Raw genomic sequence first — 569,827 nt, forward strand, 5'->3', positions numbered from 1 at the left:
AAAAAATCCTATCCTTTTGTCAGGAGAAAGCCCTATAAGAAAATGTAATAATCCTAGTTTGAGGCAATTGAGGACCTGTGGCATTGCTTCTCAAAGCCTGAAAACCACATCAGAATTACTTGGGAAATACTTGGGAAAAAGAGGGAGGCACTGCCCAGACCAACTGAATTGGAATCCCTGGGAGGATTGGAACAGGAATCTGCATTTTCCCAAGCTCCTGTCCCTTGATGGTGTTGACACATGCTAAAGTTTAAATTCAACTGTTTAATAAAAATTCAGGGTAACAATGAATGTAAGACCGCTTGGTGTTACGGGACTTCTCAGACTGTTTCATCATCTTAATATGCAATTTATAAAGAAACAAATTCTAGGCAAGGATATATTTGCTTTTAAAAGATACTTAAAACCTACTTGTAAGGCCGCTATTAAATATATTCATATAAAAGTCATCATTAAGCTATAATAATTTCCCTTTTTCAAACGATGCTACACAATTGGGAAGGCCAGGAAGTAACGTGCAAGGTCCCTGATGCACTAATGCGAGATGCTCACAGCTACACAAGCCACGTTTGTCAGCTCATTGTCTATTCTGTAAGTACTGTCGTTTTCTGTATCTTATAGTCCCAGAATGTGTTTGTGACAGTATTCGGTGTTTTATTATATTAAAACACTTATTCTACTCAACATTCCACATGGATCTATCTGAATGATGACTGTTTTGTTTTGTTTTTAAAGCCAATCTCATGGTTCTGAACAAACGCAAAGTGGAACAACTCAGAATGAAGATGAATACTTTCAGCAGCTAGATCTTGAAAAACTGGAAGGTGAGCTATACAAGATGAAGTAATTAATGGTTTTTGGAGCAGCCCAATGCAAGGATACCCAAATGTTGCAAAACATGAAGTCTGGTTCGTCTTTCCTTTGCTACGACATCCTCTGGGCTCCAACAAAAACAACATAAATGAATAGAGTTGATGTTGCACCTGATAGAAGGTTCTGACTCAGCCCCATTGTTCCCAATATTAATTCAGGATCAAAAGAGAGAAGTACAGCAGTGATCACTAAGAAGCTATTCAGTACGTTGCATTTTTTTCTGTAAACTGAACGAGCCTTTGTTTTATTCTTCAGACAGTGCATTCTCAATAAAATAAAATTGGACTTTTATATGTTTTTTAATTGTCAGTTGGAATGCATATTAAAAGCATGTAAATTATTAATAACAATATAACTAAATAAAAAGTGAGCACATGATTTGAACAGACCTTTCACCAAAGAAAATCTGTAGGGCAAATACGCACATGAAAAGATGCTCAAAGTCAACAGCCATTACCCAAACCCAAACCAAACCTGCTGCTTTCTAGTCAATTCTGACTCCGAGTGACTGTATAGGACAGAGTAGGACTGCCTGTAGGGTCTCCAAGGCTGTCAGTATGTCATCATTTTTCATTGTTCTTTGATTTTAAAGTTTGGAAAATACATGCAAAAAGCGCTTAAAAATGTTAATTTCTTTCTTCCCTCCTTTTGTCTCTCCTCCTTAGACTGTGTCACCAGCCACTATGAGGAGGCTAAACAAGTGGAAGAATTCTATACCAAGACCATGTTCTTCTAATTGATATGGAAGTCCCGCTAAGTCTCTGGGATGTCTCAGGACTCCCCAGCCCTACAGGATTTCTCCCCAAGCCTATCGGGTCCATCTCTTCCTCGGTTTCTGGCCCTTGTCCCTTCCTCATCCAATCTACATAGCAACACCAGAATTACCTTCCTGAAAACCAAATCTGACAATGTCATTTTTAGACTTAAAATTACCATGTCCCTCCCCTAAAATAAATCCATACACTGTGCCAGTCACAACTTTTCATAATAAACTCTTAAGCCTATCTTGACACAGCGGCTGCAACAATAGGCTCAAACATAACAAGAATTGTGAGGATGGCGCAGGACCGGGTGGTGTTTCATTCTACTGTACCCAGGGTCGCTATGAGTTGGAACTGGCTCAATGGTACCTAACAACATCAAGCCTGTCTTCCAGCCTCATCATCTACCACCTTCCATAACATACACTCTATGCTTCTGGCTTCTGGGTAGCTTGGTATTTCCCACATACAGTGTGTCTTTTATCTCTATGTTTTTGCATATGTTCTTTCTCGTTTCCAATATGCCCTTCTGTTATTCACACGGTCATATGCTGATTGGTGTGGACCTTAGGCTAATGCCCACCTCTGAACCAATCACTGTGCCATGGACCCATGATTCTCAACTCTGATTGCACACTGGAATCACTCCTCGTTCCAATCTATACTTGATTGGATTGGTATGGGAGTTGCTGGGTATCAGTGAGGAGCCTCGGTGGCACAGTGGTGAAGTGATCACCTGCTAACTGAAAGGTGGGCAGTTCTTGCCCCATGGGAGAAAGATGTGGCAGCCAGCTTCCATAAAGATTTACAGCCTTGGAAACCCTAGGGGGCAGTTCTACTCTGTCCTATGGAGTCTTACGAGTCAGAATCGACTTGAGAGCAATGAGCTTGAGGGGTGGGCATCCATGATTTTTTAAAAGTTCCCCAAGTGACTCTAATGTGCGGCCAGGTTTGGCTTAGGCCAATCCAAGACAACTTCTGCAAGTGTCTGCCACTCATCGTGGGGAGGGGTGGATGTATGTTAGGAAACAAACAAAAAGACCAAACCCATTGCAGTCCAGTTGATTCTGACTCATAGCAACCCTATCGACAGAGGAGAACTGCCCCATAGGGCTTCCAAGGAGTGGCTGGTGGATTCAAACTGCCCACCTCTTGGTTAGCCGAGCTCTTAACCACTGTTGGGAAGGCAATCATAAAATCCAGTAGGAACACAATTACAGCTGAACTCCTGTGCTCAGTTCATAGGGGAAATGCCCCTTAAAGAGAGCTATATGGAATTCAGCAACATTTTAAAATGAAATCGCAACTTAGTCATCCCACTCCCTACATAAATTTGAAAATATATGAGCTCTCTAGACATTCCCTTTGGTTTCCTCTACAGGTAATGCTTGGCGAGCATGTTGCATCCAGGGGATGCTTCCCAACAGTTCTTCCTGGCCTTTCTCCACTGGATGGTTTCCCTAAATTCATACACCAGTTGCCAGCTTTCCTGCCATCTCCTTAGGAGATAAATGAAGGTGTCACACAACTGCAAGTAAGGGGAGGGCGGCAGACTTTGCAGTGCCCAGCGTCCAGTGATTGTGTGTGCGCGTGCACGCGCAAGCGCCGTGTACACTCACACTCACACACACACACACACACACAGTTGCTCTGAGTGCCTGCAGATAACAAGAGAGAAGGCAGCTCTGGAGCCCACCTACAGCGCGCAGGTGGGGAATGGCGGGCCAGGTGAGAACGGGGCATCTCCACACCCACTTTTGTGGTGAGGATTCTAACCCTTTAAACTATATCCAACCCTGACTTGCCTATTCCATGCGAATTTCATTCTTTGTTTTTCTGTGACCAGTGAACTGAGTGCATATGATTCCTTTTCAATATTTTAGAAGACACCTCCTGAGTGCGTACTCGGTTACTAGTCTGTACCAGGACGGCTACCACGCGGGTCATAACCGGGGTGTGTCTACACAGCCCCTTCTGGCCCTTTAGCCGTGGACTCCCTTTCCCAGGAGGGCGCGTGAGGACTTCCCTCCCCCGGCTTCTCCGTGCCACATTCCACCCGTGGATGACGCCCCCGTGGGAGAAGCCCTCCCTCAGCCCAGGACCTCCCGGTGGGAACGAGCCAGAGATAGCTCTCCCCAGTGGCCTTGCAGCGCCCCTCCCTGCCCAGGTGCCCCGGAGCCGGGGCCTGTGATCGCGTTCCAGGGAGCAGGCGGGCTCCGGGCCGGGCCGGGGTGGAGGGCGGGCGCCTGTGATCTGCGTCCAGGGAGCGCGCGCGCCCAGCGTCCCGGGGCGCCCGCGCCGCGCCCACCTGTGATCGCGGGCCAAGCGCAGCCTGGGGCCTGCGTGCTAGACTTCCCGCCCGGCAGCCGGCCCGGTGCTCCCGCGGAAAGGGGCCCGGGACAAAGGGATCAGGGAACTGTCCACCTGTACCCCGCCATTGACCAAGTTCAGAGAGGGTACCGCAAAACCTGCCCACGTGCCTAATGCCCACAGACTTGCTTCAGGAGAGATCAGTGGGGCCAGTCAGCCACACAAGTCACAGAACGCCGCCGTGGGGGCCGCTGGTCACGTGCTCGAGAAGAAGGCGAAGGCCGATTCGTGCCTCCCCGGGGGCCAGCAGTGCCTCTTCTGGCTGCACGTGTGTCTGGGTAGAGAGGAAGAACCCCCCTGGCATGATATTTCAGTTCCACACAAGGTGGTTATCAGAACAGGTGTGAATAGTTCAGCAAGAAAGAAACGTGTCTCCCTTAAACAGTTCCCTGTGCAGTCTGAAAGAAGACAAAGCCCCATATTAGCATAGGTTGTGCAAAGCCACCTGTTCAAATAACGCAGGCAAGTAGTGAAAAACAGACTTGAAAAGAACTCAAAACCAGCGCAAATACTTGAACACAAGTCGAAGGATTAAATTTAGTCACAGTAACAGGCCGGGTAGGGGAGAGTGTTTCCCGTTTGTAGTAAAAACTTGCAGGGGCTATTTTTAGCAGCCTGTTTGGTTTTTTGTATTTGATTCCATTAGATAGTGAGAGGGTAGTTTTCATAGCCTTGTCAAAATAAAAATATGGGGGAAAAACCCAGTCTGCCCTAATTCAGTTTAGATTTCTGTTTGGAAATCCTGACTTCAGGTCATAGGTGAGCATATGTGACTTCGTTCACCGACAGCAGCTAGGCACCAAAACAGCTGTGTCTATGGCTGTTGTTATTGCCTGCCAGGCGCTTGGGTCCCAAGAAAACAAAAACAAGATTTCATCAGCATTAATTTTCAATTTTTTTTGAAATGTTGTTTTACATTTGTTTCGTGGTGTAAGAGAAAAGCAGAGGGAGGAGTGGGAAGAGAGCGGAGGAAGGAGCCAAGAGAAACTTGGGAAGCGTGGGTGGGAGATCAAAGGGTGGCTGGCACAGCTGGGGAGGGTGGGCCAGTGCCCAGGAGTGTGGGAACAGAGAGCATTGATGCAATGGGCCATGGGCAATGGAGGGGCCAGAACCAGGGCAAGAGGTCTCTGCCCTGGGCCGGACACTTCACGGCACACCGTTCTAGCTCTCCTCTGACCTTGCGGTTCCCCACAGATGAAGCTTCTAAAGTCAAGAGGAGCACCTATCTAGAGCCATTCCTTCTAGGCACTTCCTACTCAACGTTTGATCCATGAACCAGCACCATCAGCATCCCTGGGAGCCTCAGTCTTACCCCAGACCTCAGCATTTTTGCAAAAGTCTACAGTTTAACAAGATCCCCAGGTGAATAATGTTGTTGTTGTTGTTAAGTGCCGTGGAGTCGGTTCCAACTCATAGCAATCTATGCAGAACAGAACGAAACACTGCCCAGTCCTGAGCCTTGCTTATAATCATTGTAATGCTTGAGCTCATTGTGGCAGCCACTGTGTCAGTCCACCTCGTTGAGGGTCTTCCTCTTTTCCGCTGACCCTGTACTCTGCCAAGCCTGATGTCCTTCTCCAGGGACTGATCCCTCCTGACAATATATCCAAAGTATGTAAGATGCAGTCTCGCCATCCTTGCTTCCAAGGAGCATTCTGGTTGTACTTCTTCCAAGACAGATTTGTTTGTTCTTTTGGCAGTCCATGGTATATTCAATATACCACAATTCACCACAATTCAAAGGCGTCAATTCTTCTCCAGTCTTCCTTATTCATTGTCCAGCTTTCACATGCATATGATGCAATTGAAAATACCATGGCTTGGGTCAGGCCCACCTTAGACTTCAAGGTGACATCTTTGCTCCTCAACACTTTAAAGAGGTCCTTTGCAGCAGATTGACCCAATGCAATGTGACTTTTGATTTCTTGACTGCTGCTTCCATGGCTGTTGATTGTGGATCCAAGTGAAATGAAATCCTTGACAACTTCAATCTTTTCTCCATTTATCATGATGTTGCTCATTGGTCCAGTTGTGAGGATTTTTGTTTTCTTTATGTTGAGGTACAATCCATACTGAAGGCTGTGGTCTTTGATCTTCATTAGTAAGTGCTTCACGTCCTCTTCACCTTCAGCAAGCAAGGTTGTGTCATCTGTATAACGCAGCTTGTTAATAAGTCTTCCTCCAATCCTGATGCCCCATTCTTCTTCATATAGCCCAGCTTCTTGTATTATTTGCTCAGCATACAGATTGAATAGGTACGGTGAAAGAATACAACCCTGACGCACACCTTTCTTGACTTTAAACCAATCAATATCCCCTTATTCCATCCAAACAACTGCCTCTTGATCTATGTAAAGGTTTCTCATGAGCACAATTAAGTGTTCTGGAAATCCCATTCTTCACAATGTCATCCATAGTTTGTTATGATCCACACAGTCGAATGCCTTTGCATAGTCAATAAAACACAGGTAAACATCCTTCTGGTATTCTGTGCTTTCAGCCAGGATCCATCTGACATCAGCAATGATATCCCTGGTTCCACGTTCTCTTCCGAAACAGGCCTGAATTTCTGGCAGTTCCCTGTTGCTATACTGCAGCAGCCATTTTTGAATGATCTTCAGTAAAATTTTTCTTGCATGTGATATTAATTATATTGTTTGATAATTTCCACATTCAGTTGGATCACCTTTCTTGGGAATAGGCATAAATATGGATCTCTTCCAGTCAGTTGGCCAGGAAGCTGTCTTCCATATTTCTTGGCATAGATAAGTGAGCACCTCCAGTGCTGCATCTGTTTGTTGAAACATCTCAGTTGATATTCCATCAATTCCTGCAGCCTTGTGCCTTCAGAGCAGCTTGGACTTCTTCCTTTAGTACCGTCGGTTCCTGATCATATGCTACCTCTTGAATGGTTGAACATTGACTAATTCTTTTTGGAATAATGATTCTGTGTATTCCTTACATCTTCTTTGATGCTTCCTGCGTCATTTATTATTTTCCCCATAGAATCCTTCACTATTGCAACTCGAGGCTTGAATTTTTTCTTCAGTTCTTTCAGCTTGAGAAATGCTGAGAGTGTTCTTCCCTTTTGGTTTTCCATCTCCAGCTCTTTGCACATGTCATTATAATACTTTGTCTTCTTAAGACGCCCTTTGAAATCTTCTGTTCAGTTCTCTTACTTCATTAATTCTTCCTATTTGCTTTAGCTGCTCGACGCTCAAGAGCAAGCTTCAGAGTCCCCTCTGACATCCATCTTGGTCTTTTCTTTCTTTCCTGTCTTTTCAGTGACTCTTGCTTTCTTCATGGATGATGTCCTTGATGTCATTCCACGACTCATCTGGTCTTTGGTCACTAGTGTTCAATGTGTTAAATATCTTCTTCAGATGGTCTCTAAATTCAGGTGGGATATACTCAAGGTCATATTTTGGCTCTCGTAGACTTGCTCTGATTTTCTTCAGTTTCAGCTTGAACTTGCATATGAGCAATTCATGTTATGGTCTGTTCTACAGTCAGCCCCTGGCCTTGTTCTGAGTGATGATATTGAGCGTTTCCATCGTCTCTTTCCACAGATGTAGTCAATTTGATTTCTGTGTGTTGCATCTGGCGAGGTCCATGTGTATAGTTGCTGTTTATGTTGGTGAAAGAAGGTATTTGCAATGAAGAAGTCATTGGTCTTGCAAAATTCTATCATTCAATCTCCGGCATTGTTTCTATCACCAAGGCCATATTTTCCAAGTACTGATCCTTCTTCTTTGTTTCCAACTTTTGCATTCCAGTCACCAATAATTATCAATGCATCTTGATAGCATGTTGGATCAATTTCAGACTGCAGCAGCTGATAAAAATCTTCTATTTCTTCATCTTTGGCCCTAGTGGTTGGTGCATAAATTTGAATAATGGTCATATTAACTGGTCTTCCTTGTAGGTGTATAGATATTATCCCATCACTGACAACATTGTACTTCAGGATAGATCTTGAAATGTTCTTTTTGACGATGAATGCAACAACATTCCTCTTTGAGCTGTCATTCCCAGCATAGTAGACTATCTGATCATCCAATTCAAAATGGCCAATACCAGTCGATTTCAGCTCACTAATGCCTAGGATATTGATGTTTATGTGTGTCTGTCAGTTTGTCATACTGTCGTACCGTGGGGGCTTGCGTGTTGCTGTGTTGCTGGAAGCTGTGCCACCGGTATTCAGATACCAGCAGGGTCACGCATGGAGGACAGGTTTCAGCTGAGCTTCCAGACTAATACAGACTAGGAAGAAGGACCTGGCAGTCTACTTCTGAAAAGCATTAGCCAGTGAAAACCTTATGAATAGCAGTGGAACATTGTCTGATATAGTGCTGGAAGATGAGCCCCCCCAGGTTGGAAGGCACTCAAAAGATGACTGGGGAAGAGCTGCCTCCCTAAAGTAGAGTCGACCTTAATGATGTGGTTGGAGTGAAGCTTTTGGGACCTTCATTTGCTGATGTGGCATGACTCAAAATGAGAAGAAATAGCTGTAAACATCCATTAATAATTGGAACCTGGAATGTACGAAGTATGAATCTAGGAAAATTGGAAACTGTCAAAAATGAAAAGGTGAATTATATACACATTAAAGATCCAGAATCACTGACCTAGGCCACACAGAGCACCCAGGATCCTGGAATTGTCTGCTCAAATGCACCCAGGCCCACTCTTGGTGGTCCTCTCCCCTGAGTCCTTCCCTAATCTGTATGCAGAGCAAATAATTGGAGAAGCTGGACTCTATGAAGAAGAACAGGGCATCAGGATTGGAGGAAGCCTCATTAACAACCTTTGATATGCAGGTGACACAACTTTGCTTGCTGAAAGTGAAGAGGACTTGATGAAGATCAAAGATCACAGCCTTCAGTATGGATTATACCTCAACATAAAGAAAACAAAAATCCTCATAACTGGACCAATAAGCAACATTGTGCTAAACAGAGAAAAGATTGACGTTGTCAAGGATTTCATTTTACTTGGATCCACAATCAACGTCCATGGTAACAGCAGTCAAGAAATCAAATGCTGTATTGCAAGGAGATGTCGCAGGACTGGGCAGTGTTTCATTCTGTTGTACATAGGGTGGCTATGAGTTGGAATCGACTTGACAGCACCTAACAACAACAATACTTGACACTATAAAATGAGTATTTACCCCATATCATTAAATTATCTCTAAAAACACCATTTTATTGGCTGATTAATACTTTGCTGTGTGACTATACCATATTTTGGAAACCCTGGTGGGGTGATGGTTAAGAGCTATGGCTGCTAACCGAAAGGTTGGCAGTTCAAATCCACCAGCTGCTCCTTGGAAAACCTATGGAGCAGTTCTAGTCTGTCCTATAGGGTTGCTATGGGTTGGAATTGACTTGATGGCAGTGGATTTTTGGGTTTTTTATACCATATTTTGACTATTTGGGAATTTAGCTGGTTTCCATTTTTGATATTATAATCACATTGCAACTAATATCTTTGAATGAGTATTTCTGTTGAAATGTATAGTTATATTCTCAGGGTAGATTACTAGAAGAGGAATTTTTGAGCCAAAATACAGTAATGTTGTAAGAATCTTGACATATATTACCAAGTGACATTTTGGAAAATTTATGAAATTCATGCTTCTGTCAGGAAGTTTGAAGATGCTCATTTCTCTGTATCTTTGCCAACAACAGTGAGCGTTGTCTTGTTAGCCCTTGCAGACTGGAGAAGAAACACGATTCTCCTTCATGAGTTTCACCATCTTAGCTATAGCACAACGAGGGAGGGATATCGGAAATAATCAGCAAAAGAAATCTGCAAATTTCAGTAGAAGTTTAGAGTGAGCAGAGATTTTAATCACTGTGTTGTCAAAGCAGACCTCTCTATTCTTCGGCATTATTTCAAACGGCCAAAGTGAATTTTCTTGGAAATGGCTTCCGATTTGGAGGAAAGGAACCCTAGAATAAATATCCTTTTCCAGTGTGCCTGTATCCCTGCTGGGTGACTGTATTTACAAGTTTGCAACAAAACAGTGATGATGGTTTCTTATAAAGCCCACTAGCAGTGGAGTCAGATAAGGTAAAGCAGGTCTTTAAGAAAACTAATGAAAAGGAGTTAGTTTGTTTTCGTACTAAGAAAGTGTGTATCAGAATAAACCTGACTGGCCCAAGTCCATGCAGAAATATCCGTGTATGGAGGCAATAAAGGAAGCCCTATGCATGAACTGAATTTATACTGGAACGCAGAGTTTGGAAAAGTCTACATTGCATCTGTCGAGCAGCAAATGAGCAGCCTTTTGGGTTTCAGCTTTCCATGGAGGCACTAGGCATCCTTCCCTAACCGTAGCTCTGTTATTGACAGAACAGTGACATCTAAGTGCCTACTGCTAACAAAATTATTTTTCATACAGGCAAGATAGAGCATTACGTGATTCTTTTTTTTCTTTTTTTTTTGATATACCAAAAACCCAGTGCCATCGAATGCCAAATCCAGAATCAGAGATGAGCCAAATTTCTGGGGCTGAATCATCCAGTCCATTGTTGTTGGAGGGAGTGGTCACACGTGGGATCTGCCTGCATTCTGAGTCAAGGTTCTGCACAGCACTTGACTCCACATGCACCCTTGAGAATGTATGCATATTTCTGTGCTTTCGCCTTAAGCTAGATTTGAATGTATGAGCTTGGAGGGAACCATGCGAACCATACTCGCAAAATTAAAACTCATCTGATGATTTTTATAGACTACGTATAGTGAGAAGTAAAGATAGCAGGACTTTGTCACATACTCTGGCCATGTTATCAGGAGGGGCCAGTCCCTGGAGAAGGACATCGCGCTTGCTAAGGTAGATGGTCCGCTAAAAAGAGGAAGAGCCCTCAACAAGATGGACTGACACGGTGGTTTCAAGAATGGGCTGAAACACAGCAACGATTATGAGGACTGTGCAGGACCAGGCAATGTTTTGTTGTGTTGTACATAGGGTCACTGTGAGTTGGAACGGTCTCTACGGCACCTGACCACAGCAACACATAGTTAACTCTTACTTATGTACATGTGAATTATTCCGTCTGTAGTTACGCTGTGGAAAGTTTTCTTTTTTCCTTTTTTTTTAATTTTGGAAAAAAATTCCAGTTTACAGAAACGTTGCAGTAATAGTACAATGAACTTATCTAGGTTCACCCAGTTAATGTTTTTTGCTACATTTGCTTTCTCCCTCTTTATATATGTATGTAGATGAATAGGTAAATAAGCAGATAGCTAGATGATAGACAGGTGGATAGATAGATAGATAATTATTATTTTCTGATCCAGGATTATATCTACATACATATACTTAGCATTTTTGCTGAGTCATTTGAGAGCAAGTTGCAGGCATCATAACTTTTCACTCTTAAATATATCATTACATAGTTTACATAACTGTGATATAATGAGTTAATTAAAAAAAATTAACAGTGATGAAATTGTTATGCCGTTCTTATTCAAATTTCACCAATTGTGTCAATAATGTTCTTGTTACATTTTTCATTTGTTTTTTGATCCAAAATCACACATAATTGCATTAACTTGTCAAGGCTTTTTCAGTTTCCATTTAATCTGAAACCATTTCTCAACCTTTACCTGTCACGGACATTTTTGAAGATTACAGGCCAGTTGTTTTGTAGAACGTCCTCAGTGTGGGTTTGTCTGATGGTTGATTTGGTTCAGCTTATGCATTTTTTGGCAGGAATACCACAGAAGTGATATACTGTCATTGCCTCACACATCAAAAGGCAAGGATGCTAGTTTGTCCCCTTATTGGTCATTTGATTAAGGTGGTGTCTGACAGATCTTTAGATTTCCCTGTAAAGATACATTTCTCACTTATTAACTAATAAGTAACTCATGGGAGGAGAACTTCAGTCTATGCAAATAAACTGTTCCCCCCTCAATACATTCACTCTGAATTTAGCAGCCATTGTTAAATCCGATCTGAATCATTTATGGCAATGGTGCTACAATGTATTACTTTTTCTGTCAATTTTCATTTATTAGTTGATATTCTACTACAAAAAGAGCTTTCTTTTCTCTTTTATCTGTTATGTATCTATTTGTCTATCAGAGATTGACCTATCTACCTCGCTACTTACTATCTACCTACCTTCCTATCTATCATCTATCTGCCTGCCTGCCTGCTTGCCAGCTTGTCTATCTATCCATCATCTAAACAGTTAGTGGACTCGGCTGTTAATTGAAAGGTTGGAGGTTTGAGTCCATCCAGAGGCCCCTTAGAAGGGCCTGATGATCTAGTTCTGAAAAATCAGCCACTGAAAACCCTACGGAGCACAGTTCTACTCTGACATACATGGGTTGCCATGAGTTGGAATCGACTTGCCGGCAACTGGTAACTGGTGTATCTTATTATAATCAGTATGGACTCATGGTTTTGCAAAAATTATTAAAAATGGAAAGTTTTAAAATCCTCAATCCTTGACTATTCCTGTCTACTTACAACACTCCAAATGTGATATAAACTCCATCTCATAGAGGTTCATTTTAATTTTTGTCTTGGTAGTCAGCAAAAGTAAATTTAAAAAATGTTTTTTCATGTAATGTCTTCCAAAATTAAATATGATTCACATTTGGGTCAAACATGGTTTTGGAATATCCAAGGCTTCCACCTATCGGTGTGCATAATTGGGAGTTGGCACATTTCATCAGCATGGCTACTGAAGGAAAGACTGAATTTAGCCAGAACTTTCCAAAGTAAGCTTTTTGGAAAACATTCTTAGGGTATCTAAGTCTTGATCTTGGTTCTTCCTGAAAAATTGTATAATCCCAATGTTGACGCCTGAGGCAAGTTAGATGGGTCTGGAGCATAGATGGAGGTCCTGGGCGTGTTATTCTTTATATTAATGTTAGTTTTTAGTTCTAAATTCAAATAAGCCTACATGTTTCCCTCAATTTTTCAACACACAATGCTGTTTTAGCTTTTGAAAAAATAAGGTTATATTCCTTAGAATGGAGCTCTGGTGGCACAGTGGTTAAGAGCCTGACTGCTAACCAAAAGTTGGCAGTTTGAATCTACCAGCTGCTCCTTGGAAACCCTATGGGGCAGTTCTACTCTATCCTATAGGGTCGCTATGAGTTGGAATCGACTTGAGAGCAATGGGTTTGGTTTATTCCTTAGAACATTAGATTAAAAAAAAAAAAGCTCAGTTAATTCATATTCTTTCTGTTTTTAAAGGAAAATCAACAGCTTATACATAAAACCCTATGTTCTCCACAGGGCCTGACATGCTCCTGGGTACCTTCTTCAACATTAAGGCCATGTTGTTGATTCAAGAATACAGCTGGTATGTATATGTATATGTATATGTATATGTATATGTATATGTATATGTATATGTATATGTATATGTATATGTATATGTATATGTATATGTATATGTATATGTATATGTATATGTATATGTATATGTATATGTATATGTATATGTATATGTATATGTATATGTATATGTATATGTATAGTTTTGTTTTTAAAATGTCTTTTTAGACTTAAGGGAAAAATCTGTAATTAAATAAACTTGAGCAGGAATTTTTTAACTTGTAATGCTAGTAAAGAATATTGTTCATGTATAGTACAGCATTTTGGAAGCCTATGTAGTCTAATTTTGAAGACAAGAAATGGTGGCATTTTTTTTTGCCTGTATGGCTCAGATGTTAACTGAAAGACTGGTGGTTCAAACCCACCCAGCAGCTCTGTGGAACAAAGACCTGGTGATCTCTTCCTGTAAAGATTGTTAGGTGCCATCATGTTGGTTCTGACTCTTAGCAACCCTAGCACAACAGAATGAAATACTGCTAGGTCCTGCACCATCCTCAGGATCGTTATTTTGCTTGAGCCCATTGTTGCAGCCACAGTGTCAATCCATCTTGTGTAGGGTCTTCCTCTTCTTCATTGACCGTCTACCAAGCATGATGTTCTTCTCCAGGGACTGATCCTTCCTGATGACATGTCCAAAATATGTAAGGCCTAGTCTTGCCATCCTTGCTTCTAAGGAGCATTCTGGTTGTACTTCTTCCAAGACAGATGTTTGTTCTTTTAGCAGTCCATGGTATATTTAATATTCTTCGGCAATACCACAATTCAAAAGGGTTGGTTCTTCTTCAACCTTCCTTATTCATTGTCCAGCTTTCGCAAATATATGAGGTGATTGAAAACACCATGGCTTGGTCAGATCCACCTTAGTTTTCAAGCAGCACTAGATAACTAAGACAGAATTTGGTACCAGGAGTGGGGTGCTGCTCTAGTGGATACGTAAAATATGGAAGCGGTTTGAAACTGTGAATGGACAGAGGCTGGAAGAGTTTTAAAGTGCCCAATAGTATTTTTTTAATAGTAAAAGGCTGAATTGCCTTGAAGAGACTGTTGGTGGAATTATCGACATCAAAGACAATTCTGGTGAGGACTCAGAAGGAAGCGGGAAGAGCTGTTACTCTGCAGATGGCAAAGATGGAGAGAAGCAGCAGCAGAATCAGGAGACCAGCATAAGACAGTGCTGAAGCCAACCCATGGAGCAAGACAGCTGAGGTTTCCTGGTGGAGTGGGGTGCTTCCAAGCACTTATTAGTGGAGCTAGGCTTGCCGACCCATGGAGCAAGAGAGCCGATTGCCTTTCAGGTGAAGTTTACTGCTGAAGTGGGGTGCCTCTGGGCACTTATCAGTGGAGCTACAGAGCTTTGGAATACTTGCCCCAGCAGAGCACATGCAGGCATGAGGCCCAAAGGGCCAAGAGACCTAGGAACCAGGAAAATCACATCAGGTGATGAAATGGTGAATCATGGCCTAGCCAAAATGATATACATGTTTTTGAGGGACACAATTCAATCCATGATATTCTATCCTTTGCCCTATAAAAATTCATGTCCTTGTCACATGTAAAACACATTCATCCCATCATATCATAGCAAAAGTCTTAATTCAGGTTCAAGTCCAAAGTCCAAAAATTCCTCTTCATCTGTGAAATCTAGAATACAAATTATCTGCTTCCAAAGTACAATGGTGGAACAGGCACAAACTAGACATTTCTATTACAAATGGGAGAAATTGGAGGGAAAGAAGGGATAACAGGTGCCAAGCAAGTCAGCAGAACACATACATTAGCCCTCAAGGATTGACAATAATCCTCTGTTCTCTGAGACCATTCACACAACAGCCCTGCCCTTCAGATTCTAGGTATTCTGGGTGGAGGCCTCTTGGCCCTGGGCTTCAGCTCCACCTTCCAGGTCCACTAGAACAGCAACTCTGCTCCCTTGGCTTTGGATGGCCCCATTCGCCTAGTCCATCAGAGTGGTGACTTTACCCTTGGAGATTCCAGAAGTTGTGGCCATATCTTTTGAGACTGAGGTAGCTATGCTTCCTGTTGCGCCATTGGCACTTGGTTGATATTTGTAATCTTTTTCATTTTAGATAGTTTAGTGGGTGTTTTGTGGTATCTCATTGTGGTTTAATCTGCATTCCCCTGGTAAGTAATGAGAGTGAGCACTTTCCCAGTTATTGGCCATTTGTATATTCTCCTTTATAACGTGCCTACTCAAGTCTCTTGTCCATTTCTCTAATTGAGCTTTCTGTGTTTTTCCTAACAAGATTTAAAACCAAAAATCTGTTGCTGTTGATTCCAACTCATAGTGACCCTATAGGACAGAGTAGAACAGTTTCCAAGGAGGGCCTGGAGGATTCGAACTGACGACTTTTTTGGGTAGCAGCCAATCTCTTAACCACTGTGCCACCAGGGCTCCATTTCAAGGAATATAACCTCTTTTTTTCAAAAGGGTACTGTTTCTCAGACTTGAGTGTGCATCACAATCACCCGGAGGGCTTGTTTATCTGGAAATGTCCTCATTGCACCATCATATTTGAGAGACAGTTTTGCTGAATATATAACTCTTGGCTGGCAATTTTTTCCCTTTGAGGCTTTATATATGTCATCCCATTGCCTTCTTGCCTTCATGGTTTCTGCTGAGTAGTCATAGCTTAGTCTTATTGACTGTCTTTTGTAGATGACTTTTTTTTTTTATCCCCAGCCACTCTTAAAATTCTCTATCTTCGGTTTTGGCAAGTTTGATTATAACATGTCTTGGTGACTTTCTTTTGGGATCTACCTTGTGTGGGGTTCAATTAAGCATCTTGGATATCTTCTCATCTTTCATGATATCAGGGAAGTTTTCTGCCAACAAATCTTCAACAATTCTATTTTATATTATCCCCCTGTTCTGGTACTCTGATGACTTGAAGGTTATTCCTCTTGATAGAGTCTCACCTAATCCTTAGGGTTTCTTCATTTTTTAAAATTCTTTTAAGTGATTTTTCCTCAAATATGCTGGTGTCAAGTGTTTTATCTTCAATCTAGTTCTGACTTCCATTGCCTCAATTCTGCTCCTATGACTTTCTATTGAGTTGTCTAATTCTGAAATTTTATAATCTTCTGGATTCCTGTTTGCTGTCTATGGATTCTTGCAGCCTGTTAAATTTGTCATTCTGTTCTCTAATCTTAAGTTCCTCTCTTGCTTTGTCTGTGCGCCCCTTGGCTTGTTCTGTGTTTTGCCTGATCTTCCCGATCTCTTGAAAGAGCTCTGTGTATTAATCTTTTGTATTCTACCTCCAATAATTCCAAGAAATTCTCTTCCTCTGGAAGATTTCTTGATTCTGTTTTGGCTGCTTGCTGAAGCCATCATGGCCTGCCTCTTTATGTGATTTCATATTGACTGTTGTCTCCGAGCCATCAATAAGCTACTGTATTTATGTTTGCTTACTGTGCCCTAGGTTCTTGTTTTGTTTTGATATGCCCAAATAGGCTGCCCATGTGAGCTACTTTGATTATTGGCACCTTTGAAGCTCTAATGTCCTTCCACCAGGTGGTTAGAGCTGCTACTAGGTATGTGATCCCAGAAATTCATTTAGTTTTCTTGTATGGATTCAGCTCAGGTATCCAGGTAGTCGGTCACCAAGTGTGCGGTGCAGGCTTTTATCTACAGTCCTACACAGGCAGGGGTGATTGATGTACACAGTTATCTGGCTGCAGTAGGGGGTCATGCTGCTGAGCAAGGCAGGGGGCTGACGACCGCCTGTCTGTGAGAAAAGTATGTACCTGTTCCCTACAGTGTGTGGGTGGGTGGGTTTTACAGCCGGACTATGGGCACCCAATGCTGTTGGCTGTAAGGACTAGGAGGCACCACTTATTCTTGGACCCCTGTCACAGGCTGCTAGGTATCAGGGGTGGAGCCACCAGTCCTCAGGCCCCTGATGTGGTTAGGTAAGGACCCTGCTTAATAGGGAGAGTGGTGTCAAATGTCATGGACCCGCCTCTCCACCATATAGCTGATACAGTTGAGGTTAAACTTCAGTATACACCCTGGTGTACTGTGCTAATGAGGGCCTATGCTATTGCAATGGGCCCACACAGGTCTATGCAGGGGTGAAAAGCATTCAAAGTCCATGGACCCCTTATGTCTTTGCCTAGGCAAAGGAGTTGTTTCTGCCCTGAGTTCCTGGCTTAGGGGAGTCAGCAGATTTTTTTCTTACTTATTAATATGTTCCCCCTCCAAGGCCAGGAGAATGACTCAGGGCACATGACAGGTCCTACTTCTGGCCCAGGGGACACGGCAATCTCTGAAGTTGGCTTGGACCCAGAGCAGAGCGAGAAGGGGGCAGGTAAATAAGAGAGAAGTTTTTCCCAAGGGGGTGTTTTTTGATCTGCGTGGTAGGACACATGTACTTAATCTTTGCCGATTGAGCATGCTGTTCACTAATTCTGGAGGCAAGAATGGACTCTCCACCACCCAGTCTCTCCCGGTGTGGAAAACACATGCTGAATGCCACTGCTTGCCTCACCTCACTTGTGCCAGTGGATCCAGCCTGCAGGGTACCAGTTCCCGCCAGGTCAGGTCTGGGAACTCCTCGCTGCCTCTGAATCGTCTCTCCCTCCCTCTGTCACTCAGTCTGATTCATCAACTTTGCCTTTGATGTTCAGGGCTCCAAGGTTGTCATACATAATCAATTCACTTGTTTTATTGGATTTCTGTTGTGAGAGCAACCACAGGAAACATCTGACTACTCTGCCATCTTGGCCCTGCCCCCAGTGCCACCTGGAGGGCTTGATAAAACACAGACTATTTCCCACCCTGCTATTTCCCATCACCAGAGTTTCCACTTCCATAGATCTGGGGTGAGGGACAAGAATTTGCACTTCTAACAAGTTCTCAGGTGATGCTGATGCTGCTCATCCAGGGACTGTACTTTGAGAACCAAGGTTCTAGGGTGTTTTAAATGTAGCAGCAATAGACATCTTCATGTTAATATAGTACACAGTCACCTTTAAAAACAAACACCCAGCTTGTTCAAGCCTGGGGCATAAGCTAATACTCCCCCTCTCTGGAGGGGATGCAACTGGCCTACTTCAATAGCAAATGTTTCAATCTGTCTGAAATCTACTCATCTTCTTAGAATACTTGGCACATCTAACTAGCCAAGAGAACCAGTTGTTAATGGGAGATATCCACAGCTGGTGTTTTTTGATCTCAGGAAAACTTGCTTTCACCAGCAAAGACATGAGTTTGTAATCTGTAGAAGAACAAAAACACAGAACTCTGAATGAAGATGAAAACCCATTTATTTCCACTGAATTCTGCTTCGTTAAAAAAAACTCTATGATGAAGTTAAAACAGAAATAACATAGAAATATGTTTATATAACTGCCTTTAACCTCCAAAGACCAAATAAACATATAAACATTTCAAATATTTCTTAGTCTTAACAAGCTTCTTATCACTGTTGTCATTTCAATCTCCAGAAACACAAACCACTATTAATGAACAACTGGCTGGTTTACTGTACTAAACAGTAACTGTACATTTCTAAACACAAAAAGAGTCAAACACCTACTACATTCAATGAATTTTGGTAGTGTGCTGTGTGTGTGTCTGTGTGTGCTTTTAAGGACTTGATTCTATAAAGCATCTCTTTCTTTCTGTTGAAAAGTCCCAAAACCTGCCATATGAAAGCATACACACACACCCCCATATCCACAAGTGTGTATGTATATATATATTAATATGCAATTTCAGGGCAATTACACCTTATTCTGAGAGGTCATGAGGGTCCACTTTAAACCACAACAATAAAACCTTTATGAACTTAAACTCAAGACACCATAGCTACCACCATCAAGAAAAACTAAGACTCATGGTTCAAACAGAGTAGGCCCTAGGAATTATTGTGGTTTGTCGAGTCACTAATAAGAAAGACCTAAAGAAACCGCGATTAGTGATCGGAAATAAACGAACATGGGGAGGCTCATGAAGGTGACTCCTTTGAGAATGTACTTTGGAATTACGCTCAGTGTTTACAATGAGTTCCAGTTTATCTCACCAAGTCAGGAGAGTCTTTGCGTGAAATCTGGAAAGGATTTCAATAACAGTTAAACCAAAAGGATGAGAGACAACAGAGGGTGAACCCTCAGTAAACCAGAAATCCAAATAAGAATACCATCACATTTTCCAGGAATTATAGTTAGAGGCTTTACTATATTGGGCCTTTTTTCAAAAACCTCTTCATGCTGAGTATAAAACTGCAACGTGGTCCTGTGTCAGAGTCACACAAATCTAAAAGCCCATTGGTGGTCATGCCTGTGTCTTTCATGATCAAATCATCATCTATAAGGGCTCCTATTTTGAGAAACTTATTTTCTCTTGCTTCTCTGTCAGAACATGACATAAAATAAATACTGTCCTTCCGTATTTTGACCATGCCTTTTTTTACGGGAGGGAGTAGACTCGCCGTACTACGATCTCACCTAAATTTAAGTATATTTTTTGTTCCATCAGTTTTGACTGTCCTATTTTAATAAGCAGTCCTTAGGGAAAGTAATGAATCCTAGTTATGTTAATGAAAGTGGTGAGACAAAATGGTGACTTCACACAGTCTTCAAGTAAACAGAATCCCTGATATTGCTGGAAAGTACTATGTTATTTTGAGGAAGTGAAAAGAAAAATCTGTGACCGCTTTTACTTATACCCTATAACATGAGCTTTGGCTCTGGAGTCTCTTAAGGCATAAAACCTGGTAGGCAGCTTCTTTTATTGGTGGCCTGCACCTCTGACTTGTATATAAGAAAAAAAGAAATAAAATACAACATTTAAATAAAAATATTAAATCACTTTGTGAGAACTTGAAACTATTGGTGAAGTTGGGAGAAAACCCAAATAAACTAACACCCACTAACACCTTGCATGTGTAAATATTTGTTGTAAGAGTTAAAAAAAAAATACAATATAGTTTATACAGTGCAAAAACTACTGGAAAATGCCATTGGAATAGACTTGACATCTTGGTAGAATCACAGTGCTGTCTCAAAAATAGTTAAGGCTGAGGGCTGTCCATTGGAAGTGTTCATTGCCACATGGCCATTGTGAGTAATATCTGGATAATTCCTTTTGAAGTACACCTGTTTAAAAAAAAAAAAGACAATTAAAAAAAACACATTTCAAAGGCCTCCTCCCTAAGGTGATAGATTTCTATGTCCACTTCTTCAGGTAAATCAAATCGTATCACTGGCTGAGACACAATTAAAAAAAACAAACAGGTATCCATTTATCCTATGTAGGAATGAGCCTCATGAAAACCCTCAGCAGGGTTGGGTGGAATGCCAAACAACCTGTAGATCCACCTTAGTTCTGATTATCCTGATTCATAGACCTATCACTTCATTAAATTGATAAGTGAGAATCATTTTACTGACTCAAAACCCAGAGATAAATTAAAAATGGTGACAAAAAGGCTGGGACATCTAGCGTCTAAGCAAGGGTTTCTCATTTTCACACATAAAATGCGTACAATGGATTTGGATGTTAATATCAGGTTGTAATCCCTATATTTTATAAACTATGACTGACAAGCATTGAAACCCTGGCGTATATGTATGAAACATCCCGGTATTTAATTTGTGCGGCAAAGCAGATATAGGGCCCATAGAAATGTGATCTGTGGATAGTGGACCACAAAAATGAAAGGAGAGGCAAAAGCTTTCACAATGACTCAACCAAGCCACTTCTCTAAAATGTAAGATGATACCAAATAATAGGACAATTCTGTGCAAAGCCTTTGAGTTCCTGAATTCTACCAATTTCTAGCTGAACTAGAAGAGATACAGGTTTTCTGATAAATGCATAATCAGGACATAAAGGAAATGAAATGCTGTCAAGCCTCTCTGTTCCACAATCATCAGTTTTTAGTAGCTGTATCGTATCTCAGCTCCTTGACAGATGTGCATAACAAAATGAAATAATGTCAAGACTTGTGAGCTCTTATCTCAAATGCGTTTGGGTGAAAAAGGACTTCAAATGTAATTTTTCCCCCTGAAAGAAGAATGTGAAAAGTTTTGTTTGAGTCTTTAGAACAGAAAATGCACCATCTATCTTGAGGCTGACATGTGTCACGAGCTGGGTCTCTTCGTCATTTCATTCTGGATCTACTTGATAAAACCTGGCTCCAAATATATTTGTGGGTGCAGTCAACAAAGTTATCATTGGAGATAGTGAACTTCATATACAAAAAAGAAAAAGTGTTGATATACCTACCTACCTACATATTAAGTGTGGCTTTCTTTCTCTCTGTTTGCTTGCATACTTGCTACTCCAAAAACCTCATTACGTATAAAATACTACACATTAAAATGTCACTTTGGGAGAAAAATAAGAAATTTTCCACTAATGCTTATATTGCACTGGTATTTGAGGAATCTGAGGCTATTTCCGATACAGTGCAAGTGTACAAAAATAAGACACTTTTCTGGTAATTTCATAGCATCTCTCCCCCCCACCCCCGTTAAAGCTAGCTACAGGGGTGTGGCCAAGATGGCGGAATGCTCAGATGCTTCCTGTAGTCCCTTTTACAACGATGACCCCAAAAAACAAGTGAATCGATTACATATGACAATCTAGGAGCTCTGAACATCAAAGACAACGTTGAGGTATTGGACTGAGCAGCAGGGAGAGAGAGAGGCAGTTCAGAAGCAGTGAAGAAGTGCCAGACCTGACCTAGCTGACACCCTGCAGGCTGGACCATTTGGCATACGTGGGCTGAGACAAGTAGTAGCACTCAGGATGCGTGTCTGAGCGGCAGAGAGTCTGCACAAGCCTCCAGAGTCAGGGGGAAGAGGGGTTGGTTCTATGAAAGTTAAGTACAAGCATCTAACCTACCTGAAGGGACCAAAATAATCCCTCCCCCTCTGGGAAGTACCTCTCTCCCCCTCACCTGCCCCCTCCCCACTCTGTTCCGGTGACTGTCTGGCACAGGCACAGTTCAGCAGTTGCCACACCCCCTGGGCTGAAAGTAGGATACCTCGCACTGAGCCAGTCTCAGACTTTGGGGAAGGAATAAATAAACAAATGAACAAACAAAAAGGGAAAACACCTGCTCCCCTAAGCTAGGCCCTCAGGGCTAACTGCACCCAAACCAGTCTCACTGCTTTAAAAAATCACCACACCCCCTAAGCTGGGAATTCAGGACAGCCACTGCCCTTCACCTAGGCACAGGCATAAGGGGTCCACAGATTTCTAATGCATTTCAGCCCTGTCTAGACCTGTGTGGGCCCATTCAACGGCGTAGGCCTTCATTAGCAGATAAAAAATATACCAGATTAAAAAAAAAAAAAAAATTTTTTTTTTATTTTTTTTATTTTCAACTGCAACAGCTAAGGGGACTGGTAGATTTGTGACATTTGACACTGTCCTGCCATTAAGCAGGGTCCTCACCCACCCACATCAGAGGCCTGAGGATTGGTGGCTTCACTCACTACAACTAGTTGCCTGTGACAGGGGTTCGAGAGTAAGTGATGCTCCCAGTCCTTAGAGCCAACAGCACTGGGTGCCCAAAGTCCAGCTGCAAAACCGACCTACCTACATGTTTCAGGGAGGGACATGCCTTCCATCCAGGCACTCAGGGGCAGCCATCAGCCCCTTACCTTGCTCAGCACATAACCCTCTACTGCAGCCAGATACCTGTGCCTTCTCCAATTACCCCTATGTAGTCTTGCCTGTCTAGGATGTTAGGTGAGTGACTACACCACACACGCGGTGACAGACAACCTGGATACTTAAGCTGAATCCACAAAAGAAAACAGACTTCCGGGCTTACACACCTAGTAGCAGCTCTAACCAACTGGTGACAGGATGTCAGAGCTTCCAAGGTGCCAATAATCAAAGTAGCTCACACGACCAGCCTATCTGGGCATATCGAAACAAAACAAAACAAGAAGCTAGGACACAGTAAGCAAACATACCATAAATAAACATAATACCTTACGGATGGCTTGGAGACAACAGTCAATATCAAATTACATAAAGAGGCAGACCAGGATGGCTCTAGCAAGTGACCATAACAAAGAACCAAGAAACCTCCCAGAAGAAGTGGAGATCTTGGAATTACCAGAGGTAGAATTAAAAAAATTAATACACAGAACTCTTCAAGAGAATAGGCAAAACTCAAGACTAAGCCAAGGAACACACAGAGAAAACAATAGAGAAATTTAGGAAAGCCATATAAGAGGAAAATGACAAATTTAACAGGCTGCTGCAATTCATACAGAGATAGTAAATAGAAATCCAAAAGATTAACAATAAAATTTCAGAATTAGACAACTCAATAGAAAGTCACAGGAGCAGAATTGAGGCAAGGGAAGTCAGGATTAGTGAGACTGAAGATAAAGCATGTGACACCAACTTATCTGAGGAAAAATCTGATAAAAGAATTTTGAAGAAACCCTAAGAATTATGTGGGACCCTATCATGAGTGACTGGAGTACCAGAACGGGACGGATAACAGAAAATACAGAGAGAATTTTTTAAGACTTGTTGGCACAAACCTTCCCTGATATCATAAAAGACGAGAAGATATCTATCCAAGAAGCTCATCAAACCCCACATAGTAGATCCCAAAAGAAAGTCACTGAGACATAATATAATCAAACTTGGCAAAACCAAAGATAAAGTGAGAATTTTAAGAGCGGCTAGAGATTTTTTTTTTTAGAGATAAACAAAAAGTCACCTACCCAGGACAGGCAATAAGACTAAGCACAGACTACTCACCAAAAACCATGCAGGCAAGAAAGCAATGGGATGACACATAAATCCTTGAAGGAAAAAAATTGCCAGCCAAGAATTATATATCCAGCAAAACCGTCTCTCAAATATGAAGGCAAAATTACAGCATTTCCAGATAAACAGAAGTTAAAAGAATTTGTAAAAACCAAACCAAAATTACAGGAAATATTAAAAGGAATCCTTCAACCAGAGAATCAATAAGATCAGATAACAATCTAAAACTAGAACACAGGACAGAACAATCAGATATCAACCCAGGCAGGGAAGTCACAAAAATAAGTCAAAGCAAAAACACTGAAAATAGGGAAACAGGGACATTAATATGTAAAAGATGACAATTAAAAAAAAAAAGAGGGACTACTAAATAGTGTAGTCATAGAACTTTCACATGGAGAAGAAGTTAAGGCAATACCAAGAAATAAAAGACTGCTTTAAACTTGGAAAAATAGAGGTAAGTTTTAAGGTAATTACAAAGGCAACTAACAAATTTACACATCGAAATAAAAAAGAAAAACTTAGAGACTCAGAAAATAGAAAATCAACAACAATGAAAAACATGAAGAGAATACATAAAGAAAAATGACTCGACACAGAAAATTAAATGGAACAAAGAAACTGTCAACACCATGGGAAAAAAGACATCAAAATGACAGCACTAAATTCATACATATCAATAATTACACTAAATGTAAATGGACTAAATGCACCAATAAAAAGACCAAGTGGCAGAATGGAAAAAAAACACCATCTGTCTATATGCTGCCTACAAGAGACAAATTTTAGACTTAAAGATACAAAAAACTAAAACTCAAAGGATGGAAAAAAATACATCAAGCAAACAATCAAAAAAGAGCAGGAGTGGCAATATTAATCTCTGCCAAATTAGACTTTAAACCAAAATCTACCACAAAGGATAAGGAAGGACACTATATAATGATTAAAGGGTCAATATACCAGGAGGACATAATCATAAGAAATAGTTATACACCCAACAAGGCTCCAAAATACACAAAACAAACTCTAACAGCACTGAAAAGAGAGACAGCTCCACAACAGCAGTAAGAGACTTCAACACATCACTTTCGGTGAAGGACAGAACATCCCGAAAGAGGCTCAATAAAGACATGGAAGATCTAAATGCCACAATCAATCGACTTGACTTCACAGACATATATAGAACACTCCACCCAACAGCAGCCAAGTATACTTTCTTTTCCTATGCACATGGAACATTCTCCAGAATAGACCACATATTAGGCTACAAAGGCAAGCCTTAACAGAATCCCAAACACTGAAATATTACAAAGCATCTTTTCTGACCATAAAGCCATAAAAGTAGAACTCAATAACAGAAAAAAAAAAAAAAAATCAAATACATAGAAACTGACAACACCTTGCTCAAAAACTACTGGGTTATAGAAGAAATCAAGGATGGAATTAAAAAATCCATAGAATCAAATAAGAATGAAATCATATCTTCCCAGAATGTTTGAGATACAGCAAAAGCAGTGCTTAGAGGTCAATTTATAGTAATAAATGCACACATCCAAAAAGAAGGCCCAAAATCAAAACGTTAACTCTACAACTCAAAAAAGCAGAAAAAGAGCAGCAAAAGAAGCCTATCAGCACCAGAAGAAAAGAAATAATAAAAATAAGAGAAATAAATGAAATAGAGAATAGAAAACCAATTGAAAAAGTTAACAAGATCAAAAGCTTGTTCTCTGAAAATATCAACAAAATTGATAAACCATTGGCCAAACCGACAAAAGAAAAACAGGAGAGGAAACAAATAACTCAAATAAGAAATAAGATGGGCAGTATCAAAACAGACTCAAATGAAATTAAGAGAATTGTAACAGAATATTATGAAAAACTATACTTCTTTTTTTTTTTTTTATACTTTGACAAATTTGAAAACCTAGAGGAAATGGTCAAATTTCTAGAAACGCACTACCTATAAATCAACATAAACCTAGGTAGTAAAACTAAATAAACCATTAACAAGAGATTGAAGAAGTAACTAAAAAAACTCCCAACAAAAAAAGCCCTGGCCCTGACAGCTTTATTGGAGAATTCTACAAAACTTTCAGAGAAGAGTTAACACCAGTACTACTGAAGGTATTTCAGAGCATAGAAAAGGATGGGATACTTCCGAACTCATTCTATGAAGCCAGCATAACCCTGATACCAAAACCAGGTAAGACACTACAAAAAAAGAAACTTATGGACCAATATCCCTCATGAACATAAATGGGAAAATCCTCAACAAAATTCTGGCCAATAAAATTCAATGGCATATCCAAAAAAAAAAAAAAAAAAATTCACCATGACCAAGTGGGATTCATACCAGGTATGCTGGTATGGTTCAACATTAGAAAAACAATCAATGTAATCCATCACATAGATAAAACAAAAGAACCACATGATCTTGTCAATTGCTGCAAAAAGGCATTTGACAAAGTCCAACACCCACTCATGATAAAAACTCTCAGCAAAATAGGAATAGAAGGGAAATTCCTCATCATCCCAAATGGAGACAGTCTGAAAGCATTCCCCTTGAATATGGGAACCAGACAAGGATGTCCTTTATCACAACTCCTATTCAACATTGTGCTAGAAATCCTAGACAGAGCAATAAGGCAAGAAAAAGAAATAAAGGGCATCCAGATTGATAAGGAAGAAGTAAAAAGTATCTCTATTTGCAGATGGTATGATCTTATAGGCAGAAAACCCCAAAGAATCCAAAAGAAAACTACTGAAACTAATAGAAGATTTCAGCAAAGTATCAGATACAAGACAAACATACAAAAATCACTTGGATTCCTCTACACCAAAAAAGAGCACTTCAAATAGGAAATCACCAAATCAATACCATTTACAAAAGCCCCCAAGAAGATAAAATACTCAGGAATAAATCTAACCAGAGACACAAAAGACCTATACAAAGAAAACTACAAGACACTATTTGCAAGAAACCAGAAGAGACCTACATAAGTGGGAAAACGTACCTATGCTCATGGACAGGAAGACTCAACATTGTGAAAATGTCTATTCTACCCAAAGCAATCTAAAACAATGCAATCCCAATCCAAATTCCAACAACATTTTTTAACGAGATTGAGAAACAAATCACAAACTTCATATGGAAAGGGAAGAGGCTCAGGAAAAGTAAAGTATTACTGAAGAAGAACTAGGAGGCCTCACACTACCTGATTTCAGAACCTATTATACCGACAAGGTAGGCTAATCAAGACAGCCTGCTACTGGTACAACACATACTTAAGCGAATGGAACAGAACTGAGAATCAGATGTAAATTCATCCACCTATGAGGAGCTGATATTTGACAAAGGCCCAAAGCGGGTTAAATGGGGAAAAGACAGTCTCTGTAACAAATGGTGCTGGCATAACTGGGTATTCATCTGTAAAAAAAAGAATGAAGACCCATACCTCACACCATGTACAAAAACTAACTCAAAAGGGATCAAAGACCTAAACATAAAATCCAAAGCAAGAAAGAAAAAATAGGGACAACACTAGGAGCCCTAATACATGGCATAAACAGAATACAAAACACAACTAACAATGCACAAACACCATAAGGGAAACTAGATAACTGGGAGCTTCTAAAAACCAAACACTTAAGTTCATCAAAAGACTTCAATAAAAGAGTAAAAAGACTACATATAGACTGGGAAAGAATTTTGGCTACAACATATCTGACAAGGGTCTAATCTCTAAAATCTATAAGATAGTGCAATACCTCAACAACAAAAAGACCAATAAACCAATTAAAAAATGGGCAAAGGATATGAACATGGTATATCAAAGAAGATATTCAGGTGGCTAACACATACATGAAGAAATGATCACGATCATTAGCCATTAAAAAAATTTGCCATTAGAGAAATGCAAATGAAAACTACAGTGAGATACCATCTCACCCCAACAAGGCTGGCATTGATCCAAAATAATAATAATAATCCAAAACAAAATAATAAATGTTGGAGAGGTTGTGGAGAGACTGGAACGCTTAGGCATTGCCAATGGGAACGTAAAATCATACAACCACTTTGAAAATCAATTTGGAGCTTCTTTACAAAGCTAGAAATAGAAGTACCATATGATCCAGCAATCCCACTTCTTGGAATATATCCTAGAGAAATAAGAACTGTCACCCGCACAGGTATATGCACACCCATGTTCATTGCAGCACTGTTCACAATAGCAAAAAGATGGAAACAACCTAGGTGCCCATCAACAGCAAATGGATAAACAAATTATGGTACATACACACAATGGAATACTATGCAACAATAAAGAACAATGACGAATCTGTGAAACATTTCACAACATGAATGAATCTGGAGGAAATCAGGCTAAGTGAAATTAGTCACAAAAAGACAAATATTGTATGAGACTACCATTATAAGAACTCAAGAAAAGGTTTAAACACAGAAGAAAACATTCTTTGATGGTTACGAGGGTGGGGAGGAAGGGAGAGGGGAATATATTAACTAGATAAAACCCACTGCCGTCGAGTCGATTCCAACTCATAGCGACTCTATAGAACAGAGTAGAACTGCACCATAGAGTTTCCAAGGAGCACCTGGCAGATTTGAACTGCAGACCTCTTGGTTAGCAGCTGTAGCACTTAACCACTATGCCACCAGGGTTTCCATTAACTAGATAGTAGACAAGAACCATCTTGGGTGAAGGGAAGAACAATGAACAATACAGGGGAAGTCAGCACAACTGGACTAAACCTGAAGCTAAGAAGTTCCCTGAACACAACCAAACAGAGTAGCTGGGGCGGCGGTCCAGTGACCACGGTTTCAGTGGACATCTAGGTCAAGTGGCATAACAAAGTTTATTAAGAAAATGTTCTGCATCCCACTTTGGTGAGTGGTGTCTGGAGTCTTAAAAGCTTGCCAGCAACCATCTAAGATACATCAGTCAGTCCCAATCCACCTGGAGCAAAGGGCAATGACGAACACCAAATACACAAGGAAAAGATTAGCCCAAAAGACAAAAGGGGCACATAAACCACAGGCTCCATCAGCCTGAGACCAGAAGAACTAGATGGTGCCTGGGTACCACCAATGACCACCCTGACAGGGAACACAAGAAAAAGTCCCTGACGAAACGGGAGAAAAGTGTGGGACAGAGCTCAAACTCACATAAAAAGACCAGATGTAACAGTCTGACTGAGACTGGAGGAATCCCTGAAGCCATGGCCCCTGGACTCTATGTTAACTCAGAACTAAAACCACTCCGAAAGACCACTCTTCAGACAAATATTAGACTGGACTACAAAACCAAAAATAACACTCGTGAAGAGTGTGCTCCTTAGTTCAAGAAGATACATGAGACCAAATGGGCAGCTCCTGCCCAGAGGTGAAATGAGAAGGCAGGAAGGGGCAGGAGCTGGTTGGATGGACATGGAACACCTGAGGTGGAAAGGGAGAGTGTGCTGTCATGTTGTAGGGATTCCAAGTAGTGTCACATGACAATATGTGTATAAAATTTTATGAGATTAACTTGAGCTGTAAACTTTCACCTAAAATACAATAAAATAAATAAAGTGGAACACAAATAAAATAAAGTTAGCCTAATTTTATATGGCTACCTATATGTACTCTAAAAAGGCAATTTCTTAATGAAGCTGAAAACAACTAAAAAAACAAACAGAAATACATTTCACTTCCTGCTACTTGTTACCAAAAAAACCAAACCAGTTGCCGCTGAGTTGATTTCAATGCATGGTGGCCCCATGTATATCAGAGTAGAATTGTGCTCCATAGGGTTTTCAGAAGTAGATCACCAGCCCTTTCTTCGGTGGCACTGCTGAGTGTGTTCAAACTGCCAACTTTTTGGTTGGTTAGTGGCCAAAAGTATAACCATTTGTGCCACCCAGAGATTCCACTATTGCCTGATAGCTGTCTCAAAACAAGTCAGTTCCTTGTCCCATAAAGCTAGTCACATTTTACACAGTTGCAATATAACTTTTTATCAAGAGAATACTGATGTTAGCAATTTTCAGCCGGAATGCTCTTAGCTTCATGACCTAAAATACTTTGTTGAAAATAAGCTTCCTGTGTAAAAAATCCTTAATTTGACCTTTCTTTTTCTTATCTGTTACCATGTTTTATAATACACTATGAAAAGAGCAGAAGAGAGATAAAGAATCTTTTTTACAGTGCAGGTTAGGAAGGTAGCCAAGACCACGGCACGCTCCTTAGCACAGTCTGCATGTTGTAGGCTAAGCCTGGAATGGGGAGATCCAGTTTCAGCTCTCCTGGGATTCACTGCTGATCTGGAAAAATTACCTAACCTCCTTCCATACTGCCTGTCTCGTCTGTGAAATGAGACAACGATGACTTAACTCACAAGAACTAATTAATGGCTACAAGCTGCAAGTTGAAAACATGCTAAGTGTTGGGTGTGATTCTGAAAACTGCTCAGAAAAGTGGCCCCTTAGTACAAGAGAAGTAGTAGCATCACCAGCTTGAATGGTGAACACAAAGCACCTGGGATTCCTTTTAGTGGATCTTCTGATTTTATCCTCATAGAACACCAGAGTCATAGTTACAGATACCTGTGATTCACTGAATACAGTAACCCTGGGGCAGAAAGGGTCAGCAAGCAGAGTACGGAAGTTGGGAGTCTGAAGGGTAAGACAGTATACAATACTGGGGAAGTCAGCACAACCTGACCAAGGCAAGGTCATGAAAGCTCCACAGACACAGCCAAACTCCTTGAAGGATGGAATTACTGGGCTGAAAGCTGGGGACCACGGTCTTGGGGAACATAACACAGTTTATAAAGAAAATGTTCTACATCCTACTTTGGTGAATAGCATCTAGGGTCTTAAAAGCTTGTGAGTGGCTATCTCCACTGGTCTCACCTTGTCTGGAGCAATGGAGAATGAAGAAAACCAAGGACACAATGGAAAGACTAGTCCAAAGGACTAATGGACCACAACTACCACAGCTTCCACCAGACTGAGTTCAGCTAACACCACTAACTGCTGTGACAGGGATCACAATACAGGGTCCCTGACAGAGCTAGAGAAAACTGTAGAACAAAATTCAAACTCACAAAACAAACAAACAAAAAAAAACAAAAAATAGACTTACTGGTCTGACAGAGACTAGAGAAACCCCAAGAGTGTGTCCCCGGACACCCTTTTAACTCAGTACTGAAGTCACTCCTGAGGTTCACCCTTCAGCCAAAGATTAGACACGCCCATAAAACAAAACAAGACTAAAGGGGCACACCAGGCCAGGGGCAAGGACTAAAAGACAGGAGGGGACAGGGAAGTTGATAATGGGGGACCCAAGGTCGAGAGGGGGAGAGTGTTGACATGTGTGGGGTTGGTAACCAATGTCATAAAACACTATGTGTATTAATTGTTTAATGAGAGACAAATTTGCTCTGCAAACCTTCATCTAAAGTACAAGTGAAAAAAAAAAAAAAGGAGTTGGAGTCAGGCATTAACATTTACTAACTGGTAACTTTCAGCTTCTTTATATGTCAAAAAGGGATAACAGTTCACAGCAGAGATACAAGAGGTTACCAAAACATGGCAAGACAACCAAAGAAGATGCAACATGAGCTGAAAAAGCTCAAAAGTAAAGTGGAAGAGACGAATGAAAATATCAAAAAATGACAGTTCTACAAGAGACTAGCCACCACTGAAACAGCAGTATGAGAGACATAGAAGATTAATAAATGGAAATTAATAAAGAATTAAAAAGGATTAAGGAAAAAAAATAGGAGCTTTATAATATAGACAAATGCCATACTATATATATATATATATATTTGTAAAGAGAATACAATCACATGAAAAAAAAAAACAACAAAAACTCAAAAATATAATTCAAGTAAATTTCCAGAAATAAAAGACGACTTGAATCTAAAGACCAGGAGAGTACACTATGTCCCAGGAAAACTTATGACCTTCAAAGTAAAGAAAGAATTCTTTGGGGATTCAGCTCCAGATCAAGTTACCCCTAACTTGGCTTTAGACTTCTCCATAGGACTAAGCAGGGCTAGAAGACAGCATAGTAAAGATTACAATATACTAAGGGAAGAAAGCGTGTCCCAAGAATGTCATTAACTTGCAAATTTATGGAAGCAGTAGAGAAATATTTCAGCTATGTGATAAGCTAGACTCTAGCTCCAATGAACCTTCCTGTAAGATGGTACTAATGTGCTGATTTTCAAACTTTTTTATTTTCATATAATAACAAACACATTTTCTTTTACAGTAAGACACAGTATATATTCATTATCTATATCTGAAAAGGGTTTCATGTAATAGTTACTTTTACCATGAAAGATGCACTGTTATTTTCTCTTCCATTCCACCCTATTTTATTTCTTATAACATGCTGGTCATGAGTGAACAAACTGATTTCACAGCCTTGCTAATGGATTGAAAAACACTGCACTAGAGGGTAAAATTTTGCCAACTAAGAGAGGAATGAACAAAGTATTTGACATGTGTAAGTCAAATAATAGAGTTATAAGTATTTTAAAAGGTATGAAGAAAAACTAAACTTGGTGATAGGAAGGAAACGGACAAGTAGTCTACTTACCTACTGTCATTGTTTATAATGAAGTCAATAGATACTAATTCTGTATTACATGAAGTCTGTTGTTACAGTTAGCTGCTGTCAAGTCACACCATTCCCCCTCCCAACTCAGTTCCCCCTCCCAACTCATGGTGACCTCATGCACAATGGAACGAAATGCTGACCAGACCTGCACCGTCCCCATGATTGGTTTCGAACCAGACTGCTGTGATCCATAGGGTTTGCACTGGCTGATTTTCGGAAGTAGATCCTAGACCCTTCTTCCTAGTCCATTTTAGTTTGGAAGCTCCACTGAAACCTGTTCAGTATCATAGCAACACACAAGCCTCCAGTGACAGACAGGTGGTGGTGTACCTACGGTACTGGCAGGAAATTGAACCCGGGTCTCCCACATAAAAGGCAAGAATTTTACCATTGCACCATCACTGCTCCCATTATATGAAGTTAGTTATAAAACAAAATTCCTTGAAGAAATGAAAGGAACACACACAGAATAATAAGCAAACAAACAAAAATCCTAGACTGCAGAGGAAAAAAAAACAAAAACTGAAAGCATAACATTATGACAAAACAATGATAAAATATCATCTACGATCTCAATAAATATAAATGGACTAAGCACACCTGTTAAAAACAAAAGACTAAAATCACAAAGCAAAACTTAACTACATGTCACATATAAGAGACACACCGTATGGTTTGAAATTTAAAAACTATCCAAAATATACCAGGCAAATGAAAATAAAGTGAAATCAAGGAACAAAATCTTAGTTCTGAACAAGCTAAAATCAGGGCCAAAAGTGTTATATGATTAAAAGAAGGACACTTTAAAATAGTAAAGAATATAATCCGTAATGAAAACCTAAGTCATGACTATCTATGCATTAAAAATTACAGCATCAAATTACCAAACAAAAATGACAGAAACTACAAAATGAAAACATGCTTTAGTATGAGATTAATTCACCTAAATCCAAGGCATGTCAAATGAATAAAAATAAATGAGAAGACCCACATAATGTAATAAAGTAGACCTAATTAAAATTTACTAAATTCTATGTCTTAAATGGAGCCCTGGTGGCGCAGCGGTTAAGAGCTCAGCTGCTAACCAAAAGGTCAGCAGTTCGAGTCCACCAGCTGCTCCTTAGAAACCCTATAGGGCAGCTCTACCCTGTTTGGATTGCTATGAATCCAAAGTGACTTGACGATAATCGGTTTGGGTTTTTTTGTTTTTGTTTTTTATACCTTAGACAGACAATACTTCATTTTTTTCAAATGCCCAAAGAACATTCACAAAAACTGCCCATATACTAGGGCACAAGAAAATATTAATAAATTCCAAATGGTCAGAAATAGTACACATGGATTACAAGGCAATGAACATAAACACTGATGATTTAAAGAGAAAACATTAAAAACAAAAACCCAATAACCAGAAGCTTAAAAAAACCTCCTTCTTAAATAATTCTTGGGCCGAAAAGAAAATCAAAATAAAAATTGCGGCACATAGAAAAAATAACTGTACAGAAAGTATTACATATCAGAATCTATAGGATATAGCTAAAGCAGTATTCAGAGGAAAATTCACAGTCTTTAATATTTATATTAATAAGAATGAAAATAAATGCATTCAAGTGTAGGAAACAACAGCAAAACAAACCAAAGAAAAGGGCAGAATTAATAAATATAAAAGTAGAAATAAATTGTAAAACATGAAACAAGAATGAATAAATCCTAGAGCTGGTTCTTCAGAAGGAAAATAAAGGGAATAGGGAGTGGAGCACAAATACTATATGGCCACTAAAAAGAATGAGGTAACTGTATGTATTGATATAATCTCTGAGATTCATTAAATGGAAAAAGGAACAGCTATCATTTGTGCTTAAAAAAAGAAAAGCCACATATTATACGCACATGTTCTTGTTTATGCACAGAATTTATCTGGAAAATGGTAGAAAATGGTGTCAGGGGCTCCATCCCTGGGAAGGATGGTAGGTAAGAGTGGGAAAGTAATGTTTTACTACAGTTTTTGGATTCGCAGCATTAGCATGCATCACCTGTTTAAAAAACCCTGGTTATTAAAAATACTTTTTAATGAATTTGAGTCCTTAAACCTACAAAGGGACTTTGAAAATTCCAATTGGGTCTGTTTTCTCAGGGAAGAGAATGACAGGTATTCATCCTTCAGCTTTATGAATCTAAAAAACATTTTCTTTACTATTTTCATGAATCATCTGGAAGAGTCTATCACAGCGAGTGATTCAGCTTGCCTGTACCAACATTTTCAGAAAAACAACTACGTGGTCAAGAAAACGTGACTTGGAAGTACCTTCTTCCAGATGTAGAGTTTTCATTTCAAAAGAATGAATTCTAATCTGCTGGAGTGAAAAGCTTGCTTTGATTTAGACTAATCCCCCTGGTGTTACAGTTCTGAATGATGCATTGATATTTGATGCTTGTACGTTTAAAAGGTTGACAGTCTGACAGCTTGTTCTCTTAAGAGGACCAAGTGTATGCAGAAATAATGTCAAGAAGATATTCAGCCTGGACGAGAATCAAGATATGTATTTCTTTATGTCTTTCCCCAGGGGTGACCTGAGCCAGTGAGTTAAGCAAGACTAAAATCCAAGACTGATATTCTGCCACTGTGTGAACTTGGGGGACCAGGCCCATCTTGGACATCACATGAAACAAGGAACAATAGCTTCAAACTCAACAGGGAACACAGAACCCCAGGGCAGGACATAAGCCTGAACGTGGCAATTCACCTTCTGCTCTCCGAAGATCAGCTGTGTGATCTTAGATGAACTCTTAACTCCTTATCCATAAATGGGATAAAAAAGAACTGCCATGAGGATTAAGTGAAATAAAACAAGTGAGAACTACGTAAAAGATGCAAAGTAAATCAAAGAATTATAAAGTAAGTTACCATTGTTGTTGTTAGGTGCCATCGAGTTAGTTCCGACTCATAGCGACCCTATGTACCACAGAACAAAACACTGCCCAGTCCTGTGCCATCCTTACAATCGTTGTTATGCTTGAGCTCATTGTTGCAGCCACTGTGTCAATCCATCTCATTGAGGGTCTTCCTTTCTTCCGCTGACCCTATACTTTACCAAGTATAATGTCCTTCTCCAGGGACTGATCCCTCCTGACAACATGTCCAAAGTACGTAAGATGCAGTCTCTCCATCCTTGCTTCTAAGGGGCATCCTTCTGGTTGTACTTCTTCCAAGACAGATTTGCTAGTTCTTTTGGCAGTCCACGGTATATTCAATATTCTTTGCCGACACCACAATTCAAAGGTGTCAATTCTTCTTCGGTCTTCCTTATTCACTGTCCAGCTTTCACGTGCATATGATACAAGTGAAAATACTATGGCTTTGGTCAGGTGCACCTTAGTTTTTAAGGTGACATCTTTGCTTTTCAACACCTCAAAGACGTCTTCTGCAGCAGATTTGCCCAATGCAACACGTTCTCTGATTTCTTGACTACTGCTTCCATGGGTGCTGACTGTGGATCCAAGTAATATGAAATCCTTAACAACTTCAATCTTTTCTCTGTTTATCATGATGTTGCTTATTGGTCCAGTTGTGAGGATTTTTGTTTTATGTTAAGGTGTAATCAATACTGAAGGTTGTGTGGTCTTTGATCTTCATCATTAAGTGCTTCAAGTCCTCTTCACTTTCAGCAAGCAAGGTTGTATCATCTGCATATCCAAGCTGTTAACGCAAAGTGGAGGCTATATATCTATATATACAGAGAGAGAGAGAGAGGAAACCCTGGTGGTGTAGTGGTTCAGTGTTACATCTGCTAACCGGTTGGCAGTTTGAATCCACCAGGCGCTCCTTGGAAACTCCATGGGGCAGTTCTACTCTGTCCTATAGGGTCGCTATGAGTTGGGACCGGCTCAGTGGCAATGAGTACGGTATGGTGTGTGTGTGTGTGTGTGTGTGTATATATATATATATATAGTGCTCCAAGTGCAGCTTCTGTCTTCATTTATACAATATATGTACTTACAAAAGTTCAGAGCACCCCAAATCTAGCTTTGAACGCTGACTCTGCCAATTATTCTACTCAACAGCAACTAGTTTTTTTTTTTTTGGCTTATGTGACCTTGAGGTGCCTGGGTGGTGTAAACAGTTTGTGCTCAACTAGTAACCTACTAAGACCCTCAACGGGATGGACTGACACAGTGGCTACAACAATTGGCTCCAACACAGCAACGATTGTGAGGATGGCACAGGACCAGGTAGTGTTTTGTTCTGTTGTACACAGGGTCACTATGAGTTGGAACCAACAAGATGGCATCTAATAACAACTAATGTACTTGGTTTGAACTTAGCCAGTGGCACCAGAGATGAAAGGCCTGGCCATCTACTTCCATAGAGATCACTGCCAAGAAAACTTGATGGAGCACAGTCCAACTCTGTAACACACGGGGCGGTCATGAGACAGAATCAACTAGACAGCAATGGATTTGGTATGTTACCTTGGGCAATTTCCCTCTCCTCTCTCATCCTTAGCCTCTTAAATGGGCAACAGTGCTTATCTCATGGCACAATGCATGGCACATAACAAATATCAAAGTCACTTATTATTAATAAAAATAGTTGCTCAATAAACCAAGTATCTCTGCTTATCTCAATACTCCAGTTTACTGTCAGTGACTAGGAGGCACATCTACTATGTTTGTCAGTATCTTTTTTTTTTTTTTTTAACCTAATACTATGCAGACACACATTTACTGAACAGTTTTGAGGATTCAAAGAAATATTCTATGAACAGTGGAAGGTACGGTTGGTCATTCTACTAAGGAGGAATGAGTTGAACAGTGACAGACAGGAACCAAGGTCATATTTTAGATAAACCTTTCATAGGGAAGGACTGGAACATGTTTCCTTACTCTGTTGTCTTTAATAGGTCATTTAAGATATTACACAAGTAATTTTATTCTACATACATTGTTGAAAGTCTGGGAAATGCAAAAAAGCATAAAGAATGAGAAACATAATTATAATGCCTAGAGATAAACAACGGAGCCCTGGTAGTACGAATGCTTAAGTGCTCGGCTGCTAATCCAATGGTTGGCAGTTCTAACCCACCCAGTGGCTCCATGGGAGAAAAGACCTGGTGATCTGCTTCCATAAAGATTACAGCCAAGAAAGCCCTATGGGGCAGTTCTCTCTGTCACATGGGGTTGCTGTAAGTCAGAACTGACTCGACGGCACCCAATGCCAACAGAGATAAACAGTTTTGATGGGGGGCCTCACCATGGGCTTGCTGTTGGAAGTCTCATTTTACCCTAAGCCATGCATCTCATTTGGCAGGAACACCAGACTTCCATCCTTACTTCCTTCCATTCTTTCATCAACCCAACTCCCATTTTGTTCCAAAAAGGCTGTGTGAACTTTGGCTAAGCCCCACAAACTGAATGTCAGTTATCACATCTGTAGAATGTGATAATTCTACATCACTGCTGTTGACAAGATTATCATTTCATCTGAATGTTATTCACTGAACACCATACCTTCATACCATCTACGGTGCTTAGTACTTTCATAAACAGTATCTCTGTAGAAATGCCTTGTAAACCTTTAAGCACTATTCTAACTACAGCATTAAGGTATTATTAATTCTTGATTTGTCCTGATGACAATTTAATCTCCTGGAATGTTGTCATGGACTGAATTATGTCTCTCCAAAAATGTGTATCAACTTGGTTAGGCCATGATTCCCAGTATTGTGTGGTTGTCCTCCATTTTGTGATTGTAATTTTATCTTAAGAGGATTAGGGCGGGGCTGTAACACCATCTTACTCAGGTCACCTCCCTGGTCCAAGGTAAAGGGAGTTTCCCTGGGGCGTGGACTGTACCACCTTTTATCTCTGAAGAGATAAAAGAGAAGCAAGCAGAGAGTTAGGGGCCTCATACCACCAAGAAAGCAGCACCAGAAGTAGAGCGTGTCCTTTAGACCTGGAGTCCCTGTGCCTGAGAAGCTCCTGGACCATAGGAAGATTGAGGACAAGGATCTTCATCCAGAGCTGACAAAGACAGAAAGCCTTCCCCTGGAGCTGACACCCTGAATTTGGACTTGTAAGCTACCAGGCTGTGAGAGAATAAATTTCTCTTCGTTAAAGCCACACACTTGTGGTATTTCTGTTATAGCAGCACTAGATGACGAAGACAAAGGTAGAAGAGGCATGAGGGGGAGTGTGGACCTAATTCTAAACAACAAATTACTGAGCAATCTGAGGAGGATGTGGCAGTATCACACAGGAGTTTTCTTTACAAATTATAACACAAAACAAAACAAACAAAAAAACCCAAAAGTCATCTACAGATTTCTGTTGCAGATTTTTGCAGAACAAATAAATAATATTCCGCATTTTTTCCCTCTCAAACTCTCCAATTTTCCTGGATCCTGACTGCATCTACATCTCAGATGTGCTGAGTGCCAATTATACCGAAATGTAATGGGTCTTCAGAATGTCAGTATTTTACACAATAACACCTTTTTAACAAATCGACAGTCTAAAGGAGTCATAAATGAGAATCTGAACCCAAAGCACCCAAACGTGTAAAACGTCCACTCTAACATCTCCCTCAGGCACACACGCTTGCACAGGGGTACATGCACACACAATACACCCACCCCCACCTGTTTCTGCTGACTCTCCGCAGACTTGACTTCAACCTGGGACGTGTTGTTAAAACTCAGTCAAGGAGCTTTGTCTCTGGAGGCTTATAATTGAAAAGGATACATGGTACTTGTTACCATGCCCGGGGTGCCAAATTGTGAGGGGTGAACTGTTGAGACAAATTTTAATTACCACTTCAGGTAACCAGCTCACCTGCTTTGCTGTTTCAGTGAGGGCAGCAGCTTCTGCCTTGCCCAGTTGTTGCACCATCTTGTAAAATAGGCTCTCTCTATTTTGCAGCAAAACATAGGGTTCATCATATTCTTTCAGTCTTCCTGAATCCAAAACCTGTTAATCAGCAGAAAGAAACCCATTAAAACACAATGTTTTGCAGTAACATATTATAACCCAGACAATTATTTCGGAAAGGGGCAGGAGAGGGAGAATAGAGAGAATCCATTTGGGTGGTAGGTCTGGATGGCATTTAAAAGACTTGATTACCCGGCTTCACTGAGCGAACAGAAGCCTCGCCTGGCCTTTTATTATTATAATGCTATAAGAAAGGAGGAAAATGAAAGTTCTGGACTATTACTGTGAGCACTCAGCAGGCTGTGGCATTCTATGCTGCATCAAGAGCGTCTTGGATTTTTACCATCAGTTAGTGCTTTTAACTCTCAGACTCTGAGCTTGGGGGGCTATTTATACACATATTCAGAGTTGGGAAATTTCTTGATTTAAGAAGATCAAACTCTGTTTATCTAAAAAGTAGGGTCACGTCATTCATACCAGCCAGATGGCAGCAACCTGACAGCAAACTAATTGCCACTCTGGTTTGACAGAGCCTGAGGAATATTTGGAAAAGAAGTAAATGCTTCTGGAATTTCTTTGTTGTTGTTGTTAGATGCCATTGAGTCAAGTGACCCCATGTGACAGAGCAGAACTGCCCACAGGGTTTTCTGGGTGGTAATCTTTAGGGGAGCAGATCACTAGGTCTTTCTCCCACAGAGCCGCTGGGTGGGTTCAAACCGCCAACCTTTGGGTCAGCAGCTGGAAAGCTTGCCCACTGAGCCACCAGGGGACCTAGAGTATGTCGGCTGGTGAGAGGAGGCACATATACGTAAGGCTGCTAAGAATCAGAGCCAGCCTGGCTGCAACTAACAGTAACAAGCAGGGACAAAGCCTTGTCAGTGAGGTAAAAGCACACTCTCAATTTGTCTCTGGTTGTAGTTTATTATTCTGATAGTGGAAGGCTGGCTAAAAGGGGTGCTGCCTAAGCAGCTTTGGCCTAACTGCTTTGCACAGAAGAAATCTCCAGAAATCCAATTTTCTATTTGGATAAAACTAAAGAAGCAATTAAGAAACTGAGCTCCAAATTGCAATGATCAGGGCCCACAGAGCACAGGGCAGCTCAATCTGAATTGCTGAGGGTCTAAGTACCTGTCTTCCCAGTTATCTTTCCTTGCTTCTTCTTTTTCTTTAGCTGCCTCCCTTTTAGCCATATTGTTGCTCACTAACACATGCACGGGAATTGAAAGGGAGAGAAGAAGGGACTTATACCTCCGCAGTCCTTATTAGTAGCTCTGGTTAACGGAAAAGTCTGAAACAATTGTCCCAAATGATGTACTTAGGAAAACATTTCTTATGTTAAGTGGTACTTAGATCTCCATTTAAGCCATATTCAGAGTCAACTTATCTTAAGAGAATATGCTGAAATTTCCTAAGTGTTGCAGTTAATTCTGTCCTATGGTATTTAATTGGAAACATTTACTAAGTCTCATAAAGGGCATTTTCCTGTTAATCTTTTGTTTACTACCATGAATCACTGTTAGAGGCAGCTTTCTCAAAAGAGTTCAAGAATAATTGAATCTGTCACATCCACATAATAATTAAAACGTCCTATAATTTGGCATTCCAATTTAGACGTCCAGAATGTGTAATTTTACTTAAGCACAGCATTACAGAGCATAACCACTCCTCCTGATCATGACGAAGAACAAAAAAAAAAAATGCATTTTTAAAACGCAGGTCTCTTCCATGCTGGAGGCTACGCAGTAAGTGTATCAGATGACTCTATAAAGCAATGAACCCCTTACTCTACAAACGCAACAAGTACACTTTCAAAACTCACGTGAGAGTTGGTGCAAAGGTCTCTGACCATACAGGCTTTACCCAATTTTTTTTTCAAAGTGTAGGTTTTATCTGTATCTTTAAAAAAAATTTTTTTTTACTGTGTAATACTTGAAAGTTTACAGAGCAAATCAGATCCCCATTCAACAGTTTGGAATACAGTGTTTTATGGCCTTGGTTTCATTCCCCACAATGTGTCAGCACTCTCCCCATGTCCGCCCTGGGCGCCCCCATTTCCTTTCATCCTGATTTTCTACCCCTTCCTGCCTTCTCATCTTTGCTTTTGGACAGATATTGCCCTTTTGATCTCATATAATTGGCTGTTCTAAGGAGTGTGCTCCTCTTGGGTATTAACAGAAAGAAAATATTACTAATATTTTGTCCTTGGCCAACTTTTCTACTTCATTTGTTCAAAATTTAAGTTAATAAGAAATCTTTTTCTCAAATATTGTCTGAAAACACACAAATTCCCCTGAAATCAGTAGTTGTCAGAAACAATCAGTATCAAAAAAGGCAGAACGAGGGAAAAAAAAAACAAAATGAAAATAATGGCTCTCAAAAAGCAATGGGATTAACACTATAAATGACAGAAAGATCATTTTGGTTAAAATATTTGGAGCCTCGTAAGTATTAGCAATTTAATGAGTGTCCCTTGTGTTTTCTAAGGGCAGATTTCCATTTCGGGGACAGAACTGCAATCGTTTCTTATAATGCTTGATAATTTATTACAACTTAAACTTTCATAACACTTCTCTGTTAAAAATGTAAAACAAAATGTATGTGTTTAATGCTTTTACTTTTCTTCTTCAATACTCTTTTGACGTGCATTAAAACAAAAATATAGTATCTTAAAATGAACTGGGTTATCACATTCCCAAATGGATGAATCTATAGAGTTTGAGAGGGAGGACGCTGTGGCATGTAAATACAATTTACTGCAGAATATGGCTGACCTAAGATCAATGAAATCACCCTATAACTAAAAGAGTAGCCTTTTGAATTTGAGAGGAAAATAAAAATAGGTATGCATTGAACATTCATCGTGACATGTGTGTAACAGTCATCGCTCAATTCTCAACGTGGAGTAGACGAGCAAGGTAGACAACTCCATCCACTCACTCAACCACCCACCATTTCTTCTTTTATCTATCCACAGTCCTGCCTTTCCTCCTTTATTCCTCCTTCCCTCCCTCCCTTCTTCTCTCCATCTATGTATCCACGTTTCCACACATCCAAAAAGTATTGAGTATCTGTTATCAAAGCACCATTATAGGAATGGTAGATTGAAAGATGAACTAGACACAGTCTGTCAAGAAGCTCACAGTCAGAGATGAAACTGAGGTTCCGTTAAGTAATTTGCCAAGGCTGCAAAATCAGAAGACAGAGAAGAGCTGAGATTTTAACCCAGGTCTGAGCCTAGAATTCTGAGTTTCCAAAAAAAAAAAGACACTGTCAATAGGAAGTCAGAGGAGCAGAATCCAGCAACTGGAATGCAGAGTGGGGGACCTGGAGGATAAGGGAATTGACACCTATAGCTGAAAAAAAATCAGATAAAAGAATTAAAAAAAAAAATGAAGAAACCCTAAGAATCATGTGGGACTCTATCAAGAAGAATAACTTGCATGTGATTGGAGTTCCAGAACAGGGAGGGATAACAGAAAATACGGAGAGAATAGGTAAAGATCTGCTGGCAGAAAACTTCCCTGACATCATGAAAGATGAAAGGATATCTATCCAAGATGCTCATCAAACCCCACATAAGACTGATCCAAAAAGAAAATCACCAAGACATATTATCATCAAACTGGCCAAAACCAAAGATAAAGAGAAAATTTTAAAAGCAGCCAGGGATGAAAGAAAGGTCTCCTACAGAGGAGAATCAATAAGAGTAAGTTCAGACTACTCAGCAGAAACCATGCAGTCAAGAAGGCAATGGGATGACATATATAGAGCACTGAAGGAGAAAAACTGTCAGCCAAGGATCATATATCCAGCAAAACTCTCTCTCAAATATGAAGGTAAAATTAAAACATTTACAGATAAACACAAGCTTAGAGAATTTGCAAAAACCAAACCAAAGCTACAAGAAATACTAAAGGAAATTGGTCAGAAAATCAATAATATAACAGCACAACACAAGGTCACAGAACAGAACATCCTGATATCAACCCAAATAAGGAAATCACAAAAACAAATTAAGAGTAATTTTTAAATAGAAAAAAATGCTCAAAACAGGGAATCACTGAAGTCAATATGTAAAAGATCACAATAATCAAAAAGAGGGTCTAAATACAGGAGGCATAGAACTGCCATATGGAGAGGAAAACAAGGCGATATAGGACAAAACGAGTTAGGTTTTTACTTAGAGAAATGGGGGTAAATATTAAGGTAACCACAAAGATGTCTAACAATTCCATAACTCAAAATAAAAACCAAGAAAAACATAATGACTCAGCAAACGTAAAGTCAACCACTATGAAAATCAGGAACACACAATTTACAAAGAAAAACATCTCAACACAAAAAACTAAGTGGAAAAATGAAATTGTCAACAACACACACAAAAAGGTATCAAAATGACAGCACTAAACATATAAAAAAAAATTTTTTTAACACATACTTATCTATAATTACGCTGAATGTAAATGGACTAAATGCACCAATAAAGAGACAGAGAGTCTCAGACTAGATAAAGAAACACGATCCGTCCATATGCTGCCTACAAGAGACACGCCTTAGACTTAGAGACACAAACTAAAACTCAAAAGATGGAAAAAAATATATCAAGCAAACAACAATCAAAAAAGAGCAGGAGTGGCAATATTAATTTCTGACAAAATAGACTTTAAAGTTAAATCCACCACAAAGGACAAAGAAGGACACTACATAATGATTAAAGGGACAATAGACCAGGAAGACATAACCATATTAAATATTTATGCACCCAATGACAGGGCTGCAAGATACATAAAACAAACTTTAACAGATCTGAAAAGTGCGACAGACACCTCCACAATTATAGTAGGAGACTTCAACACACCACTTTCGGAGAAGGACAGGACTTCCAGTAAGAAGCTCAATAGAGACACGAAAGACCTAATTGCTACAATCAACCAACTTGACCTCACAGACTTATACAACACTCCACCCAACAGCTGCAAAGTATACTTTTTTTTCTAGCGCACATGGAACATTCTCTAGACTAGACCACATATTAGGTCATAAAACAAACCTTTGCAGAATCCAAAAGATCGAAATATTACAAAGCATCTTCTCAGGCCACAAGGCCAAAAAAGCGGAAATCAATAACAAAAAAATCAGGGAAAAGAAATCAAATACTTGGAAACTGAACAATACCCTGCTCAAAAAAGACAGGGTTATAGAAGACATTAAGGAGGGAATAAAGAAATTCATAGAATGCAACGAGAATGAAAACACTTCCTATCAAAACCTCTGGGACACAGCAAAAGCAGTGCTCAGAGGCCAATTTATATCGATAAATGCACACATACAAAAAGAAGAAAGAGCCAAAATCAGAGAACTGTCCCTACAACTTGAACAAATAGAAAGCGAGCAAAAAAGAATCCATCAGGCACCAGAAGAATACAAATAATAAAAATTAGAGCTGAACTAAATGAATTAGAGAACAGAAAAATAATTGAAAAGAATTAACAAAGCCAAAAGCTGGTTCTTTGAAAAAATTAACAAAATTGATAAACCATTGGCCAGACTGACTAAAGAAATACAGGAAAGGAAACAAATAACCCGAATAAGAAACGAGATGGGCCATATCACAACAGACCCAACTGAAATTAAAAAAATCATATTAGATTATTATGAAAAATTGTACTCTAACAAATTTGCAAACCTAGAAGAAATGGATGAATTCCTAGAAAAACACTACCTGCCTAAACTAACACAATCACAAGTAGAACAACTAAATAGACCCATAACAAAAAAAGAGAATGAAAAGGTAATCAAAAAACTCCCAACAAAAAAAAAGCCCTGGCCCAGACGGCTTCACTGCAGAGTTCTACCAAACTTTCAGAGAAGAGTTAACACCACTACTACTAAAGGTATTTCAAAGCACAGAAAATGATGAAACACTAACTCATTCTATGAAACCACCATATCCCTGATACCAAAACCAGGTAAAGACACCACAAAAAAAGAAAATTATAGACCTATACCCCTCATGAACATAGATGCAAAAATCCTCAACAAAATTCTAGCCAACAGAATTCAATAACATATCAAAAAAATAATCCACCACGACCAAGTGGGATTTATACCAGATTTTTTTTTATGCAAGGCTGGTTTAATATTAGAAAAACCATTAATGTAATCCACCGTATAAATAAAACAAAAGAAAAAAACCACATGATCTTATCAATTGATGCAGAAAAGGCATTTGACAAAGTCCAACTCCCATTCATGATAAACACTCTCAGCAAAATAGGAATAGAAGGAAAATTCCTCAACATAATAAAGGGCATCTGTACAAAGCCAACAGCCAACATCACTCTAAATGGAGAGAGCCTGAAAGCATTTCCCTTGAGAACGGGAACCAGACAAGGATGCCCTTTATCACCGCTCTTATTCAACATTGTGCTAGAGGTCCTAGCCAGAGCAATTAGGCTAGACAAAGAAACAAAGGGCATCCGGATTGGCAAGGAAGAAGTAAAATTATCCCTATTTGCAGACGACATGATCCTATACACAGAAAACCCTAAGGAATCCTCCAGAAAACTACTGCAACTAATGGAAGAGTCTGGCAGAGTCTCAGGTTATAAGATAAACATACAAAAATCACTTGGATTCCTCTACATCAACAAAAAGAACATCGAAGAGGAAATCACCAAATCAATACCATTCACAGTAGCCCCCAAGAAGATAAAATACTTACGAATAAATCTTACCAAAGATGTAAAAGACCTATACAAAGAAAACTACAAAGTACTAGTGCAAGAAACATAAGTGGAAAAACATACCTTGCTCATGGATAGGAAGACCTAACATAGTAAAAATGTCTATTCTACCAAAAACCATCTATACATACAATGCACTTCCGATCCAAATTCCAATGACATTTTTTAATGTGATGGAGAAAGAAATCACCAACTTCATATGGAAGGGGAAGAAGCCCAGGATAAGTAAAGCATTACTGAAACAGAAGAAGAAAGTGGGAGGCCTCACTCTACCTGATTTTAGAACATATTATACAGCCACAGTAGTCAAAACATCCTGGTACTGGTACAACAACAGGCACATAGACCAATGGAACAGAATTGAGAACCCAGATAGAAATCCATCCACATATGAGCAGCTGATATTTGACAAAGGCCCAGTGTCAGTTAACTGGGGGAAAAGACAGTCTTTTTAACAAATGGTGCTGGCATAACTGGATATCCATTTGCAAAAAAATGAAACAGGACCCATACCTCACACCATACACAAAAACTAACTCCAAGTGGATCAAAGATCTAGACATAAAGACTATAACGATAAAGATCATGGAAGAAAAAATAGGGACAACCCTAGGAGCCCTAATACAGGGCATAAACAGAATACAAAACATTACCAAAAATGATGAAGAGAAACCAGATAACTGGGAGCTCCTAAAAGTCAAACACCTATGCTCATCTAAAGCCTTCACCAAAAGAGTAAAAAGACCACCTACAGACTGGGAAAAAAATTTCAGCTATGACATCTCCGACCAGTGCCTGATCTCTAAAATCTATATGATTCTGTTAAAACTCAACCACAAAAAGACAAACAACCCAATCAAAAAGTGAGCAAAGGATATGAACACACACTTCACTACAGAAGATATTCAGGCAGCTAACAGATACATGAGAAAATGCTCTCGATCATTAGCCATTAGAGAAATGCAAATTAAAACTACGATGAGATTCCATCTTACTCCAGCAAGGCTGGCATTAATCCAAAAAACACAAAATAACAGATGTTGGAGAGGCTGCGGAGAGATTGGAACTCTTATATACTGCTGGTGGGAATGTAAAATGGTACAACCACTTTGGAAATCTATCTGGCGTTTTCTTAAAAAGTTAGAAATAAAACTACCATACAACCCAGAAATCCCACTCCTTGGAATATACCCTAGAGAAACAAAAGCCTTTACATGAACAGATATATAAACACCCATGTTTATTGCAGCTCTGTTTACAAAAATAGCAAAAAGCTGGAAGCAACCAAGATGCCCATCAACGGATGAATGGTTAAATAAATTATGGTATATTCACACAATGGAATACTACGCATCGATAAAGAACAGTGACGAATCTGTGAAACACTTCTTAACATGGAGGAACCTGGAAGGCATTATGCTGAGTGAAATTAGTCAGAGGCAAAAGGACAAATATTGTATAAGACCACTATTATAAGATCTTGAGAAATAGTATAAACTGAGAAGAACACATTATTCTGTGGTTACGAGGGGGGAGGGAGCGAGGGTGGGAGAGGGTTATTTACTGATTAGTTAGTAGATAAGAACTACTTCAGGTGAAGGGAAGGACAATACTCAATACAGGGAAGGTCAGCTCAACTGGACTGGACCAAAAGCAAAGAAGTTTCTGGGATAAACTGAATGCTTCAAAGGTCAGCGGAGCAAGGGTGGGGGTTTGGGGACTATGGCTTAAGGGGACTTCTAAGTCAATTGGCAAAATAATTCTATTATGAAAACATTCTGCGCCCCACTGTGAAGTGTGGCGTCTGGGGTCTTAAATGCTAACAAGCGGCCATCTAAGATGCATTAATTGGTCTCAACCCACCTGGATCAAAGGAGAATGAGGATCGCCAAGGTCACACAATAACTATGAGCCCAAGACACAGAAAGGGCCACATGAACCAGAGACTTACATCATCCTGAGACCAGAAGAACTAGATGGTGCCTGGCCACAACTGAAGACTGCCCTGACAGGGAGCACAACAGAGAACCCCTGAGGGAGCAGGAGAACAGTGGGATGCAGACTCCATATTCTCATAAAAAGACCAGACTCAATGGTCTGACTAAGACTTGAAGAATCCCGGCGGTCATGGTCCCCAAACCTCCTGTTGGCCCAGGACAGGAACCATTCCCGAAGACAACTCATCAGACATGGAAGGGACTGGACAATGGGTTGGAGAGAGATGCTGATGAAGAGTGAGCTATTTGTATCAGGTGGACCTTTGAGACTGTGTTGGCATCTCCTGTCTGGAGGGGAGATGGGAGGGTAGAGAGGGTTAGAAACTGGCAAAATGGTCAAGAAAGGAGAGACTGGAAGGAGGGAGCGGGCTGACTCGTTAGGGGGAGAGTAAGTGGGAGTATGGAGTAAGGTGTATATAAGCTTATATGTGACAGACTGACTTGATTTGTAAACTTTCACTTAAAGCACAATAAAAATTATTTTTTAAAAAAGACTGTCAAATTATTATTACATAAGGGATATGAGAATTTTAAACATTTACTTTTCTAGTACAGCTTGCATTTGGATAATAACTTATATTAACTTAATACAGCTTAAGTACATTTGCCTGTGAACATAAACATGTCCCCTCTTTAGTTTTTACAGCAATTTTATTGTACCCAGGGCTCCGACTATCTTCTGTGTGCCTGGTATACACTCGCAGAAAAAGAAAAACCTCCAGAGTTAATAAAAAGCAAGTAACACTTCGCCAAAACAAACTGGAGGGGAATTTAAGTAAGCTTTCATTCGTTCCTGAATTTATTCAGCAAACATTTACTGTGGACTTACTGTATTCGTATCAGTATACTAGCTTCTCTGAAAGAGGCAAAGATATGTAAGTCCCAGCCCTTGGCTTTGGGAAACCTATACTCAAAGAAGAGAAAGAAGAAAATACTCAAGACTGTAACACAGGAGAAAAAAAAAAAGGAAAACCACGAGAGGTTTTGTGGCAGGTGAGATAATTTCTGCAGGAGGATCTGAGGAAGAGCCTCAGAAAGGAGAGCCCGCTGAAGTGGGCCTTGAAGAACGGAGAGGCCTGGACATGCAGAGATGGGTGGGGAGGGTAGTGGTCAAGCCAGATAACAGGGAGCGACAGGAGCCGAGAGGGCTGGGGGGCTTGTCGGCCCCTTAAGGACAGAGTCTTGTTGTTTACCTTCTTTACTGTGGTACATGACAAGTAACAGGTAACCAAAATATACTAATTCAAAGCTCAATACAAAGGAAACAAAATTCAGGGGATGATTGAGTGAGTGTCCAATGGTGCAGTTTGGCAAGACAACAGGGCATGTATAAAGAAAGAGTATGTGAGAGAGCAAGGGTGGAAAGCGTTCAGTGCCGTTGAGAAACAGATCAAGGCAATGGGGTACAGGGCTGTAGAGGTGGGAGACCATATGCCTCAAGTTCATGTCTATCGGCAAAAAACAGTATGTTAAAGGAAAATAACCAGTCATCAGTTGCTGTCAAGTTGATTCCAATTCATGGCGGCCCCACGTATATCAGAGTAGAACTGTGCTCCACAGGGTTTTCAACATCTGTTTTTTTCTGCAGATTGCCAAACCTTTCTTCCGAGGCCCTTCTGGGTGGACTTGAACTTCCAACCTTTCAGTTAGTAGCCTACCACTTAACCATGTGCACTCCCCCAGGGATACCTGAGGGAAAACAGGAAGAGCGAAAGAGTGGGGGAGAGAGAGCAGTATTGAAGATACAGGCGTGAGGCTCATTTATATTAAATATTGGAAAAGAGAAGAAACAACAAATACATATAAGGCAACTCCAAATTACCTTTTTGTACAGAAAAAGCAGGAGGAATTAATTTTGAATTTTTACATCTCCTGAAACTTTTTGCCGCGTTCCCACTCTCCGCAGCCAAGTTAAGTTGTAAGCTCGACCATACATTAAAGTCTGTGTAGCTGCTATCCCTGGGCCCCAGGATCTCTCCAGGAATGCAACCTGCTGCTGTCTGTGCTCTGCAGAACGTTAGAGACAATTACTTTGGCGTGGATGACTCGGTCAGTTATATCGGCGCAATGAAGACATGGTTACCAGCCCGACATGTCTGCAGATATTCCAGGCAGCTGTCCTAGATAGAGGGGCCCTGGTGGTGCGGTGGTTATGCAATCGGCTGCTAAAAGAAAGGTCGGTGGTTTGAACCCACCAGCTGCTCCACAGGGGAAAGATGTGGCAGTCTGCTTCTATAAAGATTTATAGCCTTGGAAACCCTATGGGCCAGCTCTACTCTGTCCTATAGGGTTGCTATGAGTCAGAATCGACTGGACGGCAATGGGGTTTTTTGGTCCGAGATTATAAAAATTTAAATGGGCCAATTATAAAATAATTTAATTGATTTTACTTGGCAGGATGCTATCAGCGATAGTGAGTTGGCTGCAGGGAGAGGTGAGGGGCAGGACAGGGTGTAGGAGAAGAAAGGCCCTGAACAGCTGTCAACATGGCAATAATTAGCAATAAAGGGAGAGCCCACTGAGCCACAAGTAGACATGGGAAGGGAGTCCTTGGGTGGTGTAAACAGTTCATGTGTTTGGCTGCTAATCGAAAGGCTGGAAGTTCGAGCCCACCCAGAGCTACTTTGAAAGGAAAACCTGGCCATCTACCCCCTAAAACTCAGTTACTGAAAACCCTATGGAGTGCTGGCTTATAAAATAAACAATATCACCCATGAGTAATGTGCTCCCTTCAACAATCCACTGTATGAGACCAAGCGGTCAACATTTACCCAAAAGCAGGGACGAGAAGGCAAAGAGGGGAAGGGAAGCTAGAGCAACGGAAACATAACAAACAGAATAGAAATAATGAGAATGCTGACACACTATAAATACTATAACCAATGTCACAGAACAATTTGTATAAAAATTGTTAAATGGGAACCTAATTCGCTGTGTAAACTTTCACATAAAACACAATAAAATATTAAATTAAAAAAAAAAAAAGAAAGAAAACCTCATGGAGCACAGTTCTACTCTGACATACATGGGGTCACCACGAGTCAGGGTTGACTTGATGGCCACTGGCTAGCGGTGGTAGCAGAAAGGATGTAAGTGTCAGAGTTGTGCTTCTGGCAGCCAGGTGAGAAGGGGCATATGCCATTTGTCCAACCTTGGAAACTGGCTTTTCACTAAGATGGGCACCTGTGATTATCTCACATTTCTGTAGTGACAAGATATTTCCTTTCCTGCACCCTGTCCTGTCCCTTGCCTCTCCCTGCAAGCATCACTCAGAGTCAGTGCCCAGGGCCTGAACATCAATTGAGTGTTCTCATCTTGGGAAGAAGAAATTAGGTCCCAGTGACCTACACCGCTGTTCCCCCAAAGCTCCTGCTTTGATGTATGCCTTGGAGGCATAACATATTGCTTCTCCCAGAGTTTGCACTTTTCACCTTATGGGAGCCCTGGTGTTACAGTGGTTAAGAGCTTGGCTGCTAACCAAAAGGTCAGCAGTTCGAATCCACCAGCCAATCCCTGGAAACCCTACGGAGCAGTTCTACTCTGTCCTATAGGGTCGCTATGAGTTGGAATCCACGGCAAAGGGTTTGGTTTGGTTTACCTTAATGTTAATTCCTCTTCCGTCTGAAAACCTGAATTAAATCTCTTAGGACATGTTTTCTTTCACCACAGTGAACATGTATGTAACAAAACGTTTGTTACTTTAACACTCTTCACACGTACAAATCATTACGTTTACCATGTGGTTCAGCCATCGCCATCATCCTATTTCCAAATGTTCCCACCACCTTTAATAGAAGCTCTTAGGACATGTTTTCTTTCACCACAGTGAACATGTATGTAACAAAACGTTTGTTACTTTAACACTCTTCACACGTACAAATCATTACGTTTACCATGTGGTTCAGCCATCGCCATCATCCTATTTCCAAATGTTCCCACCACCTTTAATAGAAGCTCAGTGTCCCCTAAGCAACAAGTCCCCCTTTTCTAAACTTCCTTCCCACCGCTGGTAACGAAGGGGCACCTTCTCTCCTGAAATGGTCTAGCTGCAGCTAGGTAGGCTTGCTATATGTCAGAACTGACTCAACGGCAACGGGTTTGGCTTTTTTTGGCGGGCGGGGGGAGGTGAGGGAGGTTCATTAAAGAAAAGTTCCATGGAGGTTAAAAACAGAGCTGAAAGAAAATGCGAGTGAGTGCTGAGTTCGTTCTGGTGCTTTCCCAGACGGGCATGTTACAATCATTTCTAGTTTTGTTTTCTCTGGGAAAATGCTATTAAAGAACAGGTCTGAGTTTAGAAAGAAAGGCGAAGATTTACAAAACAGCAAGATTGCCTACAAACAGAAGAGCTAGAATCTGAGTTTCTTAGCAGCCCTGGTTTTAGTTCTGCGTAATTCATTCCCAAGGAATTCCCTAACTGCAGATAGTAAACACCCTGAATGGAGCAGACAGCACTCTCAGAATAGCTGCAGATATTCTTATTCATGGTTGCCTCATGCTACCAGGGAGAATCCAGGGGTGTTTTAAGGACTGTGGTGTACAGGGATTGGAGGAAACAGCTGTGCTACTGGCTGAGAAGAAAGCGGGTCACAAGAAACCAGCTCATCCTAAAAACTACAACAGAGAAGCTGCCTTTAACGTAGAGATACTGGTAAGTGTTAGGAGAAAGAGGATTTCTAATTTGTCTGTCTTGCTCCGCTGTTTTGTGGCAACTGAGCAAACGAGGAAGATTAAAATTAGCTGTCATTATGACTACACCGTGTTTAATAGAGTTAAAATTGAGAGAACATCTTTATAAAACAGAATTCTAAGCCTGACACATTAGTGGTGCTTAATGAACCAGAACGGGGTAAATCCCTTTGGAGAGCCAATACATAAACAAAGCTATTAATTAGGTCGCACTTGTTTCCCAACAAGCCTTTTGTTTGATTTACTTACAGTAAACAGAACTATATCCATCCTTCTTTGTGGAGAAGTATTCACCAGTACAACCAAATATAATTATTACACCTTGGGCACTTGCAATTACACGACTTTATGATAAGCATACAGTTGGCTGTGCCCATCATTAGCACCCGTCACTTCCCCAGCCACTCCCCGAGCCTGGCCGCCAGCTCTCTGGACCATTAGGCTGTGCAATTGACTTGTTTTCATGTCCTTAAAGCTTTCAAAATCGCATAAACCAAACCCACCGCTGCTGAGTCGATTCACAGCGACATAATGGGACAGAGTAGAACTGCCCCCATAGGGTTTCCAAGGCTGTCCTCTTTAGGAAAGAAGAATATCACACCTTCCTCCTGTGGAGCAGCTGGTAGATTTGAACCACTGACTTTTCACAGCCGAGCACTTAGCCACTGTGCCACCAGGGCTCCTTTCAAAATCACACAGAAGAGAAAATCATTTGTCTTCTGGAAAGGAAATAGGTATTTTTTTTGGGGGGGGTGGTTAACTTATTATTGTTGTACTTTAAATGAAGCTTTACAGAACAAACTAGTTTCTCATTAAACAATCAGTACACATATTGTTTTGTGACATTGGTTACCAGCCCCACAACATGTCAACACTCTTCCCTTCTCGACCTTGGATTTCCTATTACCAGTTTTCCTGTCCCCTCCTGCCTTGGAAGTCCTTGTCCCTGGACTGGTATGCCCCTTTAGTCTCATTTTGTTTTATGGGCCTCTCTAATCTTTGGCTGAAGGGCAAACCTCAGGAGTGACTTCATTACTGGGCTAAAAGGGTGTCCAGGGTTTCTCCAGTCTCTGTCAGGCCAGTAAGTCTGGTCTTTTTTTGTGAGTTTTAATTTTGTTCTCCATTTTTCTCTAGCTCTCTCTGGGACCCTCTATTGTGATCCTCGTCAGAGCAGTCAGTGGTGATAGCTGGGCACCATCTAGGTGTACTGGACTCTCGTGGAGGCTGTGGTAGTTTTGGTCCATTAGTCCTTTGGATTAATCTTTTCCTTGAAATAGGTATTTCTCAAGGAAGCAAGAAAAAAAATTGCTTTAAAAATCAAAGGTATGAGAAAGAACATGATTTATAGTGCCTCTCTGTATAGGGTTGCTATGAGTCAGGACTGACTTGATGGCAGTGGGTTTGGTTTTTTTGGTTTTCTCTGTATTGGAAGCCTGATGATTACCAGAAGGTCTAGAGTAAAATATTAGGTTTAAAGCTGGGGCGGATAGAGCACAGAGGACAATTCCCATCTTTGAAGTCAGGGAATGCATGTCTCTTGAGTTCCCTGAGGTCTAATCTTGTCATTCCCTAATAAAGAAGTCAGTAACAGAAACCAGCTCAAGAGGCGCAGCTGGTTAAGCACTCAACTGCTAATCAAATAAGAAGCCCCGGTTCTGTACGCAGTTAAGCGCTTGGCTGTTAACCAAAAAGCCAGCAGTTTAGTCCATCCAGTAGCTCCATGGGGGAAACACCTGGTGATCTGCTCCTGTAAAGATTACTGCCAAGAAAATCCTGTGGGGCAGTTCTACTCGGTTGCGTGGGGTCACTATGAGGCAAAAATGACTCAACGGCACCCAATGAGAATAACACTAACTGAATGGTTGGTGGTTCGAACCCACCCAGGCCTTGGAAGAAAGGCTCAAGTGATCTGCTTCCAAAATATCACAGCCATTGAAAACCCTATGGAGACAGTCTACTCTGCACACATGGGATTGCTGTAAGGTGAAACCTACTCGGCGGCAACGGGGCTGGTTTTTCTGATTTTGTGGGACCTCCCAGTGACATCACTGATGACCTTGTGGCCTGTATGCCCTATATTGAAGACTTCTCAACACTTGAGTCAGGAGTGGGCGGGGTAGCTCCATGGTGGAACACAGGGTCCATCAGAGAGGCGAGGTCTAACAGTCATCTCAAAGGCAACCTACTCAGGAGAGAACTCTTGCATTTCCCCTCTCCAAATCCACTTCTCCCCCCGTCCCCCCCGGTCTTCCCCATCATCCAGACGATCAGGTCAAAAAGCCTGGAAGCCAGCCTTGACTCTATCCCTGAGATCCTACATTCACTACAACACAGAGTCCAGCTGACTCTACTTCGTTATTTACTCCAAATCCAACCAACACACCATCTCCACTGCTAGCACCTAAGTCTAAGCCACCTTCATCCAGTTGAGAGAGAAAGAGCATTTGATTGTAAATGAGAGTGAATCCTGCATTTGCCTTTAGCTATAAAGAAGAGAGAATCTGGGGGGGGGGGGGGGGGGCAAACAGTTAAACACTCGCTTACTAACGGAAAGGTTGGAGGTTCAATTCCACCCAGAGGCACCCTCGAAGGAAAGCCTGGCAATCTACTTCTGAAAGACCACAGTCACTGAAAACCTTATGGAGTGAGTTCTACTCTGACACACATGGCGTCTCCATGAGTCGGAACTGACTCCATGACAACTGGTTAGGCTTTCTGTTTAATAAAGGAAGAGGGAGAGCAGAGTGGGACAAGGCTAGGAAGTAAGGACTGTAAACTGCTTTGTAAGCAATGTTGAGGATCTGGACAAAGACATTGGTCGAGAGAGACAAATTTGTAATTCTGGAAATTTACCGAGCAATGCTGGAAAATAAAGCATTACACAAATTGGCATATTTTGATAATGGCAACAAAGCCAATTGATTAAGGTGATACTCCTGAACTAGACATTCATGTATGAAGATCAGATGCTGATTTTGATAAGGTTTAGGAATGACCAGTTGATGAGTCTGCCAAATTCTGTCCTTCCTTGTTACCCTCCACTGCCACGTTCTATTGTGACAACACCTCTAGGTGTTAGATAATAAAAGGAAGTTACAGTTATCAATGTTGTAACACCAAGAAAACAAAAATCTATGCTTACATTTAGGAGCAAAGATTTTATCTCGAATGGGCCCCTACTGAGCTAGAAGTCAAGCCCCCTTTCTGCTGACAAAATGCTTCCAACAGGTAAACTGCACCCTGATTTGGGATGCTGGGCTGGGTCTCTGCAAACCAAGTTCAGCCACGTGGCTCTCTGCTAGGTTCGGCCAATAGGGAGCACTAGTGGGGGACTGAAGCACAGGATGAGGGGCAAATGGTCTTCCTTCCTGCTTTCTGCTACTCCTGTTGGCACCACCCAGCAGTGGCACTTGGCTTCAGCCTCCACTTTCTTGCACACCTACATCATGCTCCCTTACAAATATGACCAGCAGCTGCACAGCGCCCCTCCTCAGTGGGCTGAGCACCAACTCGTTAGTGCCTGTGATGGTTAAGGCTGTGTGTCAACTTGGCTGGGCCATGATTCTCAGTGGTTTGGCAGTTATGTAATGATGTAATTTGGCAGTTATGCAATGATGTAATTTGAAAGTTATGTAATGATATAGTCTGTAGTCATCCTCCATGATATGAGCTGATGTGATCAGCCAATCAGTTGTAAAGGGGGTTTCCTTGGGGGTGTGGCCGGCATCTAATATATATGGATGTCTGTCAAAGCTCTCTTACTCTGGATCCTGCTTCCGGCTCATCATCATTTGACCTCTGCTTCTTGGGACATGTGTCAGCAGCTTCTCATCTGACCTGCCAACTTTGGGATTTGCTGGCTTCCACAGGCCTATGAGCCAGCAACCTGATGTCTGACCTGCTGATTCTGGATTCATCAGCCCCTGCAACGATGTGAGTCAGGAAAAGCATCCTGACCCATGAACTTTGGGACTTACCAGCTTCCACAACCATGTGAGCCATTTCTCTCTCTCTATATATATACATACATTTCACTAGTTTTGCTTCTCTAGAGAACCCAGCCTAAGACAGCACCTCTTCTCTGAGTTCCTAGGTTCTAGAGCTCAGTCCTAGGGGTGGGAGCTGCTTCCTAACATTGGTACCCCAGTGTTTCCTTTTGCTCTTTTGGCCCTCCAGCTCTGTGAAACAAATTTCCTATATTGAATTCCCTCCATTGAAACAGTTGGTTTTTCCAACTAGGCCCTTTCTGAAAATGATTTACAGCAGATCTCCTCACTCACTCCCTTGATAGCACATCTTGAGAACATCCCAGCAGAAATTCTGCAATCTTACCTCACAATCCCCTGACAACTTAAATGAGAGGCTAATTTTTTGATTAAGGAAATCTAAAATGCTAAAACAACTGTGACACAGCTAAAATGACTATCTTCTACCACTCTGAAGTATCAAGCTTATCATAAGCTATATTTTGGACATGGAATATTTTCATGGCTGGCCATCTTAAAAAAAAAAAGAAAGAAAATTCAGATAAACTTTTAACTGCATTTTAAAAGCAAAAAGATGTAACATACATTATTTAAGAGTGTTGGATACATAGTTAGGAACTTGAGTTATTGTCAGGAACGAAAGGAAAAGCCAACAGAAATTTAATTTACTGGGGATTTATATCGAGTTTTACAAGCAAGGATAACTCGTTTGTAGCTGAAGCAGCACTGTCATTATGTTAAAATACTGAATGACAGTAAAGCCTGCTATCAAAGATGTGAATTTCCTAGTTATATTTAGGAAATTCAAGGCCATTCTTTCTCACCAGCAGGAGGTAGTTGGTATTTTCAAATCAAGGGTGTTTAGTTCAAATGAACAAGTAATTGACAACAGACATACACCTATCAATGAATTTCAACAGTTCTTTGTACGTTGACATTTGTTGAAGTTCCACTTTTTAGTGTTAGCTTAAGGTAGAAAGAAGACAAAACTCAAGAGACCGAAAATGAAAACTTGAATAAGAATACAATGAAACGACTGGAATTCCACAGGCAGAAGTCTTACCATTATCCTGTCACTGTCGATAATGGTGTTCAACCTGTGAGCAATGGTGAGCACGGTGCACTGGGCAAATTTCTCACGGATCTTTTTTTGTATTAACTCATCAGTTCTGGAATCAAACCAGTAGAATTTAGGTCAGTATAGCAAAGATTCAAAAAGGAGACTTAAGATTTAAAAATATATATGATATTTTAATTTTTTCTTAAATCAATACTTTGAGATATTGTGTTTTTACAAAACTAAGCGTAAAAGGTCTATTTAGAAATTTTACCTATTTTTCATAAAACAATGGAAATTACTTTTTTCTCCAAACTGCATGAAACCATCAGGAGTCAAATTTAGGAATCTAGCTTTCTTAGGGTATCTAATAATATTATTAATACTGAACAACATGATCTGGTTTCTCCCTTTGTTTTCTAGAATTAATGTTTCAAAAGACACCTTTGGGGGCAAAACAGCACTCAGAAACATTTCTAAGCATCAGTAAATATTTCCCATTTACTATATTTAAAATTCTGAGTCAATGTCACAAAGACCTCAGCTCGTACCTTGGATCCACGTTTGCTGTAGCTTCATCAATAATCAATATCCGGTTTTTCCTGAGAATAGCCCTGGCAAGGCACACCAGCTGTCTCTGTCCAACGCTAAAATTCGACCCTGATTCTGCTAATTCAGTATTCATTTTATCAGGAAGATCCTCTATGGCTTCTTTAAGTTGTACCTATAGATGTAGAAAGAAGCATGACATTTCCCTGAACAAACGACTACTGAAGTAGAGACTCGTGCCTCTTAGACATCAGAGCCTTTGAGATCCTTTCCCTTGCAAGACGCATCTGACGTGTATAGTCCTGTGACTCTGAGTGTTACTCCCAGTTCGTGTTAACTGAGAAAGATGGTGGGGCCAACTCAGAACAGAGATATTCTGACTTAAAAGAACAGACTTAATGGGACCCAAGATGTTTCCTTGTCACCATCAGGAAGCACAAGCCTATTCATGCTGGATCATACGTCAACACTGTGACGATTTCATTATGGAACATACAATAATGATAAACACAATTATTCTCTAGGTAAAATGAAAAAAGCTAAAAATGTTCCTTTTAATTTTTAGTCAAGAGGTAACTGGGAATTTATAGAGAGAATAGGCAGAGTAGTGGTTGCCTCCAGCTAGAGGGTTAATTGTAAAAGGGCAGGAGGGAGCTTTTCGGGATGATGGAAACGTTCTAAAACTGGATTGTGGTGACGGCTGTACACAGGGAAGGACTATCCAATAAGCAAGGTAAGCACAGGCTTACCGGTGCTTATTTACCAATCTGCAGTGAAACCCATATGAAATCGTTAAGCATGAGTAAGCCCGTGTTTACCTTGCTTACTGGGTCATCTGCCCCTGTCAGGGATTGTAAATTTGAAAAGAGGCTTGGATTCTGTAGGAAGGTGCTGTGGGGTTGGGAGAGAGGCAGAAGCCAGCCATATCTAGAAGCAGAATCTTTGATGTGGTGAAAAAATGTAAATGATCTGGTAAGCAAGGTAAGAGGTATGCCTACCTTGCTTATTGGAGATCTGCCCCTGGTTGTATATTCTATAAATTTACTGAAACCACTGAATTTTATACTCAAAATGGATACATTTTCTAGTAAGTAAATTATACCTTGATAAAGTTGTTTTTAAAAAAACTCAGTGCTCCCCACCACTGGGGATGACACCCACCAAGTCCCCCTGCCCCACTCCCACGAAGTTAATAAAGTCTCTCAATTATGAAAAAATTTCTCCCAATCTCTGTAGAAAAGTTAAAAGGAGCTTTATGGTTGATTCAAGTTTCCCAAAGGACATTCCTCACAAGAACTAGTACACTAGAGAAAAAAACTTAAAAAATAAACAAATACATAAAAATAAAATTACTAGAGGAAGCATAGTTCTCTAAAGATATAATTTTGTGGGCATGCTGCCATTTTGGTAGTTTTTAATCGACTGGAAAAGTTAAATAAATACACATTTAAACAACAGCAAGCTGCATCTCATATATTAATAAGCTGGGAGCCTATTGGGGGAATGGCTCTTTTCAAAGCTCAATCCTGTACTGCTAGACCAGTCAAGTGCATTTACTTCAATCTCACAAATGTCTTGCAGTGTGTGAAAAATTATGAAAAACAGGGCACAGCATAACATCTTACTGCCCCCAGGCTATGGGGATAAATAGTGTTTATATTAATCCACCCTCATAAATCTGTAGTTCTAAGCAAAAAAAGGAAAACTCTTAACTGCCAAAGATAGCCTGAGACTGTGAAGGGTGCTGGTTCATGTCAATGGATATTTGTTTTGGAGAAATTTTACAGAGCAAGAGCCAAATTCAGGCTATACTTGAGAGTTACGGAAGAACAAAGAGTCCATAAACTTCAAATTAAGAAATCAACAGGCTGAGGAATAACGGCTAATAAGCAGGTATGCTGAACTGCAATGTCAACAACAAAAAACCAAGTGTAAACGGGCAACGCTATCATGATGTGGAAACCCTGGTGGCGTAGTGGTTAAATGCTGTGGCTGCTAACCAAAAGGTCGGCAGTTCAAATCCACCAGGCGCTCCTTGGAAGCTCTATGGGGGCAGTTCTCCTCTGTCCTATAGGGTCGCTATGAGTCGGAATCAAATCAATGGCAATGGGTACGGGTCACGATGTTGGCCTAGATGATGAAGCACTTGAATGAATGTGAGCTTTTGAGATGTGCTCACAATGAAAGTCTGACACTAAAAAATGGGAATTCTGAGTTAGGATTAAATAGGATATTGGTGTTTGGTATTAGTCTGAAAAGTGGGAAGTTATACAAAATCCAAAGTGTACAATTTGGACTGCCGTACAAGTTTCTGCACCAAAAACTGTAAAAAGATCGTCTTTGTTAAGTCCCTCCACGACAAGGAAGAGGGCCTCTTATGTATTCGGTTTATGAGACATATTCACAGATCTAAACCCCAGGAGATGGGGACTGACAGCTTCATCAGCTTTTCCTCCTGAGTAGACTTTGGTAATACTTGCACTCGTAGAGCATAAGGAGTCAGACTGGAAGTTATTATACTATTCCTTCAACTTTTCCATGATTTGAAATTTTCAAAATTTCCAAAGGTTGAGGCCTTAAAGCCAGATAGCCTGGGGCTGAGTTCTGCCAGGCTCTGCCAAACTGAAAGTTCCTGAACTTTCTCTACCTCAGCTTCCTAACCTGTAGATGAGAATATAATGATAAAAGTATCTACCTCCTAATGTTGGGGGTGTAAAAAAAGTCAGTATGCATAAGGAAAGGACCCCTGGTGGCACAGTGGTTAAGCACTCGGCTGCGAACTAAAAGTTGGTCGTGCAAACCCACCAGAGACTCGGCAGGAGAAAAGGCCTGGTAATCTGCTTCTGTAAAGATAATGGCCTTGGAATCGCTATGGGGTATTTCTACTCTGGCCTTTGGGGTCAGTAGGAGTTGGAATTAACTCTACAGCCATGGTTTTTTTTTTTTTTTTTTGGTTTAACTTAGAGTAATGTTTGCTACAAAGTGAGAGATGAACAGATACTGGCTACTATTAATAATAGCATTTTACAGTGGATAAATTTAAGCAAAAAAATGTCACCTTGAAGACTAAGGTGCACCTGATCAAGCCACGGTGTTTTCAATCACCTCATAGGCATGCGAAGGCTGGATAATGAATAAGGAAGACTGAAGAAGAACTGACACCTCTAAGTCATGGTCTTGGCGAAGAATATTGAATTACCATGGACTGCCAAAAGAACGAACAAATCTGTCTTGGAAGAAATACAGCCAGAATGCTCCTTAGAAGCAAGGACAGTGAGACTTTGTCTCACATACTTTGGACATCTCTGGAGAAGGACATCATGCTTGGTAAAGTAGAGGGTCAGCAAAAAAAAGAGGACGACCCTCAAAGAGATGGACTGACCCAGTGGCTGCAACAATGGGCTCAAGCATAACAACGGTCGTGAGGATGGTGCAGGACCAGGCCGTGTTTCGTTCTGTTGTGCACAGCGTCGCTATGAGTTGGAACCAACTCGATGGCACCTAACAACAACATAGCTAGCCTCTGTTCATGTTCTGCTTCATTTTTCTTCATTGGATTTATCACTACCTGATATTATGTTACACACTCATTTACTTATTTTCTATCTCCCTCACTAGAATGTAAGCTCCTTAAGGGTAGGGACTTTGTCTCTCGTGTAGACTACAATCAATACCGTTAGTACCTAGAATAATGGCTACGTAAAAAGCTCTCAATAAATGTCTATTGAAGGTATGGATGAAGCCACAAATACCTCTCATTTTATGAGATGCCTGTTTCTATAAGTGTGAAAATAAATCAATATATAATTTATATGAAAAATCATTTTTATATTAAATGTCATTTTCAAAGAAACATATCCCTTATTAAAAATTTTTTGGCCCTGTGATTTCATAATATTATACTTTAAAATGTGGGAAAAATGAAAAAAAATTTACAATTTAAGGAAAACTGATCAAATAAAACTATTCAAAACTATACATCTCAGTACAGAGTATTTCAGACTATTTGTAAGCTTGGAAAACATAATAAACTACAGCAAAACAGAAAATAGTAAACTGACCTTATGAGACGCACCATGTCTACCATTATAAACGTTTTCAAAGTAACCTACTACGGGGCCTGTCTCTGCTAGGCGCCAGAGCCCCTCACAGGAGAGTAGCCTGAGTGTCAGATTCTACTTCCACACTCTGTGGAGCTTCTCTATTTTTAGAAGAGAAAGGCTGACACGAGTTGGAAAAAATAAGGGACACTGAATGTAAGCAATCAACTGATGGGGAAGAGATTTTACTAGAACAAAGCTACCGGTATATGAAGTAAAGGGGAGGCCCATTTACCGAAATGCATGGCCCAAGGGACCTGGATACTCGTCGTATCGTGGAAGCAAGGACTGACTAACGTGTTTCCTGGTGCATACGTGGCTGATGTCCAGATTTCTGTATCTTGGTTTCCTGTATAATGAGACAGCATTTTCTTCTAATAGAGATGCTGTCAATGTTAAACATAATTGGAAGGCTTCAACCAGATCTGACATGACATACCATACTCTCAATTGTATATCCCAGTACTAATTTTTTTTTTTTTTTAACAGAACCAGCCTACCGCTGCTTAATTTTCATAATTTTATCTGCCGTGATCTTTAGACCTCTTTCCGATATGCTGCTTTGACTTTCGTCATTACCTGTCCTATTTATTCAGTGGCTTTTGCTTCTTAAGGGCCCCAAATGACACTAATTCCTAGTCAAGTTTCTTCAGTTTACAACTGACTCTTTTTCAGTATTTGAGGTAACTTTCAGCATATTTTAAAAAACAACCAAGATGAGATGGACAACATCTCCAGGCCCATCTCCTTTCTTAATGCAAAACCTACTTTCCCATCTCCAGTAGTACCCACCCATGGGAGATAGGGGAAGCGGAAATGAGAGGAATTTTAAAAAATAAACAGCATTTCTTTTTATTTGAAGTTGTTAAAGAGGGCTAGGTAAAACCATGGTGTCTTCTTAATGAATCTCAAGCCAACCCTATGAGTTGGACTCTCAGTTCTAATTTGGTGTTATCTGTGAATCAACCAGCTAGGCTTCCTAGTCTACCTTGAGGAACTACCAAGGACAGAAGGCCTGCTACCATTGAGTTATGCTGCTCTGGTTTTGGGATCCAATGGGAAGAATAAAGCCATGGAGACAGCAGATGGACCGATATAACTGAGAAGTCCAGAGGAACCTGAGTGGCACTGGAGTCAGCTGCTGAGTCCTTTGCTGATGTCTTCAAGATAAACACCTGCACACAACATCCTGCGTACAATTCCAAGGTGTTTACAAGGTGGGGTTCTGACTGCATAGTCAGAAGACCCTGAGATTCCAAAGACCCCACATTTGGAATCTCTGACCTACCAGAATCAGCCAGCCCTCCACGAACTTGTCATCACAAAACTCTATTACTGTGAAATGGTCACAGGTTTTCATCTGCTAGGACTACTCAGCCCTTTTCCCAAATCCAGATTACAAAAGCAAATAAGCGCACCAGAGGAAATTTAGAAAAGCCAAAAAGCGGGGAGGAAAAAAAAAAAAAATCACTCATTATTTTATTATCCCCAAATAAGCACTATTAGTATTTTGGTGTCTTTCTTACATACAAGTTTCAAAATAGGTGGGTGATTAAAAAAACCACTGGAATCATATTGTAAACACAATGTTGTATTCTAATTAAAAAAAAAAAACTACCAAATCTTTTATTGAAAAGCAAATGTCATAAAAAAATAATTCTTGGATGAATACAGTGACTGGATTATTTCCCACTCTAGGAGGTATCATTAAAGTAATGAAATCAATTTTATAAGTAATACATAGAAACCACTGATTTTATAGCCTGTCCTCATGGAGTATTCATATTTTGTTTTTATTTACAGAAAGCTCCAAATATAGTTAAATACAAACAGATTTTAGTATTACCTACCACTTCCACTAGCTCATCAGTTTCAGAATTCTGAAAGGCTACTAAATTTTCTTTTAATCTTACCCACTACAGATGAAATAAGGATAAGTTACAGACAAGTTCTAAGATCACTATTGGCAGGACTGTCTCCCAATTAACATGTTCTTACTTCTTCACTGACTAAAGAACAATACGTTTCTAGAGTAATTTCACTCTCTGATAGCTGACGAACAGACATCTCAAGCTCTGAGACAAATAGAAAAATAAATTACCAGTAATTCCTGTTCTTTCAAGGCGTGGCACAATCTTACTATTCAATCTATCCCGTGAGCTCAAGAGCAGTGGGTCACCTTGCCTTCCTTTACCTGCGATGGCACTGCTCTCCCCCAGAATTCCACTTGAGGAAGACTCACAAATGTCAGTGAAATCAGAGGTCAACCATGAACATCAGGGAAATCAGAGATCAATTATTTTTCGAGCAGAAGATGGTGAAGTAGTAGAGCTGATTTAGGAAAATAAAACTCCCCCAGTTGCTGGAAAGCAGGGCAGACGTGTGAAGACTAAGCACTGACACACCTGCAGAAAATAAGGGCTGCTGGCAGGACACTGCCTGGCCTCCGACTCTGGTTGCTGATAGTTGAAGCTCATCTACAAATTAAAAGACTTCAGTGCTATCCCTGGAAGGGCAGCATTAAATGACAAATACACAGATTCAAAACAATAATCATGGTGAGGAACTGATCGCGTGATCTGTGACTTTTTTTTTTAAGTAAGCCACACTTCTCTGAAATGAAGAGATCAATCAGATGTTCGATATACATGTTTATCAGGTGCTTACTAAAATCAAAACACTGAGCTAGGTCCTAGGAGGGATTAGAAGTCTAAGATGTGGTTTTCTGTCTTTAAGTGGCTTAGAATTAATTTGCAGAATCAGGATGGATACACAAAATAATTACTACTAAAACATATAAACCAACAGCACTTTAACATTCAAAATCCTTTTTCATGCAAGGGCGAGGAAATTCAGAGAAGTGGTCCAAAGGGACCGACCCACACAAATAAGAAAAAATCTTCTAGCAGCATACGTATCCGTACAGAAGCTGAGCAAAAATTCCAAGGTTCGGATACCTGCATTCACTTTACAGCATTAAAAATTACAGGTTTGCAAATAAAATAAGCATGATTATATTCTACCTATATAATTTATAAACACTTTCTTATAAAACTTCAAAGTGTTTTTTAAGTATGAGCTCACTGGTCTTCTGGGTAGAAATGAAGAACAATTATGGTCTTCACTTAATAGACGCTCCCCAAGAACAGAGCAGTAAAATGAATTTGGCAGGGTATCTTAGTCACTGGTAGAATCTGAACCCATAAACATAACTCCTAGTTTAGGGCTCTGTTGTTGACAAATACGACAGTGTATCTAGCTGCTCTGGATTCTAGGAAGAAAGGAAAAAGGAAAATCTGAGGCATTTTATTGCTGGTTTTCATCAGCATCAATCTGTACATTTTAAGTGCATTCATGTATTCCGTGTTCTCCTGGGTGCTGAACAAAGTGAGTTAAACCAATAAACTCCCCTTAATCGCCGGCAATGTTGTAAATATACATGTACATAGACTGATGCGAACAAATGAAAGATACTGATATTTTATAAATTACCTCTTTTAAGGCATTCCACAGTTCCTCATCCGTGTATTCATTAAAGGGATCCAGGTTTCTTCTCATTGTTCCAGTGAATAACACAGGATCCTAAATGTGCCAAAACAGTTACTGTTGTTATCATGGCTTCTTTTCATTTTTTTTCCCCAATGTTACCTTTCAGAATAGAACGAAAATACCAATAGAATGAAAATGCCAAAATTCACTCTCATCGTTAATTTTAAGGTTGTAAATGTTTGCTTATAAAACAATTTGTCGATAATATTCCATTGGACAAAGTCAGCTTCAAAATCTCTTCTAGATCATTGAACACTAACAAAAGAAACTGTTAGAGTGTGCCATTTAAAGAAGAAACTGAAGAAGAAAAAGAAGGTCTGATTTTTTAAAAAATGCCTTCCTGGTAGTTATCTGCTTAAACAGGAAAAACGAGGATATAATTATTTGAGGAGCTTTACTTCAAGAGAGTGATACCAACTGTCAATCCTGGTGGGATGCTGGAAAACACCAATAGCAGGATTAGTTGAAGCTGCATCTCAAAGACAAATTGTTAAATACGTTCACGTTTGCACACAGAATCCCTGGGTGAGACAAAGTTTGCTCTCAACTGCTAACCCAAAGGTTTGTGCTTTGAACCCACTCGGCAGCAATGTGAAAGAAAGGCCTGGCAATCTGCTTTCCTGAAGATTATGGTCAAGAAAACCCCATGGAGCAAGTCTACTCTCTAACACTGAAGAATAAATTAGGGTATTTTCTTTGTTGGTAAAACTGACTTCCGGGATTGGGAATCTCTCCACATGTGCAAAAGGGATGTCTTGTCATCTTAAGAAGAGGTGAACCAGTGGGGCCAATGGCACTTCTGTTCAGGAAGAGACTGTCTCTGATTTTTCATCAGCTAATACACACATTATCTTCTCTTCTTATCAGGGTTACAGACCTCACCGAACCTCATTATTAACCACAAGGGCAGGATAACCTGAAACCCATTGTGACGTGTCATAATAAGATTATTTTAATTTAAATGGCTCATCCTACTCATCTCCTTCAGGAGGAGCTGAAAATTAAATTACTCATGAAATATACACCTCCTACGGGTCTCTAAGGAATAATCTTGAACATGAGCTTATATACGCCCTATAAAAGTCTTCTTCTGGAAGGTTCTAGAAAGCCAGGGCACAAGGATCTAGGTAGTACAAAAGAGCCCAACTGTCTACTGTCAATAAAGGTGGCAATGCAGACATGGAAACAAGACACCTGACTCTTCCACAGGTACCTGAGAACCGCTCAAGGGACTTATCAGCCTCGAATCTTGCCTGGCCTTGGAGCTGGAAACCCTGGGAAGAAAGATTAAGAAGACAGGCTTCTTTCTTCTCTAGCCATGAAGAATAATGACGATCAGTTTTAAGATTGGTGAGGGAGAAATGGATGTAGAAAACAGATGGCGTTTCATCAAAAAATAGGCATCCCTAAGCAAAATATAAAAATTAAAGACACTAAAATGGGCCCTTTATTTGCACTAAGTTTGTTAAGTGCCCTGAAAGCGCTGAAAACCACTGGTCAAACAATGGTTCAAAATGATTTTTCAGAATGAAACTGAAAAATCCTGAGAGTCAAATTTAAGGTTAAAGACTGAACTACTGAATTTAAGACCAGAGAGACTAAAAGACCATGTAAGCAATGGCTGGGAATTCCTTCTCAAAAGAATAGCCACCATGTTACTTAGATTTTTCTTTTAAACATTTATCTCACCTCTCGTAATGAATTATCGGCTCTAAGATTCCAACAAGCTAGGTAATTTCCCCTCCTGTAGTTGTTATGGAGCCCTGGTGGCGCTGTGGTTAAATGTTCGGCTACTAACCTGAAGGTACGCAGTTCGAATCCACCAGGCGCTCCTTGGAAGCCCTATAGGGCAGTTCTACTCAGCCCTATAGGGTCACTATGAGTAGGAGTCAACGCAACGGCAACAGGTTAGTTCTTATACCAGGTTTACAGAAACAATGTGGCCAGAGGAGGAGTGGCTGGTACCCATCATTCCTCACTCCTTTGATGTTCCTCCCACCTCCATCAGAGGCACTAACCTATGGGCAGTACTCCATTCACAGGCCAAAAGTGAGAGGCTCTTGTTAGGATTGGTGTTTGAGGAAATAAAGGGGCTGAAAAAAGGCCGGTTAAGGAAATCAGCTTTTAGTCCATTGGGAGAAGTGAGAGGTGGTCTCTTTGCTTGTATTAATGGTAGACCATCTCCCCATCCATCATGGCTTATATTACCTGAACTTTTCCCTCTTCAGATTTCTCTTCTAGAGCCAAGTTTTATCTGAAAACAAGTCTTGGGTTTGATGAGGTATCCACCTGGGTTTTCAAAGTCCATGCTAGAGTGATGTTGCCTTAACTGACCTATGAAAAATTGTTTTTCTTTTTAAAGATACACTTTTCTTCCTTTGTTAAGTGATGAGAGGCTTCATAGCATTAGAATATTTGGGAATAGTGATTTTGATGGTTCAAAAGAAGACAAAGAAACACACATTTAAAGCCCAATCATGTATTTCGTAAGTCAGGGCCCCTTTCACCTTCTACTCTTTTAGAAACTCCTTGAAATGGAGGAATCTCCCCAAAGACTGGGGAGCTGCCGTGGCTCTCCTGGCAGATCACGGGCTGTTTCTGAGCCCCTGAAAAACGCCTGCAGTCGCTTTGTGCTGCGATTCAGTGACCCCAAGTCCTGTGCCTTAAAGGGGGTTTGGGTAATGATCACCAAATCACCGCTGATTATCATAAAAAGAAAAATTTACAGTATAAGCATTCTCCCTTGTAGTGAGGACCCCCAAAGGGTCAATTTTAAAGGAGTATTAGGCAATTACTCATGTTTGTATTTGGCAGTATTAGAGAGAAGAAAATAGTTTAATAAATAAGAATATTCTCCTTTGTTATGATCTGCCAAATATACATTTCATAATGAGTAAAATTTCAATCAAAATGTGTTGAATAAGGAGGATGATGTAATAAAGCATTAGCTGATTGAAGCTGTATTTTCCTTCAGAGCCGGTAGGCAATTTGTTAACAGCGCCTAATTTAATATGTCAGTGTGTTTACACATGGTTTCTACGCATTCTACTTCCAGCCACTTGCCAAACAAGAAACCATTATATTATCTTCAAAAGGTAATAGAAGTGTTCAGTGTAGACACGTACTGCTAAGAGCAGATAAGGGTCAAATTATCATTTCTGATACATATTATTATTTAAAGCCCCCACTTCCATACAAAGAAGTTAATAATCTTATAAATAAGTGTTGTAAAAATGTTTGCAGGCAGAATATTTCAGTGCAGAGATTTATGGTGGCATGTAAAATCTTCACGTAAACAGACGCAGCATTTATTAGCTGAAGTATATTTTTTTTCTGAAGGCACACATTTAAACCTCGTTTAATAAGAGTTTTGTTTTAAATGCCACAGTTACCTGGCGTGGTACAGTTTGGCCAACAAATGCTTTTTGTTCACTGTAATATTTGAAATGGCCCATTAGTATTGAGCCTATTTTTCCTCATGGTTTAAAGTTTATACTTAAAAAAAATTCTTGGTGCCACATTCAGTAGTCATTTTTTCCTTTGTTACTAACATAACACACATTCATATTAGGAGTGTGACCCAAAAATGGCCACTGTGAATCAAAACATTTAGTGTAGTAAATTGATAATCCCTCGACACAACTGCAAGGCTGAAAACTACCGTCTTACCAGACCTTTTGTATACACTCTTGGGAGACAAGCCTCTTATTATCTCAAAAAGAAACCCTACCCACTAACCTTCAGACATTAAATCGACCTGGGACCTAGACAAAAACCGTGCGAGTGGTTACCAGTTAGCAAGATAAAACAAAAACACTTTACTTTATCCGACTTTGGGGTAATCCCAAACCCGAAAACTTCCTTCTACTAAAATACATCCTCAAGAGTAGCTACGACAGCTATTTCCTGATGTGGTGGGAGCTATATTTTCATTTTCAAATCCTGGGGACCTTTACTAAGTGCAGCTCATCTCCCTGTTTCAAAAATGAGGGAGTCACCTGAAGTCACTTTAAATCTTGGTTTCCTTTTTTTTTTTTTAATCCTGTAGCCTCTGAATGAACTGATCATCATTCATTTTCAGAAGAAAAGAACATTGTTCGCCCACAAAGGAAAAAGAACTTAAGTCCAGTGTAAAGTCCTCTTTGGATACAAAAAGGTCACCAGCTCCAGGGAGCAGTTTCGTGGCTTTAATGAAGACTTCAGTTGTGCAGAAACAAAGGCCAAGCTGCATTAGGCTGGGATCCAATTGTATTTCTTTACTAGTAACAGCATACCCATCTTTTTCTCTTCGAGTTTTGTTCTCAAAAGAGAAAAAAAGGAAAGAAACTCAGGTAATAAAAAAGAAGTCTTAAAGAGACACTGCTCTGGTTAACTTTCATTTCACCCAAGACAGCTCACGAACAGAAATGCCAAAATAGAGGAATGAGTCGTTTTTAAAAATACCTGCAAACAACAGCCCATAAGATAAACAGAAACACCCCAGAGACGCGTACTCCTTAGAACAATTACATGAGATCCAAAGGGCAATACTGGCCCAAAAGCAAACATGAGAAGGCAGGAAGGGGCAGAAAATCAGGATGAAAGAAAACAGGGGAACCCACAGCAGAAACGGGGAGCGTGCTGCCATGTTGTGGGGAATGAAAGCAGAGCCATGAAACACTTGTATAAACTATCAAATGGGAATCTAATTTACTCTGTAAACTTTCACCTAAAGCACAATTAAAAAAGAAAAAAAAAAAAAAGCAAAAACCGAAAAAAGAAAAAGCTTAGCTTTTGCTTTAATTAAGAAAGATATTAAATATTAAAAAAAAATATGAATGTTGACTCATGTTAAAGATTACAGCTGTCGATCTGTGCCAACCCTTCGGGTGCTATCATAAATACTGAATTTGAATGGAATTACTCTTCGATTGAGAAACATTTTCTTTGAGCCAATAGGAAAGTTGTAAAGAATCCATCCAAAAAGTTCTGAAATCCATTTTTTCAGATCCTTTCAGATAAGCAAGCCATTCCCTGAAAATACTCTCACCCGGTGTTCAGTCCCTGAAATTATTATTTTAAGAAGTGTTTTCGGATTTTGCTTGTTCCTAAGACTGTGAACATGCATGGGGAAATGCATGCTTAGAAATACAGCATTTATTTTCTGAAGCTGCACTTCCTGACTGGCCCCCGCCTGCCCCTGTACCTACCCAATCCTCACTGCTATCCCTTCTCCCCTAATTCTGAATTGCTCATGGCAGGATCCAGAGTGATGGAGCACCCCAAACCACAAACGAAGGGGAGGAGCTCAGAAAAGAGAGAACAAGGTAGCTGGCCATCCAGCCCCAGGATCACAGCTAACGAGGAGCCAGGGCAGACACAGGCGTGGCACACCTAAACCAGAGAACTAGGAGACGACCCTTGGTTTTACTTTGGCCAAGTTGGCTCTAGACTTGCTAGTTTAATTAAATCACTGTATAAACCAAAACCAAACCCGTTACCATTGAGTCAATTCTGGCTCATAGTGACCCTATAGGACAGAGTAGAACTGCCCTATAGGATTTCCAAGGAGTGGCTGGTTGATTTGAACTGTGGACCTTTTGGCTAGCAGCCAAGTCCTTAGTCACTGAGCCACCAGTGCCAAATCAGTGTACAGGACACACATAAGAGCCCCGGTGGCGCCAACTGTTAAGTGCTCAGCTACTGAATGAAAAGTTGATGGCTCAAACCCACCCAGGGGCTCCACAGAAGAAAGACCTAGCAATCTGCTTCCACAAATATTATACCTTAGGAAACCCGATGGGGCAGCTCCATTTTGCCACATGGGGTCATTAGAATAGGAATCGACTCGAGGACACCTAACAACAATAGGAGACGCATGCAGTGCTGTTCTCCAGTCATTTTAGGGCAAAAGGGACGTAAGCTTTCTGCACTTTGGACAAATACTGTGGAGCTTCCAAGTCACCATGCCAGCAGACTCTCTCCCATCTCTCTGGCCAGGTTGGTGTTGTGAAGAGAAAGCATGCTTAGCTCTGGCAAGGTATAATTTTGAGTATCTTCTGCTACGTGTGGAGCCCTGGTGGCACAGTGGTTAAGAGCTCACCTGCTAACCAAAAGGTCAGCAGTTCAAACCTACCAGCCGCTCCTTGGAAACCCTATGGGGCAGTTCTACTCTCTCCTATAGGGTCGGTGTGATCAGAATCAACTCGGTGGTAACGGGGTTTTTTTGTTTGTTTGTTTCTATTACATGTACCTGCCCATGACACAAAAGTGCCTAAAGGCCTTTTCTGAATTGATTTTAAGTGTTGCATGTGACTTTTTTCGGCAAAAATCACAAACAATTCAGTCCTTCAAAACCATTTAAATGTACAAATGAGGGATGCAGCAATGAGGGAAATTTGTTTCAACTATATATTCATTTGCTTTTGTTACTTTTTTTGATAATCCTTTTTGAGTGGGGTGGATAGAAAAACAATGGGTAAAATATCTGATGGGACATCATTCAACAAACGTTTACTGAAAAAACTATAGACAGAGAGGGGACAAAGGAGAGAGAGAAAGAGTCAGCCACTTCTGAGTTCTGATTCTCCTACTCAGCTGCTTGACTCAGGTTAAGTTACTCATCTCTCCGAGCCTCAGTCTCCATACTGGAATATGGGGCTAATATTATGTACCCTGCCGGGCTCTGTGAAACTTGGTAACATAAATGAGGCTCCTTGCATGACTGCAAACCCCTAACAGGGGCCCAGCCAACTGAGGAGGACAGAGAAGCGCAATGTTTTTCAAACTGCAGGCGCAACCAACGGATCATGAAATCAATTTTGTGGGTCGTGACTGTCATTTTTTCTATTTCTACAAACGAGAATAGAACGAAATAGAAAATATCAGTGTGCAGAGCACAGAGTAAGAGCAGTATGGTTTTGTGAAGTTTCATCTGTGTGTGTGTGTGTGTGTGTGTACGCGTATCCGTGCACATGGAGTCACGGTGCACAACAGAGTTGTTACTGTGGGTCACAGCCATCGCAGTTGTAAGGTCCCTGGTAGGGTTGGTAGAAGCTCACGATCTAGAGTCGGGAATCTCCCAAAATTTAATTTGAGTCCCAACTCTGCTGCTCACTAGTTACATGGGTTCAGAGATCTGCGCCTTAGTTTTCAAATCTGTCAAACGAGAACAACAATAGAACCGCTGTGTGGTGTGGATTAAATAGAGACTGTAGGGGAAGTGGCTGAAACATGTTAAGGATTCCACAAATGTTAGGAATTATTATGAATACTCGTGTGACTCGTCAGGGGCTGCATCAAGCACTAGAGCGACGCAGACGAGACACAGCCCTCGTCCTCAAGGAGAGGAAGAAAATAGCAGGGAATGTGGTGAGGGATGAGAAAAAAAGTCAGTGGCCTTTGTGGGGGGTTGCTAAGTATTTGTGGGGTATGAAGCAGTGGTAGGGAAAGCTGGTAAGAGCTTGGGTAAGAAGGGAGCCAGAAAACAAAAGGAAAAGTGACAGTCTCACCTCTTGTTCCTTGTGGACCTTAGATTTCTCTGTTAGCAGTTCCCCAGAAGTCCTCTTTGTTCTTTTTTTTTTTTTCCTTCACTATTTAAATTTATATAAAAATTTGATTTGTGTCACTAGCAATAAATACAAAAACGTCACGGACCACAATGACATGAAGATAAATCAAAGAGCAAGGTCCTTCTAGAATGTGCTCTCATTTTTACTTAAGTAGCAATAATACCCGAAAGACCAGTACCCCAATCTTTAATAGTAATAATTGTTGCTGTTGTTAGTTGCCATCTAGTCAATTCCAATTCATGGCAACCCCACATGTGCAGAGCAGAACTGCTCTATAAGGTTTTCAAGGCTGTGACCTTTCAAAAGCAGACTGCCAGGCCTGTCTTCGGAGGTGCCTCTGGGTGAGTTTGAACCACCAACCTTTTGGCTAGTAGGTGAGTGCTTAACCATTTGCGCCACCCAGGCGGCCCTTTAATAATAATGCCTGTTGCTGTCTAGTCGATCCTGACTCACAGTGACCCTAAAGGACGGAGTAGAACTTCCTCATAGGGTTTCCAAGGTGGTAACCTTTACAGAAGCAGACTGCCACATCTTTCTCTTGAAGAGCAACCGGTAGGTTCAAATCACCAACCTTTTGGCTAGCAGCCAAGCACTTAACCACGTGCCACCAGGCTCCTTTTAATAATAATAATAAAAACACATTCAATGCCATTGAGTCAATTCCAACTCACAGCAACCCCTATAGGACAGAGTAGAACCTCCAAGGAGCAGCTGGTGGATTTGAACCTTTTGGTTACCAGCTGGGCTCTTAACGGACTGTGCTACCAGAGCTCCATAATAATAACAGGTACTATTTATTGAGCACTCCTCAGAACAAGGCATGTAAAAAAAAAAAAAAAATCCATCACTGTCAAGTTGATTTCAACTCACAGTGACCCTGTAGGACACAGCAGAACTGCCCTATAGGGTTCCCAAGAATTCGAACTGCTGACCTTCTGATTAGCAGCTAAGTTCTTAACCACTGCGCCACCAGGGCTCCGAGAACCAGGCATTGGCCACACATAGTTTCTCATCCAATTAAATCTTCATAACAAATCTGTGAGGTAGTTATTACTATTCCCGGTTTAAAGACAAGGAACCTGAAGCTGGTAAGCTAAGTTACTTCCTCAAAGTCTCACACTTGTACGTGCAGAGCCAGAATAAACATTTGGGATATGCTGACTCTCAGAGTCCACGCTTCTAAAGGTTCTATCCCGTGCTGCATGCAGAACCATTTCCTGGGACCCTTTATGTGCTGCAGTCTCTCCAGTCTGTTTTTTTTTTTAGTCACCCAACATTGCATGTTGGAGACAAAGGCCTTTAAAGTGAAAAAAAAAAAAATAAAGGTTCTGTGTTTACAATGGTTGGTGATCATTATCTACATGGATACAAAGCTTAGCGCTGTTTTGTAAGCACCTTCTCGGGAGGATATACATACAGCACGCTCACAAGTAGGGTGGAAACTTATGGAACAGAACCAAAACCTGGTGATGTCAAGGTATATTTAGTCTTTGCTCAGATGTGCTTCCAAAACATCACCAGCAGAGCCAAGAATCATCTAGTGTTATTTCTTTATTTAGAGTTCTTTTATGTAGACATGCAAACATTTCTTATTAAGAGGCATTAAAAGTAATGCAGGACACATTTCTAGATCCTTTTATCCAAGAATATGAAAGTGCTTTATGGACACACTCATTATCTCTGGTAAGTAAATCTCATTAGGCCCATTTCAGAGATGGGTACACCCAAAATATATACGACTTGGGAACTGAAACCCATACCTCTACTGTAACTGCTAAGTCCTATTTCCAATAGCCACAGGGGATCTTTAATACAGCAACTGCATGTGCTGAAAATTCTTCCCATTTTTCCTGAAAAGGGTATCTTGGTTTCAAAATTACTTAAGAATAATCTGAATTACTTCAGAGGTGAGTGGTAGGTGGCAATAGCTGTGCTTGGTCATAAAAGTCCACCTTCTCCTTCAGGCACGTAAGAGCTCTTCAAGTTCACGTTCCCAGAAGCACACTTGCTTGCCTGGCTCTCTTTGTCGTCTCTTTGCCGTGTTTCTCATCTCAAGCATGTGTGTGAGTATTCCGTGCATTATACGTGTATTCTGTGTATATACTCTGTGTATATGTGTATTCTGTGTGTATATGTGTATTATATGTGTATTCTGTGTATATGTGCATTATATGGACGTGTACTCTGTATATGTGTATATATTCTGTGTATATGTGTATTATATGTGTATTATGTGTGTATATGTGTATTATGGAAACCCTGGTGGCACAGTGGTTAAGTGCTACGGCTGCTAACCAAAACGTCGGCAGTTCGAATCCGCCAGGCGCTCCTCGGAAACTCTACAGGGCAGTTCTACTCTGTCCTATAGGGTCGCTATGAGTCGGAATCGACTCGACGGCAGTAGGTTTGGGTTTTTTTGGGTATATGCATCATACGGACGTGTACTGTTTATGTGTACTATGTGTGTATATTCTGTGTATGTGTATTATGCGTGTATATGTGCATTATATGTATATTCTGTGTATATGTGTATTCTATGTGTATTCTGTGAATGTGTATCGTGTGTGTATTCTGTGATTATGTACATTGTGTGTGTGTGCATGTACATGTCTCTCAGCTCTCCTTGATGGCCAGGTGAATGGTGAGCGTAAAATACCCCAAAATTAAAACACAGAAGAAGCAGTTGTGGAGCTGAAGGTGTATAAGTGTCAGAGCAGAGGGCAGGATGGAAGATGAGAGGCCGTGAGTTCCTGTCTGGTGGCAGCTGAGGCCCCATGTCTGCAAGCTGCAGCCCAGTGGTCCCTCTTGCCCATGGCTATCTATCTGGAGAACAGTAAATGCTCAATAAATATTTTCTAAATTTATGTTGAATGGATGGACTTCATGGAAGGACAGGTACTTCTACTGTGCATATAATCCAGTCTCTAGAATACTCCCTGTCTTTTAAGTTGTACTTCTATCAAGAGGTAGAATAAAAAAATAAATCTGAGCCCAGGATGATATTCCTGATTCAGCCCTTTCCCATCTTAAAAACAAACAAAAAAACCCACTGCTGCCCAGTCGATTCTGACTCATAGTGACCCTAGAGGACGGAGCGGAACTGCCCCGCAGGGTTTCCAAGGAGCGGTTGGTGGATTTGAGCTGCTGACCTTTTGGTTAGCCGCTGAGCTCTTAACCACCGTGCCACCAGGGCTCCTTCCTTGAAACCACTAATTGGGTCTTCATGCGGCACTCCGCACGCATGGCCATATTTAGCTCTCCCAACACCTCTAGGAGCTGGCACACTACCTGCCTTGTCAGGGTGAGAGAACGAAGGCGCCGAGAGGCAGGATTCCTGGGCGTCTGTTCTTACCCACTATTCTGTATGGCCTCCCTGGTTAAAGTCATTCACTAATGGCTAGATTCTAAGAGTCTCCCCAAAACATCAAGAAGCTCGGTAATCCTCACCACCCGACAATTTCACAAAAAGCCCTCCATGGAGATCATCACCTTTGAGAAGGTAGCTTTATTTCCTAAAGCAAAATTCCATCGTTAAGACACTTAAGGTCCATGCTTCCCTACAGGAACCTATCATGTGCTAAACGAACGGTCTGTTGCTCGGAATTTAGTGGTTATCAGCGGCTACAACTGTGGCGTCCGTGGATGTTTGAGTCCAGAAATCTATCCGGCAAAGTTATTCTCAAATCTCTCACACATACACAGCAAACACAAATGAACGCATAAAACCTGGTATCTGATAAAAAGACTTGCTGAAAACACCTGCTGTTAAAAAATATGCTCTTGTAGGGGAAGGGATCAACCCTTTCATCCAATAAAAAGAAAACAATAAAATCAAAAGCAATTAAACTTAGGTGCCCGTATAAAGGGGACGTGCGAGAACGCTCTGACTTACATACCTGAGGTATGATTGACATTTTCTTCCTTAAATCATGAAGTCCAATTTCAGTTGTCAAGATCTTATCAATCCAAATTCTACCTTCGGGTTCTGACAATCTAAAAAGGGCCGAAATGAGGGAACTTTTCCCAGCTCCCGTTCTTCCCACAATTCCAACCTACAAAGAGATCCAGCAAGAAGGATTAAAAAATAACATCAAGTGACAAACCTAAAAGGAAACTTGGGTTTTTGAAGATGATTAAGGGAGTTTTATACTGAGTATATTCTCTAAGAGTTTCCCAACCTCAGTACTGCTGACACTCTGCACTGGACAATTCTTTGCTGTGTGGGGCGGACCCGCACGTCGTAGGATGTTTAGTAGCATCCCTGGCTTCTACTTACTGGAACCCATTAGTACCCCCCGATTTTTTTTTTTTTTTTTAAGTATTTTATTGTGTTTTCGGTGAAAGTTTACACAGTAAAATACGTTCCCATTTAACAATTTCTATTTATACATTATTGTTCAGTGACATTAGTTACATTTTCCACATTGTGTCAACATTCTATTATATCCATTCTGATTGTTCCATTTCCATTAATCTAGCTTCCCTCCCCTTCTCATCTTTGCTTTAGGTTAAATGTTGACCATTTGGTCTCATACAGATTTTTTTTTTTTTTTCTTTTTTTTAGCTAAAAGAGCATAATATGTTATTTAGCTGAAAGGTGACCTCTGGGAGTGGTTTCAGTTCAAAGTTTAAAGAGTACCTCTGGGCCACAGTCTCAGAAGTTCCTCTTGTCTCTACTAGTCCAGTTATGTCTGGCCTTTTTTTTTTTTTTAAATAATTTTTATTATGCTTTAAGTGAAAGTTTACAAATCAAGACAGTCTCTCACAAATAAACTTATATACACCTTACTACATACTCCCACTTACTCTCCCCCTAATGAGTCAGCCCACTCCCTCCTTCCAGCCTCTCCTTTCGTGACTATTCTACCAGTTTCTAACCCCCTCTACCCTCTCATCTCCCCTCCAGACAGGAGATGCCAACATAGTCTCAAGGGTCCACCTGATGCAAGTAGCTCACTCCTCATCAGCATCTCTCTCTAACCCACTGTTCAGTGCAATTCATGTCTGATGAGTTGGCTTCGGGAATGGTTCCTCTCGTTGGCCAACAGAAGGTTTGGGGACCATGACTGCCGGGATTCTTCTAGTCTTAGTCAGACCATTAAGTCTGGTCTTTTCATGAGAAATTTGGGATCTGCATCCCTCTGATCTCCTGCTCCCTCAGGGGTTCTCTGTTGTGCTCCCTGTCAGGGCAGTCATTGGTTGTGGCCGGGCACCATCTAGTTCTTCTGGTCTCAGGATGATGTAGTCTCTAGTTCATGTAGCCCTTTCTGTCTCTTGGGCTCATAATTACTTTGTGATCTTGGTGTTCTTCACTCTCCTTTGATCCAGGTGCATCTTAGATGGCCGCCTGCTAGCATTTAAGACCCCAGGTGCCATACTTCAAAGTGAGTACCCCCAGTTTTAACCAAAAATGTCGGCGGACATTGCCACACGTTCCCTAAGAAGCAAAGTCACCCCTGGTTGGGAACTACTGGAGTTAAAAGAGTTAAAAAGAACAGAATCTGTCTGCTGGAGTGAAAGACCATCATCCGCCCAAGTCATCTATGGAAAGTCTGTCTTTAAATTCACCTTATTCTGAGGTTCGGGCATTGTGAACCTTCAGCGTTTCTTGGATCATTTCACAGAGGTATTAACAGTTCAAATTGGAAGTGCTATATATAAACAAGTATTCATTTTTCCAGGGTACTATCACCAAAGACAGATTATTCGGTGGTAGAAAAACGAAATTGGTTCCTGATATTAAATATCTGGTTATGCTGTGTCTTGAAAAGAAACATCTTAGATTTTTTAAATGCATGTCTCAGTGTCTTAAAAGCCAGTAACCAGCAGCCTAAATACACATCATGAGAGAAACAACAACAACATCTGCTATTTATATGGGACCTTTCATCTGAGCAGTTCAAAAGGCATTTTACAAACCAATTAATACTTACAATTGCCCCCTTGGGAAAGATACGTGTCAAGTATCATCCCTCTTATTAAAATGGAATCACAGAGAAACTAAGTGAACTGACAATAAGATCAAAGAATCAATATGATGCAGATGAAACGCTGGTCAGGAATGAAGTGGTATTATTAAACCAGCCTTCGGATATGTGTGTTTAAACCTGTATGCAGAAACCGGCCTTTTTACTCATGAGCTTGCCCCAATTGTGGATTCACCGGTGGCAGCTGCCTAACAGACTACATCATCTTTATTTAGGAATCTGGAATCAATGAAGAGTGTCAGACACATCTTCAGTCATCTGTAAAGTACGTTAAATCCAGTCAATTTAAACGAACTCACTGCTTTCCACAGAGGGGAACTAAACTTTACTGACTACTGATAATAGGTTAGGAACTTTACATATTATCTCATTTCAATATCTCCACATTTAAAAAATTTAAATCTGTAAAATCAACAATAAACCAGAAACCAAATGTGTTGTCTTTGAGTCGATTCTAGCTCATCATGACCCTATAGGACAGAGCAGAACTGCCCTACAGGGTTCCCGAGGAGCGGCTGGTGGATTCCAACTGCTGACCTTTTGGTTAGCAGCCAAACACTTAACCACTGCGCCACCAGGGCCCCAAAATCAGTAACAGCCCCTCAAAAAAAGAATTTAGCTTCATAATTAGGGACTAGGTTTAATGAAAGTGGCTTTAGCTAATTTTATTATCTTTCTAGCTGTTTTCTAACTTACGGCAAGAACTAATTTATATTTTACACCTGGGTCATCTTCTGCATATAAATAGGGCCTAAGAGCGTGCGCACACACGCACACATACACACTCACACACCTCATGTGTGTTTGTGGGTATCTCTGAGTATTCTCGTATGTAAATAAACACACATCTAGAAGTGTAGTTAGAGCTACAGCTGCTAACCAAGAGACTGGCAGTTCAAATCCACCAGGTACTTCCTGGGAACTGTATGGGGCAGTTCTACTCTGTCCTTTAGGGTCACTATGAGTTGGAATCAACTTGATGGCAAAGGGTTTTCTTGTGAGAACGGACAGCTGTTTACGTGCCGTTGGCTCTAGAGCAAACTGACCCATCAGTGCAAACCAGAACATCTGCAGATGACTGGTAAATGGCTGGGGTGGGCCCCTCAAAAGTGGGGGACACCAAGGGCGGCCTAAGACCACAAGACGGGGAGCTCTGACCTCCAGTGAGGAGAATAAGAGAAAGCCAACTCAAAACCTGGCTCTGGCTATTTCTGCTGTTGAAGGTCACCGACACTGCGGAGTCAAACTCTTTCAATGGCCATCTGGGTTTATTAACTGCCTGTGGCAAAAATCACCAAGTTGGTTGTTTTACATTCATTCATAACACCCTAAAGACACTCTCAGACAGTATTATTTTAGTGGCTTTGGAATTGTCCCTCTGTCTTTCCACACTGATGACGACACCAACACGTTTGACATTTGCACCTGGGTGCCTCTTTCATCCATCAAACTCAACAAGATCAATACCCAATGGCTCACTCAAAACAGCTGCTCCTTTTGACTTCTCCCCCATTTTCATCTCATAACTCACACGCTCAACTGTTCACCTTACTTCCAGCCTTCTCTAACTCCAGCCTGGCACCAAGCCCTGAAGACTCTACTTCTGCACTATTTCTTGACTCAATTCCTTCATTTTAATCCTCAGAGCCACGACCTGAGTACAAGGCTGTACTGTCTTTGCCAAAAACAACCGACCCATGAAAAATCTTAAGTTTCCCAATTATAAGGAGTACAAATGAATTTGAAAGTAGCCACAACCCCAACTTTCTGATAGAACCACACTCACCATGTTGCATTTTACTTCTGGATGTGTGTATGTGTGTACACAAATGTGGTCCTGAAGATACAAACTCATACTTAAACTAAATGGATTATGAATGCACTGCTGTAATCTGTTTTTGCTTACTATTTCATAAAAATATTTATTTTTAATGGCTATGTGGTCATGATATACAGTATATATGACGGTTATTTATCAAATTCCCTATATTAGGGTATTTAGGCTCTCTCTGATATTTTGCTGTTATAAACAACACTGTGTTAAATATCCTTTAAGCTAAATCTTTGCAAGCAAACTTAATTATTTCCTTAAGATAAATTCTTAGATGTGGAATTGCTGAGAAACAGGTATGAACATTTTTGAAGGAGGCTGTCAAGTACTGCCAAACTACCGTCCAGAAATATGATACCAATTTATACTCCCACCTGTTTCCCTGCACACTGGCAAATCTAGGTGTTATAGCTTTGTTTTGATTAGCATTAGCTTGATTCCAAAAAGCAGACTCACTTCCCCCATGACATCTTGCTAGGATCACACGATACCTACAGTTTCTTCTTCCACGTCTCCCTGCTATAATCTACTCGCACTCATCTCTCAAACTCCCAAAGGACAGCTTTGTAGCTATCACGCCCCACTGGGAAATCCCCACGAACTGTCCCAATTCACCTTTCATCTGTAATCTCAATGCGTCTGCTTCCTTGGGATTATGAGGTGGTTTGGAGGGTTCAATGTGTGTTATATACCTGATAGTTTATTTCTCAGCGTAGGGGCTGAATGATCCCACTGCACCCCTCCCTCCACACCAAAAAAAAGATATGTCCACATTCTAATTCCTGGGACCTGTGAATTTTACCTTTTTTTGGGAAAAGGGTCTTTTTTTCTTCATTAAGTTAAGGATCTTGAGATAAGCAGATCACACTGGATTAACTGGGTGGACCCTAAACCCCGTGTGGAGTCTTTATAAGGAACACAGAGGAGAAATGCAGAGAAAAGGGGCAGGTGATGTGAAGACAGGGCCAGAGAGTAGAGTGATGCAGCCACAAGCCAAGGAACACCTGGAGCCACCGAAAGCTGAAGAGGCAAGGACAGATTTCCCCATGCACCTTCAGAGAAGCATGGCTCTGCTGACACCTTGCTTTCAGACTTCCTGCCTCCAGAACTGTTGTTTTAAGCCATCAAGTTGGTGGAACTTTGTCATGCAGCCCTACCACACTCACTGATACACAGAATATCCTCTTGAGGTGTGTCTCTTACTCTCCGTTCACACAAGTCCTAGGTTCCTAAATATGCAATCCTACCTCACTCACTAGTGGGTTCCGGAATGCCTGTCCCATGCATTTCCACCTGCTGACATCCTAGCCACAGATCACAAAGTCTGTCTCGAATGCCGCATTCCTTGAAAAGTCTCCACCTGTCCCCTCATGTGGACTTCTCCCACCTCTAGAGGATGTAACATGACCTTTTCCTAAACATCTATAAACATTTTGTAGTCTCTTACCAACTTTATCCTGTCTTATATAACAGGCATTTGGAAACCTTGGTGGCGCACTGGTTAAGAGCTATGGCTGCTAAACAAAAGGTTCGCAGTTCAAATCTACCAGGCGGTCTTTGGAAACTGTATGGGGCAGTTTTTATGGCTGCCGTATTTTTTCTACTGAATTGAAGGTGTAACTGGATTCACCTGTGTATTGCTTATGATGTTGTGTAAAAAACAGGCATTCCAAAGAAAGCTGAGGAATTTAAGTCGGGCTGAGAAATTTATAGAAAATCTATTGCCATATTGTTCAGATGGTATTACCACATTGTTCAGCTTATCTTAATAATCTGGGCAGAGAAGACAGACATGACTGATGAATCCTACAGCCCTAAATACACTGCAAATGACCAGTCCCTAAGATTCATGGGGCAGGCAACAATTTATGCAGTGTCAAAAAACCAAACCAAACCTGTTACCGTTGAGTTGATTCCAACTCATAGCGACCCTGTAGGACAGAGCAGAACTGCCCCACAGGGTTTCTAAGGATCGGCTGGCTGGTGGATTCGAACTGCTGACCTTTTGGTTAGCAGCCGAGCTCTTAGCCACAGTGCCGCCAGGGCTTGTTAGGCAGTGTCCTAAGTGGTTAAATTCATTTTACATCCTATGATAACGACAGCTATATTTTATCAAGCATTTACTTTGTGCTGCTCTCTGTGCTAGGAGCTTCTTACACGTCTTGTTTAATTTATAAAACAACTCTAGAGGTTAGGTCCTAAAATTATTTCCATTTTACGAAACAGGAAACTTAGGCTTAGTGAGATGAACTAACTTGCCTGAGGTAATAGAGCCCGTAAGTGGCAGAATGGCACTCAACGTCAGGTCCGTCTGTCCCTTGCCCACTCTGCTGACTGCCTCCTCATGTGGTGACAAGTGACAACGGGCTGGCAAACCACTTTGATGGCCTGGCACCTCATTCCCTCTGTCTGACTAGAAGGGAGAAAAGTGGGGAAAGGTGGGGCTGAGGTGAAGGAACTGGCCTACCACAGGGCTCCCACTGCCAGGCATTTAAAGCATGATGTGGGATGCAGGTGAGTACAACGTGCTGGGTGAGCAAGAAAGAAAACAGGCATCTATGAGCAAAGAGGGCACCTGCAGCCAGGTGGGCTACAGCTGTGGGCAGCACACAGTTGGGGCAGGGAGAGACCCCTGAAGCTAAGTGGGTGACAGGGTAACTGGGGACAGGTCTAACAGACCAGCTACCCTGCTCAGGGTAGTGAGACCAATTTTTGATCCCATCAGATGGTGGTGAAAGGGCCTCAGATATATTGCTGTGTCTGCTGGACTCTGGACCCCGGGCCCAGGCTGGGCTGAGCCTGGGGTGAACACCTTCACCACCAGCAGGAGGCTAGAGCAGGGACAGAGGCTGATATGAGGAACGGAAACTGCTGTGACAGCAGACAGTCGCTACCGAAAAGGTGCAAATAAATGCAGAAACTCAGGATAAAGCAAGACATAAATTGTCACGCAAACTCACAATTTTCCGAGTATAAAAGTGAGAAAATCAGTAGGGCATGAGTGGTACAGGGCTTTCTAGAGTCTCATGTTTGGCCACAGAGGGGTTGGGGTAATTCATTTGTTCAACTGCATACTGTCAAAGGGGGTTTCGTGGAAACTACGGGTTTATCAGTCATCAAAACTCACTTATGGGAGACAGATGACTTAGAGAACTTAAATGTCTACACAAATCATCTGGGGATTCTGCTCAAATGTGATTCGGATCCAGGAGGGCTGGGTGGGCCCAAAACTCTGTGTTTCTAATCAGTTCCTGGCAATGTGGATGCTGCTGGTCCAGGAACCCCAGTCTGAGCAGTGAGGACTTAGAAAGCTGGCAGTGAAGTGGGACAACCTGGGCGTGAGGGGAGGGGTTTCTAAGAAAATATTATGTAAAAAAAAAAGAGAGAGAAAATGTAGGAAACTAATATTTTTGCACATTATAGCAAGGTCTAGTACACATCTGTAAAAATGTATTATCCAAGTAATAGCTCTGAGCAAGAAAAAAATAACAAACCAAAAATCAATCTACCTCGAGAGCTGGAAAATGCTTTAAAATGGCCCAGTACTCTCTAAAATGATCAAATCAACCACAAAATCATCTAAATGAAAAATGCAGCCAGTGTTTAGATTCTAACCAGGAAGCCCAGAGCAGTATTTACCTCATTTTTGGTTCTTTATTTTTGCTTGCTATTTCTACCGTGAGTTAGGAACCTGTTTGGTGCCTATTACATTCTCCTGTTTATTATAACTTCCGGGAATCTGGATAGCAGAGGAAACAATTTAAAGGAAATAAAGCACCATTTCTGCTGTGCTGGCACATTCCCGTGCCCTCGCTCAATCAAATCCCACACCAAAGGGGTGTTCTGAAGTAATGGGGGCCAGGGACAGGTATAGGGAAGATGAAAACTGGATATACATACGCAGAATGAAATAATTTCACGACAATGCTGCCTGAATACAATTTCTAAATACATAAACGGAGCTAAATGCGGTGTTGTGAGTGGGCCCAGAAACAAATCAAAAAGCAAGTTCTTGCAGTTATTCTAATTCGGTCTTCAAATTCAATTTACCCTCAAACATTTTAGAATCTCTGGTAAAATCCTATGATTTGGGGGTCTTAAGATAGAAGAACACAGACCTGAGGACAGATGCTATGTTTTCCAACAGCGTTTCTTAGATAATTCATACTTTATTGCTCCATGGGAAATTTTAGATACATGCAAATTAACAGGATTAAGTTCACAGCATAAGCACGTCGTTTGTGAGTAAGCAAAGATCCCTTTAGAGTGCTATCAGGGACCGAATTTGAAAGAGATCACTTTCATCAAGAGGTACAGTTTATGTTTTCCCTACACAGTGCCTCTCACCTTGGTCCCGACCTACAATGAAACCATGCACATAATTAAGGTCCAGCTTTTGCCAAGTGGCTTACTAAAGCTGCTCCCTGGGTATCATTTGGGCATTAAGTGGTGCGTTTATTCTTTCATGTCACAAGGGTTTCATTCATTAAATTACTGCTATCGTCCACTAAATGGATCTGTGGTGGAACGAGAATTGAAAAGGACAGCTCTTAAAATATTTAACACTCACATCTAGGTAATGGGTTGTTTACCAGAGTTAAGTCTTGCTGTGTGTGTGTGTTTTTGTTACTGGTTTCTTCCTACCTGCACATCACTCACTCTCACAGCCAACGGTGACTCGGCACGCACTGTATGCCACGTACCAGGCCATTTTCTGGGGAACACAGATGAACATGAGATACTCTCTGATCTTAAGAAGCCTCAGGTAGTATGAGCTATAGACCCATAATGACAAATGGCGCCACAGATGCTATCTTAAAAGAATACAAAGGATCATGTGGAAGAACAGAGGGCTTCACAGAAGTGGAGACATCTGAACTGACTGAAAATGAGTAAGCTTTCCACAGTCACACAAATGGAGGGCAGGGTACCTCAGGCAGAGGGGCAATGTGTGTCCTGCTGGGAGCTGGGGGGTGAGGGGTGCACGAGGCTTTGGGAAAACAGGGAGTCCCCTGAGAGGAGGGGGTGTGTGCACATGTGTGAGTTCAGGCTGGAAAGGAAGGCAGTGGAAGACTGTCCTACTGTCTGTTCTGGTTTGGCTCCTCCAAGAACGCGCCTCACCTCAGCCAAGGGCCCCAAGCCAAGTGTGAGGCAACACTGCTGGCCAACTTCAGACACTGGGAGAATTGACTTACAAACCTCTCGCCATCTCCCACCTGTACCGTTCTCTTGCCTTTGGTTTAACTGACTTCTAGGTCAGTTAAGGTTAGGTTCCTTTGCTGCCTCCAGTTTGGGTCTCTGGTTCCTGACCCCTGACTGCAACACGGGCTTGGGCTTTCCAGGAACTACCAGCTGGGCATGAGCTCCTACTGGAGTGAGCCTGTAGCCTCGTGATGGTCCCAGCAGGCAGCTCACAGAGGTCAGGAGCTAGCAAGGAGCCACACAAGAATCAGGTTTACATTTCAGGGAAAAAAACAAACCAACCAACCAGTCTAGGGGTGGGAGGCAGAGAACAGACAGCAATGTATGAGGGCAAGACTACGAAAAAGGCCAAGGAACAAAGGAGGAAGGCTTGAATGAAATTGTGGCAATGAGGAAGAAGAGGGAAGGATTTCAGAAATATAAAGTAAGAACTAATAGGAACTAGATATTGGCAGGTTAATGACAAGGAACAGGAAGAGTCAGGGTTGACTTCTAAGACTCAGGCTCAGCTGATGAGGCGTTAAATGTATTATTCCACATAAGGTTGAGCTCTAGCTCTGTGGCCTAGGGCCCACCAATCACCACATTATCAGCTGAGCTGTGTCTCTCAAAAAGATGTTGAAGTCTTAAATACCCATACCTGTGAATGTGACACTGTTTGGAAATAAGGATTCTTTTGTTATGTAATGAGGTCATACCAGAGTAGACAAAAAAACCAAACCTGTTGACCTATAGGACAGGGTAGAACTGCCCCATGAGGTTTCCAAGGAGCAACTGGTAGATCAGAACTGCCGATCTTTTGGTTAGCAGTTGTAGCTCGCCATTGTTCACTGCAGCTCTTAACCACTGCACTACAAGAGTAGGATGGCTCCTAAACCTAATCTCTTCTGAATGGTATCTTACAAAAAGGGAAAACAAACACTGAAAGATGTACACACTGGGAAAAGAGATCAGGTAAGGATCCATCTACAAGCCAAGGAATGCCAAGGAACTCCAAGGGCTACAGACAGGTATGGATCCTCCCCTAGAGCTGATGCTCTGATTTGAATTTCTAGCCTCCAAAGCTGTGAGATGATAAATCCCTATTTTTGGAGGCACCTATTCGTGCTGTTTTTGTCATGGTAGCCCTTGGAAACTAAGACACACCATAGGGCGGCCAACAAGAGTGAGGGAAGGCACATTGACACTCAGGTTCCAGGGTCGCTTTCCAAGAATTACCTTAGTATCGCTGATCTAATTTACGTCTGTAGGGTAATGCTGTTCAGTTCTATGCATCCCCTCCCTAATGGGATCAGCTTTGCTCGTCCCCAAAGCATGCTGGGGATGAATTTGGGACAGGCTCGGGCTAAGGTACAAGGCCAGGAGTAGCATGACTGGGCCAGTGGCTGAGGCCAAAGAATGCCTTAGCAACAAGAAGGAAAACATCTGGGCCTGGACGTGAAGTCCCTGGGAACACTGACTGCCCAAGGATGTGGGAGAAAACGATGAGCTTCGGTCCTAGCTGGAATGGTATATAAGCTTGTGTCCCTTGCTAGGTGGTTGCAGAAAATGCTCCAGCCGGCCGCCACTGGAGAGCAGCTGCTTGCCTATGTCAGTAAGTTTCCCTGAATAAACGTATGAATCTGGAAAGGGCTATGTGTCAGTTCTTCAGATTATCTTCCAGGATGCACAGGGAAGGGCTTTCCTTGCTGGGGCTGTCCCCCAACAATATCCGTATCAAACCAAACCAAACCTGTTGCCATCGAGTTGATTCCAACTCATAACAAACCCATAGAACAGAGTAGAGTTTCCAAGAAGTGGCTAGTGGATTCAAACTGCTGACCTTTTGGTCAGCAGCCGATCACTTAACCCAGTGCGCCACCAGGGCTCCATTGACATCCAGAGAGGAACAAAAAGTTCCCTCAACACGCTCCTGAGGAAGCCAATATGTAAATACAGTATTCAACCTTTAGTTGAAATTTTAAAGAGGCAAGATGGTTTAAACAAACCTTTTCTCTTGATTTTATGAGTGCTGTCAGGTGCTTCAACACGAGGGGCCCATCCAAACTGTATGTGAAGTTAACGTTATCAAAGACAATCACGCCTTCGTGGGGCCATGTCGGTGGCGGGCGTTTCTGGTATTCCCAAGGTGCTTCTTTTTCTAAGTTTGTATATTCGATCACCCTTTCTACTGAAATCATCTGAAAGAGACGTGATATCCACGTGTGTTAGAAACGGAGGGGCTCGTGGATGCATTTTAATAGACTGTAAATCAAACCTTTTCTACACAGCTGGTTAAAGATAACTCAGGTCTTACATCCTCAGAGGACAGAAGCAGGAGATTGGTGAGGCCTTTTATGATTTACATACTTGTTCATCACCTTATAACACTTTCACTCATAGTCACTTCCTTTGATATTATATTAAAATTAAAAGAATTAGAGAAATGAATGCTAGTATTTTATTTGCCCACTTTTCACATCTGAATAAAAAGCAAAAGGACTGTATAAAAGAAAAAATTCTGATAATTATAATAAACAATCTTTTGCTACAGAAGGTCTATCTATCACATGTGAGTACTTAACCCCACCGTGTCACTAGGGCTCCTTACACACTGACTAAGCCCTCCTAAATAACCATAACCTGGCACTTTGGCCTAGTATGCCCCAAGAGTGGTCTGTCCTAGCAGAAAAGGACAGCAGCAGTCGAAGCTGTCCTGCCCTCGGTATGACAGACACATAGGAGAATAAATCCCCAAATGCCAGCAGGGGGCTATTAATTAAACAAACAACCTCAAAATACTAAATTCTTCTTTTACTGGGAATGAGGAATCGCCCCTAAGAAACAAAAATAAACAGGCCTCTACAAAATTAGCTTATATCCTCTCTACTATTCAGAACCGCCCTCCTACAGAGACATTTATTACATTTGAAGACAGCTTGCGATGAATATAAAACCTGCTGACATAGCATACATAAGACTGAGGAAAAGATGTATATATTTTATTTTACATTAACTTTAAACAGATGGAGGAAGGATCTAACAAACTCTGTTAGCTATGATGCAAAAATAACAGTTTTAATATTTTACATAAGAATTGCTTTTATGCCATTTAATGGCAAGGAGACTTGAAAAGGCTCAGAATGTTAGGATAAACACTACCATATTCTCAACTTCGGCGCTTTGTCTAACACACCACTGGAACATCCCCATGAGCGTGAGAGCGTAGGACAATGACAGGCCAACCTGCCCAGCATCCAAACCTAAATGAGGGGGAAGAAGGGGAATAAAGTCAAACCCAGTCCTAACCCCAAGGCTGGCTCCTTCTGCCATGTTACCGAGAGAACCCCATTATAATGCTTAAACAATCTGTACATACATGAAAACAGTTGTGCTTTTAATATCTGTTGATTGAGATCATGATATAATGAAAAAAATGCATTAAAAAAAAAAATCAAACCCCTTGTTGTTGAGATGATTCTGACTCATTGTGACCCTACAGGACAGAGGAGAACTGCCCCATAGAGTTTCCAAGGAGTGGCTGGTAGATTCAAACCATTGACCTTTTGTTTAAGGGCCCTAGCTCTTAACCACTGCACAGCCACTATGAATTCAGAAAGACTATTAAATTTAGGGATTTATTAATTCCAACAGGATCGACATACATTTGAAAAACAGTATCATACATGCGGAGGCCCTGCGTGGGTAACAACTGAAAGGTTGGAGGTTCGAGTTTACCCAGAGGTGTCGCAAAAGGCCTGGTGATCTACTTGCAACAAATCCGTGGTTGAAAATCCTATGGAGCACAGTTCTACTCTGATACCCCTAGGGTGGTCATGAGTCAGTGTTCACGCGACCGCAACTGGTATTACGTATGTGAAGAATGATGCTATTATGCAGACATTTGTCATTGTGGTTCAAGGGCCATTACATAATTCCACTTTCTACGTGCAATGCAACCACAAGTCAGAAACCAATGAAAACAAGGAAATGGGTTCCAATAGCCAACACTCTTGAATTTAAACTACTACCCTCATTCTTCCATTGTTAAATAATGGACTTCAGTGTTGTTAATCTGAAATAATAAGGGATGGTCAATTCATGCCACGCACGCCACCACATGCTCGTCTGTTACCCGTGTGGCAGTGACGGAAACACTCTTTCCAGCTGAGAATCCTTCTCCACCTAGTGCTCCAGGCAGCTACACCATTAGATAAGAGGAGCCCAATGAGATGGATTGACACGGTGGCTATGACAATGGGCTTAAGCTTAACAACGATTGTCAGGATGGTAGAGGACTGGGTAGTGTGTCATTCTGTTGTACATACGGTCCCTATGAGTTGGAACTGAATCAACAGCACTTAACAACAACAAAATTAAAATCCTCCCTGGATACAGTGCTTAACACAGTAAGCCCAGCTCTCTCCCCACAACCACCAGACACCATCAGGAATGTTCAGAATGGCGGCTTGCAATGTGTGTGCAGGCCTCCACCTATTCAAAGACAGATAAAGGGAATCCATCAAGACCAAAATGACTTCTCTGAAAGGGTCACACTGCTGAATCACATTCAACCTGACACCCTGTAAGCACTTAAAAGCAATTCAATAGAACTATCATAAGAACCAAACACTATATAATATCAGACAACGTGGCAAGAGTTTAGTAACTGTAAACATAGGTCTAAATTGTAATCATACCATAAATAGTTACTGACATCTGCACTTACTTTTTGCCAGAATCAGGGACCCAAAGGCAACGATGATGACAAAGATGGCACAGATGGCATCCAGACGCACAGCGAACCATCGGGATGTCGTCAAAAACAAGAACCAAGCCTCTGGATTTACGAAACATTAAGGGCCATAATGAATGAGCAGAAAAACTGTATTAACTGTGTCGTACGTGGGAGAACACTTCACTCAGTTGAGCTGTGGAAGGTTTTTACACAGAGTAGGGCAGCAATTTAACAGCTGGTGTGGAGCTGCACTCCCGAGGAACCTTAAGATTCCAAAAAGCTAAGTGATACAAGACAATATATGATACACATTGTATGAAACAGAACGGTGGCTCTGTGGGAAACACGTACTGAAATATTCAACCCAGAGGTTATAAACAGAAACACAGATTATAATACAGAACGTGGAAATATGGCCTCCTAACGCATTTCTTGCAGTGCGGAGCCTCAGGGTGAAGCTCATCCTTTCATCCTCTCACAGGGTTGACTGGTCCCAGTTATCCAATAGCAGAGAGTGCAGCCTCCCATTTTTTTCTAGAACCTTCCATATTTACCACAGGTCCTACACATAGTGGCTATTCCTTAGGAACCTGTATCTAAAAGACCATCTTGCTAAATGAATCTACATGTAGTTTTCAAAGTGCTACTCTATTTTTCAAAATACAATAAAGACTAGGAAAACAGGCCAGGACGTTGTAGATTTAGAGAAAATTCTGAAATTTCTAAATGGGACAGACTCCATTGGCCAGAGAATTTTACACTATCAAGTGGGTGACAAGTCTAATCAGAAAACTGATTTCCTCAGTCACTTCTGCCATCCTGAATGGTCTGAAGTCGGCAACCTATGGCCCGTGGGTCAAGAAAAGCCCATTTCCTGTCTTTGCTAATAAAGTTTTATTGAAACACAACCGCACCTATCTGCTGATGTCTTATCTATTCCTGCTTTCACACTACAACAGCACTGTTGAACAGCTGCATCTGAGACAGTACTGGCTCGCACCGACAATGCCTCAAATATTTACTATCAGCCCCTTTATAAAAAAGTTTTCTGACCCCTGCCCTAAAGGGAGAAAAAGCCATAAGGCACAGTGATAGAAGGAATATATAAGCTAGTCAGAGAAAGGAAAGCAGTGGTCGGACTGGGAAAGAGGAAGTGCAGACAGAATTCCAAGAGAAGCCAAACCCACAGGGGAGAGGAAAATGTGCAAGGTGAAGGATGTGGGGTGAGCAGGTGGTGCAGGCCAACAAAGCCGCCTGAGGGGTGGCGTCATGCCTAAGGAGGCGACCTATCATTCAGCCCGTGAAACCATTTCCACAGACTTACAGACCTGAATGCAGATCCTGGTGAGCATCAAAGAGTTCCTGAAATCGCTCTTCAGCTCTGTATGCCCGGATGGTCCACAGTCCCTGAAGAGAAGATGATAGGTGGGAAAACACTGGACTTCGTGCTGGGGAAGCAAACACAGACAAAAAAACAGAACAGCTCGGTGAGGCCAGATGTAAGGAGGCCAGCTGTGTGGTCTCACATCCTACCAAATAATGGTTCCAGGGCTCTGAACTTTGTGGCCCTGGCAGCATTTCAAGAACAAACAACACCCCTTCTGTAGCAAACACTCCATGTCTACCCTCAAACTCCTGTTCAAACCACATTTCACTTTGTCATTGTGTTGTTAGGTGCCAAGTCGGTCGACTCATAGTGACCCCATGTACAACAGAATGAAACACTGCCCAGTCCTGTGCCAACCTCACAATCGTTGCTATGCTTGAGTCCATCATTGCAGCCACTGTGTCAACCCATCTCGTGGAGAGTCTTCCTCTATTTTTGCTGACCTTGTACTTTAATTTCACTTTAATGACCTTGAGATGACAGCCTCTATTTAAACCTATCTTTGATCAAATTCAAATCTAGCTATAATTCCTTCTTTGCTAACTCAAATTCAAGGTCCTATTCAAGCATGATCTCCTTACTATTATTCTGTGATATCGCTGCAGGCAGAAATAATTCTTCACTAATTTTTGAGTCAGTAGCTTCTTTTCTTTTTTAATTTTACTGTGCTTTAGGTGAAAGTTCATAGCATGAATTAGTTTTTCTTTCAAAAATTTATAAATTGTTTTGTGACATTGGCTGTATTCCCTGCAATGTGTCATCACTCTCCCCATTTCCCTTTACACCCCGGATTTCCTGTGTCCATTCGTCCAGGTTTCCTGTCTCTTCCTGCCTTCTTGTCTTTGCTTTTGGGCAAGTGCTGCCCATTTGGTCTCATACCTGATTGAACTAAGATGCATGTTCCTCATGTGTATTATTGTTTGTGCTATAAAACAAAAAAAACCAAACCTGTTGCTGGCAAATCGATTCTGACTCATAGCAACCCTACAGGACACAGCAGAACTGCCCCACAGGGTTTCCAAGGAGCGGAGTGGCTGGTGGATTCAAATTCCTGGCCTTTTTATTAGCAATCGAGCTGTTAACCATTGTGCCACCAGGGCTCCGCCTGTGTTATAAACAAGTCTAATCTTTGGCTGAAAGATGGACTTCAGAGTGGTTTCAGAGTTCTGAGTGAACAGGGTATCTGGGGGCCATAGTCTCGGGTGTCCCTACAGTCTCTGTCAGACCAGTAAGTGTGCTCTTAGCTTTTTTTTTTTTTTTTTTTAATATTTCTCTGTTGGAGTACTCACCACACTTAACTATAATTAGCTAGTTATGTGAATCCACCACTTGTCTCTCAGTTTGTCATGCTGTGGTGGCTTGTGTGTTGCTATGATGCTGAAAGCTATGCCACCAGTATTTCAAATACTAGCAGCATCATCCATAGTGGACAGGTTTTGGCGAAGCTTCCAGACTAAGACAGACTAGGAAGAGAGGCCTGGTGATGTACTTCTTAAAATTAGTCAACGAAAACCTTATGGATCACAACAGAATATTGTCTGATATAGTGCCTTAGGGTTGGAAGACACTCAAAATACATCAATGGACTCGAGCATACCAATGATTCTGAAGATGGCAGGGGACAGGGTAATGTTTTGCTCTGTTTTACATGGGTTCGCCATGAGCTGGAGCTGACTCGATGGCAACTGAGACCAACAACATCATTTGTGTATTCTCTCTCCATCATACGTGTATTCTCTCTCCATCAGACATTACTACTTTCTTGAGGGCAGGGATAAAATCACTGTATTCCAGTAACTCAAGTTGTGATCAATAATTAGGTTGAACTGACATTTTGTCATCTCCCTGTGATCCGAGGAATCTTTGTCTGTTTATTCACTTGAGGAAAGTTTCCTTATGGGGCTCCAGGTGCCCAGGTGGAGCTTTTTTGATGCAGTGGTTAAGAGTTCGGCTGCTAGCCGTAAGGTCAGCAGTTCAAATCCACCAGCCCCTCCTTGGAAACCCCATGGGGCAGTTCTACTCTGTCCTATATGGTTGCCACGAATCAGAGTCAACTCGACAGCAATGGGTAATGCGATGTGCCTAGGTATTGCATTGCCCCTGGGACCCGAACCTTTCTAGCCACGATGTCTTTGAATAGTCTTGACTTCCACACCAGGAGCCTGGTATGTGTCTTCGTACTGCCCTGCTGGAAACTTGCTGCATTGTTTGGAGGTCTCTGTGGCATGTTACATTGCTACTACCCTTTCAGAATCTGACCATGGCCTTACTGACTTCATCACCTTTGCAGAATTAAAATAGACTAATTCCCTTCTGTGTAACACATTTTGAGCTGGGGCCTGAAGACATTACAGACCATTTGCTTCTCTAACCTGGCAGTGGACTGTGCAATGTTGTGTTCTGTCGTACACGGGATCGATCTACATGGAAGTAGACTGCCAGGCCTTTCTTCCTAGTCCGTCAGTCTGGATGCTCTGCTGAAACCTGTTCAGCATCATGGCAACACACAAGCCTCCAACGACAGATGGGTGGTGGCTGCACACGAGGCGCAGTGGCCGGGAATCAAACTCTGGTCTCCTGCATGGAAGGTGAGAATTCTACCACTGAACCACCCCTGCTCTCTATCCTGAAGTAGGCTTATATAATACTGGTGACATCGGTCAGCAGTTACAGACAAATATAACCCAACATTTCCTAGAACACAAAACAGCGTTTTCACGATCCCAGGCCCCTTTGGGACATACCCCATAATGACAGCACATTGTCTCTGGGAAGGGTCGGACAGGGAACTACACACAAAGACCTTGATCTGACAGCCTTGCTGCAAATGTTAATGCCATGTGAGATCTTTTGTTATTACTATGTTTTTTATTCCCTCAGTTTCAGGTTCTAGCACCTCTGGAAGTGCTCAGGAAGCACTTTACAAATATCAACTTAAGAAATCCTCACAACAACCCCAGGGGACAAGTGTTTTTATATCCTTGACAGAGAGGGTAAACAGACTTGAGGCACTACAAGCACCGCTCAGGGTTAACTCAAGGAAGTAGGAGAGCTGGGCATCAGACCGAGCTCTGTCTTATTCCCAGGCCTGTGCTTTTAGCCATAGCCATGGTGTCTCAGAGGGAGAATAATCAGGGGTCAAAGATTCCTACGTATTGCTGACTGCATTTTTCTCCATACTTTCTAATCTATATTTAGAAAACACCAAAACCTCACTTAGCTAATGTCCAATAATTAGAAAAGGTCGGCAGTTCAAATCCACGAACTCTATGGAACAGTTCTACTCTGTCCTATAGGGTTGCTATGAATTGGAATTGACTTGACGGCAGTGGGTTTTTGGGTTATCCGTTACTGCACATCTTATTATGTACCTTAAGCTGAACAAAATCCCTGAGAATCTGGCACAAGAACTCTTTAAAAAGAGCAGGCTTTAAGCTCTATGGTCTGAAAACATGTGGCCCGTGTGTTAACACACCCCTATCCAATGCCCACGGCAAACATTACTAATAGATCACTGCTCACTTAGAGACAGAGTTTGGTTATGGCTTCATAATCCAGGCATTGCCAACTGAACAGAGTTGGCTGGTGAAATGCACCTAAATGCCATTCTAGTTTTATGCATTTCTCTACTACTGACCATTTGCTACACTTGCTTTCACGGAAATGAAAAACCACCACGGCCAACTGCAGATTTGTCGTGTGACTGCTTAAATGTCAGCCTAAGGTTTCAGAGGACGCCAGGCAGTATGATCTGAAAACAAACCCCAGGAATTTAGTAATCCTTCAAAGCAAAAGGATGTAATAGACTTATGTCTTCCTTAAATGGTAACGAGGCCCCTTCTTTTTGTGGGTAACTCCAGTAGTGGCCACAAGAAATCCATTTCTGTCAATTATTGCTTAGATAAAATGGTAGAGTTGTCATTGTTGGTACAGACCCACAACCCAGATGAGTAATAAACATTTCTAATCAATCTGCCAGTGCATTTGGTTATCTGCAGGCACTGGGAAGGGACTATCTGTATTTAATTCATTGTTGCAGCCAACCAGAGTTCAGGAAAACCCAAATATTCTACAAGAGCTATGCCAAAGTTCTCAGAATCTCTGAGTCAAAGTTTTCTCGTGCTTTATAGAATGTTCTGGGCTTCAAGGGAGTGCTATTTATGCACTGGGGAAATCCTTCATTGCTTCTTAAGAAAACCATAGCCAGTCCTCTTCTCTCCTCTTTCCTATGGATGGGAAGCAGTCCTTGCCCCAGACAAAAATCCAAGTCAAGGTGCCCCTTCTGGAACAAGCTTTTACAGAATATACCTGAAACCTCCTTTGGAACAAGACTGTTGAATAACTGCATTTCTGGAGTATCCTCAAATCACGAAATGCCTGAAGCCTTGTTATATACACAAAAGACTGGTTGGGATCAGTGATATACACAATGGGAAGTCCCTCAGTAATGCTAATCACTTACTCCTCTGCCTCCTTCCAGCTCTATGATTCTAAGGAGCCATACCCAAATGGGGATTCCACCCCAGTGAAATGCATTCACAGAACTAGACATCAACAGTGGTTTAGCTGGTTCTGCTGATGACTGAAAAAGTTTTCTACAGCCTTCATAAAGCTGTTGCCCGCTATCCCTTATGCAAACACGATAAAGGCCCCCTAAGAGTTCACTGTTAAGAGAGGCACATATATGCCACAAAAATAAACGCCTTTGTCCCAATGAACTCTATTTTTCCACTTAATAGATGCTTAGAGCCATGAAACTAGCTATGTTTCTCTTCTTGGCCTGGCTTCCAGAAAGCTAAGATGGTGTTCATTTGCAGTAAACTTTCCATCCTTGAGGTTTTCTGATGCCAATTTCTTCCTTTCCTTTTTTGCTATTACCCTTCTGCCTTTGTTTCACAATTCTACTCTCCTCACCATCTTTCTTTTTAATAAGAGTGAAACGTTAGCCCATGCATTTCTAATGAGGCGAGCTCTGAATTATTTCATCCTCTGTGATTATCTGCAGAACAGAGAGTTCAATCATAAAATGTTCTCCCCATTATTCCAAAACTAGGAAGCTGAATACAGTCATAGACTAAATGCATTATAAACTGACCCCTCTTCCTGTGTCCTGACATGGGCATTGTTTCCAGGGTCCTCTTACATGAACCCCGAAGAGCCCTGGTGGTGCAGCAGTTAAAGCACTTAGCTGCGAACGGAAAGGTCAGCAGTTTGAATCCACCAGCAGCTCCAAGGGAGAAAGATGTGGCAGTCTGCTTTCTTACAAATTTATAGCCTTAGAAACCCTATGGGGCAGATCTACTCTGTTCTATAGGATTGCTATGAGTCAGAATCAACTTGACGGCAGTGGGTTTTGGGTTTCTTAAACGTACAGCCGGAGGAAAAAAAACACCCCAAACAGGGTGGCATTACAACCAAATGCTGGTGATGATAAAGAGCAAGACTGAACACAACAATGCTTTATCTTTTCATAACACTTAACAACTGCAATTTATTAGCTGTGTTCCCTGAGTACGGGTCAGTAACATAGTTTTGAAACATACTACTTCTGACACAGGGCTGTTATTTTTTGACACCTCCTTTCTTTTTCCTAATCATTTCCATTCCTTGACATTTCCAACATTGAAAGGGACAGGAAAATTCCCTATGTTCTGTTTCTTCTATGTTAGCTCCCACATAAGCAAATATTTTATTTCCTGAAAAATACTAAGAGTACCTTCTTTGTGTAAAGAAGTGTGTTGTGGAAATAAGTGACCTGTCTTCACGGTGCTCATGTTCTACTGGGACATTATTCCATTTAGGACCTTCCCTGGTGCCTCATGCTAAACCGCAGCACTGCGCCTGCCAAGCCACAAGTTTCATTTGCCCTGAGGTCCACACTGACCCATGGTGGACATAATATTCAATGGCCAAATATTAACTTACTGAGAAATTCTGGAAGATGGAGTCTCCCGAATTCCACCGGTCTCCTTAACAATGGCATGAGTGGAAGCTAGCTTTGCTATGCCAACCTGAGATCGTTAATACTCACTTGTAGATTCTAGGCGTTTGACATCTCTCGATGTTTTTAAGAAGTATCGCCGAAGGACGAAGAAAATGATGGCAAGAGGAATCAAGGGTATTGCAACCCAAGGAATCACTGCTATGGCCACAGCTACCACACCAACCACTTGTAGGAACGTCTGAAATCACAAACACAGACACAGAGGTCTCCTTATCAAGGGTTCCTTGCAAAAACACACTTTCATATGTTGTTTTGTTAGGATAGATCTGTTGGAAGAGTAGGGAATGCTTTTCTATCCAAAAGTTAAAAAAAATGGTGGCTGCCCTAATGACGGTAATATTTGCTGTTTATTAGGTACCCAACACCACGATAACACCGTTCTAGGTTATTAGCTCTTTTGATACAGTCAGTAGCCCTAGGAGGTAGGTACTATGATTCTCTCTATTTTACAGATAGGAAAACTGAGGCTTAGAGCAGGCAGGACACTTGAATCCCAAACCATCATGACTTCGTAGATTTACTAGAGAAATTAGGGAGCAGATATCATAGATGAAGAATCCCGGAGCCTTAGTTAAATGTGGGATGAACAAGTGGTTAAATGCAAATTCTGTGCGCAGAAGACGAGGAACAAAAATTTGATCTTGACCTTTGAAAGTGAGGGTTCCTCTTTCTTGGTTTTCTACCCATAGGTAATATTACTGAGGGTTGATTGTGCATCTGGCCATATACTGAATTCCTCACATGTATTAACTAATTTAATCCACATCTTAGTAGCTAGTGTTTGACTACTAGCTATAAGGTTGGTGGTTCAAACCCCACCCAAAGGTGCCTTGGAAGACAGGCCTGATGATCCGTTTTTGAAAGGTCACAGCTTTGAAAACCCTCTGGGGCACGGTTCTACTCTGACACACATGGAGGTCAAGGTGAAAACTCTGGGGCACGGTTCTACTCTGACACACATGGAGGTCAAGGTGAAAACTCTGGGGCACGGTTCTACTCTGAAACACATGGAGGTCAAGGTGAAAACTCTGGGGCACGGTTCTACTCTGACACACATGGAGGTCAAGGTGAAAACTCTGGGGCACGGTTCTACTCTGAAACACATGGAGGTCAAGGTGAAAACCCTCTGGGGCACGGTTCTACTCTGACACACATGGAGGTCAAGGTGAAAACTCTGGGGCACGGTTCTACTCTGACACACATGGAGGTCAAGGTGAAAACTCTGGGGCACGGTTCTACTCTGACACACATGGAGGTCAAGGTGAAAACTCTGGGGCACGGTTCTACTCTGACACACATGGGGGTCAAGGTGAAAACTCTGGGGCACGGTTCTACTCTGACACACATGGAGGTCAAGGTGAAAACTCTCTAGGGCACGGTTCTACTCTGAAACACATGGAGGTCAAGGTGACAACCCTATGGGGCACAGTTCTACTCTGACACACGTGGAGGTCAAGGTGAAAACCCTATGGGGCACAGTTCTACTCTGACACACGTGGAGGTCAAGGTGATTCCCCGGCAACTAACAACAACAGCCCTAAGAAGTGGCAGAATTATTCTCCCATCTTACAGATGAGGAACATCAAGATAGGGGGAGAGGAAAACTAACTGTTCAAGGTTTCACAGCATAAGTCATGGAGCTGCTACGATACTTAAGCTTGTCCCTAATATACAGCCAACTTTGCATTAAGGAAAAATTTATAACTTATTTGAACCTCTTTATTTGACTTTAATTTTTCCCTCTAGACAACCAAGAGGTCAGCAGTTCGAATCCGCCAGTCGCTCCTTGGAAACTCTATAGGGCAGTTCTACTCTGTCCTATAGGGTCACTGTGAGTCAGAATTGACTCGATGGCACTGGGTTTGGGTCTGGGTTAGACATCCCTTAATTAAGGAATTTCATAGTTCATCCACATGCCCGAACAAAGGACAGAAAAGAGAAATGCAATACATTTTTTGATATTTCTTAGAAATGTGAGGAAGAGTTCTGATAACAAGAAAACAACTCACATTGCCTAAAAGTTTTTAATTTTATCACCTAGATGCATATTAGGATAAGTATGTAAAATGCTCTAATTAACAGGTTAATGATAATAACAATGGCAGATACCATTTATCAGGCATTTACTCCACGCAAGGCACCGTGCTAGCCGTTCGAGGAACACACACTTAATCCCCACCTCACTCTTGGAGGCAAGGATTACCCGAATTTTACACATGAAGAAATGCGGAATATCAGATAACTTCAATAACTTGTCCAAAGGCTCAGAGGCAAAGGGTGGTGAAACAACGATTTGAAGTCAAGTCGATCTGTTTCCAAGGCCTGTGCTCACAAATAGCATTACAACGTTAAAGACGCTTAACAGAAGTATTAGCTTTCACAATTGTGAACGCGCCCCAAACTGAAAACTAACATGGCGTAGTAAGACAGCACGGAGAAGAACAGTCCAAGTCACTGGATAATGCTGATTTAAGTATTCATCCTTATCAAGAAAAGTATGATATCAGGGTCTATGACTTCAGGTGATATGAATGCAATTCACCACTTAGTGTCTACCAGCTATGAAAACGCAGTGCTAGCTTTGTGGGTAGGAATGAACGGTGAGACACACAGGTTAATGTGGCACAGTCCAAGTAGTCTGACGTTTACCATCTAAGAGAGAAAAGCATAACTTCTAAGCACAAGGCAGAGAATGCTATGGAAATATAGGGAGGAATACATTAAACCTGTTTAAAGGGTTCTCAGAAGGGACTAGGAGCCCTCGTGGCACAGTGGTTAAAGCGCTCGCTGTTAACCAAAAGGTTGGCGATTCGAACTCACCAGCCACTCTGCGGGAGAACAATGAGGCAGTTTGCTTCCTCAAAGATTTGTGTTGTTGTTAGGTGCCAATGATTTGGTTTCGACTCATAGTGACCCTATAGGACAGAGGAGAACTGCCCCGTAGAGTTTTCAAGGAGTGGTTGGTGGATTTCAACTGCCATCCTTTTGGTTAGCTGCTGAGCTCTTTACCATTTACAGCCTTGAAAATCCTATGGAGCAGTTCTACTCTGTCCTATAGGGTCATATGAGTTGAAATCGACTTGACAGTATTGGGTTTATTTTCTTCTTAAAGAAGGAACTTAGGAATTAGTGGTTCAGTTCTCACCTTCCTTGTGGGAGGCAGGCGTTCAATTTTCAGGCAATGCACCTTAAGCGCAGCCACCACCTGTCTGTTAGTGGAGGCTTGTGTGTTGCCATGGTGCTGGACAGGTTTCAGTGGAGCTTCCAGGCTAAGATGAATTAGGAAGAAAGACCTGGTGATCTGAAAATCAGCCAGGGAAAACCCTAGAGAGTATAACGGTCCAATCTGCAGCCGCTCATGGGGACGGCAAAGACCAGGCAGCATTTCATTCTGTTGTGTATGGGGTCCCCTTGAGTCAGGACCGCCTGGATGGCAGCTAACAACAGGAAGGGACTTTTGCCTGAATTTCACAGTCTGGCATGAATAATAATTGCACACAGTAATCACAGTGGATAGCAATTTTGACCAAGGGGGAGCTGGGCAGCCAAGTTAACTTGCATTCCTGTGTTAACACCGATTGTGCTGGGAGCTCGTAGCACCAGCCTCGGAGTCTTTGGCTTGCAGCCCTGCAAGGGGCCGCCCACTGCAGCATTCCCAGGCAGGGCTCCGAGGGAAAGATTAGCCGAATAATACCTTACAGAGACATCCCTTATCATTTCAGAGCTCTTCCAAATGGGTTTTCTCAGAGGATCCTCACAGCCATGCTGTGAAGGGGGAAAGTAAGAACTGTCATTTCCATTTACAGATAAGGAAAGTGAGGCTCCAGAGAACAGTGGCTGTCCTAAGTTCTCCAGGAAGGTGCTGTGTGTTATGGAGAAAGTCAGGAGCAGTTCATACTCAGGGCACCCAAGTGTCACCGAGGCAGGCAGGCCAATACAGTGAGCCGCTAAATCCCGAGGAACATGGAGGAAAGTCTTCCTGACCTGTAACAGCATGGTCAGGAGCCCCTATGAATCAAGTTGTAGGATCCTGATACGTGCTTTTTTTATGATACATATTTTTTTAAAGCTGGAAGTTGTCCTGGTGTTAACATTTATGTGTGAGTAGTAAAATATGTTATGTGGATATGGAGTCGCTGGGTGGTACAAACGGTTAAGTGCTCTATCGCTGGCCGAAAGGTTGGCGGTTCAAAACCACCCAGAGGCACCTTGGAAGACAGGCCTGGTGATCTGCTTCTGAGAGGTCGCACACAAGTGGTTGCCATGGGTCAGAACTGACTCAAAGGCTCAACTAACAAAAACAAAATATCTACAACAAACCATTTACCATTTTAGCTATTTTTAAAGTGTACAGTTCAGTGACGTTAATTACCTCCATTATGTTGGACACCATCACCGCTCTCCATTTTCAAATGTTTTTCATCCCCCTAAACAGAAACTGGAGCCCTGGTGGTGCCCTTGTTAAGAGCTCAGTTGCTAACTAAAAGGTTGGCAGTTCAAATCCACCAGGTGGTCCTTGGAAACACTGTGGGGTGGTTCTACTCTGCCCTATAGGATCACCATGAGTGGGAAGCGACTCTATGGCAACGGGTGTGGTTTTATTTTTTGGGGTTTAAACAGAAACTAAAGAGCCCTGGTGGCTCCGTGTTCAGCATTCAGCTGCTAACCCAAAGGCTGGCAGTTTGAACCGCCAGCCGCTCCGTGGGAGAAAGATGTGGCAGTCAGCTTTCGTAAAGATTTACAGCCTTGGGAACTCTATGGGGTAGTTCTACTCTGTCCTGTAGGGTCACTATGACTTGGACTTGACTCGATGGCAACGAGTTTGGTTTTTTGGGTAAAGGTAACTCAGTACCCTTTAACAAGAACTCATTTCACAGCCCCTCTTAACCACTAATAAACTTTTTTCTCTATGTATTTGCCTACTTTAAGTATTTCAGATAAGTAGGGTCATAAAAACCAAAGCCACTACTGTTGAGTCAATTCTGACTCACAGTGACCCTACAGGACAAAGCAGACCAGCCCCATAGGGTTTCCAAGGAGCGGCTGGTCGATTTGAACCACTGACTTTTTGGTTAGCAGCTGGATGCTTAACCACTGAGCCATGAGGGCTCCGGGGTCATACAGTATTTGTCTTTTTTGTATCCAACTTATTTCACTCCATATAATGTTTTCAAGGTTCATCCATTTCATAGCATGTATCAAGACTTCATTTCTCTTTATGGCTGAACAGTATGACCCAAATGCATTTAACGTTTCTCCCAGTACCTACTACAGTGTCAACACAAAAACCAGAGTGAAGAGGAATGGAATTTTGAAGGAGCAAATTCCAATCCCAAATGGAGGAAAACAGGGCTGTCTAGCGCTCTCCTTTCATGCCTACAGCTGAACAACTTCTTACAGGTGCTGGCTAAACTGGATGCATCCCATCCCACTATTCAGGAGGTCAAGCTTCTTCCTTCACACTCATGACATGGTCCACCTAGCTCCTCCTACATCTGATCTTTATGACTAGTCCATATGGCAAATTTCTCCATAATACTGAATAAATTCCTGAATTCTCTACATCTCACTGACAATCAAAGAAAGGTACGATTGCTTCCATTCTCTCAAATGCCAGTAATAGATAATGTTCTATGAAGCCTGTCACATGGCCAACCTCTCAAGTATTTCACATGCCTTATTTAACTGTCACATCAAATCTAAGTAGGAGGTATCATCACTTCTATTTACAAAGGAGGAAACTGAGGCTCAGAGAGTTGAAGTAACTTGCCCAAATTCATGTAATTCAGAGTCAGTTTTGAACCCAAGACTATCTTTTAACCTCTGTATGATGCTACATTCCACATACACATTAGACTCATATTTGAGAAAGATTTAATCAGTAATACTTAAATATTCCCATATGATGGTTATTTTATGTGTAAATTTGGCTAGGCTATGGTGCCCAGTTGTTTGGTTAAACACTAGTCTAGCTGTTGCTGTAAAGGAATTTTGTAAATGTGGTTAAGACTTAGTCAGTAGACTTTAAGTAAAGGAGGTCACCCTTGATAATGTGGGTGGGCCTCATCCAATAGGTTGAAGGCCTTAAGAGTAAAAACTGAGATTTCCTGGAGAAGAAGGAATTGTGTCTCAAGACTTTAACACAAAAATCCTGGCTGTGTCTCCAGCCTGCCCTACCAATATCAGATTCAAAACTACAGTGTCAACTCCTACCAGAGTTTCCAGCTTCTGGTCTGCCCTATGGATTTTGGATTTGCCAGACTCCAGAATCATGGGAGCCAATTCCTTAAAATAATTCTCTCCTCTCTCTTATATCTTCCCCCCACCTCCCTCTCTAAATATTTATCCTATTGGTTCTGTTTTTCTGGAGAACCCTGACAGATACATCCCTATTTTACATATATTTACACCTTCTCTGCATTTTATAAATTTTGTTGGGTTTCCAATGGTTGTATCTGGCCTCTCCCATGATGTTACAAGTCTGAGACCTCCAGCTCACACAGCAGGGGTGAGCATAAGAAGACTATCATTAAATGCTTGCCAACAGAACACGCCGACGTGTTGACTTAAATCACTGTTGAAATCAGAAGAAAAAAAAATTGTGGCAAGAAATTTTTTTGTCGTTTGAGTCCTAAGCCCAGAATTAAAATGCACTGAACAACAAAAAAGGAAGAGCCACATTTAACTTTAATAAATACATATAACCTCTGGATACAAAATCAGGTTGAATATTTCACAGGTTCAACACCTGTATTTGAATAGTGGTAAAAATGTAAACGTTTTCCCCAGAAAGCTTCTTCCTCTAGAATTAAATATTGCATTCTAATGTTATAGATTTTAACACACTTTTTTCACAAGTATAGTTTTAAATATAAGCACCTGTTTGCTTGCTTGGCACTGAACTACCAAATGGCGTATATTCCTATAGCAATTCCTGGTATCTACCTACAATGTTCTTAAAGCTCAATTCCATGGGATTCTGCTCCTGCTAGTCTTCGTGACACTTGTGCCAAAGAGCATGTTTTCTATAAACAGACATGAAAGTGTATTCTTATTGTATGAAATAAATACGTCATCCATTAATTCCGGCTCATTCTATTGCTCATCTGCTCTCTAGATTTGTATTAGGCACAAAGTGAAATACGTATTTAATCATTAAGGCCACTCAATCAGAAGATGGTATCTTTACTATTTGTTTACAGTATTAAAAATAAAATCAGGATCCCTAATATTATTAACACCTCCAAGGAACTTGAAAGCTTTTAATTCTGCTGTCATTCAGAGGTTTCACAACCTGGTTCCAAGTTGTGATAAGTACAAATCTTCCAGATTGCCTTGAACTATTGATTTTGCAGAAGATATGACTTAAGGGCAATAAACAAGGCAAGATTCACTTCTTGGCAAGAAAACACAAAAAGATTTTCTTCTGAGTTAGAGAGAAAAAGTTGATGCCTAGGTGGGTTTTTTTTTTTTTTTCCCCATCAGTAAGCTGTTTACTGATGTGGGTGTAGGTAAAATTCTTCTGCTATTTGTTTTGGAAACATATGAGATAAAAAAAAAATTATCTCTAAATGAAATGACTATCATATAGACTGTGCTGCTGGCTAAAACGGGATTATCCTGGAAGCACAAAAATTCTGAACAGGTCATACAAAGCTCCAAATGTAAGTAAGGAATAAAATATTCCTATCAGAGCATACTCTACCCTTCAACTACAGGATGAAGAGAAGGGAAAATATGTACGGCTCTTAAAGGTAAGCTCCTAAATAATTTCTTTTCAGCATCAGTATTAAGTTAGCAGGTCTAAGTTACGTACTAATATGGCATCTTGCATGTCTCAGGGAGTTCAAAGGTCAACTCTGGTTGATAATAGAATTAAAAAGCATTGTGAAATGAAAACTAGTAATACTGAAAGTTGAAGGTTACAACTAAAGCTGTGCTTAGGGGTAAATTTACAACTTTAAACACACACACACACTTTAAAAAATAGCTAAAAATTAATGGCCTAAATATCCATCTTGAAAAGATAGTAAAATAATGGCTGATAAAACTAAAGTATATAGAAGAATGGAAATAAAAGTAGAAATTAATGAAATAAAAAACTAACTTCCAAGGTGTAAATCAATAAATCCAAAGCTTGGTTCTCTGAAAACACTAATAAAATTAATAAGCCCCTATCAACACTGATGCAGAGAAGTAGAGAGTGCAGCAAGGTGGTCTGCTGATTTCAAAGACGGTAAAAAGGTTGGAGAGTGGAGATATGTCGGACCTCCATATCATGAGAATCAGCTTTGAGCTGATCCTGGTCATTACATCCCTGAAGTCAGACAGGTTCTGATGCTGCTACTCCTACCATTTTATACAATAAATTCTTCAGTGAAGCTGATATACACAAATGTATTGAAGAACACAGTTTACAATAATTGACAGAGAAACCAAAAAAAAAAAAAAAATCAAACCCATTGCCATCAAGTCGATTCCAACTCATAGCGACCCTATAGGATAGAGTAGAACTGCCCTGCAGAGTTTCCAAGGAGTGCCTGGCAGATTTGAACTGCTGACCTCATGGTTAACGGCCGTAGCACTTAACCACTACACCACCAGGGTTTCCACTGACAGAGAAAGAAATACAAAATCCAGAATGCCCTTTATGTATAAAAGAAATTCAATGTGTAATCAAAAACTTTCCCATTAAAAAAAAATCTAGGCCTTTAGATAGTTTTATTGGTAAATTCTACTAAACATTTAAGGAAGAAATAATAACAATCTTACAAATTTTTTTCATTATCATTCAGAAAATAGAAGAGGAAATATTTCCCACATCTTTTTATGAGGTCAACATATCCCTGATACCAAAAGCTGACAAAACATTAGAAGAAAGCAAATTACAGACTAATATCCCTCAGGAAAAAAAAGTACAAAAAGTCTTGAGAAAATCTCAACAAACTGAATCCAGCAATACACTTAAAATAAAGGATACTCCATAATGATGAGTGGAGTTTACCCTAGAAACATAACGTCAATTTAACACGCACCGATCAACAAATGTAATTCACCGCATTAATAGCGTAAAGGAGAAAAAATCATATGATTATCTCTAGAGATGCAAAAAAAAAAAAAAAAAAAACCTGTCAAAATTCAACATTTATTCTTGATAAAAAGAGGAAAACTCTCAACAAATTAAGAATCAAAAGAAATTTCCTCACTCTGGTAACAGATCTCTATTGAAAAACACTGCAGTTAACACCATACTCAGTGGCAAAACACTGGAAGTTCTTCCCCTAACGGGGAAAGGATGGCTACTCTTGTCAGCTGTATTCAACATTGTACTGGGAAGCCCTACTCAGGAAAGTCAAGAAATGTAAAGAAATGAAATAAATGTTGCAAAGAAATAAAACTATTTCTTTATTCACAGCAGACACAATTGTGTATGTAGTCAATTCTATGGAATATACCAAAAATTCCATGAAAAGTGAATTTAGCAAGTTTGATGATACAGGGTCAATATATAAAAATCAACTGTATTTCTATTTACTAGCAATGAGCAATTGGAAAATGGCATTAAAAACCGATCATATATAAATAGAATTTAAAAAATCAAATACTTAGGAATAAATCTAACCAAAGGAACATAACTTCTCTACATTGAAAATTATAAAACATTTCTGAAAAAACTTAAATGAGTAGAGAGATATACCATATTTATAGTTGAAAGATTCAATATTGTTAGGATGAATAGCCCTCCCAAATAAATTAATAGCTGAAAGCCAATACTAATAAAATCTCAGCAGCTTTTTTTTTTTTTTTTTAAGTTCACAAACAGAAATCTAAAAGGTCTAGAATGACCAAATCAATCCTGACCAAGTACAAAGTTAGAAGACTTACTCTACTGGGTTCCAAGACTTAATAAAATGTAGATCTCAAAAGAAAGTCACCAAGACATAGTATAATCAAACTTGCCAAAACCAAAGAAAAAAGAGAATTTTAAGAGCGGCTCTAAGTGAAAAGTCACCTACAAAGAAGAGTCAATAAAAATATGCTTGGACTACTCCACAGAAACCATGTAGGCAAGAAGGCAATGGGATGACTTATATAAAGCATTGAGGAAAAAAAATTGCCAGCCAAGAATCATATATCCAGTAAAACTGTCTCTCAAGTATGAAGGCAAAATTAGGACATTTCCAGATAAACAGAAGTTTAGAGAATTCGTAAAAACCAAACCAAAACTACAAGAAATACTAAAAGGAGTTCTCTAATTAGAAAATCAATAATATCAGATATCAACCCAAGACTAGAGCACAGGACAGAGCACCCAGATGTCAACCCAGGTAGGAAAATCATAAAAATAAATCAAGACCAAAAAATACTCAAAACAGGGAAACAGTGATGTCATTAATGTAAAAGATGACAACATTAAAACAATAAAGAGGGACTAAAAAATATAGTCAGATCTTTCATATGGAGAGGAAGACAAGGCTATATAAAGAAATAAAACTTAGGTTTAAACTTAGAAAAATAGGGGTAAATATTAAGGTAACCACAAAGGAGACTAACAATCCTATTCATCAAAACAAAATACAAGAAAAAAATACTCAGAAAAAAAAATTAACAACGAATAAGAGGAAAAGACAATACATACAGATAAACCACTCAACATAAAAAATTACTTGGGGGAAAAAACACTGTCAACACCACACAAAAAAGACATCAAAATGACAGCACCAAACTCATACCTGTAATACTTAACGCTGAATGTAAATGGACTAAAAGCACCAATAAAGAGACAGAGAGTGGCAGAATGGATAAAAAAAAAAAAAAAAAAAAAAAACATGATCTACCTATATGCTGCCTGTAAGAGACAAATCTTAGACTTGAAGACACAAACAAAAAGTCAAGGGATGGGAAAAAAAATATATCAAGCAAACAGCAATCGAAAAAAGCAAGAGTGACAATAATTTCTGACAACACAGACTTTAAAGTAAAATCCACCACAAAAGTAAGGAAGGACACTATATGTCATAGATTGAATTATGTCCCCCCCAAAATATGTATATCAACTTGGTTAGGCCATGATTCCCAGTATTCTGTGGCTGTCCGGCATTTTGTGACTGTAATTTTATGTTGAGAGGTTAAGGGTGGGATTGTAACACCTCCGTGATCCAAGGTAAAGGGAGTTTCCCTGGGGTGTGGCCTGTATCACCTTTTATCTCTCAAGAGATAAACGGAAAGAGAAGCAAGCAGAGAGCTGGGGACCTTATACCACCAAGAGAGCAGCACCGGGAACAGAGAGCATCTGTTGGTCCCAAGGTCTCTGTGCCTGAGAAGCTTCTCGGCCAGGGAATGTTAGAGGACAAGGAATCTTCCTCCAGAGCTGACACAGACAGAAAGCCTTCCCCTGGAGCCGACACCCTGAATTTGGACTTATAACCTACTAGACTGTGAGAAAATAAATTTCTCTTTGTTAAAGCCATCCACTTCTGGTATTTCTGTTATGGCAGCACTGGATGACTAACACACTATATAATGCTTAAAGGGACAATATACCAGGAGGATAGAACCATATTAAATATTTATACACTCAATGACAGGGCTTCAAGGTACATAAAACAAACTCTAACAGCATTGAAAAGTGAGATAGATAGCTCCACAATAATAGCAGGAAGCCTCAACACACCACTTTTGGTGAAGGACAGAACATCCAGAAAGAAGCTCAATAAAGACACGGAAGATCTAAATGCCACAATCAAACAACCTGACCTCACAAACATATACAGAACACTCCACTCAACAGCAAGCAGCCGAGTATACTTTCTTTTCCAGTGCACATGGAACATTCTCTAGAATAGAACATGTATTAGGTCATAAAAGAAGCCTTAACAGGATCCAAAACATCGAAATATTACAAAACATCTTCTCTGACCATGAGGCCATAAAAGTAGAAATCAGTAACAGAAAAAGCAGGGAAAAGAAATGAAACACTTGGAAACTGAGAAATACCCTGCTCAAAAAAGACTAGGTTATAGAAGAGAGTAAGGATGGAATAAAGAAATACATAGGATCCAATGAGAAGGAAAACACTTCCTATCAGAACCTTTGGGACACAGCTAAAGCAGTACTCAGAGGTCACTTTACATCAATAAATGCACACATACAAAAAGATGAAAGGGCCAAAATCAAAGAATTATTCCTACAACTTGAACAAATAGAGAGCAACAAAGAAACCCTCAGGCACCAGAAGAAAGCAAATAATAAAAATTAGGGCAGAATTAAATGAAATACAGGACAGAAAAACAACTGAAAGAGTTAACAAGACCAAAAGCTGGTTCTTTCAAAAAATTAACAAATTTGATAAACCATTAACCAAACTGACAAAAGAAAAACAGGAAAGGAAGCAAGTAACATAAATGAGAAAAGAGATGGGCAATATCACAACAGATCCAACTGAAATTAAACGCATCAGATTGCTACCAAAAAAAAAAATTGTACTCTAACCAATTTGAAAACCTAGAAGAAATGGATGAATTTCTAGAAACACACTACCTACCTAAATTAACATAAACAGAGATAGAACAACTAAACTAACCCTTAACAAAAGAAGAGACTGAAAAGGTAGTTAAAAACTCCCAACAAAAAAAAAAGCCCTGGCACTGACAGCTTCACTGGAGAGTTCTATCAAACTTTCAAAGAGTTAACACCACTACTACTAAAGATATTTCAGAGCATAGAGAAGGATGGAATACTCCCAAACTCATTCTATGAAGCCAGCATATCCCTGATACCAAAACCAGGTAAAGACATCACAAAAAAAGAAAATTATAGACCTATCTCCATCATGAACTCAGATGCAAAAATCCTCAAAATTCTAGCCAACAGAATTCAACAACGTATCAAAAAAAATAATTCACCATGACCAAGAGGGATGCATAACAGGTATGCAGGGATGGTTCAATATTAGAAAACAATCAACGTAATCCATCATATAAATAAAACAAAAGAACCACATGATCTTACCAATTGATGCAGAAAAGGCATTTGATGAAAGTCCAACACCCACTCATGATAAAAACTCTCAGCAAAATAGGAAGGGGAGGAAAATTCCTCAGCATAATAAACGGTATTTATACAAAGCCAACAGCCAACATCATTCTAAATGGAGAGAGTCTGAAAGCATTCCCCTTGAGAACGGGAACCAGACAAGGATGCCCCTTATCACCACTCTTATTCAACATTGTGCTGGAGGTCCTAGCCAGAGCAATTAGGCTAGATAAAAAAATAAAGGACATCCAGATTGGTAAGGAAGAAGTAAAAGTGTCTCTATTTGCAGATGACATTTTCTTAAACACAGAAAACCCTAAAGATTTCTCAAGAAAACTACTGAAACTAATAGAAAAGAGTGTCAGGATACAAGGTAAACATACATAAATCAGTTGGATTCCTCTACACCAACAGAGAGAACACTGAAGAGGAAATACCGAATCAATACCATTTACAGTAGCCCCCAAGAAGATAAAATACTTTGGAATAAATCTTACCAGAGATGTAAAAGACCTATATAAAGAAAACTACAAGACACTACTGCAAGAAACCAAAAGAGACCTGCATAAGTGGAAAAACATACCATGCTCATGGATATGAAGACTCAGGATTGTAAAAATGTCTATTCTACCAAAACTGATCTATAGATACAATGCAATTCTGATCCAAATTCCAATGACATTTTAATGGAGAAACGAATCACCAATTTCATATGGAAGGGAAAGAGGCCCTAGATAAGTAAAGCATTACTGAAAAAGAACAAAGTGGGAGGCCTCGCAGTACCTGATTTTAGAACCTATTATACTGCCACAGTAGTCAAAATAGCCTGGAACTGGTACAACAACAGATACATAGACCAAGGGAACAGAATTGAGAATCCAGACATAAATCCATCCACGTATTTAAAAAAAAAAAAAACCCACTGCCTAAGAGTCAATTCTGACTCGTAGTGACCCTACAGGACAGAGTAGAACTGCCCCACAGGGTTTCCAAGGAGCGCCTGGTGGGTTCAAACTGCCGACCTTTTGGTTAGCAGCCCTAGCTCTTAATCACTATGCCACCAGGGTTTCCAAATATGAGCAGATGGTATTTGACAATGGCCCAAAGTCAATTCAACGGGGAAAAGACCGTCTCTTTAACAAATGGTGCTGGCGTAACTGGATATTCATCTGTAAAAAAATAAAACAAGACCAATATCTCACACCATGCACAAAAACTAACTCAAAATGGACCAAAGACCTAAATATAAAATCTAAAATGGTAAGGATCATGGAAGAAAAAATAGGGGCAATGCTAGGAGCCCTAATACATGGCTTAAACAGTATACAAAACATGACTAACAATGTACAAACACCAGAAGAGAAACTAGGTAACTGGGAGCTCCTAAAAATCAAACACCTATGCTCATCCAAAGTCTTTACCTAAAGAGTAAAAAGACCACCTAGAGACTGGGAACAAGTTTTTAGCTGTGACATTTCCGATCAGTGTCTGATCTCTAAAATCTATATGATACCGCAAAAACTCCACAACAAAAAGACAATTAATCCAATTAAAAAATAGGCAAAGGATATGAACAGGCAGTTCACTAAAGAAGACATTCAGGCAGCTAACAGATACATGAGGAAATGCTCACAATTATTAGCCATTAAAAAAAGGCAAATCAAAACTATAATGAAATTCCATCTCACTCCAACAAGGCTGGCATTAATCCAAAAAACACAAAATAATAAACGTCGAAGAGGTTGTAGAGAGACTGGAACACTTACACACTGCTGGTGGGAATGTAAAATGGTACAACCACTTTGGAAATTGATTTGGTGCTTCCTTAAAAAGCTAGAAATAGAACTAACATACGATTCAGCAATCCCACTCCTTGGAATATATCCTAGAGAAATATGAGCCTTTACACGAACAGATATATGCACACCCATGTTCATTGCAGCGCTGTTTACAACGGTAAAAAGATGGATGCAACCAAGGTGCTCACCAACAGATGAATGGATAAACTAATTATGGTATATTCACACAATGGAATACTACACTTCAATAAAGAACAACAATGAATCCACGAAACATTTCATAACATGGAGGAATCTGGAAGGAATTATGCTGAGTGAAATTTAGTTGCAAAAGGACAAATATTGTATGCGACCACTATTATAAGAACGCAAGAAATAGTTTAAACAGAGAAGAAAATATTCTTTATGTTACAAGAGTGGGGAGGGAGAGAGGGAGGGAGGGAGGGAGGGAGGGGTATTCACTAATTAGATAGTAGAGAGGAACTATTTTAGGTGAAGAGAAAGACAACACACAGTACAAGAGAGGTCAGCACAAATGTACTAAACCAAAAGCAAAGAAGTTTCCTGGATAAACTGAATGCTTTGAAGATCAGAGGAGCAGCGGCAGGGGGATTGGGGACCATGGTTTCAGAGGACATCTAGGTCAACTGGCATAATAAAATCTATTAAGAAAACATTCTGCACCCCACTTTGGTGAGTGGCACCTAGGGTTTTAAATGCTGGCACGCTGCCATCTAAAATGCACCAATTGGTTTCAACCTACCTGGAACAAAGGACAATGAAGAACACCAAAGACACAAGGTAATTATGAGCCCAAAGGACAAAAAGGACCACATAAATCATAGATTACATCAGCCTGAGACCAGAAGAACTAAGTGCTGCCCGGCTATAACCGATAACTGCCCTGAAAGGGTATACAACAGAGAATCCCTGATGGAGCAGGACAACATTGGGATGCAGACCTCAAATGCTCATAAAAAAGACCAGACTTAATGATCTGACTGAGACTAGAAGGACCCCGGAGGTCATGGTCCCCAGACCTTCTGTTAGCCCAAGACAGGAATCATTCCCAAAGCCAACTCTTCAGACATGGATTGGACTGGACTATAAGACAGAAAAGGATACCGGTGAGAAGTGAGCTTCTTGGCTCATGTAGACATGAGACTATGTGGGCAGCTTCCGTCTAGAGGGTAGATAAGAAGGCAGAGGGGGACAGAAGGTGGCTGAATGGACACAGGAATACAGGGTGGAGAGGAGTGTGCTGTCTCATTAGGGGATGAGCACATAGCAAGGTGTGCATAAGATTTTGTAAGAGAGGCTGCCTTGATTTGTAAACTTTCCCTTAAATCACAATAAAAATAAATTAAAAAATAAGAAAATAAAAACTTAATAAAATGTACAATAGCCAAGACAGTATGTTATTGTTATATGGACAGATTAATGAATCAAAATAAAGTGCATCAGTGCAGACTCACTCACATACAGTCAACTGATAGTTAACCAAGGTGACAAGTCAATTCAATGTACAAAGGCATTTTTAACAGACGTTGCTAGAAAAAACTGGGGGAAGGGGGAACTCAACCACTAATTCATGCTATAGACACAAAATTAATATAAAATGTATCAATTTTTAAAAAGGTATGACAAAAGGAAAAGAAAAACAACAGGAAAATATCTTCACGTTCCATGGCAAAGATTTCTTAGGACACACACACATACATAAAAACCCACAAACTACAAAAGAAAAAACAATTGATAAAAATTGGACTTCATAATTAAAACATGCTCTCCAAAAGACACCATTAAGAAAATGAAAAGGCAGGCTAAAGACTGAAAGAAAATAATCACAAAGGACTATTATTAAACATATATAAGGAATTAGAGTTAAAAACATAAAAATTACTATAAATCAACATTAAAAAGATAAGAAAATCAAATTTAAAAAATCAGCAAGAGATCTAAAGCGATACTTCAACAAAAGCAGATATCTAAAACAAGCAAGCACAGAAAGGAGCTCGACATCACTGGCCATCAGGAAAATGCAAATTAAAACCACAATGAAATACCATTCACACATCCACTAGAAAGGCTAAGGAGCCCTAGTGGCGCAGTTAAGAACTTAGCTGCTAACATAAGGGTCAGCAGTTCGAATCCATTAGCCACTCTTTGGAAACCCTGTGGGGCAGTTCTACTCTGTCCTGTACTGTCACTATGAGTCGGAATTGACTTGAAGGCAACGGGCTATAGGAAACCCAAATGCGGAGCACCTGAAACTCCTAAATATGCTGGTGGGCGTGTAAAATGGTACAACCATTTTGAAAAATATCGTGATTATCGTTGTTTTGTTTTGTTTTTCAGTAAACATACACCTATCCCATGATCCAGCAATTCCACTCTTAAGTATTTTACCCAAGAGAAATGAAAACATATGTCCACATAAACACATGTACAAGAATGTTCATTTCCAAAACCTGGCAACATCCCAAACGTCCATCAACCAGAATGAACAAACTGTAGTATCTTCATACCGTGGAATATCATTCAGCAAAAAAAAAAAAAAAAGGAATCACTGAAACATGTAATAACATGGAAAAGTCTCAAAAACATGTTGAGCAAAGGAAGCCAGACAGAAAAATATGTACTATATTGATTTCATTTATATGAAGTTCAAGAATAGGAAAACTAATCTATGTTTACAGAAATAGGGGAAGTATAGGGAATGGGGTGCGAATTGACTGGAAACGGGCCAGAGGGACTTTCTCAGGTAATGGAAATGCTCTATGTCTTGTATGGGGTGGTGGTTACAGCAGTGTACACAATTGTCAAAACTCGTCAAACTGAAAAAAAAAAAAAAAGTTCATTGTATGTAAAGCATACCTCAGTAAAAACACTGATGGGTTAAAAACTTATGACACCTGGGTTCCAGTCCTATTCCTCCGGTCATGCTCAGTCAGGTATAGTCAAGGCGTAAAATGCACATGTACAATGGGGACAACACGTGAGGCCTAACAGTAACCAGGCTGTGTGCCACAGGGGGGAAAATGGCTCCTGAATGATATCTGATATATCTCCCTAGGGTGCTGGCCCCCTGCTGTGATGTCAAAGCTCTACTATCTGCTTTCTGAGTCTATACAGAAGACAATCTGAGAACACTACATCAATGAACCCAGAGAAAAGGCTGCAAGAAACAAGTGAATCATAAAACTCACGAGCAGAAGACAACCGTAAGACAGCATAACCAAACCCGCTGTCGTCAAGTCGACTCTGACTCATACTGACCCTACAGAACAGAGGAGAACTGCCCCATGGGACTTCCAAGAAGCAGTCTGTCGATTTGAACTGCAGCCCTTTTGATTAGCAGCCAAAGATCTTAACCTCTCTGCCACCAGGGCTCCATAAGACAGCCTCTGGAACCCTCTGGAGCAGCTCTACCCTGTCCTACTGGTTCGCTAGAAGTCAGGATCGACTCACTGGTAATCTTCACGGAAGCAGATCCTGTGGAACACTGGTGGGTTCAAACCATAGACGTTTCGGTTAGCAGCCGAGCTCTTTAACCACAGTGCCACTAGGGCAGCACAGACTATAATCAATCACGGTCCACATCAGATTTAAGGGTATAGATATATTGCAACTATAAGATTTTACTAAAACTGCAGCACTTTCCTTGCCCTGTCGCATTCTTGTTCCTCTTATCAAGAAAACAACTGCCCATTTTGTCATCACTAAAGATGCTAGGAAAATGGCAAGGAAAGAAAGAACTGTGAATGGCTACTATTGTTTTGCCATGGACTTCATCCAATAACGCCATGATGTGACATTTTATGTTTGCAGAATACCACTGGACTTGATAAAAATGAGATCCTTCCCCCGCCTCCCTTAAGTCTTAATTAGCTTCTTGTGAAAGTACAAACATTATCATTGGAGCACACACACTGGGGAGGACAAATTGGAACACTGGTTGCCAGCCTGGGAGGCCAGGGAGGGTCCTGGGATTAACCGTCACCACACTGATGGTCAGCGATGGTGCTGCTTTAGAAATGTGCTGTCATGCTGGCAAAAACCCACCCTTCTCATCTTCCATTAAAAAAAGAGGAAGAGGAATCACAGGAGTGAGCCTGTAAGAATTCTATCACCCTGATCGCAGAAGCCAAGGGTCAAGTGTTTGTAAATAATTCCAGGAACCCATATCCTCAAGTCCCCTTTCTCTTAACAAGGAAATCCACTTTAACTTTGCAGTTTGCACAATTCAATATCTCTGGGGCTGGCATTTTCACAGAATATTCTATCCTTGCTAACTCCCTGACTAAAACGTTGCTGTGTCGGTTTTAAAAGCACTGAAAACATCATGACCCAGTTCAAATGGATGAGTTTACTCTGAAAGGATCCGTAAAACAGAGATCTTTCCAATGAGGGCAAGGCAACCTCACTAACAACCTCTTTTGTCCAATGAGGGCGGGAAGGTGGGAGCAGGGGAAGGGATCAACAAACCCCAGCAATCTCAAAATGACAAAGTCAGTGCGAAGTGAAAGGCACTGGAATGCCTTCTACACCCTTTCCCTGACGTCTCCACACAACGAAATGCAAGGGTCAGTGGTACCCACACAAGTAAAGACAGTACACTCTTTCGCTTCTATAAAAGCAAGTGACCCAAGTCCATTATACTCAAGTCTTAGGCTGGCTTTGTTCTCAATATCCAGATATCGCAGCTTTTTCTCCTCCCCCCACAACCCCGCCCCCCGAAAGAAATGACTGAGGACCCCTCCTTCGCATTTTCTCTTTCTGGGGCATTTTCGCTTCATAAAGCTGCAGTCAATGTGTTTTGTGTGTGGTGAGCAGGGAGTGACACATTGAGGGGTGGTCCCCACCACCGCCCGCACTGGTGGCTCAAGTAGCCTCAGGATTAGCCCTTTGTGTTCAATGAAAGGATATGAAAAGTCAGTTATTGAAGCTCAGTCAAGCTGCTGATTTTTGGGGGGGGCGGGGGATGGAATGAGGAGTATGGGGAAGAAAGGTTTTGCAATTCAGTTTTCCTCAATAAATTATGGTGCTTTGCTGAGGGCGGCTGTGGGCAAGTTCACACGCTGAGGAGTCCTCCCCCCACCCCCCCGAATAAAAATAAATACATAATGGATATGTCTGAATCCAACTTCTCAGTCTAATCTTCACTTTTCATTTGTTTTGCTATTAGGAAGACTTCTTGGAAGCAGCGATTTAAGTTACGAGAATTCTAGACAATTGGGACTTCTCATGCAATGTGACCTGTGACCTTGCAAGTTTCAGGTATATCATGAGAATTATATTCAAATGAGATACTTAGGATATTTAGGGCTTGATGGTCTATTTTTTAAAACAACTGATTTTCGAGATTGTACTTCTAAGTGGGAAAATATTAAAATCTGCAGGGATAACAAACCTATAGTATCTGTGATATACTCTTGTGGGGTGGTATTCATGGGCCTGGTAATTGTCTTTGATAATTACCTTAATGCAACAAAATTCCATTCACAGACTATCTCTCCCACTTAAAAACATATGTAATATTTTTAAAATAAACCCATTGCCGTCAAGCAGATTCTGACTCATAGTGACCCTATAGGGCAGTGTAGAGCTGCCCCATAGGGTTTCCAAGGCTGTAATCTTTAGGGAAGGAGACTGTTACATCTTTCTCCCACAGAGCTGCTTGATGGGTTCGAAACTCTGACCTTTCAGTTAGCACCATCAGGACTCCTCGTTTTTAAAATAACTACCCATTATTTAGTAGTTAGACACTGTGCTAAGAATTTTATAAAACTTATTTCATTTTATCCTCACAACATCTTTTACAAAGTAGGTTTTATTTTCTCCATTTTAGAGTCTGGCTTTGTGAGGACAGACACAGTGAAGTAGTAGAGCTGAGATTCAAACTTAGAAAGGGAGATTCCAAGGCTCCTACACGTCACCACTACACTATACTTAAAAAACAAAAAACAAAAAACCCACTGCCATCAAGTCAATTTGGCTCATAGCGACCCTACAGGACACAGCAGAACTGCCACATACTGTTTCCAAGGAGCGCCTGGTTCGAACTGTCAACCTTTTAGTTAGCAGCCATAGCTCTTAACCACTAGGCCACCAGGGTTTCTGCTTTAAAATTAAGTATACTATAAATGATACTGTTAATATATGATCACATTTATAATCACACACTCAATCTTTCAAAACATGAACCAGATTTTCCAAGAGAACCAAGAACACTGGCAAAAACAATTTTCAGGGTTCTTCGATAACGAGGTAGAACCATACTAAACAGGTTAAATAAACCCATTTGTCAAATTGCCTTCCTGCCTCCTTTGGAATTGAGGACAGCTCCACTTCCGCCAGCGATGGCAATCTGAGTACATGTCATACCTTACAGCTGTCAAACTCGGTCCAGCAAATATCTGTGATGGTTTGCAAACACATGATTGCCCTCTGGTGAGATATGGTCTTAGGATCGACAATGAGCCCAACCAGATAGGTTAACCCGCAGCATGAACCCATTATTCACAATCAAGGGTTATCATCAGCCACACCTGGCATCCTTGCCTGGCTGTCCCAAACTGGTGCTTCTTCCTATCTTTCCTATGTTGGCGCATCACCAACTTTTCTAGTGGACTCTTCTTCTTCTCTGTATCCTTCTATTTAACACTCCAAATCTAAACTCTTTCGCTTGAGACACAGGTCTCCTTGTGATCATCTCCTTGGACGCCTTATCTCCAATTTCACAACCCAGTTGTTCTACACTATGATGTCCCCCCGCAAACATCCTACGTTCTCCTGGGCTTCCGGCAATATATGCCTCCTCTCTGCACGTGTTTCTGGAATCACCCAGAAGCCTTCCCCAACATCCCCAGGCAAGGATACAGAAAACAGCTTCTGCTACCTGAACTGGCAGTTTTTGCCAGCACAGAAATAAATGATATAAAACCTTACACTTTTATTCTAACTTAAAAACATGTACAAGTCTGATGTTGGAGTTTCTTAGCGTCTTTCGTATATAAATCACATCCGTGATGCATCCTCTATGACTTCTAAGACACTTGTGAAGCTCTGAAAACAAAATCCTCCTATATTTTTATAATTCTCCCCACCCCGCACCCACTTATTGTCTCACTCACACCTAATCCACTAGCAAAAAAAAAAAAATTTTAAGTGATGCCTTTGGTAAGTCTTTCCAAAGCATTCAGCTTGTCACACCACCAACTCTTGCAATTGGCATTCTTATTTTATCAGTTGAGACAGTAAGCGTTGCCATTATGAAATTACAATGCCACAAACAAGTGGCAGGGACAGGTTTTGGAAGAGTCACAAATGACTCTGGGAAAGCATAACAAGGCCAAGGATTAGACTAGAAGGTGTGGGCATTCCAGAAGTGGCCCGCTCACTTATTTTACCAAGCGAATGGAGAACACCATGCAGTCCGGCCAACAGGAGAAAATGAACTAAACAACAAGAGCAGTTGCTCACTTCTTCATCCTATCCGAAGCATTTACTGGTGAGGGAATTAAAAACTAGGTAAAAGCTAGCATTTACCTCTAGAGGACCAGAGCCAAGTCTGGAGTCAGTGTATTTCAGCTTCATTCAAATGTGTACTAAAAATTTTTTAAAAGTTGCTGTCTAGTCAGCTCTGACTCACAGTGACTTCATGTGTGTCAGGATAGAACTGTGCTCCAGAGGGTTTTCAGTGTTGATTTTTTGGAAGTATGCTGCAGGCTTTTCTTCCAAGGCACCTCTGGGTGGACTTGAACCTCCAACTTTTTGGTTAACAACAGAGAGTTAACCACTTACACCACCTAGGGACTCAAAAGTGTGGTGGTGGTGTTAGTAGGTGCCGTTGAGTCAGTTTCAACTCACAGCCACCCCATGAGATAGAGTAAAACTGTCCCATGTGGTTTTCTAGGCTGTAATCTTTACAGGCGCAGACCGCCAGGTTTTTCTCCAGCAGAGGCACTGGACGGGTTAGAACTACCAACCTTTCAGTTAGCAACTGAGCACTTAACCGTTGTGCCATCAGGACTCCTTTCAAATATGTATAAAGCTATGATATCAGCAATGTTGCGGTTTCACTAACTTCATCTATAATTCTCCTGAAAACCCTAAAGTCTCACAGAACAGATCGGGTCATGAGGCACCGTCAGATTTCCAGGACTGCAGCCCCTACACTGGGCTGGTGGTGTGTGATGAATATACCTGGGTACCAGCACTGCTGTATAGGGAACTGCAGGGGGGTACTCCTAAGCCAAGTCAAAGCCCAGGGAGGCCCCCCTGCAGCACAGCATGGAGCAAGGTGGCCTGCTATCAAATCCTGAGATGCTGAGGCAGAAGCTGACGGGACCACCAAGGGAGGAGGTGAGCACAAACAGGGGACAGAGATCTGAAAACACTAAATTTCAAAATTTAAACCACTCCTTGGACATTCACATTAATTAAAGACAGAAGGTAATTTTTCATAAAATATTTATACATTCATCATAAGTCGTTGTTGTTGTTGTTGGGTGCCATCAAGTTGGTTCAGACTCATAGTGACCCTATGCACAACAGAACGAAACACTGCCCAGTCCTGAGCCATCCTTACAATCGTTGTTATGCTTGAGCTCACTGTTGCAGCCATTGCGTCAATCCACCTAGTTGAGGGTCTTCCTCTTTTCTGCTGACCATGTACTCTGCCAAGCATGATGTCCTTCTCCAGGGACTGATCCCTCCTGACAACATGTCCAAAGTATGTAAGACACAGTCTCGCCATCCTTGCTCCTAAGGAGCATTCTGGTTGTACTTCTTCCAAGACAGATTTGTTCATTCTTTTGGCAGTCCATGGTATATTCAATATTCTTCGCCAACACCACAATTCAAAGGTCTTCCTTATTCATTGTCCAGCTTTCACACGCATATGATGTGATTGAAAATACCATGGCTTGGGTCAGGCGCACCTTAGTCTTCAAGGTGACATCTTTGCTTTTCAACAGTTTAAAGAGGTCCTTTGCAGCAAATTTACCCAGTGCAATGCCTCTTTTGATTTCTTTACTGCTGCTTCCATGGCTGTTGATTGTGGATCCAAGTAAAATGAAATCCTGGACAACTTCAATCTTTTCTCCATTTATCGTGATGTTGCTCATTGGTCCAGTTGTGAGGATTTTTGTTTTCTTTATGTTGAGGTGCAATCCATACTGAAGGCTGTGGTCTTTGATCTTCATTAGTAAGTGCTTCAAGTCCTCTTCACTTTCAGCAAGCAAGGTTGTGTCATCTGCATAACATTGGTTGTTAATGAGTCTTCCTCCAATCCTAATGCCCCATTCTTCTTCATATAGTCCTGCTTCTCGTATTATTTGCTCAGCATACAGATTGAATAGGTATGGTGAAAAGAATACAACCCTGATGCACACCTTTCCTGACTTTAAACCAATCAGTATCCCCTTGTTCTGTCCAAACAACTGCCTCTTGATCGTAAGCCATAGTATTTAAAGATAAGAATTTAACTTTTAACTTTAGCATACTTATGTCATTTTCTGTAAGGGGCCTCAGTGACACAATGGTTAAGCTCTCAGCTGCTAACTGCAAGGTCAGCAGTTCAAACCCACCAGCAGCTCTGAGGAAGAAAAGACCTGGCGATCTGCACCCATAAAGATTTCAGCCTAGGAAACCCTATGAAGCAGTTCTACCCTGTCACATGGGGTGGCTATGAGTCCGAATTGACTCAACGGCACACAACAACATGTCATTTTCTATAAAGGATGGATTTCCAATTAATAGCATTAGCAAAACGTAGAACCATCTATTGGCCATAGTTATAATGCAAAATTAAGCTTCAATTTTTAAACCCAAACTTAAGAAATGTACATTTGCTTCTGTCATAGCCAATTCTACTTGCTTGTTTACACAGGATTACTTTACAGAGCTATGTGTGTCACGACACAAACACACCAGCATCAGAATAGACGTGAATACAGACAACACACTCTACATCCTGAGCTTCCTGAGGCTAATACTTAAAAAGAAGTCACAATTTCTCTATCATTTGGGCTTGAAAACAGGCTTATCAAAAAACCACGAAAAAAAAGTTCTTTAAAACAGTAGTACCCACACATGGGAATTTTACAAACTAACAGAAATTTCCAAAAGCATTTTGAGGGAAGGAAAGCAGATTAACCCTCCTTTAATTCTAGAGAAAAATAAAAGGCAATTATCTCAATTTCAAGAAGTATGTTTATATCTACGATATAGTGGGATCAGAAACCCTGGTGGCGTAGTGGTTAAGGGCTACAGCTGCTAACCAAAGGGTCGGCAGCTGAATCCGCCAGGCGCTCCTTGGAAACTCTATGGGGCAGCTCTACTCTGTCCTATAGGGTCACTATGAGTAGGAATCGACTCAATGGCACTGGTTTTGGTTTTTGTTTTTTTATAGTGGGATCACATTATATGCGTACTTACATGACTTGCTGGGGGGTGGTGAATACTAGATGACAAATAATTTGAATAGTATCAGAGATACCACCTGGGACCTCTCTCAGTGAGGATCAAAAACCAGGAAAAGGCAATTTGCTTCTCCCTCAAGGATGTGAGTATGACTAAAAAAAAAAAAATTCTTCAACTGATTACTTACTACTTATGTGATGCTGGACAAATTATAAAACTTCTCTAGGCCTTATTTCCCTCATCTGCGAAAGCAGCATGCATGTATCTCACAGGGTTGCACAGGGCTGCCAGGAGAATTAAATGAGACGTTATGCAAATCAAAGATTTAAAATAGGGCTTGGCGCATAGGTAAACCCAAAACCAGACCTGCTGACATCAAGTCAATTATAACGTAAGGTGACCCCATGTGCTACAGAGTAGAACTGCTCCATGGGGTTTTCTTGGCTGTAATCTTTATAGAAGCAGATCTCTAGGCAGGCTTTTCTTCCGAAGTGCCTCTGGGTGGGTTCGATTCACCAACCTTCCAGTTTGTTGTTGTTGTTGGGTGCCGCCAAGTTGATCTCGGCTCATATCAACCCCATGTGACAGAGCATAACTGCCCCATAGGGTTTCCTTGGCTGCAATCTTTACAGGGGCAGGTCAACAGACCTTTCTTCCGTAATGCTGCTGGGTGGGTTTGAATTGCCAACCTTTCAGCTAGTAGCTGACTGCAAAACCATCTGTACCACCCAGAGACCTTGGAAATGAACTATCCCACAGGCAGCTGTCACTGAATGTTGGCCACCATTACCAGTATTCCCAGGTCATTGTGACTAGAGATGACTTTCACCTTATGTGCTGGCTTCTGAAGCCCTAGGTAAGAGCAGCTTCAATGTATTTAGAAAATCAAGATAGCCAAATAGAAAACCTGAATAAATTCAGCTTTGTGAAAAATGGACATCAACCTTATTTTCTCCTATTACCTCAGCCAGGTAAAACCTAATGTTGGGAGCCGTTGGTCTAAAAGGATAGGCTGTAAGCAACCACATACCCTGACTCCAGAGAACCCTTTTCCCCTGTCTGACTGTGGACTGACTCAACACACAGTCTGCAGGATCCTAGGAGAAGCTAAGTGCTAAGTGGCTTCAGTTTACAAGGCTGTGCTATAGGCACCGAGATCCCTCAGATGACAACCCCAGACTCTTTCCTCTAAGAGACTACACACATTCAACTGGTGATTTAAAAAGAAAAAAAAACTCTACAAGAAGCACCAGACAAATGTTACATTTTTTCAATCTATGATGTGAGCACGATGTTGCTCCTCTGTTTAAAATGTTCCAATGGGAGGCAGGGCGAAGATGGCGGAACAGTCAGATGCTTCGAGTCATCCACATTACAACAAAGACCAGAAAAAAACCAAGTGAATCGGATATATGCGGCAATCTAGGAACTCTAAGCATCAAAGACAAAGCCGAAGAATTGGACTAAGCGACTCATGGAAGGAGAGACAACTCAAAAACAACGGAAATGGGGAACACAGCTCATGGGATCGCCAGTGTCCTGCTAGCTGAATCTGCACAGCACACATAGGTTGAGGCAAGCAGCAACAACTCAAGCCGAAACCCATCCCACCAGGTGCAGCCAAGCAGCAGCAAACGTGCACGCACTTCCGGAACCAAACAGGAACAACGCCAGACCTGGGAAAGTTAAGTACAAGCTCCCAGCCCACCTGGCACATGCACCATAACTGCTACCCTACTAGAACTCCATGGAGGAGCACTTCCTTCTCCTCATCTGTCCCCCTACCACTCCAAAACCGGTCCTGCAGCATTCAACAACCCTAAGCCGGGAACTCACAGCCTGGCCTGCAAGGTTTGAAAGCCCAGCCACTAGTGTAGCGGGCCCACAGGCTTGCAGCACCCTTCACCCCACTGATGACCTGCACCACTGTCTCGCCTGTCCATCCAGCACGGCACACCCTCGTTAGGACAAAATAGGCAGAGCTTCCACCTGGAGCCCATTTTCACCTGCAGATTTGTGACATTCGACACCACCCCACTCCCTAAGACGGGGCCCCACCCATCTATATCGGAGGCCTGAGGGCTGGCAGTACAACCCACTCCATCCAGCCACCAATAACAGGGCCTGAGAATTAGGGATGCCCCTAATCCCTCCAGCCAATGGCACTGGGTGTCCAAGGAATGGCCACACTACCCCCCCACTACATGCTCTAGCAGACAGGGGCACGTCCTCCATCTGGGCACCCAGGGACAGCTGACAGCCCCTGCCTTGCCCCCCACTACAACCAGAGACCTCTGCCTGCTCTGAACATTTCCATGCAGCCCTGCACACCCAGAACTGTAGGTGAGAGTCTCCAGACCACACACTTGGTGACCAACAACCTGGCACCTGCACCCCAACCAGTCGGTAAGCAGCAAGGCACACACACAACACCCTACCCAACAACCAGGGAGAACACCCCCTGCACCTACAGCCAGGTGACCAGCAGGACAGATTCATCACCTCACCAAAAACTCTGCCTACATCCTCAGCAGCCCCCGAAGAACAACGAACAGACTCCCAGGTTCACACTCCTAGTAGCTGATCTGCTTACCTGGTGCCAGGAGTTGAGAGTTTCAACAGGGCCAGATTAAGAACCAGAGTAGCACACACACCCAACCTACTTGGACATATCAAAACAAAACAAAAATTCAGTATACAGTAAAGAAAAATACAATAAATATAACTTACTGATGCCTCAGAGACAAGAGTCAGTATCAAATCACATCAAAAAGCAGGACAAGATGGCTCCAGCAAGTGACCAAATAAAGAACCAGAGAACCTTCTGGAAGATAAAGCAATGGAACTACCTGGTAAAGAATTCAGAAGACTAGTGTACAGAGCTCTGCAAGAGATCAAGAAGGAAATCAGGCAAAACACAGAACAAACTAAAGAACACACAACGCAATAGAAGAAATCAGGAAAACAGTACAAGAACAAACTGACAGAATAAACAGGCTGCTAGAAACTACACAAAAACAGCAACTAGAAATCCAGAAGATTAACAATAAAATTTCAGAACGGACAATTCAGTACAAGCTCACAGGCACAGAACTGAGATAATGGAAGTCAAAATTAGTGAGACTGAAGATAAATTCCTTGACACCAACTTGTTTGTGGAAAAATGAGAAAAAAGAATGAAGAAAGCCTAAGAATTATGTGGGGTACTATCAAGAGAAAAAACCTACAAGTGACTGGAATACCAGAACGGGGCGCGGCGGGGCGGGGGGGGGGGGCGCGGATAACAGAAAACACAGAGAGAACTGTCAACAACTTACAGGCAGAAAACTTCCCTAAAACCATGAAAGGCAAGACAATATCTATTTAAAAAGCTCAACAAATCCCATACAGGATGGGTCCCAAAAGAAAGTCACAAAGACATATCATAATCAAACTTGCCAATACCAAAGACAAAGAAAAGAAAGAATCCTCAGACTAGCTAGGGATAAACATAAAGTTACCTAACAAAGAACCAAAAGGACTAAGCTCTGATTATTCAGCAGAAACCATGCTGGCAAGAAGGCAATGGGATGACATACATAAAACCTTGAAGGAAAAAAAACTGCCAGTCAAGAATTATTTCACCAGCAAAACTGTCTCTCAAATATGATGGTGAAATTAGGAAATTTCCAGAAAAACAGAAATTGAGGGAATTTATAAACACCAGACCAAAATTACAAGAAATATTAAAGGTAGTCCCCTAGTTAGAGGACTAACAACATCAGACAAAAATCCAAGACTAGGACATCAACAAGATACCAATCCAGACAGGGAATTCACAAAAACAAAACAAAACTAAAAGACCAAAAATAGGAAACTAGAGACATCAATATGTAAACGACAGCAGTGTCAAAATAAAGAGGGAATAAATGGCGTACTTGTAGAACTTCCATAAGGAGAGGGACTCAAGGCAATATTAAGAAATAAAAGACTGGTTTAAACTTAGAAAAAGAATGGTAAATTTCAAGGTAATCACAAAAGAAGCTAACAAACCTACCCATCAAAATAAAGAAAATATAGATTCAGCAAACACAAAATCAACAATACTGAAAGAGATGAAAAGAAAATACATCAACAAAAAGAACTCAGCACAGAAAATTAAGTGGAACAAAGAAACCATCAACACCACACGCACACACACACACAACACAACGAAATGACAGCAGTAAAGTCATTCCTATCAATAATTACACTGAATGTAAATGGCCTAAATGTACCAGTGAAGAGACAGAGATGGCAGCATGGACTAAAACAACATGATCCATTTATATGCCGTTTGCAAGAGACACACTTTAGATACAAAGACATAAATTAAACTCTAAGGTTGGAAAAAATATATCAGGCAAATGATAAAAAAGGAGCAGGAATGACAATACTAATCTAGATAAAATAGATTTTAAAGCAAAATCGACCATAAAGGGTAAAGAAGGACACTATATGATGAATAAAGGGTTGGACATAACCATAATAAATATTTACACACCCAGTAACAGGGCTCCAAAATACATAAAACAAACGTAACAACACGGAAAACAGAATTAGACAACTCCACAATAATAGTAGGAGACTTCAACATGCCACTTTCGGTGAAGGACAGAACATCTAGAAAGAAACTCATTAAAGACACTGAAGATCTAAATGCCACAATCAACCAACTCAGCCTCAGACACATGTACAGAACACTCCACCTATCAGCAGCAAAGTATACATTCTTTTCTAGTGCACATGGAACGTTCTCCTGAATAGACCACATTTTAGGCCACAAAGCAAGCCTTAACAAAATCCAAAACATCAAAATAATACAAAGCATCTTCTCTGATCATAACACCATAAAAGCAGAAATCAATAACAGAAACAGCAAGGAAAAAAAAAAAAATCAAATACATGGGAACTGAACATCTTCCTTGTAAATTACTGCGGAAGAAAAGAAATCAGAGATGGAATAACAAAATTCATAAAATCAAATGAGAATGAAAATATATTATCAAAACCTTTGGGACACAGCAAAAGCAGTGCTTATAGGTCAATTTATAGCAATACATGCACACATTTAAAAAAAAAAAAAAAAAGGACCAAAATCAAAACATTAACCCTACAACTCAAACAAATAGAAAGCAGCAAAAGCCCTCAGGCATCAGAAGAAAGGAAATAATAAAGATTAGAGCAAAAATAAAAGAAGTAGAGAATAGAAAAACAACTGAAAGAATCAAAGAGACCAAAAGTTGGTTCTTTGAAAAGATCAACAAAATCGACAAACCACTGGGCCAGCTGACAAAAGAAAAACAGGAGAGGAAGCAAATAGCCTGAATAGGAATGAGATGGGTGATATCACAACAGACCAAACTGAAATAAAAAGGATCATAATAGAATACTGTGAAAAACTATACCCCAACAAATTTGAAAACCTAGAGGACAAATTTCTAGAAACACATTACCTACCTAAACTAACACAAACTGAGGTAGAAAAACTAAACAGACCCATAACAAAAAAATTGAAGAGGTAATTAAAAAAAAAAAAAAAAATTCCCAACAACAATAAAAAAATAAAACCCTGGCCAGATGGCTTCACTGGAGAATTCTACTGAACTTTCAGAGAAGAGCTAACACCAATAATACTCAAACTCTTTCAGTGCATAGAAAAGGGTGGAGTACTCTCTAACTCATTCTATGAAGTCAGCGTAATCCTGATACTAAAGCCAGGTAAAGACACCAGAAAAAAAGAAAACTACAAACCAACATCCCTCATGAATATAGATGTAATAATTCTCACCAAAATTCTAGCTAACAGAATTCAACAGCATATTTAAAAAAAAAAAAAAAAAAAAAATCATGACCAAGTGGGATTCATACCATGTATGGAGGGATGGTTCAACATTAGAAAGATCAATCAACATAATCCACCACATAAAACAAAAGAACCACTGATCTTATCAATTGGCTCAGAAAAGGCATCTGACAAAGTCCAACACCAGTTCCTGATAAAAAGTCTCAGCAAAATAGGTACAGAGGGCATTTACACAAACCCAACAGCCAACATCATTCTAAATGGAGAGAGACTGAAAGCATTCCCCTTGGGAACAGGAACCAGAGAAGGATGCCCTTTATCACCACTCTTATTCAACACTGTGCTAGAAGTCCTAGCTAGAGCAATAAGACAAGAAAAAGAAAGGGCATCAAATTAGTAAGGAAGAGGTAAAACTATCCCTATTTGCAGATGATATGATCTTATACACAGAAAACCCCAAAGAATCCACAAGAAAGCTACTGGAACTAAGAGAAGATTTCAGCAAAGCAGGAGGATACAAGATTAACATACAAAAGAAAAATTAGATTCCTCTACACCAACAAAGAGAACTTCAAAAAGGAAATCACCAAATCACCTTCACCAGACTGAGGCCAGTACAACAAGATGCGGCCTGGCTACCAACACTGACTGCTCTGACAGGGATCACAATAGAGGGTCCTGGACAGAGCTGGAGAAAAATGTAGAATAAAATTCTAACTCAGAAAGAAAGACCAGACTTGCTGACCTGACAGAGACTGGAGAAATCCTGAGAGTATGGACTCTGGACACCCTTTCCACTCAGTAATGAGGCCACTCCTGAGGTTCATCCTTCAACCAAAGATTGAATAGGCCCATGGAACAAAACAAGACTAAAGGGGCACCCCAGCCCTGGGGCACGGACTGGAAGGCAGGAGGGGACAAGGAAGCTGGTAATAGGGAACCCAGGGTTGAGAAGGGAGAGTGCTGACATGCCGTGGGGTTGTTAACCAATGTCATACAACAATGTGTGTACTAAACGTTTGATGAGAAACTAGTTTGTTCTGTAAACCTTCATCTAAAATTCAATTAAAAAAAAAAATCACCAGATCAATACCATTTACAATAGCCCTCAAGAAGATAAAAGTAATTAGGAATAAATCTAATCAGAAACATAAAAGACCTATACAAGGAAAACTACAAAACACTGCTGCAAGAAACCAAGAGCATTTATATAAGTGGAAAAACGTGTCAATGCTCACGGACAGGAAGGTTCAACATGATGAAAATGTCAATTCTACTCAAAGCGATCTACAAATACAAAGCAATCCTGATCCAAATACCAACAGCACTCTTTAACAAGATGGAAAAACTAATCATCAACTTTATATGGAAAAGGAAGAGGCCCCAGATAAGCATTAGTAAAGAACAACAAAGTGGGAGGCCTCACACCACCTGATTTTGCAACCTATTATACAGTTATGGTATTCAAGACAGCCTGGTACTGGCACAACAACAGACACATAGACCAATGGAACAGAATTGAGAACCCAGACATAAATCCATCCACCTCTGAGCAGCTGATTTTCCACAAAAGGCTGAAGTCCATTAAATGGGGAAATGAAAAGTCTCATTAACAAATGGTGCTAGCATAACTGGATGTCCATCTGTAAAAGAATTAAACAGGAACCATACCTCACACCATGTACAAAAACTAACTCAAAATGGACCAAAGACCTAAATATAAAATCTAAAATGATAAAGATCATGGAAGAAAAAATGCGGACAACGCTAGGGGCCCTAATACATGGCATAAATAGTATACAAACCATAACTAACAATGCACAAACACCAGAAGAGAAACTAGATAACTGAGAGCTCCTAAAAATCAAACACTTATGCTCAACAAAAGACTTCATCAAAAGGGTAAAAAGAGAACCTACAGATCGGGAAAAAATTTTTGGCTACAACGTATCCGACAAGGATTTAATCTCTAAAATCTACAAAACACTTCAACACCTCAATAACAAAAAGACAAATAATCCAATTAAAAAATGGGCAAAGGGTATGAACAGACACTTCACCAAAGAAGACATTCAGGCGTCCAAGAAACACATGAGGAAATGCTCACGATCATTAGCCATTACAGAAAAGCAAATCAAAACTACAATGCAGTACCATCTCGCCCCCAACAATACTGGCACTAATTCAAAAAACAGAAAATAACTAACGTTGGAGAGGCTGCAGGAAGACTGGAACTCTTATGCACTGCTGCTGAGAATGTAAAATGGTACAAGCGCTCTGGAAAACAATGGGGCACTTCCTTAAAAAGCCAGTAACAGAAAAACGATATGATCCAGAAATCCCACTCCTAGGAATAAACTCCAGAGAAATAAGAGCCATCACACAAATAAACATTTGTACACTCATGTTCACTGCAGCACTATTCGCAATAACAAATAGATGGAAACAATCTAAACACCAACCAACAGATGAATGGATAAACAAATTATGGTAAATGCACACAATGGAATACTATGCAACGATAAAGAACAATGATGAATCCATGAAACATTTCACAACATGGATTAATCTGGAAAGCATTATGCTGAATGAAATTAGTCGACCACAAAAGGACAAATATTGTATGAGGCCATTATTATAAGAACTCAAGAAAAAGTTTAAAGACAGAAGAAAACATTCTTTGATGGTTATGATGGTGGGGATGGGGAAAGAGGGGAAATCAAGAACTAGAGAATAGACTAGTGTCAACTTCGGTGAAAGGACAGACAATATACAGTATAGGGGAAGTCTGCTCAACTGTACCAAAACAAAAACACTGAAATTTCCTAGCTACATGCAAACACTTTGAGGGACCGAGCAGCTGGGGATGGGGGCTGGAGACCATCGTCTTGTTGAACATGTAGGCCAACTGGCATAACATAGTTCATAAAGAAAATGTTCTACATCCAAATTTGGTGAGTAGCATCTGGGGTCTTAAAAGCTTACAAGTAGCCATCTAAGATACATCTATTGCTCCTATCCCTTCCAGAGCAAAAGAAAATGAAGAAAACCAAAGACTGAAGAAAAATATTAGCCCAAAGACTAAATAAAGGACCATATGAACCGAGAGACTCCACCAGCCAGAGACCAGAAGAAGTAGATGGTGTCCAGCTGTCACCACCGACCACTCTGACAGAATTAGAGAAAAATGTAGAACAGAATTCAAATTCACAAAAAAAGACCAGACTTACTGGTTTGACAGAGACTGGAGGAACCCTGAGACTACGGCCCCCAGATACTCTGCTAACTCAGAACTGAAACCATTCCCAAAGCCCGCTTTTCAGATAAAATTAGACAGGCCTATAAAACAAAAACAACACACTTGAGGCACGTGCTTCTTAATTCAATCAAATACACGAGACCAAACGGACAACTCCCATCCAAAAGTAAGATGAGAAGGCAGGAAGGGACAGGAACTGGATGAACTGACATAGGAAAGCCAGGGTGGAAAGGGGGGGAATGCTGTCACATTGTGGGGATTGCGACCAATGTCACATAACAATATGTGTATAAATTTTTGTATGAGAAATTAACTTGACCTCTAAACTGTCACCAAAAGCACAAAATTAAAAAAAAAAATTTCCAGTGGTTTCCATCACATCTCGGATAGGATCGAATCCCATTACCTGGGCCTGTGACACCCTTAAGTCCAGCCCCAGCCCACGTCTAAACCTCTCTTCCTCCTTTCTCCCACTCACCTATCAGCCTTCTCTCTTCTGAGAACAGATCACTTTGTGGTCTTGATCCTTTGGACCTTGTTCTTCTACTTACAGTGCCTCTCCCAGATCTCTACAAGGCGATTTCCTTCTTTTCAAATACCACCTATTCCTGTCCACCCTGCTCAAGCAATACCCTCAGTCACTTGCAGGTGTTTTATCTTCCTTAAGGTACTAGCAGTATAACTGGGATTATCTGACTTATTTGTCTGGTTTACTTGTTTACCATCTGTCTCCCACACTAGAATGCCAACTCCTGGAATCTGATTTTCAGTTCACTGTTCTACACCCCAGGGCCTGGCACACAGGAAGTGCTCAGTAAGTACTGACTGACTGACTGACTGGCTAAAACTAGGGTTTTAACAAGCTAAGGCAAGTGAAATGTGCTTAGCACAGTATTTGCTTGGCCTATCACGAGATTCTTTCTTTTCTATGGGACACAGATTGCTGTACTATAGAATGCAGCTGTACAGAAAACCTTCACTAAAGAGGAAGAGAATAAGCCCTGATGGCACAACGATTATGCACTTGGCTGCTAAAGGATAGGCTCCGTGGGAGAAAGACCTGGCAATCTGTTCTCTTAAAGATTACAACCTAGAAAACCCTATCGAGCAGTTCTACTCTGTCACATGGGGTCACTATGAGTCGGAATCAACTCAACAGTACCCAGTGACAACAGATGGAAGGAGAGACTTCAACTCATTTGTAAAAGGTGAAGAATTAAGAGGGTACATTTGAGGAAGGACTAAAGGTGTGCAAATGTATACATTCACACACACGACACACATGGAAATCAAGAGAGGTCTAGGTAGCATCTTGGAGTCTCTTTCCGAAAGTTGGAGAGATTAAAGGACTAGGGAATTAGAATTTTACTCTGGAGGCCAAAGAAACAGAGCAAATCTATTTAGCTATATAATCTAAGACAATAACATACTGTGAGAAAATGGTCTGAGTCCCCGGCTCTAATATTATGGGCTGCCTCAAGGCCAGTCTTTTTTTTTGGGGGGCGGGGGGACGTCAAGGCCAGTCTCAGAGGGAGTCATAATCTTAGTGTACCTCAAAGAGTCTCACCCTTCTATGACATATAATGTCTATGGTTCAGGGAACAAAACATACCCATTGCCGTCGAGTCAATTCCAACTCACAGTGACCCTACACGGCCGAGGAGAACTGCCCCACAGGGTTTCCAAGTCTGTAATCTCTATGAAAGCAGACTGCCACATCTTTCTCCCACAGAGCGGCTGGTAGGTTCGAACTGCCAACCTTTCCGTTAGCAGCTGAGTGCTATAACCACTGTGCCACCAGGGTTCTAAAATATACTTAAGGACCAAAATAAACAAATCTACTGGCACTTGAAACAAAACAAACAAAAAAATCAAACGTATCTGCTGATCTAAGAGAATCATGGACAGGCTAATCTATACACCAGAATATGCATCAGGCAAAGAAAGAAAAAACAAAGAAATAATAAAAGGCAGCTCTTTTTTTGTAATTAGAAAATGTTAAATTATGAGAGATATTGTTTAAGCAAAAGAGGAGGAATTAGCTAAGCAAAGTATGCTGAGTGAATACTTTGAAGTAATGATAATAAAAATTTAAATGATCAGATTATCTATCAAGTTTCATCAAATATACCAAACTTGAGCAGAGTCCTCAAAAACTTAGTCAGAACAGGCCAGGCACCCTGGCACCTAAACCTTGTCCCCTTCTCTTAGCCGACGACAGAGAGAAGAGTAGCTCCCAAGCGTGAACTCAACTTCCAGCAACACTCCCTGGTCCACCGTGCAGTGGCCTTTTCCTCCCATCTCCACTCAAAGGTCACTTGCTCAGGAAAGCATTGACAACCTGGTGGACCAGCCTCCCTAACCACCTTTAGTCCCCACCCCCTTGTCACCTTCCAGTATTTGCTCTGTGGCACTCAGCAAATCAGCATTCTAAACTCCCAATGGGAACAATCTGTGGAAGTTGCCCTCCTTCAGAGGGCAGGGCCTCTATGTCTTACCACCTATTTCTCAGGACCCTACCTCTAATCTATGTTTATGAGAGGGGGACTCCTTCCCCTTAGCCTATATAACCACTCCAGTGACCCCTCATGGCACACAAAACACAAAAAACCCAAGCAACATAGCAACACCTCCTCAGACTCTACATTGCAAATGGGCCTCTCTTCTTTTCAGTCAAACCCCTCAGAAGAGTAGGCCAACCTCAGCTCAGCTTCCTCCTTTCCTCTCTGCTTTTTAGCCATCTGCAATCTCGCGTTTAACCATGTTCTATCTGCTCCTGCTGGTTACGAAGACCTCCAAATCACCCAAAAGAACTGACGCTGTCTTCTTATTTACCTCTCTCTCACATTTAACAAGGAGCCCTGGTGGCACAATGGTTAAAGCACTTGGCTGCTAACCAAAAGGTTGGCAGTTCAAACCCACCAGTCACACTGTGTGGGAGAAAGATGTGGCAGTCTGCTTCCATAAAGATTACAGCCTTGGAAACTCTGTGGGGCAGTTCTACTGTGTCCTACAGGGTCACCATGGCAATGGGTTCCTTTAGGGGTTCACATTCAACACACCTTCCCCCTTTGGTTTCCCCAGCACCAATCTTCCACTTTTCTTCCTTGTTGTTCATTCTGTGTCCCTTTGCCTTGGCTGCTCTTTCTCAGCTTGCTTTCTAAATACCGAGGCTTCCATAAGGTTCTTACCTTGGCCCCTAAAAATGCTTCACTCTTTCTGGGCAATTGTAGCCACCTTTATAGCATCAACTACTGAGAATACTCAATCTCTATATCTACCTAGGTCTCCCTCTCAAGCAGCAGACTCCTATCTCCAACTACCTACACCTGGAGGTGGCATAAACTTCCCCAAGATAACAGAACTAAAAGTGGCAGAGCTGGGATTAGAAGTCAGATTTGTGTTGTGCTAAACCCTTATCCATTCTCAGATACAGCATCCCTTCTATTATAACTCTTATCACACAGCACTGTAACTGCTGATTTCCCGTCTCTCCAGTAGAGTGTGCCTCATGGGAGATGGGAATTAAGTTTCATTCAACTCCAGCATGGTGCCCAGCACACAGGAGATAATAAATTCTTGTGGGCTGAATAAAGATAAGAAAGGCTCCACATTTTTCATTTCTATATCCTCAGCACATAGTAGGAGCTCAATAAAAGTTTGGTGTAAAAAAAAAAAAACAGTAAAAGGGAAGGCATGTCATAGGGAAAAGAAATAAGGAAAGAATTATAAATCCATACTTTATGGATTTATAATTGACATAATGTTTTCCTTTGGGGAGAAATTTCACGACTTGCCATAATATATCTTGTTTAGCAGTCAATATTTGCACAAAACAACATATCTGCCCACCAGATGTTATAAATATGAAATACGTGCCTATATATCTACATACACACATATATATATATATAGCATGCCTTTACTAATTAAAATCAATCATTTGAAGAAAATGAAAGACTAGATTTAGGCTGCTGGGATATGTGTTATGATATCAGGAAGTTAGTTAAACATCAAATGCTTGGCTGCCTCTACGGTTTTTTTTTTTAACTCAAATATATTAAGGCCACATTCCTATTCAAAAAATTCCCTCCTCATTGATTTTTTATGTCTGAGGTCTAGGTGAAAATCTTTATATTATTTTATACTTCAATTTCTATTTCCATAGAGATATTTAGCTTTAGCCTGTGTAAAGAACCATGTTTTAGCTTGATGGATGACTTGGGTTAAAATATTGCTAATACTCAAAGCTGCTATGAATTTTGAAAAAACAAACTGTTTGAACAACAGTTTGGTAAGTCATGTGTGCACTGCCAGCCCTTGGCCAGCTTACGTGATAAGCCCATGGCAAGCCTGAGGGTCTACCTAAAGCCAGGTAACCCGTATACTGCTGTTATTCTGTGTGGTATAAATTATTTCCTACAACATATACTTGAAAAATTTCCCTCAATTCTGGCCTACCGTTCCAAACTGCTTGGTCCGTCCAAAATTGATCTCTTCATTCACAACTGCTCCATAGCTTTGTCAACTCTACTTCCAAAGCCACAAACCATGACCCCCACTATCCCTCTGTGTTTCTCACTCTAATGGAGGACAGCAGAGAATTACACACATTTTCAAAATTAGCTGTGTCCCTGTTTCCCATTAGTATGGCTATGAATAGCTAACTTTAAAACAAACAGAAAACCAAAACCCACAACTGCTTACACAAACACAAATCTTTTGTTGAAGTCTGAAGGGTATAGGTAAAGAAGTTCTCTCTGGGCAATTAATTGGCTAACATTTTAAACAGAATTTCCTTATCTCGGTCATTTGATCAACGAAGCAGTAAAACCTCTACCTGGTTTCTTGCTGTTTTCTGGCTTGCTTAGACCGAGTACGCTGATTCTAGGCATGAAGACACAAATGGAGGGCACTATTCTAGGGTCTCCTCAATTCCTTAGCATCACACTCAACTGGAAACACAATTAAGCTCTAACCCAATGGTCCACATCTCTGAACTATGACTTAAAAACCAACAAGACTGTCATTATTGTATAGAAAAAGCAATCAAACATGTATGCTTTGGATTAAAAAGTTCACATGGATAAATGTAATTACAGTATTTATTTCTATAGCTATTAGATTTTAATTCTCCACAAAAGTCTGATCGCATGCATGTCTTCAATAAGAAACAATATTAATACCAATATTAACACCACAGTCTTAGAAGGAATATTCAGGTTAAGCGAAAAACTCAACTTTCTATTCAAAAAGGTGTCTAAGCTTTGGATTTAGATTTGCCCTGTTTGTTACTGTAACCAAAAACCCATTGCTGTTGAGTCAAATCCGACTCATAAGACCCTGAAGGACAGAGTAGAACTGCCCCGTGGGGTTTCCAAGGAGCTGCTGGTGAATTTGAACTACCGACTTTTTGGTTAGCAGCCAACCTCTCAACCAGTTACTATAAATCCCTCCAAATTCTTTCCGGCTCAAGAGTATCACATGATCTGCAGTTTTCCCTTAGGTCAGTAAAGAGCACCATCTCCTGCGAGATAACAAGATTTCCAATCCTTTTTAAGCTCAATTGTTTCAGTCGTGATCGGTTTGGAAGGGCTCGCTTGAGTTTCTCTGAGCATAGAAGAGGCTGCCAAAGTCATACTGATTTTTGCCCATGGAATCCGATGAACAATGTTAAAACAAATAACAGAACAAACAAAAAACCAGCTGACATCGAGTTGATGCTGACTCATGGTGACCCCACGTATGTCAGAGTAGAACTGCGCTCCCGAGGGTTTTCAATGGCTGATTTTTTTGAACACAGATCAGCATGTCTTTCTTCTGAGGCATTTCCATGTGGACTCAAACCTCCAACCTTTCAGTTAGCAGTCCATCACATTAACTTGTCTGCACTTCCCACAGACTCCTTTTAAAACAATGGGTCTCCCAGTGTCAGCAGGTTTTGCTCATGACATTAACAACAAAGGCAGACAGTCTACATGGGATCAAATTGACAACAGCAACTCAAAAGATGGGATAGGTAGTATGCTAATGAGGAGGAACAACTCAGAAGAGGGTGAGAATGGCTGCATGACTTAAAGACTGTCATCAACATCACTGAACTGTACATGTAGAAGCTGTTGAAATGGTGCCTGTTTTGCTGTGTATATTTTCAACAACAAAATAAATAAAATTTAGAGGGGAGAGAAAGGGCAGACAGGAAGTTGTCTACTATCTCAGTTCTAAAAGGGGCTGATAGAATCCTTTAGAAGAGTTGCAGAGATAGACAAAAGGCTTGAGAAACGTCATTTTCATTTCATATTCCTATGCAGTTGAGAAGATGCCATTGTTCCCACGTACTATATTCATCCTACCTCTATGGTTTACCTGACTGGCACCTAATTTTAAAAAATTTATTAGAGGAATGAGTCAAAGTAGATAAAACTTCCTCTACAAAAACCAAACACTCACTCCCCACCCCCCCCCCAAAAACAACTAGATCAACTACTTAAGCAAAGCCACAAAGTGAGCCAAGCTGTCATTTTGACCTTGCTGTGCTTTCATTCAGAAGCCTATTTAGGAATATAGCCAGCAACCCCCTTCATTCGGCTCAGCTAGCAGAGCTAACAGGTTTCTAATTAATTTCCAGAAGATTGCTGTTATGACTAACAGGTTTCAAACATTTGGTTGATTGGGGAAAATGAATTGAATACAGTGTATTTGATTTGGAAAATTAGTTTTCATTCTATGTGCTTGCCATCATAGTGTTTATTTTAAGTTTACATGATTCCATTACGAGTCCCGGAATGCCACTGAGTTGTTTTCATCCTTACCAGAGTCATATCCAACTTTTAAAAAAAGAAATTAATTTACATATAGATTTTTGTTGGCCTTTATTTGAGAGCGGGTAAAATTCATTTTTTGGATTTAATAAAAAATCTTTGCTCGCTAATACAGCAACAGGCCAAAATACTTCAAAATGATCCCAGCGATACCTCAGTCAAAAGCCCACTCATCAAATGCAAATCCCCTCAAGAAATGCTTCTGCACACAAAGTAGGATGAACCAGTCACTGCGTTGTTTATGAAGTTCCCTTGATTTCTCCTGACAACCATTTAAACAATGAATGTTGGGAACTGTCCCTCAAAGAATCAACAACAATGGCAGGGATCAGGGCTTTTATATTTAGCTAATACTATTTTTAAAAGGAGAAAATATTTCTTCCTGAAGGGTTTATGGGAAGCCTTATTAAAGACACCTGCAAACAAAACCAGTGACCAACGGATCTTTATCATAACTGATAACTGAGTTATCCTTTATATAAAGCTCCTTTCTTGAAGACAATAACACCAAGATTTACCTTTGCAACTGAATTCAAGAAATCAGTTAACTGGGGCTACTAGTATTCAACAATAAGTTAAACTAAGATTAAATGAGTGGATTAAAAAAAAAAAAAAAGACCATTCTCTGGTTAAATAGAAGTAAAGCAAGAGTGGAATTTTCTCTGCTCACGATGCTAATGCTTTAAACAGAGGCCAAGTAGCATCCATCCTTGTCCCCCACAGACGATGCAAAAATACATGAGGGGTTCTAATTATTACGCTCAGTATGTGTAACGTACACAGTGGGCCAACCGGCTTTGGAAACTCAACCTCTAACTTGCAGTTGCAACGTAACAGAATACATGGCACCATCTTCTCAAAGTAATTTACAATCACTGTCAAAACATGTACCTAAAGCCATCTGCATTCTTTGAAAAAATGAAACTGTTTTAGTGAAAGGCTGCTTCTAGGGTATAAATTACATACATAGCTAAACCCAGCAGAACACATTTACAAAGTAAGTTTGCAGGAGGGAGCAAAACAAAATGAACAAAAGAAAAACACCAGAGGTCCATGTCTGCAGTACATATACTCTGCCTGCGAGTGTTAGCTTACTTTATGCGTTGGTCCACAGTAGCACCTTCACCCGGGGGCTGCACTGTTTGCAGTCAGATACTCATTGCTGCATTTGTGTGACTAACAGGAATTCCTGTAATCATTTCAAGCCTATTACTGATTTTTCTGACACAGCTAATTTTCCCAATTAAGTAATTTTGGCTCCTTTTACAACAAAGGCTCTGGAGGAGATCCTAAGCTTTGATTCCAAGAACATCTGAGCCTCAGACACACAAAAAAGAAGCCATCAGGAGATCACGCCGTAATTACAGACCTATTCCTGCATTTCAACTTCCTGGCCTTCAAATCCGCTCGGGATGAGACTACTGTAAACCAGCACTCAGGCAAAGTGAAAAAGGTTCAGACTCACAAAGTGTGAGCAACAGCAGCTGGGATCTTACAATATGTGAAACTCGGATGGATGCATTTTGTTTCCAAAATAAACACTTGGAAATGACGAAGAAAAGTTCCCGAGCCTGAATCACTGGAAAGCAGACACAATGAAACAACAGAAAAAAAAAAAATACCACATGAGCAACAGTGCTGACTGAGGAGATGAGAGACGACATGAACCAACATTACGCCTTAGAACCTCAAGTTCACAGACAAAACAAATGCTTTATAGAAGACAATTCTGTGGGATTGTTTGTTTTCTACTTTTTCAGAAAGAGACAGCTTAAGACTTCGTGCAGTCAGTGTGTGAAAAGAAAAACTGCCTAGAAAAACAAAACAGACATTTTCTGAGGTGGCTTTGATCCTTTACTCAAATTATTGGCTTAAGCATACTTGCCTTTAAAGCTTTGTATTACCAATAACTGCTCTCTATTGTCCTTGTTAACAAAGTATTATTTTCACCTTATTATTACTAATCTTTTCTTTGTAAGTAACCACACCTGGCTTTATCCAAAAAAAGAAAAAAGAAAAAAAAAAGCGGTGCAGTAAATATTTGTCCTTTGTGGTAGTACAATGCATAATTTGGTTAATCTAGGCTATCTTTCCGTGAGAGGTGATTGTTTCTATATTATGAAATATGTTCACAGTAAAGTGAAATCCACGCCAGATACCTGGGAGGCAGCCCATGAGCCATTTACCAAGCATGTCCCTGCTGCAAACGAAAACCCTGACAGGGCTTTGTAGCCACTCCTACACAGTAGGGATTACTCAAGTAACTTAGCTCGGAATTGTAACCACACCTTTCTTTTACAAACATGGCCCTTTTATTAAGGTAAAAATTACACGGCAGTGGGCAGAAAGCCCCACCATCCCCCCAAACTCCCCAAGGAAAGACCTTGAAAAACCAGGAACTTTAGTTTTCCATTTGAGAATTTGACGTTACTGTTACGTTACCTGGATGAAATCTAGAAATGTCAGGGGCAGCAAGTCATCCATATGTCCAATGTCTTTGGAGAAACGGTTTAAAATTCTCCCTGCAAGAACAGGATATGAGGAATTACTCATTTCCCCAGACAGGCTCTTTAAGAGAAAACAACTCACAAACAAATCAAGACAATATTTTTAATGCATATGTATTTAATATATTATGCATTCAAATGAAATAAACCAATGCCAGTGGTAAAGAAAAAGAAAATAGGATGGTACCTCAAGAGAAACAAAAAGAAACACCAAATGGCAGTGGGTGGGGAGGTGAAATTTGGCCTTGATTTTAAAAAGATGCGGGTGGGGGAGAGAGGGGACACTATTGTGACAGGGTTTAGGGAAGAGTTGGTGGATTTTAAAATGTTCCCTTCTCAGATCCTATCTAGGGCTTCCATCCGAGGGCTAAACAGACAAATGAACAATTGCAAACATACAAAAAGTAATCCAAATTGTTTTAACAATTTTGCTTCAGTTAACAGAATCAATTTTGCCTAGTAGATTTTTAAGTAAATATAACTGTACTGTCTTTTTTTTTTCTTCCCCTCTCCAGTGTGGGTTACAGAACCTCATATTTTGGAAAACTTGAAAATCTGTCTTTTCCAAGTTGTAAGTTTACTACTGGTATAAGTCATTAACTTCAGAGTTGTTCAAGCTGTGACAAACGAGAGACTTATTCTTAAACATCCAAGGCACGATGAATGGAGGCAGAAAAGGAAACACAGGTGCAAAGGTACAGTCCCTAATGACCAAAGGGCACTTATCGTTGCTTTTATCTCCATCCAAGAAAATGGGAGAGCATAAGAGCTTCAGAAATGGAAGGCCAGAACTGGTTTCTGACAGCCCTTCTCTCAAGTGACTTTTTAAAAATGAAGTTACATTTAGAAAAAAAAAAGTTCAGCCTATTTTGATCTTGGCCACACCTGGGAAACGTTGTTTGTCTAGTCCTCTGGGCTTCTTTTCTAATTGATGCTGCAGGATGCCATACTGCAGATGAGATGGAGGGACCTCAGCTTACTCTTTCCAAGGATTGGTAGAAGGGACTTCCTACAGCACCCCTTCATGCCAAGCCACAACTGGACCGTGAATGGTCAGAGGCTGGGGCCAGAGTTCCCACAGCCAGGGAGGTGCTGTCTCTGCAATCCCGCCTCCAGGCACCCAGACTCCACCGGGGAACACAGGGCGTACCCAAGCAATACGTCAGAGGTACGCCAGAGGGACGGGAGGCTTTAGCTCTGGGCTAGGCTACGCCAACACGAGCTGGGCCTCATTTTCCTGACTCAGGCTTAGGAAATAGACTTCAGAAACTGTCTTCTAGTGACACCTTTGGCATGCCTGGTGACAACTTTTCTGAGCCTCTAATAATACCTACTTTACAGGGTTATTTGGAGGATTAAATGTGCTCATGCATGCGAAAGAACTCAATCACAATGCCAGGCACGTAACACGTGCTCAAAAAAAAAAAAGATTATTATTACTAACCACAGGCTCTACATGCCATCATCTGGGATATCCCACCACCCACTGCAGAAAGTCCAACTTGTTAAAAGGCAGGTTCTGATTCAGTTGCTCTGGGGTGGAGCTTGAGATTCTGCATTTGTTAACAAGCCCCCAGATGACTCCATTTCTGCTGGTCCCCAAACCATACTTCAAAGGGCAAGCCACTAATTATTTAATCAGTTGTGCTTTACCAAAAACCTGCTGCCGTAGAGTCGATCCCAACTCATAGCGAGCGTATAGGATAGAGGAGAACTGCCCCACAGGGTGTCCAAGGCTGTAATCTTTACGGAAGCAGACTGCCACATCTTCCTCCCACAGAGCGGCTGGTGGGTTCGAACCGCCAACCTTTTGGTTAATAGACAAGAGCTTTAACCACTGCGACACCAGGGCTCCTGGTTGTGCTTTAAAACCATTAAAATCAGATAGGCAATTTTTCAGATATTCTTACACATTTTGTGACCTATTAGATCTTTTTTTTTTTTTTAAACTTCTCAAAGTATCAATAACAAAAATCCATGTTAAAAAGTCTTAAAGGCAAAAAAAAAAAAAAAAAAAAAGCAGCCATCTAAGATGCATCAGTTGGTCTCAACCCACCTGGATCAAAAGAGAATGAAGAACACCAAGGACGCAAGGCGATTACAAGCCCAAAAGACAGAAAGGGCCACATGAACCAGAGACTACATTATCCTGAGACCAGAAGAACTAGATGGTGTCTGGCTACAACCGATGACTGCCCTGACAGGGAACACAACAGAGAACCCCTGAGGGAGCAGGAGAGCACTGGGATGCAGACCCCAAATTCTCTTAAGATCAGACTTAATGGTCTGACTGAGACTGGAAGGACCCCAGTGGTCATGGCCCCTAGACCTTCTGTTGGACCAGGACAGGAACCATTCCCAAAGCCAACTCTTCAGACAGGGATTGGACTGGACAATGGGTTGGAGAGGGATGCTGGTGAGGAGTGAGCTTCTTGGATCTTGAGACTATGTTGGATACTTGAGACTATGTTGGCACCTCCTGTCTGGAGGGGAGACGAGAGGGTGGAGGGGATTAGAAGCTGGTGAAATGGACACGAAAAGACAGAGTGGAGGGAGAGAGCAGCTGTCTCATTAGGGGGAGAGCAATTGGGAGTGTGTAGCAAGGTTTATAAGGGTTTTTGTGTGAGAGACTGACTTGATTTGTAAACTTTCACTTAAAGCACAATAAAAATTATTTTAAAAAGTTGTTAAAGGCATAATTAAAACACTTGCTATTTCTTCAATGAAAAATACGTATGACATTCTAGCATATGCAGGATTCGAAAATATTTCAAATAACAGCTCAGCTTTAAAAAATGTTGAAAGTAATATTTGAATAGAAAAAAAAAATGGATGAAAAAGCTACACAAAGATAAAGACCAAAAAAAAAAAAAAACCAAACCCAGTGCCATCGAGTCGATTCCAACTCATAGCGACCCTACAGGACACAGTAGAACTGCCTCACAGAGTTTCAAAGGAGCGCCTGGCAGATTCGAACTGCTGAACCTTTGATTAGCAGCCGTAGCACTTACCACTAGGCCACCAGCTTTCCACAAAGATAAATGGGGTGTGAAAACCATCTCTTTACCATATAACAAATGCCAGAGTCTTAAGGTCTAAGAGTCCTATGACTGACAAACTGCATAAAATATAAAGAAAACACACACACCAAAAAAAACTGGGAAAAAAATCTTCCCATAAAATTATTACAATAACTGACCGACAACATCAAAGATCATCAAAAGCCTACACTCCTATTCACCCATGAGCTGAGCATAGAAAATGGGAGATTAGCAGGTTCGATAGTTACTTCCTTGTTCTAAGAAACATTTAAGAGAATGAACGGTGTTTGTGGAATGGTTTCTTCTGGCTTTGCGGTAGACTGTTATATTTAGAGCTGTGATTTCACGTTCAAGGCCTCATCATCAGAAATTTTTCTCAAAAGTCTCCAAATAAAATCCTGATGAGGAATCCGTCCATACACATGCCATGCCCCTTCATCCAAGTGACATGTGGCTCCTGCCTGAGTATCTCCAGGGATGTGGAAGGAAGGGGGATTCACTTTTTCCAGGGGAAACCCCATCCATTTTCAGACTCTTCTGTTAGAAAGGCCTTTCTTACATTAAACCGGATCCTGGAACATCCAACGCTTGCTGCTTGTTCTGCCCTCATAACCACACGGACTGAATCTAATTTCTCTTGACATGACAGCCCTTCAAATACTTGAAGAGGGTTAATCATACCCTTTCCAGACTTCTCACAAGTAACTATTCCTTCATTGCCTCAATTACCCCTCATAAGACATGGTGTCACCTTGGCCACTGCCCTCTGTGCGTCCTCAGAAGGTCAAAGTCTCAGTCGACACCTGGTGCCCAGGACTCAATACCTCCGATGTGGTCTGACTACTTCAGGGTAAAGTGGTAAGCCCACCTCCCCATTCTGCACAGTGTGTATCCAATCACAAAGCCCACGATCACGGTAACTTCTCTGGCAGCCGATCACATTCTGAACCCACGTTCAATGAAAATCCACATCACTCTCATCCTGTATCATGCAGGTGGATTATGGGAAGCAATTGGGTCATATGTATAAACAATGCCTCATTCTTTTTTCTTTTTTGGTAAAAATAGAGATATATTTACATATCATAAAATACTGAGTTTTTTTTTTTTATTATTGAGGTACATTTTATATACCATAAAATTCACCCACTTTAGGTACAGAGTTCAGTGATTTCTAGTAATTTTAATGAGTGATGCAATCATCACAATTCATCAAGATCCCTCAAGCCCATTTACAGGAACTCTGCGTTCCACTTCCAGCCTCTGGCAACCACTAATCTTCTTTCTGTCTCTGTAAGCTTGTCTTCTCTGGGTATTTCATATAAATGTGGTCTCTAGTGTATGGCCTCTCTCACTCAGCATCACATTTTGGAGGTTCATCCGTGATGCTGCATGTGTCAGTAATTCACTCCTTTTGAACTCAATTCTTTACCACAAAAATGGTCTTAGGCACCATCAAAAAAAAGGCCCTATCAGACCACGCCACGCATGACCTTGAGGGTCAAAGTGGATTGTTTAGTGAACTCTTCATGAGTCATTGATATTATTTATCTCTCTATATGTGCACGTTTAGCTTTTCTGAAGGTTCTAGAACCTAATTGTTTTGAAAAGAACTGGCCTTTGGCTTGATATTCCCACAGAGATTTGGAAAACCGAAGTGCTAGGTTTGGTCCAGGCCCACCATCAGGCATGAGGGTGGACTCTCACTTGCCCTTGGATGATGAAGGTGGAGTGTAGAGGGGTGTGGCGGGGGACAAGTAAAAGAACAACTGTCTTGGTGGGAAGTGCCATTCAAATCCATCCAGTCTATCCAAAAGAGCCCACAGGGAAATTCCAGGCCCAATGCAACATGATGAGGCAAAGATCGGTTCAAAGTAGAGGGCGTGAGGTGCAGCCTGGAGACAGTTGCTGGCTGAAAGGGATCACTGCGTATGTGACACCTCAGGACTGGGAGGTGAGAGAGCCATTCAAGGAGCTGACCCCACCCAGACATCGAACATCATTCCATACAAATTAATCTTAGACAAATATAAGTTAAACAGGAAAGAGCCATAAAAGTCTGGTAGTTAGACACATTTTCTTCATCCTCCTGTCAGAAAGGCAAGGCTTTTTGTCTCACGTACTTTGGATATATTATCAGGAGGGACCAGTTCCTGAAGCAAATCATACATGGTAAAGGAGAGAGTCAGCAAAAAAGAGAGAAAGACCCTCAACAAGATAGACTGACACACTGGCTGGACCAATGGGCTCAAACATAGCGATGATGGTGCGGATGGTACAGGATCGGGCAGTGTTTTGTTCTATTGTACACAGGGTCGCTATGAGTTGGAACCAACGCTGTGAGTTGATGGCACCTAACAACAACAACAACCTGCCAGTGTAAGTCACCAATATGGTGCTGCTCAAAGGATGGCATGAAACATAAAGAACAGCATGAACTAAGGCACTACTAGGGGAAAACCACCAGGTTCCTGTCCTCCTCTGTTCATCAGTAGGGCCTGAGGCAATTCATCCAACCTCTACTGAGACTCAAACTCCTGATCTGTGAAATGGTGACAGTATTTGCCTTGACTACCTCACTCGATGGTCAGGAGAGTTAAGAGGGAGCCTGGTTATGAAGGCACCTTCTAAATTGTAAATAGCATTATGTGTGAAGTGTTACCATTATATAATTCTATAGCTCTAAGCGGCATTAAAGATCACCAGGGATAGTAATTTTCAAACATCTTGCGAAGACTGAGATTCTACAGAGGTGCCTTGAAGAAAGATGCAGATAGGAAGTGGAGGACAAACACACCCAACTCCAGGCACCCCACTCTTCTCCTTACCTTCCCATCCCCCTCATCCCCCTTCTCTCACACAGTGTTTTACACCCATTTGAATGTTCAGATAGAGATCATACTTGAAGAAAGGGTTCTGAAGTGAACAAAAATGTTCAAATTACTCTGTAGGCTAAAATCCTAACATTAGAGATAAGGAGGCAAGGTACAACCTTGCTTAAACTCTTAAAAAACCAGACCCATTACCTCTGAGTCAATTTCAACTCATAGTGACCCTACAAGACAGAGAAGTACTACCTTATAGGGTTTTCAAGGAGCAGCTGGTGGATTCGAACTGCTGACCTTTTGCATAGCAGCCGAGTTCCTAACCACTGCACCACCAGGGCTTCGATCTTTCTCAAGGTGACCTGATATTTCAAAACGGGGTAGGTGCTACACACCAAGGCATCCCAGGACTTCCATATAATAGAGAAGAGAGGCATGGGAAAGACCCTTTTTAGGGAAATTTCTTCTGCTGGCTCTTATTCTTCCTTACTTAGACACTTGGCTAGCCTACAAAATACTTCAAGCTCAACGCACCTAAACTTAACAGATTCCTTTGAAATTTACCCATAACTACTCACCTTCAGCTTCTCATGCTTTGCCTTAAGACATATTCCTAAACATCCAACATGAAAACTTTTAAAATAACTTTTAACTTAATTATCTTTATCTCAAATAATTAACTACAGTCAGCCCTCCATATCCATGGGTTCTGCATCCTTGGATTCAACCGACCACAGGTAGTAGACATGGGGGGAGGGGGGGAAGGACTTTTTTTATTATTATTATTCCCTAAACAATACAGTTTAACAACTATTTCCATAGCGTTTACATTTTATTAGGTATTATAAATAATCTAGAGATGACTGAAGGTATATGGGAGGATGTGCATAGGTTATATGCAAATACTACACCATTTTACATAAGACTCTTGATCATCCTCGAATTTGGGTCCCCTCAAAGGGTCCTGGAACAAATCCCCCATGAATACCAAGCGATGACTATACCAGCATTTCTTAAATTTTCATTTAAAATGATTCATTTACGTCCTTACTTCTTTATATATAAAATCAAATCTACCGAGTTTTTAGGAATAATGATACAAGAAGAGGTAGAAGAGAGGAACTTCCTAACTATGCTGGCCTTCTCAGTAACTCCCCATAGCCCAGGCCACAGCCAAATGGATCAAAGGTGACCAGGGAGAGCTAATCTCCACTGACTAGCCATCTAATCCCTCTCTCAAGATTATTAGTCCATGAGAGAAGCAGAAAAGTACAGCAGCAGTATGGGGGCATGCTGGAACCCTTTAACAATGGTTTTCAGTTCCCATGAGGCCCAGGAGTTCCCACCTCTAGTTCCCAGGAAGATCAGCATTGCTTCAGCTCCATCAGATGTCCCTTTCAATGAACTTCTCATCAGAACTAAGTTGAGTAGATCCTAACTCTGGAACGCAAAAAGCCTTGACCAGACCAACACTACATGTCCAGTGGTGGCACAGTGGTTAAGTACGTGGCTGCTAACCAAAAGGTTGGCAGTTTGAATCCATCGGCCACTCCTTGGAAACCCAATGGGGCAGTTCTACTCTGTCCTATCGGGTCACTGAGTCAGAATCGACTGGATGGCAATGGGTAGCAGGAGATTAGCTTACTAAAGACACTTTGGGGAATGACAAATTTTGAAAAGTTAAGATTTACAAATTACTAATTACTCCTTTAAGTGAGGTAACTTTCTAAAAAATCATTGTGGCAGAACCTTCTTCACGTGGATTACAGATCTCTGACTTCTTAAAAGACTGCTGTTGATGTTGCTGCTCTCAGTTGCAGCTGTGTCAGCTCCGACTCACGGCGACCTTACTTAAAACAATATCATGTTGCCTGGTCCTGTGCCATCTTTGTGACCAATGGTATCATGGATTGAACTGTGTCCCCTGCAAAATATCTGTCAACTTAGCTGGGCCATGATTGCCAGTATTGTGTGATTGTCCCCCATTTTATGTGATTTCCCTATGTGTTGTAAATCCTATCACTATGATGAAACAAGGTGGATTATTGGCAGTTATGTTGATGAGATATAAAAGATTAGATAGTGTCTTAAGGCAATCTCTCTGAGATATAAAAGAGAAGAGCAAGCAGAGAGACAGAAGGACCTCATACCTCCAAGAAAGCCATGCTGGGAGCAGAGTGCATCCTTCGAACCTGAGGTTCCTGCGCTGAGAAGCTCCCAGACCAAGGGAAGACTGATGACAAGGGCCCTCCTCCAGAACAGAGAGAGAGAAAGCCTTTCCCTGGAGCTGTCGCCCTGAATTCAGACTTTTAGCCTACTAGACGGTCAGAGAATAAACTTCTCTCTGTTCAAGCCATCCACTTGTGGTATTTCTGTTATAGCAGCACTAGATGACTAAGACAAATGTTATGCTGGAGTTCATAAACAAAAGACAGAGTTTAAATACATCTTGCCTTGACAAATCAGAGCTAACATTCTGAGCATCAATGGTTTAACTTTCAAATATGGAAATGTCCACAGAGTTGTTGGCTAGGTTACTTAAGATAAATCCCCACATTCCCAGCCACCATTTTTTGTTTCGTTTTTTATTACTGCACCTCCAGCCAACACTGCTGTTGCCCTGTACCCGATTCCTACCTCTGTTTTTACTTTTAATGATGAAGACTGAGGAAACTCTATAACTGAAGAGATTAAAATTGTGCCAACAGTAAGACTCAATATACTCTTAACAAAGAGTTAAGCAATTTTCATGTTTTAAGGCATAGTTTTTCTGGTACTTTGTTTGATGAGTGACTATTTTAGCTTGTTTCTTCAGTCTGGGTATTTTCTTAGACTATATCATCCAGGGTATATTCTCAGGCTATACCATGGCACACAACAATAGTATATATAAACCAATAGCACATTTATGGGTTTAACCACTTTTCAAGTGTATTGGTCTTGAATTCACATCCAGATTACAAACTGTTTATAAATACGTACCTCATTTCACCCTATAAGACAGAGCAGAACTGCCCCATAGGGTTTCCAAGGACAGGCTGGTGGATTTCAACTGTCGACCTTTCGGTTACCAGCCTAGCTTTTGACCACTGCACCATTAGAGCTCCACAGCAAAATGCAAAGTGCTCAAAACAGATTTGCTAATATCATAAACCCAGTGGTTTTCTAAATTCTTTTGAAAGATGTGAAACCTCTCATGCAGATGGAATCATACATAAAAACATAAACCAATAAAATAAATACAAAAAAAGTGGCTCTTACTGAAGACAGGTTGTGAGACCTAGGACCCGCCACCCAACAAACATCTTCCTATACATACCTTACGGGAAAAGAACTGGAAAGAATCATTTCGATTACAAAGGATTCAACCAACACTCCCCAGTTTTCCACAGTCTGTAAACACAACAGTGAACTAGCCAGGACACTAAGGGCTCCTGAGGATCAAAATGGCTTTAAATCAGAAGTAGTCAAATACCCACAAGAACAACGCTTCTCTAACTTTAATGGATACACACCCACCTGGAGATCTCATTAAAATGTAGCTTCTCAGGGGGTGAGGTTTGGGTGGGGGGAGTCTGTGTTTCTAGCAAGCTCCCAGGTGATGCCGATGTTGCTGGTCCATGGGCCATACTTTACGTTACAAGGAAAAATCTGGAAATTTCTGATGATGTTCTTTCTGTCTGAAGAACTGCCTTGGTCACCTCATGCTGCTATACTAGGAATACCACAAGTGAGTGTGTTTAACAAACAGAAATTTATTCTCTTGCAGTCTAGGAGGCTAGATGTCCAAAATCAGAGTGCCGGCTCCAGGGGAAGGCTTTCTCTCTCTCTCTCTCTCTATCGGTTCAAGGGGAAGGTCCTTGTCATCAGTCTTCTCAGTGCAGGGTCCCCAGGTCCAAAAGACACAGGCTCCTGGCTCTTCTTGCTTGGTGGTAAGGAGGTCCCCCCATCTCTCTGCTCACTCCTATCTTTTATATTTCAAAAGAGATTGACTCAAAATACAACCTAATTCCTTTGATTATATCCTGCCTTATTAACATAACTGCCTCTAATCCTACCTAATTAATATCATAGAGGTAAGATTTACAACACATAGGAAAATTACGTAAGATCACGAAATGGAAGACAACCACACAATACTGGAAACCATGGCCTAGCCAAGTTGACACACATTTTTAGGGGATACAATTCACAACAAGAACCTGTAAGATAATCTTGTCTTACTTACACATAAATTTCCTTCTGTGTTTCCAAGGGCTAAATAAAGACCAGTTCACTCTTTTTTATTCACGAACATTAAATTAGAATACAGGCGGGGGTTCTGTCTGTTTCAGTCACTGCGGTGTCCCCAGTGCCTAGAACACCTAGTATAAAGAAGGCACTCAAGCATCCACTGAGGAATGTATAAAATAGCCCTTCTGCTACAGATAATGGTTTGTTTACAAATTTCAGTCTCTATTTCCAAAGCTTGATATTTTACACGGTCTTTTTTTTTTTTTTTTGGTATTCAGATTTGAGGACATTCATGTTGCAACATGAAGTGTCTGGTTTGTCATACCTGCCACTTTCCTGTGTTACTATTGACCCAATTTATTTGTCTGTGTGCCTTAAAGGGACAATTTAAATATCTGTGCTGTCTGGGGACAGCAACTTCCAGAAGCTGACATGACAACAGGAAAGCATTCTAGAGAGTAAAGCAGCTTTGAGTCCATCGTTGGGGCCAGTATATTTTGAGTGTCTTCCAACCTAGGAGGCTCATCTTCCAGCACTATATAAGACAATATTCTGTCATGATCCATAGGGTTTTCATTGGCTAATTTTTGGAAGATCTCCAGACATTTCTTCCTAAGGACTGGAAGTTCTGCTGGAATCTGTCCACCACGGGTGACCTTGCTGGTATCTGAAATACTGGTGGCATAGCTTCCAAGCATCACAGCAACAGGAAAGCCACCACAGTATGACAACAGATGGGTAGTGAATCCCCTGTAGAGAGCCCCTCAAAGATTCCTTTTTCCTTGTCACAGTAAAGATAGGATAAGTACACCAACAGTTGCTTGTCTTTTCTCTTCCTACCACTTCCTAAGAGGCCCTGGTGGTGCAATGGTTAAGTGCACATAAATAAAGGAATGAATGAGAAGATATACGGTCTAACAGGAGGCATAATTGATCAGAAAAGTCCAAGAGCTTGAGTTCCACCCCAACCCAGGCCTTAACATGTTATGTGACCCAAGGCAAGTCATGTCCTTTTTGTCAGGAGGCAGCGTGGGAGATTAACCTTGAAGGAGTGGATATACCTCATGAATCGCCCCAGGAAACCACTTTGCCACTGCAGTCATAAATGCTTTGCTAAGGCTATAGACTAATCATCATTTTACCTTTCCTCAACATTCAAAAGCAAAAAGTTGGGAAGATGGACCAGGTCACTGTACCCATGGGTCTCGGCAATATACCACCCAGGAGTATCTCCTACACGGTCCATCTCCTGCACGGTCAGCAAAGTGCAGGCCACGGAACCACAACAGAAGAAGAGTCTCGAAGATGCTGGCTCTCAAGCACTGCTGTGTCTGATGAAAGCTGTGGTGCCTTTCCACTGCAAAATGCCCCTGCACAGATTCTGCATATGATTTCAGGGGATTCCTAAACCATAAAGCCATAGAAGTGAGGTGGCCATGGAGCCCTGGTTAAGAACCTCTGACTCTAAGACCACAAGGGAACTCGCAATCACTAGGACCTCACTCATCAAAGGGATGCACCACCTTTGTACGGTTGTTGTTGTCGTCAGCTGCTGTCGAGGCGGCTTCAACTCAAGGGCTTTTTCTCTGCCCAGTAAACCTCAACTATTTACATGAACAAAAGGTGGCTAAATGTACAGTCTCTATTTGATATCTCCAGAAGAATGAGTATTTGAGAGTAAAAACAAAGGTCTGGAAATATCCAACATTCTCACCTCAAGAATATGTCTCCACAGAGATGGTGACAACAATGCCTACGCATAAAGCATTCGCCTAAGAAATAAAATCTGCAGTTCCACAAAGGCATGCATCAGACTCAATAACTGAGATTACCTTGATAGGAAACTGGCCTTCAGCACTCAAGATCAACTCATCTCCAAAAGGTACACACCTATATAAAATGCTCAAAAATAGGACAGAAAACATTTGGCGTGAGAACGTGACTGAGCTTGAAGACAATGGGCCTTCCCTCGACCCACCCTATGCAAAGTAACCTAAGGTGTGCTGGAAAGAGATCAACCAACACCCAGGTCTGTTTGTTAGTTCTATCTTCATCACATCATTTCAATATCTGGTAACCGCCAACAGGTGTTACACAAAGCTGGCTGCGCTGAGAAAAACGTCAAAGCAGGGACCTTTATGGGGGAGGGGGGACGACACCATGGAAGAGCCAGGAAGAAAAGCATTTTTGGCTACTGTATCACTTCTTTTAAAGAAGTTTTGTAAGAACTGGAAATACTGCTCTAAGTGTTATAATTCTACTTGCCCCTGTAAGTTATAAGAAGCTGAGAACACACATTACTTCTTAGTCAAACCACTGTCTTTTTCTTACATGGAATCATAACCTATTCAAATACTCAGCAATCCTTTATAGTCTGGTTTCTGCTCCTCCTCACAACGTGATATTCATCAGTCATCCAGTTTCTAAAACCAGCAAGCCAGCTTTTCCCCAATCCTCATTCTTTTGGCTTTCTCTGTAGCATTAAGCACTTCTAATTACCCTCTTTCTAGAATATTTGTAAACGAAGGTTTCTGGGATAGACTTTTTTTTTTTTTTCTTTTAATACTTGTCTCTCTTCATTCCTGCTCTCCTTCCCATTCCCTAAGTACAAGTACGTTCCTCCTCGAGGCTCTCCCCTCTTGGAATTCTATCCCCTCATGATGATCTTGAAGCCCTGGTGGCGGAGTGGTTAAGAGCTCAGCTGCTAACCAAGAGGTTGGCAATATGAATCCACCAACTGCTCCTTGGAAACCCTGTGGGGCAGCTCCAGTCTGTCCTATAAGGTCACTATGAGTCAGAATCAACCCAACAGCAATGGGGTTTTTTATGATGATCTCATCCTCCCCCTTCCGGTGTCAGCTATTCTGCAAGGACAACTGATTCCCCAGACAGAACCAGCAGCTGCTGGCTTTTCTTGCCCTTGTTCTTATTCTCGAGGCATCTAGTTGGTGGATCTCTTCACCTAGATGTCTCAGGCGAGCATAAGTGTGTAACATCTTTCGATCGTGAATTGGAGAAAACCTTAAACCTTAATACACCTGCCTAAAAATTTTAACATAGTCTAATAAATTGCTGAAAATGAATTTCAACATAAAAAAATAAGCATCACAGACCTATGCCTAAAGTCTGAGTGCCATATAATTTTTATATACTGAAAAAAAGAAAGTGGAAATCCAGATACTGTATGGGTTTTGATACCCAAGGACCTTCGAGCAACCACAGCTGTTGGCCTTGTTAGGAACGAGGAGTAACAAGGACTGAGCTTGCTCAGCAGCACCAAACATGTTATTACATCAAATAACTTAATCAGAACACACACTGTTCTTAGATTTCTTCGGAGGTAATTAAATAACAATTGAATACCAATTAATCACAGTCAAATAAGAGTCTGTCAGTGAAGAATTACACACACACTGGAGACTATTTAATGGTCAAATACTTGGCTGTATCTTGGTTAAACAATGATTCATTAAACCCCCTCTGCCACACAATGGCTAAGCTGTGCTTGAAGTGAAAGAATCGAAACTCTTTTGTTCTCCCATAAAAAGACGTCAAACCTCCGTGTGATATTCTTTTCTTCCTCACTTCACAGCCTGCTCAACTGCACGATTCAGAACGTGTTCAGCTGCTGGCTCCACACTGGCATTTGCAGGTCCTTGACAGCTCTGTGACCACTGGAGCTACACAGCTCTTTTCTTCCCACTTGAAAAAGGAAAGAGCTGGACAGCTGACCACACCTACTCAAATCGTTTAGTCACTCTGAGCAGGGAAGAGTGAGAGACTCGGAACCTACATTCTGCCCCACAGGCAAGTCTCAAGTGGTAGCCATTTCTCTATAAAAACCCGTCATCTGTACAACTTGTCTGTCCAGCAAAAACCCATTCCAGTTTTTTTATTTTTTGGTTTCCTGCACCTACCTTATCAACCTGGTTCCTTTAAATTAAATGCTCCTTTATAACAAAACTCCCCCAGGCAAACCCAGAGACCCATTTGAAGTTTGGCTGATAATTCCCAAAGACTTTTCATCACGTTTCTCAGGAGAGCTCTGTTTCCTTTCTGCAAGTTCATTTCTCCCTTTGGAGAAAGAATCAAGAAAAACAACATAGCTCTCCTATGTGCTTTGTTTTTTTTTTCCCCTAGCCTACCCTACCACCATAAGCACTTTCATAGAGTTACTAATGCGTCTGTTCTTAAAATGCATGCCTTTTGTACTTCATTGTTGATTCAAATCTGAATTAGAGACTGTGGACTTGGCTGAAGATGGGCTCTATGGTGTTATACTGCAGATACTGCTGATGATTCTACCTGCCTCTCTTTAGAAACGGAGTCCCTAATCTCGTTGTTAAATGCTGTGTTGTCACTAGTGTTAAGTATTTAAGAATGAATAAAATTAATTTCAGTTTCCTTTATTTAAGAAGACAATATGTACTAGTAAAGAGTTTTAAAAGGGGAAGAAATCTTTCCTAAAAAATGCTTTTAATGAGCTACATATAAGCTCCAAAAAAATTTGAATTTATTGTAATGGCAATCAAAGTGAAATACATGACATCGTTTTTCATGGGAAAGCTTACTGGCAAAATCTACTTTTACTCTACTCATACATTGGGCAACAGGAAATAAAGACTAATTTTTATTGAGTCTGGTTGGGTATAAAATATTAAATTCACATGCAGACTATAACATAGTGAAGATAGGATATTATTTTTAAAAAATACATGAATTGAAAACTGCAAAGACTTAAGGTACAGATAAAAACAGTTGAAGAACTGACTTTAATTGTGAATATTAAAACTATTTTTCTGATCCCTCTGATATAAAGCCCACATTTTGTTGCATTTTGCTGTTATAGTACACACTGATGGTACTCCTGCATTCATCTATTTCTCAGTTAAACTATGACATCTCATGATTTGGAGAGGGAAAAAAAAGTCACACTGACTGTATATAAACACTCTGTGGCAAAACAAATTTTCCTGCAAACATAAGCAGTTTTACAGTCTATCAAAGTGGTGCCAAAAAGTAGATTTATTCGCATTAAGTGCTGACAGGGATGGAACATTTCAGCTGTAAATACAGTACATTGTAACCCAATCGTCAAATCAATAACGTCATTAAAAAATACTGTATTCTTCAAGGAAATGGTGAGTTAAAGAGGAAAAAGAATCTCTCCTTACGACAGACAACGTATCTCCACCACAGCTGACAATTACTGGTCTGGCCTGTCTCCTTCCTTGTTCCTACAAAGAAACGTCTTTGGGTCTCTTATCTTTCCTCACGTGTTTTTAGCCATGTAAACTGCCATATGGCATTTCCAGCTTCCCCAAAGGCATCCTACAAATACGAACAAGAAAATGTGCCCTGTTTTTTTTTTTTTTTTTTTTTTTCTTCTCCGCCTAGGCCCCAAACTGACAGAATATTATCACTTTTTTAGACTTCTGAATATCGGTACAGTAGTGTTGGGCAGAAATGCGCTGAGATTTTAATACCCATTTATCTAAACTGCCAGCATGTAACAAAATTCAGGTGGGGTGCTTGCTACCTAAATTAATTTATTACTTGAAAAAGACTTCTTATGCCAAGCCTGGCAAAAGGAAAACAGGAATTAAGAAATTGTAAATGAATCTTAACACAGTCTGCGTTTGATCTAATTTTCAAGTGTTGGATTATAAAAAGGGACGCACGCCAAGGAAAGGCGAGGAGAGGAGGCTAGCAACAAAGAAGCCCGTGCTCTGTGTGCAGGGCCTGCTGGGGCTGCCAGTTTTCAGGACCGGGTTGCCCAACTGCTCCCGGGGCCCTAGCACTCCCTGCTACTTAATGACTACAGCTTGAAGCAACTTCATATGATTTACTGACTTCAGAAAATAAAGGATTCAAACTATACAGCTCTCCTTCACTCAGAATCCACTCTATCCGTCACACTTATGTTCCCCTGGCCTCATTATTAGAGTGTTTAATTCCAACCATGAATTTAGCTCCAAATGTGCTAGAGCTAAGGATGAAACACCCACTGTGGCAGCCCCTTCTGTCCCCATCTGGCAAGGGGGATGAGAGAGTAAGTACACTTTTGAGGCCACGTAGCTCCAGAGTCCTATCCAGCACCCCAATAGAGGAGAGCTTTCTCCTTGTAGGTGGGATGGTTACTCTTACGTGCCAATTTGACTAGGGCGATTATTTACTTGAGCACTAACGTAGGTGTTGCTGTGAAGGTTATTTTGTAGATGTGATTAACATCTACCATCGGTTGACCTTTAAGTAAAGATCACCCTCCATAATGTGGGTGGGCCTCAATCAGTTGAAGGCCTGAAGAGTAAAAACCAAGGTTTCTCAGAAAAAAAGAATTCTACCTCAAGACTTTAACACAGAAATCTTGCCTAAGTTTCCAGGCTGGTGGCCTGCCCTACAAACTTCAGATTCAAAATAGCAACACCAACTCTTAACTCTGTTTCCAATGTGTTGGCCTGGTCTACAGACTTGGACTTGCCAGCCACCACAATCGTGTGACCCAGTTCCATAAAATAAGTGTGTGTGTGTGTCTGTCCTATTGGTCTGTTTCTCTGGAGAATCCTGACTGATACAGTAATTAAAGGACAAGACGAAGAAGAATGTCTAGGGAGGGGATAAATGAGGGAAAAGCCAGCCTGCCAATGCTGAAGGAACACAAATATTACCTACTGCAGCCACGCATACACACACAGAGTAAAGAAAAGGTGAGAAAACACTGGTTTACCTTTAGAGAACGCTCTAGCAATTTATTTTTCTTAAAAAAATATTTAAACACAATCAATTTTCTTGACTCCCCTTGCCCACTCCCTAACACCTTCAAAAAAAGGCTTTCAAGCTAAAATGTAAAGGATCAATATAAATGGTATTTGACCCCAGTGGATGGCGTGGCAAAATCAACCCAACGATCCATTCATCAAAGCCTCTTATTCGCTACAATTTCAAGTCAGGGAAGAGTCTCATCGGAACCTAATAAAAAGCACCTAAACTGGTCATCGACTTGACGACAACAGGTTTGGTTTTGGTTTTTGGTAAGGCGGTCATCAACACCCAAAAGAAAGGTTCAGAGTCTTTCAAAGACACTAATCATCCTTGTCCTCTGTGAGCTCATACAACGTAAGATACAGAAAGCTAAACAAAGCAGCAATGCCAAAAAAAAAAAAAAAAGAAAGAAAGAAATAGACCTAAATGGAAGAAGACAAAGTATGAGCATTATCTGTACTTCCAAAATACTTGTTTGTTGGAATGAAAAGCAAAGATAACTGTATAACTGGATCAAGGAAGGTGGCAAAGGGCTAATCTTCAGGACAACATCACATGGATAATTCTAGGAAAGAGTATTTGGGAACATATACTGGGGAACGTGACCCTGGGAGTCATTTAAATGACAGAAAAGGAGCTTGATTCTTGTTGGGTAGGAAGAGAAGAAAAGGATGCTTCGAGTAAAAGAGATAGAATGAGAAAGAGAGTGTGAGACAGTGTGAGTGTGTGAGCTTGAGTGTGTGTGTGTGTGTGTGTGTGTGTGTGTTCCAAGGGGAGTCTTAAGGAATAGGCAGTACCAAATGTCAAAGGGGACACCAAGCAGGGATTACTCCCAGGAGCTTGAGACCTCATTTTTAGAATATCTGTAACCAATCTGGTTATGCCTGAACTTGGGGGAAAAAAACAAGCCCTAAAAGGGCTAGTCTAGAATACAGAGGCTCCTGTCACAAGAGACAGCAAATGGCATCTGTTTTAATTTGTATTTTTAAAAGTCAGTATGTAAAATAAGTAAATATTTTCTCCCTGTGTCAGAAGATCTTTGAAAGCCTCCGAGTAAGCTTTGGTGACCGAGATCAAATTGAGTACTCCCGATAATTTCACTCCTTCATTTACCACTTGGCCACCCACCACGAGATACCACCTCTTGATTCTGACCATTCTAACATTTAAAATTATTTTTAGTTTTACTCACATCGTATTTAACTTAGACCCTTAAGCTAAGGACCCAAAGTAAAAGAGCATAATGATGTCAAAACCAAAAAGAGTTAACAAGCCTAAAAACTATGATTTCACACATGCGACTCAAGTTTCTTTCCCTGAAGACTACCTTTCAGGATTCAGTGTTGTTGTGAGGTGTCGTCAAGTCATGTTCAACTCATAGTGACCCTACGTACAATAGAATGAAACACTGCCCAGGCCTGCACCATCCTCACAATCATTGCTGTGTTTGAGTCCACTGTTGCAGCCCCTGTATCAATCAATCTTGTTGAGGGTCTTCTTCCTTTCGCTGACCCTCTACTAAACATGATAAAAAATAGACCAGGTAAAGTCCTAGTAATACACGTTAATTCTCATATAGAAAATAAAGATGTTGCTAGCATTCTAAAAACCAATGTTAGAAAGGAGAAAACATGGTAACACATATTCAATTTGGCTTTTTATTTAGTAGAGAAAAAAACTACCCATACCTACCATATGGAGCCCTGCTGGCATAAAGGTTAAGAGCTTGGCTGCTAAGCAAAAAGGTCAAATCCACCAGCCGCTCCTTGGAAACCCTGTGGGGCAGTTCTACTCTGTCCTACAGGGTCGCTATGAGTTGGAACTGACTCGATGGCACCTAACAACAACAACAACATATGCAGTATGCATAACTGCAGAGATATGGTTGTAAACAGCAATTGGACACCATTTTTTTTTTTTTTAATGCCCAGCTAGTTTCCAGGACTGAAAAATTTCCAAACATCAAGTCATAAAAGCAGCTTTCTATGTGTAGTTAAATTTCAGTCTATGCTTTAATATAGGTTTAGCAAAAACAAAACACAATCCATCTTTAAAATATCAGTAAATCATGATTTTTCAGACATAATTTAATGTAAAACTCATTAAATGGAAAAAAATGGTGAGATAATTCCATAAATATTTAAGGGATGTCAAAGTTTTTATTGAATGTATTATGGATTGACAGAAAAATGAACAAATCAGTGTTAGAAGAAATAAAACCAGAATGCTCCCTAGAAACGAAAATAGTGAGACTTTGGCTCGCCTACTTTGGACATGTCACCAGGAAAGGACAGTTGCTAGAAAAGGACATCATAGTTGGTAGAGGGTCAGTGAAAACAAGGAAAATCTTCAATGAAATGGACTGACACAATGGCCACGGCAATGGACTCAAACATACCAACAATCATGAAGCCCAGGCAACATTTTGTTCTATTATACATAAGGTTACCATGAGTTGGTACCAATTCAAGAGCAACTAGCAACAACAACAAAGGGTTTTATTATTGAGAAAAGAGAGTACAAGCTGAAGAAAAAAAAAAGCTAAGTAATTCTCATTTGGGCAGATGGTAGCATTTCTGAGGGCAGTCCCAGTACAAACTGTCAGCTGAGGGTGCCTACCGCAACCCAAAACCCACTGCCGTCAAGTCGATTCTGACTTATACTGACCCTACAGGAGATAAGAGAACTGCCCCATATGGTTTCCAAAGCTGGAAATCTTTATGGAAGCAGACTGCTACATCTTTGTTCCACAGAGCAGCTGATGAGATGGAGCCACCGACCTTTGGGTTAGCAGCCAAATGCTTTAACTACTGCACCACCAGAGTTCCTAAAGGCGCCTAAGTCAAGTTGTATTCTTAAAGTTACTAACTACAAGGCTGGATTACTTAGAGGAGATCCAGAGTCAAATCTGAAGCCAAAGGTTCCTCTACAAACATGCCAATATGCCAACTTGGAGAAAACAAAACCCTGGCAGCGTAGTGGTTAAGGGTCCAGCTGCTAACCGAAAAGTTGGCAGTTGGAATCTACCAGGTGCTTCTTGGAAACCCTATGGGGCAGTTCTACTCTGTCCTATTAGGTCGATAAAGGGTTGCTATGAGTCGGAATTGACAATGGCAACGGGTTTGGTTGTTTGGTTTTAAGCTATATTCACCTAGCTTGAGTGCAACTCCTTTCTAGTCTCTCACCTAAGGGCAGGGGGAGAGAAAGAGGTGGAAAGTCAAGCACCTTCAGATGTAGTGAGTCATGGGGTGTGCCCCAGGAGCATGGCTGCCAAATACCCAACGTGCAAACACATGTACGTCACTAAAATTGTGTATTGCTATTGCAAAAAGATTCCCATTTTAATGCAGAAAGTACCATGCTTCTTGAAAGGCGAAACCCAGAGTTGGAGCAAGAGTGAAGGAAAGCAAGCTCAACATTATACTTTACGTGATTAGCTCTGCGGAGAATATCGCACGTATCACTCACACAGACGTGAAGGTAAGTGCGGACAGTTTCTTTTCGACGCTCTCAATTCACACACCTACCTTCCCCGTTCCCCTCACTCCTCCCACCCCAACTCCCAGCAAGAAGCACAAATCTACAGTTAGGAGCTGTAGCAATAGAATACATAGTAACTGTTTTATAACACATTATCAATGATCTGATAAACCACAGCAATTGTTCTTAAAACATCCAGGTAAGACTTTCATCAAACAGGCTGTCTGTATCTGTGGCTTTCCCACTCAGTACAGTCGTCCTGCCTCTGCTAACACCCCCTGTCAGGCCTGACTACTGAAGGCTCTTTCTCTTTCGGAGATACCAGCCTCTGTGGTATTACTTTGTGACTACAAAGCGTCCTGCTGCTTCCCATTCAGATAGATATTACATATTTTCGACATAAAATAAAATGAAATCCATACTTTCAATGAGGCAGTCTTTAAAATTCTATGTGGTAGAATTCATATTCAAGGAAGGTGGAGAAATGGTTAATTCCCGTATCTTAGAGGAAGAAATAACAGCACACTGACAATGATACAATGTGGTAATAAAAGAGGCCTGACATGTCACAGTGAGCTAGCAAAGCCTGGTCCTGTGAGTCCACCTCAGTCAGCAAAGGGGAAGAACCTCTGAAGTGGACGGCTCCTTTTGACAACGTCCTGACAGGTTCCTCAGCCTCCATCTGGAACATTCCTCAAAATACGGCCTGGACAGTAAGAGTCCTTGTTCTGTTCTTTTAATCTAAATCATTTTAGGGCCTGGCCTAACGTGCTACAAAGAGTTCACAAGACACAGGTCTTTGATCTTTGTGGCTTTGCCATGTACGTTTTCAAAATTTCTGGAATGCGCCCAGGGAGGCAAACTGCTTGACAGAGAACACTATAAATATCCAAATAAATAAATGCATACAAACATCTGGAACCCTGATTAAGCACCAAACTTTCATTTCTTTCTGGGGGAAGAAGGGGGAGGGAGGAGATGAAAAAAAAAAAAATCCCACCAAACGGCATTTTTATTTGTATGGAAAAATGTCCTATTCTTTCCTTACAATAAATCCCCTCTGATACTAATAGCGATTTTAGAAAGCTCAAGTCTGTAAGTCACATGGCAAGTGGGGCAGCTATAATGCTCTGTAGCTACCTCCCCACAAAGACGCAACCAGAATGCCATTCCAGAACTGAAACTTTACTGCAATTCATTCTGCAAATAACCCAGCAGCAGATGAATATCTACGGAATCTTAGTCATTACTTACAACAACAAAAATTAATCCAGGAAACGCATTAATTTGTCCTAAAGTTTCAAATTAAGTATGTACAAGCATAGATTTCAACTCATTATGCAATAATTTCCAGGTGGAAGGCATAATATGTTTGTTATTCCTCTTTGTAATCTGCTTTCAACAGTAATAAACACTGAGAAGACAGAATTTGCCAAGGTTATACCTGATGCAGTTAAATTAAAACTGAAGAACAAACATGGCAACAAACCATAGAGTGAAGTGTGAACCAGAGGTCAGATGGGTAACAGAACTTCTGGCATGTTAAAAATATCCTGAAGTTAAAAAAAAAAAAAAGTCCCAAATGAGTCCCTGTGTGAACCACAACAAGGCTCCACAGGGAAATGAAGCCGGGGCAGGCACAGAAAGGCTGGCTATGCTGTTGGGCATCTTACCAAACAGAAAGACTTCCTACTGCTCTAGGGAGGAGGTTTAAAATCCTTCACAGGCCCTGCGAGGTTGGACACTGGCTGGTTCTGCTGGCCTCTCCCACCACTCTCAGCCAAGCTTTCTCCTCCTAGACAATCAGCCCTCCTTCTTCTGTTCCCAGGCCCATCTTTTACCCCAACCATCTACCCCTACTTTGTAGATAACTCTGACTCATTCTCTGGTCAGCTCTACCAGAGAACCCTCCACCGCACGCACCTTTCCTGAAATCTGCTTTGCTGTTGTTGGCTGCCGCCGAGCTGCCCCACGATCTGTCGCAGATTGGACCATCATGATCCACTGGGTTTTCGCTGGCCGATTTGGGAAGTACACTCCCCAGTCTGCAGTGGAGGCCCGGCTGAAACCTGTTCAGCACCATAGCAACACACAAGCCTCCACCAACGGACGGGTGGTGGCTGCTCATGAGGGGCACTGGCTGGGAATCAGACTGGAGTCTCCTGCACGGAAAGCCGGAATTCTACCACTGTACCACCGTCTTAGGTCACCTTTAACACTTTCACAGTGTCCTGGGCCTTTCCTTCCGTAGTGCTGAACACAACTGCAATTCTGAAGTTACCAACCTGATGTCTGCCCTACTAGGCAGCTTCAAAAGAGCAGAAACCTCATAGGTTTTGGTACCTGGAGCCTAGCTGTAAACACAGTGCCCGACTCATGATAATACTTGATAAGTATATCTTAATGGTTGGGTGGCAATTAGGTGAACATGGATAGTATTTTCAGTATTTCCCGTATTTAGAAAAGAAACGCTATGGGACTTTATTAGAGAAAGTGAGAACATTGTTCAGCTAACTGGCACTGAGCATTCAAAGGAATCATAAGAAGGGTTACCAGAGGTTGGTGTCTCATGAAAGGTGGGGAAACAAATCATCGTTGGTCAAATTCCAAGAAGAGCAATGTTTCAGCTTATTTCTGTGCAGCTGTAACCCAGAAACTTGGCCCTGTTACAAAAGCATGAAGCCCAGCTGTGCGGGCTGGTGGGCGAAAATGCCCCCAACCTCAGGAGCCCCTCCTGCCTCAGTGCCTCTGTAGCCCAGCTTCAGGCCCAAGCTGAACGGGGCAGTGAACACCTGGATAAAGCTCAGTGGGGCCGTCGGCACTCAGAAACAAGCTCAGTGGTTAAGAGCTCAGCTGCTAACCAAAAGGTCAGTAGTGCGAATCCACCAGCCGCTCCTTGGAAACCCTGTGAAGAAGTTCTACTCAGACCTACAGGGTCCCTGTGAGTTGGAATCGACTCGCCGGCAAACGGCTCTGTTTTTTTGTTTTGTTTAGTTTGCCTCTAGGTCAAGAAAGGCAGGATCTACGGAACTTGTTTACACTCTACAAAAAAAGGAGGCTTCACCTTGTTCTTCCTTCTGTGTTTCTTCTTTGCAGCTTTAAGATATTTAACCGTTCCACTATCATATTCAATTGTTCTTTGCCACTCAGTTTATACCTGTACAACTCCCCCTGTGCCTTGAAAACTGTTCTATAAAGAAAAGTATTCATCATTGAACATTTGGGTGTTGAACTGCATCTATACCAATACCTGCTTCCATAATTGACATCCCACCCCACTTGGAAAAAAGACAGCAACGACATAGATGGAAAACTTTTCATCGACTCTGTGCTGACCTGCTGACCTCTAGCTCTCATGGTGACCTCTTCCACAATTCACTGCCAATATCAGATTCCACGTGTTACCTTAACACTCCGTGCGTTCCTCAGAACAGCTATACTTCCTCAGCCTTGCCTTAGGTTCTGATGTTTCCACAAGTCTCTCCTCACTGATGATGCTGACCCTTGAGAAGCGGACCTCTCAGCACCGTGACCGGTGTATCAATACCAGGGCTGTCTTCAAGTCACCTCCGGGTGGGTTCAAACCGCTAACCTTTTGGCTAGTACCGGAACACTTAATCGTTTGTGCAACCCACGGCTGCCATTCAATAGACCTACTAGGCTCAGAAGTCCCTTAACTGTGAAGAGTAGTTGTCTCCATTCTCTGTCTCCCTCAGAAAGCAGGCACTACGTGGATCTTCCATAGCCTCCAAAGAAGAGGCAATGAGGACAGTCCAACAGCAGCTATGTATTCCCCAAGGAACTTACAAACACATTAAAACCCAACATGGAATCAAGTTTTCTCTTTGCTTAAAAAAAAAAAAAAAAAAGCAATCCATCTCATTAAGTCAGACTAACCAAGAAGGCACCAGGATAGTGGCCTAAACCATCAATGCACGTTTCTTTTTGGATAGACAAAAAGACACCTGTATAATAAATACATTTTGTGTGCATTCAACACAAAAATTAAGAAACTAAGGAGAGAGTAGAAATTTCCACGTAAGGGGAAAAAAGTCTGAAGAGGGTTTAAAAATCTATCAGAATATCATTTCATCTTAATTCTAAAAAAATCAGAATTTTCCTCTTTGCAGGATCTGCAAAAGTGTCTGTCGGTCATTTGTGGTAAAACCTAGCTGACGCATTTACAGGAATAGCCTTGGCTGCGTATTTATGGATTTCCATGGCTAATTTTTTTTCATAGTAGTTCTTCTCCTTTTTCCAACAAATCCATATTCCTCCCAACGTTTCCCATCACTCACAGGTTACGGCTGCTATCGTAACCCACACGAACAAATATTCATCTCCTAAGCTATACTGCACAAGCTTTTCATGCATATTAGGGGAAAATCAGTCTTCTGCAGGACATCAAAGTCCTTTCAGACCATGACCTTCACTGTGTTCTCTACCACCATTCAAAACTCAGCTGCATTAAATAATACTGGTGTAGGCTCATATGGAAATAAAATCACGACAGGATCCAAATCTCCTGGGCAGTCATGGTCCCCACATCCCTCAGATGAAAAGTCACATCGCCCACCACCGAAAGGTTTCCTTAGAGCTGGATAGATCCACTGGCCACAAATCTGAAATTGCTAATTTTTTTGTCAGAAAGGAGCAAAAGAGCTTTAATTCACTGGGACGTTACAACTTGGAGGCAAAGGCGGCAAGCGAGGCTCAAGCTGAATGAGTCAAGGTATCAAATGCTGAGAGATGTGATCAAAAGTTTAACGGAGGAAATAGTCCAACACAGCGTTGGTTTTTTTTTTTTTTTTCCTGAGATCTGAACATATTATTCCTTATTCTTGAATTTTTTTATGTTAACTCGCTTTTCACCTAGGTGTCACTTTGTTTCTCTTTTTGTCCACGTTTTGTGTGTTATTCAGTTGCTTTTGCCTACCATGCACCCTCAAAGTCAGCAAAGAAAACACAAAGGTTCAAAAGTCAAAGAATTCACAAATCATCCAAGCTGCACTATAAAGACAGAAAGTGGGATGCAGGATGAATATAAAGCTCCGTGTACAATCTCTTTGACTAAATTGGGTATTATACAGAGTGGGGGTATTAATGACATTTTTGATAAACAAATCTTAGTATGTTTCAGCCAATATTTGAAAAGAACCTTAAAAGTGAGGCTGAGAGGGAGTGGTAAAAATACCACATACTTATGTTACCTTAAAAGTCCTTGGGTGGTGCAAATGGTTAACACACTTAGCCACTAATCGAAAGGTTGAAGGTTCAAGTCCACCCAGAGACACCTCAGAAGAAAGAAAGACCTGGTGATCTACTTTCGAAAAACCAGCCATTGAAAAGCCTATGGAGCACAGGTCTACTCTGACATACGTGGGGTCGCCATGACTAGGAGTCAATTCAAAGACAACTGGGTTGACTTGTCCAGGGAGGCAGCCATCCCCCCAACAGCAAATGGCAAGCTTTATTCAGTAAGACTGTTTCTGCATTTCCAACTTTTTTAAAAGGAATATCAAAACATTAAGAGAACTGGGAGCAGATTTTCCCAAGAGCAAAGGAAATAATGATGCATCTAAAGTACGTATCTAAGTTAAACAACAAAGTACAAAAAGATGGTTAAATTATGATTAGATTCTATCTTTACACTATCCTTTTGTGATAAGAATATGAGCAAAAATAAATGTCTCATTATAAAATATTGAGGTTCTCCAAGACTAAACAATGAGATTTCCCAGATACCATTTTCCTGCAGATACCCCAATATTGTGTGACTTCTATACAGCAGAGTCGAAACAAGTAAGAAGCAAACCTGTAAAGTTACTGCAAAAAATTAAGACACACATATAAATAATGAAACAAATAAGGGTCACAGAAACTGATACTTCTTAGACATAACCAATCACCTCAAAGGGCCAGTTCTCTTGGTTTGAAGACTTAGGGTCATAGTCTTGTGGAACAAGTTGGTCAATTGACCCAACATAGTTCATAAAGTTTATGTTCTACATCCTAGTCTGGTGAGTAGTGTCTGGGTCTTAAAAGCTTGCAAGCAGTCATCTAAGATACAACTATTAGTCTCTACTCATCTAGAGTAGAGAAAAAAGAAGGAAACCCAAGGCTCAGAGAAGAGACCAGTCTATAGGACTAATTGTTCACATGAACCATGTCCTCCTATACCCTGAGACCAGAAGAACTAGATGGTGCCCAGCTACAAATACTGAATGTTCTGATCAGGACCATAATAGATGGATCCTGATAGAAAGGGATAAAAATGTGGAAAAGAACCTCAAATTTTCAAAGTTTCCAGACACACTGGACCCACTAAGACTGGAGGAATCCCTGAGACTACTACTCTGAGATATTCTTTAAGACTTGAACTAAAACTATCCCCTCAAGTCAGCTTTTAGCTTAATGAGTTATTAGCCCAAAAAGAAATGAACACCACCCATGAGCATTTGCTCTTTTAAAAAACCATCTATATGACACCACGTGGTCAACAAATACTCTAAAGCACAAATGAGAGGGTTGGGAAACTCTGAGACTAGGTTAGTGGGAAGAGAGCAACTAGAATGGAAATAATGAGAATGTTGATACAATGTGATGAATGAAACCAATGCCACTGAACAACACATGTAGAAATTGTTTAATGGGAATCTGTTTTGCTATATCCACTTACAACAAAAATACAATTAAAAAAATTTTTTTTAAAAGAAGAAATTAGGAAAAATAATAAAATTAAAAAAAAAATTTAGACACAGGCAGTAAAACAGAAGATGGAAGAATACTTTTCTTTTTCTTTCCTAACACCATAATCCGTAGTGCAGGAGGGCAAGCTGCAGAAAAAGAAACCATGTTATCAAAGCCTAAACAAACAAACGAGGCAGAGAAAGGGTGTTTTGAAGTGGGATTTCATTTGGATCCACGCACCGGTGACTCCAGGTATCATTATCATAAGCTCTAGGCCCATGCCAAGTTTGGCACTGCATTACCAGAACATTAGTAACATGGTTTACCTTGACTGCGCCAAAAGGAGAATGAACCCAACCCTCTATAAGCCCCAACATTTCATTAGATGTACAGAACAGCTAGATCCAATTCCTACAACGTTAGAAGTCACTTAGCTGTGACTCTTCCAACAGAAACCTTTCCAGGTCTTCCTCCTGTCCGCCCCAATTACAAAAAACTCTGACTACCACATTTTTCCATTCAAAGTCTAACAATGATGAACGCTATTAAACATTAAATGGGAACCCTGGTGGTGCAACGGTTAAACGCTTGGTTGCCGACCGAAAGGTTAGCGGTTTGAACCTACCCAGCACCTCCACAGGAGAAAAGACTTGGCGATCTGCTCCTGTAAAGATGACTGCCTAGGAAACAGTATGGGGCACTTCTACTCCACCACATGGGGTCACTATGAGTCGATATCAACTCAAGAGAACCTAACAACAACAAAGAACATTAAACTGTGTTTCCAAAATCACCTCCTGGAATGGTTAATAGTACTTCTAATTAGATAAGATTTGAGAATGAACTCCCTCTCTTGTCTCTTTTTTCTTTCCTGCTCTGTACTTAAGATATAAAATAGGTCAACCAGTACCAAGTTAATTCCACTCCCAGGAAGAACTCTAATGCCAAAGAAGAGCTGGCTCTGATACCACTATACCATATTACCTCTCGTGATACCAAATGCTGTAAATTTCAGAGCTAATGTTTTCCTTACAATTGAAAACGCTTTATTTAAAAGTCATGAAAACGTTCTGGTGAAAGGCTCTAAAAAAAGTTACGGCCTTGAGAAGTTGCTGAAATGACTGCCTAATTTTCAGAAATGGTAACCTTTCCAACAGCTGAAAGATGACTTTTTGTCTCTTTCTGGGACTAATTCATTTTCAAATGAAAACTGACACACACAAGAAAGCTCATAGAAAACCCCGATAAACAGAATGAGGAAGGTGAAGACAAAAGAAGCTGAATACTTATTTACTTTCATATTTGTAAGTCAAATTAGGATTCATGTATCAACACACACGCGCTCACATACACATATCTATACATTACACAGATAACACAGCTCCTGCTGTACGTCACAGATTGCCTAGGTCACACGAATTTTTGAAAATTCCGTAAAGCCTGTGTAAGCCAGAACTTCTGTAAGGCAGAAACCTGTCAGAGAAGGAAAACTCAAATATTTTCCACTACAAGGAGAGAGAGAAAAGTGTCAAGACAGCACCCTATCAAAGACACTCCTATCGAGTTCCAGCTCTCGTAGGTTTCACTGTATTTCTGATTAATATGGTGTCCACATTCATTTCATAGGAAATAAAACAGTGAACATAATTTAACCTTTACCGAGGAGTCACAATGATTATGTAAAATATCACACTACAGAAGACTAGGTGACGTAGCTTTAGAAAATGCCCACGGGGACTTCAGAATACAGTATCTGGTTACCTTATAAAACTCTCGGGACACCAGCATATGGAGACACTTCATAAATGTTGAGTTATAATCTGCACTAGGATTAACGAGTTTGACCAATCTGCTTCTTTGGTTTTTAACTGTAGAAATCCTATCTCTATGCTTCACAGGCAAAAAACTACGGGGCAATGACAACAGGAAGGAACAAGAAGGCACAAAAGGGCATGAGTCTACTGTGTGGAAGTTCTAAAGGCACGAGAAATGGCCGCAGGTTTCTTGTTGCTTTGTTGCTGATGAAGATTAAATAGAACAATGGAATTGGTGGTATTTTGATAAGCTTAAGTTGTCAAATAAACTTATGATGTTGCTATAAAATGACAAGCTATAGGGAAACATTCCAAATGTATCATACTTCTGGCTGATGCTCAATTTGATAGAGAACTAGATCCTAACTGCCAACAGACAAAACCTCTGCCATGCATGCAACAGATCTCTAAAACGTTAGCTGGGTAGGAAAAACTAACATCATAAAAATGCTCTTCAGTCTTGATGAACAGCTTGTTTTTTGGTTCTCTTATGCTTTTATCGAGTAATTTCTAAACGAGTTCCACAGAATCGTAGAGTCCCTAAATTTCAGAACTGAGCTGAAGTTGAATCTCTGAGACTCAGGACTAGGTAGAAGCTAAGACACCACTACTCCCCAGCAGGCATTTCCGGATCCACATCAATGTTATGACACACAGTCAGGAATTTATGGCATTTTCATTGTTAATTTATTAATGCCAATGGTACAGTTATTTATATATACAATAATTATACCTGTTCTGTTTGGTTGATTGTTCCTTTCAACGCTTTAAAAACATAACCGATACTTTATAAGAATAAGCCAAAAATCTCATTTTCTTCCCAGGCTGCTTTAACCATCTTTTGTCCTAGCAGAACTTCTGAAGTATCAGAATGTCCATCTGATAGAAATGCAGAAAGATTGCCCGGAATTGACTGGAGGGAACAAACCACAAAGTGTCTCTAAAAACATCCCATGAACAAAATTTTGAAGGCGCGACAACCTAAAACTGCCTCAGGTCAAACTTGAATTTTCACTTGTGAAATCTGTTATTTTTCACGCTTTTTGAAAAAGGTGAATACACAGAAGTTTTACATTTTGACCAGTTATAGCATTTTTAAAAAATAATAAGTTCCTACTACTCCTAAGAAGTCCATCTACTTCCCTGGGGTAATGCCAACATTCTATTTAAATACAACTTACTTTATAAAATTTCCAACTGTCTTTTCTTAATTACAAAACAGACTTCTGTACTAAACCTCTGCCGTATCATTTTCAAACAAAAGGTAAACCAGATGCTTGGTACTTAACATGCAAAACTGAGCTCTCATTGTAAAACCAAATTAAATTTAGAAGGAACTCCAGAATAAGGCTAAACTACATTTAAAACACAAACAAAAAAAAAGCAAACAAAAAACATGCTGTTGGTTTTGTTTTGCGGCTTGTCAGTCTTGGTCATTTTTCTTTTTCCTTTCATCTAAGAAAATATTTACACATTTCCCACCCACCCTGGCTGATTTATCAAAATTAGCATATTCATTTGGAATTTATAAAAACAAAATAATAAAATTTGATCATGTTATTTAAACAGTAAAAGATCAATAAATGTCAGCTACGTGCCAGTCAGGCACTTTTTAAATACTTTGCATATATTAACCCTCTTAATTTTCACAAAAAAGGTTACGGGCACGCTTATTCCTCACCGACTACCTCGTTATCTGACATTTTACATTTATGATAATAGTAAAACATCGACTGGCCATTCTGCACATTAGTGATGTACATCTGCCAGCAATGAACGCCAAGGTGCAAGGCGAGAGTAACGCTGGCTGTGATGGTTATGTATCGACTTGGCTGGGCCATGATTCTCAGTGGTTTGGCAGTTATATAATGATCTAATTTGGCAGTTTATGTGATGATGTGGTCATCCTCCATTTTTGTATAATGTCGATTTTCACATAATGACCTGATGTTTGGAACCTAACCATGTCAATAAGTGAGGAGGGGGTGTAGTCCTACCTATTATTATCATTCTCAGTATGAGATAAACATCAAGTAGGAGTAGGGTAAACAATGGCAAAGGGCAGTCTATCAGTGGTGGAGCTAGGATTCACATTCAGACATGCTGACTCTAAAGTCTATACTCTTTACCACAGGGTATCATGAATTGTAATTAGTGGTACGAAGCTACTTTTAGGAAATAAAGGAAAACCATTCAATTTGCTGATGGGTAAAGCAAATAGATCACTTTCAATTTCAGTCAAAATTTAAGTTTCACAACTCTTTAATGGAATTCAATATTATAAATTTATTCCGGTGTGATAATCAAACTAAAAAGAAGTCACACAGACACAAAGCACATCAGTGTTTCTAATACAACTGTGCTTCAGTCAAGAAGATTTAAAAGGAGAACAACCAAAGTTCTTTCTCACCTGACATCAAGTCAGAAGCAGACATGAGAATTCAGAGAAAAGATGAGCTATATTAGAAAAAAAAAAACCCAAAGCTTATCCAAAAATTATGAAGGGCTTATTTTGTCACATAAAATTTCAAATCCTGAATCTCATCTAGAAAATTTAGCCACTTTGATATGGCAAGAACTAACAGAAAGAAAACATACCCAAAGGCCAAGTCAACTAAGCATTAAACTCCCAGAGCTGATCTTTTGCGAAATGAGTGATGAGAAAATTTGACATCAAGGGGAATTAAAGCGTCTTCCATTCAATTTTTTAAGTTCCCTCTTGTATGAGTTAAATCTATTCACCTGCTCTAGAGACATGACAATTTCTTAATAAACAGCATCTTATCTGATTGTACGATAAACTGCTGATTGTAAGGCTTACACAGGTGTTCCATTTTATTACTCTAGCTGTTTATGTCAACAACTATTTATTTAATCGTGAAGTCAAGTCAAGGAAGAAAAAGTTTCTAGTAACAATGATTACTCATCATCTTAAAATATATGTTTATTTTCCTTTCATTTACAGGACTATGTCAAGACTAACATTTAAAAGTTGGCACCAGTAAGAAATACTTTTGTCTACAATATAGTTCATTGGTGGAACTCATTAAACTGAATTTGATTTCCTTTTCATTTTCACGCTAAGTAAAAGGGAGAATACAGAAAAGATTTATATTAGCATGAATTAGAACTTTAAGATGTTACTACCATTTTATTCTCCAAAAAGGGAAGACTACTAAATTTATAGCTCCCTCAAGGAAATAAATTTCATAAAGCCAGGCCATTCTGAAACCAATGGAAGAAAAAAAGAAATATCTAAAAATGACAACTACTTTTAAGAAAGCAACCATTTCCTTCTTACTCTATTTTTAAATACTTAAAGGTAATAAAAAATATCAATCCATCATGCTGAGTACATCTCAAAAGGCTGCTGCTCATCCAGGTTTATGAAATTCTACACATGAGAAAATATATTTAAGAAAAAATCTATTTGTACTTTATAGTATCCGTTCACGTACCTTTGCACAGAACAAAAAGAACTGGGCGCGTTGTTTTTCTAACCACACCTTGCAAATCTCCATACTTTTTGATTACACGCTTCAATCAGAGGGATGAGACCAGCGACTAAATCAAAAAAATACTTCTACAAACTTCTACCTGAAGTTCAGAGACAAACCATTAACTAACTACTGACTTAAACTTCCCAAAATCAGTGAATTAGGTTGAAAATCAGCCAGGGCAGATTTTCTACTAGTTTCTGCTGATGTATCAACAACATGTTGCTCTGTAACATGGCTTTATACCAGCAGCACACCAGGAGGCAGGATTTTTCTATCCTGATGAGCGTGACTGCATTTGAAATAATGTCTGGTGAAAGATTTTTAATCACCGTAAAAAGTCTAAAATAGACTTTCCAGGTGTTCAAGAAGCTGAAACATTTGCCCGTGTGATACAATCTATTAAAATGCAAATGCAAAAAAAAAAAAAGAAATGAAAGGAAAATATTTCCAGAACAGAGAACCTGATTTTATGATAGCTTTTTCCATATAACCGCAGTATATTCATAAACTTCCACTTAGAATGTACTTTGAAGCTTGTAGTCTTTCTTCTAGATATTAAAGAAGTTTCTACCTAAATAAGGGAGAAATTTCTCCGAGATTAAATCTGGTTATCAACAATGAAAACACTCCACGGATTCCAGTCCATTTCATGATAACATTATACACGGGGAAAATGTCACTGCTTATGTCCTATCTACTGTCCAGGAAAATGAGCCTTTGGTCTCTGGCATGGGTAACAGCCTTCTGACCACCCAAGGAGAAGTGTGGGTATGTGCTTATAGAGAGGACTTTGGAAGTCTTCATCTCTCTCCCCCCTTCCCAGATCCATCTGCAGTAGATGAGCTCTAGAACCCAGATGTTCCCTGATGTGCCAGGAAAAGATTAGGATCTAGTTGAGTCTGCTTGGAAACCAGGCTGAGTCTGCCATAAACTTAGAGATTACAATCTGAGATAAAGAATCACCTACTTGTATTTCCTAAACTCCTTTCATACTCCCATTGGTGTGATTTCACTTTGAAAACAATTTGTCTTGAAGTTCCAGGAAAAGTTTTTGGAAATTTTATGAAATCAAGACCAACCGCTTATGCAACTAATCAGAAGGAGAGCTATGCTAGAGGGATATGTTTGTGAATGTGTTTGTGTACAGATATGTGTCTACATCTCCATTCTGCAACTGTATTACATTTTTAATCTGTATCTTTTATATATGGAATCACAGAATACAGACTCTGGACAGTTTTTTTTAGAAATAATCCATTGACTACAATTATTCAAGTTTATCAATGCCTTGAAGACAGGAACTTTTTTCCACAATGGTCGGGACCATACTGACGTTGAGGAGATGCCTATAATGCTTGGTGAATATTACCTGCCTGAGGCCAAGAAATGACTGGCTTACTTATCACAAAGTTATATTCCTAGCAGAATTGGGACATTTTAACATCTCCACCTACATCCCAACTCCCTGTCCAACAGTAGCTTTAAAATTATCTATTAATGTTTCAAAATGGATCATTTCCTCCTCTTGATTTCTAAAAGGCATGCTGTTTTACAAGGCAAAAACTGTAAGATTTCAGATATTTAAGCCACAGAAGTACCAAAAGTAGACATCAATGCACAGCTCAACTCCAAGGAAATTTACTGGGTTTTTGACAGTCTCGTTTCCTTGACTGGTAAGCAACAGGAAAACTTGGAAGTGCACGTAACGTAGTTTCACGAATCATAGGTTCCAGAGAACCACGGTCTGGTTTTCCCTTTATGCTATCACGGATAAGAAGCAAAGTCCAAGAATAATCTGCTACATATTATACTTCGGAAAAGAAAATTATTTTAATAGGGAAGAGTTTATTTTAATGTAAACATCAATTGTAAGACATAAAAGGCTCTAATTTAATTTCGGCACTGTAAAATTCCATTATTCTTTCTGGGCGTTGCCTGGAGAACTCAAGGTACAAAAGTGCTGCCAAAACTATCCCTTGTTCCCTCCAGCCAGCAGCTATTTAATCATCAGCTACCAGGTGTCTGATCCTGGGTTCAGGAGCTTTAGCAATAAAATAATTGATAAACTGCAGAAGGGCAAGCAACACAAACCTAGCAGAAAAGACAGGCAGTAAACACAGAATTAAGTTATAATTTAACTACAATTTTGAGAAGCACTATAAAGATTTAATGAAAACACACATACAAGAATTTTTTTTAAAACTTGATGTGAAATGAAATGCCAAAGACTCAATGTTGTCAATATCCAGATTTTTTCCCCCCATTTTCCTCAGGGCAAAATAAACACCAATAATGCTTAAAATTAAGGGTCGGGGGGAGAATAATAGAATGTGAAAACTCCACTTATAGAATGAAAATCAAAATTCTCTCCATGACACCACATCAAAGCTTTGAAATCAAACTTTTGAGAAAAAATAATTGACCTTAAAGAGAAGCCATACAGAATTTCAATCCAGCAAACCCTTCATCAACTCCCAGGTAGTATCAGAAGACTATGCCACATATATATATATATATATACATACACACACACACATATATATACACGTACTCACACACATACATACATATATATATATGGCGGCGGTCTGAACCCACTTAGCGGCTCCATGGAAGAAAAAACCTGGCAATCTGCTCCCATAAAGATGTCAGTTCTACTCTGTCCCACAAGGTCACTATGAGTTGGAATCGACTCCATGACGCACAATAACAACAATATACTTATTAATATTTATTCATGTTGAAATCGGCCCAAAATGCTATGCCTTTTTTTTCCTTGAAATGGTTATGCAGAAGCAACGAACTTTTATCGTAAATATATTTTGATGCATTTTGTGATGGTCACAAAGAGCTACACTGTTGAAGTAAAATCAGGAAGAAAAAAAATTGTAATGAAAACATTTGGTTTACATTAAATCACACATCCCTGAAGGTAATGCCAATATTGAGCATACTGAGGTCAGATGTTGGGATGCCTCAGCAAAGTCCTGAGCACCAAACATGTGCTTGCTCAAAGTCAGCTGAAGGCTAAGCCAACACAGATCGAACCGATAATAACCCAGGAATTTAGGGGCAATAACATCATAGCTGAAGTCCCTGAATGGTACAACTGGTTAACTCACTTGACTGCTAACCGCAAGATTGGAAGTTCAGGTCTACCCAGAGGTACCTCAGAAGAAAGGCCTGGAGATCTACTTCCGGAAAATCAGTCACTGAACTATGACAGAGCAGAGCATGGTTCTGTTCTGACACATATGGGGTCACCATGAGTGGGGTTTGACTTGATGGCAACTGGTTAATATTATAGCCATGACGGGAGGCATTGGTAGTTCAGTGGTAGAATTCTCGCCTTTCATGCAGGAGACCCAGGTTTAATTCTCAGGCAATGCACCTCATGAGCAGCCACTGTCCATCGGTGGAGGTTTGTGTGTTGCTATGACACTGAACAGATTTCAACGGAGCTTCCAAGCTACAGACTAGGAAGAAAGGCCTGGCAATCTACTTCTGAAAATCAGCCAATAAAAACTTTATGGATCACAGTGGTGCAATCTGCAACCAACCGTGTGGATGGTGCAGAACGAGGCAGTATTCCATTCCATTGTGCACAGGTCACCACGAGTCAGGGCCAACTAGACTGCCGCTAACATCATAGCCACAGATATTACACTGAAATAAATTGTGTGTGTATGTGTGTGCAGGCACTCATACGCACATGCAAATATACACATATACATGTATACACCAAAAAAAAACAAACCAAACCCACTGCAGCCACGTCAATTTCAACTCATTGCAACCCTGTAGGACACAGCAGAACTGCCCCCACAGGGTTTCCAAGAAGCAGCTGGTGGATTTGAACTGCTGACCCATGCAAATATACATATATACACGTATACACCAAAAAAAAAAACAAACCAAACCCACTGCAGCCAAGTCAATTTCAACTCATTGCAACCCTGTAGGACATAGCAGAACTGCCCCCGCAGGGTTTCCAAGAAGCAGCTGGTGGATTTGAACAGCAGCCACAGCTCTTAGTTACTGTGCCATCAGGGCTCCTATAAATATATACACATGCATACATATATATCACTGAATTTATGCACGTTTATGGGGAAAAAACACAATTATCATCCGTATTATTTCCCAAGATACTACACAATTACAACTTTGAATAAGGCACAAACTTTCCAAATCTTATCTTTTTGAGATTTTACTGGACATCTACAAACACAGTGGCTTTTTTGATTACTACCCAAAACCGAACCTGTTACCCAGAGTCAAGAATCGCCCCATAGGGTTTCCAAGGCTGTAAATCTTTGCGGAAGCGGGCTGCCACATCTTTCTCCCGGGGAGCTGCTGGTGGTTAGCTTTTGGTTAGCAGACAAGTGCTTTAACCACTGTGCCACCAGGGCTCCTTTTTTCTATTACTAAGTTGTCAGTATTTCCATGTATGATTGTTAACAGTGAAAAAAACATGAATAGAGAGTAATAAGAACATTCTAACAGATTAAAAATATACACCAAAATGGTGCAATATTTACCAACTGTAGACAAGTGCTATAATTATCACCTTTATAGAGATTACTGACAAAATGACAATAGTAATCAAATATATGTAACTATGTAACTAAACTGGTAACAAGGGCTTTTATGATACTATTAGCAGTAAGGGAGCAACTCCCATAAAATATGACTTAATATCACCCCTGATAAGGGTTTAAGTACATATAACCATTGTTATGTGAAAAAACATTATTTTTATTATGTGACAACCCGACAGGATTTAATTACCACACCTACTTCAACCATTAGCCGTTTCATTCAAACCCGAAAAAATAATATTTATGTGGCTGCTGAGAATCATTATGATTGATGCAATCTTTTGTGTTATTCTCTTTTTATAGTCACTTGCATTTGTCATATTAACAAGGGGAAATGTGGGTTTTTTGTTTTGCAACAAAGCTTTCCTGATGATGACTAACTTCTCCCTTTGAACACCAAAGCCTCTCAAACTAACTAATGTACATATAAATATGCCCTTTACAAAGTGCCCTAAGTAAGGGGGTGGGGGCAAGCCTGGAGGACTTAAACCAGAATGAAAAGCAGCTCAGGCAAGATGAGGACATGAAAGCTGTCAAGATAGCTGTTATTCTTATTCTCAATTTCGTACAGCTCATCTGCGCTCAAGGAAGAAAAATCATAGTTTCTTTTAAGCATATCCACAACAGATCTCACTTGAAAGGAAACACAGCGAGTGATTTGGCATGAATGGGCGTATTACCAATTTTCCGGCATCACTACTGAATATTTATGTCAGTGACGAATGATGACATTGGGGAAGTATTTTAACACGAAGCCTGGCCTTGTAAATCGTCTGAATGATGCTGTGTCAAAACAACACCTACCATAAATCAGAGGTTTTAAGACCAGTATTTCTTGTTTAAACACGCTACCTGCTCAGCAGAATCACTTGTGTGAACAGGCATAGATTAATGTGTGCTAAACAGAGCCATTTTACCTCCTAACTGATAGAGCTATCATTTAACAGGCCTATTATTGTCGTGGTAATTTTGACAGTGCAGAAATGTTATAGTTGTGTAAAATATGCATTTAGCAGTAACTCCAGTGGTCATTTGAACTGAATAAACACACAGATAGGTAACTCCACAATTATGTCTCTTCTCTACGGATGACTTCTTTCTGCCAGGGCAAAGGGATGCTGACAATTGATTTTAGAAAAAGTACATAGCAAAACGGTCTTTCCGACATACAAAAAGCTCATTGTGCGGCTTTCATTTCACTTTTCACTTCTCCACAAGTTAGTCGGCAACTTGTGGTGGACTTTCAGGAGTCCTTTTCCTGATTTAAGAAGGAGAACAAACTCCCTCCTCCTCTCCCCACCCCTCCACCCCTCCCCAGCCCTCCACCCCCCCACACTGCACATGCGAACTCACAGTATTTTATGTTTGTGGCCTCATCTACAAAACACAATTTCCTGGTCAGCTGCATCATAAACCTTCATTATTAGGGCTCCTCTAGATTTCTGATTGGGTAGGATACAAGACTCTTAGTGACCCTATAGGACAGAGTAGAACCACCCCATAGGGCTTCCAAGGAGCGGCTGGTGGATTGGAACTGCTGACCTTCTGATCAGCAGCTCAGCTCTTAACGACCACATCACCAGGGCTCCGATACAACAGGTTTCTCTTCAAATCTAGCGCTATTTACATTCCATATTTCAGTGACCACAAGTACCTTCCACCGCAAGCATAAAAATGACAGCAAAGGTCACTAAATAGCTTTTTCTTTTTCTAAGAGTCTTAGCCCTAATTTCATCTGATTCATAACCATATATAATATACATATATATATATTTGTATCTTTTTTTTGCACTAAGGGATGATAACTAAATGACCATCCACACACACAGCACCGCAGAAGAAGCGGTTGTGTGAAATGAACACTGGCTATGGCCCAATATTAATTCTGCGCTTGCCTGAGAGAATAAACAAACACAACACCTACTGACGGAAGGGGCTTCGTCTCTGAGCCAAATGGACAAACTGAAAGCCAAGGAACAGGTATCTATCTGGAGTCCATTACAGTCGATGCACTAAGCCAAGTGCTATGTCACCAAAATTAGGCATGAGAACTATCCATGCATCTTGTCACCAAAACGAAGCGTTAAATTGTAGACACTTGATGAGAATAAAACGTCTCTGCTGACTCTAAAGGCACGAAAAGAAAAGTGTGTGCTCATCTTTCTCCTTAAACTCACATTTCAGAGGAAAACATCAACAGATCATACGAAGAACCATAATAAACCCTTTAGGAATTAAAATACATCCAATCGAGATTTCAGCGTCTGCCTATTCCAGGTACTAGTCAAGAAGCTATCGATTAGGAAACCCAAACACCCTTGTCTGAAACGCTGGATCATCCAGGCCAGCCTTCTGAATAGTTCTTTCACAGAGAGTTTAACGTTTCAAATATAGTAAACCATGAAAATACTTTAAAAATTCCATATCAACGCTACAGGATACGAAGAGCCAAGCAACAAAAACTGAATTTCCAAGAAAGCTTTGTAATACAAACAAGCAGGTTTTACAATACGGTGCTTTTATACTATATCCCTGAAATAATGTAGATCTTACTGCCCTCTTGTGCCAGACGTGAAAAATAAAATGGACTCTGCCTGTGCAAGGAAGACACGATTTACGTTTAAAATAGAAAGCATCTCTTTATTTCTGAATGACTTACTGATGACCTGGGATGTGTATCTGCCATTTATTAAGATCTGATAGAGCTGAAATACAGGAAGAAGTACAGTCAGAATGCTTCTTGGAAGCGAGGATGGCGAGACTTTGCCTCACATACTTTGGACATGTCATCAGGCAGGACCAGTCCCTGGAGAAGGACATCATGATTGGTAAAGTAGAGGGTCAGTGAAAGAGAGGAAGACCCTCAACGAGATGGACTGACACAGGGGCTGCAACAATGGGTTCAAGCATAACAACGATTATAAGGATGGCACAGGACTGGGCAGTGTTTCCTTCTGCTGTACACACGGTCTCAATGAGTCGGAACCAACTTAATGGCACTCAGCAACAACAGAACTGAAACGGGGCTCAGTTAGAAGACAAACTTTGACTAGGAAGAGACAGGTGGAGCAAATAACACATAGACATGGAACACATCTGCAAAAAAAATGCACTATTCAACTCAAAGCACAATCAAAATGCATATAACATTGTGAGGCTATCTAACAGGTAACACCATTACCAAAATATGCATCCAAAAAGGGAAGAATACAAAACAGAGATGAGTGAGAAAAGGATGGTAAAAAGAGATGAGAAAAAAAAAAAGAAAACCATCCTTTGCCATTCTGAAGCCACATAATGGTTTGGTTAGAATTTTACCCAGATAGCTTAAGACTTATCAGGTTATAGAAGGTCAGTAGGCAGAAAGTTACCTTATTACATAAACAAATAAACTATAAAACAAAAAACTATGCAGTCATAAATCTTAAAAAAAAAAAAAAAAGCTGTTGCTGTTGAGTTAGTTCCAACTCATAGCAACCCTACAGGAATAAAAACTGCCCCATAGGGTTTCCACGGAGTGGCTGGTAGATTCGAACTGCCACCTTTTGGTTAGCAGCCCAGCTCTTAACCACTTCACCACCAGGGCTCCTCATACAATCATACATGTGTTCAAAACAGACAATAATTTATCAAGTCATGTGACATGGAGAAGTGTGATCTCAGATGACACCCGCAGTGGTTCAAGTGCAGGCACAGATGCTTCACCACGAGAAGAAACACGGACCTCCCAGGTTACCCTGCCTTCTTAAATCCCTACAAGTGAACTTGGGGCTATGGGGTAGCAGCCAGCATTTCAGGGTGCTCCACTGAAGGTTTGGTTCTCTGAATAAGCAGAAAGGGGCTCCCATGGATAACTGTGTAAGGAGCCGGAGAAAGGGTGAGATGAGAGACAGCACCTCCAGGGGAAGCACTCATGAATAAAGGTGAAACACATTTATAACCAGGATGGTCACACCGACAGCCCACCCCTGGTGTGCTCTAGATCGGGGTCGCTGAGAATATTCCCGCACAAGTAGGGACTGCAGATGAGTATCTAAGGGAACCATACCAAGATGATCTCAAGTCCGACCTAGGTTTGTGTCCCCCAGGCAGGGCCTGCAGGGGACAGACCAGGTGGGGCTGCTGCACCTGGCGTTTCTGCATCAGTCACCAGCCCAAGGTCTAGCTTCCTGGAAGCGGTTTTCAGCTGCCGTCAAGTCAGCCCCCAACTCATACCGACCCCATGTATAAGGGAATGAACACTGCCTGGTCCTGTGCCATTCCCATTAACCGTTGCAGACTGGACCACTGTGATCCATATGGTTTTAAGTGGTTGATCTTTGGAAGTAGATTGTCAGGCCTTTCTTCCTAGTCTGGAAGCTCTATGGAAACCTGTTCAGCGTTATAGCAACACACAAGCCTCCACTGACAGAGGGGTGGTAGCTAGGCATGAGGTGCACTGGCTGGGAATCAAACCTTGGTCTCCCCCATGGGAGGCAAGAATTCTACCACTGAAACACCACTGTCCCCTTCCAAAAGCTGCACATCGGCAAAAGCCCTTTCCGTTCCCTCAGTTTTATAAAATCTGTGGGTTTTAAGGATCCTGAGCTCATAGGAATCTCTTGCTGACCCTTGGTCTCCTCTAAGAGATCACTCTTGGTGACAAATCCTAAAAAAAGAAAGATCTGCTTCCCGTCTTTCTACGCTGCTTCCAGAACACACTCTGTAATTCAGGGGAGTGTGACATTACGCAGGCCAGTTATACCAGTTTGAACCGGTTCAGTCAGGGCCCATGAAGTAAAACTGGAACAGGCCTGAATTTTTACAATTTGGGTGATCTGGAATAGTAGCCAGTATGGAAAAAAATTATGAGTCAAAGCTCTGGAATAGGAGACTCAGAAGAGACATACTGAGTCCCTTCAGGAGGCTGATGTGTGAGACTGGATTATTGCCAAGAGTGAAGAGAACAGCACACCTCCAAAGCAGGCACCGTCAGCAGCCATCTTTGAGTGGGGGAGTGGTTTCCAACTCTATGCAAAATCCAACCAGCAAGAGACTTGGTTGCCACGCAACGCATACACTGCCCTTGTTTTCTAAGAGGGAGATTAAGTTTCTAACAGGACTTCGATCCTTAATCCTTCCCGTTCCGGTTACCGTTTCAGTTCATCCAACTTTTAAAAATTCGAATCTTTCGGTATTGCTTCCTTGGCCATGACAGTACCAGGAAGAACAGGTTCGAAGTCCTGAGTTACATACTTTAAACACGACTTAAAAATCAAGCATGTGTACCTCTCCACCCTAGAGGGCAAATTAATAAAAAAAGAAAAAAAAAAACCATGTAACCATTTAAGTACATATACTCAGTGACATAAACTATGAAGTGTAATTCATAGCTTTTCAGTTCTTCAACATTGTAAAAACTGTAAAAATTTCCTCCAGACAGGAATTAAAAATCTACCACCAAAAGAGTAAATAATTCATGGCCCCTATGTTTTTGGGTGAACTAGGCCTATCTTTGGAGTACTTCTTTGCACTTCTATTTTGTTAAAGGGATAAAATCCCGTTAATAGATACAAAAGGGATAGGTAAGATAAATGCTAGCGTGTTCCTACATGATTAGAGACCTTGAAGATTTAGACTTGGTCACAAATCCCTGAATAAGAAATAAGCCAGCATGAGGAGAAGCCTACAGGTCATGAACATAAGAATCTGGTTAGTTGTAGTCCTGAGCATTAGAGGCCGTGATATCAGAAATTCAGTCTAACTTAATGCTCCACACTTAACGACTATAGTTTTCAAATTAACTGGCAAGGTGGAGTGACTTCACAGCTGTGATGGTATACAAGTTTTACTTATAAGTACACTTTTTAACTACAACTATAATAATACTATATATTCGTGTGGATCTTTGTGATTTACAAATTCCTTGTGCTTTGCCCTGTGCCTGGACTTAAAAAAAAAAAAAGTTGAATAAATCTACACAAGATGTTTTCCAGAACAATCTCACTTAACCTTGACAACAATCTTGTGACACAAGAAGAGCAGGACTTTTTATTTCCATTTCACAAGTGAAGAAACTGAAGTCCAGAGAGAAATCATCATCATCATCATCGCCAAGATTTATTAGGTTCTGACCAAGCTCTGTGAATGTATCAACCTGCTTAATTCTCACAGTATTTTCATAAGGCGAGTGTCTTAGTCATCTAGTGCTGCTGTAACAGGAATACCACAAGTGGATGGCTTTAACAAAAACAAGTTTATTCTCTCACAGTCTAGTAGGCTAGAAGTCTAAATTCAGGGCACCAGCTCCACGGGAAGGCTCTGTCAGCTCTGAATGAAAGTCCTTGTCATCACTCTTCCTCAGGTCAAGGAACTTCTCAGTGCAGGAGCCTCAGGTCCAAAGGACCCACTCTGCTCTTGGTGTTGCTTTCTTGGTGGTATGAGGCTCTCCCCTCTGTGCTTACTTCCCCTTCCTTTTATTTCTTGTAAGATAAAAGGCAGCGTAGGCCACACCCCAGGGAAACTCCCTTTACATTGGATCAGAGATGTGGCCTTAGCAAGGGTGTTACAATCCCACCCTAAGCCTCTTTAACATAAAATTACAATCACAAAATGGAGGACAACCACACAATACCAGGAATCATAACCTAACCAAGATGACACATATTTTTAGAGGACACAATTCAATCCGTGATAGAGGGTATGCATATTATCCTCATTTTAGAGATAAGAAAATGGAGGCACAGAGAAGTAACTAGCACAGAAATATTAACATTAGTAAATTGTTGTGGTTAGTTGCTGTCGAGCCGTTTCCGATTCATGATGACCCCATGAGTGCAGAGGAGAACCGCTCCATAGAGTTATCAAGGCTGTGACCTTTCCGAAGGAGATCACAAGGCGCATCTGGGTGGATTAGAACTGCCAACCTTTCAGCTAGCTTAACCGTCTGTGCTACCCCGGGATGCCTATTATTAGTAACTAACACCAGTTATTAATGTTAATAACTACCACCACCTATTACTATTAGGAACTAGCACCACGGTTGACCCCGGCAGCTGGCTCCAGGGCCCACACCTTTAACCACATCATCATCCTACTTTGAGATTTACCTATCCAACAGGACCTATATGACTTGGCCTAGGTTGCACAGCTAGTCAATGCCAAGGCCAAAGGTACTCCCATGCTCCCTCCAGTCCCCCCTCCTGTCTCTGCATGTCCTGCCCATTATTACCTGTACAAATGAAGCCACTCTGGGCCTCACCACAAGCTCAACTGACCAAGGTGGGGATATATGTTGATGACTGTCATGAATTGAATTGTGTCCCCCAAAAATATCAACTTGGCTAGTATTGTGTGATTGTCCATCATTTTGTCCCCTCATGTGACTTTCCTGTAAGTTGTAAATCCTACCTCTATGATGTTAATGAGGAGGGATTAGCAGCAGATATGTAACTGAGGCAGGACTCAATCTATAAGATTAAGCTTTGTCTGAAGTCAATTTCTTTTAAGATATAAAAGAGAGAAGTGAGCAGAGACATGGGGACGTCAGACCACCAAGAAAGAAGAGCCAGGAGAAAAGCATGTCCTTTGGACCGGGGGTCCCCGCACTGAGAAGCTCCTAGATCAGGGCAAGATTGATGACAAGGACCTTCCTCCAGCTGGCAGAGAAAGCCTTCCCCTGGAGCTGACACCCTGAATTCAGATGTCTAGCCTACTGGACTGAGAGAGAGTAAACTTCTCTTTGTTAATGCCACCCACTTGTGGTATTTCTACTATAGTAGCAATAGATAACTAAGACAATGACTAACTCTTCAAAGGCACCCTGATCAGGGAGGCTACCTTCAGAAGCACAACATCAGGGTAGAGGCATAAACCACTTGGAAACCACCAGGTACACTCATAACAAGGAACTACTACAGCAGGCAGATAGCACAAAGTCTCAAATATGTAATCAAAAGTCCGCTTTACACCCACAGAGTCAAAGCTTGCATTAAAAGAGAAGTTCAGACTTTACCAGTATTGAATTTTAATTAATGTTCCATCACCATATTAAGTAAACCAAGGTCAGGGTATGCTCAGGGTCTCCGTGGCTCCAGAAATGGATGGGCCTCGCAGTGAAAGAAACAAACACACAGCCTGTCTTGTGTCATCCAATCAGGTGCCTGCTAAAGAGAGCTTCCCTCCCAAACACCCTTTTAGCTCAGGAATGAAGTCACTCCTAAGGCTCATCCTTCAGTCAAAGGTTGGGAAGGCCCATAAAACAAAATGAAACTAAAGGGGCACCCCAGCCCAGGGGCAAGGACTAGAAGGTAGGAAAGGACAGGAGATCTGGTAATAGGGAACCCAAAGTCAAGAAGGGAGAGTACTGACGTATTGGGGGTTGCTAACCAATGTCATAAAACAATATATGTACTAACTGTTCAATGAATGAGAAGCTGGGTCGTTCTGTAAACCTTCATTTGAAGTACAATAAAAAATAAATTAAATGAAGTACCATTAAAAATAAACAAACAAAGAGCCTCCCGAATCCACAGAGGTCCTTCCTAAAGCACGCCAGAGACTAACCAGCTGCCAATGAGTCGATTCCAACTCATGGTGAACCCACGTGTTTCAGAGTAGAACTGCACACAGGGTTTTCATCGGCTGTGGCTGTTCAGAAGTAGATCTCTAGGTGAGGTGCAACTCTGGATGGATTTCAATCGCCAACCTTTTGGTTAGTAGCCAAGCGCTCCACCAATTGTGCCACTCAGGACTCCTAAACCCCCAAAAAGCCATTGCTATAGAGTCAATTCCGACTCACAGCAACCCTATAGGACAGAGCAGAACTGCTCCATAGTGTTTCCAAGGCTGTATCTTTACAGAAGCAGACGGCCACATCTTTCTCCTGTGGAGCGGCTGGTGGGTTCAAACCACCGACCTTTCAGTTAGCAGCTGAATGCTTAACCACTGTGCCAACCAGGGCTCCCTACAGCCATGTAAATATAGCCAATGTTTTCACATCCAACTATTTTTCAGTATGTTTACATTTAACACAAACATAGGGTATTTCATATGCCATACAACAAATGGGTTCCTCAATTTTGCCGCAAAGGGAACATTCATTTATTTATACATACACGCACACAATGGAATAAAACACTGCATACAACCTGCATTGAGATTTTCTCTGGGAGAAGAAAAATATCAGGGAAACTTTCTGTGGAAAATGAATCAACACACTATAGTGTTTTTCTTCCAAGGAAATCCCCCAATTTCAAACAGTAAAATGTAATCAGATACTAAATGTGCTAACAAGACACCTTTGTTGATAAACCTGTCATCCGACTTACCTACTGGATTTCTATCAAAGAACAACACTGGAGCTTTCAAAATTGACTCAAACATTTTGTTGTGCAGAGTCTGAGAGGAATTAACAAGGACGTAGAATGCCAACAGAGATTGTGCTATGCCAAAGAGGACGGTAGCTGCAGTCAAACCTGCAACACAAAAACAGCCATCAGCCAGCACAGGGCCTCTGCGTGTCCTTACGAAAAGCTAAAGCAGGTCAGGCAGTTTATAAAGACATCACTTATTCCACTCTATAAAGTATCTGTGGGTTCTACAACAGTCAAATGTATTCACAAGATAAATCTATAAAGAAGAATTACAATCATTTATTTTGCCTCGTTGAATGGAAGTGGGGGGGGGAGGGTGTTGGGTGGGAATCAGGTGCAAACTACAATTGGATCCTTGGTTTCCTAAATCAATTATAACCAAATCTACTGCCTTCGAGTTGATTCCAACTCCCAGTGACCCTATAAGACAGGATGGAAGTGCCCCATAGGGTTCCCAAGGAGTGGCTGGTGGATTTAAACTGCCAGCCTTTTGGTTAGTAGCCAAGCTCTTATCCACTGTGCACTAGAGCTCCAAAGCAATGATAAGTTTTATTGAAAAGTAAGAAATATGAAAAACAATTATAAAAAATAGTCAATCTTTTGAAATGGTATATGTTTTGCTCTGTATATTCTCAACAACAACGAAAATAAACAACAAAAACATGAGTTGATCTTCCCTTCTCCATACTCCAAATCTCACTATTTACAGCATGTCCCATAATCTAAAACTGTGCTGCTCTGATGCCCGCACATGACATTAACGGAATAGGAGAAACGCCTTACCTTGTCCTCACAGAAAATGCCCAAGTCACTTTAAAGAATTTGAAAATACCATATTAAATTGCAAGTGACAAACCTCTTAAGTAGCTGGCTTCCAAAAAAATAGCAAATATACTAACTTAAATTTTAACATAAGACAACTAATCTAAGTAACTAATCTTCCATTAAGTGTTTTCATATAAACAGCATTTTTAAATGAACATAGTTTAAATGTTTTTGTATCTTAGAAATTTTTTAAACTTTTTATTTTGAGATAATTTCTGACTTAAAGAATTTCAAGAGCATTGCAGAGTTACTGCATATCATTGACTTTGTTAAATCTCTGTATAAACGATACAGTTTATTAGTGAGACATGAATGAGTACCTACTATGCACATAAAAATTAAAATCACTTTTCTAATATGTCTCGAACTCACAATGCTGAATACAGTGGGAACAGCTCCTGCAATAAATATTCCATTGGGTAATTTTTTTTTCCCTTTAGATGATACATCATTATTATTTAAACTGTGAAAGCAGCTCAAATGCCTAAACTCCATCAACAGGCATTTTCCTTAGCCCGAAATCCTACGTGAATATATAATAGAATGTTTTTCTTCTTCAGGTCTCACATGGTCCACCAACTCAGAAGGTAAACAGCTAATCGATTTAGATTTCTTAGCAACTGATCAAGGAAAAAAATACCAAATTCAAATGAGTGGGTTCTTAACAGAGATAACTCACTCTATCTTTCAGCAGAGCTTGTATGAGCATTTGCTGTGGCAACACTTAAAAATTTAGATGAGGATTTTCTTTTAAAAGTACATAACGCTACACAGACTCTGAGCGCTCTTTTAAGAACAGAGTGCTGTGGTAATATTAGTCTGGAAACTCAAATGTTAAATTCATCACACAGTTGGGAACGTGATAGCATTGTGATCTCGAGCTAAGAAGGGGAAGGAACCCTTACTCCCAGACCCAGGATTTGTCCCCGCTTAGCTTCTCTCTTAAGCAATTAGTGAAGCCCAAGAGATGAGCAGTGTGCTGATGGGAGCTTTGTGTACCGGGGAGGGAACGATGCTTTTATTTTGGGTGCTTTGCTTCCTGAGGATTGCATCCAAGTTAAATAAAAGACAGGGTTTATTCAGACAGAATTGGAACAATCCGAACCACAGGGTGGGGATCCGTTTCTAATCCCCTTGCCCATCCATATAATGATAGAAGATTTAGCTAAAGCCATCCATTAGAATAGACAATAGCCACATATTTCCAGTGGCTGGCTCTCTGAATGCTCCATCCTGGTTTAACTTTCAAAATCCAGTACAGAGCAAATTAAGAGTCTTCATTCAGCCTCTTTCTTCCAGTCAATTTTTAAAATAATTATTCTAATTAATTCACACAGTAAATGCGACTCAGGCTCTTAATCTGTTAAGACACGACTGAATTATTCCTGGAAGCCCTAGTTACCCAGGGCTCCTTGTAAATGCCTCAGACTCTCACATAACAGACGGAATGATTAAACTTTACCTGAGTAAATTCCTAAGAACCAGTTAAGATCCAGCTTCTCCGTTATGTTTCCTTTTCCATTTACTGTGATATTCAGTGCACTCTGTTCATTTGCCCTATGGAACAGGGGGAAAAATGCATTAAGCCACAGACAGAGTATAGATAAATTACCAAAAAAAAAATTTTTTTAACCTCAGCTTGGGAGAAATACTTTATGCTGGAGAACAATTCCCAGCTCCCACAGTCCTGTGTACATCCATCCACCTTATAAAAATCCAATTTGAATCATGACTTTCTGTTCTCAAAATTGTCTGTGAACACGTGGCTGAGGATCAGACATGGGTACCAACCATTACATGTCGCACTCCACCAGCACAAACTTTAATTTCTTCTCAGGTAAACTAAGTGAGGATTAGATGATAAGGCTGAACAAACTCCATCTCTCCCATAACTCTGTGGAAAAGTGAGGCTTCATAGGGATGTTATAACACTTCCAATCAGACGAGAAATAACTCACCAATATGAAAGCCACCAATCCTGAAGAACATAGGAAACCTGGAGTAGGAAAAACAATCAATCATTGGCATTACTAACCAACTCCAAACTCTTCATCGTTAAAACAGATCATCGAGGGGTTCCAGAGGACAGAAATAGTCCTTTCAGTTTGGGTCTGTGCCAAGCACAACACCCAAGTAACGACAGGCCAAGTAATTGCATATTCCATTTTAAAATCTTTCATTGATATTCTTTCTTTCTAGACACTCTTTGTAATGTGTGCACAACACCAGTAAGCATCGCTTATTTTGTTCCCCCCAATAGAGCTTTTCAAACCAATTTCGAGTGAACTGCAAAATGCATAAATGGGGATATTTGTAATTATTGGTTTAAGGACACACAGAGTTCATGATTTACCAGAGCTGCAGCATTTAGTAGAATAAGGAAAATGATAACGAGCCAGTGAGCACCAGCTGCGAAGTAATTCTTATAGGCCTTAAGACCAACTTTTCCTTCAGAACGGCTCTCCTCGGGTAGCGGAGCCTGTACGTCCTCAGTCTGTGGAGGTAAAAAGGCCAGTAAGAAAATTTAAATAGTACACAAAAAGTTTTAAAAGGTTAACGATGCATTCTGTTGGCAAAGCTGTGAGAAAACCAGCCTATCTCATATACCACCAACAGGAGTGCGAACTATGGAGGAGAACGTGGCAATGTCTATCCAAACCATGTCCGCATCTATCCTTGGACCCAGCTAGACCACCTCTGAGAATCTATTAGAAATAAATAAGTATCATTTGCATACGGTTATTCATTGTGGCATGGCTTTGCCTAATGTCCAACCTCATGACTTCCAACACATGCCAACACACCTGATTCATGTATAAATGCAGGTGATTGTTCCAAAATGATCTGTAACTAATGTGCTACTCCAGATGGTCTGTACCATAAAACATAGAAGGAGCTCAACACATCAACCAAATACATTAAAAAAAATACATTAACTGAGCTCAAATAGCAAGCTTGGTCATGAGAGTTTGGACGGCGAAGGATAGCATACTTGCTTGGTTCCTGAGTTTCAGAGAGTGATTCCTGAGAGTTTGGGATGGGAGGGGTTAATGTGAATACTTGTTAGAGTCATCCAGGCTCCTGGTATTGGACAGTGTGGGTTTGGATGTGAGGAACACCTTATATATTTTTAAAGGTGCTCTACGGCACTTCTGAAGGAGCCCTGGCAGTGCAAATGGTTAAGCACTTGGCTGCTACCCAAAAGGCTGGCGGTTCAAAGCCACCCAGCAGCTCCCCAGCGGCTCCGCAGGAGAAAAACCTGGCAATGTGCTTTCGTAAAGATGACAACCAAGAAAACCCCAAGGGGCAGTTCTACTGTCACATGAGGTCACTGTGAGTTTGAGTTGAAAATGACTCGATGGCACCTAACAGCCAACCAATAGTGAGTACGTTTGTGCCTGGAGGACTTAGAATGTTTCGTAGATTCACGTGAGCTGAGGATGTGCGTGGCCCTGTGATGGCTGCTGGGGATTCAAACACGGGAAGACATGGTTCCTGGTTTTGAAAGGTAAGAAAGGAAGGTGGGAACTAACTCTAAAGCGTCTCCTGTGTACCACGAATTCTCGGGACACTACACACGTTACTTCCGGTCCATGACACGTTAGACAAGTGGGCAAAAGACAATCTTCAACCACCTACAGTGCCAGAACATTCCAACGTACAGGAAAAGCAGCTGACTAAATGTGGGCCACAGCAGGACTCAATCTATAAAAAACAGTTGCCATCCAACCTTTCAGTTAGCAGCCAAGCACTTAACGGTTTGCAACACCCAGGGGCTCCAGATGACTGTAAATAGTTATATTTGTGATGAGGTATTAAATAAACACTCTACATGCAATATGAGTGTTTAGAGTCCCTCTAGAATTAGGTTGGATGAAATGTAGTCTGTGGGCTATGTTGTTAAGGATATGAAATAATTAATTATGAACCTGATATTATATTGGTGCTCAAACATTTATAAGATTTGAAGATGGTGGAAAAAAATATTTTCACCCCAGGATATCTCACTAGCAGACCTGTCAAAGTGCTCAACATCCTTGTGCTCACCACTACTTTGCAAAAAAAAAAAAAAAAATTTGCTGTCAAGTCAACCCTAATGGGCAGAGTAGAATTGCCCCATAGGGTTTTCAAGGCTATAATCTTTACAGAAACAGACTGCCACATGCTTCTCCCACAGAGCAGCTGGTGGGTTTGAACTGCTGACCTTTTGGTTAATAGTGAAGCACTTAACCACTGTGCCACCAGGACTCCTTCAATCAGTCTATTAAAAAAACCAAACTCGTTGTCGTCAATTCTGACTCACAGCAACCCTACAGGACAGAGGTGAACTGCCATGGCATTTCCAAGGAGCAGCTGGTGGATTCGAACTGCCGACCTTTTGGTTAGCAGCCTTAATGCTTACCCACTGTGCCACCAGGGCTCTGGATCAGTCTATAAGGGTCTTCGAATTAAACCTCTGGATACAAAAGGGAAGCCTGGGGCCACCAGAAGAAGTAAACTAAAGACTCCCTAATATCAGTGTGAGCCCCAAAAGCCTTGAGAACTTCCAGTGGCACACCCACCACTGATCCCCATGGGAGTCCCCATTCTGTACCCAAAGGGTAACCCAGACCAGGCTTGCTCCTTTTCATTCTGTTTTAATTCTATCAATTCCAGTGAATAAGGCCTCAGAACCATACAATCCACTTTGGGACAAACGGAAATTTCATGAGCAGAGTTGACTGAAGACCCATGAGGCCAATACAGGCCAACAAAACCAGCACTTGCATATGGTAAGATGGAACTCACAGTTTGGCCCTCTTGAGCACCATCTTTCAAGGAGGGTCTAGAAGACTGCTGAGACCAAACCGAAGACTCAGAGAAGGTTCGATTCCTCAGCGTGGGAGTTCCTGGAACTGGAGACTGCTCCGTTTCGTCATTTTCCTTCTTTAAGAGGGAACCAAAATCCAACCCAGATTTCAGAAACTCAGTATAAGTCCCCTTTTGCACCATTTTGCCCTAAAATAAAAAGAATTTGAAAGTAGTACATTTGCATTTGATAACACTAAGCCAACACAAACACAAATCAAGAAAAGTTAACTAGTCTTAAACTACGATTTTAAGTAAGTTATCCCTAGGTCTGGAATTTCCGTTTATTAATCTAGTTAAATTTAACTCCACACATAATAGCTGAACATTCTGTTCCCTGACAAACTCTGTGTTAGGTGCTGAGGGATATAAAAGAAACGTGTAATCACATGTTAAAAATGGAGATGGTTGACATAAAAACCATGGGCATTTAAGGAAACAAAAAGCACACATCCTGGTGGGAGTATTAGTACAGTCTTCATACACAACATGGAAATTGAGATAAGCCTCATGGAAAATGCAGAACTTAAAGAGTAAAATGGGGAAGATATTCCAGGACAGAAAGGTAAGACTGACAAGGAGGTAGGCACCAGCACGTCCACATAGGTAAGAGTGACTTAGCACACCTCTGCTGCTCAGGTACCGCGTGTCCCCACTAAGCCAGGACATGTGGGAACTAGCCCTGAACACGGAATCCACATGATGCATCATCATGGTCTCTTCTTGGAAACAGTCCTACAAACCCATAAAGTTCCTAGCTGGATTTTCAACATTCTACGGGTCGCTTCGTTGCAGTTTCCCCTCCTTAGAAAATTATATCAAATAATGTACGAATATTTTCAGTATTTTTTCAACCCATGAAGCAAGATTCAGCTGACTTACCCTGGCAAACACTGGCAAACAAGACATCAGGCAAAAATCGCAGGATACAGAACAAAGAAAGGAGAGCAGCCCTGGTTAAGGAGGTCAGGTGGGAAAAGGTGGCCCAGGGCTTACCTGGCACCCCCCTCCCTTATCCCCCAAGGTAGTCCACTCAGAAAAATCCAATGACAACACTGGGGCTCTAAGGAACAGTTTTCTAATTCCTACAGAATTAGTAAATTATTCATGATACAGTATGTCATGTTCCACTTAGGAGGCAAATTCAAATGCCTTATTTAATAAAATCACCATTTCCTACTTAGTATCTGTATGACATACTAGGGAGCTACTATTGGTATTAAAAAAAAAAAAACCCCCACTGCCATCGAATCAATTCTGACTCATAGTGATCCTATAGGACAGAGTAGAACTGTCCCATAGGGTTTCCAAGGAGCGGCTGATGGATCCAAACTACCAACCTTTTGGTTAGCAGCTGAACCTTTAACCACTATGCCACCATTGGTATAAACCCAAAAAGCCGTTGCTCTCAAATCAATTCGGACTCATAGCAGCCCTACAGGACACGGCAGAACTGCCCCATAGGACTTCCAAGGAGCAGCTGGTGAATTCGAACTGACGACCTTTTGGTTTGCAGCTGTAGCTCTCAACCACTACACCACCAGGGCTCCAGTACTGGTATAATAGAGAGCAATTTTACTCAGAATCCAAGGCAGCCACCCCCTCCCCACCGTAGAGAGGGATCAGACAAACAGTAAGGACAGCCCCAAACTCATCAAGAGGTGCCCACGACTGGGCAAACAGCTGTTTTGATAGTCCTAAAATTGGGGATGATAACATCAAAATAAGCAATAAGGGGGACGCCACGGAGATAAACTGGTTGCTTTGCTGCCTGTTTATTCTCAATTCTTAATTCTGACCAACATTCAGGCTTTAGCACACTAGTGTCAGCCCTCTGCTCACGAATTCTTTCAAGTTTGAGGGATCTGAGCTCCCTCCTCCTGGAAGTGGGGAAAAGCAGACGCAAGGGACTGCTTCCAAAGGGGCAGGGGTGGTGGCCGTTTTATAATCCTTCTCGGGGTGGAAATTCATTTAATGCAGTGTCAATGGACAGGTTCCTTACTCTTCTTTAACAGTTACATTAAACAGCAAGGAGGCGCTAAAAGAAAAAAAGGCTTTTTTCAAGAACCTTGCTAACATTATATATCCCCTCTGTCACAGTAATATGGAATTTATCTCTCTTTGAAAATGGTACATGCAAATCTTTTGAACTGTAGATGACATTCATAATTTGTTAATTCTATCATTGTACCTAGAGACTGGAGGAGGAGAAATAGTAAACATTTGAGGAGGGCTGAAGAGGTTTTAGATCTACATTGAGATCCAACCAAGGGTCTGCTAGAACAGTCAAGGGTTAAAGACTGGGCTGCCGAGGTGCCAAGACCAGGAGTGATGCACAGAACAACCACTGAGCCTGGAGAGTTCGCACCTTGCCCCATTCCCCAGCCATGCTAGCCTAAGCCCTCACTTGGTGTGTTCTGGACCACTAAGACTTCTAACTGGTCTTCTTGCTTCCACTGTTGTCCCTCCATTATATATATAGAGAGAGAGAGATCACTGAGATCAAAGGGGGGAAAAACGTGGCACAGAACTTCAAATTCTCACGAAATGCAGACTTTCTGGAGTCATGGAAGATGGATGAACCCCTGAAACTATTCCCTGAGATAATCTTTAAACTTTATACCAAAAATACTCCCTAAAGGCTTCTTTAAACCAAACAATCATTTAGCTTAATTAGTAAAGAATGTCTGCCTTGAGCATTGTGCTCTTTTAAGATCTATCTATATGGGATCAAATTGACAATAGCAACTTGAAAAGTTACAGAGGAAACCTGGGGGGTAGTTAGTTTATATTAATAGGGAAGGAACAATTTGGAAAAGGAGGGTGAGAATGGCTGCACAACTTAAAGACTGTCATCAACATCACTGAACTGTACATGAAGAAATTGTTGAACTGGTATACATTTTGCTGTGTATATTTTCAATAACAACAAAAAAATAACTGCAAAAAAACACCTTTGAAAATTTGCCAAACTTACTTAACTTGCCCATGGTAAAACAATACTTTATGAGTTACTAGTGGTATGTGAACCATAATTTAATAAACATCTGTATAGCTCAGTATCCCCCCAACCCCTATTCCCCCCCCCCCAAAAAAAAGAGTTATCTTGTAAAAACACAGATCAGACCATGTCACTCCCTGCTCTGGACCACACAGAAGCTTCTATCACGCATCCAAGTCCATTGCCTTCCACTGAGCCCATCTCCCATCACATGCCCCCCGGCTCCCTCTGCCTCAGCTACGCTGGCCTTCCTGCCCTTCTCAACACGCCCAGCTCGTTTCCTCCTCAGGACACCCCCCCACCCCTGTCCTCCACCAGTCTGTCTCCAATGCTTCTTCCCCAAGTGACTGCATGGCCTGTGCCTTCGTGTCACTCAGGTCAACGTGAGCTATCACCTGCTCAGAGAGGCCTTCCTGATATCAACCTCACCCCTCTGTCTACTTCACTGCATCTATTCCCACTAAGAATCTAGGTCCCATGACAGGAAAGACTCTGTCTTATTTACCGCCATACCTAATACCTAACACAGGCTCTCACACATATCAGGAATCCAGAAAATACCTATGCCATGAGACTAAGCAACTGGCTTTACCAGGATCACAGGTGCCTCTACCAGGGGCTGCTCAGTTATCCAACCATGTTTCTGTTATTAATGAAAGATGCCTTTAGGTAAACTGCATGTGATAATCAAATAAACAAAAATATGCATTAATAACTGTAAATTCTAAATATACTTTGACTTAAGTCACAGAAGAAACAAGTTCTAAATAACATAAATTCATGACCTTTACCAGTTTCTCCAGAAGTCTCGTAATTTTATAACTTTGAAATAGCAACTGTGTATACTCTGGGGTTCTGTGCTTTAGGAGGTAATGGTGACATTTCTATAAGCCCTTCCAATTTATCCTCAAAGGCAAGAATACCGGCTCTGAAGGTGAGGTAGAGCTAAGAAGAGGTTTACCACAAAGCCCAAGAGAGGGACCTGCTGAAAGACCTCCCCTTCAACACACCTGAACACTACCAAGTTCTGTGTACTTCTAGAAATTACTTACATCTTTCAGTATCAGAATCTGACTTGCAGCTTTTAGGTATTGCAACTGATGAGTCACTAAGATAGTGATCTTCTCATGCAAGGTTTGACAAATACACCTGTGAACGTAAAAGGTACAGTATACAACAACACATTAATGCAGGCGCTTTGACTAAAAAACACACATTCTGAAACCACAGTGAGACCACGCCAACGCAGCCGTCAAAAATCTGTGATCTAAATCTAAATTAAATACAAATAGTAAAATAAATAAAACACGATCATAAATCAATGAAGCCTGTGCAGTCAGTGCTATGGCTGCTAACCAAAAGGTCGGCAGTTCAAATGCACCAGGCGCTCCCTGGGAACTCTACGGGTCAGTTCTACTCTGTCCTGTAGGGCCACCATGAGAGGAATCAACTCCACGGCAACACGTTTTTTTAATGCAGCCCTCAAATTCACTAGCAGTAAACGGGAGCCCGGCTCTACTAAGGAAACTGCAAAAAGCAGTAAAACAGAGAAGTGACTACGAGTTTTCTTTTTCTAAACCTCAGTTTTACAATTATTTGCACATTTCATGTTAAAAAAAAATTATGAATACTCAGATTCCAAAATATGACAGCTAATATACTAATTACTTTATCCCTGGGGCAGGGATGGGGAACAGGGAGATACAGAAATGTAAAATGCATAAAAATGTATACTTTTTTCTGTTTCCTAGGTAATTCATGATATACATATTTTAACAACAACAAAAAAAAGATTACAGATTCTCAGTGACATCTGCCAACATGTATTTTCTAGACCCTTCTTCCCAGATAATATTAGATATAAGAGTAATATTTAAAAAAACAAAAACATTGCCATCAAGTTGATTCCGAGTTACAGCGACCCCATGTGTTACAAAGTACAACTGCTCCACAGAGTTTTTTTTTACTGTAACCTTTACAGAAGTGGATCACGAGGCCTTTTTACCTTGGTACCACCATACGGATTCAAACCACCAGCCTTTAGGGTGGTAAAAACCCAAAACCAAACCCACTGGTGTCAAGTCAATTCTGACTCATGGCGACCCTACAGACAGAGTAGAACTGCTTCACAGGGTTTCCAAGGAGTGCCTGGTGGATTTGAACTGCTGACCTTTTGGTTTGCAGCTGAGCTCTTAACCACTACGCCATGTAGTCAAGCACAAATCATTTGTGACACCAAGGACCTTAAACTAATATTCCAAACCAAAACAACCCAAACCCGTTGCCATCGTTATGAGTTGATTCTAACACATAACAACTCTGCAGGACACAACAGAACTGCCCCGTGGGGTTTCCAAGGCTGTAATCTTTAGGCAAGCAGAATGTCACATCTTTCTCCAGCAGAGTGGCTGGTAGGCTTAAACCACTGACCTTTCACTTAGCAGCCAAGCACTTAATCGCTGCACCATCAAGGCTCCTTAAACTAATATTGTTGTTGTTGTGTACCATCAAGTCGATTCCAACTCATAGCTACCCTATAAGACAAAGCAGAACTGGCCCATAGGATTTCCAAGGAGCAGCTGGTGGATTCAAACTGCTGACCTTTCCGTTAGCAGCGTGAGCTCTTGACCACTTCACCACTAGGGCTCCAAAGCCAATATTAAAAAAAAAACCCACTGCTGTTGAGTCGATTCTGACTCATAGCGACCCTATCGGACGGAGTAGAACTGCCCCATAAAGTTTCCATGGAGCGTCTGGCAAATCTGAACTGCCGACCTCTTGGTTAGCAGCCGTAGCACTTAACCACTATGCCACCAGAGTTTCCAAGTATTAGTGAGGCCTAAATCAGTCCTCACAATACTCCCAGCCTGTTACGGGTTGAATTGCATCCTCCAAAATATGTGTTGTAAATCCTAACCTCTTTGCCTGTGGTTATAATCCCATTTGGGAATGGGCTGCCTTTGTTATGTTACTGAAGCAGGGTTAGTATAGGGTGTGCCTTGAGCCAATCTCTTTTGAGCAAAAGAAGCAGACATGGGGGAAGAGAGATGCCAAGCCACATGAAGATTGCCCAGGAGCAGAAGCTCAGGAGAGACAAGAACCTTCCTCTAGAGCCGACAGAAGGAGAAAGCCTTCTCCTACAGCCAGCGCCCTGAGTTCAGCCTTCCAGCCTCCTAAACTGTGAGAAAATAAGTTTGTTTGTTAAAGCCACCCGCTTACGGTATTTCTGTTATAGCAGCACTAGATACCTAAGACTCAGCCCCAGACTGGAAGCAAGTCTTCTTTCATTAGGACTATAAAACTTCCAATTTTGAAAATATAAAACAAAACCCAAATGTTTGAAATCATAGCAGAAATCACCCAAAGGCTCAAAGGACATGCCAAGGCTTTTAGCCGTGACTTACTTCAGTATTTAACCTTATGAGTTTTTTTACAGTAAACTCTCAAAGTGTTCCCAGGAACTCAGTACAAGGCTCCCACCCCACAACCTCTCCAGGCAAGTAAGTACCTCAGAAAACCCCCATCACTGGACTCCTGCCTCATCTGTTCTCCAGCTCTGTCCTAATTCAGTCTCCAACATGTGCCTACCCAGCTTACCCCTTCTGCTTCAGTCCTTCAAGCTCCCTTTCACCTTCAGGACGCAGTTCTGAGTCCTCAGAATGGCAAACAAGGTTCTTTGTACTTGGTCCCATCCCCTAGGCAGGACTCCAGGCATAAACGCGGGGTCCCCAGTCCTATGAGTCACATTCAGGAACGTGGACCACTGGCTACAGTGGGTCAGATCAAGAGTTACAGAGACAGAATTCAAAGCCCTACTCTTCCTCTTACTAGCCAGACAATGTTGGGTGAATCAACCTCCCTGAACCTCAGCTTTGTCACCTGAAAAGAAGGCTAGTATCTATTCATAGGCATGTTATGAGAACTGAAAGCACTAAGCAATGAAAAGGCCCTGGTACATAGGTAATGTTCAGTAAATGTTGGCTGTTCCTCCAATTTTCCTAACCCACACCAGGCTACATGCGCTGGGTTCTGGGCCTTGACACCGTGCCTTGATCAGAACAAAGAACCTGGGATATAGGTCCAAATGAAGGAGCCCTGGTGGTGCAGTGATTAAGGACTGGGCTACTAATCCAAAGATCAACAGTTCAAACCCACCAGCTGCTCCACGGAAGAAAGATGTGGCAATCTGCCTCTGTAAAGATTACAGCCTAGGAAACCCTATGGGGCAGCTCTACTCTGTCCTATAGGGTTGCTGTAAGTTGGAATCGACTCAGTGGCAATGGGTTAAGATGGGTTAGGTCCTTATACTATTGCTTTAATCTTAAACTCCAAAAGAACTAATTTTTCCCTTCTGACATGTCTTACTTTGGCTTACTTCATCTAAATTTGCTTAATCAAGTGAATCCTCCTTCAGGGTTAGTACTAAAGCCTTCAGCAGAACTGTTCCTCCTTCGTTCAAAACTAACTCCCACTAATCCCTTCCCATAAATCTCTGAAGGCAAATGTTAGTAAATCAAATCTGGTGGGTCGCTACGTCCAACACGGGCTTCAAAATGTTTTCTTCGTAATGTCTTCCATAGTACAAGAGGTAAAGTAAATAGTTAAAATAATATCAGTCAGTGGCTTTAAAATTTTTCTAAATTATGCTTTTTTTTTAATCAAACCCTTCAGGAGAATAATCTGTTTTATAATTCTTTTAAGAATAAAAATTTTCAAGGAGTGCCACTGAAACAAATAACTGATCCAGCAACTAGTTATTTAGCCCTTCTTCTACATGACTGTGGTAAAGGTAACACAAGTAAGAAAAAGTCAATTAATGTTTGTTGAGTAGCTGCAAAGTGCCAGGCACTGTTCCAAGGATGCATCAGTCAATAAAACAGACAACAGTCCTCCTATCACTTAGAGGAGACTGTCTCAGTTACCTAGTGCTGCTGTAACAGAAATACCACAAGTGGATGGCTTTAACAAAGAGAAATTTATTTCTTCACAGTAAAGTAGGCTAAAAGTCCAAATTCAGGGCTTCGGCTCCAGGCGAATGCTTTCTCTCTATTGGCCTTCTCATCAATCTTCCCCTGGACTAGGAGCTTCTCTGCACAGGGACCCAAGGTCCAAAGGACGCGCTCTGCTCCAGGTACTGCTTTCTTGGCGATATGAAGTCACCCTCTCTCTCTGCTCACTTCTCTATTTTATATCTCAAAGGATTGCCCCAAGACACAACCCAATCTTATACATTAAGTCCTGGCTCACTAACACAACTACTGCCCATCCTGCCTCATTAATATCATAGAGCCAGGATTTACAACATATAGAAAAATCACACAATACCAGGAATCAGGGCCCAGCCAAATTGATACATTTTTGGACGTAATTCAATCCATGACAGAGACATACTAAACAAACAGAACATGCAGCGTCAAGTGGCGATGTGTGCTGTGGAGAAAAGGTGACGTGAGGGCTGCCATTTTAGATGAAGTGGTCAGGAAAGGTCTCTCCGAGAAGATGACCGCTGAGTCAGGAGACAGTCGGGGGCAAATGCTCCCGGAAGAAGGTGCCGCGGCTGCAATGGCTCTGGTGCAGGAACACACCGTGGAGACGCGCCTTCATGAAGGTCACAGTTTAGTGTGTGTGTGAGGAGGTGGTGGGCAGATAGGGCCCGAGAATAATCAAATAGAACACACTGAGGGCTCTGGGAAGACAACCAAACCAAACCAGTTGCCATCCAGTCGATTCCTACTCATGGCGGCCCCATGTATATCACAGTAGAACTGTGCTCCGTAGGGTTTTCAGTGGCTGATTTTTCAGAAGTAGATCACTAGGCCTTTCTTCCGAGGTGCCTCTGGGTGGACTTGAACTTCCAACCTCTTGGTTAGTAGCTGTGTGCATTAACAGTTTGTGCCACCCAGGGGCTCCTGTGGGAAGACTGAAGGACACAATTGCCACTTGGAGGAGGAGGAAGGAAGGCCAGAAGGGCAGGGTCTGCATATTTAGTTTTTCTTCTTTGTCCTGGGACAACAACCACTGTCTCTCTCACAGGGGAGCTACCTGTACAGGCAGATAGATGTGACAAAGGGTACACCTCCTGTGCCGCACTCCACGTCAGTCAGGATGGCTGGAACACCGGGTTTATGTGGGGAAGTGGCGGGCAGGGGGTGGGCAGAGCAGAACCCTGTTTGCCGTTCTGAGGACTCAGAACTGCATCCTAAAGGTACAGCAGGGTCTGAAGGACTAAAGCAGAGGGGTGAGCTGGGCAGGCACGTGTCAGAGACTGATGAAGACAGACCTGGAGAACAGATGAGGTGGGAGTCTGGCGACGTGGGATGACACGACAGTTCAGTGGTCAGCTACTAACCGAAAGGTTGGCAGTTCAAACCTACCCAGCGGCTCTGTGGGAGAAAGACCTGACAAACAGCTTCCAAAAGGATCACAGCCTAGGAAACCCTATGGGGTAGTTCTACTCTGACACATGGGGTCGCTATGAGTTGGAATCGACTTGACTGCACCCAACAATGACAAAATGCAACAAGATCTCTAGCCAGCAACAGATCAGACTGACATTGGTTCATTTAAGGGCCTTAACCTTCTGCGAATGACAGAACCCACTTAATGTACACAACATACAGCTGTAGAACGTGCAACCCTTAATAGCCTCGGATATATATTCACGTTAGAAGTAAACCGTTAATGGCAAATAGAAGTGTAATTCATTCACTTTTAGTACAAAACACTTCACATTGCTAAGCTTCAACGCAACCGCCATCTTTCACAGCATATTGTTCAATCCAGTTTTCTAAGTCGCTGAAAGCATTCTCCAGTTACTGCTGAGTGATTTCCTAAATTGCATTCGTGCTCCCTGCCCTAAGTTTCCCCAAAGAATGTGATTCTGATTAGCAAATGACAATTTTAACAAGCTTGCTTCTATCACGGGTATATCCAAAGTCATTAAACCTTAAAGGTGGCAAGAGGAGTTTATAAATATCTCCCACGTTCAAAGGAAAACTGAGGAGAGCTTTTGTGACGTATACTCGGTAATTAGAACACCATCCTCTCTCCTCCATGATGACACTAACGTAAGGGCCCACCATGAATTGGTCTCTGAGTGATAGTGGATCTGTACTAACTCACACAGAACAGGTAGCAGTGTTCAGGGTAGGAACTGGGGCAGCGGGAAGAGGGAAGCTGAGCCCCTCGGGATGCCACCAAGGGGATGGGGAATCTCCATTGCAGCCCTAGTGCCCTATTACTGAACTCAGTACAAGCCACAAAGGCACTTCTCTGTGGAGAGAAAAATTCATCAAGTCAGGCATCGGGAGAAGGAAGAAATGGAGATCAGAGAGCCAGAAGCAATGCCAAGGGTCAGCGGTCTTGTTCCCTGCATTCAAGAAGACTCCACGCTACCGTATTTTACAGACTACACTTTGCACAGATAATCTGGTCAGGCAGCGTTAAGGAATTCTAAAGACTCAGCTATAGTGACTCATGTTTAATGCAGGCTCACAGAGACCTATCATCCCAGCACTAGAGTCTACAGCCCAGAGCCCAGCTGCCTGCACACTAAGGACTCTGCCTGAATCTCCCTAATTTGCTCTTTAGGACCTTACAGGAAGCACATCCAAATTCCTTTCTGTCTATTATACAACCACCTACATCCTCTACTTGAGGAAGACTTGTCGTTGTTAGCTGTCCTTGCGTCAGCCCCCAACTCCTGACGACCCCATGTTCAGTGGGATTGGATGGTTGTGATCCATAGGGTATTCACTGGCAGATTTTCAGAAATGGATTGCCAGGCCTTTCTCCCTAGTCTCTCTTAGTCTGGAAGCTCCACTGAAACCTGTTCAGCATGAAAACAACACATAAGCCCCCACTGACAGACGGGTGGTAGCTGGGTGGTGGCTATGCGTGAGATGCATTGGCCTGGAATCGAATCTGGGTCTCCTGCACAGAAGGCGAGAATTCTACCACTGAACCACCAAAGCCCCAGAAAAACTCACTTGCCTGCTTTCTGTTCTTGTCACGCACGTTGCTTGTCCTTATTGCCACAGCTTTACTTCTCCTATTCCCTTTACCAAAAGGAACTCAATCCTGTCCTCAACCTCTGCAAATCCTTCCCAGTCCACAGTGAGCTTGCCAATCTAAGCTGAATGTCCGCAGTCACCCAGGTCTACTTCCACTTATGATCCTATACTGAAAACTCCCCCAAAAACTTTGGGTATGTTAAGCTGTTCCCATGCATTTGTCTTGACAAACTCTATGAAGAGATAAATTCCTTAAAGGCAAGAACAAAGTCCAAAATTCCTTGTCTCCCATACTCTGCTCAGCACAGAGCCTTAGCCTCTCTGTGGCTTTGTAAAGTCCTTCATAAACAAAGGTGACTCCTACGGTAACATCTGTGAGAGCGTCAACCTCAGTGCGTACAGTTAGGCCTCAGTCTTAACAAGGGGAACAACAAGAAGATAACTGAGTAAATCAGGATGCTGTTCCAGCAAGAGCAAGCTTGTGATGCTTTTGAAAAGAGCAGTCTTGACTGTATGGGAAATGTCCCTCAGCATATATTAGGCTACAGTATGTATAAAAAAGATTCTAGAATTGTTCTGCCTCAGTGCCTAAGCAAGGGCCCCCATCAAAAAGAAAGAAAGAAAGCTGATTCTAGAAACACAGAGTGAGTGTCAGGAGTTAAGCCAGAGTCTAGACACTTTGTTTCAAGTTTGCTTCTGAGGCGCCATGAACAAAAGATGAAGGAAGAAACCCAAAGACCAGGTAAGTGAGTCTCACCCTTCAATTCAAAACTGTAAACCTTTCTTTTCCTGGGGTCTGGGGATTCATCACAAGTTTCTTGGTTATCAGCTGCAAATAGCAGGGAAAAACACCTGTAGGGTGTACCATCTACTTCTTAACACTCGAAAGCACGTACTCCACCCACCTGAACACAGTGCAAGTATTATCTGTATTCTCCTATCCTGACCTCATATTTGTGCAAAATTTCTTTAGAATGGATGACCACAACTACCACAGTCTCCACCAGACTGAGTCCAGCACAACTAGATGGTGCCGAGCTACCACCACTGACTGCTCTGACAGGGCTAACAACAGAGGGTTCCAGACAGAGCTGGAGAAAAACACAGACCAAAATTCTTAACTCGCAAAAAAAGACCAGACTTACTGGACTGACACAGTATGGCCCCTGGACACCCTTTTAACTCAATACTGAAGTTACTCCAGAGGTTGACCCTTCGGCCAAAGATTAGACAGGCCTATAAAATAAAACGAGACTAAAGGGGCACACCAGGGGCAAAGACAGGAAAGCTGGAAAAGGGGAAGCCAATGTTGAGATGGGAGAGTGTTGACGAGTCATATGGTCACAAAACAATGTCACAATGTAACAAAACAATATGTATATAGTTAAATGAGAAACTAATTTGCTCTGTGAACCTTCATCTAAAGCACAATTTCAAAATTCTTTAGAACAGGATCTTCTGTGTGGGGAAGAGAAGGAAGGGAGAGGGACACCAGAGCAAACAGGCTGAATTTTTTTGAAGCACAAAGGCTTTTCCTACGTCTACTGTAAAGGACGTTTGTCCAGCAGAAACGACACAAAACACAAGTAAACTTACAGTTCGAACAAGTGCCTGCTGACTTCTGCATCGACCGCACTGAGAGGGTCATCCAGGAGGTAGATGTCTGCGTCTTGATACACTGCTCTAAAAAAACGGAGAGATATCAGACAGGAGAAGGCTTCGCACTTCCCAACTCTCGCCTAACAAATAACAACAGTGTTGAACAGTTTGGATGTTCATTCCAAAAAAGCAAACAGAATGACCAAGACAAGGGCTTCACACAGCACCCAACACACAGTAAGCAGGTTCTACGCATTCGCCACGATTCCAAGTAGGATGAGAGACATGCAGAAAGCAGCAATTTTAACACACCTGCTTCTATCCAGTGTACACCCAAAGTCATTAACCCTTAAGGGTGCAAGAGAGCTTTATGAATATCTTTAATATCTACTTTAAAAAATGAGTTCAAAGGACAACTTGGAAGAGCGTTTGTGAAGTGTACTTAGCAATTGGGACACCTTCCTCTCACCTCCATAATGACCCTAACGTAAGGGCCTCCCATGAACTAGCCTGTGGGTGATGGCAGATTTGTGCGGGCTCAAACAGACATGGTGGCAGACATTTTTGAGTTCAGCATAGGGAGCTGGGGCCGCAAGAACGGGGAGGCTGAGCTACTCATGATGCCCGTCACTGAGCCGTGATTTACCTTGCCAGGTTGATCCGTGCTTTCTGCCCTCCGCTCAGCGTGGCTCCCCGATCTCCTATCACGGTTAGATCACCGTCCTCCAAAAGCTGTAAATCCTACATGCAGAAAGGGAAAAAAGAAAACTTAAAATGTCGTCTTCCTGCTGTCATCCTAAATGTCCAGCCTTCGTTCTTCGGGAATACATGTGTATTTGATCAAGAGCAATGAAGGTTAATTCATAGTAGCTAAATTATAACCTTGAACCCTTCAGAAAACTCTTAGTGCTTTTTGGTTCGTTTCTGTATTATTTATTTTTTTTACAGACTTACGCATCTAACCAATTTAACAGGTATTTACTGAGCACCAATTATCCATCAGGCCTTGGGTGGGGACAGCGAACAGCAGTGAACAAAACCAAGTTCCTGGAGTATCCATGGCAGGAGAATGACAAAGATTATGAGTGAAATGGTGAAAATGGTGATAAGCACGAAAAGAAAAACTGAAGCAGGCTTAGAGGGAGAGAGACGGATGGAAGAAATGTCCATTTTATATAGAGGGTCAGGAAGGTCTTCAATCAGAGGGGACTTGAGCATAGGCCTATCAATGGTGGAATAAGCTGAGGCTATGGGGCAGATGCGTGGCCAGGTGCTCGAGCAACAGCAAGGAGGCCAGTGCAGCCGCAGCGCAGTGAGTCAGCAGTGGGGAGATGAGAGCAGAGAAGTAGGAAGACGTGCCACAGCTGGCGTCGCTGAATTGCATCTGAGAAAAAGGTTAACTGGCAAATGTTGTGTTATCTATAGTTTTACAATTAGAAAAAAAGGCTTATGCAGAAGGTAGGATGGGAAAAAAAAACAAACAAAAGATGTGCCACGGTTTCATTCCCAGTGGAATGGGAAGGGGGCTGGGGGAGCAATGACACAATCTGCTGCTTCCTGGAAAACGGACTGTAAGGGGGCAAGGCTGGAAGCGAGACACAAGTTAGGGGACTACCACGATAATCTCTGCCATAAACAACACAGGCTAGGACCAGAGTGGTGGCAGTGGAAAAGGAGGGAAGGGGTGACATTCCGGACAAACTTCCAAGGTAGAGTTCCTGGGGTTGCTGATGGGATGGACGTGGGCTGCGAGACAAGAAGAGAAGAGCTACAACGTTTGTGGCCTGAGGAAGTGGAAGAAGAGGGCCGTCGTTACTGAGACAGGGAAGATGGCAGGCGTAGGTTCAGGGGATGAAACCCAAGTTTCTGTCACGGACAAGCTGAGACGCCTACTGGGCATCCAACTGGTGATACCAAGTTGCCTAGCTGCACAGGTAAGTCTCAAGATCTGTGCTACCGACATAAATGGGGGCATGAGCCTAACAAGTAGTTTTTAAAGCCATGAGACTTAGCGTATCGCAGAATAAGTGTGCTTTAACAAGCCATTTTGCTGATCTGTCTCAGGTTCCCACTTTCATATAGGGGATATACGTCGGACCCACATTGTCACAGTGATGTTTAAGGCACAGAGCTTGACTGACAGACAAAAATCTGCACAGTGGAAAGAGCACTCTGGGCAGAGAAAACTAGAGGAAAGGGAACTGTGTGTTCAAGGGACACCTTGACCATATCAGCCGGACTCAGTCCATGCCTGTTCCATGCAGGCCACAAAAAACTAAAGGCCAAGAAGGATACGAAATTTTGGTTTGAGGATCTGTGAATCTGTCAGAAGTTATATTTTAACATTAAGAAATAAATTCACAAAGCATAGTATCTTAAAAAAGAAAAAGAAAGATGACAAAAACATCCCCAAAATGACAAGATAACAATCAGGTTTAAGTTACATAAAATAAAAATCTTTACTTAGATTTGTGTCAGTTATCACTAGGTAGGTCCTGGCATAGGCAAGCTGAGTCTTTTGGTTATCTGCTAAATCTCACAAGCATCAATCTAGCACTAGAACCAAAACCAAAAAACCAAACCCACTGCCGTCGAGTCGATTCCAACTGATAGCGACCCTACAGGACAGAGTAGAACTGCTCCATAGAGTTTCCAAGGAGTGCCTGGTAGATTTCAACTGCCGGCCTTTTGGTTAGCAGCCACAGCACTTAACCACTAGGCCACCAGGGTTTCCAGCCCTAGATTAGCAACCAATCATCCTTCATACTGCTAAAGCCCTCCTTTCTCCATCCCTACTTTGGCAAACTAGAGGAGAAGGCAAGAGGCGCCTTGGAGTTTCTATGATAATCAAGTCCTTTAATCCAACTCTCGTTTTCCTCACCTACAAAAATGAGCTGGAGAAGCAAGGTTACTAAATTCAAAGAATGCTATGAAGAGCAAAAGAAATAGGTATATGAACCCTCTCTATAAATAGAAATAGGATACGAATTAATTGTAACTTGCTACTGGTGACTGATAAATGCATGTTTTTAATCAAACCAACAAACAGCGAGACCCCATTTGCAGTGTGAGTCACAAGGAACAAAGTGAGCCACCAAAAAGGAAAAAAGAAAGAGATTATCTCCATCATAACCCACCCCAACAGCCCACAAGGACACACAGGAACACAGGGTTCTCGACATACTCAAAGTCTAACTGGACTGTATCAGAGTAAAAGGCAGCAATGATTTCATGTTACTCATCATCATTTCCTATCATTTCTTTGTTGATCTCAAAGTGAATAACATCTCCTGCTTTTCATTTTCATTAATATAATGAGCCATGTTAAGACAGGTTCCCAGCCTTCAACCCAACCACACAAACACACACACACGCTGTCCAGCTGGCCTCCATGTCTTGGGTAACAGTGCTTCCAATGTGCTCTTCTTAGTTTTTATTCACTGATTTTATGTTGTTTTGTTTGCTTTCTCGAAATTGTATCAAGTTATAGCACAGCAACCTGAGCCATTTTCTAGAGAAGGCACTTAAAACCCACTCTTTCATTCGGCACAGGTGGGAAATGAGAAACGGGCCGTCTCTGAGCCTGGCAGTAGGACCCTGAGTGTGCCACTGACTCTGCCAACTAGGGCCAAGCCTCAGACACGAAAAGCACTGAAAACGACTCAAAATAAAATCAGAGTCAGGCTATTTTCCTAACCACCACTTTCTGCTTTGGTTAAAGTGGAAGCCTGAGCTGAACATCTCTGACGGTTCCTCCCAACCCATGAGAGGAAGGCACTCTTACTTGCGTTAGTTAGCTGTCAGTTAAGTCTGGCCAGTTATTTCCTCTCCAGCTGTTTTCGCCAAAGCACACACACAGGCTAGAGGAAAATCAGAAGCTGGTTGAGCAGGTTTGATGTCACTGGACCAGAAACACATCAAGTGCACCTGAGTGACGGCGGAACACTAGTGAGGAGACGGAGGAAGGGTTCAGAGAGGCATCCAGAGCCGACCTGAGGCTCTGGCAAAGGACTAGATTCCAGAGACAAATAGGAGGTGTCTCATACCTCTGTTCACAGCTCTTCTCCCTCTGAAATTGCCTTTCCTAGCATGGCCTGTCAATACTCTAACCATCTCTCAGGCCCAGGGCAAACCTTCTCTCCCAGGAAACCATCCCTGAGTCTCCCCAGTCAGAAGTCGCATCCCCTTCTACTGGATTCCCAAATCTTTGGTTGTATTTTTCATGAAGGATCCCCCTGACTCAGCCTCACAACTGTATGTGTGTACATGGCTTATCTCCCCATTAGCCTTTAGTTACATCCTTGATGACAAGGATTATGCATCAAGCACTGTTTAGATTATATATACACACAGAGAAAGAGTCAATCAGTCCCTGCGTGGCACAAGTAGTTAAGAGCTCAGCTACTAAACAAAAGGTTGGTGGTTCAAATCCACCCAGAGGCATCTCGGAAGAAAGACCTGGTAATCTACTTCCAGAAGATCACAGCTGCTAAAAAGCCTACAGAGCACGGCTCTACTCGGACACACTTTGGGTCACCATGAGTCAGAACAACTCGACAGCAACTTTTTTTTTTTTAATATAATATTTTTTTTTCACATACGAGACAGTTAAGACTAAAAGAGGTTATGCATTTGGTTCAAGGACTCCCAGTTGTTAAACAGAATAGATGAATTTAAACTAAGTACATCCCATTTCACAGCCCTTAGGCTTTCTTTCATATCATGCTGTCCCACGTGGTTACTGAAAAATGTATCTAAATCAAGGCAACACTGTAACAATCCAAGGCTTGAAGCCCTCTATATCCAGGCTCAGGAGTATCAATAAACTTAATCTCCATATTTAGATGAGCCTCATTTGTCCCTTCTGTACTTTTCGTTTTGGACTTCCTATTTTGTCACAGGGAAGTATACACTCATCTCAATTCAGAGATGAAAAATAGAGATATAACAATAACTATTAGATTAGACCAGGGTGGAAAGGGGAGTGTGCTGTCACATTATAGGGACTCCAACTAGTGTCACACAACAGTATATGTATAAAGACTTGTATAAGAAATTAACTTGAGCTGTAAACTTTCATCTAAAGCACAGTTAATAAAAAAAAAAAAAAAAAGCTTCAGACTACAAAAAAAAGAATTTCAAGATGATGAGAGCAGAGCATTAAGCCAAGCAGGGGCCCTTCCGAACATGGCACTCTGTGCAGCGGCGCAGGTTGGGTGCCCGTGACACTGGCCCTCAACTGCCCATTGTGCTTTTGAGAGGAAAGTCACTGGGAGAGACAGGGTGGAAGCAAAGGACTGTGGACAAGTCCACTCGTTCCTGCCTAGAGCTGCCCTGGTTTCTGTCCTTTCCCTTCTGAGGCCTGGTTGTCCCATTCACCAACTTTGCCTTTGAATTGGTGAGCCCCTACACACCTGCCCATAAACTCCTTTTTGGTTTTGCTTTCTATTTTGTGTCTGTGGCTTGCTCGAAGACAGCCTAATAGACACAGGCTATTGACAAGTAATTCCCACTTATTGGGCATATTTTTATGTCAGTCTCATCTCAGGCACAGGGATAAAGCAGTAAGGAACAATCGGTAAGTTCCTTGCTCTCACAGAGCTCCCTGAAAAATACAAACAAGACAACAATGGATAAATAAATAACTTCAGAGAGTTTAAATAAAAAGAAAAAGCTAGAAATAGAAGTACCATATGATCCAGCAATCCCATTGTCTGGAATATATCCTAGAGAAATATGAGCCATCACATGAACAGATACACGCACACCCATGTTCACTGCAGCACTCTTCACAACAGCAAAAAGAGGGCAACAACCTAGGTGCCCACCAACAGCCAAATGGATAAACCAATTATGGTATACTCACACAACGGAACACTACGCAACAACAAATAACAACAATGAATGCATGAAACGTCTCATAACGTGGATGAATGTGGAAGGCATTATGCTGAGTGAAATTAGACACAAAAGGACAAATACTGTATCAGACCACTATTATAAGAACTCAAGAAAAGGTTTAAACACAGAAGAAAACATTCTTTGGTGGTTTTGAGGGTGGGAAGCGAGTGGGAGGGGAATTCACTAACTAGGATAGTAAACAAGGATCACCTTTGGTGAAGGCAAGGACAACACACAACACAGGTGAAGTGAGCACAACTGGACCAAAGCAAAAGCTAGTAAGTTTCCTGAACACATGCAAACACTTGGAGGGGCGGAGTAGCTGGGGGCTGGGGCCTGGGGACCATAGTTTCGGGGACATCTAGGTCAACTGCCGTAACAAAGTTTATTAAGAAAACGTTCTGCATCTCGCTTTGGTGAGTGGCGTCTGGGGTCTTAAAAGCTTTTAAGTGGCCACCTAAGATGCATCAATTGGTCCCGACCCACTTGGAGCCAAGGAGAATGAAGAACACCAAAGATAAAAGGAAAATATTAGCCCAAGAGACATAAACCACAGACCCCATCAACCTGAGACCAAAAGAACCAAATGGTGCCCAGCTACCACCAATGACCACCCTGCCATGGAACACAACAGAGAGTCGTGGACGGATCAGGAAAAAGTGTGGAGCAGAACTCAAATTCATGTAAAAAGACCAGACTTGATGGTCTGACAGAGGCTGGAGGAATCCCCAAAACTATGGCCCCCCGACGCTCCATTAACCAAGAACTAAAACCATTCCCGAAGCCCACTCTTCAGACAAAGATTAGACTGGACTATAAAACAAAAAATGATACTCGTGAGGAGTGAGCTTCTTAGTTCAACCAGATAGATGAGTCCAAAAGCAGGATGAGAAGGTAGGAAGGGACAGGAGCTGGCTGAACGGACAAGGGAAACCTGAGGTGGAAAGGGGGAGTGTGCTGTCACTTTGTGGGGACTGCAACTAATGTCATAAAACAGTATGTATATAAATATTTATGTGAGAAATTACCTTGAGCTGTAAACCTTCACCTGAAGCACAATTAAAAACAAATAAAAGATGTAACAATAACTATTTTATAATTGTCATGGCAATCAAAAAAAAAAAAAATGTCCAAGTTAGCAGAATGTGGTAAACATGGGAAGAAACTTTAAGCCTGTAGACATCCCAGCAATCAAAAAATACCCACTGCTGTCGAGTTGATCCTGACTCATAGCAACCCCATAGGATTTCCAAGGCTATAAATCTTTACTGAAGTAGACTGCCACATCTTTCTCCTGCGGAGCCCATGGTGGTTCAAACCACCGACCTTTCAGTTGGCAGTGGATCACTTTAATCACTGCATCAGCAGGGCTCCATCATGGATATCCCAGAGGCTTTATAAATTCAAATGATCTATGTGTGAAAATATTAAGCTTTAGGAATTTATTTAGGAGCTCTGGTGGCACAGCAGTTAACCATTTGTCTGCTAACCAAAAGGTCAGCAGTTCGAACCCACCAGCCACCCCTTGGAAACCCTATGGGGCTGTTCTACTCTGTCCTCCAGGGTCACTATGAGTTGAAATCAACTCAAAGGCAACAGGTTTGGTTTGGTTGTTTTTTATGTGTAGAATACCTATAGAAATAAGTTATTTACTCACATACATTCTTTACAGTTTATGGATATGATTTTATCCCAAATTGGCTGCTCCTGTAATCACAATCTAACATTTACAGAGTGCTTGTCATGTGCCTAGTGAGCAGGCACTTTAAATTCATTATCCGTTTCATCCTCAAAACAACCTTATGAGGCTGAGAGTATCATTATCTCCACTTAACCGATGAAGAAACTGACACTTTGTATGGTTAAGATAATCAGCCAATGCTACACACCTAGTAAACAGAACCTTGGTGGAGCAGTGGTTAAGCGCTCAAATCTACCAGCCACTCCTTGGAAACCCTATGGGGCAGTTCTACTCCGTCCTATAGCGTTGCTATGACTTGGAATTGACTAGATGGCAACAGGTTTGGTTTTGGTTAGTAAACAGACACTGAGACTCGATCCAGGTCTGTCTCAGCCCAGGGCGTCAGATTTTAACCACTACCCTAAAGGATCTTACATTATTAGGCTTTTCCCGAGGTATGTTCTATAACTTATTATTGTGTTAGTTTGAATATGTAATTGGTTTAAATGGATATTGCTGAATGTGAATTACTACTTACCACCTTATTTTATTTCAGAAATATTTTTAACTCAATGAACTTATATACATTTACTTGAATTGTTACTGTTAGCTACCATTGAGTCAACTCCAACTCGTGGGAACTCGTACAACAGAATGAAACACTGCCCAGTCCTGCCCCATCGTCACGATCGATGGTCAGCTGGGTCCACTGCTGGGACCGCTGTGTGCTCTGGGTGCCTTGCAAGCTAGGGGGCTTATCTTCCAGCACTCTATCAGACAACATTCTGTTGTGATCCATAAGATTTTCACTGGCTAACTTTGGAAACAGATTGCCAGGCCTTTCTTCCTAGGCTGTCTTAGTCTGGAAGCTCCATTGCAACCTATCCATCATGGGTGGCCTTCCTGATATCTGAAATACTGGTGGCATAGCTTCCAAGCATCACAACATGCAAGACACAAAATACGACAAACTGACAAATGGGTGGTGGTTATTACTTTATTGAAATCTCATACATCCGTTGTTGTTATTGTTGTTGGGTGCCATTGTGCTAATTCTGACTCATAATGACCCCAAATGACAGAGTAGAACCGCCTTGTAGAGTTTTCTAGGCTGCAATCTTTACAGGAGCAGATTGTCAGGTCTTTCTCCTGTGGAGTTGCTGGGTGGGTTGAACCACCAACCTTTTGGTTAGCAGTCAAGTGCTTAACCTTTGTGTCACCGGAGCTCCATATAATACACCTAATTGTTAGTAATATATCCAAAAAGAGGAATATTGCTTATTTCTGCTTTTTTTTTTTCTCCACGATTTTATTTTGGGGGAGGGACTGTAAGGAGAAATCTTTACTTCATTCATTCAGTCATACATACATGTAGAAAAAAGGGCTATAACAGTAACGATTGCTACCATTTACCAAATCCCTGGCATGTTTTCATTTTACACGCATTTCCTATACTCTTTACAATAATCCCGTAACTCCCCATTTAATAAAAAACGAAACTCAGGCAAACTCCTGGATTTATTCAGGTCTATTTCCCTCCAGGAACCCTGGTGGCACAGTGGTTAAGACCTTGGCTGCTAACCAAAAGGCTGGCAGTTCAAATCCACCAACCACTCCTTGGAAACCCTATGGGAGAGTTCTACTCTATCCTATAGGGTCGCTATGAGTCGGAATCGACTCAATAGCAACAGGTTTGGGGTTTTGTTTTGTTGTTTTTTTTTTTTTGGTAGTGTCTCTCCAAAGGCCAAGCTGTTTCTGTACCAAAGGTCCAAAATCATTCCAGGAAGCACTTATTCTCTTGTGGGCGTCTTATGCCCATCTGTGACACATGCTGATTCCCCTGCTAAACAAAGTCATAAGTGGTATTTCAGACTGTGGTAAACCTCTTGGAAACCATCTGATCCAACAACGCCATTTTGCGGCACAGATGTCAGAGGCTCAGGCAAGTAACATGGCGCTTCCCAAATGATGGCACCTGGACCAGGACTCCAGTTCTCTTCCCCTCCTTCACCCTGGGCTTCACTTCCTGCCGAGGGAGGAAATGAGGACAGGAGATCCTCACTCCACTTCACTGTGTCATTCAACACATAGGACAACAGTCCACGTTTCTAACCATGAAAAAGGAACAGAAAAATCTCCATCATCAAGGCCGCTGGATGGCCCAGTCTGTGGAGATCCCAGTCATACGGGGGTCTGTGTGCACTGAGAGTGGTGAAGCCCAGGAATATTGTGCACGTTACCATCCAATCCTCCCATCTAGCCCTGGTAAAGATACTGGTCCCTGGAGAAAACCCTGGATGGCAGCCACTGTCACAACAGCTGCCTTTCTCCAGAGGTGTCCAAACAGGGGAGAGCAGAAAGGCAGGGAGAAGCTATGTCCAGGAATACCAGGCAGGGTACAGAAAAATCCAAAGGCTGGACTGGATGGAGCTGAACCTGATTCGGGTAAACAGAAAATGCCTCAAATCTGTGTTTTCCACATTCCACCTTCATCAGTCACCCAACGTTTAAAATAGTTCTTCCTTATAAACTTCTTCAGTTGAGAGGGCACAGTGGAAAAGTCTGGAATCTAAGGCCACACACAAACATATTTGAACATAAGTGGCAAGTATTTGAGTCTTGGAGTCTCTCTAAGCCTCAGTTTTACTGACTATGAGGATAGGAACATCCAAGAGGATGGAAACTTGTGGTAAAAGGTTTCAAAATCATATACTTTTGTGCGTGTGTGTGTGTGTGTGCGTGCATGAGAGACAGAGAAAAAAAGCGATTAACATGCGATGGACTTTGAATCAATGGGCACTGTTACTATTACTGGTTTACATTTGCTTTCCCCTGCTTTTCTCACACAGCATATACTTTATTTAATAGAAATCAAGCTCATTACTGCTAGCTTGATGTCATTTCTGAAAACACATCATCGCTCGTTAACAATAACCCCAGAGAAAGAAAGAAGTCCATTAAACAAGCAATTATTTTTGGTCCACATCATCAGAAAATGCTACTCACCTGATACAATCTATGATATTCAAGCCATTGTTCACAAAGCTGGTTTAGAGCCATCAACACCATACCTTTTCAAGGCTGACCTAGCATTTGGCACAGGGCATAAAAGAACAGTTGGATGTCTAGACTGCACTGAACAGACCCTGTGGTGAGCCCTTTAAGGCTTATTATTCAATGATTTTTACAACCCAAAGAAAGTAAGGTAGACAACAGCCTGCTAGCCCCTGAAGCGAAACAACTATCAGTATTTACTACCTTCTTCTTTTCTTTTTTGCTAAATCATACCTCCTATCAGGTATGTTCCATCTTCATCACACGCCTGTTTTATTTAGCTGTGTACCACCACATACGGTTACATGCTTCATCTTGCCATTTTCTGCCAAACACGATGTCATTTCTGAAAACAACAATCTCTCCCCCTAGTGAAATTACGCAGTATTAACAAGGAATTTTTAAAACGTTCCATTTTCTTCAAAAACTAAATTGCCAGAAAAACGAGGTAGAGGAGACCTACAGAGTGAAAAAGATCTACGAGACATATTGAGACGATCTAAGTGCCATGTGCAAACCACATCTGAATTCTGATCAAACAGACTGTTGAAGTGCACCTCGATACAAGAGGGAACGACACGTAAACACCGGCTGGAAAGACAAGGATATTAAGGGATCTGGGTCATTTTTTGGTGTTATCACGCAGTATGATTTTTACAAAGGAGTTTCCATCTTCAGAGATACATAAGATATTTACGGATGAAATCGCATGAAGTCTAGGATTTGCTTCAGAATAACTTGGCGGGAGGGTGATAAACAGGGTAAAAACCAAAAAAGAAAAACTCAAAACCAAACCTGTTGCCGTCGAGTTGATTCCAGTTCATAATGACCCTGTAGGATAGAGTAGAACTCCCCTGTAGGGCTTCCAAGGAGCAGCTGGTGGATTCCTGGTGGCACAGTGTTTAGGCATGGTTAACCCCATGCGGCAGTTCTACTCTGTCCTACAGGGTCACTGAGAGTCAGAATCAACTTGACGACAATGGGTTTGGTTCTGGTTTTCTTTTAAGCAGAGGAAACAGAATCAGCCACAAGCTGATAAAGGCTGAAGATGAGGGACGGGTACATGAAGGTTCATTACACTGTTCTTGCTTTCATAAATTTTTCTGTCCATTTAAAAACAGTTTAGTGTCTGGCTACCACAACTTAACATTCTCATCAAAGGATCTATAGAAAAATCCTGACCAAAGGGGGAAAATGAAGAACAGAATTTCAAATTCTCCTAGAATCCAGAACTTCTGGGGTCATGGAGGCTAGCGGAATCCCCGAAACTACTGCCCTGAGATCATCTTTAAACCTTTAACCAAATATAGCCCCTGATTTCTTCAAACCAAACAGTGGTTTAATTGGTAAAGAATGTCTACCTTGAGCACTGTGCTCTTTTGAGAACTGTCTATATGGGACAAATTGACAACAGTAACTGGACAGATTAGATAGGAAGCTTAGGGGGCAGTGAGCTTATGTTAAAGGGGGAGGAACAACTTGGAAAAGGAGGATGAGAATGGCTGCACAGCTTAAAGAATGCAATCTATGTCACTGAATTGTACATGCAGAAATTGTCAAACTGCTGTATGTTTTGCTGTGTATATTTTCAACAACGATAAAGTATTTAAAAAAAAAACTTAAAAGTGAGCAAACTTCATAACACGAAAACAAAAAAGCTTTCTGTGAACGTTACCATCCCATCAGGATTAAAACAGCAGCATGCGCCTGTGAACTTGAAGTACTAAATAACATCGATGGCTCTTTTAAAATAAAACAACGAAGTTTTAACAAACCTTGTAATTTAACACTAGCTGATTTGAGTACATAAAATTCAAAAAGTCATTCACTTACCTTTTTCAAGGCACACGCCTTTATAACTTTTTCGTAGCGTTCCTTTTCATATTTCTTCCCAAATAGAATATTACTCCTCACAGTGCCTGAAAACACCCAGGGTTGCTGGGAAACATAGGCAATTCTTCCTTGCACATTGACCAGCCCCTGACTTGGGGGCAGTTCCCCCAGCACAGCACTTAAGAGCGATGACTGAAACAGATGGGAGACAAACGTGTACCATGAACACTCAGGACAGGACAAGCCACCGCAATACAGCCATCCCCCAGCCCTGCGTGCTTGATACACATTATAGCCCTTTCGTGTGAAACAGGAAAAATTACACCACTGAAGTCACAATAAGAAACAGAAAATAGTACTACTGGTCGATGTAAACTAACGCTTTATATAAAGAATGATAACCAAAAGAGCATAACAGTCTCTTCTGCCCCAAAGATTTTCCCCGAAATGAAACGCTGTCTTGAACAAAGACTAATTAAGAATGTTTGCAGCAACAGAGGAGCCCATATTTCATACATCGATATGCAACGCAGTTGGTGCTGTATCCAAATATCCTGTTTCTGAAACCAAAAAAAAAAAAAAATCTGTTGCCGTTGAGTCAATTCTGACTCATAGTGACCCTACAGGATAGAGTAGAATCACCCCATCGGGTCTCCAAGGAGCGGCTGGTGGATTCGAACTGCCAACGTTTTGGTTAGCAGCCAAACGCTTAACCGCTGTGCCACCAGGGCTCCAAGCCACATGTAAATAACACATCGCAAGCACGAGGAACGACTGTTATTTAAATGAGCTCTGAAGTAACTCATGATTCCGAAGAGCAAAAAACCACTCGAAGAGAAATAACCCTCCCAAATACACATTCTACATTTAGATTTCTGTATTTTGCTGGTTTAGAATGAACGAGACTGTGTGTGTACATTCCCATCGAATCTTTGACAACATACATATGTGACGTGTCTGTGCAAACCACCCTCAGTGCTTACCACACTCAACTGAAATAACCCGTGTTTCTGTCTTCCCCACATCTGGGAGCTTCTAGTGGGCAAAGGCATCTCGCTTACATCTGTGTCCTTTGCTCCCTAAGTGTGCATTGACTTGAGTTGGAGAAGTCACAGGGAGAAACACGGAAGGCTTCTCAGAAGGACCTTCACAACCTCCAGACGCCCTGTAGCATCTAGGGCAGATCTGACAAAAAGAAGTCCCCACTTTCTCGGTCATCCCATCCCTGGGTACTGGTCACAAAGTGAGTTCCTTCACTGAGATACCTAACTAGTAGACAAGGGTTTCCCAATAGCGCAGCCGGGAAAATGTAACACCCATTACCCAGACTTATTTGCCTACGTAATTTTGTTGCAAAACTAATGTTTCATGGAACCCACTTTGGGCAATGCCATTTCAGATATACCCAATTCAAAATCATGCTAAACATAGCTTTGGGCTCAAACCCAAGACCCAAGAATTTAACATGGGATGTGATGTGGCATCACGCTGCGACGTGGCATCATGCTGCGACAAGGCACTGAACTTACCTTTCCTGCTCCTACGGGTCCAACCACGGCCAGCAATTCACGGGGTCTGACAGTGAAGGAAAGGCCTTGCAAGGTTGGGGTTTCGGATGCCTACAAGTCAAAGTTTGCAAAAATGGGCCCATTTCAAAAAAAGTAACACAAGTCACTTCAAAGAGAGAGAAAAATAACACAGCAGTCATGAGTACATAACCACAACTCATGTCTTATTCCATCCCACTTTAAGAAATTGTCTTCTGGAGCCCCTTTTAGTCCAATCCAGTTTCTCTGTCGGGTTTGAAGTACTGTTCAAAGGAAATTCCATTCTTCTAACCAGATTCCCATATGAACCAAAAAAAAAAAAAAAAGAAATAAACCACACCCAAGGCCTTCGAGTCGATCCAACTCATAGTGACCCTACATGAACCTTATATGACCCCATATGAACACCACTCTAGATATCCACAGAATTCACGTAGCAAAAATGACAAGGCAACCTTCTTGAAATGGGAGCTTCTTGGTGCACAGTAAATTACTGAAATAACATTCTTAAGAAGGATATTAAGTTCGGTGGGTTTCGAATCATTAGTAAGTTTTCATTACGAGCCTTGGCTTTTAACTATTTCATAACCTCCACAAGGTGGCGCCATAAGTACATGGCTTGCCTGGCCCATTACTGATAAACTATTTGAAATCACTAATCTCTCCCTTTTCACTTGATAAAGAATCAATCTCAGCAGAAGAATACACTTCACATTATAAAGTCACTGAGCAAATAAACAACTACAACAGTGGGTCATAATGTAACCAGAGTCTTAACAATCTACACGTTTTAAGAAAAAGAGATTTAAAGGTTCACCCGGCATTTTCGGGTTTTCTCAACTGAGTGATCAGAAACTGATGAAAAAGCTAATGTTTTTCACATAAATCAAAAATTCCCACTAACTGCTAATGTTAAAAAAAAAACACTAAGTGTTACAGTTTCTCCATTGTTTACTCTTTAAGAGTTCACACCAAATAATTAACTTCTTCTACACAGAACTTTCAAATATTAGAAAATCAATTGGAAGGATTACAGTGTGCGTGGGCTGGGGGGTGGGGGGTTAGCAGAGCAAGGGGACCAAAGCGAGAAGGTTTTCCTTTTCCCGTTCAATCACCACCAAATACTCTGAATCACCTATTTTTTAAGCCAACGTCAGATGGCATAAATAAATAAAAAGGATGGTTTTAAACTGAGTACACAATCTCAAGAGTTCCATCTGCCAACCAGAATAACTTTTGTCTAAACCCAGATATCAGAACCATTAAAAGATAGTTAAATGTGGAAATTGAGGGGAAAAAAGCTGCTATCTGGGGATAATTCTGAATGGGCTTTATTATATTTAGTGGTTAAGAGCTCGGCTGCTAACCAAAAAGTCAGCAGTTCAAATCCACCATCCCCTCCTTGGAAACCCTATGGGGCAGTCCTACTCTGTCCTACAGGGTAACTGGGAGTTAGAATGAACTCAGTGGCAACGAGTTTGCATTGTTTTTTTTTTTAGTTTGTATTTCCCATAGGGTGGTAACAGGTGTTAGCCAAACTGGTTGCAAAACAGGTCCCCTTACCCCAGAACTTCCGTGAGTCTTGGCCAGGCAAGCCCTGTGGTTGAGAAATCTACCAAGTCTGAGCCCCAAGTCCTTTCTTCTTTAAAAAAAAAAAAAAAGGTTCTCTTAAGAACCTCTTAAGGGGCTAGTGTTCTGCAAAACAGTCTTTGGGAAATGCTGGGTTTTTTGTTTTTTGTTTTTTTTTTTTTGGCGGGGGGGGCGGTTATCACAGAAAAATCAAGAAATAAACAAGGGCACAGCCCTGCCAGCTTCTGCCTTCTAGACAAGAATTCTGCAGTGCCTTAAGGCAGAGAAACGTCCTCATACGCTGCTCAGCAGGACACCCCTGCAAGACAACTGCCTGGGAAGGCAGAGGCAAGGGGCTGGGGGGAAGCTGACTTGGGCCAGCTGTGCTAACCCTGACTGCAAACACATGCTGATGTCAACCTCCTTGCAGTAAGCTCCACAGCCCCCCTCTACATCACCAGTGCGACATGTGATCCGTAAAATGTCTGAAAGACGGGGAGCCAAGGAGAAGAAATAAATGGCCTGGATGATCTTCAAAATAAAAAATTCCTCCAGAAATAACTAATTATAAAATGTCACTTACTATTACATTTAACTGCAATTAAACTAGCCCCAAAATTTAGAGGAATTATATAAACTATTTATCAAGGAGCCCTGCTAGTGCAGGGGTTAAGTGCTCGGCTGCTAACCAAAAGGTCGGTGGTTTGAACCCACCAGCTGCTCTTCAGGAGAAAGACGTGGCAGTTGGCTTTTCTGTAAACAGTACAGCCTAGAAACCCTATGGGGCAGTTCTACTCTGTAGAGGGCCCGTAAGGGTCACTATGAGTCCGAATTGACTCAACGGTACACAATAATAATGTAGAAACTATCAATAAGAAGCAGATTTTAATACGTGAAAAACATTTTTTCAAGTTTCTCCACTCCTTCCTCGATGCCTAACAACTATTACCCATTTTAATAATTTTTAATAAGCTATGATTAAAAAATAATGCTTCACCAACAAAAATCAATTTCCTGTCACCGCACCTCAGAGCTTCCTGTCAGGCCCAGTTGGTAGGTTCCTTCCCATCAGCAGACTCAGGATGGGAGCACTGCTCTAATGTCACCAGAAGAGGGCGGCATTTAACAGCTAGGGGCACGTGGTCCCCTCCCCTCTCAGTTATCCCTGCTCTGCAGACATGTGGAACAGACAGAGGGACAAATCCACTGACACAAGTGCTGATTAGAACTTACTCTGTGCCAGACGCTGTGCTAGGCCCCGGGGACCTAGAAGTAAACAAAGCAGGCAAAAATCTCTGCCCAAGCAGGGCTTAAAGTCTCCTACAAGACCATAGCTTTAAAACTGAGAGACGGAGACCAATTCTGCTCACTTTATAAATGGGACACCCCCTCCCCCATATTGCCATCAAGTGGATTCCAACTCCTAGCAACCTGTCGGACAGAGTAGACCTGTCCCCTAGGGTTTCCAAGGGACAGCTGGCAGATAGAACTGCCGACCTTTTGGTTAGCAGCTGAATGCTTAACCACAGTACCATCAGAGCTCCAAAAATAAGACACTTTTCCAAAATATCCACCTGACTGACTATCCAGCAGAGCTGGTGATGAATCTAGGTCTTCCTCCTAACTCTCAGCCCAGCGTGTTCTTCATTCTCCCTCAGCTTCTCTCCAAAACACCCAGATGTCTGCCCCTCACTCCCGCTCAAGGACGCTCTCAGCCATCCACTAGGCAGACCTCATCTAATTATACCCTAGGGTCATAATCATCCCATAGGCAAGGCCGAGAAAATAGAACGGGGTGCTCTGTACTACAATATAAACTTCAAAAAAAAGTGCAGTAACATGTTACTAAGTTCTTGGGGTAAAAATTAAACAGCTCCTCCTACAGTGTTGTGTGTCACTAATGGGTCATACAATGTGTGCGTTAGCTAGCTCAGGGCCTTCTCTAGCACACGCAGCATCCACACAGTCCCTGCTTCCATAACGGAACTTTAATGGTGCTTTCTACATATCCCTAAAGTTTATTATGATGGGAAATGCCAACCAGGAGGAAAATCTACTGTGTCAAAAGCTAGGGAGAAGTTTCTGTGTGAGTTTCAGTGTACAAAAGGTACAACGATGTAGTTGTATACATTTGAGGCCATGCTATGGTTTTGCTGGTTAACATAAAAAATTTATTTTTTGGCAGGCATTAAATCAGAATTAGGCAAACACAATGCAGGCAGCACAATACTTGGGCTCACGGGCATGAAAAGAAAGTCTATAGAGTTTCAAAGGAGCCCTCGTGGCACACTCAGCTGCTAACCCAAAGCATGGCGGTTCAAACCCACCAGTCACTGCAGCAGAGAAAAGACCTGGCGATCCGCTCCTGTAAAGGTCACAGCATAGGAAATGCTGTGGGAGCAGTTCTACTCTGTCATAAAGGGCTGCTGTCAGTTGGAATCCACCTGAGGGCACACGAGTTTCTACAGCTGCACCACCAAAACTCTGGCCACTAGGGGGAGCCAGAGTAGAGCGATGGGAAGGTACACTGGTCAAGGGCCAGTTGGCTCTCAGCAAGGCTCCCTGCCCTTCCCCTGCTATGTTCTATGGCAGACTCTCTGGGCGTCAGCTCCTGCAAACTTCATTTCCCAGGCTCCTTTGCAAACACAAGTTCAGACATGGACAGCACTGGTCTGAGACCGGGAAGTGGGCTGGTATCTAGCCCCCCAGCACCTCACACCCACTTCAAGCAGTCTCTGTCACAGTGGCTGGGTCCGCTCCACAGTCCTAATGCCCACAGCACAGCCCTGCCCTCTGTGGTCCCAACTCATGCCAGCAGCTCTGGCTCTTGGGTTCTGTTCCCACCAGGTGGCCCTCTGGTAGATACCACCTCCTTCATCCCTAGCGGTAGCAGCAGCTTCCTGCTGTTGGTAACCTCTGGTTGGCTCACCACCTACTCTCAGTGTACTCATCACCATTGTAACTGGTTCCCTGTGTGACCTGCCCTCTCCCAAACTACAACTGCGTGGTGTGGGTCCCATTTTCCTGACCAGACCCAGACTGACACAGGTGGGCTTGTGCACAGGACCACGGACTCAGGTGAGGAAAGACCGTGAGTTGTGGATAAAGGGGATGTGTTGAGTCTGCAGGTCGAGAACATCTCGAGAGTGGCCCTGTTGCTTTTTCCCGCCTGCCTAAATGTCATAAATAAACCAAGAATGAGAAAATCCTTGCTGTTCCCCCTATCCTCCTGCCAGCTTGCCACACACTGAAATCCTTGAGTTGGGAATCAGTGGAGCTTGCTCTGCCGGCTGCTCCCTCCTCACTGCCCCGACCATCACCAAAGAAGGCAGCACCACCCACAGGCTTACAACAGGGGAGTCCCCTCACCCCGCAGCAAAAATGTGAGTCAGGGGCTTTTCTCAACATGTAATAAGATGATCTGATAACATGAAGGTAACAACGTGCACTGTTTCCCCAAAGCCTCTCACCTGTAATGTTTTATCATTGTAGTCATCAGCTAACCCATTCAGTCAGTCCTTTAAACACTTTTCAGCTAGTCTGTCCAATCAGTCAGTCCTTTAAACACGTTTCAGCTACTCTGTCCAATCCTGTAAATGCTAGCATTACAAATGTCTAAACTTACGTACATTAACTTCAAAATAAGGTAACAATTCGCAAGTTTTTTTTTTTTTTTTTGAAGATGAGGGAACTCACAACTTGTCAAATACCGTATGCTGATTTTATACTTAATCGCTATTAACTGAAATCTTTATTTCCAATTTTGAAAGAATTTTTAGAGCATAAGAACTTTCACAGCATTAAATGAGCCAGTCACATTTCATATCATGTACTGGAATTCTGCAGTGAATCAATGCCATCAGTTGTCAGCGGTAATGACCTTGTGACGGAGGGTTTGTTACCTTATCCCAAAAAGCAGTAAAATCCTGGACATGCACTATCGTTTTACCATCTGACGGCAGCCGAGTGTTGCGCTGTGATAGCTCGTCAAGCAACAGAAAGTTCTAGAGGAAAAGGAAAAATAAAGATTGCTTAAACTGCAGAAATAAAATCACAAGCGGAAATAACTGCTTTCCCGGAATTCACAACATAAAATGTTATACAGGCTCATTATGATTTTACCGATGTATTTAAAGTGTTCATACATATCAGGACATGCTTAGTATGCATATAAAAACCCAAACCCACTGCCATTGAGTCAATTCTGACTCATAGCTACCCTACAGGACAGCGTAGAACTGACCCACAGGGTTTCCAAGGAGCTCCTAGTGGATTTGAACTGCAGACCTTTAGGTTAGCAGCTGTAGCTCTTAACTACTGTGCAACCAGGGATCCTAACACGCACATACACACACACACACACACATACAAGAGCACGAGTGAGTAAGTGAGTTAGTGGCCACAAGGAAACTGTCTGTCTCTCTCAATGAATGCACTGGTTTCTCCCTAAAGTACTGCTCCAAACTGGTACACATTTAGAATCCAGACATATTTATTGTTCTATTCTGGTGGTACAAACTATACACATTGGAGTTGCTAGGAAGTGATTGAATAAATACTGACTGAATCCTCGTCATGCACCAAGGCCTGCGTAGATGCGGGAACACAAAAATGAAACCATTCCCAGGCCTTCAGGACAAGTACTGAATGGAAGACTAATGCCAAGGACACCCAATGAAATCCCTCGCTCTGCTCATCTGTACTTTGTGCCCTTTGGCTAAATGCTTAGGTTCATTCTGCTTTTCTGCTGTGTGTCAAATCACCACCCATCTGTCGGTTTGTCCTACTGTGGTGACTTGCATGTTGTTGCGATGCTGGAAGCTCTGCCACCAGTTATTTCCAACACCACCCGGGTCACCCATGGTGGACAGGTTTCAGTGGAGCGTCCAGTCTAAGAGAGACAAGGAAGAAAGGCCTGGTGATCTACTTTCCAAAAATTAGACAATGAAAACCTTACGGATCAAAACAGAACACTGTTCTATTCGCTTGCTTTGGACGTGTCTTCAGGAAGGGTCAATCGCTACAGAAGGACATCATGTTTGGTGAAGCAGAGGCCAAGGAGGGCGAGGGGGACCCACAGGGAGATGGACTGCCACAACAGCTGCAGTGATGGCCTCAGACATGCCAAGGATCATGAGGACAACGAGAGACCAGGCAGCGTTTCCTTCTGTTGTACCTAAGGTCGCCACGAGTCAAGGTCAACTTGAAGCAGCAGTCGAGATAGCTATCTATCTCTCTCTCTTGGCTGGACACTGAGGTTCACCCTGCTCTTCTCCTGCGTGTCAAATCAATATATCAATAGTTGTCGTTAATGAAGAAGCCCTGGTGGCACAGTGGTTAAGCGCTCCACTGCTAACTGAAAGGTCCACAGTTTGAACCCACCAGACACTCCGCGGGAGAAGGACATGGCAGTCTCCTCTCATAAAGATTTACAGCCTTGGAAACCCTATGGTGCAGTTGTACTCTGTCCTACGGGGTTGCGACGAATTGGGATCGGTGCGACGGCTATGGGTTTGGTGTGGTTTTGGTTTGTCATTAATGATCACTTAAGTCATCATTTACCAAAAAAAAAAAAAAGTTCTTATTGAGTTTCTCTTAAAAAATATTTTATGAGCATCTTTTCACAATGACTTGTCTTTTCTCCTTAGTAATTCCACTCGCTATGAGTCGGAATCAACTCGATGGCCATGGGTTGTTGGGTTCAACAGCAAAAATGGCCACATCTCCCAATCCTTGCTATTTTCCACACTTTCCATCGAGTCAATTCCAACTCATAGAGATCCTACAGGACAGAGGAGAACTGCCCCATAGGGTTTCCAAGGCTGTACATCTTTATGGAAGCACACTGCCACATCGTTCTCCCACAGAGTGACTGGTGGGCTTGAACTGCAGACCTTTCGGTTAGCCATCGAGTGCTTAACCACTGTGCTACCAGGGCTCCTTTTTATTTTCCACACTAGTCGACAGCTATTCAACAAATACTATTTAACTGAATAAAATAAGGTTCTGCGCGCATTACAAAACTAACATAATGACTTACAGGAAAAGTCCCTCTTGCTAGAGACAACACAATGAGATAAGCTACAGTGGTATAAAAACTTAACGAGCAACCCGTTCCACCTCCAAATACTGGGTCAAAGACTTGTGGCTCTCCTCAAAATCTGCTCTCATTCTTCTGTGGTAACTAAAACCCCCATTTTTAGCTGGGCACATGGCAACCTGGAAGGTCTGCTCTTCCATCCCCCCATTTAGCTAGGTGTAGCCATGTCACTAAGTTCAGGCCAATGGAAAGTCAAACTTTCCCGAGACCTTCCTCCACACTGCTGCCTAGGCCTTGGCATCTTCATCAAGGCAACACACAATGGAGCAGTAAGAAAGAAAAATTCTAGATGCATAACACCATGGAGCATCATGACAGCCACGGACCCCAGCAGAAATTTTTGCATGAGAGAAAAATAAGCTACCATGTGTAAATGGCTAAACTTGTGCACCCTATAACCCAAAGGTAAAGCTGTCATGTGTTGCCATCGAGTTGGCCAAAACTCATGGCAACCCCATGTACAATAGAACAAAACGTTGCCCAGTCCTGCACCATCTTCACAATCATTAGCACACTCAAGTCCATTGCTGCAGCTGTTGTGTATCTTGAGTGCCTTCCAACCTAGGGGGCTCATCTTCCAGCACTATACTGGACAATATTCTGTTGGGATCTGTAAGGTTTTCATTGGCTAATTTTAAGATGGAGATAGCAAGTCCTTTCTTCCTATTCTATCTTAGCCTGGAAGCTCTGCTGAAACCTGTCCACCATGGGTGACCGTGCTGGTATTTGAAATACTGGTGGCATAGCTTCCAGGGTCATAGCAACATGCAAGCCACCACAGTACAACAAACTAATAAACAAAGCTAATCCTAACTAATATAGAAGGTAACTGAAACAAGCATGTGAAAATGTGTGAGAAAGAGAAAACCACACACAAAGAAGTCATCTACCACTCTGAAACCTGTAAACATCCTTAAGTCCTTCAAATTCTTGTCTATCACTTCACAAAGCTATAATTTGACTGTAATTTTCTATTTCAAAAGAACAGCTGTAAAACATGAATATGAAAACACTTCCAGGTAGGAAAAGTTGTGAACGGTACATCCACTCCTTCCTACGTGTTTCTCTCAAAGACCCCGCTGGCAGCTGTCCTCCCTCACTTATCCACCCACCCAGCCTTACTAAGAACCTGTATAGGATTGGGCATTGCTGTTTCTACCTGCTGCCAAGGCCGTGTCCAGGAAGGAGGTACAACACAGACACACTAGTCTGATGACGCTTCTGCAGACTTTAAACCCCCAGCTTGTCTGACTTCTCTCTCCACTCCACCTCCACCTCTCCCATAGTCCACTAGATACCAACTCTTGCCTATTTTACCACAATTCACCTCTCTCCCCAATTTTTCATTCCTCTTGATACAACCCAATTTCAAAATCTCACTTGCTACCTCGTGTCTGAAATACTGACGCAATTTTCCGTGGGTGTCTCTGTATTTCCTGGTTCCTTCCCAGCACTCCCCAGCACGACTGAACCTATCCCAAACACCACTCCCTAACGATCTTCTTAGATCACCTCTGATAAAGTCCACCATGTTCAAAGCCCTTCAGTGATCCCTCAGCATCTAAGTCCACACTCCCAAATGGCCTTTCCCTTCATCCTGCCCATCACTAGGAGCTCACCTCAAATGCTAATCCTACTGGGAACCAGTTCAGAAAGCACCCAGCTGGTACTGACCTCTCCACCTCTGAACTCCCATTGGGCTACTAGAGGATGCAGGCTGTGTCATTCACACACCTGTACTCACAACCACAGTCCCAACTCCAATAACACAACGCCTCACACTGAGGTGCACGTCACAGATACTTATCAAATGAGTGAACAACAGACTGCACAGCTGGGTTTAATCAAATCATTAACTACATTGCTACAGCTTCACATGGTGTGAGTCAGCACAAGGTCCAAGTTACATATGCTATAAATCTTGTCTGAACAGAATAAAATTCTGACTTTTAGCTTATTACCAAAAGACATAAAATTCAATATTCAGTGATACATATCAGAACACTAATTCTCCAACTTTCAAAAAAAAAAAATCCTATGAAGTGAGGATGTAAATCTCTTGCTTATTAACAATAGGTCAGGTGGAGAAAGAAGTTACAATCTTCCAGCAGTTAAATTAGACTCCGTTCAGCACACAAACAGCTTGTAACAGTGCCAGGAGTGCCGGCTGGGTTTTTCCCAAGTCGTCAGGCTGATGAAACAGCTGAAATGAAATTGCCATTACAGCAGAGAACTGCATTCCCAGAACCGGTCACGCGGCAAAGCACCAGCCATCAGTACTCGCGCCACAAAGATTGACTTCAGAGCGGCTGGTAGGCAGAAACTTCAGCGGCTTTTGTTAACAACATAACCTCAGAGACGCACTTTACTGGATGTAGGAGTCACAGAAGACTTTCAGTGCTTTGAAGTTAAGAGGAGATCTGCTATAATCCTATTGGACTTGTTCAATGCCATGACCATCCGTCTTCTTTCCTTACTAAGAGAAAAACAGAGGGAACTTCTTGGATCTATAGCTTCACAATAAATCCTTATTTTCTGTACACAGAGAAAAGGAAATGGAAAAGTACGTGTAAACTAGAAGCCGCTACATTACAAAGCCCAATGTAGGTTTACCCTGTGGGTGTGTGCCGCAGCACCACATCAAAGGTGGTGGAGAGCTCCAAAAATGGTGTTACTGGAGATCATCCAACATGGTCCAATCTACTGATTCCCAGGGAGCTGAGAACAGCGCTGCAGCAGGCTTAAAGAAGACAACTAAACTCTGTGTGCCTACCAAGCTTCTAATCTCCTCGCCTAGTTCTGATTATCTGGTCAGATACTTGGCAGACCTTTTCCTCCTCTCCAGCTACCATCTTCACCTTCGAAGTGCACATTAACCCATGAGGCAGGGAAAGGAAGACGAGTGGACAGCAGATGGGTCACTGTGTGGGCTGCCTAATACCTCTGCTAGCTGAGCAGGAAAGGAGGCTGGAGCCAGCATATGGCCCCTCGCATGTCTTAGAGCAACCCACTGGGTATTTCACAAGCAGCCCGAACTACAAAATCAAATTCATGATCTTCTCCTTCCCAAATCCGGTCCACTTCTAGTAATCCGTATTTCAATCAATTCAGGTGATTTTGCAGCCAGAAAACAAAAGCACCCCATCCAGGATCCCTCCTTCTACCAACACAACTCAAGACAGGCTCCTGAGCAGTTCTCAAATCTGTCCAAGTCTCTTCATTTCTCCCTAGTCCAAACACATCATCTTTCTCCAGGTGCATCAGCCTCTTGACATATCTCCCTTCCTCCCCTACTCTGGCCGCCTCCATCCCAATCCTGAAGCTGCAGCCAGGGTGAGCTCTGGGAAAGCTCAGATCCTTTATACTGTCTGCAGGGTCTGCGCAGTGCCCTGCCAGTGCCTCAGCACTCTGCTGGGCAACCAGACCCACCCACAGACGTTCTGGGTTCCTCCAATACATGGATCTCCTTCTTGGGCGCTAAGGGCTTTTGTCACATAATTACCTCCATGAAAATGCAAACCGTCAGCCTCTTGCCTCCTCGACCCTCCCATCCCCCAGCAACCCAGCTCCGACAGCCACTCTCCACAGAAAATCCTGTTACTTCTTCAGTCTTTCCAGGAAGCCCCCCACCCCCTCCCAAATTATATCAGAGCCTCTGTCAAAGCACCTTGGAATACCTCAGGCTTTTCTTCCAAGGACTTACGTACACATACATCGACAGTGAGTTTAATTATTTGATGATTTCTTTTCCCCACTTGATATACATAAATTCTGAATGGAAGGGGACTCTGTGGATTTTGCTTACTATTATAAGAAGCACCTATCATGGTGCAGGCTTAAAGGTAGGTAAAAAAAAAAAAAAAAAGGTGGTCGATTATTTTGTGGAATAAGTGACTGAATGAATAAATTCCAAGAATTGCCCCAGAAAGCCTCACACAGATCAAGAGAGGTCTGTGCATTTGTGTTCTTCCTCTTAATTTATTTTAAATCTTAAGTGGTTCCAACGTCTTCTCTGTTTGCTACACACATTTTGACTTTGTGTGGGGGGGGGTGTTATTTTTTTCTCAACTAGGGGAATATTTCCCAAACTTTGCATATTTTTAGGCATACTGGAACACTTACTAAAGACACAGATACTCTGGGCCCCAGCCCAGACCCAGTGACTCAGAATCTCCAAGATGTGATAATTTACTTGTAATAAGCACTCTCAAGGGATTCTGATGAAGAAGGGGCCACATCTTAAAATACGTTATAGAATCAATTCAGGTTGGAATACAAAGGCTAGGAGCTAAAATTTAAAAAAAAATTTCAACTTCTTCACCACCACAGTGAAGCAGCTGGCTGGGCTTACACTAACACTTTTTTTTTTTTAAACCATTCTTATTTTCTGCCACTCATACTACCTTTACTGAAGATAAAGCAGTATAATACTACTGAACACAGATCTAAAGCCGTAGGCCAGCCTTCCTGTCAGAAATAACACTCTGGGCAAGATCCAGGTCCCCTGTGTTGAGACTCACCAAGGTCCAGCACTGCAGAAATGCTGAACTTGAACTTGTTCCCTCACTCAGCATTTCTCTGGCTTCTAATACAGGCTGGGCCACATGAGTCCATCTCTGTTGTGTGCCAGCCTAACCCTGTCAAGATCTGACTATTTTCTGCTTTGCATTTTTTTTTTTTTGGATACCATGTGTTTTCAGTAATGGGAAACATGCTGAGTCATGGAGTATGTTTAAAGTCTTGGTTAATAATATGAATTTTGAGAACTACTATGAGGGAATAAATGGTTACCATAAAACTCAAGGGGTTCTTGGGTGTCGTGACTGGTGGGTGTCCGTCTTTCCCACAGGTCATGGGCACCTTCCATTAGGCTACATAGGGAACCTTTGGTTTTCCAAATATCACACACACACATATACACACAAAACCTATCATCAAGGCTCTCTAACCATCACACTGGAAACCATAAATATGCTTACAAAGCTTACCTAGCTGTGCAGAAGCCAAAAGAGACAAAAGTTTTATCCACTCACTCTTCCTGGATATACTACCTCACATTCAAGCCTGATACCCCAGCTACTTTGTTTCAACAAATGTTTGTTTCACCTTTCACCCTTACCTAAGTCCCTACCGGAGAGCAGCAAATACTGTCAGTGAGAAAAGTAGACTCCCAAGAAATCTGAGAGCTAGAAAAAGTGGGTGGACAACAGTATAGCCCAGCGACCCTAAAAAGGCTATTCCTGTGACTGTTGTTTCCATCGATCCGAAATTTGCTTGGTGCCATTACATACCCGATATGGGGCCAGACACTATGCAAAAGAAATACCAGACACGGTCACTACTGCAGAGGGGTTTAGACAACCCCTGGGGAGTCAGAATTAACACACCTGAAACGAAGCTGAGCTCTGCAGTACTGGCCTTGAACCCCACTGGAAGCTCACTGTTAGGGACTGAATTGTGTCCTTTCAAAACATGTGCTGGAACACTAACCTCCATACTTGTGGATATAATCCCATTTAGGAATGGGCTTTTCTGTGTTATGTTAAATGAGGCCATCAGTGTAGGGTGTGTCCTAAACACAATCACTTCTGACTTATAAAAAGACCAGGACAGACAAAGAAGCAAGCACAGTCAAGGGGGAGATAGATGTCAGGTAAAGACCACCAAGGAACCCACGAATACTGGGAGACAAGGACCTTCCCCAGAACTGACATAGTGAGAACCTTCCTCTAGTGCTAGTGCCCTGAATTTGGACTTCTAGCCTCATAACTGGGAGATAATAAATTTCTGTTCTTTAAAGCCACTCACTTGCGGTATTTCTGTTATAGCAATGCTAGGTAACCAAGACACGCACGAACAGAAAGATAAGCATGAATAGAAGAGCTATCAGAGGATCATGTGAGCAGGCCAGTGGTCAACAAAATCTTTGCTTAAATCAAGGACAGAAAAGGCGGCAACCCATGGGGCCAAACACAGACCCAAAAGTGGCGATGAATGTGGGACGACAAGAGAGACAAGCCATTCCACCAGAGTGGAGGGCCGTGTGCTAGGAAACACACACAGGAGGGGCTCTTAGAGCTTTGACTCAGTAGGAAGCAGGGGCCCTTTGAAGGATTTTAGAATAAGGCTACATAATTAAAACAACACTTAAGGAAAAATTCCACATGCCAGAAGGTTACCAAGAAGGCAATGTAGCAATGATTACGAAACCAGGGCTTTGGGTAGAATGACAGATGGAAGCTCTATCATTTACAAGCTATATGAGGATGGGCAAGCTATTTAACCTATGATAGCAATCTGTTTCTTTATCTGTACAGTGGGGATACCTCCACTTATCAAATTCATTGTTATGAGGATTAAATGAGAGATGTGTAAAGGCTTCCAAGAGTGCCTCATCCTTAGTAAGCACTGGCACAAGCAATAAAACCTAGTGGCAGCAACACTAACAAAAATTACAATGGAAGACAATGTATGGGAAAGGGAAGAGTACTTGAAGCACTTACTGATGAAGATCAAAGACCGCAGCGTTCAGTATGGATTACACAAAAAGAAAACAAAAATTCTCACAACTGGACCAATAAGCAGCATCGTGATAAACAGAGAAAATACTGACGTTGTCAAGGATTTCATTTTACCTGAGTCTACAATCAACACAAGAAATCAAGCCATGTACTACACTTGGCAAATCTGCTGCAAGAGATGTCTTTTAAGTGTTAGAAACCAAAGATGTCGCTTTGAGGACTAAGGTGCACCTGACTCAAGCCATGGTGTTGCAATCGCCTCACATGCATATGAAAGCTAGACAAAGAATAAAGAAGACCAAAGAACTGATGCCTTTGAATTATGGTGTTGGTGAAGAATGCCGAATGGACTGCCAGAAGAACGAAGAAATCTGTCTTGGAAGACGTACAACCAGAATGTTCCTTAGAAGCAAAGACGGTGAGACTTCATCACATATACTTTGGACATGTTGTCAAGAGGCATTAGTCCCTGAAGATGAACGTCATGCTTGGTAAAGTAGAGGGTCAGCAAAAGAGAGGAAACCAGTCAACGAGATGGACTGACACAGTGGCTGCAACAATGGGCTCAAGCATAGCAACGACAACGATTGTGATGATGGCGCAGGACCAGGCCATGTTTCACTCTGCTGTACATGGGGTCGCTATGAGTTGGAATCAACTCACCGGCACCTACCACCACCATCACCACCATCTGGAAAAGCTTTACGGTGCACTTAGAATGATGCTAAAGTCAAAGTATACACCTAAATTGTTTTTTTTTTTTTTTTTTTCAAGATATGGCGGTAAATAAAAGAAATTTTATTGAACTACATGAATCACCTCTTATCAATGTTGCATGCAGCCCTCATCAGAAAGAATGCTAGACTTGAGGGACCACCACTGACTCAGTATGACAGATCTGTTTTAAGAGTATATTTTTTTATAACATAGAAACTTGATAATAAATGTTTTAGTTTTTATGCCAATGCCAAAAAAACACAAAAGAAAACGACATCCACTGTCATCCAGCTTCACTACCACCAGCACCTCCAGAACCCGTTACCGTCAAGTTGGACTTGTGGAGACCCTGTGTGCATCAGGGTAAAACTGTGCTCCATAGGGCTTTCAGTGGCTGCTTTCTCGGAAGTAGATGCCCAGGTCTTTCTTCCGAGGTGCTTCTGGGTGCACTCGAACCTCCAACCTTTCAGTTGGCAGCCGAGTACATTAACCATTTGCACTATCCAGGGACTGTTCTATGTTCATTACAGATCTATGACTGGGTAGCCATCACTATTGAGAACCAGGGACAAAACAAACTAGATTTTTTTTTAAAGCCAAGATACTCAAGGTCACACCCAGGCCCCCTCATGGAACCACCATATCTTTAGACCAATTCACTCACACAAGACTCGGGCACCCACTGCATGTTAGGGCCTTACGCAAATTAGCTACCCCACAGTAATTAAAAAAAAAAAAAAATTTTTTTTTTTTTAGGGGAGAGCTAATTAGGAGCCCTGGTGGCACAATGTTTAAGCACGCAGCTGCTTACTGCTAATGAAAACGTCAGTGGTTCGAACCTGCCCAGCAGCTCCTCGAGAGAAAAACTTGGCAATCTGCTCCCGTAAAGATTACAGCCTAGAAAACCCTACGGGGCAGTTCCAGTCGTTCTAGTCTGTCACACAGGGTTGCTATGAGTCGGAATCGACTTGAGAGCACATTTAGGACAGGGAGACAGTACATATGGTGGGAATTGACAAATGAGAAAGGAAGAGACCTGCTAGAAATGGGTAAGGAAAATGAAACGTCAAGGAGGAAAAGACAGAGATCTAAAATGTGTAACAGGAATCAACAAGGAAAGCGTCTCTAGAGGAGAGAAACCATTTTTAAACAGAAGTAACCAGGTAAGGCTGAGTCCGTTCTTTCTGCTCACAGAGCGGGGACCATCCAGCAAGTGACCTTCCCTTCCCAGCCCAGAAAAGAATCCTGCTTAACTCAGAACCGTACACAGTCACTACCAACTCATTCAAATTAGAATGAGGTGAAATGTTTGCTTTCCCTGGGTTTAGACATTTTAGTCTCACCCGCAGCTTCTTGTACCTCAAGAGCCCTGTGGAGCTGCTATTTATACTGCTGGCTATAAATGATCAGCAAGTCTCACGTTACTTTTAGTACGCTCTACCTAAGAAGACGGGAAAGTACATAAAACATTCTGGAATGTTTGGAAGTTTTGGCGTGAAAGACTTAAATTTCACTTAGCTGGAACATGGCATAAACCTGAATTTTGTGGTGACGCTAACTAAAACAAGGCATTATTGTACTTAAAATCCACCTAAAACTTTAAAAAGGTGCTTGTTCACCAGACCTTGATCCTTCGGATGCTGACAATTGCCTCCGACACCCTCTCGATGGCCGCAGGGAAGAAGAGGGTGACAGTCAACCGCACCGCCCCGTAGAGCGTCATGGCAGCAAACACACGGCTGGCTGTGATCACGTTGCCAAGGAGCACATAGGTGGTGAAAGTCACAAACACGATGATTTTGCCCGCAACAAAAAACGATGCCAAATTCATTCCTCTAAGGTAGGAACTTCTAAGAACCTTGGAGATTTCCTTCCTGGAAAAGACAGTAGAATAAAGGTTTGTAAGGAAGCACTGGCATCAAAGCCATGAATTCAAGGGCCTTTACATGTGACCCCTTTCTAGACAATGATACAGATTAAAACAACTGTCCCTTACATCACAGCAATAATCCACAATATACTCAATGCTTCAACACAAGGACCGTGCAAACCCCTCAATCCCATTTCGTTTACTGAACTTAAAAAAAAAAAAAAAAGAGAGATGTTTAATGTCTAAGTTTCATAGTTTGGGTCAGTCAGATTTGGTGAGAACATTTATTCAGCAAAGATCCACAAACATACATTCTGTGCCAAGCACCTCACTAGTGACAGAGAGATAAGGAACAGCTGAACGCTCTAGGAGGTCATGAACTCACTGGAGAAGACAGGGAACAACCTAAAAATGTGAGACACCGAGACACGTGACAGAGGTAGCTACACAGGGTCCCGTGAGGGCAGAGATGAGGCCTGTGACTCAGCACGGTGGAGTCAAGGAGGTCACACGCAATCGGAACCGGGGAAGGGGAGCAGGACTAAGTCGGGCTTGGCGGAGGCTGGAGGAGAAGGAAGAGGGGAGCTTATGCGCACGCAAAGGTGAGATGTGGAAAGGTGTTAGAGAATTGTAAGATGAAACTATGCACTGGAGGGTAAAAATCAATCAAATATTTAAACCAAAACCTAAAAAAAAAAAAAAAAAAATAGTAAAAACACAAAGCAAAACAAAAACGAACAGTATTTCCACAGCTCTGTTTGGGATGAACAATACTTTGATTCAAATAGTTCAGCTCAAGACAGGAATACCCCATCTTTGATCTTCCTATCTGTGCCAAACGAACACGTTGTTGTTAGGTGCCTTCGAGTAAATTTTCGACTCATAGCAACTGCGCGTGACAGAGTAGAACTGCTCCATAGGGTTTTCTTAGCTGTTATCTTTATGGTAGCAGACTGCCAGGTCTTTCTCCTGCCGAGAGGCTGGCTGGGTCCAATCCACCACCCTTTTGGTTAGCAGCTGAATGCTTAACCATTTCCCACCAAGGATCCTTTAAATGAACATAAATTATAATTTTTATTTTAAATGACATCTCCTCAAATTCTAACATCTTGCAATTGTTGCTTATTTGGAATATGGGTTATTAAGAATCATTTTAAATTTCCTTTTTGTATTAGTAAAAAGTAAATATACTCGCTGTTTTAAGAACATGGTAAATGCTAGAAATGATATATCATGCTATTCTACTTAACCCTACTGCTATATACAGGTGGTGGGTGGGAGGGAGAGTATTTAAATTCACAATACGAAAACATCACAAAGCTTCTAATACTACGCCTACTCCTCACTTATCGACTATTTTATCCGACATTTCACATTTACGACAATAGTAAAAAATCTATTATCCGACTATTCTGTGCGTTAACGAAGTACTTCTGGCAGTAATGAACGCTGAGGTACAAAACGACAGTAACAGTGGCTGTGATGGTTAAGGTTATGTGTCTACTTGGCTGGCCCATGATTCTCAGTGATTTGGCAGCTATGTAATGATGTGATATGGCAGTTACGGATGATGTAATTTGGCAGTTATAAATGATGTAGTCATTCTCCATTTTTGTGAGCTGATGTGGTCATCCTCCATTTTTGTATAATACTGATTTTTGTATAATGACCTGGTCTTTGGAACCTAACCATGTTGATAAGTGAGGAGTGGGTGTAGTCAATAAAAATAGTTAAAAGTATGAAAATATGGCATGATATATACAAAATCTTACCTTCTCAAATTGGTAATGAGGTCTGCAAATGACTTTTCCCAAGCATACATTTTTATTATTCTTATGCCGGTTATAACTTCATTCATGGTCCTGATCCTGACATCCGTGAAAGTCGCAGTCTTGCTTCTAAAGGGGCATGAGACATGAGAGATGAGCCGTACGGACCCAGTCTGACTGCTCTTATCAGAGGAGGCACAGGCAGAGACCATGGATCAAATGATTCCCTAAAGCTCAGACAATGCAACCAGATCCTACTCAAAATACAAATGGAAAAAGACTTCAATTAGAAAGCCAACAATTTATCCCAATTCAACAAATATTTTGGAGAACTTGCAATATCTGCTAAGAAAGATAAGAAAATGAGTAAGACACAACCCGTCCCCTAAAGGAGCTCACAGTTGGGTGGAGAAGCAGAAGGGTACCCAAATCTAACAACAGCATAACTGTGATGTAATAAAACAGGAATGCTGTGCTGGGAGCAGAATGGGACAGGCTGTTAACTCTATTCAGAAAGGGGAAAGCATGAAAAGCTTCAGGGTACAAGTAGCATTTGAACTGGGCCTTGAAGCAACATTTTTCCAAACGGCAATGAGGAGAAAGGAAATTGCAACTAGAAAATGCCAAGAGCAAAGGTACAGAAGAATGAATTCAATGCATTCCAAACAACATAACATGGCTAGCCACCTGATGACCTTGACAATAACCTACTTCCAACCCTCTGGGACCTGCTTCCCTTCCCCATCATCATTAGGCTGCTCATCAACAGCCACTCTTCCAGCCCATGCTCGGCTAAGGGCTCCGGGTCTTTATAAAGACAATTAAGACTGACCTGGCCCTCACACAGTTTATAAAAACAACCCTCTACCCTCCGCTCCACACACATAAAAACGGCTATAACACAAACATAACAAACAATATAAATAGCTAGAGTTGGGCCTATAAACTATTTAAATTTACTGTTATTTAAGGGAGCCCTGGTGGTACAGAGGTTAAGACCTAGGCTGCTAACCTAAAGGTCAGCAGTTCAAATCCACCAGCCACTCTTTGGAAACCCTATGGAGCAGTTCTCCTCTGTCCTACAGGGTCACTATGAGTTGGAATCGACTCGACAGCAACAGGTTTGGGTTTTTTAATTATTTAATAGATACCGTATTTTTACATGAATAACAACTGCCTTCTAAGTTTGCCACCTCACCCTCCCCCCGCGAGGTGATACTTGCGAAAATAATAAATGTAGAAGGCAAGAGTTACTTGCATAAAAATATAGTAATGTTTTTATAACTTCTACATAACATAAATTCTGTTTAACCAACCAGTTGTCGTCCAGTCGATTCCGACTCACGGCAACCCCATGTGTGTCCGAGTAGAACCGTACTCCACAGGGTTTTCTACTGCTGATTTTTCATAAATAGATTGACAGGCATTTTTTCCATGGTGCCTTTGTGGACTTGAAACTCCAACCTTTTGGTTAGCAGCTGAGTGCATTAATGTTTGAAATACCCAGGGACTCCAAATTCTGCTTAAGGACACTACTTATGGGGGCTACAGGGCCTGAAAAGCTTGCTGGGAAGAGCCCATGAATGCCCCTTCACTTTTCCTGCTGAAAGATGAGCCTTCGTCTTGAGGCTGGAGGCCCACTGGCTAAGCTGGCAGAGGCTGCAACACAATCAAAGAAACACTACAAGGCAGGCATTTACTTTGTTTCTGAACTAAAGCATCGGCAGATGGTGGACGTTAGCAAATATGACGTTTTCCAAATCAGTATTTCTCTTACCGCAGTGACGAGAACAACTTCCCGATGCAGCTCTGCAAAGGCAGAAGGATAATCAGAACTGCCATTCCAGCGAGACATGATATTCCTATCTCCATCCAGAGAAGGACAGTCACCGCGATTGCTTGCAGTGGTCCTGCCCATAGAAAGTGTAAAAAGATCGTTACCTTAAAAGAAAAAGACAAAGAGCTTTTAGGACTATATAAAGACAACACCATTAAGAACCCAGCATACAAACAATCTGGTCTGTTAAGAACAAACAGAAATTATCACAGTGAGTTTTAAACCTGGTAAAGCAAAAAAGCTAGGTATCTACTGTAGGTGAAGCCATTCAGGTGCAACAAGGAGCAGGCTTCAGGTAACTGCAGGAAGCAACTTGGCCAGCAGTGTTGGGAGAAAGATTTTGGTTTCGTCTATTCCTAAAACTTTAACCTCTTGGACACAAAATTCAGCCCCTACCTTCCCTGGGGATGTCTAGCACCCCAGGAGAGTCTGTATTATGGCACCTACCACATTCTCCAGGGAAGAAACCAAGTCGGGACCTTAGCTCATGTTTGATGAATGAATACTTGAATAAGAAGTTGTATTCAATGCACTCCTAGTACAGTAAGGACGTCTGACCAGTAGCTGGAATAATGTGATTACTTCCACGAGGTAAGCATAAGAAAAGGGGGTGATGAGATAAAGGGGAGTAAGGTTATTCCTGGCCAGGACCCACCCATCCAGCATTATGTACCAATTGCTTCCTGATATATGAGGCACTGTTACTAGGCTCAGGGAAAGCAACCAACAGCTACTGAAAACACTATGTAGCGCGGTTCTACTCTGACACGCAGAGGGTGGCCATGAGTTAGAATCAACTCGATGGCAACTGGTTTAGGTAGGTTTATCACCTACCACGTGTTCAAATCTAGAGAAGGAGAAAGACAATTCAGCAGACAAAACCAATGCAACATGCTAAGAGCTAAGAAACGGCACTCAAGGAGAACTATTAGGTACATTTAACTAAGATGGGCAAAGACACTGCTGTCTGCCTATTACCTGCTTATTACTGAACTGGAGCCTTGGTGGTGCAGTGGTTAAGAGCTACAGTGAACTATAACTGCTAACCAAAAAGGTCGGCAGTTTGAATCTACCAGCTGCTCCTTGGAAACCCTATGGGCAGTTCTACTCTGTCCTAGAGGGTCACCATGAGTCAGAATAAACTCAACAGCAATGGTTTTTTTAATTATTATTACTGAACTACGTTGTAGGAAGTATTAGAACAAAACTCTAATCTATAGGACACAACACATATCATTACTTCCAAGTCGTACACAAAAAAGCTGAGATTTGGATTAAAAAAATGCCTTTGTCTCATGTCCTCAATAGAATCCTGGCCTAAGCCAAAATCTGGCACCTGACATTCCAGGTAGTTAAAATAGAAAAAGGACATAAAATGAAAAAGCATTGTCTACTGCAACTTACCTGATCAAACTTGTTCACATCATTGGACAGCAGATTGACTATCTGGCCTGTGGTGGTCTTCCCCATGGCCCTGTTACTGAGGTGGAGTGCCTGAAATAAAAATGAGAGACAAAATTCTATTCCCACAGTGATACTATGTCACCCTTAGAAAACAGCAAAACTGAGCACATTCTCGTGAGGTCTTGTGAAGCCCCTGGGGGATGCAGTCGATTACCACGCACTGCTGCTAACTGGAGGTTCGAATCCACCCAGAAGCACCTCAGAAGAATGGCCTGGCAATCTATTTCCAAAATATCAGCCATTGAAAACCCTATGGAGCACAGTTCTACTCTGACATACATGGGGTCACCATGAGTCAGAACTGACTCCGCAGCAGCTGGTTTGGGCCTGAGTCTTTTAGTTTTGTTTTGTGTGATTTAAAGACAACCAGAATGATTTCTGACAGTAGGGCTCTAGGAACCAGCATTTATCCTTGAGCCTTCAAACAGCAGCAGCTTTGATGTGTGAGCTCACCAAAGGGGGGAGTAGGAGGTAAGAGCAAAATCCCAATCTCATATCTACGCTGAATTTTGGCACAACCAAAGCACAAAACAATTGAAGTTTATCCTTAAAAGCCAACCAAAGTGGTTTTGAACTAAATTAGATGAGAGTGCAGAAGGTGCCTGAGGAAAACAACGAGAAGACATGGCTTGTACATCAGGACATCAGGGGTTAATTCTCTGTGTGACCTCATTCATGTCATGTGTATCCTTTGGGTCTTGGATTCCTCGTTCTGTGAACGGAAGTAACACTTCACCCTGCCGAGACAGTGGGTGCCTGTGAGAGTCCAATGACAATGAGTATTTGTAGAGGACACCAGGGGCTCCAGGAGATAGGACCGCTGACTGACACTTCCTGTTTTCCTGTCTTTAGAGACAAGGACAAGATACGTATACAAACACCTGTGGTTCACATATGCACTGGACAGTAAGCAGAGCAGCAAGGGGGAAAAAACACAGGGAAAGAAAATGAGGAGGCGGTTTACACAATACCCAAAACATGGTTAGAAAGATGGCCTGGGAGGCAGCTAAGGAGTTCAGAAGGCAACACGGACAGTGAATTTTTCCAAGTTAGAGTGATGGATAAGGAAAATAAATAATAAATAAACCGAAAATAACAAATGTTGGTGAGGATGTGGGGAAACTGGAACCCTTAATCCACTGCTAATGGGAATGCAAAATGGTACAGCCACTGTGGAAAACAGTGGTAGATCCTCAAAAAAATAAATAAATAAAAACAGCGCTACCATATACCTGCTGCCATCAAGCTGATTCAACTCAGAGAGACCCTGAAGGACAGAGTAGAACTGCCCCACAGGGTGTCCTAGTGTCCTAGACTACAAATCCTTACAAAAGCAGACTGCCACATCTTTTTCCCAGAAACAGCTCATGGGTTCGAATTGCCAATTTTTCAGTTAGCGGTCGAACGCTAACTACCAGGCATCCTTAAAAAAAAAAAAAGCAATTCCGCTGCTAGGTATATACCCAAAAGACTTGTAAGCAGAGAGTAAAACAGATACTTGTACAGCAATATTCACTGCAACACTATTCACAATAGCTGTGGAAACAACCTAAATGCCCATCAACAGATGAATGGATAAACAAAACATGGTACATACATTCAAATGAATACTACTCAGCCAGGAAGAGAAATGGAGTCTTAATAAAAACAAACAAAAAAACCCATTGCTGTCGAGTTGATTCTGACTCACATCGACCCTACAAGACTGAGCAGAACTGCCCCACAGAGTTTCCAAAGAGTGGCTGGTGTATTCAAACTGTCGACCCTTTGGTTAACAGCTGAGATCTTAACCAGTGAGCCACCAAGGCTCTGGAGCCTTGATATATGCTACAGTATGACTGGAGCTTGAGGACACTACTGGGTGAAATAAGTCAATCAGAAAGGACAAATATTGTAAGACCTCACTTATATAAAAAGATAAGACCAGGCAAAAGCACAGAGACCAAAGTATATTAGTGGTTACCAGGGCAGGGATGGGAAGCGGGGAGTTACTGCTTAGGGAATACTGACTTTAGGTTTATGCTGATGGAAAAATCACCCTGATTAAGGGTAAGGTTGCACAGTCGATTATTGTAATTGCTATCAATAAGGTGTACAGCTGTAAGAGGATGAATTGGTGAAAGTTACATGAAATACATATTTATAGTAATGACTCCAAAAAAAAAAAGAGTAGCTACTGAGGCTGCATATTACAACTAAAAACCTCCTGGGATTTGGTCCCTTGGTTTGAGGTTTATGGTCATGGTTCCATAGAACATCCCAGTTAAATGGCCTAATATCATCTTTAGTACTTCTGTTCTACCTTCTAGTTCAATGCCTAGTTCCTGGGGTCTTAAAAATGTGCAAGCAGCCATCCAAGGTACAACAATCAATCCCTATTTGCCTACAGCAACACAAGAAAAAGGAGAATCAGGAGTAGGGGGAGGAAATGCAACGTGTAGATAAGTGCCTCCTTCGCCATGAGATCAGAACTGGATGGTGCCTGGCTACCATTACTGAACATGTTGATCAAAGATTCCATAGAGAAATCCTGACCAAAAGAGGGGATATGCAGAACAGAATTTCAGATTCTCATGGAATCCAGGTTTCCTGGAGCCACAGAAGCCGGATGAACCCCTGAAACTACTGCCATAATCTTTAAACCTTAAACCAAAAATAACCTCTAAAGTTTTCTTAAAATCCAGTGACAGTTTAGCTTAACTAGTAAAGAATGCCTGCCTTGTGCTCTTTTAAGGTCTATCCGCATGAGATCAAATTCACAACAGCACCTTGAAAGATTAGTTGGGAAACTTAGGGGGCAATAAGTTTACATCAATGTGGGAGAAACAACTCAGAAAGCAGGGTGAGAATGGCTGCACAGCTAGAAAAGTGTTATCAGTGTCACTAAACTGGTTTATGTTCTGCTGTATATTCTCAAAAAGAACAAAAATAAAATATTTTTTAAAATGAGGGTAAAACTAAGGAGATAAATGTTGTTGTTGTTAGGTGCCGTCGAGTCAGTTCCAACTCACAGCGACCCTATGTACTGCAGGACAAACACTGCCCGTTCCTCCACCATCCTGGCAATCGTTGCTGTGCTTGAGCACAGGGTCAATCCATCTGATTGAGGCCCTTCCTCTTCTGTGCTGACCCTCTACTTTACTAAGCATGATGTGGCTAATACGCACACGAAAAGATGCTCGAGTTATTAGCTGCTAGAGATGCAAATCAAAACTACAGTGAGATACCATGTGATCTCAGCAAAAATGGCGCTGATCAAAAAAACAGGAAACAAATGCTGGCAAGGAAGTAGGGAGACTGGAACTCTTTACGCTGCTGGTGTGACTGTAAATTGGTAAAACAACTATGGAAACAGTATGGTACTGCCTCAAAAAATTTAGAAATAGAAATACCATATGATCCAGCAATTCCACTCCTGGGTATATACCCTAAAGAAATAAAAGCCTGGACACAAACAGACATATACATAGCCCATGTTCATTAATGCATTATTCATATAATAGCAAAATGATGGAAACAACCTAAGGGCCCATGGACAGATGAATGGATTAATAAACTGTGGTACATACACACAATGGAATACGATGCAAATTAAGAATAATAATGAATCTGCAAAACATCTCACAACATAGATGAACGAGGAGGATATTATGCTGAGTGAAATAATTCAATCACAAAAGGGCCAATGCAGATCATTACTGTAAAGTAACAACAAAAGGTCTACAAACAGGAAAAAAAAAATATTCTTCAATGGTTACCAGGGATGGGTGGTGGAGGGAGGGAAAATTACCAATTAGATAGAAGACACGTAACATTGGTGAAGCCAAAGACAATACTTAATACGGAGGAAGTAAGCACACCATGACCAGGGCAAGAGCGGACACTGGGAGGAACACAGAATAAAGGACAACTTCAGTAACTACTGTAGCTTAGACAATCCTGCAGCAATAGCATTAACAAACAATAATTTACAAATGGACAAATAGGTAGGTAGGTATCCCAAGAGATGTGGAAGGACATAAGGGAACACACCTACCAGCAGATACAGGTTTGGTCATGGATATTTCTACATACATGACTGTAAGTGTGGCTCATATGCAGCACACAAAGCGTATAATCAAAGAAGCCTTTCGGACACAACCAAACACCTTCCAGGATAAACACAAAGGACGACAGACTTGGGGGACATCTATGTCAACTGGCACAACATAGTACACAAAGATAATGGTCTGCATCCTACTTTGGTGAGCACAGTCTCAAATACTTGCAAGTCACCACCTAAGAGACAATGATTGATCTCTTCCTGTCCAGAGCAAAGGATAGTGAAGAAAACCAAAGACTCAAGGGAGCAGTTAGTCCAAAGGACCAATGGACCACACGAACCACAGGATACACAACCCCAAGACCAGAAGTACTAAATGGTGCCTGGCTACCACAAACAACTGCTCTGATTGGGATCACAGCTGAGGGTCCTGGATAGAGTGAGAGCAAACAGTAGAACAAAAAGTCAAATTCACAAAAAAGACCAGTCTTACTGGTCTGACGGAGACTGGAAGAACCTCCGAGACTATGCCGCCTAAGACACCCTTTCTGACCTGCAAGTGAAGGCAGACCCCCTCCCAGCTAAACAATGGACAAACACATAATAAATGATAACACCCAAGAGAAACGAACTCTTTAGGACAACCAGTTATATGAAATCAAAAGGGTATTACTTGCCCATAAATAAAGATGAGAAGAAGAGGATATGTCTTGGTTATCTAGTGCTGCTATAACAAAAATACCACAAGTGAATGGCTTTAACAAACAGAAATTTATTCTCTCACAGTTTGGGCGGATGGAAGTCCAAATTCAGGGTGCCAGCTCCAGGAGAAGGCTTTATCTGTCTGTCAGTTCTGGGGAAAGGTCCTTGTCACCAATCTTCCCTCTTGTCTAGGAGATTTGCAGTGCAGGGGCCCCAAGTCCAAAGGTTGCATTCCACTCCTCGCTCTTCTTTCTTAGTGGTATGGGGTCCCCATGTCTCTCTGCTCACTTCTCTCTCTTATATATCAAAAGAGACTGACTTAAAACATAGCCTAATCTTGTAGATTGAGTCCTGTCTCATTAATATAACTGCCTCTAATCCTGCCTCGTTAACATCATAGAGGTAGGATTTACAACACATAAGAAAATCACTTCAGATGACAAAATGATGGACAATCACAAAATACTGGGAATCGTGGTCTAGCCAAGTTGACACACATTGTGGGGGGACACAATTCAATCCATAACAGGGTAGCAAATCATGACAAAAGAAAACGGGGAGCCTGGGGCAGAAATGGGAAGAGTGCTGATACATTGTGAAGAATGAACCCAAGGTCATGAAACACTTTACGTACAAACTATTGAAAGGGAAATTAATTTGTTCTATGAACTTTCACATAATGCACAATTAGAAGGAAAAACAAAACACACACACACACCCAACAACTGCAGAACAGTTTTCTGAAGTACACGTGGGACAGTCACCAAGACAGGCTTTATGCTGAGTCATTAAATAAAAAAAGAAAAATCAATACATTTCTAAATATAGTAGTGCTTCAGAGAATATTCTCTGATGACAACAAAATTAGATGAGAACTCAGTAAGATTTTGCCAAAAACTTCAAATATTTGGAAATTAAGCAATGTAACTTCTGAATAATTCATGTGTCAAAGGGGACACCAAGAGAGGAATCAGAAATATTTTTAAATGAATAATAAAAACACACCACTATCAAAATTTGTGGGATACAGCTAAAGCAAGACTTAGAGGAAACCTGTAGCATTAAATGCTGTATATAACAAGAGAAGAGGCACGATATCAATGATTTAAGATTCCACCTACAACAAAAACACTGCTTACACCTCCAGAAGAGCTTTTAGGATAACTAACTACAATGATCCACCTGTAGACCTGTTACCCTCAATATCTACCAACCTCTTGGGTACACAGACTAGGCTGTGGTCACTTACGTCATCATGATCATAAAAGGAGCTGCCACTGGTGGGCACCTACTAAATGCCAAACTACCAAATAGGAAACGACTCTACAAAGTAAAATTATTCCTACTTTGCCGATGAGAAAACAGATTGCAATTATTCATCCTTAATGGATAAACTTGGTACATACATAAGGTGGAACACTATGCAACGATAAAGAACAATGAATGATGAAATCAGCAAAATATCTCAAAACACGGATGAACCTGGCGGACATTATGCTAAGTGAAATAAGTCAATCACAAAAGGACAAATATTATGTAAAACCACAAGTATAACAAGGCAAGAACAGGTTTACACACAGGTTTACACCAGGGATAGGAAAGGAGGGAGGGGAAAATACTAACTGCATAATAGACATGTATAGGGCAACTCGGCACCACATGACCAAGGCAAAAGAAGACACTGAGAAATACACAGAATAAAGGGCAACTACAATAAATACTATAATACAATTTTGCAAACACCGTAATAACAAACAATAACCTGTGAGTGAGTACGTAAGTAGATATGTAGGCTAAATAGCTGTGCCAGGACATACGGGTTTATATCCACATGCCTATACAGGCAAGGTTGGAGATTTTAACATACGTGTCTGCAAGGGCTACATGCAGTCATATCTATAATTGAGCACATAGGGGATACAGTCATGGAAATTTCTTGTTGTTGCTATTGTTGTGTCGTCAAGTCGATTCCAACTCATAGCGACCCTAGAGCACAGAGTAGAACTGCCCCATAGGGTTCCCAAGAAGCGCCTGGTGGATTTGAACTGCTGACCTTTTGGTCAGCAGCTTGAGCTCTTAACTACTGTGCCACCAGGGCTCCAGTTGAAAACTTCTCAGACTTAACCAAATACCTCTGGGGGCTGACCTACTGGGCTTGAAGGCTGAGGACCATAGTCTCGGGGGACATCGAGATCAACTGGCATAACATAGTTCATAAGGATAATGTTCTACATCCTAGTTTGGTGAATAGTGTCTGGGATCTTAAAAGCAAGCAGGCAAGCCATCTAAGATACAACTATTGGTCTCTTCCTATCTGGAGCAAAGGAAGATGAAGAAAACCAGACCCAAGGAAACAATTAGTCCACAAGACTAATGGCCCACACGAACCACAGCCTCCTCTAACTTGAGACCAGAAGAACTAGATGGTGCCCGGCTACCACTACTCACCGATCTGATCAGGATCACAATAGAAGGTTCCAGTTAGAACAGATAAAATATACAGAGCAAAATTTAAATTCATACAAAAGACCAGGCTTACTGGCTTGATAGAGACTAGAGGAACCCCCCAGACGACTGCCCTAGGACAACTCACTAACATGGAACTAAAGCCACTCCCAGAGGCCACCTTTCAGCCAAATAACAGGCTGGCCTATAAAATACCACCACCACCCTTAATGAACGTACTCCTTAGGACAACCAACTATAGGAGACCAAAAGGACAACATTTGCCCAAAAGCAAAGACGAGAAGGCACGGGAGAGGCAGGGAAAGGGGAAGGAATGGAAACACGCACCCAGGGTGGAAATGGGGAATGCTGGTGCTTCAAGGGAATTGCAATCAACATCATGAAACAATTTGTTTCATGAATTACTGAACGAAAAACTAATTTGCTGTGTAAACGTTCACCTAAAGCACAATAAAACATTAAAAAAAAAAAAAAAAAAAAGGTTATTTGGCCCTCAAGCAGCCTGAGGGTGGCCCCTAGGTGGTAGTTACAAGAACAGTCGTATCACCTCAAGGAAATGCTCCCAAACAACTTGGGTAAATATGGAAGTGGGATCTTTCCCGGTCAAGTCTCTCAGTGAGAACCCAGCCCAGTCAACACCTTGATTACAGCCTTGTGAGACCCAAAACAGAGGACCCTGCTAAGCCATGACGGGGGGGGGGGGGGGGGGGGGGAGTGGGTGTGTGTGGGTGTGTGTTTTAATTTGTGCTTTAGGTTAAAGTTTACAGCACATATCAGTTTCTCATTCAAAAATTTATACACAAATTGTTTCATGACATTGGCTGCAATCCCCACAATGTGTAAGCACTCTCCCCCTTTCTCTTTCCACCCCCGGCTCCCTATGTCCCTTTATCCAGGTTTCCTGTCCCTTCTTGCTTTTGGGCAGGTGTTGCCCATTTGGTCTCGTAGACTTGACTGATCTAAGAAGCACGTTCCTCACGTGCGTTATTGTTTCATCCCTGGACTTTCGATCCAGAAACTAGAAGATAATGTGTTATTTAAAAAAAAAAAAAACTCATGTCTAGTGAAGAGAAAAACAATCTGCAAATTAAGACACCACCATTCTGCTGATATTCTGGCTCTACACTTCCTGAAGCTGACATGTTATACAAGGAAGCCGGTTGCTGAAGTATGCTTTCCTTGTGAAAAGAAAATAGTTCCACCGTGAACAAAAGGAAAGAAAAACAAGCTGGAAACAATACTTGCAGTGTATGCCAGACCCGGGGCTAATATCTTTAATAAATCAAGAGCATCTGAATATCATTAAGAATTATAAAAGCCCCCCAATCTAGAATCTAAAAAGGTAAAAAACATGTGCAGGAAATTCACAAAGGAAAAACAATGGCCAATGAAACTATACAGATACTCAAATTCATTACTACTCAAAGACATGTAAATTGAAATAGTGAAGAAGTATTATTTTCCACCTGTGAAGTTAGTAAAATTGGCAAAGATTTAAGAAACAAAATATCCAGTCTTGGTGAGGCTGTAGGGCCATGTCATTTCACCGGGGGCAATGCGAAGAGTTTCAACTCTTTGGGGGGAAATCTGGCCTGTCAAAAGCCTGGAAATGTTTATACGCTGAGGAATTACGGGTGGAAGTTTACCTCTAATTGTGTCAGTCACACTGCTGTCTGTATTATGTAAAAACTGGAAAACAATCTATCTAATCATTGGCTATACTAGCATCTATGTGGCCCTTATAAAAAAAATATGGTGAGCTGTGAACGCTCACCATATTGTTTGAATGAAATGCAAATTCCAGGAAAGTAGAGATCCATTTTATGGGTGGTTACTACAGTGGGTAGACATGAAAATACATCTAGGATTACAAGAGACCTTTATCATCTAGACGAAAACATTAATTTTGTTCAACTTAAAAAAATAAAATAAACCAAGTAATATTTATCTTTCATTTGAAAAACAAACTGCTTCTCCTTTCTTAATTATTTTAATCAGTGGACGTGAAATACTAAACCCATGTGTGGACACACCAATATCATCATCAAACGAATTTGGGAGAAAAGAATGATCTTTTCACTGAAGTGAATTCCTTATGTTGGTGAAATGTATTATCCCTGTAAGATTCCACTCTTCATTTTAAGGAACCCCCACCCCCACCCCCACCCCAACCCTTCTCTAATAAACCAAAAAACCAAACCCGCTGCCATCAAGTTGATTCCGACTCATAGTGACCCCACAGGACAGAGAAGAACTGCCTCATAGGATTTCCACGGAGCGCCTGGTGGATTCGAACTGCCGACCTCTTGGTTAGCAGCTGTAGCTTTTAACCACTACGCCACCAGGGTTTCCAACTTCTCTAATAGTCCTTTTCAAACAGAAAATGGAAACTTCTGATAATCCTCTTCATGGTGCAGACTCACTGTGAGCAACCCGGCGCTTACCCAGGGACAAGGGCCCTTCGTGTGGGGACACTGTTCCTGATGGAGCAGCCCAAATGGCCATGCTTTTGGATTCTGCGTACTTTATAATGCCATCTTCTTCCTTGCTCTCAGGCCATCAGCTGTTCCTTCACCTTTTCAAACCATCTCACCATGGCCTCTGACTGTTTTTACAATAGGAGAGGACTTACTAACTAGTCAAGTCAGAGTAAATAAATAGGCTCTGAACAGGCACACAAACGAGCAGAAGAAAACAAGTGCTTTGTGCTCCTATTTTGAGTTTTTGACTTATTTCATGGTTCATGGTCCTATCTCTGAGTTGAGTTTATCAGATAATGTGGCTTCCTGGTTAATTGGGTATTACTGCAACAAGCAACTATGATGAGTACATTTAGCTCACTTGAAGCAGAAAATTGCCTGTATTTTTCCAATACCCTGGGCCAGGGTTGCTTAGCAATGCTGCCACACCTACTTTCCAGCCACTGATTACATAATCTAAAGCCATTAACCTCTGTTTGTGAGAGAAGGGCTCAAAGATGGCCTAATACCCTCCTTTCCCATTCAATGAGTACGCTATCAGGGGGCTACTCCACAGAGACCGTCAGACTCCCTCCTATGGTTCTGCAGAAGAAATGAGATCCAAGGAAACCAAAAAAAAAGTTCATAAAAAATCGACAACCCTGCCACTTTCTGTATGACAGCTCCGACACTTCGTGTTTTTTTTTTTTGGCCTGACTGTCTATTGCTGGCATACAAGATGCAAACCTATACAGAAAGCTCTGTAACTTTTGAACGGTTTGGTACTTACATACTGGAGGGATCATTAGCTTTCTTTTAACTCCACTGGCCACCTTTTGCCATTGCACCACTATGCCTACCTGGGTAAAGTAAAACATGTAGAGAGTCAACGGGCCAGGTCCTGCCCTGTGGACAACTGAGCCTCTGAGCATGAGAGCCACGATGCAAACCCCAAGAACGACCCCAAAGGTGGGGCCCTACGTCACCTGCTCTGGCATCAGGCTAGGATCAGGCACAGGCTAGTTCTGAGAATCCAGGTAACTAAATTCATCAGACTAAGTTTCTCCACATTCCCTTTACCCCATGACCTCAAAGGGCCTGAGACAGGATTCACTGGAGACAGCCAGAGTCCCTGAGGCTGCCTCTGCAACACCCTGGGAATGCAGCCCCTACAGAGTGAAGAACAACCCAGAAGATCGCCAGGACTCCAGAAACTCGGTTATTCTAGCAGCCGCTGTACAGAGTACCTGTCAGTCATCCAGTGCTGCTATAACAGAAGCACCACAAGTGGGTGGCTTTAACAAAGAGAAATTTATTCTCTCACAGTCTAGTAGGCAGCAAGTCCAAATTCAGGATATCAGCTCCAGGCAAAGCCTTTCTCCGTCAGCTCTGGAGGAAGGGCCTTGTCATCAATCTTCCCCTGGACCAGGAGCTTCTCCGCAGGAACACCAGGTCCAAAGGACCAGCTCTGCTCCTAGTGCTTCTTTCTTGGTGGTATGAGGTCCCTACTCTCTGCTTGCTTCCCTTCCCTTTAGTCTCTTGTAAGATAAAAGGAAAACCCCAGGGAAACTCTCTTTACATTGATCAGGGCTGTGACCTTAGTAAGGGTGTTATATTCCCACCCTAATCCTCTCAACACAAAACTACAGTCACAAAATGGAGGACAACCACACAATACTGGGAATCATGGCCTAACCAAGTTGACACAAATTTTGGGGGGACACAATTCAATCCATGACAGTACCCAACAGACAACTGGTGGGTGTTCACTGGTGACAATGCTCCATGAAAAATTCTACTCCCTACATACTGTATGATTCCAGCTTTTTGACATTCTGGGAAAAGCCAAGCTACAGAGACAGCAAAAAGATCAGTGATTTCCAGGGGCTCAGAAGAGGTAAGAAGTGAACAGGTGGAGCCCAGGGCATTTTCAGGGCAGTGAAACTATTCCACATGAGGCTGGAATGGTGGACACACGACATTACGCACTTGCCGAAACCCAGAAGGCTGCTTCCTTTCATGCCAATTTTAGAAACAATGGTGCTTTCCTCTGAATTACACAGCAATAAAATACGAACTAGAACATTAGATAATTCAGGTCATCAAAAATATATTCTAAACTCAAAGTACTTAATTTGATATGACATTACATATTTGGCAAAACCCATAGGACCGCACAGGACAAAGCGTGAACCCTAATGTAAAATACAGGTTTTGGTTAGTAATAATGAATCAATGTTGGTTCATCTGCTGTAACAACCGTACTACAGGAATGCAAAGTGTTAATAACTGGGAAAACCATGCGTGGGGACACAGGGGCTACGGAACTCTACTTGCTGCATAGTTTTTCTGTAAACCTAAAACTGCTGAAAAATGAAGTCTATTAAATTCCCAGAAGAATAAAAAATGCTATATCCAACTGTGGTGGCCTGGAGTGTCCCCAGGTTCTCGGCAACATTTTAGAAAATCTAATCAGGCAACTGAAAATAGGTGCTTCAATGAGGCGTCATTGACACACATTGTTCTGGGAAAATTACTACAATTTCATTAATAAAGGCTACTAATACCTAAGTAAAAGATATATAATGTGACTTGATCGTAGTATGTTCAAAGTGAGGTGACATGCCCAGGGGCCTGCTGGGGGGATGTGGTACAAATATACATGCTGGGGTTAGGTAAGAAAAGATAATCTTAATGACGGCATAAACAAAATATGCCTCACTTTAAAAAAAAAAAAGGACAGCTGCTGTTGAGTAGACTCTGACTCACAGTGGCTCCATGTGTGTCAGGGAACTGTGCTCCACTGGGTTTTCAATGGCTGGTTTTTCAGAAGTAAGTCGCCAGGCCTTTCTTCCAAGGCACCTCTGGGTAGACTCAAACCTTCAACCTTTTGGTTAGCAGTTGAGCAACATTAACTGCTGCTGTCAAGACAATTCCGACTCATGGCAACCCCATGTGCTACAGGGTAGAGCTGCTCCGCAGGGTCTTCCTGGCTGTAATCTTTACAGAAGCAGATTGCCAGGCCTTTCTTCTGTGGCACCACTAGATAGGTCTGAACCACCAACATTTAGGTTAGTAACTGAGTGCAAACTGTTTATGCCACCCAGAAACTTTGAGGCCACAAAGAAGGGAATAAAACAAACTTACGCCCTTTTTTCTGTTTCTAACTAAAAAACAAAATTTTAAAATGTGTTCAATTATAATCTTTCTTTCAAAAATCCATGTTTAATCAGAAAAGTTTACACATAAAGCCTATGAAAAGTCTCTTATAGCAAGTATACTTACAATTTTTTGCCTATAATGAAATTTCTAATTATTTTGTGGCTTTTTTCAGACCAACGAGTACTCCGGAGAAGGAATACACCCTCTACAGACTCACCTACTGTACAGGATTTTACGGAGACTACGTCAGAACCAGAGCATTTTTAAAATGTGGCTTTCCTTCTTCCTAACGTTTTAATACCACCAAAGAGCTGAACTCAAGGAGGATGGACATGGAGCAACCCTGAAGCTGCAGCTCAACTTTGGTAATATTGTGAAACTAGTTTCACTACTCTTTCCTTTTTAAACATCTTGTTGGAAGTTTTAAGAAAATGAAGAAGTCCGTGCAACGGAAAGAGAAAAACTGACTCGGGGAAGGAAAAACTGTCTAAACAACGATTCGTTCACAACACACATATTTAGAACTAAACATATCAAAAGCAGCGATGCTTCAATTTCTTTCATCGATAAAGGAATAAGGGAAAGGTGCACGCACAGCAAGAGGAAACGCTACCGCCCAGACAGCCACCCAGCACCCGCTTTACACATTTCATGTTTCCGAATCCCACACTCTCCTGCTCGCTTGAGTGGAGTGATACGCAGCCGTGTGAGGACAGCTGTAAACCCAAAGAGACACCCAAAAAAGAAAGTGACCCTGTTAGCTCTGCTAAGGGGCCCCAGAGGGAACAGGAAGAAGGAGATGAGGGCTTCAAAACATAACCAAGACATTCTTGCTCAGAGCAGGGAGCCAAAGAGGAATAAAAACTTTTCCCAAAGTCCTTCCTTTTCCTCTAAAAGGACCTGAAAGTTAATTACCATAGTTCAGGATCTGAGTGAATGTTAATTTTTTCACTGAACACTAGGTAAATGCATTACTTTTACCTGAAGAAAAAATAATCACTTGAAACATTTTTCAAAATAAAAACAATCTCCAACCATAATTTCAGCATAAATCTGGGAAAAAGGAATGCAGACATCAATGCTGCCCTTTCTCTTCCCAAGGAGGGCCACATCCAGCACCCCCATCACACCACCACCCCTCCCTCCTGGAGTGTTTCCCAAACTTTCCTGATGATAAGAACCACTGGGGCATGAACTAAATATACATATTCCTAGATCTTTTCCTCTGAAGTTCTGATTGAGTAGGTCTGGGACGGGGCCCAGGTTCTGGGTTTTTTATTAAGCATCACGGTGACTCATGACAAAATTTGGTGCGCCTTTGCCTAGCATATGCCCTCACCCTTATCTGTTCAATGAGGTACCATATTTTACTCAAATAACATGCGTTATACTCTTTTGCCAACTGCACAAACCCCTTGCACATTGTTTTCCTAGATGCACCGTGCATGTTCTATGTGTGGGTGTGTTGTTTACGTCGGTACTGTCATGGATTAAATTTATCCCCCCAAAATATGTATTAACTTGGCTAGGCCATGATTTCCAGTATTCTGTGACTGTCTACCATTTTGTCACAGATGTGATTTTCCTAGGTGTTGTAAATCCTACCTCTATGATGTTAATGAGATGGAATTAGTCGCAGTTTTTTCTTTATGTTAATGAGGCAGGACTCAATCTACAAGATTACGTTGTGTCTTAAATCAATCTCTTTTGAGAATAAAAGAGAAAAGCAAGCAGAGAGATGGGGGGGCGTGGGGAATCCTCATATCACCACGAGAGTAGAGCCAGGAGTGCGCAAACTTTGGACCCCAGGGTCCCTGTGCTGAAAAGCTCCTCGACCAGGGGAAGACTGATGACAAGGACCTTCCCCCAGAGCTGACAGAGACAGAAAGCCTTCCCCTGGAGCCGGTATGCTGAATTCAGACTTCTAGCTTCCTGGACTGCGAGGACATAAAGTTCTGTCTGCTAAACTCATCCACTTGTGGTATTTCTGTTATGGCAGCACTAGATGACTGAGATAGAAAGAAACTCAAAGTGAAAGCCATCGCTGCCCTGGCTCTCAGCCTGGAGACAATCTTCCAACTGTGGCAGCAAGCTGAAGTCCACACAGTGCACAGAAGTTCAGCTGAGCTGGGAGGCAGGGATCAGAGTCTGAGTCCGCTGAAGCAGCTGGAATCTGTGAGGCAAGGCACCTGATAGTAAAGAAGTGTACAGGAAGAGAGTGTCCCAGAAATCGGTGGAGGGAGGCAGGGAGTAGAAGCCTGCGAGACCTTGGCTCAAGGTTGGTTTGCACACACACAGGACAAGGCTACCTGAGGCCTGACAGAGGGTGGGTGCTATGGAGCAGTAAACAGAACAGAGTTACTAGAGGCCGAGCAGAGCCAAGCACACTGGAGTTCTCATCCAACCAGAATAAAGAAACCTCATTAAAACATCCGTAATAACCTGGTATACAGCTGGGACATCAGCAAGGCCAACCCTTAGAATGAAAGACCACTTCCTAGAGCAATGATTCTCAACTGGAGCAATTTTGCTCCCCAGGGGACACTGGGCGATGTCTGCAGACATCTCTGGTTATTGTAACTAGGGGATACTGCTGACATCTGGTAGACAGAGGCCAGGGACAGCGTTCAACACCCTATGATGCACAGGACAGCCCCCAACAACAGAGAATTATCCTGCCTAAAATGTCAATAGTGGTAAGGCTGAGAAACCCTCCCCTAAAGAAGGCTTACTCTAGATCTGCCCTAAAACCAAAACCAAACTCACTGCCATTGAATCGATTCCAACTCATAGTGGCCATACAGCAAAGAGTAAACTACTCCATAGGGTTTTCAAGGCTATAAATCTTTACAGAAGCAGACTACCACATCTTTCTCCCTCAAAGTGGCTGGTGGGTTCAAACTGCTGCCCTAACAAAGTCTAAAACCAAGCCCTAAAAAGACCCACAAAGGGCATTCAGCTTGAAGGTTGAGTCCTACCAAGTTACAGAGGCTTGAGAAATACCTTGAGATTTCCCAAAGATCTTCCCCAACAAGTATAAAACTAAGCCTACCCAAATTCAGGAAACCCTGGTGGTATAGTGGTTAAGAACTACGGCTGCTAAACAAAAGGCTGGCCGTTTGAATCTACCAGGCACTCCGCACTCCTTGGAAACCCTGCAGGGCATTTCTACTCTGTCCTATAGGGTCACTGTGAGTTGAAATCGACTCAACGGCAATGGATTTGGCTTGGTTTTTGGTTTACCCAAGTTCAGGATGATCGGCCAGTAAATAAGCTGTGTATTACTGCAACAGTCAACACTTTTCAGAACAAGATTATCAAAATCCACACCTACAATGTGGCACTCATAATGTCCTAGGTATAATTTTCAAATCCTAAATATGCAAGGAAATCAGGAAAACATGAGCCATAGCAAGAAAGCAGGCAATAAAAATCAACTCTTCAAAACATATAATAGTAATAAAAGTAAATGCAAATGAGTCCAGATGTTGGATTAAATATTTAAAGAAGGAATTCTAAATTATGTTCAAAAAGTTAAAGGAAATATGTTCACGGAATCAAAATTATGTATAAACAGATAGATATTCTCCAGAGAAAAATCTAAACTACAAAAAAGAGCCAAATGGACATTTTGGAACTGAAAAGTGCAATATTGAAATGGGGGGAGGGAACAGGACAAACACTACCTGGGATTAACAATAGTTCGGAGATAGCAGAAGAGTTAAGCTGATAATTGGAAACCAATTTGAGGAAGAGAGAAAACAGACTAAATACATAAAAAAAACACTGAGGAATCTGTAAGACAATTTGAATGTATAACATACAAGAAAGAGAGAGTGAGAATGGGGCTGAAAAGAAATTTGAAAGGCATAATGGCCAAATATCTCCCAAATTTTATGAAAAAGAATCAAATTAGAGATCCAAAGGCTCTAATCCAAGATAAATAAAAATAAAATCACACTTAGGAACATCACCATCAATCTTCTGAAAATCAGAATAAAAAGAAAATCTAAAAAAAAAAAAAAAAAAAAACCAGAGAAAAAGAAAACAGAACCATGACATAGGTGACAATGGAACATCTTCACAGTGCTGGGGGCGGGGGCCTACCAATCCAGAATTGAAAATCCAACAAATACATCCTCCAAAGATGAGAAATAAGAGGTTTTAAGATAAACAAAAGCTGAGCAAATTCATCACTAGCAGCCGTTCACTACAAGAAATGCCAAAGGATATTTTTCAGACAGAAGGGAGATGATATCAGATGGAAGTCTAGGGCTACAGAGAGGAATGAAGAGTACCAGAAATGGTAATTAGGTGAGTAAATAAAAACTGGGCTTCCCCCCGCCTTTCAAATTCTGAACAGACAAATGAATATTAAAGCAAAAATAACAATGTGTATGGTAGTAATGATGAGGGATGAGGTAAGGTTAGGTTTAGGGTTATTAAAGTTAGGTTAGGATTGTTAGGGTTAGGGTTGTTATAGGGCTCAAGTTGTTGGGATTATTCCCTCGGTGCAGCTTGGACTTCTTCCTTCAATAACATCGGTTCTTGATCATATGCTACCTCCTGAAATGGTTGAATGTTGACCAGTTCTTTTTGATACAGTGATTCCGTAAATTCCTTCCTTCTTTTGATACTTCCAGCATTGTTCAGCCTTTTGCCCATAAAATCCTTCAAGATTGCAGCTCGAGGCTTGAGTTTTTTCTTCAATTTTTTCAGCTTGAGAAATACCAGCATGTTCTTCCCTTCTGGTTTTCTAACTCCAGGTCTTTGCACGTTTCATTATAATACTTTGTCTCCTGGAGCCATCCTTTCAAATAGAAATTCAGCTCTTTTACTTCATCATATCTTCTGTTTGCTTTATCTATTCTACGTTCAAGAGCAAGTTTCAGGGTCTCTTCTGACATCCATTTTGGTCTTTTCTTTCTTCCTGTCTTTTTAATGATCTTTTGCTTTTGTTGTGTATGGTGTCCTTGATGTCATTCCACAACCCATCTGGTCCTCGGTCATTTGTGTTCAGTGTGTCAAATTTATTCTTGAGATGGTCTCTAAATTCAGGTGGGATATACTCAAGGTTGTATTTTGGCTCTTATGGACCTGTTCTAATTTTCTTCAGCTTCATCCTGAACTTGCCTATGAGCAACTGATAGTCTGTTCTGCAATCAGCCTCTGGCCTTGTTCTGACTGATGATACTAAGCTTCTCCTTCATCTCTTTCCACAGATGTAATTTACTTGATTCCTGTGTATTCCATCTGGCGAGGTCCACAGGTACACCATTTATGTTGTTGAAAAAAGGTATTTGCAACGAATAAGTCATTGGTCTTGTAAAATTTTTATTATTGTATCATAAAACCCATTGCTATCGAGTTGATTCCAGCTCATAGTGACCCTATAGGACACAGCAGAACTGCCCCATAGGATTTCCAAGGAGTGGCTGGTAGATTCAAACTGCTGACCTTTTGGTTAGCATCCTATATCTTAACCACTGTACCAGCAGGGCCCCTATTACAGTTGGGTGCTATTATCAAATTTAAGCTTACAGCAGTTTGTCTACAGCAAAAAGCTAAAGAGAGCTAGGATTCACACAAAAGCAGTCCAGCTACAGAACCTCAGCTGACTTCCTTAATCACAAGCCACTTCTACACCAAGTACTTTACAGAAGTAATCTGATCCCGTGCTCACAACAACCTCATAAAGCAGATACTCTTTATTCCCATTTTAAAGATAGGAAACTGAGGCTCAGAAACTCATAAGTTTGTTACAATGTTAGAGTTTAGGAAACCGCAAAAAAAAAAAAAAATCAGGATTTGAACTCAGGTGTGCCTGCCTTCATAGTCCACATTCATAATCTCTACCCCATACTGTAACCAACCACAGTGTCATCTACAAAGTACCAGGACATCTGGCTCAACACCTGGGCACTCTGTGCTTGTCAGATTCTCAATCCAGATTCTAAGACACTTGGGGTTGATGAACAGCCGCCATCCTTGAGGCTTACACCTGCCATTTCAAAACGGTTATTCACCACCCAGGAGGATTAAACTTGCCAATTGTATGCTTCCAGTATGTACTGGAAGGTCTTGGTTATAGGGTATACAATAAAATTAAGCTAAACGTTTGAGGCCCATTAGTATCACCTGTGAAGCTTTTAAAATCAGAACGTGTTGTGGGGGGTGGGGGTAGGAGCTAGGCGTCAGCATTTTTTTTAATGAGTCCCCATGTGATTTCAACGTGAGGAAAGTTTGAGAACCACTGTTAGAGAATTCCTTTCTAGTTTCATCTGTACTCCCGTAAAGCAGGTTATCAGGTGATAGGATGCAATTTACACTCGTAACTTTCTAGTAACAGAAATTTCTCCTTTGTAAAAGCTAAATGAAACATGCTCATCTTCTTTGCCTTGCCTTCTCAGCTTAAACTCTTAGCTATAAAAAAAAACTAAACTTGCATCTGATGGCTCCCCTTAGCTCCTCGCTGGCAAACCAGAACACTGACAAGTTGCCACTTGATGAGGTTAACTTGTCACAAAATGTGCAGGTCTAATTCAAGTTTACAGCCAAAGTAAAACAGAAAAATATTATTTTTAATTGACAAGGCTTTACAAACAGTGGAATGGAGTCCCTGGGTGGCGCAAATGGTTAACTGCTCAACTACTAGCCGAAAGGTTGGCAATTCAAACCCACCCAGAGGTGCGCTGGAAGACAGGCTTGGTGATCTGCTTCTGAAAGGTCACAGCCTTGAAAATCCTACAGTTTTACTGTCACATGGGGTCGTCGTGAGTCAGCATTGACTCAAGACAGGAAATTAGCCATTTGTCCCACTGTAGAGGTCAAAGCAACCCATACTGGAAATACGTACAGAGGTGACTTTCTAAACTTTGCAAGTATTACGTTCAAAACGCTGTTCTTGTTACTGCTGCTCTTAACATAAATGAGAACACAGATCACTAACCTACATTCTTAATCCCAAATGGACACATCCTGCTCATGAGTGTGCAACCCCCATGTTGAGCAATCCCTTTATCTGATAAAAAGTTATGAGAAACACCACCGAAGACATGACCCAGAGATTCAAAATGCCTCCACAGACCAATATAAGCAATTTTTGGTCCAAATAAAATAGTCATGATTCACTGAAGCGTCTCTTCATTAGATCTCAAGATAAACAGAAAAGTCAGTGAACAAAAGCCAAAAGTAGTTTTACCAAAGCTGTGCAAAGGTGTAGAAATGCCAAGTCGTTTTATTGCAGCTCATCCTACAATGTCATGGAATACTCCAAACTACTACTGTTCGCTTAGCTGCTACTCCGCTTATTAACAACCAACCTGATTTTCGCCCAGGAGTGGGGATTAGGAGGTGTGGTCTGGGCTTAAACCGCAAAGGCTCACAGAAGGCCCTTTCGGAGGTTCATGCAGGCCCAGCTTCTGCCCTAAGTAGTCAGCCATGTGTGAGGAAGAGGTGCTTTATTTCTTCACTTCAGCACGTCTCTGTGTAGGCAGTACATGAGGAAATGTGTCTTTCCCATGTTTCTGGAATTTCAGGTTAAGTCTATGATTTAACCCAAGCAATTCCTGACTTCTGAAAGGGACAATTCTTTCAGGTTAATCAGTCTGGAAACTTAATACCTTGGGAAGATGTTTTCATTCAGGTAAGCAAATGTGCCAGGTTATATCAGATATCCCAGGGGCTACTTTCCAAAGTGTTTGTGGAAAAAACACAGGTGAAGAGCAAGTCACCTGCACCGAGGGCTTTGTTTGATTGAACCTCCGCTTCAAATCGGATTTAAATGTTCAAGGCTTAACAAAGGAATTTCCTATTTATTTACTGAAACTAGGCATGATCTGGCAAGATAAAAATCTAGCTAATTCATAGAGAATTCTCAATACTCTTCATCTGAATACTAGGGGAAAAAAAAAACCAAATCCACTGCCAATGAGTTGATTTTGACTCACAGGGACCCTGCGGGACAGAGTACAATTGCCCCACAGGGTTTCTGTCTTAGTTATCTAGTGATGCTTTAACAGAAATACCCCAAGTCAGTGGCTTTAACAAACAGAAATTTATTCTCTCACAGTAAAGTAGGCTGAAAGTCCAAATTCAGGGCACCAGCTCCAGGGGAAGGCTTTCTCTGTCAGCTCTGGAGGAAGGTTCTTGTCAACAACTTTCCCCTGGACTAGGGGCTCCTCCACACAGGAGCCCAGGGTCCAAAGGACGTGCTCTCCTCCCAGCACTGCTTTCTTGGTAGTCTAATGTCCCCACTCTTTGTTTGCTTCCCTTTCATCTCTTGTAAGATAAAAAGTGGTGCAGGCCACACTCAAGGGAAACACCCTTTACACTGGATCAGGGATGTGACTCTAAGGTGTTACAATCCCATCCTAAACCTCTTCAGCATAAAATTACAATCACAAAACGGAGGAGAATCACACAATACTGGGAATTATGGCCTAACCAAGTTGACACATATTTTGGCCTCCCACAATTAAATCCATGACATTCCACCCTTTGGCCCCCCAAAATTCATGTCCTTGCTACATGTAAGACACATCCACCCCATCATATAATAAAAAAAGTATTAAATCAACTGCAAGTCCAAAATCCCAAAATTCCTCTTCCTCTGTGAAATCTAAAATACAAGTAATCTGCTTCCAAAGTACAATGGCAGAAAAGGCACAAGCTAGACATTTCCATTACAAATGGAAAAAACTGGAGGGAAAGAAGACATAACAGGCACTAAGCAACTCAGCAGAACACATTACATTAGCCTTCAAGGCTCTGCAAATAATCCTCTGTTCTCTGAGTCCATTTACCGAATGGTCCTGTCCTCCATACTGTAGGTACTGGCCATACTCTCTAGATTCTGGGTGGAGGCCCCTCAGCTCTGGGCTTCAGCTCCACCTTCCAGGCCCACTGGGATGGCAACTCTGCTCCCTCGGCTTTAGGCACACCATTCTCCTAGTCCATCTGAGTGGTGGATCCACCCTTAGAAACACCAGAAGCCATAGCTCCACCCCTTGAGAGGCCAGAGGTCAAGGCCATACCTTCTGACACCGAGGCAGCTTGGCTTCCTGTGTTCCTTGTCTCTCCAGCTTCTACTTCCTGGCTCCCTGACCTCTTGGCCCCTTGGGCCCCACACCCGCATCTGCCCTGCTGGGGCAAGTGTTCCAAAGCTCTGTAGCTCCACCGATTAGTGCCTGGAGGTACCCAACTCCACCAGGAAGCCTCCTCTGCACAGGCACTCAGCTCTCTCACTCTGTAGACTGGCTCCAGTGCTATTTGGCGCTGGTCTTCTGGTTCTGCTGCTACTGGTCCTCTGTTGCTGCTGGTCCTCTATCCATTCATAGTTTCAAAACTGCTTCCACATTTTAGGTATCTGTTAGAGCAGGACCCCACTCTCTCAGTACCAAATTCTGTCTTGGTCATCTAGTGCTGCTGTAACAGAAGTACCACAAGTTGATGGCTTTAACATAGAGAAATTTATTCTCTCACAGTAAAGTAGCCTAGAAGTCCAAATTCAGGGCATCAGCTCCAGGGGAAGGCTTTCTCTGTCAGCTCTGGAGGAAGGTCCTTGTCATCAATCTTCCCCTCGACTAGGAGCTTCTCCACACAGGAACCCCGGGTCCAAAGGACATGCTCTGCTCCCGGCACTGCTTTTTTGGTGGTATGAGGTCCCCTCTCTGCTTGCTTCCCTTTCATCTCTTGTAAGGTAAAAGGTGATGCAGGCCATACTCCAGGGAAACTCCCTTTACATTGGCTCAGGGATGTGACCTTAGTAACAGTATTACAATCTCACCCTAATCCTCTTTAAAATAAAATTATAATCACAAAATGGAGGTCAACCACACAATACTGGGAATCCTGGCCTTACCAAGTTGACACATATTTCTGTGGGACACAATTCAATCCATGACAGTTTCCAAGGCTGAAATCTTTACAGGATCAGACTGCCATACCTTTCTCCTGCAGAGCTAGCTGGCAGGTTTAAACCACCAACCTTTCAGTTGGCAGCCGAGTGCTTAACCACTATGCTACCAGGGTTCCTTCAAACAGCAGAAGGAAGTACAATAGCGTAAGAAAGATAATGGCAATAAAGAAAAGGAGGAAGAGTAGGGTTCATTTGATTAGCACATCATGATTTTACAAGTGCTTTAATTCCATCCACACAATAACCCCTGGAGTAGAGCATGCAGGCATTGTTACCACTTCAAGGGGGGCACTGGGCTCACAGGTTTTAGCTTACATACATGATAATAAGTTTCACAGAATTACAAGACTTTGCCCAAAGGAAGCCATGAAGACATCTTGTATTTTGCTGAGAGAAGTATTTGCAATAAACAGAAGCTCTAGATAAGTAGAAAACAGGTAAAAGACATAACATTTCGTTTGGTTTTATCTTTAAATAAGGATTTTTAAAAAAGCAAAGAGCCCAGGGCAGAGAAATATCCAGGACCAGGTTTATAAAGACTTCTTCAGCTCTTGACACTGGCATCTAAGTGGCAACTCCTTTGTAAAGATGTCCGAAATCCTTACTCTTTTAATAAACATTAAGACTAGGGTATTTTTTTTCTTTTTTTAATCCACTGCTGTCGAGTCGATTTCGACTAACAGCAACCCTGTAGGACAGAGTAACTCTGCCCCATACGGTTTCCAAGGTGGGTTCAAACTGCCCACATTTCGGTTCGCAGCTGAGCACTTTAACCACTGTGCCACCAGAGCTCCTTAGGGTATATACCAAAACCAAAAAAACTCACAGCCGTCAAATCAATTCCGACTCATAGTGACCCTACAGGGCAGAGCAGAGTTGCCCCATGGGGTTTCCAAGGAGTGGCTGGTGGATTTGAACTGCCAACCTTTTGGTTAGCATACTATGGGATAATTTTATGTCATGTCTCAATTCCAAAAGGACACTGAACAGATCAAGTCAGGAATTCTCATTAAAACTGCTTTAAATGCACAGCAAAGGGAAAGGAAATACATAAAAGGTAACTTCAATGCAAAGCAAAATAAATGAAACCAGAAGCTCTCTCCAAAATTATTAAATGACAAAAACAATCTAAAATTTAAAGTTTTATCCCAACTATCCAACTATTTTCTTAAAATACATTAAAAAAACAACCATAACTAACTTTAGAATTCAGTGACAGCCTGCATTTGTCACGGATTCTAATTTCTTGACTTACTCTAAATAAATACTCACTTTGGTTCCCCCCAAATAAGTAAATAAATAAATCCCCTTCTCGGGTGCACTCGTTTCTCCTAGATTTCATTCTGCAGATCCCATTCCACTGAAGTTTACTTTTAAATACAACGTTGATAGAAATGAGGCTTTCCATGAACAAGAAATTTCCATAAACGTGACTATGGCGATTTGGACATAAAAACACTGAAAATAAATTTAACGTTTGCTTTTTCATTACACTTCATTTGAAATTCAGTATGCTGTCTTGCCATCAAAGGCAGGCCTGGCCTCGAAGGAAAACATTCACTGCATCTTGGTACGTCACTCCTGATGCTCCCAGCGAGGCAGGCTCACGTTTGGACGCTGAGCGCACTTACCTTCCGATAAATCATATGGCACATAGCAACTCGCAACCTCATCCCAGCACACTGGACGTGGTAGAAGTACAAGTGGTGCAGGATGGCCAAAATGAGCATGCAGACAGTCAGCACCGTGGCATGGATGTAGGCCGTGTGCAAAGCTGCTAAATCCGTGGGATCATAATTTTCAAAATAATTAATAACTTTTCCCAAAAATATAGGCTGAATTACTTTAGTGCCTTCCTAAAAGAGGGGGGAAAGAAAAAAAGAACCTTAATTAAAATTACAAACCATGCCAAGTTTTCTTAATACAAGCTTTACTTTTATTAGCATGTTAAAAAGGCATTATGATACAGTACTACATTCATCGTCAGCCTAAAGGAAAAATAGAAAGGCTTTACTGTTTAAGGCAAACCTTAAGCCAAAATTACAAGTTCAAAGACAGAAAAACTTTAATACACTGTGCTTGGTACCTTATGGATGCTCAATAAACATTATAACCAGTGCCTTAAAATCCATCTGGCAAACAACCAAATAAGCCTTGGCCAAAGACGAATGAAGAAAAATGCAGTAAAACAGTTATAAGGAATTTGCTTGCATATGTACAGCCCATCTTGGGATCTGCCTGTTTCCTCTACACTGTCAATATCCCAGTTCAAAGCAGAGTTAAACCGGCTGCCGCTAAGACGACTCCAACTCACAGGGACCCCATCTGTATGAGAAAAGAACTGTGCTCACAGGGTTTTCAATGGCTGTTTTTTCAGAAGGAGATAAGCAGGCCTTTCTCCCAAGGCACCTCTGGGTAGACTATCTGCCAACCTTCTGGTTAGCAGCCAAGCACATTAACCTTCCGCACCACCCAGGGTCTTTGAAGGAAAATTAAGATGGCTTGTTCACAGGAAGCATGTTCTTGCCACCTCTTTCTGCCCTAAGAGCCTTTATAAACTGAGATATTGGCTCAAACACAAATCAGGAGAACCCTCCAACCTTTCCTGACCCAAATGCCACACAGTGGTAGATCCAAAACTAAAGTCCAAGTATTGAAAAGGAACTAGGCCTAGAATTCTTGGTGTCAAGGGAGGGGAGTGGTTTCAATATGCCTCCACCACCTAGAAGCTAGGATACACACAGCAGTATTACTTCGATGGCTCAGGTAGCCTGGAGTCAAAAATTAAACATGGCACAAGTAAAGCTAAAATACGGTATCATCAGGTGATCTTCATCAGTCATGCATTTCAGGTGCTGGTTTTGAACAAATATTTATAATCATCTATTCCCCAAAGCCATCACCCATCTGTCAGTTTGTCATACTGTGGTAGCTTGCATGTTATTGTCATGCTGCAAGCTATGCCGCCAGTATTTCAAATATCAGCAGGGTCATTCATGGTAGACAGATTTCAGCAGAGCTTCCAGACTTAGACAAACTAGGAAGAAAGGCCTGGCAATCTGCGTCTGAAAACTGGCCAGTGAAAACCCTATGGATCACAACAGAACACTGTCTGACACAGTGCTAGAAGATAAGTCCTCTAGATTGGAAGGCACTCAAACAGCAGCTACAGCAATGGACTTGAGCGTACCAATGACTGTGAAGACGGTACAGGACCGGGTGGCGTTTCATTCTGTTGGTACATGGGGTCACCATGAGCTGGAACTGACAAGACAGCAACTAACAACAATTCTCCAAGGCAAAAACTGAAATCCTATACCACTGAGTTAGGCAGCATTGTGGCTTACTTCCTGAATAAGACACACACACACACATACATACACACAAACACATATGCCTGTTGCTGTCGAGTCAATTCCGACTCATAGCGACCCTACAGGACATAGCAGAATTGCCCCCTAGGGTTTCCAAGTAGCAGCTGGTGCATTCCAACTGCCGACCTTTTGGTTAGCAGCCGAGCTCTTAACCACTGTGCCACCAGGGCTCCGAATAAGACATAGGGAAAACAATTTTCTTCACCAAGACCAAAGGAAAGAAACAGCAGAACAATGCTTTGAGCCACAGGACACAAGAGGCCAAGGTGCTTTCCTTCACTTGCTCATATGCCTCTCCCTGCCAAGTGGCCACTCCACTCTATGACCAACATGCTCCCTCTAGTAACCCCCCTGTACGATACTCTCCCCCGCTTCCCCATCAAAACAAAGCACTCGCTCACTGCAAATCCAAGTCACCAAAAGTAAACACACAGGCCCTCGACATCATTTCCTCCACAGACTTCTAAAAGGACTAAATGTCAAAAGTTTGGAAGTCTCTCAGGAACTCGACTCTGAAACAAGCTTCTCCTTTTAAGCAATCCCCCCGGATTAAACAACTGGTAGGTTTGCTTTTGATAACTTTTGTTTTGTTTGAAAAGAGAAATCCACACACAAAGAGGAAGGACAATCCAAAAAAATAAATAAATAAAACTTACGTTTTCTTCCCAATCAACTAGTGCCCAACCAGGATATCTACAGAAAGCTAGCCCCTTCCCTCAAATGGGTCACAGCATTCAGTGACGACATTCTTGTACTGTTACACATGCCCCACACACACACCTCACCAGGAGCTTCCTGCTAGTGATACCATGGTCATTTTCACCTACTGCACAGAGCTAGGAAACCCTGGTGGCGTAGTGGTTAAGAGCTATGGCTGCTAACCAAAAGGTCAGCAGTTCAAATCCACCAGGCACTCCTTGGAAGCCCTATGGGGCACTTCTGCTCTGTCCTACAGAGTCACTATGAGTCGGAATTGACTCGACGGCAATGGATTTGGTTTTTTATACAGAGGCAAGGGAAAACTATTTGGTTGAATTATAAATAAGATGACCATATCTCAAGACTGCAAAAGAGCACTGCGACTTTTCCAGCATTCCCAACGATTCATCCCAAGAAGCATTAAGAGATTATGGATTAACTCCCTAATACAGTGGATCATAAACTATTCAGAGTTGACTGAGATGAAAATATGGAGGTTAACACGCAGACATAAGAATGTCAGACTGCACACATGGGCAGCCCCAGCCCAGGTGTGGCCGAGAGCAGCCCAGAGCAGCAGACTGCAAACCTGGGGTTATCCACCAGAAGCCCAGCAGTAACCCCTGCAATCCCACACTTTCCTACACCTGACAACTGTCTCTGGGAGTCACTGTCACTTGCTACCAAGTTCTCCACCTGAACCTAACAGGGGCCTGGTTTGAGAGATGTCACCCATCAGAGGTCCAGAAAGAACACTGGTAATACAACAAACCCAGCCAAAAAGAGTGCAAGGTGAAGGCAGCTCACTACCACCTAATCATCTGAATTTTTCCACTGAGCATTTAACAATTCAGTCATGCAAACATGTTTGTTGAGTAATGCTGGTTCATGCCTTCCCACTGGCCTGTCCATCCCTAATCTTAACCCTCAATTAGTAAGGCATAAAACAACGGGGAAAACACTCATCAACCAACTTGGAGTTAACCAAATTAAAACTTTCTGGATCGCAGGAAGAAGCTCAGAAACTGTTCAAACCCTCCATCTTTTACATCAGTCTATCACCTGGGGAGATTCTTCCCACAAACCAGTTGAGAATATAGTCTTCTGTCTTTCACAAGAAGTCCTCTCAACTCTGAAATCACAAGGGATTTTCTAAGACTCCAATATGATACCACCGTCAGAAGTGTTTGAAGGCAAATATTTCTCAATACTTTGAGAGTATGTGGTATTCCTCCTCTCCTTAAAGCACCTGACATTAGGCTTTACCCCTAACTTCTTCCAGTAACCTGTTACACAGCTAGAGGCTAAAATTTTCCCACTAGGCATGCTGCATCCCCCAGGTTCTCCCAAGAACTTGAGAAGTCTCTTGCCCAGCTCCATCATCCCCATTTTATGAGAAGGAAAGAAAAGAAATGGAACAAGTTGTCAGAAAAAGTTTCAATGAAAAAATATGAGAAGAGTTGGCTTGTTGAAAAAATGAACAGGCAGTTAATTTTGAGAAATATCAAAATAGATGACAAAGGTAGATTTGAGAAAGAGCCAGAGATGAGGAAAAATATTAAATCTGGGAAACAATAACCATCAAGATTCTACACAGACTTTAAAAATAAAACCATGGGTTCAACTAAACCTGTTGAATGAGTTCTGACTCCTAGCCACGCTATGTGTGTCCAAGGAGAACTGTGCTCCACAGGGTCTCCAATGGCTGTGATCTCTGGAAGCAGATCGTTAGGCCTTTCTTCCGAGACACCTCTAGGTGGATTTAAACTGCCAAGCTTTTGGTTAGTAGCCCAGTGGTTAGCTGTGCCATCCAGGGACTCCTAGACTTACCTTAAATCAATAAAGAGCAAACCCATTGCCTTCGAGTGGACTCTGGCTCATAGTGACCCTACAGGACAGAACAGAACTGCCCCATAGGGCTTCCAAGGAGCTGCTGGCGGATTCGAACTGTCAACCTTTTGGTTAGCAGCCAAACTCTTAACTGCTGCACCACCAGGGCTCCAGATAAACCTTAGGTCCTCTTTAATCAGTGTTCTTCAGTCCTGGTTGCACTTTAGAATCACCCAGGGAGGTTTAAGAGAATACTGATGCCCCGGTCCCATCTGGCAGAGGCTGATTTAGACTTAATCCATTAGGGAAGGGCTTGAAGGTCCCCTTGCCTATATGACTCTGAAGTGCAAGTACTAACCGTATGAAGCCATTTGCTATTCTCCTCTCCTTCACTATCAATGCATCTGAGTCTGGAAGGGCTCTATACGTGCTTTGAAGTACTTGAAAGTATCATAAAGGGTTTTAATCCAGATCACGTGCCACGTATCACATTTCTAAGAAAAGCCCTTAGGAACCCAAAGTCCTGAGGTTTCAATGATGAAACTAACACCCTTCAATCTGCACAGTAAAAAAAATTCAGTGTTCAGAAAAGACTGTATTTACAAAATGAAAAGATGAATTGTTTTAAAGTTCCCTCTAAAAGGAAAGAGAGAATAAAATGAAAAGGGCTGGGTAATCAGACTTCTATGAAATAACTTCTTTTGTAGATTTGACTTTGGAACCATGAAAATATTACAAGTAACTGTAAAACATAATTAAATTCCTAAAATTTAAGAATAAAACGAAGCACCAACCAAAAACCCAGTGCCATTGAGTCAATTCCGAAGCACACGTACCTAAAAATATATCCATTCAGTTGCTGGCATAACCACTGTCATCAATTGAACTGTGTCCCCCAAAAACGTGTATCAACTTGGCTCAGTCATGATTCCCAGTATTGTGTGGTTGTCCACCATTTTGTGATCTGATGTGATTTCCCTGTTTGTAAATCCTCATCTCTGCCTGTGGTTACTGAGGCAAGGTTGGGTTATGTTAAAGAGGATTAGGGTGGGATGTAAAGCCCTTACTCAGATCACAGCCCTGCTCCAAGGTAACGGGAGTTTCCCTGGGGTATGACCTGCATCACCTTTTATCTTACAAGAGCTATAAGGAGAGAGAAGCAAATAGAGAGATGGGAACCTCATTACCACCAAGCAAGAAGAGTCAGGAGTGGAGCATGTCCTTTGGACCCGGGGTGCCTGCACTGAGAAGCTCCTAAACCAAAGAAACATTGATGACAAAGGACCTTCCTTCAGCACCGATAGAGAGAGAAAGCCTTCCTCTAGAGCTGGAGCCCTGAATTTGGTCTTCTAGCCTCGTAGACTGTGAGAGAATAAATCTGTTTGTTAAAGCCATCCACTTGTGGTACTTCCGTTATGGCAGCACTAAATAACTAAGACAACCAAACAGAAAAGAACTATTGAAGGTGCTTTTAAAATATAGTAAGTCAACAACAAAATTGTGGGATATACCTACCGTAAGGACAATATGAACCGCAAAAAATTTTTTAACTGTTTTCAGAAATCATATTATAGGTGACAGTGTTGACAGTGTAGGCTAAAACAAATGTACAATTATGTTGACTTCCCTAAGAACTAGGATTCGGCATGGGAGAGGAAAAGATAATGAGAGAAAAACGACACAGATGGAAAAAATAACAAGATTAAGTAAAAACATTTTCAGGCTGGATCTGATTTGGAAATACTTGTATAAACTCATGGTAAGTTGATCTTAAAAAATATATATTTTCTAGCTTTGTCCAATTTTTAAAAAGCATTAAAAAATAATATTCATAACCCAGCAGCAATGAATACCTCTTTTGTCCAGACTTTAGTCTCTAAATACCCTTTCCCACCAAAAGGAGTCAGAGCTATTTAGAGAAATGGCTAGTTCCAGGGTTAGGACAAAACCTGTATGAGATGAGCCTGAAACCTCTTTTCACACCAGAAAACAAGGCAACTTTCAAAGATTGCTAGAGTAAGCAAACAAAAACTCAGGAGCCAACTTGAATAAACTCCCAGTGGCCAAAGATGGCTCAAGTTTGGCACAGAATATTAATCGTAATGGACTAAAACTTCAGAAATGTTTATATCTATGAGCTTATAAAGATACTGATAAAAACAAAAACCTCATTAGCCCTAGAGAAGAAAGCTCAATATTTTGAAAGTTTAAAATAAAAAAAGTGTAAAAATTAAGAATTTATCCTGTCTTTCCCAGATGAACTGTACCTCAGGACAAATACTTGATGGTGAGAAGGTTTCTCTTTCTGGAAATATCTCAGCTAATAAATGAAGAAAGAATTAGAATCTTGCCATTCTGCAACCCCCTAAAGAATGGATCTAAGCAGTGACCATGAAGAACTCCTAAATCACACCAAAAAAGGCAATCAGACGTTATGTACCTCCTTATGAAGGTACAAACCTGTACCTACAAAGTAATCCTGTCAAAGGGAGTTGGGGAGGCTCATACCTGCATCAGATCAAGTCTCTAGATCTAATTACCAATTTAAGGTGCCAGAGGACCATGTTAAATGACACAAAGCCCAAACCAAACCAAGCCATCAAGAAGATTCCGATTCATAGAGACCCTATAGGACAGAATAGAACTGCCCCATAGGACTTCTAAGCTGTTATCTTTACAGAAGCAGACTGTCCCATCTTTCTCACAAGGAACAGCTGGTATGTTTGAACCACTGAACTTCTAGGTAGTAGCCTAGAGCTTAATTCCACAACCGCACCACGAGGGCTCCCTTTAAGTGGTACAACCCACTGCGGTCATGTTGATCCCAACTCACAGCAACCCTATAGGGCAGAGGAGAACTGCCCTATAGGGTTTCCAAGGCTGTAATCTTTATAGAAGCAGACTACCATATATTTTTCCTGCAAAGCAGCTGGTGGATTGGAACCGCTGACCTTTCGGTTAACATCCAAGAGCTTTAAGCACACGAGGAGGGTATAATTAGCCAAATCCTGACTATGAAAATCTTTATAGGACAAACTACTTGGTTTCTTCATTAAAAAAAAAAAAAAAATACAGCGAGAAATAGAAAAGGAACCCATATAACCTATATTGAGGAAACGCACTTTATTTTGGTACCGATTCACACTGTATAAAAAAAAATTTTTAACACAATGTCAACAGCAGCTGGGTATCAATGACATTCAAGCATTAGTATTAACACTTTTGCATAATAATGGCATTATGGTTATACAGGAGAGGATGCCGTACCTTTTAAAGATACATACTAAGATATTTACAGATAAAATAATAAATGTAGGAACTGCTTCAAAATAATCTTGGGGAGACATGATCAGGGGTTCAGATGAAACAAGACTTGCCATGAGCTGATAATTATTGAAGCTGGGCTTGGGATACACAGAGATTTATTACTCTATTCTATTTTTGCATTTTGACACATTTTTAAAAATCTAAGAAAGAAAACACTGTATAAAGCTTGGTCTTCATGGAGCCCTGATGGCATAGTGGTTAAGAGCTCGGCTGGTTACCAAAATGTCAGCAGTTTGAATCCACCAGCTGCTCCTTGGAAACCCTATGGGGCAGTTCTACTCTGACCTACAGGGTAGCTATGAGTCGGAATCAACTAGATGGCAACGGATTTGGTTTTGGTTTTCACGTCAAGCAGCTGATGGGAGATACACAGGGCTGGAGTTTTAAGACCTCCTCTTGGCTCTCATCTCTCTAGGTGGGGGTGTGGAAGGAGAGAAAGCATTACAACACAACGCAAAGAGCAGTGACCTAGGAATTATGGTGCTTGGCACCAGAAACCACGTCTGCAGCTTGTGAGCCACTTCACATCCCTTCCTGCAACTCCACCTCCTTATCTGCCTTGTCTACTTCCTAGCAGTCCTGTGACAGCTCAAATACCTGAAAAACCACAGCTCATTACAGATGTATGCATAAGCTATGCTTGTTTTTATTATACAAAAGTCCTGGGAAGAGCCCTATTCCACACTTAACGGCAAAGAGGCTGGTTTTCACAAAAAATATCGTTGTTACTCACAGACAATCCTAGTAGAACAAGAACACTTGAGAAAAGTCATTCATAAAAGCCAAGTTTTCTATGTATGTTACAAATTTCACTCCTAAGCAGTACCTTTTTTTGTTTCCTTTTAACCCATTATGAATGAAATCTTTTTAAAATAAATAATGTACTACCTGACTCCTTAAAATGGATTTAAAACAATGTGCCTTTCTTTGTGATGCAAGGTCATCACTGGAAATATTACTAAACTAAATGAAGACTGAAGTTGTCAAGGATTTCATTTTACTTAGATCTACAAATCAACACCCATGGAAGCAGCAGTCAGGAAATCAAAGAACACACTGCATTGGACAAATCTGCTGCAAAAGACCTCTTGAAAGTGTTAAAAAGCAAAGATGTCACTTTGAGGACTAAGCTGTACCTGACCCAAGCCATGGTGTTTTCAATCACCTCACATGCATGCGAAAGCTGGACAATGAATAAGGAAGACCAAAGAAAAACTGATGTCTTTGAATTACAGTGTTGGCAAAGAATTTTGAATATAACTTGGGCTGCCAAAAGAATGAACAAATATGTCGGAAGAAGTACAGCCAGAATGCTCCTTAGAAGCAAGGATGGTGAGACTTCATCTCACATACTTTGGACATGTTATCAGGAGGGAACAGTCCCTGGTGAGGGATATCATGCTTGGTAAAATAGAGGGTCATCAAAAAAGAGGACGACCCACAGTGAAATGGACTGACACAGTGGCTGTAACAATGGGCTCAAAACACAGCAAGGATGGCGCAGGACTGGGCAGTGTTTTGTACACAGGGTCGCTATGAGTCTGAACCAACAGGATGGCACCTAACAAAAACACTGTTGGGTGCCAAAGAACCATTATGAGGTATAAAGCCCTCTGTCTGGAGGTCTCTCGTCTGCTCTTCACAACGCCCCTCCACCCCAACCCTGCTGAGTAGTCCTCAGCAGTCCTCACATGCCATTACCACCAGCAGCCACATCGCATCCTCCTGCTCATCCGCTCGGTTGAGCGAAGTGACGTGGGTACTTGGGAAAAAAAAGAGTTGGGGAATACAAAGGCCCAGTACAGCCTTCCGGAAATCAGCCCTGAGTGGAGGCACAAACTTTACTGTGGAACTCAGGGGATCTTTTGTTTGCTTACTTCCTGCCTGTCATGGATTGAATTGTGTCCCCCAAAAAATGTGTGTATCAATTTGGCTGGGCCATGATTCCCAGTATTGTATGGCTGTCCTACATTCTGTGATTGTAATTTTATGTTAAAGAGGATTAGGGTGGGATTGTAACACCGTTTCTAAGGGTTACATCCCTGATGCAATATAAAGGGAGTTTCCCTGGGGTGTGGCCTGCACCACCTTTCATCTTATAACAGATGAAAGGGAAGCAAGCAGAGAGTTGGGGGCCTCATACCACCAAGAAACCAGTGCCAGAAGCAGAGCACGTCTTTGGACCAGGATCCCAACGCCAAGATGCTCCTGGATGGGGGGAAGATTGATGAGAAGGCTGACGGAAAAAGCCTTCCCCTGGAGCTGACGCCCTGAATTTGGACTTCTAACCTACTTTATTGTGAGGAAATAAACTCTTTGTGAAAGCCATCCACCTGTGCTATTTCTGTTGTAGCAGCACTAGATAACTAAGACACTGCCCATCAGCTGAGTTCCAAAGCGAGGATTTACTCAACCATTCCCCTCAGTAGGCTTCCTACAGCCTCCAACTGGAGGAGAGCAATTCAAGCACAAGTGGACTCAGACAAGGCCAACAGCTGATGGCTCAGCTGGAAAGGGTCACGGGAATAGGGGGAACTGGAGAACCCTCTCCTTGGTGAGCAACAGGCCACCAGCATCCCCCTAACAGGCTGACAGCCTCATCTCTCAAAAAAAGGGTCCCAGGAAGACGTGGGGACACACCTCTGATGTTGTCTGGCCCTTTCAGGGGCTTCAGGAGCTCCTGCTTTTCACCTTGAGCTCTGGGCTGGTGGAGGCATGCTGCAGTCCCCATCACAGTCCTCAGGCGCCCACAGGTGGGCTGGGAACGCGCTGGAGGCTCGGTTCTCATTAGTGTTTGCCTGCAGGAGCACCGTGCTCACCATGATCCTAGTACTTGTTTCTCAGGGCATTAGAATCATTCTTCAGTTCTCATGGGACAGAGATTTTCACCACTTAGAAATCCCAACCTCAAAAGCCTCCCCCCAGACTCGTGTCCCTGCCTATTTCTGCCTATGCTGCCGTCAGTGCCGCAGAAGGCTGCTAGCTTTTGGTGAGGCAACCGTGTACTGCTTGAGAACCAGGGATAATTTCCGCAGGTATTCTCTGCACTTAACAGTTACCGGTTGTCATGGAGTCAGGTCCAACTCATGATGATCACCCCACATGGATCAGAACAGCACTGTGCTCCACAGGGTTTCCGACAGCTAATTTTTCAGACGTAGGTCACCAGGCCTTTCTCTGGAGGCACCTCTCGGTGGATTTGAACCACCACCCACTCGGTGAGTAGCCTAGCCATTTGCACCACCCAGGATCTTTTTCTCTGTACTTCACCCACCGCCAGCAGGTTGATTCCAACTCACAGGGACCCAATAAGGTTTCCAAGGCTGTAAATCTCTACAGAAGCGAGTTGCTGGTCAATCATTCTAAACACTGCACCACCAGGGCTCCTGTCCTCTACACTAAAAACCAAACCCATTACTGTCGAGTTGATTCTGACTCATAGCAACCCCGTAGGTCAGAGCAGAACCGTCTCATACGGTTTCTAAGGAGCAGCTGGTAGATTCGAACTGCTGACATTTTGATTACCACTGCGCCACCAGGGCTCCTTTCTCTACACAGAGAAATTTAAAAAAGGGCTAGAGGTCATAGTGCTTTTAAGAAAACACACAACCCAAAGTTAAGTTTAGATCTTCCACTACCTACAACGCAGAGCCTGACAAACGGCACAGATGTGAAATCATAAAATGGGAAGCCACTTCATAAAATCGGTCATTATTAAACTAACGTTCATCTCATCACTAAACTATTGCTCATTATTAAACTAACTCAGTAACTAGCAGTAATGATTTAAAAAACAAAACAGCACCTGAAAATGGTTTTTGAAATGTAACAGATCCTTGCTAGCTTCGAATCATTCCTAACTTCTCCAAAACAACAAAATTCACTAGGTGAGTCTAGGAAAATAAAACTACTTGTTTGTGTTGGATTTCAAGCTTCTTTTCACTGCCAGAAAAATAACCAAAGGCCTACCTCTAGGTGAGCTCTGTCAGCCCTTAGCTCCCTGAACTTCACCGCATTAGAACTGAACGTCCTGCCAGTTATTACATTAAAGACACATCGTTAAAATGGACATCCTACACTAGTCACATTGCCCACCTACGGAATAATCGCCCAGTGCCTAATTTTATACTGTAAACCATCAAGATGGCGGCCCGAACACGGCGCTAATAAGTAAGTACTAACAAGTCGGCACTCTCCTGCAAAAATGCCCACCTTGTGCGTCACATTAGATTTATCTGCTGCCTGGACAGTACGGTTTCACCCAGGCTGTGCCCCTTATACCCAATGCTTTGCAGGTACTCAGCTTATGGGAAAGTGTGTTCAGACACCAGAGCACAAGTGCCCCCACATTCTGGTGATTGATGTGGGGTTCTCATTCTTGCCAAGCAAATGAACACGCTCTCTAAGACTAAGGTCAAAGGCATCTACAGCGTAGAGACACCATCCCTCAGCAGGGAACCAGAGGCTCTCAGCAAGTAAAAGAATAGAGATCTTGGCCTCTGCTCTGAGCACTGGTACCAAGGCTTTCACCATCTAAGACCACTCCCCTCCTTCTGGTCTGCCTCAAATCAATTTCAAAGAGTATGAATCTTCAAGAACTTAGGCCACTAGAGCACCCACAACCTCATCCATTTCCGGGAAGGTAATAAATGGAAGACGGCCTTTCAAAGGGTTGCTGGTGAACCTGCATGCATCATGATGCCACTGCCGGACTCAATGTCCCGGCCGCTCTCCCAGCAATTCATCAGACTCTCCCACCCTAAGAGATATGGTAACCTCGACATGCTTTCTTGGTCTAATGTACAGTTCCTGATCTGACTCCCACAGCCATGCTACACTGCTCCAGGGAGCTACTTGTCTCTTACCTTATTATCTCTAAACCAAATTCAAGACATACATGCCTGAGACCCCAAAGACAAACGGTCTCAGGATGTGCTTTCATGACAACGAACAAGCATAGAAGTGGTTAAGCTCTTAAATCAGAGGGCCTGAGACTGAGGCTCTCCTCTGTCACTTACTGGTCTGTGGGACCCTGGGCACGTTATAGGCCTACTTGTTGCTCAGCATCATCTTCTTTAAAATGGGGATAATAGGAATACCTATCTCACTGAGTTAGGCACAGGAATAAAAGTAATGTTACATGTAAAGTGCTCACAGCAGTTCCTGGTAGATAATATTTTTCAAGTTCGTACTATTACTACTACTGGTTCTCCTATTACTGAGTATGAGCCACGGTATTTGCCAGGTGATCTATTCACCTCTTTTCTGCCATAACTACCCAATAACTAACCCCCCTAAAAGAGAAGCCAAGAGAAACTGCAGGGGAAGCGCTCTCTAGACAGTGTTGTTGCTGGGTGCCAACGAGTTGATTCCAACTCACAGCCACCCTATGTACAATGGAATCAAACACTGCCCCGTCCAGCGCCATATAGTAGACATTTGTTATTTTTGGTGACGGGAAAGTTAATGCCAAATGTGAAGTGTGCACAGCTTGACCAAGGCAGTGATGTCATTAAGAAGTAGGCTGAGACCAGAAGAACTAGATGGTGCCTGGCTACCACTACCGACCACTCTCATCTATGCCACAATGGATGGATCCTGGAAAAATATGTAAAGGAACTCAAATTCTTAACAAGTTCAGACTTACTGGACCGATAGAGACTAGAGGACCCTCCCAAGACTACTGCCCTGAGAAATCCTTTAAACTTTCAACCAAAACTACTCCCAGAGGTCACATTTCAGCTAAATAACAGATTGGCTCATAAAATAAAGACTATCAGTCATGAACACTGTGTTCCTCAAAAAAAAAAATCATCTACATGAGACCAAACGGTCAACACTTACTCTAAAGCGAAGATGAGAAGGTAAGGGGTGGGCAGGGAAACTAGATTACTGGAAATGAAACAACCAGAATGGAAATAATAAGAATGTTGACACACTGTGAAAATTTTAACCAAATCACTGGACAACCTGTACAGAAACTGTTAAATGGGATTCTAATTTGGTGTATAACTTTCACCAAAAACACAATAAAATATTATTAAAAATTAAAAAGCCAAAGGTCTACTAGTTGCACCCTTATTTAGCTCCACCCCAATCCCGGCCTTCCAGAACCCCAAGCAACAGGTAGTACTGAGGCTGGACTATGCTGAAATCAATGCTGCCTGCTTCTCAAGAGGAACCACAGTTTCTGTGGTTTCCACCTCTCTATCTACTTTTCCCAAAAGCTTCAATAGCCAAGACCTGCATCGAGCTGGGGTCTAATCACCATCTGGGACTCAGAACCTCCACCTCAAATAGCTACCAGCTCTTGACAGTGAGGAAAGCCCAGCAGCTCAGTTCAATCTCAGCCAGACGGGCCACCTTTTGAGATCATCTGTTTTCAATTTCTTAGGCCCCACTCCCCACCCGCCCTGGCAACAAAGACAAACGAAAGAACCAGGGGCAACAGAGGGAGATGACCCAACACTAAACCCTGAAGCCACTCATTCCTGCCTACACCTAACCAGAGACCTGGCATGAGCTGCCGGCACACACCAAGGTGCCACGCAGAACCTGACAAGCTCTGCTCTTGGAGGCTGGAGAGCCACATTTGGCCACGAAATCCTGGGTACACTGGCCACAATGATATCACCTTGCCACAGTGTTCATTTCAAAATGTGACTCCCTGTGACCGTGTAGAAACACCCTGAGGGGCTCCTGCATCCTCTCCCAGCCCCAAGTCAGTCCCACTGGTTTGTATCTCCAACCTGCCTTTTAAAAAGGCCACAGCAGTATCCAGGTGGTGGTAGTTGCCCTCACAAAGGTGACACTCCAACACAAATGCCCGTCTCCACCATCTGGCACATTGGCCAACACACCTGTGTCATTAATGAGAACTTCAATCTCCCAGGACTGTCCAGTTACCTGCTACCTGACAGAGCCTCCTGGTTTTCTCCAGTTTTGCAAGACAAAGTGTACCTACCTAACTACCCACTGACCACACTGTCCATCAGTACAAACAGAGCATTTTGAACAGGCCTATACCTCCCACATATAAAACGAGTCTGCCCACCTGACCCCAGCAAAATGCACTTATGACAACTCACTGCCCTTTTGCATCTTGCAGCAATTGTACCTTCTACTCCTACTACTCTCAGGCACTCACAGGGTCACTGATGTGGCACTAAGATACCACAAAGCCACCCAGAAGGATTTTCAGCATTCCCTTCAGCAGACCAAAGACTAAAACTGGTATGCTAATTGGCACTGTGCCCCCAGGAAGAACACTGTCTAGCTGGAGGACCATGACTGAAGCCCTTCAAGGTAATGAGGGTCACTGGCCTCATGGCTTTCTGCCTCCGGTTTTCCACTGCACATCCACTTTTACACTCTCTGCAATGCCAGGCTACCAAGAGCCCACCTTCCCACCAACAACCAAAGACAAGACACCAGAATGGGTGGTGCATGAAGTCCAAGATGGACTGGAATTCATGGGGAAGCCAGGAGCTCCTCCACAGAGGGGGGGTGTAGCTCCCAGTGCCAACCACTACAGGGTTCAGCCTGAGGAAGTGTGTGTTCTTGAGAGCTCCAGCCTCTGCACTACCACCGCCAGTGCAGGCACCATGCCCCAGGTTCTGTATCCCCGGGAGGGGAGAAGTGACAGTACCTTCCTGGGAGAGCATTTATCAGATCTGGCATGGTCAACTTAATACCTACATGTTGAACACCTGTAAAATGTCCTAGATTATTCTAGGCTCTGGTCCAAATTTACTTCCTCCAAACCACAGAGCATGCATTCATTCCTTGATGTTACAGATATTTTGGTCAAGGGTCACTCTTAGTATTTATAATATTTACTGAGCGCCAGCAATGCACCCCTAACGTGGTGTCAAGTTCCTTTTATGTTCAGTGCTACCCTTTCACAACACTGTATTTTAATTGGTTAAAAAAATAATTCCCTCTGAGCTGTGGTCATTAGACTCTTGTAAATATTTACCCATTCCAAAGTTAAATACAACTGCTGAACTCAATCATGCTTCCTGGACACATTTTATCCTAGAACCTTAAAATACTTTCAATCCCTAGCTGGCATCCTCTCTCACCGAAAGCCCCCAGCTACTTTAATACCAATTCTAGCTGGCACCTTTACTACGCGTGTAACTAAAAAACGATTCACCGTATGTAAAAGCTATTACCTCAATTAACGTAAAAATTCCCAAAACCAAGTAAGATTTCCAGTAACACTTTATGATTGCTTTTGTTAAAGAAGGCTTCTGTGCGTCTTTCTCAGCTCTTAAAACTTCTTTCTCCCAGTACCTACAATGAGAAACAAAGCACAGTGAAGAATGGCAAGCCCTGCCATGCGGTACAACAGAGGAGGTGGCAGAGTGAGAGACACACATTTATTACAGGCCACAGGCACATTGCGACTGTTCCATAAATGCACACGCATTGCTCGCAGGGCGCCTGAAAGATGTACCACGTAGAATCTGTAGCACCAGAAAAACTGGCCTTGAGGGGAGGTCTCCAGGCCCGGAAACAAGTCACTGCAAAGATCTGCGAGATTTACGGCACCAGCAAACCAAACCAAGCTCACTGCTGTCGAGTCGATTCCAACTCAGAGCGACCATATAGGACAGGGCAGAACCGCCCCATATGGTTTCCAAGGAGTGTATGGTGGATTCGAACTGCTGACATTTTGGTTTGCAGCGGTAGCACTTAACCGCTATGCCACCAAGGTTTCCTACAGCACCAGAGTATCCCCCAAAAGCAGACTGCAGTACAGACAGGCCAGACAGCTGCCTCCAGTGACACCATCTTCCTGGGTCAAATTCTCAGCGTGTGGGGCCTTGGCTGCTGGCTCTATAAAATTCAGGCTTGCCCCGGTCACCAAGGTAGGCTAAGCCTAGGGAAGGCCCAAGGGGAAGTGAATGTGGAATTCTAAAATGACTCTCCAGAAGGGCCCAAAGAGAGGTAGGAGACCCAGGAAGGCAAAACCCAACCCATGCCATTAGCTACACGCATGGAAATTCTCTTTTCCTCGCCCTTCTCTTTGCTACCTCTCGCTTACCCTTGCAGCTCTTCTCCCAGGTGCTTTGAGCGGTCTTCAGGAAGCACTGAGTACATATCATCTTCTTCTAATCTCCGTTTTTGACCAATTTTAAACAAGGGGTTTAGCCACCTGTTAAAAATTAAGAGAGAAGTGACTAATATCCAAAATTGCATACATTTTTGTCTACTTAGAACTCTACCTTCATGGGTTAAGAAAAGAAAAAAAATCTGTATTTTAAATACACAGGTAGTCCCCGACTTACGACAGGGTTCTATTTTGACAACTCTGTCTTAAGTCGATTCTGACATAAGTCGAACATCTCATTTTTTTATTATTATTATTATTATTGCCTTTTATTATCAGTATCTTTATAAATCCGATCTTTGTCTTTGGAGGTTGAAAACATTACATATAAACTGACAGATATATTTTAATACATTACTAATGATAAGATACACAAAAAGATGGTCACAAATGCAGATCGTTGTAAGTAGAATACATCTTAAGTCAGGGACTACCTGTACAGAGGTACAGAAGAAAGTCAGATACGTGCTTTCACACACAGGCACACACGCACGCGAGTACATTCTTTAGCTTTGTCCACTGAGGGCCCAGAAGCAGTGACACATCGGTAGCAGACGGCACTCCAAATTTTGGTGTCTTCGTACCATTCTCCCCTAAAAGGAACCAGGCCCCCTTGAAGAAGTGGCTGGCTCCAAGGCTGCGGCAGAGAAAGTACAAGACGGGCCTGGAACATCACCTTGCGCCACGACGTAAGCAAGCACTCAAAGAATCACAAAGATATAAATACTAATTAAGTCTGTAACGATAAATAATAATAATAAAATCGAAACAATCCATGGGGTTTCCAAGGAGCAGCTAGTGTATTTGAACTCTTAACCACCGTCCCACCAGGGCTCCAGAAGTTTCCTAAAGGCATTAAGGAGCCCTGGTGACGCAATGGTGAAGCATTTGGCTGATAACCAAAAGGTCGGGGGCTCTAAACCACCCAAGCAGCTCCATGGGAGAAAAGACCTGGCAATCTGCTCTGGTTGTTGTTAGGTGCCGTGGAGTCGGCTCCAGCTCATAGCGACCCTATGCACAACAGAATGAAACATTGCCCAGTCCTGAGCCATCCTTACAATCATTGTTATGCTTGAGCCCATTGTTGCAGCCACTGTGTCAATCCACCTCGTTGAGGGTCTTCCTCTTTTCTGCTGACCCTGTGCTCTGCCAAGCATGATGTCCTTCTCCAGGGACTGATCCCTCCTGACAACATGTCCAAAGTATGTAAGATGCAGTCTCACCATCCTTGCTTCTAAGGAGCATTCTGGTTGTACTTCTTCTAAGACAGATTTGTTGGTTCTTTTGGCAGTCCCTGGTATATTCAATATTTTTGCCAACACCACAATTTAAAGGCATCAACTCTTCTTCAGTCTTCCTTATTCACTGTCCAGCTTTCACATGCATATGATACAATTGAAAATACCATGGCTTGGGTCAGGCGCACCTTAGACTTCAGGGTGACATCTTTGCTCTTCAACACTTTGAAGAGGTCATTTGCAGCAGATTTGCCCAATGCAATGCGCCTTTTGACTTCTTGACGGCTGCTTCACAACTTCAATCTTTTTTCCGTTTATCATGATGTTGCTCATTGGTCCAGTTGTGAGGATTTTTGTTTACTTTATGTTGAGGTGTAATCCATACTGAAGGCTGTGGTCTTTGATCTTCATTAGTAAGTGCTTCAAGTCCTCTTGCCTTTCAGCAAGCAAGGTTGTGTCACCTGCATAATGCAGATTGTTAATGAGTCTTCCTCCAATCTTGATGCCCCACTCTTCTTCATATAGCCCAGCTTCTCATATTATTTGCTCAGCATACAGATTGAATAGGTATGGTGAAAGAATACAACCCTGACGCACACCTTTCTTGACTTTAAACCAATCAGTATCCCCCTGTTCTATCTGAACAACTGCCTCTTGATCTATGTAAAGGTTCCTCACAAGCACAATTAAGTGTTCTGGAATTCCCATTCTTCGCAGTGTTATCCATAGTTTGTTATGATCCACACAGTAGAATGCCTTTGCATAATCAATAAAACACAGGTAAACATCCTTCTGGCATTCTCTGCTTTCAGCCAGGATCCATCTGACATCAGCAGTGATATCCCTGGTTCCACGTCCTCTTCTGTGGTAAAGATTACAGCCTAGAAAACTATGGGGCAGTTCTACTCTGTCCTACCGGGTCGCTATGAGTCAGAATCAACTCGATGGCACACAACAACAAAAACAGCAATAAATGTACTAGTTCTTGGCCTGGAATCTGCAGATGGGTTTCAGAAAGAGGATGAAATGACACAATTGTGTGCACGTGTGCATCTTCCAGTCTTTGAGAAACAGCGTTGAGTGGGAAAAGGTTGCCGTAGCTCGCCACTAACTTACAGCTCCTCCTCTGTCAACTTCAGCAATTCAGCTCTAACCCCGAACTAGCATACCCCACGGAGCCAAAATGAAAACAAGCAAAGCCCTTCAAGTTCACAGGAGCCACCTCCTTATGAAGTCTCAAATGGCCTGGCTTCAGGAAGTCTAACCAGTCTGACACCCTCAGCTTCTTCCCCATTCTCTGCAGCCCTACACAGCCACACTCCAGGCCCTTAGCATCAACTCTCATGCAAGCACAGACATCACTGGAATCGATCTGGTGCCAGACTGGAACACCCACGTTACAGGTGAACCATCTGAAAAATGGTCGCCACCCCATCTTACTGGACGTGACCTGTGGCCAAGTCGAATTAAACACGGGGAACAAATATCACTTACCCATTTCCCTACCATCTTTCTACAGAAACACCAGTAAACCAGCTGCCATAGAGTCCGACTCTGACTCATGGCAACCCCATGTGTGTCAGAGTATAGCTGCTCCACTGGATTTTCAATGGCTGCTTTTTTGGAAGTAAATCATCAGGTCTTTTTCAGCAGCATCCCCTAACCTACACCTCCCCACCCCCCTCTCCCTAGGTCATGACAATCAAGAATGTCTCCAGACACTGACAAACATCTCCTAGGGGTAAATCCCCCATGAGCACCACTGCCCCGTCTTTTTGTCTTTCTGGAAGGTGGACTCAAACCTCCAACCTATCTATTAGCAGCCAAGCATGTTAATCATTTGCACCACCCAAAAAGCCAGGGTGATTTCCTAAAAATATAAGATCATAAGGTAAAATCACACCTAAATTCCTGCATGGGTATATGCTTGTCATCAAGTCGCTCCTGGCTCACCAACCTCATCTCCTGCCCTATACCCCTTGTTCAGTGTTCCAGCCACACTAGCCTGATATGGGTCCTGCAAACCAGCCAAGCTCCTATTTGCTGGCTCCGTATGCTAGAAACAAACCCTCTTCCTCATCTTCTCCCATGACTGGACCTTCTCTCCTCCAGATCTCAATCTGTCACCTTCACAGAAAGGCCTGACCACCTTGTCTTAAAAAATACAAGCATACCTGCATTCTCTACCTCACTTCCCCTTCTAACGTTCTCTACCCACTTGCTACAATCTGTTTGTTGGAGTAAAAAAATAATCGATTTATTTATTCTGCCTCTGATCCTTCTAGAACAGAAGCTCCATGAGAGCAGGGTCCATGGTCTTTCTGTGGTATTTACTGTCACAGACCCCATCTAGCACAGGTCCTGGCACAAAGTGACACTGAAAACTCTGTGGAATAAATGAATCAGTAGCTCTGCCCAGGCTGACAAGCAACAGCAGCAGAGAATATTCATAGTGCTGGTGCTCAGCCAAATCCAGTTGCTGTCCAAAGTCACAGAAGTTTCACAGACACATCCATACACCCTGACGGACCGAGTTACTAGGGCTGGGGACCAGGGTCTTGGGGAACATCTAGCTCAACTGGTGTAACAGTCTATAAAGACTATGCTCTACACAGTGGAGAGTAGTGACTGAGGCCTTAAAAGCCTGCGAGCAGCTATCTAAGACACATCTCCTGGTCCCATCCCAGCTGGAGCAAAGGAGAATGAAGACCAAAGACACAAAGAAATGATTAGTTGAAAGGACTATTGGACCACAGCTACCACAACCTCTGCCATACTGAACCCAGAACATCTAGATGGTACTGGGCTACCGCCACCAACTACTCTGACGCGATCTCAATAGAGGGTCCCAGAAAGAACAGGAGAAAAATGTAGAACAAAATTCAAATTCACACACACACACAAAAAAAACCCAGGCTTGCCGGTCTGACAGAGACTGGACAAACCCCAGAGTATGGTCCCTGGATGCACTTTTAACTCAGTACTGAAGTCACACCTGAAGTTCACCCTACAGCCAAAGATTAGACAGGTCTATAGGGACAACAATAACGTATAGGAGGGACCTGCTTCATAGTTCAATCGTGTATTCGAGACTAAACGGGCATACCAGCCCAAAAGCAAAGATGAGAAGGCAGGAAGGGACAGGAAAACTGAATGAATGGAAACAGGGAACCCGGGGTGGAGAACGGGAAAGTGTTGACACATCGAGTGGCTGGCCACCAATGTCACAAAACAATTTGTGTATTAACTGTTTAATGAGAAACTAATTTGCTCAGCTAAATCACAGTTTAAAAAAAAAAACAAAAAACAGTTGCTGTCAACTCTGCCTCATGGCAACCTCACGTGTGTCAGAGTAGAACTGTGCTCCACAGGGTTTTCAATGGCTGATTTTTTGGAAGTAGGTCACCAGGCCTTTCTTCCAAGGTGCTAACCCTCTGCAGCACCCAGGGACTGCCTGGTACACAGCGAACCTCTTTAAACTTCTGTATAAGGGAACAAGCAGAGCTGAAGTCAGTAAATCATGCAACCAGTGCCCTGGTCCCACTTAAATAAGTCATGTATTGCTGAAGGAATAACATCTTAAAGGAATTTTAGCTGTGGCAAATTATTAATCTTTGGTTAGTTTTCCATCGACAGTCTGCAGCCACAACCACTGGGGGCTCCTGTGTCTCAGTATGGGGGTTTCATCAGGCAGGGCTAAGGGCGTAAGGGTGCCCGAGGTCAGGCAATCCCGGGGCAGGAACCATGGGGATGTACACAGACAGGTCACATGGTAAGGCCCACCCCACCTCATCAGGACCTCCTTCACCTAAGGCAGGGTTTCTCTCAGCACTACTGAGGGTTCGGACAGGATAATTCTTTGTTGCGGGGGCTGACTTATGCATCGTAGGGTGTTTAGCAGCACCCCTGATCTCCACCCACCAGAAGCCGGTAGCACTCCCAACCCTCAACCAGGTGTCATGACAGTCAAAAATGTCTCCAGACATTACCAAACATCGCCTAGGGACAACACCTCCCTAAGGCCATTTTGCCTTTCTGGAAAAGTTACAGAACCTTATTTCAAATGTGGGCTGCCAAGTATCTACAGACAATGGCAGCAGACCTTTAGCAAGCAAAACGTAAGGGTATAAACAAACCACTTACTATATTCACTGCTTCAACTTCCTTCCAGAGAGCCAAAAACCCTCCGCTGAGTGAGGGCTCCATGTAAATACAGAATTACAATACGATATGAAGTCAGAATCAACTTGACAGCAACGGGTTTGGTTTTTTGGTTTTGGTGGTAAACGTGGTCAAGAGCTATGCACGGGATCTGCTTCCAGGCTTTTCTCAAGTCTCCACAGGATGCCTTAAAACCCTGGAGTTCCTGGGTGATGTACCTCGGCTGATGTGCTCCACAGGTTGGAGATTCGAGTCCACCCAACGGTACCTCAGAAGAAAGGCCTGGCGATCTGCTTTGCAAAAATCAGCCACTGAAAACTCCATGTAGCACAATTCTACTCTAATACACATGGGGTCGCCGTAAGTCAGAAACGACTCGACGGCAACAGGTTTACTGGCAGGGTGCTTTAGGGCTAAGGGCCTAAGCCTCCCAGCCCCGCGATGACCCATTTTCTATACAGCAGTGGTTCTCAAAGTGAGGTTCCCCAGACCAGTGGCATACCATCCCTTGTTGTTAGTTTCTGTTGAATCAATTCCCACACATGGTGACCCTATGTGTACACAGTAGAACTGCCTCACAGGGTTTTCAAAGCCATGACTTTTTAGAAGCAGATTGCCAGGCCTGTCTTCCGAGACACCTCTGGGTGGGTTTGAACCACCAACCTTTCAGTTAGTAGTCCAGTGCTTAATCATTTGTGCTACCCAGGGACTCCTAACCTGTTAGAAATGCAAATTTCCAGGCCCTGCCCCAGACTAACATGATCGGAAACACTGAGGGTGGGGTCCAGCAATCTGTATCTTAACAAGGGCTCCAGATGACTCAGTTGTAGGCTCAAGTTGAGAACCACAGCTGTATACTGAGCTGTGACCACCAAATGGGAAGCTCCCATCTAGTATACACACCAAGAGTCCCAACCCTGGCTAATTACCTAAAGCTCAGCCTCAGCCTGGGAAGCTTTTAAAAAAAAAAATCCCACAGATACCCAAAGCACAATCCCAAATGACTCATGAGAGTAAGCCAAGATGGAGCCCAACTGACAGTCTTTTAAAAGTTCCCCAGCTGATTCTGGAGATTGGCCAGGTCTGGGAACCAACTAAACACCCAAGTGAGGACAGTGTGGCTGTCTGGGTCTCAAGGGAGGCCAGGGGGGTGCTTTTAGGGAGAACTGAAGCTTCAGTAAAGCCCAGGAGAATACTCTGGAGTTCACTGAGGAGACAGGGAAGGAAATGGGGAGAAGCCTTCCAGAAAAATGAACAATACGTGCAAGGACGTATTGTCTGGAGACAGAAAGGTCCAAAAATCGCTTGGGGTAACCTAAGGTCTTATATTCCAAACATGAATTTAGAGTTTATCCTGATGGTAATGGGGAGATAGTAAATGTTTTTAAACCCCTTTATAGAAGACTGACTAAAGAAGGCCGAAAAACCAGTTAAGAACTGGATTTGAAAGAAACAAACAGTAGGAAGGTGTGACCAGTACAACTGGCCACGGGCCATCATTTAGGTAAACATACCCATTTCATCCTCCCAGGGTAGCCTCCTCTAACAGCACAAATCTCGCCTCACTTTGCTTCGTCCTCTCCTAGGACTCGGCCACTCTACCATAAAGACAGGCCAAGCAAACGAGAAGTCAGGGTTTAAAATTCAAAATCTTATTACTAATTTACTTGAGTAACTCAAAACAAGAAGAAACACAACCCAAATCAACCTTCCAAAAACAAAAACTTAGTTTTAAATATCTTATGTAAGAGAAACTGAGAAAGCAACTCAAAATCAAATTTTTACTCTTAATTAAATTCTTTAAAATTCGCAGTCTGAAACCAAACCAAACCTGCTGCCGTTGGGTTGATTCCGACTCGTAGCAACCCAAGAGTAGCAATATTTAAAAAAAAAAAAAAAAAAAAGTATATCCATAAACAACTAACAAATTTAACAAGAGATCAAATTAAACAAGAAAAAAAACATTGCCGCAGAGTCATTTCCAGCTCATAGTGACCAGGAGAATATTTATGCTAAATTCGATCCCATATATGAAACAAGATCTTAGAGACAGACAGCTCATGAGCATAAAAGTTATAACAACAGCTTACATAAGAAGGGAAAAAAAGCAAATACAGAAAACTAATAAAATTTGTACGCAGATATTACAAAATTAGGATACGTAGCCCAAAATTACTAAAGGCAATAAACTAGTACATTAAAGTTATAAGATATACAATAAATAGACAAAAACCAAGTACATTACTATATTCTTAAGATACTAGCAAAGGAAAAAAAAGCATCTGTTGATAAATTACTTATGAAATTAACTTCAAAGAATAAGTGGTGAAAAAGTTTTAAAAAAAAAAAAAAAAAAGAAGTGTGCCAAGAGGCTGGGGCAACTCTCAGCCAGCAGGAGTCCGCATGCGGGGGCGGGGGTGGGGGGGGGGTGGGTGTGGTCTCCTATACCTGTTGAGGTGATCCTACTTGGAAGTAGAGTCTTGTTATGTTAACTAGGCCACACCCAAGTAGGGTGGGTCCTACCTAATACAGAAAGCAGAACAGACACAGACACACACAGATCCCTGCCAGGATCCAGGAACACCAAGGGTTACTAGCAGCTACTAGAAGCTGAAATAGACAAGGAAGGTCCTCCTTCTAGGGGCCAAGCCCTAATTCTGACTTCTAGCTTCCTGAGCTGTAAGGAAATAAATGTCTGCTCTTTAAAGCTATTCACCTGTGGTATTTTTGTTACAGCAGCACTAAGTAACTGAGACAATAGGTACATAAATAAAGATATAGAAATCAGTACGTATGTACGCGTGTGTGTGTATGCGTATAAACAGTGTGTACCTAGCGAAGGACTCCCAGAAGAATGAACAGATCCGTCTTGGAAGAAACAGCCAGAATGCTCTTTAGAAGCAAGGATGGCAAGACTTCATCTCACATGCCTTGGACTCGTTATCAGGCGGGACCAAGCCCTGGATAAGTACGTCATACTTGGTAAAGCAGAGGGTCAGCGAAAAAGAGGAAGACCCTCAACAAGATGGACTGACACAGTGGCTGCAACAATGGGCTCAAGCATAACAACAATTGTGAGCATGGTGCAGGAACGGGCAGTGTTGCGTCCTGTTGTATGTCGAGTCCCTATGAGTCAGAACACTCGAGGGCACCTAACGACAACAATGTATACGTATACTTATAGATCCTAGCTCTGTCTAAGAGTACCTAGAAGCAATGACGTCCCGTAGAAACGAGCACTCCCAGTACCCAGATCTGTATTTCTAAACATACATTCCATTTATTTAAAAATAGTTTTTGTTTCTTTTTAAAAGAACAGAGTTCCGTGGAGCCATAGGTGAATCCAGGGCTGAGGGAGAAAAAGTATAAGATGGGCCTGGACCATCTTGTGCCATAACGTAGGGAAGTGCTCAAAGAATCATGGGACCATGTTCAACAGACACAGGTGTGCCCACTCACCAAGTACAGGAAAGCCTGAGCATCAAAATAAACACTGAGGGTAATGGCTTAGAGCCCAGCGAACAAAATAAGAATCCTTAAGCCCTTATTGCCATAAATAAATGGAGGAGAGGGTCAAGTTCTTCCTTACTGCAGAACGCCAACTGAGAAGTACTGAATTAATGATGGAATCAGAAAATCAACACTCAACAACTATCATGACGATAACTGAAGGAAGGCGGAAGAACTACTGATGCATTCGAACTATGGTGTTGGCAAAGCATATTGCATGTATCGTGCAATGCCAGAAGAACGATCAGTCTTAGAAAATACAGCCAGAACGCTCCTTAGAAGTGGAGGTGGTGAGGCTTTGGTTCAGTTACTCTGGACACATCATCAGGAAAGATCAATTGCTAGAAAATGTCAGCAAAAATGAAGGAAACCCTCAACGAGATGGATTGACACAACAGTCACAACAACGGACTCAGGAATGAGCAACGTTTTGCTTTGTTCTATGTAAGGTCTGAGTCAGAGCTGACTTGACGGCAACTAGCAACAACTTAATGCTTTGTGGCCACAGTCCCCAACTCTAGCAGGGAGTTCTCAAACTTTAACCTGTAATGGAACCACCTAAGAAGCTTGTTAAAGTAAACCCAGGCCCTACCCGCAGGGGTTCTGATTCCACAGACCTGACCAAAAAAAAAAAAAAACCCACTACCGTTGAGTCAATTCCGACTCACAGTGACTCTACAGACAGGGTAGAGCTCCCCCATGGGGTTCTCAGGCTATAATCTTTACGGAAGCAGACTGACATCTTTTTCTCTTGGAGTAGCCAGTGGGTTTGAACCACTGACCTTTTGATCAGCAGCCAAGCACTTAACCGAAGCACCACCATTCCACAGACCTGAGGTGGAGACTAAAAATTTCTATCAGTTTTAAACGAGCATTTTATGAAAATTTGGCGTGGAGCCACAGGGACAAATGTTTCTGGGAAAAAACAGCCACATCAAGGTTGACAGTAAATGATTATTCAATTGTAGAAGGTTAGAGTTTGAAAAGGTCCAGTCCATGAGGCCCAGGGAGAAGCTCACGACCAGTTAAATGGTTCAACTAGGACCCAAAAGTCAGGCTTCAGGGTACATGGTCCAAGGAAGCTTAGAAGTAACAGGTCAGAGATCCTCCACACTCCCAGAATTTAGAAGGTGAATGCCTGAGGGAAGGCCAGGGATTCAGGATACTGTCTACCAGGCCAGCTGGTCACCGGGGTCTCCTCCGTTCCCCTGGTCCGTCATCCAGAGACGCAGAGAAGTGGAACGAAGAAGAGCCTCCAGGCTGCTGTGGCACTGACAGCAGCAACAGGGCGGATTCCAAGGCAGATGAAGCGTTCTCAGGAACACGATGGGAGGAGTGTGAGCTCTAGAACCACTCTGATATAAAACCCCAAAAACAAACCTGTTGCTGTTGAGGCAATTCTGATTCATAGCAACCTTAGAGGACAGGACAGAACTGCCCCATAGGGCTTCCAAGGAGCGGCTGGTGGATTCCAACTGCCAACCTTTGGTTAGCAGCCAAGCTCTTAACCTATTAGAAATCAGGTCAGGGAGACCTAGGAATAGAGAACACGGGTCTCATGGGTTGAGGGGTCCTTGGAGATAAACAGCTGACATGCTCAAGAAAACCAGGCAGAAACCATCAGCCTTGCGGGTAATCAGAGTTAGAGTCACTTGAAGGTGCCATGTTAGACTCACTATTTAAATATTTATTTTACATATTTTTCTTCATTCCACAGTTGGCCATGCTGCCAGTTAACACAGACACATTTATAAGGCCGGTCATATTTCAAACTGATTCAATTTTTCTTTTTAACAATATCAGAATATTTAATTAAACTTATAAAGCCTCAAATATTTAATTTTTAGGAATTTACTCCCCAGAACTAAGCTTTTAACTCTGTGGCAGAAAGCCACCACTTTCTCTGCGCAAAGCCTAGACCAGTACCTGAGGCACAGAAGGTGCTCAATATGTATTTTAGGAAGGAACGATTATATGGTCCAAAATTAAAAAATCAGTTCACAGAGTTTATGACTATACTCATAAAATGACTAAAAAAAAATGTAGATAAATCACGAATGCCCAAAAATGGAGAAATGGCAAGTATATTAACATGATGAAATATTTTACAGCTGTTTTAAAACAACAAACATAAGGTCTGTGTTACTGAAAGGCGGTTTATACTAGACCTGGCAATCTGTTTCCATAAAGATTACAGCCTAGAAAACCCGATGGGTAAATTCTGCTCAGTCTTATGGGGTTGCTGTCAGTCAGGACGGACTCAATGGCACCCAGCAACAACAAAGAAGCAGAACATGAACCCATCAGATCTTCCACAGACCAACTAGAATGATGGAATAAAAAACACACTATCAATACACCCATGAATATTTCAAAGAAATACAGGCTACGTGAAGCCTGAAGTTTAGTTTTAGTTATTTTTGAGGGAACGAATGGGGCTGTGATTGGGACAGGACAACCTGATGCGTTTGATGGCAGAATCTTACTTCTTCACCTGGTGGTCTTTACAAGGGTGTTAACCTTATCGTGATCCAGTAAACTGTATGTTTGTTTTATATAATATTCTGTATCTGTTGTTAGACTGTGGAGTTAATTAGAAAGATGTACAAAGTGATTGCAATGGATAATTTAACAGCAAACCAATAGTTATATACTGACCATTTCCTAGAAACACTTGTGAAAATTACATACCAAATGTATGGTGGCTCAATAACAAATCCGAGTTTTTACCTACCCTTGCTTTTAAAAAAAGCAATGAAATACTATTCTTCACTCATCAGATTTGCACCAAAAAAAGAAAAGAAAACTTACTATCCAGAGCAGGAAGTGAGTAGGGGTATAGCTGAAACAAGACTGGCCATGAGTTGATAACTGTTGACACAGATGGACTCTGGGGCTCATCATACTATTCCCTCTACTTTTATATATATTTGTCATTTTCTACTATAAAAGGGAAGGGAGGAAGACTCAGGGGACATCTATACTTGAGTAAATCCTAGATGTTGGGTATTTGATAGGCACAGAAGTCTTCTCTATGAGGAGAGGGAGTTATCAATGGTTAGAAACAAGATTATCATCTTTATCGCTAATCAACAATGAGCTCTTTTGTAATCTTTTCATTAATAAATTGATTTAAAAAAAAAAAAAAGGAAGGGAATGCAGAAAGGAAAGGCAGGCATACTGACCACTGAACAACATCCACGGTGCGGCTCACCTAATCCACGCCTTGTCCCCTTACCAGACTGGCCCATCCTTCTCCTCTTATTTCTGGCACGTGCTGTGACTGTACCTCCTAGTTTCCCGTGCATTTAGGTGAGGCCCTGATATGAAACCTCCAGCGTCACATGAGAGGAAGATGTGTGCTACTCACAGGAGGCCCGGGCTTGAAAGCCAAGAGCAAGCCTCCACGCCTTCCTCTTCCTCTTCCCCATCAGAACCTGGGTGACATAGCCACTCAGCTTCACCCAAGCAAACAATATCCAGGACCTGGCCTAAGCCTGTGCATATGAATCACCTGGAGATCTTGTCAGAATGCAGGTTTGAATGCAGTAAGTCTGGAGTGGGGCCTGGGATTCGGCATTTCGACCAAGCTTCAAGTAATGGCACCATGGACCGTGCTGGTGGTGGACAGTGGACAGCGGAAGGTAGGCTACACTGGTTTGTGGACCACACTTTGAGTAGCAAGGCTCTGTGCAGCGCCACTTGCTTAAGTCTCTGTTGTTTCTGATGCTTCAAAGACAGCCAAATAATGAGCAGCAGAAAACAAAAAAAAAGATACAACCAGAAATAGCCGGCTGGCCTTTCTCTCGTGACCCATAGCTCAGACCTACGACTGACTCAAGCTTTAAGGTGCAGCCAGCAAATGGTTCCTGAGACAGCTGCAGACAGATTAGATGAGTGTGTGCAATGTGATAGGCGCTGGCTGGGTTGATCAAAAACGGTATCTGCCACTCTGAGTCAGAGGCAGGGCTGTAAACAGCCAGATCTCCAAGAGCCCTCGCAGTGGCAGCACGGAACAGGGAACACTGGCCTGGGAAGCAGAGCACCAGGTGGTCACACATATGCCCCCATCAGCCAAGCCATTCTTACACAGAAGCCCACACACAGGCTGTTTATTCTCTGAGGCCACCGCTATGACTACCAGGGTATTAGTCTATAAAACCTTGGCAAACATTTGCATCACCTCAGCCCTCAATATCCTAGCATTCCGGTGTTTATAAAGCCTGCACACGAATGTCTCAACGTTTGTTCGAAATGTTCAGGAAGCAGCTGCAGATTTGTCAGCACCTATGAAGGATACTTGGAGACACTCTGATGTACAGTGGAATCTTCGTGGGTTGAGGTTTAAGTTCACTTAACTTTATACCCCTTTTCTATTTACATAACAGACATTGGGCCTAATAAAAAACGGTTGCTGCTCTGCATGAAACTACAAGGAAGGGAATAGGGTTTCCTCAGCCTGAAAAACAGGTTGAACACAATCCACTACACATCCAGGAAGTGTACACTGACCCCAAGAACTCAGGTTACAAGCCCCTGCCCACTTCCAATGAAGACACAACCAGTTGAAAGTGAACCTAGTCTCCTCCTCTCTTTCATTTCGACTGGTACCAAATCAGGAAATGATAAAAGGGTATCCACAAAAAGAAAAGATTACAGCAATTAAAAAAAAAAAAAAAAACACAAACTAGATGAGCAGCCCGTTCAAAAGGGTTAACTGTGTTTTATCTTGTCTTTGGTAACAGGTTACCAAACCTGATCACTCCGCACCCTGAAAAACAGAATCGGATGGGAGGAGGGTCTGGGAAAAGGTCTTTCAGGGCAACATAACCATAAGTTTGAGTCATCACGTACTAGAGAAGGAGGATCAGGAATATGAGGTCCATCTAGTCGAAGAAAACCCAAAAGAATACTGAATATATTATGGGCTGCCAGAAGAACGAACAAATCTGTCTTGGAGGAAGTACAGCCAAAATGCTCCTTAGAAGTGAGTATGGAGGGACTCTGTCTCACTTACTGTGGACATGTTATCAGGAGGGGCCAGTCCCTGCAGAAGGACATCATGCTTGGTAGAGTAGAGGGTCAGTGAAAAAGAGGAAGACCCTCGATGAAATGGACTGACACAGTGGCCGCAACAATGGGCTCAAACATAACAACTGTGAAGATGGCACAGGACTGGGCAACGTCTCATTATGCATGGGGTCGCTATGAGTCGGAACTAACTCAACGGCACCTAAAAGCAACAAGCAGTCAAAGAGGAAAGAACTGGTACGATGGGAAAGAATGGGGTCAGATTGTAAGAGGCCTTAAAACCAGCTTTAATAGTTGGGGTTAACCTCCTTAGCTGTGGGAAACTAATGAAAGCTTTTGACCAGAAGAGTGAAACATGAAATCTGTCTTTCAGAAAGCTTGGTTTACTTCTATTCTGCAAACCTGTATTTGAAATTCACTTCTTTCCAAAAAAGAGTTTAAAGCACATAAAATTTTCTGGTGAAGTTGTGGCAGCATAAAACATTAAGGACATTATATGCCATAGAAGAGTGCCCAGCCTTCAGTAACAGACCGCCTACAGGAGATTAAAAACTCATGAGGTTTTACATACAAAAATCAGTTGGATTCCTCTACACCAACAAAGAGAGCATTGAAGAGGAAATCACCAAATCAATACCATTTACAGTAGCCCCCAAGAAGACAAAACACTTAGGATAAATCTTACCAGAGGTGTAAAAGACCTATGTAGAAAACTACAAGACACTACTTCAAGAAACCAAAAGAGACAGACATAAGTCTAAAAATATACTCTGCTCATGGATAGGAAGACTTAACATTGTAAAAATGTTTATTCTACCAAAAGCCATACATAGATACAATTCCGATTCAAATTCAAATGACATTTTTTAATGAGATGAAAAAATAAATCGCCAACTTCCTATGGAAGGAAAAGAGGCCAGGATAAGTAAAGCATTACTGAAAAAGAAGAACAAAGTGGGAGGCCTCACTCTACCTGATTTTAGAACCTATTATACTGCCACAGTAGTCAAAACAACCTGGTTCTGGTACAACAACAAATACATAGATCAATGGAACAGAATTGAGAATCCACACATAAATCCATCCACATATGGGCAGCTGATATTTGAAAAAGGCCCGAGGTCAGTTAAACGGGGAAGACAGTCTCTTTAACAAATGGTGCTGGCATAACTGGATATCTGACTGCAAAAAAATGAGAAGAGACCCATACCTTACATCATGCAGAAAAATGAACTAAAAATGGACCAAAGACCTAAACATCAAATCTAAAGCGATAAAGATCATGGAAGAAAAAATAGGGACAACGTTAGGAGCCCTAATACATGGCACGAACAGTATACAAAACATTACTAACAATGCAGAAGAGAAACTAGATAACTAAAAAAAAAACTGGGAGCTCCTAAAGCTCAAACACTATGCTCATCCAAAGACTTCACCAAAAGAGTAAAATTATCTGCAAACTGGAAAAAGGTTTTTAGCTATGACATTTCCGATCAGCATCTGATCTCTAAAATCTACATGATACTGCAAAAACTCAAGTACAAAAAGACAAATAACCCAATTAAAAAATGGGCAAAAGATATGAACAGGCAGTTCACTAAAGACATTCAGGTAGCTAACAGATACATGAGGAAATGCTCATGATCATTAGCCATTGGAGAAATGAAAACCAAAACTACAATGTGATTCCATCTCACTTCAACAACGCTGGCATTAATCCAAAAAACACAAAATAATAAATGCTGGAGAGGTTGTGAACAGACTGGAACACTTACACACTGCTGGTGGAACTGTAAAATGGTAAAACCACTTTGGAAATCAATTTGGCGCATCCTTAAAAAGCTAGAAATAGAACTACATACAATCCAGCAATCCCACTCCTTGAATACATCCTAGAGAAATAAGAGCCTTTACACGAACAGATATATGCACACCCATGTTCGTTGCAGCATTGTTTATGATAGCAAAAAGATGGAAGCAACCAAGATGCCCATCAATGCATGAATGGATATATAAATTATGGTATATTCACACAATGGAATACTACACATCGATAAAGAACAATGACGAATTCGGGAAACATTTCATAACATGGAGGAATCTGGAAGGCATTATGCTGAGTGAAATTAGCTGCAAAAGGACAATACTGTATGAGACCGATATTATAAGAAGTCGAAAAATAGTTTCAACAGAAAAGAAAATATTCTTTGATGGTTAGAGACCAGTGAGGGAGGAAGAGGGGTTTTTGCTAATTACATAGTAGATAAGAACTATTTTTGATGAAGGGAAAGACAACACACAATACAGGGAAGTTCAGCACAACTGGACTAAACTAAAAGCAGTTTCCTGAATAAACTGAACACTTCGATGGCCAGCGTAGCAGGGGCTTGGGAACCATCATTTTAGGGGACGTCCAAGTCAATTAGCATAATAAAATCTATTAAGAAAATACTCTGCATCCCACTTTGGAGCGGGGTCTGGGGTCTTAAACGCTAGCAAGCAGCCATCTAAGATGCCAACAATGGTCTCAGCCCACCTGGAGCAAAGGAGAACAAAGAACACCAAAGAGACATGGTAATTATGAGCTCAAGAGGCAGAAAGGGCCACATAAAGCAAAGACTACACCAGCCTGAGACCAGAAGAACTAGATGCTGCCGGCTATAACTGATGACTGCCCTGAGAGGGAACACAACAGAGAACCCCTGAGGGAGCAGGAGAGCAGTGGGATGCAGACCCCAAATTCTTGTAAAAAGACCAGACTTAATGGTGTGACTAAGAATAGAAGGAACCCAGAGGTCACAGTCCCCAGACCTTCTGTTAGCCCAAGACAGGGACCATTCCCAAAGCCAACTCTTCAGACAGGGATTAGACTGGACTGTGGAATAGAAAATGATAGCGGTGATGAGTGAGCTTCTTCAAAAAAGTAGACACAGGACATTATGTGGGCAGCTCCTCTCTGGGGAGGAGATGAGAGGGCAAAGGGGGTCAGAAGCTGGCCGAATGGACACGAAGATAGAGAGTGGAGGGAAGGAGTATGCTGTCTTATTAGAGGGAAAGCAACTGGGAGTATATAGCAAGGTGTATGTAAGTTTTTGTATGAGAGACTGACTTGGTTTGTAAACTTTTACTTAAGGCAGAAAAAAATTTTTTTTTTTTCTTGAGGTTTCAGTACTAGAAAATGAGAACCGTGGGACCACCAAAACAGCCAAAGAGAAAAAGCACTGGAAATGGTTTGGACAAATGGGAGATGAATGTAGAATTTGCTTGGCGAATATGGAGATCAGTCGGATGATGGTCTAGTCAAGAAAAGGCATCCAACGAGCCCAGCAAGTAGAAAGGCTGGGAGTGGGTCTGAGATTACTGTTTGAGAACCTCTAACACAAACGTGGTACCAGAAGTCATGAGACCCCATGTAGGTCAGAGTAGAACTGTACTGCACAGGATTTTCAATGGCTGATTCGTAGTTGACACCTGTGGAGATACTTCCTCTACTACAACAAAACCTTGCTAATTCAGATGACTTTAAGAAAAAGGCAGCTTGAATTAATGAAAAATCTAAAGTTTTGGGTTTACCCACAAAAGTGTGGGCTGATTAACCTCAGCTAGCTGAGATAACTTCCGTGGGGAAAGGCTCTAAGGTACAGTTAAGAATGGTTTTCACTGAGCACATAAAGCGTTCGTGGTAGAATCTACTTACAACATTCTCCAGGCAATCTATACTGCCCGTTTGCCTTGGCAAAATTTTTTCATAGGCAGGGAAAAAAGTCCTTTCCAGACCTGTTCAAAGTCCCCAAAATTTCATATTCAAACATGAAATCTAAGTTAATCCTTTCTCTACATTCAGTGAATTGTAAACACCAAGAGATCACAGGCTGTGTTTACTTTCTCTCATTCCCCCCAAAAAATAAAATAGGAAATGGAAAGTATGTGTGTGGCATACCTAAATGCTTGCTGGTTAACACAAAAATAATATACATATGAAGAATGTGACCTTGCTTACTTTATATCCTCAAAAACAGACAAGGAGGAAAATCAAACAGATTTAGACTCACAAATTTGGGCAAGTGTATCTATTACAATTAATTTTCTGTTTCCTAATTCCAAAGTGGGCAATTTGTTCAGAACAAAGTCCCTATCCACTGAACGTAGAGAGGATTAATTTAGATTTCACGTCTGAATATGAAATTTGTGGCACTTTCAACACAGACTGAGTTGGAAAGCACTTGTTTCTCTGCCTGTGAAAAGTTATCCTAAGGCAAAAGCTTAGTTGGAATCTCCCAGAACTTTCAAACCTTTTCTCCAAAAGTCTCCATTAACAGAGGACTCATGTGTTACAATATTAATGCTGACATTCTCTTTTCCTGACATTTCTTGCAACTTTGATAATCTAGGGCCTCTTGCAATATAGGGGTGAATTTCAGAATGCAAGTGTGATGGTCCTGCCGAGGCCCACTGTGGCTGCCGGCCCGCTCTGGTGTGCAGCACTGAGCAACACCCTCTCTTGTTGCTTCTTTTTGTTCCTGGTTCCTTCCCTTGGGGTAAGGACTCTTCAGGTCCACCTATCAGGCTCAGGTTGTGCCTTTAATTCCCTGGAGGAGTGGGTCACCGAAAATACAGAAAAGCTAAAGGCAACATCACCACTGCCGCAGCATTTGGCGTATCCCCTTCTGGTAATTATCCATAAGCTAGTAACAGAGATTGCTTAAGCTCCATGAACAAAACACACAGACCCTCAAGGCCTCACAGGACAAATAATGTCTGTGTCGGCTTTGAACTTGAAAGCACCTTTCCACATCAGTCTTGCTTCTTTATGATGCTCCCTACAAAGTCTCTTCCAGCCAACTGTTCAGGGAGCTCTCGGCAGTGACCCCAGACCTGGAATACGAGAGTTCTTGGCAGCACTCAGATGAGCAAAAATAACTACACCTAAAAATATAGGATCAGGGTGCCACAGTGTATACCCAACACTGAGAACGGAATGACAAAGAACAGCTGTCCAAAATGATAACACCAATTAAGAATTTAATAACCTTTCTGCAGGTTATTCGAGTTAAAGGGGAAAAGCTAATTATAAATTACATGCTTTTCTGATTGAGCAATACTATGTCAATGGAAGAGATTTTAGGAAAATTCCAGCTGAACCAGTTCATTCTTTGAAGCATTAAATCAATTATGAACACACCAACCCTCAGCATGAATAGCTGAATATTCAGGAAAACAAAAACATCCTTTGAAAAGCCTCTGTGCTTGGTCTACTAAAGGACCTACTTGGTAGGAGATAAATTCAGAGAAGAAAAACTCCATAGCGAACTTAGGGCACTTCCTAAAACACTTGGAAAAATGTCTCATATGACCACAAAAGCTCAGAAGCGAAAAACAAAATCAACTCAAAACACCACCAACAGATTTTGTCAGACAACGAAGGGAATGATCTGTAGGACATACTCTACCAATGGCCTGTCCACCCACACTGTGTGCTGGCCGCTGTCTCTCCACTATCCTAAAACCAACCCTGGCTCTCTGACTGACCCTTCTGGACTAATAAATTCCCTCTCCTGAGTCCTCTTCATCCTAGGTTATCAGGGCCTCAGCAGGAGAGACAGAAAAGACAGATTACCTCACACATGCACATCCCCCAAGGCTCAAGAACAGTGAGAGAACAAAGCCCCCATACCCATCTATGTAACCCAAGTACACAGAATGTATGACCCCATCTTTCTCCCTCCAAAGACACCAGAGTCAAATGAGATCTTCTTCCCCATCCCCATGGAAGAAGCCTGAGCACTGTCAAAACCACAGCATTATGTGCCACGTCTTAATTACTAAAAAGTATTCAACCCACAACTCATTTATTACCAGGTAATAAGGTAATGAATCACCTTACAGAGAGCTATATGGCCTTTGCCTTTGGTTCCTGAAAGATAACCCTTGGAATTTCCCAAGCAACCAAAAAAAAAAACCCAAACTTGTTGCTGTCAAGTCAATTCTGACTCATAGCAACCCTACAGGACAGGGTAGAACTGCCCCACAGGGTTTCCAAGAAGTGGCTGGTGGATTCGAACTGCCGACCTTTTGGCTACCAGCCAATTTCTTAACCACTGTGCCACCAAGGCGCCAAGTAATCAAAGTGCCTTTATTATTTAAAATGTCCAAACAACACTAGAAGATCTGTGCAAATGAGTGGGGACTGGCCAGGCCCCAGAGATCATTTGGGCAGCTAACCTCAGGAAGCGAGTGGGCATGATTTAATCAATCACGCATATTCACTGAGTCCCTAATCTTGACTATGCAATAAGGCCAAATAAAGGCCCTGAGCCTGGAAGTTCCAAGGGCTTCCTGATTGGTGAAAGACATCCATACACGGAATGTCACATGTACGTGGAGCCATGGAAGCTCTGTGCTGGGACCCTTCCTGGACCTCACCCTATGAGTTCCTTCATTTCTATCTTTTCCAGTTAAATCAGTAGGTCTAAGCATGGTATAAAAAAAATCAACCTGTTGCCATCAAGTCTATTCTGACTCATAGCAACCCTGCAGAACAGAGCAGAACTGCTCCATAGGGTTTCCAAGGAGCAGCTGGTGGATTTGAATGGCTGATCTTTTGGTTACCAGCGAGCTCTTAACCACTGCACCACTATGGCTCCAAAAGTATGGTATACTCTGTGAATTCTGTGAGTCATTTCAGTGAATTACCAAACCCTAAGGGGACAGCATGAGCCAGCAGGTCAGAAGGCTGGGGTGCTGGATGGACTACCCAAGCTTGTGGCTCTTATTCAGAAAGGGTAGTGGGAAACCAGCCTTGAATCTGTGGCTGGCAGGGCAGAAGATTGGGGTATCAGGTGGACTCTCCAAGATTGTAGCATGCATCTGCCTATCTGGCAGTCTGAAGAACTGTAGCCCAGCTCTAGGTGATGCCTAGGGTCTGATAAGGGCCGTATAGGCAGCTAGTCTGAAGGACAGTGTCCTTTAAACCTGTGAGCTCTGACCCAACTCCAGGTGGCTAGAGTCAGAGAGAGAATGCTGCCTGGGTGGCTGGTAAGGAGGATGGAGAAGTGGGAAGGTAAGGACTGGATCCATGTCCAGGTGGGAATTGGATTCATGCTAATTCCTACCATGCTGTTAGCAATGAAGGTGGGATTTTCCCACTGTGCCCTTGCTTAGGTGACCAGGAATGTCAAAAATACGACTGTAAGGAAACAGAATATAACATTCATTAACTCAAATTATTTATTAAGAATCCACCATGTAACAGGCAGTTTTCCAGGTTCTAGAGATTTGATGGTGAACCAAGATAGGGTCTCTATTATGGAGCTTATGTTCTGTGAGGGGCAGGGGAGAGGGAAGACAAGATAGGTTCAGAATAATGATAGCAACCACACAGAAAATAAAATAATATGACAGAGGGTAGGGGTGGCTCTTTAGACGGGGTGATCAAGACAGGGCTCAATGAGGAGGCCAGCAGTGGACCAAGACCCAAATGACAAGAGCGAGGTCAGCGTGCTCAACCAGAGGGAACAGCAAGTGCAGAAGCCTGAAGGCCTAAAGCACCAAGAGAAAAATCCTTAAATACTAAGTAATTCTGCCCCTAATGCAGCAGAGATCATAAAAGAGAATCCTGCAGACAAGAGAGAATCAGGGAGCCTGGGAGAGAGTAGCTGGGCTGCAGGTCCTGAAGGAAAGCACCAAACGTAAGTACCATTTTCTGAGCACCCACTATGCGCCAGGCACCCCAATCTTCCGACCTGCTGGTTCCTACTGCCCCTCTTTGAGTTTGATAATTCACTGGAATGACTCAGAATTGACGCAGAGTTTTTTTTATATACCATACCTATGGGAGAAAAGACCTGGTGATCTCCTCTCTCATCCTCACAACTACCCCACAGAGTTAATACTAATATCCTCAATTGGTGAATACAGAAACTAGGCTCAGGTTGTTTCTGACGTCACCCAGCTGTCAAACAGAGCCAGGACTGTTAAACCACAAAGTGCAAACACACCCACTGAGCCTCTCGGCTCTCCAGAGACAAGCCTTCTTCCTACTAAATCAGGGCCAAGGAACTGAGTTCCTCCACCTCTGCTCACAGCAACAGGTTGCCCCAGGATGCAGGAGAGCCTCCCCAGCCCCCTCAGAGCCCTCTGCCCACTCTTTCTCTCAGCCCATCCCAAAAAGCAGGAATCAGGCTTATCATCTAAGTCAGTTAAGAACAGGAAGGCCAGTGTGATCTCAGATTCCTTCCAGCCTCTCCACCCTTACTTAGGACTTCCTTGGTTCCTGGAAACTCACTATGGCTCCCTCGATCTTTCTATTCAGCTCACTCTGTCTGCCTCACAGCTCCAGGCTAACTGCCTATCTACAACTGCCTTTAGCGGTTAAGTGCTAACAGCTGCTAATCAAAAGGTAGGCAGTTTGAATCCACCAGGCACTCCTTGGAAACTCTATGGGGCAGTTGTACACTGTCCTGCAAGGTCACTATGAGTCGGAATCAACTCAATGACAGTGGGTGGTTTGGTTTACTGCTTGTGGAAACCCTGGTGGTGTAGTAGTTAAATGCTACGGCTGCTAACCAAAAGATCGGCAGTTTGAATCCACCAGGCGCTCCTTGGAAACTCTGTGGGGCAGTTCTACTCTTTCCTATACGGTTACTATGAGTAGCAATCAACTCAACAACAACGGATTTGGTTTTCCGTTTTTTAACTGGTTGCATAGGATCACTATGAGTCCAATGGACTCGATAACAACAGGTTTTGGTTTACTGGTTTGAAGGAGCCCTGGTAGCTCAGTGGTTAAGCACTCAGCTGTTAACCAAAAGGTTGGCAGATCAAACCCTCCATCCGCTCCAGGGGAGAAAAGACCTGGCAATCTGCTTCCGTAAAGATTACAGTCTTGAAAATCCTATGAGGCAGTTCTACTCTGTCCTATAGGGTTGCTATGAGTCAGTATCGACTCAACAGTAACGGGTTTACTGGTTGAAATTATTAGTCCCTGGGTGGTGCAAGCAGTTTGCAACAAACCAGCCTAAAGTCTGGCTGTTGAAAGCTACCCAGCAGTACCTTGTAAGAAGGGCCTGGCAATCTGCTTCTGTAAAGATACACCCAGGAAAACCCTATGGATCAGTTCTACTCTATAAACACGGGGTTGCTGTCAGAATCGACTTGACAACAATAGGTTTGGTTTTAGTTTTTACAGGCTGGAAAGGTCCCTAGATGGCATAAACTACCTGACTACTAACCTAAAGATTGGCAGTTCAAACCCACCAAGTAGCACCACACAAGAAAGGCCTGGTGATCTGCTTCTGTAAAGATTACAGCCAAACAAGGACTCACAAGAACACGTCAACTGGCCCTGAGGACAATGATACGGTGCAGCCGTGCAGGATTTTCTGAAGCCATGAATCCAGTGGCCTCAAGGAGTGCTGGACTGCGGAGCAGAAGCCAGCAAAGAGGGGTCCTATCTTCTGGACCCCACAAGTTCACACTCCATGTCCCTTCAACACCAACAGGTTTTGTCATCTGCAGATAAGATTTTACATTCCTGCTTTGCTGAAAACGTTTGTCCAAAATATCTTCACCAAAAAAAGAGACTATAATGGACTTGTGAAAAGGACTGTGACTAGAGTGAATCAAGATTTCCAGAACTCTTACGTGGAAGTTAATGAGTTCACAGACTGTGGTGGATCCAGAATCACGTGGAATACAAATTAACTACGTAAGACTGAGTAAACTAAAGAATTACTATGAGTTTTATGTGGGAATATCGCTGATGTTTCACGGTTCTACTTTCTGGATATAAGAAACCATTTTCTTCCTTTCTCCTAAATTATCTAACGGGTTTAGATATTATAACTCCTGAATTAGAAGTTCTTGTTGGTAAACTTAGCAGAGTTGTAAATACCATAACCACAGAAGTGTCTGAAGTTCAAGTTATGATTTTACAAAATAAAATGGCATCAGATTTCCTGTTAGTCTCCCAAGAACAGTTTGTGCCTCAACAAATAAATGTTCTTGTGTTTATATTAATACACAATCTGAGATTTTGCAGAATGTAGCTGCTGCTGAGGCGCGTGAAAAGCAATTACTGATACTTATGTATAAAAAAACACCTTATGAGATTTCCTTTGTTCAAAGGCTTTAGGGTCATGGTTTCATTGGTTATTTCAGATAATTGGCCAAATACTATTGTTAATATTTCTGTTCTACCTCCTAGTTTGCTGTATGGTGTTTCAGATCTTAAAAATCAGGTGGTGCCCAGCTACCATTATTGAACATTTTTGGTCAAAGATTCCATAGCAGGATCATGATCAAGAGGAGTGAATGACAAAAAGTGTTATAATTCTCCTGGAATCCAGGTTTCTGGCTTTCATGGAGGTTGCGATAACCCACACCCGCCATTGCCCTTGGGTATCCTTTCAGATCTTGAGCTCTGAGAAAAAAACTGGTTCCTGAAGCCACTTTTTAGTCAAATAATGGTCCAGATAAATTAGTAAGGTCATCTTGCTTTGGGTGCTTTGTTTTTTGAAGAATTCAGTCTGTTTTGGGAAACTGATTCCAAAGATCAGACTGGGAGCTATGTTTTGGGTAAATCAGAAATTGTTTTAATTAGTTCAAGACAATGTTGTATGAAATGCCTGTCTAATATTTGTAATCAAGTTGTCCCCCTCTTGCTATATAGAAAATTATATATCTTGAAGAAAATCAGGTTCTCAGAGGAGATCAACCTCATGCCTTGAGTCAGCCTTTTTTTTTTGGAAACCAAGTAGTCCCTCCGATGTGGCTTGCCCTACACTTACCCTAATTTAAAATCACAGAAGTGGAGTGTCTGAGTGGATTGGAAGAAGGGGATGTGTGAGGGCACCCTAAAACTGAGGCCCTTGGCCTAACTAAAATGGCTGACACAAGGTCTGGCTCAGATTCCATTTTGTCTTAGGCTCCACTTCTGCTTCTGGGAAAGTGACCCATGACTATTAACAGGTAAACCAGGGTGAAGCAGCTTGCCCTGGGGAAGAACATTTAGTATGTTTTAAATACATTAACTGAGGACCTCCAACAAAAGGAGTCCATCCTGTGTTATCTTATATTCATGTATTCTCTAATCGAAACTTGGCTGTCACATTTTAATTTTTCTATACCTTGTTTCTTCTAGACAAGCTTTGAGTGCTCCTTATGGATTTATGTTTTTGAGTGGTGGATCCAACTACACTAATTTAGATGATACTTTTCCAAGTGGTAGTGAATTTATGTAGGCAATCTCCTCTTTAGGTTCCTGGAGAATGCGTGGGCATTGCATTTTGGGAACTCTAGGATTTTTAGGATTATCTTTAGATACTCGCAGTAATGATGCTAACAAATATTGGGGTGGGGGGAGCAAATCTGTTGCCATCCAGTCAATTCTGACTCACAGCGACCCTACAGGACAGAGAAGAACTGCCCCACAGGGTTTCCAAGGAGCAGCTGGTGGATCTGATTAGCACCCAAGCTCTTAACCACTGTGCCACCACGGCTCCAAATATTGGAAAGGTAATGTTAAATTGTTACACACTGTAAAACAAGAGTCAGAAGAAAATCCATTGGTCCAATATTCAGTATGTGATTGGTCATTTCTAAGAGCTTCAATACCTACTTGTGTAGTTGAATTATAAAAATATTTAAGAAATTTATCCATCACTATGAGACAAATGTTTGGCAGTCTGAATCCATCAGCCCTCCCTAGATATGCTGTGGGGTAGTTCAACTCTGTCCTATAGGGTCGCTATGAGTCAGAATCAACTAGATGACAACACGTTTGAGTTTTTCATGATGACAGGTTTGAGTTTTTGGTTTTATGGGACAAAGAGCAAACAAAGTTGCTAACAGGATTGAAACACAACAGCTATCTCTGACCTCATTAGCCAAGATGCCATTAGATAACAAAACAGCCTTGGGTTTTTGATTAGCCCAAGAAGGTGGAGTCTATGCTGCTGCAAATACTTCTTGTTGCATTTCAATAAATAACACAGGAGTAGAACAAGACATACTCAGAATCAGACAGCAAGCTACTTGGTTACACCCTATAACACAGCTACAAAGACCAGATTTATTTGGTTGTTACCATCAGGAATAAGTACATGGGCTAGATCACTTTTGCAAGGAATAGTAATATTCTTAGTCGGCATCCTGATAGTATTAGGCATAATAAAACTTATCTTCCATGGTCTTATACACTTGAAAGGCAAAAGAAAGGCTCAGGGTAAAATGTTGATGCACATTGACTCTGCTAATTTCTGCAATGCGATTGATGAACACGTCACTCTTAAGATTCTGACGAAGAACCAGATGGTATCCAGTGGAAAACCAGCACTGGGAGTTTAAAGAGCCTGCCATGGCCACCATCTAGGAACCTGACTAAATCCAGGTTTTGATCGTCAATATGTTATCTCCAATCTCCAATCAAAAGGAGAAGTGAGCCTTCAGCAGCCATCCAAGATATACCTACCGGTCCCATGCCAGCTGGAGCAAAGAAAAATGAAGAAGACCAAAGACACAAGAGAAAGGATTAGTCCAATGGACTAATGGACCACAACTACCACAGCCTCCACCAGACTTGAGCCCAGAACAACTAGATGGTACCTGGCTACCACCACCAACTGCTCTGACAGGGATCACATTAGACAGTCCCAGACAGAACCAGAGAAAAATATAGAACAAAATTCAAATTCACACACACACACACACAAAAAAAAAAAAAAAAGACCAGACATGCTGGTCTGGTACACTGGAGAAACCCTGAGAGTATGGTCCCCAGACACCCTTTTAACTCAGTACTGAAGTCACTCCTGAGGCTCATCCTTCAGCCAAAGATTAGACAGGTCTACAGGGCCAACAACACACGTGAGGAACGTGCTTTGCAATTCAATCATGTATATGAGATTAATGGGCACATCAGCCCAAAAGTAAAGACAAGAAGAGGCAGGATAACTGGACAAATGGAAATGGGGAACCAGGGGATGGAGAAGGGGAAAGTGTTGACACATCATGGGGTTGGCAACTAATGTCACAAAACAATTTGTGTATAAATTGTTGAATAAGCAACTACTTTCCTCTGTAAAATTCCACCTAAAGCGCAATAAAAAAAAAAAAAAGTCACTTAGGAATTAAAATTGGAGCCATTAGCTGGACTCAAACAACTGAGAACGACACATCAACTGGGCCCGGAGGTATAAAAGCAACAGCTAGGACAGTCTTGGAAAACATCTTTTAGGAAACCTTTCACATAAACAGAGCACAGAAGACCCACATATTTTCTACTCTTGCCTTTTTCTATTAAAAAAACCCACTGCCGTGGAGTCGATTCCGACTCATAGCGACCCTATAGGACAGAGGAGAACTGCCCCATAGAGTTTCCAAGAAGCGCCTGGCGGATTCAAACTGCCGGCCTCTTGGTTAGCAGCCATAGCACTACGCCACCAGGGTTTCCCTTTTTCTGTTAAAAAAAATATATATTAGCAGCTAATAAATAGCAAGATTTGTTAGACCAATGAAGACCGTGAAATCTGTACCAATAATTATTAAACAAGACAATTCAAAATGAACAATCACCGTGATTTAGCAGTTTTTAGCCAATCCGTGAAAAAGGTGAAACGTTTAATGATTTTACTCTTTTGTAATGTCAGTATACATTCGTGACTGAAATCTGTACCAATAATTATTAAAAAGACAATTCAAAATGTACAATCACAGTGATTTAGCAGTTTTCAGCCAAGCTGTGAAACAGTGAAACTTTTAATGATTTTACCCTTTGGTAATGTCAGTATACATTGATGATTTTACACTCCTTGGACTGGCAGCATGCTTGTCCATTTTCCACTTTTGCTTCTTGGAACATATGCCAAATAAAATCGTTCTTCTTGCTTTACAAAAAAAAGAGTAGAGCCAAGAAAACTGTATGAGGCAGTTCTACTCTATAAACATGGGGTTGCCGTGAGTCAGAATGGACTCAACAGCAACGGGTTTAGTTTTTAATTAGTTGGACTCACACACATCTTTCTTCAAAGACGCCTCTGGGTATTGTCCCAGCAGTCCCCGCGTATTGAAACAGTAAGAGACACTCCTGGTGACTGTCAACATTACCCTCCAGCTCCCACGGGACCGACCAGCCCAGACATTCACTGAGGAGGTCTGCTTAAGGAGACAGCAAATGGGATCACATGACGTTCCTGTAGCTTCCATAGCCATCATTCTTCCTACAAAGCATAGGTCAGAGAATATTTTCTGAGCACACTCCCTGGGGTGGAGATATTAATAGGTTTTCACTAGTCACGACTCCTGGTAAAGTTTAGCAAATATTTATATCACTCTGTCCACATGTTTATGCTTTAGTGGAAGAATGGAAAGATGGCATATTTTATGGAAAATGCACTTCAGCATGGTTTGGGTAACTGGTTGGGATGATCCTAGTATTTCTCCAAGAGTCTCTGGGTGGTGCAAACGGCTGCTCGCCAAAAGTTTGGGGGTCTGAATTCACCCAGAGGCACTCAGAAGAAAAGCCTGGTGATCTACTTCCCAAAAATCAGCCACTGAAAACCCTATGGAGCACAGCCTTACTCTGACACACATGGGGCCACCATGAGTTGGGACTGACACAATGGCAACTGGTGTACTGGTTTATTAGTTATCATCCAAACTGGGGTACATGTAGGCATGAACAGAGACGCTATTAATAACTTAATAACTGCAACATGATAAAGCATGTAAACCAGGATTCTCCTGGGCAAACCAAGAGTTAGGGTTACCCGGTCCAGGTGAAAGGGATGATTTGAAAAAAAAAAAACAAGAGAGAGAGAAACTGACAACAGGTCTATTACCTCAGGGAGTCAAAAATATGACTGTTAATCTGATTTCATATCAAATCAAAGTATTTTTCCCAGGGCGGGGGGAGGGTAGGAAGGAGACAGTTCAAACAAATCATTTCCTTCCCCCCAAAAATGAAACTACAACACACAGAAACACAGTCTGTCAGGAGACCAGGAAACAAACGATATGAACACTTCCCCATACGATCTAACCAAATGCTAAAATCCATCAGGGGACACTTGAGAAAATGTGGACCCGAACGTCAATACCAGATGGCCAACCAGAGGGAAAGAAGTCAATATCTGCAGTGCAGCATGCTTTCAGAGGTACAGTTCAGCCATTTACGGACAGGAAACAGAATTTCTGCACCAGTGAAAATGCAATGTTGTTTTAGAGCACCACTCGTTCCTGATAGCACAGTGGTTAAGAGGTACGGCTGCTAACCAAAAGGGTCGGCAGTTCAAATCCACCAGCCACTCCTTGGAAACCCTATGGGGCAGTTCTATACCGTCCTGTAGGGTCACTATGAGTCGGAATCAACTCGATGGCATCTGGTTTTTTGGTTTTGTTCCACGGAGCCTTTCCTGACTCAACAAACACATTCCTGAGGGTAAGTCACTCTCTCTTCCTTTCAGTGCACCTTGCATGTGACCATCAACATTTGAAATCTGTCATCAGACATTCCAGACACCACTTCCCCCTCACACACACACTACACACACACATTTATTTGTTGTGTTACTCCGGGCATGAAATTTAACTTCTCTGCACCTCAGTTTCCTCAGCTGTGAAATGGAGGCAAAGAATGTGACCACACTTGGAAAGCATTTACAAATAGTAATCACGGTTATAGCGGTAGCATGCTATCTCATATTATGTTGTTGTTGTTAGCTGCCATCTGGTCGATTCCAACTCATGGTGACCCTGTATGTGCAGACTAGAACTGCCCTGTGAGGCTTTCAAGGCTGTGATCATTCAGAAGCACATTGCCAGACCTGTCTTCCTGGGTGCCTCTGGGTGAGTTTCGAACCCCCACCCTCGAATGATAGTTATTTGAATAATAAGGTAGGAAACTGTTAATGGAAGTCTCAGTGGGTCCTGAAGGAGCAGAATAATCGTGCCTGAGATGAGGAGAAGCACTGCCTGTTACTTCAGAGAGGGAGGGGAGCTGAGAGGAAAATGGCGGAGAGCCAGGGCAAAGGCCTCCCTGAATACTTATCCCTGCAAATCTTCAAAAATCCCCAAGGTCTCATCATGCGTGGGTTTTTGTAGAAAACGGAAAAGATGAGCTGATTTTCTGAGCTCAAGGGATGTGGAGGAAAACAGACACAGCTAGGAGACAGGTGCAGAATGCAGAAAAACGCCTGGGTATGTGAACACAGAACTTGCAGAAAGTGTGGAATGAGACTTCTGCCAAGCTCACTAGCTTCCTGCAAGCCACAGGGGCTGGGCAGAGACTCGATGGCCTTCATTTATTGCCCAACTCCCCACTGACTAAAACCATGCAAACACACTCTGTCTAGACTTACTCATGTCTGCCTGCGTAAATGGTCATGTTCATCTCTTCCTACCTTAAAATTCTTGCCAGGGATTCAATTCAAAACTGTGGGAGAGAAAACAGGTTAATGGTTAAGAGCACAGCCTTTGAACCAAACAAAGCTGGCTTCAACCCCAGCTCCATCACCTTCTTGCTTTCCGCGTGACCTTGGGCGACTTATTCAACCCTGTATGGATCTCAGTGTTTCACCAGTCACCAACTTCTCAAAGCAAACCTGACCAAGAGAATTAGCCTGAGGTGACAGGAAATTAAAATGGAGCCAGCTGCTCTGAGGGAGACAGGAGCACAGTCCTCAGGTTCATTGAAAATTTGTCAGTTAGCATCAATCTAACCAACAAAACCTTCGCCCACCTTAAAACCAGCTGTCATCGAGTCCAGTTGATTCCAACTCATGTGTGTCAGAGTACAACAGTTTAGGGTTTTCAAAGGCTGATTTTTCATAAGTAGATCACCAGGCCTTTCTCTTCCAAGGCACCTCTGAGTGGACTCGAACCTCCAACCTTTCAAGTTAGCAGCCCAGCATGTTAACCCTTTACACCACCCAAGGACTCCTCACCCTACTTTTCATACACCCTTTCCACAGGAGAAGCCCTGGTGACGGAGTGGTTAAGAGTTCGCCTGCTAACCAAAAAGTTGGCAGTTCAAATCCACCAGCTGCTCCTTGGAAACCCTATAGGGCAGTTCTACTCTGTCCTACAGGGTCGCTACATGTCAGAATTGACTTGAAGGCAATGCGTTTGTTTTGTTTGTTTTTGTTTTTTCCACAGGCTAATACATTCTGTAGTAGCTGCTATTTAGTCACGTCATCTTGCCCTCTGTAAAAAACGTCGATTCCCAGAAATCAGAGGCAACTAATTCCCTTTTCTGTTTGTGAGCCGGCTGCTCTGTGGGATTCCTTCCTGCTGCACCTCATCCTTCCTGGAAGGGATCCTTAGAAAACGCGCCTCCTCCTTACAGGAAAGGAATCCCTCCCGAGGAACTGTGCAGATGAGGCAGCTTTGTGGAATTTTCCTTCAAAAGACTTCAATTTACTTTCTGTACGGCTCCTAGCAGAGATGTCCAATCCACTTAAAGAGTGAAAGAGAGAGAATCTTATTTTGGCGTACTCAAAGGGTCTAATTTTCTCTTTAAAATCGTTTTGAGGAAAAACAAGAACTACATTATAATCAAAAGGGAGGGGGGAAGAGGATTTTGAGCTTGCCCTGAGAGAACAATAGAGCCATCTCTTTTTTTTTCAGTTATTAATATTGGATAACATAAGGCTTTGCATGGGGTTTTCCCAAAAGCAATCTAGTGTGGAATATGAATGAAGCAATAAAAGGGAAAGTTCAGAGTATGAGTCTGAGTTAACTCCACAGCCTGACGGTTCAAAACAGCTAACAGTGGATAACCTCACACCAAAGACGGATCCCACCTAGGGCTGGAGACAGGACACCAACAAAGGGGTCACCTAGTTTCAAAAGCAATAATTATACTTGGAACACCCTGTGTGCTTGTTCGGGGACAGAAGCAGCTCTCCTCCGTATTAATCCATAAGCATTTCAGGGATTTCACCTGAATTCATTCCAAAAAGGAGGCGCCTGGGTAGTGCAAGCAGTTGCAATCGGCTGTTAATCTAAGGTTGACGATTTGAACATACCCAGCAGGTCTGTGGAAGAAAAGGCCTGGCGGTCTGCATCTGTAAAAATTACAGCCAAGAAAACCCTATGGAGCAGTTCTGCTCTGTCACACATGGGGTCACCCTGAGTCAGGGGCTGACTGGACTGCAGTTAAAAACAACCACCCAAAAAATGAGACACAGAAGGGAAGGAGGGATGGTGCACGCTGGGGCAAGTGAGTAAGCAGGTCAGGTACAGTCTAACACAGCACCAGCAACTACAACACAAAACCAAACCAAAACCAAAGCCGTGGCCATCCAGTTGATTCTGACTCATAGCAGCCCTGTAGGCCAGAGCAGAACTATCCCATAGGGTTTCCAAGCAGCAGCTAGTGGATTCAAACTGCCGACCTTTTGGTTAGCAGCCTGAGATCTTAACCACTGCGTCACCAGGGCTCCAACACAAAGCAGCTCTGATAAACGGCAACCAGTAGCACTAAAGACGTGGAGACATGTGGCACATGGACAATGGAGGAGACAGGTCCAGCATCCATGGGGAAAACAGGGACTCCCTGGGAGCCCACTCTCAGAAACTGAAACAGCTGTGTGTAGAGCAGTTGAGCAGCCAGGAAGAGGGAAAGCAGGAAAGTACTCCAGTGTGGGGAAAGTGGATTTGAAGGTGCAGCCTCACTACATGGCAGCCTCTTGGATCTGCTCAAAAGCAGGGGTTCTCAAACTCAGGGTTAAGACAGGAATCGAGTCAATTTAGTAGGAGCTCTGCTGGCGTAATGGTTAAGAGCTACAGCTGCTAACCAGAAGGTCAGCAGCTTGAATCCACCAGCTGCTCCTTGGAAACCAACCCTATGGGGCAGCTCTACCCTGTCCTATAGGGTCGCTATGAGTCGGAGTCAACCCGACAGCAATGGGTTTAGTTTTTGACCATGATCACTTTTTTTTTTTACGAATAGAAAATCAATGGGATGCACACATTACTGTTCCATGAAACAGAATACTGCTTCCAGAAACTTCATTTTTTGTTAAAATACGTGTGTGCACGCGCATGTATGTGTATAAAGAAATACATAAGGTAAAACCTGCGAAACCTGGAAATGCCTCAGAGAAGGGAAATCACATATTTTCCACTGATTGTGACAGAAAAGTGGTAAGCTGCACTCTGTCAAAGGCGGAAAACTCTTGAGACTGAGAAAAAACCGTCTCTTCGAGCTCCGGCTCTCACATCTTTCCGGTATACCTATGTGTGTGTGTACGATACATAAAAAATGTACCGTTACCAAGGGGGTGGAAAATAGTGGGAATTACAAAATGGGTTTATAAAAAGTATTTTGACTACTCTCCCTTAGCAACAGCTCTTTTCTCATTAGAAAGATGCACTCCTTTGTTAAAGAAATGCAACTTAAAGGATTCAGGGTCACAATTTCCAAACAGATGCTGGGATTTTTTTTTTTTTTTTTTTTTTTTTTGGCTTAAAATGGAGACCTCAAAGTAATGCAGTACTCTTACAATAAATATACTATTTAAGTAGTCCTCATGCACATATTGCCTTCATCAATTTTTATAGGCATGAAGGCAATTCTGGATATTCTAGACAATGGTCAGGCATGTTTTTTATATCACTTAAACTTCTGGTGCAGTAAACTGTCTCCCAGAACTGTCAAAATCCAAATGACATTGGCTTCAGTACAATGAGAAAATGATGGAAACAGAGTGTACTCTACAATCATGTTAACACAGGCTCATTAATCATTGCATTGCTAACAAATGTTCCTGATTTGAACATGTACTTTAAACCACAGCTCTACCAAACCAAATCCGTTGCCTTCGACTCAATTCCAACTCATTCCAACCCTATACAACAGAGTAGAACTGCGATACATACACATGAGAATATGCGTGCCTTGGGTCATTATGTAAAATTTGTGGGACGTGATCAAAAAGTTTAAAAACCGGCCCTACAACAAAACCAACAAAACCAAACCTATTGCTGTTGAGTCCATTTTGACCCATAGCAACCCTTTAGGACAGAGGAGAACTGCCCCACAGGGCTTCCGAGGAGCATTTGGTTTGGACTTGAACTGCCAGCCTTTTGGGTTAATAGCCAAACACTTAACCACCATACCACCAGGGCTACAACAATGGCTCTCAAACTTGAACATGCATTGGAATTACCTGGGGCCGAACGAGTCCCCAGGTGATGCTGATACTGCCGGTCCCAGAGCCACTTTGAGAAGCACTGCTCTGGGGCTGTGTTGTTCAATCCAGGGGCCGCTAGGCACATGTGACCAGGGTGTAGACTGGCTAAACTAAACAACCAGTTGCCATGGAACTCACAGCAACTCTATGGCTACGGAGGACTAATTCTGAAAATGATCCTATTTCCTTCCCCTCTCTTCCTTTGAAAACGGTCCCATCTTCTTGAAGACCATGAATTCTTAACAGTGTGAACCAGAATTGTGTCCGAACAAGCCCATACCACAGTCCCCTAAAAGGCTTCCTCCTCCCTGAGGGAACCAAGGGTTCTTTACAGGCTCCACCGACTGTCTCTGGCTGCCCTTCCCTTCTGCAGCCTCTCACTTGTACCTGGCACTGCTCTAATTCTTGCCCTCCACTCCTTCCCTCCTCTAACTTTCTCCACCAGAAGGATCTCTTTCTGATGGGCATACCTTACACTGAGATGCAGGAGGGTGCAGAGATTTAGAGGGGCAATTGCCTGCATTCAAATCCTGGCTTTGTGGCTTGTTAGCTCTGTGACACTGGGCAAGTTTCTTAACTTCTCTGTGCCTTCATTTCTTTATCTTAAGCTTGGCATAAGAAAGTTCCTGTGTACAAATCATCAAATGGGAAACTAATTTGCTATCTTTATGAAGCAGACTGCCACATCTTTTGCCCACATAGCTGCTAGTGGGCTCAAACTGCCCATCTTTCAGTTAAGAGCCCAGCACTTAATCACTGTACTACCAAGGCTCCTTCCCATAAAGATTACAGCCTAGAAACCTATGGGGTAGTTCCACTCTGTTCTATAGGGTAGCTATGAGTTGAATCTGACTTGGCGGCACATAACAAGAAAGCAACAAGCAGAGTGGAAGACGCAACCACAGTTAGTTGGATGGTATCAACGCTTTACTTGTTCATTCAAAAATACTGAGCTGCTGTGTGCCAGGGCTGTGTGCCAGGCACTGGGATGTAGAGTGATAAACACAGAGATACTACCCTCACAGTGCTGACAGTCTTACAGCTACACAGTTGACACGGCCTTTCTGGTGGAGACCCCCAATCTTGGTATTTAGCGGAGATTCAAGCTTCTATGGTCTCCCCGAATGGAACGTGAGCACCTTGAGGGAAGGCACTTGGCTTGCTCAGCGCTCTATCCTTCCCACCTAGAACCCAGAGGCAGCACTAGGTTGCAGCTTCGGGCAAGCACTCTGGGCCAGGCTACCCGGGTTTCAATCCAGGCTCCGCCATGCACAGGCTGTGTGACGTGGGGTAACAGCAGAACCTGTCCCTTAGGTGGGACCCCTGGTGGTACAGTGGTTAAGAGCTCGGTCCTATAGAGTCGCTATGAGTCGCAACTGACTCAACAGCAATGAGTTGGGTTTGGATTTTTTTTATCCCTTAGATTTGTTATCAGGATTAAGTAAGTAACATTTATAAGGTACTTAGAACAGTCCACCCCTCCCCCCGCCACACACACACAGTAAGCCCTATATAACTGTAAGTTTTTAAAAATCAGCACATGACATTCTTTGAATCAAGGACCACCGGTTCACATCCTTTGAATGAAGGACTAAAAGGAGGATTTCAGCTGCAGGGAGAGCACTCGACAGGGCTTCAGCACGAGCTAAGGGAACGTGACAGCAAACACGGGGTGTGGTCAGGGAAAAGGCCAGGGACTGCCTAACAACAGATACCCGGAGAGGCAGGAGAGTAAGCGGGGCCACGCAGAGGACGGCCTCATGCTCAAGGAGAAACCACCCAAGGTTTTTGCAGAAAGCAGCTCAAGCAGAGCTGTGTAGAACGTTGGCTGTGTTAGGAGTCACTGAGAACCTCCAGACAAGAGAGCCAACTGACCGACTTCCCAGTGTCACTGAGCAGACTCTTCCCCTACTCACAGACACTCTGAGGTTCAAGCCAACCATGTGCACACACACTATTAGTGCAAAGAGGGAAGTCAGTAAGAGAGGCTGACGGGGCGGTTTCAGCCAAGCTGCTCTGCTGAGGAGACTACTTCCTCGGAGACTTCCTGGGGACGTATTAGTACCACCTTCTAATTCTCAAGGTCCTTCCACAGACAGTGGCCCAATTCTGGGTATAAATTTATTTACCTTTTTTAACAGCTCTTCATTTCTGCGGGACAGTAGTTATCAACAGTTGCTAACAGACCCCTCCTTCACTCAGCAGAGATCTGTATTACATACCGCACTGCTTCCATCTCTGCTCCCTGCTGGTTCTCCTAGCTTGATTGGCGGCAGGGGCCAAAAAATAAGCTCCTAGAACTTTACAATTTTTTTAATATTTTAAAGATAACGCTTGGACCACACCATGAGTTGTCTTTTTATTTTCCCAAATGGCAGAACAGAACACTGAAGCCCCCAAGTGGCCCTGTGTCTTACCCAAGGTCACATCCTAACACGTACAAAATCACAGACCAAAAGCCAGGTCTTCCGGCTCCAGTCGGACGCTCTCTCCATAATCCCCAACTTCTTGCTTGCTCCTATGCGAGGTACTTTGCTAAATTCCAAATTAGAGAAATGCAGATAAAGACTCAGGCAATAATTTCGTCCTTCATTAAGCATATCAAGCACAAGACGTTCAGATGGGCGCTGAGAGATAAAGGTGTACAAGACAGTGGTTTCTGACCTCAAAGAACAATTCGGTTTTGAAAACAGACACAAATGAGTAAAGAGTTAAATAAGACTTGGCATTTAAGGCAGTACCAAAGGGCAAATAAAAGAGTGAATTTAGCAAATTATTTTTAAATATTTAAATACAGTTCTTGGAACACACTGTGAGTAGTTTTAATTTTCCTCATTTGTAGGAGAGAAAACCAAACCCCAGAGCAGTTAAGTGTCTTACCCAAAGTCACACAACTAATAACTGCACAATCGTAGCACTAGAACTCAGGTCTTCTGCTGTAGTCTGACACTCTCTCCATAATGCCCCACTTCTCACAAACTCTACTTCTCCAAGTTAGAGAAACTCAGACTAAGACTAAAGTAATAACTTAACAATCATTACTTAAACATATTAACACCATTTATCGAGGGCCTAGTCTGTACTTGTAACATGCCAGTTAATATCTGTTGTTGTTATTAAGTGCCACTGAGGGATTTCCGACTCACAGCAACTCTATGTACAAAAGAATGAAACACTGCCCAGTCCTGCGCCATCCTCACAATCGTTGCTATGTTTGAGCCCATCGTTGCAGCCATCGTGTCAATCCATCTCATTGAGGGCCTTCCTCTTTTTCGCTGACCCTCTACTTTATCAAGCATGATGTCCTTCTCCAGGGACCGGTTCCCTCCTGATGACATGTCCAAAGTATGTGAGACAAAGTCTCGCCATCCTTGCTTCCAAAGAGCATTCTGGCTGTACTTCTTCCAAGAGTGTATTACTCTGTTTTACAGCTGAACAAATTGTGTTGCTTAATAAACACTCATAATTCATATAAATGCCACATTTGGATTGGGTGACAATGAGATCCATCCAGGCCTAGTCTACAGTTTGAAGCCACTGAAAAATCTCCCTGCTACTATTTTTTTTTTTTTACTATTTACAACAGGCCAGACACCTTTCATACCATCTTTAGAGAAAAAGGTGCACGCTGCCCAGCTGGTGAAGGATTGCCTCATTAGGAATCATAAAAGAATGGTCAACTGGGTTTACAACATCATCTCAGGCGTAACACGACCAGCGAAACACAGGAATAAAGATTTACAAATAAAAGCAATTTATCAGATGAGCAATTCTATACTCACAAAACTTTTAATTTAGAATTGTGAGGTTTCTACTTAATTATTCCCTTTAGCTCAATCAATGTAGGAGTCCTTCCGTGACCCAGGGTGAGGAAATAAACACGGCCGCACAGAGACCAAAGCAAAGCTCATGCTCTGGCATCTGATTCAGTTTAACACTCCATCACGTCCCACACCTGGGTGCCCCTCCCCACATTCTGTGGTCTCTGCTTCCTCACCTGGAGAATAAGGACAAAACCACCCTCAACAAGCGGTTACCAATAAGTTACTGTCAAGTCCAGTCTGACTCTTGGCGACCCCCTGTGAGTCAGAGAACTGCGCTCCACAGGGCTCTCAATGGCTGGTTTTTCAGAAGGAGATTGCCAGCTCTTTCCTCTGAGGCACCTCTGAGCGGACTCAAATCTCCAACCTTTCTTTTAGCAGCCAAGCATCTTGACACAGTTATCTCTAAGACCCCTGGCACACAGCAAGCCCCCTTGCTCTTCTCCAGGGCCCTGTGGAGCCACCTGCTGAGCACCCAGGAGGACGAATGCACCACATAATGGCGGCTGTTGTCCTGCTTTCGGATGAGCAAGTCCTCTGAGAGGAACATGAAAGCAGGGTGAGGTGGGGTAGCCCTGGACCCTTGGCCAGGAAAATGGACATAAACACACAAATGTTTCTGAGACTAATGTTAATCAATGGTTCCTAGCGTTCCATGTACACCAGAAACTCCTGCGGAACCTTTTAAAAATACTGGTGCCCGGGTCCCACCGCCAGAGAGTCTGACTCAAATTAGCCTAGGGAAGGACCCAGGCATCAGTATTTTTATAACTCCCCAAGTGACTCAAGCACAATGAGGGTTGAAAAACTGTTGTGCATTCACTAGAAAGAAACTGGACAAAATAAAGTTGCTGTTGTTAGATGCCATCGAGTCAATTTTCGACACATAGCAACCCCATATGACAGGACAGAACTGCCCCACAGGGTTTTGTAGGCTGTAAAAAAAAAAAAAAAAAAAAAAAAAAATTTTTTTTTTTTTTTTTAAATCTTCACAGGAGCAGATTGCCAGGTCTTTCTCCCGTGGAACCCCTGCACAGGTTCAAAAACTAAAGCCAGTAAGAACTTAATCGAAATAATGCATGCCAACGATCACTTGAAGACGACAGTCTGTGAGCGCTTAGAAAAGGCAGGACTAGGAGCCAGCCAGTGTTCATTAAGAGTAAATCATGCCAATCTAACCTCAGTTCCTTTTTTCATAGGCTTTTAGGGTAACTGCCCAGTAGATACAAGGCCTCTGGACTCCAACAAAGCAGACAACGGGATCTCTCCCAACGCCTGTGGCCAAGTTCACCTACTGCCCATGGTGTGGACTGATGGATCAATGACAACCTGGAGGACAAGCCTAGGACCTGTCCTTCCTAGCATTCAGACTAAAACTGTTTCCAAAGAACCTTCAACAGGCAACAAGATGCTGAAACTCTGAAACCAACAAAATGAGCTTAAACAGGGACTGCTGTAATATCCATTATTACTCCAGGAGCAGTTTATCTGGGAAAAAACCACGAAGTCAGTTACTATGTATCTAATATCAAACACATACACATTGCTCATGACACCCAAATTTTATCTCTGGCCCAGGCTTCTTCCCTGAGCCCCTGACTCATAACCAATTATCTACCCAAAATCTCCACTTGAATGTGGAGCAAGCATCTCATGCTTGACAAGACCAAGCCCAAACTCCTGATCTTCTCCTCCAATCTGCTCCTCTGACAGGTTTCCCCACCTGCTTTCATGGTGACACCATCCCTCCAGTTGCTCAGGCCACATCCCGGACTCTTCCTCTTACATTCCATAGTCTACTTAGCACAAAGAACCTCAGCTCCACCTTCAAATAAGCTCAACCCTGAATCCACTACTTCTGGCCACTGCCACCTCTACCATCCTGGTCAAGGTCAAAGTCAACCATCATCTCTCACCTGAGTTGCTGCAAAGTCTCTGAAAGGTCTCACTACTTCCACTCATTCCTTCCTTCACTCCACTCTTGATACAGCAGCCAGAGTGACCTTACCAAGGCTAGGGTCCCTATCATACCTCATCTCAAAACTTTTCAATGGCCCCACTTCACTCAGAATAAAGCCAAGTCCTCCAATGGCCAACAGAGGCCACATCATCTGCTCCCTTGTACCTGCTGATCCCTCTCCTCAGAGTGCTCGTGACCTGCTCCCTCACCTCCTCCCCCAGGTCATCTCGCATGTGTGTCTTCTTGGTGAAGCTCTCCCCAGCCACCCTAACCTAAAGCTGTCATCTCCCTTCCCTATACCCACATTGCTAATCCCCTTCTTCCCAGCTTTATTTTTTACCTTTACCACTTACCAGTATAACATACTATATTTTACTTATCTTGTTCAGTGCTTGTCTCCTTCTCTAGAATTTAAGTTCCATGAGGGGGGAGGGACTGTTATCTACCTTGCCCACTGCTATATCCCCAGTGTCTAAAACAGGGGTCAGCAAATGCTTTCTGCAAAGGGCCAGAAAGTATGTTAAGCTTTAAAGGTCACACAGTTTTTGTCACAAATACTCGACTCTGCTGCTGTAGCACACAGACAACATATAACAAATGAGCATGGCTGTGTTCCAATAAAACTTTATTTACAAAAACAGGGAGTGGGCCAGACTGGGCCTGCAGGTTGTAGTTTACCGATCCCTGGTTTACAACATTACATGGAGCACAGTAAGCACTCAAAAACACTTGCTGAATTAATGATGTAGCTCATTAATGTGTTACCCCATAGTCAGATCACATCTAGAATACTAGATGCCACATTAGAATAAAGAGCAGTCAGTTCGATCAGATGTTTAAGACGGGTCTGGAAATCATGCCACTTAAGACCAGCTTGGGAAGTAACATTTCTCTGAAAGACAAGATTTAATGGGGCCATGACAGCTGTCTTTAAATACTAGAAGGCTAGTAGATGATGGGGAAGTCAACTTGCCCTGTGTGTATAAAAAAGGTACAAATGGGTAGAAATTGCCTGGAAAGAAAACTGTGGCTCACAACAATTTGAGCATTCTAATAAGAAGTCCTAAGAGTAGTGAACTTCCCCACTGGACACTGTCAAGGAAAGGATTCCTGCACTGAGTATACAGATGGACTAGAGGATTTCTCCCTTTCTACTCTATAATCCTGAGATTGAAGAAGAAAAACAGACAGAGGTGGCCTACTGAAAAAGAACAGGCAGGGACTAGGTCCAAGAAGAGGCCAGCACAGAAGTGGGCATAGACCAAAAAATGGAATAGGGAGCTAGCGAGGCTGCAGGTGTTCACCAAAAACGGGACTGTTGTTGTTGTTAGGTGCCGTCAAGTCAGTTCCAACTCATAGCGACCCTATGTACAACAGAACAAAACACTGCCCGGTCCTGTGCCATCCTCACAATTGTTCTTATGCTTGAGCCCATTGTTGCAGCCACTGTGTCAATCCATCTCATTGAGGGTCTTCCTCTTTTTTGCTGACCCTCTACTTTACCAAGCACGATGTCCTTCTCCAGGAACTAATTCTTCCTGATAACGTGTCCAAAGTATATAAGACAAAGTCTTGCCATCCTTGCTTCTGAGGAACATTCTGGCCGTACTTCTTCCAAGACAGATTTGTTTATTCTTCTGACAGACCATGATATATTCAATATTCTTCATCAAACCCATAATTCAAACCCATGGGACTGGAGTATGGGACTGGAGGGATGCAATAAACAAAAATCTAAAAAGCCAGCTGGGATGAAATAGGCAAGAAGTGTGACCTTGAATGACACTGGCAAACACCACCAGCTAGCAGTGAGGGACATGGCAACTGGGGGGTCCACTTCACAACCCTCCACGCTTTTCTCAGTACGCACTACCCCTTTCCACAATTCTGTGCCCCAAACATGCCCATCCCCTGGCTGGAATGACTCTCCCCACTTTCTCCACCTGAGAGAGTCAACTCCTCCTTAGAACTCCCCACCCTCACCGCACTGAGACCTCTCCTACAGCACACACTATGCTGTGTTGCCGTAATTCCTGCAGCACAGACTGCTGGACACAGACTAAGTTTTCTAGCCTCCTCACCCCACTTGTAGTCAGCTGTAGCCATGAGACCAGCCAGCCAGCCAGATGTTAGCGGGAATGATGTATGTCACTTCCAACCCTGGAATGTAAAAACCTGCCACATCAAGTGTTTTTAATTAGTAAGTAATAAAAAATTTAAAGGGAAAAAAAAAAGCCCTGTGGCTGTCAACTTCTTTCCAAGTGAATAAAGAAGACCGAGAGGAAGGCCAAACCACAAGTATAGGAAGTCCAGTTACCAAGTGAGTGCTTGGTATTGTTCTACATCCCAGCTGACCTCAAATGAACTACAACAGGAAAAATACACTTTTTTTTTTATTAACCCACTGAGATTTGAAGGTATTTCGCGTGTTTGTATATTTGTTTGTTTTTAGCACTTAGCATTACTTACCTTAACTAATGAGACCACTGTCTCCAACTAAACTACATGAGCTCTTCAAGAACAGGGATGTGATTTCACTTTTCTCTGAATCTCAGGGACTATGGAATTGAACCTGGCAATCAGGGGCAGGTTAACCAATAAGCAAGGCAGGTACAGGCTGACTCATGCTGACTCACCAATCTGCAGTGCATCATTTCGCATGGGTTTCGCCACATCAAAGGGAGAAATTCTGTGCGACAGGTACGTAAGCAAGCACAAGTAAGCCCATGCATACCCTGCTTATTGGGTAATTCGTTCCTGACAGTGGCAACACACTTGTTGAATAAATAACCTAAACCACAGTGGGGTCAAATCACTAACCCTGACCTCCCAGACAATGTGCTTTCAAGAACTAGACTCTAAGAGTGGAAAAAATTCAAAGAAAAGTGGTTCTGAAACTTTAGCATCAGAATTACCCAGGAAGCATGTATAAAAATCCGGATTTCTGGGTGCTACCACCTCCCGCCCCCATCCCAGGAGATGATGATTCCTTAAATAAGGACTGGGGCTCAAGAGTCCTGGGGTAGTGCAAATGGTTACGCACTCCAATACTAGACAAAAGATTTTTTGGCGGTTCAAAGAGGTACCTCAGAAGACAGGCCTGGAGGTTTGCTTCTGGAAGGGAACAGCCTTGAAAACCCTATGGAGCAGTTCTACCCTGCACACACAGTATCACCATAAGTTGGAATCAACTGGATTCGGCAACTGACAACAACGGCCCTAGTAATAATGAGGAATACATTTAAGAATTTGTAGATAATCATGCGTGCCCAGGTGACTTAAACCAACTGCGGAATGGGATGCAGAAACTAACATTTTTAACCTGTCTGGGAGATAAACAAACCCTGTCAATTTACAAATGAAAAAGCTAGGCCTCCCAAGTGTTAAACGTAGCAAGATGAAGGCTCCTCAAGGCTTACTCTGTGCCACACTATACTAAATGCTTTAAGGGCGTTTCATTCACTGGATGCTCTCGATACCCCTCTGAGGTGGGTGTGATTATTATCGCCATTCTACAGATGAGGAAACGTGCCCACGGTCACAGAAGCAGCAGACCTCAGGTTTAAACCTGGGCACCTTAGCTCCAGATAGGGCACTACTCAACTTTGATACCCGACCTGGATTGGGGCTCAGCCTTGTAACAAACAGCAATGTCACTGCAAGATGACACTGGCTGGCTTTCCCACCTCTGACTATGACCTTTGCCATCCAGGAGCTTGGTGACTGGTACCTGTCATCTGTCACGGCCTCAGTCCAGGCACCAACATCAGCCTTTCAAAGGTAGAATCATTAAAAGATCAGCCTCATTAGAAAAAAGTCCATTTGGGTGAGGTATGATGAAAGATAAGGCCTGAGAAGCACAACCTGAGGGATATGGAATGCTGCACTAAAGAATTTAGGTTTGCTCTGAGAGTTACAAGTTTTCAGGCAGAAGACCGGCAGAGGTTTGTTTTAGGGGAAAGACTGGCAGCAGGAAGAGCCAGCAGAAGGAAGAGAAGCCCAGAGTCTACAGAGGCCAGAGCATTGCTGGCGAGGGGCAAATCTCCGGGAAGCCAGGGATGTCTGTCTCCTTCACAGACAGATCCCAGTCACCGGCACTCCGGAAACATTTGCTGAACAAGTGAAAAACTCCAAGAAGCACTTCTGAAGTTCAATCAATAGAATTTGATGCCATTGATGAGGGTAATGAAGTCAAGGATGACTGACAGAGGAACCCTCAAGGCTATGGCCCCTGGACACCCTGCTAACCCAGAACCGAAGCCACTCCCGAAGCCAACTTTTCAGACAAAGATTAGACAGGCCAAGAAAACAAACAATAACACACGTGAAGAAGGAGCTTCTTAGTTCAATCAAATATATGAGACCAAATGGGTAACTCCTGCCCAAAAGCAAGACAAGAAGGCGCGACGGGACAGGAAAAATGGACAAATGGACATGGGAATCCGGGGTAGAAAGGGAGAGAGTGCTGTCACGTTGCAGGGATTGTAACCATTTTCACAAAACAATACGCATATAAATTTTTGAATAAGAAAACTAACTTGAGCTGTAAACTTTCACCTAAGACACAAAAAAAGAAGAAGAAAAGATGACTTACGCACATGCCTTAAGAACTCGATGGGTAAAGGTGCCAACACCCCTCACGATAATCCAGGAGGTAGTGTCACAAAGGGCTTCAGATGCATGCATGCATCCTGAGCATATATACTCGTTAAGCAGACTTTTAATGGCATGCTCAGCATATTCATTTATTCGCTCAGCCAACGTTTACCTGTCTGGAGCTAGAGCACAGCAGACAGGAGCCTGGCCTCAGATGGTACCAAATGCCTGCTGCAGGGCACCAAAAGATAAAAATAAAAAAAAACCAAACCAACTGCCATCAAGTGGATTCCTGCTCATGGCTGCCCCACGTGTTACGGAACAGAACTGCTCCGTAAGGTTTTCCTGGCTGCAGCCCTTACGGAGGAGTTCGTAAGTGGCACAAATGGTTAAGTGCTAGACTACTAACAAAAAGGTTGGTGTTCAAACCCACCCAGAGGCACCTCAAAAGTAAGGGCTGGAGAACTGCTTCTGAAAGGTCACTGCCTTGAAAACCCTGTAGAGCACTTCTACTCTGCACACATGGGGTTGCCACGAGTCAGAATCAACCTGATGGCAACTAACAACAACAACAATCTTTATGGAAGCGAGTCACCAGGGCTTTCTTTCGCAGCACCCACTGGGTAGGTTCGAACTACCAACCTTTATGCGAGCAGTTAAGGGCAAACTGTGCACCACTCAGGGACCTGCGGGGCACACTCCATGACATATTCTGACGATCTGGGCAGAATCCCAGCTTTGACACTGCAACCCCCCAGCTATGAGGCCACTGGTAAGTTGCCCAACCTTTCTGGGTCTTTATTTCCTCATTTGTGAAATAAGTACAATAATGCCTGACTCATAGGATTGTTTCAGGATTAAATAAGATATTACATGTAAAACACAGAACAAAATTCTGAGCGAACGGTAAGCACTCAGTAAGTATTAGTGGAACAGAAACAGGGAATGCTTAAGGAAGGGGAACTGAAGAGGCCAGAGAAAAAGCCCTAGAAAGCGAACTCAGCCTCAATCAACATTTGCAGCCCCTGGATGGCACAAAAGTTAGGCACTCGACTACTAGCCAAAAGGTTTGTGGTTTGAACCCACCCATAGGTGCCTCGGAAGACAGGCCTAGGAATCTGCTTCTGCAAGATGACAGCCTTGAAAGCCTATGGAGCACAGTTCTTCTCAGCACACACGGGGTCACCATAAGTTGGAATCAACTCAATAGCAACCAACAACAATGATGAAGAAGTACAGAGAGATCAATGTAAAAGGTATTCCGAAAGTGGAACAAAAATTAGTAATCTGAATTAAATGTGTCTATGCATTCGCTGTCAATATGTACCGAGGGCTTGTCACCACCAACCTCTCCAAACCATCCCCCACACCCAGCCATTCCGTTTCGCCCTCATGTCATCAGCTTTCTCTAGGACGAGTCTCCAGAGAGTGGTAGTTTCCACAAGAGATGGCGCTGTGCAAGCTGACAGTTCACCGCCTGAGACCCAGCCGGCGTCAGGGGAGCCAGGCCCTCACCGCTCTCCTGTGGAGCCAGGGCATTTGACGACCTAGTACCCCCCTGGACACCGTTCATATTCTACACCGTTTACTTCCAATCAGAAGAATTATTCAGTAAATGACAAAGGGAAAACAGGTTGTTTTAGGGGAAACTGGAACCTATCTCATAGGAAATACTAAGAGAAATTCTAGCTGCTTCTATTGTTAAAAATGAAACACACAGCTAAAAGAAAATACATATGGAGATTTTGCTGACCCGGGGATTGACAAAAAAGATATATTAATAGTGAACAAAAGCCAACAAGAGAAGCCAAAAAGGATTCAAATATAACTAATGACAGATAAACTTAAAAGTTTAGAACAAAATTAAAAGGCAAGTGGAAAACTATTTCAAGCACTATTACAAGTTATTTCAAAAAATAAATACCTCATAGAAAAAATGCCAAAAACCCATGAACAGACAATTCAAACGAACGCAAATACATGGTCAATCAACAGGAATAAAGTTAAATCTCACTAATAATCAAATGAATTTAAATTAAAACTGTCTGACACTAACCTGTTGCTGCTGAGTTGATTCTGACTCACGGCAACCCTAGGGACATAGGAGAACTGCCCTACGCGGTTCCCAAGGAGCAGCTGGTGGATTCAAACTGCCGACCTTTTGGTTAGCAGCCATAGACAGCTCTTAACCACTGTGCCAGAACACTGACTTGAAAAAAAAAAATTTTTTAACTCAATACCCAAAGTTGACCATGTACCCAAAAATGAGCACACAAACCACTATTAAGAGGGTTAACTGGTCTAATTCTGTTGGAAAGCAACTTGGCCTTTTACCCAGTTATTCTACTTCTAGGGATACAGAATATTTAAAGAGGCACCAAAATATAGGGGTATGGATATTCATTACATCAAAAAAAAAAAAAACCAACCCCAGTGCCATCAAGTCGATTCCGACTCATAGCAACCCTATAGGACAGAGTAGAACTGCCCCATAGAGTTTCCAAGGAGCGCCTGGCGGATTTGAACTCCCGACCCTCTGGTTAGCAGCCGTGGCAACCGTAGCACTTAACCACTACGCCACCAGGGTTTCCTAGTTATTAGAAATAAATTGTGTTCAACAATAGTGAAAGACTATATAAGCTGCAATCATTAAATATCATATTTTGAAGAGGATTTAATGCCAGAAATAAATGTTAACTCTAGAAAATTGAATGAAAAAAGGAATCAGGGTTTAAAACTATTTAGTTTTGTAGAGAAGTGATGCACATGTGTGCACAAAGATGTTTGCAGGGGATGAGGCTGAAAAGAAACAGTCAAGATACCAGCAGGTATATCTGGCTCATAGGAATAAATCATCCTTATTCCTTTGTTCATTTTTCATACTTTTAAATTTCTTACCACAATAGTAAAAGGGTTTTCAAAAATCCACCACGATGTGTGACTCCTCTTAGACCCTCCAGGAAAAACGGCTACGAAAACACCAAAATCCATGTAACATCATTTGTATAAGTTATTAAGCTAGTTATTGGCATCATCTGGGTAGGAAACAACCAGTGTTCAAGTTTAGAAATTTGAGAAGAAAAGCGAACATCCAAGCAAAAGAAGAAAAAGTAGTTTTTCTCTACAAGGTGGGCTTGTCTCCCTGTGGCTACTTCCGGCTGGACTCATTTAAGCTTTCCAGCTTAAACGAGGGGTACACCAGAAAATCACTGAGGTGCCTCAGACTTTAAAATTTCTCAAATTGCAGAAGGTAAACAAATATAGAAAGGCCATCATTGTCCAAAACTGACATCACAAAGTCATGCTTCTCTTCTAAAAGTTTAAGGATGCAGAGCAATGACAAAGTCAACGAGCAGAATAACTTCAAGCCGTGAGCAGGTGTCAAGCTTAAAACAGAATCACCGGAGCACTTGTTTACACCCCACTCCCAACCCAATCAGTGGGGCGTGGTTACTGAGAATTTGCATTTCTAACAAGTCCCCAGGTGCTGCTGAAGCTGGGGTCAGAGTACTATCCTTTGAGAACAGCTGCCTTAAATCAGGGTGTGGTGATAGATGTTTCACACCCATCCTCTCCACCAGGAAGAACTTAAGAACTTCCCTTGAGAAACTCTAGCCATTAAGAGCAAAGGTAGGGAGGTGGTGCCAACACGGCACTATAGACAGAAACACCACAACATCCCTCTGCAGCAAAGACCGGGAAAACTAAGAAAGACAGAGACAAACATCAATTCTGAAGCCCTAAACGTCCACTGAAGAGATAAAGAACTCAACCAAGCACTGAATGGAATAAGAACCTGACAGCGGAGAGCTAGGAGAGATATGAGAAGAGACTCCCTGTCAGCTAACAGAACACGGATTCACCATCTTGGACTCCTGTCGGAGATCAGCAGACAGAGGGTACATGAAAGCAGTTTTACAGAGCTCCCAGAAGGAGACAGAGCACCCAGTAACCAGCAATACACGCTTTCCCACCCCCCACCCCTCCTCCCTCTGCTTGGCCTCTGTCGCCTCCCAGCTAGCCACAGTCTCTCAGCCCAGAGACGCCAGCTCCGCGCTGTTTGGATTCACCTTGCCCACATTGGCCGGCACCTTCAATGCCATTTCTTTGTTGCTGGTTTGCTTTTTTTTTTTTGGCTTCTTCCCTGCCTCTCACCACCTCCCTGTCCTTTCTCTTGAACACCTGGCTCTGTGTGCCGTCTGTTTCTTCTTGACAGGCTGTGAAGCTCCGCTCAGCTGGGGAACTATTTCACCAGTCCACGTGGCCATGCTGGTGGAATCCCCAGGGCTGTTTTGTTTGTTTGTTTTTTCTTTTCACAGCTTGGGGGCCACCTCTAGCTGAGCATACTGTGCAGATTGGGAACCACTTCCCCTGTCTGCACAGCTGTGCTGGTGAGAACCTGGGGTCATTGTTTTGTTTTTTATTTTTCCTTTTACCTTTTTGTCTTTCTTCATTTCTCAGTTTCTCATTTCTCACTCCTTACACCTTCTTTTCCTATCTCTTGAATAACTGGCACTGTGTGCCATCTCTGCCCCTTCTAACTGAGCTGTACTTCGCAGCTTGAGAGCCACTTCCACAGTCTGCACAGCCACGCAGGTGGGATCCCTGGGGGCTTTTCTTTTTTTTTCAATTTTTGTCTATTTTCTTATTCCTTTCTCTGTCTTTACAGCTCAGTTTCTTGTCTCTCCACTCCAACAGCAAGATCCCTCAGCACTTTTTTGTCTTCCATTTGTTTTTGTCTCCTGTTTCTCTCTCCTCTCTCTCTTCTTTCCCATACCAAACTTAGCTCCACACATCACAACCTTCCCCCTCCCTCCTGCTTACCTGTACCATGCACTGAACATCACACCCCTGAGCAGCAGTCGCACAGTCTACCAGAACCTGCCCTGCACTGACCTCCAGCCAGCCCTGTCGGCCAGAGTATGTACCACAAACAACCCATCACAGCCCCTTCCCTTCAGCTGGAACTACTCTCCTGTACCACAGCTGAGTGACTGGTCCTGTCCACTGTACACTGAGGTAAAAAGTATCATGCCCGCAAACAACAAAGAACACACAGCCTGCCTGTTTACACATAACCAAATAAAAAAGTAGAATGGGACAAACAAATCTACAATCAGTATATGAAGAATATAAACACTGAATGTCTCAAAGACAGCAGACAATATCAAAACACATAAAAAAAAAACAGGACAGGATGGTTCCAGTAGGCACCCAAAATAAAACACCAGATGACTTTCCAGTAGAAGAAAAGGGACTACAACTACCTGATGTGGAACTGAAATCTCTAATATTCAGAGCAATCTAAGAGTTGAAGCAAAAAGCAGATACAAATGAGGAAAAACTAGACAAATTCATAGAAAATACAGACAAAATGGAACAATTCATGAATACAGAAACGTCAAAATAAATTCACAACTAGAAATCATACAAAAACAATCAGAAATCCAAAAGATAAACAACAAGATTTCAGAAATGGACAGTATCATAGAAGGTCTGACGAGCAGGTTTAAAACAATGGAAGACAAGATCAGCAAAACCGAAGACAAATACTTGGACATCACTTTGAGGAAAACTCAGAAAAAAGAATGAAGAAAAATGAAGAAACCCTGAGAATTATGTGGCATACAATCAAAAACAAAAAGTTCTGAGTGATCGGAGTTCCAGAACAGGGAATGAAAATGGAAAACACATAGAGGATCCTTGAAGATCTGCTGACAGAAGACTTCCCTAATATCCTGAAAGATGAAAACCTGACCATCCAAGAAGTTCAACAAACCCCCCGTATAGGACAGACCCCAAAAGAAAATCACCAAGGCACATCATAATCACACTCACTAAAACCAAAGACGAAGAAAGAATCCTGAGAGCAGCTCAAGAAAAACGAAAAGTCACATACAGAGGGGAAACAATAAGACTAGGCTCTGATTACTCAGCAGAAACCAAGCAGACAAGAAGGATGACATATATAAAACCTGGAAAGAAAAAAACTGCCAACCAAGAATAACAGACCCTACAAAACTCTTGTTCAAATATGATGGTGAAATTAGGACATTTCCAGAGGAACAGAAATTAAGGGAATATGTAAAAAAAACCCAAATTCACAAGAACTATTAAGGAGAGTCCTTTGGTTTGAGAAAAACATCATCAAACCACAACTGGAATCTAGGACACAAAATCGCACCAGCTAGATACCAACCTTGGATATAAACTCTCCAGGACTATTTAAAACAAAAAGATTTACAACAGGGAAGCAGAGCTGTAAATGTCAACGTCAGAACAATAAATGAGGGAATAAATGGTGTAGGTATAGAATTTTCTAATGGAGAGGAAGACAAGGCGATACCAAATAATAACAGATTGGTTCAAACCTAGGAAGATAAGGGTAAATTTCAAGGTAACCACAAAGAAAGTTAACAAGCCTACTCATCAAAATAAAGAAAAACATAAAGTCTCAATAAAAACAAAATCAAAAGAAATGAAAAAAAAAAATCCACAAACAAAAGGAATTCAGCACAGGAGAATAAGAGAACAAAAGAAACATCAGCACCACACACAAAAAAAAGCACTACAAAATGACAGCAATAAACTCACACCTATCACTAATTAAACTGAACGTAAATGGCCTAAATACACCCATAAAGAGACACAGTGACAGAATGGATTAAAAAACAGATCCATCAATATGCTGTCTATAAGAGACACACCTTAGAAACGACATACGTTTATTAAAAATCAAAGGATGGAAAAAAATATATCAAGCAAACAGCTACCAAAAAACAGCAGGTGTGGCAATACTAATCCCAGATAAAATAGACTTTAAAACAAAATCTACCATAAAACACAAAGAAGGGCACCATATAATGACTAAAGGGATGCTCCATTCTAAAGACATAACCATAATAAGTATCTATGCACCCAATGACGGGGCTCCAAAATACATAAAACAAACTCTAAAAGCACTGAAAAGAGACATTGACAGTTCCACAATAACTGTAGGAGACTTTAACACACCACTCTCAGTAAAGGACGGAACGTCTAGAAAGAAACTCAACAAAAAATACAGAAGGTCTAAAGGCCACAATCAGCCAACGTGACCTCACAGACATATACAGAACACTCCACCAAACAGCTGAAAAGTACACACGCTTTTCCAACACACATGGAAAATTCTCCAGCAGAGATCACCTCTTAGGCCACAGAGCAACCCTCAACAAAATCCAAAACAATGAGATAATGCAAAGTATCTTCTCTGAACATACCGCCATCAAAGTAGAAATTAACAACAAGAACAAAGAAAAAAAAAAAAACCAATTACATGGAAACTCAATAACACTGCTTTAAAACCACTGGGTAACAGAAGAAATCAGAGATGGAATCAAAAAATTCCAAGAATCAAACAAAAATAAAAACACATCATACAAAAGCCTTTGTGACACAGCAAAGGCAGTGCTCAGAGGTCCATTTATGGCAACAGGTGCACAGATCAAAAAAGAGCAAAATCAAAACATTAGCTACACAACTCAAACAAATAGAGAACAGCAAAGAAGCCCACAGCCACCATAAGAAAGGAAAAATATTTTTCTATTCTGTATTTCACCATGAGATGAAATACAGAATAGAAAAATAACAGAAAGAATCAACAAAACCAAAAGTTGGTTCTTTGAAAGGATCAGCAAAATTGACAAAACACTAGCCAAACTGACAAAAGAAAAACAGGAAAGGATGCAAATAACCCAAATAAGAAATGAAATGTGAGACATTACAACAGACCCAACTGAAATAAAAAGGATACCATGACAGAGTATTATGAAAAACTATAGTCCAACGAATTTGAAAACCTAGAGGAAATGGACCAATTTCTAGAAATGTACTACCAAATCAAACTAAAAGAAAATGCTGTGGAAAATCTAAACAGACCCATAACAACAGAAGAGATTGGAAAGGTAATTAAAAAAAAAAAAGCCCTGGCCCAGATGGCTTTCTGGAGAATTCTACCAACCATTCAGAAAAAAGCTTAACCAGTACTGTTCAAACTATTTCAGAACATAGAAAAGAAGGTTACTTTCAAATTCATTCTGTGAAGGCAGCATAACCCTGATAGGAAAACCAGGCAAAGACACCACAAAAAAAGAAAATTATAGACTAATATCACTCATGAATATAGACGCAAAAATTCTCAAAATTCTAGCCAGTAGAATTCAGCATCATATCAAAAAAAAAAAAAATACACCATAACCAAGTAGGGTTCATACCAAGTATTCAGGGATGGTTCAACATTAGAACATCAACATAATTCACCACACAAACGGAAGAATACATGATCATCTCAATCAACGCAGAAAAGGCATTTGACAAAGTACAACACCCATTCCTGATAAAAACTCTCCATAAAATAGGTGTAGAAGGGAAATTCCTCAACATAATAAATGGCATCTACACCACCACATAAATAAAACCAACAGCCAACATCATTCTTAACAGAGAGAGGCCGAAAACATTCCCCTTGAGAACAGGAACAAGACAATGACGCCCTTTATTACCACTCCTATTTTACATTGTGCTGCAAGTCCCAGCTAGAGTGATAAGGCAAGAAAAAGAAATAAAGGGCATCCAAATTGGTACGGAAGAAGTAAAACTATCCCTATTTGCACATGGTAATGATACTACACATAGAAAACTCAAAAGACTCCACTAGAAAACTACTGGAACTAATAAAAAGGTTCAGCAGAGTAGCAGGATACAAGACAAACATACAAAAATCAGTTGGATTCCTATATTCCAATAAGAATGACAAAAAAGGAAATCAGGAAAACAGTACCATTAATAATACCCTTAAAAAAAAAAAAAACTTAGGGATAAATCTAAACAGGGATGTAAAAGACCTACACAAAGAAAACTACAAACCACTGCCAGAAACCAAAAGAGATCTACATAAATAGGAAAAACATACCATGCTCATGGATAGGTAGCCTCAACATCTGTGAAAATGACAATTCTACCCAAAGCAATTTACAAATACAAGGCAAACCTGATCCAAATACCAACAACATTCTTTAAAGACATGGAAAAACTAATCATTAACTTTATATGGAAAGGGAAGAAGCCTGGGATAAGTAAAGCATTACTTAAGAAGAAGAAAAAAGGACTCCCACTACCTGACCTCAGAACCTACTATACAGCTATGGTAGTCAAAACAGCCCGGTACTGAGACAACAGATACACTGACCAATGGACAACCAATATATAAATCTATCCACCTATAGCCACCTGATCTTCAACAAGGGCCCAAAGTCCATCGATTGATGAAAAGACAGTCTTTTTAACAAATGGTGCTGGCAAAACTGGATGTCCATCTATAAAAAAATGAAACAGGACCCATATCTCACACCATACACAAAAACTAATTCAAAACGGATCAGAGGCTTAAATATAAAACCAAAAACTATAAAGATCAGAGAAGAAAAAACAGGATCAATACTAGAGTCTCTAATACATAGCATTAACAGGATACAAACCATAAATAACAACATACAAACTCCAGGAGATAAGCCAGATAGCTGGGATCTTTTAAAAATTAAACACTTATGCTCATCAAAAGACTTCACCAAAAGAGTAAAAAGAGAACCTACAGACTGGGGGGAAAAAAATTTGCCTATTACAAAGCAGGCAAAGGCCTAATCTCTAAAATCTACCAGAAAATCCAACACTGCTACAACAAAAAGACTATCCAATTAAAAAACGGGCAAAGGAAATGAACAGATGCTTCACCAAAAAAGACATTCAAGCAGCTAACAGACATATCAGGAAATGCTCATGATCACTAACCATTAGGGAAATGCAAATCAAAACCACAATGAGATACCATCTCACCCTGGAATTACTGGCACGAATCAAAAAACATAAAATTACAAATGTTTGAGAGGCTGCAGGGAGACTGGAGCTCTTATGCCCTGCTGGCAGTAATGAAATGATACAACCATTTTGGGAAACGATAAGGCGCTTCTTTAAAAAGCTAGAAATAGAAATACCACATGATCCAGCAATCCCACTCCTAGGAATATACCCTAGAGAAATAAATCGTCACGAGAATAGACATATGCACACCCATGTTCACCGCGGCACTGTTCACAACAGCAAAAAGATGGAAACAACCTAGATGCCCATGAACAGATGAATGGGTAAATAAACTATGGTACATATACACACAATGGAGTACTATACAACTACAAAGAATAATGATGAACCTGTGAAGCATCTCACAACATGGATAAATCTGGAGGGCACTATGCTGAGTGAAATAAGTCAATCAATCACAAAAGAACAAACATTGTATGAAACCAGTACTATAAAAATTGATGAAAAGGTTTACACGCAAAAAGAAATAATCTTTGATGGTTACAGGGGAGGGGAGGGGTGGGGATGGAAAAACAGTAAATAGACAATAGATTAAGTGGTAACTTAGATGAAGGGTAAGACAGTACACAATACTGCGGAAGCCAGCACAACTTGTATAAGGCAAGGTCATGGACGTTCCATAGACTCGTCCAAACTCCCTGAGGGACCAAATTGCTGAGTTGGGGGCTGTGGGGACCATGGTCTTGTGCAGCATCTAGCTCAATTGGCGTCACATAGTTTATTAAGAAAATGTTCTACATTCTACTTTGATGAGTAGCATCTGGGGTCTTAAAAGCCTGTGAGCGGCCATCTAAGATACTCCACCAGTCTCACCCCTCTGGGAGCAAAGGATGTTGGAGAAAACTAAAGATATAAGGAAAGATTAGTCCAAAGGTCTAACAGACCACAACTACCACGACCTCCACCAGACTGAGTCCAGTGCAACCAGACGGTGCCCAGCTGCCACCACTGACTGCTCTGACAGGGATCACAATAGAGGGTCCCGGACAGAGATGAAGAAAAATGTAGAAAAATCTAACTCACAAAAAAAGACCTGACTTACTGGCCTGACAATGACTGGAGAAACCCCTGGAGTATGGCCCCCTAACACCATTCTAGCTCAATCATGAAGTCATTCCCAAGGTTTGCCCTTCGGCCAAATATTAGGCCAATAAAACAAAACAAGGCTAAAGGGGCAAAGACAAGAACATAGGAGGGGACAGAAAAGCTGGTAATTGGGAACCCCAGGTCAAGAAGGGAGAGTGTTGGTATGTCATGGGGTTGTTAACCAACGTCATAAAACAGTATGTGTACTAGCTTGTTCTGTAAATCTGCATCTAAGGTTCAATAAAGAAAAAAAGTATCTATAAAATTTACTAAGCTTCTACAGAATCTGTTTAGATCAGTAAATAGTCAATAGTTAGAACCTTAGTAAGATGAGTCATTGCATCTTTAAAAAACACCAGATCAAGAGCTGTTCCTTTAATGATTTCATTGAGCTGTCTCTGGTAAAACTGGAACTTTCCAGATAGGAGTTCAAAGCTTGGTATCTGGGGGGTGGGGAGGAAGAAAAATGTTATTTATTAAAATCCAGATATTTATGAAAGTAGCCATTGTAAAAGAATTCAAAAGTAATTCTGGAAGGGAAAAAAAAAAAACCTATGGATTTCCAGAGATTTGTCACATATTCATTTACTTAGAGTTACTTCCATTTTCTGAGTTCTAAAACCTAAGGGTACAAGTTGGAAGTTTCCAATACAAAACCATTTCTGCTCTTTCCCCAAGGGAAAAAAGAAAAATGCAAAGATATGTTCAAATAGCCTTCCCCATGCATTCGGGTGGTGCAAATGGTTAAGGGCTCAACTACTAGCCAAAAGGTTGGCGGTTCAAACCCAGCCAGAGGCTCCTTGGAAGACAAGTAGTGATCTGCCTCCAAAAGGTCACAGCCTTGACTACCCTACGGAGCAGTTCTACCCTGCACACATGGGGTTGCCGTGAGTCCACATCAACTCCACAGGAACTAACAACAACACACGTGCAGGTGGGGCAGTGGTGGGGCAGTGGTGCGATTCTCACCTGCCCGGCGGGAGACCTGGTGACGTTGCCAGCCGATGCACACCACCACCCCTCAGTCAGTGGAGCTTCCAAGCTAGGAGGAAAGCTTGACGATCTATTTCCAAAAATCACGCAAAGAAAACCCTACAGATCGCAACTTTCTGAGCGGCAGGGATCATGAGGACTGGGCAGTGTTTCATCCTGTTGTGCATGGGGGCTGCCATGAGTCAGGGCCAAAGAAACAGCAGCGAGCAACAACAACAACCCTGGAGAAGCTACACAGTACAACAGTCACAACAGCGGCTCTGGAGCCAGACTGCCTGGCTTTGCATCCTGCTCGACGGCAGCAGCAGACCATTCCTGCAACCCTGGTGGCACAGTGGTTAAAAGCTCGGCTACTAACCAAAAGGTCAGCAATTCAAATCCATTAACTGCTCCTTGGAACCCCTATGGGGCAGTTCTACTCTATGCTTTAAGGTCACAATGAGCTGGAATTGACTCACAATCAACAGGTTGTTTTTGCTTTTTTTAAGATCGTTACTAACTCTGCGGTCCTAAGCAACTTATTCAACCTCTGTAATTCAGTATTTTCACATGTAAAATAGAGGTAACTCCCCTCCCCACACACCCAGCAGGGAAACCAGAAATGGGCACCAGTCGTTCATTATCTTCCAATTTCCTTCAACTCTTCAGTTCCGCCCTGAAAATCCACAAATCGGAAGTGCTTCAAGAGTTTATTGCCCTGCCTGAAGTTCAGGAGACCCACCGCCGTTTACCTTCAGGTTATTTATGGTAACCACACCCATATTCCTTCCTCCTGCCACCCAACAGACAAGAGGTGTCCCTGAAGACTGAATAAACTACAATTAAAACAAGAGTACAAGCACTCAATCCCTTGGGATCTCCTGGGTTTTTTCCATTAAAGGCGGGGTGGGGGGAGTTTAATCATCAGAATATGTGGAAAAGATTAAAGGGCAGAGAGATCAAGAAACAATAGGTCTAATTATCAACCGAGTGTGATTAAAACACAAAGGCTCAGGCCCACCTATTTAACAGTCACAGGCACTAGCTAGAAACCCTTCGTTAAGACGCTTCATCCCTCTGGGCACTTTGCACGTTGCTTCACCTGAGTGTTTCTTCACGAAAGAGGGAGGAGGTGACCACTAAGTGGTTTTAGGACCTAAGATTCCTTGACAGAACTACCTGCATCAGGGCCAAGGACCGCATCTCTGAGAGGTAGAGATCCCGATAACATCTCCTTCCACAAGGCCTCAGGGACTCCATCCCCAGAGTAGTCCTCACAGGTGGAAGCGAAAGCACTGGCAATAGGGAGAGGAGCTGGTCAAAGACATCCACCGGCCTTGCCTGTGGGTGTCCCAGTCAAAAGCAAAGTGTGGAAGCTGATTTTGTTCAAGGATTTCCATTCATTAAATAATTTTAAAAATGTTATTTTATCCACACGAAATTTGCCTTAACTACGTGCCACTACACATACACACATACACACACACACACACACGGAGAAAGACATGGTCATAGAGAAGACACACAGCAGGAGCTCCCGGGAGTTGGAATGCAGCTGTCACGTAAGGTACAGAGGAAAGGGTGGGGGACTTTTGGGAGATGGCTTTGGATCAGGTTAGATAAAGGATAAAGGACGCTGTCCATGAACTGGCGTTCACAAAGAGGAAAAAAGTGCGGTTTTCATGTAGGAGGACTGAGAATCCCTGCGCGGTGCGTGGGAAGCCAGCTAAAGGTGGGAATTGGGGGATTCCGGACGCTGTCCCCTGGGGAGTGAGTCCACCTTTTGCCAGTCTCAGTTCTCCGCCTCCGGCTCCTCTCCCCCGGGACCAAAGGCGGGTGGGGCCCGCGAGATCCCTCAGCAGGGCAGGGAGGCGCGCACGTGCCCTGCGCCCCAAGGTCCCCGCAGCCGCCGACCGCGCGCGCTGGGGCGCAGGCAGGCACCACGCGGCTGGCCGTGAAGGCCCATGCGGCGGCCCCACCGTGGCAAGAAGCCCCAGCGTGGACCGATGGGCACAGGCGGAAACCGCTCCGGCCACCCAACCCCATAAGGCACCGGCGGCATCAGGCACAAGCCCGGGAGGGAGCTGACGGGGACGGCAGCGGCCGAAGGACCAAGGGACGGGTGGTGGAGGGCGGGCCGGATCGCGCCCTCGGGGACCAGAGGCAGTAGGTGTCCAGTGCCGGCGGAGGCGCGGCACCCAGGGTGCTCACCAGAAGAACACGCGCGAGCAGAGGTTCGCGTCCTGCAGCGGATTGGGCTTCACCGCCTGGTACACTGGCAGCATCGTGGGGGCCGGGGGCGGGCAGGAGAGCGTCGCGGGCCGGGGTCGCGCTGTGGAGGCGGCGGTCGCGGCTACCGCAGCTCCTGGAGGCGCCGGCGGGGATGCTGCAGCTCCGGACGCCGCGCGGGTCCGCTAGGCGAGAGCCCGAGGAACACCCGCTTCCGGAAGCCGGACGCCGGCGGCACGCCCAGTCCCCGCCTCCCGGGCCGCGCGTCTTCCCGGGGCCGCCGAGTTGGGGGGGCCAGCCGCGCGCCGTCGCCTGGGGCCCGGGGACGCCGCGAGCGCGCCCGGGGGGCAGCGGGGTGGCCGGCGGAGGGGGCTGGCTGCGGGTCTCCCGCCTCCCGGGAGGGCAGGGGTGCGAGTCCCAGGGCGCAGCCGTGGGGTTCGCGCGCAGGTGGGAGGCGAGGAGGAGCGAGGCGGTGCCGCTGGATGGAGGAGGTTAGGCGGACCCCTCGGGGCGGAGAAGCCGGCGCCACCAGCCGGGCCTCGGAGGCCGGGCCAGGCCGAGGCACCCACGTGTTGGGACCTGACTGCAAACTTTGCGGTAGTTAAAGATCAGAGCCAAGGCCCCGGCACGGCAGGTAGCGAGGGAGGCGCTGGCTGCCCTCCCCCGCTTCTCGGAAGCGCCCCCTGGGCTGCAGGGCGCAGAAGAACGGGAGACAGCTGCCAGCTTTAGCAGCCGGGCCGCTGGGCGCCTTGCCTTCGTCGGGACCAAACAAGGGCGCTGTGGGAGGTTTTCCAAATCTGCCGGCCAACTTTTTGACCTTGGACAACAGCAGGGTTTAGCACAGATTCTCTTTGTTGAGCTGCAAGACTTGAAGAAATGCGGGTGGTTTAAGATTTGTTGTTGTTAGGTTCCCGCCCGTCAATTAGGAAAATGAATAAATGCTGTCCTTGAGGGCGGGCTTTTGAGATCTCATAAGCATTGTAGAGTGAACTTCTGGGACGTTTTTGCTACCCTCTCAGATTGGGAAAGGGAGGGTATGAGGAGAGAGACACTGTCCTAGGATTTCTTTCACCGGGTCGTCACAGCCTGGCGGAGAAACAGTGGCAAAAACAACGTACGTCATAGAGTACCGGTAATGCATATTTGTGGGTACCTTACCTCGTTTTAGCTAACAAAGACCTATTGAAGAAGGTATTATTATCCTTTTACAAATGAGGAAGGCGAGGCTCAAAAAGACAACCGCTCCAAGGTCTAAAAAAGAAGTCGTGGTTGAATTCCGAGTCATGGCGGTCCGTGTGTTAGGGAGTAGAACTGCTCCACAGGGTTTTCTTGGCCGCCGTCTTCCGTGAAGCAGATCACCAGGCCTTTTTTCTGAGGCACCACTGGATGGGCTCCAACGCCAATCTTTCAGGTTAGTAATTGAGGGCAAACCATTAGAGCCACCGAGCGACCTTAAAAGGCCTCAAGAGTCAGTAAATGAGGAAACCCAATTTAGACTCAAGTCTGAGTCTCAGCTTGGTCACACGCACGGGTGGATGATCGGTGTGGACAACAAGTGCCCAGAATACACTGCTTGAATGAATGAGTGTAGGCATGAATGAACAAAATCATATCCCAGCTTTTGAACTCCCACCCATAAACCAAAAACCAACCCCGTTGCCATTAAGTCAATTCTGACTCCTAGTGACTATAGGCTTTCCAAGGCCATAAATCTCCACAGAAGCAAACTGCCACACCTTTCTCCCACGGAGTGGCTGGCAACCGCAGACCTTTCAGTTAGCAGTCAATTGCTTTAACCACTGCGCCGCCAGGGCTCCTTTCCCACTCTTACGTCTTAAGTTATTTATGTCCCCACCTAACCTCTTTAACCCCAATGAAGAAAAATCACGTTATAAGTTCATGGTGCTTAAAGCAAGATCATTTTATTATTCAAAAATTTTCCATGTACCTTTATTAAAATAATCTTATTAATAATGGTTTTTAAAGGAGGCCATAGAGTATGCAAACATTTTTTAAAAGTTGTATAAGGATGACAAAATGTTGATAATTTTTGAAGCAGATGATGGGTGACCAAAAAAAACCAAACCCGTTGCTGTCAAGTTGATTCCGATTCATAGCGACCCTACAGGACAGAGTAGAACTGCCCCATAGAGTTTCCAAGGAGCATCTGGTGGATTCGAACTGCTAACCTTCTGGTTAGCGGCCATAGCACTTAACCATTACACCACCAGGGTTTCCAGATGATGTGCATGTTATTTGTGTAACAATATGGTAAATGAAATGTCCAGGACAGACAAATCTATAGAGATGAATGTAGATTAGTGGCTGCCTGGGGCTGGGGAAGAGGAGCAATTGGGGGAAGGGAGAGCGACCACTAATGGGTACAGGACTTCTTTTGGGGGAGATCAAAGTGTTCTAAAATTAGATTATGGTGATGGTTGCACAACCCTGACTGCTAAAAAAAAAATGCTTTAAATGACTTTATTGATTTATGTGAATTATATTTCAATAAAGCAGTTTAAAAATGTCAAGGTTCAATAAATTTTAGATGTTCGTATTATACCTACTGTCTTAGTCATCTAGTGCTGCCGTCACAGAAATACCACACATGGATGGCTCTAACAAAGAAGTTTATCCTCTCACAGTCCAGTGGGCTACAAGTCCGAATTCAGGGTGCCAGCTCTAGGAGAAGGCTTTCTCTCTCTGTCAGCTCTGGAGGAAGGTCCTTGTCATCAGTCTTCCCTTGGTCTGGGAGCATCTTAGTGCAGAAACCTCAGGTCCAGAGGATGTGCCCTGCTCCCCGCGGCGCTGCTTTCTTGGTAGTATGAGGTCCCCAGCTCTCTGCTAGCTTCCCTTTCATCTCTTGAAACATAAGAGGTGGTATAGGCCACACCCCAGGGAAACTCCCTTTACATTGGATCAGGGATGTGACCTTAGTAAGGGTGGTGTTACAATCCCACCCTAATCCTCTTTAATGTAAAATTACAATCACAAAATGGAGGATAACCACAGAATACTGGGAATCATGGGCTAACCAAGTTAATACATACGTTTCTGGGTCAATCCATGACACCTACTGTATGCCACCTGTTGACATTTAGATGAATAAACGCAACATCTGCCCTTGCATTGCTCACAATGTTCTGTTTCATTTGTTTTGGGGAGTGGCCTGGGCATTGGTACTTTCTAAAAGCTCCTAGGTGATTCTAGGTGAATTAGGTAATTCAGCATCCAGGACTGAGGTGCGGAGAGAGATGTGCACACAGCAGCCATCGTCCAGTATGAGTATTACATTAAATGAATGCATGGGATGCTGGAGAAAGGGGAGGAAGGTGGCTAGGGCAGTTAGAGGAAGTGGCGTCTAAAACAGGTCTTGAAGAATCAGAACATCACCTGGTGGGCACGAGTCAAGAGGGTTGAGGACGTAGTCCCACATAGAGGGAAAGGCCCAAGCAAGGCACAAAGAGAGAATGCTACCTTGTCTGACAGTCAAAGACACAATGTTAGAAAGGGTACCGGAGCTTACGCTGGAGCCCGGTGGCACAGTGGTTAAGAGTTTGAAATAACAGGTTACAATTCAAGCTGAAGAACACTGAGGGTACAGGTCTTCCATCAGGACAGCCTCTTTTTAGCTGTGCTCGCAGGCACACCTCTCTCTGCCCCTAGGCCTCTGCCCTGCTCCGGCAAGTGTTACAAAGCTCTCTTAGCTCTGCCAGTAAGCACCCAGAGGCACTCTACTCTGCCAGCAAGGCTCCTCCCCAAAGGCACTCAGCTTTCTCACTCCTTCTGGGCTCTTGCCACCGTTTCTCTGCCACTGCTTCTCTCTCTGTCTCGTGGTTCCAGGAGCTTCTCAGCACAGGGATCTCGAGTCCAAAGGTCATGCTGTCTGCCCCTGGCTGTTCTTCCTTGGTGGTGGTGGGATCCTCTTTTCTGGAATTGGCTGTCTTTTTAAGCCCAGTGGGATGCCAAAACTGATCAATCCCTTTGATGAGTTAAAATTACCCTATTCGCATAGTCCTGCCCAGTCACCTGGGACCATGGTGAGAAAGGCCACACACAATCCATCACACCAAAGCTGCTAACCAAAAGCTAAAAAGTTGGTGGTTTGAATCCACCAACAGCTCCTCGGAAACCCTGTGGGGAGTTGACAGCAACAGGTTTTTTTGGGTTTTTTTTTAGAGCAATGAAGTCTCTGCCTCCAGTGAGTTCACTATCTAGAAAAAGAACAGATAAAATTACAGGCAAATTAAAACATCCATTTTACCGATCAAGTTTGGAAAGATTTTTTTTTTTTTAACATACTGTTGCTGTTAGGTGCCCTCAAATCAGTTCTGATGCATAGCAACCCCATGCACAACAGAACAAAACACTGCCTGGTTTGGTTTTTTTTTTTTGTGTGTGTGTTTCTGAGAGGCTAGTAAATTGAAGACAGAAGAGCAACCATTGGATTTGGCAAGGTGGCGGCGGGGGGGAGTCTTTGGTGAATTAACCAAGGCAGTATTTTAAAGAGCAACCCCATTGCCATAAGTTGATTCCAGCTCATAGCGACCCCATAGGGTTTCCAAGGCTGTAAATCTCTGTGGAAGCAGACTGCCACATCTTTCTCCCATGGAGCCGCTGGTGGTTTCGAACCACTGATCTTTCGGTTGGCACCCGAGAGCCTTAACCACTGCACCACTAGCTCTCTTTATTTTAAAGAGGGGGATATAGAAACCCTATCCAAGTGTGTCGAGGAGAGAATGGCATGTGAAGATGTAGAGACAGTGATTAAACACAACGTTGAGAACTTTTGCTGTAAGGAAGAACAGGAAGGCACTATTTCAAGAGTGAAATCCTTCAGAAGGCATCCATCCACACAGTGGACAATTTTAGAGTCAGTTTTTAACAACATGGGTGTAGCAGGTGTTGTCAGTGCCTGCCCTCAACTCCTCGTCCCTTCCATTTCAGTGCACTTTAGCCTGACTTCCTGCCCCTCTCCCTGAGGGCTTTTTCCCCCACCACAGCCTGCTCTGCCCTAGTACAAGGCAGGCAAGGAGTGCCCGGAAATTAACACCTCCCTCTGCCCTCCTCCCCCAGCAGCCTTCAATCTACAGGCTGTCATCATCTGACTTCCAGTTCTTGGGACTTGAGCCAGTGGCCTGCCATATTGCCTGCTGATCTAGGGATTCTTTAGCCTCTGCAGCCTGTGAGCCAGCGACCTGCCATCTGAGCTGCCAATCTTGGGTTTATCAGTTTCTGTAGCTACGTGAGTCAGGAGAAACATCCAGCCTGATGCCTGACTCACAGACTTGGGACTTACCAGCCTCTACAACTATTCATTCTAACGTTTAACTTTACTGTTACATAAGGTACATTAATGGATTAGGTTTGCATAATCAATAATGGCCCAAATAACGTAGAAGTTGTAGACAAATGTATATGGAAATATATTCATAAATGAAATAATACCATAAAAGTAAACAGGAACAAATATACAAGCATTTCAGCACTTAGTGAACATCTCGACTGAATCAGAACTTTCCTTTCCTGCCTTCAAAGCTGCGAATTTGTGGATGACTTCATTGGAATCAGTGCCTTTTGCCAACACACTTTTTAATTTGTCATTATTTTTTAAACCATAATTCAAACTTAAACCCAGAAAATTTCATTAAAGTCAGATATACATTTGCAAGACAGTGATCTTTTTAAAGAAAATTTGGAAAAGACTAAAATTTTAAAAAGCTTAAGATTTCTGTTATATTTCTAAACATGTATCAAGAAACATAGCACTTCTCCCACTTTGTGTTTTAAACTGTCATTTCCTTTATGTAGTTATCAAAGAGTTGAATAATCAATAATTGTTATATATTTAAGTTTATCATCAATTTTAATCATAAAATAATTTGTGATAGAGTTGTAAACTGCTTAAATATAATATTTCTTAGATTATATGGATACTAACAACAAAATTGTTCTGTAAAATCTTTCTACATTGAATTATTAGTAGTGGAAACCTTTTTTATTTTTCTCCTTTTCCTTTAATTACTACTTCATTCTCAAAAAAGTTATTGATATAGGCTCACAAATACTAATTATCACAATATTGTAGCTAAAACACCAGAAATTTTGACAAATCAGCAACTATAAAGCACCAGCAGCAATGCAAACAGCAGGTACTTATATCATGTGCAGATGAAACCACGTGATTCGAAACGTCATTGTAATAATGACAGCTCTGACCGTTGTAAAGGCTTTCCTCCAAGTCAAGCTGGCCTCACACCCAAATGGGCCTGGGCACACAACACAGTGGAAAAGCCATAGGCATCAAGCCATCCACCTCGCAAGCCCAGCCACTTTCCACAATGCTGGCCAGCTGCTGAAAGGCTGTATCTGATATGTTCTAGAGCTGGCTGTGTCTCAGGCGAGACCTGCCTTCCCTCTTCCTCCACAGTAGCAATTTGAAACCATTCAAAAGAGAAATAATCTAGATGTGTCCAGGAAACTTCTTAGCTTTTGCTTTGGTCCACTTGTGCTGACTTCCCCTGTATTGTGTGTTGTTCTTCCCTTCGCCAAAGCTGATCCTTGTCTACTATCTAGTTAGTGAATTCCCCTCGCTTTGAGGGACAGAGTAGCTAGGGCTGGGCCGGGAGACCACAGTTTCAGGAAACATCTAGCTCATTTGGCATAACAAAGTTTATTAAGAAAATGTTGTGCATCCCAGCTTGGTGAGTGGCGTCTGGGGTCTTAAAAGCTTGCAAGTGGCCATCTAAAATGCATCAATTGGTCCCATCCCCCTTGGAGCAAAGGAGAATGAAGAACACCAAAGGCACAAGGAAAATATCAGCCCAAGAGTTTAAAGGACCACATAAACCAGAGACGCCACCAGCCTAAGACCAGAAGTACTAGATGGTGCCCAGCTACCCCCAGTGACTATCCTGATAGAGAACACAACAGAGAGTCCCAGGCAGAGTGGAAGAAAAGCGTGGAGCAGAACTCAAATCACATAAAAAGACCAGACTTAATGGTTTGACAGAGACTGGAGGAACCCCCAAAATGATGGCCCCTGGGCGCTCTGTTAACCCAGAACTGAAACCATTCCCAAAGCCCACTCTTCAAAGATTGGACAGGACTATAAAACAAAAAGTAATATGCGTGAAGAGTATGCTTCTTAGTTCAATCAGATACAGGAGACCAAATGGGTGGCTCCTGTCCAGAAGCAGGATGAGAAGGCAGGAAGGGACAGGAACTGGTTGAATGGACACAGGAAACCTGGGGTGAAAAGGGGGAGTATGCTGTCACATTGTGGGGACTGCAATTAGTGTCACAAAACAATACGTGTATAAATTTTTGTATGAGCAATTAACTTGAGCTGTAAACTTTCACCTAAAGCACAATTAAAAAAAAAAAAAAGAGAGCGAGAAATAGTCTAGCTTGATGTTACTCCCTAAAAACAAAACAAAACAAAAAACAAACCCATTGCCAGCGAGTCGATTTTGACTAATAGTGACCTTATAGAAAAAAAAAATTTTTTTTTTTTTTATAGAAGCAGGGGTCTATTTGCCCCACATAACTAAAAGACACTATCCTACCAAAATAGTTCTTAACTGAGCAATAAAGGTTACTACAAGATGAATCCTGATACAGGACAGAGAGGACTCCTGGCTATGCATTTATTTAATGAAGAGACAAAAGTCACATGATTCTTCCCTGAACCAAAACCCAACACACTGCCTTCAAGTTGATTCCGACTCATAAATCTTTACGGAAGCAGACTGCCACATCTTTCTCCTGGGGAGCAGCTGGTGGCTCTTTCCCTCAACAATGGTGATTATTGTAAGGTAAATCTCCTTTCTCCCAGGACAATGGGGCCCACCCATTTACCTAAGGAGTAGCCTAGCCCTGAGTGGCCAAGCCAAGATCAGAAATCACTGACAGCACCTGTTAGAGAAAAAACAACAAATAAAAAAACCCTGTTGCCATGGAATCGATTCTGACTTAGCAACTCTACAGAACAGGGTAGAACTGCCCTTTAGGGTTTCCACGGCTGGGCTGGTGGATTCCAACTGCTGATCTTTTTTTTTAGCAGCCAAAAGCTTAACCACTGCACCACCAGGGCTCATGTCAGAAATAGTGAAATGAAATTTACAGAAAGTACTAAACCGTTAAATCAAATATCGTCTATCTGAAACAGAAGTTCCAAGAAGAAATCCAAGGGCTTAAGGAATAAAACCCATTGCTGTCAAGTCAATTCCAACTCCTGTAGGGTTTCCAAGGAGCGCTGGTGGATTCGAATTGTCAACCTTTTGGTTAGCAGCCGTATTCTTCACCAGGGCTCCTAGGGAATACAAGCAGGCTTAAAGATATGACAAACCAGAAAGTGGCTAAAAGTAAGCTGATGGCTCAGGAAAGAAAAACAAAACCTATGATAAAGCTAAAATAATTAAAATAGTTTAGCACTAACAGAACAGTGAAACACAACAGACTCTAAATCTAGACACCAGCACGTAAAGGAATTTAGTGTATGGCAGGGCAGCAATTCAATTACTAAAGAATGGATGCGTTATACAATGAGTGGTGTTGAAGTAACTTATTAACCATTTGGAAAAGATAAAACTTGATAGGTATGTCACACTTTACAAAAACAAACAAACAAAATGGATCAAATATTTAAATATCTTAATAAGTAGCAATTATCAGGAAAAAATGATCAATATGAAGCCATCTAAGAAAAATCCGAAACATACAAAATAACATTATGTATTGCTTATGGAATATGTTCATGTAAAAATGCAAATATAGAGGCAGTGGTATTAGTATCTCTGGTAAGTGGGGGAAAAAATGAGATAGAGAATAGTTGATAGAGGGCTTCAAACAAGAGTAATGGTGAATGGGCACTTCCGTGTTTGTTACACTCTTCATACGGTCTTGACGTAGTTATAATTTCTTTATAAAGTAACAGAATAAATGTTTGCTCATGAGGATCATAAATATACCTATAATAAGAATAAAAAAAAACCACTATGTGATGTTATACAAGTGTATTCTTTTGATTGATGGTAAAATTTCCACAGATAACATCATACATGAATTAAAAAAGGCTGCATCTCAAAGAACCTAAACATAAGTGAAAACTACGTTAGCAGATTCAGACTTCAGTGAACACATTTTTCTTTTTTAATAAACCTAATTTTTTTAGAGCAGCTTTAGGTTTACAAAAAAAAAAAAAGTTGTGGAGGAAGTAGAGTTCCCATATACTCTCTCTCTCTCCTCGGCCAGCTTCTTCTATTATTAACATCTTGCATTAGTGTGGTATATTCGTTACCATTGATGAACCAACTGTTGTTGTTGTTGTTAGGTGCCGTCAAGTCAGTTCCAACTCATAGTGACCCCGTGTACAGCGGCACGAAACCCTGCCTGGTCCTGCACCATCTTCACAATCGTTGTTATGCTTGAGGCCATTGTTGCAGACACTGTGTCAATCTATCTCCTTGAGGGTCTTCCTCTTTTTTGCTGACCCTCCACTTTACCAAGCATGATGTCCTTCTCCAGGGGCTGAACCCTCCTGATAACCTAACGCAGTCTCTCCATCCTTGCTTCTAAGGAGCATTCTGGTTGTACACTTCTTCCAAGATAGATTTGTTTGTTCTTTTAGCAATCCATGGTATGTTCAATATTCTTCACCAACACCACAATTCAAAGGTGTCAATTCTTCTTGGGTCTTCCTTATTCATCATCCAGCTTTCACATGCATATGAAGTGATTGAAAACACCATGTAAACCAAATTGATACATTGTTATCAACTACAGTCTGTAGTTTACATTAGGGTTCATTCTTTGTGTTGTTCAGTTCTCTGGGTTTTGGCAGATAGAAAATATCATGTGTCCATCACTACAATCTCCTGCAGAATAGTTTCACCGCCCTTACTATGCTCCGTGCCTCGCTAGCTCATCCCTCTGCCCCTCGCCCTGGACCCCTGGCAACCACTGATCTTTTCACTGTCTCTATAATTTTGTCCCTTCCAGAATGTCATATAGTTGGAATCACACAGTATGTTACCCACATATTTTGACCATCTAAAATGCATAAGGTAACTATACAAACTATCTTAAATATAATAATTAGAAATAATGGTTATTTTATCCCACCTCTAACATATATTCAAGTTGACCAAAAATCTTTGGTGGGGGTGGGGAGGGGTCTTCCAGGTTTTTGTTGGGAAAATGAGAGAGTATTGGAGAAGCCGAATGCTGCTCGCACTGACCCTCACCTAAGCCTCTGAAGGAAGGCAGCGGTTTAACTGCTCTGCCTACCACAATGAGAAGTACTCGCTTTTCTTCTGTGAAAAGGAAAGGAGAAGGGCAAAAGGACTCAAAAAGATGGTATGAGCCTGGAAGACAATGAGAACTGAAGTTGCAAGTGACATTCCCATGGCTGGGGTGGCTCACAGGCATGTCAAGAGTGGCTCTAAGTCATGTCGCATTTGCAGATATCTGTGATGAAATCTTCCATCTTTCCCATGCCAAATTTCCAGTCAAGTTTACGCATCAGACAAACGGCCTTGCGTGCATTTTTTTTTTCCTGAAAATAACAAAAGGGGCTATTTGATGCTTTGATCAGTGCCTAAGGAACAGACACCTTACCCAAAAGACAGCCAGAGGATTCACCTGAGAAAGCAGAGCCTCAGATACAAAGGTGCCAGCGAAATACATCCTGGGAATTTACAGGACTTGGACTTCCCCAAGGGTGAAACTAAGGCTTTGAGTCAATCCATTCAGATTTCAAAGAGCAGGGAACCGCCAGCTAATATGTGGATTCCCTAAGTAATTAGAGCGCTTCGGGTCTTCTTAACTGGGACCATACACATTTTTAAAATATTTTAAAGTATGTCATTGTTCCACTGCATCTACTGACAACTGACTTCCCCCCAGCTGAAACAGTGATAACTACACACAGGACCGTTTTGCATCTTGATATGAGGAAGGTGGATGACTTCAGATATTGCAATTAGAAGTTGCAGCAGACAGAAGTCCAGATTCGCTTTCAGATTAGCTACAGCTTTAGTTATCTAGCGCTGCTATAAAGCAAAAAAGAGGAAGACCCTCAACTAGATGGACTGACACGATGACTGCAACAATGAGCTCGAGCATAATAATGATTGTGAGGATGGCACAGGACCGGGCGGTGTGTTCGCTCTGTTGTACATACAGCCACTATGAGTCGGAACCGACTCAAGGACACCTAACAACAACAGTGGTATTATAACAGAAATACCACAAGTGAGCGGCTTTAACAAATAGAAATTTATTTGCCCATGGTTTAGGAGGCTAGACATCCGAATTCAGGGTGCCAGCTCTAGAGGAAGGCTTTCTCTCTTGTTGGCTCTGGAGGAAGGTCTTTATCTCTTTGAGCTTCTGCTCCTGGGCCATCTTCATGTGGCTTGGCAACTCTCTTCCCCCATCTCTGCTTCCTTAAACTGCTCCTTTTATATTTTTAAGAGATTGAAGACACACCCTATACTAACCCTGTCTTATTAGCATAAGAAAGACAACCCATTCCTAAGTGGGATTTTAACCACAGACATAGAGGTTAGGATTTACAACACATATTTTTTGGAGACATGATTCAATCCATAACAGCTATTTTGCTTAACTTTATGTTTTTAAGATTTATTAATGTTGATATGTGTGGCATTAGTTCCTTCACTTTCACTCCTGCATGGTATTCCTTTGTATGAATGGACCACAATTTACCTTTGCTCCACAGCTTCACCAAAACTTGGTATCATGAGACCTGTCAATGTTTGCTATTTTGACAAGTTCAGAATGGTTCTCATTTCTGTTCTGTTTATCCATTTATCTCTTGATGGGCATTTAGGTTGTTTTCACCTTTTGGCTATTGTGAACAGTGTTGCAGTGAACATTGGTGTACAAGTCTCTGTTTGAGTGTCTGCTTTTAAGTATATACCTAGGAGTAGACTTGCTGGGTGGTATGGTAGTTCTATTATTAGTTTTTGGAGAAGCCGTACACTGTTTTCCATAACAGATGTCCCATTTTGCATTCCTACCAGCAATGGATTTAAAAAAAGAAAACCCTTTGCTGACAAGTCAATTTCAACTCATAGCAACCTATGGGACAGAGCTGAACTGCTTCAGAGGGATTGTAAGGCTGTAATCTTCACAAAAGCAGACTGCCACATCCTTCTCCTGCAAAGTGGCTGGTGGGTTTGAACCACCGACTTTTCAGCCAGCAGCCAAGCTTTTAACCACTGGGCCACCAGGGCTCCTAGCTATCCTAAACCAAAAAAAAAAACCCAAACCCTTTGAGGTGGAGTCCATTTCAACTCATAGCCATCCTAGTGGGAGTGAAATGGTATCTCATTGCTTTTGATTTGCATCCTTCTGATATGAGTCGGTATCAACTCAAAGGCAAGGGGCTTGGGTTTTTGTTTTTGAATGGCTAATGACATTGAGGCAACTCTGGTGACATAGTGGTTAAGAGCTATGGGAGCTACGGCTGCTAACCAAAAGGTCAGCAGTTTGAATCTACCAGGTGCCCCTTGGAAACCATATGGGGCAGTTCTACTCGGTCCTGTAAGGTGCTGCTAACCAAAAGGTCAGCAGTTTGAATCTACCAGGTGCCCCTTGGAAACCGTATGGGGCAGTTCTACTCGGTCCTGTAAGGTCACTATGAGTCAGAATCGACTTGAAGGCAACGGGTTTCGTTTGTTTTAATGACATTGAGCATCTTTTTCATGTGTTTGGTGGCCATTTGAATGTCCTGTTTGGTGCAATGTCTGTTCAAGTCCTTTGCCCGTTTTATGATTGGGTTATTTGTCTTTTTGTTGTTAAGTTGTTGAAGTTTTACATATTTTGGTTATTAGATTCTCATCAGATATACAATTTCCAAAGATGTTCTCCCAGTCTGTAGCTTGTCTTTTCACTTTTTTTGGTACAGTCGTTTGATGAACAAAAGTTTTTAATTCTTATGAGGTCCCATTTATTTATTTTGTCTTTTGCTGCTTGTTCCTTTGTTATTGTATTAGATAATCAATTGTTAGAAGATAAGTCCATCAACATTATCCCTGCATTTCTTCTAGGAATTTTTGTTATGGTTTTAGTTTCACATTAAGTTCCTTGATCCATTTTGACTTTTTTTGTGTATTCTGTAAGGCATGGGTCCTCTTTCTTTTTTCTGTGTGTGAAAATCCAGTCTTCCCAGCACTGTTTATTGAAGAGGCTCTTCTGTCTCCCTCGAATGGACTGAACACCCCTATCAAAAATCAGTTGACCATAGATATATGGGTTTATTTCTGGACTCTCAATTCTATTCCATTGGTCTATGTGTCTATTGTTATAGCAGTAGCAGGCTGTTTTGATTGCTGTATCTGTATAACCAAAACAAACAAACAAACCTACTGCTGTCAAGTCGATTCTGACTCATAGCAACCCTATACGATAGGGTAGAACGGCCCCATAGGGTTACCAAGGAATGCCTGGTGGATTCGAATGGCCGACCTTTTGGTCAGCAGCTGTAGCTCTTAACCACTATGCCACCAGGGTTTCCTTATCTGTATATTTTAAAATCAGGAAGTGTGAGTCTTCCTAATTTGTTTTTCTCTTTCAGCATTGTTTTAACAAGATATATTTAGCTAAGCTATTCTTGCCATTTCATATAAAGTTGAGGATTAGTTTCTCCATTTCTGTAAAGAAGGCTGTTGGAATTTTGATTGAGATTGCATTGAATCTCTAGATCACTTTGGGTAGTACTGGCATCTTAACAATATTAAGTTTTCCAATCCATGAACATGGAACATCTTTCCATTTATTTAAGTCTTCTTTAATCTCTTTCAGTAGTATTTTTTAATTTTCTTTGTATAAGTCTTTCAAGGAGCACTGGTGGCACAGTGGTTAAAGCATGCAGCTGCTTCCGAAATATTGGCAGTTCAAACCCACCAGCTACTCCGCAAAAGGAAGACGTGCAGTCTGCTTCCGTAGAAATTGACAGACTTGGAAACCCTATGGGGCAGTTCTACTAAGTTCTACAGGTCTCTACGAGTCGGAATCAGCTTGATGGCAGTAGGTTTGGGTTTTATAAATATTTTACATCCCTGGTTAAATTGATTCCTGGGTATTTTATTACCTCAGGGAATCATTTCCCTAATTTTCATTTCAGATTTCTCATTGCTGGAGTATAAAAACCTGACTGATATTTGTTTGTACTCTTGTACCCTGCCACTTTGCTAAATTCCTTTATTAGCTCTAGAAGCTTTCTTGTGGACTCTGGGATTTTCTATATATAGGATCATGTCATCCACAAATATAGAGATAATTTTACTTTTTAAAAAAAAATAATTTGTTGGTGACATATATTGATCTTCTATTGAGTAACCTTGAGTAACCTTACTGAACCCTATTATTAGCACCAATATTTTATTATATTCTACTTAGATAATTATAGTATCTACGATTAAGGAGAGGCTCCCCTTTTCAATTCTTCAAACTTTGTTTTTTTCTTGTCTTACTGGTCTAAGATTTTATAATGCTCAAGAGAAACTGCCCTAGCTGGCATCTTTGTTTCATTCTTGATTTTACAAGGAACATTTCACACATTTCAGCAAATATGGTATTTGCCAGGGGTTTCTGGTATATAATCAGATTAAAGGAATTCTCTTCTATTTCTAGTATGTTAAGTATTTCTTTAAATCAAGAATAAGTATTGAATCTTATGAAATGGTTTCTATTCATCTACTGTAATGATCACAGGATTTTTTCTCTGTTACTGATGTAAGGAGTCCTGGCGGTGCAACAGTTAAGTGCTTGGCTGCTAACCAAAAATTGGGTGGTTCCAAACAAGCTCTAACAGCACTGAAAAGAGAAATTGACAGTTCCACAATACTAGTAGGAGACTTCAGCTCACCACTCTTCGGTAAAGGACAGAACATCTAGAAAGAACCTCAACAAAGATACAGAAGAGCTGAAGAGCACAATCAGCCAACTTGACCTCATAGACATATATAGAACATTCCACCCAACAGTTGCAAAGTACATATTGTTTTCCAATGCAAGTGGAACGTTCTCCAGAATATACCACATCTTAGGCCACAGAGCAACCCTCAACAACATACACAACAATGACATAATACAAAGTATCTTCTCAGACCACAATGCCATCAAAGTAGAAATTAACCATAGGAAGAGGAAGGAAAAAAAAAAAATCAATTACATGGAAACTGAATAACACCTTGCTTAAAAACCACTGGGTAATAGAAGAAATCAGAGATGGAATCAAAAAACTCCTAGAATCAAATGGGAATGAAAACACATCATACCAAAACCTTTGGGACACAGCCAAGGCAGTCCTCAGAGGTCAATTTATAGCAATAGATGCACACATCAAAAAAGAGGAAAGGGACAAAATCAAAACATTAGCTACACAACATGAACAAACAGAAATAGAACAGCAAAAGAAGCCCACAGCCACCAGAAGAAAGGAAATAATAAAGATCAGAGCAGAAATAAATGAAATGAAGAATAGAAAAATAATAGAAAGAATCAACAAAACCAAAAGTTGATTCTTTGAAAGGATCAACAAAATCGACAAACCACTGGCCAAACTGACAAAAGAAAAACAGGAGATGACACAAATAGCCCAAATAGGAAATGAAATGGGGGACATTACAACAGACCCAACTGAAATAAAGAGGATCATAACACAGTATTATGAAAACCTAAACTCCAACACATTTGAAAACCTAGAGGAAATGGACAAATTTCTAGAAACACACTACCTACCCAAACAACACAAAATGATGTTGAAAATCTGAACAGACCCATAACAACAGAAGAGATTGAAAAGGTAATTAAAAAAAAAAAAAAAAAAACTCCCAACATAAAAAATCCCTGGCCCAGATGGCTTTACTGGAGAATTCTACCAAAAATTCAGAGAAGAGCTTACACCAGTACTACTCAAACTATTTCAGAACATAGAAAAGGAAGCGATACTTCCAAATTCATCCTATAAAGCCGGCATAACCCTGATACCAAAACCAGGCAAAGACACCACAAAAAAAGAAAATTACAGACCAACATCTCTCATGCGTATAGATGCAAAAACTCTCAACAAAATTCTAGACAATAGAATTCAGCACCATATCAAAAAAGTAATATACCACAACCAAGTAGGATTCATACCAGGTATACAAGGATGGTTTAACATTAGAGAATCAAACAAGATAATCCACCACATAAATAAAAACAAAGAAAAGAATCACACGATCATCTCAATCGATGCAGAAAAGACATTCGACAAAGTCCAACACCCATTACTGATAAAAACTCTCAGTAAAATAGGTATAGAAGGAAAATTCCTCAGCTTAATAAAGGGCATATACGCAAAACCAATGGCTAACATTATTCTTAATGGAGAGAGGCTGAGGACAGGAACAAGACAAGGATGCCCTTTATCACTGCTCCTACTTAACATTGTGTTGAAAGTCCTAGCTAGAGCAATAAGACAAGAAACAGAATCTACCAGGTGCTCCTTGGAAACTCTATGGGGCAGTTACACTCTGTCATATAGGGTAGCTATAAGTCAGAATCGACTCGATGGCAACGGGTTTGGTGTTTTGTTTTTTTTTTTAATTGGTAATGAAGAAGTTAAACTCTCCCTGTTTGCAGATAATATGATACTATACATACAAAACCAAAAGACTCCATGAGAAAACTACTGGAACTAATAGAAAGATTCAGCAGACTTGCAAGATACAAGATAACCCATAACAAAGATACAAGATAAACATACTAAAATCAGTTGAATTCTTATACACCAATAAGGAGAATGATGAAAAGGAAATCAGGAAAACAATACCATTTATAATAGCCCCTAAAAAGATAAAATACTTGAGAATAAATCTAACCAGGGATGTAAAAGACCTACACAAAGAAAACTACAAAACACTACTGCAAGAAACCAAAGGAGATCTACATACATGGAAAAACATATCATGCTTATGGATAAGTAGACTAAACATTATGAAAATGACAATTCTACCTAAAGCAATTTACAAATACAATGCAATCCCGATCCAAATACCAACAACATTTTTTAAAGAAATGGAAAAACTTATCATTAACTTTATATGCAAAGGGAAGAAGCCACGGATAAGTAAAGCACTACTGAAGAAGAAGAACAAAGTAGGAGGACTCATGCTACCTAACCTCAGAACCTACTATACAGCTACAGTAGTCAGAATAGCCTGGTTCTGGTACAATGACATATACATTGACCAATGGAACAGAATTTAGAGCCCAGATGTAAATCCATCCACCTAAGGTCACCTGATCTTCAACAAGGGCCCAAAGTCCATCAAATGCGGAAAAGACAGTCTTTTTAACAAATAGTACTGGCAAAACTGGATGTCCATCAGCAAAGAAATGAAACAGGATCCATACCTCACACCACATACAAAAACTAACTCAAAATGGATTAAAGACCTAAGTATAAAGCCAAAAACCATGAAGTTCATAGAAGAAAAAATAGGATCAACACTAGAGGCCCTAATGCATGGCATTGACAGTATACAAACCACAACCAGCAACACACAACCTCCAGAGGATAAGGCAGATAACTGGGTTCTGAAAATTAAACACTTATGCTCATCAGAAGACTTCACCAAAAGAGTAAAAAGAGAACCTACAGATTGGGGAAAAAAAAATTTGGCTATTACAAATCAGACAAGGTTCTAATCTCTAAAATTGACAGTAAATCCAACACCTCTACAACAAAAAGACAAATAATCCAGTTACAAAATGGGCAAAGGAAATGAGCAGACATTTAACCAAAGAAGACATTCAAGCAGCCAACAGACACATGAGGAAATGCTCACGATCTCTAGCCATTAGAGAAACGCAAATCAAAACCACAACAAGATACCATCTCGCCCCCGGCATCACTGGCACGAATTAATAAAACAGGAAATAACAGATGTTGGAGAGGCTGCTGGGAGACTGGAACTCTTATGCCCTGCTGGTGGGAATGCCAAATGATACAACCATTTTGGAAAACAATATGGCACTCCCTCAGAAAGCTAGAAATAGAAATACCATATGATCCAGCAATCCCACTCCTAGGAATATATCCTAGAGAAATAAGAGCCATCACACGGACAGACATATGCACACCCATGTTCACTGCAGCGTTGTTCACAATAGCGAAAAGATGGAAACAACCTAGATGCCCATCAACAGATGAATGGATAAACAAACTGTGGTACATACACACAATGGAATATTATGCAACGATAAAGAACAACAATGAATGTGTGAAGCATCTCATAACATGGATGAATCTGGAAGACATTATGCTGAGTGAAATAAGTCAATCACAAAAGGACAAATATTGTATGAGACCACTACTGTAAATACTCATGAAAAGGTTTACATACAAAAACAAACAATCTTTGATGGTTACGAGGGAGGGGAGGGGTGGGGATGAACGCTTAATAGACAATAGATAAGTGGAAACTTTGGTGAAGGGTTAGACAGTACACGATGCTGGGCAAGCTAGCACAACCTGTACAAGGCAAGGTCATGGTAGCTCCATAAACACATCGAAACTCCCTGAGGGACCGAATTGCTGGGCCAAGGGCTGTGGGGACCATGATCTTGGGGAATATCTAGCTCAACTGGCATAACATAGTTTATAAAGAATATGTTCTACATTCTACTTTGGTGAGTAGCATCTGGGGTCTTAAAAGCCTCTGAGCAGCCATCTAGGATACTCCACTCATCTCACCCCTTCAGGTGCAAGGAAGAATGAAGAAAACTAAAGATATAAGGGAAAGATTAGTCCAAAGGACTAGTGGATCACATCTACCACGGCCTGCACCAGACTGAGTCCAGAACAAGGAGATGGTGCCCGGCTACCACCACTGACTGCTCTGACAGGGATCACAATAGAGGGTCCCAGACAGAGCTAGAGAAAAATGCAGAATAAAATTCTAACTCAAAAAGAAAGACCAGACTTGATGGCCTGACAGAGACTGGATACACCCTAAGAGCATGGCCCCCGGACACCCTTTCAGCTCAGTAACGAGGTCACTCTTGAGGTTCACCCTTCAGCCAAAGATTGAACAGGCCCATGAAACAAAATAAGACTAAAGGGGCGCACCAGCCCTTGGGCAGGGACTGGAAGGCAGGAGGGAACAGGAAAGCTGGTAATAGGGAACCCAGGGTTGAGAAGGGAGAGTGTTAACGTGTCATGGGGTTTTTAACCAATATCATAGAACAGTGTGTGTGCTAACTGATAAGAAACTAGTTTGTTCTGTAAACCTTCATTTAAAGTACAAATAAAAAAAGCTTATTAAAAAAAAAATGGGCGGTTCAAACCCACTCAGCAGCTCTGAGGGAGAAAAGACCTGACAATCTGCTTGAGCCTAGAAAACCCTATGGGGCAGTTCTACTCTGTCACATGGGATTACTAGGAGTTGAAAATTGACTCGACAGCACCTAATGACAACAATAATCACATCAAGTAGGGACTTAGTAGATAATCAGAAGTTCAAATATCTTGGACATTTCTACAATAAATACAACCGTGAAAGGTTTTTAATTAACATTAATAAATTTTATCTGATAATATTTTATAGAGAATTTTTACATCTATGTTTATGAATGAGATGGGTCTCTTAATTTTCCTTTTCCATATTGTTGCCATTTGGCTTTGATATTAAGGTCATATTTGCTCCATTGAATGAATTGCCAAATGTTCATTTTTTCCTATAGAAAAAGTTAAATAACAATGGGATTCACTGACCCTCGAATGTATGGTAAAATTTGCCTATTTGTTGGTGAATACATTTTAAATTGTTGATTTCATTTGTCAATTTTTGTTTTCTTCTTTTCAGGCTTTGTAGTTCTTAACTAGGCAATTGTGCATTTTGCCTAAAATTTCAGATTTATTGGCATAACGTACCTCATAGTATTCCCTCACTGTTAACACCTTAGCTTTATCTGTGATTATGTACCCTTTTCATTCCTAACCTTGCCTTCTCTCTTAGCTTAATAAACTCTGCCATACACTTACCTATTCTATCCATGATTAAGTTGTATTTATTGCAGATATGTCCAAGATATTTGAAACATATTTTGTAAGATATGACTATGTCTACAGCTTTATTTTAGCTAGCACTATATATATCATGCTAATATAATTTTCTTTTTAATTTTAAACTGTATGGGTCCTTATGGGTCTTGTAAACAGAACAGGTCTGGCTTTGGTTTTTTCATTCAAAATGACAATCTCTGTCTTTTATTTGGTAAGTTTGGTCACATTTAACATATATTTGGCATGTATGTGATATGTAGGATAACTGTCATATTTGGACTTAGTTCAACCATCTTGTTTTGCACTTTTGACTTATCCTGATTGCTTTGTGCCATTTAAGAGGGAAAAGGGCATAAAAGCATATACCAAAAAACGAAAACAAAAGTAAAACTAAACCCGTTGCTGTGGAGTCAATTCCGACTCATAGCAACCCTACAGGACGGAATAGAACTGGCCCCATACAGTTTCCAAGGAGCAGTTAGTGGATTCAAACTACCAACCTTTTGGTTAGGCAGCCAAGCTCTTAACCACTGCGCCACCAGGACTCCAAAATCATATAGTTGATATGAATATATATTTTACACACATACATGTAAAAATAAACAATATTGTGGAAAAGAGGTCAGAAGGAAATATGTCCAAATAACAACAATATAATGGATTTCTTAAAGAGATGGAATTGTGTGTGATTTCTCCTTCACTCTATTTTTTCTACATTTTCTAAATTTTCCATAATGAGAAGATATTATTTTTAGAGTCAAAGAATGGGTCAGCACATTAAAATAAATTTTATTTAAGTAATAAAAATGATGAGAACATTCATCTTCATTCTCATCATTTTTCTTATTTAAAATAATAATGAAAATGCTATCCTTCTCTTCATATTGCCAAAGGACCACTTACGACTTCTTCCAGGGTGTGTTTGCCCGCTCACCAATCCCTTGGAATGAGCTTTCCTTTTAAGTCCAACAAATGGTAATGTCCTCACCTGGCCCTGGTGACTGCTTGGGGCATGGTGGGCCGGGGGGGGGGGGGTGGAGCAGGGGAGGTGGCGGTTAAGTGCTGGGTGGTGTGCGGACCTGACCACTCAAGGCCTTATCCTGCCATTGAGCCTCAGTAAAATATCAGCAGGATGTAACCCAAAGGCTTTTCCTCTCCTGGTTTCCCCAAACAGAAAATACCGTCCTTTGTCTAGACAGCACTTTGATGGATTGTGAACACAGCCATTTAAAGACTTTATCTGAAACTAGATGAAAATGTCTTGAAGCCACTTACAATTTAATCTGTGGAGGTAATGTTTGTTCACTCTTGGTTCCCTGCCTAGATGCAATTTGGCCTCCAATACCTTTTAAAGTGTTTAGTCTGGATTTAATTTTAAAGCACCCTTTGTTTTTTGTAAATTCTTCGTTTTGTTTGTAGTGGCTTCCACTGTTGGTGTGCCTTTGGTTAATTCGAGTTTTGTCTTTTCTCTTGTTTTTCATTGTTGTACTTTAGATGAGGTATATAACCGAACAAGGGCTCTTGTCCTGTCCTATTAGCCAGTAGAAATAAGACAGACACCACACCACCAGTTGTAAGGGAAACAGAAAGTGGAAATTTATTGTTTGTGCAAACAAGGAGCAATGTGGGGCCTAGCAGCTGAAAGACCATGGGCTCCCTGTCCCAGGGAGCTTGGAGCTTTTATGCCCTCCAGTCCCCAAGGGGCAGGGTTGGCGCCCAAAATATGATCCCACGTCCATATTTGTAGGTCCAGGTGCTGAGTCATTTGTAAAGGAAGGGAACTATCGCTTTACAAATGGGCTCAGGGTGTAGCTGGGAGCCAGAGAACATCCTCCTCTCCTGTGGAGTCCAGGTCTGGGGTCAAGTTAGGGGCCATGGCTCTTCAGGTCCTGAGAGTGCCCAGAGATCTTGGTTTGCGCATGCGCAGGGTCTCAGCGCCAAATTCAAACCATGGTTAGGGCCCGTGGCACAGTTGGGCCAAGCAGTTAGAAATCCAGCTTGGTGGGCTGTCAGGGGGGAGAAACTGCGGCAGATCGATCAGGGGAAGCCTCAGAGGCAGCTTCGGATTTACAAAACAAACTAGCTTCTCATTAAACAATTAGTACACATATTGTTTTGTGACATTGGTTACCAACCCACAACATGTCAACTCTCTCCCCTTCTCAACCTTGGGCTCTCCATTACCAGCTTTCCTGTCTCCTCCTGTGTTCTCGTCCTTGCCCCTGGGCTGGTGTACTCCTTTAGTCTCATTTTGTTTTATGGGCCTGTCTAATCTTTGGCTGAAGGTTGAACCTCAGGAGTGACCTCATTACTGAGCTAAAAGGGTGTATGGGGTCCATACTCTCAGGGTTTCTCCAGTCTCTGTCAAGCCAGCAAATCTGGTCTTTCTTTTTGAGTTAGAATTTTGTTTTATATTTTTCTCCAGCTCTGTCTGGAACCCTCTATTGGGATCCCTATCAGAGCAGTTGGTGGTGGTAGTTGGGCACCATCTAGTTGTACTGGCCTCAGTCTGGTGGAGGCTGTGTAGTTGTAGTCCATTAATCCTTTGGACTAATCTTTCCCTTGTGTCTTTGGTTTTCTTCATTCTCCCTTGCTCCAGATGGAGTGGGACCAGTGGAGTATCTTAGATGGCTGCTCACAAGCTTTTAAGACTGCAGGGAGTTTTGTCTTTGCGTTTAGTACAATACTCCCTCAGCTTTTAAAATCTATGCTACCTTGTAATAAACACAAAATGCTCACACAGTTTTTTTTCAAATGGATTAAACTAAGTACCTAAAAACAAACCAAAACAAGGGGAAGCAGTACTGCTTTATCGTTTTAGAAGGATACATAGTTCACCCTAGGGCTATTTTAAAAAACCTTCTCAGTACACCAGAGTTCACGGCAGCACTCTTCACAATACCCAAAAGGCAGAAATAACCTAAATATCCATCAACAGATGAACAGATAAAAATGTGGCACATACAGACGACAGAATATCATTCAGCCTTAAAGAAATTTCAGTCCTGATACACACCATGACATGGATGAGCCTTGGAAACATGCTGAGTCAAAGAAGTCAGTCGTAAATGACAAGCACTGTGTGATCCCACATATACGAAATAGGCAAATGTATGGAGACCAAAGTTTTACTAGTGGTGACCAGGGCTGGGGAGGGGGAGTCATTGCTTAGGGCACACTGAGTTTGTTCATTCTGGAACAATCTGAAGAAGAGTAATGGTGATGGTTGCACATCAGGATGAACATAAGCCATGTGACTGAATACTACATGTAAAAAATGTTGAATTGGGAAATGTTTTGTTCTATACGTATTTTTTATCACAATGAGAAAAAAATTTTAAAAATAATTTTTTCTTTAAGCTCTGGTCAAGAGCATCTACATATTTGTGGGACCCAGTGCAAAATGAAAAGGTGGGAACCTGTGTTCAAAAATGATTAAGAATTTCAAGATGACAACAGCAGTGCATTCAACCAAGTAAGGGGTCTTTATAAGTGCGGGGCACCATGTAACTGCCCAGGCCACACGCCCACAAAGCTGGCCCTGGCTCTAGGTATTTTTGGTGGGTTCACCTCACATTCTATCATACACCAAAGTGCACTTACATCCTACATAAAATATGTTTTTGTTGTTGTCGGAACCATTTTTGATAGGATTACGTTTTTGAAATGATGTGGCTATGAGTCATCTATTTTATGATTGGCTGTGATGTCTTTAAACAGTGTAGATGTTTGGCAATTCTTCTGCAGTGAGAAAATTAGACCTCTAAAATCACTTTACAACATCATGAAACTTTTATGAGTACTAAAATTAACAATGAAGTTGGCATAGGTTCTCTTGTATGAATATATAATTGAACCATTATAAATTTCAATATTGTAATTTTCATTTTGAAGCTGATGATTTTTTTTTGGATCCAAATGTTTTCATAGGTCCTTAAAAAATTCATAGGCTCCATGTATGGTGACTATAGGACTTAATGGGAAAAAGTGGCGCTAAGGGCCCCACCCCATCTTGATGAACGTAATTTATGTCACTGAATGGTAGGTGTGAAAATTGTTGAACTGGCACATGTTTTGTTATTTTTTTTTTTTTGGCACAGTAAAAAAAAATTTTTTTCTTTTTTTTTTTAATAAAAATCTTTTACAGATCTGGTCAGGACCAGCTACATAATTTGGGAGACTCACAGAGATGGGCTACCTGTCCCCCCGATAGCTCTCTCTCTCTTCCTCTGTCTGAATCTCCCTCTCTTTCTCTCTCTCTCTCTCTCTCTCTCACACACACACACACACAAGATGAAGGTCATTGATAAAACACATGAGACTATAAAGCTCTGTTTGTTCCAGAGAGAATTTACTGCCTTGTTTCTTTTCGTTTTGTTTACATAGAGTTAGAACTTTCTCTAGGAAAGGCTCTGGGTGAAGACAATTTGGCTTTTATCTCATGACAGGAAGTCTGAAGGACTAAAATCTTTCTACTATTTCAAAGACTTAAAGGGGTTGCAGTAAGGCACCACATAGCCACAGATGGATGGTCTACCTTGGCTAGTGCTGCAGCCTCCTCTCATTGATTGGTTCCATTTGAATCTCATCCCGAGCGAGCGATGGGAGGAAGGACTGGTCATCATCACCTCCATCCCTCCTTTGGCTTCTGAACAGATATGGGCAGTAGAGATAGAAATAGCATGGTAGAATAGAAAAATATTCTTGGACTTTGACCCAAAGGGATAAGTTTTTAAATTAGAATCTGGCCACTTTATTTGGTATCCATGATCAAAATGCTCTGAGAGAGCATTTCCTTACCTGTGAAATGAGATCTAATATTGATATGGGCCTCATAAAACTGTTATGAAAATAAACTATATATATTTATATATGTGTATGTACGCATATATGTGTATATGTGTAAAAATAGCATGGAGGCAGTGTCTGACCTCCTCTAACTTCACAAGGGGGAAGGAGAACCAAGATCAACAGCACAAGGCTGACTCCATGAGGTGGAGGCCAGACAAGCCTCCTTTCTCCATGGTCTTTCCAATTCTAACACTAATTATCCCTCGCACAGCACTCTCTACTTCTCTGCTGGGTTCCATAATTCACTGCCACGACCACACAGAACTCACAGACCATACTCATGATTATGGGGTTTATTAGGGAAGTAACAGGTTACAATCCAGGCTTGGGAACCTTCAAGGATATGGTTCTTCCATCAGGATAGCCTCTTCCCAGCCATGCTTGAAGGCATATTTCTCCCTGGCCCTCAGTCTCTGCCAAAAGGCACTCAGTTTTCTTTCTCTGTGGGCTGGGAAGTCTGCCACCCCATCTCCTGCTGCCAGGTCTCTCCTGCCAGTCCATCCTTCCTTGGTGGTGGTAGGCTCTTCTCTTTCCCACCTCTGGGGTGGCTCATTTCAAGCACAGCAGGATGGTGAAACTGACCAAATCCCTTTGGTGGGCCACAATTACCATATCTGCACAGTCCCACCCAGTCACGTGGCAGGGAGTTACAAGACCATGGGTAGGAAGGTCCCACAAAAGTATGTGTCCTAAATGGTACTAAATAATTGGCAGTTTCTACTATCATTATTGTTATAATTATTATTATTATTAATCACATGGAACATGCAATTATGGCAGCCTCTCTTAAAAGGTAGAGAAAAGGGTCTTGACAGAGAGTTTTACTTATACTCCCTATAAATTTATGTTGTTAACTTGTACCATCAAACTCAGCCATGTGTCAGTCCATTTTTCTTGGCCCTCATAAGCATTTTTGTGCCCCTCCATGCTGTGCTATGCCAGAGGAGCTATGAATCTGCCTTCGAATACTTTATTTTCTAGTTGGGGACAAAAATGAGCATTTGAAAAGCAATTACAGAATAATACGACCCTGTGTACAACCAAATGGTAGAAGGTATGGTACAGGCACTACCCACTATTGGGTATTAATAAAGGAAATTATTATCAGGGTCAGATGCTCAGAGAAGACTTCATAAAGAAGGCATGCATACACCATTATTAAAGGAACTGGGTTTCCTCGTATTAAAAAAATTTTTGTGTTATTTTTAGCAAGTTATTTAACCCATCTCAGGTACAGTTTTCTGCCATCAAAAGTGAGATGATGATTCTTTCTGTATCATATATCATGCTTTTGGCTGCAAGTTACTCTAAATTATTAGACTTAAACAAAATGGAATACATTATTTCAAAATATCCAGGTGCACAGTTGTTACAGGGATTGTTCAATAATATGAACAAATTGTTCAATAAATTGAATAAAATGGGTCCAAGTCCTTTCTGCACTTCTGCTCTGTCACCTTCAGTATGTTAGTTATGTCACCTCATAGTCACAAAACAACTGCAAAAGCTCCAGACGTCACATCATTTTAAACCAATATGCAGAGGCAGAAAGGAAAGAAAAGAACTGAAAAAAGAGAACATAAAAAAGAAAAGAAGTGAAACTACTCTTTCTGACTTGTGTCTCTTTTTAAGAAAAACCACCTTTCCCAGGAGTGCCACATGTAACAGACCTAGCCACATATCTCATTAATTAAAATTGGATTGCATGTCTCTTTCCAAGTCAATATCTGGCAAGTGGATAGAATTTCTGAAGAGGCTAAAGTCACTTCCTACGGTGACTCAGGTCCACCTCTTCTGAAGCACAGGGCTTCCTGGAGTAGTATAGACACCAGAGCAAAATTCAGGTTGGGCCAACAAGGAAGAAGAAAAAGCACCCAGCAATGTCTTCTCCCTTACTTTACAGGGTTGCTGTGAAAATGACATGAGATTATTTATGAAAAGTATTATGTCCACAAAAACAAACACATAGTAAATCGTTAACAAAGAAGCCCCAGAGGCGGGGCCAAGATGGCAGAGTAGTCAGACGCTTCCAATGATGCCTCTTACAACAAAGACCCAAAAAAACAAGTGAAACAATTATATTTGTGACAAGCTAGGAACTCTGAACATCAAAGCCAAAGTTAAAAAATGGACTGAGCAGCAGGGGAAGGGAGAGATGGTTCAGAAGCGGAGAGAAGTTGCTGGACCTGAATCGCCAGGAACCCTCAGGCACCATTCCCAGGAGCAACTGTGGCAGGCTGGTGGTAGTGTTTGGCTGCAATTTCCTCTGGGGGAAACAGCCAGCTGCACAGCCTACTCACACTTTCGGAACCAGAGAAGGACGGCGCTCTTAGCAAAAGCTAAGTTCTTGCGTATGCTTTACCACACCCCCAGCCCCCAAGGCAGCTTCAGTGGCTGTCAATTTCCCTGGGTCTGAGATAGGGCCTGCTGAGTGCTCTAAGCCATTCTCCTGGCCTTGGAGAAGGAATAAATTCACAATTGGGGGAAAAGATAATCTGCCAGCTCCACTAGCCTTGGGAGCTCAGGACAGAAGCCGCTCCTGTCCAGGCATAAATGGCCCATGGACGTTGAATACCTTTCTCCACTGCATGGACCTGTGTGGGCCTATATCAGGAGAATAGGCCCTTCTTGGCAGATTGCAACTGTTTCAGCTGTGCGGTGGAGAGGTGACCGTTTGACGTTTGACACCACTTTGCCTATTAAACAAGGTCTTCTCCTACCCACATCAGGGGCCTAAGAACTGGTGGCTCCAGTCAGGCCACCCAGCCACCCGCTACAGGGGTCCAAGAATAACTGGTACCTCCCAGTCCTTACAACCAAAAGCATTGGGTGCCAATGGTCCACCTGCAGAACCCACCCACCTGTCTGTTCTAGGGAAGAGGGACATGCTTTTCTCACAGACACTTGGGGGATGGTTGTCAGCCCCCTGCCTTGTTCAGAGTGTGACCCCCTGCTGCAACCAGATACCAGTACCTACACCAATCACCCCTGCCCCTCTAAGAATGTAGGACAGAGCCTGTACCACACACTTGATGACCAACTACCTGGACACCTGAGCGGAATCCATACAAGAAAAGTGAATGGACTCCTAGGCTCGTATACCTGATAACAGCGCTAGCCATACGGTGACAGGACGTTAGAGCTTCAAAGGTGAAAATAATCAAGCTAGCTCACTCAAGCAGCCCCCTTGAGCAAATCAAAACAAAACAAAGCAAGAAGCTAGGACACAGTAAGCAAACATAAAATAAACTAATACAATAACTTATAGATGCCTCAGAAACAACAGTCAATATCAAATCACATAAAGAAGCAGGCCATGATCACTTCAACAGGCTCTCAAAACAAAGAATAAAGGGATCTTCTGGGTGAAGGTGCCTTCCTGAAATTACTAGATGCAGAATACAAAAGATTAATATACAGAGCTCTTCAAAACATCAGGAATGAGATAAAGAAGGAGATCAGGCAATATGCAGAACAAGCGAAGGAACGCACAGATAAGGCAGTTGAAGAAATTAAAAAGGCTATTCAAGAACATAACAAAAAATTTAATAAGCTGCAAGAATCCATAGAGAGACGGCAATCAGAAATTCAGAAGATTAACAATAAAATTACAGAATTAGACAACTGAATAGAAAGTCAGAGGAACAAAGTCAAGCAAGTGGAAGGCTTGCACCAATATAGTTGAAGAAAAATCAGGTAAAAGAATTTTTAAAAAATGAAGAAACCTTAAGAATCATGTGGGACTCTATCAAGAGAAATAACCTATGAGTGACTGGAGTACCAGAACAGGGAAGGATAGCAGAAAATACAGACAGCATTGTTGAAGATTCGTTGGCAGATAACTTCCCTAATATTGTGAAAGATGAAAAGATATCTACCCAAGATGCTCATCAAACTCTACATAAGGTAGATCTTAAAAGAAAGTCACCAAGATGTGTTATAATCAAACTTGCCAAAACCAAAGATAAAGGGAGAATTTTAAGAGTGGCTAGGGATAAATGAAAAGTCACCTATAAAGGAGAGTCAATAAGAATAAGCTCAGACTACTCGGCAGAGACCATGCAGGCAAGAAGGCAAGGGGATGACTCAAAGCACTGAAGGAAAAAATTGCCAGCCAAGAATCATATATCCAGCAAAACTGTCTCTCAAATATGAAGGTGAAATTAGGACATTTCCAGATAAACAGAAGTTTAGGGAATTCGTAAAAACCAAACCAAAACTACAAGAAATACCAAAGGGAGTTCTCTGGTTAGAAAATCAATAATTTCAGATATCAACCCAAGGCTAGAACACAGGACAGAGCAACCAGATGTCAACCCAGATAGGGAAGTCATAAAAATAAATCAAGATTAAAAAATGCTCAAAACAGAGAAACAGCAATGTCATTATGTAAACGAAGACAACATTAAAACAATAAAGAGGGACCAAGAAATGTAGTCATAGATCTTTCATATGAAGAGGAAGACAAGGAGATACAAAGAAATAAAATTTAGGTTTAAATTTAGAAAAATAGGGGTAAATATTAAGGTACCACAAAGGAGACTAACAATCCTACTTATCAAAATAAAATACAAGAAAAAAATAGAGATTCACCAGAAACAAAATCAACGATGAATGAGGAAAAGACAATATATAAAGGTAAACTGCTCAGCACAAAAAATTAAATGGGAAAAAGAAACTGTCAACAACACACAAAAAAAGACATCAAAATGACAGCACTAAACTCATACCCATCCATAATTATGCTGAATGTAAATGGGCTAAATGCACTAATAAAGAGACGGAGAGTGGCAGAATGGATAAAGAAAACACGATCATCTCTATGCTGCCTACAAGAGACACACAGACTGAGAGATACAAACTAAAACCCAAAGGATGGAAAAAAATGTATCAAGCAAACAACAATCAAAGAGCAAGAGTGGCAATATTAATTTCTGACAAAATAGATTTTAAAGTTAAATTTACCACAAAGGATAAGGAAGGACACTATATAATGATTAAAGGGACAATATACCAGGAGGATATCACCATATTAAATATTTATGCACCCAATGACAGGGCTGCAAGATACATAAAACAAACTCTAACAGCATTGAAAAGTGAGATAGAAGGCTCCACAATTATAGTAGGAGACTTCAACAAAGAAGCCCCTTTCTCCCCCAACATCCAGAATTACCCTTCCACCATGTCTCGACTTGAATTTCCTGTAGTGAACATCAGAACAAGCATACTAGTCCTTATCCTTTATGGTAGACAGTTTTTAAATAGGACCCTCAATGAGCCACGTCTCCTTGTATTCATGCCCTTGTGTAATCCCCTCCTTTTGAATGTGGGCTGGACCTAGTGACTGACAAAGAGACTAGACAAAAGTGTTAGAAAGTCATTCTGTGGTTAGGTTACAGAAAATTGGGAGTTCATTTTGCTGGACTGTCTTATTGTCTCCTCACCTGGATCACTTCAATGAAGCAAGCCACAATGTTGGAGAGAGCCATGGGGTAAGAACATGAATCTTTCCAACAACCGATCATGTGAGTGAGCTTGGAAGTGGATCTGTCCCTGGTGGAGCTTTGCCATGACTTCAGTGCCAGCTGACACCATGACTGCAGCCTGTGAGAGATCATGAATCAGAGCACCAGTTATGCCATGCCAGGTTCCTGACCACAAAAGCTGTGACCTAATGAATGCTGTGGTGAGCACTAAGTTTTGGGATAATAAGCTATGCAGAATACACAACCTATGCATTCTTTGGAAAACCTGGTGGCATAGTGGTTAAGTGCCACGGCTGCTAACCAAAAGGTCAGCAGTTCAAATCCACCAGGAGCTCCTTGGAAACTCAATGCGGCAGTTCTACTCTGACCTATAGGGTCGCTATGAGTCAGAATTGACTCACCGGCAACGGGTTTGGTTTTTTTGGGTACACATTCTTTAGGAGAATATAAAGCCTGAAGACTCTGGTGCTAGTTTACAGAAGAAGTAATAATACTGAAGATAGTTAACCTTGTTGTGCACTGACTATGCGCTGGGTATTTTTTTAAGTACCTTACATCAATTTGTTGTAACAACCCTATGAAATGGGAGTTATTATTATCTCCACTTTACAAAAGAGAAAACTGAAGCACCGAGAAGTTAAGTCACTTATCCAAGGTTACATAGAAAGTAACATAGGATTTGAACCCAGTCTGGTAGGATGCTTCCTGCCCTATTTTTCTAGCTCTGCTAGAACAAAAAATACCACAGGTGGGTGGCTTTAAAGAACAGCTATTTATTTTCTCAAAGCTCTGGAGGCTAACAGTGTGAATCAGTCTTGGCCATGTTGATGCCCTCTGTGGGCCCCTCCCCAGTCTCTGGGGACTGCTGCCGGTCTTTGGTATTCCTTTGCTGCTTGTGGATGCATCTGCCTCCATCATCTCCTAGCACCTCCCCCTGTGTGTCTGTCTGTTCTGTCCTTTTTATAACACACCACTCAGAAGGGATATGTTTAGGACCCACCCGACTCCACTATGACCTCAATAACATAAAAGAAATCCCCTGATTCCAAAAGGGTTGTATTTACAGGCACAGGGGTTAGAATTTCATCATAACTTTTTGGAGAACACAGTTTAGTCCATTACAGTCCCTTATGATTGCTGTTATTCATGGATACCTGTCATGTGAAGGAAGGCGGTGTTGGGAGGTTTCCCTAGTTCAGTGACCAGTGTACCAAGGGTCATTGGGCTGAACTTTGGGCCTGTGGGCAGTCCAGTAGGAGCTGAGGTATATGCTGTGTCAGACGTACTTCATGGGCAAGCAGGGGTCAGTTTAGTACATTTTTAATTCCAGGAAGCTTCTGTTTTAGACAAGGTTTCTCCACAGAAACAGAATCAATAGGAGACATACATATGTTGTTGTTAGTTGCCGTCAAGTCACTTCCAACTCCTGGTGACTCCAAGTGTGCAGAGTAGAACCGCACTCCACAGGGTTTTCAAAGCTGTGATCTTTTCAGAAGAAGATCGCCAGGCCTGTCTTCTGAGGTACCTCTGGGTGGGTTTGAAACACCAACCTTTCAGTTAGTTGTTGAGCGCTTAACTGTTTGTGCCACCAGGGGCTCTCTTTTCTCTCTGTGTATATATGTATATTAGGCCATGGTGGCACAGTGGTTAAGAGCTACAGCTGCTAACCAAAAGGTCAGCAGTTCAAATCCTTCAGCTGTTCCTTGGAAACTCCATGGGGCAATTCTACTCTGTCCTATAAGTTCTCTGTGAGTTAGAATAGACTCAAGGGCAATGAGTTTGGTTTTGGTTTTATATATATACATACATACATACACACATACACACACATATGTATGTGTATGTGAAGTCTGAAGGCTGATGCTAGTTTACAGAAGAAGAAATAATACTAACAATAGTCAACCTTGGGCACTGACTATGCGCTAGGTATTGTTTTAAGTACCTTACACACATCGATTTGTTACAACAACCCTATGAAATGAGAAAACTGAAGCACTGAGAGGTTAAGTCTTATCTATATAAGTCTTTCTCTCTCTCTCTATGAATATGTATGTATATGTATCTATGTACATGCATGCACAGATATATATGTATACATATATATATACACAGAGAGAGAGAGAGAAGAATACTGAATATATCATGGACTGACAGAAGAATGAGTGTCTTTCTTGGAAGAAATACAGCCAGAGTGCTCCTTGGAAGCAAGGATGATGAGACTTGGTCTCACGTACTTTGGGTATGTTATCAGGAGGGACCAGTTCCTGCAGAAGGACATCATGCTTGGTAGAGGGTCAGTGAAAAAGAGGAAGACCCTCGGCAAGATGGATTGACACAGTGGCTGCAACAATGGGCTCAGTCATAGCAACAATTGTGAGGATGGCACAGGACTGGCCAGTGTTTTGTTCTGTTGTACATAGATAGGGTCGCTATGAGTTGGAAGCAACCCGACGGCACCTAACAACACAGCACATATAGAGAGAAAGAGACTTCAAGGAATTGGTTTATATGACTATGGAGGCTGGCAGGTCTGAAATCTGTAGGGCAGGTGGGAGGCTAGAAACTCATGAGAGGTGATACTGCAGTCTTGAGTCTGAAATTGATAGGTCAGGCTGGCAGGCTGAAAACTCAGGCAGGATTTCTCTGCTGCAGTCTTAAGACAGAATTTCTTATCGACGGTTAAGCACTCAGCTACTAAGAGAAGGGCTGCCAGTTCAAACCAACCAGCAGCTCCATGGGAGAAAAGATCTGGCCATCTGCTCCCATAAAGATTTACAGCCTAGGAAACCCAATGAGGCAGTTCTACTTTGTCACATGAGCTCTCTATGAGTCTAAATTGACTTGACAGCACCCAACAACAACTAGGATATCTCAGTTTTTGCTCTTAAGGCCTTCAGCCTATTGGATGAGGCCCACTCACATTATTGAGGATAATTACTTAAAGTCAACTGAGTATAATGTTAATCACATCTACAAAATTCCTTCACAGCAACGTATCTCCACCATTTGATCAACAGTAGTTTAGGGTGTGTCCTAGACCTAACGCTTCTGCGTAATAAAATGAGTGGGCTAGATACGGAAAACAAAACCCACTGCCATCAAGTAGATTCTGACTCATGGTAACCTCATAGGGTTCCCAAGTGTGTAAATCTTTATAGAAGGAGACTGCCACATCTTTCTCCCATCGAGAGGCTGGTGGTTTCGAACCATGAAATCGTGTCACCAGGGCTCCTATACACACAGGAAAAAAAAAAAAAAAAAAAACTGTTGCCGTCAAGTCGATTCCAACTCAGAGTGACCCTATAGAATTGAGTAGAACTGCCCCATAGAGTTTTCAAGGAGCGCCTGGTGGATTTGAACTTTTGGTTAGCAGCGTAGCTCTTAACCACTATGCCACCAGGGTTTCCATAGTCACAGAAGGAAACACAAATAGGGGAAGATAGATGCCATGTGAAGATCACCAAGGAACCTAGGAACACGAAGGCTACAGAAGCTGAAAGAGACAAGGATCTTCTTACCCCAGAGCCAACAGAGAGAGAAAGCATTTTCCTGTAACCAGTACCCAGAATTCAGACCTCTAGCCTCCTGCACTGTAAGAAAATTTCTGTTCTTTAAAGCCACCCACTCATGGTATTTCTGTTACAGCAGTCTTGGTAACTAAGACACTGCCATCTTTTTTCTTTTTTTTATCTTGACCTGATACCTATGATCCTAACAGTGCGCCTCCTTGTCAAAATTGTTCTCTCGTTCCAGAGGAACCATGGGCAAAAAACAGCTCCTAAAATTGCAGAAGTCACAATACTCCTCCTCAAATAAACTGTTCAGAGTTGCTGAACAGTTTAAGTTGGATTCCTGGCAAAGATTCACTTGAACCTTTGAGTTCTAGAAATGTCTTCAAGTAACCCATTTAAAGCAATAACCAAAGAGGACTCATATAACATCAGTAAATTAAAATCAGGCTGTTCTAACAGATTTGTGAGCTGCTGAGTGAGGTGCGAAGTAGGAAAGAGGAGTCAGGCAGGCCATGAAAAGTAACTAGGTGTTATGGATTGAACTGTGTCTCGCAAAAATATGTGTTAACTTGGCTAGTCCATGATTCCCAGCATTGTGTGATTGTCCACCATCTTGTCATCTGATGTGATTTTCCTATATGTTATAAACCCTACCTCTATGATGTTAATGAGGTGGGATTATTGGCAGTTATATTAATGAGGCAGGGCTCAATCTACAATATTAGGTTGTTTCTTAAATCAATCCCTTTTGAGATATGAAAGAGAGAACTGAGCAAAGAGACAGGGGACCTCATACCACCAAGAAAGAATCTCCAGGAGCACAGTGTATCCTTTGGACCCAGGGTCCCTGTGCTAAGAAGCCCCTAGATCGGGGGAAGATTGATGACAAAGACATTCCCCCAGAACTGACAGAGCGAGAAAGCCTTCCCCTGGAGCTGGCACCCTGAATTTGGACTTCTAGCTTCCTAGGCCGTGAGAGAATAAACTTCTATTTGTTAAAGCCATCCACTTGTGGTATTTCTGTTACAGTAGCACTGGACAACTAAGACACTAGGCTTACTACACTCACAGTTCCCAAAGGCAGGGAGACACAGCACACCATGACACAGGACCAATAGGGGATTGCACTCAGGAGAAAGGTAACAACAAGCTGGGATTATAGGTGCTGGTTTGTATATGGCAAGCAGGGCAGCCTTGGTTAGGTTTCACGGGCTTCCTGGGGATTGGGCATTTTAAATAATTCTGCAGGCTCAGGGGGAACAGGGGTTGTCCCTAGTTGTTGGGTACATGGTCCGAGGGCAATTATGATGGGTGCATAGTGGCCCAGGACACAACCTAATCTTGTAGATTGAGCTCTGTCTCATTAACATAACTGCCTCTAATACGGCCTTATTAACATCATAGAGGTAGGATTTACAACACATAGGAAAATCACATCAGATATCAAAATGGTGGATACTCACACAATACTGGGAATCCTGGCCTAGCCAAATTAACAGATATTTTGGGGGGACACAATTCAATCCATGACAGCTATAGTTTGTTTTTTTTTTTTTGCTTTAAAGAATAGAAATTTATTTTCTCATACTTCTGGTGGCTAAAAGTCCAAATCAGGGTCTCAACCATGTCAATTCCTTCTGTGTTGGTAGCCCAGGGCATTCCTTAGTTCTTTGGCTTGTAGATAGGTCCTCAACATGGTGTCTCTCTTCCTGTGTGTGTCTCTGTGTATTCTGGTCTTTTTGTAACACAGTGATTAGGTTTAGGCTCCACCTGGCACTGGTATGACCTCATTAACCTATTTCTAAACAGGATTACATCCATAGGTATAAGGGCCAGGAATTCAACACACATTTTGGGGGGATAAAATTCAATCTATAACCGAGTCCCTCGATGATCAATCAAAACAAGGAATTTGGCATTCAGTGCTTCTATTCAATGCTGTTACAAAACACAAGGGTAGAAAAGAAAGAAATCAAACTGTCATTATTCACAGATGATTTAATTTTTATATAGAAACTTGTGAAAATCTAGAGAAAAATTATTAGAATTAGTAAGAGAATATAAACAAAAATAGAAGTTACCTTAGAGTAACTCTAACAAAAGAGATATAAGATCCCTTTAGAGAAAATTACAAAGCTTTGTTGATAAGAGATCTATATAAATGGACAGGTAGCCCAATATTATGACTGTATCAATGCTCCCTAAAATAGTATCCCAAGTTCCAGCAAGATTTTTCATGGAAATTGACAACCTAAATCTGAAAGAAAAGTGAGTCAAGAATAGATTAAAAAAAAAAAGTTGAAGAAAAGACTGAAATGATGGGACATAACCGTATTGGATATTATGATTTATTATCAAGCTATAATAATTAAGACAGAGTGTATTGGTATAAAAAAAAAATTTTTTTTTTGTATTGGTATAGGAAAAGGCAAACAGATCAATAAAACATGATAGAGACTCAAGAAGAAAACCCACAGATGTATGAACATTTGAGAGACATGACAGGTCAAATTGGTGGGGAAAACATGGTCTATTCAACAAATAGTGCTAAAATAACTAGATAGCCATATATGAAAGAAAAAAAAAAAAAAAAGCTTTCTTTACACCCTGCACGGAACTAAATCTCAGGTGTGTTAAAAACCTAAATGTGTTAAAGCAAACTTTAAAACCACTATAGAAAAATATGACAATCTTCAGGACCTCAGGATAGGGACATATTCCTTAAACAAGATACTAAAAGAACAAATTACAAAGGGAAAGACTGGTAAATTTGACCACATTAAAATGAAAAACTCTGCATGTCAAAATACTGGAGCATGACTAGAGATGCACAAATAAGGAGAAGATACGAGCAATCATGTAGAGAACAAAGGAAGCAGAATACATAAATTAACCATAAATCAATAAAAATACAAAGAACCTAGCACAATTCCCCAAAAGAGAAACCAAAATAACATATGAAAAGACACTCAATCAAATTAGTAATTAGGGAAGTGAACATAAGAACAAGAAGATAACACTTTGATACCCACCGGATTGATAAAAATTATGGACAGCTATATTCTTTGAAGCATGTTCATTCTGACATATAAACACCGTTCAGAATTTCTTCCCATGGCTAACTCTGGTTTATAACTTTTAAACTGTTAGATAAACTCCTATCTTATTTTTGAAATGTTTTTTATACTTTCGAAATATTTGTTATATGTTAACCTTTCCACACCGCCATCACTTAACCAAGGAAATAGTTGAATCTTTTATTAAAACGTTATGTCTGTATCTCCATGACTTGTTTTCATTGTATTTGTCTTTAACAGGAACAGGTCGAAATCCTTAATGGAAGGACAGACTTGGAAGCTATGTTAAATTTATATAGTGCTCTACTAAACCTCTAGGTGAGCATCCACTTAGTGGAGTATCAAGGGGGCTAAAATCTAGTCCTGGTATCACAATAGCATGCTTTGGGCAAATCATCGAACACATCCGAGGTTCAACCTTACACCTGTAAAATAGAGGTCACGGTTACCACTCTGTTCATATAACGGAAGCTTCATGAGCTGATCCTTGAAGAATGAGACAACTTTTAAATGAAATGGTAAGGAAACGGTATTCTAGGAGGAGGGGACAACCTGTGCAAAGAGAAGACACGCTGTCTTAGTCATCTAGAGCTGCTATAACAGAAATACCACAAGTGGATGCTTTAACAAAGAGAAATTAGTTTTCTCACAATCTAGTAGGCTAGAAGTCCAAATTCAGGGGATCGGCTCCAGGGGAAGGCTTTCTCTCTTTGTGAATTCTGGAGGAAAGTCCTTCTCATCCATTTTCCCCTGGACTAGGAGCTTCTCAGCACATGAACCCCAGGTCCAAAGGATGCTCTCTCTCCTGGCACTGCTTTCTTGATGGTGTGAGGTCCCCCCCGCCCCACCCCATTCGCTTCCCTTTCCTTTTATCTCTTGCAAGGTAAAAGGTGGTGCAGGCCACACCCCAGGGAAACTCTCTTTACATTGTATCAGGGATGTGACCTTAGTAAGGGTTTTACAATCCCACCCTAGTCCTCTATAACATAAAGTTACAATCACAAAATGGAGGACAACCACACAATACTGGGAATTGTGGCCTAACCAAGTTGATACATATTTTGAGGGGCCACAATTCAATCCATGACACACAGCAAAGGCACACTAAATGATACACTTTTAACCAAAATGCAGAACATTAGTGAAAGAGAAATAACAACTAAGATTGAAAAAAGTAGGTTGAAACAATTTTTAAGTCAGTTAAATGACATGCCAAGGAGTGTCTACTGGACAAGCCACGTTCCTTTCCCAGAAAGTCTCAAAGTATCTGCAGTGCCAATGGCCCCTTCTGAGTGTTTCTGTTCCACATGGGTAACCAGACTTAGTCCCAGATGAATCACCGCCTTGCTAGCCAAGGAAGGTACCTAACTCATTCTCCTTTATGGGCTAGCTAATAGCCTATGGGTTGGGTGACCTGAAAGCTTTTCCTCACAGGACCTCTTATGCTAAATGGTTACTGGCTGGGCCACCAGTTCTCTGTCAGAGGATATATATCAAGTCCTTCAGCACAAGCACTAAAAACAGAGCAGTTGAGTAACTGAGACGCAGTGGATGCCTGTCAATATGGTGCCACAGATAACCTGTGGCTCAAGCTGTACTAAGACAAGAACGACCTTCTACTTCTTGTTTACCCATGAGGGCTACCTCTGTGTTTAGATATATTTCTTTCTTCATCTCATGTGTTCTTATAACTTGCCGGTGTTTTTTGCCTGGCAAACATAGAGTGTATCTTTTAGTTTCTAATAGGATGGTGAAATGCGGTAAAGCCCTTCCTAAGATTGTTGCAGATATCAACTATTGATTACTGAGAGGCAAATTTACCATAATAAGTAATCATAGATAATGTGACCGAGAAAATTTGGGAGGGATGGAGGTTGAAGGAAGAAAGGAGACACACCGAAGGAGGTTGGGATTTATCCTGGCAATTCAGGGTTCTATGGCACAATGGGGGTTCCGTGACTCCTTGGGGAAGGGAGGTGAGCCTTAGCATCCCTGCAGAGAACAACCTGAAGGGAAAGACTGATGCTGTCCATTCTGATTGCTCGTGATTCACACTATCCCTAATAAGGGAAGTGTCACTGTTGGGGTTTTTACTTGAACAGCCAACTTTTAAAACACAATTAATGAGACAATGAGTATTTGATGATAATAGCAACAAAATACTAATTATTACATCACAAGGGTACTATGGTTATTTTATATTTTTGTAAAGACCTTATCTTTTAGAAATACCTATTGAAGTATTTGTCACTGGTGGTGCAAATGGTTTATGCACTTGGCTGCTAGCCAATAAGCCAGTGGTTCAAGTCCACCTAGAGGCATCTTGGAAGAAAGACCTGGCGATCTATGTCCAAAACATCAGCCATTGAAAACCTTATGGAGCACAGTTCTACTGTGACACACGTGGGGTTGCCACGAGTCAGAATCTACTGGATGGCAACTGGATGGTGTGTGTGTTCATATTGAAATATTTACAGATGAAATTATATGGGATTTGCTTAAAAATAATTCAGTGAGACTAGAGAGAATAGATGAGGCAAGATTATCCATGCGTTGACAGCTGCTGAAGCTGGATGATGGACATACAGGAAAAACGAGATAGAGCAAGGCTCACTGATTCTGACTCCAGATGCCCAGCAGCAGTTTTGACTATGTCACATTTTTGAAAGTTTAGTTTTAACTATGATTTGGGTTCAGCTATGACTTCCTTCCCCCTATTATTATGGCCAAGGGTTGATTACTTCTTTTCCACCACATATCAACATTCCAAAATTATCTTTTTCCGAGGGGGAAAAAAAAATACAAGCAAGCTTATAAAACCATGGAGTGTACTTACACAAAGGCTGTAACTTTATAATGAGAGGCTACAGTAATTCCTTCAAGATGTGCTTGCTTCTCATCGTTTGAACATCTCTGAATTAAATCATGATGTCTGTAATCAATGTGTGTGTTTAATGTAGTCGTTCCTTTTCATTTGAAAAGTTGTTTTGATGGTGCATATCTTACAATTGAGAGTGTTTTAAAATAAAGAAAAAATGGTAGCAGTATTATTTTGCTAGTCAGGATGCTAAACTGAAAACACAACTATTCTGAAGTGAGAAAAACTGATGACTGCCACTGAAATCAAGAAGGATGGAGCCTCACATTACTGGAGAAGAATCTTTAGTGAAATATGAAGTATATATTCAAGGACAACTTCAGAGGGTTGAAGTTTTAACTTCAAAGAGTTAAAATTCCGAGGATTTAGTTTTTTCTTTAATGCTGTAGTATAAAAAAACAATTGAAAGAACATTGTACTGTGAGTCCTTGGACATAGATTCTTGACCCAGTCACTAATTAGCTGACTAGGGATAACTGACTCTTTTCCAGATCTCATAACTCTGAAAAAGGGCAGTGAAGAGGACCTTCCACGGAAGTGGAGGGGCAGCGGGGGGGACGGTGTGCACCGTGGCCTCTTCTTCATGTCTTGATGTGTCAGGGAGTGGTCAAGAATCAGTCTAGAAATACAGACTTTCCACACTTCCCAGCAACATGTGTTCTGCCACCTCTAGTCTCTTCTCTCAGTTCACTGAGTTGCTCAATACAAGCTCATATCTGACAATCTGTCCCTTTCATCTACTCAATTGCTAGTTTCCAGGGGTAATGCCAAACATGCCAGAACAGGGAACATAACAATAGTGCTTACTCAGTCTCCTTTACCGCAATTCACTGTTTGGCATTTTCAGAAATACATTGAGTCATAAACGCAATTCAAGAGAGGAAATCAATGCTTTGAAATTTACAGTCCTGTTAGAGCTCTGGAGCCCTGATGGCGCAGTTGGTTAAGATCTTGGCTGCTAATCAAAACGTTGGCAGTTCCTATCCACCAGCTGCTCCTTGGAAACCCTATGGGGCAGTTCTGCTTGTCCTATGGGGTCGCTATAAGTCAACAGCAATGAGTTCAGTTATTAGAGTTCTGGATTTAACCTTTACAAATTCTAATGTTGAATTCTTGTGTTAACTCTTTTTTTTTTTTTCAACACACTCAACAGTTTTTAGTATACCAAAAACAAACCAAACCCAGTGCTGTCGAGTCGATTCCGACTCATAGCGACCCTATAGGACAGAATAGAACCGCCCCATAGAGTTTCCAAGGAGTGCCTGGCAGATTCGAACTGCTGACCCTTTGGTTAGCAGCTGTAGCACTTAACCACTACACCACCAGGGTTTCCGTTTTTAGTATAGTATGACAAAAATCTGGAACTATGTAAAAACGCATTTGAATTCTTTCTTAGGTTTCTCGGTCTTTGGAGAATCAGAGTCCCTGTGCCAGATAATTTAGGACCAAGGATGTATTAAAAAATGGCTCCTGTCCTTGAAGAACTTACAGTAGAGCAAGCCAGTCAGAAGTACGACTCATTCTTTAATTTTTGTAAATTCTGGAGTCCCACTTCACACCATTTTCTAAGGAAAGACCAGAGCTGCCATGAACAGCTTTGCAGGTTGTGCACTCCACAACTCCTGGGAACTGTGCTCCCCGGTGTTAACCCACATGGCTGCCAACCAAAAGGAAGAAAGGCCTGGCAATCTACTTCCCCAAAAAAATCAGCCACTGAAAACCAGACGGAGCACGGTTCTGCTCTGACACACCTGGGTCATCATTAGAAGCCACTCTATGGCAACTGGTCTTTTGTTTTTGTTTTTTAAATAAATGTGTGCAGTGAAGATTCTCATATCAATGCCTTGTTCTTTAATAAGAAACCTGAAGGCATTCTCAGGCAGATAAGGCTGCAGCAAGAGTCCCTGGTTTGCATCCATACAGGCGTCTCTTTTTCTTATAGCATTTGGGGTATATTGATTTGGCTCTATGGACCCTGTGCTGGTCTCCTTGGCATTTGTTTCTTCCATCAGTCATCCCGGGTCCCTGGTGGCGCAGTGGTTAAGAGCTTGGCTGCTAACCAAAAGATCGGCAGTTCGAATCCACCAGCCACTGCTTGGAAACCCTATGGGGCAGTTCTACTTTGTCCTTTAGGGTTGCTATGAGTTGGAATCAGCCCAAGGACAATGGTTTTGGTTTTATTGGTTTATCAGTCATTCTAGAGGACCCCTGGTGGCACAGTGGTTAAAGTGCTCGGCTGCTTTTGGTCAGCGGTTTGAACCCACCAGCCACCCCTCAGGAGAAAGACGTGGCAGTCTGCTTCCATAAAGATTTACAGCCTTGGAAACCCTATGAGGCAGTTCTATTCTGTCCTACCGGGTCACTGTGAGTTGGAATTGACTCAACAGCAATGGGATTTTTCATTAGTCGTTCTTAGTTGTGGTAGAACGATTCCGTGGTCTCTGCATGCAAACGTTCAAGCCAGGATCACATTAAGAACAGAGTTTTATTTAATGGAATTTTGGGGGGGTGGGGGTTGAGGTAAGTTCCCTCCAGTACCCTAATAAGCCTACTCTTAATTTTTGTGTATCACCCAGGAATAGAATGTGCAAGGCTTGTCCTGGCCGAGAGAATTCTCTTTGCCCCAAGCTGTCTGTGCTCACTAGCCTGCTACCTTTGTGCCCCACAGACAGTGGAGCTGGGTTCAAAACCCAGCTCATTTTGTCAGGAAGAATACTTTTCAAACTAAAACATAGTTCAAAACATTTTCCACCCTAGTGCTAACATGGCTGCCATGATGCTCTGTATCACCCACCAAACACCCCTCCCACCTGAAGCCCTCAGCGATTGACCACTGAAGCGGCTGTGCCGCTGCCCTGTGGGTGTGGATTCAAGACACACAAAAAGGGGAGCACTGTGCACCAGCGTGAGGTGGTGGCTGATCCAGCTTCTATGGACCATTCTCCGTCGTGCTTTTCCCATTTGTGGTCACAGCTATGCTCTGAAAACACACTCCTCCTGTGAGCAATGGCATGCAAAGTGAGAGACGTGGCCGGTGACCACCAGGCAAGGGTTTATTTTGTCTGAAAGCACCTGGTCTCATGCACAGCCACCATCCCTCTGTCAGTGGATGCTGGCGTGCTGCTATGATGTTGAACAGGTTTCAGCGGAACTTCCAGACTAGGAAGAAATGCCTGGAGATCCACTTCCGAAAACCCACAAATGAAAACCCTATGGATCACAACGGTCTAATCTGTGCCTGATCATGGAGATGGTGTGTGGGGTCAGCGTTTAGTTCCCTGTGCACTGATTGCTGTGAGTCAAGGCCAACTAGACAACAGCTACAACAACGACCTGGCTCTCATATCTTAGTATTGTCAGAATCATTTTCTACCCAACCGAGCTCAATGTCTAGTTTATAGCCTTCATCACATTCTTCTTACCCTTAAGTCACCGCTACAGTTACAGTTACAGCTTTCCAAGGTCCTCGCAATTATTTTCCTCAAATCAAAACAAAACATTGTTTTCTTCAAATTGAAAATCCCAAATTAAGTTACTTGCCTTCTCTGATCTTTCCAATGCATAAATGATTACAAACTAAACCTAACATTTTATCTTGAAAATCTAAGTTATGCAAGGTTCCACGATTTTTTTTTTCTTACTGTGCTTTAGGTGAAAGTTTACAGAGCAAAATAGTTTCTCATTAAACAATTAATACGCAAATCGTTTTTGTAATATTGGGTGTCAACCCCATGATGTGTCAACACTCTCCTCCCCACCCCAGGTTCCCTGTTTCCATTCCTCCAGTTTTCCTCTCCCTTCCTGCCTTCTTGTCTTTGCTTTTGGGCTGGTATGCCCATTAGTCTCATACACATGACTGAACTATGAAACACATTCCTCATGTGTGTTATGGTTTGCCCTAAAGACCTGCCTAATCTTTGGCTGAAGGGTGAACCTCAGGAGTGGCTTCAGTACTGAGTTAAAAGGGTATCCGGGGCCATACTCTTGGGGTTTCTCCAGTCTCCGTCAGACCAGCACATCTGATCTTTTTTGTGTGTGAATTTGAATTTCATTGTACATTTTTCTCCCGCTCTGTCTGGGACCCTCTATTGTGATCCCTGTCAGAGCAGTTGGTGGTGGTAGCCAGGTACCATCTAGTTGTTTCGGGCTCAGTATGGTGGAGGTTGTGGTAGTTGTGGTCCATTAGTTCTTTGAACTAATCTTTCCCTTGTGTCTTTAGTTTCCTTCATTCTCCTTTGCTTAAGCGGGGATGGGACCAAGAGGTGTATCTTAGGTGGCCACTCGCAGGCTTTTAAGACCCCAGTCGTTACTCACCACAGTCAGATGTAGAACGTTTTCTTTATAAACTATGTTATGCCACTTGAGCTAGATGTCCCCCAAGACCACGGTCCCCAGCCCTCAGCTCAGTGACTTGCTCCATCAGGGAGTCTGGATGTATCTGTGAGCTTTTATGGCTTCTCCTTGGTCAAGTTGTGCTGGCTTCCCCATTACTGTGTACTGTCTTACCCTTTACCAAAGTTACCACTTATCTACCATGTAGTTAGTGTTTTTCCCTCTCCACCCCTCCCCTGCCTTGTGAAGTTAACAATTTTTTAATAATTACACAACAACTTTTATCTTGTATGAAATAAATGTTGGTTTAGCATATTAATTGAATTGTTCTAAAGACTTCAATCTGCTGTCATGAACAAATACATGCCTTTATTATTTACAATAGAGCTGCATAGATAGTGCTTCAGAAGCTGTAAGGTTCACATAAATCACCAGGCAATCTTGTTAAAATACTGATTCAGATCCTCTGGGGTGAGGTCCGACAATCTGAATTTCTTACAACCTCCCATGAGATCCTGCTGCTGCCGGTCCACGGATCTCATAGGTTATACAGTACTTCATCTACTTTAATTGTATCTTTCATTGAACTCTAACATAAAAATTTTAAACATTAAAAATACCCAGTTGCTGTCAAGTCAGTCTCGGCTCATTGCAATCCCATATGTTTCAGAGTAGGATGCTCCATAAGGTCTTCATGGCTGTGACCCTTTGGAAGCAGATCGCCAGGCCTTTCCTCCTAGGTGTCTTTGAGTAGATTCAAACCAACAACCTTTTAGTTAGTAGCTGAGTGCTTAACTGTTTGTGCTACACAGGGACTCCAAAATTTTTTAAATAATGGCTAGTTTTCCTTTTGCTGCTAAAAAGTCAGTTGCCATCAAGGCAATTCTGATTCATGGCGACCCTATGTGTATCAGAGTAAAAGTGTACCCCATAGGGTTTTCAGTCCCAGATTTTCTGGAAGTAGATCACCAGGCCTTTCTTTCCAGGCACCTCTGGGTGAACTTGAACCACCAACCTTTTGGTTAACAGCCAAGCACATTAACTGTTTGATCCACCCAGGGACTCCTCTTTTGCTGCTATGATGTCTTATTTTGTTTAGAATATACTAACTGAATATTTTGTTTCTATATAGTTAGTTATCAGTCTTCTTGCTTAGATTAATAGCACTCATTAGCCCAGGAATCTAGGAATTTTAAACTGTCTGATAAAGAAAGCCTTTGTTTACTTGATTGCCAGAAATCAGGCCAGAGTACAGCATTTGTAAGGCTAATTTAGGTCTCCATGGCAACTTCAGAGCTTTGCCACTCTTGCTGTTAGGTAGGATAGAAAAGCTCCATAACAAATAAACTTAGAAAGCAACTTCTGTTTTGGTACAGCCCCTCTGCGTCCAGCCTGCTAGGACACAACAGCTGATGTCCACATTGTGCTTACACTCTTACACAGCATCCACACAGTGGATATCAAGGACCTTTGTGCGATAAATCCTGCTTGGCAGTTTCGTAATGCCCCCCAGTATGTGTGTGCAGCCCTGGTGGTGCAGTGGTTAAGAACTCAACTGCTAACCAAAAGGTCAGCAGTTTGAATCCACCAGCCGCTCCTTGGAAACGCTTTGGTGCAGTTCTATTCTGTCCCATGGGGTTGCTATGAGACAGAATCCACTCGACGGTAACGAGTTTGGTCTTGAAATACGTGTGTGTTGTCGTATTAGAGGATTCCTTTTCCCCTTCAACAGTTTCTGATGGGGCTTCTGCTTCCCTGAACAGCTTCTGAAGTTCTTGGGGTTTGTTGTCTGACTCCCATGTGTGACTTAATCACCTGTATAATCTCTATTGTCTTTTCTCGAGCAGCAACGAGAATGCCCTGGTCTTTAACGTTTCATATTACTGAAAGAAAAGGCATCTTAAATAATAATATGATGTCATTTTTGCATCCCAGTAATTCCTTTGCTACCCTGTCACTCTTCCCTCCTTGGCGTGAAAGAAATACAAGCCCATGTTGTTGCTAGGTACCATCAAGTCAGTTCCAACTCATAGTGACCCTACGTACAAAAGAGTGAAACACTGCCCTGTCCTGTGACATCCTCACAATAGTTGCTATGTTTGAGCCCATTGTTGCAGCCGCTGTGTTAATCCTTCTCGTTGAGGGTCTTCCTCTTTTTCTGCTGACCCTCTACCATGCATGATGTCCTTCTCTTGGGACTGGGCCCTCCTGATAACATGTCCAAAGTATGTAAGACGCAGTCGATCCATCCTTGCTTCTAAGGAGCATTCTGGTTGTACTTCTTCCAAGGCAGATTCATTCCTTCCTCTGGCAGTCCATGGTATATTCGATATTCTTCACCAACGCCATAATTCAAAGGAATCAATTCTTCTTTGGTCTTACTTATTCATTGCCCAGCTTTTGCATGCATATGAGGCGACTGAAAACACCATGGCTTGGGTCAGGTGCACCTAAGTCCTTAAAGTGACACTGTTCCTTTTGAGCACCTGCAAGAGATCTTTTTCAGCAGATTTGCCCAATGCAATGTGTCTTTTGATTTCTTGACTGTTGCTTCCATGGGTGTTGATTGTAGATCCAGGTAAAATCAAATCCTTGACAACTTCGATATTTTCTTTGTTTGTCATGACGTGAGGATTTTTGTTTTCTTTATGTTGAGGTGTAATCCACACTGAAGGCTGTGGTCTTTGATCCTCATCAGTAAGTGCTTCAAGTCCTCCTCACTTTCAGCAAGTGAGGTTGTGTCATCTGCATAATGCAGGTTGTTAATGAGTCTTCCTACAAGCCTGATGCCCCATTTTTCTTCATATAGTCCAACTTCTCAGATTAGTTGTTCAGCATACAGATTGAATAAGTATGGTAAAAGGATACAACCCTGACACACCTTTCCTGACTTTACACCACACAGTATCCCCTTGTTCTGTCTGAACAACTGCCTCTTGGTATAAGTGCAGGTTTCTCATAAGCACAATTAAGTGTTCTGGAATTCCCATTCTTCGCAATGCTATCCATAAGTTGTTATGATCCATACAGTCGAATGCCTTTGCATAGTCAACAAAACACACGTAAACATCCTTCTGGTATTCTCTGCTTTAAATCAGGATCCATCTGACATCAGCAATGATACCCCTGGTTCCACGTCCTCCTCTGAATCCAGCTTGAATTTCTGGCAGTTCCCTGTGGATATACTGGTGCAGCTGATTTTGAATAATCTTCAGCAAAATTTTACTTGTGCGTAATATTAATGACATTGTTCTGATAATTTCTACATTCTGTTGGGTCACCTTTCTTTGGAATGGGTACAAATATGGATCTTTTCCAGCTGGTTGGCCAGGTAGCTATGTTCCAAATATCTTGGCATTGACAGGTGAGCAGCATCACATCCATTTGTTGAAACATCTCAACTGGTATTTCATCAATTCCTGGAGCCTTCTTTTTGCCAGTGCTTTCAGCTTGGACTTCTTCCTTCAGTACCATCAGTTCTTGATCATATGCCACCTCCAAAAGGGTTGAGTGTTGACCAATTCTTTTTGGTACAGTGATTCTGTGTATTCCTTCCATCTTCTTTTGAGGTTTCCTTCATCTTTTAGTGTTTTCCCTGTAGAATCCTTCAACAAAGCAACATGAGACTTAAATTTTTTCTTCAGTTCTTTCAGTTTGAGAAATACCAAGAATGTTCTTCTCTTTTGGTTTTCTATCTCCAGATCTTTGCACATTCAATTATGGCCATACAAAATGAAAACTGGCACAAAAGAATGGAATTCCTGAGTTTTGGTTTGAAGGGCATTGGTGCTGATATAAACATCATAGCTTTCAAATACACTTAACCAGCCAAGTTTCCTAGTACAGGAGAGATTAAAAATCTTCCCAAACTGGAGAAGAGCAAACATTTGGGAAAGATAACCAGAGAGTTAGCTACAGTTGGAAATCCCTGATGCCCAAATTGTCACCACCACCCCAAAACCTCCTGGCCAAGGGCAAGGCAGGGGGTGGATGTGATAGAACTCCCTTCAAGTTTGGCTTGTGCCTCACCTCCTAGTGAAAGTCCAGGGAGTTTTGTACAGAAGGCTCCTCTGCCATCAGAGTGCAGTGTTATGGGCTGAATTATGTCCCCCCGCCAAAAAAAATGTGTTGAAATCCTGACCCTTGTATCTGTAAATACAGTCCTGTTTGAGAATAGGAGATGTCTTTTTTATGCTAATGAGGTCATACCAGAGTATGGTGGGTCCTACACCTAATCACTAATGAGTTATAAACAGAGCAGAACAGATACAGAGACACAGAGGAAGACAGACACTGAGAAACGCCAGGGAAGTCCCAGGGCTGTGAACCAGAATGGATTTCTCCCTAAGCTACATCCTGAATTCAGACTTTTACCCCCAGAACTGTGAGAAAATAAATGTCTCTTCTTTAAAGCTGCCCACTTACGGTATTTCTGTTCTGGCAGCACCAGGAGCCGAGACGTGCACTTAGAGTGGAAAAGCCCTGGTTTCTCGCTGCGGTTCTGAAAACACCGGAGAGGGAGCCCCAGGCTCACAGGGATCTCTCAGCTGGGATGGAAGGGTGCCACGACAGCAGATGTAGCAGGTGCTGTCCAGCTGGGGACTGGATGAAGATCCAGTTCCATCTTTCTCTTTAAAATCCCATAGTAGAGTTGATTTCAAAAACAAAAGAAAACAAAGTATACCTGCCCAAGAAAGCTGAAAAAAGGCTTTGCTAACATTTAACAGACAACAATAGGAAGATAAAGCAGAGCTCTTTTTAAGTCTAGATAATCTGATATATAATCCCGTCTAAAGTACAATCACTATCCTTTGACCTGTGGCAAGAATGCATGGTTTCCATGCTGGAAATCCATCTCAGCCCATCACCCAGGAGCCCAGACCTGGTTCTCTACGTGCTTTGACATCTCGTCCTTTTTCACTTAGCTAATACCCAAACCTCTTCCTTAAGTGAAGGCAGCAAGTGATTACCTCTTGCTTCAGGAGTAGCATCGAAGCCCTACCAAAAGCGGAGTTACCTTATGGGTTTCAAAAGGAAACCCATTATATTAGTACATTTCCTAAATGGGACTTGCAGGCAGAGATGGAAGAAATTGGTCTCTTCCTCCTGAGAAATTGGTTACTCTCCTGGAGTAACAAAAGGAACTGTCATTAAAGGTAAGGTAGCCCCTTTAGTGCTTTAGTAGGTTGTGCCATGATGGCTCAGGGAAGAAACCAAACCTCCTTCTGCCCAATAACAGGATGTGATATCTCTTCGAAACCTAGGTAAGGGAGAAGCACTGAGCTAGTTAAGGAAGTTATTTGTCTCTAAAATAGGGGCATAGTCTGCATTGTTCTGAAAACTGATGTTTATCCTTGGGAGTCGTGCAGGTGCCTGTCCTATCAGGCCCAAGGCTTAAAGAAACAAACACTCACGAATCTCTCAGAGATGGATTCTTGAAGGAAATCCACGGACCTGGAGACCCATACTCACAGGACCAAGGAGCCAACAGCCTCAGAGCATCTTCTCTTCAAGGCCCTCCCACCCTACTGACCTCTGTCCCATGGAACTCACCACCTAAACTGAAGGATTGAGACTAAATGGCTTGGACCTGAGGGGCTTACATGACTAGCTGGGAGATGGAGTCAGGGAATGAGCCTGTCAGAGGAATAAGGCAAGAGAGGTTTACCGAGAGAGATGAGGAGAAATTCACATCAAAAAGAGCTAAGCCCTCAGGAAGAAACCGGGAGCAGGGGGAGGGATGCTGGCACTGGGTAGTCCCCACGAAGCAACCGTTTTGTAGAGGGTCCAACTCTTTAAACAATTTCAGTTTTAGAATCTGGGAAAAGACAAATTGCCAAAAGTTTAGCTATTTCTCCTTCTGCTTGGCAACGTCCTTCTGAATCTATCCCAACTCTTGAGTTAAGTAAACTGGAAATACCTGCCCAGTCTGGTGTCGCAGTTTTAGGGAGTATGATGGGACAGGATGGAGAAATGGGAAAGGGGGATGGTCCGCCCCTCCCCACTAGCCTTGTGGGAAGACAGCATCATCTTTTCAAGTGGATTGTGACTCTGAAACTCAGGGCTTGCTCAACAGACCTGTGAAGAGTGAAAGGAAAATTCTCCGTTAACAATGAGCTCTCCTTAGGCCCCCAAGCGTCTGTCAGTTTGTCCTACTATGGGGGCTTTCATGTTGCTGTGATGCTAGAAGCTATGCTACTGGTATTCAAATACCAGGAGGGTCACCCACGGAGCAGAGGTTTCAGCTGAGCTTCCAGACTAAGACAGACTAGGAAGAAGGACTTGGCCGTCTCCTTCTGAAAAGAATTAGCCAGTGAAACACCATGAATAGCAGAAGAACATTGTCGGATACAGTGCCAGAAGATGAGCCCCTCAGGTTGGAAGGACACAGTGACTACAACATTGGGCTCAAGCATGGCAATGATTGCGAGGATGGTGCAGGACCAGGCGGTGTTTCGTTCTGTTGCACAAAGGGTCACTATGAGTCAGAACCGACTCGACAGCACCTAATAACAACTCTTTAGGGTGCACTCAAGAATTCCAGTAGGAATCAATCAGTTGGCTAGTACTATATAATAAACCACCCTAAAATATAGGTGACTTAATACAACAATGATTTTTTTCCCCAGTACAACTGTGAAGGTTGGGTAGCTCTGCAGTTGATCTCGTTTGGGTTCACTCATGTGGCTATAGACCGCTGGTGACTCTCCTAGGACGGATGTCCAAGATGGCCTCACACATGTTTGGCCTCAGCTGGGATGGCTGGAATGGCTGGGACAACCAGCCCTTTTTCTCCACATGACCTTTCATCTCAGGCTTCTTCCCAGCATGGTCATCAGGGAAGGATTCTCTGGAGTCACCTTTGAGCTGAGGGCTGAAGGACTAAAAAAAAAGGCAATAACTAGGTAAAAGGGTTTAAGAGGCTGGTATGAGGGAGGAAAATAGTGTACAAGAGGGAATAACAGGTACCAAGACCCTGTGAAGGAGCCCTGGTGGTGCACTGGTTAAATGCTCGGCTGCTAACCGAAAGGTTCGCAGTTCGAACTCACTAGCCGCTCTGAGGAAGAAAGATGTGGCAGTCTGTTTCCGTAAAAGACTTACAGACTTGGAAAACTTTTGGGGCAGTTCTACTCTGTCCTACGGGGTCACAATGAGTTGGAATCAACCTGATGGCAACAGGTTAACGGGTTAAGACCCTGTGAGGTAGGAGGATGTATATATGGTGCTTTCTAGAAAAAAGGAATAAGGTCAGTTTGGCTACTGTACAGGCGTTGAGAAAAAGTTACTAAAAACAAAATCTACTCCCAAGAGAGAAAATACTGAAGTTGTCAAGGATTTCATTTTACTGGATCCACAATCAACACCCAAGGAAGCAGCAGTCAAGAAATCAAACACAATATACTGCATTGGGAAAATCTGCTGCAAAAGACCTCTTTAAAGAGTTAAAGCAAACACGTCACTTTGAGGACTAAGGCATGCCTGACCCAAGCCATGGTATTTTCTTTCTTTCTTTTTTTAATTTGATAGCTGCAACAATTTTTTTTTTTAATTGCGCTTTAGGTGAAAGTTTATAGCACAAATTAGATTCTCGTTCAAAAATTTATACACAAATTGTTTTGTGACATTGGTTGCAATCCTCACAATGTGTCAGCACTCTCCCCCTTCCTACTCCAGGCTCCCCATGTCCATTCGTCCAGTTTTCCTGTCCCTTCCTGCCTTCTTGTCTTTGCTTTTGGGCAGATGTTGCCCATTTGGTTTCTTATACTTGATTGAACTAAGAAGCCCGTTCGTCAAGCATGTTATTGTTTGTTGTATAGGCCAGTCTAATCTTTGGCTGAAAGGTGGACTTTGGGAGTGGCTTCAGTTCTGAGTTAGCAAGATGTCCAGGGGCCATAGTTTCAGGGGTTCCTCTAGTCTCTGTCAGACTAGTAAGTCTGGTCTTCTTTTTGTGTGTGTGAATTTGAATTTTGTTCTACATTTTCCTCCCACTTTGTCCGGGACCCTCTATTGTGATCCTTGTCAGAGTGGTCAGTAGTGGTAGCTGGGTACCATCTAGTTCTTCTGGGCTCAGGTTGGTGGAGGCTATGGTTCATGAGGTCCATTGGACTACTATTTTCCTTATGCCAATAGCACTCTCCTCCAGTCACGACAACCAAAACTGTCTCCAGACATTGCCAAATGTCACCTGGGGGCCAAATTGACGCCAGTTGAGAACTGCTGAGCAAGAGTGAACACAGGGCCTCCCTGGTCGCTCTTATAGCATCCAGGAGAGAAACAGTGATCTGTTGGACTTGAGTGGTCTAGGTAGAGCTGGGATAAGTGGATGGGGTTTGAGAGAAAACCTGTACTCATTGCTGTTGATTCTGACTCATGGTTACCCTGTGTATTATAGAGTAGAACTGCTCCATAGGATTTTCTTGGCTGTAATTTTTTTGGAAGTAGATTGCCAGGCCTTTCTTCCATGGTGCTGCTGGGTGGGTATGGACTGCCAATCTTTAGTGCAAACCGTCTGCACCACCCAGGGACCACAATAGTGTCTGAGTGGGTGGTCCCATGACTAGCATCACAAGGGTCCAGACCTCAACTCCTCTCTCTAGTTCCCTCCTTCAACATTCCATCCCTCTGAAAAAAGAATCTGGTCCTGTTTGCGTTGTGAAAGACTCATAGCCAGACAGCAAAAAGGTAAAATGAGGGATAAGCCAAACAAAACAAAACCAAAACCACTACCATTGAGTTGATTCTGACTCATAGCAACCCCATAGGGTTTCCAAGGCTGTAAATCTCTATGGAAGTAGGCTGCCATATCTTTCTCCCACTAAGCCGCTGGTGGTTTCAAATCGCTGACCTTTCAGTTAGCAGTCGATTGCTTTAACCACTGTGCCACAGTTCATTTTCATTCTTCTGGGGTTTGTTGAGGCAACACTCATAGAGGGTCAAAGTCTGGCTTAGGGACTGACTGGAGAGCAGAGCAGTGTCTTTTTGACACTGCTTTATTTTTGAATGCTGGAGATCTAAATATTTGGACCACAAACAGTGAGAAATGAGGGCAATGGGGCGGGACTCTGAGATGAAGCTATGAAAGCCTCTGGCAACAAAACCATACCAGTGAGGGGCTTCAGGTATCCACATCCCAGCCAGTTCTCTGGCTGCCTGTCATGCATTACGGTGACTATAGTGTACCCTCCTCTCTGTGGATTTTTACACAAAGGATCCTAATTCTCTCACTGCTGCCTGCCTGCCTGCTTGCATGGGGGCACTGTGAAGAATGACGAGCCCCCAACCCTAAAACACTTGAATTTCATCGGATAAAAGATCCTGCCCTTATTTCTCTGCCCATAGGGTGCCATTATCTGTAAGAAAGGAAAGGTTGTGTTTTCTGGTCCAGGGAAGGAGAAAAAGAAGCCATAACTCCTTTGAAATCAAAGCTTTGTTCTTTTGTCAAAGGCACCTCCTGAGGCTCCTGCCAAGTCCCATGAAAAGTCTTTGTTGGATTATCTAAAGCTATCAGAGTTCACTAAGGTCATCATCTCATTCATGCTGAGTTTGAGGACTGTGTCCTTCCTCTGCTTCTGACGGACGTGCAGGTGAGCTTGAATGTTAAATTTTCATGTCATTTCTCCCCTACCTTCACTCTTATTTTCTGATGTAATGAATGAAGTCACCCAGAATGTAGTTAGACATGTTATGGTCTACTTTACTGTGAAAAATGTTATAATCGTTAAATTCACTGCAATGCAATCGTATTAAAATTTAGAGAACAATATGAAAAACTGAAAGCCAATTGTTTTCTGCAGGGTCAGAAGGCAGCTACCTTTCCACAGCCTCCTGACTTCTCTCCTGTACTAAGGTGACCTTGAACTATCACCACAGGCAACCCAGGCAGCAGCCAGAACACGGTCACAGCCATTTTCACTTAAAAGCGAACAGAACATTCTTACATTATTTCTACTTCCCTGAGAGAAGGACACAGATGTGTGCTGTCAGCAGAGACTTCAAAGATGGCGGATAGAAGTTCACCTGCATGCAACAGAAAACCTGCATTTATAGTGGCTTAAAAACATATGGCTCTTTTTTATAGGCCAGTAATTCAGTAATTTCACAATTCTATGTGGGATCCAGGCTCCTTTCACTTTTCTACTCCAGCATCCCCAGGGTGGAGCCCTCATCAAAGAGGTCAAAAATGGCTGCAGGAGTGCCAGCAATTACATTCTCATTCCTATCAGCAGGAACCAAAAAAAAGGGAGGATAAGGCCTTCCCCTTCCACACTCTTAAATGTAAGTACAACCGAGTCTTCCACTTACATTCCATTGGCCAGAATTTAGTCACCTGGGCATTCTTTGCTGTAAAGGAGGGTGGCTATGTGCTGCAAACTGTTGTTGTTATTGTCAGGAGCCATCGAGTTGGTTCCGACTCATAGCGACCCTATGTACAACAGAACAAAACACTGCCCAGTCCTTCTCCATCCTCATAATCGTTGTTATGCTTGAGCCCATTGTTGTAGCCACTGTGTCAATCCATCTTGTTGACAGTCTTCCTCTTTTCGGTGACCCTGTACTTTACCAAGTATGATGTCGTTCTCCAGGACCGATCCTTATTATGAAGTAAGAGAAAAACAGACACTGGGAAATAATTAATAAACTCTACTATAAGTGCCGGCTGTGCCTGGGTGGTGCAAACAGTTAAGCGCTCCACTACAAGCCAAAAGATTGGTGTTTCAAACCCACCCAGAGGCGCCTTGAAAGACAGGCCTGGAGATCTGCTTCTGAAATATCACAGCCTTAAAAACCCTGTGGAGCAGTTCGACTCTGCACACGTGGGGTCGCCATGAGTTGGAAGAGACTCAACGGCAGCTAACAACTATAGGTGGCAATTCTTGTCCCATCTCCGGTTTAGATGGTGCAGAAGTCAGATAGGTTTAGAACAAAAATGGTAGATTGTTGTAAGTTTAAGCAGATGGCAAACTCCAGTTACAGCTGCTGTTCTCGATGTAATCTTTTCCTAGAGAAAATCAACATAGCCTCTGGTACCTCTAACAACTATGGAGCAGTTCTACTCTGCATGCATGGGATTGCTGTGAGTTACAATCAAGTCGACAGCAACAAACAACAGCAGCAACAGTAATAACAGAGCGCAGAAAAGGAAGTCGGCTCTTATCTGACGAAGATACAACACGCCTTCACAATCTCGCTATGGGATGACAACAGTTCTCTGGCACTGTGCCATAATTTAGTCTGCAGAGATCTTTATCCTGTCGCTGTTCCACAGGGTATCAGGTTGATCTGCTACATTGATAATATCATGCTGATGGAACCTGTAGACCAGGAAGCAGCCAGGTCTGCACAGCATGCTTATATCAGGGTGAAGGGCACTGCTTTCGAGTATCAGCTACACCTAGAGGAACAACTGAAGGAAGAGATGGGAAATCTCCCCAGAAGCAAACATTTGAGTGATACATACGTATCATCATTCACTTTACTTAGAAAGATGCACAGCCTGAAACAAGGGCTCTACGCTATCTCACGGCCAGGGGCATGAGTGTTGGGCTGCAGATTCTATCAGTTTTATATCAGTATCAGTTATGTCAGGTCTCTTGGTCCAGGGTCCTGACTTCCTCACTACAGACCTTCGTCCAGTTTCACCTCTCCACTTTCCAGATCCTTTTTTTTTCCTTCTGCTTGTGACTTTGTTTCCTCCTGGAAGGACATCCTTCACCTATATTTCTACCTCGACCCCAGCTCCCCACTCCCAGGATGCTGAGAATTGCCACTTCTTAAAGGCTGTGGTTTCCAAAGCCCTGCTCCATAGGCACCTCTAGGACAGGTCCCCAAACCTGTTTGATCTAAAGAATCACCTGGAAATACTTGGTAAAGGTATAGATTTCCACCCCCAAAAATTCTGATTGAGCAGTTGTGTAGCAGGCCCAGAGACTCATTTTTTAACAAACATTCCAGGTGCCCACTGTGATCAGGAAGGTTCCACTTCAGACACCGAAGGCCTGTAGGCAGAAGTCAAACATAATCCAAAGCGTACTGTTCTGAAATCACCAAGAAAATGTGAAAATAGGTCATCTTTTTAAACCTCTGTCTCTATCAAATACATAAATATTTTTCAATGGGTATTGCCTTTGTTGTTGTTGTTAAGTGCCATTGGGCTGGCTCTGACTCATAGCAACCCTATGTATAACAGAACCAGACACTGCCTGGTTCCACACAATCCTCACAGTCGTTATGCTTGAGCCCATTGTTGCTGCCACTGTGTCAATCCATCTAGTTGAGGATCTTCCTCTTTTTCGCTGACCTTCTACTTTTACCAAGCATGATGTCCTTCTCCAGGGACTGATCCCTCCTAATAACATGTCCAAAGTATGTGAGACATAGTCTCACCATCCTTGCTTCTAAAGGACACTCTGGTTGTCCTTCTTCCATGACAAATTTGTTCATTCTTTTGGCAGTCCATGTTATAGTCAATATTCTTCGCCAATATCATAATTGAAAGGCATCAATTCTTCTTTGGTCTTCCTTATTCATCGTCCAGCTTTTGCATGCATATGAGGTGGTTGAAAACACCATGGCTTGAGTTAGGTGCACCTTAGTCTTCAAGGTGACATCTTTGCTTTACAACACTTTATACAACAGATTCGCCCAATGCAATGTGTCTTTTGATTTCTTGACTGCTGCTTCCATGGGTGTTGACTGTGGATCCAAGTAAAACTTCAATCTTTTCTCCTTTTATCATGGTGTTGCTTATTGGTCCAGTTGTAAGGGTTTTTGTTTTCTTTATGTTGAGATGTAACCCATACTGAAGTCTGTGGTCTTTGATCTTCATCAGTAAATACTTCAAGTCCTCTCACTTTTGGCAAGCAAGGTTTTGTCATCTGCATAACGCAGGTTGTTAATGAGTCTTCCTCCAATCCTGATGCCACGTTCTTCTTTACATAGTCCATTTTCTTGGATTATTTGCTCAGCATACACACTGAGTAATTATGGAGAAAGGATACAACCCCGACACATACCTTTCCTAACTTTACACCACGCAGTATCCCCTTGTTCTGTTCAAATGACTGCCTCTTGATCTACGTGCACATTCCTCATGAGCACAATTAAGTGTTCTGGAATTTCCATTCTTTGCAATGTTATCCATAATTTGTTATGATGACATAGTTGAATGCCTTACTATTTTGTTATTAGTTTCTAACTCTGGGATATTAAGCTTCTCATTGTTTTGCATTACTTACAAATTGTCATATTCATTCATTCATTTCAGAAATACTTATTGAGCACTACTATGCACCAGGGACTCTTAAAGACATTGGGGATACAGAAATAAACAAGATAAACAGGGTCTTTGCTCTTATGGACCTAAAAGCATTCCATTCTAGTAGGGGAGAGACACACATAAATAAGTAAATAAACAATAAATTACAATAATGGGGAAAGCTAAAAAATAAATACAATAGATTGATAGGCTAGTGATGAGGAGGGATGGCATCTCTGTAGAGAGAATGGGTAAACTGAGACCCAAGTGATAAGCCATGCTACACAACTACTATTATAGTTCAGTAACCGAGTTCTAATAACTCTTGTAAACAAGAAAATCCGGTGTGAACCAATGGGCTTTCATTGGTGAAATTAATATAATTGACAAAATAAGGAGCCCTGGTGCTACAGTGGATAAGAGCTCAGCTGCTAACCAAAAGGTCAGCAGTTCAAATCCACCAGCCACTCCTTGGTAACCCTATGGGACAGTTCTACTCTGTCCTATAGAGTTGCTGTAAGTTGGAATCAACTCAACAGCAACAGGTAAATTAACAAAAGAGGTGGTAGAAATGGGGCCCCGCTGGTGAATTAGCGGCAGTGAAAATATGGGGCTAGACTAAAATATTTAAGACAGAATCATGCAGCTCACACTGTACATGAACAAAAAAAAAAAAACATGAACAGGGTATAAATAAGGCTTTTGAACTCCTCACCCCCACCCAAGTCCTTTTGCAATGGATCCCAAAGTGGGATTCATAAAAGTTTGATTTCCAGAAGGTTAACTAAATCTTGCCTCTAGACTGTTTTGTCACCAGTCCATCTTTCAACAAAGGGGTGGTCAGAGTAGCTACAAAGACAAAGAGCTGGGACTTTGTGGAGTTTACAGAACAGGTATGTGAACTGTTTTTATGCTTGCCTTCAGATAAATATTTGTCTAATAAGTAACTATATGGGTGGCTGAATTTCATCTGAAGTCAGTTCTTATAATTCAATAGCAAGGTTGTGGGGGGGATCATTAATTCTCTTCTACCTCAACTTTTGGCAGCTACCAAATCTACCTAAAAGAATCTAATAGCTGTGACTTCTTCTCAATACCTGAAAACACATCTCTGAGACCTGCGTCTCAAAAGTGGGTAGCTAGAAGTCCTCAGAGGTGAGACTGACCTTGGGTTAAGGACTAAGGAAATGCTCACGACGGCCACAGAGCAAAATCTGGTTCCTCTTGTTTATCAGAACCCTCCCCTAGGGAAGTTCGAAGGTCTGCCCTGACAACTCACATTGTTTATTTGCCTCTCTACCACCTTCCCTCGTTTCTGTCGTGGTGAAATCAGTGTCTGATGAGTGTCAAGGACAATCCTGGAAGTGCCAAGACTTTATAAGAAGGCAAGTTGAGGGTGGTGTAGAGGGGAAGGAGTCTTTGGGTGGTGAAAATGGTTAACGTGCTTGGCTGCTAACCAAAAGGTTGGAAGTTGGAGTCCACCCAGAGGCACCTCTGAAGAAAGGCCTAGGGATCTACTCCCGAAAAATCAGCCATTGAAAACCCTATAGAGCACGGTTCTACTCTGACACACATGCGGTTGCCAGGAGCCAAAATCAACTCAACAGCAACTGGTTTGTGTTTTGGGGGATAGTACAAGGTGTGGGCAGGACAAAGGAGCCCCGGGGGCGCAGTGGTTAAAGCGATCTACTGCTAACTGAAAGGTTGGCCGTTGGAACTCATCAGCTGCTCCAAAGGAGAAAAATGTGGCAGTCTGCTTCCGTAGAGATTTACAGCCTTGGAAACCCTATGGGGTCACTGTGAGTTGGAATCAACTTGACAGCAGTGGGTGGGTGGGTGAGAAAGAGGCTTAAAGAGTCCTCAAAGGCCTCAAGGAAGGGCAGAGAACAGGGACACTGATCACTGGCCCCAGAGCTAAAACATTGACAGACAAAGGCCATTCCTTAGCTTCCTATGCAGGGTACCGCATGGGGGAAGTCTGCCCTTCTGAGAGAGGAAGAATCCAAACATACAAAACTTGTCTGGATGAAAAGGGGGACTTGGAATGCAGCATAGTAGGATGGTGTAATGCAGGTGGTACACCAGCCCAGTCATTAGTAGCCTCTGTCTGGTTCCTAGGGGACCATACTGACCTGGGAAAGAAAGACCTGCACTGCTAGAAAGCACAGGGCTGCCACCTCCTCAAGTGACTTTGGGCAGAGTGTCTTTTGCACTGGCTGGAGGGTGGTCTCCCCACCCAGTGTGAGTTCATTCTGGGAATGAGCAGGGACAACAAACCTACTTCTGTCACGAGGCAAGATGCCAGCACAACACCCCTGAGAGACACATAATGTTAGCAGCTGACCCCTTGGCAACAGGGAAGTGCCATGGCCACCATGAGCACATGTGATGGTGTTTAGGAATACCCTTTGGAAATTGGAGGGCCAAGTTAAGGTTCCATTGCATTTGCAGATGGGGGCTGGGCCACAGGCTGTTATTGGATTACCATGACCCTACTTAACCTCTACGCTGGAAAGCTGCTTTCTCAGAGAAAAAGTGAGCCGTGGGCTTCCCCGCACCCTTTCTCCGCTCTCTGTTTAATTATCCGTCTCTACAACAGCACCCACAACCCCGTGACAGCAGGGACCCCAGGTTTTAGAGCTGGAGGAACAGCTCTGGGAAGTGTGCCAGGGAATGTGCTTCAATAGCTGATCCCAGCATCGGCATTCGATTATCTCTAGGTGCAACAGATAAGCGTCCCGCTGCAAACCGAGAGGCTGATGGTTTGAACCCATCCAGCAGCTCCTAGAGAGAAAACTTGCCAACCTGCTGCCATAAAGATGACAGTGAAGAAAACTCTATGGGGCAGTTCTACTCTGTCACATGGGGTCATTATGAGTCCAGGTTGACTTGACGGCACCCAACAACAACAACAAACTACAGGATACCTTTAGGAACCCCAGTTCTGCTCTCCCAACCACGAGGATAGGAGCATGCAGTTAATTTGCTACAAGGTCCAGCTTCAATTTTTTCCAGACTTTGTAATTTGCCCTAGGAGTTAAGAAGACAGAAAACTGTCTGTTGGACATTTCTCTTGCTGTACAGGCATGTCAAACTCCTAGACTGGTTTTCCCATCCCCAAAGTGGACTCAACAAGTCTTTCTCTCTCTCTCTCTCTGATTTCTGGGCTGGTTTCCTAAGAGCTGAAATTCTAAAGTACCCATCTTTCACCCATGCCTCTCCCTTCTCCCTTAGGCCAGTCAAGCAAGTAGTCTGTTTATTTCTGCTTTGCAAATCTTTACATCCCAACTCTTTCCCCATGTCCTGGGCACCACTGGATTTTAAGATCTTGCACTCACGGACTTAACTAACAGTTCACATGCCAACCACTGTGCTAGGTGTTAGAGATAAAAGGAAATGTGAGATTCAGCTTTGTGATTAAGTTCTCACTGTGTCCTGAGCAACATGTAAAGATGGGAAAACCTGCATTGCTTTTATAAAACAGGCTCTGAATGTGTTACATGGAAAGTTGTTTTTGCTTGGTTGGGTTTTTTTTTTTTTTTTTCCACCTACATTTAATACTTGGAAGGAATGCTGCCTGCTATCCCCAAGTCTTTTCTCAAGGAAATACTGACCAAAGCCAACCAACAAAGGCAAAGAAATATCTATACTAATAGCTCACTCACTGTATCTCACAACCTATGAAATAATTATTATGATTATTTCCATTTTACAGATTAAAAACTGAGGCACAGACAATTCCCTCAAGCTCTTATGGTGAGTAAGTGCCCAAACCAGGATTCATATCTAGGTGGATTCCTGACTCCCAGTCCTGGTCTCTTAACCACTACACCAATGGCTTTCAACCTTACTCGACTCTGACTCATAGTGAGAAATTTATTTTACATTGTAATCCAGTATGAAGCATCATCTCCACAGTATTATGCTGTTTTTCCATCCAGGAGAAAGGCCTGGCAATCTGCTTCCATAAAGATTACAGCCAAGAAAACCCAAAAGTAGGGGTGGATTATCCAATAGGCAAGGTAAGCAAGGTGCCTATCTTGCTTACCAGATCACTTATTATTTTTGTTGTTGCTTTTGGGTTGATAATATAGATCTTTAACTTATCACCATCCATCTTCAAGTGATATTATAGCACTTGACATACAGTACCCAAACCTTCCAATAGTATACTTCCATTTCTCTCCTCACAAATTTTTTTGCTATTATTGTCATACGTTTTACTTATATATGTTCTAAATTCCATAACACATTGATATTATTTCTGTTTAAGCAGTCAATTTTCTTTTAAAGATAATCAAATACTAAGAAAAAATCCTTGAATTTATTATTTAGTATTATTTTTACTAAATATTTATAAATATACTATTTATAACAATGGGCTAAAACACAGCAATGATTGTGAGGACGGCGTGAGACTGGGCAGTGTTTCGTTCTGTTGTACGTAGAGTTGCTATGAGTCTGGACTCAATGGCACCTAACTTTTTTTTTTTTTTTTACTTAGTACTTAATATATATTTACCCACATAATTACTATTTTCATTGTTCTTCATTCCTTTGTGTAGATCCATATTGCCATCTGATATTTTCTTCCTTATGCTTGAAGGACTTTAATATATTCATTGTGTGGGTCTGCTGGTGATTAAGCCTTTCAGCTTTTGTATGTATGAAAGTCTTTATTTTGTCACCATTTTTTTATGTCAAAAAATTCTTACAAATTTAATGCAACAAACGTCATTTGCTTCAGAGAAGAAGATACCCCAATTAAAAGAGAGACTGGAGAAAGAAACTCTAAAAGGGATTTCAAAATCTTTTTTTTCCATAACTTTATTGAGGCATATTTTACATGTCATGTAATTCACTCATTTCACATGTACAATCCAATGATTTTTAGCAAATGTACCATGTTGGTTTCATCTTTTTTTTTTTTTAATTTTTATTGTGCTTTAAGTGAAAGTTGACAACTCAAGTCAGTCTCTCACACAAAAACTTATATACACCTTGCTACACACTCCCAATTGCTCTCCCCCATAGTCTTTGTTTTTTAAAGGCGTTTCTGCTAAGTATAGAATTCTAATTTGACAGTTTCTTTTTTCTTTCAGTATTTTAAATGCTGCTGTACCCATGACTTCGCACTTGCATTTGTTTCATTTTTTTTTTTTTAATTGTGCTTTAGGTGAAAGCTTACAAAGTACCTTCTCATTCAACAATTTATACACAAATTGTTTTGTGACATTTGTTCCAATCCTGCAATGGATCACATTCTTCCCTCCCCCACCAAGGGTTCTCTGTTGCCATCGTCCATTCTTTCCGTCCCTTGGTCAAGTGTTGCCTGTTTCGTCTCGTATACATAATTCAACTAAGAAGCATGCCTCTCAAGTGTGTCGTTTTTTAGAAACTCTAACCTTTGGGTGAAGGGTGAACTTCGGGAGATGCTTCAGAGGTGTCCGGGAGCCATAGTTTCAGGAGTTCCTCAAGTCTCTGTCAGACTAGGGAGTCTGGTCTTTTATTGTACATTTGAATTTTGTTCTACAGTTTTCTGCCACTTTGTTGGGAACCATCTATTGTGATTCCTGTCAGAGTGGCCGGTAGTAGTAGCTGGGCACCATCTAGTTCTTCTGGGCTCAGGCTGGTGGGGGCTATGGTACTTGTGGGCCTTAGTCCTTTGGACTAATATTTCCCTTATGTCTTTAGTTTTCTTTATTCTCAGCTTCGGATGGGATGAGACCACTAGATGTATCTTAGATGGCTGCTCACAAGCTTTTAAGACCCTAGACGCTACTTGCCAAACTAAGATGTAGAACATTTTCTTTATGAATTATGTTATGCCAGTTGACCTAGATAACACCCAAGACCGTGGTCTCTGGTCCTCAACCCTAGTAACTCAGTCCCTCAGGGTGTTTGGATGTATCTATGAAGTTTCTATGACTTTGCCTTGATCAAGTTGTGCCGACTTCCCCTGTACTGTGTACTGTCTCTCCCTTCACGAAAGTTAACATTTATCAAGTAGTTAGTGATTTCCTCTCTCCAACTCTCCCCTACCTTGTAACCATCAAAGATTGTTTCTTTCTTGTGTTTTTATAATAGCGGTCTCATACAGTATTTGTCCTTTTGTGGTTGATTTATTTCACTCAGCATAAAGCCCCCCAGATTCATCCATGTTGTGAGATAGTTCCCAGATTCATCATTGTTCTTTATGGTTCCATTGTGTGTATATACTATAATTTGTTTATTTACCCGTTGATGGGCACTTAGGTTGTTTCCATCTCTTTGCTATTATGTACAATGCTGCAGTGAACACGGGTGTGCATATGTCTATTCATGTGAGGACTCTTATTTCTCTAGGATACATTCCTAGGAGTGATATTGCTGGATCATGTGGTATTTCCATTTCTATCCTTTAAAGGAAGCGAATATTGTTTTCCATAGTCACTGTAACATTTTACATTCCCACAGCAATGCATAAGAGTTTCCATCTCCCCACAACCTCTCCAACATTTGTTATTTTCTGTTTTTTTTTTTTTTTATTAGTGCCAGTAATGTCAGGGTGAGATGGTATCTCAATATAGTTTTGATTTGCATTTCTCTAATGGCTAGTGATCAAGAGCATTTCCACATGTGTCTGTTAGCCGTCTGAATGTCTTCTTTGGTGAAGTGTCTGTTCATATCCTTTGCCCATTTTGGAATTGGACTATTTGTCTTTTTGTTGGTGAGGTGTTGCAGTATCTTATAGATTTTAGAGATTAGACCCTTGTTGGACATGTCATAGCCAAAAATTTTTTCCTCATCTGTAGGTTCTCTTTTTACTCTTTTGGTGAAGTCTTTAAATGAGCATAAGCACTTAATTTTTAGGCGCTCCCAGTTATCTAGTTTATCTTCTGCTGTTTGTGCACTGTTAGATATGATCTGTATCCTCCTTATGCCATGTATCAGGGTCTCTAGTATTGGCCTTATTTTTTTATTCCATGAACTTTATTGTTTTAGGTTTTAAATTTAGGCCTTTGATCCATTTTAATTTTTGTCTATGATGTGAGGTATGGATCCTATTTCATTTTTTAACAGAAGGGCAGCCATTTTTGCCAGCACCATTTATTAAAAGTTTGTATTTCTCCCCATTTAATGGACTTTGGTCCTTTGCCAAAGATCAGCTGACCATAGGTGGATGGATTTACATCTGAGTTCTAGATTTTTTTTTCTAGATTCTGTTCCATTAGTTTATATGTCTGTCATTGTAGCAGTACCAGGCTATTTTGACTACTGTGTCTGTAAAATAGGTTGTGAGATCATGTAGTGTGAGGCCTCCTACTTTGTTCTTTTTCATCAGTAATGCTTTGCTTATCTGGGGCCTCTTTCCTTCCCATATAAAGTTGATTAGTTTTTCCATCTTGATAAAGAAGGCTGTTGGTATTTAAATTGGAATTGCATTAAATATGTAGATCGATTTGGGTAGGATTGACATTTTCACAATCATGAGGCTTCCTTTCCATGAGCGTGGTATGTTTTTCTATTTATGTAGATTTCCTGTGGTTTCTTGCAATAGTGTTTTATAGTTTTCTTTGTATAGATTTTTTACATCCCTGGTTATATTTACTCCTAAATATTTTATCTTTTTAGGGGCTTTATAAATGGTATTTTTCCCTGATTTCCTTTGAGAAGTTTTCTTTGTTGGTGTATAGGGATCCAACTGATTTTTGTATGATAATCTTACTTCCTGCTACTCTGTTGAATCTTTCTATTAGTTCTAGTAGTTTTCTTGTGGAATCTTTGGGGTTCTCTCTATATAGAATCATATCATCTGCGAATAGGGATAATTTTACTTCTCCCTTTCCAATTTGGATGCCCTTTATTTCTTTTCTTGCCTTATTGCTGCTCTAGCTAGGACTTCCAGCACAATGTTAAATAGGAATGATGATAAAGGGTATTTTTGTCTTGTTCCCGTTCTCAGGGCAGATGCTTTCAACCTCTCTTCATTGTGAATGATGTTGGCTGTTTGTATAAAACCAAATCCATTGCTGTCAAGGCAATTCCTACTCAGATGCCCGGTATTATGTTGAGGAATTTCCCTTTCATTCCTATTTTATTGAGAGTTTTTTTAATCAGGAAACAGTGTTGAACTGTATCAAATGCCTTTTCTGCCTCGATTGAGATGATCACGTGATTCTTTTGTTTTGTTTTATGTGGTGGATTACGTTGATTGATTTTCTAATGTTGACTATCCTTGCATACCTGATATGAACCTCACTTGGTCACAGTGTATTATTTTTTTTGGCATGATGCTGAATTCTATTGGCTAGAATTTTGTTGAGAATTTTTGCATCTATATTTATGAGAGATGTTGGTCTGCAATTTTCTTTTTTTTGTGGTATCTTTGCCTGGCTTTGGTATCAGGCTTATGCTGGCTTCATAGAGTGAATTTGGGAGTATTTTTTCCTTTCGTATGCTCTGAAATAGTTTGAGTAGTACTAGCGTGAGCTCTTCTCTTAATGTTTGGTAGAATTCTCCAGTGAAGCCGTCTGGGCCAGGGTTTTGTTTTTTGGTTGGGAGTTCATTTTTTCATTACCTCTTCAATCTCTTCTCTTGTTATGGGTCTGTTCAGATTTTCTATTTCAGTTTGTGTCAGTGTAGGTAGGTAGTATGTTTCTAGAAATTTGTCCATTTCCTCTAGTTTCTCAAATTTGTTGGAGTGCAATTTTTCACAGTATTCTGGTATGAACCTTTTTATTTCGGTTCGGTCTATTGTAATATCCCCCATCACATTTCTTATTTGGGTTATTTGCTTCCTCTCCTGTTTTTGTTTTGCCAATTTGGCCAATGGTTTGTCAATTTCGTTGATCTCTTCAAAGAACAAACTTTTGGTTTTGTTGATTCTTTTTATTGTTTGTCTGTTCTCTATTTCATTTATTTCTGGTCTAATTTTTATTATTTCCTTTCTTCTGATGACTGTGGGCTTCTTTTGTTCTTCTTTTTCTACTTGTTCAAGTTATAGGGTTAATGTTTTGATTTTGGCCTGTTCTTGTTTTTGATGTGTGCGTTTATTGCTATAAATTGACCTCTGAGCACTGCCTTTGCTGTGGCCAAAAGGTTTTGGTATGATGTGTTTTCATTCTCATTTGATTCTAGGAATTTTTTTTATTTCCTTTCTAATTTCTTCTATCACCCAGTTGTTTTTAAGCAAAGTGCTATTCAGTTTCCATGTATTAGATTTTTTCCCTTGTTTTTCATGTTATAAATTTCTATTTTCATTGTGTTCTGATTAGAGAGAATGCTTTGTATTATTCTGATGTTTGTGATTTTTATTAAGGCTTGCTTTGTGGCCTAAAATATGGTCTTTCTGGAGAATGTTCCATGTGCATTGGAAAAGAATGTATACTTTACAGCTGTTGGGTGGAGTGTTCTATATATGTCCATGAGATCCAGTTGGTTGAATTTAGCCTTTAGATCTTCTGTATCTTTGTTCAGTTTCTTTCTAGATGTTCTGTCCTTTACTGAGAGTGATGTGTTGAAGTCTCCTACTATTATTGTGGAACTGTCTATTTCTCTTTTCAGTGCTGTTAGAGTTTGCTTTATATCTTTTGGAACCCTGTAGTTGGGTGTGCAGATATTTATTAAGGTTATGTTATGTTATGGGGGAAGGCTCATTACCAACCTGCAATATGCAGGTGACACAACGTTACCCGCTGAAAGTGAAGAGGACTTGAAGTACTTACTGACGAAAATCAAGGACTACAGCCTTCAGTATGGATTACACCTCAACATAAAGAAAACAAAATCCTCACAATTGGACCAAAAAGCAACATCATCATAGATGGAGAAGATTGAAGTTGTCAAGGATTTCATTTTACTTGGATCCACAATCAACACCCTGGAAGCAGCAACCAAGAAATCAAACGACGTACTGCATTGGGCAAATCTGCTGCACGAGACCTCTTTAAAGTGATGTCTTAGGCTGGGTTCTCTACAGAAGCGAAATAAGTAAAGCATATAAATATATATAGAAACCCAAACCAAACCCATTGCTGTTGAGTAGATTCTGACTCATAGTGATCCTGTAGGACAGAGTAGAACTGTCCTGTAGGATTTCCAAGGAGCACCTGGTGAATTAAAACTGCTGACCTTTTGATTAGCAGCCATAGCTCTTAACCATTATGCCACCAGGGTTTCCACATATATATAGAAAGAGATTTATATTAAGGAAATGGCTCATGTGGTTGTAGAAGCTGGAATGTCCCAAGTCCTTGGGTCAGGTTGAATGCTCCTCCTGTTTCATGTAGCTGCAGGGGTTGGCGAGCCCAAGATCTGCAAGTCAGACAGCAGGGATCTGAAACAGGCTGCAAAGATCAATGAATCCCAAGATTGGCAAGCAAGACAGCAGGTAAGCTGGTAGGTCAGGTCCCAAGAACTGGAGGTCAGACGAACAGGAGCCAGCTGCAGGATCCAGTGCAAGCAAAAGGTCACAAACCTTGCCAGAAAGTTCACTTATATTGGATGCAGGCCACATATCCAAGGAAACTCCCCTTCAACTGATTGGCTACTCACAGCAAATCCCATCATGGAGGTGATCACATTATATCAAATCTCATCATGGAGGTGATCACATCATTATACAACTGCCAAACTACATCATAACTGCCAAACCACCAGGAACCATGGCCCAGCCAAGTTTACACACAACCTTAATCATCACAAATATTAAAAAGCAAAGATGTCACTTTGAGGACTAAGATGCGCCTGACTGAAGCCATGGTATTTTCATTTGCCTCATATGCATGCAAAAGCTTGACAATGAATAACGAAGACCAAAGAAGAATTGATGCCTTCGAATTATGGTGTTGGCAAAGAATATTGAATGTACCAAGAACTGCCAGAAGAATGAACAAATCTGTCTTAGAAGAAGCACAACCAGAATGCTCCTTAGAAGTGAGGATGGCGAGACTTCGTCTCACATACTGTGGACATGTTATCAGGAGGGACCAGTCTCTGGAGAAGGATATCATGCTCGGTAAAGTGTCAATGAAAGAGAGGAAGATACTTAACAAGATGGACTGACACAGTGGCTGCAATGATGGGCTCAATCATAGCAATGATTGTGAGCATAGTGCAGGGCCAGGCAGTGTTACATTCTGTTGTAGGTAGGGTTGCTATGAGTCAGAACCAACTCGGAGGTGTCCAAAAACAACAACATGGATGAGTAAACTAAAGAGAATGTTAACTTTGGAGACTGTGTAGAGACCTGGACCAGCAAAAGCATCCCATAGAGAAGAACTAACACTATCCATTAAACTATGCAGGTCCAAACTCCAATAGCAGCACCGTGAAGCAGTCAGAGTAACAGTAGCTGTGTCCGATCAGACTCAGTTCTTCCTGCTTGGCTTTTGCAAACAGGACTAGCCATTCTCTTCTGCTGAGTAAGGCAGAGAGGGTTACTGGTGGTTCAGAGGTAGAATTCTCGCCTTCCATGCAGGAGGCCAGCCAATGCATCTCGTGTGTAGCCATCATCCATCTGTCAGTGCAGGCTTGTGTGTTGCTATGATTTTGAACAGGTTTCAGCAGTGTCTTCTAGACAAAGATGAACTAGGAAGAAAGTTTGAAAAGCAGCCAATGAAAACCCTATGGATCACAAGGATCTGATCCTCAACTGATCATGGGGATGGTACAGGACCAGGCAGCATTCCATTCTGTTGTGCATGGGGTCAACTTGATAGCAGCTACAAACAAGGGGAAGGAAAAAGATTGACTAAGATCTTAAATTTCTTAAACACTTCAGCAGGGGGTGAGAAGGATGTATGCAAAAATGCTGCAAGAATCGGGGAACACACTGGTCTTCTGTTAATGAGGCATGAGAGTGGGTACTTGTTACGGACTGAATTGTTTCCCCCATAAATATGCGTTATAAATCCTAACCTACAAGCCTGTGGTTATAATTCCATTTGAGAATGGGTTGTCTTTGCTGGGTTAATGAGTCAGGATTAGTGTAGGGTGTGTCTTGAGTCAATCTCTTTTGAGATATAAAAGAGATTAACAAAGCAAGTGAAATATGCAAAGATGGGGGAAGAAAAATGCCAAGTCACATGAAGATTTCCCAGGAGCAGAAGCTCAGAAGAGGTGAGGACCTTCCTCCAGAGCTGGCAGAGACAGAAAGCCTTCCCCCAGAGCAGGTGCTCTGAATTTGGACTTCTAGCCTCCTAAACTCTGAGAAAATAAATTTCTGTTTGATAAAGCTGTTCACTTGTGGTATTTTTGTTATAGCTGCACTAGGTAACTAAGACAGTACTCAAGTATTTTACCAGGAAAATAACAGTGGTGTGACTGCATCTGTACTCTGATTTGGTGAAGTGGGCCATACTAACGACCTTGAAAGATCTGTCTCCTAAACTGGAGCTCATGATGGTGGCTCCTTCATTTAAGTTACTCTTGCTCTTTCTTTCTATTCCAGGCTTTCATGCTTGACACGTATTTACTTCTTTTTCTATGAAGTTATCCTGCCACCCCTACATGATTTCAAACTCTGAAGAGAACAACTGTGAATTATTTCCCTCTCTAGACCTGTCACCCTAAATAACGGTGATGCATGACGGAACGGCCAGGAGGCAAGCTCATTCTCCCCGTTGGTCATCCCTTTGACCTCAGTTTTAAAACAAATTAAGTAACAGAAATTAAGAGGTAGTAAATGGTTAGCAGAAAGCAAGTCTGAAATGGATTATCCAAAATAAAGTAGTCAGGAGTTTTTATTTTGTTGTTGTTAGATGCCCTCGACTGGATTCCAACTCATAGTTACCCTATGTGCAACAGAGTGAAACACTGCCCAGTCCTGTGCCATCCTCATAATTGTTCTGCTTGAGCCCATTGTTGCAGCCACTGTGTCAGTCCATCTTGTTGAGGGTCTTCCTCTTTTTCGCAGATCCTCTGCTTTACCAAGCGTTATGTCCTTCTCCAGGGACTGATCCCTCCTGATAACATGTCCAAAGTATGTGAGACATAGTCTCACCATCTTTGCTTCTAAGGACCATTCTGGTTGTACTTCTTCCAAGGCAGATTTTGTTTTGGGGGAAAGAAATGTCTCAATTCTTGCCTCTTTTTGTATCTGTTCACTTGCCAGTTAATACTGCACAATTGGTCTTCATGTTTTTGGTTTCTATTTGTTAATCCAATGCAGAGGTAATTTCCATGACTTAACTCATAGCAGCAGGAGTAATAAAAGTGTTAAGTATTAACCTTTGAGGTGAGGGGGTTTGGGATCGGTGTCAATTTGTTTAAATAGTACAGAGTAAAGACTTAGTCATTTGGGGGAAAAATACAGGTTTTAAGTTCAAGCTCCTGTACATTTTATTCTCCAAACAAGGCAAATGAGAAGATTTGTGTTTGTAGCTGGAGATAGGAGAAAATAAAGCCAGAAGCATCAAGTGATTTGCCCAAAGTTATTAAGCTGAAAAGAATGCAGCAGCGATATGGGTGTCTTGTGTCGAGTGATACAGGTGCACCTAACCGGAAAGTCTCTGAACCAGTGAGTCACCTCTTTTCCTTGTCTCGTTCTCCCCTGCACACACAAGAAACATTTGAGAAAAGTGAGGACAACCACTTTTATCACTGGTTTGGTCCAGACACCAAGCAGCCAAAGTTTCTGCGGGCCATGTGGGACTTGGTGTGATGCTACCTGGGCAAACTGGAACATTCTACCAGATAAATTCAGCCACATGTGTCTCCGTGGGAGAATGATGTGACAGTGGCAGGGATTGCACTGTGTCCTCCAAAAATATGTGTCAACTCAGTTAGGCCATGATTCCTAGTATTGTGTGACTGTCCTCCATTTTGTGATTGTAATTTTATGCTAAATAGGATTGGGATTGTAACACCCTTACTGAGGTTACATCCCTGATCCAGTGTAAACAGAATTTCCCTGAGGTATTGCCCACACCACCTTTTATCTTGAAAGGGAAGCAAGCAGAGAGTAGGGACCTCATACCACCAAGAAAGCAGCTCTGGGAGCACAGCACAACCTTTGGACCTGGGGTTCCTGTGTGGAGAAGCTCCTAGTCCAGGAGAAGATTGATGATAAGAACCTTCCTCCAAAGGCAACAGAAAAAGCTCCCCCGCCCCCAGAGCTGATGCCCTAAATTTGGACTTCTAGCCTACTAGACTGTGAGAGAATAAACTTCTGTTTGTTAAAGCCATCTACTTGTAGTATTTCTGTTACAGCAGCACTAGATAACTAAGACAGACAGTCTACTTCCATAGAGATTTACAGCCTTGAAAACCCTATAGGGTCCTATGGGTCGGAATCGATTTAACTGCAAGGGGTTTTGGTACTTGCCTGGGGTAGAGGTGTGGTAGAGAAAGTTTTCAGCTCTGAAAGTCTAGGAGAGGGAGAATGAGTCCACAATAGCAACCTCATTTTGGACAAGGAATCATCCCTAAATGATATAGAAAAACACTTCTTTTGGGAAAATGTTTATACGATTTACCTTTTAGCCTCACTCATTTCTAGCTAGATGCCTAACAATTCTAAAAATTACTTAAAGATTAGAAAAAGAAAAGGCATTGGTGGAAAATGTTAAAGGAAAAAAAGCAGAATTCTAACGGAGAGAGGAAAATAGCTGAAATTTAAGGTAAAAAAAATGTACTTTTTTTCTATGTGTAAAATATTAACAATCCAAAACGGTTTATTTTTAAAACACCCATTACTAGATGACCTTGTGTTCTCACCATGTCAATCGTGGTGCCTGCCACATCAGTCTGGCTGCAATCAGCTAGCCCACAGCTTCTTGTTGAAGAAAATAGTCCTTGGTTCTTTTTATTTTTCTCCTTAGGTATGACCATGACTTGAATCAAGACCAGGCAGCTCACCCAAGGTAGCCCATCCATCGGCTGACCAGTGTATGGGTAGCCTGGTACAATGTACCCTGCCCATCAGTGCTGAAGGAAATTGGCTAAGCAAAGCAGATGGGCTCCCTCTTTGACAGGAGGAAGCAGAAAGAGTTGGTCAACTGGTGGAAGAGAAAGAGAGAGGAGGCTCACTGGATGAGTCAGAGGTGCAGTGGCAAACTGTGGGGTCAGGAACAAGCAAGAATCACAAGAAAGAAGTAGATGGCTTGCCAGTCCATGTCCAAAGAAGCCCTACAATAAACTCCTCTTTCCCTTTGGCTGCTCATTGAACCCAAAATACAATGAATTCATACACCTAAATACAAGAAAAAAAATAAATTATTAGACACCATAGGAGAAATATGGCAGAACATTAAGAAGGAAAAGTTGCCAAATTGAGCTTAACTTGGGGCACCTGGTTCCTGAATACCCCATCCTTGGAATGAGTTTTCAGAAAATGTATATTGTGTTGAAAAGTTTGTCTATAATACTCTAATTATTCCTTAGGGAATAATTCTTTTACCTTTTAACATAGTTTTAACTGGATAATCAATTCTTTTGTTTTTATCCCATAAATACAGCATCACCATGGGACTGTGATTTTGTAAATACATTTCCCACAAATCTCCATACACTTGAGCTGATCTGTTTCATGTCCTTTAAATGTAACAAGTCTATCTCTTCCTGCACACGTTTGCTCACAGTTCCCTCTACATGGCATGCCATTCCCCCTCTATTATCCAATTCTAGTAATGCTTTAGCATCCAGCTAAGTCTCAATTTTTCCTTGAAACATTTCCCAAGTCTTCTGATTCATGGTGATCTTCCTATCATCCACTCCTGCATGATACATTATCCTTCAAAGTCTCAGTCTTGTCTCAAGAGCCAGGCTGTTCCCTGAGAGGGGAAAGAGAGCTGAACTAAAAGTGAAGATTAATATTCTAGATCTCACTGTTTAGGGGTAAGAGTCAATTCCTCACCCGTCAATTCTAATATCCATCTGACTTTTAAATTCTAAAGTGTAAGTAGCCTCAAGGTTGAATGTGAAGATGGTATGCATCTATGTGACCGTATGCACATATTCATGTACAGTGAAAACTGTGAGAGCTGGAAATTGACAGGACTGCCTTGTTTTTCCAGGTCTTGTAAATTTTTTACCTTTGACAGGGTGCAGTCTTACGATTTCTCTATCACTTGTTTTAGTGGAAAATATTGGAGTTTTCCTTCTGTAACAGATTTCTGCCTTATACAGGTTCCAGCTTTCGAAAGTTTTATTGTATATAATAAAGCACATAGGGGGCACAGTTATAGACTTCTTAGACATAAACATACACCTCACAGGATTGGATTTCTAGATTTGAAGGATCAGAACCATAGTCTCATTGGACTTCTCGGTCAATTGGCATAATATAGTTCATAAAGTTATGTTATACATCCGAGTTTGGTGAGTAGTGTCTGGGGTCTTAAAAGCTTGTAAGCAGCCATCTAAGACATTGGTCTTTACTCTTCTGGAGCAAAAGAAGGAAACCAAAGACTCAAAGAAGAAACTAGTCTGCAGGACTAATAGTCTACATGAAACACAGCCTCATCTATCCTGAGACCAGAAGAACTAGATGGGCCCTGATAGAATGGGAGAAAAATGTGAAACACAGCCTCAAATTCCTAAAACAAAACAAACAAAAAACAGACCAACTGGACTGGCTGAGACTGGACAACTCCCCAAGACAACTGCCCTGAGATACGCTTCAATTAAAAAACTAACCCCTGAGGTCACCTTATAGCTAAATAACAAATTGGCTCAGAAAAATAATGAATATCACTTGTAAGTACCGTAATCCTTCGAAAAATCACCTATATGAGACCAAATGATCACTAGTTACTTTAAAACAAAGATGAGAATGTAAGGGGGCAGGGAAACTAGATTAATGGAAACACAACAATCAGAACAGAAATAACGAGAATGTTCATGCATCGTGAAGAATTTAAACAATGTCACTGAACAACTTGCGTGGAAATTGTTGAATGGTAACCTAAACTGCTGTGTAAACCTTCATGGAAAATACAATAAAATATTATTTTTAAAAAAGTACATGATAATCAAATCGCTCAAAAACTATAGCCCAAGGAAAAAGATACACACAGAGGAGCAAAGATAAAGATGACATAAATGTTGTATTAGAAACAAGTGCAAGTGAGAAGACAATGATACGGAATCATTAAAGTACTGGAAGAAAAGAGAAACTGTCAAATTAGAATTCTAAAAAACAAAGATGAAACTAACATGGTACATTTGTTAAAAATCATTGGATTGTACACATGAAACAGGTGAATTATATAATATCTAAAATATGCCTCAATAAAGTTATGAAAAAAAAATGGTTCTAAGGTCCCTCTTGCTAGGGTTTCTTTTTCCAATTTCCCTTTTATTTGTGATCTCTTCTCCTCTGAAGCAAATGATCTTCGTTCCATTAAGTTTGTAAGAATTTTACAACATAAAAAAATGGTGGCAAAATAAAGACTTTTTTATACATACAAAAGCTGAAAGAATTCATCGCCAGCAGATCCACGTGGTGAAAATATTAGAGCCCTTCAAGCATATGGAAGAAAATATCAGATGGCAATATGGATCTATACAAAGGAATGAAAACAGTAATTACATGGATAAATATAGAAAACAAAAATAAACATAAGGAAGAAAATATCAGATGGCAATATGGATCTATACAAAGGAATGAAGAGCAATGAAAACAGTAATTATATGGGTAAATATTGAAAACAAAAATAAACCTATTGCCATGATGTTGATTCTGACTCATAGCGAACCTATAGGACAGAGTAGAACTGCTCCATGGGGTTTCCAAGGAGCAACTGGTGGATTTGAACTGCCGGCCTTTTGGATAGCAGCTGAGCTCTTAACCACTGTACTACCAGGTTTCCAGGTAAATATATACTAAGTACTAAACAACATTAGTTGTTAAGTGTCATCAAGTCAGTTCCAACTCATAATGGCAGAACAAAACACTGCCCACTCTCACGCCATCCTCAAAATCATTGCTATGTTTCAGCCCATCATTATAAATAATATATTTATAAATAATATTTAGTATAAATAATACTAAATAATAAATTCAAGGATTTTTTCTTAGTATTTGATTATCTTTAAAAGAAAATTGCCTGCTTATACAGAAATAATATCAATGCATTGTGAGATTTAGAACATACACATAAGTAAAAGGAAACCCTGGTGATGTAGTAAAGAGCTATAGCTGCTAACCAAAAGGTTGGCAGTTTGAATCCACCAGGTGCTCCTTGGAAACCCTATGGGGCAGTTCTACTCTGCCCTATACAGTCACTGTAAGTCGGAATCGACTCAACAGCAGTAGGTTCAGTTCTGGAAACCCTAGTGGTGTAGTGGTTAAGAGCTACAGCTGCTAACCATAAGGTTGGCAGTTCAAATCCACCAGGTGCTCCTTGGAAACCCTATGGGGCAGTTCTACTCTGTCCTACAGGGTTGCTATGAGTTGGAAATGACTTGATGGCAATAGGGTTTATATAAGTAAAATGTATGACAATAATAGCAAAAAAAATTGTGAGAAGAGAAATGAAAGTATACTATTGGAAAGTTTGGTTAGTCAAATAGTATAATATCACTTGAAGATGGATGGTGATAAGTTAAAGATCTATATTATAAACCCTAAAGCAACAACTAAAATAATAATAAAAAGTTATCGAAAACAATCCAACAAAGGAGACAAACTGGAATGATTAAAAAAAAAAAAAAAATCAAAGAAGGCAGAAAAATAGGAAATAGAACAATGAGACAAATAGAGAACAAATAGCACGATGATAGACTCAGATCTAACCATATCAGTAATCACATTAAATGCAAATGGATGGATTGACACAATGGCTGTAACAATGGGCTCAAACATAGCCATGATTGTGAGGACAGCCCAGAACTGGGCAGCATTTTGTTCTGTCGTACGTAGGGTCACTATGAGTCAAAACTAACTCACTGCACCTAACAACAACCCTCCTCCTATCTGCCATTTTCTAATCTTCCCTTTACCGTACAGGTTGAAAGCCTGAAAGCTACATTTCTCAGACTATGCAGACAGTTAAATTTTGGTTGTGTTCAGCCAATGGGAAGCACGCGTCACGACCAGAAAATGGGAGGAAGGTAGGTGTTCTCTGTTTCTGGCAGAGGTGTCAGCAGGCGTGCTGGCCTCTGGGATCCTGTTTCATAAAGAGTGACAGCAGTTTCCTCAGCATTGGCTGCAGTTCCAGCAATGTCAGCAGGAGTGTGGGCTCCAGGGTGCCAGGGCTCAGTAAAAGGGGGACACAAATGGTTAAGCGCTCAACTATTAGCCGAAAGGTTGGCATATGGAACCCATCCTGAGGCACCTCAGAAGACAGGCTTGACAATCTACTTTTGAAAGGTCACAGCCTTGAAAACCCTAGGGGGCAGTTCTACTCTGTACACATGGGGTTGCCGTGAATCAGAATCAACTGGACAGCAATGGGTTTGGCTTGGTTTTTTTCTTTTAAAATGGTTGAAATGCATAGAGTTTTGGAAATACATAAAGCGAGGCTCTTTTCCAGATTGGATACTGGCAGACACAATATTTGGTAAAAGGAAGGGGACCAAAAAGATGGGACTTAGAGATTGGTCGCCAAACTGATTGGACTGGAATATAATGACTACCTCATTGTCAATGAAAAATAGAATACAGGTAATCTCTGTCATGCAGTGGCAAAATAGGTACTTAAATGATTATCTGTGGTTGACTAAGATGAAATGCATTTTGAAGACAAGGCTTTGGCAAACCAAGTGACTGCTATACTTGACATTTATGTTGGGACTGATGATGCAAGGATCATGAGAAAGGATGGTTACTTCTGACTGCACCGAAGAGCCTCATAGAAAGAAAATGAAAAGCTCGGGACTTTAAGTTCTCAAGTCAAGGCAGTGAGAGAAGCTGAGAACTTCTACAATGGTTCTAAAGAATCTCTGATTCCTTGTAGCCACGGGGCTGATACACACTTAAATTTTGATGGTATGTTATTGTTGGGTGCCATCGAGTTTCAAAGTGACCCCATGTACAACAGAACAAAACACTGCCTGGTCCTGTGCCATCCTCACAATCGTTATTATGCTTGAGCCCATCGTTGCAGCCACTGTGTCAATCCATCTCATTGAGGGTCTTCCTCTTTTTCGCTGACCCTCCTCTTTACCACTCATGATGTCCTTCTCCAGGGACTGGTCCCTCCTGATATCATGTCCAAAGTATGTGAGATGTAGTCTCGCCATCCTTGCTTCTAAGGAACATTCTGGTTGTACTTCTTCCAAGACAGATTTGTTAGTTCTTCTGGCAGTCCATGGTATATTTAATATTCTTAATCAACACCATAATTTAAAGGCATCAATTTTTCTCCAGTCTTCCTTATTCATTGTCCAGCGTTTGTATGTATACAAGGCAACTGAAAAATACCACGGCTTGGGTCAGGTACACCTTAGTCCTCAAAGTGAGGGCTTTGCTTTTGAACACCTGGAAGAGGTCTTTTGCAACAGATTTGCCCAATGCAATGTGTTGTTTGATTTCATGACTGTGGCTTCCATGGGTGTTGATTGATGGTATAGGTTGCAGAATTACAGGATAAACTGATTTTGCAACCTCTTCAATTTTCTGATGTGAAACTTAGGGTATTGATTGAAAAGAAATGGAACCCTGAGAACTGGAGTGGGAACAATTGTGTGGACTCAGACAAATATAGCACCCTTGAAATCCCAAAGGTCCCTGAACCCCTAGTGCAGGTGAATGCACTCTTTTCTCCTATGACTGAGGAGATCAGACTCCTTTTCCTTGAAGAACTTTTCATGACATCTTCTGGGGCAGTTCCCTCTCAAATTAATACCAATTGTCCTCAAGACCCTCCTCACTTCCCCCTACAGGACTGCTTCCAGTCCCATAACCGAAGTGAGATCCTGGCACATTCTGTTAGCACTTGTACAGAGTCTGGCTTGAGAAAGTGGAGGAGACAGCTATACACAGAAAAAGAATTGCAAATGTTTCCAATTTTTAATTGGCATAATCCTGAAGATTATGTGTGGGAATGGATTTTAGATGTGTGAAACTAAGGAAAACAGAGTATAACTTTGCATGGGGCAGATTTTGTTGATATTAGTGTATTTTCCAGAGATTCTGGGTGTTCAAGCATCTGAGAGTAGCTCTAACAGTTTGCTTGGTTGGCTGACAGAACTTGAACTCAATGGTGGCCTCCATCCAATGAGGTTGAGATGCTTTCCTAATATGCAGAAGAAACCCAAAACTTAAAGGAATAACATTATTGAAGTGGATTTCTCATGTATGAGCCATCTTGCTCCCATCATGTTTCCCAGATAGACATAGAACCCACTCCCTTCACCAAAGTGTTAAAAAATATATTGATGAGGGGAGTATCAGAGCAAGTGAAAACTCTACAGGCAGGGCATAACGGTAGTTGATGTTCCCTGATTTCAATGGAGATAACAGGATCCTGGAGTGGTGGAGGCCAAAGGGCCCTGCTTACCTGCCACAGAAAAGGTGTATATTGTTTCCACGAGGGTCAGCAGGGCCAAAGTGTCAATCGGTAAATTTGACCCACATTGGACTTTGCTACTAGCTATTGATCACAGTATTTCTAGAACTAAAATAGCCTACTAAAGTGTTACTTAATCTATAATTATGAAACTCTAGTTCTGACAAAGAGAGATCTGATTTGGGTCATTCCAATAGAAAGTCACAGACTCTTGCCGATTTCTGAAATCTGAACCAGTTTACAGATCCCCAGCTCCTTGAAGGAAGGACAGGCTGAGTTCTCTTGAGGAATGGCCCTGCAACATGGCCACAGTTACAACTGTAAATCTTACTCCAAGCCTTCCCCACAGGGTCCTGAAGCCATTTGCCAGCGTGCCTGTACATTGAAGAAAGGGAGATACCCAGACATTTGGGGGATCATTAGACACTGGTTCTGAATTGATCTTCTCTCTGTGAACCCAAATGTCATTGTGTTCTACTGGTGAGTGTGGGTGCTTGAGAGCAGGTGATAAAAGAAGTGTTGACATGACCCGTCTCACAGTGGGCACATCCTATGGTTATTTCCCCAGTACCTGATTGCATGGTTAGATACTCTCGGCAGTTGGCCAGATGACCACATTGCCTTCCTGTCCAATGGAGTGAAGGCTTTCATGTTAGGAAGGGCCAAGTGGGAGCACCTGAAGCCTTCTTTCCTTACCAAAATAGTAAGCCATAAATAATTCAATTGGGGGAATTGCAGGATTTAGAGCCACCATCTTAAACATCTTAAATGATACAGGGGGATCAGTATCCCACCTGTCTGGCCTTTGCAGATGGTGGATAGATCCTGGACAATGACTGGGTTAGACTAAACATACCAGTTGGTAACTTCACCTGCAGTTACTTTTCCAAATGTAGACTCTTTCCTGGAGAAAATCAATATAGCTCCCAGCACTTTGTATAACTATTAACTGGCAAATGTAATCGGTAATGACCAAAGTTTGCTTTCGCCTGGCAGGTGAAATTTCAATCTTAAACCTTAGAGCTACTTCAAAGCTGCTGCCCTTCATTCATAAAGTCTATGAGAGCCTTGATTTTCTACACACACATCCCACAAAACATCTGCAGGTCTGCTCTACTGATGATGTCGTGCTTATTGGACCTTGGTAAGCAAGTACCCCAGTAACAAGGACCCTAGATTTCAGAGGATAGGAGTTAAACACCACGAAAACTCTGAGTTTAATCATATTGGTGAAGTTTCAAGGGGTCAAGTGATCTGGGGTGCATTGGGCTATCCTCTGTAAAGCGGAAGACAACTTGCTGCACCCTGCACCACCTGTCATTAAGAAAGAGGCACAATACTTGTTGGACCTCTTTGGATTCTGGAGGTAACATACACCATATTGAGCATGCTCATCTTACACATTCGCACGTCAGGTAGGCCCCGGGTTACGAAGGAGATCTGTTCCTGGCTGTGTCTTTGAGTCTTTAAGTGGGATTTGAGGTAAGTCAGAACAGGTGCATACAGTTCTTATCTAGCCTCACTTTAGTATAAGAAAAGGTTTGAAGACTTTTCAATGATTTAAAAGATGCATGTGCAACAAGTGAAAGTGATTGTGAGGAAAAATTTGTTGTGAGGAGGGGTTGGTTCAACTATTTCAAAGTGAGGGCAAATTTACATCATAACATTAAAGGTCGGAATCGGCCAACTGGCAACAGATTTAAAGGGCAAGTACGCGTTGTCTGAAAGAAAGTCGGAGGTTCGTAACCCATAAGGCTGCTGGTTTTCAGAGGGGCCCAGATGAAGAGAAGGCTATGCAGCACATCTTAAGCAATTCAAGGTGTCTGTGGCAGAGGTCCCTAGTAAGCCCCGATGTGAGAATCATAGGATCGATCCCTAGAGCTTCAGAACAAAACCATAACTCTTCTACAAATAACCTCTCTTTTGAGAAACAACTCTAAGCTTGCTCTTGGGTCCTGGAAGAGACTGAATACCCATCTATGGCGCACCAAGTGTTATAAACATAATTGGGTTCCTCCGAAATAATTGTTGGACTCCTAACCCCTATAGCTGTGGATGTAATCCCATTTGGGAATAGGGATTTCTTTGCCATGTTAATGAGGCCAAAAAAATGCAGGGTGTGTCCCAAACCTAGTCACTTCTGTGTGTTATAAGGAGCACAGACCCAGAGACAAGCATGCATGTATAGGGGAAGACAGACTCTCTATATGATGATCACAAAAGCAGGAGAATCTGCAAGTCCAGGAATTCCAAGGATTGATGCCAGTTACTAGATCCTGCCATAGACAAAGAAGGACCTCCCCCTAGAGACACACCCTGAATTCAGACTTCTAGCCTTCTAGAAATGAATTTCCGTTCTTTAAAGCCAGCCACTTGTGGTATTTCAGTTACAACAGCACCAGGAGGTAAGACAGCAAGTGACTATGCACCTTCAGCTGGATGTTACCTGATTCTCCATGCCATAAAGTCAGGCGTGCGCAGCAGCCTTCCATCATCAAGTGAAAGTGGCCTATGTGACATCAGTTCAAACAGGTGATGAAAGTACAAGTAAGCTGCATGAAGAGATGTCTCAGATTCCCACAGCAATTATTCCTGATGGATTTTCTCCTCTCTTTCAACCCGTATCTATGGTCTCATGGGCCATTCCCCTAACTAGTTGACTGGGGACAAAGAAATTTGGCCTGTTTTACTGATAGCTCTGCATTTTATGATGGCACTAATCAGGAATGAACTGCTGCCACACTGCAGCTCCATCCAAAGTCGGCCCTGAAAGCCTGAGGAGAAGAAAAACTTTCTAATGGGCAGTATGTCTACTTTACCTGGACAGAGTTATGGATAGATACAGATTCTTGGACAGTGGCCAAAAGTTTGGCCAGACGGTAAGGGCTTGGAAAGGACAGGATTGGAAGATGGGTGACCAGAAGATATGGGGAAGAGGTATGTGGAGGAGCCTTTTGGGATGGCCACAATATGGGAGGATATTTGTGTCCCATTTGAAATGCTCACCAATGGCCACTCATTGCAGTGGAGCCTCCTAATTAATAAGTAGAAAAGATGTCCCATTCTGTGATGTCAGTCAGTACCTCTTCTCAGCTACCCCAGTGCTCAATGAGTTAATGGAATAACAGCAGGGAACACAGGCTCTATGTGGACCACACAACATGGAGTTCTTCACCAAGGTCAGTCTGGCTGTTGATACCACAGAGCACCAAACCTACCAAGTGCAGAGGCCAATGCTGAGGCCCTGATACGCAGCATTCCCAGATGGGATCAAGTATTTAAGATAAATCTCACACAAACAGAATTTTACCTATAGATACTCTAGTATGCATCTCTAAAAGATAGACATTTTAAAATGGTAACCACAGTGCCTTTATCATATCTAATAATCACCATATCATCACCTAATACCCAGTCATACTGGAGGTGACTTGAGGAGAGGCCAATGGTATATCAATACTATATATATATTGAACAGATATATATACATATACCTGTTCATATTAATTTTAGCTTTTTAGTCAAGACCTAAGAACTTTTTCAATCCCAAATCTGTTATTGAGCATCTTGGCAGTACCTCCTAGCCACTTGGCATTACATTGATAAAAATATAAAAAATAAGCTAACCTTTACTGCTTCCATCCAAGTCCTTAACAAAGAGATTTAACTGGCCAGAGCCAATTTAAAGGGTATTCGACTTGTTGGCACTGGGTATTCCATGTATCAGAGCTTTTTGGGTACAGTGGTTTAGCTTTCCATAAAGTCACCTGTCTCTGTCCTGGTGATAAGAACGTCTTGAGAAACTTTGTCAGGTACCTGATAAAATCTCGATACAGGATCTGGCTACAGTTTTCTCCCAATCCATTGGCCTTTTAAAGCAAACACGTTTAGTTTGGCATTCCATCCATTAGTTGAACCCCAAAAGTCTCCCAAGGAGCCCTAGCAGCACAGTGGTTAAGAGTTATGACTGCTAATCAAAAGGTCTGCAGTTCAAATCCACCAGCTGCTCCTTGGAAACTCTATGGGGTAGTTCTACTCTGTCCTATAGGGTCGCTATGAGTGAGAATTGACTCAAGGGCAAGAGGTTTGGTTTTTTTTGGTTGAAAGGCTCCAATAATCATGGCTTCCTTTTCTAAATCTTCACAAGCCATCAGTTTAATAATACATTTTGGAATTTTACCATGATGTGAATCTCTGGAACGATTTTTTCCTTCCTTTTTAAACATTGGACAAATAGCTTCAGTCTTATCTTGATACCACTCCTTTTCTTTTGTGATTGTTATGCAATAGCCTAATCAGATAGCTTTCCACCCAGCATCTGAAGTTAGAAATAATTTTGAAGGGAGTATGAACATACATACCAAAGCCTGGAGTGGCGGGAGGGCTGCCCAATGGAGGTGGTAGGACTCTAAAGGCAACTTTTTCTAAAATTATCTTTGCTGCATGTGACATGGGCCCATAAAGAAAAAAAAAAAAATTTATGCCTGTTTAAAAGCAGAAAGAAGTAACAAGAGGTCCCATCTGACCCCCATCTCATTACTTCTGATCCCCATCTCATTCCCATCCTCAAACCAGCCCCTCTTGCCCTTGTGAGTAAAGATCCTGTATTGAGATTTTCAGATATTAAGGGTTATGCTGTTAAACAATTAGCTTAAGAAACATTTCAGACCTGAAGTAGAACTCTGGAGAAGACCTGAAGGGATTTGAGGGGAAAATCCAAGGTCAGAATACAAAGGCAGATGGGACTAGAAGGGCTGAGGTGATGGAAGGTGGGGGTAAGGGAGCATTTGCTGGGAGTCCCTGAGAACCCTCATTCACACTCCTTTCATAGTATTCTCTCCCTCAGAAAATCCAGGGCTGGTTACGTAGACATGGGGGTATCTCTTGGCCTCTGCCTGGCCCTTCTGGGGCAGGTGAGTTAGAAATTTGATAGATGGCTGTTGGATAAGTGTGATCATGAAGGCGAACATTGAAACATACCCCCCCAAAGTAAGACCAGCCCCTGGGGAGGCCTGTGCGGAGAGGCTCTTTTCTTGACTCTAGTTCTGGGGGACATTTTGCTGTACCTGGCAGCCAAGTCCTTGACAAGTTCCTATATAATAAATAAATAAATAAATAAAAGCCTCCTGTAATCCCAAAGTCAAGTTCTTAGTTCACATGATCCACGTCCCCAGGGAGCATCACGGTGCAGCTTTTTGTCTAATCTGACTTCTCCAGAGATGTCCCTACACCCAGCCAAACTCTGCTCAGCCAACTTGGGTAAAGGTCAAAGGGGACTTTCAATTAATTTCCTCCTTTCCGTGTTCTGGGTTTTATCATTGAAATTAAACCTCTCTTCCATTGGAAGCTGTGTTTTATGAATGAAAACAGAAATGGTTGTTAACAACACCAGTTCTTAATTACCTGTTCTTCGTTATATTGCTTGGCAAGTTTTCCTGAAAGAGGAAAAAAAAAAAGATGCCATTACAAAACAAACACTAGTTTCTTTGATACATCTTTGGTTTTAAACACTCCCCCCTCCACCGCCCCGCCTTGGGCATAGAGTCCTGCTTTGTGTGTCTCCTAGCTGTGATCTGAAGACACTCGGGAAAGAACTACCAAGACACAGAAGTGATTTGAATGGACAGAATGGGGGCCCACAACTCATTTTCTTCCTGCTATTTGGTATTTTTTCTGCTATCTACAAAATCATTTGATCCAGGCTTTTTGGAAAGCCTCTACAGGCCTGAAGGGCATTTTTTTTTTTTTTAATATCATCCTTCTGACTTTTCCTGAGCCTTTTACTTTTTTCCCCACGTTCATATGACCGTGCTAACTACAGATGAATCTGTTATGAAAAAAAAAAAAAGTATTTGTTCTTATCAAAGGGAGAAGTAAGAGAATTGAAGACAAAAAGGTATATTTGACAGAGGAGCCAGAAAGGCAAGGAAAGTAGAGAAGCTCTGAAAGCCTGGAGAGCAGCAGGAGAAAGGGAGAGGAGCAGTGAATAAACAGAACTGAGGATGACAGAAATGGACACTGGCCATCATATCACCAAGGAAAATCTGAGGGAGTAGGCACTCCATCACCTGCCTTACCTCAAAGTAGCCTGAAGAGCAGCCACCCTGATACCCGCTTGATACCACCATACCTCTGAGGAAAATATTTTTGAATAACTGGCCTAGAAACTAACCAGAACTCACATCCTGGAGTCTCTCAGGCACAGGAAGATGTACGAGTCTCATCCTCAAATGTCCAACACATCCTCTGATTTGATGTAATTGCCCATCCTCATCCCTCCCAAACCCATTCATTAGTTCTCTGGATTGACTACCTGCTCTGTGTCTAGGGAACTTTCTCCCACAGAGCGTCGTCTCTTTTCTTTATCTGAAACCTGGCCAACCCCTAACAAGCGCTTCCCTCATAACCCCCTCAGGAGACTCTCTTCATTTTCACACATACTACTTATCTCAAGTCCCAAGGTGGGGCTGGGGCGCTCTGTCCCTATTATACCTTCCAGATCTTTCTCCTTTTCCTTCTTGTGAAGTGATCCCAGATCCCCTGATGCCCAGGACATCACCCCATCCCCTCTCCCTCCTCCTTGCTGTTATCAACCAACGTCTTAGTCACTGTGCCCCAGTCACTGATGATGAAGCAACTGACTCAGTGTTTGCCCCAGTCTCTGTCAATGTTTAGCTGCTGACTCTCCCTCCTTATCCAGCTCATCTACAGTGACCTTTTCTTCCACCCCATGTATCTCAGCCACCCAACCACAGCCCAACCTTGGGTCTTGTCATCACCAGGAAGTGCGCCACCTCCAAAATCACAAATTGAGACATCCATTTCTCCAATTCCATCTCCTACCCTATTCGCTCTCGTATGCCCAATGGAACACTCTTCAGCCTCACTGAGACTCTCTGCCTATGAATCCCAACATCTCACGCCCCCCAGTGTCCACTCAGGGTCCACAGCTCAGAATTATAATCACTCCCTTGCAAGCACTCTCAGTTTCCTCTCTTTCCCTCAACTATATCATCTGGAAAAAACTCAGTCCTAGGTAACAGCAACCCCACCTTCTCCATACCTGCTGCTGAGCATGACTGAAGAATTCACCCACCTGGCAGACTGCTCTTATGGGAACGTGTCACGAACTTTAAACGGACATTCCACAGGGGTCAGAAATACTTCACTAAGTTCACTCACCCGTTATCTGAAATAACTATCTCAGGCCTTTTCTTCTCTGCTCAAGACTTCACACACATCCCCATCACGATGACTGTGATTCACTTTGTAAAACTCCGCTGGAATTACTGTAACCTTATATATACATTTTTTTATGCATGTGTCTGTCAGTTTAAGCTTTCATTCTGGGCACACTTTGGGGGCCCAGCCTGGGTCACGGGGGAGGGGCACGAGGAGCTCTGTGGGAATGCGGTGGAGAGAGGGACACATTCAGACATCAACGGACACAGACACGTGGTCTGCCAAAAACTGGCAGAGGCTCAGGACTTCAAAAGCCCTGCTAGAACCCTTATCACAGCCCTTGTGTTGCCCGTGCTTACATTCGAGTGGACCTATCCATTCATTGTTGTTGTTAGGTGCCATCAAGTCATTTCTGACTCATGGTGACCCTGTGTACAACAGAACAAAACACTGCCTGGTGCTGCACCATCCTCATAATCTTTGCTATGTTTGAATCCATTGTTGCAGCCACTGTGTCTATCCATCTCATTAAGAGTTGTTATTGGTTGAATTATGTCCCCCTAAAAATGTGTGTCAACTTGGCGAGGCCATGATTCCCAGTATTATGTGACTGTCCACCATTTTGTCATCTGATGTGATTTTCCTATATGCTGTAAATTCTGCCTCTGTGATGTTAATGAGGCAGGATTAGTGGCAGTTATGTTAATGAGGCAAGGTTCAATCTACAAGATTAGGTTGTATCTTACGTCAATCTCTTTTGAGATATAACAGAGAGAATCAAGCAGAGATAGGAGGCCCTCCTACCACCAAGAATGAAGAACGAGGAGGGGAACACATCCTTTGGACCCAGGGTCCCTGTGCTGAGAAGCTCCTAGAACAGGGGAAGATCGATGATAAGGACCTTTCTCCAGAGGCAACAAAGAATTAAAGCCTTCCCCTGGAGCTGGCACCCTGAATTTGGACTTCTAGCCTCCTAGGCTGTGAAAGAGTAAATTGCTGTTTGTTAAACCCATCCACTTCTGGTATTTCTGCAATAGCAGCACTAGATGACTAAGACAAGGGTCTTTCTCTTCCTCAATGACCTTCTACCAACCATGATGTCCTTCTCTAAGGACTGGTCCCTCCTGATATCATGTCCAAAGTAGGTGAGACAGAATCTCAACATCCTCTCTTCTAAGGAGCATTCTGGCTGCACTTTTTCCAAGACAGATTTGTTCATTCATTATCTGGAGAATTTTCACCCTTGGGCCTTCCTGTCAGCTGTCTGTCTGTCTGTCTCTCCATCTGTCTCTCTGTATGACCTTCCTAGTGATCAGAAGATTTAGGAGAACCACAGAAGGCAGAGACGTGCATCTCTGCAGACAGATGGAAGGTGAACATATCACTGTCATGCATAAGCCTATTCAACAAAATCCACGGCAGGCCACGAGGATGTGTTTACCATTATTCCTGCACTGTGTGGTGCTCTGCATGTGTCGAAAGAGCAAACTTTGGTGAAACTCTTCAGTAAATATCTGTTGTCGTTGTTGTTGTTGTTAGGTGCCGTCGAGACGATTTCAACTCATAGCCACCCCAGGTGACAGGGCAGAACCGCCCGATAGGGTTTTCTGAGCACTCATCTTTACGGGAGCAGATCGCCAGGTCTTTCTCCCATGGAGCCACTAGATGGGTTCGAACAGCCAACCTTTCGGTTAGCTGCAGAGCATTTAACCACTTGAGATCCCAATAATCTCTTTGAGGTTTCTTCTGACATCTGCCATTGAGGCCAACGGTTCCAGCACAGGTAATAGGATGAAACCCAGCGGGAGACTTATAGATCCATTGAACATCTGGACAAAATGCTGAACGGTATTATGGAACAATTAGGCCCCATATCCCTTAGTAATTAATTGAAGAAATACCATAATACAGTTTGTGGAAGATATCCCACTGCGGTGTTATTAAATATTATCACAGAGCTCCAGCAGAAAGGAATGAATATGAACTTCTCCCTGTTGACTTATACCAGTCAAATCCGTGTAGAATCTGGCCAGACAGCTCCATGAGTTGCGTCACTGGAGCAGGATCCACTAACGGTCTGAGCCCTCCTCACGTCTGCACACTCCTGCTAGGGCCCTGGCCCAGCCCTCACGAAGGCACCGGTCCTGGTCTTGAAGGATGCTGGAACTTCCAGCTAAGGGAATAATCTCCTTTTCTAGGTATATTCCTTCCTTAGAGAATCCTACCTTGTTTAGGGTAGTGGAAGAAAGACCGGCGTCATAATATCTTGACTTTTAAAACAACGAAGATAAAGGGCCAGTCATGACAAAGGATCCTTTCAGTGCAACCTGTGGAGAATTTACCACATCCTGAATCTGTACTTTTTAGAGACTTGTGAACATATATTTTTGATAAAGAAATTGCATTTATAAATGATTTATATTAGTATAATTAATATAAATCAATTATACTATGGAAACCCTGGTGGTGTAGTGGTTAAGTGTTACAGCTGCTAACCAAAGGGTCAGCAGTTCGAATCTGCCAGGCACTCCTTGGAAACTCTATGGGGCTGTTCTACCCTGTCCTATAGAGTTGCTATGAGTTGGAATCGACTCGATGGCACTGGGGTTTTTTTATATTAGTATACAGTAAATCTCCAGTATTGTCAATTACTACCTGTGTTATACAATAGATACTTTGTATTTTTGTTACTAATAAAGGGGAAGTTGCCTGAGAGAGTCTTTTACAGAGGTGGAATACATAGGTTGGAATACCTATGTATTAGTCAGTCTTAGTAAGCTTTGCTATGGTAACGAGCAACTCCCTGATTTTCAAATGGCTTACAACAACAAGAAGTTCTTGGGTGGTACAAACTGTTAACACGTTCAGCTGCTAACTGAAAGGTTGGAAGTTCGAGTCCACCCAGAGGCACCTTAGAGGAAAGTCTTGGCAATCAACTTCCAAAAAGTCAGCCATTGAAAACCCCATGGAGTGTAGTCCTACTCTGACACACATGGGGTCACCATGAGTCAGAATCAACTTGACAACAACTGGTTTTACAAGAAAAGTTTATTGCACGTTGGCTGCAGGTCAGCTGAGGCCCTGCTCCACATGGTCTTTCTTCTAAGCCCCTCTCTTGGATATATTGGCAGAGGGTAAAGAGTAATGGTGGAATCAAGGGGAATATCTTAAAAACTCTACTTACAAGTGACACATACCACTTTCACTCACATTTCATTGGCCAAAGTAAGCCATGTGGCCAAGCCTGAGGCTGATGGGCAAGTAGGAAGGAAGAAGCGTAGATTATATTACAAGCCACCACAATCTATAAGGTCAGAGAGCTGGAAGTTCATTCAGCTGGAAGAAGCAGCTGTGTGATATGTTTTGTGCCCCTTTTTGCCAATGACAGTTCGTCTAATAAATGTCTATATCTGAGGTGGCCTCTGTGCAGCATCCAAAAGGATTGTCTACAGCTTCCTTTGAAACACTGTCTTCTCCTAGCTTCCTTGACAAGACCGTCTCCTAGTTTTCCCCCAACCTCTCTGGTCACTTTCCTCTGCAGCCCCGATGTCTTTTCTGAGCTCTGGACACTCATATCCGACTGATCACTTGACACGTACACCTGGATGTCACACAGGTATCTTAGGTTTCTTGAATGCTTGATCTCCTCTCCAAAACCCACTCCCCTGCACGCTTCTTCGCACCAGTAAGTGGCACACCCATACACCCAGATATGCATCCCCAAAACTTACTAATTTTATTGACACTTTCTTTTTTCTCATCTATCTCCTCTAACTCATTTCCAAGTCTGAATATGTCTATCTACAAACTGTTTCTTGACTCTGACTCTCTCTCTCCTGCCAATACATAACCCAAGCTGCCATCACCCTTTGCCTGGAGAACTAAAAACAAACCAGTTGCTGCCAAGTCAATTCCAACTCATGCCACTCCATGTGCATCCGAATAGAACTGTGCTATACAGGGTTTTCAATAGCTGATTTTTTTTGGAAGGAATTCACCAGGCTTTTCTTCCGAGGTGCCTGTAGGTGGACTTGAACTTCCAACCTCTCAGTTAGCTGAGTGTGTTAACCACTTGTATCCCCAGAGACTCTGGAGAAATATAACAACCTCCTAAATTTTTTTTTAAATGAAGCTCTTCACCTATTAGTGAAAGTGGGCTTTGAAAACCCTGAGAAATCTGTTTTGTGTGTTACCCAGGCCTTTGGCTGAAATTTGAAGCCCTTACAATATCACTGTGATGTTGCTGTAATGCTGGAAGCTATGCCACTGGTATTCAGGTACCAGAAGGGTCACCCATGGAAGACAGGTTTCAGCTGAGCTTCCAGACTAAGACCGACTAGGAAGAAGGACCTGACAGTCCACTTTTGAAAACAATTATCCAATAAAAATCTTATGAATAGCAGCAGAACATTGTCTGATATAGTGCCAGAAGATGAGCCCCCCAGGTTGAAAGGCACTTAAAAGACAACTGGGGAAGAGCTGCCTCCTCAAAGTAGAGTCAACCTTAATGACGTGGATAGAGTCAAGCTTTTGGGACCTTCATTTGCTGATGTGGCACAACTCAAAATGAGAAGAAATAGCTGCAAACATCCATTAATGATCAGAACGTTGAATGTACGAAGTATGAATCTAGGAAAATTGGAAACTGTCAAAAATGAAATGGAACACATAAATATCAATATCCTAGGCATTAGTGAGCTGAAATGGATTGGTGTTGGTCATTTTGAATCAGACAACCATATGGTCTACTATGCCAGGAATGACAACTTGAAGAGGAATGTGTTGCATTCGTGGTCAAAAAGAACATTTGAAGATCTATCCTGAAGTACAACACTGTCAGTGATAGGAAAATATCCATACACCTACAAGGAAGACCAGTTAATATGACTATTATTCAAATTTACACACCAACCACTAAGGCCAAAGATGAAGAAATTAAAGATTTTTACCAGCTTCTGCAGTCTGAAGTTGATTGAACATGCAATCAGGATGCATTGATAATTATTGGTGATTGGAATTCAAAAGTTGGAAACAAGGAAGAAGGATCAGTAGTTGGAAAATATGGCTTTGGTGACAGAAATGATGCCCAGAGATCATATGATTGAATTGTGCGAAACCAACGACTTCTTCATTGCAAGTACCTTTTTTCACCAACATAAACAATGACTATACATATGGACTTCACCAGATGGAGTACACAGGAATCATATCAACTACATCTGTGGAAAGAGATGAAGCAAAAGCTCAATATCATCAGTGAGAACAAGACCAGGGGCCGACTGTGAAACAGACCATCAACTGCTCATTTGCAAGTTCAATTTGAAACTGAAGAAAATTAGAACAGGTCCACAAAACCCAAAGTATGACCTTGAGCGTACCCCACCTGAATTTAGAGACCATCTCAAGAGAGGATTTGACGTGCTGAATAATAATGACCCAAGACCAGATGACTTACGGAATGACATCAAGGACATTATATATGAAGAAAGCAAGAGGTCATTAAAAAGACAGGAAAGAAAGAGAAAACCAAAATGAATGTCAGAAGAGATTCTGAAACTTGCTTTTGAAAATAGAGCAGCTAAAGCAAAAGGAAGAACTGATGAAGTAAAAGAACTGAACAGAAGATTTCAAAGGGTGGCTCGAGAAGACAAAGTAAGATATTATAATGATATGTGCAAAGAGCTGGAGATAGAAAACCAAAAGGGAAAAACACGTTCAGCATTTCTCCAGCTGAAAGAACTGAAGAAAAAAATTCAAGCCTCTAGTTGCAATAGTAAAGGATTCTATGGGGAAAATAACAAACAACGCAGGAAACATCAAAAGAAGATGGAAGGAATACATAGAGTCATTATACCAAAAAGAATTGGTTGACACCCAACCATTTCAAGAGGTGGCATGTGATCAGGAACCAATGGTACTAAAGTAAGAAGTCTAAGTTGCACTGAAGGCGTTGGTAAAAAACAACGTTTCAGGAATTGACGGAATATCAACTGAGATGTTTCAACAAACAGATGCAGCACTGGAAGTGTTCACTTGTCTATGCCAAGAAATTTTGAAGACAGCTATGTGGCCAACTGACTGGAAGAGATTTATATTTATACCAATTCCCAAGAAAGGTGACCCAACCGAATGTGGAAATTACTGAACAATATCATTAATATCACACGCAAGCAAAATTTTGCTGAGATCCTTCAAAAGCAGCTGCAGCAGTACATCGACCCGGAACTGCTAGAAATGCAGGCCAGTTTCAGAAGAGGACGTGGAACCAGGGATATCACTGCTGATGTCAGATGGATCCTGGCTGAAAGCAGAGAATACCAGAAGGATGTTTACCTGTGTTTTATTGATTATGCAAAGGCATTTGACTGTGTGGATATACCAAATTATCGATAACGTTATGAAGAATGGGAATTCCAGAACACTTAATTGTGCTCATGAGAAACCTTTACATAAATGAAGAGGCAGTTCTTCAGACAGAACAAGGGCATACTGCGTGGTTTAAAGTCAGAAAAGGTGCATGTCAGGATTGTATCCTTTCACCATACATATTCAATCTGTGTGCTGAATAAATAATCCGAGAAGCTGGACTATATGAAGAAGAACAAGGCATCAGGATTGGTGGAAGTCTTATTAACAACCTGTGATATGCAGATGACACAACCTTGCTTGCTGAAAGTGAAGAGGACTTGAAGCGCTTACTAATGAAGATCAAAGACCCCAGCCTTCAGTATGGATTACACCTCAACTTAAAAAAAAAAAAAAATCTCCACAACTGGACCAATAAATGACATCACGATAAATGAAGAAAAGATTGAGGTTGTCAAGGATTTCATTTTACTTGGATCCACAATCAACACCCATGGAAGCAGCGGTCAAGAAATCAAAAGACCCATTGCACTGGGCAAATCTGCTGCAAAGGACCTCTTTAAAGTGTTGAAGAGCAAAGATGTCACCTTGAAGACTAAGGTGCGCCTGACCCAAGCCATGGTATTTTCAGTGGCATCATAGGCATGACTAACGTGGATAATGAATAAGGAAGACTAAAGAATAATTAATGCCTTTGAATTGTGGTATTGGGGAAGAATATTTATACAATGGACTGCCAAAAGAATGAACAAATCTGTCTTGGAAGAAGTACCCCAGAATGCTCCTTGGAAGCAAGGATGGCGAGACTGCATCTTACATACTTTGGACATGTTATCAGGTGGGATTAGTCCCTGGAGAAGGACATCATGCTTGGCAGAGTATAGGGTCAATGAAAAAGAGGAAGACCGCCAAGGAGATGGGCTGATACAGTGGCTGCAAAAATGGGCTCAAGCATAACAATGATTGTAACCGTAGTGCAGGATCGGGTCCACAGGGTCGCTATGAGTCAGAACCGACTCAACAGCACCTAATGACAACAACAACACAATATCACTATTTGGAATTTGTGACTGGAAGGAAGAGGTAAATCAAGTTGTACTTCATTAAACAATCCCTAGTTAAGATTGTTTAAAAACATATTTTGTAAGGCTGTGTAGTGTAGGCAGAGCCCTGGTGGTGCAGTGGTTAAGAGCTTGGCTGCTAAGCAAAAGGTTGGTAGTTTGAATTCACCAGCCACTCCTTGGAAACCCTATAGGGCAGTTCCACTCTGTCCTATATAGGGTAGTTATGAGTCGGAATGGACTCGATGAGAAGGCAATGGGTTTGGTTTGTTTTTGTTTGTTTTGGTACTACAGGCATGGTCTTAATTTCAACCAGCTCTCAAAGAGGGATAATTCCAGGTGTGCTGAAGGATTGGAAGGGAGAAGTAGTTTTGGTTTCTTCCCAGGTAATCTGGAGGAGTCCATCCTGAGCCCCGCAGGGAGCCTGAGATTCTGGTTCCAGGTAGCTCCCAGCACACCATCAGTGCAGATAGAGCAAGGCGTTCTCTGCAGCTGTCTGTGTCCCGACCTCTGGATAATCCAGGAATGAGACTCCAAGGACCCTGGAGGTGATGCTGAGCTGTAGGAGGGGAGGGCTGTATTTCTTCCTACATAAATGACCTTGATTTGATACCTCGTTTCTGCTGCCTCCAGCAGCCAGACCACAGAGTGTCAAGTATTCTAGGCATCACTGCACTCTTCACAAGTAAGTAATAAACATCCTAGAAAGGAAAAATGTGTACCTTTTTTATTTTTGAAGGAATATAATGAATGTCTTTCCAAAACAATAGCCTTCATTCAAAATGAATGGTGTAAATGGGAGTATGTAGTAAGGTACATACAAGCTTACATGTGACAGACTGACTTGATTTGTAAATTTTCACTTAAAACACAATAAAAATTATTTAAAAAAAAAATGAATGGTGTATTATAATGTCAACCAAATTATAGATAACATTAGTTTTTCTTATGAGTCTCTCTGATTATTTTTACCAGTCTAGCGAGCCCTGGTGGTGCCGTGGTTTAAGTGCTCAGCTGCTAACAACAAAAAAAAGGTCGGCGGTTGGAACCCACCAGCCACTTCGAGGAAGAAAGATGTGATAGTCTGCTTCTATGAGGGTTTATAGCCTTGGAAAACCCACGGAGCAGTTCTCCTCTGTCCTACAGGGTTGCTGTGAGTCGGAACTGACTCAATGGCAGTGGGTTTTTGGTTTTTCACTCCACAATGCTTTTCCATTTTTACTGGAAACCAAAAACATTTTAAAGTAGAAAAACTGGCCTATAAATGATCCATGCTGCGTAGCCTATTGCTACTTCGCTTTTGTATACACATAAAAGAAAGAAAACGCAGTGTTGCACTGTGATGACTCCTGAACTTTTTTTTTCCTCTTTCTCCTCTTCCTTCTTCTTCAGAAAAAATGAGTCACTAAACTGATAAGCAGCAACAGAATCACGGCATGTTGGACAACCTCCCCTCAAGCAACTCCCGATTCTCTCTAATAAAAGATTAGTCAGCGCCACGTTGGTTGTGGGGAGAAGGCAGCAGTCCAGTCTCCAGCGACCGTGGGCTCCTCCTGACGCATCTGGACTTCATCTCAGCAGTAATCCCTCCAGCAGTGTCGTTTACAGGCGGGAGGGGACAGGGAGCCAGCAGGGAACGGGACAAACCTCACACGCTTTATGAACTGACTGTGAATAAATCAGAAGGAGTCCTGGTGGCGTGATGGTTAAAGCACTTGGCTGCTAACCAAAAGGTCAGCGGCTGGAAACCACCAGCTGCTCCGCAGGGGAGAGACCTGGCCATCTGTTCCCGTAAAGATTACAGCCTGGAAACCCCGTGGGGCAGCTCTACTCTGTACGACAGGGTGGGTGTGAGTTGGAATCAACTTGACGGCAGCGGGTTTGGTTTGGAAGGAATAAATCATTTGAACGGATTAAGGTTTTCGTTTCCCCTTTCTGCAGACAACTGCTAGAGACTGAGCTGAAAGGTCCTTTGTGCCATGGCGTCTCAGGTGTGTTCTCCCCTGACAAACGTAACACACGCTGGAACTTCTACTGTGTTCCAGGCCCCAGAAGACTACTGTGTAGGGTATGCTTAGCACTCTGCGTGGTGCTCGACGGCATTCCATTTATCCCCCACCACGACCACCTACACTGAGCCAGGTCCTCTTCTTGTCTCTATTTTACAAAAAGAAACTAAACTAAACTAAACCTGAAGTTGCGGTGCTAGGAAGGTGGTGAAGCTGGGATTGGAAAGTAAGCTATTTGATCCCAAAGCAGGGGTGGATCGTTCCACAGGCAAGGTAAGCACCGTGCTTACCTTGCTTACCAGATCACCTGTAGTGAACAATTTCACATTTTTTCACCACATCGAAGACTCTGCTTCTAGGTATGGCTGGCATCTGTCTCTGTCCCAAGCCCACAGCACCTTCCTACAGAACCAAAGCCTCTTTTCAAATTTACAATCCCTGACAGGGGCGATGACCCAGTAAGCAAGGTAACCATTTCACTACACATCATCTGGTAAGGGAGGTAAGCACTGTGTTTACCTTGCCTATGGGATAATCCACCCCTTCCCAAAGTCCAGATTCTTAGCCTTTCCTCTGTGTCCTTAGCCTTCATCCACAGTCTGAGGTTCAAGTTTCTGCTCCTTTCCCTTCTCAGGGCCACCACCCCTCCATTTGACCGTTTCTGCTGCAGACCCAGCCCTACGGAACAGCCTGGCCGCCGGAGCCCGGATCTTACTGGTGCACGTGCGCCATCTGGTGGCTAAATAGGACAACTGTAGGACTCGACATTACATCACTTGGAACACACCAGCGTTTTATTTTGGGTGAAACAGGTTTTTTTGTTTTTGTTTTTAAACAGAGTAACGTTAATTCACATCTGCTCAAAGAAATTCATGTTCCTATTTTAACTGACTTCTTTGGCCGGAACAAGGGCACATGCCGACAGAAACAGAAAAAGGGAGGATTCCAGGAGCAAGAATGGGCTGGAAGGAGGATTCCCTTGCAGACGCAGTACTGATGGCTCCTTTCCCGAGTTATTCAAAGGCGCAGCAGTACAATAGTGCATGGGGAATTGTGATAACAGCGCTTTTCATAAATATATACTAAAAAAAAAAAAAACCCATTGCTGGAGAGTTGATTCTGACTCGTAGCAACCCTATAGGACAGAGTAGAACTGCCCCATAGAGTTTCCGAGGAGCTCCTGGAGGATTCAAACTACTGACCTTTTGGTTAGCAGAAGTAGCTCATAACCACTATGCCACCAAGGTTTCCCATAAATATACAGCGTTGTGAAAACAGGCCCCTCTACCACATATATCCCCATTTCAGTAGGTGTCAAATATGAAAATCTGGTTACATATTTAATAGTCCTTACTCCTAGGTTTGATAGGATTCCTCTGTGGAAGCTGGGACTTATCTTAGGCAGAGCTGATGGCCAGCCTGGGTTGATTTCAGAACAATCTTAAAGTGCTTTGCTCTTCCTGAAATTCTGCTGTATTGTGAATGTTGGGAATTTCTTTGATAGAGACCAAAGCTTGTTTTGTGTATTAGTTGATGATATTTAATTGTTCTATAAAAGACAATAAAAATATGCAGGATAGTTGAAACTCATGAGTATTATATACAGATAGTAAGCTTATGTAATAAAGGCAAAACTAGTAAGATGTGTTAAATATGGTTAGAAACTAAGTTGGTCATCTGTAAGACATATTAAAATAAAAAACCGAACCCATTGCTGTCGAGTTGATTCCGGCTCATAATGACCCTGTAGGACAGAGTAGAACTTCCCCAGAGGGTTTCCAAGGAGCGGCTGGTGGATTCTAACTGCTGACCTTTTTGTTAGCAGCCAAGCTCTTAACCACTGTGTCACCAGGGCTCCAAGACATGTTAAGGATAAATGTAACAAATAGAATATACAACGGAACACACGACAATGTTCCTTATAGATAAAAAGATGGAAAGATCAAGTCATCATGCTTCCTCTGTCAACTATGCCGTGCCTACATCAACCACATACTGGTGACACTCAGACATTCTGGCCCCCAGTATGCACTGCCCAGGAAAGAGATAAACCCAGAACTGCTCAGCAGGCTGGCTAATCAGCAAGCTACAGCTGTGGCCAGGCGTACCTTGTCCCTGGTCTCTCTGACAGGGCAAGTGGCGCGTTAGGCTGAGACACCCCTCATCTGTGGGGACCCTTTGCTGAAACCTCGACCCTGGTTCTCATATCCACACTGCCAGCAAAGGAGACTGATAGAACAAAGAAACAGACACACGACACGAGTTGGTGTGGCATGGTGTCTTCGCTTCCTATTGCTGCTGTACCAGAAACGCCACAAGTGGGTGGCTTTAAAGAACAGAAATTTATTCACTCAGAGTGCTAGAAGTCTGAATTCAGGGTACTGGCTCTAGGGGAAGGCTCTCTCTCTCTGTGGGCTCCGGGAGTAGATCCTTGTCTCAGCTCCTGTAGCCCCAGTGTTCCCCCATTCCTTAGTGAAACTCTCATGGCATCGCTCTCCCCAACCCTCACCCCATCCCTCCTTGTGCTTGCTTGCGTCTGTGCTGCTGCTTCGAACTCAGAAGCAACTGGGATTAGGGCAAACCCTACACTGATGGTCTCATTAATACAACAAAGAAAACCCTGTTCCCAAAAGGGATTATATCCACAGGTATAGGGATTAGAACTCCAATACTTATTTTGGGGAAGACACAACTCAATCCATAACATCTGGGATCCAGGCATTGTGGTCCTTCCATCCCGCTTGCACGCTATCCCAAGCATGTTAACCTTTAGACTGGTAGTCTTTCTGTTCCGTGACCCACAGGATACCTCACCTGGGTGGTACTCTTGAAGGCTACCATTGCATCCAGATAATTCTCCATGCAGCAAGTACAGGTAAGGGTTAGGCCATGGGGGCTCCAGAATTTCCATGTGGGAGGGGCTTAGGGACAACACTCTGTTGGGGGTGGGGCTGGGAGGCTGTCTGGAAGCTGCATTTGCTTAGCAAACATATATTTTATTTAGAGTGATGGAGGTGAGCGGGTGTCGGCTTTACACAGTCCTTTAGGGGAGCTTGGAAATATTTATGCCTGGGGTGGACTCAAACCTCCAACCTTTCAGTTTAAAAGGTGTAACACACAGGCTTTAATCCACACTAACATTCAGAGACAGCGTAGTGGTTAAGTGCTACGGTTGCTAACCAAAAAGTTGGCAGTTCAAATCCACCAGGCATTCTTCAGAAACTCTATGGAGCAATTCTACTCTGCTGTCTTATAAGGTCGCTCTGATTCTCTCCAGAGAGCCGGCTTGGAGTGGAGGGGAAAAGGGAGTGTGTGTGGTGATGCTGATGATGGGTGAGGCTGCCAAAGAGAACGGGAGAGGGGAAAGAAAAGAAGATGGTGGTGAGGTTGGGAGTCAGGGCAAAAACCGACTTCTGCCTCTATCACGACTTTGACTTACACTGTCCTGCTGTGTATCTGGAAGACTTTATAAAAGGTAAAGGTTCTGGGCCTTCCATCTAGCAGGCAAAAAAGATACACCTTCTCCAAGGTTATTAAAAAAATGTATTTCTCATCCCAAAGAGACACCCAACATCACTTATTACATATCACAGGCCCCACGCTAATCAGCAGGTGTGGATGGAGAGCTTTCCCTGCACCCCACCAAATGCAAGTTGCCTCTGTCTGTGGGGGTTAAACAAGTCTTCCCTCAAATCAGAGTTAGCCCCCACATGGGTTATAAATCCAGCATTTACTGGCCAGCAGCCAATAAACATCCTGGGGCAACAGAAAGTTTTTAGGTAGTGCTTGAAAGGAGAGGGATCTTAAAGAGGGCAGTGCTGACCCCCTTCCACACCCCCAGGAAAAGTACACCAGTTGATACTGGAACTCATGGGCCACAGCTGACATGTAACTTGGACATTTATCAGATGAGACGTGTCAGGCAGACTGGAAGAGCAAGCAGGAGCATTTATGGGGTGCCCGTTGTGCTCAGTTAGTGGACACTCAACAAATCACACACGTTCATTTCCTAATGGTATGTTATAAACACCAGTTGCCATGGTGTCGATTCTGACTCATGGCAACCCCATGTGTGTCAGAGTAGAACTGTGCTCCATAGGGTTTCCAGTGGCTGATTTTTCAGCAGTAGATCACCAGACCTTTCTTCCAAGGTGTCTCTGGGTAGACTGGAACCTCCAACCTTTCCTCCAACCTTTGGGTTAGCAACCGAACACACTGACCATTTGTACCATCCAGGGACTCCAATGGTATATTATACCTCAATAAAATGTTAAAAACCTATACAACTCAGAAGTGATTAGGTTTAGGACACACCCTACACTGATGGACTCATTAATATAACAAAGAAAACCCTATTCCCAAAAGGGATTACATCCACAGGTGTTCCCTACCATCACAGCACCATCCTTCTTAAAGTTAATGCCATCCTTGGCACCATTTATAAAAGCCGAGTCTATCATAGTCTCCTCTTCACTCCAGCCTCCCCAGCCTCTTGCTCATAGTACATTGCTGTATATAGTTTGACAGTGGGACCAGCCCCAAATGCCAAGCTGTCGCTATATAAAATATAATTATGTTTTCAAATTCTAGGTACAGCTCTGAATCATGGCAAAATAATCAAGAAGAGGAAGTTCTAGCACAAAATGATGATATAGTTATGAAATTATCATCTAAAATCCTGTCTAGAATTTATTGAAATCCCTATTAATTCTGAAAGATATGTGGAGAGAGGATGAAGTTTTGACAAGTAATCCAGGGATGAGGAATCATTCTGGAAGGAGCTGTCAAGTGGCGTAAAATATTGAACTAGCATAAACATTTCCTTCGAAAGATCTTTAATCTTCCTAAAGAAGTCAGAAAGTTTCTCAAGGGAAGTTAAGGAGGTTTTCTCTGCGACCATTAACTAGGAAGCTGACAGCAATATGCGCCTTAATTAAAATGGTTTCTAAGGAAGGTGTGGATATTACATACAGTTCTAGAGGATTCTCCCCAGACTTGGATGCTATGGGATGAGTTGGGGAGGCAGTCTGAGTGATAAAATCCAAAGGGTGTCAACCAATGACAATAAAGAGGGAAAGAGTAAAGATAGAAGGAACGTGGAATGTGGAATCTGGAATGTATAAAAATAAAAGTTAAGCCCAGACTCATGTTGAGAAGTGAGGAGACAAATACCTGGGCTGGATAACTGATGTCTGTGAGAAACCAAAATTTGGAAGTGGACATGGAATTAGAAGGCAAATGTGTAAATACAAATGGGTAGGCCATTAATGAGGATTGGAGCAGCGTAGCTCTCTGCCAGGGCCAGCCAGCCTTCTCTTAGCAAGCGTGTGATAAAACAGTGTTGTACATTATTTTTAGACTCCTTTCTCTGTGTGTTACAGTTCACAACAAAGAGAAGAAAACGTGCATTGTAAGAACAGAAAGGCTGGTGTTGAAAGTGTTTGTGATTGTTTTATGTGATTGTCCCTGCTTGTTTGAGCTTCATGTTGCAGTTGAACTGGGAGCCCACGATGAAGGCTGGCTGCTGCCGTAAGGGTTGGCCTCCTCTGAAGTGGCGGGGTGACTACGTTAATGCTGTGTTTGGGATGGAAGCCTGAAGTTTGAGCATAGCTCCAGGCTCCCACCCACAGTCCTGGGGATCTACTGGAGCATACAAAAAGAGCCTCCGTCCTGTGCATTCCAGGGCAGATCTGAGGAACATCAAACATGAAGACAACTGGCTGAGCTCACACTCGTCTGAACCTAGTGGAAGATCTTGCCAGACTTTAGAGCAAACAAGAATGCTTAGAACAACTGCTCCTATTTTTTTGTTTGTTTATTTATAAGTAGAAAGGCATGAGCTTGTTTATTTATAAGTAGAAAGGCATGAGTCTTTCCATCTTGGGCAAAAGCCAAAATCAAGCAACTTGATTCACTTCTGGTGGTGCCGACTGACAAACTTGAAAGTGAGAAGTAAGAAATGGGGTGAAAACATCAGCTTTACGGAATTCAATTCAATTTTATAAATCTGGACTTTCTGCCCCACTGTGTACCTAGCACCATGCATCGGGTTATGTTTTTGAATGAAGTGTTGAATAATTCCACAACAGTTTTCGATACTACCACAATCCTGGGTTGCCTTTTTGTTCATTTCTCCCAGCACTGATTGCATTAGCAGAGCTCAATCGACTCGATGGCACTGGGTGGTGGTGGGTATTCAATTTACAGCCGGTAATGAGTCCATTATATGTGCTTTGAAAAGCCACTTTAAAACGAGTGTACCAAAGTGAAAACACATTTGGCAAGGCAACGTATTTTATAATTTTCTGCAGCTAAACTATAATCATGGCTTGTGATTATATTAGTATAATGTCAGAGAAATAGGTGGAGGCAGGAACACCTCGTGATGCTAGATAACTTTCAGTGACACCGAACGAGAAATATATTTGTTGTTAATGATGAGTTAGCTCTTTCAGGGAGGTGTAGAAACTTGTGAAGATGTAAGACAGCTTTACACCTCCTTATCCGGCCAGTGTCAGCAATCTCACTGTTTCTCAATCAGACTTCTTTACTCAAGGATATCTGATGGCTGTGATATCTTGAGCAAAGGGCTTAAAAGATTAATCTTCCTCTGAGTCCACGCATAATCAAGAGAATAAATTTTTCCAGGTAATTCAAGACCTAAAATATGAAAGCACCCCCCTAGAGATTTACTTTCTTTCCATTTGCACGGTCAACTTTTTTTTATCTTATTGATGCTTAAAATACTAAGATTTATTATGTGCATAAGAGCATTATGTAGAAGTAGAAGCCAAAAGAGAGTTTCTTACATCATGAAGCGGGAAGCTGGCAGTTTCCTGGCAAATGTTCAACGTACAGGCCAGAGATAGATGGTAAGCAAGGCTGATAAAGACAGAGGCAGTAAGGGAAGGGTTTGGTGGTAGAATTTTGGACTGAACTGATAAATGAGCATAGGAAATCCCAGAGGCTTTTAAGCCATCCACCTCACCAAACTAGCTGCTGTCGAGTTGACTCGTGGCAACCCCATGTGTGTCAGAGTAGAACCATGCTCCATAGGACTTTCGATGGCTGAGTTTTTAGAAGTGGATCACCAGGCCTTTCCTCCAAGGTGTCTTGGGGTAGAACTGAACCTCTAACCTTTGAGTTAGCAGGCAAGCAGGTTAACCATTTGCACCACCCAGGGACTCCCATCCAACTCAAGGACTCTTTAAAAAGAGTTACCTTTCATAGTCAAGCTGTCATATTTTCACCTACTGGTGCCTGTTATACACTGACTTGCATCCTCCAAAAAGATATGTTGAAGTCCTAGCCCCTGGTACCTGGGAATGTGATCTTGTTTTGAAATAGGGTCCTTGAAGGTGTTATCATTTAGGTTTATGTGAAGTCATACGGGAGTAGGGGTGTACTAATACTATATGACTGCTGTCCTTGTAAAAAAGAAGATACACAGAGACAGGGAGGTGGAGGAGGAACACTACGTGACAATAGCATACTAAAACAAGGTTTTGTGACCAAGTGGGGCTCAGCCTAGGAAAGCAAGAAGGGTTGTCCATCACAAAATCTGTCACCATTTCTGTCAATTAATAAAACCTGTACACAAAACAAAAATGCACGTTTTTAAAGAGTGCATACCAAAAGAAGACACAGTGAGCCCACTAGAAGGGTAGCTCATGGAAGAGAGGGAACAGAAATTGCAGAGGGGATAAAAAGAAATAAACATGAGAGCAGCATCATTGATCCAGAGAGAATGTGGTCTAGTGAACTAAGGAGGATGATTAACTCAACCTTCCGCACCTAAGATCAGAAATGAAAACCAAAAGAAGATAGAAAGAAGGGGGAGAGAAAAGAGAGAAGAAATGGGGGTGAGGGAAGGAGAAAGAAAGGGAGTGAGGGAGGAAGGAAGGAAAAATACACATCTAAGTCTGGAAGGCCAATGTACTAAAATTCAAGGGGAGGCAGAAAACCTGTGTGGTTCCAAACAAAACAAAACCCATTGCCATTGAGTCGATTCCGACTCGTAGCAGGTCTCTAGGACAGAGCAGAACTGCCCCATAGGGTTTCCAAGGAGCAGCTGGTAGATTTGAACTGCTCACCTTCTGGTTAACAGCAGAGTTCTTAACCACTGCACCACCAGGGCTCCTTGTGTGGTTTAGGAGGGAAATTCTGGATTACAGACCATGATAATGGTAATGTGAAGTGTGACCTCTACTGGTAACTGCTGAGTGTTGCAGAGAACACAAAGGTCAACTCACACATTAGCCCACCCTCCTCAAACCTAAAGTGCTGATTTCTGTTCCCAGGGCAAGAGTTAGCTTTTTTTTTTTTATTTATTTTTTTATTACAGACAGGTGGCAATGTGAGGGGAAAATAGGGTAGAAACAGGAAACTTTCTGGGCCTGTGACAGAAGGAGGTTGTCATTTGATTCCGAAAAATAGGAATTCAGTCAGTTTTCCTCCTCCCTACCCCACCTCCACAAAACCTGAAAACCCAGGACTACTTGTTTCCCCTGAGGCTGAGGGGTTTGCCGGGACACAAGGCTCTCAGTGCTAAAACTAGGCAAATCGAGGTGCTTGGTCATCCTCATTCCAGTATCCTCGCTTTCCTAGGAATGATAAACCAAACCAAACCCATGATTCTGACTCATGGAGACCCTACATATTTCAGAGTAGAATTTGTGCCCTAGGGTTTTCAGTGAATGTAATCTTACGGAAGTAGTCGTCGTGGTGCAGTGGCTAACGGCTTGGGCTCGGCCGCTGACCAAAGGGTGAGCAGCTGGAACCTACCAGTTGCTCTGCAGAAGAAAGACATGGCAGTCTGCTTCTGTAAAGCCTTGGAAACCCTATGGGGCAGCTCTTACGTGTCCTGTAGGGTTGCTATGAGTTGACTTGATGGCAACGGGTTTGTTTGTTTGTTTTGTCATCTTCCAGAAGTAGATGGCCTGGCCTTTCTTCCAGGTGCCTCTGGGTGGATTCAAACCACCAGCCTTTCTGTTAGTAGTCGAATGCAAACCGTTTGCACCACCCAGCAACCTTTCATAATAATGGATGACACTTACTTAGCACTTCCTCTGAGTTCTACATGTATTACCTCATTATAATCCTCACACCAGTTTAGGAGGTAGGTATCTGTGATATAATAAAAGGTATTAGGCTGGCAGAGTTCACAGATCTCCCTCCCCTAAAGAGAATCCTGCAGTCACAACACCCCCCTGCCGTCTCCACCCTCACGCACACTCCTAGTCATAGGGAGTCTGTACTATTTGCCACATCAACGTCTAGACTTTTCTGATACAGAATTAGAGTGAGAAGGACTGTACCAATCTGAATGGATTCTGAGAGGAAACAGGGAAAGTTCTAAATAAAAGAGATAAAATCAATTTATACCAGAGGTTCTTAAACTTCAGGGTCCATCAGAATCACCTGGAAAGCAGACTGCTGGGCCCCACCCCTGGAGTTTCTGACTCAATAGGTCTGGGTGAGGCCCAAAAACTCATATTTCTAACAGGTTTCCAGGTAATGCTTAGGCTGCTGCCCCATGGGCCACACTTTGAGAACCACTTTGAGTTGGAAGAGGACGGGCTAGACAGGAGAGAAGAAAGGAAAGAGTGTAAAAGTCTGTCTATGCTGGAAGTTGACAGGACTGAGATTTGGTGAGGGGTTTTACATGTGGAGGGAGGTGTGGGGAGGGCTTTAGAAAGTGTGGGATTTAGAAACAGAGAAAAGGAAATCCAAGAAATATTGCCACACTCTAATAAATCCCTTTTACATTACTGCAAGAAAAACAAGAAAATTATTGCCATTTTTTCCTTCTTTTTTGAAGTCACACTTTAAATGCAATTCTTGGTCTGAACCACATGGTCACAAATCAATAGGGGTACACACTGCTTACTCTCATTTTTAAAATGGAGCAAAATGAGGCTCAGGAAATTTTAAGTAACTTCCCAAGGTCACACCAGGTAGTCAATGGAAGGGTTGGGATTAAACCTAAATTAATGTGACTAAGAAACCTATGGAAACCCTGGAGGCAGAGTGGTTAAGTGCTATGGCTGCTAACTAAAAGTGTGGCTGTTCAAATCCACCAGGTGCTCCTTGGGAACTCTATGGGCCAGTTCAACTGTCCTATAGGGTCGCTATGAGTTGGAATTGACTTAATAGCAGTGGGTTTGGTTTGGTTTTTTGGAAGAAATCTATATATGTAACCACTGCCCTACTCTGCCTCCCCTGGAGAAGATGTTTGGATTGTAACTAGGTGAGAAAAAAAAGGAGAAATTAGATGGGAGAAAGGGCCTGAGGTAAGGACCATGGAAGGTTTGAGGGGTGAGACACAGCAGTGTGACTCATGAATTCCTCTTCTTGCATAGATCTATACCTTTAAACACATTGGGCAAGCATCCTTCCCCCCACCTCTGGGAGGAAATCCTGGTGGCGTACTGGTTAAGTGCTATAGCTGCTAACCAGAAAGCTGGCAGCTCAAATCCACCAGGCGTTCCTTGGAAACTCTATGGGGCAGTTCCACTCTGTCCTATAGCCTCACCATGAGTTGGAACTGATTTGACGGCAATGGGTTTGGTTTTCGAGTTTGGGTCTCTGGGAGACAATGTAGTATAGGTAGATGGAGAAAATGCTTTCGAGCTTGGAGTTTGAGGTTGGCCTTCTCCTCTTGGGAAAATTGTTTCATCTCTCTGGGCCTCATTCTTCTTATCTGTGAAAGAGGGGTGATAATTCTTATTCCACATGATTTTATGAGAACAAAATGTGGTAACGTATGTAAAGGGATTACACTGTGAATAGCAAAGACTAGAGTAAGTGAAACCTAAATGGTAGCTAGGAGCTCCGGGGAAACCCTGGTGGTGCTGTAGTTAAGAGCTCGGCTGCTAACTAAAAGGTGGGCAGCTGGAACTCACCAGCCACCCCGTGGAAGAAAGGTGTAGCAGTCGCTTCTGTAAAGATTTACAGCCTTGGAAACCCTATGGGGCAGTTCAACTCTGTCCTGTAGGATTGCTACAAGTAGAAATTGACTTGATGGCAACGGGTTTTTTGGGTTTTATTTTGATTATAGTTATTATCTTTGCTATAAGCTCTTGAAGAAGAAGCAAACAGGTGCAAAAAAAAAAAAAAAAAAAAAGCCTGTGTGTGTGTGTGTGTGTATTTTTTCCTTTAATGTGTACCTCAAAAAGGTGAGGAAGGAAAAAAGTTTTTCCATTTCTCTACCTCAGTGTCCCAAAGCCCACTTTTCTACAAGCTTCCTTCCTCTGTACTTCCCCACCCCGCCCCCAAATCAGTTTTACAAGGCCTTAACTGCTGGAATTATCTTTTTACATTTACTAAGCAGTGGAAGAAATCTTTTTAATTCAAGTTCCAAGATGATTCATGTGATGATTTAGTGATACGGCTTGATAGCTGTGTGTTCTATGATTTAAGCTGGCTATTTCTAATACTTCTGTCTTTGCAGCTTAATTCTTTCCCCTTTTATAATTCCCATGATTAGTTATGGAGCCCTGGTGGCGCACTGGTTAAGAGTTTGACTGCTAACCAAAAGTCAGCAGTTTGAATCTACCAGCCCCTCCTTGGAGACCCTATGGGACAGCCCTACTCTGTCCTATAGGGTCACTATGCTTAATCACAATCGATGCCCCCTCCTCTGCTCCCACTAATTGCTGTTTGAATTTCAGGAAGCTGTAGAAAACCTCAAAAAACATTTAAAGTTCAGTATCTCTTAGTAATTTTGGAGCCCTGGTGTACAGTGGTTAAGAGCTCAACTGCTAACCTAAAGGTCAGTAGTTCGAATCCACCAGCCACTCCTTGGAAACCCTATGCGGTAGTTCTACTCTGTCCTGTAGGGTTGTTTATGAGTCAGAATTGACTCAACAGCAATTTTTTTTTTTTTATGGGTTAATGATTTTGACAATGGGAACAAAGTTTTGCTGAATTCCTCCACTGAAATCATGTCTCCCCACCCCCTCCCCTCAAAGAGAAAATAAGCCCTAAAAGCAGTCCTGTGCACGAGACAGCTGCAGTAACTTTCTCTGTTTTCCGTCTCGGGTTCTAATCCTCTGAATTTTCATGTAAGACAGGAGACTTTAATATGTGTTTTCATCTGAAAGCCATCAAAATCCAAAAAATTCTGGCTGTCAAAGGAAGAGACAAATAACAACTTAACAGGCAGAATTGCTTATTTAATTCCAATTACTAGTTAATAAGCAGAATTGCTTATTTAATTCCAATCACTAGTTAGTAGGTCTTTGGAAGAATCTTCTTCAACACTCTCACTGAGCCCTGAACTCAAGGTACCAGCAAATTAGGTGGTATTAATGCTTTCTCCTAACGTTTGAGAAATCTAGTTAAAATCTCATTTAATTGTTGGGTTTTTTGTTTTGTTTTAAATTGTTGGATTTTCATCTTAAGTACAGAAACAAGTATACCTTTTCTGAGAATTCAACTCAGATTATGATGAAGAAAAATAGGATGTACGAAAAAAAGAAGATACTATATCTGAAAGTCTTTTTTATTATTATTTAAGAGAGCGTTCATGCCACTAAAAATATGCAACTACTTACCAAATGAAACTATACATGAATTGAGATTAAGCAGCACAGAAAAATTTGCACATATCTGAAATTCCAGTCTTCCTCTCATTCAAAATAAATTTGGTTATTTTTTTTTTTGTCTGATAACCTATTTGGTATTTTAAAAGTAATTGTTTCATTTACAGTATTTGACTACTTTTATTTCTGGCATAGGGTAGATTAGGTATCTGTTACTGACTGGATTGTGTCTCCCAAAAACATGTGTTGAAAATCCTAACCCTTATACCTGTGGTTACAATCTCATTTGGGAATAAATTTTCTTTGTTATGTTATGTTAATGAGACAGTATTAGTGTAGGGTGTGTCTTGACCCAATCTTTTTTGAGATATAAAAGGAGAAGATTAAGCAAGCAGAGAGGTAGCAAGATGGATGCCATGTCACATGATGGTCACCCAGGAGCCAAGAAACAAAGACCTTCCCCCAAAACATTTAGACAGACAAAGTCTTCCCCTAGAGCCAGCACCATAAATTGGGACTTCTAGCCTCCTCAACTGTGAGAAAATAAATTTCTGTTTGTTAAAGCCACCCACTTGTGGTATTTCCGTTATAGCAGCACTAGAGAACTAAGACAGTCTTCTACACAACTCACCTGGAACTAAACACCTAAAGATGCTCGAAAAATACCTGAAAAATATTTTAAATTACATGCCTGAGTGGGTAAAGAAAAGTAAAGGAAATCTTTAGATGCCAAAAAAATAAGGATAAAGCAGAAATACAGAAACATAAGTCATCTCTGAAGCCAATGGTTATCCTCAGGGATTTATGGTGCCCTAGAGCTTAATTCCTGAGGTGCCGTGAGTGGACGATACTAGTACAAGTTGGATCAGGGAACCCTGCATAAAGCTGACCTACCACAAAGCAATGATTTCAATGGGAAAAATCAAAAGTACTGCTTTGCTTCCTACAACCCAATCCTACCTCCCCAACCCCTCGCCCATTAGTAATAAGGAAATGTCCTGTCTCAACCCTGGATCTGAGTAAAGGAGCAAAAAGAAGTCACCGAGAATTCCTAGGTGAGCTTACAATCACTTGGGTTTAGGATCAGAATCCACACTGGCTAGAATTGGATGGCTAGAAAAATCTGAGAATTTAGTGATCCTGGGTTGATAGCTACCCTAAGCAACAGGCAAAATGAAATATAAATTCTCTCTGTGGGAATAAATTATCAACTCATGCCTCAAAACATTTCCACAAATAATGTTGCATGCTTTCACAAAGCACATGTTTTTAACAAAGCACCATGAGTGAAAGAGTCCTCAGGGAAACAAAACAAAAAACAAAATCGGGCCTGCAAAATTACAGGTATGAGAATAATTAGATATAGAATATAAACTAAAAGTTTAATACTTTTAAAAAAGGAAAATAGGGCTTTTGAATTACAACTAAAGAAAAAGAGATTAGAAACCCAGAAGACTTGAAAAAGAATGAATTAGAACTTTTAGAAATTAAAAAAAAATTACAGTAATAGTAATTTCTATAGTAATAGAAATTAGAAACTCAGTGGATGGGTTAAATAACACATAGACGAAGGGAAAACTATTAAACTAGAATATATGTCTGAAAAAATTACCCAGAATGCAGCACACACAAAGAGATGAAAAACATTAAAGAGAGGTTGAGAAACAGACTAAAAAGTAGCTCTTATCAGAGTTACAGAAGAAGGGATGGGAACAGAGGTAATGCCTGGATAGGGAAGGAACTAATAATTTTCCATCATTGATAAAATAGATGAATCATAAAATTCAAGAAACCCAGTGAATCCTGAACAAGCTAAAAAGAAATTCACATTTGGAAAGTCAAAGTAAAACTGCTTAAACCAAAGCCAAAGAGAATCTTAAAACCAGCCAAAGAGAATCTTAAAACCAGCCAAACAGAAAACACAGATTAACCTACATATAAATGAAAAATCTGGCCGTTGAATTCTCAACAGTAACAATGGAAAAAAGTGGAATTATATCTTCAAATATTAAGTCAAAATAATTGTCTACTTATAATTGGTGGTGGCTCAGTGGAAACCCTGGTGGCATAATGGTTAAGTGCTGCAGCTGCTAACCAAGAGGTCGGCAGTTCGAATCTGCCAGATGCTTCTTGAAAACTCTATCGGGCCGTTCTACTCTGTTCCATAGGGTCACTATGAGTTGGAATCAACTCAACGGCAGTGGGTTTGGATTTTTGGTTTTTGGTGGCTCAGTGGTTAAGAGATCAGCTGCTAACTAAAAGGTCAGCAGTTCAAATCCACCAGCTGCTCCTTGGGAACCCTATGGGGCAGTCCTACTCTGTCCTGTGGGGCGCCGTGAGTTGGAATCACATCAATAGCAATGAGTTTGGGTTTTTTGTTTTGTTTTTAATAATTGTATATACATCTTTTAAAAACAAGCACAGAATAAAGATATTACTTGGAAGAAGAAAAGTAATCTTAAGTGAAAAGAACTGAGATACAAAATAGAATAGCAAGGGGAAAAACAGGTAAACAATGACAGTAAATAATAATGGTAATATAGTTATAATAATAATACTTGTGGAGCTACAATTTGTGGGACTAAAAATCTAATGTGTGGTACTAAAAATAAAACAGAATAAAAATAAAGTAATAACATAGGCCAAAAAAGGAGTTATTAGTGTTAAAACAACTTAGATTCTTATATAGTTCAGAAAAAGAGTAGACATTGATTAATTTTATGTATTAAGTTAAATATACGTTAGAATTTCTACAGTAACCATTAAACAATCCAAAAAATGTGTAACTTCAAATTTAGTAGAGTGGAAAAATTGAATCATGAAAAAAAAATTCAATTCAAAAAAAGACAAAAAAGAAGAAAAACTATATGTACATGCAAGAAAAATGGGAAAACTTGTATGTACAAAACAGATGTTACAAATGAGTTCTAAATTTAGGAATAAATCTTACAAAGAATGTTAAAAGACCTTTATGGATCAAATACTTTACTTTCTTTACTGAAGGACATTAATGATGGGTTAAATAAAAGGAGAGATATACCATGTTCAACAACATGAAGACTCAATGTTACAAAGTTGTCCACTTTCCTCAAGCTAATCTACAGATTCAATGCAATTTCAATAAACTTCCCAATAAGCATATATATGTATGTGTATAACCTGATGAGTTAATTCTAAAATATATACAGAACAACAAAGAATTAAAAAAAAAAATCACCAGACACTCTCGAAAAAGAAGAGCAAGGTAAGAAACTCACCAACAAGATCTCAAGACATATTTATAAAAATGGAGTAATTAAGAAAGTGTTTTATTGGCGCAGAAGCAAACAACAAGGTAGATAGAACAGAGGAGAGAACCCAGAAACAAACCACACAAATATAGATACCTGATATGACAGACAGAGGTAACACTGTAGATCAATAGGGAAATAAGATATTACTAAATAAAAATATTAAAAAACATGTTTCCAGATAGAAAATGAAATTGGTCCCAAATCGCAAGACACAAAAAAATCTACTCTAGATGTTTTAAGAACTTAAATGTGAATGCCAACATATTGAAATTTTGGAAGTAAAGGGCAATGCATTTTTTTCCTCTAGGTGGACAGATTTCAAAACCCTTTCAAAATCCATGGGTCATACAATATCCTACCCACTTTTTGTGCCTCTGGAGTTCTTTGGAAAGGAGGTTTCCCGATTTTAATGCATTTTGCCTCAAGGTGGGAGCCTTTGGAAATGATTGTAACTCAAGAACCCTGACTTGGAGCCTCATTTTTGTGTAGACTGAGCATTGTCTTGGGTGATGTGTCCTGTATGTGTGAACATTTTCTAAAGCTTTGACAGGCTTGCCTTTATTTGTGTGAGATAAGCCTCCTCACTATTTTTCCCAGTTACTATTTTTTGGATGTTCTCGTAAGAATGTACTTACAGAGAGAAGAAGCTATTTGCCAGCCTTCATTCAGTCGTAGCGGCCATGTTCTCCTTGAGACCATTCATTGATTCCAGGTGTTACTGGTTCCCTTCTTTTCTGGCTTCTGAACAGCAAATATTGCCTTTGAAACAAGAAATAATGCATTGCAGCGGTACTTTTCAAGAGACTGGAACTCCTGTAAGTCATCCTCACCCTATATTCAATCTTAGGGCCCCATTACTGCTTCCATGTGTGGCAGGTGGAACGCGCCACTGCGAGCAGTTCTGCAGAATTCCAGGGCAGCTGTTTCTGCTTCTTAGCTGTTAGTACTGCTTTTGTTATAATGAAGACTACATAGCAGTGGTAATTTTCCTGAGATTCAAGTTCCTTTCATTTTATTTACTTGGCCTATAGGTACTGCTTTAGTAGTAAGGAAGAATGCATTGTACCATGTTTTGAAAATTTTCATGAAAAATAATAAAAAGGCTAAGAAGAAGAAGACTAGAATAAAATGTATGTACAGTCATTTCCAGGTCCCTTAAGGTTTTGCAAATTTTCAAAAAATAAAATTAAAACATCGATTTTGTCATTGATGTATACTGGCAGAATTTATATTATCCAGGGTCCACTGGGACATACATTATCCCAGATAACAGGTATCAAAATCTGTAACTCATAACAAAAATTCTGAATTGGTCCTTTAATCAGCATGCCTTCATTAATGAAAACACTTCATATCAAAAAAAAATTCAAAGGAGAAAATAATTGGGTCTTGAATTAATAAGACCTCAAAAGTACAAATCATTTAGTAAAAGCTTGATAACTTTGGCTATGTTAAAATAAGGACTCTTTATCAAATGACCATATAAAGACAAACCCAAAACTGGGGGGAAGGTACCTGCAACATAAATAATCAACAGAAGATTATGATCCAGAATATATAAAGAACAAAAAATAAACTATAAAAAGTCAATCAAATTAATAGGTAAATGAGCAAAAGGTATGAGTTTCATTGTAGACAAAAACTCAAGTGGCCAATAAACACATGAAAAGGTGCTCAACTTCATTAGTAATCAGAAAATACAAATCAGTAGTAATGCGATACTTTTACATCTAGCCGACTGATCAAAAGAGAAACAAGGATTCTGATACCACCACAATACTAAGTGTTACGAAGTGGAGCAATGAGGACTCACACACTGCTAGTGGGACTGTAAACTGCTACAACTACTTTGGAAAGCAATTTAATATTATCTATCTACTTCCAAAAGTAGGCAAACCATGGCACTTCAATTAAGAACTCGGCATTTACAGTGTTAACAGCCCACTGTCTACAATAACATCAGCATAGTGGCATACTATGCACCTGGATGGTGCAAATGGTTAACACATTTGGCTGCTAACTAAAAGACTGGTGATTCAAATCCACCCAGAGCCTCCTTGGATGAAAGGCCTGGCTGGAGATCTACTTCCAAAAAGTCTGCCATTGAAAACACTATGGAGCACAGTTCTACTGTGAGATACTTGGGGTTGCCATGAGTTGGAATTGACTTGAATGGTCAGTGGAGGTAGAAATAAAAGTTGAAGATGGAAATCTATCTACATTCTAGCAATTATGCTTCTAGGATATATTCTGGAGAAACTCCCGCACATGTGTACAAGGAAAAATCCTTGAGAATGTTTATAGCTGTACGAATTGTTATGGGGCAGGTGAGATAACACAGATGCTTATCTCCACGAAAATGGATAAATTGTGGTATATCCATTTAATGAAATGCTATATTCAGCTGAAGATTTAGAGAACTATAACTGTATTCCTGAACACGGCTAAATCTCATACAAACACAATATTTTGTGGAAAAATGGGTGACAGAAGAATACCTACAATATGATCCCATTTATGTAAAGATTGAAAAGCATGCAAAGCAATTGGCCAAATAAGCTTTAACTGTTACTGTATAATTTGTACTTTGTAATATCTGGTAGTTGTATGGTTCGTTAAGCTTCAAGCTAACAGAAAATTAAGCATTAACTATGGTGCTGGGTTAAAAAAAAATCTCCCAAATCAAAACCTTTAAAATTCATCTATAGAATGTTAGTAAAGATCTATGTAGGAAATTAGAAAGATCATCTTAGGCTACCCTTAAAATGCCATCGATAAGTCACACTTCATCCTAAGTTCCTGTGCTTCTTCAGGCTAGCTGAGCAGGAAATGCTGTCACCTACCCACATTAGCTGGCTGTAGCGCTTGTCCAAGTGTTATTTGTCTGCTCCATGCCTAGACCACCAAGGCGTTCTCTCTGCGTGGACAGTGTCACTGGAGAAGGCTGAGCGACATGTCCAGGGCACAGATCTCGGCTCTGGTGTTTGGTGTCGGAGGGTTTGGAGCTCTTGTTGCTGCAACAACATCCAATGAGTGGAAAGTCACCACCCGAGCATCATCGGTGATAACTGCCACTTGGGTTTACCAGGGTCTGTGGATGAACTGCGCAGGTAACGCGTTGGGTTCTTTCCATTGCCGACCACATTTCACTATCTTCAAAGTAGAAGGTAAATATAACAGCTTTGTTGGGGGTGGAAGTATGGCACTATGTGGATGTCATTGTGGACAGCGGGCTGTTAACACTGTAAATGCTGAGCGCTTAATTCAAGTGCCACGATTTGCCTAGGATGAGAGGGGTATAAGTGTTGGCTGAATGAATCAAATCATTATTTTATTTGGCAAAGGAAAGTTAGGAATGATTTTACGGATCTTTTAGAAATGCCCAGTGGGAACAATAGACTCCGAAAGAAAGGGTAGAAGTGAGTGGCCTATTTTTAAAGCCAGTTTAAATTTGCCTTTAACCACAGAGGAATCTTGATGGGTTGTTAGAGCTCTCAATGATTTAAACTTTATCAGAAATACATATTCAGTTGATAGAAGCATATGACAAGAAGGACAACATTGAGCAAGGAAAGAGGTTTGATTTTCTAGGGAGTTTTCCATCTTTCATTTCTATTACCATGTTTAGTGAAAATATAACAGAGCAAGAAAATTTAAAAGGTAGTTAAGAAAAAGCTAATACCATGGACTTTCCTTTTGGGTCATTTGGGTTTATTTTTTTTAAAAATATGTGGAGAAGCTTTCATCATTATGCATATTAGATATTCCAAGTATACATATCTTAAAGAGGGAAAATGTAAAAAATAAATTCTCATACCTCAGGATACCTCCAGAGAAACAATTAACCTGCTTTTATGTCATTGTAAGAATCACTAACTCCCTCAGCTTTCTGCCTATTTGATATTTTTACAAATCTGCCACAGGTAATGAGTTTATTACATTAAAAATTGTCACTGTTTTTTAATAATATGAAGACTTTTCACAATCAAATGGTAAAACTTAACTTTGGCCCCAGTGAAGAAAATGAAATAAAATTTTAACTAGGAAGTGACTAAAGCATACTAGTTTACAGGATTTTGTGTCAGGTGTGCATGTCATTAGTCTACAGTAAGTGCCAAGGGATAAATTTTAGTGAAAAAATAACAGCAAGAAAATTTAAAAGGTGGCTAAAGCCAGATTTCCAAAGACAATCAAAAGGAAATGCTCAGGCTTGGATACATGTACTTTCTTAAATATCCCTTTGAGCCATCAATGCTATGTCTCTCTTCAGTCCCAAGTTCTAAACTTATTTTGGGGTATTTCAAAACTGTTCCTTCTACTATAGAAGATGTCCCTGGGAACAAGGGAAAATTTGAAAAGGAAGAGTGTCATGGAGGCACTACTGTCCCCCTGCATGTCTCTTATGGTTCTTCTTTCTCCATGGCCCCCTCTTGGCCCATTTCCATCTTGGGCAACAAGTAGAAGATATGGCATGTGGGTAAGTCTGGTTCTTTGGTCTTTACTGGGCACGTCTTTTTAAATATATATATATATATAGTCTTATTACCTACCCTTCATTCTATATGTCTTGGTAGAGTAGAGTTATTGTGAAAAATATGTATTCAACTTTCCAAATTAGGCTAAAGGACCTTGGTAGATTTCTGTATGACTTCAATGGCTACTTCCCCAAATGTACCTTGGAAAACACAGAGTGAGAAATTGTACTACCAAATAATGTTGATGGTGGTCCAAATACCTCTTCCACCCTGAAAACGTCTCCTCAATTTTGCATCTTGCTCCTCAATAGTGGGGAAAAAAATGTGTATCTGTCATACACCCTGTATATAAGAGGTACATTGAAAAATCTTGTCTACTGACAGTGCTTAGGTTAGAATAAAAAAAAAAATACGTAAAGTTAATTTAACATAATCTTTCTGCTTTCTTCATCCTGCATCAGAATCTTTATAAAAGATAGTTTACCACATAAATCTATTTTCAACATCAGGAACACTGATTCATATTTCCAGAGGAAATGGGTGCTCACAAATTTGGATTTCCTTATTCACGCAGAGCCACTGCTGATGTGGCTGGTCACTCTTCCTTTATTCATATTTGAGAGTATAACAATGGGCTTTGGGAAAGCTGTGCTCTCATACAGCACAGTAATTCCAAATCAAGAAAAGAACCCAGAAGCCAACGAGAAATGAAAACGGTTATATCGCATTTCAAAATAATAAACGATTTAAGCCTGTATTGTCAATTTGAGACAAATCTTCTTAGTCTTAGGCCAGATTAAGCGTTCTCTGAGAAAGAAAAACAGAAAAGCTTTTTAAGCTGCCAGGATTTTTTCCTACTAGTTACATAACTTCGTTGCTAGAGTAATACCTTCTTCTTGCTAACCCTGTTAAAAGCCCCGTGATAACCACAGATTTTAGGGAATCATTTGGATCAACAGTGACTGCACCCTTTAAAGCTTTGCTGTAAACGAGCACCTCTTTGGGCAAGCGGCATTTACAGGTGCTGTGGAAAACACAGGCCACTTTGAGCTACAGTTCTGTGAAATCCATTTCAGGAAAACTTCAGACACTGACAATTCGATTCTCGTTGTTGCCTGAAAGCTTCTTGATTCAATTTCAGAACCCATTCGCTGTCTTCAGACCCAGTGTCCCTCACAGGCTGTACCTCCTGCTTTGTTTTTCTCTCGTGTCAATATTAACACTAGTTACCGGTTGCCGTGGAGTTGATTCCAAATCATGGCGGCCCCCTGTGTGTCACAGTGGAACTGCGCTCCACAGGGTTTTCAGTGGCTGATTCTCAGACGTAGATCTCCAGGCTGAGGCATGTTTAACTATGAAAGCAAATCATCTCTCAGAAGGAGAGAAGCAGTTCCTTCTGATCGGAGAATGCTGGCTCTAGAACGGAGGGACTAACGTTAAATTGTAACCACCTTACGGGCAGGGGCCTGATCTGCTATGGTCACTTGTGTTCCTGGCATCTAACATATAGAGAGCTCTTGACATACGTTTGCAAAGTAACTGAATGGATAAATGATGGGAGAGACTTACAGATAGTTTGCCACAGGGGCAAACTGTCTTCTTGGGGGAAGGCTGGGAGTCTCCTGAAGTAAGGACTGATATAGGAAAAGTATTTGGACAACACAAAGGAATATCACTGGGTTACAATTAAGAAAGTCAATTTCAAGTTCTGACTTTTATTAGCTAGCTGCAAGACCTTGACTTTGGCAATGAAACTCTCCATGCCTCCACCATAAATTTCCTCATCCATAAATTAAAAGAGCTGGGTTCCAAAAGTCCCTTAAAGCATCTTTCAACCTAAAGTTCAACTCTAGAGCATCACAATACTTCACCACATGGCAATAATTCACCAAAGAATTAGAGCTGAAAAGGCCCCTCTGTTATAACTGTTCATGGGATTAGGCCCGTCTTTTTTCCCCCTTATCTACTATCTCGGCTGGCTTCCTGTGTTCCCAACTATTTAGGATCTTATCTGCTTCTGGGTGGAGATAGGATTAAATGACCTCAAATGACCACATGGCCCAAGTAAAGGTGCCAGGTTTCCTTGGAATGAAACCAAACATAAGTCTGGAGGCCAACAGTTAGGTGATGCCAGCTTTCTATAGGAATATGATCCCTCTTCTCTCCTCACAACCCAATGCCGCACCTCTCTCTCCCCACTCTCTCATCAGCCACACCATAAGAGTAGGGGTAAAGGAAAGACATTTGCTAGATAAAGGGGTTTCTCTGTGTGTGTTTATTCACGTACAGGGAATAGCTGGAAGCCATCTGATGTGCCTTGGTACATGATCAAATAACAGTGGCAAATAAATCTCCAATAACAATAATAATGAAAATTAATTACAGTGTAATGAGGGAAAATTATTAGCAACTTTAGATACTTTTTTTTTTTTTAGATACTTAAAAGATATTAACACTTTTGATGGTTATCTATACTCTTGGATGACCTTTACTTTTAGTCTCAGTAGAAATTTCCCTTCTCTAAGATCCTGACTTTCATGCCATGAGCAGTACTGCTTTCTGAGGTTTAGTTTCATTACATAAACTTAAGATTAATTTTGATTTCAGATTTTTTTTTTTTGCTCTGTACCAAACGCATACAAAGCTATTAAAAACCAGATAGAAAAATCCCAAGTTTCTCACACCCAAGTCTAAGAAGTAGTTGACATGACCTTGTCCCAACAAATGATGGCACAATTTTATATATGTACGGACATAAGCAATGCCCCAAGGTAGGTTAATTGTATTTTTACAGCAGAATCTGGACAAGATGAACTGTCAGACAATTGTCTATGCTAATAAAGCTGGAGCTTGAAATGCTGAAATGTACCCATGGCTTGTGGTGGTGAAGATGGTCTAGAGCTCCCAGAGTGACCCTGCAGTGGGCTCACTGAGCCACGGAGCAAGAGAGCTGAGCAACTTTGGGCATGAGGCTTCCTGCAGAGTGGGATGCCTCTGGGCACTTGACAGGGGAGCCAAAAGAACTGTTACACTTGGCCAAGCAGGGCCCCAGGGCAGAGGCCAGGCCCAAGCAGGGGCCCGTGGTAGAGGCTCGAGGGAGGCCCTGGCCTGCAGGTAGAATCGAGAAGCATGGTCTTCCTGTGGGCACAGCTGAGGAGCTGAGAGCTCTCTTGGTTGGAAGCTGTCCTAATGGACCAACTGTATCCTGTCTCTTGAGATGTTCCTGTTACTTCCAAGTTGATTCCGTATTCCAAGGTGTAGCCTGTTGCCTCCCTAATCGACCACATAATCCTGAGTATGGTCTGTGAGTTCTGTGTGGCCATTGCAATGAATGATCGAACCCAGCAGAGAACTAAAGAGTGCCATGAGGAAAACAACTGGTGTCAGAAATGCTAAAAATGGTTGGAGAGTGGAGGTATGTCTGACCTCCACCTCACAGGAGTCAGCTCTGGGCTGATCCTAACGGTGATTCTGATGCTATTAGACTACAGCTTGTTTGTTGTGCCAATCCTGAAGGGAGGCCCTGGCACATACATGTTGCATTTGCAGGGGACGGAGAGAAAGGGCCTCCTTCAGGCTCTTTAGAGGGAGACAGGGCTCTAGTGTTCCTAGGACAGTGTTCATGTGCTGGACAGCGTTCATGTGCTGGACAGCCAAAAAGGAATAAAATGTCTACTCCAATGAATATTCCTTACCCTGAGGGTGGGAAAAACTTGTAACAGTTCAATATATTGGCTTGGATTGCAGATCTGCACAGCTTTAGCAAATAAGTTAACCTCTCAAAGGTTCAGTCTTCTCATCTGTAAACGGGAATAAGCAAGAGGCCTCTTTAAATTGTTAAAAAGCAAAGATGTCACCTTGAAGACTAAGATGTGCCTGACCCAAGTCACGGTGTTTTCGATTGCCTCATATGCATGGGAAAGCTGGGCAGTGAATAAGGAAGATTGAAGAAGAACAAATACCTTTGAATTATGGTGTTGGTGAAGAATGTTGAATATACCACGGGCTGCCAGAAGAACGAACAAATCTGTCTTGGAAGAAGTAAACCCAGATCGCTCGTTAGAAGTAAGGATGGTGAAACTTTGTCCCACATAGTTTGGACATGTTATCAGGAGGGACCAGTCCCTGCAAAAGGACATCATGCTTGGTAAAATAGAGGGTCATCGAAAAGGGGGAAGACCCTCAATGAGATGGATTCACAAAGTGTCTGCAACAACAGGCTCAAATATAGCAACGATTGTGAGGATGGCGCAGGATCGGGCAGTGTTTTGTTCTGTTGTACACAGGGTTGCTATGAGTCGGAATTGGCTTGATGGACCTAACGACAACAACAAATGGGGATAATACCTACATCATAGAGTTGTTGTGAGGTTTAAATAAAATAATAATAAAGCCATGTTCTGGCACATAAAGCAGCCACAAGTTAGTGACTGGGTTAAGAATGATGACCTGCTATCATGTAAAATGATGCTGCTGGTTCAAACGATTTTTTTTAAAACATTTTGTACTGCTTTTATTTATTAATTTTTTCAAATTTGATTGTGTTTTAGGTGAAAGTTTACAGCACAAATTAGTTTTTCATTCAAAAATTTATACACAAATTGTTTTGTGACATTGGTTTCAATCCCCGCAATGTGTCATCACTCTCCCCATTTCCCTTTCCACCCTGGGCTCCCTGTGTCCATTTGTCCAGTTTTCCTGTCCCTTCCTGCCTCCTTGTCCCTCCTTTTGGGCAAGTGTTGCCCATTTGGTCTCGTACACTTGACTGAACTAAGAAGCACGTTCTTCATGCGTGTTATTGTTTGTGTTATAGGCCCGTCTAATCTTTGGGGGGCTGGGAATCTTTGGCTGAAGGGTGAACTTCGGGAGTGGCTTCTGTATTGCATTAAAAGGTATCTGGGGGCCATACTCTCGGGGTTTCTCCAGTCTCTGTCAGACCAGCAAGTCTGGTCTTTTTCAGATGATTTTTAAGACACATGTGTACTGCACTTTACATTTGAGAAAGTGCTTTCATATACGCTATCATATTTATCTAAAAAACAGGTAATTGGGATATTCGGTAGTTTCCATTTTACACACAAAGCAACTGAGACTCACAGGGGAATGTATTTATAACTCTGCATGGTTTTCTATAGTAGTAGCTCTGCTACTACTGATAATTTCTGTGCAACCCTGGACAATTTGCTTAAGGTCACGTTGTTTCTCTTTCTTTCTAGAGGATAATAACGATGATGACAATGGTGATAATGATGATATCTAGTTACATACTTCACAAGTTCATGGGAAAGTGCAAGTAAAAGAACCCTATTACATTAAATAGACTAGTATGGATACTGGGGCCCTGGTGGTATAGTGGTTAAGAGCTTGGCTGCTAACCCAAAGGTTGGCAGTTGGAATCTCCAGCTACTCCTTGGAAATCCTATGGGGCTGTTCTACTCTGTCCTATAGGGTCACTATGAGTCGGAGTCGACCCAATGGCAATGGGTTAGGCGGATACTAGCTCTCTTGGTGTTGTCGCATAGATAAGCCAGCAAGGTTAAGAGCTCTGCTGTTGTGCCTTTCCTTTAGGACTTCACATGTTCATCTGATTCTCAGCGTCATTTTCTCCTGGTAAATATCTTGTGTAGAAACGGTTTGGGTTTCTTTTGCACAGGGTTCTCTACTTCTCTGTACCCATTGCCCATCTGACCACCCATGTGGCAAGTTGGAACTATTGATTCTCCCCCGCAGAGGTTCTATTACCCACTCGTACTAAACCTCATCCTAAAGGAGACTTACTCAAAGAACATCTGAACAAACAGTACACTGGGCTTAGTAATTTTAAACCTTCCTGCCACTGTGCACATATAGGTAACTCCAGAGCATTTCAGAAAGCCACACAGCTCCTGAATGAACTTGTGAAAATTGACCTGATTTACAAGAGCCAGCTGCCCTATGATTAAGATTTTGCCAGATTTTTGCATGTATTACAAGAAGAACTGATGACCAAAGGTTGACCTGTTGGTAAATTGCTCTGATGCCATGTTCCAGATTCAAAGAAAAAAAAAAAAAAGAACCCTGTAAATCGCCAATTCATTCTAAGCAATTCATTACTTAGTCCTTTCACAAACAGCATTCATTAGATTCCAGGCACCAAAACAGGTTCTGGGGACTCAGTGAGGGATGGAACACAGGCCTCCCTCAGAGCATGTGCAGCTTAGGAGTGCAACCATTTAGCAGACTATTAGCCTAGAAGGATAAGTGGTATCCAAAGGTTAAGTTCAAAGGGTGGGCAGACTTCACAGAAGAGCTGGAGTTTGAATTGTCTTGACAGATTGGTGGAAGTTTGCCAAGGAGAATGGCTAAGGGGCTCGTTCAGCTCTACAACTTATTAACTGTGTGGTTTGAGCAGGATGCTCATCATTTAAGCTCCCCCGTCGGTAAAATCAATATTCTCTGCCAACACAGTAATTCAAAGGCGTCAATTCTTCTTTGGTCTTCCTTATTCATTGTCCAGCTTTCACATACATGTGAGGTGATTGAAAATCCCATGGCTTGGGTCAGGTGTACCTTAGTCCTCAAAGTGACATCTTTGCTTTTTAAACTCTCTAAAGAAGTCTTTTGCAGCAGATTTGCCAATGTAATACGTCACTTAATTTTTTGACTTCTGTTCCATGGGCATTGATTGTGGATCCAAGTAAAATGAAACCCTTGACAACTTCTATATTTTTCCATTTATCATGATGTTGGTGAAGAATATTGAATATACCATGGACAGCTACAAGAACGAGCAAACTTGTCTTAGAAAAAGTACAGCCAAAATGCTCCTTGGAAGCAAGGCAGGTGAGACTTCACCTCACAAATTTTGTACATATTATCAGGAGGGACCAGTCCCTGGAGAAGGACATCATGCTTGGTAAAGTAGAGGGTCAGCAAAAAAGAGGAAGACCCTCAACGAAATGGATTGACACAGTGGCTACAACAATGGGCTCAAGTATAACAAGGATTGTGAGGACGGTGCAGGACTGGGCAGTGTTTGGTTCTGTTGTACATGGAGTTGCTATGAGTTGAAACTGACTCGATGGCACCTTACAACAACAATAACAACATTGGTAAAATGGGAATAATACTCTACCTCTCATGGTGGAGTTGAAGATTAAATGAGTTTATTTGTGTACAGCAGCTGGCGCAATGTGGGTACATATGAGCAAAGGTCTAAAAGCACGAGGGAGCTACGTGCATTCAGAGAACAGCCAGCAGCTTGGCATGGCTGAAACACAAGACATCTACAGGGGAATGTTATAGTTGGGACTGCAGACGTAGTAAAGGGGATCTCCTAACAGGGCCTTTCAGATTTATGAAGGGATTTAGATTTTTGTCTTAAAAGAAGCTAGGAAGCTATGGAAACATTTCAAGCAGCAAATAACTGATGTGACTTGCATTTTAGAAGGATCCCTCTGGCCACAGTGTGGAGAATACCCTGGAAAAGGAAGGCCGTAGTATTTCATGTCAGAACCTGAACCAAGTGAATAAAAGTGGGGACAGAGAAGATGTTAAGAAGTAGAATTAATAAGACTCAGTGACATGGCGATTCATGAAGGATAAGAGGAGTCAAGGATGCCTCTGAGGACTCCAGCCTGGAGACTGTGTGGCAACAAGATAGAGGAAGCTATTTAAAGAGCAGGTCCCAATATATGTTCCCGTCTCTTCTCCTAATAAAGGATTTTCCAATACATACCAACATTTCAAGCAAATCAGATTCCTAATGTTTGACTTTAAAAAAATCATTTGGATGGGTTAACACTGCCAGCCTTTTGGTTAACAGCTGTGTGCAAACCATCTGCACCACCTAGGGACCTGTGAGAGAGCAGCTTGACTGTACTTAATTTTTTTTTTTAATGAGCTTTCTAGATTTTTTAAAAAACAACAATAAAATATAGCAGCCATAAAGATTAATGTAATCTTAAAAAAATTAATAGCATAAGAATAACAAAATTAGGAGGACCACTACTCTGGGGTCAAACAAATGATTCTAGTCCTGGCCACCAGACATAAACCACATCCATTGAGTCTAGAGGAGGGTGACTAAGACAGTGAGAAGGCTTGAAATAACTTCCCATGGGCAACTGTTTCACCTGGAAAAACAGGAAAAGTGTGTGGTGGGGTAGAGTGGTCAGTAGACAAGTATGGCCATTGGGCAGACATTAATAAATCAAACCTGTTTCCGTTGAGTCAATTCTGACTCATAGCTATAGGACAGAGCAAAACTGCCCCGTAGGGTTTCCAAACAGCAGTCAGTGGATTCAAACTACTGACCTTTTGGTTAGCAGCCAAGCTCTTAACCACCACACCACCAGGGCTCCAGACATCACTAGGGAGTCAGATTTAGGATAACCATGAAGAAAAAATTTCTGTCAGAGTTGACAAACAATGGAAGAGGCCTCCTCACAAAGTACTCGCTAGAATTATCCAGTGGAGACTGGCAATCACCAGCTGAAATGTTGTAGAAATAACTCTCATATCAACTGGGAAGGCAGACTAGGTGATCTCTAAGTTTATTTCTAGTTTGAGAGATATGAGACTCTGTGGATGTGTTAAACGAAAAAAAGAGAGAGAAAAGAAAAATGTTTAATAAATCTATATTCTTGATTTGTATAGTGATTTAAATATTTTTGAACAACTACTGGGCTCCCTGCTGGGCACTTGAGGATACATTATTTAAAAGACCTTATCCCTGCCCTAGAGATGTTCACAGCCTAGAAAGGACCATGACTTAAAGTAATAAACATTATACATGTTAAATTAATGTTATTGTATTTAAACCTATACAGTAGTACATGTTAGAATTAATATGAGTACATAATTATAATTATATTGTAAAGAGTCCTCAGCAAACCAAGAAAGTGTACCACTGAACTGTTGCCAGGGGAAGGATATCTACCGCTTCTAAATGCCAGGCACAGCACTGAGTAGTGGTGGAAGGGGTGGGGATAAAGGGAGGGGGTACAAGAGGCCAAGCTCTGCCTTTGACTGAATCTCTTTGGGTCAACTGTTGACTTATATGTATCAAATATAGTCCGTGCACAACAAGACCAGTCATCACATTGGGAGACCGATTTTCTCCAGGATACTCTATATGGATTTTTGGCAACGTGGGTGGAAGAAACAGAAATTTATCTTCTCCCTATCTAATTTTAGGCACGTGTTCTCATTTATTTCCACCAGCAAGCCTTGAGCCAGTCATATGGATATTTCACCTGTTCTGTAAGATGCATACAAATGTTTGCACCAAACTCATCCTCTTGTAGTGGTTGAGACCTTTCCTTGACACTGTGCCTTGGCTCCGAGCTGTGGCTTCTGCTTTCCAGTTCCTGGAGGTCAGCTGACACCCACTCCCCTGTTTGAACCTGGACCTCAGACCTCTCATTCTACTCTGTCAGCTGATGTCTGGGTTTCAAGTGGTAGAAGTGCCTATGACCATTCTGTCCCGTTATTACAGCCTGCTGGGTCACTCAGGCTTGGCCCCACGCTCATTCTGAGCCCTAGACTTGACTGTCTTGCCTGATCTGAAACCCATTTCCTCTGCCCCTCCCCCATCAGTTCCCTCACTAGAACTTGTTCTTCTGTGCTGTGCCTTGAGAACTACTGGAGCATGCCATCAAGCTGTGAGAATCTAGGGGGAAATGAGGTGGGGGTGGGAAAGAATGTAGTAGGAATCACATCCATGGCCAAGGTGACAAACGGGAATTCAGTCAGTCATCTCCTTAGTAGGAGATGGAGTCCCAAAAAGAAGCCTGAAAACACTACTATAGATTATCCGGGATCAATTTATACCTTCTGGACAAACACCCATGTTATCCTAATGACTCTTTCGATCCCAGACTCAGGTCAAGGGTGCCAGTGACAGGAGTGGGAGGCGTTGAGCCTCAGAGAAGAGAGCACCCTCCCTAGGAATCTTCCCATCCCAGCTGCAATTCCAAAGCGATCCTTTAGAGGGCCCCTGAGGTTCTTGGGGGATGTGGGAATGTGGCCTCTCCCATATGCTGTTTCTGCCTCTTCCTCCTATGCCTTCAGTGACCCTTACTGGGAAGGATGCAGGGTGCTCTGCCTTTGCCCAGAGTGGTGAGTCACTCAGCCTGTCCTCCATTTCCATCTAGAATTATAAAACAAATTCACACTCACCACACACACACACACACACACACACACACTATGCAGGTTCTACACCTAACTACATATACACACGTTGACACACAAAGACCCACATTTATCATGCAGGCTACACAAACACGTACACACACAGATTCAGACTGGATGCTGTCAGGAATCAAGGATGATTCTTAAGATTGGATATCTTAATAAATCTTATTTAGAAGGAAGGACAGTGTGACCATTAAGGTTGTGTGTCAACTTGGCTGGGCCATGATTCTCAGTAGTTTGATAGTCCTACAATGTTGTAATCACTTCCATGATGAGATTTGATATTATGTGATCACCTCCATGATGGGATCTGCCGTGACCAGCCAAACAGTTGAAAGCGAGTTTCCTTGGGCGTGCAGCCTGCATTCAATATAAGTGGATAGTCTGGCAAGTCTTGTGGGTTTTTGCTCATTCTGGGTCCTGCAGCTGGCCCCTGTCCATCTGACTTCCGGTTCTTGGGACTTGAGCTAGCAGTTTACCTTCGGTCTTACCTGCCAATCCTGGATTCGTTGATCTTCACAGGCTGTGAGTAATAGCCGTGCTCTCCAACCTGCTGATCTTGTGTTTGCCAGCCCCTTTGTCTACGTGAATCAGAAGCCTCCATCTGATCCAGGGACTTGGGACATTTCAGCCTCTACAATCACATGAGTCATTTCCTTGATATAAATCTTTCTATATATGTATTTATACGCTTTACTGGTTTTGCTTCTCTAGAGAACCCAGCCTAAGACAGACTGTGTTATGCATTGAATTGTGCTCCCCCAAAATGTGTATCAACTTGGCTAGGCCATGATTCCCAGTATTGTATGGTTGTCCACCATTTTGTGATCTGAAGTAATCATCCTATACGTTGTAAATCCTAACCTCTATGATGTTAAAGAGGCAGGATTAGAGGCAGTTATGTTAATGAGGCAGTACTCAATCTATGGGAGTAGGTTGTATCTTGAGTCAATCTCTTTTGAGATATAAAAGAGAGAATGAAGCAGAGAGGAGAGGGACCTCAGTACCACCAACCAAGAAGTGCCAAGAGCACAGCACATCCTTTGGATCTGGGGACCCTGTGCTAAGAAACTCCTAGGCCCAGGGGAAGACTGATGCCAAGACCTTCCCCCAGAGCTGACAGAGAGAGAAAGCTATCCTCTGGAACTAGCACCCTGAATTCAGAGTTCTAGCCTCCTAAAATGTGAGGGGATAAATTTCTGTTTGTTAAATCTGTCCACTTGTGGTATTTCTGTTATAGCAGCATTAGAGAACTAAGTAGTTGGTACTTAGATCAAGAGGCAGTGGTTTGAACAGAACAAGGAGATATTGCATGATTTAAAGTTAAGAAAGTTGTGCATCAGGGTTATATCCTTTTGCCATACTTATTCAATCAGTATGTTGAACGAATAATCAGAGAAGTTGGACTATGCGAAGAAGAACAGGGCATCAGGATTGGAGAAAGACTCATAAACAACCTCCGATGTGCAGGTGACACAACCTTGCTTGCTGATAGTGAAGAGGACTTAAAGCACCTACTAATGAAGATCGAAGATCCTAGTCTTCAATATGGATTACACCTCAACTTAAAGAAAACAAAAATCTTCACAACTGGACCAATAAGCAACATCATGATAAATGAAAAAAAGACTAAAGTTGTAAAGGATTTCATTTTACTTGGATCCACAATCAACACCCATGAAAGCAGCAGTCAAAAAATCAAAAGACGTGTTGCATCGCACAAATGTGCCGCAAAAGACCTCTTGAAAGTGTTAAAAAGCAAAGATGTCACTTTAAGGACTAAAGTGCGCCTCACCCAAGTCATGGTGTTTTCAATTGCCTCATGTGCAAGTGAAAGCTGGACAATGAATAAGGAAGATCAAAGAAGAATTGATGTCTTTGAATTACACTGTTGGTGAAGAATATTGGATACACCATGGACTGCCATAAGAATGAACAAATCTGTCTTGGAAGAAGTACAGCCAGAATGCTCATTAGAAGCAAGGACGGCAAGACTTCGTCTCATGTACTTTGGACATGTTATCAAGAGGGATCAGTCCCTGGAGAAGGACATCATGCTTGATAAAGTAGAGGGTCAGCGAAAAAGAGGGAGACCCTCAACGAGATGGACTGACACAGTGGCTGCAACAATGAGCTCAAACATAGTAACAATCGTGAAGATGGCACAGGACTGGGCAGTGTTTAGTTCTGCTGTACGTGGGGTCGCTATGAGTTGGAACCAACTTGACAGCACCTAACGACAACAACAGAGAACTAAGACAGAAGGCTAGACTGAGGTTAAAGCTCTAATTGGTAAAGAAAAGCAGTCACTATTCTTAGCCAAGACTGGGGAATGCTTGGTCATTTTGTGATTTGGACAAAATTCAGGTTTTTGTCTGAGGATAGACATGATTACAGAGTGGTTGTGTTTTTGTCTTCATCCATCATGGTCACAAGCCTGATGTTGATGCTCTGTGAAACTGTATCACCATGAGGCCACACACATACACACACACACTTACCATGTAGTCATCACATATGCTTTACAGACAAATACACACATAGACACTCACAGACCCATATTCACCACGGAGGCACCACCATGTAGAAACCCACAGACCCACACACAGTTATACAGGCCCACGCCTAACACATACCACTCACCATGTAGACACTTCACACATATCACACACAACCAAGAGAAAGACAGGCTTAGAGACCAAAGTTTACACAGACAGGATGCGAAATGTGGACCCTAGACAGAAATTCTTGGAAAACTGCTGCTCATCAGCACGAAGTAAGAAGTAATTTATGTGGGAGCAAGGGTCAGAGAGAAAACTCAGTTCCCTGCCTGAGCCTCAAAGGCAACTCACTGATCTGTGGAGTGCCTAGAAGTGACTTTCTATCATATCGTCAAATTTAGGGTCCATATTTGTCTACTAGGAAACCCTGGTGGCATAGCGGTTAAGAGCTATGGCTGCTAACCAAAAGATCGGCAGTTCGAATCCACCAGGCGGTCCTTGGAAACTCTATGGGACAGTTCAACTCTGTTCTATAGGGCCACTATGCGTCGATATCAACTCGATGGCAATGGGCAGTGGGGATGGATGTTGGCACCATCCATCTGGTCACCAGGCTGCAAACTCAGACTCAGATAATGCCTCCTGAGACTCCATACTAAAAAAAGTCACTGTCAAATCCTGTAGAACCTGCCTGCTTATCCTTCCCACCTTCCCCCACTGGGAGGCTGGCCTTGTCTCTAACTCAGGCTATTGCTGCAGCGTCCTTCCTGGGCTCAGCCTCCAGGACCCCGGGGTTTGGGACCAAATATTACACAGAAAGATTTCCTGTTCTTCTGCTTGATCTAATCAAGACTATTCAACACTGCCAAGTAAAACTTCCTGAAGCAGAGCTTCCTGCAGTTAATTTCTGGGCTTTTAACATAAAGAGAGCTGCACTCAGAGAGCATTTAGTCCATGTCAGCGACCTCTACATGTAAGCTCACTTCATCCCCAGAGTGACCCTTTGATTTAGGTACTAAATCATGTGCCTTTTATGCGTCAGGAAACTAGAGTTTGAAGAGGTAACATAACTTGCTGCTCAATTTCGTGGCTAAGGTGGTGACCAAGGCAGGGTTCAAATGCAAGACCATATGACTCCTGAGCCCAATCACTCTACTCCCACACTACGGAGTCCCTGAGTGGCGCAAACGGTTAAACACTCTGCTACTAACCCAAAGGGTGGCATTTGAACCTACTCAGAAGTGCCTTGGAAGAAAAGCCTGGCGATCTGCTTCTGAAAGGTCACAGCCATGAAAATGCTATGGAGGGCAGTTCTACTCTGCATACATGGGGTCTCTGTGAATTGAAATCAACCTGATGGCACCCGGAAAAACTGGAACCCACCCAGGGCTCCTGATGGCGTACCTAGTGAGGAGTTAATTCCCAGCAGGAAAAATGTGTCCTATCTAGCCCTGCCATTTCTTTCTCGTCCTCTCTGCTTTACTCAAACTGAACTCTGGACTTAACTTTTCCTGACTCTGTGCCATTTCTACTGCCCCAAACACCTTTCCTCATCATTTCCCATCTCTCTCTTTCTTCAAACTCTACCTTAAATGCCCTCTCTCAGGCAAAACCTTTTTAAATTTCTTACAAGATAGGACCTTCCCCTTTGTCAATTCCCAATGGCACTTAGTACCTTTCTTATTGCAATTTTGTTACTCTGGCTTTTATTATAGTTACTTGTCTTCTTGTCCTTCTCCACCACTAAATTATAAACTCTGAGACAGCAAGGATTTAAAATTTTTATCCCTTGCCGAGAAGGGGGCCTGCATAAAATGCAAGCCTTATAAGTGTGTGCTGGATTAGTGAATAACCATTTGTTGAGTTGAACAAATGGGACCAGGGCATAGAGAATTCAGCCTCCTTGGTGCCATGACTGAATCAACTGGATGTGTCCCCACTGTTACCAGGCTCATGTTTCTTCTTCTTTCCTAAAAGCATATCATGATAGACGTTACAAAGCATCATAGCAAACTTATCAGAAGAGAAAGTAAGTCTCACATGGCATTTCTTGCTCTTAGGGAATCATGCTGGCTCTCGAGGGAACCTCTTTCTTTTCTAAGGGCTCAAAAACTACCTCTTTAATAACCGATTCTAGAATTTATCTGGAATTATCTACCAAATTTATCAATAGTAAATTGTACCCTTTCGAAATTTGAAACATTTCTTGACCCCTAGTCTTTTCCCTGCTCTTGATTTTCTTCATTCTGAGATCACATCTGGTCCTTTCATTCAGGCGTTCACTTGATGAAGAATCTCAAGCACCACTCATAGTGTTCCGTTTGCGCAGTAGAAAACAGCCCCAGACTTGAACAAAGCAGCTGAAAAATCAGAATGTAATAAAAATGGCTCTGATTATTCTGATTATTCGAACAGACTCGCTCTTTAAAGACTTTCCACCCTTGGAGTGATTCTAGGCTGAGTCTCTCTCTTGGTAACTAATGACTTTGAGATATAGAGGTGGTTGTTGGTCTTGTCCATAAATCATGCAGCCACGCATGACCACAGTCAGCAAAAAACAGCTCCCCGGCCCCTCATCTGCTGGATTCAGAAGAGTGGCTGGGCTGCATGGACATTTCTCTAAGGGCTCGAGTTTTTGAATCTTATGAGCAACTCAGTAAAAAAGTGCAAGGTAAACATAAAGTGTCATTCACTGAAAGCAGACGAAATTATGAACCATAACCTTCTCGAGATAGCCTGGCACCATGTGGGTTATCTGTACTACAAAACCTGTCCAAAGATGATTGGTTTGCAAGTAGTTCTTTCATGTGTTTTACTTTATTTTAACTCAAATGGTTGGGATGAGAAGTTGAAATCATTTTCTATCAGTAAGTTATTTCCTTCCTGAATATTTCTCCTGTCAGGATTTTCTCTTAGGTACCCTATTCTTAAACATCTTAAATAATTATAACTTCTTTTTATTATTAACTTAAATTTAACGGTCTCATCTTCCTATTTATAAACCTTAATTTGTCCCTTAAGCGGCATGCCATGTTTTTTACTTTTTAACCTCTCTTACATCTCAGACTTTTAATTTTATTTTTTCCTGTGCGTAAAAGTGATGTTATACACTATACCAGTCCAGGGGGACAAATGCGATCATATTTATATTTATACCTCAATTCAACTGGAATCCAGGCAGAAACTTCAAACTTTTCCAGGGTTTGCCCCCTAAATATCTCTGCATTACCCTAGCACTGCTTACAATTGCCTCTCATCACCTACCTACTATTGTCTACAGAGAATAATTCAGATTTTCTTCTTAACAGTGCTATGGTATGGCTCTAGTTTTCCCCATTCCATGCTCAAACTCTACCAGCTCTTCTTTTAAATAAACACAGTCTGAGTCAAAGCTAGAAGCTATGCAAACATTTAAAAAAAAAAAAATAACAGTTGCCATCAAGTCATCTCCAACTCATGGCGACTCCATGTGTGTCGGAGTAGAAACTGTACTCCATACTGTTTTCAATGCGGATTTTTCACAAATAAACCACCAGGCCTTTCTTTCAAGATGTCTCTGAATAGATTTGAACCTCCAACCTTTCAGTTAGCAGCCAAACTTGTTAATCGTGCTTTGCAAACATAGCTACTAGAAAAGTCCCTTAGGCACACCCTTCCCAACAACACTGGTGGGCGTGAGCTCCTCTTGCGTGGAATTCTTGTGCATCACTGCTCCCTCAAGGTCATATCCCACCAAGCTGGCCTCTGACAGCCTTGCCTCTCTTTTCTCTCTTTCTCTCCCTCCCTGTATTAATAGCAAATAAACCTTCCTAAGTGCTCCAAGGCTGGTAACAATTTCAATTCACCTACAGGAGGCCTGGTGGCATAGTGCTTAAGAGCTTGGCTGCTAATCAAAAGGTCCACAGTTTGAATCCACCAGGTGCTCCTTGAAAACCCTATCAGGCAGTTCTACTCTGACTTATAGGGTCGCTATGGGTTGGAATCCACTCAACAGCAGCAGGTTTGGTTTGGTTTTGGTACAGGCAGCCGTTTCTCACAAGATAAACCCATAGCCAGGATGGTCAACTGGGGATACATTTTAGTGTTGGTGCCATACTGGGCTAGAACCCTGCAGTCCTCCCCAACAATTGAATGAAGTCTTGATGTTGAGCCCATATCACTGATACAGGTTCCCCTCTTCTCTCTCCCCACCCTTTATGGGGTTGATCACAGGGTGGGAAGGAAAGTGTTGTTCTTTCTACACTCTGACCTCAGCCCATACCTTTGAAGTTCAAGGGGGATGATGGTGTGAGTACAAAGGAGTGAAAGCTGTATGAGAGGCGGGGTGGGAGGGGTCAGGGTCCTTGTACCTTTCAGGAAACTCCTTGACTCATATTAAAATCTGTGAATTCGAATAGACACAGGGTGAAGATACTATTCAACTCTATAGGCAACTTATGAGTTTTAAATGCAAAAGAATATTTTGGGGGAGGAGTGGTGCCTAATTCCACCACCTCGTTGCCTTGATAACAAAGTCTGAATTCCAGGCCCACAAGCCCAGCCAAAAAAAGTCTTTTTACAGAAGTCCCTGGCTAACTGATTTTCCTGCTAGTGGGACTTGCTGCCTCTCTCTGTGGTTTGTTCTGTATTGCCCAGACCCTGGGGCCCCAGAAGAAAACAAACAAAACCAAAACCATACTCATTGCTGTCCAGTGGATTCCTACTCATAGTGACCCTTATATGACAAGGTAGAACCAGTAAATATTCCTGTTTCTGGAAGCTTTGATGATTTCTGGGTTTATCCCACCTTCTCATAAATTCTTCTGTGGTTCTCCCCAGCTTGTGCCCTATTCCTGGTCCCCAGGGGGTAGAGCCCAGAGATAGCCTCATTATCAGTGCAGAAGGCCATTATCAGTGTAAAAGGCTTTCTCCCCCAAGGAATGGAGAAGATGGGCAAACAAAGCCAAGGGTCTCCAAGGAAACCATTCCCATGATTTCTTCTGTCTCTCCTGGTTCTCATCTGTGAAGCCTGGGATCACTACCCCCATCTCCTAGGGAATCTTCCTGCCCCACCCCCCTACTCTCTAACCCTATACAGCTCTCTTGTGACATGTATTACTTTCTAATCTGTATTATGATTTGGGACAAGGGTAAATATTTAGCAACCAGTTTTCAAAAAAAAAGTATGTATGTGTGTATACACATATATACACACACATATATAACCATATATATATTCATATGTACACATATATACATGTATAAGTTTATTGTACGCAATTTACTGATATAAAGAATGTGATATAAAGCACACAATGTATAAGCAATAATAAAATACAGAATATTTTTATCATAATTTTCCTTGGATCCAACTGATTCTCACTGAATGCTTTGATTTTTGCCAAACTTATACCCATGACCAGTCAACAGTTGTGACTGATGAACAAATATAGTTCCAACATATTGTCGGCTGATATTTAACAAGCCACATGAATGTGAAGCAACAAAGAAGTATGTTAGAACATCGCTCAGTAGCCAATGATATCAGTGGCTTCTTTGCTGAACTGGATAACAGTTTTCAAGTACTGGAGGAATTACTTCCTCATTTTTTGTGCTATTCATAATGTGATGGCTACAGGTACAGCACACTTCTAAGTTTAATCTACATTTTAAACATTTTGTCCATCACTTTCTTAAGTCTAGACAATATATAAATAAAGAAAAATAAACCAAGCCTTGACTAGTAGCATTTGCGAATTTCTGTGGCGTAAATACTCCTACCATGGCGATTTAAAGCTACCGACATAATGTCATTGAACACCGAGTTAGGAAGGGATGCTCAGCAGAACAACCCTACATAAATACAATAGACATAAAAACTTCAAGAGCGTAGATAATATTTTAGGGAGTGATGGCTTTGAGTATTTATAACCCTGGTGCTGTAGTAGTTAAGTACTACGGCTGCTAACCAAAGGGTCAGCAGTTCAAATCCTCCAGGCGCTCCTTGGAAACTCTACGGGGCAGTTCTACTCTGTCCTATAGGGTCACTATGAGTCGGAACCGACTCGACGGCACTGGGTTGTTTTTTTTTTTTATGTTTTTAATATAATTTATTTAACTTTAAGTTTATGTACTTTACATTTAATAATGGCTGTGTTTAACAACTGACTTGCAAAATTCCTGAAAATTTAGCACTTGGCTCTTGTGAGCTAGTGTGAGCCAAGGCACATCAGCTCCGGCACACCACTGGAGACGCATGAACATGCAGCATCTTCCCTGCTAGACTGTAGGACCAGGAGGGAAGTCTCCAACCCTGAAGTGCTTTTGTTTCCCCATAGCATCTTATACATTAGATATGACATGACAATGGAAGGGATGGAGGAAGTGAGAAAGGAAATGTTTCTTCCTTTGAATCTACTTCATAAGTTATCATCCTTTTTGTATGGCTCTAACCTCACGCTTCTTCATGTCTCACTCATCTGTACATTTGTTTCATTTTTCTTATTACGGATAAGCTTCTTGTGGCTGAGAACTCAGTCTCACTCATGGTCCTCAGCTCCTGGGAGTGATAGAGTATACTAGAACCCTCTCCCTACTCCTTAGCCTCTGTCAAGTCACAACTCACCTCACTTACTACTGCTCTCTGTAACTCCCTATCCAGAAATCCTGCTTGTGTTATTTTTCATATTTGGGATGAGTCAGTTTCCTTCTCTTATCTTTCCTCAGAATCTTCTTTTAAAACCAAGATCATGTGCTTTTTGAGAGCTGGTACCTTATCCTTATCATCTTCATAGCCTCAATAAGTAGCAGAGTACCAGGTAAATGAGAAATATTTGGTTCAAGAGGATGGATGGGTGGATAAGTGGAAGGAAGGAAGGAGGCAAGGAGGGAGGGAGGGAGGGAGGGGAGGGAGGGAGGGAGGGAGGGGAGGGAGGGAGGGAGGGGAGGGGAGGAAGGAAGGAAGGAAGGCAGGCAGGCAGGCAGGCAGGCAGGCAGGAAGGAAGGAAGGAAGGATGGATCAGGCACTGGATCGAGCCTTTCTTTTATCTAATGCAGGAGGAACATTCATTCATTCTACAGATATTTGTTTGGCACTTCCTATGTGTTAGCCATTGTTCTAGGCACTGGAGGCACCGCAGAAAACAAGACAAAAGCCTTGCCCTCATAGAGCTTAGGTTCTAGTGGAAGCAGATGGAAATGAGGTTAGGATGATGGCAACAACCCTGAAATGCTTCCTTATATGTAATACTCATCTTTCTGTCTAAATGTTCATCTGCCTCAACTCCCTTCACTTTTCAGTAACACTTTAGCATGGCATTTCCGTTGCTTTCCATACTTTGTTTCATTGGATAGTCAAGAACCATAGTTTGACAAACTAGGAGCCAAAGTTGGGACATGGATGGATTAAATGAAGATTTTCCTCAATATATTTCAGAACTATGTTAACTTTTGGTCCTACTTGTCAACTGGCATTTGCTTAAGATAATTTCTTTCTAAAGCTACATAATCTCATGGCAATGCCCAAAGAAAAAAAACACACCTGATATAGTGCACTAAAGGGTTATTTCTTACAGCCACTAATGGGAGGATACATTTTAAGATGATTCTCCACGCAGCCCACTGGCTAGTGACCACAAGATCCAGCCAACTCACACCTATTCTATCCAGTGATACAATGTGATTTTGTTAATCTGTTCCAACTCAGAATGTTCAGCATCTTCTTAGAGATGTAAGGAAACTGTTCATGGTTTATTTCCTTATGAAGATTTTTATTGGATTAAAACATTGTCTTAGGGTGGGTTCTCTAGAGAAGCAAAACCAGTAAAGTGTATAAATAGGAATATATAAAGAGATTCATATCAAGGAAATGGCTCATGTACTTGTAGAGGCTGGAACTTCCCAAGTCTGTGGATCAGGAAAGAGGCTTCTCCTGATTCACATAGTCACTGGCACTGGCGAACCCAAGATCGGCAGGTCGGCGAGCAGGGCTCTTGCTCACAGGCTGTGAAGATTGACGAATCCCAAGATCGGCAGGCAAGACTGAAAGGCTTCTCCTGATTCACGTAGCTGCAGGAGCTCGTGAACCCAAGATCAGCAGGTAGGAGAGCAGGACTCTTGCTCACAGGCTATGAAAATTGACAAATCCCAAGTTCAGCAGGTAAGCTACTAGCTCAAGTCCCAGGAACCAGCAGCCAGATGAACAGGAGGAGCCAGCTGCAGGATCCTGAGTAAGCAAAAAGCCAGAACATGTGCTTATATTTGAATGCAGCCACATCCCCAACAAACTCCCTTTCAAATGATGGCTACTCATAACAGATTCCATCATGGGAGTGATCACATATAAACACTGAGAATCATGGCCCAGCCAAGTTGACACACAATCTTAACCAATCACAAACACTAATATAAACTACAATTTGAACTGTCCAAAGGCAGATTTTTTTTAAATAACAAATTAAACTAAATTCTAAGCTCCTGGATAATAGGAACCATGGCTTATACTTCTCTCTGTATTGCACCGTACTTACCTAGCACGAAAAAAAAAAAAAAAAAGCACAAAGCATGGTAAAAATAAGGGCTCCGTAAGTTTGTTGCATGAATGAATTTATTTATTCATGAATAAATTCTTTATTCACAAGTGAACTTATTTATTCACTTATTACTTTTCTTCCTCCCCTTGCATTCTATCTGCCACTTTCTTTATTCTTTAGATTCAGTAACACTTTTTCATGTCATTTTCCATAAAAGGGTAGAATACTGCCTATTGACCTAAACTGGAAAGAGAAAGAGAAACACACAGAAAATCTTTAGCGAACTGGACCAAAATCTCCCAGTAAGTTGCAAATTAATCCAGTGAAATGTTCTGGTTGTTTTGGATGAAGGAATCCTATCCCAGACAGGTCACGCTCTCTCCCTAACCTTGGGTCTGGCTGAAGGAAGAATTCCCTAATCCGAAACATCCTGCGACTTTAATTTAATTATGAAACAACATGTTGTGCAAGTTGGACTTCACGATGACTTAGCAGAAACGCTCCACTTTGATAATGAAAACAGGTACCTCCTGATGCGATAAAAATGGCTGCATCAGGCCAGACAGAGACTAGTGCAAACAAGGTGGAGAAGGCTTTTATTTCACATGATGGCAGGGGCAATAAAATTGTGAGTCATTTGGGGTTAAACTTTAATCTGCACACCAAATAGATTACCTAGTCAGCCTTCCTGCCTTTTTTAAAAAATATTTTGTGTTTTGGGTGAAAGTTTACTCAGCAAATAAGGCTCCCCTTTAATAATTTTTATATAGGTTGTTCCATGATATTGGGTACTATTTTTACAATGTGTCAGCATTCTTATTATTTCCATTCTGTTTGTTCTGTTTCCATTGATTCCCTGCTCCTCCTTGCTTTCTCATCTTTGCTTTTGGGTAAATGCTGACTGTTTGGTCTCATATAGTTGATTGTTTAGGGGAGCACATTACTCATGGGTGATATTGTTTATTTTATAAGCCAATCTATTATTTGGCTAAAAGGTGACCTCTGGGAGTGGCTTCAGTTCCAAGTTCATAGTATCTTAGGGTGATAGTCTTGGGGGTTCTTCCAGTTTCTACCAGTCCAGTAAGGCTGGCCTTTTTTAGGAATTTGAATTTTGTCTACATTTTTCTCCCATTCTATCTGACAGCTTTTATTGTGTCCCTGGCAGAATGGGCAGTAGTGGTAGCTGGGCACCATCTAGTTCTTCTGGTCTCAGGTTAGAAGAGGCTGTGGTTCATGGGGGCTACTACTCCTGTGGACTAGTTTCTTCTTAGAGCCATTGGTTTCCTTCATTCTCTTTTGTTCCAGACAAGTAGCGGTGAATAGTTGTATCTTAGATGGCTGCTTGCCATCTAAGACCCTAGACACTGTTACCAAACAAGGATGTAGAAATTATCTTTATGAATTATATTATACCAATTGACTGAGTTGTCACATGAGACTATGGTCCTAAGAATTTTAACCCAGTAAACCAAATACATGAGGTGTTTGGATATGTCTAGGAAGTCTCCATAACTGTGCCCCCATGTGCTTTATTATATATATATGAGTTTATATGCAGCACACTCAAACACATATATACATATGCCTATACATGCACACACCTATACATGAACACACATGTACTAACATATGCCTTCCTAAACATACACCCACTTATTACTTACCAACACAGGTTCCACAGACCAGACTGTTATGCAAAAATTGGCATTATGTGAAAATGGAGGATGACCATATCATATCACAAAATAGAGGATGACTATATCATTACATAGCAGCCAAATTACATCATTACATAACTAACAAACCACTAAGAATCACAGTCCATCCACACTGACATATAACCATAACCATTACAGCATTACTCTCGGCTCACAACTCGGCCTTCATTACTGCCAGGTATACATTGTTAATGCACAAAATAGTTGGACAGTAGATTTTTTACGATTGTCATAAATGTGAAACATTGGAAAACAAAATAGTTGATAAGTGAGGAGTAGGTGTATATACAGATACATAAACCTATGTAATCCCAGTCATATATTTTGGTTGTTATTACCGTTGTGGCAAAATTGTATATGTTACAGCATTGACCAAAATTGTTCCTTATTCTTGTGTACTTCTTAGTGTCCTCATTTGCCTTGGTCAAGTTTTGCAGACTTCACCTCTATTGGGTATTACCTTTCCCATCACCAATAATAACAAGTGTCTACTATCTACTATCAATCAAGATGCATTGATAAATAATGGTGATTGGAATGCAAAAGTTGGAAACACAGAAGGATTGGTAGTTGGAAAATATGGCCTTGGTGACCAGAAACGACACCAAAGATCACACGATAGAATTTTGCAAGACCGATGACTTACTCATTGCAAATACCTTTTCAATAACATAAATGGTGACTATACACATGGATCTCGCTAGATGGTATAGGCAGGAATCAAATCAACTACATCTGTGGAAGGAGATGATGGAAAAGCTCAATATCATCAGTCAGAACAAGGCCAGGGGCCAACTGTGGAATGGGCTATCAATTGCTCCTATGCAAGTTCAAGTTAAATCTGAAGAAAATTAAAACAAGTCCATGACAGCCAAAGTAAGACCTTGAGTATATCCCACACGAATTTAGAAACCATCTTAAGAATAGATTTGACTCATTGAACACTGATGACCGAAGACCAGATGCATTGTATAGTTACATCAAGGACATCATACATGAAGAAAGCAAAAGGTCACTGTGATGGTTAAGATTGTGTGTCAACTTAGCTGGGCCATGATTCTCAGCATTTTGGCAGTTGTATAATGTTGTGATCACTTCCCTTCATATGTGTTGAGATTTGATATGTGATCACCCCCATGATGGGATATGCTGTGAGTAGCCAATCAGTTGAAAGGGAGTTTCCTTGGGTGTGTGGCCTGCATCCAAATATAAGCAGATGTTCTGGCAAGGTACAGGGGCTTTTGCTTATTCTGGATTCTGCAGCTGGCTCCTGTTTATCTGACCTCCAGTTCTTGGGACCTGAGCTAGCAGTTTACTTGTGGTCTTGCCTGCCGATTTTGGGATTCACAGATCTTCACAGCCTGTGAGCAAGAGCCTTGCTCTCTGACCTGCTGATCTTGGGTTCTCCAGCCCCTGCAAATGTGTGAATCAGGAAAAGCCACTATCCTGATCCACAGACTTGGGATGTCCCAGCTTCTAAAACTACATGGGCCATTTCCTTGATATAAATCTCTGTATATATATATTTATATGCTTTACTGGTGTTGCCTCTCTATAGAACCCAGCCTAAGACAATTGTTTTCTAAAACGAACACATATTATTTAAACTGTACTTTAAAAGTAAAAGACAGGAAAAAAGCCTACCTATGCTGAGGCAAGGAAGGGAGAGGCAAAGATAGGAGGACAAGTCCTACCCATGGATCTATGCTACTGCAGAAAGAATGTTAGGATCTGAAGCAAACTGATAAGAGACACAAGCATCTCCAACCTCTATTATAATTAAAAGTAAAAAAGCTAAAAATGCAGAAGTTATTAGTAATTCATTGAAAGTTATATCTTAGAAAATATATTAAGTTATGCTTGCACTGAATTCTTTCTAATTTTGATAAAAGGAAGGGCTAAAAAGGGGGAAGGAAAGAAGCACAAGGCATCTAAAAAAGGGGGGAGGTGTATGAGAAGTAACACGGTGGTTCACAAAACAAAGTTGAAAGCCACAATTTGTCAGAGGCAAACAGGAGTTTCATGGATTGAATCGTGTCCCCCCAAAGTATGTGTCAACTTGGCTAGGCCATGATTCCCAGTTTTATTGCGTGAATTGTCCACCATTTCATCATCGGATCTGATTTTCCCATGTGTTGTAAATTCTGTTTCTATGATGTGATAAGATGGGATTAGTAGTGGTTAGGTAATGAGGCAGGACTCAATCTACAATATTAGGTAGCATCTTAAGCCAATCTCTTCTGAGATATAAAAGAGAGAAGTGAGCAGAGAGACAAGAGGACTTCATACCACCAAGAACAAGAGTTAGGAAAATAGCATGTCCTTTGGATCCAGGGTGCCTGCTCTGAGAAGCTCCTAGACCAGGGGAAGACTGATGACAAGGACCTTTCACCAGAGTTGACAGAGAACAGAAAACCTTCCCCTGGAGCTGATGCCCTGAATTTGGACTTGTAGCCTACTAGACTGTGAGAGAATAAACTTCTGTTTGTTGAATCCATCCACTTGTGGTATTTGTTTATAGCAGCACTAAATGACTAAGACAGTCATTAAAACAGGCAGAAAAGACCAAAATGGATGTCAGAAGAAACTCCGAAACTTGCTCTTGAAGGTAAAATAGCTAAATCGAATGAAAGAAATGATAAAGTGAAAGAGCTGAATAGAAGATTTCAAAGGGCGGCTTGAAAAAACAAAGGAAAGTATTATAATGAAATGTGCAAAGACCTGGAGTTAGAAAACCAAAAAGGAAGAATATGATTGGCATTTCTGAAGCTGAAAAACTGGAGAAAAATTCAGACCTTGAGTTGCAATATTAAAGGATCCTACAGGGAAAATACTGAATGACACAGGAAGCATTAAAAGAAGATGGAAGGAATACACAGAGTAACTACCAAAAAGAATTTGTGGTCATTCAACCATTTCAAGAACTGATGGTATTGAAGGAAGAAGTCCAAGCTGCAGTGAAGATGTTGATGACAAACAAGGCTCCAGGAATTGATGGAATATCAACTGAGATGTTTCAACAAATGGATGCAACGCTGGAAGCGCTCACTCGTCTATGCCAAGAAATTTGGAAGACAGCTATCTGGCCAACTGACTGGACGAGATTCATATTTGTGCCCATTTAAAAGAAAAGTGATCCAACAGAATGTGGAAATATCATTAATATCACACACAAGTAAAATTTTGCTGATGATAACTCAAGAACAGTTGCAGCAGTACCTCGACAGGGAACTGCCAGAAATTCAAGCTGGATTCAGGAGAGGATGTGGAATGAGGGATATCATTGCTGATGTCAGATGGATCTTGGCTGAAAGCAGAAAATACCAGAAAGATGTTTACCTGTGTTATATTGACTATGCAAAGGCATTTGACTGTGTGGATCATAACAAAATATGGATAACATTGCAAAGAATGGGGATCCCAGAACACTTAATTGTGCTCATGCAGAACCTATACATAGATCAAGAGGCAGTCGTTCAAACAGAACAAGGAGATACTTTGGGGTTTAAAAGCAGAAAAGGTGTGTGTCAGGGCTGTATTCTTTCACCATACTTGTTCAATCTGTGTGCTGAGCAACATAATCTGAGAAGTCAGACTATATGAAGAACTCAGCCTCAGGATCGGTGAAGACTCATTAATACCCTGCAATATGCAGATGACACAGCCTTCCTTGCTGAAAGTGAAGAGGACTTGAAGCACTTACTGATGAAGATCAGAGACTACAGCCTTCAGTATGGATTACACCTCAACATAAAGAAAAAAAAATCCTCACAGCTGGACCAATAAGCAACATCATGATAAATGAAGAAAAGATTGAAGTTGTCATGGATTTCATTTTACTTGTATCCACTATCAATGACCACGCAAGCAACAGTCAAGAAATCAAAGCATTACACTGGGCAAATCTGCTGCAAAAGATCTCTTTACAGTGTTCAAAAGCAAAGATGTCATTCTGAGGACTAAAGTGCACCTGACCCAAACCATGGTGGTTTCCATCACCTCATATGCATGTGAAAGCTGAACAATGAATAAGGAAGACTGAAGAAGAACTGATGCCTTTGAAGTACAGTGTTGGTGAAGAATATTGGCTATACCGTGGGTTGCCAGAAGAATGAACAAATCTGTCTTGGAAGCAAGGATGGCGAGACCTCGTTTCACATTGGACATGTTTTTAGAAGAGACCAGTCCCTGGAGAAGGACATCATGCTTGGTAAAATAGAGGGTCAGCAAAAAAGAAGAAGACCTTCAACAAGTTGAAATGACACAGTGGCTGCAACAACGGGCTCAAACATACCAACGACTGTGAAGATGGAGCAAGACCAGGCAGTGTTTCATTCTGTTGTACCCAGGGTCACTATAAGTCAGAACTTACTCGACAGCACCTAACAACAACACACTAAAAAGGAATGGGTTTTGACTGGTACCTTAAAAATATAAGTCTAATGTAGAACTAGGCATTTGAAAACTAAAAGCATTTGCTTGTAAAAAAAAATATATATATATTATGGGAATAATAGTGCAGAGGAAATAGCATAATAAACCCCCATGTTCTGATCCTGTATTCGTCAACCACTGTTAATACATGACTAGTTTTGTTTCATCTATGCCCCCTCTACTTCTCCTCCTTAATACCACCCCTGCTGAATTATTTTGAAGAAAATGCCAGGCATCAAAAACATTTTATCCATAAATATTTCAGTATATACCTTTAAAAAATAAGGATTTTAGTATACACCTTTAAAAAATAAGAACAGTGACACAATGTGAAGTGTATAACCATTGTCAGCAAACTGTACATGTAAAAATTGTTGAATGGGTATGTTTTCTTGTGTATATTTTCATCAAAAATTAAAAAATAAGGATTTTTAAAGCACAGCTACATAAACATCATTGTACCCCCCAAATTAAAAATAATTCCATAATACCATAAAATATCCAAGAAAATGTCTCAAATAGCCCTGATTGTTTCATAATTTTTTATTGTTGGTCTAAGTCAAGATCCAAATAAGGCCCATACATTGCATTTGGTTGATATACGTCTTAGTTATCTAGTGCTGCTCGAACAGAAACACCACAAGTGGGTGGCTTTAACCAACAGATATTTATTTTCTCATGGTTTAGGAATTCAGGGCAAAGGCTCTAGGGGAAGGCTTTTCCTCTCCTTTGGCTCTTGGGGAAGGTTCTTGTCTCTTCAGCTTCTATTCTATGGCGTCTTGGTGATCTTCATGTGGTGTGCCATCTCTCTTCCCCCGTCACTGCTTACTCACTTACTTGTTTAATTTCTTTTATATTTCAAAAGAGGTTGATTTCAGACATACCCTATACTAATAGTGTCTCATTAACATAACAAAGAAAACCCATTGGGAAATCAGATTATAATCACAGGTTAGAATTTACAACACATTTTGGGGGGACACAATTCAATCCATAACATGTTTCTTAAATCTGTTTTAATTTATAGGTTACCCCCTCCCTCTTTCCCTTTTTTTTTCCTTGTAATTTATTTGTTGAAAGACAGTACTTTCTATAGGCTATGGAACTTCCCATACTGTTTTTTGTTGATTACATCCTGTGGTGTTGCATTTCTTATAAACTGATGGTTAGACCTAGAGGTGTGTTTGGTCAGATTCAGGTTTAGGTTTTTTTAGCTGTTGTTGTTTTATTTTGAGGGGGTGGGGGGCAAGAATATGTCATAGGTGCTGTTGTGTGTTTCTTACTGTATCACATCAGGAGGTTCATGAGCTTGGCTGTCTTTTTTTACCATGTCCAGAGTCATCAGTAGATTCAAGTATCATAGCCTGGTCTATTCATTATAAAATTCCCCACCAATGTTTCACCTAGTCCTTTAGCAACCACTGAAAACCATTTGCCTTGGCCCATGATTCCATTAACCAAATACCAAACCCACTGCCGCCAAGTTGATTTCGACTCAGAGCAACCCTATATAGGACAGAGTAGAACTGTCCCTAGAGTTTCCAAGGAGCGCCTGGTGGATTCAAACTTCCAACCTTTTGGTTAGCAGCCATGGCTCTTAACCACTATTTCACCAAGGTTTCCTATTATTTCATTATTAGAGGCTGTAAAATAGTGATATTCAAATTCTATTATCTTCTCTGCATTTATTAGGTCAAATTCCTCTAAAAGAAGAAATTTACTTCTTAAACTATCTAATTACCCTTTAATAGCAATTTTTTAATAGCAATCTCTGTAGAGGAAAGGCAAAATAATTGTTCCTTTCTTTCTCTTTATTATCCAGTTTTAAGAATAATATGTTGGATCCCTAGCTGCTGTTCTTTTTTTTTTTCCTTTTCTTCGTTATTTATTTATTTGTTTTTATTATACTTTAGATGAAGGTTTACAGAACAAATTAATTTCTCATTAAACAGTTAGTACATATACTGTTTTATGACATTGGTTACCAACCCCACAACATGTCAACACTCTCCCTTCTCCACCTTGGGTTCCCTATTACCAGCTTTCCTGTCCCCTCCTGCCTTTTAGTCCTTTCCCCTGGGCTGGTGTGCCCCTTTAGTCTCGTTTTGTTTTGTGGGCATGTCTAACCTTTGGCTGAAGGGTGAACCTCAGGAGTGACTTCATTACTGAGCTGAAAGAGTGTCCGAGGGCCTAGCTTTTTCACAGGTATGCGTGTGTTTTAATCGCTGATAATAATCTATGAATGCATAGCTTTTTAACATATTCAATGTGCTTCAATCCTGTGCAATTATTATTCTTTTTGGTGCTGAAATTGCCTTATCTCTGGCCAATGAGCTTTTCATCTTGGTGCCTAAATTTTTGGGCATGATCTTGTGGTCTTGTAGAAATTCTTGCTTTCTGGCATAAGACATTCCAGACTCATCCCTTACCTTAAATCATTTCTCAAAGGGCCTCTAGTTTTTTTTTTTAATGGGAAATGGTATTTAGAAACCACAATGTGGATACTAAGGGCGCTCATTGTTACTCGGTTTGTCAAGGTGTATAGGCCTTTTCGACAGAAAGAACGAGGAAGACTGTTTTTTTAAAAAACAGAAAATATACCGTATGCTTATTTCTGATTCAAATTTAGGATACAAGGTTTTTACTTAACTTCACTGATTTGAAATTTATATCTCTTTTTACTTGCACTGAAAGTCTTCATTCCTAATGAAAAAACAAACCTAGTTATTTTATTGCTCGGCTAAATATGTTATCATTTCATAATAACTACCATATAATCAGAAAATATCCTATCAGGAAAAGAATCATACTAAAAAGATAATTACTGAAAGCCAGTTCAGATTTCTTGGCAATGTTGTTGTTGTTTTGTCCTTGGGATATACCCAACTAGGAATGTACAGTCCAGTTAGTGTGGTTTAAAAATAGAAGCATTTAAAAAGTACACATTCATTTCCCAGCCAGGGAGTTTTAGCCAACTTTGGAGGCTGAAATGGCATGCCCTGGAGAGGCTGTGATCTGTAGCCAACTATTCATTAACTCAAGTTTCTGCTAATTCAGGGAAGGAGATGCAGATAGTTATATTTATAATATTTATTTTAACTTGAGCATCTATATTTAGCACGAGTTACATCTCTGGTAATGATCACTTACTTAACTGGCCACAAGGTCATTTCACTCACTAAGCTTTGGTCTTCAGGAGGGAAGTGCAAAGTCCCAGAGTCAGAGAGAATCAGAGCAGTACTGGACCTCAGAGGTCATCTTTTAATCCCCCCAGTTTATAGAGGAGGAAATGAAGATCCAGATGAGTTTAATTACTTAATTACCTGCCTAAAATCCCACAGCTAGTCAGTGGCAGGGGCACGACGGGAAACCAATCTGCTGTCTACCTTCCACTCATCTGGCTCTCCCTTCTTGCTCTCCTTGTGTAAATGCTAAAGAAATCATTTTAAGGAGCCCTTGTGGCACAGTGGTTAAAGTGCTCAGCTGCTAATCAAAAGGTCGTTAGTTCGAACCCATCTGCTACTTGGCAAGAGAAAGATACGGCAGTCTGTTTCTGTAAAGCTTTACAGCCTTGGAAACCCTATGGGACAGTTCTACTCTGTCCTATAGGGTGGCTATGAGTCGGAACTGTCTCAACAACAGTGGGTTTTTTTGGTGGTGCTACGGTTAAGTGCTCAAACCCACCCAATAACTCCGCAAAAGAAAGATCTGGCAATCTGCTCCTGTAAAGATTAGAGCCTAGAAAGCCTACAAGGAAGTTCTACGCAGCCACATGGAGTCACTATGAGTCGGGATTGACTCAATAGCACCTAAGAATAACAAACTGTCAATTTGCAGTGAGCAAAGGAAGCCCATTCTGAAAGTTAAGTTCAAGGCTTAGGATATTCAACAAATGTTTATGAGAATCTGCTTGGTCATGTGGTAAATATTTAGTGACTGGCCCGAGGTGTATGCCAAGACAGGCTTTACTGTCTAATTTTTTGTTGTTGTTACGTGTCCAGGTAACAAATTGAAGAGAATATATATCTAGTACAGTGTGAAAGCTAAATATTTCAAACACTGAAGACAATATTCCTGCCAACTTTTATTTTAAAACAACACAACATTTGCTGTGGTTAGCTGCTGTCAGTTCCACCCCTGCCTCTTGAGAATCCCATGCACAATAGGATTGGACTATTGTGATCGATAGGGTTTTCATTGTGATTTTCAGAAGTAGGTCGCCAGGCCTCCTTCCCAGTCTGTTTTAGTCTGGAAGCCCTACATCACAGCAACATGCAAGCCTCCACTGACAGGTAGTCACTGCACAGGAGGTGCACTGGCTGGGAATTGAACCTGGATCTTCAACCTGGATCACCACTGCCCTCTTACACATTACTTTAAAATAATTTCTATCTTGATTGTAAATGTTATCTTTCATTTATCTAGTTCTATAAACCTCTCCCATGTACATGGCACTGGGATCTTCCAGTAATTAGAACTCTCCAAAGATGGAATTCACTGCCTCATAAACCAGTGAAGTAGGGAAATGCAGCCTGGCGAGTTCTTATCTGAAATCTGCAGAGGGAATTCATGCAGAGGTCAAAGGATAGGATTTCTGACATCCAATGTCCTTATTAGGGAGCCCTGGTGGTGCAGTGGTTAAGCGTTAGGCTGCTAACCAAAAACTCGGTAGTTCGAATTCACCAGCTGCTCTTTGGAAACCCTATAGGGCCGTTCTACTCTGTCCTATACGGTCATTATGAGTCAGAATTGACTGGACAGCAATGAGTTTGGTTTTTTGTTTGTTTGTGTGGTGGAGACAGTAGCAGCCATTTACACAAAGATGCATAATATGCTCTTCCCTCCCCTTTTTCGTCCAAGTTCAAGTTCAGTGTCTATATACAGTTTTGCCTACAGACGCTCCAAGTGTCAGAGAATAAGCCAAAGAGTAAGCCTTTTGGGAAAGTCTTCATGGCGTGTCCATCTTAGGGACCCCTCTCCACAAATGAACAAACAAGCTTTGTGGGAGTCACAGCAACTTCCTGTTGGCCATGCACTTTCTGAGCTGCCAGCTCCTCTTCTTCCTTGTCATTCTGCTGTCTTCTGTTTAGATCATAAACTTGTCTTGTCTACTGATATCTCCCTCCCATCCCGGCTATATTACCAGTTCAGTTCTTAATCCAAGGATGAAAGAGAAGCAAATGGACAAATGAGGGATTTGGGAGGCTATTCATCTAAACCCCCTGTACTGGCTCATTCAAAGTCATCCAACAAATACTTGAACCCTTACCATAGGCCAGGCTCTGAGTTAGGTGCTGGGAGAAGGAGACACAGTTCCTGCTCTTTCAGGCTAAGGAGTGAAGGGAGATAATAAAGGATCCATTACAGGAAAATTGATGAGTATGAGGACAGAGAAGAGTAGGGTCCTAGCCTCATCTGAAGTAGGTGCTTCCCTGGGAAAGATGCATGTCTCTTAAGATCTGAAGGATAAATAAGAGTTAATCAGAGAAGGGAGGGGAATCTCCCAGCAGGAGAGCCACAAGTGCAAGGTCCAAAGCAAATGAGAGTTTGGTGAATTCGAAGAACTGAAAGAGGTTAAGACTTGTTGGAGTATAGGCTGGAGTGACAGAATGCCAAGAGATGAAGGGAAAGAGGAAGGCAAACGACCAACAGTGGAGGAGCTTGTCCTAGCATCCTGTAGAAGTGTTCACACTATTTCAAATTTGGCCTTTGAATATGTTCTTCAGTCCTGAAGGACTTATTTTCCAGCTTCTTAAAATGGCCTATCAGAGTTTTTCATTTAGTAGTCAAAAACCAGAGTTCCTGGTGGTACAAATGGTTAACCCACTCAGCTGCTAACCAAAAAGTTGGAGGTTAAAGTCCACCCAGAGACATCATGGAAGAAAGGCCTGGCGATCTACTTTTGAAAGATCAGCCACTGAAAACCATGGAGCACAATTCTACTCTGATACACATGGGATCGCCATGAGTCTAAGTCGACTCCACAGTAAGTGGTTTCCAGGAGCCGAAAACCAACATTTGTTGAGCATCTACTAGCTGCAGGCGAGGTACGAGGCTGTCGTGGACTGGACTATGCCCCCAGAATCCCTGTCAACGTGGCTAGGCCGTGATTCCCGGTACTGTGTAATTGTCCACCATTTTGTCATCTGATGTGATTTCCCTATATGCTGTAAATCCTACCTCTTATGTGTTAATGAGGTGGGATTAGAGGCAGTTATGTTAATGAGGCAGGACTCAATCTACAAGATTACGTTGTGTCTTAAGCCAATCTCTTTTGAGATATAAAAGAGAGAAGTGAGCAGAGAGACATGGGACCTCATAACACCAAGAAAGTAATTCCAGGAGCAGAGTGTGTCCTTTGGACTTTGGGTCCCTGTGCTGAGAAACCCCTAGTCCAGGGAATGGTTGATGACAAGGACCTTCCTCCAGAGCCAACAGAGAGAGAGAGCCTTCCCCTCAGGCTGACACCCTGAATTCAGACTTCCAGTCTACTAGACTGTGAGACAATAAACTTCTGTTTGTTGAAGCCATCCACTTGTGGTATTTCCATTATAGCAAAACTAGATAACTAAGACATAGGCCATAGAAGAAAAAACATTAACAACAAACAGCCCTAACATTAAAGAGCTCATTAGCTAATGTTCTGTTTGAAATATTTGTAGGAACTACAAATACAAGAACCAAGGGACAAAAATTAAGGCTAAAAAGAACACACCATCACCTCCTTTAGAATACAGTTTAAAGTAAATGTAGAATCAGATACTGGTCACTACTGGCAAAATGGAAACTCTAAGGTAATGGGGCTGTGACTCCCTTGGCAAATGTTTTTAGTTTGGGAGTGTGGAATGATAAACCTGGTGACCATGACCACGGAGTTCAGCCTGGGTGTACCAACCATGGTGTTTAGACTCAAGGGCTCTCTCTGGGGATTGGATTTTTCCTTAGGATCCTTTTGAGACATTCTGTGTATATTAACAACACTCTCAGAAGCAGGGGGAATTGCATGAGTAGAGAAATGCTGAGAAGAGTTGGTAACCAGCACCCTAGGCAGTCTGAATGCCCAATGATGGGGATAGGGGAGCCAAAAGAGAGCTCCACCCTCAGACTACCACCACTGCTATGATTATTCAGTCTAGGCTGAATGGTAATATTGAATTACATTCATACTACATTTCTTTAATTTCTCATTTGTTTAACTCAGCTGGTCTCTAATTTCAGCGTGCATCTGAATCACCTAGAGGCCTTACAGAAACTCATATTGCTGGGTCCCACCCCCAGAGTGTCTGATTCAGCAGGGCTGGGGTGGAGCCAAGAATTTACATTTCTAACAAACTCCCAAATAATGCTAATGCTGCTGGTCCAGGGATCACACTTTGAGAACCGGTGGTATAACCCATTCCACAAAGCATGATCAAGTGTCTACTCTGTGCCAGACTGTTAAACTTTTAAGGACACAGATCTCTGGCCTCAAGGGGCTCACCCACTAGTGTAGGAAACAGAAATAAAAATAAGGTATTATACTACAGTACAACATAATAAGGGCTCTAATGGAGGTTAGGAGAAGTTGCTATGAGCAAAGAGAAGAGGCCTACCTCAGTTGGGGGCAGGTAAGAACAGGTTACACTCGGCTTCTGTCAGGGAGGCACACTGGAGCAAGTCTAGGAAGAGGGAGTCATGGGTTCAGACAAGGCAGGGAGGCCCCAAGGGCAATTCAGGTTTAGAGAATGGTTTGTGTCTCAATGGAACTGGGGAGGAAAAGGCATGTAGATTAGAAAGTGACCAGGGATAAGAAGTAAGAGCAGAGCAGAGACTGATAAAGGGTTCTGCACAGTGGTGAGGCCTACTTTGGATTTGCCATTTGGGAAGATCATTCTTGGGGCAGGTAGGAGAAAGATGGGGGTGAGTGTAGTGGAGTGGAAAAAGACTGGTCTGCAGGCTGTTCAGTGGTACAGATGAGTTCCTGAGCTGGAGAGGTGTTGGTCGCTCAGTGATAGAGCTCTCACCTTCCACGCAGAAGACCCAGGTTTGATTCCCAGCCAATGCACCTCATGTGCAGTCAACACCCATTTGTCAGTGGAGGCTCATGTGTAACCATAATGCTGAACAGTTTCCAGTGGAACTTCCAGGCTAAGATGGACTAAGAAGAAAGCTTGGTGATCTATGTCTGAAAATCAACCAATAAAAAACCTACAAATCACAATCAATCATGGGGATGGCACAGGACCTGGTAGTGTTTCATTCCACTGTGCATCGTTCCATTGTGCATCAGGTCGCCATGAGAGGGGAGCCAACTGGACAACAGCTCACAACAAAAATGAGCAAACAGGGGGCAGAGCCAACATGACACAACAGACAGAAGCACCACGTTGCCCCTCCACAGCAAAACCTGGAAAACTAAGTAACATAGAGACAAGCATCAATCCTGGAAACTTCAGCATCAAATGAAGAAATAAAAAACTCAACCAAGCACTGAATGGAATAAGAAACTGACAGAAAACAGACAGCGCAGAGATACGAGCAGAGGTCCTCTATCAGCTAACACAGAACAGATACGCCATCTTGGACTCCTGTTGGAGATCAGTGAACAGGGAGTATGGGAAAGCAGCTTCATGGAGATCCCATCAGGAGACAGAGAACCTGGTAACCAGTGATACAAGCTTTCCCACCCCCATTCTTCCTCCCCCTGCTCGGCCTCTACCGCTTCCCAGCTGGCCGCACTCATTTGGCCAGGAGGCACCAGCTCCATGACTCTCAGATTCACCCTGCCCACACCAACTGGCTCCTTCAGTACCATTTTTTTTGTTGCTGGTGTTGCTTTTTTCAGCTTCTTTTGGTTTCTTCCCTGCTTCTCACTTCCTCCCCCTCCTTTCTCTCAAACACTTATCTCTGTGTACCATCTTTGCTTCTTCTTGTCAGGCTGTGAAGTGCCACTTGGCTGAGGAACTGTTTCCTCAGTACTCACCACCATGCTGGTGGATCTCTAGAGCCTTTTTTGTTTTGTTTTCTCTTTTTTTTCCTTTTGGTTTTTCTTCATTTCTCAGTTTCTCATCTCTCTCTACTTACCTTCTTTCCCTGTCTCCTGAATTCCTGGTACTGTGCTAACTTGGCCTCCCGTAGCCAGGCTGTACTGTGTGGCTTGGGAGCTACTTCCGAGTCTGTGAGCCTCACCAGTGGGATCCCGGGGGGCCTTTCTTTCCCCCTCCCCCTTTTTTAATATTATTATTATTATTTCTTTTTCCCTTTTTGTTTTTCTTCGTTTCTCAGTTTCTCATCTCTCTCTACTTTCCTTCTTTTCCTGTCTACTGAATACCCAGTGCTGTGTGCCATCTCAGCCCCTTCCAGACAAGCAATGCCCCAAGGCCTGGGAGCCACTTCTCCAGTCACAGGTAGGATACCTGAAGGCATTTCTTTCTTTAATTCTTATTTATTTTTTTCTCTTTTTCTTTTTCTTCATTTCTCAGGTTCTTGTCTCTCCACTCCAACAGCAGACTCCCTCAGCAATTTTTGTTTTTGGCACCTGTTTCTCTCTCTTCTCTTTCTTCTTTCCCATACCCAACTTAGATACACACATCACAACCTCTCGCCTCCCTCCTGCCTATCTCCACCATGCACTGAACATTGCAGCCCCAAGCAGCACAGGCACAGCCTACCAGAACCTGTGCTGCACTGACCCCTGGCCTGCTCTTTTGGCCACAGTACATATCACAAACAACCCATCTCAGACCATCCCCTTCAGCTGGACCTGCCCTGCTGCACCATAGCCAAGTGATTTAGTCCTGCCCATTGGCAAGAAGGTAAAAAGTATCATGCCCACAGATAACCAAACCACAAAGAGTGCACAGTCCACCTGCTCAGGCATAACCAAATAAAACAAATAGTACGATGAAACAAACAAATCTACAAATGAAGAAAATAACTACTGGATATCCTGAAGACAGCAGACAATATCAAAACACATTAATAAAAACAGGACAGGATGGTTCCGGTATGTGTTCCAAAAAAAACACCAGATGATGTTCCAGTAGAAGAAAAAGCATAGGAACTAACTGATAGGGAATTCAAATCTCTAATATTCAGAGTTATGCAAGAGTTAAAGCAAAAAGCAGATAAAAATGAGGGAAAAATAGACAAATCCATGGAAAATACAGACAAAATGGAAGAATTCAGGAAAATATACAGGAACAAAATGTCAAAATAAATTCACAACTAGAAATCATACAATAAACAACACTTAGAAATCTGAAAGACAAACAACAAGATTTCAGAAATGGACAGTATCATAAAAGTTCTGAGGAGCTGCTTTGAAACAATGGAAGACAGGATCAGTGCAACTGAAGACAAATACTTAGATACCATTTTGTTTGAGAAAAATCAGACAAAAGAACGAAGAAAAATGAAGAAACCCTGAGAATTATGTGGAATACAATCAAAAGCAAAAATTTTCGAGTGATCAGAGTTCCAGAACAGGGAGAGAAAATGGAAAACACAGAGAGGATCACTGAAGAATTGCTGACAGAAAACTTCCCTAACATCATGAAAGATGAAAAACCGACCACCCAAGAAGCTTAACGAATCTCATATAGGATAGACCCCAAAAGAATCACCAAGGTATATCATAATCACACTTGCTAAAACCGAAGACAAAGAAAGAATCCTGAGAGCAGCTCAAGAAAAACAAAAAGTCACATACAGAGGGGAAACAATAAGACTAAGCTCTGATTACTCAGCAGGAACCGTGCAGGCAAGAAGGCAGTAGGATGACACAAATAAAACCTTGAAAAAAACAAACTGCCAACCAAGAATAATATATCCTGCAAAACTCTCATTCAAATATGATGGTGAAATTAGAACATTTCCAGATAAACAGAAATTAAGGGACTATATAAAAATCAAACCTAACTTACAAGAATTCTTAAATGGAGTCCTTTAGTTTGAGAGCAAACAACATCAGACCACAGCCTGAATGTAGGACACAGGATTGTACTAGCCAGATACCAACCTAGGGAATGAACTCCCAAGGACTATTCAAAATGAAAAGGTTTACAAAAGGGAATCAGAAAGGTTAATCTGTAAATGACAACAATGTCAGAACAATAAAAGAGGTAATAGACAGTATAGGTATAGAATTTTCTGATGGAGAGGAAAGCAAGGTGATACCAACTAATAATATACTGGTTCAAACCTAGGAAGATAAGGGTAAATTGCGAGATAACCAAAAAGACAGTTAAGAAACCAACTCATCAAAATAAAGAAGAGAAAAAAAATCTCAGTAAAACAAAATCTACAAAAACAAAAGAAATGAAAACAAAATCACAAACAAAAGGAATTCAGCACAGGATAGTAAAAGGAACAAAGAAAACATCAGCACCACCAAAAAAGGCACTACAAAATGACAGCAATACACTGAATGTAATGGCCTAAATGTACCCATGAAGAGACAGAGAGTGACAAAATGGATTAAAAAAAAAAAAAAAAGGATCCATCAATTTGCTTTTTATAAGAGACACATCTTAGAAACAAAGATGTAAATTTATTAGAAATCAAAGAATGGAAAAAATATATCAGGCAAACAGCTACCAAAAAACAGCAGGAGTGGCAATACTTATCTTACATAGAATAGACTTTAAAACAAAATCCACCATAAATGACAAAGAATGGCACTATATAATGATTAAAGGGACCATCCATCATGAAGACATAAATATCTACGCACTCAATGACAAGGCTCCAAAACATAAATGTTAAAAGCACTGAAAAGAGAAACTGACAGTTCCAAAATAATAGAAGAAGGCTTCAACACACCACTCTTGGTAAGGAACAGAACATCTGGAAACAAACTCAACAAAGATACGGAAGATCTAAAAGGCACAATCAGCCAACTTGAACTTACAGACATATATAGAACATGTCACCCAACAGCTACAATGTACACATTCTTTGCAATGCACACATTCTTTGCAATGCACATGGAATGTTTTCCAGAATAGACCACATCTTAGGCCAAAAAGCAACCCTCAACAAAACCCAAAACATTGAGATAATACAAAGTATCTTCTCTGATCACAATGCCATCAAAGTAGAAATTAACAACAGGAAGAGCAAGGGAAAAAAATCAATTACATGGAAACTGAATAACACCTTGCTTAAAAACCCCTGGTAACAGAAGAAATCAAAGATGGAATCAAAAAATTTCTAGAATCAAACAAGAATGAAAACACATCATACCAAAACCAGTGGGACACAGCAAAGGCAGTCCTCAGAGGTCAATTTATAGCAATAGATGCACACATCAAAAAAGAAGAAAGGGACAAAATCAAAACATTGACTATATAACACAAATGAATAGAAGGAGAACAGCAAAAGAATCCCACAGCCACCAGAAGAAAGAAATAATAAAGATCAGAGCAGAAATAAATGAAATAGAGAACAGAAAAACAACAGAAAGAATCAACAAAACCAAAAGCTGGTTCTCTGAGAGGATCAAAAAAATTGAAAAGCCACTGGCCAAACTGACAAAAGAAAAATAGGAGAGGACACGAATAACCCCAACAAGAACGAAATGGGGGACATTACAACAGACCCAACTGAAATAAAAAGGATCATAACAGAGTATTATGAACAACTATACTTCAACAAATTTGAAAACCTAGAGGAAACAGACAAATTTCTAGAAACATACTACCTACCCAAACTAACACAAAATGATGTTGCAAATCTGAACAGACCCACAACAAGAGAAGAGATTGAAAAGGTAATAAAACTAACCCCCCCAAAAGCCCTGGCCCAGATGGCTTCACTGAAGAATTTTACCAAACATACACAGAAGAACTTACACCAGTAGTACTCAAACTATTTCAGAACATAGAAAAGGAAGCAATACCTATGAATTCATTCTATGAAGCCAGCATAACCCTGATACCAAAGCCAGGCAAAGGCACCACAAAAAAGAAAACTACAGACCAATATCTCTCATGAATATAGATGCAAAAATTCTAGCCAATAGAATTCAGCACCATATCAAAAAAATAACGAAGCAGGATTCATACCAGGTATGCAAGGATGGTTCAACATTAGAAAATCAGTGTAATCCACCACATAAATAAAAGAATCATATAATCATCTCAATCAACACAGAAAAGGCATTCGACCAAGTCCAACACCCATTCCTGATAAAAACTCTCAATAAAATAGGTATAGAAGGGAAATTCCTCAACATAATAAAGGGCATCTATACAAAAGTGTCGAAAAGCAAGGATGTTACCTTGAGGACTAAGGTGCGCCTGACCCAAGCCGTGGTGTTTTCAGTTGCCTCATATGCATGTGAAAGCTGGACAAGGAATACGAAAGAAATAGGAAGAATTTGACGCTTTTGAATTGTGGCATTGGTGAAGAATATTAAACATACCATGGAGTGCCAAAAGAACGAACAAATCTGTCTTGGAAGAAGTACAGCCAGAATGCTCCTTAGAAGCAAGGATGGTGAGACTACATCTCACATACTCGGGACACGTTGTCAGGAGGGGTCAATTCCTGGAGAAGGACATCATGTTTGGTAAAGTACAGGGTCAGTGAAAAAGAGGAAGACCCTCAACGAGATTGACTGACACTGTGGCTGCAATGATGGGTTCAAGCATAGCAACAATTGTGAGGATGGCGCAGGACAAGGCAGTGTTTTGTTCTGTTGTGCATAGGGTTGCTGTGAGTCGGAACCAACTTGATGGCACCTAACAACAACAATATACAAAACCAAGAGCCAACAACATTTTTAACAGAGAGAGGCTGAAAACACTGAACAGGAACAAGATAAGGATGCCCTTTATCATCACTCCTATTTTTTTCTTTATTTAACACTGTGCTGGAAGTCCTAGCTAGAGCAATAAGGAAAGAAAAAGAAATAAAGGTAATCCAAATTGGTAATGAAGAAGTAAAACTGTCCCTATTTGCTAATGATATGATACTATACCCAAAAGACTCCATGAGAAAACTACTGGAACTAATAGAAAGATTCAGTGGAGAAGCAGGATACAAGATAAACATACAAAAACCAGTTGGATTCCTATATACCAAAAAAGAATGACGAAAGGGAAATCAGGAAAACAATACCATTTATAATAAAAAAAAAAAAAAATAGCCCCTAAAAAAATAAAATACTTAGGAATAAATCTAACCAGGGATGTAACAGAAAACTACAAAACACTACTGCAAGAAACCAGAAAAGACCTGCATAAATGGGAAAACATACTATGCTCATGGATAGGTAGACTCAACTTTGTGAACATGTCAATTCTTCCCAAAGCAATCTACAAATATAATGCAACCCCAATCCAAATACCAACAACATTCTTTAAAGAGATGAAAAAATTAGTCATTATATGGAAAGGGAAGAGGCCCAGGTAAGTAAAGCACTATCGAAAAATAAAGTAGGAGGTCTCGCACTACCTGACCTCAGTACCTGCTATATAGCTACGGTAGTCAAACAGCCTGGTACTGGTACAATGAAAGCTACATTGACCAATGGAACAGAATTGAGAATCCAAATGTAAATCCATCCACCTACAGTTACCTGATCTTTGACAAGGGTCCAAAGTCCATCAAATGGGAAAAGACAGTCTTTTTAACAAATGGTGCTGGCAAAAGAGGATGTCCATCTGCAAAAAAAAAAAAAAAAAAAAAACAGGACCCATACCTCACACCATACACAAAAACTAATTCAAAGTGGATCAAAACTATAAAGATCATAGAAGAAAAAATAAGATCAATGCTAGAGGCCCTAATACACAACAATAACAGGATATAAACCATTACTACCAACACACAAACTCCAGGAGATAAGCTAGATAACTGGGATCATCTAAAAATTAAACACTTACGCCCATGAAAAGGCTTCACAAAAAGAGTAAAAAGAAAACCTCCACACTGGGAAAAAAATTTTGGCTGTGACAAATTTGACAAAGGTCTCATCCGTAAAATCTACAGGAAAATCCAACACCTCTACAACAAAAAGACAAATAATCCAATTAAAAAATGGGGAGAGGAAATGAACAGACACTTCACAAAAGAAGACATTCAAGTGGCTAACAAATACATAAGGAAGTGCTTGAAATCACTAGCCATTAGAGAAATGCAAATCAAAACCACAATGAGATACCGTCTCACCCCGGCATTACTGGCACGAATAAAAAAAACAGGAAATAACAAATGTTGGAGAGGCTGTGGGGAGACTGGGACTCTTATGCACTGCTGGTGGGCATCCAAAATGGTACAACCATTTTGGAAAACAATATAGCACTTCCTTAGATAGCTGGAAATAGAAATACCATATGATCCAGCAATCCCACTCTTAGGTATATATCCTAGATAAATAAAAGTCATCACACGAATAGACATATGCACACCCATGTTCACTGTAGCATTGTTCACGATAACAAAAAGGTGGAAACAACCTAGATGCCCATCAACAGATGAATGGATAAACAAACTATGACACATACGTACGATGTAGTACTATGCGACAATAAAGAACAATAATGAATCTGCAAAGCATCTCACAACTTGAATGAATCTGGAGGGCATTATGCTCAGTGAAGTAAGTCAGTCGCAAAAGGACAAGTATTGTACGAGACTACTACTATAAAAACTCATGAAAAGGTTTCCACACAAAAAGCAACAATCTTTGATGATTACGAAGGAGGGGAGAGGTGGGGATGGACAAACACTAAATAGACAATAGATAAGTGGTAACTTTGGTGAAGGGTAAGACAATACACAATACTGGGGAAGCCAGCACAACTTGTACAAGGCAAGGTCATGGAAGCTCCATAGACTCATCCAAACTCCCTGAGGGACCGAATTGCGGGATTGAGGGAACACCTAGCTCAACTGCATTAACATAGTTTATAGACAGTATGTTCTACATTCTACTTTGGTGAGTAGCAGTCTGGGGTCTTAAAAGCCTGTGAGCAGCCATCTAAGATACTCCACTGGTCTAACCCCTTCGGGACCAAGGGAGAATAAAGAAAACTAAAGATTCAAAGGAAAGATTAGTCCAAAGGACTAATGGACCACAACTATCACAGCCTCCACCAGACTGAGTCCAGTGCAACTAGATGGTGCCCGGCTACCACCACTGACTGCTCTGACAGGGATCACAATAGAGGCTCCTGTACAGAACTGGAGAAAAATGTAGAACAAAATTCTAACTCACAAAAAAGACCAGACTTACTGGCCTAACAGAGACTGGAGAAAGCCTGAGGGTATGGCCTCCATATACTCTTTTAGCTCAGTAATGATGTCAGTTCGAGGTTCACCCTTCAGCCAAAGATTAGACATGCCCATAAAACAAAACGAGACTAAAGGGGCACACCAGCCCAGGGGCAAGGACTAGAAGGCAGGAGGGGACAGGAAAGATAGTACTAGGGAACCCACGGTCGATAAGGGAGAGTGTTGACATGTTGTGGGGTTGTTAACCAATGTCATAAAACAATATGTGTACTAACTGTTTAATGAGAAGCTAGCTTGTTCTGTAAACCTTCATCTAAAGTACAAGAAAAAAATGGGAAATGGATGAGGCTGAGAGTATCTCGGTGATACACTGGTATAAATCACAGGTTTGGGAAGAGAGAGAGAGAGAAAAAAAAGAGAACCTGTCGCTATGGAGTAGATTCCAACTGCCCCTCCAAAGAGCAGTTGGTGGATTCGAACTGCCAACCTTCTGGTTAGCACCCAAATGTTTATCCACTAGGCAACCAGGCTCCATCGTGGTAGAGAAGGGAGTTAAAAATATTGCAAGCTAAAAACTGGATGTTTTAATTGGAGCCTCTCTGCAAAGGGATCAGGAACATACACCACTAGCGCCACACAGCGGTGAGAAACATGTAAGCAGGGAAGTGGTGAGGCACACTCAACATTCATTCAGCAGCTGTTGTACCTGCAGCTTACATGGGGCAGCGGCAGCATGGCCAACGTTGAAGGAAAGAGCCCACCCCAGACAGGGGTCACTGAACATCCATGGGCTTACGGATGCTCCCAGCAGGGAGAAGTGGTCTGGTTAGAAAAGGGGAGTCCAGAGCCCCACGGTTGGCACAGCCTGCTCTGGGGAACTATCCAGACCTGTCGAGCCAGCTCTCAGCTAAGCAACTAACGGGGGGAGGAGCCCCCATCACACCTGCAGCCATTTGCTGAGACAGGGCCAATACTTACCTGTGCCAGCCCCAGCCCCATCACAGTTGCCCCTCCTGAGGTCCCAGCACCTGTGGGCTTCTCTGCTCCTTCCGTCCCTAGGCCAGGGAAGTGGTCAGTAGGGTTTGAAAGACTTTGGGTAATCTTTGCTCAGAGGATTTCTTGGGCCCCTGGTGAGGGTGCCCAGACTGGAGTTCCATGAAGGTAGCCAAGGCCTCCTTTCCTACCCTGTGCCCCCTGCTCCATTTCTCTGCATAGGGTCTCAGTTATAATACACTGGGATCTATCTTCTTATGTTCCCACAATCCCAAGCCCACTACAGAGCCCCCTGGCTCTCTCTCTCTCTCTCTCTGGCTAGAAAGCCACGACCCTGCTGAGACCTGACTTAAGACTGATGCTGCCTCCCCGAGGCTGCTGTGTGGTCATCTATGCCCATCCTAACTTGTCCAGCACCACCATCCACACCAGCACCCCACTAGAGCACCTCTTCTCTCCCCATGTGCTGCTCCCCTTCTGAGAGCTAATGGTGGGGGGTGGAGCTGGTTTGGAAGTTGCCAAGAAACGAAAAACTTTATTTCTGACGTGTGAAGTGCAACACGTGGGCGGGTCAACAAGACAGAGATGTACTGTAGGCACCTGGGAGGACATATCTGGAACCCAAGAGAGAAGTCTGAGCTGGGGATAAAGGTTTGAAGGCTCTGGAGTAGACTGGATCTCCCAGGCAATGTGTGTAGGGCAAGACTGGAATCGCGGGCAATAAGAATCCAATGTGCATTAGAGTCACCTGGAGACCTTGTCAGAGGCTTATCCTGGTGGAGGGTAAGATAATACACAATGCTGACACATAAAAGACTGAGAGAAAAAAGGAGGATGTTACTGTGCTGGTGAAAAGGGGTCTGAACGTGTGTCATCTCACTTGGTCCTCACAGTGAAATTATGGGATAAATTAAACAGGCGGAGTCACTTGCCCAAGTTCTCATGGTTTGTAGGTGGCAGAGCCAGGTATCAAACTCCAAGCTCAGAGCTTTTCTCATTACATTTTTTCATTTATTCTTTCAACAATTATTGACTGAGCTCGTGTATATGGTTTTTTCTTCTCCCCTTGGGCAGCATGGTGGGGACACCAGAGGGAGTGGGATGAGAGGCAGGATGCAAGAGTTGGAAACTTGCCACTCTTCTCATTCCAGCAGGGAAAGCAGAAAACAGACACAATACAACTAGAGAACAAATGCAGAGGACACCCTTGCTCCATTTTGGCAGGAAGCTTTTCTCTGCAGCTAACTCCCAGGGCTGGATTTAGGCCACATGATGAGAAGCGCTTGTGAGGCACTGGCAATTCAGTTGTAGAATTTTCACCTTCCATGCAGGAGATGAGGGTTTGATCCTGGCCAGTGCAGCCACCACCTGTCTGTTAGTGGAGGCTTGAGTGTTACTATGATGCACTGAAGATTTCAGAGTAAGACACACTAGGAAGAAAGGCCTGGCCATCTACTTCCACACGGGAAGAAACACAGGATGATATGCTATAAACCTTGCTACCCAAGTATCGTCCACGTTAGCACTGTTAGCATCGCCTGGGAACGTGTTAGAAACACAGAATCTCAAGGCCCGCCTAAGAGCTACGGAATCAGATTCTGCACTGTAACACGCCCCCAGGTGCTGTGTGTGTACACTAAAATATGAGAGGTGCCAACATAAATTGCAGACTAACCTATGGACAGGTGGAAGAGAAGAACGTATGATTAGATAGGGGAGCTTCTCGGAAGAGGCCTCTCGTCTTACTCATCTACTGCAGCTATGACAGAAATACCCCCAGCCGATGGCTTTAACCAACAGAAATTTACTCTCTCACAGACTAGGAGGCTAGAAGTCTGAATTTGGGGTGCCAGCTCCAGGAGAAGGCTTTCTCTCTCTGTCAGCTCTGCAGGAAGGTCCTTGTCATCAATCTTGCACTGGTCTAGGAGCTTCTCAGTGCCAGGACCCCAGGTCGAAAGGACACACTCCACTCCTGGCTCTTCTCTCTTGGCGGTAGGAGGTCCCTGTCCTCTCTGCTTTGTTCTCTCTTTTACATCTCAGAATACAAACTAATCCTGTAGATTGTGCCCCGTCTCCTTAACGTAACTGCCTCTAATCCTGTCTCATTAACATCACAAAGTTTAGGATTTACAACACCCAGGACAATTACATCAGATGACAAAACAGTGGACAACCAAACAATACTGGGAATCACAACCTAGCCAAGTTGACTCATACTTTGGGGGGATACAGTTCAATCCATAACACCACTATCAAAAAGAGAGAGAGAGAAAAAAAAAGGCAGCAGCCATTTGTAAAGAAATGGAAGCTTTTGCCTAAAGAAGTGGTTCTTGAACTTGGCTACAATTCAGAATCACCTGTGGTATTTTACAAAAAAAAATAGTTTATCTTAATAAGTGTGTCTGCCTTGAGCATCATACTCTTATAAAGAATTATCTATGTGAGACCAAATGGACAACAGCAGCTCGAAAGGTCAGATGAGCAGCTTAGAGGGCAGTGAGTCTGAGTTGGAGAAGGACTGTGAGAGTGTTTGCACGACCTGACGTAATCCGTGTCACTGAGTCGTACATGTAGAAATTGCTGAAATGGTGTATGACTGTGTATATTTTCACCAAAAAATAAAAAGTCTTGATTCCTGTCTCCCACCTGCAAACGTTCTGACTTAACTGGCCTGGGATAAGGCCTCAGCACCAGGGTTTTACACAGCCCTCAGGTGATTCAAGTGTGCAGCCAAGTTAGAGAACCACTGGCCCAAAGCAGTATATAAGGCATAAGACACTGTACCTGGGTCAGGGAACAGAGTAAACAGAGAGCAGGTGACCGGCCAGCAGGGATGGAAGGTGCCTTTCCGTGCGTGGAGGGCCGGTGAACACCGAGGTGAGGCTAGGTCCCACATCCTGTCTTCCCTTGCCGGGTCTCTCTCTGGAGCCTTTCCGTGCTTCTCACATGGGTCCTCGGAGTCTTCTGCCCCCTAGTGGTTGCTTGCAGTAATGCACAGCTGTGGCCTGGAGGTTTTATTCAACCCTGTTTCTCATAAGGAAACTGTAAGGGAGCCCCAAGAGGTGGGCTTGACAGGTGGGATTACCCATAGAAACAGACACAGGGAGCAAAGTGGCCGTGTGAGCTGCTACTTCACAGGGAAGCTCAGTGAGTTAGAGACCACCAGCCTGGAACTGTTCAGCCACAGGGCTGTAACTGGAGACTAAGTGGTTTCCTGTGTCTGCTGGAGGTTTGAGGAAATTCCTTTTATCAGCCAGTGGAAAGCGCCTGTGACATTAAGTGTCAGAGAGTGCAGTGGTATAAGACAACCTTCATACGAAACAGTAGCCACCACTGGTTCAGATCTCTGTGGCAGGGGTGTGTTTTACTTCATTGTCACGTTTTACTCTGACATCAGCCAAGAAGGTGTTAGGATGCTCCTCTTACGGAAAAGAAACTTAGAGAGCTTAAGTAACTTGGTCAAGGCTGTACACCTAGTAAGTGATCGATGTAGGATTTGAACCCAAACCCACTGGACTCCAAAGTCTGTACCAGCTCCTCGAATGTCCACTGCAGGACCTCAGGAGGTCTCCTCTGTACAAGGATTTGTACACTGACTTCAGCTGACCCTGGAGCACCACCACAAGGGGACTGAATCTGTATGGTCCCTCCAGGCTCCCACAGTTCCTTCTGCTCCTTATTTCACACTGACTTAGATACTTCCTCCTGCAGAGCAGCCCTGAACCCTGAAAATCCCACATTTGGAAAGAGGACATCCTTGCTCCATTCTGGCAGAAAGTTTTTCTCTGCAGCTAATTCCTAAAGCTGGGTTTGTCGTTGTTAGTTGTTAGGTGCCATCGAGTCAGTTCCAACTCATAGCAATGCTATGTACAACAGAACGAAACACTGCCTGGTCCTCGGCCATCCTCACAATCCTTGTTATGCTTGAGCCCATTGTTGCAGCCACTGTGTCCATCTATCTCGTTGAGGGTCTTCTTCTTTTTCACTGACTCTGTACTTCACCAAGCATGATGTCCTTCTCCAGGGACTGATCTCTCCTGATAACATGCCCAAAGTATGTAAGATGAAGTCTCACCATCCTTGCTTCTAAAGGAGCATTCTGGTTGTACTTCTTCCAAGACAGGTTTGTTTGTTCTTTTGGAAGTCCATGGTATATTCAATATTCTTCGCCAACACCACAATTCAAAGGCGTCAATTCTTCGTTCTTCCTTTTTTATCGTCCAGTTTTCACATGCATATGATGGGATTGAAAATACCATGGCTTGGGTTAGGTGCATCTTAGTCTTCAAGTTGACATCTTTGCTTTTCAACGCTTTAAAGAGGTCCTTTGCAGCAGATTTGCCCAATGCAATGTGTCTTTTGATGTCTTGACTGCTGCTTCCACCGGTGTTGATTGTGGATCCAAGGAAAATGAAATCCTTGACAACTTCAATCTTTTCAGCATTTATCATGATGTTGCTTATTGGTCCAGTTGTGAGGATTTTTGTTTTCTTTATGGTGAGGTGTAATCCATACTGAAGGCTATGATCTTTGATCTTCATCAGTAAGTGCTTCAAGTCCTCTTCACTTTCAGCAAGCAAGGTTGTGTCATCTGCATAGTGCAGGTTGTTAATGACTCTTCCTTCAATCCTGATGCCCTGTTCATCTTTATATAGTCCAGGTTCTAGAATTATTTGCTCAGCATACAGACTGAATAGGTATGGTGAAAGGATGCAACCCTGAGGCACACATTTCCTGACTTTAAACCATGCAGTATCCCACAAAGAATCCTCAAGAAAACTACGGGAACTAATAGAAGAGTTCAACAAAGTATCAGGATACAAGATAACAACAACAACAACAAAAAACAGTTGGATTCCTCTACACCAACAAAGAGAACATCGAAGAGGAAATCACCAAATCAATACAATTTACAATAGCCCCCAAGAAGATAAAATACTTAGGAATAAATCTAACCAGAGACATAAAAGACCTATACAAAGAAAACTACAAGACACTACTGCAAGAAACCAAAAGAGACCTATATAAGTGGAAAAACATACCTTGCTCATGAATAGGAAGACTCAACATTGTGAAAATGTCTACCCTAACCAAAGCGATCTATAGATACAATGCAATCCCGATCTGAATTTCAATGGCATTTTTAAATGAGATGAAGAAACAAATCACCAACTTCATATAGAAAGGGAAGAGGCCCTGGATAAGAAAGCATTGCTGAAAAAGGGACAAAGTGGGAGGCCTCACGTTACCCGATTTTAGAACCTATTATACCACCCTTGGTATTTCCAACCCTATAGTATGCATGCAAAAGCCAGACGATGAATAAGGAAGACCAAAGAAGAATTGATGTCTTTGAATTGTGATGTTGGTGAAGAATATTGAATATACCGTGGACTGCCAGAAGAATGAACAAATCTGTCTAGGAAGAAGTACAGCCAGAATGCTCCTTAGAAGCAAGGACGACGAGACTTTGTCTCATACTTTGGAGTTATCACATACTTGGTTGTTATCAGGAGGGATCAATCTCTGGAGGAGGGCATCATGCTTGGTAGACTAAAGGGTCAGTGAAAAAGAGGCAAACCCTCAATGAGATGGATTGACACAACGTCTGCAACAGTGGGCTCAAGCCTAACGATTGTGAGGATGGCCCAAGACCGTGCTTCATTCTATTGTACACAGGGTCACTATAAGTTGGAACCAACTTGAGGGCACCTAATAAAAACAACAATTTTCATGGGAGCAGATTACCAGGACTTTTCTCCCACAGGGCCATTGAGTAGGTTTGTACCATTACCATTTGTTTAGCAGCCAAATGTTTAATAACCACTGGACCATCAGGGCTCCTTCTAAGAGTAGTGGTGTTCTACGAAGCCCATGTTCATCTCCGTGACAAAAAGATCTAGAAACTCATTGAGTCAAAACTTTTGGAGGCAGATGGGTCTTCCAGCTGTTCATCAAATCATATCTTCTCACGCTACTGGTGGTCCAGGGCAGGCAGTTTAAGTCCAGTTCACTCTGCCATACTGAATCTTATCTCAGATTCAGTCCCAGGACTATCTGGATTTACTTTATTGTCATGATGAATGTATCCAGTTTGGATTGTAAATGAATAAATCTGTTGAACATACCCACAAATTTATTTTTAGGCAGAAATTCTTACAGGTTGTTATGGACTGAATTGTGCTCCCCAAAAATATCTGTTGGAATCCTAGCCCCTATACTTGTGGATATAATCCCATAGGCAAATAGGATTGTCTTTGTTATATTAATGAGGCCGGTCTTCCTTATTCATTGCCCAGCTTTCACATGCATATGATGAGATTGAAAATACCATGGCTTGGGTCAGGCGCACCTTAATCTTCAGGGTGACATCTTTGCTCTTCAACACTTTGAAGAGGCCCTTTGCAGCAGATTTGCCCAATGCAATGCGTCTTTTGATTTCTTGACTGCTGCTTCCATGGCTGTTGATTGTGGATCCAATAAGGAAGACCGAAGAAGAGCTGACGCCTTTGAATTGTGGTATTGGCAAAGAATACTGAATATATCATGGACTGCCAAAAGAACGAACAAATCTGTCTTGGAAGAAGTGCAGCCAGAATGCTCCTTAGAGGCAAGGATGATGAGACTGCGGCTTACATACTTTGGACATGTTGTCAGGAGGGATCAGTCTCTGGAGAAGGACATCATGCTTGGCAGAGTAGAGTCAGCAGAAAAGAATAAGACCCTCAATGAGGTGGATTGACACAGTGGCTGCAACAATGAGCTCAAGGATAACAACAATTGTAAGGATGGCGCAGGACCAGGTAGTGTTTCGTTCTGTTGTGCATAGGGTCGCTATGAGTCGGAACCGACTCGACAGCACCTAACAACAACAGCATCAGTGTAGGGTGTGTTTTAGACCTAATCACTCTGAAGACAGAAAAAGAGCCGATTAGGCACAGAAAGAAGCAAACACAAACAAGGGAAAGATAGAAGCCACATGGAAATCTCCAAGGAAATGCCAAGAAGAACGCTAGAGAAGCTGAGACAAGGACTTTCCCCCAGAGCAGACACAGAGCACCTTTCCCCAGAGCTGGTGCCCCGAATTAGGGCTTCTATCCTCCTAAACTGTGAGAAAATAAATTTCTGTTCTTTAAAACCACGCATTTGTGGTGTTTTTGTTATAGCAGCACTAGATAACTAGTGGAATAAATGAACTAAATTAATCTGTTAAACATATCCATAAATTTATTTTGAGGTAGAAATTCTTACTGGTTATATTCAGGGGATTTTTTTTCCCCCAGTGTGAAAATTACCTAGCTTCTCATTATTCAAGTTTCCTTCTCTTTCCCTCACTGCCCATCTCTTAATCTTTTCACTATCACAGGTCTTGTTTCCTGGGAAGGAGACTCTTAAATGGTGTTTAATTCAGGAGTGCCCTTGGGATCCCTGTACGTGGAAGGTAGCGGAAGGAAGCAGGGGTGGGCAGAGGAAGAGGCTGCGAAGCCGCGTAGACCCAGCGACAGCCTCGGCTGACCTCACGGGGCGCTCTGGAGCTAGAATGGCCTTCCAGAGTTATCCTGAGCATGGCTGAGATGGCCAAGCCTTCTTACTCCTGCATCCACCAGTCAGTGGATGGAAACTGCTCCAGGAAGGGGTATGCCCCTGAACGACCTTGCTCTGCAGCTGGGATGATTGCTGAGGGGCCTGAAAGCTACAGACTTACTGCCCAGCACCCACAGCAAGCCATCCTCCACGTTCTCCTGAGCAGCACATCACAGTACCTGCTACACGCTGCTCATCTGTACTTGTACGAGGGGTATCACTCCATCCGGATAGTTTCCTGACTGGTCTTCCGAACTCTAGTTTATTCCACCTAAAATCTATCCTGAACACCACCTCCAGAATAGTGTTTCTCTAAGAATAATATCTGCAAAATGCAAACTTCAATGCCACTCGCCTGAAAGCTCCCAATTTCTTCAGAGCCTGGCAGGAAATGTAAGTGTGTATCAATTCCAACTCCTGGCGACCCTGTGTTTTCCAGAGTAGAACTGTGTTCCACAGGGTTCTCAAGGCTGTGACCTTTCAGAAGCCGAGTGCCAAATCTTTCTTGCCAGACATCTCTGGGTGGGTTTGAACCTCCAACCTCTAGGTTAGTAGTCCAGTGCTTAACTGTTTGTGCTACCCAAGGACTGTGGTTGTTGTATGCCATTGAGTAGATTCCGACCCATAGCAATCCTATAGGACAAAGTAGAACCGCCTCACGGGGTTTCCTAGGCTGTAATCTTTATGGGAGCAGATCCCCAGGTCTTTTCTTCCAGGGAGCTACTGGTAGGTTTGAACTGCTGAACTTTTGGTTAACAGCTGAGCACTTAACCGTTGTGCCACCAGGGCTCCTTTCTCAGGGACTAGAATATGTGGAAACCAAACCAGTGTCAGAATCTAATCACATTGTGTGTGGCAGAGCAAATTCCATCTACTTTGGGACTGTGGCTTACTGTTATCTTTAGTTTCCTAGGTTGTCAGGTGCACCTTTTCCTAAACACTCATGACTATATTTTTGAAATAGTATGTTTGGATTAGTAAAAAACAATACAATGCTAATTATAAAAATTCTGATAATACAGACAAGTACAAAGAAAAATGTTAAAAATCACCCACTGTCATTCATCTATGGAAACCCTGGTGGCACAGTGGTTAAGAGCTATGGCTGCTAACCAAAAGGCCGGCAGTTCGAATCCACCAGGCACTTCATGGAAACCCTGTGGGGCCATTCTACTCTGTCCTATAAAGTTGCTACGAGTTGGAATCGACTGGATGGCGACGGTTTGGCATATTTTTATTGTTCGTCTATAAAAACCTTCATTACTAGGTGAACCTCACTCCCGTTCTCTCTCTACACATATATGCAGATAGAAGGTTATGTAAATAGCTAAGATATATATATTTATAACAAAAAATGTTAAAATGATAATGTATAAAAATATTAAAATTTATTGTATTTGTGTTTAACTGTAGAAAAATGGATTAAAATGAAAATAAAATAATTCCTAGATTTCTGAAAAAAAAGCAATGTAAGTGTGTAAAGCAGCAGAACACACAGTAGCCCCTCCTCATCTTCGGTTTCGCTCTCCAAGGCTTCAGTTACCTGCAGTCAACCGCGGTTGGAAAACGAATACGTAGCATGATGAAATCGCACACCGTCCTACTCTGCCATTTTAAATATAAATGTAAAGAACATCACTTTAATTACAGTATATTAATTGTTCTATTTTATTATTAGTTACTGTTGTTAATCTCTTGCTGTGCTTAATTTATAAATTAAACTTTACCACACGTATGTATGTACAGGACAAATCATAGTATATATAGGGTTCGGTACTATCTGAGGTTTCAGGCATTCACAGGAGGTCTTGGAATGTATACCCCACAGGTAAGGGAAAACTACTGTAATACAATGTAGTATGGTGGGGTCTTTGGCCAAATTGGTGCGTTCATACCCTGTTCAAATCATTCAAAATTATTTTAAACTCTGAGCTGGCCAAACAAAACCCTGCTATTCGTCATCACTAGCTTTCAACCCTTGGCCTGCCCAGAGAAGTACAAATCCCTTAGAACAGCAGGAAATCATCATCAGGCCCCAGCCATGCCCTTCCAGCCTCCATGATGCTGGCTACACTCTAGCTGGAGTTACTCATACTCACTGGACATATCTTGCCCTTCCAAGCCTCCATGTCTTTGCTCATTCTTTTTCCCCCAGACACAGACTAGAAATTCTGGTCATCTTTGGAAGCTAATTCAAATGTAATCTCCTCTGGGAAAACCTTCCTGGGCATCTCATGTGTCTTAGTCATCTAGTGCTGCTATAACAGAAATGCCATAAATGTATGCCTTTAACAAAGAGAAATTTATTCTCTCACAGTCTAGGAGACTACAAGTCTGAATTCAGGGCACCAGCTCTAGGGGAAGGCTTTCTCTGCCAGCTCTCGGGGAAGGTCCTTGTTATCAATCTTCCCCTGGTCTAGGAGCTTCTCAGCACAGGGACCCAGCTCTTCTTTCTTGATGGTAGGAGGTCCTCCTCCTCTCTGCTCTCTTTCCTCTTTTATATCTCAAAGGATATTGACTCATATCCTTTATATGATATAAATCCCATATATAATATATATGATATCCCATAAATATATATATCATATCCCATATATGATATAAATCCCATAGAGTCCTGTCTTATTAACACAACTGCCTCTAATCCTGCCTCATTAACATCATAGAGGTTAGGATTTACAACACACAGGAAAACCACATCAGATCGCAAAATCAAGGGCAACCACACAATGCTGGGGATCATGGCCTAGCCAAGTTGACAATTTTTTGTTTTCTTTTTAGTCACTGTGAATCAGAATCAATAGAGTTGGCAACAGTGGGTTTTGCCTGTCCTTTGTTCTTCTCCGTCTTATAGGGTCACTGTGAGTCGGAATTGAGTCAAAGGCAATGGGTTTGGTTTTTGGTTTGGTATGCTTTACGTGGGGCCCTGCTAGCGCAGTGGTCGAGAGCTCAGCTGCTAACCAAAATGTTGGTAGTCTGAATCCACCAGCCACTCCTTGGAAACCCTGTGGGGCAGTTCTGCTGTATCCTACAGGGTCATTATGAGTCAGAATCAACTTGATGGCAACGGTTTTTGGTATAGTTCATCTAAGGAGCCTTGGTGGTGCCTGACTGCTAACCAAAAGGTCAGTGGTTCAAACCCACCAGCGGTTTCTCTGTGGGAGAAAGATGTGGCAGTCCGCTTCTGTAAAGATTAAAACCCTCCTTGGAAACTCTATGGGGCAGTTCTACGCTGTCCTATAGGGTCGCTATGAGTGGACTGTAAAGAGTACAGCCTTGGAAACCCTATGGGGCAGTTCCACATTGTCCTACAGGGTCACTATGAGTCAGAATCGACTCGACAGCAACAAGTTTTATACTTCATCTTCAGAAATACAGGGTGTTTTTTTAATTTCCTCTGCAATTTCCTTAGTTTATTTCTTCTGTCATTTAGAAGTTATCATGGTCACACCTTATCTCCCCTTTTAGGCTCAAAGTTTGCTTAGGAAAAGTTTTTATTATTATTATTTATTTTTAAAAAATTTGTTATTGTTGAGAATATACACAGAAAAACACCTACCAATTCAACAGCTTCTACATGTACAATTCAGTGACACTGTTTACATTCTTCAAGTTGTCCAGCCATTCCTACCCTTCTTTTCTGAGTTGTCGCTTCCCCATTAACACAAACTCACTGCCCCCTAAGGTTCCTATCTAATCTTTTGAGTTGCTGTTGTCAATTTGATCCCAAAGAGGTAGCTCTTAAAAGAGCATAATGCTCAAGGCAGACTTTTTTTTTTACTAGTCAAACTAAACTATTCTTTGGTTTTAAGAAGACTTCAGGGATATTAATTTTCTAAATTATTATAGAGAATTTTAAATACATACAAAAATACGGAAAATGGTTTGATTAAACCATCAGGTACTCAGGACCAATCTTGTCATATGTGTACCCCTATCCACTTTTCCATGATCCTAAAGTTATTTTGGAAACCCTGGTAGTGCTGTGGTTAAGAGCTACGGCTGCTAACCAAAAGGTCCACAGTTTGAATCTACCAGGCGCCCCTTGGAAACCATATGGGACAGTTCTACTCTGTCCTACAGGGTCACTATGAGTTGGAATTGACTTCACGACAAGGGGTTTGGTTTTGGTTTTGGTTTTTTTGTTTAATGTTATTTTGGAACAAGTTCCACATATCATTTAATTTCATCTCAAAATATTTTACTATATATCTCTAAAAGATAAGGACATTTTTAACGTAGTCACAATGCCATTACTACACCTAAAAAAATTCCTTAATATCATCAAGTGCCCTTTTGGTGTTCAAGTTTCTAATTACTTTATAAAAGATAGATTTGCCACTGTTCTTGATTACAGAATCCCTGTCTAATCTGTCCTTTTATCCCTTCCCAACTTGCCATTGTAGCTCACTATCTTGCACAGCAGATGTTATCATATTACGTTTCATCAATAGATGGCGCTAATAATCATGACATTTGCTAAATCCACTTGGCATTTACACAAGAGAAAACATTACTTACATACAGTTTGCTATTACAGGTGAATATATGAACACAGAAGGCGCCCTGGAGGCGCAGTGGTTAACCACTCAGCTGCAAACCAAAAGGTCGGTGGTTCGAACCCACCAGCAGCTCTGCAGGAGAAAAGACCTGGCAATCTGCTTCCATGAAGATTATAGCATTGGAAACCCTATGGGGCAGTTCCACTCTATCTTATAGGGTTGCTATGAGTCAAAAGTGACTTGAGGGCAATGGTTAACCGTTATATGAACACAGAAATTGAAAATAGACTGCTCTGTGTAACATAATAAAACCTCAACACATTCCAATTCAAAGGAAAACTTACTGATGTCAGACAAATTTTCAACTTGTTTTAAATGAAAAGAGCACAGGAAGCCCATTTTTCTATATTGAGATCTGCCTCTACGATGCCAGCATTTCAGGGTTAAATCATTGAGGCCACTTAGGTTTATACAGTCCTCTACTTAATGAAAGGAAAACCAAGTTGAACCTATTTGTACAATTGATCTAGGGGTAAATACCCATTAGAAATTTATTGTCTGAATTGTATTAAGTGTGCTTACCTCTGAATAAGAACCTGAATAAAGGAGTCCCTGGATGGTGCAAACAGGTCAGAGGCTCGGCTGCTAACTGAAAGGCTGGTGGTTTGAGTCCTCCCAGAGCAACCTGGGAAGAAAGTCCGGATGATCTACTTCTGAAAAACCAGCCACTGACAATCCTGCGGAGCACAGTTCTACTCTGACAGACATGGGGTCACCACAAGTCAGAACTCACTCAACGGCAACCGGCACCCCTGAATAAAACAGTCACTTCAGTGCTACGTCAGGTCTGTTTCTTCTCCAGCCTCCTCTAGTGTGTTAGACTCTTAGGAGGTTAGATCTGATCTTGGGATGTTAAGTCTGGATGGAATCCTTCAGGCCGCCTAGTCTAGCCGCTCTTCTGGCAGCTGAGCAGGTGTGAAATCTCATCATGAGATCACGCAGCAATCTGACGACTTCTGTGCGTACTTACCTTCCTACCAGCCATCTCCCCTTCTTCCCCTCACTCCTGCCCTGCTACAAGCGTATAACCAAAACCAAAACAGTTGCTGTGAGTCGATTCTGAATCACGGTGAACCCATGTGTGTCAGAGTAGAACCACGCTCTACACATAGGGTATTCAAGGCTGTGATCTTTCAGAAGCAGGTCGCCAGCCCTTTGTTCCAAGGCATCTCTGCGTGGATGTGAACCGCCAACCTTTTGGTTTGTAGTTGAGCACTAAAGCGCGTGTACTACCCAAGGACGACTACAACAAACATACACTGTTAAAAAATATCTAACTACTTGGCAGTTACTAATATTTTTTAGGACACAAAGCCCAAATTGTGTGATTAATCTTCCCCTTTCTGTCCTTTCCATATATTCAGCAAACATTTATCGGGTACAGCTATGGCCAAGAGGAGCCCTGGTGGCACAGTGGTTAAGAGCTCAGGCTGCTAACCAACAGGTCAACAATTCAAATCCACCCGGTGCTCCTTGGAAATCCCATACAGCAGTTCTACTCTGTCCTTAGGGTCACTATGAGTCAGGATTGACTCAACGGCAACAGGTTTGGTTTTGGTTTACTATGGCCAAGCAATATCTTCTTGTTCTCTTGCTCAACAGAGACTTTTATTTCAGCTCACATCTTGTAATTCCCCAGGAAGAAATTAAGACAACTTTAGGAAATCAGCCTGTATTGAATTTCTAATGGGCAGAATATATGGTATTCTCCAGCTCAGATGACACAATGATTTTGGGTCGTTTGTTATTCTATCCCTCCTATTTAAATTAACACATAATACCGAAGGTCCTCTCTGTTCTTAAAACAAATTGTCTGTCCAGGGCAGGCTCTCATCTTTGTTCTTAAAAGTTACTTCCCAGAAAAAGAACAGTTTCCTTATATCTTCCCCAAGGTCCCTGGGTGACACATTTGCACTCAACCCTGCTGGCTGAGTGGTTAAAAGCTTGGCTGCTAACCAAAACGTTGGCAGTTCAAATCTACCAGCTGCTCCTTGGAAACCCTATAGGGCAGTTCTACTCTGTCCTACAGGGTCTCTGTGAGTTGGAATCGACTCGACAGCAATGGTTTTTTGTTTGCTTGCTTTTTAACTAACCTAAAGGTTGACAATTCGAACCCACCCAGCAGCACCACAGAAGAAAGGCCTGGTGATCTCCTTCCATAAGATTACAGCCACGAAAACCCTAGGGAGCAGTTCTACTCTGTAACATATGGGGTCACCCTGAGTTGGAACTGACTTGATGGAAACAGGTTTGGTTTTTTTTTGGTTTTGTTTTGTTTTATCAGATCTCCAGGCATACCTGGACTCTCCTCCTGGCAATGCCACTCACCATTTCCTTGGACACCACCCTCCTGCTGTGTCTTTCTCAAGCTCTGCCCTCATTGCTTCTCTCCTCTCGGATCATTGGCATCACTAGGGTTGGTGTTACCCAGAGCCGTAATCAAGGTGTCACTCCCCCCACAGACCTCCTCCCGCACCAGGCCACACAGAATCCTTACACGGGCCTCCTCCCGCACCAGGCCACACAGAATCCTTACACGGGCCTCCTCCCGCACCAGGCCACACAGAATCCTTACACGGGCCTCCTCCCGCACCAGGCCACACAGAATCCTTACACGGGCCTCCTCCCGTACCAGGCCACACAGAATCCTTAGCAATGTTTCTTTTGTCCTAATGTTACCCATAGATCATAATTCCCATATGTCCCCAGCTGGATTCTCTAGGGAAGCAAAGCCAGTGGAGTGTATAAATATACACCTAGGGAGATTTATACCAAGGAAATGGCGCATGCAGCTGTAGAGGCTGGGAAGTCCCAGGTTCATGGGTCAGGCTGGAGGCTTTCTCAAGGCTCACGTAGCTGTGGGGCTGGCAAATCTCAAGATCGGCAGGTAAGCTGCTAACTCGAGTTCCAAGAACCCAGAGGTCAGATGACAGGAGCCAGCTTCAGGATCCAGGGTGAGCAAAAGCCAACGAGCCTTGCCAGAAAATATTGGATGAAGGCCACACCTCCAAGGAAACTGCCTTTCAACTGATTGGTTGCTCATAACAGATCTCATCACGGAGGTGACTACATTCTATCACATCTCATTACGGAGGTGATTACATCATTAAAAACCTCCCAAACTACATCACAATTTCAAAACCACTGAGGATCATGGCCCAGCCAAGTTGGCACACAACCGTACATCACTCCTTTTCCTTTAATTACTACTTCAGTCTCAAAAAAGTCATTGATATAAGTTCACAAATACTAATTACCATAACATTGAGGCTAAAACACCTGAAAATTTGACAAAATCAGCAACTATAAAAACGCCAGCAGCAATGAACACTGTGCATGTTTGCAGCTCATGCAGACAAAACCACTTGATTCAAGGCGTCGGTGTAATTGGGTAATAATGGCAGCTCTGGCTGAAGCGCTTTAGAAGGTTCAAAAAGTAAATTAGCATAGAGTTTAGCCTTTAGGTATGCTGATACATGTAAGCTGGACTTACCAAAAATGTTTTTGTTGTTGTAACTAACCACAAGGATATTTGTATAGATAGTCACTTTGGTGTCACCCCTCCTACCATGTTACCAGGTACAGCCCGCACCCCTGACACCTCCTAGTGATGCCACTATTTCTGATCACACTGGGAAGTTACACTCCATCCTGGAAAACGAGCACGCAGTCCTACCTGAGGCATTTGATTCACTTCCACCACCATCTTCCAAGTGTGTTCTGGAAGATATTAATAGCTGTGTGTGTGTGTGTGTGTGTGTGTGTGTGTGTGTGTGTGTGTGTGTGTGTGTGTGGTGGGGGAGTCTCAGAGTCAAAAAAGTTTGAGAAGCTATTGGTTAAATTCAAACAGGTTTCTTTGCTGCAGGACTTTTCAGAACCTTTGATTTCTGAATAGGCATCGTGAGCCTTTACAATAGGGATAGAATCGTGGCATTTTCCAGATTTATTAAAGAATACTTCCTTCGTGTGTTTTTCTCATTGCATTGTCTGGTACTGTGTTCCGTGGGAGGCACCTTGAGAAACACACTGCAGTGCAGGCGCTGGGATCAGACTGTCTGAGTTAGAGAACCAAAAACAGACATCCTGAATTCAATGCCAAACCAAACCAAAAAAAAAAAGGAAACCAAACCCATTGCCATCAAGTCAAGTCCAACTCACAGTGACCCTATAGGACACAACAGAGCTGCCCCATGGGGTTTCCAAGGAGCGGCTGGTGTCAAACTGCCGACCTTTTGGCTAGCAGCCATTGCGTTTAAGCACTGGGCCACCAGGGCTCCTGAACTCAACCCCAGCTCCACTATTTTCTAGCTGTGGGCCTTTGGGCAAGTCTCTTGATCTGTCTGCAGCTCAGCTTCCTCATCTGATAAAATGGGATAATAATGGTACCAACCTCATAGGGTGGTTGTGAGGACTGAATGAGGTAATACACAGCACCTGACAGAGTAAGCCCCCCAAAAATGTTAGCTCTAATCAAGAAATGTAATTTTTAATCATTAATTTTATAATGGCAATCTACTTCTGAAAATAAGCCAATGAAAACCTTACGGACAATGGATTCAAACATGCTAACGATCATGAAGATGGCCCAGGACCAAACGATGTTTTCTCCCGTTATCCAGGAAACCCTATGGGGCAGTTCTATTCAGTTCTATACGCTCTATACAAGTCAGAATGGACTTGACCGCAGTGGGTTTGGTTTTTTTTTTTTTTTTTTGAGAGAGCAGTGTAAGGAGGCTAGTGGTACAACCGTTAAGCACTCAGTACTCACCAAAAGATTGGCAGTTCGAACCCAGCAAGAGGCTTCTCGGGAGAAAAGGCCTGGCGATCTGTTCCCATAAAGATTACAGACTATAAAACCCTACAGGGGCAGTTCTACTCTGTCATCTGGGGTCGCTATGAGTTAGAATCAACTCCACAGCACCCAACCACAATGGAGAACAATGTACCACTGACAGTAAACAGCAATAGGCGCAGAGCAAACTTGTGCCAGGAATCAGAAGTGGTGTGGCTGGGTTTAAGGGAGCAGGGCCGCTGATCTCAGTGCCAAGACTCCCTGCCAACCACCACAGCCCTGGCAGGAAGCAGAGTTGTCATTCTGCAAAGGACAGACCAGCCACACAATGGGGGTGGCAGGCCTGCTATCACCCTCTGCTCCGTGTAGCCACATTTATCATAGTAAAAAAAATGCTGCTGGTGGTGTCGTCTTTGAACATGCACGGCAATTAGACATCTATGTCCACCTATGTAAGAGTCCTGAGACAGTGAAACTTCAACTAAAATGTTCACTTAAATTTCAAAGGTTTAAGGGGTCCCTTTATGTACTTTTTTTTTTTTTTTTTATGTACAGCTGCTAACCAATAGGTTAGCAATTCAAATCCACCCAGCACTCTCTGTGGGGCAGTTCTACTCTGTCCTATAGGATCACTATAAGTTGGAATCGACTCGACGGCGACATGTTTGGTTTTTGGTTTGGTACGTAACTGAAAGGAGCCCTGGTGGTGTGGCGTCGTGGTTAAGCACTTGGCTGCTAACTAAAAAGTTGGCGGTTTGAACCCACCAGCCATTCCACAGGAGAAAGATGTGGTAATCTGTACAGATTTATAGTCTTACAGGAAAAGAGAGAGTCGACTGAGACAGCGGGCTGTCTCATTAGGGCAAGAGTAATTGGGAGTGTGTAGCAAGCTGTATACGGGTTTTTGTGTGAGAGACTGACTTGATTTGTAAACTTTTACGTAAAGCACAATAAAAATTATTAAAAAAAAGATTTAGTCTTAGAAACTCTATGGGGCAGTTCTGTTCTGTCCTGTAGAGTTGCTATGTGTGGGAATAGACTCAATGGCAATGGGTTTTTTTTGGTTTATACCTTCCAGTTAAAGAAGTCCTGGTGGCGCGGTCGTTATGTGCTTGGCTGCTAACTGAAAGGTTGGTGGTTGGAATCCACCACCCACTCCTCAGGAGAAAAATGGTGGCAGGCTGCTTCTGTAAAGATTTACAGGTTTGGAAACCCTATGGGGCAGCTCTACTCTGTCCTTTAGGGTCTCTGTGAACCAGAATTGGCTCGATAGCAATGGGTTTTGTTTTGTTTTATGTAACTGGCAAGGGATTAATGCCAGCCTGGAAATGCAAGTGCTTAAAACCTGCTCAGCATTTCTGCAGCCAAAGAGTAAGTTGCCAAATGCTTTCCTCTCAAAAGAAAGCAGGCCACTGAATACCAGAAGGGGAAATTCTGGGAAACCAAAGAAAAGGGAAAGAGTGTCTTAAGTAAAATGTGGTTGAACTTAAATGTTAAGAAAATCGAGAGGATAATACTGAACTTAATATACTCAGAAACCATAGCAAAGAGAGAAATGCAATACAAACTGCTTTTTAAAAGTCAACCAAGGAAAAATTTTACAATCCATTCATGTCTAAGATGTAATGCAACAAAAATACAGACCCTTTGTTACGTGTCCCTGGAGCGCTCAGAGTTCCACGAGGGTCCTGCTGAGAATTTAGCTAAAGGGCCACATCATGGTCTGAAGCAAACCAGCTTTAATCTCCTAACATAATTAGCAACCCTCTAGTTATTATTTTGCTGACTTCTCACAGGATCTATAAGACCCTCCCCAGATCCCTAATACTTTAGATGCTCCTTGTCTTGGTTCTCTAGTGCAGTTGTAATAGAAATACCACAACCGGTGGCTTTAAAGAGCGAAGTTTATTTTCTCAAAGTTCATGAGGCTGAAGTCTGAATGCAGAGTGTGGCTCCACAGAGAGGTCTTTCTTTGTCTATTTCAGCTTCCTGGGAATTCCCAGGCTTGTGGATGCATCTGCCCGTCTTCAGATAGTGTCTGTCTTACCCCGTTTGTGTCTCTCTGTCTCTGTGTCTATTTGTTGTTGTTTGCCATGGAGTCAGTCCTGACTCACGTTGTTGTGAGGTGCCATCGAGTCGGTTCTATTACACAGTGACCCTGTGAACGGAACACTGCGCCATCCTCACCATTGTTGTTATGCTGGAGCCCATTGTTGCAGCCGCTGTGTCCATCCACCTTGTTGAGGTTCTTCCTCTTTTTCTCTGACTGTCTACTTTCTCAAGCGTGATGTCCTTCTGCAGGGACTAATCCATCCTGATAACATGCCCAAAGTATGTGAGACAAAGTCTTGTCATCCTTGCTTCTAAGCATTTTGGCTGTACTTCTTCCAAGACAGAGTTATTAAACCCAAATAGCAACTCATAGCGACCCTGTATGACAGAGTAGAACTGCCCTAAAGGATTTTCCAAGCTGTAATCTTTATGGGAAAGGGAGCCCTGCTGGCACAACAGTTAAACGCTTGGCTGCTCACCAAAAGATTGGCAGTTCAAACCCATCCAGCAGCTCTGTGGCAGAAAGACCTGGCAATCTTCTTCCCTAAAGATTATAGCCAAGAAAACCCTATATGGCGGTTCTATTCTGTCAAGTAAGATTGCTATGAGTTGAAGTCGACTTGACAGCAATAGTTCAGCTTAACTAGTAAAGAATGTCTGCCTTGAGTTTAAAAGGATAGACCTCTGCTGGCAGCCTCCCATCCAGGCCTATCTCCTCGCAGGAGACTCCTAACCTCTTCACTCAGCCCCAGCCCATGGGAGGAGCCGCCTTCTGGAAAGACTTTACAGTCTGGTGGCCACATGCCCAAGATTTCAGTATCAGACCCATAGTACCAGCCGTGTCAGGAGTCACCAATCTTTCTAGGCTGTTTTCCTCATAGGTAAACTAAAATCTATGCCTTGATTTCCTTTTGGTGCCACTGAGGCTTAAATGAGACAATGTATGTGAAAAACCTTGGGCATTTAACCTGCTTTCCAAATGGTATAAGGGCCTGTTACTGTTACATGGCACAATGTACAATCATTAGAGGAAAGAGAAAACGTTGAAATCCATGTTAGATACAAGTGTGCTCTCTATTGTGTTTAAGATCAGTTGTTGGCTCCTCAGGAAGCGTCCCTGTGCCTCTCAGTTTTGTACCTTTTGTAATCAAGGCTGGTAGAGACTACATCTTCTCAGTTACTGAGATCCCTGTCAAACACAGCCTCTGAGGGTCTCTCACCCACTCGGCCCCTCTGTAGGGACACGGCAGTTAGAGGGGCAGCTGGAAGGACATGGATGGTGTCTTAGGTAGGGTTCTCCAGAGAAGCAAAACCAGTAAAGCATATGAATATAGAGAGAGATTTATATCAAGGAAATGGCTCTTGAGGTTATAGAGGCTGGAATGTGGGTCAGGCTGGAGGCTTCTCCTGTCTCAGGCAGCTGCAGGGGCTGATGAACCCAGTATCGGCAAGTCAGACAGCAGGGCTCTGGCTCACAGGCCGCAAAGATGGACAAATCCCAAGACAGGCAGGCAAAACAGCAGGTAAGCTGCTAACTCAAGTCCCAAGGACTGGGGGGCAGATGACCAGGGGTTAGCTGTAGGATCCGGTGTGAACAAAACCCACGGGCCTTGCCAGAAAGTCCACATACATTGGATATTTCCATATATTTCCACCCCCAAGGGAGCTCCCTTTCAACTGATTGGGTGCTCACAACAGATTCCATCAGGGAGCTGATCACATTATGTCAAATCTCATCACGGAGGTGATCACATCAGTATACAACCGCCAAACTACATCATAATTGCCAAACCACTCAGAATCATGGCCCAGCCAAGCTGACACACAACCTTAATGATCAAAGATTGCAAGGATGGACCCGGGAAACTTATTTGATAATAGTAACAATAATAATAAAAAAAAGAATGTCTGCCTTGAGCATTACGCTCTTTAAAAAATTGTCTATGTGGGATCAAAGTGAAAACAGCAACTTGAAAGATTAGATAGGAACCTAAGGGGACAGTGAGTTCATGTTGATGGCGGAGGAACAGCTCAGAAAAGGAGGGTGAGGATGGTTGCACAGCTCAAGGAATGTAATCAATATCACTGAACTGTACATGCAGAAGCTGTTGAATTGGTGTATGTTTTGCTGTGTATATTAACAATAACAACAACAAAATGAATAACAATAAACAAATTATCTTGACAGCACCTCACAACAACAATCTTTGCAGGAGCAGATTGCCAGGTCTTTCACCATGGAGCGGCTGGTGGGTTTGAACCGCCAACCTCTCAGTCAGCAGCCATGCACTTAGCCATTGTGCCACCAGGGCTCCTTTCTGTGTCTGTAAACCAAACCCACCACCATCAAGTCAATTCCAACTCATAGTGACCCTACAGGACAGAGTAGAACTGCCCCATAGAGTTTCCAAGGAGCAGCTGGTGAATTCAAACTGCCAACGTTTTGGTTAGCATCTGAGCTCTTAACCACTGTGCTACCAGGGCTTACTGCTCCCTATATCACTCAGAAGGGATTAGGTTTAGTACACACCCTACTCTGATAGGGCCTCGTGAACCCAACAAAAAAACCTTATTCCCAAATAGGATTACATCCACAGGTATAGAGGTCAGGATTCCAACACATATTTTTGGTGTGGGGTGGCGGGGCGGGGGGTGCGGGGGAGAAGGAAGGGACACAATTGAATCCATTACAAGCCTCGAGTTGAATCTGAGTAGGAAATGTTCCAAACAGAACTTAAGCTTTCAGCACAAGTACATACGAGATATGTGTATGGGTGATAAATTCAAAGAAGTCCACGAAAATGTGCGTGTCGCGCTGAAAGGGATCTCACAAACCATGATTGGCAGTGATTACTAAACACTCCCTTTCGTTCGTGCCTCTCTGCCAGTCACTGAAAATAAGATCAAAGCGACTGAGGTCTGCAGACTGACAGGCAGGCAGACAGACGGAGACGATGATGTAGACCTTTTAGAAGCGGGCAGCCAGGCCTTACTTCCGAGGCACCTCTGGGTATGTGTGAACCGCCAACCTTTCAGTTAGTAGTCCAATGCTTAACCATTTGCACCAACCAGGGATTCTTATGCATGTTAGAAGGCACTTACAAAGCACACCCAAAGCCTATGTGTGGGAATTTTAACGGTAGTAAAGAGTTCCCCTACACAAAATATCTCCCCATCCACCTACAATTCATTTGTTTTTCAAATATGTATTGACTGCCTATACTGTGTGCTGGGAGCCCAGGTGGTGCAGTGCTTAAGCACTTGGGTGCTAACCGAAAGGTCAGTGGTTTGAACCCCCCAGCTGCTCTGAGGGAGAAAGAAGTGGCTGTCTGCTTCCATAAAGATTTCTAGCCTTGGAAACCTCTGGGGTCACTATGAGTCTGAATCAACTCGACAGCAATGGGCTTGGTTTTCTGTTTCTGTTTTTATATTTTGTGCCAGGCACTGCTCTAGGATGTGGAGATATATCAGTGAGCAAAACCTACAAGGTCCTCACTCTCATGGAATTCCCATTCAAATGGGCTGGTTATTGTTAGCTGCCATGGAGTCAGCCCCCAATTCATGGCAACCCCATGTCTAGTAGGATCAGGCTGTTGTGATTCATAGGGTTTTCACGGGCTCATTTTTTGAAAGTAGAACACCAGGCCTTTCTTCCTAGTCTGTCTTGGTCTGGAAGCTCTGCTGAAACCTGTTTCGCATGACAGCAACACACAAGCCTCAACTGATAGACAAGTGACAGCTGTGCTTGAGGTGCACTGGCTGGTAAACGAACCTGAGTCTCCTGTATGGAAGGCAAGAATTCTACCTGAACACCACCATGGAAAAACATGCAAATAATTGAATGGGGTGATTTGAAGCAATGATGAGAGGTATGAGGTCAATAAAATAGTGATGCCTAGTGAAGGGTGGGTTGCTATATAAGGATGAGAGGTCAAGGAAGGCCTCATTGAGGAGCAGCTATCTGGCCTGAGGCCTGAATAGTTCAAAGGAGCTACCACAAAATGATCAAGGAGGAGAGCATACCTGGCAGAGGGAACAGCCAGTTCAAAGGCCCTAAACTGACATCCAGCATGGAATATTTGAGGCCAGTTTGTTGAAGTATAAAGAGGGAGGGAGAAGTGGTAGGATATAAGAGGCCAGTACATGTAGAGCTTGTAGCTGTAGAAGGATGCTTAATAAATGTGTGCAGGAAAGGAGGGTATCTCTGGCAAGTGGAAGACCTATGCACAGAAAAAAAAAAAAAAAAAACATTGCTTGCTCAGGAATGAGGAGTAATTGCTGTGAATGGAGTCTAGGATGAGTTATGGTCAGTGAGAGACAAAGCTGGATAGGTGAGTGGGGGCAAGCACGTGAAAGGCCTATAACAAGCAAGGAAGGGATCTGGACTGCATCCAGCTAATGATCAGAAACTATTAAAGGTTTTTAATTAAAGCAGTGACCCCATTTTTGGTTTCAAAATGAATTTGCAGCTGGATGGATTGAAATGGGGGAGAGAATTCATCCTGATGAGGAACTGGAGAGCCAAACAGAGCTAAGAAAGTGGAAGAAGAAATAGAGAGGAGATGGCATATGTGGGAGGTACTATCAAAGGCAGATTTACTTGATCTTCTTGATGAATTGACTTTTTATCCTTATGAAATGACCCTAATCATCTCCTTATCTTGAAGTCTTCTTGGTCTGAAATCAAATCAGCCACATCAACTTTCTTATTATTAATGTTTGCATAGATATCTTTCCCATACTTCTACTTTCAACTTGTCTGTGTCTTTATATTTAAAGTATATCTCTTAAAAATAGCATATAATTGGATCTTGCTTTAAAAAATTAAAGCCAGTCTGATCATCTCTGTCTTTAATTGAAATGTTTGGCTCATTTACATTTAATGTAATCATTGATATGGTTATGTTTAAGTCTACATTTTGCTGCACGTTTTCTATTTGTCCTGTTATTTTCCTATGTTTTTTCTGATAATTGAATAATTTTTAGTATCTCCATTATTGACTGTTTAGCTATACCTCCTGATACTTTTTAAGTAGTTGTTTTAGTTGTATTATGATATACATCCTTAGCTTATCTACCCTAATTTATATCACCTAATGTAAAAACTTTAAAACAGCAACACTCCATTTAAATCCCCTCCCATCCCTTCTACTGCAGTATTTTACTTTGGCACATGTTACAAAGGATAGATTTACTTAGTAACTTGTTATACTTCAAGGGTGAGAAAAAATGGGGAGTTTAGCTCAACTCCTAGGTTCTTCACTTGGGAATATATCTGTGATTTATTTAGATGAAGGAGTAAAAAAATCACCAATCTGAGATTACAGTAATACTCCAAATCTCAGTGCTTTGTTGTCCTATCTGCTTAACTACGGGAAGTCTGGTCTTTTCTTGGGATTTCCCTTCTCTCACAGGTCTGAGAAGCCCCAGGGGGTGGTTATATGAGTCTGTGAATCAGCACTGTAACTCTTTTTTTAGAAATGTGCCCCTGCCTCAGCTGTCACCTACATCTTCATGCTGTGGAGCAGCTTGAGATCATGTCTGAAATGAATACGTTATGCTCAATAAAAGGTGTCCCTTAGCAAAGATGTCCTGTTTCTGCAGCCTCCACCCTTTCCAATGGACACAGTCATATGGATGAATGAGCGGATGGGAGTCTCAGTGAGTTCCAGTGCTTAGTTCTGTAAGCATAAACCAAAACCAAACCCATTGCCATTGAGTCCATTCTGACTCATAGTGACCCTACAGGACAGAGTAGAACTGCCCCATATGGTTTCCAAGGAGCAGCTGGTGGATTCAAACTGCTGACATTTTGTTTAGTAGCCTAACCACAGCACCATCAGCACTCCATATTGCCTTCTAATTTTGGGTCTCAGCCCGTAGGAGAGTTAAACTTATTGAAATGTTTCCTGTCCAGATCAGGAGAAATGGACTCAAAGGTGGAGTTTGTCTTGGGCCTGTATCTTGGGTATTTCCCCAATGAAGACATCCAAAATGCAGCTCAGCACAGAAGTCAGAGCTAAATATGTAAAAGCCACAAGAGTGGATTTGATCACCAAAGGAGAAAACTAAAGGAAGAAAAATAGAGGGCCAAAGACTACACCAGGGGAAGGCACCCAAGTTGAGGGTTAAAAGCATTAATTAAAAAACATATAAATATGAGATTCAAAAGAGTACACTTTCATATAAATCCAAAGAAAAAATTTTATAAAATAATGGGAGAAGCTGGACTATATGAAGAAGAATGCGGCATCAGGATTAGAGGAAGACTCATTAACAACCTGAGATATGCAGATGACACAACCTTGCTTGCCAAAAGTGAAGAGGACTGGAAGCACTTACTGAGGAAGATCAAAGACCACAGCCTTCAGTATGGATTATACCTCAACATAAAGAAAACAAAAAGCCTCACAGCTGGATCATTAAGCAACACCATGATAAACAGAGAGAAGATTGAAGTTGTCAAGAATTTCATTTTACTTGGATTAACAATCAATGCCCATGAAAGCAGCAGTCAAGAAATCAATCAATGTATTGCATAGGATAAATCTGCTGCAAAAGATCTCTTTGAAGTGTTAAAAAGCAAAGACGTCACTTCGATGACTAAGATGTGCCTGACCCAACTCAGGGTACTTTCAGTACCTCATATCCATGTGAAATCTGGACAATGAGTACGGAAGACTGAAGAAGAATTGACAAATTTGAATTACGGTGTTGGTGAAGAATACTGAATAAACACCATGGACTGCCAAAAGAAAGGACAAATCTGTCTTAGAAGAAGTACAGTTAGAATGTTCCTTAGAAGGGAGGATGGCAAGACTACATCTCTCTTACTTTGCACATATTATACGGAGGGACCAATCCCTGGAGAAGGACATCATGCTTGGTAAAGTAGAGGGTCAGCGAAAAAGAGGAAGACCCTCAATGAGATGGACTGACACGGTAGCTACAACAACGGGTGCAAACATACCTACTATCGTAAGGATGGCCCAGGGGACCAGGTGTAGTTTTGTTCTACGTAGGATCACTATGAGTAGGAAGCAACTCGATGGCACTTAACAACAACGACATGGATGCTACATGGAATTACAGGAAAATGCACAACTTTAAAATTTCCTGGGTTTGGGAACAAGGAAACAGTTTGAAATGGGGAAAGGTTATTAAGGAAGCCAGTAAAACAAGTAAAGATCAGTACTGAAGAAGTCTGGCAATTAAAGGGGAGAGAAATAGCTAGAAAGCAGAATAGAATCAAGTGAGTGTTTTGTGAAGATACAGAAGACCACATTTATGGGCAGGAAAGAAGGAACAGTCTCTTTTCTCTGCCTATGTTCCTAATCCTTCCACAAACCCTCTGTATGAAACAATAATAAAATTTACCAAAACATGCATGATCTTTACACATTCTTTAAAAGCATCCATTTGTTTATCCACATAAATTACAGTTGACTATTATTGCATTGCAAATTCTTACCAAGTTCAAGGCATTAAAGATGTAAGATCAGATCTTCTGGTTCTATTTCTCTGGAAATGTAGTAGTACCCACTAGTTTCAAAAGTGGCTGTAGCAGTGTATCGACAGGGAACTGCCAGAAATTCAAGCCGGATTTAGAAGAGGACACGGAACCAGGGATATCATTGCTGATGTCAGATGGATTCTGGCTGAAAGCAGAGAATACCAGAAGGATGTTTACCTGTGTTTTATTGACTATGTGAAGGCATTCGACTGTGTGGGTCATAACAAACTATGGATAACACTGCGACGAATGGGAATTCCAGAACACTTAGTTGTGCTCATGAGGAACCTGTACATGGATCAAGAAGCTGTCGTTTGAACAGGTATTGCATGGTTTAAAGTCGGGAAAGGTGTGTATCAGGGTTGTATCCTTTCACCATACCTACTCAATCTGTATGCTGAGCAAATAATCTGAGAAGCTGGACTGTATGAAGGAGGACGGGGCATCAGAATTGGAGGAAGACTCATTAACAACCTGCGTTATGCAGATGACACAACTTTGCTTGCTGAAAGTGAAGAGGACTGGAAGCACTTACTGATGAAGATCAAAGACCATAGCCTTCAGTATGGATTACACCCCAACATAAAGAAAACAACACTCCTCACAACTGGACCAATAAACAACATCATGATAAACAGAGAAAAGATTGAAGTTGTCAAGGATTTCATTTTACTTGGATCCACAATCAACAGCCATGGAAGCAGCAGTCAAGAAATCAAAAGATGCATTGCACTGGGCAAATCTGCTGCAAAAGACCTCTTTAAAGTGTTGAAAAGCAAAAATGTCATTTGACAACTAAGGTGTGCCTGACCTAAGCCATGGTTTTTTCAGTCGCCTCATATGCATGCAAATGCTGGACAATGAATGAGGGAGACCAAAGAAGAATTGATGCCTTTGAATTGTGGTGTTGGAGAAGAATATTAATATACCATTGACTGCCAAAAGAAGGAATAAATCTGTCTTGGGAGAAGTGCAACCAGGATGCTTTAGAAGCAAGGAGGGTGAGACTACGTCTCACATACTTCGGACGTGTTATCAGGAGGAATCAGTCCCTGAGAAGGACATCATGCTTGGTGAAGTAAAGGGTCAGCAAAAAAGAGGAAGATCCTCAGTCAGGTGGATTGACACAGTGGCTGCAACAACGAGCTCAAGCATAGCAAGTATTGTGAGGACTGCACAGGACCAGGCAGTGTTTCGTTCTGTTGTGTTATGAGTCAGAACCAACTTAAACGGCACCTAAAAACATCAACTAGTTTGAAAGGCCAAGCATTACTGTAACCACGATGTTCATTCATTGACCAAATGCAGACAGCCATACTAGGGAGATCTTGCAGTGAGCCCAGTGGGGACTCATAGTTACTGACTTGCTTTTTTCCGTGCACATGGATATTAGCTCTCATTAGTATAAATACCACGGTCTTTTCAAGTTGATTTTCGTTCCAACCCAGGCCAACAGTCTCTTTGTGGCTAATCTGAAGGGTATTTTTCGCTTCATGAGAGAAGCCAAGATGGCTGTTGGCAACAGGTAAAGTAAGTACAATTCGAAAGCTCTCATCTATTAGTCAGATTACTGCCAGAACATATTAAATGCACTCACGAGGTAATGGGCAAAGCAGGTGCTTGCAAAGTGAGGCTGACCTTTACTGACGCTTGAATAAGCATAAAATAAATAAGTTTGTAACTTGGCTGTGGCAAGGCCCCTTTATTTTTGTCTTAAGCCCTAGGCTGCTAACTGAAAGGTTGGTGGTCTGAGGAAGAAAAGGCCTGGTGATCTGCTCCCATAAAGATTACAGCCTAGGAAACCCTATGGGGCAGTTCTACTCTGCCCTATAGGTTTGCTATCAGTTGGAATTGACTCAATGGCACACAACAACAATTAACCTTTGGTGAGGGGAAGAAAGGGGAAGGGAATTCAGCCTCACCATCTAATGCCTCAAAGAGTGTTCTCTGCTGCTGCCAGCCTTGGGGTCTCTGCAGTTGCTGAATGTGTGTGTGTGCATATGTGTGTGTGTGTGTGTGTGTGAGAGAGAGAGAGAAAGACAGAGAGACTTGAGACTTAGAGTGGAGTGGTGGGGAAATGTCCCTCAGTCCTGTGTCTACTGTTGTTAGGTGCTGTCCAGTCAATTTTCAACTCACAGCAACCACATATGACAGAGTAGAGCTCCCCCATAGGGTTCTCTTGGCTGTAATCTTTACAAAAGCAGACTGCCAGGTCTTTCTCCCAGGGAGCTGCTGGGTGGGTTCGGACCACCAGTCTTGTGGTTAGCAGCCGAGTGATTAACTGTGGTGCCCCTGTCTCTATTAACTCTCCCCCTCCAAAAAAAAAAAACCTGTTGCTGTCGAGTTGATTCCGATTCTTAGTGACCCTATAGGACAGAGTAGATCCGTCTCGTAGGGTTTTCTTGGCTGTAATCTTTACAAAAGCAAACTGCTACGTCTTTCTCCCTCGGAGCCGCTGGCGGGTTCAATCCATCAACCTTTAGGTTAACGGCCAAGAGCTTAACCACTGCGCCACTGGGGCTCCTACCCTGCGAAATGAATGAAGTCTCTGTCCCTTCTCCCAAGTCCCTCCTGCCACACCAGTCTTCCCTTTCCAAGTGTTCGGTGAACTATGATAAAATTCTCTTCAGAAGGGTCAGGAAGACCTCAAAAGAACAGCCAGTCAGCCTAGAAAGAGCCAAAGGTGTAACTCCACCCCTGAAGACTTGGGCCTCCAAGTGGGAGGGTGACCCCATGGATATTTTTCTCTCACGTTCCATCTTTCTTTGAGCCCTCTCTCCATATTCATCTTATTTCTGAAATCTCAGCTTTTAAATCCTGTGTGCTGCCTCTCCCCTCAGAAAACTCCACACCCCCTCTGTTTGGGGGTTCTGCCTTCTCAGTCCCATCTGATGCTGAGCCGGCACCACTAACGACAGCTCTGACCTGGGACACAATAGAAGGTCCTGGTTAGAATGGGAGGAAAACATAGAACGAAACTCAAATTCATTAAAAAAAAAAAAAAAAACAGACTTATTGGCCTGACAGAGACAAGAGGAACCCCCGAGACTATGTCCCTTTTAACCTGGACCTGAAACCATTCCAGGAGGTCGTCTTTCATCCAAATAATAGATTGGCCTATAAAATAAACAATAGCACCCGTGAGGAATGTGCTCCTTAAAACAATCAACTATATGAGACCAAACAGTCAACATTTACACAAAAGCAATGAGGAGAAGGCAAGGAGGGGCAGGGAAGCTAGACGGACGGGGCAGGCGGGGTGGAAATGGTGAGAGTGCTGGCACATTATGGGGACTGTAACCAGTGTCCCAGAGCAATCTGTGTATGAGCTGCTGAGTGGGAATCTAATTTGCTGTGTAAACTTTCACCTACCAAACCCAAACCAACCTGTTGCTGTGGAGTGATTCTGACTCATTATGACCCTATAGGGCAAACTAGAACTGCCCCGCAGGGTTTCCAAGGAGTGGCTGATGCATTCTAACTGCTGACCTTTTGGTTAGTAACCAAGCTCTTGACCACTGGGCTGCCAGGGCTCCAAAACACAACAAAACATTAAAAAAAAAAACACACTTACTAGCATGCCAATGATAATGAAGTAGAGGACTTGGGCTATCAACTCCAAGGCAAAGGAACTTTTCTTTTTTAAGTGGGAAATGGCCTAAGGAGACAAGACTTAAAATGAGACCTAAAGTTTGAGAAAAGGAAGTAAAAAGTGTTTCAGGCCAAAGAGTCAGGGAGTGCCAAGGCATCTAAGCAGGTGAGACCTTAGGGGTCTTCTAGGACTTGTCTGCAGGTGGGGGTGGGCAGAGGGCAGGGAGTGAGGGTGACAGAAGCTGAGAAGAGTGGGAGAAGTAGTCAGGATCAGATACTACAGGCTTTGTTGGTCCAGGCAAAGAGTTTAGGTTTTCTTCTAAGAGAAATGGAAAGCCATTGGAGGGTTGTAAGCAGGTGGGTGTGCATGTGATATGACTGAATTCCTATGTTAAGGGGACTGCTCTGGCTACTGTATGGAAAATGAATTTTAAGGTGGTGGGGGTGAAAGCAGGGCCCTGGTGGTGCAGTGATTAAGAGCTTAGCTGCTAACCAAGAGGTCGGCAGTTCGAATCCACCAGGCGCTCCTTGGAAACCTTATGGGGCAGTTCTACTCTGTACTACAGAGTCGCTATGCGTCGAAATCGATATCACCTGGACTACATAGTGGTGGCACTGAATATGGAAAAAGTAAACAGATTTGAGGTGTACTGTGGAGGCAGAACTAGCAAGAGCCTTGGCTGCAATCGGCAATTACTACTAGTATCTTTCAAGGAGGAAAGACGTTACATGCAGAATGATGGTCTGTCTGCGGCGTGAATGTGAGCCTTTCCTAAGGGGCTCTTCCTACACCCCGCTGCATGAAGTGAGGCTGTGAGTCAGGATCCCAGTTCCTGGGTTCTTCAAATGGTTAATGTTCTTGGCTGCTGTCCAAAAGATTAGGGGCTCAAGACCACCCAGAGGTGTCTTAGAGGAAAGGCCTAGTGATCTACTTCTGAAAAATCAGCCATTGAAAACCCAGCAGAGCACGATCCTGCTCCGACACACATGCGGTTGCCATGAATCGGAGTGGAAGTTGAAGGCACCTGGTTTACCGGTAGTAACTGAAAAGTCTTGGATTACACTCAGAGCTTCACTTCTCTTTGCCCCACCACGTTTCTCCTTTTGGTTAGACGCATTGGGAAGTGCTGGGTGTCTGGATTTCCCCTTGTTCCACAGGGTTCAAGCTGTGTTCCTTTGACTGCAGTCCACCGATCGCTGCCCCAGGGGAAGGAGCACCACCTGCTGGAACCCTGGGCCTTGCCTGGCTTGAGAACAGGGAGTTCCCTTCTAGTCCTCGGCTGATCTTCTGCCTATTTGGCTCCAAACTGACTTGAAAGTCTACTTTCCTTTACACACCACTTTTCGGAGAGAGACTCAGGCTCTTTTTTTTTTTTTCTTTAAAACATAAGCACTAAAAATTGCTAGAAAGCCCCGATACTGAGGAACTTGTAAAAATGTTGTCAGTTCCTTGATAATATAACCAAAGTTAAGGAGCCTGGGTGGCACAAACGATTAAGCGTGCAGCTGCTAACCAAAACGCTGGGGGTTCAAACCCACCCAAAGGCTCTGAGGTAGAAAGAGCTGGTGACCTGCTTCTGTAAAGATTACAGCCTAGAAAACCCTATGGGGCAGTTCTACTTTGTCCCATGGTGCAAACGTATGAGTTGGATTTGACTCAACAGCACCTAGCAAGAACAAGATAACCAAATTATTTAGTAATTTAACTTCTGTGGTCCTTAACCTTCAGGCTGCAGATGATGGGTTCAATGTTGCCATTTGACACATTTCAAAAACATTTTCCTCACTAGAAGAAACACACATGGAAGGAGACCTGGAATTGTTCTCATCGCTGGTTTGTCCATTTATTTGTTTGGATAAGGAAAGTTTGGAAAGACTTTTTTAAAATTGTTTTTTAGGTGAAAGTTTACAGCACAAATTAGTTTTTCATTCACAAATTGTTTCATGACATTGATTGCAATCCCTGCAATGTGTCAGCACTCCCCCCTTTCTACCCTGGACTACCCGTGTCCGTTTGTCCAGTTTTCTTGTCCCTTCCTACCTTCTCATCTTTGCTTTGGAGCAGGCGCTGCCCATTTGGTCTCGTATACTTGATTGAACTAAGAAGCACGTTCCTCACGTGTGTTACTGTTTGTTTCATAGGCCTGTCTAATCTTTGGCTGAAAAATGGACTTTAGGAGTGGCTTCAGTTCTGAATTAGTAGGGTGTCCAGGGGCCATAGTCTCTGGGGTTCTCCCAGTCTCTGTTACACCAGCAAGTCTGGTCTTCACTTTATTTTTTTGTGAATCTGAATTTTGTTCTACATTTTTCTCCCCCTCTGTCCAGGACCCCCTATTGTGATCCCTGTCAGAGTGCTCAGCGGTGGTAGCCAGGTGCCATCTTGTTCTCCTGGGCTCAGGCTGTTGGAGGCTGTGGTTCGCGTGGTCCATTGGGAGGATTTTTGTAGTGGTGTAAGGCTTTTCCTTTCAGAAAGAACAGAAACTTTTCTAATGGTCAAATAACTCTTCTGTCAAAGAAGAACTTTTGGATAGGGAAAATGGCAGGTACCACCCAGGCTGGCTTATTTCTTAAAGCTTTTCAAAAATGCACATCTGTTTTATCATTTCAAAATAATACATGTAAAAGGACCCAAACAAATAATTGCTATAAAGGTATACCAACTAAATAGTAGAAAAGAACTAGAACTTAGAGTAACAGAGTACTTTTTCCTCTGTCTCAGCTAGGCCACAACTATGGTATCTGCACAATATTGTTACATTCTATACATCAGACAGACTGAACAGTACTATGAAGAAGGAAAAAAAAAAACAAAAACACCCAAAGCCAACCCTTTGAGAACTCTGAAGATCATAGCTTGAGGCAGAAAGGATTCACAGACAAGGAGAAGTAGATTTAAGATTTGTGTTGACTGGAGGATTTGGGTTCAGATTAGAGACATGCCTTCAAATGAATGGCTGGGTTTTGACAGCAGGTTGTTTTGGAAATGCTTGCAAGATCTGTCTTAACTTCCTCTGAAATCCAAGAGGATAATGTTTTTACGAAAAACATTGACAAGGAAATGGGAAACTTACATAATCTCCAAAGAAAACCAATTTCCAAAAACCCTTAAAGCCCCTATTATTAGACAAACAAAGGCTTTACAGAGATTCTGGCCTCTCTGCCATTCCCAAAGACTACTTAGGGGTGGCAGTGAAACCTGCCAGCCAGCTGAGGAAATGAGCTTGGATCTCTGTATGAATAGAAGGGCACTCAGGGAATCCTGACTACTGAGTCTCCGTAGTGAATGTAAGTTTCTAAATCCTTTTTAATATAAACCAAGAACTTATCTCTTATGAGGGGGAGGGTGTCTCTTCCTGCCAGACACAAGAGATGGTCGTGAGCCACAGGCAATATTTAGCCATACGGACACTTGTGATGAAGTCGTTCTCCATGTGAATAGTTTACTTCCTTCTTTCCTTCCGATCTTCCTTTCTCTTCCTTCCTTCCTTCCTTCTTACCTTCTGTCATGGATTGAATTATGTCCTTCCCAAATATGTGTATATCAAATTGGTTAGGCCATGATTCCCAGTATTGTATGGTTGTCCTCCAATTTATGATTGTAATTTCATGTTGAGAGGATTAGGGTGGGATTGTAACACCACCCTCACTCAGGTCACCTCCCTGATCCAAGGTGAAGGAAGTTTGCCTGGGGTTTGGCCCCCGCACCACCTTTTTATCTCTCAAGAGATATAAAGGAAAGGGAAGCAAACAGAGAGTGGGGGACCTCATACCACCAAGAAAGCAGTGCCAGGAGCAGAGTGGGTCCTTTGGATCTGGGGTTCCCATGCCTGAGAAGCTCCTCGACCAAGGGAAGACAAGGACCTTCCTCCAGAGCCGACAGAGAGAAAAAGCATTCCCCTGGAGCTGACGCCCTGAATTTGGACTTGTAACCTACTAGACTGTGAGAAAATAAATTTCTCTTTGTTAAAGGCATCCACTTGTGGTATTTCTGTTATGGCAGCACTAGATGACTAGGACATCTTCCTTCCTTCCTTCCTTCCTTCCTTCCTTCCTTCCTTCCCTCCCTCCCTCCCTCCTTCTTTCTTTCCTTCCTTTCTTCCTCCCTCCCTTCCTTTCTTCCTTCCTTCTTTCACTCCTTCCTTTCTTTCATGGACATGTACTATGCCTTTATTCCCCGCACTGTGCTAGGAGTTGGAGACACAGACCCATGAATGAGGCAGCCCTTGCTCTCTGGGAGCCCCATCCACAGAAAAACCAATAGAGGGAGCACGATGAGAGGGATGCCTACTGAACTTGGGATCTGGCAATGCCAGAAGACTACACAGGGAGAAAGGGTGATGTCTGAAATGAATCTTAAAAGCCAAATACAAAACTGTTGGTGAGATGAGAAAAGTTGGTCCAGGCAGAAAGTAAAATATGTTCTCTTTTTTCTGGTCAAATTATAAATGGGAATTATATTCATAGCTGTGCTAATCTTTTCTGGGAAGACATGAGCTATTGTAATCTTTAGCTTTGGCATTTAGACAGTATTACTAAACCAAAAAAAAAACCCTAAACCTATTGCCGTCAAGTCAATTTCAACTCATAGCAATCCTACAGGACAGAGTAGAACTGCCCCATAGGGTTTCCAAGGAGCGGCTGGTGGATTTGAACTGCTGACCTTTTAGCCAGCAGCTGCAGCTCACAGTAGCTCTTAACCACTACCCTGCCAGGGCATATTAAAAATAACATTTTTAGTATTTATATTTATATACTGTCTCTTCCCAAAAGAATTTTACAAATAGCTTATAAAAATACATACAGTATAAAAGGAAAACATAAGATGAGGCAAGAAATGTAAAAAAGAAATACCATTAGGAAAGTGAAATAAAACTCACTGATTGCATGCCATAGGTCTTTCACAGCTAATGGAGTCCCTGGTGGTGCAGACAGCGGCTAACCAAAAGGGTGGAGGTTTGAGTCCACCCAGAGGTACCTGAGAAGAAAGGCCTGGCAACCCACTTCTAAAAAATCAGCCACGGAAAACCCTACGGTGCACAGTTCTACTCTGACGCACGCGGGGTTCCCACAAGGTGGAAGTGACCCCATAGCAACTGGCTTGTCTTCTGGTTTCGTTTTTGCTTGGAAGTGGCCACCAGATAACGCCTTCAATGTTCGTTCTTTCACGCCATACGGGAAACACAACCAGATATGACAGCCACGGTGCCCAGACAAATAAAATCAAGCAAGCATTTCTCCCACAGATAGTGCTGCAGTGGAATCTGCTTTTCCTGCTGCCCAGCATCCATTTACCCTTATTCTGAGAAGTAAACACAATTTTCCTTGGGGGGAGGGTGTCATCCTCTACCTCACCCACAACCCATGTGCATCTGGTGGCCTGGGCTCCACCCCTACGTAGGCATGGAGCGTGTGACTCAGACACGTCCGTTCAATGCATTGCATTCCCCTGGCCACAGGCGTTGGTCCAGAGATAAGCACATGACCCAATCCGAGCCCATCACACTTCTTGGAATTCTGGGAAAGAGTTCCTGACCTTGAGTCCTGGAGCTGCTGCCGCGATTCAGGAATCTCCAGGGCAGAGCTCTCTGGGAACGGAGTCAAGATAAATGAAGCAGAGCTGAGAGATGGAATGAGAAAAACCAAATCCTGGTGACATCACTGAGCCTGGATCAAACAGTTCTTGAAGCACACACAGACTTTTCAATGCCAGGAGCCAATAATTTCCCATTTTGCTTTAGCCAGTTTGTGTTAGATTTTTGTCCTTTGCTCATATAACGACAGTGTGTGATGGAGCAGAAAAGTTGCTCACCGAGATCACTACAGGAAACACAAAAACAAGTTCTGTAAAACTTTCTTGTACCATGCCTCGAAGCAGATTAGTTACAAAATGCCAAAGCATAGCAAAGTCAGTTCTAAAGAGAATCAAAACAATGCAGTGTCAAATGTTGATGCAAGAATAAAATTAGAATGTCTGGAGAATATGGATATACTTCGTAGTCTTGATAACAGACTTAAAACAATCCGAGTGAGACTTTTCTGACCAGACTCTGAAGTGTTGATGTTCCTTCCCTGCTACCAATTAAGAAATTGAGCACCTGCTTTGATAAGCAGCAAATACGTTATAAAAGCTAGACAGGAGACATTCCTGGGGACTGCCTTCCAGATTTCAAATTCCATTTCTGTCACGTCCTGGTGGTTTTGGAATCCTCTGACAAGTAACATCTCTGGGCCTTGATTTCCTCACCCGAAAGCATGATTATAAAAAAAAAGTGCCTAAATCCCGGTGGTGTAGTAGTTAAGAGCTCTGCTGCTAACCAAAAGGCTGGCAGCTTTAATCCACCAGGCACTCCTTGGAAACCCTACAGGGCAGTTCTACTCTGTCCTATAGGGTAGCTGTGAGTTGGAATCAACTTGACAGCAACAGGTTTGGTTTGGCTTTTGGTTACCCACGAGGCTGTTGTGGGGACAGAATGGGTCAATGCACGTGAAGCGGTTAGAATCATGCCTGGCACATAGTTAGATAGATAGGTATTTGCCCTTGAGTCGACTTCAGCTCACGGAGACCTTATGTACTACAGAACAAAACACTGCCTGGTCCTGCGTCATCCTCATGATTGCCAGTGTGTTTGAGTCCATCCTTGTGCCACTCCATCTCACTGGCCTTCTACTTCACCAAACATGATGTCCTCTTCCAGCAATTGAGTCTTCCTGAAGATATGTCCAAAGCAAGCAAGTTGGGCAACGTTCTGTTGTGATCCATGAGGTTTTCATTGGCTTAGTTTTGGAAGTAGGTTACCAGGCCTTTCTTCCTAGTCTTAGTCAGGAAGCTGTATAGAAATCTGTCCACCATGGGTGACCCTGATGGTATTTGAAATATTGGTGGAATAGCTTCCAGTGCCACAGCAACATGGAAGCCACCATAGTACTACAAACTGACAGATGAGTGATGGACTACATAGTTACCAAAAAACCAAACCCAGTGCCGTCGAGTCGATTCCGACTCATAGCGACCCCATAGGACAGAGTAGAACTGCCCCATAAGGTTTCCAAGGAGCGCCTGGTGGATTTGAACTGCCGACCCTTTGGTTAGCAGCCATAGCACTTAACCACTACTCCACCAGGGTTTCTGGACTACATAGTTAGCACTCAGTAAATATTTCGTAACCATTATTTGATATTATCATACCCCCAAAGAGAATTCTTGTAGGCAGTGCCAAGATTTTACTCAAACGTTTCTGGGTCCAATTTAATGCCTAAAAAAACTTGATGATCTTGGCCCAAAATTCTGCCATAGATCATATCCATGATCATTTGGATGTGAAAACTTGCAAAACCAATTGCATTCGTTAAAGGAAAAAAAATCCATATGTAGAACATCTGATACTAGAAAGTACAACTTCCTGATGACTGCTCCAAGACAGATTACCTACAAAATAGACCCCTAGGTAACTTAGTTACTTGACTTAAGCTACAGAATAGTTGGTGGGTGTCTGTCACAAAAGATATTTTTGGTTTAGGGCATGACCTTGAATCGTCTTTCCAACAGTAAATAGCTGAATTAATTGTTGAAGCCTTCTTGAATATTCGACCTTTATCAGCAAAGCCATGTGACCTTGGGTAAATTGCTTAATCTTTCAGCACCTCACTATCCCGTAGGAGGGCTCTCCTGGGGATTAAATAACATATGGAAGGTGTTTAGCATAGCGCCAGACACAAAATAAAAGTTCACTAGAGGTATGTTAGTTAGGGATTGAGTTTATTTGCACATTGCACATAACAGAAATCCAGGGTAAAAGTAGCTAAAACATCTGAGGTTTAGTTTTCTCTCACCAAACAAGTAATCTGAAGGTAGGTGGCCCAGTGCTGGTGCAGGGGGCTGAGAAGGCAGATGCAAGGTCTCTGGACTCACTGGGCCTTTCTCTCACGTCTGGTCTCAAGATGGCTCCTTCAGCCACAACATTCATGTTAAATGTTAAAATCTGGGGTCTGTAAGTTTTTAAAAAGAGAAAGGATATAGCAATCTTTGCTGCAGTTGGCTATTATTTACGCAGCATTTCCTCACACCAGATCTCCGTAAGAGCCCTGGAGGTGGTCGTGAAAGGCATTATCTTCAATTTACAAATGTGGAATCTGAAGCTAGAGAGCTGAAGAAGTTTGCCAAGGCCAGAAGTTAGTAACTGGTAAAAACGGGATTCTAACTCAGGTCCTCTTTCTCCTAGCTCTTATCATAACTCTTTCTAGCACGTGGAATGACCACAGGGAGCACTCCTTTGTCATCTAGGCACAGGGATGACCTTTAAGACAACAAATAAAAGGGTTAAGGGGAGGCAATATCATTAAATATAAATAATGTGCCGTAAAACAAAACGCCCTAAGCATCTGAGGATCTAAGTGAAGAGGAAAGGCGGGGAAAAGGTCAAGCTTCAGATAGGGGAAGTAAGTGAGTCAGATATGAAAATCTCCTATGGAAATCATCTATGAAAATCAGATATGAAAATCTAAAGTGAAAACAGAGTTACTCTTACAATTAAAACTTGGTATTTTCCTTCAACGTGTCATTTGGGGAATTATAGTGAGTGTGTGTACGTGCAGATGAACATGCATACACATGTGTTCAAGCGTGTGTATCCACATGTCTGATAACAGACACCAACATGCCAACAAAATCAGGAAGTTAAAACATACTGGAATACTCTTCTATGTCAGAAAAAGCTCAGATCCCATGTGGATCTATTTTATGTAAAATATTCTCTATTCCACCATCACCACCCATTGTCATTGAGTAGATTCCGAGCCATAGCAACCATATTGGACAGAGCAGAGCTGCCCCATAAGGTTTCCAAGCAGTGGCTGGCAGATTTGGACTGCTGACCTTTTTGATTAGCAGCCGAGCTCTTAAGCACTGAGCCTTCAGTTAGGTTTATTTTCCATATGGTATATTACACATATATTAAATTTGATATGATTTAAGCAACTTTTAAGGATCCCTGGTGGCACAGAGGTTACTGTTCGTCTGCTAACTCTGTGAGAGAAAGCTGTGGCAGTCTGCTCCCGTAAAGACTACAGCCTTGGAAACCCCACGGGGCAGTTCTACTCTGTTCTACAGGGACACTATGAGTCAGAATCAACTCGACAGACAGCAACTGGTTTGGGGCTGAAGCAACACGTCATGCTTAAAGACATATTTTATGTCAGATGTGACCCCACAATTACAAGACTCATTTTGTGTATTTTAAAATAGGAAAGAAAGAAAAAAAAAAAGAGGACCTTTAGAGTTACCAATCATAAAAACGAATCTTACTGTAAATTAAAGTTTAATAAAAAGCCTTTCTTCAATGACAAAAACAACCAGCATGGTAGAAACAATGTGGAAATTGTCATCAAAGAGAGCTGCCTAGATCGAAACCATGGTTCCACTCTTTGTTTCTGCTCAGTTTCCTCTTCTGTAAATTGGGGATAATATATTTACCTCACAGGGTTTTTGTGAGAATTAAATTTGATAATGTATAAAATACACAGCACAGTGCCTGACATATAGAAACACCAAATATTCTAATAGTTAATTCCCCATTCCCTTATTTCAGAGAATATGTGTTCCTTTTTCTTATTTTTATCGCATTGGCAAAAAGTTCTCTAATGCTGGTGTTAGAATTATTTTTAGGCATTAAATTTTTTATTGAAGCCAAAATCGCAAAAGCTGTACTTTCTTGTTTATCATATGGCTACTAAAAGAATGCTAAGAATAGAAATAATTTCATGGTTAAAGAATAGAAATAATTTCATGGTTATAGTTTGTAAAATTAAGGTGCAAATTACTTCTCTAAATTTTTTAAAATATACTTGTTTTAGAGCTACTAAATGGCTTTAGGAGCCCTGACGGCACAGTGGTTAAGAGCTCAGGCTGCTAATCAAAAGGTAGGCAGTTCGAATCCACCAACAGTTCCTTGAAGACCCATGGTGCAGTTCTACTCTGCCCCATAGGGTCGCTATAAGTCAGAATTGACTCGGCAGCAATGGTTTTTTCTTTAATGGGTTAAATGGTCTTAGAATTTAAATTCCACTGTCTGTTTTTATAAGTTAAGAAACCTAGAAATTCACTTGCATCATGGAGTCTGTAATAAAATACCTCTGCCTTGACTGACTACATGACTGTATGTACTAGTGCTTGAATCCAATGGAGCTCACTGCATCTCCACCTCTCAGGGTAAAGTCCATATGAGACTTCTCAGATTAAGTGGGTGTAAATGATTCAGCCAGTTTCTATTACTTTATACAATGTAGGGAGTTTCCTTCCAGTGAAAGCCACAGCTCCAAGGACTTCCTTTCAACTCAGTGGAACCTTAAGACCTTTAAGGTTCCCAAACTACAGAAACACTTAGCTCAAAAAAACCCCAAAACCAAACCCAGTGCTATATGGGAGACTAATTCCTCAAGAATTATCGGCAATGAAATGCCTCTTTTTTGTGTAAGACACCTCCCCATGTGAAGGAAGGTGCTGGGCCTCACAGGTTGGCCTCAGGCCTACGAACGGTTGGCAAAGTTGGGGGTAACACGTTTTAGGATTATTTTTTTAACTAGTTTTAGCTTATGACTCAGTACAATTACACAGAGTTGTGCTGCTGTTTTATTTTATTTTAGATTTTTAAATTTTATTTTTATGTTACTGTGATGCCATTTTCACACGTAACAGGATCCAAACAGGTCCATAAACTGCATTTGGTTGACATTTCTCTTAAATTGTTTTGAACTTGTAATAGTTTCCTCTGTACACCCCCTTTTCTTTTTTTTAATGACATTTATTTGTTGAAGAAACCAGGTCATTTTTCTTGTAGAATGTCCCACATTCTGGGTTGTTTTGCCTCTCACATAAAGTCTACGATACACCTGGAATTGAATTTTGTATGTCACCCAAAAAAACCCACTTGGTTGTAGAAAATCAATTCTTAATTTTGTTCCATGTGGATATCCAGTTGGCCCAGCAGCATTTATTGAAAGCTTGCTCTTTCTCCAACACTTTGAATGTACTTCTTTACATCAGTTATTTCTCTGTCTATGTATCTGTCTTTCTATAGGCGCAGGAATGTCTCTGTGCTCTGCACTCTCTTCCATTGGACTACCTGTCTACTCTTACGCTGTCTTAATTCCTGAAATTTGTCGTAAGTCTTGATATCTGGTCGAGTAAGGTGTCCCAACTCTTCTTCTTCAAGAGCATCTTAGCTATTTTCAGACTTTTGCATTTTCAAGTAAATTTTAGAATCAACTTCTCAGGTTCCACAAACAACCTGTTGGAATTCTCACTGGGATTGCATTTAATTTATAAAACAATTGGAAAGAATTCCACCTTTATAATGCTGAGTCTTCCAACAAATAAATATGATTTGTATAAATATGTACTATCACACTAAGACTCAAGCCAGTGGGGCCTGGTTCTTGTCCTCTTCAGATGGTGCACCTTCCCATGGAGTGTGGAGTCCACTGGGTCAATGGGATGTGCCATCCAAGCCCGTACTGCTTCCCTCTAGACTACGCATTTAAATGAGCAATGACAGCATAAAAACAGTCTTTTCAGTAAGTGGTCCTAAAACAATCGAATACCCACATGCAAAGTGAAAGGTTGGAGGCTCAAGTCCACCCAGAGGTGCCTTGGAACAAAGGCCTGAAGATCTACTTCCCAAAAATCAGCCACTGAAAACCCATAGGGGCACAGTTCTACTCTGATACACATGGGGTCACCGTGAGTCAGAGCCAATACGACAGCAACTAGTCTTTTTTTAACTCTAAGAAAAAGGAGCATGTCTCCCTCCAGTGACATGTAGAACTCACGGAAGTAGACATAAGTACAGACATCACAGCAAAGCCAGTCAAGGAGATTGGAATGCATTGAGGGGCCATTTTATTAAATGGGTAGTTGGCAAGGGGAAAAAAATTCATTCAATAGGTTGGCAACATTAAAGTTAAAGAGAGGAATTAGCTAGGTCATCAAGACACCACATAAACCAATTTTTAGAGCTTGAACCTAACATGAACTGACTGTCTATAGAATTGGAAAGGGTGCCAAGTCATTTGACTGACTCACGGCCAATCAGAAGTATTTTGTCTGGAAAAGTCCCTTCTTTTTTTAACAAAGCTGCAAAGATTTTTTTTTTTTTTTAATTCTAGAACTAGTTGTGTCAGTAAGATATTTGCCCACATCTGGTTTTTTCCCAATATTTTTGTGTGAATATGACCATCTGGGCTTATGCTGTTACCTATGAATTTCTAAGTTGAAAAGCATGGTTCTCAAAATCATCAGAAAAACAAAATCCAGCCAATGCTATTAACAATCTCTTCCTGCTTTACTGATGGATTTATTTCTCTAATGAGTAAGTTAGTAGTGCTTTTTTCCTTGATTGGGAATACTTTCATCAGATCTTGTGAAATATTTCTTCCACGGGAAGTCAGATTTTCAACTAATTGAAGTGAATAAACACGCCTCTTTCAAAAGAACGTACCGTGTTACATAGAAAACAGGGCTTGAAAGGAATGGTTAAGAACCATTAGCCTTATTAATATGCTATTTTTTTTGGACCCGTCAAGGGCACTGGGAGCTTCAGTACTTCACAGAATTCTTACCTTCTAGGTGAGCCTGCCTCCTGGCTGGAATAATTGAGTCACCAACTTCCGTGTAACTCTATTATTTTTGGTTTCACGAAACAGCCTGCATGCACAAGGGGTCCTTTCCCATTCCTTAAAAGTCTTTTGTAGGACACCGATTTCTTTTTTCCCCTACTCCCCCACATGAAGCATACAAAAGTCACGGGTCACATGCAGGGCTTAAAAACAAATAAACAGATACAACTGGGATCCTGATTTTGCCATTATTCGTTTCAAATAATTTTGGTTGTAGGATTGTTATTTCTTGGTTTAGCAGGAGATAGCTCTCCCTCAAAAATAGTTTAATGGATATGACTCATAATTATGGTGAGGAAGTATTGTAAATTAGCCTTAGGATCAAACCCAGTTTAATTGGTATTAGAAGGTCACTTCCATTATTTTACACACTGAGTTGGTTATACTTAAATAAAATAAGACAAAGTGCCTATAAATAAAACATTGGGCCACACTCCTGTAATGATTTTCAGCCCGCACCCACATCAACTAGAAAGTGTGTTATTAGGTTCACACTCTCAGGCACCTGTGTTTGTTTCTTCCTGATTCTAGTTACCACTTTGGCAGGGGAAAGATGGTAGGAGGAGGGAGAGCTCCAGAAAGTTTCCAGAGTGCACTGGGAATTATTTAAATCCATCTCACAAACTCTATTTCCCATGCACTAAAAGCCCTGTGACATTTTCAGAGCTGCTGTTTATTTTGGGATGTGAAGGATGTTAAAATTCTTTGTGTTTAAACCACAACATTGATGAGTGGTCTGAGACAAAGACTCATGGCAGCTTACAAGTGGTCAGGCAATCGCTACCGGAAGGAAACGAGCTATTGAATTACCACCGTCAACAGCAGGCAAATCCACTTGGGCTAGCAAGATCAAGGGAGGCTGCCAAGAGGGACTCATCCACCCTTCCTGTTCACCTGCCTGAGCTTATTTCACCTAAAGGAGCAGCGCATTTCTCTCCACCTTCTTTAGTGCAAAGACTATAAAACCCAAACTGCATAAGCAAGCCAGCTACTTGCTGTCAAGCTGAGTCCACCTCATAGCGATCCCATGTGCGTCAGAGTGGAACTATGCTCCACAGGATGTTCATTGGCTGATTTATAAGAAGTAGATCACCAGGCCCTTCTTCTGAGGGGCCTCAAGGTGGACACTAACCTTTAACCTTCCCATTGGCAGGTGAGTGCATTAACCTTGTGCATTGCCCAGGGACTCCAGTAGGCTATTAGAAATCACTATAGCCTCTTGATTAAATTCCTATCCAGATCGAGATGTATAAAGGTTAAATAAAGAGATGATCTTTGAGAGAGAACCCTGTGGGTGTTGACTTCTCACCATCTACATGTTTAAAAAGAGCCGCACTTATACACAAGGATTTAATTTTCTACAAAGGCACCAACAATGGAATGAAAAAAGGAAGATCTTTTCAACAAATGGTGGTGAAATAATTGGAGAGCCACGTGGAAACGTGAGCCTCAACCCCTAATTCACACCAAATATGCAAAAATTAGAGATGGACCATAGGCCTAAATATGAACACTAAAACCATAAAGCTTTTACAGGGGAATATCAGCATGACGTGGGGGTAGGCAAAGGTTTCTCAGCCATGTTTTATACACACACACACAAGTACACACAAGCACACATATATAAATTAGAGGTAATCAAAATTTAAAATGTCTGTTCATCAAAATATACTACTAGAAAAATAGACAAGCCACACCCTGAGAGAACACGTTCACTAATACGTACCTGACAAAGGACTGGTACCTAGAATATATAATAAAGAATATATAATAAAGACTCCACAATAAACAACCCAATAAAAAAGGAGTGAAAGATTTGGATAGACACTTCACAAAAGAAGATATCTGAAAGGGCAATACGCACATGAAAAAAGGCTCAATATCATTAGTCATCAGGGAAATCAAAATCAAAATCATAATGAGACGCACTGCATACCCACTACAAAAACCAAACCAAGCCCACTGCCATCGAGCCAATTCATAGCAGCCCTGAAGGACAGAGTAGAACTGCCCCATCGGGTTTCAAAGGCCGTAATTGTTACCGAAGCAGACAGCCACATGTTTCTCCCCTGGAGTGGGAATTCTTAACTACTGTCCCACCAGGGCTCCTCTGCATACCCCCTAGAATAGCTAAAATTAAAAAGACTGATAACCTCAAACGTTGGCAAGAATATAGAGCACCTGAGTTCTCATACATTGTTAGTGGGAGTAGAATGATACACCACTTTGGAAAAAAGCCAGGGAGTTTTTTTATAAAACTAAACACACATTGACCCTGTTGCTATTAGGTGCTATCAAGTTGATCTCAACTCATAGCGACTCCATGTGACGGAGTAGAATTGCTCTGTGGGGTCTTCTAAGCTGTAATTTTTATGAGAGCAGAGCACCAGGTCTTTCCCCCACAGAGGTGCTGCCAACCTTCTAGTTGGCAGCCAACTACTTAACCATTGCACCACCAGGGCTCCTGACACTGACCCTATAAGCCGACAATCCAATCCTAGATATTTACCCATTATAACATATGTTCAAAAATGACTCGGATGAGAATTTTCATAGCACTTTATTTGTAACAACCCCAAACTGGAAACAGCCCATATGTTCATCTATATAAAACTGGAAAACCAAACTGTAGTACACCATACAATGGAATACTACAAAATAATAAAAAGGAATAAACTACTGATACATGCGACAAGATGGATGAATCTTAACAATAAGCTCAGTGACAGAAGTCTTGCACAAAAGAAGACATGCGATATGGTTTCGCTTACATAAAGTTCTAGAACAGACGAAAGTTACTGAGGAAAAAAATTAAGAAAAATGGAGAAGGTGGGGATTGATTGGGAAGGGGTATTAGAGAAGTTCTGGAAAGATGGTAATGCTCTGTATCTTCACAGGGTGTGTCTGGCTTACACAGGCGTCTGCATTTGTCAAGATTCAGCAAATGTACACTTAAGACTTATGCACCTCGCTGTATGCAAGTTTTATGTCAAAAGAAAAAATGAAATAGTATACTGTAGCTAACGATATGCATACTGAAGTATTTAAGGGAAAGTGTACTGAAGTATACAATTAAAATGCTCAAAAAAATAAGACGGATTGATGGGTGGATAGTGAGAGTACAGACAGAAGGTGGATAAAGATGGCTGCATAATAGGTGGTAGATAGGTAGGTAGATGGTAGATAGGTAGGTAGATAGATAGCTGGTAGATAAATAGACAGGTAGGTAGATAGATGTTGGGTACGTAGACGGTAAAGCAAGTAAAACATTAATGGAATAACCTAGGTAGCAGGTATGATATATGAGCGTTCACTGCAAAATTCTTTCAACATTGCTATCGGTTTATAAATTTTCATAAGAAAATGGAAAAAAAGGTAGATTTTTAAAAGAAAAACTGGTCTTTCAATGATCTTTAGATATACCGCCCTTCTGATACCATTTTACAGAATTTCTTTCCAATGAGACTATTTGATAATTTGTCCAGTGATAAAAAAAAAAATTTTTATGATTAATTGATTTGTTCAATCCACTAAAAAGCAAATCAGGCTGGTATTTTTGAGGGTGTTTCAGTAATTATAGTGGAACCCAGGTGGTGCAGTGGTTAAGTGTTTGGCTGCTAACCAACAGGTCAGCAGTTCAAATCCACCAGCCACTCCTTGGAAACCCCATGGGGAAGTTCTACTCTGTCCTGTAGGGTCGCTGTGAGTCGGAATCAACTCAATGGGAATGGGTTGTTTTGTTTTTATCAGTAATTGTAGAGGTATCAGAAACAGAAGGGGAAAACCCTTAGGTCAATAAATTAAGGCATATTCATCGAACATTTGCTACCTGCCCACCTGTGGGATACAAAGACACAGATGGTGTCAATCTTACCTGCAGGGGCCCACTCTCTCACTGGACAGCTATGAAGAAGGAGCAGAGGTCAGCTGTACACACTCTGGAGAGTGAGGCTGAATGCCCATATACTCAGCAGCGGCTTCAATGCCCGGCAGTGCGCGTGCGCTTGCCCCAGCGCCAGGCCTCCCCCCACAGTGGTCTCTCTTGCTTCCTCCCACCACAGGTGGGCGTACACCGTTGCTCTGTCTGCAAGGCTCCCTCCCACGTGCCACGCTTGAGTATTCCAGCACATTCATCAAGTCTCTGTCCTAGCTCATTTCCTCAGGGACGCCTCCCTGACTGGGTCCTGGTCAGGTTCTTTGTTATGCTGCTTCAGAGAGGAGTAGCCCTTTAGTGGAGAGTATTATATTCCGTTCATAATTACATGGTTACTAGAGAGATCCTTGAGTCATGGGTTTCTCCTCTACTAGTTTTTAAGCTCCATGAGAGAAGGATCTTACCTCCTTTCAATTCCAGTCCTATCCCCAGCAATTAGTGGCGCCTGTTACATGGAAACTCTATGGGGCAGTTCTACTCTGTCTTATAGGGTCACTATGAGTCGGAATCGAATTGACAGCACTGGGTTGGGTTACGTGGAAAGTTACATAGGAAAACACAAAGAAAGGTTTGTTGTTGGTTTGCGTGGTTTTTTTTTTTTCTTTTTTCTTTCAATGGTTTTAACCATAGAAAGCTACTGCCAAAATAGCTTGTTAATAAAATAAACTCAACAAAAGACTTTAAAAAGTCCAAAGAGAAAATGTTTGTAGAATCAAAATTTTAGGTTGGAAAGGATCTGAGGGACAGATAGTGGCCCTAGCCCACCTATGTTTGACTGTACTCCTGCCGAACGTACAAGTGTCTTTAGTAAATTAAGAAAAAAAAAAAAGCTTTAATCAAACTGCTAAAGAACTGAAACCAAATCAATTCTCAGTTCTTCAGAAATTGATCCTCATGTAATGCATTTAATACCACGTTTTATGTGCAGTCATCGTTCTAGTAACTGTTATTACCGGTGGTAGCATTGCCAGGCAAGCTGCCAAGTTGTGGGCACAGTACCTCACCGTGAAGACAGCACAGGTTCCAGATGGTTGAAAAGTTCAGGACTCAATCACAGCTCTGCTACTAACTGGGCATATGATCTTGAGCTGTTCGCTTCATATCTCTAAACCTCAGTTTTTCTCCTATAAACTTGGGAAAATAATAGCAGAGTTGTTGTAAGCATTAGAAATCATATATATATATATAGTCTGTGTGTGTATATGTTTGTGTGTGTGTGTATATATATATACATATTTTTTATATATATATATATATAGCCCTGGTGGCACAGTGGTTAAGAGACTGGTTGCTAACCAAAAGGTGGGCAGTTCAAATTCACCAGCTGCTCCTTGGAAACTCTATGGGGCAGCTCTATTCTGTCCTCTAGGGTTGCTATGAGTTGGAATCAACTTGACGGCAATGGGTTTGGTTTTGGGGGTTTTATATATACATATAAATGTGTGTGTGTGTGTGTGTGTGTGTACGTATGCATGTTGTGTGCCATTGAGTCAATTCCGACTCATAGCGGCCCTATATGATATATCCATATTTGGAATTCAATAAAGGATACAATGTAACAACAGCAGTGAGGGTGACTAAGAATCCATGTCTGCCCTCTCTAAGCTCACACTGCAGTAGAGGCAAAAACTCCAAACTTGTGTAACGAAGGCAACAATGAAAGCATGCCACAAAGAGGAATGAGAGAGTAACTCTCAGGCCTGGCCCGCAAGAGGAGTTTTGTTTTAAAAGTTAACAAAAAGAAATTTTCCAGGCTAATTAAGGAAAAAAGGCATTCAGGGCAGAGAAACACTGCAATATGTGTCTAGTATGATGGCAGCAACTCCGCTGTGATTCCAAGATAGAAAAGGCAGATGGGCGGCTGGTCCTGGGGTATACCTTGTATGTCACGATAAGATGCGTGGATTTCACCGTGTGGGTAGTGGGGAGCCAGGTGAGGGTTCTAAGCAGAGGAGAAACACCGTCAGATGTATCTTTCAGGAAAATCACCTTGGGAGTCACATGGAGGGTGATTTAGAAGGTCGTAGCTAGAGGCAGGGAGACTGGCCAGGAGGCCACTGTAATAGAAAAAAGAAGCGGGGAAACTTGTGAGCGGCCATCTAAGATACAACTATTGGTCTCTACTAGTCTGAAACAAAAAAGAAAGAAACCAGAGATTCCTAGGAGAAAATAATCTACAGGACTAAGAGTCTACAGGAACCACGGCCTTATCTACCCTGAGACCAGAAGAGCTAGATGGTGCCCAGCTACCACTACTGACCAGTCTGATAAGGGTTACAGTAGATGGATCCTGACAGAAGTAGAGAAAAGTGTGGAACAGAACTCAAATTCTTAAAAAGTCCAGGCTTACTCTACCAGTTGAAACTAGAGGACTTTCCAAGACTACCGCTTCGAGATACTCTCTGAACCTTAAAATGAAATTATCCCTTGAGATCACCTTTTAGCTAAATAATAAAGTGGCTCTGAAAGAATACCACCTGTGAGTAATGAGCTCCTTTAAAAAATCCTCTAATGGCCAAACATTACTCTAATGCAAAGATGAGAAAGTAAGCGGGCAGGGAAACTAGAGTACTGGAAATGGTACAACCAGAATGGAATGAATGAGAATGATGACTCGTTGTGAAAAATGTAACTAATATCACTGAAGAATTTGTGCAAAGATTGTTAAATGGGGAGACTGAATCTGCTGTGTAAACTTTCACCTTAAACACATTAGTTAAAAATAGTAATAAATAAATAAATGGCAAAGCCAAAAATAAAAGAAGAAGAGGGGATGAGGGCCTGAATCAGGAAGAGAGTAGTGTGGGGATGGGGAGGTGAGAATGGATTCAAGAGACAGTTCAGGGATAGAGTCAACATGGCCGGATGGTGTGGCTTATAAAGGGAAGAGAGGAGTCCAAGACGACTCATGAATGTATGGCTTGGAGTGAGTGGGCAGACATACAAACATGGCTCTGTTAATTAGTGTAGAGAATTCACAAAGAAGAGGGGGAAGTAGAGGGACGCTGAGGTGGAGATGACTGGTTTGGTTTTAGACTTACTGAGTTTGCAGTACCTGTGAGCCCCAGAAAGGAGATGATACCCAGTAGGCAGGGACCAGGAATTAGAAGGACTGGGCCAGGGAATCCCATTTGCTTCACCTAGGAAACAGTGGGAAACCCTGGTGATGTAGTGGTTAAGTGCTATGGCTGCGAACCAAAGGTTCGGCAGTTCGACTCTGCCAGGAGCTCCTTGGAAACTCTATGGGGCAGTTCTACTCTGTCCTATAGGGTCGCTATGAGTCAGAATCGACTCAACGGCACTGGGTTTGGTTTTTTTAGGAAACAGTGTGATGTGAAAAGGGATCCATGCCAAGTACAGAATGCTGGGGATACCAGCCTGCAAAGGAGAGACGGAGAAGAGCAACCCAACAGGTAGAGAAGTAGAGGTGAGAATAGGACTATGTGGAAGTCAAAGGAAGGAAGCAGTTCATGGAGGGGGAAGCCGGCAACTGTGTCGAAAGGTGCAGAAAAGTCAAGCAAGGTAAGAAGCGGGAAATTTCCTTTAATAAATTAGCACAAAGCCACTTATCACCTTGGCCAGTGGTATTTAAGCCAGGATAGAACCATAGAAAACTTGAGCGAAGTGGGTTAAGAAGTGAACGGAATGGTGAAAAGAGAGACAGTGATAATAGATTCTAGCGGGGTGCCTGACTGAGAGAAAAATGAAGAAGAATGTCAAAATATCCACCAAAAAATCTTTAAATATGTTTATATATTTCCCAATACCTGAAAGAAATCCTTGAGATCTGCTTTATCCAGGCAGAACAATTACCCATCCCTTCCCACATAAAACATAAAAGGAAAATAAGTTATCATCTTCTTAGAGAATATTGATCCTAAGAAACATTAGTTTGGTAAATTTTCCCAATACATTTTGGTTAAAACAAAACTATCCAGATGATTCCGACTCATAATGGCCCTATAGGACAGAGGGTTTCCAAGGAGCGCACGGTGGCTTCGAACTGCCTATCTTTCGGTTAGTAGCCCTAGCTCTTAACCTCTATGCCACCAGGGTTTCCAAACAAAACTATAGATTCCTTACTCCGAACTCTTCATACTGCCATTTTCATCTCACACTCACAAAATCTTCGCCTTGCAGGCCTGTCACCGCTGTTTTTACAAATGTCTCTTACATCTGTTCTTTGTCCTCCTTTCCCACAGTCTTTAAAACCAGACTGTTTTTATTTTTAAGCAACTGACTGCATTTTTTTAAGTTCACAGTAAAATGTTGTAACAATTTTTATCCAAAAGAGGGCGCAAATTTCTCAGGAACTGCAGTCCAGTAGCTCGCCAAATACATTTGTTCCTCGTAGTATTTAAATTTCGCAGCTGCTATAATTTAGAGGCAGAAACACTATTCCTCATGGCTTGTGCACAGGAATTAAGTCCTATCCTGCAAGTGCTAATTAAGAGCCTTGTGCTTCTTGGGAGTAGTTTCAGAGAAGATTTACACTATTGCTAAAGTAATGATTGTAAGCTAACGTCTACCCATTTTTGGTCACCAAACCAAACTAAGATCCAACATGTTAAAATTAAACATTAAATGGAAAAAAAACACAGTTTGTTTACAATCTTCTAATTTTAGGGTGTATTTCCATTCTACCACAGCCAAAAGAATGCCTGGTGAAGTAATATAGTTCAGACCTTGTGTGTGAGTGGTTAATAGCTAACCAGCTGGGGTTTTTGGTTTCTTTTTTCCCCATAACTGGATTACTCATATTGTTCAGGGACTACCCAGGATATGGCTCTTGCCACAGACAGAAAGCAGCTTGGCTGGTGAAGAGAGGAGTGTGTGAGTTCTGATCTAAGCTATTCCCTTAGGTTGAATCTCACCATGACTTACGTACATTTTCTTAGGGGAATCATATGCTGGCAGAAGGGCCAAAGTTGGGCATCACATGTACAAGCTATGGAAATGGAAGAAAGTGCGAAGAGGAAGCTATTTTTCAATAGTCGTCATATACTACGGAAACCCTGGTGGCACAGTGGTTAAGAGCTGTAGCTGCTAACTAAAAGGCCAGCAGTTCAAATCCACCAGGTGCTCCTTGGAAACCCTATGGGGCAGTTCTACTCTGCCCTATGGGGTCGCTATGAGTCGGAATTGACTTGATGGCAATAGGTTTGGCTTGGTTTTAGAAGCCATATACTACAGGTATCCCTTAGAAATTCGTTTAACCAAATTCTGCACCTGAAACGTGTACTTTAACTCAAAGATTCATTCCACGGAATGGCACTTCCATATTTGAAGGTCCTGTACATTTATTGGCTTATCCTTGCTTCTGTAATTGGCTTGGATTCTGAAATCCAGCTTCTCCATATATCATAGCTAACTGCCTGGAAACTCACTGATGCATGGTAACGACAAACATTTCTCTGGGGGAAACACCACCGTTTTGTTTGGCTCCTAGCCCCTAAAAAGGAAACCAACCATGGTAGAGAATCACTGAAACATCATCTGCTAACTTATTAGTCACTGGTGGCTGTTAAATAGGACCCGAACAACTACACCCTCCCATAGGCTATGAGGGTGAGTGCACAGCCAAAGTCTTACTCCTTCTTCATTTGTCAGCCTAGAACTACATTGCCAAGATCTGCAAACATTTTTGAGAGAGAACCAACACGGCAACAAGAACCAAGCATTATCTCCAGCTCTCATCTAATTACAAATCAATGACCTTACACCATTGGCAATAAGCACTATTTCTATGAGTTACCAACAAGTACTCATACGTGCCTGCCTGCCTGCCTTACACCATCATAGAGTACCATGGTTTTATTTATTACATCGACCTCTGCCTGTGACAGGCCAAAACTTCCCTTTATCCCGCACCCCATGTGCCTTGAAAATCCTCACGATGCATCTTGTCCAGCTTCCTCCTTCTCTGACTGTAAGATCTCATTACATCTCCTCTAGGTTAAGCCTGGGCCACATGGCCTTTTCTGGATTTTGGGGGCCCAGGACTTCTTCTCTGCCTCCCGCTGCAGCCAACACTCTTGTTCTGCTGTAGCCCTTTATGGCCACAGCCCAGCCCCCTAAGACTCATTCCGGTAGACTCTACCAAGAAGGTGATTTTTAAATACTCAAGTTGTTTGCTGATGCCAAACTTAATTATTGTTGTCATCAGCTGCCATCCAGTCAGTCCCCAACTCAGGGGACCCTATGCACAATAGGATCAGACCAACGTCACCCATAAGGTTTTCACTGGCTGCTTTTTGGAAGCAGATTGCCAGGCCTTTCTTCCTAGTCTGGAAGCTCCACTGAAACCTGTTAGCATCATAGCACCACACAAGCCACCATCGACAGACGGGAGGTGGCTACCCACGAGGTGCGCCAGAGTTTCTACGGCTCTCCAACAATACAGACCGAGTCAATCAACCACCAAAAATGACTTAAGACAAGGATGTGGAAACAGAGAGTACAAATGAATCAAAAACACAATTATCTCCTACAAGAATACTGGAGAAAACATGAGGATACTGGTCATACAATTGGATTTTGAGTTTGTTCTCACGTTCACTACTTATATAGAGGGAAACCCTGGTGGCGTAGTGGTTAAGAGCTACAGCCGCTAACCAAGAGGTCAGCAGTTCAAATCCGCCAGGCGCTCCTTGGAAACTCTGTGGGGCAGTTCTCCTCTGTTGTCCTATAGGGTCACTATGAGTCGGAATCGACTCGACGGCAGTGGGTTGGGTTTTACTTATATAGAGATGCTGCGGCCATACAGACAGTATCATTCAGTTGATCTCCTCTTAAATGATAATTTCCCATTCGGTACACGGCTTTAAAAGGTTTGCTACATTCATAGGTATAAAAATCTCACACTCTGAAATCAATTTGCTTAGAAGATGAATTTGATTTTATAATAAAAGTTATATAAAGATTCAATTAGAAATGTGTAGCTAGAAGGAAGCTGTTGCATAATGTAAGGGCTTTAATAAGATATAAAGTTAAATTATTAACAAAAGACAATTAGGAGATGACTTTGTTATGGAAGCTGTATTTTCTGTATCACTAAACCTTTCTTCCAATACTATCGTGAGGACACTTATACATTCGTTTTTTGAGAAAAAGAAGATATTCTGAACTTACAATTCTTTTGGTTCTACAGACACCCCATAGACTACGTACACTATTTTATTCAGATTTCAAAGGATAATCTTGACCCTTCAATAAACATTTACCTTTAAGAACCATTTGCCACTGAAACCTAGTAGACTATATATCAAATGAGGAGTCCCTGGGCGATGCAAACAGTTAAGCACCTGACTACTAACCAAAAGGTTGGTGGTTCGAACCCACCCAGAGGCACCTTGGAGGGCAGTCCTGGCGATCTGCTTCCAAAAAGTTACAACCTCAAAAATCCTGTGGAGCTGTTCTACTCAGCACACATGGGGTAAGTGGGAATCGACTCAACAGCAACTAGCAGCAACAACAATACGTCAAATTACAAAAGACACTTTGTAGTTGTTATGTGCGCATATGTGTACATATCCTTTGAAAATATCAGGGAAAAGCTAAACAATAATTATATGCTGGTAAGTGGCTCTGACTGAGAAATGACATGAATTCTTCTAAAGTTGGCTGCCTTTGTTACCTGTAAAAATATGATCAAGCCCCTGGCCTCACTGAATAGCTTAGCGGACTGAGCAGGCAAGTCAAGTTTTCTGTGCGTTGGAATATTGCTTCTTTCCAAACACTGACAAGACCAGTTCACTAAGGGACCATGTGACATTTTTTTTTGTTGTTTAAAACTGAAAGAGATAAGTAGTGTTTTTAAAGTTTCAAAGTGTTGGCCTTTAGGCTCTTTTGGACGTGGTATGTTTAGCAAAGGTTGTTCACAACAGCGACAAGTGTGTGACTTGGAATACCGTGTGGAACGGCCACGTAGCCCCACGGAGAGAGGCCACGCTGAGAACGCTGGATATGCTAAATTGACCTCTGCCGTCAACCTGCCATGGGGCTTTCTGCAAATCCATTAATTCCAGCCACGAAAATAAACACAGGCTCCCGTGCCCTAGACTAGCTCTAAAGGAAATCAGAAGGCCTGCGCGTAAAATAAGCTGAACTCACTCCCCATTTTTTTTTCTTTTTTTTGGTGTGGCCTTCAGTTGTTGGAGGCAGCGGGGAGCTTGGAATGACCAGGCTGTACCTTGCTCTTGCACTCTTTGCTTCTAATTAAAAGAAGCAAATATAAGCAAGTGACCATAATTTGGAGGTGAAGGAGTTGGGATAAAGTAGGGACTAAACTGATGCAAAATTTGAGAACTAAAGGGCAATTCTCTGTTTGGAGCGGGGAGAAAGAGATTCCGCAACGATTCTAAGTGTCCTCTGCTGGGTCCACGTGTCCACAGACTGACTCCCTCACGGTCTTCCCACCTCTTCCTTCCCTTCTCTCATCTTTCTCTTTTCCTTTGTCTCCCCCGTTCCATCCTGTTTTTAGAGGAAAAAATAGCACAGTGTGAAGGCGAGGAGGCCACAATATGCTCCCACTTCATTTTTTATTTCCTTCCCCTGTCGTTAGAGTGAGACAGAATTTCGGAAACTCTCTTCAACCGGTTCATTTTTAGATGTAAAACACAGGCCCCAGTAAATTTAAATTAGCAGCAAGGTAATGTCAGAGCTGAAACTAGACACCAGGTTCTTTAATGCCATTCCAGTTCTGCTTCATACATCGCACCTAAGTTTAATGATTAAAGAAGAAAATAAACTTCCAAAGCTGAACTGACCTTATTTTTGTCATCTGTAAAAATGGCTTTGTACTCTCATTTCTCTGCAACCACAGGGGTTAGAGCAGAAGGGGGATGTGACAGAACTTAAACTATTTTGTGTATATAAGGATTATTTGGTTCAGAATAAAAAAAAAATAGTGCAATACGAAGGTACATATTCAAGAGTCAATGTGATTTTGAAATGCAGTCATGAGGATGGTTCACCTTTGGTCCTGTTTTGCCAGAAAAAAAAAAATTCCACTAGAAATATGTATACTGTATTCACCAAATAATCCAGAGCAACAGAGACATAATAAAGGCCCACATTCAGATTTGTCCAGTGATCAGTTAAGCAAACACCAGCTTACGTGGGAATCTAAAATCCAATCTTTTGTGAAGCTTGCGTTGAGATAGAGTCAGCCAGAAATTTCCAGGTGGTAAGGAAAAAAAGAAGATAGGTAGGACTGTAGACCAAAAAACCCACTGTCATCAATTCCAACTCAGAGCAACCCTGCAGGATTATAGAGGCACATACTCTTTAGTGTGGCTCAGTGGTAGAATTCTTGCCTTCCATGTAGGAGACCCAGGTTCGAGTTCCAGCCAATGCACCTCAAACACAGCTACCACCCATCTATCAGTGGAGGCTTGCATGTTGCTATGATCAGATCAGGTTTCAGTGGAGATTCCAGATTAAGGTGGACTAGGAAGAAAGACCTAGTGATCTACTGCCAAAACTCAGCCAGTGAGAACCCACAATGGTCTGATCCACAAGGGACCATAGGGATGGCACCCAGGCAGTGTTTTTTTCCTTATGCGTGGAGTCACCCTGAGTCAGGGACCAACTCAAATGTAGCTAACAACAACATACTATTTAGAGCTTAGCTTGGTTTTCCCCAAACCAATGAAATACTAGTGTCTTGAAAGTGAAAATTAATTGCTTGTTAGGAAAAAGGGTACAAGAAACTGGTGAGGCTAATCAGTGAGTAAGCTATTAGGGTTGCTGTTACTGGTAGATTATAGGTGATCAAGGCTGCTTAAAAACATAACAAAAGAAACATACTGCATTTTCCTAAGTTCACATTGTGTGATTCCAAACCAGCTGCAGAAAAAAAAATTTGTGATAGATATATCATTTGTATACATATATATAACCCACTACCTTCGAGTCGATTCCGACTCATAGTGGCCCCAGAGGGTTTCCAAAGCTGTAACTCTCTACGGAAGCAGACTGCCTCATCTTTCTCCCGTGGAGCCACTGGTGGTTTCAAACTGCTGACCTTTTTGTTAGCAGCTGACCTCTTTAATCACTGTGCCACCAGGGCTCTTTACACATACATACAGTAGGTTTTAAAAGGTTGAAAAGCGATTATTGAAGAATTAATTTGATTATATGAAGTATAAAATGATGGCTCGGTAAGGATCAGCACGAGTTCAATCCCTGAATCTAGAGATTGATCCGGTCCTCACATTTCCACTTCTCCATCCTCGTGGCCAGCAGCCCCTCTGGCACTCTCTCTCACGCTATCCACTGGTTCTAGTCAGAGGTCACAAATTAAAAGGACACTCTCCTTCAGACTGCCAAACAGGCAGGTGCCGGCCGCAAGTTTGGGGAGTCCACCTGACACTCCAACCTTCTGACCTGCTGGCTACCAGTTCAGGGCTAGTTTCCCACCACCTCTCCAGGATGCCAGATGCAAGTCCAGGCATCCTCATTTTCTGACCTGCTGACTCCTCCTATCCCTTCAGGTTTGATAATTCACTGGAACGACTCAAAGAACTCATGAAGAGTATACCATTCTTGTAGCTACATATTTATTATGGCCAAAAAAGGATACCAATGAAGAAAAACATAGGGTGAGGTCTGGGAGGGTTCTATATCTCAAGGAATGCACTACCCTCCCGAGAGTAGATGTTCTTGCCAACCAGGAAGCTCCTGAGTCTCCACGTTCAGGGCTGAATCATGCCTCCTGAGGCTAGTTGATATCAGCCTTCCAGGTGAGTCTTTTCTGGTGGGTCCAGCCCCCACAGGCCAGCAGAAATTCTTGGGTGTGGCCTGTAATTGCCTGACCAAAGCATCCCAATTACTCCAAGGGTTATTTCTCCAGAGTTAAGGACAAAGGCACCTTATTTAGAGAAAAAATTGGGTTCTTTACCACACAGTGATAAAGCCCCGTATTAATAACAAGATTCTAATTTCAAAGGATATGACTTTTTTCATTTAAAAAGATTATTTAGCTGCTAACCAAAAGGCTGGCAGTTCAAATCCACCAGCCACTCCTTGGAAACCCATGGTGGCAGTTCTTCTCTGACCTATAGGGTCACTATGAGTTGGAACTGACTGGGCAGCTCCTAACAACAGGCTTCAAAAAAATACCCTGACTTCAGTGGACAGAGGTAAAAAGATTATTTACTTGAAAGAATAAATAAAAATTAGAAACTTAGAGACAGTTTTTGAGAGTTTATACTTAACATTCCATCCATCATTTTAAGTCATTTGTCTTTCTTGACTAAAACCAAACCAAACTCGTTGCCATCAATTCTGACTCATAGTGACCCTATAGGACAGAGTAGAAGGGTCCCCTAGGGTTTCTAAGCAGCAGCTGGCGGATTTGAACTGCCAACCTTTTGGTTAACAGCCGAGCTCTTAATCACTGTGCCACCAGGGTTCCCCTTTTTTGACTAATAAAATTAAATTCAATAACTCTTTATCAAATGCCTATCGTGTCATTCTACGGTATCTGTGCTTTAATTTCTCTGGTTCTCTCAGTTACATCTGAAAAGGAACCTGAAATAATGAAATCTCATTATTTGCTTTTCTTCTCCATAGTAATATAAACTCTAGAAACTAACATACAGAATGTTGTTCAGGTTGCTTAATCGAATTTCATTCACTGCTTTCTTTACTCTGTCAAAAAATTACAATATACTCTTTCATATGGTGTTTTGATTGGGAATAAAACATTGCTTAACTCTATAGAATTACATATATGGGTGAATAGTATGGTGCAGAGGCAGCTGATTTAGGGCATGTTTGTTTGTCACGAAGATTTATGCCAGAAATCCTAGAGGTGTGGCAGTTACAATAATCAGAGGCCAAACATGACATCAACTTTGTTCTTTAGATCTTTTTATTAATTCTCCACAAATCCTTAATTAAACACAGGAACAACTATTGCTTTGAACCAGAAAGAGAGGTGCGTCCATTATCTGTCTACTGTATTATCACCACACAATTCTATTGTTAGACCTTTCTTTTCATGTTTTTATTCAAAAGTCATTTGTAGAGATACTCTGCATTAACCTAACCAAAATGCTCCCTAGTAATACACTTGTAAATATTTTATCAGCACAAATGTATCTTTGAAGAAAATATGTGTCAGATATGATAGTTTTTCAACTTTGAAATATTCAAAATCCTGCTTATAATTCATATTTTTCTTCAATGCTAAATTCAGGTGATTTTTCAAGTTCATATGCTTTTGAAGAATAACATATACAAAATGTTACTCCAATGGATACAATATATTCTTTATAAGTTTACATAAAGGAGCCCTGGGTGGTGAAGTGCTCAGCTGCTAATCAAAAGGTTGGCAGTTTGAATCCACCAGCCGCTCTGAGGGAGAAAGGTGTGGCAGTCTGCTTCTATAAAGATTACAGCGTCGGAAACCCTATGAGGCAGGTCTACTCTGTCCCATAGGGTTGCTATGCATTGGAATCAACTTCATAGCAAGGGGTTGTTTGGTTTGGGGAAGTTAATATAAATTAAGAAGTCGCTTTTAGACTCCAGTTTCCTCATTCATAAAATGACAAAATGCATAATTTTTAAAGTATTTTATTAGTCTAGTATTCTAGAATGCTATGAAACACGTACGCCATATTGTTCTTAAATGACATCAAACTAAAGTCGAACAGGCATAAATTTAGATGGAAAAACTGCATTTGAAATATTTCCTTATGGAATTTAACCATAAGAGAGCCTGTGTTTTATGACAATTTAGTGGGGGGAGAAGGTGATGATGGGCCATCCCTGCATATGGGATCTGGGCCCAGGGGGCTGGAAGCCAAAATCCAGCCCAAATTCTGTTCTCGGAGCTGTATGCCCTGGTGCAGGACTGCATCCACAGAGAATGGGCACCTTACAGGCCAGCAGAAGGCCAGCTTAAGGAAAAACAAAGAAGGGAGGAAGGAAGGGAGAAAGAAAGGAAAATCTTTCCTGACCCCACTGTCCCTTTCAGCCTCCACATTATTTCTTTCCCTCCCTCTAAAAATTTGTTTGGAGTCCTGGGTGGTTTAAACTGGTACTGTGCACCTCATCATAAGGTTAGAGGTTAGAGTTCACCCAAAGGAACTCTAAAGAAAGGCCTGGCCATCTACTTCCTAAAAATCAGTCAATGAAAACCCTATGGAGCACAGCTCTGTTCTGACACACGTGGGGCCACCGAGAGTCAGAGCTGACTGGATAGCAGCTATTTACTGGTTAAAGAGTTGTTTATTTTCACAGTCTCCATTTCTCTCCTCCCTCTCTCCACTGAACCTACTTCCACCTGGTTTTCACCCCCACCCTTCCCAACAAAATAGCTCCTGGCAAGGTCACCAATGACCACCTTGTTGTTAAATCCAACCGTCTTTCTCCTTCCATCTTCCTTCTGCTTGTCTTCTCAGTAGTATTTGACACTATAGATCACTCCTTCCTCCTTAAACTTCCTCTTTCCATGGCTTCCAGGACTATCTTCCCTGGTTTTTCTCCTACCTTGGTAGTAGGAAAAATCTCTTCTCCTTCTCAATCTCTTTTGTTGGTTCTTCCTCGTGTCCTTAATAATAAATATTGAAAGATGTCAGGGCTCAAACCCTGGACCTTCTCTTTTCTGCCCAGACTCATCCCTAGAGAATCTCACCTAGTCTCATGGCTTTAAATGCCACCCAACTGCAGATGACTCAAAAATGTAGACCTTTTCCCTGGACCTTTCCCTTGGATTACAGGCTTGAAGATCTACTATCTACTTGGTTTCTAGGCTCCCAAAACTTAACATGCCTAACATTCATTCCTAAACATATTCATCTACAGTTCTCATCTCAGTAAATAGTAACATCACTCTTCTAGTTGCTAAGGCCAATAACTTTGTTGTCTTTCTTGACTCATCTCTCATTCATGTATCACATCTAGTTCATCAGCAAATCTTGTCAGATTTACCTTCAAAATATACTCAGAATTCAAGTTAAGCATCTCTCACCACCCCACTGTCACCAGCCTGCTCAAAGCCACCATCATCTCTCAGCTGGGTTACTGCCACAGCCTCCCGGCTGGTGTTCTGCTTCTCCACTTGCCTGCCTTCAGGATATGCTCAGAGTGATCCTACTACAACATAAGTCAGGTGTCACTCCTCTTCTCAAAACCCTCTAATGTCTTCTCATCTCACTCAGAGGAAAAGGCAAAGGTCTTATTGTGACTTACAGAGTCCTGCAGGAGTTGCACAGGCCTATACGCACACACAGATATACATACACAAGCAAAGACATACACATACACAGACACAGACACACATACACAGACACATACGTACACAGACATATACAGGGACACACAGAGACACACATACATGGGCACACACATACACACGAGCACACACACAGTCACACGCCTACAGACACACAGTCACATACGTCACACACATACACAGACACATGGGCACACACATACACAGATGTACATGCATACACACACCCATACACAGGCATACACAGACACACACACACATACAGACACACATACATGGGCACATACATACACAGGCACACACACACATACACAGACACACATACAGATGCACATTCATACACAGACATACACGCATACAGATACACAAACACAGACATACACACAAGGACACACAGACAGACAGACACACGCCATTGATGCTCTGTCCTCGTCTCCAGCCCTCTCCGTCTCCCCAGCTCTACCCCAGTAACACTGGCCTCTCCACGCTGTTCAGACCAGTCAGGTGTGCTCCCACTGCTGGGAAACTCCGCCTGGAAACATCCACATGGCTGACCCCGCATTCCTTCAGATCTTTACCCAAAAATCACTTTCTCGGGGGGGCTTCCCTGGCCACTCTAACTAAAATTCATATCCCCCCTCCCTGGATTAATGTTTTTCTCCATAGCACCTGTCATTATCTAATATACTAATTTTCTTTTCTTGTTCCTTGTTTGGAAACCTTAGCAGCATAGTGGTTAAGAGCTATGGCTGCTAACCAAAAGGTCGACAGTTCGAATCCACCAGCCACTCCTTGGAAACCCTATGGGGCAGCTTTACTCTGTCCTATTTTTTTATAGGGTAGCCTTCAGTACGGATTGCACCTCAACATAAAGAAAACAAAAATCCTCACAACTGGACCAATGAACAACATCATGATAAATGGAGAAAAGATTGAAGTTGTCAAGGATTTCAGTTTACTTGGATCCACAATCAACAACCATGGAAGCAGCAGTCAAGAAATCAGATGATGCATTGCATGGGTAAACTGCTGCAAAGCACCTCTTTAAAGTGCTGAAAAGCAAAGATGTCACCTTGAAGACTAAGGTGCGCCTGACCCAAGCTATGGTATTTTCAATCGCATCATATGCATGTGAAAGCTGGACACTAAATAAGGAAGACCGAAGAAGGACTGATGCCTTTGAATTGTGGTGTTGGTGAAGAATATTGAATATACCATGGACTGCCAAAAGAATGAACAAATCTGTCTTAAAAGAAGTACAACCGAAATGTTCTCAGAAGCAAGGATGGTGAGACTGCATCGTATATACTCTGGACATGTTGTCAGGAAGGTCAGTCTCTGGAGAAGGACATCATGCTTGACAAAGTACAGAGTCAGCAGAAAAGAGGAAGAACCTCGGTGAGGTGAGTTGACACAGTGGCTGCAGCGATGAGCTCAAGCATAAAAACGTTTGAAACGATGCCGCAGTACGAGGCAGTGTTTCGTTCTGTTGTGCGTAGGGTGACTATGAGTCAGAACCGACGCAACGGCCCCTAACAACAACAACAACATAGGGTAACTACAAGTCTGAATCGACTTGACAGCAACAGGCTTGGGGTTTTTTGTTGTTGTTGTTCCTTGTTTCCTCCTGCAGAATGTAAACTGCACTAGATCAGAGATTTTGTCTGTTTTGCTCACTATATGCACAATGTTTAGAATAACACCTGGAGCATCTTAGGCGTTCAGTTAATGTATTCTGAATTGGTTGAAGGAATGGCCAATTGCAAGCAGGCCCAGAGTGAACTCTATGGGGTTGTTCCAGCTTAGTTCACAGGGAGATGCCTCTCAGCCTCTTACACTGGCTTCACCAATCTCTTCAAATCCCGAGAAGTCAAAGCAACAGTCTGGCATTAGTTTTCTCCTGCTGCTGTTCCCATCATCATTGCTCAGCCCTCCCAGGTTTCAGCGATGTTCATGACACCTTTCATGCCACCAGTCTCTAATGGCCTCTGTTTTCTTGGCATTTCCTTAAAGGCACCTTCAGCAAGTTTTATGGCAGCTGGGGTTGCCTTCAAGGATATAGTAGAGAAAACGGAAGGCAAAAACCAGTGAGCAAGAAAACTTTTCTTTAAACATCCTTTGTTTTATGGTAGGGCGTAGTTTTTTAGTTAATGCCAGTGAAAACTTCACCAGAAAACAAAATAATGTCAAAAGAAGAGGCAGAGCAAACAACACACTGCAGACCACCACCAATTCAGGATAACAAGACAGAAGGGTGTTCCCTGGCTAAGCATTTGTATTAAAGTCAGTGGTGCTCACTCTTGGAGTCCCTGGGGTGCAAACGGTTAACACACTCAGCTGCTAACTGAAAGGTTGGAGGTTCAAGTCCACCCAGAGCCACCCTAGAAGAAAGGCCTAGCGATCTACTTCTAAAAAATCACCCACTGAAAACCTTAAGGAGCAGACTGGGGACATCTATGACAATTGGCACAACATAGTTCATAAAGACAGTGTTCTGCATCCTACTTTGGTGAGTAGCATCTGGGGTCTCAAAAGCTTGTAAGCAGCCATCTAAGTTACAGCTATTGGTCCCTTCCCATCCAGAGCAAAGGACAGTGAAGAAAACCAAAGACTCAAGGGAGCAGTTAGTCCAAAGGACTAATAGACCACATGAACCACAACCTACATGATCCTGAGGCCAGAAGAACTAGATGGTGCCTGGCTACCACTACCAACTGCTCTGACTGGGATCGCAACAGAGGGCCCTGGACATAGAGGGAGAAAAACTATAGAACAAAAAATCAAATTCACAAAAAAGATCAGACTAACTGCTCTGAGAGAGACTGGAGGAACTCCTGAGACTATGGTCCTAAGATACGCTTTTGACCTGGAACTGCAGCCATTCCCAGAGACCACCTTTCAAACAAACAATAGACCAAATCAAAAACAAACCCATTGCCATCAGTCGATTCTGACTCCTAGTGACCCCACAGGACTGAGCAGAACTGCCCCATAGAGTTTCTAAAGAGCTCCTGGTGGATTTGAACTGCCCACCTTTTTTGGTTAGTAGTGGTAGCACTTAACCACTATGCCACCAGGGTTTCTAAACAATAGACAGGCCCATAAAATAAACAATAACACCCGGAAGGGACATGCTCCTTAGAACAATCAATTATACGAGATCAAAAGGACAACATTTACCCAAAAGCAAGGATGAGAAGGCAGGAAGGAGTAGGAAATCCAGACGAAAGGAAATGGTGAAACCAGGGCAGAAATGGGGAGACTGCTGATGCATTGAGGAAAATGCAACCAATGTCAGGAAGCACTTTATGCACAAACTCTCAAACGGGAAACTAATTTGCTCTGTAAATTTGCACGTAAAGCATAATAAAAAAGAAAAAAAAGAAAACCCTATGGAGCACAGTTCTACTCTGACACACACAGAGTCACCATAAGTCAACGTCTACTCAGTGGCAACTGCTTTTTTTGTGTGTGTGTGTGCGTGCGTGCTAGCTTCAGCTGGCTGAGAGCATAAGACAGCATGCAGAGCATGGAGAATGTAGATTTAACTGAGTGCTCTAGTGAACTGTTTTATACATACATACATTCATACACACACACACCCTTATTTTAAGAAAACCGTTCCAGAGACAAACTGTGTGATAATGAATCAGCACTGCTCAGGACACTACTAAACAACACAGTGAACTTCAGTTCACCCACTGCAAGATCTAGTCAGTCACACAATGAGATTAAATAAGGAAACTAGGTACCTTACCTTGTTGATGGAGCCCTGGTAGCACAACGTTTCAGTGCTTGCTTGCTAACGGAAAGGTCGGTGGTTCGAACCCACCAGCTGCCCCGTGGGAGAAAAGACTGGGTGACCTGCTCCTATAAAGATTACTTCCTAGGAAACCCTATGGGGCAGTTCTACTCTGTCCTCTAGGGTCACTATGAGTCAGAATCAACTCGATGGCATACATCAACAAAGGCACCCCATTCAAATACTTCTGATTATCAAAGCAATTCTACTAAAAAAAAAAGATAAATGCAAATTATCTACAATTGTTTTAATTCATTTTGTGTGTGTGTGTGTGTTTATATACTCAGTAGATATTGACTGAAAACTGTACACCAACTACAAAGAGCTGTCTTGCTAGGAGGCAACTTAGTACAAAGGAGTTAGACTGGAGCCAAACTGGCTAAGTTAAAACCCCACCTCCACCAGCTTCTGGCTAAGCGGCCTAGAAAAGTTACTTGATCTCTCTGTGGTTCAGCACCCTCATCTGCACAATGGGAATATAAATAGCGCCTGCTTCATAGGGTCGTTACTAAATGAGTCAAGCACTCAGAATGGTGCCTGCTAGCTAACAGGCACTATGTAAGTATTAATTAAACAAAAATGGGAGAAAGCCTAGGTTTTGAAAAAGCAATTATTTGCTTATGGGTATGTCTTTTAAGAACATACATTTTTGACTCCTAAAGATATTAATTTTAAACTTTCAGTAATTTGTCTCATGAAGTAAGCCAAACTCCTGAGTAGTTTAGGAAGAAACTTCTCACTAGCTCTATTCTGAGGGACAGGGAGAGGCCAAAGTATCTTGATATCTTCACTTAATAACAGGCACTACAGTGTGTCGCTCCCCTCCTCCCCCTTACACCTAGCAATATAGAAAGAAGGCTGTGAAATAATTTTCCACTTTTCCACAATGTCTTCCACCTATCTCTCTGTTCAGTACTCTTACCCTTCCTTCTAGTCATTCCCTGCTCTGCTTCCCACTTCTTCTATTATTCTTTGCTGTACTGTGCCTTCCAGTGGATTTCAATTCACAGCAACCCTATATGACAGGGTAGAACTGCCCCATAGGGTTTCCCTCAAAGCAGCTGGTGGATTCCACCACCCAACCTTTTGGTTAGCAGCCCAGCACAACCATTGCACCACCGCAAAAAAAAAAACTCACTGCCGTCAGGTCAATTTCGACTCATAGAGACCCTGTAGGACAAAGTAGAACTGCCCCATAGGTTTCCAAGGAGTGGCTGGTGGATTCGAACTGCCGACCTTTTGGTTAGTTAGCAAACGCAGCTTGCCATAGCTCTTAACCGCTGCACCACCAGGGCTCCTCATTTGCCCTACAACCTTATTACTTGCTCCTTTTCTTTCTCCCTGCATATCTCTTACCCTTACTCTGTCATGTAGTTTTTTCCCCCATTATTAAAATTCACTTTTTAAATGTAACTGCCATCTAGTTCTGTTTCTCACTTTGGCTATACATCTCTTAATCATCCCCTTACCCCCATTTGCTTTCCTCTGGCCTAATAATCTCTCCACTCTAACTTCCTGGTTCTCTCCTTCTGCTCTTGGCACCAACCTCTTCTAGGCTGGTGCTCTCCTGTATCCTTTCCGTTTTTTCACTTTCAGATTTGCAATACCGTTCATCTTTATGTGTCAGTCTAACTGATTAAATTGCTTCTTATGGAAAATGTTCATTTTATAGCTTTAAAGAGGAGCAAGGAAATGAAAGTGTGTGAG

The 569,827-nt window shown here is 41.9% G+C and overlaps 1 protein-coding gene across 1 annotated transcript; it reads right to left on the reverse strand.

The window, feature by feature from the left end:
- Nucleotides 1-18,654: 18,654 nt before the first annotated feature.
- On the reverse strand, nt 18,655-343,287 carry ABCC4 (ATP binding cassette subfamily C member 4). Its single transcript, XM_049853454.1, has 31 exons — nt 342,958-343,287; nt 284,196-284,306; nt 283,321-283,441; nt 267,545-267,769; nt 243,104-243,193; nt 241,640-241,803; nt 239,866-239,991; nt 237,848-238,097; nt 226,788-226,889; nt 221,299-221,388; nt 219,770-219,961; nt 207,947-208,041; nt 207,298-207,384; nt 198,742-198,838; nt 194,629-194,838; nt 192,194-192,334; nt 191,799-191,836; nt 191,303-191,397; nt 188,971-189,117; nt 142,652-142,731; nt 99,071-99,221; nt 92,981-93,100; nt 91,644-91,754; nt 90,077-90,177; nt 88,924-89,115; nt 77,812-77,967; nt 66,309-66,398; nt 58,719-58,891; nt 58,174-58,279; nt 39,600-39,734; nt 18,655-20,487 (listed from the first exon to the last, which is right to left on the reverse strand). The coding sequence occupies exons 1-31, from the start codon at nt 343,029-343,031 to the stop codon at nt 20,380-20,382; spliced, it is 3,978 nt and encodes a 1,325-aa protein (XP_049709411.1). The 5' UTR covers nt 343,032-343,287; the 3' UTR covers nt 18,655-20,379.
- Nucleotides 343,288-569,827: the final 226,540 nt, after the last annotated feature.

Source organism: Elephas maximus, chromosome 14 (assembly GCF_024166365.1).
Source record: "Elephas maximus indicus isolate mEleMax1 chromosome 14, mEleMax1 primary haplotype, whole genome shotgun sequence".
Taxonomy (NCBI): Eukaryota; Metazoa; Chordata; class Mammalia; order Proboscidea; family Elephantidae; genus Elephas; species Elephas maximus.

Excerpts from the sequence above, each read along its gene's own strand:
- ABCC4 (XM_049853454.1), bottom strand. The coding sequence starts at position 343,031 with ATGCTGCCAGTGTACCAGGCGGTGAAGCCCAATCCGCTGCAGGACGCG. Across the intron at positions 243,194-267,544 it reads GCCATATGATTTATCGGAAG|GCACTCCACCTCAGTAACAG; the intron begins GTAAGTGCGCTC and ends TTTTTATTTCAG. Across the intron at positions 208,042-219,769 it reads AGGCGTGTGCCTTGAAAAAG|GATTTACAGCTTTTGGAGGA; the intron begins GTAAGTGAATGA and ends TTCTGCATGTAG.